This window comes from Bos javanicus, chromosome 11, assembly GCF_032452875.1.
Source record: "Bos javanicus breed banteng chromosome 11, ARS-OSU_banteng_1.0, whole genome shotgun sequence".
Classification (NCBI taxonomy): Eukaryota; Metazoa; Chordata; class Mammalia; order Artiodactyla; family Bovidae; genus Bos; species Bos javanicus.
In genome coordinates this window covers 59,559,507-60,123,147 of record NC_083878.1, presented here as the reverse complement: position 1 = coordinate 60,123,147, position 563,641 = coordinate 59,559,507, and the positions used below count along the sequence as shown (strand labels likewise).

Here is a 563,641-nt window from a genome sequence, read left to right as displayed (position 1 = left end):
AGTGAAAGAGCTTAGAAGCCAAACAGGAAAGAGTGAGGGAAAATGATAAAGCAAATGTAGTAAATATTAACATATAGGAAATATGGGAAAAGGGAATTATTTGTACTATTATTTCAGTGATTATGAAAGTCTGGAACTATTTCAAAATAAAAAGTTAAAAATAAATGAAAATATCTTTGCTTTAAATTACAGGTGATGGAGTTGGGGATGCTTTGGGAGGGAATGATTAATAAGCTAAGAAAGTAAAAGAAAGACAAATTTCTGGTCAAATCTGAAAGTGGGCCCTCATGGTCTCTTTTGAGCTCTGACAAGTCACGTGGTGTCTGTAACTTGCAGCTGATGACCAGGAACCTTCCTGCAGGTGCTGACTTCTTCAGTTCTCCACCCAGAAACCTCTGGAAGGTGAAGACAGAAATCAACCTTGCAAGATTTATAGAACATTCCAGTACTCTTAGCTCCCCTCCCTAATGGCAAGACTCAAAATGAAAGATTCCAGACCGGGAGAAGAATTTTGAGAAATAAAGAATATTTGTAAATGTAAGAAGGTGAAGGAAATATGATTCAGCTGGTAAGTGAGGGGGTAAATATAAACTTTAAATGGCTTAGTAAATGTGTAAAAAGTGTGGAATGATGCTCAAAACTTCAGCACTAGTCTTCATTGAATTTCAAAGAGAACATCAGCATACTATAAATTAAATTTCCTAATAGATCATCTGGGTTTAAATGAGTACCCTATATGTGAACTTCACGTAGGGGCAAAGAGTTGTAGATTTATGAGAACAGTAATCCAGAAATTTTTCTCTAAAAATCAAGATTTAGTATTTGAGAGCAAGGCTCAAAAATTGTATCAAACACAATTTATCAGAAAATGATTGGCACCCAGGGGAAGATGTAAAAAGAAAATGGCAATTTACTAAGAATAAATGCAAAATGCCAGAAAGATCTATATTTTTAAAACCTGCCTAATAAAAATAAATACAAATTTATGCAGCAATGAAATATTATCTTTATCTATCAAATTGACAATTTTTTTAAAATTTTAATACCAGTGTTAGTAAAGGTAGGACAAAGGAATGTATATATTTCTTACACATATCACGGAGGATCATAAATGGTGCTTTCTAGAGTATAATTTAGCAATCCATTTAAAGAGACTTAAAAATACACATACTCTCTGACACAGAAATTCTACTTCTAGGAGTTTACCTCCTGGTAATAACCATAGGTATCCCAAAAGATTTTGCCACAGGAATATTTATGAAATGGGAAAATTAGGAACAACCATATTTCTACAACGGGCTAAACCAAGGTGAATGCATAACACATAGAACTATGCAGCCATGAGAAATGATGAAAATGAAGACTAGGTTTAAGAAAAGGAAAAATATTCTCATTATATTAAGTAGGAAAAAGTGGGTTATAAAACAGTAATGTCACATTTTTAAAAAGCTTTCTAATGCCTAGTTGTAAGACAAAATGAATTGACACCGAAGTATTGCTTTTCGTGATCAACAGGTGTTAAGATTATGGGCAATTTTAATTTTCTTTCTCTTGATTATCTATATCTTATAAATTTTCATCAATAAAAAGTATTTCTTAATGTAGGTGGAGTATTTGTTTTTAGTTAGTCACACATGAAGCTTGCACAAAGTCTTTGGATGCTGTCAGAACTGAAAAGTGTCACTCACTCTCATCCCCATTCCCAAAGAGAAAGAACTAGGATGCTCCTAGGTAGGTTCAGGAAGCACAGGAGGGGGCCACTTGGGAAGCTCAGGTTCCAAATGAATAAAAGAATGTAGGGGATTCAGGGTTTGGACAACTGGGGACATTCTGAGGACTTAGTGATTGGTAGAAGCAGGAAATGCAGTGATCATAGAAATCCTGGGATGCTCCATGGTTTAAGAGAAGGAAATTCAGGTCATGGCTTTTAAAACTGAAATCAGAGGAGAAAGTGCTCTTGAGTAATCCGAGTTCAGATCTTTTCCAGTAAAATTTAGTTTTAAATGTATTTTCCAGAAATTATGTTGATAAAATCTGAAAATGAAGTACTCTCAACCTAGGAGACTATTCACATGTTTAATCAAGAGATCATACATAAGAAAATACAGTTGGTTTTCTTTAAGATTCATTTGAGTAAAATCAGATTTCAGGTAGTGCCTATTTATGGGGGGCTTCTATAGGGCAGAGAGAAACAACATAATTCATCTGTTCAGAACAGTTCTGTTGACTGTTCATTCTCTGTCTGGGCCTTTGAGAGACCCTAATTCCTCAAATTTCAGACTCTCTAGAAGCCATTCTTTCCCCAAATATTCAAAGGCAGGATGCTGAAGGCAGTGCCTGACTTACCCTCAGAACTTAGCCCCAGCACAAACCTCTGCTCAGAGTGAGAAATTCATATTCCAATTTTGATAGAAAGATCTCCATTCATACTGAACTGTAATCAGAAACTTAAAGTTATTTCTACATCCTGGAAGAATATTTTGAATTTCCCAAAGAAATGCTCAAAACTGAAATTGTTAACCCTCAACCTGGGAAATTTAATTTCATGCTTGCAATTGGAGATTATGGGCATGGCTTTGTTTTTCAGGATGTACATAGCTCTAATTATATGGAATCTGTGCACCAAGAAACCACATGGCAACCATTGTACAACTGGAGAGTAATTATCAGTTCCTTTCTGTTGTCTAAGCCACAGCCACACAATAAAATATTAAAATGGTAAACAATACAGTAATGAATCTGTTAACTCTTTGGGCAGCGTAGTGCTAGGTGTATATGCCTTGGGAGAGGGAAATGTTTAGTCATAAAAATGTCAAGCCTAAATTTTCCCAAACAAAAAAACTTCAAAACAAAAAGAAAGAAAGAAAGAAAGAAACACTAAGGCCCTCAGATCAGATCAGATCAGTTGCTCAGTCTTGTCCGACTCTTTGCGACCCCATGAATCGCAGCACGCCAGGCCTCCCTGTCCATCACCAACTCCCGGAGTTCACTGAGACTCATGTCCATCAAGTCAGTGATGTCATCCAGCCATCTCATCCTATGTCGTCCCCTTCTCCTCCTGCCCCCAATCCCTCCCAGCATCAGAGTCTTTTCCAGTGAGTCAACTCTACACATGAGGTGGCCAAAGTACTGGAGTTTCAGCTTTAGCATCATTCCTTCCAAAGAAATCCCAGGGCTGATCTCCTTCAGAATGGACTGGTTGGATCTCCTTGCAGTCCAAGGGACTCTCAAGAGTCTTCTCCAACACCACAGTTCAAAAGCATCAATTCTTCGGCACTCAGCCTTCTTCACAGTCCAACTCTCACATCCATACACGACCACAGGAAAAACCATAGCCTTGACTAGACGGACCTTTGTTGGCAAAGTAATGTCTGCTTTTGAATATGCTATCTAGGTTGGTCATAACTTTCCTTCCAAGGAGTAAGCATCTTTTAATTTCATGGCTGCAGTCACCATCTGCAGTGATTTTGGAGCCCCAAAAAATCAAGTCTGACACTGTTTCCACTGTTTCCCCATCTATTTCCCATGAATTGATGGGACCGGATGCCATGATCTTCGTTTTCTGAATGTTGAGCTTTAAGCCAACTTTTTCACTCTCCTCTTTCACTTTCATCAAGAGGCTTTTTAGTTCCTCTTCACTTTCTGCCATAAGGGTGGTGTCATCTGCATATCTGAGGTGATTGATATTTCTCCCAGCAATCTTGATTCCAGCTTGTGTTTCTTCTAGTCCAGCATTTCTCATGATGTACTCTGCATAGAAGTTAGATAAGCAGGGTGACAATATACAGCCTTGACGGACTCCTTTTCCTATTTGGAACCAGTCTGTTATTCCATGTCCAGTTCTAACTGTTGCTTCCTGACCTGCATACAGATTTCTCAAGAGGCAGGTCAGGTGGTCAGGTATTCCAATCTCTTTCAGAATTTTCCACAGTTTATTGTGATCCACACAGTCAAAGGCTTTGGCATAGTCAATAAAGCAGAAATAGATGCTTTTCTGGAACTCTCTTGCTTTTTCCATGATCCAGCAGATGTTGGCAATTTGATCTCTGGTTCCTCTGCCTTTTCTAAAACCAGCTTGAACATCAGGAAGTTCACAGTTCACGTATTGCTGAAGCCTGGCTTGGAGAATTTTGAGCATTACTTTACTAGTGTGTGAGATGAGTGCAACTGTGCGGTAGTTTGAGCATTCTTTGGCATTGCCTTTCTTTGGGATTGGAATGAAAACTGACGTTTTCCAGTCCTGTGGCCACTGCTGAGTTTTCCAAATTTGCTGGCATATTGAGTGCAGCACTTTCACAGCATCATCTTTCAGGATTTGGAATAGCTCAACTGGAATTCTATCACCTCCACTAGCTTTGTTCGTAGTGATGCTTTCTAAGGCCCACTTGACTTCACATTCCAGGATGTCTGGCTCTAGGTCAGTGATCACACCATTGTGATTATCTGGGTCGTGAAGATCTTTTTTGTATGGTTCTTTTGTGTATTCTTGCCATCTCTTCTTAATATCTTCTGCTTCTGTTAGGTCCATACCATTTCTGTCCTTTATCGAGCCCAACTTTGCATGAAATGTTCCTTTGGTATCTTGATTTTCTTGAAGAGATCCCTAGTCTTTCCCATTCTGTTGTTTTCCTCTATTTCTTTGCATTGATCGCTGAAGAAGGCTCTCTTATCTCTTCTTGCTATTCTTTGGAACTCTGCATTCAGATGTTTATATCTTTCCTTTTCTCCTTTGCCTTTCACTTCTCTTCTTTTCACAGCTATTTGTAAGGCCTCCCCAGACAGCCATTTTGCTTTTTTGCATTTCTTTTCCATGGGGATGGTCTTGATCCCTGTCTCCTGTACAATGTCACGAACCTCATTCCATAGTTCATCAGGCACTCTATCTATCAGATCTAGGCCCTTAAATCTATTTCTCACTTCCAGTGTATAATCATAAGGGATTTGATTTAGGTCATACCTGAATGGTCTAGTGGTTTTCCCTACTTTCTTCAATTTAAGTCTGAATTTGGCAATAAGGAGTTCATGATCTGAGCCACAGTCAGCTCCCGGTCTTGTTTTTGCTGACTGTATAGAGCTTCTCCATCTTTGGCTGCAAAGAATATAATCAATCTGATTTCGGTGTTGACCATCTGGTGATGTCCCTGTGTAGAGTCTTCTCTTGTGTTGTTGGAAGAGGATGTTTGCTGCTATGACCAGTGCATTTTCTTGGCAAAACTCTATTAGTCTTTGCCCTGCTTCATTCCGTAGTCCAAGGCCAAATTTGCCTGTTACTCCAGGTGTTTCTTGACTTCCTACTTTTGCATTCTAGTCCCCTATAATGAAAAGAACATCTTTTTGGGTGTTAGTTCTAAAAGGTCTTGTAGGTCTTCATAGAACCATTCAACTTCAGCTTCTTCAGCTAAGGCCCTACATAAGAATAAATAATAAAGGTTAATTTCTTTTAAAGGCTGAACTGCCTGTTTTTGCCTTAAGGAAACTGTAAAGTATTAGATATCCGGCTTTAGGAACAGTGGAGCCAGAATGTTAGTCAACCCCATTAATTTCACTAATTCATTCAAAATACAAAGGATCCCAACCTGTGAAATAGGATCAGTCAAAACTGATTTGACCGTTGATGTGATTACCGTTTAAGCCTGCCTCAGGAGGTTTTTCCTTAAATTACTTTCGCAAGCCTCCAGCTTTCTAGATCTTTGTTATTCAACAAACATTTGTATTAAGATCTTACTAAAATGTCAGGAAAGGAGACACGAAAGGAGATTCTTTGATCCCTTCAATTGCCTGGTGCAGCATGAAGCACAGAATCAAGAGTCCAAGGATGGGTCATGACGGGAAATTCTAAGATAACTGCCATAGGCTTCACGCCAGCTGTCCCAGGCTGATTGTATTAAGCCATCAGATTCCTACTCTGAGTGTCTCCCTGACCAAGCACTGTGGATGACTGAGCTAGTTGAGTTGTCATTAAGCTACTTGGGATGTGGAGCTAAGAGAACTCTGATTTTGTGTTCCAAGGAGATAGCCTACATTTACAGGGCACCAAACTTTGCAGAAAGCCCTGTACCACACACATTCAGGAGACTCAAGGGACTGAAATACGTAATTCCAATGTTGTAAGAGATTATAGTTGAACTAGGGATGAAGAGTTTGGCTGTTGCTGTCAATTACATCTCAATAGGAATTTTACAATTTTGCTCCTTTATTTCCTCACTTAATTTGGAGAAAATAATCTTGGAGATTCCATATCAGTTTTTATGGGCCTTCTTCATTTTTAAAATTTAATTTTCTGATAAGAAATTAGTCACATATTTGAAAATTAATTTAAAAATAAATTAAAAGTTTCTCTCTTACCCATGTCTCCAATCACCAGTTCCTCACCTATTCCTAAGAACTAACCTTTATTATTTGTTCTTATATAACTTTCCAAAATTTCTTTGTTTATGCTTATAAGCCAGTGTATATTCTTTTATTTCTCTTATTTTTACACAAAGGCAGGTACTCTTCTAAACCTTCCTTTTTTTCCTTTCAACAGTATGCCTTTGCAGAACTTTACTTTTCCAGTTGTGGACAGTTTCTCCTTTTCTAACAGTTCACTAAAATTTGATGGCATACTGAATCACGATTTACTTGCTCTTACGAGTTGTAAGTAAGTAACCTTGTACTTGAGCAATTCTCTACATGTGCTAATTATTTGTAGGTTAAATTCTCACAAGAGAAATTGATAGATCAATGGTTATATGTGCTTGTGATTTTGACTGACATTGTCAGATTGTCCTCTGTATGGACTATACCAATTCAAGCTCCTACCAGTAATGTATGAGACCCTGTTTCCTCATTCTCTGACTAATACAGGTTTTTTAAACCAAGTTTTTGATCCTTCCCCATCTTGTAAATCGAATATGGTGATTTATTGAAGTTCTAGTTTCCATCTCTCTTAAGAGTGAGGATGAGCATCTTTTCATTTCTGCAGACATGATTTGTGTTTCTTTTCTGGGGGCTGTGTTTTTATATTTTTGCTGATTTTCACACTATGTTGTTGGTCTTTTGATGATGATTTTGTGAGAGTTTTTACATATTAGAGAAACGAGTCTTCATGCCATGCATTGCACACCTTTTATTCTTGGTTGTTGGTCATTGACTGTATTCATGATTTTTTCATGCATCATATTTTTATTTTCACATCATCAAATGTATTAAATTTTTTAGAGATTCTGGGTTTTATGCTTTCGTTAGAAAGGCCTTCTTCCCAGGAGCATATAACAGAATATCTCATATGCTTTCCTCTGGTACTTTCATGGTTTTATTATTTTTATTTAAATCTTTGATCCAATTGGAACTTATTCTGTTATAAAAAAAGTTAAATTGAGATTAAACTTTTTCTTGAGATAGCCATCCCACTGGTCATAAAAATCCATTTTTTTCTCCTAGTTGAAGTGTTACTTTATAATATACTAAATTTCTATGTGTATTTGAACCCATTTCTGTACTTTCTATGTTTACCCATTTATCTGTAGGTCTGCATGGGCATCAGTGCTATAGTGTTGATTATTGAAGTCTTAGATTATGGTTCAACATCTAGTAAGGCCAGTCTCCCCTCAATATTCTTCCTGTTCAGAATTTTCCTGTCTATTCTTGCTTGTTTATTTTCCCACATGAACTTTAGAATCAGCTTGTCAAGTTCCCAGGAAAATAATTCTCTTGGTATTTTTATTGGGATTGTGGTAAATATTTTTAGGTTAACTTAGTGAGAACTGATATCTTTATGATGCTGAGCCCTTTGTTCCAAGAACATGGCAGAACTTTATGACTATCTGTTCATAAAGTCTTTTGATTCTCTCAGGAGTGTTTTAAAGTTTTATTCAAATAAGTCTTGTACATTTATTGTTCAATTTTATCTTTTTTTTTTGGCTTGGGGGAATTATAAAATAATGACTTTTCTCCACAAGTACTAAATATTTAGGACATCTGCACATCTGGGTCAATATTCTCTAATGTCAAATATCATGCATTTCTGAGATAATGGGACATCAATGCCAAAGCACTCCAAGAATAAGCTGTAATTGAATTAATCTTTTTTAAATCCCCGCACAAGGACCTGTTGAGGATCTGGCTTTAAAACCTAGGTTGAAAAACAGCAACAAAACCCACTGTAGCTTTAAAAAATTAGTAAACTCAATGAAAACTTACTTTTTTAAAATATTATTTCACTACCCCCTCTAGGCATTTCTGGAAGCAGGGATCTTTTTAAAATGTAAACTGGATCATCTGACTCCCATGCTTAAAACCGTCAGTGGCTTCTGATTGCACTGTAAATAAAATCAACACCTAAATAGACAATCTGGGCCAAAATCAGCAAGGAGGATCATTTCTGCTCCAGTTAGTCTGACTTCACTGAGGGGACTGGAAGGTACCCTTCAAATTAGCAAGTTAATTCTGGCTGTCAGCTGGGGCTATGGACGGGCTCAGTTCTGCTCCACATGGACCTGTCCACAGGCTGCTTGGACTTCTTCAACAGTGAATGTCTGAGACAGAAAGAAGAAGGTACCAGCTTTGTAAGGTCTGGGTCAAAAAACTAGTATTGCATCACTTCTACCATGTCCTTAATGGTTATGAGTCGGAGAAGGGGATATGATCCTACTGCTTGACAGGAGAATTGCCAAAGAATTTATTATTAACACATGTTTTAAAAGCATGGCATCCATCTAGCAGATTCCCTCTCTACTCCCTTTGCAGCCAATCTACCTGAAAGAGTGATCTCCATCCACTATCTCTTCTTCTTCTCCAGTTAATCTCTTCTCCACCAAAAACAATCCAACTTCAGCCTCCACAATTGAATTTGCTATCAGCTAAGTCATCATGTTCATCCAAGGACCCTTCTAGTTCATGGACTGAAGAATTTAAACCAGACTGGGAATTCTTAGCCTGGGGTCCAAGAACCTCTGAAATTGTATGTCTAATCAGGCACTCCACTGCATTTTTTTCCCTGGCAGTTGCCCTTAAAAATTAGGATCATTGAAGTTCCCTGGCCGTCCAGTGGTTGCTGTTGTTCAGTCACTAAGTCGTGTTTGACTCTTTGTGACCCCATGAACTGTAGCACAGCAGGCCTTCCTGTCCCTCATTATTTCCCAGAGTTTGTCCAAGTTCATGTCCTTTGAATCAGTGATGCCAGTGGTTAGGACTAGGCATTTTCACTGCCATGGCCCAGGTTCAATCTCTGGTTGGGGAACTAAGATTTCGCAAGCTGGGCAGCACAGTAAAAAAAAAAAAAAAAAAAAAAAAATTGGATCATCTCAGCTTTTCAACAAGATCTGTGTTTCAGAAAAGATTATTAGCCAGTCCGGGTTCTGCAGGACCTCCGAACACCTTAGCTTAGGCTTCTTTGTATGTAACAATGCTGCTGCTGCTGCTAAGTCGCTTCAGTCGTGTCTGACTCTGTGCGACCCCAGAGACGTCAGCCCACCAGGCTCCCCCGTCCCTGGGATTCTCCAGGCAAGAACACTGGAGTGGGTTGCCATTTCCTTCTCCAATGCATGAAAATGAAAAGTGAAAGTGAAGTCGCTCAGTCGTGTCCGACTCTTAGCGACCCCATGGACTGCAGCCTACCAGGCTCCTCCGTCCATGGAATTTTCCAGGCAAGAGTACTGGAGTGGGTTGCCATTGCCTTCTCCGTATATAACAATAGAGCCCAGCATTTCTTTGGGAGCTTTCTAAGTGTCAGGTATTATTCTAGAAGTTTTATGTTCATCATGTCATTTCATTCTCACAGTTACTCTCTGAAATAGGTATTATTATTATCCCCATTTTACAGATGATTAAACTGAAACACAACTAGGGCTTCCCAGATGGCTCATCCACCTGCCAATGTAGGAGACACAAGAGACATGGGTTTGATCCCTGGGGTCAGTAAGCTCCTCTGGAGCAGGAAATGGCAACCCACTCCAGTATTCCTGCCTGAAGAATCTCATGAACAGAGGAGCCTGGAGGGCTACAGTCTATAAAGTTGCAAAGTTGGACACGACTGAGAGACTGAACACACACACACACACACAAACTGGAGCACAGAGATGTTGCTATGGGTTAACTGTGTCTTCCCCAAAACTTAAAATGTTGAAACCCTAATCCCAGTGTGATAGTATTTGGAGGCAGGGCCTTTGGGCGGTATAGGGCATAAGGATGGAGCTTTCAATAATAGAATTAGTGCCTTTTAAGAAGAAGCCAGAGAGCTAATTAGGTTTCTTTCCACCATGTGAGGATTCAGGTCAGCAGTCTGCAATTTGGAAGTGGGCTTTCACAGGAACTGGAGCCTGTTGGTACCCTGATCTCAACTTCCAGCCTCCAGAACTGTGAGAAATAAATTTCTGTTGTTTATAAGCCATCCGGTCCCTAGCATTTTGTTACAGCAACCCAAACTGACTAAGGGTCAGCTCAGGGTTACACATGCTGGTAAGGAGTAATACCAGGAATCAACCCTTGCAACCAGGCTTTGCAATCTATATGCTTAACCCTACTCTGCACTACCTCTCAATATATCTTGATTATATTTTAATAGCTAAGTAGTATTCCAGTGAGTTAATAGGCTACAATTTGGGTAACCAGCTCTCTATTATTTAAATCCCCTCATTTTACACATGAGAAAATTAGCTCTCATAGGTGTTAACTAGCTTGTACCTGTAGACTGATTGGGGAAGGACTCAACTCACAATAATAGCTAATGGCTGTAATTTATTAAGTGCTTTCTATATATGCCTGGCCTTTATTCTAGGCCCTGTGGATCCTTGCCCCTCTACGAGATTCAGTATTAGATATGAGGAAACAGAACCCAAAGGAATTAAGTAATGCCTAAGAGCACTCAGCTGGCAAGCATCAGATCAAGGATTAAATTTCAGAACTGGTACCCTTTCTCCTCTGCCACACCATCTCCAGTTAATCACAGGTACTTATTTGCTTTTCAGTACTGTGTGAAGGGCCCTCTCTCACACGTGCTGGTGAAGTGTAAATAGGAGCAATCGCCATGGAGGGCAATTTGACAATATTTGTCAAACCAGCATATACATTCATGACAATGTAAATGTATGGAACACTACTGAGGTGTACACTTGAAGACAGTTGAAATGGTAAATTTTATATGTTTTTTTTTTTACTACAGTTAAACCTTTCATCCAACAATATAATTAGAAATATGCATATTTTGTGGGAAATGAGGTGTGCTGAAGGATATTTATTACAACATTGTTTGTATTAACAAAAGATTAGATGCAAGTGACCATCAGAGGGAGACTAGTAAAATAAATTATGGTCCACTATACAATGGAGTAGGACTTCCCTGGTGGCTCAGACAGTAAAGCATCTGTCTACAATGTGGGAGACCCGGGTTCAATTCCTGGTTTGGGAAGATCCCCTGGAGAAGGAAATGGCAATCCACTCCAGTACTATTGCCTGGAAAATCCCATGGACAGAGGAGCCTGGTAGGCTACAGTCCATGGGGTTGCAAAGAGTCAGACATGACTGAGCGACTTCATACAATAGAGTACCATGCCACCTTTAGAAAGGAATAGGGAGATATTTATTCTGATGGGGAAAGATTGCCATGATATATTGTAAAGTGAAAAAGGTGAGCAATTGTGTAAAAAAAAACAGGTGGTGGGAGGTTAGGGGATAGGAGGGAGAGGGAAGGTAACTTGTGCCTATTTGCTTATATACTGAGAGACCATCTCTGAAAAGGAACACAAGAAACTTCCAACACTAGTTGCTTCTGAGATGGAGAACTGGTGGCTAGGGACAGAGGATGGAGACTTTTATACTTTTTGAATTTTGAAGTTTTGTGACCTCAAGAAATTAAATAAGGGAGTTCCCTGGTGGCTAGGATTTGGCACTTTCACTACCATGGCCCTGGGTTCAATCCCTGGTCTGGGAACCGAGATTCATTAAGCTGCACAGCACAGTAAAAAAATAATAATAATAAATTAAATTTAGAATTCCATTGTTTAAGTATATGTGCTGCTAAAGTGAGCACTAAAATTCTGTTTTTTTAAATATACTCAGAGAATTGAGAACTGGTAGAGATCTCAAGAAATCTAGCACTAGATATGTCCAAGACAGCATCTGAAGCATTTGCTAGGCTCATGATGAGACTCTGTGCCTCACTTATTTACTGTTATATACCTAAAGACAGCAGTTCTGGAGCCCTAGTGGTAAACAGAAAAGCACTCTAAGAATGCTTATTAGGTGACTGAATGAATGAGTGAACAGATAACTGGTGTTTACTTATTCTTTTACTTCTCTGTGATATGAGCTTTACACTCAGAAGTTCAAACATTTTTAGAGTCAATAACATTTTTCTTAGGCTTAACAAAGACCTATTTCATCTTGTTGCATCCTTTTAGAAATGACTAACAATTGGTTAGGGATCTCATTTTAACCTTGTAAATGCTTGAGGTCCTGTGTGACTTTTGGACTTCCCTTTTACCAATTCAGTGGCTCCAATTCTTCTGCTGTTGCTGCTGCTAAGTCACGTCAGTCGTGTCCGACCCTGTGCGACCCTGTAGATGGCAGCCCACCAGGCTCCTCTGTTCCTGGGATTTTCCAGGCAAGAGTACTGGAGTGGGTTGCCATTTCCTTCTCCAATGCATGAAAGTGAAAAGTGAAAGTGAAGTCCCTCAGTCGTGTCCAACTCTTCATGACCCCATGGACTGTAGCCTCCCAGGCTCCTCTGTCTATGGGATTTTCCAGGCAAGAGTACTGGAGTGGGTTGCCATTGCCTTTTCCTCCAATTCTTCTAGAAAACACCAATTTGGCCCCTGTTCAGTCATTCTATCTTCTCTGAACTCTCTAAATCTTTCTTTAAATGCAGTTTTTCAGTTGGTTCAGGATACTCTAGTAAGGATCAGACCTATCAAATATTGTGGATGGAGTATTGACCAGGTTTTGCTATTTGTTTTGTTCAGTTGCTAAGCCATGTCCAACTCTTTGTGACCTCATGGACGGTAGCCTGCCAGGCTCTTCTGTCCATGGGATTCTCCAGGCAACGATACTGCAGTTGGTTACCATTTCCTTCTCTAGGTTTTGCCATTACCTTCCATTAACATTTGCCTGTGTTAGCTTTTGAAAGAAAATCTTTTTTCTCTCCAGAAGCAGCATGGAGTTGAGAAAAGAGAACCAGATTTCAAGCCAGGAGACCCAAATTTTGAATGTCTACCTCCACCATATACAGGCTGAGTGGCCTTTCATTCATTCATTTAACAAATATTTATTGAGCCTGCTCATTGCAGGACACAGTTCTGGGCACTGGGGACTGAGTAATGAGCAAAACAAACAAAAACATCCCTACTTTTATGGACTTTACATTCCAGTGGGGAAAGACCACCAACAAACAAAATGAACAAGGAAAATGTATGTTATTTTAAATGGTAATAAGCACTACGGAAAAAAATAAAGGAAAAGAAGATGGGGAGTGTGAGGGCCAGGGGGTACAATTTTAAATAGAGTCAGTAATATCTTTCTTGGCAAGGCCACACTGAGAATTGAGTCAAGACCCTAGGATTGTGAGGGTATGAGTAGTGTGGGTTTCTGGAGGCAAATGAAAAGCAAATTTCATGGGCTCTTAAGTGGTTAAGTGGGCTTGGTGAGGAACAGCCAGGAAGGGAAGTGAATAGAGAGCAGAGCGGAGGTGGGGTTTGCCAGAGAGGGGCTGGGCAGTGACCTGTGACTGAGGAATTAATTTATGACAATTATAACAATGCCTATTCTCTGAGCTTTATCTTTTGTATTATTTTTATATTTTTTGGCAGAGCCATGTGGCATGTGGGATCTTAGTTCCCCAACCAAGGATCAAATCCATGCTCCCAGCAGTTGAAACATGGAGTCTTAACCACTGAAGCACTAGAGCAGTTCCTCTCTGAGCTTTAAATAAAATAATGTACATGAAAAGTGCCTGCCAAAATACGACATGAGTAGATGGAAGTAAGGTCATTTGCAAGTCTGTGGATGTTTCTCAGGTTAAGGAATTGTTTTTTCTAATTGTTATGTAGTTAGAATAGGAAAAAGGAGTCCAGAGTAGTGGTGGCTAACAGACAAGGAAGGGAAAAGCCTGTGAAAATAGAACAAAGGAAGGTCCAAGGACCAGAGTGAGGACTTCAGGTAAAACAAACAGCACTCCTGGCTAGCAATTTACATAGGGCAGGCTTGGGGGAGGAGAAAAAAACATATAAAAAGAGGAGCCAAAACTGGGCCGGGGGCCTCTTTTCATGTCTTTTGGGTTGGCATGCCCTCACACCTCAAGGATGTATTTTCCTTTACTTTCTAAATAAAACTGAGCTGTAACATGGAGCTGTAACACTGATCCGACTGAGGGCTGTAACGCTGGTCCGTCCATCGCTTCAAATTTTTGTTGCAATGAGATAGAACTGAGGAAATTACACACTCCCCTGACATAATGATCTATACTCCCTGTGATTACAGATACATCTGTATTATTCTGAACATCTCAAAAACAAAAAACCATGTGGTTAATATCAAGTAAGGTGTTGGCTCACATCCCAGAGTTGATGATTTTTGTATCTAAAACATATCAGCAGATTACAAACCCACACGTTTGTGGCAGAGAAAAGGCTGCCAGGATACCTTCCTTTAACAGAAGCCAAAGGTGAGAGGCATCACTGGAGAATACAAACCAACTTAATTGATTCAGCAGAACATTTATTCAATGCATGTATATGATGGATTAATTCTCTCTGCAATGAGGCTGAACACCTTACCTGAGACTGGACTTTCCAGACAACATTATAGACTAACTAAAATGTGCTTTTCTCTGTGGGCCTTTCTGTTTCTTTACTGAGATACCAAGATTTTAAAGAAGGGCGATAGAGACAATATGACCCTTCAGCAGCTAATCTAGAGACATTTGTCTGAGAACAAAGGTGAAAGAAAACCAATGGAGCTGCCTGTCCACATTTCCAGATTCTAGAGGCCACAGTTCAGTTCAGTTCAGTTGCTCAGTTGTGTCCGACTCTTTGTGACCCCATGAACCACAGCACGCCAGGCCTCCCTGTCTATCACCAACTCCCAGGGTTTACCCAAACTCATGTCCATTGAGTACGTGATGCCACCTAACCATCTCATCCTCCATCATCCTCTTCTCCTCCTGCCTTCTATCTTTCCTAACATCAGGGTTTTTTCAAATGAGTCAGCTCTCAGCTCTTCATATCAGGTGGCCAAAGTATTGGAGTTTCAGCTTCAGCATCAGTCCTTCCAATGAACACCCAGGACTGATTTCCTTTAGGATGGACTGGTTGGATCTCTTTGCAGTCCAAGGGACTCTCAAAAGTCTTCTCCAGCACCACAGTTCAAAAACATCAATTGCTATTGATTGCTTCTTGCAGAGGTGCTTGCTTTCTGGTCAGTAGAATAGCATTGCTAATTTTGTTGACAGAATGAAACCTAGGTGGATTGAGTTAATTTTGCTATCATCAATCCATATCATTCTCAGGTCTGTTAAATATTAATACCTCAGGCCAAGGTGACCTCATGTTCTCCAAGAGGTATCCAGGTAACACAGTTCAACTACATCAGCAACTACAACTGATATAAACACACAGACGCACAGATCTGTATTGACAGAGGATGAACTAAACCTAGTTGTATTAGGGAAATAAAATTATTTTATCCTATTTTTCAGTATAATACTTCTGAAATTAAAGAAATTACATATTGGGATTTTGTAAATGTAGATCACCAAGAAGTATTATTTGATTAATCTGTCTCATAAAACTCCAAACAATATATCCTATAGAGGAGATTGCTTTTTACAATTCAGTTCATCAATTTAATATGTAGCCATTAAGATATGTTGTAGAGGACCAATGAGTGACTGAGAGAATGTTCAGGATACATTGTGAAGTGAAAATAAGTACTATACAGCAACATTAAATATTTTAATATATAAGGACAGAATGAATATGAAAATGACTAACATATTAAGTCAAATAAGAGATGGCAAGAGTGAATGTAGACATTCTAGGAATCAGCGAACTAAAATGGACTGGAATGGGTGAACTTAACTCAGATGACCATTATATCTACTACTACAGGCAGGAATTCCTCAGAAGAAATGGAGTAGCCATCATGGTCAACAAAAGAGTCCAAAATGCAGTACTTGCATGCAATCTCAAAAACGACAGAATGATCTCTGTTCGTTTCCAAGGCAAACCATTCAACATCACAGTAATCCAAGTCTATGCCCTAACCAGTAATGCTGAAGAAGCTGAAGTTGAACGGTTCTATGAAGACCTACAAGACCTTTTAGAACTAACACCCAAAAAAGATGTCCTTTTCATTATAGAGGACTGGAATGCAAAAGTAGGAAGTCAAGAAACACCTGGAGTAACAGGCAAATTTGGCCTTGGAATACGGAATGAAGCAGGGCAAAGACTAATAGAGTTTTGCCAAGAAAATGCACTGGTCATAGCAAACACCCTCTTCCAACAACACAAGAGAAGACTCTACACATGGACATCACCAGATGGTCAACACCGAAATCACATTGATTATATTCTTTGCAGCCAAAGATGGAGAAGCTCTATACAGTCAGCAAAAACAAGACCGGGAGCTGACTGTGGCTCAAATCATGAACTCCTTATTACCAAATTCAGACTTAAATTGAAGAAAGTAGGGAAAACCACTAGACCATTCAGGTATGACCTAAATCAAATCTCTTATGATTATACAGTGGAAGTGAGAAATAGATTTAAGGGCCTAGATCTGATAGATAGAGTGCCTGATGAACTATGGAATGAGGTTCGTGACATTGTACAGGAGACAGGGATCAAGACCATCCCGATGGAAAAGAAATGCAAAAAAGCAAAATGGCTGTCTGGGGAGGCCTTACAAATAGCTGTGAAAAGAAGAGAAGCGAAAAGCAAAGGAGAAAAGGAAAGATATAAGCATCTGAATGCAGAGTTCAAAGAATAGCAAGAAGAGATAAGAAAGCCTTCCTCAGCAATCAGTGCAAAGAAATACAGGAAAACAACAGAATGGGAAAGACTAGAGATCTCTTCAAGAAAATTAGAGATACCAAGGGAACATTTCACGCAAAGATGGGCTCGATAAAGGACAGAAATGGTATGGACCTAACAGAAGCAGAAGATATTAAGAAGAGGTTCCAAGAATACACAGAAGAACTGTACAAAAAAGATCATCACGACCCAGATAATCACGATAGTGTGATCACTCACCTAGAGCCAGACATCCTGGAATGTGAAATCAAGTGGGCCTTAGAAAGCATCACTACGAACAAAACTAGTGGAGGTGATGGAATTCCAGTTGAGCTATTTCAAATCCTGAAAGATGATGCTGTGAAAGTGCTGCACTCAATATGCCAGCAAATTTGGAAAACTCAGCAGTGGCCACAGGACTGGAAAAGGCCAGTATTCATTCCAATCCCAAAGAAAAGCAATGCCAATTAAAAGAAAAGAAAAGAAAAGAAAAGCAATGCCAAAGAATGCTCAAACTACCACACAATTGCCTCATCTCACACACTAGTAAAGTAATGCTCAAAATTCTTCAAGCCAGGCTTCAGCAATACGTGAACCGTGAACTTCCTGATGTTCAAGCTGGTTTTAGAAAAGGCAGAGGAACCAGAGATCAAATTGCCAACATCCGCTGGATCATGGAAAAAGCAAGAGAGTTCCAGAAAAACATCTATTTCTGCTTTATTGACTATGCCAAAGCCTTTGACTGTGTGGATCACAATGAACTGTGGAAAATTCTGAAAGAGATGGGAATACCTGACCACCTGACCTGCCTCTTGAGAAATCTGTATGCAGGTCAGGAAGCAACAGTTAGAACTGGACATGGAACAACAGACTGGTTCCAAATAGGAAAAGGAGTCCGTCAAGGCTGTATATTGTCACCCTGCTTATTTAACTTCTATGCAGAGTACATCATGAGAAATGCTGGACTGGAAGAAACACAAGCTGGAATCAAGATTGCCAGGAGAAATATCAATCACCTCAGATATGCAGATGACACCACCCTTATGGCAGAAAGTGAAGAGGAACTAAAAAGCCTCTTGATGAAAGTGAAAGAGGAGAGTGAAAAAGTTGGCCTAAAGCTCAACATTCAGAAAACGAAGATCATGGCATCCGGTCCCATCATTTCATGGGAAATAGATGGGGAAACAGTGGAAACAGTGTCAGACTTTATTTTTTGGGGCTCCAAAATCACTGCAGATGGTGACTGCAGCCATGAAATTAAAAGACGCTTACTCCTTGGAAGGAAAGTTAGGACTAACCTAGATAGCGTATTCAAAAGTAGAGACATTACTTTACCAACAAAGGTCCATCTAGTAAGTTCAGTTCAGTTCAGTCGCTCAGTCGTGTCCGACTCTTTGCGACCCCATGAATCGCAGCACACCAGGCCTTCCTGTCCATCACAAACTCCCGGAGTTCACTCAGACTCAAGTCCATCGAGTCAGTGATGCCATCCAGCCATCTCATCCTCTGGTGTCCCCTTCTCCTCCTGCCCTCAATCCCTCCCAGCATCAGAGTCTTTTCCAATGAGTCAACTCTTTGCATGAGGTGGCCTAAGTACTGGAGTTTCAGCTTCAGCATCATTCCCTCCAAAGAAATCCCAGGGCTGATCTCCTTGCAGGCCAAGGGACTCTCAAGAGTCTTCTCCAACACCGCAGTTCAAAAGCATCAATTCTTCGGTGCTCAGCTTTCTTCACAGTCCAACTCTCACATCCATACATGACCACAGGAAAAACCATAGCCTTGATTAGACGGACCTTTGTTGGCAAAGTAATGTGTCTGCTTTTGAATATGCTATTTAGTTTGGTCATAACTTTCCTTCCAAGGAGTAAGCGTCTTTTAATTTCATGGCTGCAGTCACCATCTGCAGTGATTTTGGAGCCCCAAAAATAAAGTCTGACACTGTTTCCACTGTTTCCCCATCTATTTCCCATGAAGTGATGGGACCGGACGCCATGATCTTCGTTTTCTGAATGTTGAGCTTTAGGCCAACTTTTTCACTCTCCTCTTTCACTTTCATCAAGAGGCTTTTTAGTTCCTCTTCACTTTCTGCCATAAGGGTGGTGTCATCTGCATATCTGAGGTGATTGATATTTCTCCCAGCAATCTTGATTCCAGCTTGTGTTTCTTCCAGTCCAGCGTTTCTCATGATGTACTCTGCATAGAAGTTAAATAAGCAGGGTGACAATTACAGCCTTGACGGACTCCTTTTCCTATTTGGAACCAGTCTGTTGTTCCATGTCCAGTTCTAACTGTTGCTTCCTGACCTGCATATGGGTTTCTCAAGAGGCAGGTCAGGTGGTCAGGTATTCCCATCTCTTTCAGAATTTTCCACAGTTTATTGTGATCCACACAGTCAAAGGCTTTGGCATAGTCAATAAAGCAGAAATAGATGTTTTTCTGGAACTCTCTTGCTTTTTCCATGATCCAGCGGATGTTGGCAATTTGATCTCTGGTTCCTCTGCCTTTTCTAAAACCAGCTTGAACATCAGGAAGTTCACGGTTCACGTATTGCTGAAGCCTGGCTTGGAGAATTTTGAGCATTACTTTACTAGCATGGTTTTTCCTGTGGTCATGTATGGATGTGAGAGTTGGACTGTGAAGAAGGCTGAACGCCGAAGAATTGATGCTTTTTAACTGTGGTATTGGAGAAGATTCTTGAGAGTCCCTTGGACTGCAAGGAGATCCAATCAGTCCATTCTGAAGGAGATCAGCCCTGGGATTTCTTTGGAGGGAATGATGCTAAAGCTGAAACTCCAGCACTTTGGCCACCTCATGCGAAGAGTTGACTCATTGGAAAAGAGTCTGATGCTGGGAGGGATTGAGGGCAGGAGGAGAAGAGGACGCCAGAGGATGAGATGGATGGATGGCATCACTGACTCGATGGACGTGAGTCTGAGTGAACTCCGGGAGTATGTGATGGACAGGGAGGCCTGGTGTGCTGCGATTCATGGGGTCGCAAAGAGTCGGACAGGACTGATCGACTGAACTGAACTGAACATATTAAGTATTTACTCTCAGAAGATAAAGTTACAGATGGTTTTAATTTTCTTTGTGCTGATCTTTATTTTCAAAAACTTCTACAATGAGTGTATGTTATTTTTGTAATAAAAAATTGTTTTAATTTTGGGTTCATTAAAATTTAGCTGCCTAACAGTTCTAAAAGTCAAATTGAATTTTCTAATTAGGAACACAGATGAAGCAATTGAGAAATCTACTTTCTCTCCTGGAGAAAATGGCTTGAAAAAGGCACACAGTCATGAAGATTCGTGCCACTGCCATTTGACAATGACAAGCACTGACTCTGTGATAGGTACAGGTGTGAGTGTATTGCTTGCATCACTTCACCTAACCTCACAACAACCCCATGAAGAAGGTCCCATTAGGGAGCCCATTTTAGAGATGAGGAGACAAGAGCAGGGAGGATAGGTAAATTGCCTAAAACCAAAGTTAGGAAGAGGTACAGCCCCTGGAAGTGTGGTTCCAAACCTGAGTCCTCACCATTGCGAGCAGCTCACTACCTGTCTCTGCATCCAGGCGGCCCTCGTCACCTGTTTATCCAGTGGCCTCAACAGTTGCAGCAAGTCTAGCCCTCTCCTCAAAACCCCTGCTCCCCACCTTCCTTCTCCCTTTCAGCAGCTGCCCTCATTTTAGAGAAGAGGAACTTCCTGGACTTCCCTGATAGTGCACTGGATAAAAATCCATCTGCCAGCGCAGGGGACCCAGGTTCAATCCTGGGGAAGATTCCACATGCCGCAGAGCAACTAAGCCTGTATGCCACAGCTACTAAGCCCGTGTGCTGCCACAACTGAAGCCCACTTGCCTAGGGCCTATGCTCTGCAACAAGAGAAGCCATCATAATGAGAAACCTGAGCACTGCAACAGAGTAGCCCCGCTTTGTTGCAACTAGAGAAAAGCCCACACAAAGCAATGAAGACCTAGTGCAGTCAAAAATAAAAATAAATAAGGAGCTTCCTGCATTCTCCCCTAAACTTATCTATTCTCTTTAAAAAGGAGCAACTATATGATTGCAATATTTGGAACATACTAAAAAAAAAGCATTCATTATTCATCTGAAATCCAAATGTAACTGAGTAGCCTGTGTTTTGGGCAACCCTACTTAGAGAAGATTCTCAACTATCTTTCGTCCAAAGAAAACACAACAAATCTTAATTCCTCATCCCTCTCCAGCAACCAATCACCAAGCCAGGAGATGCCTATCACATGGACCACACCCGCGTCTCCTCCCAAGGAAAGCTGTGTGACAACAAACCACTTGTGCCTTTGACCTCTGTGTTTGAAGCTGTCAGGATCTGGCCTTGTAGCTGATGGAGGCTGGCCCAGGGGATCATTTCAACCTCCACTTCTGAACTCACAGCCTGTCCACTGTTCTAACCAAGTTGCCACTGCCTTCCATTTGTGGCAGTGTCAATATCTCAGGAGACCTCTGGTCGTAGGTTGCCCTTGGTTATCCTCTGGATATTTCAAACAAGGCCTCTGCCTGACTCAGCACTTCTCCACCATAAACCTGGCATTCCTTGTTGTTGTTCAATCGCTCACTCATATCCGACTCTTTGTGACCCAGTAGACTGCAGCACACCAGGCTTCCCTGTCCTTCAACATCTCCCTGAGCTGGCTCAAACTCATGTCCATTGAGTTGGTGATGCCATCCAACTATCTCATCCTCTGTTGTCCCCTTCTCCTCCAGCCTGCAATCTTTCCCAGCATCAGGGTCATTTCAAATGAGGCAGTTCAGACCACCCTCCACCCACCCCACCTCCTTCCCAGGAGATCACCTCTGCTGGCAATTTATTCATATCCTTCTTTTATGATTTTTGAAAATATATGTAAATCCTTTTGAGTTACTTGAATTTCAGTGTCTATTGTTAGTTGTAAAAGTCCCCACTGATCACATAAATACTCATTATGGGGAAAGGGAAGTTTTAAAATAGGGGAGCAATGGTATTTGTCATAAACTAGTCCAGCAGCAGGGAAAACCCCAGGCCATTTTTAGATCTCTGAGAGCAGGACAGGGATGACTTAAGGTGACTGGCCAGAGGCTGGGAGCGGACAAAGAAAGGAAGTCCAGAACAATAGGGCCACTCCACCGCTGCCCTTCTGGAGGTGGGGCCACTACAGTCAGTCACTAGAGTCAGCCTAATTAATGTAATTTAGGGATCAGAAAGTCACCAGGGTTAAAATATTAAGTCATTACTTTGAATTCTAAGAGAATATGGTGAGAAGAGTGGAAAACTCTGTGTGTTAGATGTTTCTCTAGATCCAAACACTGCACTGGAGTTAGAAAAGGACACAGAAGATGGTGCCACTTAAGTTGTTTTGCTTCTTATAATTATAATAGGGATTAAAAACAGATGGGCATCATAGAACCCTTTCATTAAGAAAGTTGCTTTCTGCATCATTTTGTATTATCAGGCTATTTTTCCAAAATATTAATTTATTCTCCTGAAAGGAAAAAAAAAGACTGAATTTTACCCTGTTCAGGCTAGGAGATGTATCTAGAGTTGAGAAACTCCTAATGTGGGCCTCTGATTTAATAGGGAAAGCCTGATATTGGGACTCAAGTCTTTACCAGCTGCTACATGATCTCTCACTTATTTGCTCAATGCTTCATTTGTCTCACCTGTAAAATGAGACTGTAGGTACAAGGGGTTTCTATCATCCTATGGCTTGAAAATCTATTAGTTGAACCCATCTAGTTAATGTTTAGACTGTCAGCCTGAATCATACACTCAAAGTGACGTGGAGAGTTGGATCAATTGTATGGATCATTCTGGAAAGAAATCAAAAGTAAATTGGACCTCAGTTAGATATATTTCAAGCCAAATTGTTTATTCTTTTTTACTTTTCTGGGCCTATAAGACAGAATCCTACCAAATGGATCGAGGCAACTGGCTTCTTCTCAGCTCCATTCTCAGCTCATCTAGGTGGGCCCCTCAGAGATTCAAACACTCATACCTAAAAACGCCAGGCATAGTTTTGCTCTCCAGGTGCTGCAAAAACAAAGATGTTCTTAAGATATCACACATAGTGTCTACCACCATTTAGCTAACCAGCCCCTCTCTTACTTTATAAAGTGCCTAAAGAGTCACGTGGAGACCAGGTAAAATGCAGCTTTTTATTAGGTCTGGGATGAGGCTAATGCATTTCTAACAAGCTCCAAGTGATGCTGACGCTGCTGGTCTGTGTTTCAGACTTGAAGAAGCAAGGAGCTAAACCACTAGTCTCTTGCTGTCTTTCATGATCCTCTGTTTCAAATGCAAGCTATTTTTGATGAACAATAACAAAAGCTTTAACTGACAAAACTAATGCTACTTTCAGATAGTATTTGTGAAATAAAGCCAGAATTAAAGTCATTCCTAAAATAAATGTGCTGGGTCTGGATGCCTAACACTTTGCTAATAGGTTAGGAAACTTGCAACTGTGTTCCTTTTTCTTTCAATCTGTAGACAGATACTTTATATAAAGGCAACGTTTATTAACATATATAAATCCCTTGACCCCAAAATCCTTTGACTTCCCTGGTGGCTCAGCTGATAAAGAATCCGCCTGCAATACGGGAGATGTGGGTTTGATCCCTGGGTTGGGAAGATCCCCCGGAGAAGGGATCAGCTACCCATTCCAATATTCTGGCCTGGAGAATTCCATGGACTGGAGTCCATGGGGTCTTATAGGGTTGGACATAACTGAGCAACTTTCAATTTCACTTTCTGACCCCAAAAAAGATTTAAGGAAGTACGTTGTGCGATAACCTGCATTAAAGTCCTTAGCCTCATGTCTAGGATTTACAAGATACCTAACCAAAAGACACATAACCAAGCAAGGTAAAAGATACAAAGGTGCATTTCATGGATGGGAAATACTGAAAGATAATAAATATTAGAAAAGATACACAACTTCATTGGTAATCAGAGAACTGAAAATTCAAACTACAATGAAACACTACTTTATAAATTTCAGATTGGTAAAAAGAAAAAATTATATAATAGCACATGCTGGTGAGGATACAACTGTTATACACTGCTTATAGAATTTGACCCCTTCATGGATCACAGCCTTGTTGTGGCAAAGGGGCTTGGGTAACTCAATGAAGCTACGAGCCATGCCATGCAAGGCCACCCAAGATGGACAGGTCATAGTGAAGCGTTCTGACAAAATGTGGTCCGCTGGACGGGGAAATGGGAACCCATTCCAATACTCCTGCTTGGAGAACCCCATGAACAGTATGAAAAGGCAAACAGATATGACACCGGAAGATGAACCCCCCGGGTCAGAAGAGGTCCTATATGCTTCTGGAGAAGAGTCGATGGCGATTACTAAGAGCTCCAGAAAGAATGAAGGGGCTGGGCCAAAACAGAAATGATGCTGTTATGGATGTGTCTGGTGGTGAAAGTAAAGTCTGATGCTATAAAGAAGAATAATGCATAGGAACTAGGAGTGTTAGGTCCATAAGTCAAGGTAAATTGGACATGGTCAAGCAGGAGATAGTAAGATTGAATATCAACACCTTAGGTATCAGTGAGCTAAAATGGACAAGAATTGGCAAATTTAATTCAGATGACCATTACATCTACTACTGTGGGTAAAAATCCCTCAGAAGAAATGGAGCAGCCCTGATGGGCAAAAAAAGAGTCTGAAATGCAGTGCATGCTAAATCGCTTCAGTCGTCTCTGACTCTGCAACCCTATGAACCATAAACCACCAGGCTCCTGTGTCCATGGGATTCTCCAGGCAAGAATACTTGAGTGGGTTGCCATGCCCTCCTCCAGGGGATCTTCCCAGCCCAGGGATCAACTGGAGTCTCTTATGTTTCCTGCATTGGCAGGAGGGGTTCTTTACCACTCGTGCCACCTGGGAAGCTCCAGAAATGCAGTATTTGGGTACAATCTCAAAAATAACAGAATGATCTCAGTTCATTTCCAAGGCAAAACATTCAACATCATGGTTATCCAAGTCTATGGCCCAATCACTGATGCTGAAGAAGCTGAAGTTGACAGGTCCTATGAAGACCTACAAGACCTTCTAGAACTAACACCAAAAAAAGATATCCTTTTCATCGTACGGGAATGGAATGCAAAAGTAGGAAGTCAAGAGATACCCAAAATAACAGTTTGGTCTTGGAGTACAAAAGGAAGCCAGGCAAAGGCTAATAGAGTTTTGTCAAAAGAACACGCTCTTCATAGCAAACACCATTTTGCAACAACACAAGAGACAGCTCTACACATGGACATCACCAGATGATCAATACTGAAATCAGATTGATTATGTTCTTTGCTACTGAAGATGCTGACTGTAGATCAAATCATGAGCTCTTTATTGCAAAATTCAGGCTTAAATTGAAGAAAGTAGGGAAAACCACTCGGAGAAGGCAATGGCACCCCACTCCAGTACTCCTGCCTGGAAAATCCCATGGATGGAGAAGCCTGGTAGGATGCAATCCATGGGGTCGCTGAGGGTTGGACACGACTGAGTCACTTCCCTTTCACTTTTCACTTTCATGCATTGGAGAAGGAAATGGCAACCCACTCCAGTGTTCTTGCCTGGAGAACCCCAGGGACGGCGGAGCCTGGTGGGCTGCCGTCTATGGGATCACACAGAGTTGGACACGACTGAAGTGACTTAGCAGCAGCAGCAGCAGCAGGGAAAACCACTAGGTCATTGAGGTATGACCTAAATCAAATCCCTTATGATACATAAATACAGTGGAAGTGACAAATAGATTCAAGGATTAGATCTGTTAGAGTGCCTAAAGAACTATGGATGGAGGTTTGTAACATTGCACAGGAGACAGTGACTAAAATCTTCCCAAAGAAATGCAAAAAGGCAAAGTGGTTGTCTGAGGAGGCTTTACAAATAGTTGAGGAAAGAAAAGAAGAGAAAGGCAAGGGAGAAAGGGAAGGATACACTCAACTGAATGCAGAGTTCCAGAGAATAGTGAGGAGAAATAAGAAGGCCTTCTTAAGTGAACAATGCAAAGAATTAGAGGAAAACAGTAGAATAAGAAAGACTAGATCTCCTCAAGAAAGCTGGAGGTATCAAGGGAACATTTCATGCAAGGGCAGGCATGATAAAGGACAGAAACAGTAAGGACTTAACAGAAACAGAAGAGGTTAAGAAGAGATGGCAAGAATTCCCAGAAGAATTATACCAAAAAATATTTTCTTAATGACCCAGATAACCTGATGGTGTGGTCACTCACCTAGAGCCAGACATTCTGGAGTATGAACTCAAGTGGGCCTTAGGAAGTATTACTACAGAGCTGGTGGAAGTGATGGAATTCCAGCTCAGCTACTTCAAATCATAAAGATGATGGTGTTAAAGTGCTATACTCATACGTCAGCAGATTTGGAAAACTCAGCAGTGGCCACAGGACTGGAAAAGGCCAGTTTTCACTCCAACCCCAAAGAAAGGTTATGCCAAAGAATTTTCAAACTAACATACAATTGTGCTCATTTCACATGCAAGGAAGATTATGCTCAAAATTCTCCAAGTTAGGCTTCAGTTCAACTCATAACAATCACTCAGTCATGTCTGACTCTTTGTGACCTCATGGACTGCAGCACACCAGGCTTCCCTGTCCATCACCAGCTCCTGGAGCTTGCTCAAACTGATGTCCATTGAGATGGTGATGCCATCTAACCATCTCATCCTCTGTCATCCCCTTTTCCTCCTGCCTTCAATTTTTCCCAGCATCAGGGTCTTTCCAGTGAGTCAGTTCTTTTCATCAGGTGGTTAAAATATTGGAGTTTCAGCTTCAAAATCAGTCCTTGCAATGAATATTCAGGACTGATTTTCTTCAGGATTGACTGGTTTGATCTTGCAGTCCAAGGGACTCTCAAGAGTCTTCACCAACACCACAGTTCAAAAGCATCAATTCTTCAGTGCTCAGCTTTCTTTATAGGCCAAATCTCACATCCATACATGACTACTGGAAAAACTATAACTTTGACTAGATGAACCTTTGTCGCAAAGTAATATCTCTGGTTTTTAATATGCTGTCTAGATTGGTCATAGCTTTTCTTCCAAGGAGCAAGCATCTTTTCATTTCGTGGCTACAGTCACCATCTGCAATGATTTTGGAACCTAAGAAAATAAAGTCTGTCACTGTTTCCATTGTTTCCCCATTCATTTGCCATGAAGTGATGGGACCAGATGCCATGATCTTAATTTTTGAATGTTGAGTTTTAAGCTGGCTTTTTCACTCTCCTCTTTCACTTTCATCAAGAGGCTCTTTAATTCTTCGCTTTCTGCCATAAGGGTGGTGTCATCTGCATATCTGAGGTTATTGACATTTCTCCCAGCAATCTTGATTCCAGCTTATGCTTCATCCAGCCCAGCATTTCTCATTATGTACTCCACAAGTTAAATAAGCAGGGTGACAATATACAGCCCTGACAAACTCCTTTCCCGATTTGGAACCAGTCTGATGTTCCATATTCAGTTCTAAGTGTTGCTTCTTGACCTGCATACAGATTTTTCAGGAGGCAGGTCAGGTGGTCTGGTATTCCTTACTTGAAAAATTTCCAGTTTATTGTGATCTACAGAAAGGCTTTGGCATAGTCAATAAAGCAGAAGTAGATGTTTTTCTGGAATTCTCTTGCTTTTTCTATGATCCAGTGGATGCTGGCAATTTGATCTTTGGTTCCCCTGCCTTTTCTAAATCTGTGAACATATGGAAGTTCACAGTTCACATACTATTGAAGCCTGGCTTAGAGAATTTTGAGCATTACTTTGTTAGCATATGAGATGAGTGTAATTGTGTAGTAGTTTGAACATTCTTTGGCATTGCCTTTCTTAGGGATTGGAATGCAAGCTAACCTTTTGCAGTCCTGTGGCCACTCCTGAGTTTTCCAAATTTGCTGACATATTGAGTGCAGCACTTTCACAGCATCATCTTTTAGGATTTGAAATAGCTCAACTGGAATTCCATCACCTCCACTAGCTTTGTTTGTGGTCATGCTTCCTAAGGCCCACTTGACTACACATTCCAGGATATCTGGCTCTAGATGAATGATCACACCATCATGATTATCTGGGTCATGAAAATCTTTTTTGTATAGTTCTGTGTATTCTTGCCACCTCTTCTTAATATCTTCTGCTTCTGTTAGGTCCATACCATTTCTGTCCTTTTTGTGCCCATCTTTGCTTGAAATGTTCCCTTGGTATCTCAAATTTTCTTGCAGTGATCTCTAGTCTTTCCTATTCTATTGTTTTCCTCTCTCTCTTTGCATTGATCTCTGAAGAAGGCTTTCTTATCTCTCCTTGCTATTCTTTGGAACTCCTCATTCAGATGGGTATATCTTCCCTTTTCTCCTTTGCCTTTTGCTTCTCTTCTTTTCTTAGCTATTTGTGAGGCCTCTTCAGACAACCATTTTGCCTTTTTGCATTTCTTTTCCTTGGGGATGGTCTTGATCCCTGTCTCCTGTACATAATCATGAGCCTCCACCCATAGTTCTTCATGCACTTTTTCAGATCTAATCTCTTGAATCTATTTGTCACTTCCACTGTATAATCATAAGGGATTTGATTTAGGTCATACCTGAATGGTCTAGTGGTTTTCCCTACTTTCTTCAATTTAAGTCTGAATTTGGTAATAAGGAGTTCATGGTCTGAGCCACAGTCAGCTCCTGGTCTTGTTTTTGCTGACTGTATAGGGCTTCTCCATCTTTGGCTGCAAAGAATATAATCAATCTGATTTCGGTGTTGACCATCTGGTGATGTCCATGTATAGAGTCTTCTCTTGTGTTGTTGGAAGAGGGTGTTTGTTATGACCAGTGCATTTTCTTGGCAAAACTCTATTAGTCTTTGCCCTGCTTCATTCCGTATTCCAAGGCCAAATTTGCCTGTTACTCCAGGTGTTTCTTGACTTCCTACTTTTACATTCCAGTCCCCTATGATGAAAAAGACATCTTTTTGGGTGTTAGTTCTAGAAGGCCTTGTAGGTCTTCATAGAACCGTTCAACTTCAGCTTCTTCAGCATTAGTGGTTGGGGCATAGACTTAGATTACTGTGGTATTTAACGGTTTGCCCTGGAAATGAATAGAGATCATTCTGTCATTTTTGAGATTGCATGCAAGTACTGCATTTCAGCCTCTTTTCTTGACTATGAAGGCTACTCCATTTCTTTAAGGGATTCCTCCCCACAGTAGTAGATACAATGATCATCTGAATTACATTCACCCATTCCAGTCCATTTCAGTTCACTGATTCTTAAAATGTTGCTGTTCACTTGCCATCTTCTGTTTGACCACTTCCAATTTACCTTGATTCATGGATCTAACATTCCAGGTTCCTATGCACTATTGTTCTTTACAGCATCAGACTTTACTTCCATCAACAGTCACATCCACAGCTGGGCACTATTTTTGCTTTGGCTCTGTCTCTTCATTCTTTCTGGAGTTATTTCTCCACTATTCTCCAGTAGCATATTGGGCACCTACTGACCGGGGAAGTTCATCTTTCAGTGTAATATCTTTTTGCCTTTTCATACTGTTCATGGGGTTCTCATGGCAAAAATACTGAAATGATTTGCCATTCCTTCTCCAGTGGACCATGTTCTGTCAGAGCTCTTCACTGTGATCTGTCGGTCTTGGGTGGCCCTACATGGCATGGCTCATAGTTTCACTGAGTTAGACAAGGCTGTGGTCCATGTGATCAGATTGGTTAGTTTTCTGTGATTGTGGTTTTCATTCTGTCTGCTCTCTGATGAATAAGCTCTCTGGGTCCTGGTTTTGTTTGAACCCTCCGAGCGTCTCTGCGGGGCATGGGGTTTGATTGCAAACTTGATTTCACCCCATACCATCTTGCTGGGGCTTCTTTGCCTTTGGATGTGGGGTATCTTTTTTTGGTGGGATTCAATACTCTCCTGTCGATGGTTGTTCAGCAGCAAGGTGCAATTTTGTAGTTCTCGCAGGAGAAGATGAGCACACATCCTTCTACTCCACCATCTAGGGCCCATTCTTCAATAGCATGTTAACCGAGAACGTCCAGATGCACAAGCTTGATTTAGAAAAGGCAGAGGAACCAGAAATCAAATTGCCAACATTCTCTGGATCATAGATAAAGATTGCCAGGAGAAATATCAACTATCTCAGATATACATGTGATAACACTCTAATGGCAGCAAGTGAAGAGAAAATAATGAACCTCCTGATGAGGGCAAAAGAGCAGAGTGAAAAAGCTGGTTTGAAATCAACATTCACAAAACTAACATCGTGGCAACTTGTCCCATCACTTCATGGCAAATAGATGGGGAAAAAGTGGAAGCAGTGACAAATTTTATTTTCTTGGGCTCCAGAATCACTTTGGACAGTGACAGCAGACATGAAATTAAAAGACGCTTGCTCCTTGGAAGGAAAGCTATTACAAACCTAGACAGCATATTAAAAAGCAGAGTCATAATTTTGCTGACAAAGATCCGTATAATCAAAGCTATGTTTTTTTCCAGTAGTCATGTACAGATGTGAGAGCTGGACCATTACAAAGGCTGAGTACGGAAGAATTGATGCTTTCGAATTGTCATGCTGGGGAAGATTCTTGAAGAGTTCCTTGGACTACAAGGAGATCAAACCAGTCAATCCTAAAGGAAATCAACACTATATATTCATTGGAAGGATTGATACTGAAGCTGAAGCTCCAATACTTTGGCTACCTGATTCAAAGAGCCAACTAATTGGAAAAAACCCTGATGCTGGGAAAGATTGAAGGCAAAAGCAGAAGGTGGCGACAGAGGACAAGATGGTTAGATAACATCATTGACGTAATGGACATGAATTTGAGTAAACTCCGGAAGATAGTGGAGGACAGAGAAGTCTGTCATGCTGCAGTCCACGGGGTTGCAATGAGGTGGACACGACTTAGTGACTGAACGACAACAAATAGAATTTAAGTTGGTATAATTACTTTGAAAATAATTAGGTATTATTTGAGAAAGTTGACAAATAATATCCAACCACCTAGTGATTCAAATCATAACTGGAAATCCAAGAAAAACTCTTGCACTATATACCAGTAGCTATGCTCTTAAGAGCAAAAAATGGAAACAACCTGAATGCTCCTTCATAGTAGAATGGACAGATAGTTTTATCCTGATGTGATGGAATATTATAGAACAGTGAAAATTAAGTACTATAGTTTCCTATGTTATCATGGATGAATCTCACAAACAATGTTGGGGTACATGAAATGTGAAAAATGCAATGAAAGCATGAGACATTTAATAACATATATATGTGTGTCATAAAACTGAAGGAAAATAAGAGAGTGATGACTACAAAAATCAGGGTAATGATTATATTGAAATGAAGAGAGGAACAAAACAGGTTGGGCACTATGAGAGCTTCAAATATTGAGAAGGATTGATTTCTGTTTCTCAGCTCACTGGTGAAATGTCAGTTATCGTTAAGGCTATCTTGGCAAGATCTCTTTCCACGATTCAGCTCCTAGCTACAGCACTGCTGCTGCTGCTGCTTTTATGACTCTCAAATCTCTGATTCTATAGCACCTCTCTGTTGAAATCTAGATTTGTTTGTTTGGTTTTTCTTTGTTTCTTGCTTCTTCCTATCTTCACTATGAAAGGCAAAGTGTACAATATTAAAGTTACTAAGGGATTTCACTGGTGGTCCGGTGGTTGAGACTCTGTACTCCCAATGGAGGGGTCACAGATTTGATTCCTGTTTCAGGAATAAGATCCTGTATGCTGCACGTCATGGCCAAAAATTTTTTTAAATAAAAGTTATTTTCCTCACTTACCAGTCTATGTTCCTTTCCTGTTGTCTGAGGCTGGACACTTAGTCATCCAACTTCTGCCTACATCATAACAATTTCTTGTGTTATCTGTCTCAGTTAAGGAGGCCATTAATCCTATCACCCACACCAGAATTGTGAAGGTCGTCTTTAATTCCTCAACCCTACCTCAACTCAAGTTCTCTCATCTAGACATCTCTCAGATCTCTGCCTTCATTTCCAACCTTAACACCACTAATACGTGTTATGTGCTCAATCTCAGACTATTGGCATCACTTCCTACTTTTTCTTCCCATCTCTAATCTCTTTCTCTCCAATTTTCCCCTTATCCTCTTTAGCCAATAATTTTTCTAAAATGAAATCCAATCTTGTTCCTTGCCTAGAAATCTAAAATAGCTTCTCATTTTCAGGATGAAAAACATACCCTTTGTCATTAAAGAAGACATTTTAACCTTACAATCATTAATACTAGTAACTAACATTTAGTCAGTACTTACTGTGGGTCAAGCACCAGTCAAAATGCTTTACATTTATTAACTTGTCCTCCCAACAACCCTATTAGACAGGTATTATTATTAAGTGCTTGGCCCATAGTGGCTGATCAATAAATACTGTTGAATGAATGCATTCTTCTTTTACAGATGGGGAGACAAAGCTGAGGCTTAGGATGTTGAGTCATCCAAGATTTTATAGCTGCTGCTGCTGCTAAGTTGCTTCAGTTGTGTCCGACTCTGTGTGACCCCACAGATGGCAACCCACCAGGCTCCTCCGTCCCTGGGATTCTCCAGGCAAGAACACTGGAGCGGGTTGCCATTTCCTTCTCCAATGCATGCCTGCATGCTAAGTCACTTCAGTCGTGTCCAACTCTGTGCGACCCTACGGACAGCAGCCCATCAGGCTCCTCTGTCCATGGGATTCTCTAGGCAAGAATACTGGACTGGATTGCCATTTCCTTCTCCAGATTTTATAGCTAGAAAATAGTAAATTAGTTACACAGGGCAGTCTGACTCCAGGGCCTAAATGTCATCCATTATGCCGCAAGTACCTTTGAAACCGGGCTGTTTGGGTGTGGACGGAGTGAGGGGAGGTGACGGGCAAGCACATAGCCCCAGCACAGGCCCCACTGTCTGTCTCTGGATTCCTTCGCTGGGAAGATGGGAGCTCTGCTTCACCAGGAAAGGGTAAGTGAGAACTCCAGGAAAACACACACACATGAAGTTCATTCCAACATTTGTGTCTGTGCAGGCATTTGGTAAAGATCACCTGTAAGTATTACAGTTCCTATATAGAGTCTTGCCTGTCAAAATCACAATAAGCAATACACAACCTTCACTTTGCAAAGAAAAAAAATTAATAATAAATAAATAAATAAAGTTGAGCCGTAACCTACTTTTCTGGCCTCATCTCAGGATACTTCCTAGTGTCCTTTTTCTATCCTAATGACTGTTCTCTGAATTTATGAATCAATGCTTGTCCAGCTTTATTCATTCAGCTCTTGGCTCTGGCTCTTCTCTTCTCCCCTCTTGGTCAGGGAAGCCCTTCTCAACCTTCAATATCCAACTTTCTTCTGTTGTCCTATGAGAAGCCTTCCTTTACCTGGAGGCTGACTTACTCCCTCTCTTTCTGTTCCCATAGCACTGTATTTGTGCTTTTAATTACAGACACTCTGACACTGTATTATGATTTATTTATGTGTCCGTAGCTTGCCGGGTTGGCTTCTCCTTCAGGGCTGGCACTGGGTTTCATCCATGTTTGTATCGCCAGCCTGCCATGTAATCAGGATTCAATAAATATTTGTTAATGAATTAATGGATGTCTTTGATTTGACTTTACAAAAGATACAGGAAATATTTCTTTGAAAAGACATTTCTTATAGTCACCTTTTTATAAAAGGTAAGAGTATAAGATTAAATCTTAATTTATCAAGGGCCCTTGGCAGGAAACTATATCAATACCTACAACGTATCTTGCTTTTTGACATTACTTAGTACAAGAGTGCCAAGGAACAGTTACAAAGACAAATCATAAACATACTGTAATGGAGGGGGCTAAACAAATAAATAGGAATGATTTGCTGACACTTACAATGATTTGCTGACACTTTGCCTAGGGAACTTAAAACCAAAAGAGCCTCAAATATTTCCACTTATTTTTTTTTAACTTTAGATAAAGGATTTGGGAATAAAGAAACCATATTACTGGGCACCCCGTGCTAAGTTTATTTTTATGATTTCCAGTTCAAATGCCTTCTCAAAAACATTAAGGACTTCTAGTCCCTTACTGTGGATTATGTGTCATCTCTTCTTTGTCTATGAGATGTAGATAACAGCGAGTTCAGTTTCTGAGACCAGTCATTTAGTAGGTTATTTGGATCCCTGGGTCTCTGAAAATTGTTAATTTCTGCTAACCTGTCTTACTAACTACTATCTTCAAGAGAGATGCATCTGACTCATCAGCAGATCCAGATGTTGGGCCATCCTTTTCATTGTTGTCCTGATATAATACTTGACAATTATTCCAAAATTATTTTCAGTAACTACGTTAAGTCTTTTCACCTTCTCCCTCCCCACCTTTCTCTGTGTAACTAAAAGCATCAGTTAAAAAAACTCTGAAAGGAACCTTTTCTCCATTCCATTTCACAAATGTGACCCAAAGCATAGTGATTTTAAAGTTTTTTTTTTAAAGCTCCAAAAGAACTATATGCATAGAGATTTCTTCTAGCTTTTTGTCCCTGCATCTTTGGTAAATTTAAGTTGCTTGACAAAGGAGCCAGCATAAAGAAAAGAACATTTGGGTCCATGGGCCCAGGAGCGTCACCGAAGTGGCCACAAACAGACAGAAGCCTTGATGGTAATTCAATCAAATTGTTGAGTTATAACTGACTGAGTGAAAGACTAGTAAGCCGGAGTGATTCAAGATTCAGAGAGAGAGGATGATTAATAGTGAGTGCAAAGCCCAAGACAACAGGAGTGGGGTGTGTTTTCCACAGCATAGGTGGAAAAAATAGCCTTAATAGGTGGAAAGGAGGGGTGCTATTTTGGAGGCAGGAAGTTGGGGGAGTTCCTTTTAAAGCTTTCTGTTTTCACTAAAGTAGGAGGTGAGGTCATTCTTTAAGGGTGAGGCAGGAGGGTCAGAGATTTGTGGAGGTTTGAAAAGGCAGTTGTAGATAATGGGAAACACTGCTTAGCCTGGCTGCCCAGAGGGCCCCTTTGCAGATGGAACCACAAGAAGGCAAGGGAAGTAAGAGCTCCAGGCTGAAATAGGGAGGAATGAAGGCAGAAAGAACTTGGCCCAAACGGAGGGAGAGAGAGAAGAGGAGGTCAAAGGACCCACGTCTGAGGAGCAACTGAGGAAAGGGCAGGGTAGGGGAAAGGCTTTGGTCGGAAAGTGGGATCTAAATCATCATTATCATTTTAAGTGTAAGAAACACTATCGGATTGAAACAAAATTAAATATACTGTAATTTTATAATCCTGCATTTGAGTATTTGTTTTATTTGTAGATTGTGGCTTTCAAACATTTTTTTAAATGAAATTTTATACAGACCCACTTGGTTGGGTACAGAGTGGATGATCTAGAGCCCACCTACCCTCTGCCAGCCTTACGCCCCCACACAGCAGCCCCTGGGATGCTTCCACTGTCTCCCTGGACTCCTGAGACCACGGTTTAAATGTCATTGTTATTCAAGTTTTAAGGCTGAAAAAAATGTTCACATAGGATGAACACAATTCTGACCTTGTTCTGATAAGATGCTGGGTCACATATTTACTGTCAAAGTCATGATATCTTCTCAAGAGCACATTTCTATATTTTCCACAGTGGACATGTGTTACACTTAGAGTTCATTTTGCTGCTAAGTCACTTCAGTCGTGTCCGACTCTGTTCGACCCCATAGACGGCAGCCCACCAGGCTCCCCCATCCCTGGGATTCTCCAGGCAAGAACACTGGAGTGGGTTGCCATTTCCTTCTCCAATGCATGAAAGTGAAGAGTGAAAGTGAAGTCACTCAGTCGTGTCCGACTCTTAATGAGCCCATGGACTGCAGCCTACCAGGCTCCTCTGCCCATGGGATTTTCCAGGCAAGAATACTGGAGTGAGGTGCCATTGCCTTCTCCGAGAGATCATTTTAACTAGGCTCAAATGGATTCTGAGACTTCCCTGGCAGTTCGGTGGTTAGGACTCCAAACTTCTACTGCAGGGGGTGTGGGTTCAACCCCTGGGCAGGGAACTAAGATCCTGCATGTGGCACTGCTTGGCCAAAAAAAAAAAAAAAAAATGAATTCTGGATTCAATAAGGCCTCAAAACCCACAAAAAGAATTAGTATTTGGGAAATCCTCCCCAGGTATGGAAAAATTCCTTCCCAGCTATGGGAAAGAAATAGATAACTTCTATATTATTAGTACTATCAGACAGAAAGTAAGTTTTCTGTCTGAACTGTCTCCTTCTTATTTAAAATATTAGAAAATAAGACTAGTCCTTTACTTCCTGTGTTCCAAATGTAAAATATTTTGCACGCAGTTTAAAGAATTAAACAAAGAAAGTTGTAATATATAATCAGAAAAAAATGTGAGAAAAAATTTATATAAACTTATGGTTTGAAAGACCTAAAAACTTGGAAAAGTCAGAAGCCCAAAAAAGAAAAGAACAGACATATATGACTACAGAAAAGGATGAATAATAACAATAATCAACAAGGCCCCAAAGCCATAATCAAAATCCTGCTAAAAATATTTGCAACACACATGGCAGCATTTTTGAACAATATTCTATCAATATCTATAAACATTCTTAAATAATATTAAATGCAAAAATATATTCTTTATCTTTTAATTTTTTATTTAAAAGTGATCAAATCTATAGAAAAGTTTCACAATTTCATTCCCAGCAAGATGTTTTGCCCTTGAATTAGAACAACAAGAAACACAGCAGTAAGGTGGGGAAACAGACAAGTAAACAAATAAGATGCTCTAATGGATTTAACCTAAGTAGGAAGTTATTATGAACACACAGAGGTGGAGAAGGTAAACCAGTTTGATCAATCAGGAAAGGCTACTCAAAGGAGGTAATATTTAGGGTGCTCCTTACAGATGAGTAAAAGTTAGGTAGATGGATAGTATTCTAATCAGAGGAAGCAACATTCATTCATTTATTCATTCATTCCAAATTACAGGGCTTACTGTGTGCTGGTCAGTGGGCTCTGGAAATAGAGCAGTAAACAGAGAGTCTGTGCCCTCCTGGGGGGAAAGATAATTAACAAGTAGGCACATAAATGTATAAATGACAAACAGGATAAAGGATGAGAGAGGGTCTAGGGTGGTGTGTGCCATTTTAGATAAGGTGGTGAAGAGAAGCACTCTCTAAGGAGATAATATTTGAGCAGAGACTTGAGTGAAGTAAGGGAGAAAGTGTGGAAGGAGGACAACAGCAAGTGCAAAGGCCCTGTGGTGGGCAGTGGGGCCAGTGAGGGAGCGAGAAATACAGCAGAGGATTAAATTAGAGAAATACGCAAGCGGAGATCAGGTAGAGACTAGCATTCATCAGCATGGGATTTTGATGGGATCACCAAGGAAATGAATAGAGTTAGAAGTCTCAGAAGTGAGTTGGGAAATCCTAATATTTAGGGATCTGGAAAAAGAGAAAGACCCAGAAAAGGAAACTAAAATAAGAGAAAAACCAGAAATGAATGATGTTCCAGAAGTTTAGTGGGTGTTTTAAGATAAAGTTATTTACTGTACCAAAATGTAAGGAGTGAGAAAGACTAGAAAGTTCAAGGTACAGGGAGCAGCTTAGGATAGAGGGACAAAATCTGGGCAGGGCAATGGCATGAGAGGATGGTCACAAAGCAACTTTCTCAGTCACTACTTTGACAATAATATTAACAAGAAGGCCTTAAACATAATCCAAAACAAATGTAGAGTAATCTTAAAAACGTACTTTTACATACATAAGCTGAGTTGGCTCTCTAAGCGACACTATGCAGGAAAATCTAAATTAATAGATGAGGAATTTGGGGCTCAAAGTCAGGAGGAACGTGACCATTTAAAAGATACAGAGACCAATGACACAGTTAGGTCACCCCTTCTCTGATTCCATCTCCAGTGCCCTTTCTATTACCTCTGCCTGCCTCCTCTTAATGTTATAACATTCAAAGTAGGCATAAATCTGAAAACTTCTTTTTCTAGATTTATTTTTCTCATAAAAATTTCCTTTAAAAATTCTATCTATTTTTAAGTCTATTAACAAATTAAGGATGAAATCACCCCATAAGATTTCTGATACAGGTAACACTGAAAGAGATGAATCTGTCACCATGAGGTTTTATTCATAGAGGCTAGCTGGGATCAGAATCTAATAGAGTCAGCAGATGGAGCTTTCTCTCTCAGATGTAATGGAAGTCAAAACACTCTACTTTTTCAGTGGGTTTTTATCATATATTTTACTGAGTTATTGAATGTTTTAGCAACCAGAGACAGTACTTAGAGACTTGGAAAAAAAAGTAAATTTGGGAATTCCCTGGAGGTCCAGGGGGTAGGACTCCATGTTTTCACTGCCAAGGGTTAGGGGTTCAATCCTTGGTCAGGAAACAAAGATTCGACAGGCCACCTGGTGAGGCCAAAACAAACTAATAAAGAAAAATTAAAAAAAAAAAAGAAAGGATGAATGTGGTGTTCCTAAATATTTCCTTATTTATTGAAAATTGGATGACGCACAAGCTGGAATCAAGATTACTGGGAGAAATATCAATAACCTCAGCTACACAGATGACATCACCCTTATGGCAGAAAGTGAAGGGGAACTAAACAGGCCTCTTGATGAAGGTGAAAGAGGAGAGTTAAAAAGCTGGGTTAAAACTTAACATTCAAAAAATGAAGATCATGGCATCTGGTCCCATCACTTCATGGCAAATAGATGGGGAAACAATGGAAATAGTGTCAGACTTTATTTTCTTGCGCTCCAAAATCACTGCAGATGGCGACTGCAGCCATGAAATTAAAAAGACGCTTGCTCCTTGGAAGAAAAGCTATGACCAACCTAGCCAGCGTTATTAAAAAGCAGAGGCATTACCTTGCCAACAAAGGTCTGTCTAGTCAAAGCTGTGGTTTTTCCAGCAATCGTATTTGGATGTGAGAGCTGGAAAATTAGAAAGGCTGAGAGCCAAAGAATTGATGCCTTAAAACTATGATCCTGGAGAAGACCCTTGAGACTCCATTGGACAGCAAGGAGATCAAACCAGTCAATCCTAAAGGAAATCAACCTGAATATTCATTGGAAGGATTGATGCTGAGGCTGAAGTTACAATACTTTCATTACCTGATGCAAAGAGCCGACTCATTGGAAAAGAACCAAATGCTGTGAAAGATTGAAAGCCGGAGGAGAAGGGGAGGACAAAGGATGAGATGGTTGGATGGCACTACCGACTCAATGGACATGAGTTTGAGCAAACTCCAGGAGATGGTGAAGGACAGGGAAGTCTGGCGTGTTGCAGTCTATGGGGTTGCAAAGAGTCACACACGACTGAACAACTGAACCACTATTTCATACCAGAATAAAAGTCCTGCTGCTGCTGCTAAGTTGCTTCAATCGTATCCCTGACTCTGTGCGACCCCATAGACGGCAGCGCACCAGGCTCCGCCGTCTCTGGGATTCTCCAGGCAAGAACACTGGAGTGGGTTGCCATTTCCTTCTCCAATGCATGAAAGTGAAAACTGAAAGGGAAGTCGCGCAATCGTGTCCGACTCTTCGTGACCCCATGGACTACAGCCTACCAGGCTCTTCCGCCCATGTGATTTTCCAGGCAAGAGTACTGGAGTAGGGTGCCATTGCCTTCTCCGATAAAAGTCCTGAGTATCATTTTTTTTTCAGGCTATGCTGGGTCTTTGTCGTGGTGCGGGGGCTCAGTAGTTGCAGCACGCAGGGTTCTCTAGTTTTGACTTAGTTGCTCTGGGGCATGTGGGAGGAACTTAGCTCCCCGACCAAGGATCGAACACAGATTTCCCTGCATTGGAAGGTGGATTCTTTACCACTGGACCACCAGAGAAGTCCCACTGATTATCTTTTTTTATTTCCGATTTTAACTAATGTACAAACCCACACCTAAGATCCTTAAAAAAACTTTGAGTATGTTAGTGATGGGTTGGAGTTACTTTTTCAGCTTCGTAAAGCTGTATATACTTGTGGGAAAGGTGTTGTGGTAGAGATATATGAGGAATACCTGTAGAAATTAAAAATAGATGAAACTTGCTGATATATAGATGTTAAGTTTACTAAAATAGTTTATATATACATAGTTTACAAAACAAAGTTTACGGCTCATTCCACTTTTCCTTTGGACAACCTTTATTTAATGCTATTGGCCAAACAGACTGCTATTTTTAATAACTTCCACATGCCTGAGAATCTACATCCACATTGTCCCTAATTTACAGCACTTATCTTGTCCATTTTCACTCAGGGCAAACAGTAGGAACTTAATAAATATGTTTTTAAGAAAGATAGATCATCAATGCCTGAAAGAGGAAAGAATAGATAATATATTATTTCAACTGGATAAACAGGTGGGAAATAATTCATGCATAGTCAAAGATTTTTTTTAATTCAAAATATCCCACTTATTTTGTTCTTTTAATTATGAAAGTCTTATGCAGTTATAATTGAAAAAGATTTCAAACAAAACAGAAATGTAAAAGCAAAGCAAAGGAATTACTTGAGATAAGCTGTATGATATTCTATAGCAGATTTTCAAATATGCATTATTAAAGTATTTTTGCTTATATTCTTATCTTTTTACTTTTAATAAATTGGTAGTTATCCTAATTACAAATGGTTAGGCCCACAGACTCTGAAGGCAAATTGTCTGGATTTAAGCCCTGCCCTGCCACTCTCTAGCTGTATGTATGGCCTTGAAAAAATGACTGACCCTCCTGGTGTCTCAGATTACTCACCAGTTAAGTAGCATGGATCTAATAGGATTAAAAAAATAATTAATTGATATACATGAGGAATTTAGAAAATGCCAAGCAGAGAATACTACTACCTAAGCATTAATTCTTACTAAAATTATAACTTTTCTTCCCTAATTATGTTATGTGCCTCTTGTTATTATACAGTCAGCCCTCTGTATCCATGCACTCTGCATCTGTGGATGTGTCATTTTATGTAAGAGACTTAAGCATATGTGGATTTTGGTATGGGTCCTGAAACCATTAGTCTCCCTGAAGATACTGAAGGACCACTGTGTATCATCTACATATTTCCAGCTGGATACGTTTCTGGATGACTGATTCATCTGTTTAATCTTGTCCTTATACCACACTGCTTTAATTAATATTGTTGTATAATATATGTTAACATCTGTTATAATATATGTTAACACAATGACTCCTCTTCTTAGAATTAAAGCATATGTATATGTATATATTTATTATCTTTCATTTTTATACATGAAAACACTTTCTCAAATTTAAAATTATTTAGTTCTGTTTTCCAGAGAAGGCAATGGCAACCCACTCCAGTACTCTTGCCTGGAAACTCCCATGGACGGAGAAGCCTGGTAGGCTGCAGTCCATGGGGTCACGAAGAGTCGGACACGACTGAGTGACTTGACTTTCAGTTTTCACTTTCATGCATTGGAGAAGGAAATGGCAACCCACTCCAGTGTTCTTGCCTGGAGAATCCCAGAGACAGCGGAGCCTGGTGGGCTGCCGTCTATGGGGTTGCACAGAGTCGGACACGACTGAAGCGACTTAGCAGCAGTTTTGTTTTAATGGTATTAAACCTATAAAATAATTCAGGTGCCTCTTTCAAATATGTAAGCTGCTCATTCAATACATTAATCTGTGTTTTCATTTACTCCAGTCTTCTTTTTATAAAGAAAACAAATTAAATTTTATATTTTATTTTTATTCATATAGGTCATACTCTTTCTTTGCCAAAATTAGTTCTAGGTACTTTCTATTTCTTATAGTTATTGTGAATTTTCTTTTTTGTCATATTTTTATTATTCTTAGCATGTAGAAATGGTGTTAAGGTATGTATATTCTCTTATATCTTCTTTTTAGATCCTCCAGCATTTTCAGCTTCCTGTATCAAGAGATATCCAATTAATTTTATTAATTTTTAAAGTTATCTAGCTATATAATCATGTTCAAATAATGACATATTGCCTTCTCCTTTTGCATATTTTTACATCACATCTAATACATGTTTTTTTGGATTGGTCAGAACTTCTAAAACATTATTATAGGAAAGTGGCTAAAACTATATCACAGGTAAAAACTAATCTCCCTTATACAGAAAATGCTTCTGCCAAACCCAGAGAAAAAGACCAACAAAAGAAAAACAGAAAAAGGATGTAAATAGTTCAGAAAGAAGGAAATATAAACTCATAAATGTTAAAAAAAAAAAAAAACACTAAACTTCACTTATAATGCAGAAAATGCTGTAGTCCCATTTTTTACCCATTAGCCTGGCAAATAATCAGAACTTTGCTAACACTGTTGAGAGACCATGGGAAAACAGCTGCTCTCATTCATGGCTAGTGGGAATTTAAACTGATTTAATCCCTACAGAGGGCAATTTGGCAATATCTATCAAAATTACACATGCATATGCCCTTTGACCCATTGGTACCACTCCCAGGAATTTATCCTGCAGATATAGTTGCACACGTGCTAACTGAACTATGTGCAAAGTTATTCATTGCAGCATTGTTTGTAATAGCAAAACATTGGAAACAATCCAAACATCTATCAATAAGGAATCATTCAAATAAATAGTAGTATATACATGAAATGGAATACTATGATGCCAAGAAAGAATGGTGTCCTGACAATACAGAAGGATCTCCAAAATATAAATCACTAACAGAAAATCTGGAGAAGGCAATGGCACCCCACTCCAGTGCTCTTGCCTGGAAAATCCCATGGGTGGAGGAGCCTGGTAGGCTGCAGTCCATGGGGTCTCTAAGAGTCGGACACGACTGAGCGACTTCACGTTCCCTTTTCACTTTCATGCATTGGAGAAGGAAATGGCAACCCACTCCAGTGTTCTTGCCTGGAGAATCCCAGGGAGGGGGAAGCCTGGTGCGCTGCCGTCTATGGGGTCGTACAGAGTCGGACACGACTGACGCGACACAGCAGCAGCAGCAGCAACTGAGAAAATCAAAGTGTGCAACAGCAAGTATGTATGCTACCTTTTGTGATGGAAAAAAGGGGCAAATATTTTATAATAACTATAAACAGAGTATAACCTTTAAAAATTGTGAGTCACTATATATATATTGTGTATCTATAACTTATATAATATTATACATCAACTATACTTCAATTTTTTTTAATTGAAAATAAAATTTAGGGAATTCTATGGCAGTCCAATGGTTAAGACATCACGCTTTCTCTGCAGAGGGCATGGTTCAATCCCTAGTCCAGGAACTAAGATCCCACATGCTTTGTGGCAAGGCCAAAACAAATAAATAAAAAAATATATTTTTTAATTTAAAGGCAAAATAAGAATATATATTTGTATCTGTATACTTATAAAGAGAATCTGGAAAAATGCATAAAGTATAATAGGGATTAGTTTTGGTAATCTAGGTTTGAGCTAATTAATGGGAGATAGGATGGGCAATCCTATACTTTTTATTTGAGTATAATTTATTTTATTTGAGTATAATTGATTTACAATGTTATTTTAATTTCTGCTGTACAGCAAAGTGATAGTTATACATATATAACAAAGTGATACAGTTCTACATATATATGCATTCTTTTTTATATTCTTTTCCATTATAGTTTATCACAGGATATTAAATATAGTTGCTTGTGCTATACAGTAAGAACTTATTGTTTATTCATTCTATATATAATAATTTGCATCTGCTAATCCCAAATTCCCAATCCATCCCTCCCAACCTTCCTCCCCCTGGTATCAACACTGTTCTCTATGTCTGTACTCTATGTCTGTTCCATAGATAGGTTCATTTGTGTTACAGTTTACATTACGCATGTAAGTGATACCATATGGCATCGTCTTTCTCTCTCAGACTTCACTTAGTATGATATTCTCTAGGTCCATCCATGTTGCTGCAAATGGCGTTATTTCATTTTTATGGCTGAGTAATATTCCACTGTATATATATGTACCTCATCTTTATCCACTCATCTGCCAATGGACGTTTAGGTTGTTTCCATGTCTGGGCTATTGTGAATAGTGCTGCTATGAACATAGGAGTGCATGTATCTTTTTGAATTATAGTATTGTCTGGATATATGCCCAGGAGTGGGATTGCTGGATCATATGGCAACTCATTTTAGTTTTTTGAGTAACCTCCATACTGTTTCCTTAGCAGCTGCACCAACTTACACGGAGTGGGAAACTTAACTAAACCTGCTTATTTTTTGATATGTACGAATTATAAGAATGCACTGTCTATTCAGAAAAACATGTGGGAAAAACATGTGAATGTATTACATATTCAACATTTAAAAATTTTAAATCAATATTTAAATTGGCTATATGGCCCCCTTTTAAATTGTTAACAGAGCATGGTGAAGTGGCTGGACATATTCCCAGGGACTCATTGTGTCAGCTGTTGTGTTTCTATGTGTAGCTTTCTGCTTTGAAATTAGAAGACCTGGATAAGCTGGATTCAAATACTGCTGTAGCCTTAGGCAAGCTATTTAACCACCACATGGGGTTGTCATTAGAAATTGAATGAGGAATGTAACGTTGTACAGGTTTTAGTTCAGAGCCCAGCATGTACTAAGTGGAAATGTTTGTTTTCATTTTTCTGAGAGTTGGTGCTTGTTCTCCCTCCACCCAAGGCACCCAGTACTCACTTCCCTTCAAAGCGCTTGTGCTCTGTGGTTACAGTTGTTTGCAAATCTGATCCCTTGAAGACAAACACCCTATTTTACTCAGCTCTGTCCCTGCAGTGTCCAACATACGGCCTGCCAGGTAGTAGGCTGTAGTGAGCTCGTGTTCCTTCTTTTAACAAAGATCTGTTGACCACCTACTATTTGGCCAGGTACTCTGCTTGCTGTTGAGCACTGAAGAGACCTGTGGTCCTGCTGACAGTCTAGCAAAGGAGACAGACATGAAATAGATACTGGATTGAAGTGAAGTGAGGATGAAGGAGAAATTGTACCTAAAGTACAAGGAGACCCTCCACGGAGGGGTTGATCAGGGAGTGTCTTCCTTGGAAACTGGCTTTTAAAGTGAGAATTGACAATAAAGGGTATTACTTTAGCCAAGATTATAAAGAATGTTGCAGGGGAGGGAACTGCCTCCTCAAAGAAGCGTTTTATGCCAATGGGGAGCCAAAAGATCAGCTGACCCCTAGGGAGGGAGGAAGAGAGAAACTTCTGCAGCAACCCTGGAGGTAGACTTGATAAGACTTGTTAACACTGGTGTGCTTCATACTGAGAACAATGGGCTTCCAAAGAGGGTTTTAAGGAGGAGAAAGAATTGATTAGGTTAGCATTTCTTCAAATCTTTCTGATTGCTCTAGAAAAGTCAGGCAGAAGTATGTGAATGAATGAGTGAAAAAGCTGGCTTAAAACTCAACAATCAAAAAACCAAGATCATGGCATTCGGTCCCAACACTTCATGGCAAATAGATGGGGAAACAATGGAAACAGTGACAGACTTTATTTTCTTGGGTTCCAAAATCACTGTAGATGGTAACTGCAGCCATGAAATAAAAAATGCTTGCTCCTTGGAAGAAAAGCTATGACCAACATAGATAGCATATTAAAAAGCAGAGACATTACTTTGCCTACAAAGGTCCGTCTAGTCAAAGCTACGGTTTTTCCAGTAGTTATGTATGGATGTGAGAGTTGGACCATAAAGAAAGCCGAGTGCCAAAAAATTGATGCTTTTGAACTGTAGTGTTGGATAAGACTCTTGAGAATTCCTTGGACTGCAAGGAGATCCAACCTGTCAATCCTGAAGGAAATTAGTCCTGAATATTTGTTGGAAGGATTGATGCTGAAGCTGAAGCTCCAATACTTTGGCCACCTGATGTGAAGAACTGACTCATCCGTTCCTCACTCAACAGGAAAAGACCCTGATGGAAACATTGAAGGAGGGAGGAGAAGGTGACGACAGAGGACGAGATGGTTGGATGGCATCACCAACTGGATAGACATGAGTTTGAGCAAGCTCTGGGAGTTGGTGATGGACAGGGAAGCCTGGTGTGCTGCAATCCATGGGGTCGCAGAGTCAGATACGACTGAGCGACTGCACTGAACTGAAACAATAATTCTTTGCTAATTATATTCAATAGACTATAATACAGATTTATTTGGTTTGCACATTCTTTTATATTTCATTGAGACCATATCCTCTTTAGATCTAGGAATTCACAGATCTCTTTGAGCTGTAGATTATTAACCATTTCTAGAGTGGTTTCCCAGGTGGTCCTAGTGGTAAAGAACTTGCCTGCCAATGCAAGAGACATGAGAGATACAGGTTGGATCTGCCATGCCCTGGAGGAGGGCCTGGCAACCTACTCCAGTATTTATGCCTGGACACAGACCAAGGAGCCTGGCAGGCTATGGTCCGTAGGGTAGCAAAGAGTCCAACGCAAATGAAGTGACTTAGCAAGCACACGAGTGGTTACCACTATAGATAGATTCTGCTACCTGTTTATGTAAGTTTACTGTAGAGGATAATTCAACCTTGAAACTCTGAGGCGATCTCTTCTACCCCCACGTAGGCAGGCCAAGCCTTCCCCCTGCTCTACTTCAGGAGAAACCTCAAAGAACTTGACAAGAGAAATAGTTCTAGCAAAGAAGCAAAAGCAAATATGGAAACTAAGGAATAGCAGAGTAAAGCCAGTTTGCCTCTTAATTAGTATGGTTTTTACAGTAACTCTTTGATTGCCTTAAGCATCTAGAAATGAATTTGGGTAACAGTTTAGGAAGTGGTACTTGGAACTGTAGTCTTATGGAGCTTGTGGTCTAACAATAGCTAGCTAATATACTTGGCTAAAGTTAATAGACTAAAATGATATAACAGAATACTTATTGTCTTATCAAAATAATAATAATACATATAAATTGTATTATTGTATTACAGTTGTAATAATTGTAATACAACTTTAAAGTCTGGAATTACTTTTATTCTGTTCTTCATCTTGTAAAGAATTTGACATTATTGCTTATATAGGTGCTAAGTAATAAAGTTCTGAATGTCTGTTTGGAAGGTTATGACCTTAGGGGAAATATATTTTCTTTTCCTCCTTTGACATTTTTTAAAAAAGGGGAAAAAGCCACTGTTTTGTAATATAATTAATAATGTAGATATAAATTGTGGTGCTTTAAGCTTTTTAAATCTGAATGAATGAAAAGTCCAAGGACAACAAGCAAGATTTTAAATGTCTTGTAACAACACATTTCTTCACCAAAGGGAGAGAATATAAACACCATGTGAAAATGCATCTCAAACACTGGACTCTCTTTTCAGAGAGACTTGATGAGGTTGATAAGCACTCTCCGTGAGAAAATTATTCTTTGACTCTGAGGGGGTAGTTACTTGGTAATTATATAGAACTTGATTTTTTGTTTGTCTGTTTTAAATCGAGGCAAACACTGTATCTTGAAGAAGTGACAGTTCTGTGTCTCACTGATATCAATTTGTCATGGTTACAATTTATCAATCAAATAAAAGATGAGTCATGAGAGCAGTGTGTCTTTGGAATACTTGAGAATGCCTGGTACCATAGATTATACGTAGATGTCAAGAAAACAGCTGGTGACTAAAAAATAATAATAATGGGGTAGAACTGAATGCTTACCAAGTGGTAGACACTTTTATTCACTCTTACAAGTACCATGCATATTAAAAACTAATTCTCACAATGATGTAGATTCTGTTCTTATCCTCATTTTACTGGTGGAGAGGCTGGATCAAAAGAGGATGGGAAACTTACACAAAATCCCAAAACTAGAAGGCAGTGGAGCTGCACCTAGAGTCTTTAATTAACCATTATGGTTCCAAATAGGAAAAGGAGTACATCAAGGCTGTATATTGTCACCCTGTTTATCTAACTTGTATGCAGAGTACATCATGAGAAATGCTGGGCTAGATGAAGCACAAGCTGGAATCAAGATTGCCAGGAGAAATGTAAATAACCTCAGAAATATGCAGATGACACCACCCTTATGGCAGAAAGTGAAGAAGAACTAAAGAGCCTCTTGATGAAAGTGAAAGAAGAGAGTGAAAAAGTTGGCTTAAAGCTCAACATTCAGAAAACGAAGATCATGGCATCCAGTCCCATCACTTCATGGGAAATAGATGGGGAAACAGTGGAAACAGTGGCTGACTTTATTTTTCTGGGCTCCAAAATCACTGCAGATGGTGATTGCAGCCATGAAATTAAAAGACGCTGACCCCTTGGAAGGAAAGTTATGACCAACCTAGACAGCATATTAAAAAGCAGAGACATCACTTTGCCAACAAAGGTCCGTCTAGTCAAGGCAATAGTTTTTCCAGTAGTCATGTATGGATGTGAGAGTTGGACTATAAAGAAAGCTGAGCACAGAAGAATTGATGCTTTTGAACTGTGGTGTTGGAGAAGACTCTTGAGAGTCCCTTGGACTGCAAGGAGATCCAACCAGTCCATCCAAAAGGAGATCAGTCCTGGGTGTTCATTGGAAGGACTGATGTTGAAGCTGAAACTCCAATATTTTGGCCACCTGATGTGAAAAGCTGACTCATTTGAAAAGACCCTGATGTTGGGAAAGATTGAAGGCAGAAGGAGAAGGGGATGACAGAGGATGAGATGGTTAGATGGCATCACCGATTCAATGAACATGTGTTTGAGTAAACTCCGGGAGTTGGTGATGGACAGGGAGGCCTGGCGTGAGGTGGTTTGGTAGAAGTACTGTCCTATCTCAGTCCTTTATGTATAGGCTTGTGGATTAGGTCATAATGTGAAATGTGTTTCTTACTGTGGGTTGAGGTTAAAAAAATTTTTTTGCAAGCCCACCAGCCTGAAATATAGTTGACAGTGTTTTGTTTTTTAATTATCAAATCAAAAGCATTGAATAACTAGTCTTTTAAGTTCTCTTTACTAATTAAATTGTAAAAAAATTGGAGAAAGATCATTTACATTTTATCTATCATTTAAAAACTTGACCAACTAAAAGTTTTTAAAAACCTAGAAGTAAATGAACATTTAAGGCAATAAAATTAATAGTTTGAGATCTTATGTGGTAAAACATCTTTCAATTACAATTAAAATATGAACATCATAGTTCAAACTAGCCTCATGTTTGGTCATTTTTATACTTTTCAGTATTTTCAAATGGAGCTTCCCTGGAGGTCTCAGTTCAGTTCAGTTCAGTCGCTCAGTCATGTGCGACTCTTTGCAACCCCATGGACTGCAGCACGCCAGGCTTCCCTATCCATCACCAACTCCTGGAGTTTGCTCAAACTTAGGTCCATCGAGTCAGTGATGCCATTCAACCATCTCATCCTGTCGTCCCCTTCTCCTCCCACCTTCAATCTTTCCCAGCATCAGGGTCTTTTTCAATGAGTCAGTTCTTCACATCAGATGGCCAAAGTATTGGAGCTTCAGCTTCAGCATCAGTCCTTCCAACAAATATTCAGGACTGATTTCCTTTAGGATTGACAGGTTGGATCTCCTTGCAGTCCAAGGAATTCTCAAGAGTCTTCTCCAACACCAGAGTTGAAAAGCACCAATTCTTCGGTGCTCAGCCTTCTTTATAGTCCAACCCTCACATCCATACATAACTATTGGAAAAACCATAGCCTTGACCAGCTGGACCTTTGTTGGCAAAGTAATGTCTCTGCTTTTTAATATGCTATCTATGTTGGTCATAGCTTTTCTTCCAAGGAGCAAGAGTCTTTTAATTTCATGGCTGCACATTGCTTGAATCTTTCCACTTCTTGTATCCTCAGTGCTGCTAAATTAGTTCAGGCCATTACCAGCTCCCCTTGGTTTTCTGCAATAGTCACTCTAACACATCTCCTCATCCCCTGTCTTGCTTCCTTCAAATCTATTCTTCACAAGGTTCTTTCTAAAACCCTAATCTAATTACTCCTCTTCCTAAGACCCCTTAGTGACTCACTATTGTCAAATCATCAAACTGGCTGCATCTGTCCTTGTTTCTCTCTTTTGTCCCATCTCTAGCCATTCCTCTTCTACTAATATTTCCATATATTCTGAATTCTTTCCAGAGTCCCTAATGCGCCATGCTCATCTCTTGTCATGTTGTTCTCCCTGCTAGGAATGTCATCTGTAAATGTGTGCTCATTAATTCATCACTCAAAACTTTCATTAAGGGTGTCTGTATGTCCAGCCCTGTATGTTGTCCTGAAAAGTGTCAGTGGGCCACTGTACTGTACTAGGTGAGTCTCAGGATGGGATGTAGACACAGGAATTGTGGGGGTTATGGATGAAACCAAGTCCAGGGATAAGTGAAGGCAGAAGGAGGAAGAGGGTGAAGAGTAATCTACACTGAAGGAGCAGCATGGATGAAGGCCTAGAGCTGAGAGACTGGGAAATGACAATCAGTATGGCCAGAGAGGACAGTGTGCAAGCCTCAGAGCATGAATGGGACTGGGGGAGGCAAGGTCCAGTCACAAAGGGGATGTGCTGGAGAGCTGGGGTTTCTTTTTTTGTAAAGTAAAGGGTAGACACGGAAGGTTTTTTGTTTTGTTTTTAAGTGGAAGAAATGTATGGGGAGCTAGGGAGAAAGAAGAGTTAAATGGTCACATTTATTTTTTAAAATCAACTAGCTGGCAGCATTGCTAGAAAAAGTGACAGTTTGTCACAAATTGTCTAAATAAGAAAACACAGTCCTGAGTTGAAAAAAGAAAATCATCTGAAAAATTTCAGGGGTACCTTATGAAGCTGGGGCAATTGACTAGTGTGATGAGAAAGTTTAAACTGCGTGAGTGCAAACTAGTTTTAAGTTTTCGTGCTTTCGTAGACCCAAGATTATGAGTCTTTGAGGGCAAGGCCTCTGCCTGTCTTGTTTTTACCATATTCTCACCACTTACAGCAAATCCAGCATGCACTAGATTATCAACAAATATTTTTGACTAAGTGATTCTGAAATGTCTTTTTCTAAGATCATTCAGTGAAAGTAGCTCCCTGGTATTAAAAGAAAGGCAACAGTGTTCCCCCAGTTGTTAAGGATAACATGTTCAAATTTATGAAGCAATGTGTGATTATCTAGAATCTATTGTAGGCCCAATTATAGGGAAATCACATCTGAAGAAAATGTTTTTATCGTTAGGTCTTTTTCTGTCCAGGGAAGTGAACAGTTTTTCTCATCATTGTATCCCTAGCCCCAGTACAGTACCTGTTTCATGATGGGGACTCAGAATATCAGCTAAATGAATGAATGTCTGAACAGGTATAGGGAATGCGTCTTTAAGGCACTTATATTCACAAAATTGCTAGTAAAGATTTTTTTCTGCACTTTTTTTTTTTTTTTTGCACTTTTCTTTATCAGCTTTAATCTTCCAGAAGAAAGGAATGCACAGAAGTTAGGGATAGTCTTTAGGCCAGAAAGGACTTTAGGAACCTTTTAGCAGTAGGAATACTTCACGGATGGTGAAGAGCTCTGCCTGAGAACAGGGAGGAGAATTCAGCTCTCCTGATCCAAGACATTTTTCACTGCCTCATTTTGTAATTTCAATTTTGAAAGATGTGGCAACATTTATTAAAATCTGATTGATCTTGTGAAACTCACTTGTTTGGTACAGCTCTGACCTATCTCATTGGAGCTACTAGAAAGCCACGTATTTCCTGCAGGAGCAAAATTTTAAATACAGATGTGGAATTTAAAAATGAAGGTGTCTTTGTCCTTCAAGTAAACCTCGTGTGTTTTTCTCTATGCCAGTTATTTCCACAGTAAAAGTTGTTGGCTTCAGTCTTCAACAACCAAGGAAGTTTATGTTGTACACAAGACCTCAGGGATTTCATGTTTGCTGAAGCCAGTAAAAGCAAATTCTCTCATGCCCTCCTACCAAGAGTTCTCGATGACATTCTGCCAGTTGCCTTCTCAGATTTGGTAGTGATTCTGGTTCTCTTTCTAGATCCCAGGATGAGGTCCCACTTACTCTATCCTTCCTCACTGGGTCCCCTTTTTGTCCCATTAGGTTCCCTTGGTGGTCTTCTTTTCTTCCCTTAGCCACCCTGATCACACAAGAAATATGTTTTCAGATTTCTCACTCCCACTAAACCTTTTTTTTTTTTAATATTTATTTTTATTTATTTATTGACTGTGCCAAGTCTTTTTTTTTTAATCGTTGGTTTTTAAAATCAGGATCCTGAATATGCCTACAGGGTGGGTTTTTTTAAAGAAAAACTAATATTATGTAAATAAGGACATAATATGGCTTGGGATAATGGCAGTATGTGGGATCTAGTTCCCTAACTAGGGATCGAACATGGGCCCTCTGCATTGGGAGCACAGAGTCCTAGTCACCAGGGAAGTCCCATCTCCCACTAAAGCTTAAATGTCTGAAACCATTCTCCTACTCTCTCCACCCCATGCCATTCGTTTGTGAGAAAAAACTAGAAGGGAGAAATAACACCTGCCAGTTCTATGTCTCTAAAGGCAGGGACAAGAAGACAATTCTTTTAGGAGCTCCCCTGATGGCCTTAGGGCTGCCCACAGTCTTTTGGGTCCTCTCTGGAGAGGCCTGGTTGGAAAGGGAAGAAAAGCCCTGTTGGCCTATCTTCTTATCTTAGTTCCTGTCTGTGGAAGGGCATTCACATCTCCTGCCTTGAGGGTTCAGCCAGAGGGCCCAGAGGATCCTGCTCCTTAACAAGGATAATAGGAGGCCGGGAGCTAAACAGGCTACAGTCCACATTGTTGATAAGGTGTGGGTGATAGGTCAGCTCCTGTTGAAAAGATGATCTAGAGCTGTGTGAACTTCCAATAGCCCCTTGTTTATCAGATGCTTACTTCAAGGACTAGGTTTTGTGTTTTTGTATTTTCTTCTAGCATCAGGGGTGACACTACCATAGACAAGACTGGACAAAATCTCCTGACACAATGAGTGACAAGCTCTACTGACTTGCCTCCAGTTTTCTCTAGCTGTACCAGTGGAAGCAAGGATTCCTTAGAAAATTGAGGCCCTTTTGGGCCACCCTGGACTTTGAAAATATTATAGTAGGTACACCCTGGAGGAGGGCATGGCAACCCACTCCAGTATTCTTGCCTGGAGAATCCCACGGACAGAGGAGCCTGGTGAGCTACAGTCCATGGGTCCCAGAGTTGGACACAACTGAAGTGACTTAGAATACACAGTAAGTACAGGGCCTTGGGGGATCTCCAAAACCCTGACTAATCTGGGTATAGCATGAATTTCTTGGTCTCTTGACCCACTCTCTTTCCAACCAGAAAACTGAAACCTTTGCATAAAATAGGAAGATTTGTATTCTAGTGATAAAAGATGAAGCTGTGGGACTTCCCTGGCGATCCAGTGGTTAAAATTCCGGACTTCCACTGCAGGGGGCGTGAGTTCGATCTCTGGTTGGGGAACTAAGATCCCATATGATACGCAGAATGGCCAAAAAAAAAAAAAAAAAGATTCTTGCCTGAAGAATCCCATAGACAGAGGAGTCTGGCGGGCTACAGTCCGTGGAGTCTCTAAGAGTCCAGCACTAGTGAAGAGAGTTACCATGCACGCACACAATCGTCAGGAAACTAGATCCCCCAAGCTGTGTGGTGCAGCCCCCCACAAAATGCAGCTGAAACTGTTAATACCCATGTCCTTCATATGTCCCCCTCTTCCTTCTCCATAGCTTTCTTGTGTTGAGTCTGTTGGTTTATTATTAAGATGATGCTTCTGCCACCTGGGTAATTAAGTCTGTGATCTTCACTGTCTCCCATCCTCATTATCTCAGAAGGCCAACCCGGCACTGATTTGTTATTTCCTCAATCTGGTGAGGTTGTAGGCTTGTTTTGACTCAGCCTCTTGGATAGCATATGGTTCCTGCTAAGCCTGCACCTCCCAGCCTGTGACTGCATATCCCCAACCACCCTGCCAACCGCTGCAGTGGTCCCCTTGTTCCATCCAGTTCCACCACCCTGCTTCAGCCTCAGCTTCATGCACATTTGTTCATTTTACTTGCTTACCCTGTGCTCGCCTTGTCTTTCTAAACTCATGCAAAATCCTCCTTGGGGAATCCTATTGTTACCCAGTAAAGAAAGGAGTGCTGCGTAGTGCATTAGTGATGAGCTCAGCAATTATGCTTAGTTTCTACACAAAACCTATAGATGAATTATTAGGAAAACTACTTTCAGTGTGTCCTTTGGTAGAATTTGACTTATGTAGGAAAGACAAACATTTTCAAATACTTCGGTTTTCATAGATCTTAGAATAGGTTCAAAACTTTTAAATATTAAAAAACATTAAAATACTTTTTACAAAGTGTGTTCAATAGGCTACAGGCAAAAGATGTGTGAAATAATTATCTAGATAAGTCAGGGAAAAATAATTTTACTTTGAATTTATAGTCATACATTTCCTGTGTTTATGGTGTTATGTCACAACCCAAATTTCACTGTATATAAGGATTTTTAAATTTGGCTTTTTATTTTATTAAACTTTCAAATATTTAGAAATTTGAATTTACTTAGACCTTATTTCTCGAAGAAGGCAATGGCACCCCACTCTAGTACTCTTGCCTGGAAAATCCCATGGATGGAGGAGCCTGGTAGGCTGCAGTCCATGGGTCACGAAGAGTCAGACAGGACTGAGAGACTTCACTTTCACTTTTCATTTTCATGCATTGGAGAAGGAAATGGCAACCCACTCCAGTGTTCTTGCCTGGAGAATCTCAGGGACGGGGGAGCCTGGTGGGCTGCACAGAGTCGGACACGACTGAAGCGACTTAGCAGCAGCAGCAGCAGCTGGCCTTATTTCTAATTTATTTGTGACTTTCTACATATACAAAGCATCTGGCAAATAGCAGATACTGATAAATGATCGAATTACCAAGGAATTTCCTTTCTTTTTTTTCTGAAATATATTAATAGTTGATTTAAAATGTTGTGTTAGTTATATGTATAACTGCTGCTTCTGCTGCTAAGTCATTTCAGTTGTTCTGTGCAACCCCATAGATGGCAGCCCACCAGGCTCCTCTGCCCATGGGATTTTCCAGGCAAGAGTACTTGAGTAGGTTGCCATTGCCTTCTCTGATATATATAACTAGTTATAGATATATATCTAGTTATATATACATATAGTTATATATATATATACATGAAACTGAATATATATATTATTTTTCATGTTCTTTTTCATTATAGTTTATTACCAGATATTGCATATAGTTCCCTGTGCTATACAGTAAATTCTTGTTTTATTTTATATATAGTAGTTTGTATCTTCTACTCCCAAACTCCTAATTTAATCCCTCCCCATCACCTTTTGTCGGAGAAGGCAATGGCATCCCACTCCAGTACTCCTGCCTGGAAAATCCCATGATGGAGGAGCCTGGAAGGCTGCAGTCCATGGGGTCGCTGAGGGTCAGACATGACTGAGAGACTTCACTTTCACTTTTCACTTTTATGCCTTGGAGAAGGAAATGGCAACCCACTCCAGTGTTCTTGCCTGGAGAATCCCAGGGATGGGGGAGCCTGGTGGGCTGCCGTCTAAGGGGTCGCACAGAGTCGGACACTACTGAAGTGACTTAGCATCCCCTTTTGTAACTGTAAGTTTGTTTTCTATGTCTATGTGGGTGTGCATGCCAAGTAGCTTCGGTTGTGTCCAACTCTTTGTGACCCCATGGACTGAGCCTGCCAGGCTACTCTGTCCATGAAATTCTCCAGGCAAGAACACTAGAGTGGGTTGCCATGCCCTCCTTCAAGGGATCATCCCGACCCAGGGATCAAACCAGTGTCTCCTGTGGCTCCTGCATTGCAAGTGGCTTCTTTACCACTGAGCCACCAGGGAAGCCCTCTATGTCTGTATGTCTGTTTCTATTTTGTAAATAAATTCCTTTATATTATTTTTGTAGATTCCACATATAAGTGATATCATATGATATTTGTCTTTCTCTCTCTGACTTACTTCACTCAGTATGATGATCTCGAAGTTCAACCATGTTGCTACACAGGGTTATTTCATTCTTCTTTATGACAGAATATTATTTCATTATATATGCCATGATCTTCGTTTTCTGAATGTTGAGCTTCTGGGCTCCAAAATCACTACAGATGGTGACTGCAGCCATGAAATTAAAAGATGCTTACTCCTTGGAAGGAAAGTTATGACCAACCTAGATAGCATATTCAAAAGCAGAGAGATTACTTTGCCAACAAAGGTTTGTCTAGTCAAGGCTATGGTTTTTCCTGTGGTCCTGTATGGATGTGAGAGTTGGACTGTGAAGAAGGCTGAGTGCCAAAGAATTGATGCTTTTGAACTGTGGTGTTGGAGAAGACTCTTGAGAGTCCCTTGGACTGCAAGGAGATCCAACCAGTCCATTCTGAAGGAGATCAGCTCTGGGATTTCTTTGGAAGGAATGATGCTAAAGCTGAAACTCCAGTACTTTGGCTACCTCATGCGAAGAGTTGACTCATTGGAAAAGACTCTGATGCTGGGAGGAATTGGGGGCAGGAGGAGAAGGGGATGACAGAGGATGAGATGGCTAGATGGCATCACTGACTCGATGGACGTGAGTCTGAGTGAACTCCGGGAGTTGGTGATGGACTGGGAGGCCTGGAGTGCTGCGATTCATGGGGTCGCAAAGAGTCGGACACGACTGAGTGACTGATCTGATCTGATCACATATTCTATATCCATTCATCTGTTGATGGACATTTGGTTTACTTCAAGTCTTGGTTATTGTAAATAGTGCTGCTATCAATATTGAGGTATCTTTTCAAATTAGAGTTTTCTCCAGATATATGCCCAGGTGTTGGGATTGCTGGATCATATGGTAACTATTTTTAGCTTTTTAAGGAAACTCTATACTGTTATCCATAGTGGCTGCACCCATTTACCTTCCTACAACAGTGTAGGAGGGTACTACCAGGGATATTCTTATAAACGACTACTACTATTTAATTTCCAGTAAATTAGTTTATCCAACTAGAAAAAACAGTTCAGTTCAGTTCACTCAGTCGTGTTCGACTCTTTGCGACCCCATGAACTTCAGCGTGCCAGGCCTCCCTGTCCATCACTAACTCTCAGACTCACCCAAACCCATGTCCATTGAGGTGGTGATGCCATCCATCCATTTCGTCCCCTGTCGTCCTGTTCTCCTGCCCTCAATCTTTCCCAGCATCAGGGTCTTTTCAAATGAGTTAGCTCTTCGCATCAGGTGGCCAAAGTATTGGAGTTTCAGCTTCAACATCAGTCCTTCCAATGAACACCCAGGACTGATCTCCTTTAGGATGGACTGGTTGGATCTCCTTGTAGTCCAAGGGACTCTCAGGAGTCTTCTCCAACACCACAGTTCAAAAGCATCAATTCTTTGGCGTTCAGCCTTCTTCACAGTCCAACTCTCACATCCATACATGACCACTGGAAAAACCATAGCCTTCACTAGACAGACCTTTGTTGACAAAGTGATGTTTCTGCTTTTGAATATGCTATCTAGGTTGGTCATAACTTTCCTTCCAAGGAGTGAGCGTCTTTTAATTTCATGGCTGCAATCACCATCTGCAGTGATTTTGGAGCCCAGAAAAATAAAGTCAGCCACTGTTTCCACTGTTTCCCCATCTATTTGCTATGAAGTGATGGGACCAGATGCCATGATCTTTGGTTTTTGAATGTTGAGCTTTAAGCCAACTTTTTCACTCTCCTCTTTCACTTTCATCAAGAGGCTCTTTAGTTCCTCTTCACTTTCTGCCATAAGGATGGTGTCATCTGCATATCTCAGGTTATTGATATTTCTCCCGGCAATCTCAATTCCAGCTTGTGCTTCCTCCAGCCCAGCGTTTCTCATGATGTACTCTGCATATAAGTTAAATAAGCAGGGTGACAATATATAGCCTTGACAGACTCCTTTCCTGATTTGGAACCAGTCTGTTGTTCCATGTCCAGTTCTTTTTTTTTTTTTTCCATGTCCAGTTCTAACTGTCGCTTCCTGACCTGCATACAGGTTTCTCAAGAGGCAGATCAGGTGGTCTGGTATTCCCATCTCTTTCAGAATTTTCCATAGTTTATTGTGATCCACACAGTCAAAGGCTTTGGCATAGTCAATAAAGCAGAAATAGATGTTTTTCTGGAGCTCTCTTGCTTTTTTGATGATCCAGTGGATGTTGGCAATTTGATCTCTGGTTCCTCTGCCTTTTCTAAAACCAGCTTGAACATCTGGAAGTTCATGGTTCACGTGTTGCTGAAGCCTGGCTTGGAGAATTTTAAGCATTACTTTACTAGCATGTGAGATGAGTGCAATTGTGAGGTAGTTTGAGCATTATTTGGCATTGCCTTTCTTTGGGATTGGAATACAAAATTACCTTTTCCAGTCCTGTGGCCAGTGCTGAGTTTTCCAAATTTGCTGAGATATTGAGTGCAGCACTTTCCCAGCTTCATCTTTCAGGATTTGGAATAGCTCAACTGGAATTCCATCACCTCCACTAGCTTTGTTCATAGTGATACTTCCTAAGGCCCACTTCACTTTACATTCCAGGATAAACAAGTTTGCCTTGTATATAGTAAGTTTGCCTAATATATAGTAGACTCTTAATAAACAGATTGATGATAAAAAAAAAAGGAAAAAGAAAAAACACCAAGTGTCTTTAATTGTAATTATTTATATAGTTTTCTACATTTCTTAGATAAATGGCATAAGCTTCATCTTCAGAGGATTAGATCCTGAAATTATATCTATAATGGTCTATATAGTTCTGTAATATTTTTCACTCACCTTCCATGTGAAAAGTGGTTCAAATATTCTTATTCACTTGGAAATCTTCAGATTCTAGCTATGTTACAAATAAAGAGTTGTACTGGCAAATCATGTTAGATTGTTCTTAAGAAAAGATTCCATGAATTGTGGCAATTTTCAAAATGCTTCAGCAAATGTACTTGCTATTGAAATAAATTTAGAATGGTTAAATAAGTAAATAAATAACTTACAGGATTTTTAAAAGTTTTATTGAAATATAGTTGATTTACAATGTTGTATAGGATTTATACTAAGTTTTTTCTACGAGAATTTGGTCATAGTTCTAAAATATATTGTAAGAGCAATTGAAAGTTTCTAATTTGGTCAAATTAGAATCAAGCTTTTTCTTTATTTTCCTTTTAAAGCTCTCATTATGTGCACATGTTCCAGTCCTTCTAGAAAATAGTATTTCTCTTTCTTTTTCTGTCTTACAGGGTTTTGAAATGTACATCCAAATGGAAAGGAATAAGAACCAAAAGAATTTATTCTTTCTAGGAAACTTTATATTTCATTCACTCACTTTTAAAAATCAGGGTATCTGTGTATACTTTTCACTTTATTTTTGGATACCTTAACTTTCTATGTTCTCCCATCTTAAAATGGCAATAATAATAATTCCTACCTCACTGGGTTATTGTGAAAATTAAATGAATAAAATCATGAAATGCTTCGTAAACTTCCTGGCACATATTAAGTGCTCAGGAGATGTTAGCCATTATTATACTTGTTCTTTTTTTTTTAATGTATAATTGACTTACAGGCTTTTCTGGCTGCATAATATGGCATGCAGTATCTTAGTTCCCCAACCAGGAATCGAACCTGTGCCTCCTGCAGTGGACGCACAGAGCCTTAACCACTAAACTGCCAGAGAAGGCCCTGATTTATAATAATTGTGTTAGCTTCAGGTGTATAGAAAGGTATTCAGACTCTTTTCCATTATAGGTTATTACAAGATATTGAATATAGTTCCCAGTGCTATACAATAAATCCTTGCTCTTTATCTATTTTATATGTGATAGTATGTGTCTATTAATCCCAGACTCCTGATTTCTCTCTTTTCACCCCTTTTCCCTTTTGGTAACCTTGAGTTTGTTTTCTATGTCTGTGAGTCTATTTCTGTTTTGTAATGTTCATGTATACTTTTTTAAAGATTCTACATATAAATGATATCATATAATATTTATCTTTCTCTGTCTGACATTCACTCAGTATGATAATCTCTAGATCTCTCCATATTGCGGCAAATGGCAATATCTCATTCTTTTTTATGGTTGAGTAATATTCCCCCCTTCTGATTATCCAGGTTTATACTCTATGGCTGTTTAATTCTGACACTCTCAAGTATATAGAAGTCATCTTGAAATGATTTAAAACTAGTACCCCCTGAAGGCAGGATAAGGTATTGAGATGTTTTTTACTAACATTTATGATGCTAATTTGATCTCCTCAGAGAAGATTTTCTTCTGCTCTAGAAATGCACTTTAAATCTTTTCCCAGGAGGAAAGAATTGCAAAATACAGAGTACCCCAAAATAACATACTTTTATGAACTAAGTAAAAACTTTCCAATACGATGTCCCAAGCATTATTTTGGGGGGATTTCTCAGCACAAATTCTTGAGGAAACCCTGTACCCATCCCACTCCAAAAGATACGACAGTGGCATAATCTAGTGCTTGTTACTCAAACCATGGATTTTCAGCATCAGCATCTACAGTATGTTTATTAGAAAAGGAATTTCAGGCCCTGCTCCAGACCTACTGAATCATAATCTATATTTCAAAAGACTTCCCAGAGCATTTATATATACAATAAAGTTTAAGAAAGACTGGCCTAGTTGAGATTCAGCTTTTTTTTTTTTCTATGAGGGCAGTTCAGTTCAGTTCAGTCACTCAGTTGTGTCCGAATCTGAGACCCCATGGACTGCAGCACTCCAGGCTTCCCTGTCCATCACCAACTCCCGGAGCTTGCTCAAACTCATATCCATTGAGTCAGTGATGCCATCCAATCATCTCATCCTCTGTCATCCCCTTCTCCTCCTACCTTCAATCTTTCCCAGCATCAGGGTCTTTTCCATTGAGTCAGTTCTTCACATCAGGTGGCCAAAGTATTGGAGTTTCAGCTTTAGCATCAGTCCTTGGAGAAGGGAATGGCAAACCACTTCAGTATTCTTGCCTTGAGAACCCCATGAACAGTATGAGAAGGCTATGAGGCCAGGATAACTTAAAATAATTTATAATTAAATTATAGTTTCTCAACCTCTGGACTATTGATATTTGGGACTGAATAATTCTTTGTTGTGAGGACCTGTCCTGTGCATTGCAGAATGTTTAGCGCATCCCTGGCTGTCACCCCCTAGATATTAGTAGCACCCCAACAATGTCTTTGTGTAGTTAGGTTGGTGCAAAAGTAATTGTGATTTTGTAATGTTGAACTCTGCCATTTTATATTGGAATACATTCTTTAATAAATGTGTTATATTACACATCATTTTAATACACATTTCTCATTTTATATTTTTTTGTTAATGACATTACTTGCTGGGCTTCCCTTGTGGCTAGGCTGGTAAAGAATCTTCCTGCAATGCGGGAGACCTGAGTTTGATCCCTGGCTTAGGAAGATACCCCGGAGAAGGGAAAGGATACCCACTCCAGTATTCTGCCCTGGAGAATGCCATGGATTGTATAGTCCATGGGGTCACAAAGAGTCGGACATGACTGAGTGACTTTCACTTTTACTTTATTACTTGCTATTTATTTTATATTTATTTTAGACTATAGAAATGGGGGGGGGGAAGCAAATTTGAGCAGTTTTTTTATTTGAGTTAAAAATGGGTTGTACAGCAGTGGAGACAACTCAGAACATCAAGGCATTTGGCCCAGGAATTGCTAATGAACATACAGTGCAGTGGTGGCCCAAGACACTTTGCAAAGGAGAGGACAGCCGTGAATATGAGGCGTGTAGCAACCGGCCATCAGAAGTTGACAATGACCAATCGAGACCAATCACCAAAGCCAATCTTACAACCACACGAGAAGTTACCGAAGAAATCAGCATCAGCCATTCTATGGTTGTTTGGCATTTGAAGCAAATCTGAAAGGTGAAAAAGCTCGATAAGCTGGTGTGTCATGAGCTGACTGAAAATCAAAAAAATTTGTATTTAAAGTGTTGTCTTCTCTTAGTCTATGCAGCAACAACAAACCATTCCTCAATCGGACTGTGACATGCAGTGAAAAATGAATTTTATATAACAACCAGTGACAACCACTCAGTGGTTAGACCTCAAAGAAGCTCCAAAATGCTTCTCAGAGCCAAACTTGCACCAAAAAATGATCATGGTCACTGCTCGGTGGCCTGCTGCCCATCTGACCCACTACAGTTTTCTGAATCCCGGCGAAACCATTACATCTGAGAATATGTTCAGCAAATTGATAAGAAGCACTGAAAACTGCTTTTGGTCAACAGAAAGGGCCCAATTCTTCTCCAGGACAATGCCTGACTGCACGTTGCACAACCAACACTTTGAAAGTTGAACGAATTGGGCTAGGAAGTTTTGTCTCATTTGCCAAATTCACTTGACCTCTAGCCAGCCGACCACCACTTCTTTGAGCATCTTGACAACTTTTTGCAGGAAAAATGGTGGAAAAATGCTTCCACAACCAGCAAGATGCAGGAAATGCTTTCCAAAACTTCACTGAATCCAAAACACAGATTTTTATGCTACAGGAATAAACAAACTTATTTCTCATTGGCAAAAAATGCGTTGATTGTAATGGTTCCTCTTTTGATTAATAAAGATATTTTTAGCCTAGTTATAATAATTTAAAATTCACAGTCTGAAACCACAATTACTTTTTCATCAACCTAGTATTATTACTTACACTTTCTGATCTACCTGGGCATGTAATGTCCTCTGTTTGGTTCTGGCATTGGCTAATAATTTTTTTTTTTTTTTTTTTGCTAAATATCTCCTTGGGGATTAAACTGCCCCCATTGAGAACCACTGAAATGGACCCTCTAACTTTGCTATGTTCTTTTCTTCCAAAGTCAGAGTATGTTACAAGTCATTTTTTACTCTTATTAGAACCTATTTTCAGTTTATTTTAAGAGAGTAAGGTTTTGAAACATAATTTTGACAAGATGTCATTAGAATTTGGTAATATATTACTCTTCTTATCTTCTTTTTAAGTTTTCTGCTTCTGATCAGACAACTAGAAACAACTAGACAACCAGAAAGTGACACTGCAGAACATGTCACTACTAAGTGGTGAGAACTAAAGGAAGGAAAACAGGCCTAGTTTGGAGTGACATCTAGGAGCTTTTCTCCTTTTATGACTCTCCAGAGTCACAGAGTCACAGAATTTCACATCTTGTAACATCTTCTAATCAACATTAATTTCCAGGACTTTGTCCTATTACAAAAGCCAAAAAAGATTAATTCATGAATTCAACAAATAGTTCTCAAGCTCAACTAAGAAGTTGGCACAAAGCCCCCATCTTTAAGGACTGATGGTGAGAAATTGAGATCCTAATTTGGCCCCATTTGCTTCAATTTGTGTCTCCTGAAGCCCATCCAGAAAATGGAAACTACACCTTTCTAGTTACTGGAGCCAAAAATCCATGGAGTTATCCTCAAATCCTCTCCTTCACACATCCCAATTCAATACAGTTCTTTTGACTCTCCTTTCAAAATATGAATATATTCAGACTTTGAATGCTTCTAAGACTACCACTTCTATCCCTGGATTAATGTAGAGTCTCCTAATACATCTCTCCTTTTCTAATCATGCTTCCTAGTCTAGTCTCTTCATAACATCTAGAGTGATCCTATTATAATTTGAAGTCAGGTCAAGTCATCTTGCCTGATTTCAAACACTTGGTTCCCAATCTCACTGAGAAAACAAGTCAAAGCATTTTCAACAGCCTAGAGTAAGGCCCTATATCATCCAGCCCCTTTGTTGCTATAACTGACTTCCATGGTATGTGTTCCCATTATGGTCAATTTCAAGCTCCCAGTGATTGCCACAGGTTATAAAGTTGTGAAGATTTGCCACAGCACATCATTGTACAGTATTTTCATTATGCAAATACCATTGATGTAAATAATCTCAAGAGCATGAAAGTGAAAGCTGAAAGTTTAGTCACTCAGTCTTGTCCGACTTTTTGTGACCCCATGGACTGTAGCCTACCAGGCTCCTCTGTCCATGGGATTTTCCAGGCAACAATACTGGAGTGGGTTGCCATTTCCTTCTTCAGAGGATCTTCCTGACCCAGGGATCCAACCTGGGTCTCCCACATTGTAGGCAGACGCTTTACTGTCTGAGCCACCAAGAGCATAGATAATACTAACATGAAGAAATTAAGAAGTGATAAATTTTGAGTATTTATTACCTTTGTTTTTAATATAACTTATTTACTTAAGGAGGAGTAAGTAAGGCCTCTGAGGAGGCCTTACAAATAGCTCTGAAAAAAAGAGAAGCAAAAAGCAAAGGAGAAAAGGAAAGATATAAACATCTGAATGCAGAGTTCCAAAGAATACCAAGGAGAGATAAGAAAGCCCTCCTCAGCGATCAATGCAAAGAAATAGAGGAAAACAACAGAATGGGAAAGACTAGAGACCTCTTCAAGAAAATTAGAGATACCAAGGGAACATTTCATGCAAAGATGGGCTCGATAAAGGACAGAAATGGTATGGACCTAACAGAAGCAGAAGATATTAAGAAGAGGTGGCAAGAACAAACAGAAGAACTGTACAAAAAAGATCTTCATGACCCAGATAATCATGATGGTGTGATCACTGACCTAGAGCCAGACATCCTAGAATGTGAAGTCAAGTGGGCCTTAGGAAGAACCACTATGAACAAAGCTAGTGGAGGTGATGGAATTCCAGTTGAGCTATTCCAAATCCTGAAAGATGATGCTGTGAAAGTGCTGCACTCAATATGCCAGCAAATTTGGAAAACTCAGCAGTGGCCACAGGACTGGAAAAGGTCAGTTTTCATTCCAATCCCAAAGAAAGGCAATGCCAAAGAATGCTCAAACTACCGCACAATTGCACTCAACTCACAAGCTAGTAAAGTAATGCTTAAAATTCTCCAAGCCAGGCTTCAGCTATATGTGAACCGTGAACTTCCAGATGTTCAAGCTGGTTTTAGAAAAGGCAGAGGAACCAGAGATCAAATTGCCAACATCTGCTGGATCATGGAAAAAGCAAGAGTTCCAGAAAAACATCTATTTCTGCTTTATTGACTATGCCAAAGCCTTTGACTGTGTAGATCACAATAAACTATGGAAAACTCTGAAAGAGATGGGAATACCAGACCACCTGACCTGCCTCTTGAGAAACATATATGCAGGTCAGGAAGCAACAGTTAGAACTGGACATGGAAAAACAGACTGGTTCCAAATAGGAAAAAGAGTATGTCAAGGCTGTACATTGTCACCCTGCTTATTTAACTTGTATACAGAGTACATCATGAGAAACTCTGGGCTGGAAGAAGCACAGGCCGGAATCAAGATTGCCGGGAGAAATATCAGTAACCTCAGATAGGCAGATGACACTATCCTCATGGCAGAAAGTGAAGAGGAACTAAAAAGCCTCTTGATGAAAGTGAAATAGGAGAGTGAAAAAGTTGGCTTAAAGCTCAACATTCAAAAAAAGAAGATCATGGCATCCAGTCCCATCACTTCATGGGAAATAGATGGGGAAACAGTGGAAACAGTGTCAGATTTTATTTTTGGGCTCCAAAATCACTGCAGATGGTGATTACAGCCATGAAATTAAAAGACACTCACTCCTTGGAAGGAAAGTTATGACCAACCTAGATAGCATATTCAAAAGCAGAGACGTTACTTTGCCAACAAAGGTCCCTCTAGTCAAGGCTATGGTTTTTCCAGTGGTCATATACGGATGTGAGAGTTGGACTGTGAAGAAGGCTGAGTGCCGAAGAATTGATGCTTTTGAACTGTGGTGTTGGAGAAGACTCCTGAGAGTCCCTTGGACTGCAAGGAGATCCAACCAGTCCATCCTAAAGGAGATCAGTCCTGGGTGTTCATTGGAAGGACGGATGCTGAAGCTGAAACTCCAGTACTTTGGTGCTCTCATGCGAAGAGTTGACTCCTTGGAAAAGACTGATCCTGGGAGGGGTTGTGGGCAGGAGGAGAAGGGGATGACAGAGGATGAGATGGCTGGATGGCATCACTGACTCGATGGACATGAGTTTGGGTAAACTCCGGGAGTTGGCGATGGACAGGGAGGCTTGGCGTGCTGTGATTCATGGGGTCGCAAAGAGTCGGACATGACTGAGCAACTGAACTTAACTGAACTGAACTGAAGTTTACATAATTTAATTTTTTAGTAATGACTATGTTTGACAACCAGCTTGCAAAATTCTTGAAAAGTTAACAATTGGCTACAAGGAATCAGTTGAACTGGCTCTAACTCATAATGTAAATACAGCACCAAACCTGCACTTGCCTACAGCTCATTATTTTCCATTTTCCTAGAAAGGTCATCTCCCAAAGACTTGCAAGTAATTCGCCCTTCATTTCCTTCAAGTTTTTTAATTGAATGTTACATTCTAGGTATCACCTTCCTCAATCACTCATCTAAAATTGTACCATCCCTTGATTCCCTTCTCCAATATCCTGATTCATTTATTTTATTTGTCTGTGCCAGGTGTTAGTTGTGGCATGTGGGACCTTTTAGTTGCAGCTGGTGAACTCTTAGCTGAAGCACGTAGGATCTAGTTCCCTGACCAGGGATCACACCCTGGCCCCCTGCATTTGGAGCATGGAGTCTTAGCCACTGGACCACCTGGAAAGTACCTAGATTCATTTTTAACCGTATCACTTATCACTGTACAATATACCATTTCTCTGACTTGTTATTTACTCCCAGTGTTCTGCATTAAACTCAAAGTTCAATAAAAGTGGAGACTTTGGTAGAATTTGCTCCCTCTCAAATCATTAGCACTTAGGTCTGTGACCAGCAATTACTGGGACCTCAATATAATATTGTTGAATGAATGGATCAGTATCAACTTTTTCTTTATTTTACTTCCTTTTCTGATTCTAATTGCCTAATAGTTAATGGTATGCTTTTATGTGAAAGAAATGGCATCTTTCCAACCCACAGGTACCAACTTTACCTTCCCCTTCACTGTTTGAGTTGTTAACCATAATCATGTGTTACTGTTCAAATTAAAAAAAATTTTAATAGAAATAAGTGACAAGTAGTGAAAAGGAATTTATGGGTTTCTGTTCCTCTTATTTTTGATATTACTGTTTTGTGAGACAATGTGAATTAGCAAAAAGAACACAAACATAGTTTCTAAATTCTCAACTACTGTGGTGTCATATGTATCTGTGTATAAGTGTGCTTGATAGAGGGTGGTAGGGAGAAAGAGTGGGATCTGAAAAAGACTACTTCCCAGGGTTGCTGTAACAATTCAATGAAATATTGTACGGAAAAGTCTCTAACAGCCTGCTAGATAGCAGGCAGACACTCAAAACTAATTTACTTACACTTCCTTATTCCTATCCCACTCCAAGGCTTGAAGCCTGTTTGATTCCAACAAATGAACACAATGAAAAAAGTATTAGAAATATGTCAAACCTTTGTTCTGAATTTGATTCTTAAAATACAGTGATCAAACATAATCGTCTGCTCCTGTCACTTCTTGCGCTTTTTGGCTAACTTTAGGCAAAAATAATGGGCTAAATATTTACATCTGATTCACTATGGTCAGAGAAATATGACTTAAGGGCTATGATTTAAACATGGGATGAAAACAGCCAAAGAAGGGGTCAGCAAGCTGAGCTAATTCGACCTTTACAATCCACTAAGTGCTTTATGGGTCACACTGCTCCTTCATATCTGTTTGATTCTTAAATTGATGAGAGGCATGAATGGGTGAGAAAGAAACTGAGGCCCAAAGAGGTGAAGTGACTTGCCTAAGATCACATTCTGAGAAAAGCCAGGTCTTAGGACCAGTCAGTTTTTATTCCTATTATTCTGTCATCTAAAAAAAAAAAAAAAAAATCAGTGACCTGTTTATTCTAAGAGCTGAAAATGTGGAGGGAAAACCTTTAAAAGTTTTTATGGTAAGAATGTAAGTATTCCAAGTGATCAGTGTGTATATCATGTATATTACACAATTTGGTTTGATATAATTGTTAGGAAATGAATAAAAATTTTAGGTCTGAAAGGAATCCAGTATCATTTTGGTACATCTAGTGGAAGGCGAGGGAATTATGTTTCAGTCCATTGTGAGTGAGAATTTGCTGAAGAAAACTGATTTAATAAACCCTTTATCAACCTCTTGGTGGCACAATGGGCCTACTAAAATTTGGTGGGCTGCTTGCTATTTCTTCAGCGAAGAACAATCAGTAAAGCACTTGATGGGCACTTGGGGACAAGAGAGACAACCATGTGAAGGGCCACGTGCATGTGACTTTCATAGAAAATATTATTTGGTGATGATGAAGTATGCAAAGGGCAGTTATGCTGAAAGAAAAAACCTAGGGTAGGGGAAGATCAAGGGTGGTTGGCATGGAAGCTTACCCAGCAAAAACACGCGATGTTAAGCCAATTACAGGGATTATATAGTGTCTTGATTTTTAGGAATGATTCCTTGTTGAAGAGGCCACATTCAGCCGGGGGAGACACCGAGGTAAATTTGAAAAATACTTGACCACGAACTATTTAGGTACATCTCCGAGAAAATTACGAGGCGAAAAGAGTGCGCGCCCTACACCTCACTTTCTCAACATTCTGGTCCCCAAGCCAGGCATTTAAAATGGATTAGAGAGATCTGGGGCCTACAGTTGGTCTCCACTGAGGTCTTTTCGCTCCTTTTTTCCACCCCACCCTTCCCCGAAGAAAAACACAGCTGGGTGTGCCCTCTCTTTTAGGAGCGCAGCCCCCATCTGCGGGGGCGGGTCCGGATCCCGGCGGGCTCAGGCCCCGCAGGTTGGCGGGACCCGGCGGAGGCGGGCCAGCGCGGGTCTGAGACAAGCCGAGAGAATGCTGGCTGGCGCGCGCCGCGCTCAAACTCGCGCCACCACTAGCTCACGAGCTGCGCCCCACTCCCTCCGTCACCAAAGGCGCCCAGCCAATGAGCGGGCCTGAAAGGCCGGGCCTGCGGGCTAAGCAGTGGGAGGGGGAGCGACGGGAGGGGGCGGGAAGTCGAGGGCGGGCCACGTTTGATTGACAGCCCTCTGGAACCAATCCTCCGCACGGCTTCTCTTCGCTCTCCTCTCTGCTCGGCTCAACTCTTCGTCCCACCTCCTTTTCCTCCACCCCCCTCCTCGTTCCTTTGCGACCCGCCCCACTTCCCCTCCCCCACTCTGCGGGCAAATCGCTGCTGGAAAGAGGCGGGGGCCTAAGCAGCGGGCTTGTGTGGCGCCTTGAAGTGGGATTGACAGGCGGTCTGGCCAATAGAAGGTACGCTGATGGCGCGGCTGTGGCTGGAACCGGCCAATGGGCGAGCGGGCTGGGGGCGGAGGCCCAGGTTCCAAACGCTCCGCGGCGCCATGGGCTGAAAACTCAACCGAGATGGAATCTCCCAGTCTGAACCGGTTTCAACCGGTTCCGAGTTTGAGGCACTAGGAGGAGGGGGAGAAGCGGCTGCAGCGGCCGCGGCAGGAGCAGCGGGAGCTACAGCATCAGCAAGAGCAACAGTAGCTACAGCCCGGGCGGCGGTGCCTGTTCCAGTCTTTGCTGCTGCAGTCCGTGCAACCACCCAGAGGGGGAGGGGGGAACCACCAGTCGCTGAGGAGCAGGAGAAGGGGGGAAAGTTTAGGCGAGCCTGGGTGGGGGGGGGGGGGCCAGCGCCGGAGCCGCGTGAGAGAGGGAGCCGTATTTTGGTAGGGGGAAATCGGACTGCAACTGGCAGCAGAGCGTTCCCCGGCCGTGTGGACTCTACAGCCCCTACTCCTGCCGCTCCTGCTGCCGCCTGTGGCTGGAGGGTCCCCCTGGGGCTGAATCTTTGGGACTTGACCCCGTTCCCCTCCCCCTTCCCTCACTCCCCAGCCAGGCGGGAGCATTTATCCACAGATTAATTCCCCTTTTTAGGGGGGGGCGGGTGAGTGTGCGTGTCGGCGGGAGGTGTCCCCGAAATAGTAAATATTGTTGAGCTTTTTTTTTTTTTTGCCCTTATCCTCTTCGTTTGTAAATTTCTTTTTTAAGGTGGGAAAACTGTGAAACCCACCTTGATTTTCCTCCCCTCTCCCCCCTCCCCGTCCTCCCTTGCCCTAATACCCCGACAAGGAAGGAAGAAGCAGTTGGTTCAATCTCTGGGTAAGTCGACTGTGTCTTCGGGGCCGAGGGTCGGGCGGCGGCGCGGCTGGGCGGGAGGAGGCTGGCGTGGGGCGCGGCGGCGGCGGCGGCGGCCGCGGGAGGCGAACCGGGAAGGCGGCGGCGGGCCCACAGCAGAGCTTGCGATTGAATGGAGCCGCTTCTGCTGCTGGGGGATGGAGGCGGGGAGGCGGCCGCGGGAGGGGAGCGCTGGCTGGGTCATTTCGTGTGTGCGGGGAACAGTGGCGGAAGGCAAGGAGCGAGATAGTGAAGTGGGGCCCGGCGCGGGGGTGGAAGGGCTTCTCCCAGCTCGGTGGGCTGGGGAGAAGTTGGGGAGATTTCAGGAACATTTCTGTAAATTATTAGGAGTGGAAGTTTCCAGAAATATTTAGTGCAGCAGCATTGAAACGTCCGCCTGCATCACGTGGCCCTTCGGTGGAGAGCTTGGGATCGCGGGAGGGAGGGGCTGTGGAGTCCTTGCTCCTCCTGCAGGTAAACTCAGAATCTCTGGGTTTTTTAAGAGTAGAATTAGAAGCAGGAAAGGTTAGTTGATTTTTTCAGGGATCTGCAGATGAGGTTCCGTGCTGTAGTTTGTTTCGGGGGACTTGGGTGAGTTAAAAGTGATCAACTCATTTACTGCTGGCATTGTACAGTAGATGATACCCTGATTCTCCTTTATTCTGATGCCTGAGTTTGGGGTGAGTGGGAGGAAATGGTGTGCTGGAGGAAGTATTAAAAGATTTGCCCGACGCGGACCTCCTCTGATCACGCAGAGGCCATGCTGCATAGAGAATGGGGCGGTGAACTTCAGGCGCCTGGTCTAAATGCCTCCTCCGAGTATGGGCGGGGTGAGAGCGTGCTCCAGTCTGCTATAGTTAGAAGTGCTGCACTTCGCTTTGGGTGGGAAGAGAGGGGGAGGGCGGGCCTTAGTGAGGTGTGTTTCTACTGAATGAAGCAGGCAGTTGCTCACACACCTAAAGCAGCAGTTTCTCCTTGTAGAGACTTGCTTTTTTGACCTACTATGTAGTTATCATAAAGCAGCGGTTATGATTTTCTGGTTTTGGGATGGGAACCCGCAGTGTGTAGCTGCCTGCCTCTTCAGTTTGAAGTGGCAGTGGAGGTATTTTGGTAGTCACTTGTGGAGTCACCACATGGCTGGTTAATACTTTATATTTACTATACTGTGAGTGGAATTTAGGATTGGATGTCTCAAGAAGAAAAGGCTTTTGTGGTCTCTCTTACCTCTCCCTCTTTGGCTTTTTGCTATCTGCCTGATTGTACATCTTAATCGTGTGGGACACTGCTGTTAGTGGAAAGAATGTTTTGGAAGCTATTTGATTTGGGAGACTAAATGTGCTTGGCATTGACCAGAAAGCCGCCATTTCTGTACTACTTACAGTTCAAGAATAGGTAGGTCATTTCGAAGATAGTAGCTAGTTTTAAGGGTGGCATGCCCTGCTGTATTTAACACAAGCTTCTGTTCTGAACCTGATCTTTTCACAGAAATTTGTTTCGAAAGAATTTGTAAGGACAGTGTACTTGAGAACTTTTTAAGAGTCACTTTGTTTTTGGTTTTGGTTATTAATTTTTAAGATTGTTCTTATTTTTAAAATTGTATGGCACTCGAATAGGGGGAATTTACATTTGACATTTGTGCAGTATATGTTTTTTAGTATTTAGATCAAATATTGTGTCCAATATTTTGTATTTGAAATACATTTAATAACTACTGTAGAAATTTTTGAAGTCTCACCACTGTCAATAGTGGATGGAAAGACTTAATAATTCTTAAATTCATAATTCCTCAACTTTTACGTTATATCTAACCTAACTGATCCTTCAGACTTTGTTGTAGTTGACATCATTAAAACATTTGAGTTAATTGAAATTGTTGCCGTTATTAACGTTTTTAAACTGTTGTAAAATACCTAAGAAATAAGCCTTTTTCCTAACAAGCTAGTTTGTTCAGATCCAGTGTAATCCGGTTAGCCACCCCATTTCCTGGTCTTGGAAGGTTAAAAAGAGGGGGAGAAGTAGAGATGACCATATGACCTTGTTGGGTCCAAGTATTGTAAACCAGGAGTGCTTAACCCAAGGTTTCTTGGGTGGCTTTCGGAATATCCTGAATCGTCTGTCTGTAATTGTATACGAAGTTGTGAATTTTTTTTTAATTGGCAGGAGCCATCCTGTTTGATTGTGAGGCATCTTGACCCAAAAAAGGTTGAGTACTGATTTAGCCAGACTTAAGCATCACTTGACTTTGAAGAAAAGTAAAGGGAAAGATTTTTTATAATGTTGGACAATAAAAATGTGCACATGTGCCAGCCCCTTGGAGTAGAATCCTCTTAAAAGGATACCGTTGCATATGAACCAGTAGATTTCAGCCAGAACATTATTTGACCTGAAGAAGCTCCTTTTTCTGTTATGATAGAATTTAGTTTTTTTTGCAGGGTGGGTTGTCAGGGGATAGTTAGCAAGCTTTTTGCTTTGCTAGCGAATACGTGAAAATTTTTCTAAAAAATCTTTAGATACTACTATGAAGTTTATTTTCCTAGACCATATATGTTCAAGGAGCTTGTGCACTTGTAATTTAAACCCCTATATTTATTCAAAGAAGAAACAATATAGATGGTTTCATTGTATGTAGAAGATTAAATTCTATATAAGTTAAGGGTATGAGATTGGTTAGACTTGTGGTTCCTGCAAATCATTGCTATATATAGGAAAACTTCGATATCACATTTAGTTTTTAATGTCTTCCATATGTTTTAAAAATTAAAGTAGCATGAAATAAGGGAAAGTGAACTTTTACTGAGCTAAAAGGCCCTGCTTAGGAAGAGGGGGACATCTATATGAACTTCATCTCCATTTAAAAATTTGAGATCAAGACTTTCAATTGTATCAGGTTTTAGGGCTGTAAATTCTTTAGTAATTTTTTAAAACGGGTTAAGATTATATGCATGTTAGTAGAAAGAACAGTACGATTTTTCTCAGGTCTAAAAGTAGATCCTAATAATCAATGCAGTTACGGAGTACCTAAGTAGTTTCAGGATTTCCTTTTACTATCTTAGTTGTTCAGGTAAAAATCTCCAAAATACAAAGTAAAGTATTTGTAAGAACGTAGTGGAAGTGAAATAACTTGAGTAAAAACTTTTTGACTGATAATGTCAGAGGCACCTTAAATTTTTTTTTTCTTTATTTTCAGTAATCTATGCCAGCAATTATGACAATGTTAGCAGACCATGCAGCTCGTCAGCTGCTTGATTTCAGCCAAAAACTGGATATCAACCTTTTAGACAATGTGGTGAATTGCTTATACCATGGAGAAGGAGCCCAGGTAAAGTAGCTGACCAAAATATTATTGCAATGTAATAGTTGCTGGGTTTAGAATAAAATTTGAAATTACCACCTTTTAAAGAAGTGTTCCATAGTTTGTATTAAGTTTGAATTATATATTAACTATGAGAGGTGGTCTGTAAAAATAAATTGCATTATATTTTCAAACGGTTTAGAGTGGAACGTTTTGGAATATTCTTGTTCTGTCCTTCAGCAACCTTTATCCCATTTACTGAAAGATCCCAGTGTATTAAATGTTTTGTAGATATTAAAAGTTGTATGTCCCCTATATATTGGAATTAAGAGAGTCTTCTCTTTTGAAACATTTAAATTGCAGAAGTACTTCAGAGATAAAACTTATTTGAAAAATCCAACAATACCAAGTGTCTGAATTTTAGCACATGTAGAAGTGCTACTGTTAAAGTAGGAGATTGTCTGAACATATAAAGTTTTGATAAGTTTAAGGTGTTGGGTTTTTTTTTTTCTAAACAGAAGTGTTTGTAAATTTAAACTTGTATATGTTATAAGAAACAACAATCTTGAGTCTTCACCCTGTGGACTTAATAATGTAAAGTTTTAAATAAGTAAAAGTTTTTGCTTTTGGGTTAAAAAGATCTTTTAAAGTGATGTGATAGGTATCTTATTAGTACAATTTTGTTGCCAGAAAGTACATTTCTGGGAGACAGTATATCTTTAAGATACTGAATTATATTGAATATTTGCCAATTAAACCCCAGCTACTTTCATAATTTTTAGAAACCTCTTAAAGGTGGACATCGTAGAAGATAGTCTTAAAAAACATGGTACATAAATATTAGCAAGTATATAAGTATTTCTGTTCCCTTCTGAAATCTAACATTGAGGACCATGTAAGTTGTATGAGTGGGAAAAATAACTTCAGTGATTTTGTAAGCTTGTTAGTGCAGTTTTACACTCCTAGGGGCTTTTGATCAAGCATTCTGAAAAGTATCTGTATTTGCTACACTTACCATGTAGTAGTTTCCTGATGATTATATGTTCAACATGAAGTTTTAAGTTCCATTTCATCCCAACATGATGTATGGAAAACAGCTGCTTTGGGAAGAAAGTATGAAAGTAAGATTGAAATGCATGAAGTGAGGGGTATGTGGCTTAGTGGTAGAGAATCCGCCTGCCAATGCAGGAAACATAGGTTCCATCCCTGGGTCAGAAAGATCCCCTGGAGAAGGAAATGGCAACCCACTCCAGTATTCTTGCTCGGGAAATCCCATGGACACGGGAGCCTGGCGGGGCTACAATCTATGGGATCACATGTTTAGTGACTGAACAACAACAAGATTGGGCTCGCCTTTGTATTAGAAGCACAAGTCTGTAAGCCACTAGGAAGATTGACGTTTAATTTTATCACATCATTAAGCTACCACTGCTGTCTAGTCTTTGTTCTTTTTTAACCTGGTTCACAGTGTCTAAAAGTATGATGACTAAATAGACCAGGGCCCTATGCTTATAATTGGAATAGTAGTTATGAAGAATAGGGTGTAATACTACTATTAGTAATGTTTCGTAGTGTTGAGATACAGTGATTTGTTTTAAATTTGATTTCTGAATAAAAAGTAGATTTATGAAAGTTTTTACAAATATTTTCCCATTTATAAAAGCAAAATTAACTTTCTCAAAAGTAAACATTTTATGTTTAGTTAGATCTCTTATAGGACAAATCAATTGTATAAAGATAATCAGTAAGTTGATACTTGTTACAGATTAGGAAACAGGCTTAGAGCCTAAAGGCAGCTAAGAACCCCTTTTTTGTTGGGGTATCTTTAAACTTCCTTGTTCAGTCGGTTTTTTATATACCACCTCTGAGGGTTTTTATTTTGGATAAAAAGTTTGGAAAGCATTGTTTTAATGTTAGATGTCTTAATTTTATTCCAGTAGGGTTTCTGGTCATTCCTCTGGAGTCTCATCCACAAAGTGTTACCTACCTTGGAAGAGACTAGGGGGTTAGTGATGAGGTTTTGTAAAGCACTTGTTACCAGTGACTGCTACTTTAAGGATACTTTTGAAAGTATAGTAAAGAAGATATGTGATGTAAAGTCATTGTTTTAATATATGGTTTGGTGGGGAGTGTTTGTTTGGTTTTGGTTTGTCATCAAATATGTACTTAAAATAGCAACTAGAAATTATTCTAATTAAGCTTTCAAACTCACCTTTATGTAGCCTAACTTTTTTAAAACGATTACATAACTTAGGAGAGAAAGAAATTATTAGGAGGGTGTAGGTAGAACTTTTGCTTAGATGGGTAGTATAGTAAAATTTTAGCACTGTAATATTAGGACTATCTTCTCTTATAAACATTTTTAGCCAAGTAGGCCGCCAGGAGAAAAAAATGATAGAGTTGGGTGTTTTCTTCAATACTGTGTTAAGTGTCTTGAACTTTTTTTGTCTATTGCTTAGCAACTAAAATACTTTCACCATTCAGTTAGTAACACAGGGAGATGCCAGATTTTCTCTTTGGTTTCCTTTTGTGTCTTTTAACCCCTCCTGGGCTTTTAAGTTAAGAAAAGAATATGAGGGGACAGTGGGATTAAGACAGTTGTTTAAAAGGATGCAAATACTAGAAGTAACTTTTGAGAGTAAAATTATGACAGAATGAATGATATAAAAGCAAGGAACATGGTTTATGCAGAGGTTGAAATGAAAGTAATACTGTGGAAAGTATTCATTTATAATATGTAGAATGTTCATCACTTCAAAACTGATGAAGTTGTGTCATGACCAAATAACTTTCTAGGCATGGATGTTTAATACACCTTATCCTCTTAATATGGGTTACTATATTACATTCAAGTCTTTATCTAGTTGGATATTGTCTCTAGTTAGATATTCTCAGGGGAAGAATCAAAACACTGCTAAAATGGGCTTTGACCCTAAATAACTCACGTAACTATTTTTTCTACTTTTGTTGGTTGGTTATTATATAATACGGTTAGAACCCTTTAAAGCTATCAGTGCTTTAATCAAAATTTAAAAATGTATAGCTGTATTTCAAGACTTTACACTCTGGCTCTAATCCTGGACCCTTAGAGTGAAACCCAGGCACCTGATTTTTCTTTCAAGTTTCACAGTGTTTCTCGTGTTACTGTTAGAGTACAGAACCATTACCTAATTTAGTGAGTATTTGTCAAAGTTTTCTTTTAAACAATAAGCAGTGTGTATTGCTCGTTAATAAATGAGAAAAAAATCATGAATGTGATGTCTGTTCCCTGAGGAAAAGACTTCTTTCTTAACATCAAAGCTACAAGAGGAGAATGAGTTTTTTGTAAATTGGAATAAAAGCCAACTTAATATTATGAGGTGTCTCTGTCAGAGATGATTTAAATAAGAATGCTTTTCTCCTCCCTTTTTGATGATTTCTTATTAATTACCCATAGAGTCAAACCCTTGATCAACTAAATGATCTAACCAGAAGGATAACTGACAGACTTATTTTTTTTTTTGGTTACGACATGTGGTAGAAACAGGCAAAAGATAATTAGGATCCAGTTGAGCCTTAAAGGTGAAACTCATTAACCTGTTGGCTTCCTGGGGGGGGGGGTGGGTAGAAAATCAATAGACTTTTTAGCCTTTGGTAATACAGTGTTTGTATCATACGAAAAACTAGCATTTAAAATGAAGAAACTAGATAATGTCAACATGGCTACATCTTTAAAACTGTCAGGTGTCAATCATAGCTCAGTAAAGCGGAGGGAAAAAAACTGTCAAATGGAAAGAGCAAGTTGCAGAAGGATTTCCATAGTGTACTATTAATATAAAATTCAGTAATTATACAACTATATTTATGAAAGTCATACACATGCTGTGAAAATCAAGGAAAAGACACCAGATCATGAAAGTGATTGTCTAGAAAGAAGGAACAAAGAAAGGAAATGGCATTGAAGAAAGGTACTAAGTTCCGTAAGTTTTAGATCTGATATTTAAAAGAAAAACATACAAGTGTACAACAACATCTAAAATGGACAGATTTTAAAAACACTAATTTTATTAATGTTCTAGATGATGTTTTTGTAGGTCAAATTATTTCTGGGTTTGCATTTTAGAAATACAAAAGCAAAAAAGAAATCTCAAACTAGGAGTTAATATATAAAATTAGAAGATTTTTCAGAGATAAATGTGTGTTTACAATAAACCAAAGAGACTGTCTTAATGTTTTGAATGTATCAACAGGTATTTGAGATTTGTAGACTTACTTAGACTTAGGTTTTTGTCTGTCTCCCATGAAATATAGTTTTAGAGATACTGTTGAAGATATCTTGGTGACTCTTACAAACCAGAGTATACTGTTACACAGTTTATCTAGTAGATGTGAATTTTTCTGTGTTGCCTTTTTTTTTTTTTTTGGTTGATTGTGTGCTGAGACACCCCTTTATGTCAGAGTAGCTCTTTGTTAGAATTGATAGAATTTTAAGTTCAGTTTTGAGAATACCAAATGAGGTAGATTAAGGGGAAAAAACACTTCTGTGTTTCAGAGGTATATTTCCATTCTTAACTGAAGTTTTAAGACTGATAATGGACACATTTTTATTTCTGTAAGGAGTTTTTTTTCCCCCAGTATTTCCAAAAGTTGATAAAATCATTCTCCTATTTGGACTTTTGTCTTGCTTGATACCTTTGAAAAGAACAAGTTAGCTTAAAATTGTTTTTGTGTACTATTTTAGCAAAGAATGGCTCAAGAAGTACTGACACATTTAAAGGAACATCCTGATGCGTGGACAAGAGTCGACACAATTTTGGAGTTTTCACAGAATATGAACACAAAAGTAAGCAAGTGGTGGTTTTAAAATCCATTATTTCTTCTTTTCTTCCAGTCATAAACTTTGAGGAAGGTATCTCATTTTTAGTATTAGTCTTTGTTATCTCAAATCATTTAATAATGTTGACTTATTTCAAAATTTAGTCTTAAACATAGAATTAATTCTTGCAAATAGTCCTAAGAATTATGAATTGAGTTTTGTAATTGGGACTAGTATGCAAGGTGGCTTTTTCTTTTTGTTGTTTTGGGGGTTTTTTTGGGTTTTTTTTTTTTTGTTTTTTTCTTTTTAGAATATGTGTACAGATCTCAGCATAAATTCTGAATGTTATTCTGAATGTTATTCAGAGATGAAACATCAGAAGAGTCATTTTGGGCAAGTGATCAATATAACACAGGCTAGGCACCTCCAAAACCAAGTTTTGTTAGCAGCGTAAAACCCGACTCCATGGTACCAATGCTTTTAATGGGACAGCACTCAGTTTTTATTTGCAATTGAAAATGTTATCATTTGGGTCCTTTTTTCTTAAGTTTGAACAGAAAGGTTGATCAAAATGTGTTTTGACTGTTTAGGCTTGATGATTCACACTTCTCTTTAAACTGCCTTAAAGTAATAAAATACCATGCATGGCATTCTGTTTAAAAACACACAAGGTTTCCACTTGGTATACATTGTGTTAAAACAGAAATTAGCCATGTTCACCTCTGTTTCTGAAATCAGACTGTGTTAATTAACAGTTTTAAAATATTAACTAGTTTTGACATCTTATAAATTTTAGGGCAAAAATACAGTCCAGAACTTCCTCAAAGTGCTAACCTTAAGTAACATAACAGTGTTTGCCTGTTTGCTTGCCTGGTAAATTTTGCTTTTTATACTGACAGACATTACTAATGTTTAAGTTGATTTATCAACAGTATTTTTAAAAACTCAAATTTGTCTTGTGAAAAATGAGATGATTAGAGGAACAGAAAGAAAGCAACAGGTAAAGAATTCTTCAATTTACATAAATTACAAATGATTTGGTGCTAAATTTATGCACTATGACATTTGGCTTTTATGCAATCATTTTTTTTTTCTTTAAAGATGTTAACACTACCTGATATTAATCATAATGTTCCATTATGTTGATTGCTTGTAATAGGAAGAAAAGGGGTGTCTTCCTGTGCAACTGACACAGCTAGGCTTTGACGGCAGGCCTCCACAAGGTCTACCCTTTTGATTCCCTTTAACTGAATTCTGTTCATCAATTGTTTTTGTTTCATGGGTGGTGGGAGGGGAAAGGGGAATTCAATGCGTAAAATAAGTATTTCTAAGGGCTCAGTAGAAATTTCTACCATAGGGATCATTTCATGCATTTATTTTTTTTTTTTCATGTAGTCTTTGCTGTTATCTGTCCCTCATCTTCATAACTCAGCAGTGGATTTCTCAAGTCCTGAGATGTAAAGCAGAAATGTAATACTTCAAAATGATATTTGAATTATTTATGTATATTTCCAAAGTAGTTGTTTATCATTGGCCCTCAGATTTGGCTGTCACTTCCAGATTTTTTCATTAAAATACTCCTTTTCAAAGAACTGAATTCTCATCATTTGTAAAGTCTCAATGTCTAGGAAAGATTGGGTTTTAGGGTATTCTGAAAGTTATCTGTGTCTTCCTTTGAACTAACTTGTAAACAGCTTTTATCGGGCTTCCTACTTCAGCCCTCCTAGCAGAAAGATGAAAATATGAATTGTATCTTCAACAAACTGTGCTACTTTTTTACAGTTGAAGAAAGGACTAGAGGTCAGTAAATTGGTAATGTAGGTAACAAAGTATCAGATATAAAGGCAGAAGTAAATAAATGAATGCAGCAAAATAAAGGGGGAATATTCTTAGATTTAAAAAGGGGTAAGCTAAAAATATATCAGCTGAATATGGTGAAGTTATCATTAGGATTATTACTTCTTAACTGGTGTATTTATGGTGGATTTTGTTTCTTAGTTTCTTAAAGATCTTTGTAATTGGTTGAAAATTAGCAAGAGGATGTATATTCCATGTAGTAGGAAGTGCATTTGTTTTGACTTGGTAAAACTTTGGCCCCTCTTGACTTCATGACTATAAAATTAATTTAAAGCAAGTTTAGAGTAGTATGTTTTTAAAGTTAATTTAGAATGTTAGTCAGTGAGAAACTTACCTTTGTATATTTACATGTGTCTGAGAGCTAGATCTTTAAATAGGATAGAAAGCTTCACCATTTGCTGCTGATTATGAAACTTTAATAGCGTCAAATTTATAATTTCAGAATTTTGCTTTGGCCTTGTTTTTATTTATGAAGTCTTCTTAAGGAATGTTCTGCAAATGTAGGATTTGGGTTGAAATGGCAAAATTTCCCTTAAAAAGTACAAAATGTTAAAAATGAAAGAAAACAGCAAAAACATTGTTTGAGCACAATGTAGTTTGGGACAGTCTATATTGTGCTTTGGATAAAGTGTGCATTCACATGATCCCTTTGGTTGAAATACTAATGCTCCTATTTTATTGTGTGGTGACTAACCATTTTAAAGATGAACTCTTATTCTCAGCCAAAACTTGCAATCTGAGGTTATATGTCTATATATGAATGAGTTTGCCTTTCAGGTATTCTAGCTGATTCTTCCCTAGTTCAACCAGTTGAAACATACCACAAGGATTTTGACCCTTTTCTTCCTCCTGTCTATCCACACTAATTGGTCATGGTAATAATTTTGGGTAGTAACTCCTGTAGCCTTATAAATTGTTATAAATATTGTTGACTATTTAGAGTGAGTAATCAACAGGGGGGACAAAATGGCTTCAAAGTGGTATTTGTGTTTATTAATTTACATTTTTAGTTATTTCTATACTTGGAAGAAATACCTGAAAGGTAGATAACAGATTGCAACATGCATTTGTGTATTATTTTGACTGTGCACAAAAGTTTATCTTTAAATTAGTAGAAATAGCAACTATAAGGGTGGGGTTAAATTTTTAAATTAAACCCGTGGGCTGTCTTGCTGCTCCTTAAGTAACACACCAGTGATGTTTGTAAACACTTTGTATAGAAAGTATCTGTGACAATACTTTAATACTTGGCCAAGAGTTTACAACTCCTAGAAGATGGTAGGAAGCTTGAGAACATCCAAGCTGCTAAATTCTTAGGAGCCTGGTTTTGTTAAAGTATGTGAGCCTGTAAGCAGTCATTTATGCTGTGAATTCATATCTGGCTGCTACATTTTCCTTCTGCACACCCAGCCCATTTGGCTGCTAAGGGCTTTTTATTTGGTTCTTCCTCCTGGTGTGAGCATGTATAAACAGCAGGACGTTAAATAGAGTAGTAAACAATAAAATGAGGAAAATGCATGAAAATTCAGTATATGGGCGAATGAATAGATCCTTGTTTAATATATGTAATTAAACTTGGTAGCATACTGTTTTTGAAACTTTAGATGTAAATGTGTGAATGTCTGTCCATTTGTGAATCCTGGAAATTGCCAGTCTTATAGCAATATATTCACATACTTTTATTCTCCAATTTTCAGTATTATGGACTACAGATTTTGGAAAATGTGATAAAAACAAGGTGGAAGATTCTTCCAAGGAACCAATGTGAAGGTAGGAAAGTGTTTTAAGAATTGCAAATTTAGAATTTTATTATCCCTGGCATTTTTGTTAGTTGACTATTAGGGGAATGTGTCAAATCTTTAATAGTTTATTATGCACTAATGGTTTGTTTACTGCTTTCATTATGTTGCAAGGCAGATACTGATTATATTTGGGGGCAGAGGAAGAATAAGGTTTTATTTGGGAGAAAGCAGAAACTAGACTGGCCCAACTTTCTCCTGTAAATATTGTGAAACATTCTTACAAACTCATAGTTAATCTGGACCATGTTTGAAGTGAATGAAATTTGAATATGTGCTCTTATGCATTGTTTTAAATTCATCACATGGAACAAATAATGGGAATTAAAATAGGAATAACACATAAACGTAACAGCACAGGAAAAACCAAGTTTTAAAAATCATAGGACTTTACCTTTTGAAATTCTAAGCATACCTTATAAAAGATTTGTTTCTAAAATAGGAAAGATTTTTTTTAAATGAATATTTGATGATGCCTGGTATTAATATTTTAACGTCTCCCTTTGTACTACCTTGATAAAAGTAGTCATGGTTTAAGAAACAAGGGGCAAAGTTAGTCTTGAAATTCTTTAATGTGGTTTTCACATACTCCCTTATTAACTACTTTGTTACTTGTTTGTCTGGACTTTATAATGGGGTTACTCTACTTTTGATGGCGTTCTATTAAATCATGTTCCCTTTCTTGGACTATTGCTTTTTAAGATGTCGTCTTTGACCTGCTTTTTCATATCATCTTTATAATGGGATAGTGACCTGGATTTATGAAATCCTGACTTAAATCTTGACATCTTTATAGCACATTTAGAGGAGAATGGGACAGTTTTTTATCAGCAATATCCCTAAAACATCATAAACTGTGAATTAAGAATGATAGTATGGAAGTATTTGAATACTGCCACCCAAAGAGGTTCTTTAATGTTGTATTTTGGTTTGAAACCATTTTAGATCATGTTCTGTGACTTTAGAAATTAATAAGTACGGTTTGACTCCTGTCCCAAATAGATCCTTTGTACTTCATCACTACTTACTTTTAGGGACTTCAGTGAAGTCCTAGTTCCTTTACTATTGTTGTTTTATACTTGTGGCTTGAGCCATGGCTTACCATACCAACAGAAAGTGTTTATTTTTTATTTCATTGCCATTGTACTGTGGTAAGTCCCTCTTTAATTTCTAAACACATAAACCTTTGCTGCTTATTAGATAAGGATTATGCTCGATGATCCTTCCAAGTTATTTTCCAGCTGTAAAATTAAATGATTTGAAGTAATATGTGCTTATAATATCAGAGGTTACAGTTACCCTTGAGAACTTGACATTTTTTGCTTTCCACATGAATAATGGGAGTGGCATGTTTTGGCTTTTATCACACAGTCAAAAACTTCCATATATTTCTGTGCATATTCCAGGACATAAGATTTTTCAGTTTTAAAAGTCTTGTTTGCAAAAAAACTGGTGGAGGAGGATTCTTCATGTGTTCCTATTCTGTATTAATGAGACACTTCATTTCTCTGAAAGTTACAGAATCACCTTTCTCTTTACATTTCCCCTTAACACTAGTGGTAAGATTGAGTGGGATGTAAATCTTTTCTAAAAATACCTGAAGTTACTATCACCACATACGTGGTTGTCACTGTCAATGAAGTCATTACATGGAGGGGAAAGTGTAGTGTAATTTCTAGGGTGTTTCAGAGGTTCAATATCAGAAGAGGATGTAAAATGGCTCCCAGAGAATGTTAGTGAACTTTAGATCTGCAGCAACTTTGCATGATGAATTTAGTTTGTGTTTTTAAAGTAATTGATCTCGTTTACAAAAATTGAGACATAAATTTATTCACTACTATATTTATGATTCTTTTCAACTTTGTCATTCCTAAGAGGCTTGTACCATCCTAAGATTTTATATCTCACAAAGTATACTAATATTTCCAAATGTTAATTTTTCTTCATCTTTAACTTTGACATTGGAAATAAATCAGTATAACCCCTGAAATACTATACATTCCTTTTGTTTATAATTGTCAATCTTTTAAGCTGTTATCTTCCATTTGTTAGCTAGTCTTAGTATATATGAGTCCTAGCATGTGGTGAAAGAAAAGGAAAATCTGGTTGGCCCCTTTAGACAAGCTTATTCACAAAAGTGGCAGTGCTTGATGTATTTTCAGAGAAGGATAGGTTTGGCTGTAGAGTCAGCCAAAAAAATTTTTGTAATCATTTATTTCAGTCTAGTTCATATTTTATGACCTTTCAGTTTCTTATCCATCCATAAGCGGATGTTAATTTCACATGTTTTTAGGGGAATGGCGTTTTCAATTTACAGCATTGTCTGAAGCACTTTGCCAGAAATATACCTGACAATCCTAGACTGAGTTAGATGTCTCTTGCCTTGGTTTCCCTTAGTGTGTCCTTCAGTTCCGTTGCTCATTTGTGTCCGACTCTTTGTGACCACATGAATCGCAGCACTCTAGGCCTCCCTGTCCATCACCAACTCCCAGAGTTCACCCAAACTCATGTCCATCGAGTCGGTGATGCCATCCAGCCATCTTATCCTCTGTCGTCCCCTTGTCCTGCCCCCAAACCCTCCCAGCATCAGGGTCTTTTCCAGTGAGTCAGCTCTTCACATGAGGTGGCAGAAGTACTGGAGTTTCAGCTTTAGCATCATTCCTTCCAAAGAACACCGAGGACTGATTTCCTTTCAGTGGACTGGTTGGATCTCCTTGCAGTCCAAGGGACTCTCAAGAGTCTTCTCCAACACCACAGTTCAAAAGCATCAATTCTTTGGCGCTCAGCCTTCTTCATAGTCCAACTCTCACATCCATACATGACCACAGGAAAAACCATAGCCTTGACTAGACGAACTTTTGTTGGCAAAGTAATGTCTGCTTTTGAATATGCTATCTAGGTTGGTTTCATAACTTTCCTTCCAAGGAGTAAGCATCTTTTAATTTCATGGCTGCAGTCACCATCTGCAGTGATTTTGGAGCCCCCAAAAATAAAGTCTGACACTGTTTCCACTGTTTCCCCATCTATTTCCCATGAAGTGATGGGGACAGATGCCATGATTTTCATTTTCTGAATGTTGAGCTCTAAGCCAACTTTTTGACTCTCCTCTTTCATTTTCAAGAGGCTTTTTAATTCCTCTTCACTTTCTGCCATAAGGGTGGTGTCATCTGCATATCTGAGGTTATTGATATTTTTCCTGGCAATCTTGATTCCAGCTTGTGCTTCCTCCAGCCCAGTGTTTCTCATGATGTAGTCTGCATATAAGTTAATAAGCAGGGTGACAATATACAGCCTTGACGGACTCCTTTTCCTATTTGGAACCAGTCTATTTTTCCATGTCCAGTCCTAACTGTCACTTCCTGACCTGCATATCGGTTTCTCAAGAGGCAGGTCAGGTGGTCTGGTATTCCCATCTCTTTCAGAATTTTCCATAGTTTATTGTGATCCACACAGTCAAAGGCTTTGGCATAGTCAATAAAGCAGAAGTAGATATTTTTCTGGAGCTCTCTTGCGTTTTTGATGATCCAGTGCATGTTGGCAATTTGATCTCTGGTTCCTTTGCCTTTTCTAAAACCAGCTTGAACATCTGGAAGTTCACTGTTCACGTATTGCTGAAGCCTTAACTTGGAGAATTTTGAGCATTACTTCACTAGCGTGTGAGATGAGTGCATTTGTGCAGTAGTTTGATCATTCTTAGGCATTGCCTTTTTTGGGATTGGAATGCAAACTGACCTTTTCCAGTCCTGTGGTCACTGCTGAGCTTTCCAAATTTGCTGGAATATTGAGTGCAGCACTTCACAGCGTCATCTTTCAGGATTTGAAATAGCTCAACTGGAATTCCATCAGCTCCAGTAGCTGGTATATAATTACTCAATTAATTGCTTAGTATTATTTCAGTGACTAACACCACTCCTTATTTGGAATTCAGTCCTTTATTTAAGAACCTAATGACTTTCCCAATATTTTTGCTTTTACATTTTTATATTACATGTGTACATATTATATATCATTGATATCTTTGAGGTTTAAGTTTTGAAGTGAATAACATAGATCAGTTACTATAAGTCAAGACAGTCTTTTAAAGCTATGGAGTATAGTTCCTTGTGCTGTACAATAGGTCTTAGTTATCTATTTTATATATAGTATGTATATTTTAATCCCAAATTCCTTTTATCCCTTCTATCACCCTCCTTTTCTTTTGGTAGCCATAAGTTTGTTGTCTGTGAGTCTGTATCTGTTGTATAAATTTCATTTGTATCATTTAAAAGATTACAGATATAAGAGATATTATATGATACTTTGTCTGGTTTGCTTTACTTGGTATGATAATCTCGGTATATCCGTGTTGCTGCAAATGGCATTATTTTTTTCTTTTTTCTGGCTGTCATTGTGTTTCACATTTTTATCCATTCATCTGTCATGGGCATTTAGATTGCTTCCATACTTTTGTTTCATTTATTTAGTTTGGGGGGCATTGGGTCTTTGTTACTGCACACGGGCTTTTTCTGGTTGTGGCAAGTGGATGCTACTCTAGTTGTGTTGGCTTCTTTTGTTGAAGAGCATGGGCTAATTCCCCCACCCCGCCACATGTGGAATCTTCCTGCACCAGGAATCAAACCTCTGACACCTGTATTGGTAGGCGAATTCTTAACTATTGGACCACCGGAGAAGTTCACTTCCATAGTTTCTTAAGGAACCTTCATAAGTGATCTCTATGGTGGCTGTACCAATTTACATTCCCACTAACAGTGTAGGAGGTTTCTTTTTCCTCCACACCCTCTCTAGCACTTATTATTTGTAGACTTTTTGATGATTGGCCATTCTGGCCACTGTGAGGCAATGCCTGATTGTAATTTTGATTTTCATTTCTGTAATAATTAGTAATGTTGAGCATCTTTTCATGTGCCTTTTGGCTGTCTGGGTGTCTTTGGAGGAAATAACTTTGGATCTTTTGCCCATGTTTTGATTGTTTTTTTTTTGTCTTGAGAAGGGTTTTTAAGCTGTGTGAGCTGTTTGTATATTATGGAGATGAGTCTCTTGTCATTTGTGTTATTTGCAAATATTTTCTCCCATTTTATAGCATATCTTTGTTTTGTTTATGTTTTCCTTTGCTGTGCAAAAACTTTGAAGTTTTAAGTCTCAGTTGTTAATTTTTGTTTTTATTTAAGGTAATGGTTTCAACTAAAGAAAAAAATTGAATTTTAATATATGAAGGAAAATAATTTCCAAATAGGGAATGGTTCATTTAAACCAAAGGATTATATTTTAATCTGTTAAGACATGTAGTTTACAGATCACTACATTTTTATGAAATATATACAGACCTGCTGACATTGAAAAGAGCAGTGGTGAAGAAAAGAGTTCATAGTGATAAAGCAATACTATTTTGATTGTCTTGTATGGTTATTGGAAAATGATATAATAAGTAATGTGTTTAAAACGCTCTGCATATCTGGGTGCTGACTGTGGATAAACACGTGTATTGTCAGCCCCTTTCCATAAAAAAATACTCCCACTTCTCTCCATTTCACCAAGTGCTTGTATACTACTCTCAAGTTGCCTTGAAATTTCTGCAGTAACATCCTAACTGAGCTCCTTAACACCCACTTCTGTTTGTCCCTTGTGATATATTTTCAGCAAAGGGTTTAGTGTATTTTAGAAACAGAACTAATCAGGTCATTCCTATGCATAAATCGCCCATTGTACTGAATATCACATGTTTAACTTGTTGCCTTTAAGCAGTAATGACTTTTTAAAAATTGTTTGCTTTTTTTAATGGTTTTATTAAGGTATATTTAACATTTACAAAGAACAAGTTCAAGTATACAATTTGATACATTTTGACTAATCATGACCCTTTTTTGGTGAATGCCTTTTCCTTTACCTCCCCAGCCCCCAATCTGCTGTCACTCAATTGATTAGCTAGGAGTAGAATGGCTAGATCATATGGTAGGTGTATGTTTTTAACTGCCCAGCTGTTCTCCAAAATGATTGTATCACTCTACATTCTCAGTAGCAGTATGCTTCCCATCCTCACCAAAGCTTGTGGTCAGTTTTTTAAAATTCTAGCCGGTGTAGCACATATATAATGGCTTCTCACTGTGACTTAGGCTGTTGAGCACCTACACATCATCTCTGTATGCATATTTAAGTTAATATTGTTAGGCCTATTTAACAGAGATAGTTGTTTCCTTTGTTGGTCATTTTGAAAAGAACTTTTAAGTGTTTGGACTCTTGTAAGGCCATGGCTTTTAAGCAAATCCATGAGAAATTCTCCCCCCACTCTGTGGAATGTAATGTGTGAAGCATCAGTCTAATCTCAGATTTAACAAGCACTCTTATTGGTGTATTTTTGCCAGTTTTATAACACAATGAGATAATAAAGCACAATATTGATTACATTTTATCCAATAACACATGATATTTTTTAAAATATTATTTTGTACACCAGCATCATATGTAATTGACAAAAACTGTTTTCCTACCATTTCTATTTAAGGTATAATAACAATGTGGTCCCTCCCCCCCAGTATATCCTAGTTATGTGGAACTTCATAAGCGGTCTTTACTTGAGACCTCACAATGCCTAATCCTTACATCACATCCACACAGGAGATGCAAACCACCTGTAGATTTTATTAAAGAGGTTTGGAGGAACTGGTGGTCCAGTGGTTGACTCTACACTTCCAATACAGGGGGCATGGGCTTGATCCTTGGTTAGGAAACTAAGATCCCTTAGGCTACCAGGCATGGCCAAAAAATTATTTAAATCCAAAAATTTTTTTAAAGAGTTGCGGATTTTCTAGAAAAGTTGAATTTTTAGTAAAATAAAAACTTTTCTGTGATTAAATATACATATTTACCATTTTAAGTGTATGTGTGTATGTATGGTTCATTGTCAGTAAGTAAATTCATAGTATTGTGCAACCATCCTTACTATTGATCTCTGGAATTTTTTTGTCATTCCAGTTGAAACTACCCATTAAACATTATCTTTCTTATACTCTTCCCAGTCCCTGTTAACCATTATTATACTTGTCTTTATGAATTTGCCTATTTGGTAACTCATATGTACAATCATACAATATTTTGAATCTGCTTTATTTCAGTCGCATATGTTGCCAAGGTTAATTCATGTTGCAGCATGTATCAATTTCATTCCTTTTTTTAAACACTGAACATTTTATTCTACTTTATCTACCTGTGGGTTGTTTGCAAATATTGTATATTGTGAATTTAATAGAATTTTAATTGCTCTATCTCATTAGGAGTTCTTGTTCAGTACTATTTGCAGTTATAAACCCTTCTAAGAATAATAAATAAAGATCCATTATTCTTAAAACTACTGAACATATAGGCAATAAATTACAGTCTAATTCCAATTTATAATCTCTGGGGACTGTAGGTTAAGAACCCCTGCTTTTGAATTATTTTTTTCTATTTCTCATTTTGCGGTTTGTTTCCATGAGTATTTCAGTGAATGAGGAATAGGAAAATTGTTCTGGATTCCTTTGGATGATAAGGTAAATAGGACAAATAGCTATATTTTAGCGACTCTCTGTGATTATTCTTGGTGGTTTAAGTGGACAAGTTTGTAATAACAGTGTGACATGGGAAAAGCACCTTCCTTTCTGGCCAACAGGCACATATAAAGATGCTCAGTACCCCTAGTTATTAGAGAAATGAAAATCGCAACTACAGTAAGGTATCTCACCTCACGCCATCATCAAAAAAGCCAACAAATAATAAATACAGGAGAGGATGTGGAGAAAAAGGAACTCTGCTATACTGTTAGTAGGAATGTAAATTGGTACAGTCACTATGGAGAACAGTATGGAGGGTCCTTACAAAACTAAAAATAGAGTTACCATATGAGCCAATAATCCCAGTCCTGGTCATACATGCAGAAAAGATGAAAACTGATTCAAAAAAATACATGAAACCCAGTGTTTACAGTAGTACTGTTTACAATAGCTAAGACGTTTTTTTGTTCAGTCACTAAGTCATGTCCGACTCTTTGCAACCCCATGGACTACAGCACACCAGGCTTCCCCCTCCTTCACCGTCTCCAGGAGCTTGCTCAAACACCTGTCCATTGAGTTGGTAACACCATCCAACCGTCTCATCCTCTGTTGTCCCCTTTCCTGCCTTCAATCTTTCCCAGCTTCACGGTCTTTTTAATGAGTTGGCTCTTTGCATCAGGTGGCTGAGGTATTGGAGCTTCTGCTTCAGCATCAGTCCTTCCAATGAATGTTTGGGGTTGATTTCCTTGGTATCTCAAGGGACTCTCAAAAGTCTTCTCTAGCACTGCAATTCAAAAGCATCAAATCTTTTTCAGAGCCAAAGAAAGTCTGTCATTGTTTACCCATTTATTTGCCATGAAATGATGGAACTGGGTGCTATGACTTAGTTTTTTGAATGTTGAGCCAGCTTTTTGATCCTCTTTCACCTTCGTCAAGAGGCCAAGAGCCAAAACATGGAAGAGGCCTAAATACCCATGGACAGATGAGTGGGAAAAGAAGTGGGTTGTGTGCACACTCAGTGGAATATTACTCAGACATAAAAAAGAATGAAATGTCATTTGCAGCCACTTGGATAGACCTGGAGATTATCATACTAGTGAAATAAGTCAGAGGACAGATATATCATATGTGGAATCTTTAAAAGCGATACAAATGAGCTTACTTAAAGACATAGGAAACAAATTTACGGTTACCTAAGGCTTTGAAAGGGGAGGAGGGGTAAATTGGGGATATGTGATCAGAACTACTATTATATATAAAATAACAGAGACCTACTATATAGCACATATATTGTGGTATATTGAGTATCAATAATCTTGTAATAAACTATAATGGAAGAGAATCTGAAAACGTGTATGTTGTTGCTGTGTAGTCACTAAGTCGTGTCCCAACTCTTTTGCAACCCCAGGGATGATGTAACCCACCAGGCACCTCTATCTGTGGGATTTTCCAGGCAAGCATACAGTAGTGGGTTGCCATTTCCTTTACCAGGGGATATTCCCAATCCAGGAATTGAACCCGTGTCTCCTGCACTGGCAGGCGGGTTCTTTGGCACTGAGCCACCAGGGAAGGCAAAAGTGTATACATGCATGTATGTTAACATGTATATATAACTGAATCACTTTGCTATACATCTGGAAGTAACGTTTCTTCTTTTTTTTTTTTGGAAAAAGTTTCAGTTACACATGGCTTTGATGAAGGGATGTGATTATAGAGTACACATTTAAAGTGAATTTAAGTATTGCACAATGTTTTGGACTGGACTGAACTCAGTTTTGATGATTGTAGCTTTACTTTTGTAATAGTGTGTCAAGGCTCTCCATTTTCTGTGGTGTATGAAAATGAGCCACTATGAAAGCAAGGGATAAGATTCTGCAACTTTTTCACTCGTATTTTTCTCTCAATGGGTAGAATTCTATACTTGGTTGAAAATATAATGGTATTGATATAATGGTAGTCTGTATCACTGACTAGCTAAGATGCTCATGAACAAATTTACAATTTAAATTTAGAAAGGGCGTTTTGCCTCTACGGGAATATGGCACCACTGGTATGTTGTAGTGAGTAAGTTTTCATTTTAAAGGGTTTTAGTGAATCACATTCTGTTAATGCATTTCTTTTACCTTGTCATTAAGTATCTAATATTTGCAAGATGTTCCTGGGGGGTAAGACTGTTAATATTGGGTGTAAATAACTTTCAAGATGATATATATAACTATTAAGTCTGATGGGAGTTGAGTTCAGTTGCTCAGTTGTGTCCAGCTCCTTGCGATCCCATGGACTGCAGCACCCCAGGCCTCCCTGTCCATCGCCAACTCCCGGAGTTGACTCAGACTCATGTCCATTGAGTTGGTGATGCCATCCAACCATCTCATCTTCTCGTCCCCTTCTGCCTTGAATCTTGCCCAGTATCAGGGTCTTTTCCAATGAGTCAGTTCTTCGCATCGGGTGGCCAAAGTATTGGAGCTTCAGCTTTAGCATCAGTCCTTTCAAAGAATATTCAAGACTGATTTCCTTTTGGATGGACTGGGTTGGATCTCCTTGCAGTCCAAGGGGCTCCCAAGAGTCTTCTCCAACACTACAGTTGAAAAGCATCAATTCTTCGGCACTCAGCTTTCTTTAGAGTCCAACTCTCACATCCATACATGACTACTGGGAAAAGCATAGCCTTGACTAGATGGACCTTTGTTGCCAAAGTGATGTCTCTGCTTTTTAACATGCTGTCTAGGATGGTGATAACTTTTCTTCCAAGGAGCATGTGTCTTTTAATTTCATGGCTACAGTCACCATCTGCAGTGATTTTGGAGCCCAAGAAAAGAAAGTCTGTCATAGTTTCCATTGTTTCCCCATGTATTTGCCATGAAGTGATGGGACCAGATGCCATGATCTTAGTTTTCTGAATGTTGAGTTTTAAGACAACTTTTTCACTCTCCTCTTCACTTTCATCAAGAGGCTCTTTAGTTCTTCTGCACTTTCTGCCATAAGGGTGGTGTCATCTGCATATCTGAGGTTATTGATATTTCTCCCAGCAATCTTGATTCCAGCTTGTGCTTCCTCCAGCCCAGCATTTCTTATGATGTACTCTGCATATAAGTTAAATAAGCAGGGTGACAGTACACAGCTTTGACATACTCCTTTCCTGACTTGGAACCAGTCTGTTGTTCCATGTCTAGTTCTAACTATTTGCTTCCTGGCCTGCATACAGATTTGTCAAGAGGCAGGTCAGGTGGTCTGGTGTGCCCATCTCTTTAAGAATTTTCCAGAGTTTGTTGTGGTCCACACAAAGGCTTTGGCATAGTCGATAAAGCAGAAGTAGATGTTTTTCTGGAACTCTAGCTTTTTTGATCTAGCGGATGTTGGCCAGAGAAGGTGATGGCACCCCACTCCAGTACTCTTCCTGGAAAATCCCATGGACAGAGGAGCCTGGCAGGCTGCAGTCCATGGGGTCGCGATGAATCGGACACCACTGAGCGACTTCACTTTCCACTTACATGCATTGGAGAAGGAAATGGCAACCCACTCCAGTGTTGTTGCCTGGAGAATCCCAGGGATGGCAGAGCCTGTTGAGCTGCCGTCTATGGGGTCGAACAGAGTCGGACACGACTAAAGCGACTTAGCAGCAGCAGTAGCAGCAGATGTTGGCAATTTGATCTCTGGTTCCTCTGCCTTTTCTAAAACCAGCTTGAACGTCTGAAAGTTCAGGGTTCATGTACTGTTGAAGCTTGGGTTGGAGAATTTTGAGCATACTTTACTAGTGTGTGAGATGAGTGCAATGGTGTGGTAGTTTAAGCATTTTTGGAAATTACATGTGCTTAAATCTGACCTTTTTAGCTAGCTAATGTTATTATCAGTTTATGAGATAATGTGGATTATTTGGTGTTGGTTTCTATTTGAAATGAGACTGTGAAAGACATTTTTCTTGATATTGGGGAAAATAAGAGTTATAAAAGATTAATACATAAATTCTTGGATAAGGAGCATTCGTATGCCGTAAGTCACCTTTCAGTGGGTATTTGGGCATTTTTATACTCAGTTCAGTTTTATACTCAGTTGCTTAGTCATGTCTGACTCTTTGCGACCCCATGAATCACAGCACGCCAGGCCTCCCTGTCCATCACCAACTCCCTGAGTTCACTCAGACTCACGTGCATTGAATCGGTGATGCCATCCAGCCATCTCATCCTCTGTCGTCCCCTTCTCCTCCTGCCCCCAATTCCTCCCAGCATCAGAGTCTTTTCCAATGAGTCAACTCTTCGCATGAGGTGGCCAAAGTACTGGAGTTTCAGCTTTAGCATCATTCCTTCCAAAGAAATCCCAGAGCTGATCTCCTTCAGAATGGACTGGCTGGATCTCCTTGCAGTCCAAGGGACTCTCAAGAGTCTTTTCCAACACCACGGTTCAAAAGCATCAATTCTTTGGCGCTCAGCTTTCCTCACAGTCCAACTCTCACATCCATACATGACCACAGGAAAAACCATAGCCTTGACTAGATGGACCTTTGTTGGCAAAGTAATGTGCTATCTAGGTTGGTCATAACTTTTCTTCCAAGGAGTAAGCGTCTTTTAATTTCATGGGTGCAGTCACTATCTGCAGTGATTTTGGAGCCCCCCAAAATAAAGTCTGACACTCTTTCCACTGTTTCCCCATCTATTTCCCATGAAGTGATGGGACCGGATGCCATGATCTTCGTTTTCTGGATGTTGAGCTTTAATAGTGTACCATATTTTGTACCATATTTTAATAGTGTACCATATTTTGTATGGATGGTCCTTTTTTAAAAAAAGTAGTACTTTTCAATAAATGATTTGAAGGTTTACTTTTAAAACTTTGGAGGTGAATTTTTTTTTCCTATTTAGAAGAATGGGCTGTGGGGGCTATTGATAGAAGTGTGCTGGATCATTGTAGGAGTCCTTTGAAAGCCTTGGCATAGTAAGCAGTAAGAGCATAATTGTGTTTGTCAGAGGCATACAACCTACGTATGAGAATTCTTCAGTGAAGTGTTCTTTGATATGTTTAATACATTTATTTTATAAGTTTTCCTGATTCCCAGGAAAGAGCTTAGAAGACTGCTGGAAGGAGTATCCTAGTCTATCCACATATGCTTTCTGAATAATTGGAAAGAGATAATTTCTGATTAGTATGGTTTTTATTGGATATGAAGTCTTGTAAAGATAGTTCTTGTTTTAAGAAATTCGTTTTATTTATAAAACAATTGAAGAAACCGAAAAAAAATTTTTTTCTTCCAACTGGCCGATGAGTTAACTCATTTGGCACAAAGAGATGCTGGGAATAAAGGGGTTTTGTTTTTGTCAGGTCTAGGATCGTTTTCTGTTAAATCTGAGAAGCTGAGCTTTCTCTGCTACTTGTAAACATCTGACTTTTCTACCTTGATATGTGTGACACCATTTATTTATTTATTCTTTTGGCCAAGCCACATGGCTTGCAGAATCTTAGCTCTCAAACAGGGATTGAACTGAAGCCATGGCAGTGAAAGCCCAAAATTCTAACCACTAGGCAACCAGGGGATTCCCACCGTTTCTTTTTTTAAAGGTCTAATTTACAATTTTAGAACTACTCTTAACTGGCTCCTGTTACTTTTTAAATTTTGGTAAATAATGGGAAGAAATTTGGGGAGGGCATTATGGTACTTAATCATATAAGCTACATAGCAGGAGATTCTAAACAGATACTATGTACAGCAGTACTTGATGGAAAAGGCCTTTACATGTAGTTCAAATACTTTGAATGGACACTCATCATTTTAGAGTGATATTTAGTGATACCATAGTCTTTAGTTGAGACTTAGTTTTGTCTCTGAGATCCTTACAGGTTGCATGTGGGTGTTTACTACTTATTTCACGTTTTTTCTGGTTTCATCTTTTACTCTTTGCTCTATCTTACAGATGAATTTCAGAAGTTTCTGAAAAGAAGTTATTTAGTTGCTAATAGAGTTGTAGGCTCAGTCTGATTCTGTTTTCTTCTGAGGCTGAGAGAAGCCTCCAAACTCATATGGAGGTAGAAATTGTAGTTCCACTACTGTTCCATTTTTTAGCCTGTATTTAGAGGTTTCAGAGTGGTGTTTTCTGTTTATTCAGAATGGTTCTTTTTCTTAAATTTTTTTTTAGGGGCCTTAATGACAATAATTTATCTAAAGAGCAGAAAGGTCAACAATACCAGAATTGTTTTGATAACGATCTAATGGATATTAAGGACATGAGATTATTGTGTGGGTTATCCTAACTTAAGTGACTTCCCTGGTGGCTCAGATGGCAAAGTATCTGCCTACAATGCGGGAGACCCAGGTTTGATCCCTGGGTTGGGAAGATCCTCTGGGGAAGGAAATGGCAACCCACTCCAGTACTCCTGCCTGGAAAATCTCATGGACAGAGAAGTGTGGTAGGCTACAGTCCATGGGGTCTCAAAGAGTCGGACATGACTGAGCGACTTTTTTTTTATCCTAACTAAGTGGTATGATTTAGCACTCATTTTAAAATAAAACTAGTTCCCCTAGTTCTGGTGTTTCTTTCTTTCTTTTTTTAAATCACTTTGTTGAATCTAAACCTGGTTTTATTTTGGGTGTCCACAAAGCCTCTTTTTTTTTTTTTTTGAAAAAATAATTTTAGACAATAGAAATATTGTCTAAAATGTTGCCCCCGTAAGTACAGAATGTATTTACACCTTTTAGTTTTCCTACTAACAACTTAGACAATTTGTCCTGGAAGTTTTGTCCATTTCTTTTATAAATTCATTCATTCATTGGGGCTTCCCTGGTGGCTCAGATGGTAAAGAATCCGCCTGCAATGTGGGAGACCTGGGTTCGATCCCTGGGTTGGGAACATCCCCTGGAGGAGGGCATGGCAACCCAGTCCAATATTCTTGCCTGGAGAAATCCCCATGAACAGAGGAGCCTGGTGGGCTACAGTCCATGGGGTCACAAAGAGTCAGACCTGACTGAGTGACTAAGCACAACACAGCATGTTCATTGGTGGACCTGTCTACAACAGTTATTACTGGGGCCTTTGCCTAGTGTAGAAGTTTTTAAAATGTCAGTAACATAGTTTTCACTGATTTTTATGTGTTTGTGTATATATAGTTAAATCTTTGGTAACTGGCAGGCAGTTTTTCAAATGATTCTTATATTGTGAATATTGATAATACTTAATGTTACATTTTCAGTTGATTAATAACCCTTATTATGTGTCTTTATTTGTGAAATTTTTCATCAATTAGGAAAATATTTTTATAATTAATGCTTTTTAAAAGTTTTGATTTTATTTGGAATGTTGAAATGTCCAGTTCCACCATAACTAATAAAAATTAATTTTTAGTTACCAATGAAGGAGTGTGTGGGTCAAAGAGTGAATTTAACACTTAACTCATAAAAATTGCTCTATTTGGGTAGTTTTACAATCAAATAGGCGTTTTGTTGCCTAGGGTTGATTATATTTCTGGGTAGCTGTTATAAATTAGCATTGGTCAATGGATATTGAGTCCAATGTAGATTTGCTAGATGAGAGTTGGGACACAGTTTTACAAACTTTTCATCTGTTATTTCTGAAGTTCAGATAGCTTTGAAAATTTGAAAATCTTCATAAAGCATTCGGTGGCAAAAGCTAAATTATTAAACAGATGTGAGGTTAGTCTTTATTTTTCATAGGGAGAGATAATTTGTTGGATTAAGAAATCCTGTTTCAGGTCCTTTGGGTATATTAATTTAAGGTGAACGACATTACTTTAAAATTTTAAGGGGATGTATAGTAGATAGATGCCCAGTAAATTCTGAATGATGCAAATTAAAATCAAAGACGTGAAATGTTAACTGTTGAAGGAATAGGTAATGCTATAAAGGTATCCTTAAGAATATAAATAAAAACTTTCTTCTTAACTCTGTTTTTTTCTACATTGTAGAACAAACAAAGTAAAATGACATACAGGATTAGCTTAGTGCTGTAAATAAATCTGACAGGGACTAACATCTGACCTTGTGTTTCTTTAAAGGAATCATAAGTGTCTCCCCACCCCCCTCGCCTTTTTTTTTTTTTTTTTAAATCACAGCTTGGTATAGTTGGCTATCTAGCATTAAAGAATATCTCAGAAGATAATAATTCATAGTTGTCAAACCAATATTTTGTCATTCTTCATGAAACTGAAAAATTTAAATTGCAGTACACATTTTTACCCATAATGTCATAACTGGTGATGGGATTCAGGTGTATGATCTGATCTTTACTTTGCCCTTCCCTACCCAATTTTATAGCATGCTATAACAGTCTGAATAATTTTTTTTAATAGGGATTAAAAAATACGTTGTGGGCCTCATTATCAAGACATCATCTGACCCAACTTGTGTAGAGGTAAGAGCTTTTTTGGAAGCTACTGTGAGAGTGTAAATCATTAACACATTGGGTTGATCTTAAACCCACTTCTGTCACAGACATATAGACACATATGCAAATCATTTATGATAGATCTGTAATCACTTTGTTCTTTCTGCTGGGCATGGGTGGGGGGCTGCCTGCATTTCTTATTAATTATATCAACTTTTTTAAGTCCCTTGTTTGAACTTTTTTCTTTTCTTAGAAAGAAAAGGTATATATCGGGAAATTAAATATGATTCTTGTTCAGGTAAGTTTTTACGTGATACATTGTTTTCCCTGAGAATTAGGCTGATAAGTTGAACAAAGTATTCTATTCTATTTTTATTGATTAACTAAACATCTTGCAGAGTGGTGATAGTAGTCCTCACAGTGTTTACAATAGTTAGCCCATTGTCTAACATTTAAAGTTATTGATATGCTGTGGTAGTATTTACAAGGAGTACTACAGTATTTACAAATACTATAAAAACTTCACTTCTTTGGCTCCAGTATGGGTTGGACTCATTAAAAAATTTTTGCCTCATTGTATGTTTCTTTTCCATGTCAGCTATCTCAGTCTTACTGATACGTTAAAAAATTCAAGCATCCGTTTAATTGATCCTTATACTTTACCTGTTTTTTAAACTTTCTATATATCTAACTAGAAAATTTTAATTTACCTAACTTTTACAATATGTACAAAAATCTTCCTGAGAATGGGGCATTTAATACATAGGACTTTTGTAGTTTCTAACTCAGTATATTCTTTATAGAGACTGACACATTTCCTGTCTTGATAAAGGGGAACAAAATGAAGGGTGGTTGATGATTTGCTTCTGCTTTTGGTATCATATAATTTCTGTGAAGTTTGTTTATTTGCACTTGACAAGTGAAATGAAATTAACACTTTCTGTTTTATTTTAGATACTTAAACAGGAGTGGCCAAAACACTGGCCAACTTTTATCAGTGACATTGTTGGAGCAAGTCGGACCAGTGAAAGTCTATGTCAGAATAATATGGTGATTCTGAAACTCTTGAGTGAAGAAGTATTTGATTTTTCTAGTGGACAGATAACCCAAGTGAAAGCTAAGCATTTAAAAGACAGGCAAGTAATTGTTTTAGAATTTTTAAGCAATTTTTCAAACAATTTCAAGGAATTGGAGGTCGATTATAAATATTTAAGGAACAAGTTAGTACATTTTTAATTCTTTCTGACTCCAAATTTAAATAATGCTTAAATGGTCTAATACTCTAAATTGGGGAAGCTTGAAAAATATGTACGGTATTACAACAAAGTAACTTCATACATGTTATGCGTAAAGAATGTAGATTAAGAATTCCCAGAATGCTCTTGGGAGTCTGTTTTATATGGAGCCTAGTTAATTATAGGTCCAAGGATATGACTTGTGTCCAAATGTCTACAGAATTCTACTGTTCCTACATTTTATCCATTTTCCTATAGTTAACACCAGAAAGATGGCAGATTTTATTATTTTCAACGTAGTAATAAAAATGTGTTTAGTCATTATGGAACAAATATTTTACCTTTATGTGTTTAAACGAGCTTCAGAATTTAGAATTTTTTTCTCTGGTTTGGTGTGTAAGCACAATGGATTAGGGATGTCTAACACTGCCTCTCTCCATTTGGAGAGTTTTATTTCAACTGTCTGGATTTAAAAGACTAGATTGAGGGACATCTCTGGTGGTCCAGTGGTTAAGACTCAGAATTTCCACTTCAGGGAGCACCGGTTTGATCCCTGGTTTGGGTAATTAAGATCCTGCGTGCCATGCTGCATGACCAAACTAAAAAAATTAGTAAAAGACTATATTAATTGAAATTTTTCAAATAGAGTAAGGATGACATAAAAACCAAACCTTTAAAGGAAATTAATGTGCTCTTTATAGGTGAGTTTTAAAAGAATGATGTTTACCCATAGTTTTAATAACTAATTTATTTAAATATTTGTTTATTTATTTACCTGGTGGCTCAGGCGGTAAAGAATCCGCCTGCAGTGTTGGACACCTGGGTTTGATCCCTGGGCTGGGAAGATCCTTGGAAGAGGACACAGCAACCCGTTCCAATATTCTTGCCTGGAGAATCCCTACGAACAGAGGAGCCTGGCAGGCTACAGTTCATAGGGTTGCAAAGAGTCGGACACAAGCAACTAAGCATGGCACATTTATTTATTTGGCTGTGGCATATGCGTTCTAGTTCCCTAACCAGGGATCAAAGCCAGGCCCCTGCATTGGGAAAACAGTCTTAGCCACTGGATCACCAGGGAAGTCCCAACTTTATAACTTTGGATGAAATTATTGGTACGTGTGTTTATAAATAGAAGTAACGGGTTTTAATGGCTGCTGAAATGTTGTTACTCTGTAAATAGTTACAGCATTTCTTCTAAACTGATCACTTTTTTGTTTTTCTTTAGCATGTGCAACGAATTCTCACAAATTTTTCAGCTTTGTCAGTTTGTGATGGTAAGTGTTTTTAATTTCAGTTTTTAAAAAATAACCATTATTATAGGAAGGTGTTAATTGAAAAAATGTTTTTGTTGTAGGAAAATTCCCAAAATGCTCCACTTGTACATGCAACTTTAGAAACGTTGCTCAGATTTCTTAACTGGATTCCGCTTGGATATATTTTTGAGACCAAGTTAATCAGCACATTAATTTATAAGGTATGTGAATGCATTTCATTTATTTTCTTATAAATAAAGTTTGCACAACTATGCTCTTTTGAATAGAAAAACCAATCTACATTCATAACCATAATCAGCCTTATTTCTGAGATGAGAAAACTGCTGAGAAGAACTTTTCTGCAGTTTCAGCTAATTTTTAAAAACAGTGTCAGAATCTTCTGATACTCTCACTTTACTAGGCAGTCTCTCATATTCTATGTGAACAACTAGTAGTTTGTTTGCAGTAGCATGTAATGCCTATATAAAGTCTTGTAATTGTTTATCCAGAGATAATCAATTACCAACTGGTTGTATTTTCAGATTTTTCTAATCAAATGTAATGAATAAATTATGTATTTAATCAAGACCCTCTAAAAGCAGACTGTTATAACTTATATTTGGGGCTTCATAGATCAGGACTTGATAAGGTCATATTCTAATGTGAATTTACTATGTTGGAGCCACCATTTTATCGATAGAAAGTTTAAATTTGCTATTGTCAACAATACCACAGGAAATGTTGGGTATTTATGTACTTGTCCAGATACTTTGTGCAAATTTTAATACACATATTGGTCAATAAGTATGTCCATTTTTAAGGCTTTTGATGCTCATCAATTGCCACCCACAAAATAGGCTACATTTATTCCTTTTCATCAATAAAAAAAGAGCTAGTTTCCCTACACCTTTGTTAATCTTATATTACTGATCTTAGGATCTTAAACAATTATAATATTTTCAGATTATACAGAAAACATATCTTTAAAAGTCATGTAGTAGATCATGGGGAAAGTTTCTAAGCAACTTGGTGTTTTTCAGATGTCTAAAGACACATCAAAAGAAAGCACAGTTTGCTTTTAAAGCATTTACTGTCTATTGGGGTGGATAATGAAATTTCCTTAAAATATAGATACCAAAAACCTGTATCACCACCTATTTGCCTGGTATTTTCTTTCCCCAGTGTTCCTGATTTCTAAATCTTTCATTATTTTTTTAATGGTTAATTTTAAGTAAAGTGTTTCAGGCTATTTAATTTTATGCTCCCTCTCTCCCCTTTCTTTTAATTAAAATAGTTCTTGAATGTTCCAATGTTTCGAAATGTCTCTCTGAAGTGCCTCACTGAGATTGCTGGTGTGAGTGTAAGCCAGTATGAGGAGCAATTTGTAACGCTATTTACACTGACAATGATGCAGCTAAAACAGGTAATGTAACACTCTTATTAAACTGACTAAACAATCTTAGTGCCTTAGAAAAAGTTGGATTTCAGTTGAACCATTTCACCACAGCTTAACATAAATAGATCAGTGCAATTCTGTGTTTATTATATATATATATTACATACACTAAGGTGGGAAAACTGGTTTAGGAAAAATTTCAAAGGATTGTCTTTGAGGAAATCTTACTGTGCTTTTGATTTAAAAAACAAAAGCTAGGACAGAAAGGTACAAAAATGGATATAATAGACCAAGGCATTTTATTGAAAGATAGCTATTTAACTCCATATGTTTTAAAATTAATAAAACCTGGTGGAAATTTAGAACTTAAATGTAGGATCTTTGTTGTTATTTTGAAGGCTTATGATCCATATTTAAATTTGCAGATGCTTCCTCTAAATACCAATATTCGACTTGCATACTCAAATGGAAAGGATGATGAACAGAACTTTATTCAAAATCTCAGTTTGTTTCTCTGCACCTTTCTTAAAGAACATGGTCAACTTATAGAAAAAAGATTAAATCTCAGGGAAACACTCATGGAGGTAGGCTTTGTGGAGCTTTTGGCTTCTAAAATTAATTATAATGTAAACTGCTTTTGTTCTAAAATTCTCTTGACATTCTCTTTGACATATCTTATTCTCTGCACAATACAGTACATGCTCTCAATTCTGAATTCTAGTCAGAAGCCAAGTGTCCTGATTTCTCTGTTCTATTTAATGTCAGATCAGTAATTTATAATGAATATTAAATTCCAATAAGTGTGCATATGTGTCATTCCTAAGATGCAAAGTCTAAAAACCTTATTTTAAAATAGAGGTGTAATAATATACAACTTTTAAATTGCATGAGTGGTATTTAGTACATTCACAGTGTTGTCAACCATTTATCCATTTTAAAACATTTTTTCATTACCCACAAAGGATAAAGGTACCCATTGAAACAAGTCATTCCATTCTGCTCTTCTGTCCAGTCCCCAGCAACAAGTAATTTGCTGTACAACTCAATGGATTTACCTATTCTAAACCTTTCACATAACTGGAATTATAATGTATGGACTTTCGTTGTTGCTGCTTTCTTTCACTTAACATGTTACCATGTTATAGCGTATGTCAGTACTTCATCCCTTTCATGCCGAATAATATCCCTTTATATGGATATACATCATTTTTTGTGTCCGTACATCTGTTGAACATTTGAATTATTTCTTCCTTTTTGCTATAACCAAATATTGTTTGATTTAACAATCATGTGTCTTAGCATATTCTAGGACATGTCAGAAGAAAGCGCACTTTGCTCATACACAGTTTCTATTGTATATTTGATAAATGATGAATCTTCATAGTGTACAAAAAGCAATATGAATTTTTATTTCCCATTAACATAGCAAATGGAAAACCGTTTGAGGTTGTTAGTAATGTCTAAGGATTGTTTTAATAGTTTTGGTCTTCTGTGTAGGCCCTTCATTATATGTTGTTGGTATCCGAAGTAGAGGAAACTGAAATCTTTAAGATTTGTCTTGAGTACTGGAATCACCTGGCAGCTGAACTCTATAGAGAGAGCCCGTTCTCAACATCTGCCTCTCCATTGCTATCTGGAAGTCAGCATTTTGATGTTCCTCCTAGGAGACAGCTATATTTGCCTGTATTGTCCAAGGTAACAACAGTGTGTGGTTGAGTGTGCTTTCTCTGATTTTGGAGGACCAGATGAAAATGCTGGCTTTTATTTTTTGGCTGAATCTATCCAAGCACATCCTGTGAGTTTGTTAGAAATGCAGATGAGATGCAGGAAAGTTAACAGTTGATTTTTGTCCATGTTTAGATTAAAATTTATTGTAGAATTATATTTTAAGTATGTTTATTTTATATTGTGGGCATGATTGTGTTTGGTATGTTGGTGTTAAGTGCCATTTTTTGAGAGTGGGAGTTATAGTTAATGTAACTAATTTCAGAGATCTAACTTTTTTTTTTTTTTTTAATTGCTGAATAGGTCCGTTTATTAATGGTTAGTAGAATGGCTAAACCAGAGGAAGTATTAGTTGTAGAAAATGATCAGGGAGAAGTTGTAAGAGAATTCATGAAGGATACAGATTCCATAAATTTGTATAAGAATATGAGAGAAACATTAGGTAAGTTAATAAATACTATTAATTTAATCCTTATTAAAAATTGTATTGTTTTGTGGAAATACTGTTTAGGAAACAAGGCATGCTTAGTTTCTGAGTCTGTTAATAGCTATCCTTATTAGAGTGCTATTGGTCTTAGTAAAAATCTTTTTGCTCATTAAGTTTTGCATTTTAAAACGTGAAATTTTTTTCTTTCCTGTAGTTTATCTTACTCATCTGGATTATGTAGATACAGAACGAATAATGACCGAGAAGCTTCATAATCAAGTGAATGGTACGGAGTGGTCATGGAAGAATTTGAATACATTGTGTTGGGCAATAGGCTCCATTAGTGGAGCAATGCATGAAGAGGATGAAAAGCGATTTCTTGTTACTGTTATAAAGGTATGCAAGAGATAGGGGTGAACTAGAACCTTGTTAGTGTATTTTACTATAAATGACTGAAATTTTTCTTACTTTACAGGATCTATTAGGATTATGTGAACAGAAAAGAGGCAAAGATAATAAAGCTATTATTGCATCAAATATCATGTACATAGTAGGTCAATATCCACGATTTTTAAGAGCTCACTGGAAATTTTTGAAGACAGTAGTTAACAAGCTCTTCGAATTCATGCATGGTAAATCCTGTTTGCTTAATATATTTTATTTTTGCTTAATGGAAAAGGCAAATTTTTTTTGATATTTGTTTTTGTTTTGTTAAGAGACCCACGATGGAGTCCAGGACATGGCTTGTGATACTTTCATTAAAATAGCTCAAAAGTGCCGCAGGCATTTCGTTCAGGTTCAGGTTGGAGAAGTAATGCCATTTATTGATGAGATTTTGAACAACATTAACACTATAATTTGCGATCTTCAACCTCAACAGGTACGTGGATCAGTAAGCATATTTTTTTTAGAAAATAACTACTGTTTCAATGAGAATTCATTAATGGGGGTAGAATGCCACTGATGGATTCAAGTGTTTCTGTGTTTAAATTTTTATAGTGAGGCAGAAATTCAGTCAGAAGTGTTTTAAACTGAATTACTATTTAATTATTACTAACATGTTAACAAAATTAGCTTAAGTTGTGTAATGAATTATTTGTATGTGATTTTCCTTATTATGATGCATACAAGTAACATGTCTGCCTTTTAACATAGGTCCATACATTTTATGAAGCTGTGGGGTACATGATTGGTGCACAAACAGACCAAACAGTACAAGAACATTTGATAGAAAAATATATGCTACTTCCTAATCAGGTTTGGGATAGCATAATCCAGCAAGCAACCAAAGTAAGTTTTAGTTACTTTTTGTGAAAGTTCAAATGGAATCTAAGAAAGTTATATTTACAAAAGTAGTAAATTTAGTACTTTGACACGTATATCTGATCCATAGTGCTTTGTGTGCTTTTGCACATTGAAAGAATGGTAACATTTTTATTCTGTTTGGATGATATTTTGGGAAATACTTTCCTCTATTCTTTAGTAATAAAGACTTTTACAGTACTTTTACACTTTAGGATTATATGTGTGATGGTGGTTCATAGTAATGTGGGTAATTTTTTTTGCTTTAGCAAAAAGAATTCTCTTACAATAAGTGGAGTTGTGTTTTGTTCTTACAGAATGTGGATATACTTAAAGATCCTGAAACAGTCAAGCAACTTGGTAGCATACTGAAAACAAATGTGAGAGCTTGCAAAGCAGTTGGACACCCATTTGTGATTCAGCTTGGGAGAATTTATTTAGATATGCTTAATGTATACAAGTGCCTCAGTGAAAATATTTCTGCAGCTATTCAAGCTAATGGTAAGCAATTCTGAATTCTTATGGAATGCTATATTAAGTTAGTTCTACATTCATTGCCTTAGCCATAAGCATTTAGCACTTTTGACAAAATACCTCCCGTGTTTTAGGCAATCCTCAACAATTTTTAATGAGTCTCACATGCCCCTTTCCCTTATAAAATTAGTCTATTTTCCCAGGAAATTAATCTGTGTCCTCTTGTTTTTTGTGGCATTCCGGGTAGCTCAGTAGTAAAGAATCTGCCCGCCAATGATCCGTGGGTCTGGAAGATCCCCTGGAGGAGGAAATGGCAGTCCACTCTAGTACTCTTGCCTGGAAAAATCCTGGGAACAAAAGATGCTGGCAGGCTATAGTTCATAGGGTTGCAGAGAGTTGGACATGAATGAGCAGGAGCACTCTTTGTCTTTAGGTTTTCTAATGGAGAATGGAAACCAGTAGTATCTGAAGTACAGGTAACTGCCAATGTAGAATTTTAGTTGTCAAATTGGATTCCACCTGATTTTGTTTTTTAGGTGAGATGGTTACAAAGCAACCATTGATTAGAAGTATGCGAACAGTAAAAAGAGAAACTTTAAAGTTAATATCTGGTTGGGTGAGCCGGTCTAATGATCCACAGATGGTAAGTGAGATGTCATTTTGTTTTTTAAAGTTGATACTGTACTCTCTAGAATGTGTATATATTCTGTATGAATTTAGCTATTTAAAGCTTAATTATATAATGTAATTTAGATGTTTACATTTGGTGTTACTTTATAGCATTCTATTTATTGGAGTTCTGGAGTCCCTTAAAATAGTAAGATCCCTTCTCCAGGGGATCTTCCCAATCCAGGAATTGAGCGTAGGTCTCCTGCATTGCAGGCAGATTCTTTTACCAATTGAGCCAGCCACCAGGGACGGCCAAGATACATACCTTCTTCCAAAGAAATTGCTGTTGGTAGGGGGAGGGTGGTGATGTAATAAGACAGTTGAGATGATTGAGTAATTTTTATTTTCCATGGATAGAGTTCAAATGAAATTTCTTTTCTGATGGTTTTGGGAGCAATTTGTAAAGCTGTCACAAGAGCTGTTTCCCTCCTTAGTGGGATTAAGCAGTTTCCTAGTTGAAGGTTTAAAAGTCTATTGTGCTGTCTTATTCCTGTCAGTCTTAAATGGTTTTCAGAAAGTAATTAGCTCTATATGCTTGAACTTGGGGGAACTATTTATGTTTAGTTATTGTTAAACCTTTCCTTCTTCTGGATCCTTGGAACATTACGATAAATCCTTTCCTGTTCATCACTATTGTGTGGAAGTAGCATTGAGAACTGTGCTACTTACTTTCATAAATTTGATACTTCAGTATTGTTCCTGTTAATACTGGAAAATTTTTTCAGGAAATTACCAGGGTATCAAACTAGTTTACAGCTAAGATTTATGTTGAACTTTGGGACTGTGAATTCAAAGATAGTTGAATAATTCAGATTTAGTGTGTAGGGAAATAAATTCAGTGTTAAGAGTGGAAATATGAGAGTGGTCAAGGAAAGGATAAATGAGGCATGGGTATGAAGTGTACAGTATGGGAAATAGTGTATAATAGTCAAGAACTAATATCTTTTTATAGTGACAGACTATAAATTTAATGGGATCATTTTAGAATGTATAAAAATATTAAATCACTAGACTGTTAATAGGAACTAATGTCGTGTTGTAGGTCAAAAGAAGGATGTAATGTACAAACATGGTATATAAAATTTACACTGCTGTATGTTTTATAAGAAAGTTGAGTAAATCTTAAGCATTTTTATCAACTTTTTTTCTGTTTATATCTATATGAGGTGTTATATATAAAATATCTATGATCACTAAACTTAACTCTTCTATAATCATTTCATGATGTAAGTAAACTTGTAGAACTTAAAGGAAGAAAAAGAAGGGAGAATCGGTTCTAGTTAAGAGAAAACCTAGTAAGTAAAAGAAAAATAATTTTGTGCTTATCCTTCAAATCTTGCTAGGCCTGTTTTATGTATTGGGACACTACTACTGTTTAGTTAAATGAAACATGATCATATTTATTGAGCACATCTTAATGGAGGATGCGTTATAAAGCATAGAGTTTACACCTTAGACTGTGTTTATTGGGAATCTTGGAAAGCCTACCACAGTCTTTCTGGCATAGTGTAGTTCCTTTTATGAGAGTAAGTAATGGTTATTATTTCTGATTATTAAACTGTTGGTTAGCATTCATTAAATTTAAAAAAGCATTGATGATGGAGGTCTGATTTTGGTTAGATTTGAATACTTTGGTGTACAGTGAGGCATTACCCTTCCCTGTGCCTCACACACAGACACACAGTATCCCTAGAATCCTGGTCCTGCCAAAATACTTAGAGCTAGTCACTTGATGTCAGGCCCCAGTTTTCTTTAATAAGTATAGATTTAAACTGTACAATGTCCGTGGCCCTCTTCTGCCTATTTTGGTTTCTTGATTTTTCTTTGTAAAGTTCTAATACACCAGAATTAAAGCCGTAAGAGTTTCCGTTTTTCAGTAGATGATCAACCTAAATTAAGTTTTACAAGGTAACATTGACCTGGCTGCTTAGTATGAGTTGGCAAGTGCCTGAATTAAAATGAAAAGTTTTGTTGTTGTTTTTTTTTAAACAGGTAGCTGAAAATTTTGTTCCTCCTCTGTTGGATGCAGTTCTCATTGATTACCAGAGAAATGTCCCAGCTGCTAGAGAGCCAGAAGTGCTTAGTACTATGGCTATTATTGTCAACAAGTTAGGAGGACATATAACAGCTGAAATACCTCAAATATTTGATGCTGTTTTTGAGTGCACATTGAATATGATAAATAAGGTATGCAATTTGCATTTCAGTTACATAATGGCAAGTTCTACAGTTATCCATATAACTTTTAAAAGCGTAAATGATGGCTGTCTATGAGCATAGCATAAATTTTAGGCTCTGATGTTAAAACATTTGAACTTCTAGATAAGAAAAGTATTTTTTTTTTTAAATTTGCCAGTTTTTTATTCAAATAGCAGCTAACATTTATTCAAAACTTGAAACGTTTTAGTCACTGGATTTTTAGTTCAGTTTAGTAAAATATAGTATATGTTTATGAAAAATGGGAAAATTTATTAACCAAAAAGAAAAACATGTAAATATATGTGTACACATTTACACAGTAGACTTCTCTAATCTGTGTTACTGATCTCAAAGTCACTTTAAAGTGGTAGCAAATCTCTAGCAAGTCTCAATGCTAATAGAAAATGTGATGGTCTTTGTGGGTTTTGTTGAGTTCTCTTTATAATAAGATGACCTTGTATTCCTTCATATTGACAATTCATTTGTGTAATAGTATTTTTGTTCTCTCTTACGGGGTCCACTAACTCCAAATATTTATAATGAATTAGAGCTTGCTTTCCCTCTTCCATTAAATACAATTTAAGGCATTGAATCTTCTATTTTGTTCTCACCATTTATTTTTAGGACTTTGAAGAATATCCTGAACACAGAACGAACTTTTTCTTACTACTTCAGGCTGTCAATTCTCATTGTTTCCCAGCATTCCTGGCTATTCCACCGGCACAGTTTAAACTTGTTTTGGATTCTATTATTTGGGCTTTTAAACATACCATGAGGAATGTAGCAGATACAGGTAAATACATAAAAATGATGTTCTTTATTCATTTGCCTACCAACCCACAGTCCACATACGGACACTTACAAATAGACACCCATCTATCTGTGTATTTGTAGCTGCAGACAAGAGGTATCACTTCACTTGTCATGGGTTTTTTTTTTAGTGCATCAGTAATGGATGTGGGAGAGAATCAACTAAACCTTAAGAAATAAGGGAGAGGTGATGATGGTTAGATTAGTCTGTAAGTAAGCAGTCATTGATTCTAATTTAACTCCATTAACTGAGTCAAGATAATTTAGGCAAATAATTGTCTTTAGCTTAAAAAAAAAAAACGAGAGAGACTTTGAATTGTTTGATAGCTGAAGTACCATTGTGAATGTTGTCAGTATGGAATAACTTGGTTGGCTTTATATGTCTTTTAGGCCTACAGATACTTTTTACACTCTTACAAAATGTTGCACAAGAAGAAGCTGCAGCTCAGAGTTTTTATCAGACTTACTTTTGTGATATTCTTCAGCATATCTTTTCTGTTGTGACAGACACCTCGCATACTGCTGGTAAGACTTTAAAGCTGTAAAAATTCTATGTTCCTTCTGATTGTTATTATATCTTAGAGTTTAATGATGTCCTTCTTATCAACAGGTTTAACAATGCATGCATCTATCCTTGCATATATGTTTAATTTGGTTGAAGAAGGAAAAATAAGTACACCATTAAATCCTGGAAATCCAGTTAACAACCAAATGTTTATTCAGGAATATGTGGCTAATCTTCTTAAGTCCGCATTCCCTCATCTACAAGAGTAAATATCCCTTTTTATAAACTTAAGTTTTTTAAGGGTTTTTTTTTTGTTTGTTTTGTTTTTTAAGTGATTAATCATTGTGTTTTAACTTGCAGTGCTCAAGTAAAGCTCTTTGTGACAGGACTTTTCAGCTTAAATCAGGATATTCCTGCATTCAAGGAACATCTTCGGGATTTCCTGGTACAGATAAAGGTACATATTTTATTTGCAGTTGCAGAAATATTGAGAGTAAATACTGATTGCATTCTTGCATCCAGAATTGACCACTTTTTGTAATGAGCAAAATGAGTGTGCTTTTAAAATATGTATAGTCTTACTCTTTTGAGATACATTACAGAAAGAAAAACTTTAAATCAAGGCCAGAAGAGGAGATAGGTTTAAAATGTTTGGGGTAACTTATGTCTATTGCAACATTGTGATTGAATCCCGTAGATATTTTTAAAGGAGTTGGGGGAATGAAATATATTGATAGTTCCTTTTGGGATTTTCCACATTGTTAGTAAAGAATTCATTTTAGGGGGAACCATGGTGATTAGCGGAGTAGGCAATGGCACCCCACTCTAATGTTCTTGCCTGGAAATCCCAGGGACAGGGGAGCCTGGTGGGCTGCCGTCTATGGGGTCGCACAGGGTCGGACACGACTGAAGTGACTTAGCAGCAGCAGCAGCAATGGTGATTAGCAGATACTAGCCTGTTATTTACTGCTGTTACAGTGCTTTGTTGACTTAGGAGAAGAGGAATTTTTGTTGTGTCATCGTGTTTTAAAGAAGTCAAAAAGAGCTGATGAATTCTTGTCCATATCTATTAAATAAGAATTGATCACATAACATGCAGGTTTTTTCCTCCTCCAAAATACAAAGTTTTTTTTTTTTTTAAGTGTAAAAAACTGATTCGTACAAAGCTATAAAGGATGAAAGTTGATAACATAGCTATGAGGACAATGATAATATACTTGATCATTAGTCTTTGTTATCATTGCTCTTGAAGTATGTTTTATATGTGGCATTATACTATCCCTCTTTTGTAATCTTTCCCTCCCAACTAACACATTTAGTCTTTAATTCAACTGTGTAGAATTATATATATAATTTAAGCCCAACAATTGATGGATACATTACACTGCTAAGTATGTTGACAGTTGACCATCTTTTCACAGGAGTTTGCAGGTGAAGATACATCGGATCTCTTTTTGGAAGAACGAGAAACAGCCCTTCGACAGGCTCAGGAAGAAAAACACAAACTTCAGATGTCTGTCCCAGGCATCCTTAATCCACATGAAATTCCAGAAGAAATGTGTGATTAAAATCAGAAGTCATGCTGGGTTGTTTTTTTTTTTTTTATTTTTTTTTTTTTCTTTTCCTCTGCAACTCTTGTTAGCAGATGAAAGCAGCATCTGAATATTTGTCGACCAAAATGATGCCAATTTGTAAATTAAAATGTCACCTAGTGGCCCTTTTTCTTATGTGTTTTTTGTATAAGAAATTTTCTGTGAAATATCCTTCCATTGTTTAAGCTTTTGTTTTGGTCATCTTTATTTAGTTTGCATGAAGTTGAAAATTACGGCATTTTTAAAAATTTTAACTTCATCCCCATTTTGTGGCTGGGATGGGGGGAGGAGGAAAATCCAATTTGAACATATACTTGTAAATTCTGATGCAAAAGTATACAATTTTTCCTGTAAAGAATACCAGTTTTTAATTAGGGAGCATTTTCTTTCTAGCCTGTATTTCAGTCTAGAAGAAAAGATAATGAGTAAAACAGATTGCGTTGTTAAAAGGATTATAGTGCTGCATTGTCTGAAGTTAGCACCTCTTGGACTGAATTGTTTGTCTAGACTACATGTATTACAAGTCTGTATGGCAAGTTTGCAGCAAGATCATGTGCATATCATCCCATTGTAAACGACTTCAAAAAATATGGGAACACAGTTAGTTATTTTTACACAGTTCTTTTTGTTTTTGTGTGTGTGTGCTGTCGCTTGTCGACAACAGCTTTTTGTTTTCCTCAATGAGGAGTGTTGCTCATTTGTGAGCCTTCATTAACTCAAAGTGAAATGGTTAAAAATATTTATCCTGTTAGAATAGGCTGCATCTTTTTAACAACTCATTAAAAACAAACAAAACAAAACTCTGGCTTTTGAGATGACTTATACTAATTTACATTGTTTACCAAGCTGTAGTGCTTTAAGAACACTACTTAAAAAGCAAAATAAACTTGGTTTACATTTATTTTCCCTTTATTGGCTCAAACTTATTCCTGTATTAATGAAAGTGGTTATTTATGTTTAGGTGTTAGGTAACATTTTTAAACGAATTTTGATAACTGTTGACTTCCAAGTATTATTTCTAAGGTTATTGAGTAAAGGCAGCATTTGTATAAAATGAACATGTTCCTGAGATATCTTCTGTTCCCAAGAAACAAATCCCTCCTGTGACAGCTTGGCACACATTTTACCTTTACTTGCAGTTAAAAAGCATCTTTCCTTTGGTTAGGAATTGGGGGGTAACAAAGCTGTAGATTCCCTACAAAATATGAAAAGGGGATAGAAAAGGAAACCAGCTTGGGTGAGTCTGTTTCCAGATGATTAAATTAGCCTTCTATATACCTAAACTAAAACCTAAGCATTTGAAGTGCCTCATGTTTGTGGAGAATCAGCAATTTTGTATAATTGCTATTCTCCTAACTTTTTATATAGGTCTTTGGCAAAGATTGGCATTATTTCAGTAGAATGTAATCATGCATAAAAGTCTTTTTAAAACAACAAATAGTAAGATGTTTTAAATATACAGAGAGGAATATTGAAGTACTTTGTTTAATACTTTAGCTTTCTTAAAAGCTTTGATTTTCTTACTGGTGTTTGCCTATAAATAAGTTGTCTTGGAACAGTTAAAAGAGTTCAGTTTCAAATCATATGCTGTATTTGAAATCTGCTTTCCATCAGTGGTCATGTATAATTTTCTTACCCTACAGCCCCATTGCCTACCTTGATATGTTTTGAATGTTGAAGAAACCAAGCTTTGGCCAAAATGAGAACATGCTAATAGAAAATTAAACTTATTGTGGGCATTTCTTGCTTGAATAAAAGTTAATCATATCAGGCCAGCCTCAACGTGTTTTACAAGAAAGCATACTGATAAACTGGCCATTTGAAATGTTTGGCTCAGTGTTGTTTAACCTTTGCAAAAAGGCAGCATCTCAGTTGTTACAAATTGTGAGAGAGAACTGGAATTGTCTCATAAGTATGTCTAAATCTTGGTTTAGACACCCATTAGAATCATAGACAAGTCTTTCGAACTGAAAATGGTCTCACAAAAGCTAATTCCTGAGTCAGTTAGGATATCAACAGTAGAATGCCATTCTAATATTTTAGCATCTCTGAAGATCTGTGGCACCTTAAAAACTGGTGGCTAGGCAATACTGTTGATATATTTCCCTGCTTGTCCATGTGTGAACTCAATAATTGTTTGTATGCATTTATTGCTATTTATTGTCTTACCCAAAAAAATTCTTACATAAAAGTATTAAAGTGTCTTAGATTGGTCAGCAACAAAATATTCTATGCAAAAAGGCATACAAAGGCAGCAGGATATAAACTTGATAAGGGGGAGAGTAAATAATCATTGGAAGAATAATCACACTTGCATATTTTCTTACATTAGTGGCAACCAAGTTTTTCTTGGGACCTAAGCAGGGAAGCTGTCAATAAGCTATAATGCAAAGAATTGTTCACCAAATGCCAAGCAGTGCAATTTTATTTGTAAGAAGTTGATACTCAAGTTTCAAAAAGGCTTCTGTAACCAATTTTTATTTTTAGTAAGGACTGTTGTCATAGTTGAAAGTGTTTTCTTGATGGTGCATAAAAATACATCTTGCAATTAATACCTTAGAGTTGGAAAAAAAGCAGAAAGTAATGAAAGTCAATCCCACATTGAGTTAGGTCTATGATAGGATCTAGGATGCAGATTTGATGCCAACAGACATGTAAGGATAGACTTGGTAAAAATGCGGTATTAGAACACTGTGAGATTAACAGGTCTGATCTGGTGGTGTATGTATTGGATGTTCCTCCCGGAAAGTTTCCAACAGAATTCCATTCTGTAATGTGTGAAGACTCAAGCCTATAGAAAAGTTAAAAAAACGTCACATAGTCAGCCTTTTTTGATATTCTGATTAGAGGAAACTCAAGGACAAAATGTCTGGATTATAAACAGTTACATAAAAATATAAATAGTACTTTCGGTATTTAAAGTACTGCAGTAAAATGAACAGTAATTGAGTAGAGTTGTACAGTCTCTTACCACTTTTTGTGCTTTTCATCTCTGACGCATTCTTGGTAAAGTTAACCATAATTCCATAATATATCTAGTCCATGTTTAGGCTTCCCCAACAGTTCCTAAGAATGTTTTTCATAGTTTGTGTTTTTCCCAGTGTGTTTTTCCCAAATGAGTACCCAATTTAGGTTCATGCTTTTTGAGTTTGTAGTTTTTAATTTCAGTGATGATTGTTCTCTTGAAAAAATTTGGTTACTATGCAGATCTGTTTTTTAAAGTATCTTCTCTTTTTTCATGTTTATCTAAGCATAGTTTATATTCTGTATTATCTACTGTCCCAACTAACAAATCCCCTCCTGTGTACCTCTACCCCGATAACTTTGCTTTCAGAGTACACTTACTTTTATTTACTATTTTATTCTAGAGTCCACAGGGAATAAGCCCCTACTAGCTTGCAAAACAATTACATATTTAATAATATTTTTATAAATTAGCATTTTAAGGTGTTTTTGCTCGTGTTACAAGAAATAGTTACTTGTAGTTTATTTTGTGGTGCTCATATCAGTGGTGTCTAGAGAACCAATACAGATCGTTGGGAAGTGCAGCTTTATGATAGAAGGTCTAGGCAATTTAGAAATTTTTTTCTATCCCCAGCACCTGGATTATACCCCAAGGTCAAATATGGTTGTGGGAATTTCAGGTTTTATACTTGGATCCTGGGCAGCATGGAAAATAAAAAACTTCCCCTTTTAAGACCCAGAACAAGTTGCAGAACACTTTGGAATATTCCAATTTCCATAACCCCGCCCAATAAGAGAAGCTGAGAAATTCCATGCTAAAGCTGTATGCATTGCTGCTCTGAATAAAACTGGTGTTCTATTAATGAGAAAGGGGGAGAGTGAATTGAAAGTCTGACTATAAAAGTTGAGTGAAAAGGACAAAAGGCAGTTGACTCTGAGAAAATAAGTCTCTAAGCTTTGAGGTATTGAAAATACCAAAGAAATTGCCCCTCTAACAGTGGCAGTTGTTTTTGTCATTCGCTGTACACAATTGGAAAAAAAAAAATCTGTACAGGGTGGCAAACAAAACCATTCACTCCTTGTCTTTGTTACTAATGGCCTTGTGTCGATTTTCAAGGTAACTGCTGAAGCTAGTGTCCTGACGTTCCAAGATGAAGTCTTGAAAACCTGAAAAGGAATGGAGGCATTACAGAAGCTGAGGGAGTTAGGCCATGCCTAGGAGTTGGGAAACCTATTATTTACTTTGTGAAAAAGGGTTAAAGCTGTAGTTCCTTGCAAGCTGGGATACACTGTTTTTTTTGTACTCCAGCAGGATTATCCATAAGAGATCCATTATGGGTGGACTGAGGTTAATTTTCTGTACTTGCTACCCTAAACTGAAGTTCCTGACCCAGAACATCCTTTTTCTACAACTGTGACAGGAAAAGAAACTAGGCCTTCTTCCTTTGGTCTCAAAAGTTCTGAGGTCAGACATTACCAGACTTAATCTGCATGGCTGCATCAAGTAAGAACCAACCATTCCTAAGTATTTTTGGCCTTTTTGTGATTCATCCAGCTCTTAGAAAGTAGTGGTGTGTTTTCCATCTTCTTCAGACTATTGGCCCACAAGAAATCGTATTCTTGAGTCCACCTCAAGTCTGAATCTTTATAGTCAAAGACATTTGAAAAGGTGGGACCAAGTCCTGAGCTTTGGTGTTGACAAGCCTGCCCTTTAGGTTACATTAAAGCATTACAACTGGTGTGTTTGCTTGCTTATTTTAAAGACTAAGCAGAAATGGTTTGTCTATAGGAAGAAAAATTTCTGCTTCTGAAGGTGTTTACAACTAGATCACAAGTGAGCTGTTAAGAGGCTACAATGTTAAAAATAGACCATATAACAACTACTTAGATTTATCAGTGCCTAGCCACATAGAAAAATCATCCTGATTTTAGTAAGCTAGATTGATACCCCAGGATGTTCCTCTTTATTCTGTGAGGTGATGTGCAATAAATTCCACTTGCGTAAGTACACATTGTGCTCCATAGAGCCTTAGCTGACTCCGCATTGCTTTCACTGGGCTGGGTAGGCTCTGCTTGTTTCTTAATTTAAAATCTCTTGTGTTTTCTGATAATCAAGATAAAAGACTCCCTTAGAAACAATCCTTTTAAGAAACAGTTAATCTTTCACCTTTCATTAATATAAACTCTCCAAAACTTGTATTTTTAAATTTTGTTTATACAACTGCATGTAGTTACATAGCTAAGGTAGGAAATGGTTTTAATTCATAAATTGTACCTGTTAATACTCACCTAAGTTATCAAGTTGTCAATCTCTCTCCTTAGTTCTTCAGGGTGACCCCGAAGCCATGTTATTTTGTCATTTTGCCTCCATGAAGCAGCTGTGTGAATCTTGTATCATTTAATAGAATATCCAGAGTTTTTCTGAATTCAGTCATCACATCACAAAATAAATAGATGATTAATATTAATGAGTTTCCTAGATTCAAAGAAACCATAATATTGAGTAGCTACAGGGTTCCTTAGTAGATACAAAGTCACAACCTCAGGAAAGATGAACAGTGTTTGACAAATCTGAGCTAGAAGTTTCTCAGGCTGCCTTTGCAAATAAATTTTAGAATGGTTGCATTGTTGGTCATCTACTCCATCAAGATGATTTATTTCAGAACATCCATTATTCTAAAACTTGGAATAATCTTGGGAAAATATGCATTCAGACACTGCATAGTCCAGCTGAGGTTCTGTGAAGGTGTATTGTTTTTCATGAAACTTATAAAATAGAAGCTGAAAGCTCTTCAGTTTGAAAAATACTGTTTCTCACTGATTATTAGAAAAAGGCTTTATAAGAAAATTCCAGTAACTGCATTCAAATGTCCAGAAACCATGTATTCACAACTTTCTTCTGATTTTTGAATTCAAAGAAGGGGAAGAAAGACAAAGGTGACTGTGAAACACTTTACCAGTTTTTCCAGCATGATAAAGTTACAGTCCCCCTCTTCCAAAACCTTTACTTTGCTCACAAGGAACTTACGAGCTATGCCTTCTGGAATTGTCCCTTGGAAAACTTCACACTGTAAGCCAATAGAATGAATGAGAGGTATGACTTTTGTAAAGTGGGAGGTAGAATATTTGAAAGAGAAGAGTTAAACTGGCAAATGGCTGAAACATTTTGGGGCAGATCACTTCATAAAGTTCATATTGAGGGTGCTGCTGCTGCTGTTGCTAAGTCGCTTCAGTCATGTCTGACTGTGTGACCCCATAGACGGCAGCCCACTGGGGTTACCCCCGTCCCTGGGATTCTCCAGGCAATAACACTGGAGTGGGTTGCCATTTCCTTCTCCAATGCATGAAAGTGAAAACTGAAAGTAAAGTCACTCAGTTGCCTCTGACTCTTAGCGACCCCATGGACTGCAGCCTACCAGGCTCCTCCGGCCATGGGACTTTACAGGCAAAAGTACTGGAGTGAGTGGGGTGCCATTGCCTTCTCCGCATATTGAAGTTGATTTCCCTTAAAAGTACTTAAAGAGTACCCATTGAGAAGCATTTGTGCACCCTTTAGGTGAAGTAAGTAATCCACTGTGAAGACCTCTGATCTTCAGTATGCAGTATGGTTCAGGTTATACCTGTTACCCTGTCAAGTTTTGCACTTAGAGAATAATTAAACATGAGGTTCATGAAGTTTAGACTTCAGAGCCCCTGTCTCACAGGAGTCCCTTCCAAAGCTCTTCGGGGATCTTAGCTATTTATCAATAACTTCAGTAGTTAAGCCATAGCAACCAAGAAATAATACATTAGAGGTAAATTTAGAGAACAAAAAGCTTAACATTAATTTTTTTAAGATTTGGAGATTATTTATTTTGACTGTAACTGGTCTTTGTTGCTTTGTGAAGGCTTTCTCTAGTTTTGGCAAGTAGGGGCTACTCTTCGTTATAGTGTGTGGGCTTCTCTTTGTAGCTTCTCTTGTGGAACACAGGCTGTAGGTGTGCAGGCTTCAGTAGTTGTGGCACACGGGCTTCGTTGCTCTGAGGCATGTGGAATCTTCCCAGACCAGGGGTTGAACACAGGTTCCCTGCATTGGCACATGGCTCCCTATCTCCTGTACTACCAGGGAAGTCCTAATTAAATTTAAATTTCTGCTATTCTGTAAAGGTTGAAGTTGAAGAATTCTCCCCAAAATAGAGTAAAAAGACAAATCACACAAAATAGAGATAATGACGTTTGCATACATTATGAAATGATTACTGCTTTAAGTCTAGTAATCATCTGTCCCCATGCGAAGTTATTACAGTATTACCATATTCCTTATGCTGTATATTACATCCTTGTGGCTTATTTATTTTGTAACTGGAGGATTGTACCTCTTAATCCCTTCACCTCTTTCACTTCAAGTCTGTTCCTGTTTTATGTTTGTTTTGCTTTTCGTTTTTATTCTATTATTTTTTGTCTGTGCTGGGTCTTCATGGCTGCTTGTGGGCTTTCTCTAGTTGCAGCGAGTGAGGGTTGCTTTTCATTGCAGCGCACAGCTTTCTCATCGTGGTGGCTTCACCTGTGGCAGAGCACGGGCTCTAGAGTTGTGGCATATGGGCTCAGTTGCCCCACAGCATGTAGAGTCTGGACCCGGGATTGAACAGATGTCCCTTGTGTTGCAAAGTGAATTCTTAATGACTACATGACCAGGGAAGTCCCTGTTTTGCTTTTTAGATTCCACCTTTGTAATCATTTTAATAAGTGGCCCATCTGGAATTTTAGTGTAAGATGCTATTGTTCTACTGCATATATTTCATATTTTCCTATTCATATTTTTATAAATAGATGTAATCCTAGTATATATACAATTTATATATATTCCTTAGCCTGGAGAATCGTAATCATTTTGGAGGAAAATGTAATGAAAGTTTGTAACCCTCCTAGGCAAATGCATATGTCCCCTAAGTTTTGTATATAATTTCAGGTCTCTAATTTGATGTAGTTTTTACACAAATAGTACCTTACATACACTGGGCTTTTTCACCTAGTGAGGTGACATATCTTGCCTATTGTCCCATATCAGTATTAAAGAGCTTCCTCTTCATTTTTTAGGGCTGTGTTACATTCCATTAGAAGAATATACCATCAATAACTTAACCATATAGTCTATAAAGTGGGAATAACACCCACCTATAAAGTACCTACATATAATACTTAACCCATAAGGTTATACCTACCCATCTGTAAGATGGGAGTAATACCTACCTCATAAGGTTGCTGCTAAGTCGCTTCAGTCGTGTCCGACTCTGTGTGACCCCATAGACGGCAGCCCACCAGGCTCCCCCGTCCCTGGGATTCTCCAGGCAAGAACACCGGAGTGGGTTGCCATTTCCTTCTCCAATGCATGAAAGTGAAAAGGGAAAATGAAGTCGCTCAGTCGTGTCCGACTCTTAGCGACCCCATGGGCTGCAGCCCACCAGGCTCCTCCATCCAAGGGATTTTCCAGGCAAGAGTACCAGAGTGGGGTGCCATTGCCTTCTCTGACCTCATAAGGTTATGAGGATTAAATGAGTTTAGGCATATAAAGCATTTAGAACAATGTTCAGTCCAGAAATAAGTGCTAATTTCTTGCTACTACTCTAAAGAAGCTTATACTTGTGTGACTATATACAAATGATAAATTTCCAGAAGTGAAATAGTTGTATCAATGGGTTTGTGTGTTTGTAACTTTAATGGATATAGATATGGGCTGAAGTATGGCTTTAGTTGCTGCAGTGTGAAAAATTACATAAATTCTATAAGTGCATTAGTTAAGCTAATTATTTCTAAGATACCATGATGATCACCGATAAATGGGTCTCCTGTGTTAGTGACATCTGAGAAACATTTGCAGCATTTCTGGCAGTTCAGTTCATTTCACAACAGGAAGCCTGCCCTTTAGAAGGATCTATTTATCCTTATCATTTATTATGTATAATAGTTGATGCCACTCCTAAATGAAGTTTTTACTCTGGTTTTATTTTTCTTGTAATTTTTCATATGTATACACTGGATACCTTATAACAAAGTATTAAAAACAAAACACCCAAGATATTAAGACAGCAAAGTTGGAAAAGTTTCATAACTGTCCTTTAAAATATAAAGTTGAATCTGCTGGAGGACAAAAGGGAGGTACTACTAATGATGAACTGAAGCCTGAATTTGTGACACCATACAAAATAAGAACAGTCCAGAATGTCTTTTGATACTGTGGAAGAATTGGTACAATAATAAGGCAATTAGCTGTATTTCCAGAATGAAAAATGACTATTATTTTAACAATCTATATTGTTACTATATATGGCTTATTGCACTTTACCTAAATGTAGATACAATTTAAAATAGTTTAAAAGTGCTAATAACAGCATATTCCATCTAAATGGCAATTGTTACAGGTTATGAGTTTTAAAACTTGCAGTTATCAGTAGGGTACTTCTTTAAACTTAAAACAATATCATGTTATTCAGCAATAAAATAAAATATACTAGTTATGTATGCAACAAAAAGGTACATCTCAAAAGCATTATGTAGATGAAAGAAGCCAGACTCAAAGGAGTAAATACCTCCAACTGCATTTTTATAAAATTCATGAGAAAACAAAAATTAATGTAAAATAATAGAAAGTGATTACATGGGTAAAAGGTCAGTTTTCATTCCAATCCCAAAGAAAGGCAATGCCAAAGAATGCTCAAAATACCGCACAATTGCACTCATCTCACATGCTAGTAAAGTAATGCTCAAAATTCTCCAAGCCAGGCTTCAGCAATATGTGAACCGTGAACTTCCTGATGTTCAAGCTGGTTTTAGAAAAGGCAGAGGAACCAGAGATCAAATTGCCAACATCCGCTGGATCATGGAAAAAGCAAGAGAGTTCCAGAAACATCTGTTTCTGCTTTATTGACTATGCCAAAGCCTTTGACTGTTGGATCACAATAAACTGTGGAAAATTCTGAAAGAGATGGGAATACCAGACCACCTGACCTGCCTCTTGAGAAACCGATATGCAGGTCAGGAAGCAACAGGTAGAACTGGACATGGAACAACAGACTGGTTCCAAATAGGAAAAGGAGTACGTCAAGGCTGTATACTGTCACCCTGCTTATTTAACTTCTATGCAGAGTACATCATGAGAAACGCTGGGCTGGAAAAAACACAAGCTGGAATCAATATTGCTGGGAGAAATATCAATCACCTCAGATATGCAGATGACACCACCCTTATGGCAGAAAGTGAAGAGGAACTAAAAAGCCTCTTGATGAAAGTGAAAGTGGAGAGTGAAAAAGTTGGCTTAAAGCTCAACATTCAGAAAACGAAGATCATGGGATCCGGTCCCATCAGTTCATGGGAAATAGATGGAGAAACAGTGGAAACAGTGTCAGACTTTATTTTTTGGGGCTCCAAAATCACTGCAGATATGAAATTAAAAGATGCTTACTCTTTGGAAGGAAAGTTATGACCAACCTAGATAGCATATTCAAAAGCAGAGACGTTACTTTGCCAACAAAGGTCCATCTAGTCAAGGCTATGGTTTTTCCTGTGGTCATGTATGGATGTGAGAGTTGGACTGTGAAGAAGGCTGAGCGCCGAAGAATCGATGCTTTTGAACCGTGGTGTTGGAGAAGACTCTTGAGAGTCCCTTGGACTGCAAGGAGATCCAACCAGTCCATTCTGAAGGAAATCAGCCCTGGGATTTCTTTGGAAGGAATGATGCTAAAGCTGAAACTCCAGTACTTTGGCCACCTCATGCGAAGAGTCGACTCATTGGAAAAGACTCTGATGCTGGGAGGGATTGGGGGCAGGAGGAGAAGGGGACAACAGAGGATGAGATGGCTGGATGACTTGATGGACGTGAGTCTGAGTGAACTCCAGGAGTTGGTGATGGACAGGGAGGCCTGGTGTGCTGTGATTCATGGGGTCACAAAGAGTCGGACATGACTGAGCGACTGAATTGAACTGATACAACTTTCAAAACTCATCAAAATGAAGATTTAATATGTGTATTTTTATAGTAAACATTAATTGAAAAATACATTAACAGTTAAGATATAATAGCATGTTTCTGTGCATGCATTCTGTATGTACAATAAACGATTAGAAATCATAACTTTCAAGAGTTTTAAAAATCAAGATGGTGATAAAAGCAAGAAAAATTGCATGTATTTACATTTATGTTAATATGTAAAATATATTTAGACATATATATTTAGAACCATCAACTGATTTTAATTCTATAATCGCAACAACATTTTCAGGTATAAAATTTTTAAAGACTTGCAAAAAACAGAGAACATATACATATGATTTAGATAATAGTTCTGCTTTTTGCAAAACATTCATCTACTGAAATGTGAAAACTTAGGAAAATATATATCAAAGTGGTAAAATTTTGTCATTGATGACATTTCAGGTGTTTTATAGGTAAATTGTAATAATTAAAACAAATAGAAAAAAATCACTAATATTTATTAAGTTTCAAAGATGTTAGTGGTTTTTACTGATTTTATGGACATGATAGAAACATCTGAAATAACAGATCAAACTTTATTGGTAGTATATTAAAAATAAGTTCAATAAGAAATCTTACATAAAATTCAAATTGGATTTAGTACAGACTGGTTAGAAAGAAAGTCTGGACTTCTAACCAAAAGCTGAGAAAATTTTCTGGATATTTTAAACTAACACTAATTAACTGTATGCAACTATCTCTGGATGATGTGATTTAAAAATGTAAATCACTATAGATAGTTAATTTTCTATATCAAATCAAAAGATCAAAGAATTATATGGCTGAAAGGTAGGGAATTGAAATAATCAAAAATAATAATTGAATAATCAAAATAATTTAAAAATTGGAAGAATATTTGGACTTCCACAGGTAACCTGTGGTACAAGAGGTGAAAAAGCAGTTTAGAAATGGAATCAAGCTTCATATATTTAGTTTAGGAATTTAGAAAATTTAGAAATTGTGGGGAATTCCCTGGTCGTCCAGTGGTTAGGACTCTGTGCTTTCAGTCCCTTATAGGGGAACTGAAACCCCACAAACTGCACAGTGCCACCAAGAAAGAAAGCAATGAAATTATGAGATTGGAGACTTTGGGAAATAAAAGTTTTTAAAAGATTCAACTTTTAATAAAATATTCTAACATGTCAGCTTTTTTTTGGCTTTATAAGAAGCCAGTTTGAGTTATTAAAGCTGATAGATTAATTCAATAATTGATTTAAATGATTAAATATATACAAATATAAAAAATAAGGAAACTATGAAAGACAAAGTAAAAGATTATATAAATGAAGAAATATGAAATATAAAACAAAAAATTATCAAAATTACATATATATAAACATGTTTGTTGTGATTTAGCAGCATTAAAGTGAAGTGAAAAATACAATGAGCAGTTCTTTCAAGAGTGAGTTCAAAATCTTGGCCAAATTATAATTAGCATGTTCTGTGGATTGAAGCTGAGTGAAAAATAATATTACTTAGCTAAGTAATTAACTATGGAATTCCAATAAATAAATTTATGACTTACATGATAGAGAAATTAAACATACAAAACCTCAGTATTAGAAAATTTTCAAAGTAATTTTTAGGGTAGTTCAGCAGAAACTGAGAGATAAGTTCTCAACCTTTTTAATATAGCTACTGACCCTCAGTTTAATAGGGAAGACATTGGAACAGTCTGTTAAATCTCTCTAGGGCTGCATTTACTTAGCTAGCTAAGTGACAGTTGTATCAAATAAAAACTAACACGAAAAATTTCTTAAAATCAATCAAAGACTTGGTAATCATAAGAACAATTTCATGATTGTATCCTAACTTGATACTATCTATAATTATGTATTTTTAGTTTATTTAGGGAATAAAAAGGGATATATTATTAATTTTTGAATATCATTCCTGGCTTGCAGAAATATTGTATTTTTTTTTTCCTTCAAAAGCATTTATGAGAATTACTGTTTCTCTTTTATTTGAAAAGGTGTTTTGTTGCCTGGAATGTTTGAGAATTTTCAAGGACAGAAGGTAAGTGCAGATTACCTTCCTTTCATTTAGTGTTTTCCATCTGACTCAGCTACAAAGATAAATTTTTTTTTAAATAGTGCAATTTCACCTTTCATAAGATTTTTTGCTATTATTTCAGTCTGATAGGGATCTTTCAGACTGATCTTTTAGCCTGCCAGGGCTTCCCTGGTGGCTCAGAGGGTAAAGAGTCTGCCTGCAATGCAGGAGACCCAGGTTTGATCCCTGGGTCAGGAAGATCCCCTGGAGAAGGGAATGGCAACCCACTCCAGTATTCTTGCATGGAGAATCCCCATGGACAGAGGAGCCTGGTGGGCTACAGTCCATGGGGTTGTAAAGAGTCGGACATGACCGAGCGACTTCACTCAAGGATCTTTCTCATCTGTTGACTAATAGTGGGCACACATTAGAAAGCAATTTCACAGTGTCCCATTATCTTCTAAACTTGCCTAACAGACTGCAAGTTGCTGTCATTCTCTATAACCCAAAAGTGGGTTGGTGGTCTTATGGCTGTAGCCAGGCCACCATGGCAGCATTATGAGCCCCTGGTACTTCTGAGAAGGTGAAGTTCAGGAAAATGTTTAGTGAGTAAATGTTTTTCAATTCTACAAATGCTGAGTCTGATTTTTGTGTGCTGGGTCCTGTTAGTTGCTAAAGTTGCAATGATGAGTAAAATACCTAGGGCCCTATCTGCCACCAAAGATACAAAAAAAGTGCTCGGTGCTATGAAAGGAGTGTGTACAAGTTGTGATAAAGTATGAAAGCGGGGACCTAATCCAGAATTGACTGGGCGTGATGGGGAAGGCAAGGGACACTGTTTTGAGTAGCCTTCTAGAACCAAGGAGTCAGCTTCGTGGAGAAGGCAGACAGGGCAAAAGAGGCAGAGGTAACGGCAAGGGTGAATGCCCCAAAGCACAGAGTGGTGTGATGTGTCTACAGTACACAGAAGGGAACACATAGAGGCAGAGAGTGGCTCTTCTCTCACTCATTGGCCATCCTCCTGTATAACAAGGGTGGGAGTTGTTGGGGATCTGATGATCACTAATAATAAGCTGCTATAACATTTAATCCTCTCAAGAACCTTGTCAGATGCCATCATCCCTGTTTTACAGATGAATCTAAACAGGTCAGGTTTGCACTTGCCCATGGTGACAGAATGAAGAAATGATAGAGCAGTTAGGATGCAAATCCTGGCCTTCTGGCTGCATGTGTTCTTTCCACCACTGGGAGGAAGGCACAGTGGAGTCCAGTGGAGGCAGTCCATGGACTGCAGTCCAGTGGAGGAAGACAGGGATGTGTAAGCATCAAGCAGGATTACAAATAAGGTGTGAAAATGATGCTTTGATGTTAGAGAATTCTGTCTGAAAGTAATAGCATTAGGTCTTTTAAGAATGATCTGTTGCTCAATCTCAGTAGTAATCTTCAAAGTACAATTTAAAACAATGAGACAGCATTTCACACAAAGATTAAAGGTCTTATAAGACCAAGTTTGGTGAGGATGTGAAAAAACAGGAAATCTCATGCTTGCTGCTGTGAGCACATTTGCAGTGGAGAGCAATTTAGGAATATTTAGAAAAGTTGAAGAGGGTATATATTTCTGAGATTGTTTTGCACACATATCCAAGGAGTTGTACGAGAATGTTTATTGCACTATTATTTCTAACACCAAAAACTGGAAATAAACTAGATGTCCAACAGGAGAATGGACAAATTGTAATATAGTCATATACTGTGATACCATCATGCATAGTTAACAATGAATGGACTAAGATAAATTTCAAGAAACTTGAGTGAAAAATCTCTATTTGCAAAATAGTATACCATCTATGTGGGCTTCCTAGGTGGCACTTGCGGTAAGAACCCACCTGCCAAAGCAGAAGAAATAAAAGATCTCTGGGTCAGGAAGATCCCCTGGAGGAGGGCATGGCAACCCACTCCAGTGTTCTTTCCTGGAAAATCCCATGGACAGAGGAGCCTGGCAGGCTACAGTCCATAGGGGCACACAGAGTCAAACACGACTGAAGTGACTTAGCACACACGCATACCATCTACTTAAAGTTTGAAAAACACGCCAAGTTGTTGTATTATATTTTTTAATTCATATAATGCTATGTATTAGTAATAGAAAGACACGTGTAGTTCTGGGAAAATACCGAATTTAGATAAGAGATTATGATTACTTGGGAGAATAAGGGTACAAATATGGATAAAGGATTTAAAAGAGCAGAATAGTTGATAAATGGGTATTGTGTTACTGTCTGTTGCAATATTTTACAGAAATTTTTGAAAAACAAGGAAACTTACAGTTTAATTATCTGCAAAGTGAGAATTTTTTTTTTTTTAACAAACTGAATTTTAAAACTTTTATTTATTTATTTTTTTTACTTGGCTATGCCAGGTCTTAGTTGGAGCATGCAGGATCTTGGTTGTGGCATTCCAGACCTTTAGTTGTGGTGTACAGGTCCTAGTTCCCTGACCAGGGATCAAACCTGAGCCTGCTACATTGGGAGTGCAGACTCACTGGACTGCCAGGGAAGTCCCAAGAGTGTTGTTTTGTTGGTGTTTTCAAAATTAGTTTGTAAAAAAAATACTGTAATGCATTAGAAGGTTGATAAATCAATTTAGTATTTTTTTAAAATTATTATTATTATTATGTTTTTACTTTACAATATTGTATTGGTTTTGCCATACATCAACATGCATCTGCCACGGGTGTACATGTGTTCCCCATCCTGAACCCCCTTCCCAACTTCCTCCCCATATCATCCCTCTGGGTCATCCCAGTGCACCAGCCCCAAGCTTCCTGTATCCTGCATCGAACCTGGACCGGCAATTCGTTTCTTACATGATATTATACATGTTTTAATGCCATTCTCCCAAATCATCCCCCAGCCCCTCACCCACAGAGTCCAAAAGACTGTTCTATACATCTGTGTCTCTTTTGCTGTCTCGCATACAGGGTTGTCATTATCATCTTTCTAAATTTCATATATATGCGTTAGTATACTGTATTGGTGTTTTTCTTTCTGGCTTACTTCACTCTGTATAATAGGCTCCAGTTTCATCCAACTCATTAGAACTGATTCAAATGTATTCTTTTTAATGGCTGAGTAATACTCCATTGTGTATATGTACCACAGCTTTCTTATCCATTCATCTGCTGATGGATATCTAGGTTGCTTCCATGTCCTGGCTATTATAAACAGTGCTGTGATGAACATTCGGGTACATGTGTCTCTTTCAATTCTGGTTTCCTCGGTGTGTATGCCTGGCAGTGGGGTTGCTGTATTTTTTAAATGACTAATTTTTTAATAACTTTAATACGTGTGTGTACACGTATATGAACAAGGCTTTGAAAACGTGAGAGTGCTTATATCTCCTTGACATCTTATTTTCATTTCCTTTGGCTTTATACCCAGAAGTGGAATTGCTGGATCATCGGTAGATCTATTTTTAATTTTTTACGGAAGTCCATACTGTTTTCCATAATGGCTGAACCCATTCCCACCAGCAGTATACAAAGTTTCCCTTTTCTCCACATCCTCACCAACACTTGTTACCGCATCTCTCTCTCTCTCTCTTTTTTTAAACACCCCGTTCATTTCTGGAAGTTTACTTTTTAATAAATACTTTTATTTATTTATGACTGTGTTGGTTCTTCCTTGCTACACGGGCTTTTTTTTTCTCTAGTTGTGGAGACCAGGAACTACTGTCTGTTGCAGTGCGTGGGTTTCTCACTTCAGTGGGTTCTATTGCTGCCGACCACGTGCTCCAGGGCACAGGCTCAGTAGTTGTGGCAAATGAGCTTAGTTGCTATATGGCACGTGGGATCTGAGGACCAGGGTTTGCACCCAAGTCTTCTATATTGGCAGGCCGGTTCTTTACCAGTAAGCCACCAGGGAAGCCCTCTTGTCTCCTTGACAATAGCCATTCTAAGAAATCTGAAATGTGATCTCATTGCAGTTTTGATTTGCATTTTCCCAGTGATTTGGGATGTTGAGCATCTCTTCATTTATCTGTTGACTGTTTGGGTGCCTTCTTTGGAAAAAAATATGTTTAGTTCTTCTTCCCATTTTTTAATCAAATGTTTAGTTTTTGCTATCTAGTTGATGAGTTCTTTATATGTTTTGGGTACTAATCCCTTATCCAATATACGGTTTGTAAATATTTTCTCCCATTCTGTAGGTTGCCTTTTTGTTTTGTTGATTGTTTCTCTTGTGGTGCATAGTTTTAAATTTGATGAAGCCAGCCTCACTTGCTGATTTGTTGTTCTTGTACTTTTGATGTCATTTAAATGACTAATTTTTAAAATAAAATAGAAATATCAGCTACATTGTATATAGTAACGGTAAATATTTTCTCATGAAACATGTTGCAGTTATATATAGATTATACATATAGATGGTCCCCAACTTACAATGGCTACATTTATGATGGTGCAAAAATGATATGCATTCAGTAGCAACCAGACTTGCAATTTTTAATCTTCATCTTTTCTTGGGCTAGTGATTTATGCTATAGTTTTCCTTCATGGTTCTGGGCGGCAGCAGGTGGCCACAGCTCCTGGTCAGTCAAATGACCATGAGGTCAACAATCAATTTACAGTCATCCTGTACCCACACAATCATTCTGTTTTACACATTGAGCACAGCATTCAGTAAACTACATGAGCTATTCAACATTTTATCATAAAATAGACTTGTGTTAGATGATTTTGCCCAGTTCAGTTCAGTCGCTCAGTCGTGTCCAACTCTGTGTGATCCCATGAATCACAGCATGCCAGGCCTCCCTGTCCATCACCAACTCCCGGAGTTCACTCAAACTCATGTCCATCGAGTTGGTGATGCTATCCAGCCATCTCATCCTCTGTTGTCCCCTTCTCCTCCTGCCCCCAATCCCTTCCAGCATCAGGGTCTTTTTCAATGAGTCAACTCTTCGCATGAGGTGGCCAAAGTATTGGAGTTTCAGCTTCAGCATCAGTCCTTCCAATGAACACTCAGGACTGATCTCCTTTAAGATGGACTGGTTGGATCTCCTTGCAGTCCAAGGGACTCTCTAGAGTCTTCTCCACACCACAGTTCAAAAGCATCAATTCTTCGGCATTCAGCTTTCTTCACAGTCCAACTCTCACATCCATACATGACCACTGGAAAAACCATAGCCTTGACTAGACGGACCTTTATTGGCAAAGTAATATGCTATCTAGGTTGGTGATAACTTTTCCTTCCAAGGAGTAAGGGTCTGTTAATTTCATGGCTGCAGTCACCATCTGCAGTGATTTTGGAGCCTCCAAAAATAAAGTCTGACACTGTTTCCACTGTTTCCCCATCTATTTCCCATGAAGTGATGGGACCGGATGCCATGATCTTCGTTTTCTGAATGTTGAGCTTTAAGCCAACTTTTTCACTCTCCTCTTTTCACTTTCATCAAGAGGCTTTTTAGTTCCTCTTTGCTGTAGGCTAATGTTAGTATTCTGAGCATATGTAAGGTAGACTGGGCTTTGATGTTCACTAGATTAGGTACAATAAATGCCTATTTGACTTACGATATTTTCGACTTACAGTGGGTTTACTGGGATTTAACCCCATCATACATAAGAGGAAAGTCTGTATGTATGTTTGTGTGTGTGTTGTGTATGTGTGTAAGATATGTGGGAGGGTAACCACATTTCCTAGGGAAATTCCTAGTTTATGCTTGTTAACCCAGGGTAATTTTCAACTGTACCCCTTTAAATCTAAAAACGTCCTCATTTAGGAATATAAATTATATGATCATCCTGGTTCTAGGTCTTGTTACAAATTTACTATAACTTGCAATTCTTTAAAAACTATGAAAAATCCTGGCCTACGTGGTATCTGAGGCACCAGTCTTTCCACACACCTATGGGATCATATCAGTATCCTACTGACCAAAATCAGAGGAAGTCCACATATTGAAATGCTACCCAGAAGGGGAAAAAAAATGCTATCCAGTGAAATCTCCTATATAATCATGATTTATATTTATATACATTAAATATATATATGTTTTCTAACATAATATGTGCCATTGAGCACTTCTTGTATATGCTAATTATCATGCTAAGTGTTTTACATGTATTATCTCATTTAATTTCTAACAACTCCTGTAAAAGATGGATTCTGTTATTTCCATTTTATGATGAAGAAACTGACACAAATTTGAAAAACAAATTTTATTGGAATATAATTGCTTTACAATGTTTTGTTCATTTCTGCTGTATGACATCATGCATTGGCCATATGTATACATATATCCCCTCCCTCCTGACACAAATTAAATAACTTGCCTCAGTTGTATGGAATTCCTACAGTCTTCTCCTGATTTTCATAATATTAACACAGAGAAGCTTAATAAAATATATTTGTTGTAAACTATTGTGTTGGAATATAGTAGAGGGGAATTCCTAATAAATACTTAGAAATGATCTTCCTTTGACATATTACAAGCACAAGACTGTAAAAATTTACCCCCAAAGTGCCCATTACCCTTACATGTTTGTTTATTGATTGGAATTGTTGAAAAAAGATCTGGTAAGATTTCGGTAGTGGAAATGAGGCAGTAGTTAATCATCTCTGAAGGCCATATTGATTAGAGGTGATGAGAAACAAGGATTCCAGCTTGACCATCAATAAAGCTATGTTCTTTATTAGTGTACTTCATGATTAATAAGAACTTCTATTATTTAAAAACTGTAATAATGATATTTTCATTGTAGAAAATGTGCCAAATACAGATAAGCAAAATGTTATCTGTAATCCCTTCAATAAAAGTTAACTGTTAACCCATTTTCCCCCTAGTCTTTCAAATAAAAAGGCTTTACCAGGCTTCCTTGGTAGCTCATCTGGTAAAGAATCTGCCTGCAATGCAGGAGACCCCAGTTCTATCCCTGGGTTGGGAAGTTCCCCTGGAGAAGGGATAGGCTACTCTCTCCAGTATTCTTAGGCTTTCCTGGTGGCTCAGCTGGTAAAGAATCCACCTGCAGTGTGGGAGACCTGGATTTGATCCCTGGGTTGGGAAGATCCCCTGGAGAAGGAAACGGCTACCCACTCCAGTATTCTATCCTGGAGAATTCCATGGACTATACAGTCCATATGGTCGCAAAGAGTCGAACACGACTGAGTGACTGTCACTTCTTTTTAAATAAAGTAGAACAATATAGTTCACACTGTTTGATAACTTTAAAAGAACTTCAGATCAGATCAGTCGCTCAGTCGTGTCCGACTCTTTGCGACCCCATGAATCGCAGCAAGCCAGGCCTCCCTGTCCATCACCAACTCCCGGAGCCCACTGAGACTCACGTCCATCGAGTCAGTGATGCCATCCAACCATCTCATCCTCTGTCGTCCCCTTCTCCTCCTGCCCCCAATCTCTCCCAGCATCAGAGTCCTTTCCAATGAGTCAACTCTTCGCATGAGGTGGCCAAAGTACTGGAATTTCAGCTTTAGCATCATTCCTTCCAAAGAAATCCCAGGGCCGATCTCCTTCAGAATTATATGCCCATTTAAAAACTATTTTTATTTATTTTTGGCCGTGCACATGGCTTGCAGGAACTTAGTTCCCTGACCAGAGATCAAACCCATGTCCCCTGCAGTGTAAGTGCAGAGATCTAACTATTGGACCACCAGGGAATTCCCTAAAACTATTTTAGTGATTACGTCATATTTCCCTGCATGGACACATTATAATTTCCCCATTACTACTGGACTTTTATATGGTTGCTGGGTTTTTTTTCCACTTGAACAAAACTTTGATGAGCATGCTTGTAGCCAAGTCTTAGCTTGCTAATTGTCCTTAAATAAATTATTAGATATGATTTTTTTAGGTCAAAGCATATATAAACATTAAATATTTTAGTATAGTTTCTCTCCAGAAAAGCTGACCAATTTTGTGTTCCAACCAATAATACAGTTTGTGATTTCTCTATACCTAGGCACAAGCTAGAAATTATTATTATAATTTTTCCTTTCATAATACTGAATGAGGTTGAATTTTTTAACTTTTTAAAATATGCTTCCAACTTATGCCAACCTGTTTTTGTTCCACTTGGTTTTTTATGTTTGTCATTTTCTATTTTATTTATGATAGTTATATAAAAATTTTAAGATGTAGTCAAATCAGATTATAGATTATACTTTTCATGTCATGCCTAGAGTAAAAGGCCTCTAACAACCTATGATTATATAATACTCCCCTAAATTTTATTTTAGTACCTTTATATTAATAGTCTAACTCTTCATTTTTGATAAATGAGGTGAGGTAGGGCATATTTTTCCCCCCAAATGACTAAACATTTGTCCGAATATCACTTCAGCCATCTTATAATAAAATCTTACATACATGTTCTGTTTCTGGATTTTCTACTTTACAACTTTGTTTCACTATTCCTGTGTAAATACTGCTGTTTTATGCTTTATTTTTTATCTTGCTATCTATTATACCCTGGTCAATACAGGCACGTCTGTAGTGGGAAAATTTGCTTGTGACAGTTTTGAAAATTATTTATTTATTTGGTTGCATCTGGTTTTAGTTGCAACATGAAGCATCTTTAGTTGCAGCGTATGAATTCTTAGTCATGGCATGTGGGATCTAGTTCCCTGACCAGGGATTGAACCTGGATCTCCTGCATTGGGAGTGTGGAGTCTTAGCCACTGGATCACCAGGGAAGTCCCTGCTTGTGATAATTTAAATATCAGATGACTCAGTAAGTACCCTTGACAGAAACTCTACCTTTAGTGGATCCTTACATCAATATTTTGTTATAACTTTCCTGGTGTTCTGCTTCCCATTTAACTTGCCTTGACTTCTTATACTAAAGAAAAATAAATCTCCAAAAGTATGGTCTTGCTGAGTTCATTGACTCAAAGTGCCTGCCTCCTTTACTTCCATTCATCCACCCAGTCCCACACAAGTACAGACATGTGATGGCATTTGAGAAACATTTTTTGATAATGATTTTTTTTTAAAGCTGTAGCTTAAAGGAATTTAAATTAAGCTTCCAGTAAAATTAAAGGAAGAAAAACAAGAGAAACAGTTTCATATCTGTGGAAGCTCAAGAAAACTTTGGTTATGTTCATATGAAAATATTTAAGGCTTCAGTCAAGGAAAATAATATACTGGAAAATGTGTATGTCGGGGGAAGGCATAGAGTGAGAGCATGAGAGCTAAAAGGATAATTAAGACAACAGGTGCAGGAATGAGGAGAGAGATGAAAGGAGAGGGAACCATGTGGCAAATTCTAGGGCGAAGGTTGGTTGGTAAAGTTCAATTCATGGAACGTGCTCTGCTGTTAACTTGGGTTGTGGTAAATACGTTAAAACCTGTCATAAATGGTCCTCAAAATGTTGTTCACCAGTGAGATATACTTATTAAACTTTCAGTTGTTTCATAGTCAAATTAAAAGTCATTATTTTTATCTTTTAGTGGCTGGTGCCAGGGTAGTGTCTCCTAGCAAAGTCAGATGAAATAAAACTCATTTTGTTTCCTGAGTCACAGATGAATTTTGACACTTACGAGTCTGTCTTGGACATCAACCAAACAGTAATATCTAGAAGTACCTCACATAATAACCTAGTCTTGTAGAATGGATCGAGAGGCAGAAGTACAGTTAGACACGACATCTTGATATAAAAGGGCAGTACGCTTTAATTTTATGTTCTGCCTTATTCTGAATTTATCAAAGATATCTCTGCTTTCTAATGTACAAAGACCATGACTTTATAGAAATTAGGTAAGATACGTCAATGACTTCAGAACATTTATACTTCATAATTTAGAATCAGATTGTAAAGAAAATACCTAAGAAAGCATGTATCTCTCTCTCCTTTCCAAGACATTTCAGCTCCAGGTCATTTACAGAGTCATGTTGCATGGTTAGCGAATGCACTGACCTATAGGCACTGTATAGCAAGGGACAAGTGATGATCTTGATCACTGATTCAAATTGGTGAGATTCCTGAGGCAAACATTTCCCATAGGCATGCACTGTAAGTCACTTGGAAAGGGCAGGGAAAACTAATTATTTTACCTAGGGGAAGACAGGATAGTGAATACTGAGAACAGTAATGTGATTTATAAATAGCAGTGTGTTGACACCACTTTACTAAATGAACTTTCTTCAATATCCTATTGAATGGCATACAGAGATTTTTCAAAATAGTATTATATGTCTACCTACTATGTGTCAGACACCTGAGATACAGATTAAATAAGATATACTTCTTGTCATTGATAAACTCTCACTTTTAAAGAGGAAGGCAGATATGGAAGAAGATAATGTTCAATAAGGAATATGAAGAAAATATTCTGGGAGCTACATGAATTCTATTGGAGATACGCTTCCCAAAGGAAGTGATATATAACTATGTTATTAGCTTGCAATTTAAAATGAGGAAACATTGTTCATCACTACTAGAAAACTAGCTCATGTTATTCTAATGGCAATTTGATATAGTGAAGTTTAGCAATAGCCCTGGTACGCTGAAAGTTCCTTGTTTGATTTAGAATTTCAGGTTTATTTTTACCAGTTATAAATTTGCCCTAAAACTGTGTGTTTCATAGTAATCTTAATTATTATTCTACCATTAGATGATTATAAGTACTTGAAGTAAGAGTTGAATGACACACCTCAAGTTTCAAGAAAATAAAAAAACAACCTTGCTAGATAGAATGAGGAACAAAAAAATGGAATTGACTATATAGACAGTATAGTCAAGGTATAAAGTTATGGGAACTCTCATCATTGTTGATAAGAGTATAAAAATGATATAACCTTAATGTATTCATTAATTCAACAGAGATTTAGTGAGTGCTTACAGTGTGCTCAAGATACAAGGAACAAAACAAAGGTCCACTCTCATAGAGCTTATTACATTACTCATAGAGGGAGGAGAAGACAGATAATCAAATGTATTCATGGCATAGGTATAGTGGGTGACTGTTGGGCTGCTATCTTACATAGGGAGGGTAGTCAGGGAAGGCTTCTCTGATAAGGAGACTTTTTGACCAGCAAGTAAGGAAGCCTGGCATGTGGTTACCTGGAGGAAGAACATTCAAGGCAGAGAGCAGTGAGAGCAAGATTTCTCAGCCGCAGCACTATTGACATTTTGGACATAGTAGTTCTTTGTTATGGGTGCCATCGTGCACCTTGTAAGGTAGTTAGCCACATCCTTGGCCTCTATCCTGCTTCCCAGGTGGCACAGTGGTAGAGAATTGCTTGCCAATGTAGGAGATACAGGTTTTATCCTGTGGAACTGGGTGGGATCTCCTAGAAAGTAAATGAGAAGACTGGTTGAGGCTTGGGCACTCCAGTCGTCAGAGATGAAAGGAAGCGAATAAAGGAGACAGAAAACAAACATCCAGGACACAAAGGTTTTATCTGAAGATGGTCATAGGCAGTAACTCCATTTGTAAGAATCTATGCTAAGAGAATAAGTGAAACAGTACACAGAGATATATGTATCAGGGTCTTTGTTACAGTGTTGCTTACGAGGGGACACTTGGAGACAATTTATTAATGAATGTTCATCAGCTGGATTCAGTTTAATCAAATTACTGTGAAATCTATATAATGTTAAGGACAATAAAAGCATTATGTATGTATTGTTTAATCGCTGTCATATCTGACTTTTTTGTGACCCCATGTACTGTGTAGCCTGCCAGGTTCCTCTGTCCATGGAATTTCCCAGGCAAGAATACTGCGGTGGGGTGCCATTTCCTACTCCTGGAGATCTTACCAAGCCAGGGATCAAACCCAAGTCCCTAGCACTGGCAAATGATTCTTTACCACTGAGCCACCAGGAAGCCTGTTATGTATCTATACATGTTAATAAAAAAATTACTTATTTAAACATTTTAGTCCCATTTTGATAAAAAAAAAAAGATATCCATCCTATTTAAAGAATGAAAGGACACGTGCTTATATATTGATAGTGCCTCTGATTGGGTATTGGATAATGGTCAATATTTTGTTTCTTATTTCTCTGTGTAAACAAAAAAGTTATTATTACAATAATAAGAAATTCAAAATATTGCAAATAGGTTAAAAAAAAACAATTGCACAAATACAGGGAGAGATCTGGCAGCAGGAAAGGTGAAAAAGACCTAGATATATTTTCATTAACTGTGGTTTAGAGTTGCCAAATATTATTGCTAATTGGAGTACATTGTTTAGAACAAAAGGGAACATAATTTTATACTCCCAGATCTCCTGGAGACAGGAATGGCTGCCCACTACAGTATTTTGGCCTGGAGAATTCCATGGACTGTGTAATCCATGGAGTTGCAAAGAGTTGGACACGACTGAGTGACTTTCACTTCACTAGACAGGCTTAATTTCTCAATCAGAATTCTGTATAGACCTGAAATCATATTACATGAGGAAGAGGTACAAGAGCCCTGGATGTTCTGGGCCAAAGAAAAGTCAGTCACAATGGAAACCAGACTTCCACTTTCAAAGATAGGCAGGAGTATGATGAATAAGTGACATTAAACCTTATTGTAGTGTTTCAAATACACAAGGTCAGACAAGAACCATCTGCATCAGAATTACAAGTTTTTATTAAAATAGTTGATTTCTGGCCCCAACTCAGGCCAACAGAATCGGAATCTCTGGGAAACAGACAAAGAATATGTTTCTTCTCCCCACCCTTCCACATCCCCCATCCCCTGCCAAAAGCAAGGCACTCTAAGATCTCTTCTCATAAGAACCCAAGTTCAAGAATTACTGTAAATAATTTGAGAGTAACTCACCAGACAACAAAAATTCTGATGCATTTTTTTTCTCTCTCAAATAATAGATCATTTAATTCTGTGCTTAGTGTGAGTCAAACACTACTCTACACATTTCATCTGCATTAATTCATTTAATCCTTCCAACCCTGAGGTAGGTACTATCATTAATCCTCATTGTATAGCTAAACAGAAGCATGGAAAGATTAAGTAACATGATCAAGGACACAAAGTGGTGGTTATACAAAAAATTCTTAGATGGAATGAAAGTCTTCTGCTCCGTAACATCAGGACCATAAATTAAGGATCAAATCCTGTGAATGTTTGGAGTCTTTATGCCTCAGCTAGACAAAAGTGCAGAGATTTCAGAGCAGTGGTTTCAGACTACGGATCACATACTGAGTTATATGGACACTTTCCAGAAGACCACAGCACGGAATCGATTTCTCGATCTTCAACTTCTCGGGTTCACCTAGGGGTGTATGGGTAACAAAATGACAATTTTAATTACTGGTTTTGGGGAAGTCTCCTTTCAGTTCAGTTCAGTTGCTCAGTCGTGTCCGACTCTTTGCAACCCCATGAATTGCAGCACGCCAGGCCTCCCTGTCCATCACCAACTCTGGGAGCTCACTCAAACTCATGTCCATTGAGTCGGTGATGCCATCCAGCCATCTCATCCTCAGTCATCCCCTTCTCCTTCTGCCCCCAATCCCTCCCAGCATCAGGGTCTTTTCCAATGAGTCAACTCTTCGCATGAGGTGGCCAAAGTATCGGAGTTTCAGCTTTAGCATCATTCCTTCCAAAGAAATCCCAGGGCTGATCTCCTTCAGAATGGACTGGTTGGATCTCCTTGCAGTCCAAGGGACTCTCAAGAGTCTTCTCCAACGCCACAGTTCAAAAGCATCAATTCTTTGGCATTCAGCTTTCTTCACAGTCCAACTCTCACATCCATACATGACCACAGGAAAAACCACAGCCTTGACTAGATGGACCTTTGTTGGCAAAGTTATGTCTCTGCTTTTGAATATGCTATCTAGGTTGGTCATAACTTTCCTTCCAAGGAGTAAGGGTCTTTTAATTTCATGGCTGCAGTCACCATCTGCAGTGATTTTGGAGCCCAAAAAAATAAAGTCTGACACTGTTTCCACTGTTTCCCCATCTATTTCCCATGAACTGATGGGACCAGATGCCATGACCTTAGTTTTCTGAATGTTGAGCTTTAAGCCAACTTTGTCACTCTCCACTTTCACTTTCATCAAGAGGCTTTTTAGCTCCTCTTCACTTTCTGCCATAAGGGTGGTGTCATCTGCATATCTGAGGTTATTGATATTTCTCCTGGCCATCTTGATTACAGCTTGTGTTTCTTCCAGTCCAGCATTTCTCATGATGTACTCTGCATAGACGTTAAATAAGCAGTGTGACAATATACAACCTTGACATACTCCTTTTCCTATTTGGAACCAGTCTGTTGTTCCATGTCCAGTTCTAACTGTTGCTTCCTGACCTGCATATCAGTTTCTCAAGAGGCAGGTCAGGTGGTCTGGTATTCCCATCTCTTTCAGAATTTTCCAGTTTATTGTGATCCACACAGTCAAAGGCTTTGGCATAGTCAATAAAGCAGAAATAGATGTTTTTCTGGAATTCTCTTGCTTTTTTGATGATGCAGCAGCGGATGTTGGCAATTTGATCTCTGGTTCTTCTGCCTTTTCTAAAACCAGCTTGATTAGTTAAATCACTCCATGATTTTATAGGATCATTCTTCCCTGCTGTACATATTTTATTAAAATGTCAGTCTCTGGCCTATGGTCAGGTAATACCATATCCTTCAGAGGATACTCTAAGTTGGGTCTTAGACTACTGCAGTGAACCCGATATAATTTTATTTATGTATTTCTGGCTGTGCTGGGCCTTCGTTGCTGTGCAGGCTTTTCTGTAGTTGCAGCAAGTGGGGGCTACTATCCAGTCGTGGTGCATGGGGTTCTCATTGCGGTGGCTTCTCTTGTTGCGGAGCCTGGGCTCTAGGGCGCTTGGGCTTCAGTAGTTGCTGTACCTGGGCTCTAGAGCACAGGCTCAATGGTTGTAGTGCATGGGCTTAGTTGCTCCGTGGCATGTGGGACCCTCCAGAATCAGGGATTGAACAAAACTGTGTCTCTTGCATTGGCAGGGAGAGTCTTTCCCACTGAGCCACCAGGAAAGCCCTAATCCAGATATTATAAATTAAATAAGTTACATGGAGTTTTCAGTTTTATAGTGCATCTAAAAGGTATGTTTAGGGAATTCTCTGGTGGTCCAGTGGTTAGGACTCTGCATGTTCACTGTCAAAGGTCTGGTTTCAATCCCTGGTTGGCGAAATAAAATCCAGCAAGGTGGGTGATGCAGCCAAAAAAAAAAAAAAGGTATGTGTACAGCATACTGTAGTGTACAAAAGCATTGTCTTTAAAAATGTACATACCTTAATTTAAAAATATTTCATTGCTAAAAATAATAGGTTATTGTTGGAAAAAAATGCTGAGCATTCAGTGAGTGGTACTCTTTTTTTCTGGTGGAGAGTCTTGTCTTGATAGCTGTTGACTGCTCTATCAGGTTGGTGCTTGCTCAAGGTTGGGGCAGCTGTGGCAATTTCTTAAAATAAGACAGCAGTGAAATTTGCCATATGGATCAATTCTTCATTTCATGAATAATTTCTTTGTAACACATAATGCTGTTTGACAGCATTTTACCCACAGGAGAACTTCTTTCAAAACTGGAGTCAAGCCTCTCAAACCTGGCTGCTGTTTAATAAACTCAATTTACATAATATCCTAATATTCTAAATCCTTTGTCATTTTAACAATTGGTTGTCTGCCACTTTACATGTGTGCTATTTGTGACACCCCAAAACAATTACAATAGCAACATCAAAGATCAGTGATCACAGATCACTGTAACAAATATAATACTACTAATGAAAAAGTATGGAATGTTTTGAGAATTTCTACAATGTGACAGACACATGAAGTGAGCAGGTGGCATTGGAACAATGTTGCTGATAGATTTGCTAGATGCAGGGTTGCCACAAACCTTCAATTCATAAAAAAAGGCAGTTATTTCGGAAGCTCAATAAAACTGAGATATGCTTGTATATAGATTGGTCTGGTCAGAGTGACTTGTCTCTTTCATTCCCAACAACAGTCAAGAAATGAATAGCTCTTGAGAGAGTGACCTTGTAGGCCAAGGAAGCCTCAAACACTCCAAAATGGCTCATCTCCATCCCATATTTAAAGGTAAACAAATTTTTTTTCAACTCTTCAATTACTTATTTCTTAGATGTATCATTGGCTGGAAGGAAGATCATATTTGAATAGAAAAAGCAGTGTATTTACTGGTGATGGTGTTTCTTTTTAATTTGGGGAGGGGATTATTGGATACAATAAATAAAATCAGGACTTCCCTGGTGGCCCAGTGACTAAGACTCTGTACTCCAATGCAGGGGGCCCAGTTTCGATCACTGTTCAAGGAACTAGATCCCACATACCACAACTAAAGATCCTGAATTCCACAGCTAAGACCCAGCACAGTCAAATAAATAAATAAATATTAAAAATAAATAAAATCAAAGTTAAATATTTTTATAGAATTTCTTTCAGGTAAGGTATAAATAAATCAAGAAGGTAATTACAACTTGTCAAGTTATATAATATTTTAATTCAAATTATAATTTGAATATAATTCAATTCTTATTTCATCGTATTAAATGTTTTATTTCCTACTCTTATTAAAAAAATAAAATTATCTGCTGGTTACTAGGTCAATTAGAATTTAGCAATATATATTTTTGTTTCATTAAATACACAGGAGGAGTTTGACCATGATCTGCCAAAATAAATGTATTTATTTTTGATTTTTGCATGTATTCTTAATAGTCTGCAAAGTCCAATGCCAAAATTTGATACATGTCAACATATACAGTAGTTTTCCCAATCCACCATTTTGCTTTCTGCGTTTCAGTTACCTGGAATCAACTCTGATTCAAAAACATTTAAGTATAAAATTAATAGAAATAAATAATTTTGCCTTTTATTTCAGGAAAAAACCCAAAAGTCATCTGATGGGAACTCCCTTGACTCCTGATCATCAAATGTACACATGTGGGTACCCGTATCCTTTTCTTCCTTCCTGTTATCAAAGGTCAATCTTTCCCTCTGTGCAATAATACTGATTCCATCTCCTCTTACCTTCTTAGAAAACTTATAGCAACCACTCTGCCTTTTCTGTTCTAGTGTCAACACCTTCTGTTTGTGGGACAAGTTACTTAACCTCCCTGTGCCTTATTATTCTCTTTTGGGAAACAGAGAGAATAGAACATTCCACACAATGTGGCTGTGAGAATTAAAGGAGTGCTGAAAACAGTGTCTGTCACAGAGCATGTACAATGAAATCTACCTATTGTTTTCATGTTTCCATTAGCATTTATACATATTAGTCTTCTTCCTCATCTAGTTACCCCACCTTCTCTTTAGAGTCCCAAGTCTTCAAATAGTTTTCTATTATAAAAGTTTCTATTATAAATGGTCTTCTGTCTACTGTAATGAGGCTTCAGCATCTAGAATTCCTTCTTCCATGACCTCCATGCACTAAATCTAATAAATCTAATGAATACTGGATAGATCTCATTTTAGTTGACTTTGCAGCACTCAACAAGTGTAATTTTCATCCTTTTTGAGTTCTATTCCCTTGGTTAAATGGTACCAAAATCCCTCCTCCTCCTCCACCATATTCTTTCAAGTCTTTGGGGCATCCTCTCTTCTACCCAAATTTCAGATGTTAAGAGTTCTTTGAGGCTCTTTCTTCTAGGTATTTCCTCTCCCTGTACGATCTCATGGCTTCATTTACCACTTGCAGCAGATACTGTAAACTTGGTAGTCGCTGCCAGCTAGCTAGCTTTTCCTGCTTCCATCATGCAGGCTGTAAAATGAAATACTGGATTTTCAAGCTTTCTTTGAGGCTTAAAGGAGGCCATGTGACAGAGTTTTGGGTAATGAGACCAAATGTAAAATTAGGATTTCTGGGAAGTTTTTGCTCTCCTGATAAGAGAACAGTTGAGGGAACTGGTTTTTTCCTACTTCTTCATGCCTGAAACTTGTAATGCTAAATATCCAGCAGTTTTCTTTTCCCCATAAGGCAAAGAGCTAGCATACTAAGAATTGCTTTCATATTAACCCTTCCAGCCGAGAATGTTCTTCTGTGCTTTAGATTCAAACCACTGCTTACTTAACAACTCCTTTTGGTTACCTCTCAGGTACCTCAGGCTGGGCACTTCTAAAATAGTACCTGTGGGCTTCCCTGGTGGCTCAGTGGTTAAGAATCTGCCTGCCAATGCAGGGGACACGAGTTCAACCCCTGGTCTGGGAAGATCCCACATGCCTCGGGGCAACTAAGCTCATATGCCATAGCTACTGAGCCCTGTGCTCTAGAGTCCGCACTTCTTCGCAACGAGAGAAGCCACCACAATGAGAAGCTTGTGCCCTGCAACAAAGAGGAGCCTCTGCTCATGCCAACTAGAGAAGGCCTGTTAGCATCAACAAAGAGCCAGTGCAGCAAAACATAAATCTTTAAAAAAAAACAACATAGTACCTGTCACTATTGACTCTACTTCCCTCTGGCCCTCCTTTAAATGATCCCTATCTTGGTGAATGGCACAGCACCAGTTTACCCACTTGTGCAAATCACAAATTTGGAGACGGCTCTAATACTATCTTCTCTCCCATACCCATCAACCAAGTATTATTTATTTTTGGCTACGCTGGGTCTTAGTTGTGGCACTTGGGATCTTGTTGAGGTATGTAGGCTTTGTAGTTGTGGTGTGCAAGCTTAGCTGCCCCAAGGCATGTGGAATCCTAGTTCCCTGACTAAGGATTGAACCCTTGTGCCCTGCATTGGAAATCAGATTCTTAACCACTGGATCACTCAGGAAGTCCCTCAACCAGTCTTGTGTTTTTTTTCTTTCTACCTGTAAAATAACCTTAGAATGGGCTCTCCATTTCTTTCCTTTTACCTTTCTCCAAACTATCATCATCTTTCTGGATTAATATTAATAACCCTCAGTTGTCCCTATCTCCAATCTGTTCTCTACAGATTAGAGTATTTTAAAATACAACCCGATTGTCTTGCTTCCACACTTAGAAGCTTTCCATTGCTTTTGGGGAAATCCGCTGGAAAAGGGAATCGCCAGTATTCTGGCCTAGAGAATTCTATACAGTCCATGGGGTCACAAAGAGTTGGACATGACTGAGCAACTTTTAGTTTCACACAATTTTTAATGAGCACTGTGCCACAAAACTCCAGTAGTGGCCTTAGGGTTTAATTTTTTGTTGGATCATCAAATGTCTTATATAGTAACAAGTAGTTGCTAGCACTGATTCAGCTGCTCAACAATGCCACCAGGGACCCAGACCTTTTCTTTTTACTCTGTCATTTTCAATGCCTTGGCTTTTGCTTTTTGCCTATAGATTTATTATTTTGAAATCGGGGCTGCTTCTCCAGATACTGTCCCTGTACTCAAGGCAGACTGAAGAGCGAAGTGGGGCATATAAGATACTGAGAGTGCTCTGCCCATATTCCCTAGATCTTATCACTTCATGCACAGAGGCCAAACTCCCAACTGCTAGCACCTGCATTTCTATGTTTGAGGCTGTCTTTGCTGCTCACACCCCCTCCTCCTAACAACAATCAATCAGTGACTAGAGGAAGAAGATATAAATACCTAGCTTCCTTGTCCCTCAGGAAGAATGATTTTAAGACATGTTTTATACTGGTTTGTAGTTTCCCAGTGCAATCAGGCTCCAGTTACCCTTGGGAGTAAAGAGCTTAATGTTAATATTTCTTTACTGATTAGTAGCCCCTCCCCCAAATTTCCTTCTCACTTTTCAGTATCCTGTGTTTCTTGGGTGTTTCTTGGGATGACGCCAAAATAAATTCTCTCCATTTGTGTCCTTTTTTAAGGGCCTGCTTTTGGGGGAATCCAATCCAAGACAGGACATCACCATCTTTCCTTCTTCTTGTCTTTAAACCAGACAGTTGGTGCTGTGGTGTAAAGTTGGTGCTATGGTGGCCATCTTACAACTAGATTACAAGCCAATATACAGAAGTTAGAAAGAATCAAAGAGCTTGGGTCCATACCCTTGAGCCACTGTATCGGCCCTGACCTAGCTACTGTTGTCTGTTACAAGAGGAAAACAAGGCCTATTTGCTTAAGCCATTTACTCTGAAAAAAATTTTACTTGCAGTCTAATGCATACTGATACAAATAAACAAATAAAATAATTATAGGAAGAGCTACAGTGGAAATAGGGCTGTGATAAAATATTACAGGGGAGTTTTTTAGATGGTGTGTAGGTTGAAACCTCGAGGATAAGAAGTTAGCCATTTCAGAATTAGAAAGCATGTCCTAGAAAGAAACATTCACCAAGAACCAGAGCAGGACGTTTTTGTTAGAAAGCACACTAGTGTGGCTGGAATGTAGCAACAGTGATGTTAAAAACAGGATAGGTGGGGAAGGCCCAAGTAGAGTTTATTCTAAATGTAATAGGAAATACTGAAGAGATCTAAGTAGGGAGGTGATATAATCCAATTTATGATAGCAGTTTAAGAACCAAACAGTAGTTTGCTGAATTAATGTACAAAGCACTGATCTAGGTGCTGTGGAGAGAAAACAACAGCATACCAGCCTTCTAAGAATGGTCTTAAGTTTCACAAAATGACAGTGAGTGTGGGTGTGAGGGAGAAGAATACATTTTGTAATAACTGTTTTCGGATAGTAATAACAGGCTTTAACCCCAAACTCCAGAGACAGAAATCCTGTGTTCAATAAGTGCAATCAGAATGCTGCTGCTGCTGCTAAGTCACTTCAGTCGTGTCCGACTCTGTGTGACCTCATAGACAGGAGCCCACGAGGCTCCCCCGTCCCTGGGATTCTCCAGGCAAGAACACTGGAGTTGGTTGCCATTTCCTTCTCCAATGCAGGAAAGTGAAAAGTGAGAGTGAAGTTGCTCAGTCGTGTCCGACTCTTAGCGATCCCATGGACTGCAGCCTACCAGGCTCCTCCGTCCATGGGATTTTCCAGGCAGAATGCTAAGAAGAGCAAATAATTTCCATGGCAATATTAATTTTCCAAGGTGTTTATGTGGGCTGGCTTTCAGGCAAGTACCTAGGAATATACCACACATACACTACAAACTCAAGAATTAGAAATTTCAAAGTAGATTGTATAATTTTACTGAAAGCATAATTCTACCACTAGATGGTGACATGTATACAAAATATTGAAGACAGTCAGTCATCTTTTATCAATCTAGCTGTAGAGGGTGTATGGTGATTGCTTATTATTGGTTTGAAAATTCAGATTTGCATGAGGAATTTAGGGGGTATTTTACCAGAGATTCAGCTTTATTCTTTTGGAATGCACATCCTTCAGATACATTCAAAGGTCTCTGTTGATACATTTAACAAGTGAGCACAGAAGAGTGAAGATTCTAGTTAGGAGGCAGGCAACCTTGTTTTATTGGCTTCTATGCTTTTCTCTCTTAAGCAACTGAAGTGGATAAAGGGATGGTGAACTACAGCCCATAGGCCAAATCTGGCCATTTTCACATTTTTGTATGGACTGTAGGCTAAGAATGGTTTTTACATTTTTAAGTGGTTGGAGAAAATCAAAACAAAAATAGTATTTTGTAACACATGAAAATATGAATATCAATTTTCAGTGTCCATTAAGTTAAAATTTTTATTGGAACACAGCCACACTTATTCTATGGTGTATCATCTATGGCTGCTTTTGTGCTAACAGAGTTGAATAGTTATGATGAGAGACTTGGACTGCCTGTGATGCCTAAAATATCATTTGGCTCATCACAGAAAAATCTGTTGAGAGCTAAAGTGATGACTGAAGCGCCATGATCATTCATGACAACAAATCTCTATAGATTCTCAAAAGCATTTTAAACTAAGCATCATTTCACATAATTTCTTAAACAATTGGGTGGCAATTGTTAAGCTATTTCTTTAAAGATCAGAGTGTGTCTTGTATATATCCTGCGTGTGCTAAGATGCTTCAGTCATGTCCAACTCTTTGCGACCCCATGGATTGTAGCCTGCCAGGCTCCTCTGTCCATGGGATTCTCGAGGCAAGAATACTGGAGTGGGTTGCCATTCCCTTCTCCAGGGGATCTTCCCAACTCAGGGATTGAACCCCTATCTCTTATGTCTCCTGCATTGCTGGGGAAGTTCTTTAGCACTAGAGGCACCTGGGATGTATTACACCCTAGTACTCTGCCTTTATGGTACTAGTTGTCCTCCTTTTCAAGAACTGTTATGGGCTCTCTGTGGTCAGAGAGAAACCATAGTGGACAGATTCGAAAATAACTATCAGTTAGCAATGTGTTTGGCTACAAGTAATGGAGATATGAGTGGCTTAAGGAAAAGGGGATTTATATTTTCTTGCATAATCAGTCTAGGGGTGGAGAGCTGCTCAAAGATGCATCAGGGTCCTACACCTTATTATCAACTTTATGGTTGGCTTTTGCCCTGTTGTGGTTTCGTTGTTTAAAAAAATCACAAACTAGATGCTTTATTAGAGCATCAAGATCATGTTTCAGGCAGAAAGAAAGGGTTAAGATGCAGGTCTGCTGAATTTGTCCTTTTTTTTAAAATTAGGAATGGGAAATTCTTTCTCAAAGACCTGTAAGGAGTCCAAGCTTGCTCTGCTCGCCACAAGATAGGCCCATGAAAAGATGAGGTGTTTAGGCAAGGACTTTATTTGGAAAGCCACGGGCTGATGGAGAAGATGGAAAACTAAAGTGTCAAATGACCATCTGGATGCGAGGATCTTTCACAGATCAGAGATAGGGGTAGGTGAAGAAACAAAGTAAAAAGGCCATTAATCTTGCAAATATCTCCTAGAATGGCAAGCTCTGAGGCAGTATGTGTGTTAATTTCTTCCTTCCTGCCATCTACAGGTGGACAGGGTTCTGAACAAAGGCACCTTAACAGTAAGGCAGAGGGGCAGGATTCTCTCAAGCAGGCCATTATGTATGATTAAGATAACAAAAGCAGAGAAAAGCAAGTCATCGAAACAGTTCCAACGTGGAGTCAGAATTGGCTTTTCCCTGCAACAGACCTGCTCGGCAGATTTCTGCTTATATTTCATTGGCAAGAACTGAAAACAATAATAGTACTGGAGTAGGGTGCCATTGCCTTCTCCGCTGGGTAACCCCTAGAGAAACAATTACATAATGTTTAAAATTTTTTATTTTATATTGCTGATTAACAGTGTTGTATTAGTTTCAGGTGTGATTCAATTATACATATACATGTATTTATTCTTTTTCAGATTCTTTTCCCACATATGTTATTACAGCATACTGAGCAGTGTTCATGACATTTTAAAGCAAACACAAAGAATCCCTGAGGCCTTCCTTTCACGTATCAAGATTCCTGAGTCTCAGCTGCCACCAGTAAAACAAACTAGGGTTTGGTAAGTTTCCCTGTAGGAAGAAAAGAGGGGGTGGGTGGGAATGGATATTGGATCGACAATGGCTGCTACAGGATCCAAAGTCTGCAGAAGCCCAAATTTTGTGGGAAAGCTGGGAAGAAGAGAAGACAATGGCAAAATAGTTACAGCTCCTAAGGATCACCTGCTCGGATGGAACAACTCAAAACAGGTTTAACAGAAACTTTACAGCATCAGCTTAAAGCGGCAGAAAGGCAAAGAAAACCGGCAAGGTGGTCCTCGAGTGAAGGGATGGTGTGATCTAACCTCGACAAAATCTGTAAAAAGAACTCCCACCAGGCCTCCAAAGCTCTCTGGCTATGGATTTCGAAGATGCTACTATGTAAACTGGACTTCTCAGTCATATCTCTAAAGGAACGTACTAGACACAGAAATCAGTGAGGACAGTATCAGTGCAGGCGAGGAAGATTTTCCCCACACTAGCTGGTTGTTACAATAACAAACTTCAGCTGAGTGGCCCCTTCCCTCCACCTGTTCTTCATTCTCCGCTCTCCGACTTAATTCCCATATTATTTGCTCTTCGCTGGGAAGCATACTAGGCTATTTCAGGTGACATCTCTAAGGGTAATTCATAGGGGGCCCTCTGGCGGAAAGAGAAGGAGATGCCTTGGGACACTTCATTCCGCCATTTCTAGTCACATCAATGTTATCACTGCTCGAGGACACGCCCGCAGGTTAAGCCAGCCCGGGGCTGTTCCATTCTTCCAAAACCCCGCGGGGAGAAGGCTGCGTGTCCCCTCCTGGGCTGCGGCTCCAGCCGGCTTCCCCGAACCCCAGCCTCCCGCAACCCCAAAGGCCTGAGTTCGGGTGAGGGGGACGGGACAAATGAGTACCAAGCCCCCCTGGGGGACCCAGAGTTAAAATGGCGAAGCGCAGGGGCGGAGGACAGGGCGGCGAGAGTGACCCGACGTTTGCTGGGCCTCCGGGCCCGCGGAGCGGCCTCGCTGGGCGACGCCGCGCAACCGCGACGCGCTCGGAGCTCCGCCATCTTCTCCAACTCACCCGGACTCCCCCCGCGGCCGCGCTGGCTTCGCGCTTCCCTTCCGGCCGCTGACAGAGATCCGGGCTGGGCGGGGTGGGCGAGCGCGCGGAGGGGGTGGACCGAGGGCGGGGAGGCCCGACGGAAGAGGAAAGGGAGGGCGGCGAGCCGGCCGCGGCGGGGTGTGGGGCGTGCGGCGTGAGTGCGGAGGGAGAGGTGGGAGGCGAAGAGAGGGAGGGAGGCGCAGGAATGAGAGCGCGAGGCCCTTCTCGTCGGCTCCCTCGCCCGGACGGAAAAAGCCGAGCGCAGCCCGAACGCTCTATTAAAATGGCGGCGGCGTCGGCGGTGGCCGCGGCGTCTGGTCGGTGAAGTGACTCTGCTGCTTCGCTCCCCACCCGCCCCCTCCCTCCCTCCCTCTCCCCTCCCCCCGTCCTCCCCCCCCCCTTCCCCACCGCCGGCGCCTCCGCGCCCCTCCGGCCTGCGCACCTCCCCTCGCCCCCCTCCTCTCCCCCGCCCGCTCCGGGGACCGCCGGCCCCCTCCCCCATTCTCCAGCTCCCCGCCCCGTCCCCGCCGCCGCCCGCCCTCGTCGCCTCCCCGCCCCGCCGGCCGGCCGGCCCCCTCCTCCGCCTCTCTCCCCTCCCCCCCGCCGATCGGGATCAGTCAGTGCGATCCGAAGCGGGGGAGGGGGGGGGCGGCGGCCGAACGATGTGCGAGAACTGCGCAGACCTGGTGGAGGTGTTAAATGAAAGTAAGTAGCCGCGGCGGCGGCCTGTCGGGGTGTAGGGTTTGGGGTCCCCCCACCGCTCTCCGGCCTCCCCGAGCTGCTGCGGCCTGCGGGAGGCGGCGGCCGAACCGGCCGGCGTGCGGGCCTAGCGCCCCGGGAAGGTGAGCGGTGGCGCGGCCGCCGCGGCGCCTCGGGCCCAGCCCGGCCCGGTTACCTGGGCGCCCTAGAGGGGCCCGCCGCGGAGCTCTGGCCAGGCCGGGCCTGAGCGCTGTCCGCTCTCGGAAAGTTTCCTCATTACAGGTGTCAATTAACGAAGGCACTAATGATCCTTCGCACCCTTCGCCCTGACGGGAAGGTGAGGCGAGGTGGGGTCCGAGTACCAATCTCTCCTCTGCAGTCCGAACGCTTCGACCCTCCGGCCGCCCTCTTTGGTTTTCAGCGTGCGGCCGAGGCCTCTTACCTGCTAATTTTCATTAAACTCCCTGGGAGGTGGTTGGTGGTTTTCCCCTCCCTTGGGGGTGTGTAGGTGTATTAAACCTTTCTGCCTGTCCTTAAATAGCTGAAAATGAGCTGTGATAGTGATAATTGGAACCCTTATATCTATTTTTTAAAAAAATTAGTTAATGATGTCTCTTAGTGTACCAATCGTCGTTTTAATGATCAGTTCTCTTATATCAAGGAGAGCACTGTAGTACAGATACCATCCCGGGATAGTCATGGCCTGTCTCCTGGAATGAAAGGCCTTTATTTCGTATACTTTTGATTATTACAAAGCGTGTATTGCTGTTTTCTAGTTAGATTCCTTTAATTTATTTTACTCCTGACTCTTGTAAGATGGTATCTTAGCTTAAAGAAGCAAGGCATGTTGCAAGTTAACTATTTCTGGGCCCCAAGGCCTAGTTGGGCGAGGTGAATTAGATAAAAGATTAATTTACAAAAAGTTGAAGGTTGAGAAAATGTTGATTTACGAACGGCTTTTATGGATTTTGGATTTGTATTTTGTGTGTGGTATTTCGAAAGCCTGCCAAACTGTTTACTTTCTAATATTCTTTAAAACAACTTGATTATAAAATATATCGTCTAGTTTGTGTTTGAGTTTAATGAGCAAAGGCCATAATAAAAGTGGAAGGGTTCTAGTTTACTTTCACTTCTGTTTTCTTCCTGACAGGTGGAAGCAGGCTTTTGCACAAATTCAAACTATACTTTCCAGTATGTTTCATTCTAAATTTTCTTGGAATTTTAAGATTATTTGTATATATATAAATTTTATAATTGAAGGATAACTGGTTTATAGAATTTTGTGGTTTTCTCTCATACATCAACAAGAATCAGCCACAGGTACACCTTTGAGGTTATTTGTATATATTTTAAGATACTGTTATTTTTGGTGTAGGTGGTTTATGATACGATAAACTTAAGTCCTTAGTACTTATTTTAGTGAACTGTATTTTATATATCTCAGATGCAAGTTGTGGGATTATGGCTTGATTATTTTGAAATTGGAAAGGATAGCTTTGTTATTTTATATATTAGAAGAATGTACTTTTTAAATATTTTATTGAAGGATAATTGCTTTACAGAATTTTGTTGTAAGAGCCTGCTTTTAATAGTTATGTTTAAAAATTAAAAACTTCAGACATGCTATCTAGAGAAACTAAAGTTTGTTAATCCTTATCTTTTGAAAAGACATAATGAAAGAACCCCTAGAATTTAGCACTTGGGGAAACCCTTAGAATTTAGCACTCAAAAATGCAGTTGATTTATGGAGAGTTAGAAACTTGTCTTTTGTTACCTTTAATTAAATATGGTTAGTTGAGCCAGTTTCACAAAACCTGGCAGTGCAGGCCCTCTAAAACTTCAGTTTAAGAATTTGACTTTTAAACACTAATCTGACAAAGAAGCTTCCTTTAAAAAAAAAAAATTACTTCAGCAATTTCATCTGTTGGTATACCAGGCTTTGACACGTTGCTTCCCCCGTTCCTCCTCTTGGTTGTTGTACAATTGTTTTCATTTTTCCTTTGTTTAGTTACTGTACCTCAAACATAAGATGCTTAAGTTTCCTGAGAGCAGAGGGTATTAACTATATCTCATTATAGTAACATTTATCCATGACTGGGTTGGAGCATGATGGTTGGAACTTGATAAAACTTGTAATTAAAGTAAGTTATAAGTCTTTCTTGTAATCTCATTCACAATAATTGTACATGAAATCTTTTTTTATCCACCATACAGTTGTGCAAAGATGAACATCAATTCATCCTAGATTAGAAATGCAGTTAAAGCCCCCAAATACTGTGTCTATCTTTCTGTATAACTCCCTGAACAGTTTAACCAAAAGGAGAAATAAAATTAGTGTATTTTTTAGGTGGTGTGTTGGGAAGATAGAATTTAAATAAACTAAAAACTTGAGACCTGGGTTCAATCCCTGGGTCAGGAAGATCCTCTGTAGAAGGAAATGGCAACCCACTTCAGTACTCATGCCTAGAAAATTGATGGAGAAGCCTGGTGGGCTACAGTTGATGGGGTTGCAAAGAGTTGGACACGACTGAGCGACTTCACTCTCACTCTCTTTCTGCTTCTTGTTAAATTTGCAAACACTGATCAAACTTCAGTCTGTCTGGACACACTAGTAAATGCATAATGTAAAAATTTCGTGTTTTAGGTGAACAGGTAGACATGATGTGGACAGTAGAGCTTTATATCTGATATACTTAGAGTTTTGATAAGGTTAAGGACTTGCAGTGAAGTGTTTATTTTAAAAATAACAAAATGTAGTGTAGTTAAAAGTAGATGACAAAATATAATAGTTTTCTTTTGTCATCAGTTTTTGATGAGAATATTGATGTTAGTTATGCTGAGAATCTAAACCTCTCACCATAGAAATAGGTACAGGATACAGACAGTATACAGACAGAATTTTGTAGGTTAAGGGTCCACTAAAGTAATGTCTGTGGAAGCAGGCTTAGGACTTGGTAATAAGGACCACGTCATTCTCTTTTTTTAGTATAGTCTTGACAGATATCCTGAAACTTAAAATTAGTTTTCAAAATAACATTTGGCTTTAGTGTTAGAATAACCACTTTGAGCAATACTAACATATTTGAGTTTTCATATGCTTTCCATTGCTTTGTTTTTAATAAGAAAGATGTTTTAAAAGTTTGGAATGTGTTGAGTGAATTTTGCTCCTGTCAGTTTGGGGAGTTTCATTCAGTTTAGGAAATAATTTTAAGTTTATATTCCTTTACTTGTTGAGTTTGTGTATTTGCTGCTTTTATAGCTACTTTTTTGAACTAGGTTACTAAATCTAAAACATTTGTGGATGTTGATGAGAAGTTATGCTTTGGGCCATTAGCATGTAGCTAGCTTAACTAGTTAATTGAAGTCACTGCCTTGGTGAAGTCAATTTCTCTATAGCAGAGTGAAAATGATTTTAAGTGTACAGCCATCTTTTGAATCATTTGTTTGTTGTGGATTTTACTCTGTATGTGTTTAGTGAATTACACTTTGTCAGATGTTTTAAACGGGCAATTCATTTGTCTTTTCCTAGCTGCCCTTTGTGATAGGCAGGAGCAGGTATTGGTATCGCAGGGTTTTTTTTTTGGCTTTGCCATGTGGCTTTCAGGATCTTAGTTTCCTGACCAGGAATGGAACCAAGGCTCACTACAGTGAAAGCATGGAGTCCTAACTACTGGACCACCAGGAAACTCTAGTATCTCAGTTTTAAAGGTGAAAAAGTTGAACCTCAGAAAGACTAACTGATTGGCTGGAGATCACCTGTCACCTGCTTAGTAGTCTTATCTAAGTTAGAACTCGGGCCACACTGATACCAGTATTGGCAGAATAATTGTTTGCATTTTTATTTTCTTAATGGGCTTCTCTGATAGCTCAGTTGGTAAAGAATCCACCTGCAACGCAGGAGACCCTGGTTCGATCCCTGGGATGGAAAGATCCACTGGAGAAGGGATAGGCTATTCATTCCAGTATTCTTGGGCTTCCCTGGTGGCTCAGCTGGTAAAGAATCCGCCCTCAATGCGGAAGACCTGGGTTTGATCTCTGGGTTGGGAAGATCCCCTGGGGAAGGGAAAGGCTACCCACTCCAGAATTCTGGCCTGGAGAATGCCATAGACTGTATAGTCCATGGGGTCACAAAGAGTATAAGGCTAAGTGATTGGCTGAAGATCACCTGTCACCTGCTTAGTAGCCTTATCTAAGCTAGAACTCAGGATACTCTGATGTCAGTATTTGCAGAATAATTGTTTGCATTTTTATTTTTAAAGAATATTGAGCCATTTGTGTTGGGAACTTAATCAGTTCTTTGAGGTAGGTACCTTATCATCCCTTTTTAGATAAGAGAACCAAGGATTAGAGTCACTAGACTTTATTTGGTGGAGTCAGGATTTGTAGAGGACTTAATCTCAGGTTGGGCTAAAAGCTCATGCTCTTACAGTTAGGCTATGCTGTATAAACTTTATGATGATCTATTCAAATGGAAGACATTATGAGTACACTGATGGCAAAATAAAAAATTACTAAATTTTTAAGTGTTTTCACAAGTTTGGGCTTGATTCTGTACTCACTGTAAAAAGAATTTATAAGTGGTGGTAAATGTAGCCGAATGGTAGTCTGTCTTAATATATCTTAATATTTATCAGCAATGACCTCTTTAATAAACCTCATGTTTCTAGGGTTTTAAAAATATAAGTATATAGGCATGAAATAATCATTAGTAATGTAACATTTTTTGGTAGACATTTAATTCTAAAACTTGAATTGATTGGAAATTTGATTTTATTGCAATATAGTACCAAATTACTAAATTTTTTATTTCAATAAATCTTGCTAAGATTATATTCTCTTAAAATAGTTACTGTTTGAAATATTATTTTTCAAAAATAGTAGAGTTTCAACTCATATCTTTATAAAGTAACTTATAAATCACAAAGCACTAGTAGATTATTACTAGCCAACTATCTTTATTGTCAGTGATAACTTGATATTTAGCACTGTATTTATGAAATGTTAATATTTTTAATGTTAAATAATGATAGTATCTATATATCTACAAGTGTTTATGTGTAGGTTGAATGTGTATTAATGAGAATTTTTATTTTTTTCAGAAAGTGTGGAACTTTTCAGTAATGACCAAGGTGTGATAGACTGTTGCCAAATGGGCTCTGCTATCTTTCTCTTTTTCACTTACTCTTATTTTTCCTGACTGCAGCTTGCAGGGACTTCCCCTGGCAGTCCAGTGGTTAAGCTCCATGCTTGCTACTGCAGGGTTGTGGGTTACTTTGCTGGTGGGGGAGCTAAGATGCCATGGCGTGTCCCCTTCCTCCCCAAAGCCCCCCCAAACTATTCAGGTTTGAGTCACCCATAATCTTACTATCCAATGATGATTTCTGGTAATGCTTTGAAGTATTTTTACATCATATTTTTTAGGTACATATTTACACTTTTTTTTTTTCTGACTGCACCACTTGGTTTGTGGACTCTTAATTCCCCTGCCAAGAATTGAACCAGAGCCCTCAGCAGTGACTGGACCTCAGCCACTGGACCACCAGGGGGTTCCCAGCAGTTTTAAAATTGAGAATGAGATATATATATATATGTATATATTTAGTAGCTTTTTTCACCTAAGATTGTTTGATCATTTCCCTTAACTTTTTTAAAACATTTTTTTGTCTGTATGATGTTCTATTTTGTATGCAATTTAATTTTTCCTCATGGTATTCTTGTTTTCAGTTCTTCAGTATTATAAATAAAGCTGCAAATGAACATCCTTGCATATGAATCTTTTAATCACTGGGTTTTAAAAAATAGATTCTTAGAAGTGGTTAAAAATACAGACTTTTAGAAGTGGTTTTAAAAATGTAAACTTCTTTGTTTTATATTGTCTAACTGCTTTCCAGAGAGGATATACTGATTTCTATTCTTTTAGTAGTGTTTTTGCAACTTGAGCACTCTTACTTTTGCTGAATATTTCAGCCAAAAATGTGATAAGCAGTTTTAAACACTCATTTTTATTGGCTGTTTGCATTTCTTATTTAATGTGTTGGTGGTGTTCTTTTCCTACTCTTTAGGTTTTAATGTTTTGTATTATAAGAGCTGTTCATTTACTAAGTCTATCAATGCTAGGTTTAATTTATCATGTACTTCGCCCCCTTTTTTGTGTGCTTTTTCACTTTATTTTTAATGATGTGCTCAGTTGCTCCTCAGTCATGTCCAACTCTTTGCCACCCTTTGTAGCCCACCAGGCTCCTCTGTCCATGGGATTTCCCAGGCAAGAATACTGGAATGGATTGCTGTTTCCTCCTCCAGGGGATATTCCTGACCCAGGGATTGAAACCGCATCTCCTGTGTCTCCTTCATTGCAAGCAGATTCTTTACCCACTGAGCTACATTGAGAGCTCCATCACAGCACAGTTTGGCCCAAACTCATGTTTCTAGCCTCAATTCTCACTTTTTTCTGTGAGGCTTTCTTAAAACTTATTCCAGTCTCTCTCAAAATGACAACATACACCTTTCATTTAGAATATGTACTTAAGTTACAGCCCACTCCCCACCTTTTTTTAAAAAACAAGAGCTTTCCTTGCTGGATGCTGAATTCCTTAAAGTCAGGGACCATGTTTTGTTTCTTTTCTTAGTACTAATAGGGCTTCCCTGGTGTCTCAGACAGTTGAGAATCTGCCTGCAATGCAGGAGACCCCGGTTCAGTCCCTGGGTTGGGAAGATCCTCTGGAGTAGGGAATGGTAATCCACTCTAGTATTCTTGCCTGGAATATCGCATGGACAGAGGAGCCTGGTGGGCTACAGTCCATGGGGTCGCAAAGAGTCAAACATAACTGAGTGACCACCATACATATTAGTAATAATATAGTGCCCTGTAGAGAGTAGGTGCTTAGTGAACATTTTAGTTAATGGAAAGTTCTTGAAGAATATGATTGCCTAGGTAAACCAGAGTGTTCTTGGGCCTCTTGTGAGTAGTGATGTAATTATGAGAGTTTGTGGATGAAATACACAGATTGTATCACATATGTTAGGTACTTATACAAAATATCCACACCAAGCTGCTACATTCTAAATAGGTAATGCAAAAAGACTATATATTTTTTTCTATGTAGATGGTGAGATTTGAATCTGGGTTGAACATGTACTAAATTACATTTATTTAAAACTTTATATACTAGGAAAATAATTGGACTTTTAACTTAAATGTGATTAACACTTGTTAATGTTATTTTTCTTTAAAATTCTATAGAAATTAAAAAGTCTCCAAATGTAGGTTACTCAGTTAATTGGGATTTGATGTAGTTTACACCTGGCCTCCTCTTGCGCTTTTTTTTTTAAACTGGTAGAGACAGCTTTCTCCTGTCCTGGCTATAACCTCTTCTATAGAGAGACCTTATCTAGCTTACATCCCCTGAAAGGCCCTTCTCTTTAGCCATCGCTGATTGGACTCCAGATAGACTCCCGACCTGGTGGATTGGTGGGACCAGTGTCCATGAATCAGATATTTCCTGTCAGAATGTTTCAGCTAAAGAACCAGGTAGCTGTGAGTAGCCAAACTAGAATTAGTGCTTTGGCTAGCTCACATGAAGGAGCAGCAACATTGAGCAAGTGGAGGCAGCTATTTACAGAAGAGAATTGGGGCAAATTGTGAAAACAGTTGACATGGAAGCTCTATAAAGAGACAGAAGTTAATATCCTGATGGCTTTCTTCCTTTATTATACATATACACACACACATATACACATATATATATTTACACGTACATCACATCAGATCAGTCGCTCAGTCGTGTCCGACTCTTTGCGACCCCATGAATTGCAGTACGCCAGGCCTCCCTTCCATCACCAACTCCTGGAGTTCACTCAGACTCACATCCATCGAGTCAGTGATGCCATCCAGCCATCTCATCCTCTGTCGTCCCCTTCTCCTCCTGCCCCCAATCCCTCCCAGCATCAGAGTCTTTTCCAATGAGTCAACTCTTCCCATGAGGTGGCCAAAGTACTGGAGTTTCAGCTTCAGCATCAGTCCTTCCAAAGAACACCCAGGGCTGATCTCCTTCAGAATGGACTGGTTGGATCTCCTTGCAGTCCAAGGGACTCTCAAGAGTCTTTTCCAACACCACAGTTCAAAAGCATCAATTCTTCGGCGCTCAGCCTTCTTCACAGTCCAACTCTCACATCCATACATGACCACAGGAAAAACCATAGGCTTGACTAGACGAACCTTTGTTGGCAAAGTAATGTCTCTGCTTTTGAATATGCTATCTAGGTTGGTCATAACTTTCCTTCCAAGGAGTAAGCGTCTTAATTTCATGGCTGCAATCACCATCTGCAGTGATTTTGGAGCCCCCAAAAATAAATTCTGACACTGTTTCCACTGTTTCCCCATCTATTTCCCATGAAGTGATGGAACCGGATGCCATGATCTTCGTTTTCTGAATGTTGAGCTTTAAGCCAACTTTTTCACTCTCCACTTTCACTTTCATCAAGAGGCTTTTTAGTTCCTCTTCACTTTCTGCCATAAGGGTGGTGTCATCTGCATATCTGAGGTTATTGGTATTTCTCCCGGCAATCTTGATTCCAGCTTGTGTTTCTTCCAGTCCAGCGTTTCTCATGATGTACTCTGCATATAAGTTAAATAAGCAGGGTGACAATATACAGCCTTGACATACTCCTTTTCCTATTTGGAACCAGTCTGTTGTTCCATGTCCAGTTCTAACTGTTGCTTCCTGACCTGCATATCGGTTTCTCAAGAGGCAGGTCAGGTGGTCTGGTATTCCCATCTGTTTCAGAATTTTCCACAGTTTATTGTGATCCACACAGTCAAAGGCTTTGGCATAGTCAATAAAGCAGAAATAGATGTTTTTCTGGAACTCTCTTGCTTTTTCCATGATCCAGCAGATGTTGGCAATTTGATCTCTGGTTCCTCTGCCTTTTCTAAAACCAGCTTGAACATCAGGAAGTTCACGATTCACGTATTGCTGAAGCCTGACTTGGAGAATTTTGAGCATTACTTTACTAGCGTGTGAGATGAGTGCAATTGTGCAGTAGTTTGAGCATTCTTTGGCATTGCCTTTCTTTGGGATTGGAATGAAAACTGACCTTTTCCAGTCCTGTGGCCACTGCTGAGTTTTCCAAATTTGCTGGCATATTGAGTGCAGCACTTTCACAGCATCATCTTTCAGGATTTGGAATAGCTTAACTATATATATATATATATTTTTTTTTTTTTCTTTTTTTGGCTGTGCTGAGTCTTAGCTTTGGCATGTGGGATCTTTAGTTGAGGCATGTAGGCTCTAGTTCCCCAACCAGGGATTGAATCTGGAGCCCCTGTATTGGGAACATGGTGTCTTAGCCACTGTACCACCAGTGAAGCCCCCGTTCCTGCCACCCTCTTCCCCAGATGTGCCTTTCTAATACTGAAGCCAGAGCTCCTTTTTAGTTGTCTCCTCTGTACATGCCTTTTGAGTTAATGTGCAACCAAAAGAGTTTTGATGCCAGTATTGCCGCATGAGGAGCTCTCCAATATTGGAGATTAGGTATAATCTTTACCTGTGAGTGCTTCATTATAGTCTGGTTTATTTTCTTGGAACATGTTGAGCAAAGTGTCATCTGTAGTGTTTGGTGGCAGGAAAACATTTAGGAACCCGTGTTGTTACTTACTTATCTCTCTACCAGCCTGCTTAGTCTTTGAAGAAAATGAAAGTAGCTTTGTTGCTTTTCTTTCTAAAAAGGATACCTGCTTTTTAGAAAAAACCCAAATAGTGCAGAATATAAAGAAGAAAATTGGGATAACCTGAAACTCTGCTTTCATGTAAGAAATCATATTTTAGTAAACATCTCTTAAGTCATTCTTTTTCTCTTTCCTCAGATACACTGTTTTATGTAGACAAACTAATTATATGTTACTCTGTTTTATTGATACTAAGGAGTTCCTTTGGTGTTCATCTGTACTTACATTGTCCTTTTTTATGGCTTTAGCGTAGTATTCCATTGTTTGATCATACACTAACTTAACCAGTCCTCTCTTGATGTGCATTTGGGTTGTTACATGACTTTGGAATTGTCTAATTATCACCTTAAATGTAGTCTCTCAAATCAGATTGCTGAGTAGCTCATAGAGTATATCTGGAAGGAAATCTGGCAATATGATGAAACTTTATTTTTTAAAAATATTTATTTAGATAAAACTTTAAAAATTATCCTTACACTGTTAGAGCTCATGAGTGTAAAGGCTTCATAGTCTTTGAAGTGTTTATTCTGACTCTGCGGTTTGTGGGCTGTTTTAGCAGTGTATTGGTTCTAACTCACCACAAGACAAAATTGGAAGGGACTTTTTACTCTGGGTAACTTTGCTGCTAGACTTGTGAACTTTATTCTGATTATTGAGAAAGGCTCAGTAACCAGTGATGAAAGTAGGAGTTTAAGAGCAGTAGTAAGAGCACTGCTGCTGCTAAGTCGCTTCAGTCGTGTCCGACTCTGTGCGACCCCATAGACGGCACAGCCCACCAGGCTCCGCCGTCCCTGGGATTCTCCAGGCAAGAACACTGGAGTGGGTTGCCATTTCCTTCTCCAGTGGATGAAAGTGAAAAGTGAAAGTGAAGTCGTTTAGTCGTGTCCGACTCTTAGCGACCCCATGGACTGCAGCCTACCAGGCTCCTCCATCCATGGGATTCTCCAGGCAAGAGTACTGGAGTGGGTTCCCATTGCCTTCTCTGAGTAAGAGCACTAACTTAGAATAAATTGAAACTTAAGAAAATACTTAAGACAGTAGAGGTTTTGTATTGTGTTCAAAGTAAGATAAATAAGGGGACAGTGGACCCACTGCTTGGTAGAGTGGTATAATAGAGGGTGGTGGTCAGCAGAATGTTCTTTTACTCTAATACTTTGTTTCCATTTTCCCTTCTAAGAGGAATCCCCTAACAGTAAGGATAAATCATATATTAAGAGGGAATCTAACCTCTAGATTGGTAAGGAATGATGAGAACTCTCTTAGAGTGTTAAGAGAAAAAATTTTCAAGAATGGTACATTCCTTTCAGTGAAAGAGATAAAGCTGTGGTTCTGTGTGATTATTCACCTTTAGCTTATTAAGTTTCAAGAAGAGCAGAAATTGGCAAGTATTATCTTTGGTTATTCCTCCCACCACCTCCTCATTTTGGGAACTGTGAGAGAAACTTGCCACTATTAAATAATCACTCACTAAAGAGTGAACAGATAGTAAAAAAAAAAAATTATGTGATACTAGTAATTTATGTTAAACCTGTCATATTTTGATTATATCAAGTCACATAGAATCTGAAGCTATCCTTGTAAAAAAGGTGAGGTGTTTTTGTTTTTGTTTTTTTTTTAGTTGACTTGGAGAGACATCACTGGTGGCAAGCCATAGGGTCTTATCCTTAATTTGTTTCTTCTTCAAGATTTTCAGTAATGATCCTTAATTTATGAACTGTTCTTGGAGTAGCATTGCTCCTTTTTCAGTGGAGTGAAGGTGACTTTGGAATCTCCTTTGTTTCAAAATAAAAAACTCATTTTGTTCTATTTTGTAAATTGGAGTTAAATTAAGATTTTGGGAGGAGAAAGGGGGATAGTAGCTGCTTTATAAATAAGCCTGAAAACCATTAACAATATTGGTGCTCAAACTCCAAGTATAATGGGTAGTACAGTGCTTATGAGTTGGAATAGGTTGTGTTGAATTGTATACAACACAATGACAATCTACTTGTGAAGCTATTTGAATATTGTGTAATTTCACATATCTTCATCAGTTCAGTTCAGTCGCTCAGTCGTGTCTGACTCTTTGCGACCTCATGAATCACAGCACGCCAGGCCTCCCTGTCCATCACCAACTCCTGGAGTTCACTCAAACTCACGTCCATCAAGTTGGTGATGCCATCTTCATGGCATCTCATAAAAATCAGGAGAAATAGAATGATTTGGCCAAGTTTACACAGCTAATAAGTAGCAGAGCTAGGACTGGAATTTAGTTTTTATTCTTACTCGGTATACCTTTCTCTAATCATGTTTTTTTTTTAAAGGAACTTGACTGTGGGAGTTGGAAGTGAAGTGAAGTTGCTCAGTCGTGTCCAACTCTTTGCAACCCCATGGACTGTGGTCCACCAGGCTCCTCCGTCCGTGGGCTTCTCCAGGCAAGGATGCTGGAGTGGGTTGCCATTTCCTTCTCCAGGGGATCTCCCTGACCCAGGGACTGAATCCGGTCTCCCGCATTGCAGGCAGACGCTTTACTCTCTGAGCCACCAGGGAAGCCCCTGAAAACTTCTTAGAGGAACTATAGAGATTGTGCATGTGTGTGTTCAGTCATGTCTGACTTTTTTCGACTCCATGGACTGTAGTCTGCTAGGCTTCTCTGTTCTTGGAATTTTCCAGCAGGAATACTGGCATGGGTCACCATTTCTTTCTCCAGGGGATCTTTCCAACCCAGGGATCGAACCTGTGTCTTCTGCATTGGCAAGGGGATTCTTTACTACTGGTCCACCTGGGAAACTCATAGGCAGATTAATTGTGACTAAAGTGGATTAGGCAAGGTTTCAAGGAAAGTGAAGGATGAACTCATCCTTTCAGTTCAGTTCAGTCGATCAATTGTGTCCGACCCTTTGCGACCCCATGAATTGCAGCACGCCAGGCCTCCCTGTCCATCACCAACTCCCGGAGTTCACTCAGACTCACGTCCATCGAGTCAGTGATGCCATCCAGCCATCTCATCCTCTGTCGTCCCCTTCTCCTCCTGCCCCCAATCCCTCCCAGCATCAGAGTCTTTTCCAATGAGTCAGCTCTTCGCATGAGGTGGCCAAAGTACTGGAGTTTCAGCTTCAGCATCAGTCCTTCCAAAGAACACCCAGGGCTGATCTCCTTCAGAATGGACTGGTTGGATCTCCTTGCAGTCCAAGGGACTCTCAAGAGTCTTCTCCAACACCACAGTTCAAAAGCATCAATTCTTCGGCACTCAGCTTTCTTCACAGTCCAACTCTCACATCCATACATGACCACTGGAAAAACCATAGGCTTGACTAGACGAACCTTTGTTGGCAAAGTAATGTCTCTGCTTTTGAATATGCTGTCTAGGTTGGTCGTAACTTTCCTTCCAAGGAGTAAGCGTCTTTTAATTTCATGGCTGCAGTCACCATCTGAAGTGATTTTGGAACCCCAAAGTAAAGTCTGCCACTGTTTCCCCATCTATTTCCCATTACTTTTATTTACTTGTGTAATGTCTTTTTATTTTTTATTTTTGGCTGCTCTGCCTGGCTTCCAGAATCTTAGTTCCCTATGGGGATCAGGCCTGCGCCCTCTGCAGTGAAAGTGCAGAATCCTAACCGTTGGGATTGCCAGGGAATTCTCTTCAGTGTCTTTGTTACGTAGGGTTGCACGTTCTATGGTTGTGACTGTCTTAAATTAACCAAGTTTCGCAGTGCCTACACATACTGGGATCGATCCGTATCTGTTAAAATATTTGAAAAATCTTACGATCACTGTAGGTGATTACTGGAAGATGAGAGTAGGCTGGATGTGGTGGTTTTTCCTATTTTCTCAGTTTTGGGGGATATTTCAAAGTACTGTCAATCCTTTTATGATGTCCTGTTTTGTACCCCAGCTTCATTAAAAGGTACTTCATTGATTAAAAAAAAAGAAATTTTCATTTTGTCCGTTCCCTGCCACTCCCCGTATTCCTTGATTTTAGCACCTATGGAATAAAAGTCTAAGATTGGGAATTAGTTTTTGAAGCCAAGTTAGGTCTCTGCATGGACCAGGAAGAAAACCCTATTTAGCAGAAAGAAAAAGGAATTTTTAAAAGCCAGACAAGGTGTGTGCTGTGTTCTGGTGTGGTCTACTCTTTGTTTGATTTTGTTTTTTAACTTAAACAGTGTTGTGTTAATTTCTGCTGTACAGTAAAGTGATTTAGTTATGTATGTATATACATTCTTTTTTATATTTTCTTTCCATTACGGTTTGTCACAGGATATTGAATATATTTCCCTGTGCTATACAGTAGGACCTTGCTGTTCATCCATTCTCCCTGTAATAGTTTGTGTCTGCTAACCCCAAAATCCCACTGCATCCTTCCTTCACCTCACCTTCCCCTTGGCAGCCACAGGTCTGTTCTCTCTGTGAGTCTGTTGCTGTTCTGAGGTAGGTTCATTTGTGTAATATTTTAGATTCCACATATAAATGATATATTCTGACTTACTTGACTTAGGATGATAATCTCTGTGTCCACCCATTTTGCTGCAAATGGCATTATTTCATTCTTTTTTATGGCTGAGTAGTAGACCATTGTCTATATATGCCACATCATCTTTATCCATTCATCTGTCAGTGATTATTTACAATGTTCCATGATGGAGAAGGCAATGGCACCCCACTCCAGTACTCTTGCCTGGAAAATCCCATGGACGGGGGAGCCTGGTAGGCTGCAGTCCATGGGGTCACTAAGAGTCGGACACGACTGAGCGACTTCACTTTCTCTTTTCACTTTCATGAATTGGAGAAGGAAATGGCAACCCACTCCAGTGTTCTTGCCTGGAGAATCCCAGGGATGGGGGAGCCTGGTGGACTGCCGTCTGTGGGGTCACACAGAGTCGGACACGACTAAAGCAACTTAGCAGCAGCAGCAGCATGTCTTGATATTGTGAATAGTGCTGCTGTGAACATAGGGGTACATGTATCTTTTTATAGTTTTGTCCAGATATGTGCCCTAAAGTGGGATTGCTGGATCATTTGGCAGTTTTATTTTTAGTTTTTTGAGGAACCTCTATACTGTTACCCATAGTGGCTGCACCAATTTACATTTCAACAATGAAGGAGAGTTTCCTTTTTTCCTGGTGTGGTCTACTTTTAATATAAGATCCATATAATATTACAAATGATTTCTTATTTCTCTGTGGCTTGCTTTGCTCTGCTTCCTTGGTTTGGCATTTCTCATAGTAGCAGAAATGACTACTGCATACCATCTTTATACCACACTGGAAGCCACATATTTATACTATGCAAAGCAAAACAGAATGTTTTCTGAAACCTACTGTACAAGAACAAAGAAGCTACTTTTTCCAAAACCTTGCTAGCAGATGGTGCTTCATAGATCATCGGCCTTATTTCTAGAGTTCAGAGAGGATAGATTTTGGTTGACTTAAACTGATGACCCATTCCTGAAGCTGATCCCAGCAAACCTCATAAATTTAAAAAAGGTGTTTTCCCCAAAGAAATTTGGCATGTTGTGATTATACAGAAGGTGAAATGGTTTTGGGACAGCAAGGACATAGATGCCTAGTACACTGTACTATACTGAAAACTCTGTTTTTTTAACTTTTGAAAGTTTTATAATTTTATTTGACAATCAATGGTTAGGTCTCATCTACATTGACTATAAAGTTTTGGAAATGATGACAAGTACCTGAGTAACCAATGTATTTAGTTTGTTTGTGGAATCTTCATCCTCATTGTGTTTTCTGGATAACCACACACAGATACAGTATGGGACAGTTCTTACTCCTTTAGCCCTTAATGCTTTGTTGAGCCCAGTGTCAATGGGCACATCTGGACATTCTGTCTCCTTAAATGGCAAATTTCTGGATCTCTTTGAGTGCCTGAGGGGCACACTTCTTGATGCTCACTCTATGGATGCACTCATGAATGTTGATGGTATATTTTCTCATCACTAACCAGAATGGTTGAATGGTCTTATTCTCGTCACCCATCTTTGTGGGAGTCATTCTGCTGGGTTCAGGTTGGAAGACTTAAAATCATTTCTTAATATTCTGTTTACTGACTTGATTTTATCTCTATATTTAACTACCTTTTTCAATATATAACATATATTGAATATTTAACATTTGTAAAGCATTTGCTGGGCTCTGTTGTTCTGTCACTAAGTCATGTCTGACTATTTGTGACCCAGTGAACTTCAGAACGCCAAGCTTCCCTGTCCTTCTGTCATCTGGAGTTTGCTCACACCCTTGTCCACTGTGAGTCACTGATGGCTATCTAACCAACCATCTCATCCTCTGCCGCCCCCTTCTCCTCTTGCTCTCAATATTTCCCAGCATCAGGGTTTTGTCTTGTGAGTTGGCTCTTTGAATCAGGCGGCCAGTGTATTAGAGCTTCAGCTTCAGCATCAATCCTTCCAATGAAAATTCACAGTTAATTTCCTTTAATATTGACTGGTTTGCTCTCCTTGCTGTCCAAGAGACCCTCAAGAGTCTTCTCCAGCACCACAGTTTAAAAGCATCAATTCTTTGGCACTTAGCCTTCTTTATGGTTCCGCTCTCACATCCAAACATGACTACTGGAAAAATCATAGCTTTGACCAGATGGACCTTTTTGGCAAAGTAATGTCTCTGCTTTTTAATACACTGTCTAGGTTTGTCATAGCTTTTTAAATTTCGTGGCTCTGGTCACTGTCCGCAGTGATTTTGGAGCCTAAGAAAATAAAATCTGTCACTGTTGCCACTTTTCCACCATCTGTTTGCCATGAAGTGATGGGTCCAGATGCCATGATCTTAGCTTTTTTGAATGTTGAGTTTTAAGCCAGCTTTTTTAGTCTCTCTTTCACCCTTGTCAAGAGGCACTTTTCAGTTTCGCTTCACCTTCTGCCATTAGAGTGATACCATCTGCATATCTGAGGTTGCTGATATTTCTCTGGCAATCTTGATTCCAGCTTGTGATTCATCCAGCCTGGCATTTCACATAATGTACTCTGCATATAAGTTATTAGCAGGGTGACAATATACAACCTTGGCATATACTCCTTTCCCAATTTTGAACCAGTCAATTATTCTGTGTCTGGTTTTAACAATTTCTTCTTGTCCTGCACATAGGTTTCTCAGGAGATAGGTTAAGTAGCCTGGTATTCCTATCTCCTTAAGAATTTTCCACAGTTCATTGTGATCCACACAGTCAAAGGCTTTAGCATTGTCAATGAAGCAGAAATAGATTGTTTATGGGGGAATTTCCTTGCATTTTCTGTGATCCAGCAGATGTTGATAATTTGATTTCTGGTTCCTCTGCCTTTTCTAAATCCAGCTTGTACATCTGAAAGTTCTCAGTTCACGTACTGTCTAAGCCTAGCTTGAAGGATACTGTGGTAGATACAGAAATACATTTAGATATGTATCTTCCCTTTCACTTTTCACTTTCATGCATTGCAGAAGGAAATGGCAACCCACTCCAGTGTTCTTTCCTGGAGAATCCCAGGGATGGGGTAGCCTGGTGGGCTGCTGTCTGTGGGGTCGCACATAGTCGGACATGACTGAAGCGACTTAGCAGCACTTAGCAGCAGTGTGTATCTACCCTTAAGGAAGATTAGAGAACAATACAGTTGAGGCAGTATGATAGTTGAGTGAGCTCTATGACATCGGAGTTCAAGTACTGTTTCTGTCATGTATTAGGTCTCTGGCTTTGGTTAAGTTCCTTAATTTCTTAGTGTCTTATTATTTACTTGAAATGAGGGTGATAACACCTAAAATGCAGGGCTTTGTGAAGATTAAATAAGATAATGCATATCAATGGTTACATAGTGTCAGTTTGTAAGAAATATACAAAAAACAATGGTGTGAGAGGAAAAGTGTTCAGTTCAGTTTAGTTCAGTCGCTTAGTCGTCTCCGACTCTTCACGACCCCATGAATCGTAGCACGCCAGGCCTCCCTGTCCATCACCAACTCCCGGAGTTCACTCAGACTCACGTCCATCGAGTCAGTGATGCCATCCAGCCATCTCATCCTCTCTCGTCCTCTTCTCCTCCTGCCCCCAATCCCTCCTAGCATCAGAGTCTTTTCCAGTGAATCAACTCTTCCCATGAGGTGGCCAAAGTACTGGAGTTTCAGCTTTAGCATCATTCCCTCCAAAGAAATCCCAGGGCTGATCTCCTTCAGAATGGACTGGTTGGATCTCCTCGCAGTCCAAGGGACTCTCAAGAGTCTTTTCCAACACCACAGTTCAAAAGCATCAATTCTTCAGCGCTCAGCCTTCTTCACAGTCCAACTCTCACATCCATACATGACCACAGGAAAAACCAAAGCCTTGACTAGACGAACCTTTGTTGGCAAAGTAATGTCTCTGCTTTTGAATATGCTGCCTAGGTTGGTCATAACTTTCCTTCCAAAGAGTAAGCGTCTTTTAATTTCATGGCTGCAGTCACCATCTGCAGTGATTTTGGAGCCCCCAAAAATAAATTCTGACACTGTTTCCACTGTTTCCCCATCTATTTCCCATGAAGTGATGGAACCGGATGCCATAATCTTCGTTTTCTGAATGTTGAGCTTTAAGCCAACTTTTTCACTCTCCACTTTCACTTTCATCAAGAGGCTTTTTAGTTCCTCTTCACTTTCTGCCATAAGGGTGGTGTCATCTGCATATCTGAGGTTATTGATATTTCTCCCGGCAATCTTGATTCCAGCTTGTGTTTCTTCCAGTCCAGCATTTCTCATGATGTACTCTGCATATAAGTTAAGTAAGCAGGGTGGTAATATACAGCCTTGACATGCTCCTTTTCCTATTGGAACCAGTCTGTTGTTCCATGTCCAGTTCTAACTGTTGCTTCCTGACCTGCATACAGATTTCTCAAGAGGCAGGTCAGGTGGTCTGGTATTCCCATCTCTTTCAGAATTTTCCACAGTTTATTGTGATCCACACAGTCAAAGGCTTTGGCATAGTCAATAAAGCAGAAATAGATGTTTTTCTGGAACTCTCTTGCTTTTTCCATGATCCAGCAGATGTTGGCAATTTGATCTCTGGTTCTTCTGCCTTTTCTAAAACCAGCTTGAACATCAGGAAGTTCACGATTCACGTATTGCTGAAGCCTGGCTTGGAGAATTTTGAGCATTACTTTACTAGCATGTGAGATGAGTGCAATTGTGCAGTAGTTTGAGCATTCTTTGGCATTGCCTTTCTTTGGGATTGGAATGAAAACTGACCTTTTCCAGTCCTGTGGCCACTGCTGAGTTTTCCAAATTTGCTGGCATATTGAGTGCAGCACTTTCACAGCATCATCTTTCAGGTTTTGGAATAGCTCAACTGGAATTCCATCACCTCCACTAGCTTTGTTCCTAGTGATGCTTTCTAAGGCCCACTTGACTTCACATTCCAGGATGTCTGGCTCTAGGTGAGTGATCACACCATCATGATTATCTGGGTCGTGAAGATCTTTTCTGTACAGTTCTTCTGTGTATTCTTGCCACCTCTTCTTAATGTCTTCTGCTTCTGTTAGGTCCATACCATTTCTGTCCTTTATCGAGCCCAACTTTGCATGAAATGTTCCTTTGGTATCTTGATTTTCTTGAAGAGATCTCTAGTCTTTCCCATTCTGTTGTTTTCCTCTATTTCTTTGCATTGATCGCTGAAGAAGGCTTTCTTATCTCTTCTTGCTATTCTTTGGAACTCTGCATTCAGATGTTTATATCTTTCCTTTTCTCCTTTGCTTTTTGCTTCTTTTCACAGCTATTTGTAAGGCCTCCCCCAGACAGCCATTTTGCTTTTTTGCATTTCTTTTCCATGGGGATGGTCTTGATCCCTGTCTCCTGTACAATGTCACGAACCTCATTCCATAGTTCATCAGGCACTCTATCAGATCTAGGCCCTTAAATCTATTTCTCACTTCCACTGTATAATCATAAGGGATTTGATTTAGGTCATACCTGAATGGTCTAGTGGTTTTCTCTACTTTTTTCAATTTAAGTCTGAATTTGGTAATAAGGAGTTCATGATCTGAGCCACTGTCAGCTTCTGGTCTTGTTTCTGTTGACTATATAGAACTTCTCCATCTTTGGCTGCAAAGAATATAATCAATCTGATTTCGGTGTTGACCATCTGGTGATGTCCATGTGTAGAGTCTTCTCTTGTGTTGTTGGAAGAGGATATTTGCTATGACCAGTGCATTTTCTTGGCAAAACTCTATTAGTCTTTGCCCTGCTTCATTCTGTATTCCAAGGCCAAATTTGCCTGTTACTCCAGGTGTTTTCTTGACTTCCTACTTTTGCATTCCAGTCCCCTACAATGAAAAGGACATCTTTTTTGGGTGTTAGTTCTAAAAGGTCTTGTAGGTCTTCATAGAACCATTGAACTTTAGCTTCTTCAACATTACTGGTTGGGGCATAGACTTGGATTACTGTGATATTGAATGGTTTGCCTTGGAAAGGAACGGAGATCATTCTTTCGTTTTTGAGATTGCATCCAAGTACTGCATTACGGACTCTTTTTTTGACCATGATGGCTACTCCATTTCTTCTGAGGGATTCCTGCCCGCAGTAGTAGATATAATGGTCATCTAAGTTAAATTCACCCATTCCAGTCCATTTTAGTTCGCTGATTCCTAGAATGTCGACATTCACTCTTGCCATCTCTTGTTTGACCACTTCCAATTTGCTTTGATTCATGGACCTGACATTCCAGGTTCCTGTGCAATATTGCTCTTTACAGCATCGGACCTTGCTTCTATCACCAGTCACATCCACAGCTGGGTATTGTTTATGCTTTGGCTCCATCCCTTCATTCTTTCTGGAGTTATTTCTCCACTGATCTCCAGTAGCATATTGGGCGCCTACTGACCTGGGGAGTTCCTCTTTCAGTATCCTATCATTTTGCTTTTTCGTACTGTTCATGGGATTCTGAAGGCAAGGATACTGAAGTGGTTTGCCATTCCTTTCTCCAGTGGACCACATTCTGTCAGATCTCTCCACCATGACCTGCCCGTCTTGGGTTGCCCCATGGGCATGGCTTAGTTTCATTGAGTTAGACAAGGCTGTGGTCCTAGTGTGATTAGATTGACTAGTTTTCTGTGAGTATGGTTTCAGTGTGTCCGCCCTCTGATGCCGTCTTGCAACACCTGCCATCTTACTTGGGTTTCTCTTACCTTAGGCATGGGGTATCTCTTCACGGCTGCTCCATTGAAGTATGTATAGCTGAAGTGCAGTGAAGGGAGTAATTTTGGTATATATTACTCCAGCTAATTTTCTGTGAATACTTATAAAATATTGAGTTCATTTGTACGCTTCTCTTTCTTATGAACATTTTCTCGTATCCTTATGCTTATTTGAGAACAGAATTTAATGCCATCCTACTTTAGTCTTTTGAATGTAACACATATTTAACTAGTGTTTTTCCTGTGAAGAAAAAAAAAAACATTAAAATATCCTTGAGCATAGAAACCTAGGTCATGTCCAGGGTCAATAGGTAGAAACTTCTAAGACTTTTATTTCTAAATTGCCTTCTAGAAGGGTTCTAGTTTACACCCCAACAGCAGTGTTTGAGAGTGCCTGTTTGTTTGCATTAGATATTTTAAACATTTCATGTAGTAGGGGGAAAACAGATATAGTTACTATCCTAAACTACTTGATTCCTGCAACAGTTCAGATATTAAGGTGTTATTGTATTGTTTGTATTGATGTATTTGGTTTTTAAGTTTTAATAGCGAGTAGTCTATTATTTAGAAAGACTTTTCCCATTCTGAGATCACATATTCTTTTCTATCTTTTCCAGTTTTTATGAATTTTTTAGTTTTTAATCCATCTGGAATTTATTTTGGTGTATTATAAAGTAGATCTATTATTAGTTCTTTCAAACTACTATTCATTGATTCTAGCATCCATCTGTTTTTTTCACTGTGTTGATATGCCATCTCTGTCTTATACAGAATTTTTGAGTGTATTCCTGGAGGTCTCATTTTAAGCTTTTTATTGTTTGTTTGGTTTTACTTTAGTCACTTCATGATATAGTGTGGCACCTGACAATATTAAACCACATTACTGGTGAAAAGTTATTTATTCCTGAGATAAAACTTCAGAATTCTTTTGTTGTTGTGTTACCCTCCTCCACCCACATTCTGTTGATACTTAAAAAATTTTTTCTCTTGGAAGTTTTATTGAAATTGCATAATGTTTATAAATAGCAGGAATTGACATCTTACAGTATTGATTCTGCCACTTCTGGAAGCATAATGTGCTTTCCCATTTATATATTCTTCTCTGTTTCTTTGTGAAACATTGTGGGGTTTTCCCTTTATGTAGATTCTGTGCATTTCCTTTATAGTTATTCCTAGGTATTTTTGTTTCTTATTATTAATGGAATTTTTACACACTTTTATCATTATTTTACTTTATTTTTGGTAGCAGTTTTGAGATACATACAAGTTACTCATTAAAACTGTACAACTTGATGGCTTTCAGTGTATTCACAGAATTGTGCAATCTTTGCCACAATTTTAGAGCACTTTCATCACCTCAGAAAGAAACCCCACACCTTTTAACTATCACTATAAATCCCCTGTTCTCCTGGCCCTAAGCAACAGTCTACTTCCTCTATGTATTTGCCTATTTTGAATCTTTCATACAAATGGAATTGCAGTATATCTTGTGACTGACTGCTTTTACTTAGCATTTTCAAGATTCATCCATATTGGAGAATGTATCAGATCTTCATTCCTTTCTGTGACTGAGTATTATGCCATTGTATGAACATACCACATTTTGTTATTAATAATTCATTCATCAGTTGATAGACATTTGAGTTGTTTCTACCTTTTGGCTTTTATGAATAATGCTTCTGTGAACACGTGTGTAAAAAGTTTTCCATGGACTTAGTTTTTATTTCCCACAGGTTATACCTGGGAGTGGAATTATTTGGTTAAGTGGTAACTCAGTTTTACTTTTTCAAAAACTGCCACACTGAGATGGAGGTTCGAGAGGGAGGGGACATGTCTAATCTATGAATGATTCATGCTGATGTATGGCAGAAACCAGCACAATAATGTAAAGCAATTATCCTCCAATTAAATAAATTTAAATAAGTGGGTTTATGTTAGCACAGTATTTGCAAAAAAAAAAAAAAAAAAAACCACCAAAAACTGCCAAACTATATTCCAAAATGGTGCAACATTTTATATTCCCTTTTGCAGTGTATGAGGATTCCAGTGTCTCAACATCCTCAACCAGTACTTGTTATTTTGACTGTTGTGGCCATCCTAGTGATCTTACAGTGGTATCTCATTGTGGTTTTGATTTGGATTTTTCTGATGAATAATGATGAATATCTTTTCATATGCTTATTTGTTGCTTGCGTATTTTTTTTGGAGAAGTGTCCTTTGAGATCCTTTGCTCACTTTTTAATTGGGTTATTTATATTTTTATTATTGGGTTGTAAGAGTTTGCAGTTCCCCACCCCCATGCTGTAGGTAGTTGTTTCACTTTATCAGTACTGTTGTTGGAAGCACAGAAGGTTTTAATGTTGAAGTTTATTTATTTTGTTGCTTATGCTTTTGGTATCTCATCTATTGCCAGGTCCAAAGGCATGAAGATTTACCCCTATGTTTTCTTCTCAGTTTTATAGTTTTGGCTCCTATATTTAGATCTTTTGTCCATTTTGAGTCAGGTTTTTGTACATGGTTTGGGATAAGGGTCCAACTTCATTTGTTTGCCTGAGCTTGTCCAGTTCTTTTAGCACCATTTGTGGAAGGCGGCATTTTGCTTTGAGTGGTTTTGGCAGCTTTGTTGGAAACCTGTTGACCATGGATGCATGGGTTTGTTTTTGTATTCTCATTTCTGTCTTGTTGATTTGTATGTCTTGATTACTGTAGTTTTTTAGTAGTATTTGAAATGGGAAAGTGTGGATCTTCTTTTTCAAAATTACTTTTGGCTCTTCTGGGTCTGTTGAGTTTCCATATGAATTTTACAATTAGTTTCTCAGTTTCTACAAAGAAGCCAGCTGGGATTCTGATAGAGTGTGATGAATTTGTAGATAAAGCTGAAGAGTATTACTATTTTAACAACAGTAAGTCTTGATACATGAACTTATGTATCATGGGATATCTTTGTATTAAATTTTTAAAAAACTTTTTTCAACTTTCAGAGTATAAATTTTGCACCCATTTTTATTAAATATATTCCCAAGAATTTTTTTTATGCTATTGTGAATGGAATTGCTAAGTTTCATCTTTTCGTTGCTTGTTGCTAGCATATAGAAATACAGTTGATATTTGTATATCAATCTTGTTACTTGCAATCTTGTTAAATTTGTTTATTCTTTTCAGTGATTCTTTAGGACTTTCTTAGGATTTACATAAGATCATGTTGTCCATGATTAGAAACAGTTTTACTTCCTTCTTTTCAATTGGGATGTCTTTTGTTTCGTAATATAACCCTTTATTATTAAATCTTATATCTTTGGCTGGCTCCATCAGTGGTTCTCAAAATTTGGTATGTGGACCCTGGGAGTCCCAGAGAGCCTTTCAGGGGGTCTGAGAGGCAAGACATACTTGTTTTTTGGTTGATGTTTTCACTGGTAGTGCAAAGGCATGATGGGTAAAACTCCTGGTTACGTTGCAAGAAATACAGTGGTGTTAAATAGTTAATGTAATCTTTGCTGCCAAGCACTTGCTGTTAAAAAAAAAATTCACTTGATGCCTTTGAAGCAATGGAAATTAATACCGTTAAATCTCAACAGCTTGTGTGCATGTCTTTAATATGCTGTGATGAAATGAGAAATGCATATAAAGCATTTCTTACGTGTACTGCAATATACAGTTGGTTGTAGGGAAGTGCACTCATGTGATTGGGTTGTAAGCTGAACTAGTTGCTTTTTCATGAAATACCATATTTGTTTGAAAGAATGATTAACTCAGGTTATCCAGATGTGTGTGTGTGTGTGTGTGTGTGTAGTTCCCTGGGTGGTTCAGAGGTAAAGAATCTACCTACCAAGCAGGAGACGCGGGTTTGATCCCTGGGTTGGGAAGATTCCTGGAGAGGCTAGTGGGAGCCCACTTCAGTATTCTTGCCTGGAAAATCCCATGGACAGAGAAACCTGGCAGGCTACAGTCTATGGGGTCGCAGAGTCAGAGGACTGAACAGCAACAGTATGGTGTGCATTTTCTGGAATGAATGAAGCAAGCATGTCACTTCAGAGAAGGCTGAAAGTATTAGCTGTCAGTGATAAAATTAAGCTTTCAAGAAAAAAAAACTTGGAGAACTTGTACCTGTCACTGAGTTTGACAGCTGCCCAAAACTTAGATTTATTGTGAGATTGATGGAATTGTTAATGATGTGATTTTTTTATATTGTATAATGAAATATGTGAACATTGGAAAGATTGGCATAACTTAGTGAACTGATATTTTGCATATCTCCAGTGTATGATGTTATATAGTCATTTATGGATGAAAGATCTATTTAGAGACCAAGATAGGTCAACTGATTTTCAGTTCAGTTCAGTTGCTCAGTCGTGTCCGACTCTTTGTGACCCCATGGACTGCAGCATGCTAGGCTTCCCTGTCCACCACCAACTCCCTTGTGGCTCAGCTGGTAAAGAATCTGCCTGCAATGTGGGAGACCTGGGTTCCATCCTCTGGAGAAGGGAAAGGCTACCCACTCCAGTATTCTGGCCTGGAGAAACTGTATCGTCTATGGGGTCACAAAGAGTCGGACACTACTGAGCGACTTTCACTTTGTCTTCAAATTCAGCAAAAGTGAAATTGAGTACTTCATGTTGTACTCATATTCATTTTCTTGCTTGCTGCTTTACCTGTATCTTGCTGCTGCTGCTGCTAAGTCGCTTCAGTTGTGTCCGACTCTGTGCGACCCCATAGAGGGCAGCCTACTAGGCTCCTCTGTCCCTCGGATTCTCCAGGCAAGAACACTGAGTGGGTTGCCACTTCCTTCTCCAATGCATGAAAGTGAAAAGTGAAAGTAAAGTCGCTCAGTCGTGTCCGACTCGTATGGACCCCATGAACTTCGGCCTACCAGGCTCCTCCGTCCATGGGATTTTCCAGGCAAGAGTACTGGAGTGGGGTGCCATTGCCTTCTCCACTTGCTTAACTATGCTTTTCTTGCTTAACTATGAATTTCTCACACTGGAGTTTATTTTAGTACCTGTCCTTCCTTTCAGACTTCAGAATAGTGCTTCTGGAACTTTAATGTACATATGAATGACCTGGAGATTTTTTTTAAAAGACAAATTAACTCAAGCAGTCTGGAACTTTGCCTGAGATTCTTCATTCTAACAAAGTTTCCAGATGATGCTGATCTCGTTGGTCCTTAGAACGTTCATTGAGCAGAAAAGCCTTAGAGTACATTAGTGTCATTATTCTGCTCTTGCTTTTTTATACTGTTGTATTTTGATTACATGTATTTTTAAAGTTCCATAAGACATTAATCAAGTCAGTATTCAATTAGGTTTACCCTCATTTATTCTTTTTGTTGCTCTTCATTCCTTTTTGCATCTCTGGGCTTTGATCTGGGGTCATTTTTCTTGCAGCATTTTCTTTAATGTAGTTCTGCTGTGGATGATCTTTCCTGTATTTGCTTGTCTTTTTTCTTAAATTTGAAAAAGTTTATTGTTTTTCACTGAGCTGGGTCTTCGTTGCTGTGCAGGCTTTTCTCCAGCTGCAGAGTAGGGGCTGCTACTGTAGTTGTGGTGCTCAAACTTCCCATTGTGGTGGCTTCTTTTGTTTTGGAGCATGGGTTCAGAAGTTGCAGCTCCCAGGCTTTAGAGCACAGACTCAATAGTTGTGGTGCACAGGCTTAACTGGTCAGATGCCCGTGGGATCCTCCCAGATTTGGGATTAAACCCTTGTCTCTTGCATTGACAGAACTTTTTTTTTTTTTTTTTACCATTGAGCCACCAGGGAAATGAAAATGAAAACAATATATATTTTAAAATGAAAACAATATATATTTTCAAACAAGCAAACACTGAAATGGAGTATTGAATTACAGATTTGTGAATGCTATTGCTTCTTTCAGTAAGTCATTCTATTAAGAATTTTTTTTTTGTGGCTTGTCTGTATCTCTTTTTGTATTTATTTGCTTGGGATTCATTCTTGAATCCGGTTTGAGTTTTAAAAAATTAGTTTTGTAGCCATTATTTATTGAGGTATATGTCCTGCCACATGATTTTGGCCTTTTGGAGCTTGTCTTATAAACTCTATGCTTTTCAATCATCTTCCTTGTCTCTTTTGCTCTGTTCTGTATTTTGCATCCATTTGTTTTTTGTGTGTGTACTTCAGTCTAGATATTTTATTTAAAAAATATTTATTTACTTGATTTTATTTTTGACTGCATTGGGTCGTAGTTGTGGCAGGTGGGATCTTCGCTGCAGTTTGCAGACTTCTCTAGTTGTGCTTGGGCTTAGTTGCCCTCTGGCATGTGGGCCTGAATTCCCCAACCAAGGATCAAATCTGCGTTCCAGGCATTGGAAGGTGAATTCTTAACCACTGTTCCACCAAGGAAGTCCCTAGATACTTATTTATATTTGACCTATTTTACTTTTCCTAATCCCTCCTTAAATTGTATGTAATCTAGTATTAGAGCCATCTATTGAGAGCTTAATTCCAGTTTAGTTCAGTTCAGTCGCTCAGTTGTGTCCGACTCTTTGCGACCCCATGAACTGCAGCACGCCAGGCCTCCCTGTCCATCACCAACTCCTGGAGTTCACTCAAACTCATGTCCGTTGAATCCGTGATGCCATCCAGCCATCTCATCCTCTTTTGTCCCCTTCTCCTCCTGCCCCCAATCCCTCCCAGCACCAGAGTCTTTTCCAATGAGTCAACTCTTCACATGAGGTGGCCAAAGTATTGGAGTTTCAGCTTTAGCATCAGTCCTTCCGATAAACACCCAGGACTGATCTCCTTTAGGATGGACTGGTTGGATCTCCTTGCAGTCCCGGGGACTCTCAAGAGTCTTCTCCAACACCACAGTTCAAAAGCATCAGTTCTTCGGCACTTAGCTTTCTTCACAGTCCAACTCTCACATCCGTACATGACCACTGGAAAAACCATAGCCTTGACTAGATGAACCTTCGTTGTCCAGTTACTGTATATTTAATTCTAAAGCTTTTGATTCTTAATAGATTTTAGAACTTTGTTGTAATTCTGTATCTTGATATTTTGAACATGCTGGTATTATAAAACTCAGGTCTGATAAATCTATCTCATTTTTTGTCTTACTGTTTTTTTTTTCCCCCTCTTTTTTTGATTATGTGGTTTATGGTCTTTTTTTGGGGTTACTTTAGTGTTTTTTTTTTAAACTTTGTTATAGAAAGAGTTAAACAGTCATGTGTAGAAGTAGGAAGACTCATAGTAATGATATTTATGAATCTCTCACCCAATCAGTAATTATTAACTCATAGGCAATTTGTTTTTGTTACCTTTGTACATTTCAGTGTAGCTCTCTAAAAGACAAATACTTAAAAAGATATGTATTCATAGTATCATTGGTACAGTTAAAAAGTTAAGAATAATACAATACAGAGTATCTAGTGAGCAAATTTCTCTCATAGTCTAAAGTTTTTAAAGTTTTATTTAATTTTTCCTTCATTTTGAATCTAGATTCAGTTGAAGTCTATTGTAGTTGCTAATATTTGTATGTGTGTGTGGCTGTGCTGCATGGCTTCAGAGTCTTAGTTCCCTGACCAGGGTTTGAACGCATGCCCTTGACAGTGAAATTGTGGAGTCCTAACCACTGGACTGCCAGGGAGTTCCCGAATTTATTCATTTTATAACTAGATGTTTGTACTCTTTGACTGACATCATCTCATTTATCCCACCTCTGCTGGCAACCACCATTCTGCTATCTTTTTCTCTTGAGTTGAGCTTTTTAAGATTTTATGCATAAGCGAGACCAAGTAGTGTTGTCTTTCTCTGACCTATTTCACTTTAGCATAATGTCCTCAAAGTCCATCCATATTATCACAAATGGCTGAATGTATTCCATTATATGTATGAACCACATCTTTCTTACCCATTCATCTATCATTGATCTTGTAGGTTGCTTTGAGGTTGTTGTGAAAAAATGAGGTTGAGGTAGGTTGTGTGAAAAATGCTGCATTGAACATGGGAGTATAGTATAGATGTCCTGTTGAGGTAGTAATCCATTTCATTATGATATGTACCCATAAGTGGGATTACTAGATTATGTTCTATTTTTGTGTTTTTTGAAAAACCACCATACTGTTCTACACTGTGGCTCTACCAATTTACATTCTCACTACAGTGCGCCAAGGTTCCCCTTTCTCCAAATCATCACAAATACTTGTTACCGTTTGTCTTTTTTTATAATGGTCATTCTAACAGATGTGAGGTAATAGCTCATTGTAGTTCATTTGCATTCCCCTGATGATTAGTAATGCTGAACATCTTTTAAGTACCCGTTAGCTATTTGTATTAATATGTTGTCTTTGGAAGAATGTCTGTTTAGTTAATTTGTCATTTTTAATTGTTTATTTGATTGTTTTGCTTATGAATTTCTTGTATATTTTAGATATTAACCGTTTATAAAATAATGGTTTGTAGGCTGATAGTTTCTTTTGCTGTACAGAAGCTTCTTAGTTTGATTTAGTCCTAGTTGTTTATTTTGTTGTCGCTGCTTATGCTTTTGGTTGTGATAGCCAAAAAAATTGTTGCCAAGACCACTGTCAAATAACTTTTCCTTTATGATTTTGGTTTCAGATCTGATGCTTGAGTCTTTAATCCATTTTGAGTTAATTTTTGTGTATGATGCAAGATAAGGGTCCAGTTTCATTCTGTTACATGTAGCTATTCAGTTTTCCCAGCACCCTGTATTGAAGAGACTGTTCTTTCCCCATTGAATATTCTTGGCTTCCTTGCCAAGTATTAGTTAACCATTTATGCATAGGTTTATTTCTGGCCTCTTCATTCTGTTCCATTCATCTCTGTGTCTGTTTTTATGCCAGTGATGTACTGTTTTGATTATCATAATTTTGTAATATAATTTGAAACAAGGAGTGGTGATACCTCTAGCTTTGTTCTTTCTCAGAATTGCTCTGGCTATTTGGAGATTTCTGTGGTTTCATGTGAATTTTAGGAATGTTTTTTCTACTTTTTTGAAAATGCTTTTGAAAGTTTGAGGGATTACATTGAATTTTTAAATGGTTTTAGGTATTGTGGACTTTTTAACAATGTTAATTCTTCTAGTCTTTGAACACAAGACATCTTTCCATTTATTTGTGTCTTCTTTAGTTTCCTTCCTCCTTGTCTTACAGTTTTCAGATTTTCCACCTTTTTAAAAAATATGAATATTTTTACTTCTGAATATTTTATATAATGCTACTGTAAATGAGATTGTTTTCTTTTTCAGATAATTCATTGTTAGTATATTGGAAAATAACATTTCTCTATGTTGATGTTGTATCCTGCTACTTTACTGGATTTGTTCACTCTTAAAAGTTTTTTGTTTGTTTTTGGTGAAGTCTCTAGAATTATTTTACTGTTTTTTATTTTGACTCTGAATCTTCATTGTGTCATGTGGTTTCTCATTGTGGTGTGGGGGCTTCTCTTGTTGCAGTGTATGGGCTTAGTTTACCCCAGGGTATGGGGGCTCTTAATTCTCTGGCTGGGGATCAAACCCGTGCCCACTGCATTGGAAGGCAAATTCTTAACCAGTGGACCACCAGGAAAGTTCTAGGATTTTTTTATATGTGAGATGTGATCATTATCTGCAAACATGATACTCATACCAGGGATGAATCCCACTTGATGATGATGTGTTGTTGTTCAGTCACCAAGTTGTGTCCAACTCTTCTTGACCCCATTGACTGCAGCATTCCAGGCTTCCCTGTCCCTCACCATCTCCTGGAGTTTGCCCAAGTTCTTGTCCATTGAATTGATGATAATTGTGTATAATCCTTTTAATGTGCTGTTGAATTTGGTTTGCTAGTATTTTGTTGAAGAATTTTTGCATGTGTGCTCATCAGGAGTATTGACCTGTAGTTTTTTTGTATCCTTATTGGGCTTTGGTATCAGGGTAATGCTGACCTTACTGTAAAATGAGTTTGGGAATGTTCCTTTATTTTCAGTTTTTGAAGGATTTGAAAAGGATTGGTGTTGCTTATTGTTTAAATATTTGGTAGACTTTGCCAGTGAAACTATCTGGTCTTTGGCTTTTCATTGTTGGGAGGTTTTGATTGCTAATTCCATTCCCCTGCTAATTATTGATCTCTTCAGATTTTCTGTTTCTTTATGATTCAATCTTTGTTGTATGTTTTAAGATATTTGTCCATTTTTGTAGGTTGTCTAATTTGTTGGCTTATATTGTTTATATTCTTGTTGTTCAGTCACTTAGTGTGTCCGACCCTTTGTGACCCTGTGTTCTCTAGCACACCAGGCTTCCCTATCTCTCATCCCCTGGAGCTTGCTTAAACTCAGGAAAACATCAGGTTTACATCTTTTTTATATCGGGTGTCCATTAACATTATCTTAGCTATATTTATTTTTAGCAGTTTTGCCATTTAACCTTTATGCTAAGAGTTAACTGACTGATACACCACCATATTATAGTAAAAGCCTTCATTTCTGAAGGACAGCTATTCTGGGTTTCTTGGTTGGCAGTTTTTTTCTTTCAGCACTTTGAATATATCATCCCATTCTTACTGGACTTGTAAGGTTTCTTCTGAGAAAGCCACCGATAGCCTTATGGGGGTTCCTTTGTGAGGAAACTCTTTTTTTCTCTTTCAGATAATTTCATTATAATATGTATGGGAAAAGATCTTTTTGACTTGAAAGTTTTGGGGAACTATGAGCTTCATGAACCATGGAGGTCCAAATATGTTTATAGATTTGGACAGTTGTCAGCCATTATTTCTTTGTAAACTACTGCTCCTTTACCCTCTTTTTTCCTTCTCGGACTTCAGTAATGCATAGATTGTTTCTCTCATTTGTATCCCAGTTTCTGTGGGCTTCCTTTACTCTCTCTCCTTTCTTTGTTCTCCTCTGATTGGATAATTTCAATTGAACTGTCTTCCACTTCATAATTTCTTCTTAATCAAGTCTGCCATTGATGCTGGTCACATTTTTATTTCATTCATTGTATTTTTTAGTCCTGGAGTTTTTGCTTGTTTCTGTTTTATTATAATTTCTTTTAACTTCTTATTTGCATTATTTTCTGATTTCATTGAAATTGTCTTTCTGTGTTTTCTTGTAGCTCACCGACCTTCCTTAAAACAACTTCTTTAAATTATTTATTTGACAAAATTTCAGATCTCATTTCCTTAGAGTTGGTTACTGTAAAATTATTGTGTTCCCTTGGTGGTTTAATGTTGATTTTTCATGTTCTGTGGTGCCTTGAGTTGCTGTTTTTGCCTGTAGGGAAGCAGTATTCTTCAGTTTTTTACTGACAGGCTTTTGGAGAGGCATGTCTTTTGTCAGCCCTGTTAAGAATTGTGAAGCTTTTTCAGACCTTTTAAAGTGGATGTGTCTGCTCCTGATTTCTTACTCTCTTTTGGAGCATAATTCTAAGATTGTATATCCTCTCCTGATCATGCAAATCCAGGCTGAGTGCTGATAGCTTCTCATTTGCTTTTCCTGCAGCTATGCTGAATTCTCAAGTTTGAGTACTTCCTCCCAGTTCTGCAGAGTCTGGACAGCTTTTTGCTCATGCTCACTAATTGTCTGTGAAGGCTTGCTTTTGCTGCCCTTAGGGGTACAGTCAAGGGACCAGCCACAGGGTGAGAGTGTGTGAGTGAGGTACATGGAGAATCCTGGGTGCTTATGTGGGGTTGGGGCATTTTCAGACAATATCTCTCTTGGCACTGTGCTGTGCTACCTTGGGGGAAGGGTTTCACAGGTAAAGTGAAATTGTTCCTCTTAATCTCTTAAGTGTGTCCCAGTCTTGGATTTTTTTTGTGTGTGTGTCAGAACTTCTCTGCTGTACTCCTAGACATCCACAGAGGCACTGTTGTCTGTGGTGATTGTTGAAATCAATGTTCTTTGGAAGATGGTAGAAAGTTCCCATTTTGCTATTTTGATGACGTCACTGTCTACTGATGTACTTATACAACCCAAGCTTAGATTTGTCTTTTGTATAATATTAATATAACTAATTAAAATGGAAATAAACTAAGTTTTCTATGTACCTGACATTTTTCATTTAGTATATCATTGTAAGTTACCCATGTTGCTTATTAGTGTATTGGTAGTCTGTTTCTTTTCATTGTTGAATAGAAAACTATAATTTTTTTCTGCTTTGGACGGGTGGTTTGTTTCTAGTTTGAGACTGCTTCAGTTCAGTTCTGTTCAGTCGCTCAGTCGTGTCTGACTCTTTGTGACCCCATGAACTGCAGCACACCAGGCCTCCCTGTCCATCACCAACTCCCGGAGTCCACCCAAACCCATGTCCATTGAGTCGGTGATGCCATCCAACCATCTCATCCTGTCATCCCCTTCTTCTCCTGCCCTCAGTCTTTCCCAGCATCAGGGTCTTTTCCAATGAGTCAGCTCTTCGCATCAGGTGGCCAAAGTATTGGAGTTTCAGCTTCAGCATCAGTCCTTCCAAAGAACACCCAGGACTGATCTCCTTTAGGATGGACTGGTTGGATCTCCTTGCAGTCCAAGGGACTCTCAAGAGTCTTCTCCAACACCACAGTTCAAAAGCATCAATTCCCCTGCGCTCAGCTTTGTTTATAGTCCAACTCTCACATCCATGCATGATCACTGGAAAAACCATAGCCTTGACGAGATGGACCTTTGTTGGCAAAGTAATGTCTCTGCTTTTGAATATGCTATCTAGATTGGTCATAACTTTCCTTCCAAGGAGTAAGCATCTTTTAATTTCATGGCTGCAGTCACCATCTGCAGTGATTTCGGAGCCCAAAAATAAAGTCAGCCACTGTTTCCCCATCTATCTGCCATGAAGTGATGGGACATAGTTTTTATTTATTTTGCTTCTTTGTGTTTTTGTTGTTGTTGCTGCTTCATTGGCTACCTGCCTGGACTCATTCTGTAGATTCTGGTTGCCCTGTGGTTTGTAGTCACTGATGTGTGTGTTGTGTGTGTACATACAGACAGACCAAGTCAGCTTTCTGTGAGTCCTTCCTCACTCACGATAGCTTAGTGGTTTTGCTTATTTGTTTCTTGAAACTATTTTAGTTTCCTGGTACCCTTGTTAACCTTTTTTTGGTTTGTTTGTTCTTGTTATTTATCTGTTGAAGAAACTACTGATGACATGGATCATTCCACCCATAAAGGTTTTTCATTTTGGATCTTGCTATTGTATCCTTGTGGAATTATTGAACATTTTTCATGTTCCTCTATTTTTATAATTTGATTATTGGATTTAGAGGCTGGATCAGATTTAGATTAGATTTCTTGGCAAGACTTTATAGAATGTGTTGTATTTTATCAGAAGGCAGATAATGTCATGTTGCTTTTTTTTGTAATGCCAGCAGCCATCCCCTAGATCTTTTACTTCATTAGTAGTTGCCAAATAGTGATATTCTTTTTTAAAAATAATTGTATTTATTATTTTTGGCTGTGCTGAGTCTTTCTTGCTGCATAGGTTTTTCTCTAGTTGCAGAGAGTGGGGGCTGCTCTCTAGTTGTGGTGTGTGGGCTTCTCGTTGCAGTGGTTTCTCTTGAGGAGCGCAGGGTCTCGAGTGCAGGGGCTTCAGTGGTTGTGGCATGTGCACTTGGGAGTTGTAGCTCCTGAGTACAGGCTCCATGGTTGGGGTGCACAGGCTCAATAGTTGTGGCTATAGGCTCAATTGCTCCACACATGTGGGATCTTCCAGGATCAGGGATCAAACCTGTGTCCCCTGCAGTGGCAGGTGGATTCTTTACTACTGAGCCACTAGGGAAGCCCCCAAATAGTGATATTCTAATCCTGTCTTTTTTTTTCTTCTAATTAGCTGATCTATTTGTATAAGGAGAAACTTTCTTTTAGTACCTATTACTTTGAATTACTATTTGTACAGGAAGGAGGATACATTTCTCAGTTTTCTCCTTTTATTTACCAGTTTCAAACAGTGAATTCTGTAAAATGTTTAACATCTGATTGAAATTGGTCCTTTTTTTTCTTCAGGATTATTATAAAATTATGTCATTAAAAGTAATGTTTTTACTTTTATTCACCTAACTTTTGGGGTATTATTTTATATCAGTTTATAAAGAGAACCCTCTTTTTTCCTGATGGATAGTTTTCCACGGTCAGGATGAATTTAACTTGTGTTGGTAGACTTTTAGGTTATTTCCAGTCTTTTGGTGTTCAGAACAGTGTTGAGTATCATTGGGTACTATTTTAGATGAGAAAAAGTGTGTTAGAAAAAGAGGATTAAAATAGTACTCAGGGGATCAGTGTATTTTTCATTTTGATAAATACTGTCTAATTTTTACTGATGTATGAAAGCATAAGTATATATGTAGGAGGAGAAGGGGATGACAGGGGATGAAATGGTGGGATGGCATCACCAGCTCAGTGAACATGAGTTTGAGTAAGCTCAGGGAGATGGTGAAGGACAGGGAAGCTTGGCATGCTGCAGCCTGTGGGGTCGCAAAGAGTTGGACATGACTGAGCAACTGAACAACAAATGTTTTCTTTTGAGTTTATCAATACTAAGTGTTATTTAAACTTTTTGCAATCTATTTGTAGGAAAACATAGTACTTCAGTGGTATGTTTGAATCTGATATGTATCATTTTTTCTTTTTTAATCCTATTTACTCAGTTTTTCTAATATTTCTTAATGTTTATTTGAGCTCAGAGAGGTTACTGTTTTGTAAAGACTTTTCCTGGTTTGTGGTTCCTTTGAGGTTTTGCTCTGTGTTGTTTTTATCTATAATTAAACTTTTCATGTGCTCAGATGTATCAATTCAGAACAGTTTAAAAATGCCACTGCCATCTTCTATGTTATCTAGTATTTCAGTTGACTTTAAAGACTCCCAAACTACAGATAGTACCTGACTTGCAACTTTGTGATGGTGAGAAAGTGATATACATTCAGTGGAAACTGTACTTTGAATTTTGGTCTTTTCCTGGGCTAGCAATATGGGTATGATACTCTTGTATGAGGATGGACAGCAACAGTAAGCCCCATAGCTTGCAGTCAACCTTGCTCCCAGTCAACTTTGCAGTCTTGAGGGTAAACGCTGATATACTTACCATTCTTTACCCATAGAGCCACTCTGATTTTACCTTTAAATACATTATTAAATAAATTGCATGAGAAGTTCAGCAGTTTACTGTAAAACAGGCTTTGTGTTAGATGATTTTGCCCAGCTGTAGGCTAATGTAAGTGTTCTGAGCATATTTAAGGTAGGTGAGGCTAAGCTATGATGCTTGGTAGATTAGATGTAATGAGTTAATTTTCACAATTTATGGTATTTTCAACTTACAATGGGTTTATAGTTATATAATCACATAGTAAATAGAGAAAAGTCTGTAATAAGTATTTGTTAATTTTTCATGAGTTTGCTCATTTAGGTTTACCCATGTGCTTATTTCCTTCTTTGGGATTTTTTTTTTTTTTTTTTTTTTGCTTTTTGCTCTTAGATTCTTTTCCTTTTTCCCCTCCCCGCCCCCCCACCCCCCTTTGAAAGTACCTCTTAATCTTTTTTAAAATTTGATTTTCTATTCATGATCTGTCAATGTTAAACATATAATACATTTGTCCAGGTTTTGTTTCACCCTTCTTCTTGAGGTCTACCCTTGGTATCAAATTCTAGATTGAGGCTTACTTGGGTGTAAAATTGTAGATTAACCATTATTTTAACATTGTTTTAATGTTTTAAAGAACAGCTTTTTCTTTTGGTCAGAAGTCTGCCTCTCAGTCTTTGGTCGTGTTACTCTATGTCGTCTTTTTCTCTGAAGATTTTGCTAAAATTTTCTTTGGAAAATTTCTAATATGTGCAAAAGAATAATACACTTATGGTATTAAAAGGTAAATTTTGTCAGTAGTTCATTCAAGTTCATAACTATGTAGTACCTTTCTTTAATTGGCTTGTATTCCCTTAATTGGCCCCTTGAATGGTCTTTTAAATGTGTTTGTAACTCTATGTCAAATAGTTAATTAACACTTTACCTTCCAGGCAACCGGTTTTAAAGAATTTAAGACTTATGATTGTTGATAGAATTTTCTAATAGCATCTTGTTACATTATTTACTGAATCAAGCCTTAGATAATGTATTAGCTGCCTCAACAGCTTTATCTTCATATTCCTTTATTGAACTGTTATCTAGTACATAATGTTTCTCTTAATTGTCTCTTCCTTTGCACATGATGATCCTTCTGACTAGGATTCCATCCCCTGTGAGCTTTTTTGTCATCACTCCTTCTTAATCTTTTCTACTGTCCTTCTTGCTTCCCTTTTTACTAATTCCTATCTTTCAGTTATTTCTTTTAGGGAACTTTCCTTAATCCTTTCCAAGACTTTGTTTCCATTTCCTGCTTGTTAGGTTAAGGAAAAAAAGTTGGAAAGAGTTAATGATGATGAGTTGTACTAAAAAGTTCTCTTGAACTAGGTATTGTTCAAATAGGTTGGTAAATGTTTTAAAAGTGTAGAAAGTATTCTATATTTAGATTGCTTTGCAAATTGAGTGTTTAAACTACTGTAATAGCTGAAATGGAAATGACAGCCAGTGTACTGCTTTTATTCTTTTGAAATAAAAGATGCAGAACTCCAGTCAGTGAACCAAAATCCTAAGAAAAGGTCCTATGTCTAAAGATCGGTGAATATGTATTATTCCAGTTTTAAAATGATGCATTAGTTGTAATTTCTGTATACCCAGGGAACAACTCAGGCTAGGTGTGCTAGCTGGTTCTGGTCTTCTGGGTTGTTTATACTTATTTTAACCATTTTACCCACCTGCGTAGGTCTCTGTGGCTAACCTTGGTGCTGGCTAGGGTTCTGGATAGGGCCCAGCTTCTTGCATGTACCATTCTTTTGGGACTTTGCGGACAGTATGCTGTCTCCTACATACAAATGAGTTTCATTCCAAGAGTGTGTTTTTAAGTCCAATGAAGTTAGCCTAAGTACCCAACTAATACAGTTAGCTATATCAGTTCAGTTGCTCAGTTGTGTCCGACTCTTTGCGACCCCATGAATTGCAGCACGCCAGGCCTCCCTGTCCATCACGAACTCCTGGAGTTCACTCAAACTCATGTCCATCGAGTCAGTGATGCCATCCAGCCATCTCATCCTCTGTCGTCCCCTTCTCTTCCTGCCCCCAACCCCTCCCAGCATCACAGTCTTTTCCAATGAGTCAACTCTTTGCATGAGGTGGCTAAAGTACTGGAGTTTCAGCTTTAGCTTTGTTCCTTCCAAAGAACACCCAGGACTGATCTCCTGTAGAATGGACTGGTTGGATCTCCTTGCAGTCCATGGGACTCTCAAGAGTCTTCTCCAACACCTATATAGTACTGTACTATAATAGATTTGACACTTTTCACAGAAATAATACATACAAGACAAAAACTAAAACATTTTTAATCTTTTAAATTTTAATTTCAAGTACAATACCTTGAAGAGTACAGTAGTATAGTACAACAGCTGGTATACAGGGGCTGGCATCGAGTGAATAGAAAGAGTTACTGACTGTAGGAGGGAGAGGAGATGAGAGATGGTAGAGTCCTACTGTATTCTGTACAGTACTGTGTGTACAGTAAAGTACACAAGCACAACTACTTGTAGAGGATGCTTGCATGTCATTATATGTGAGGCACGTGAATTAACTTAAGTGATTGGGCATGCAAACACATGTTCACATCTTTGAATGTTCGCAACTTCAAGGTTCATATGTAGGGGACTTTTGTACCCTTCTTACTGGCTTGTAAGAAGTATATGAGGTTGTGTTCAGCACTTTTGGCCTGGTAGTGGTCATGAAGTTTTTCATATGATAATTGTGAGATTGTGTATGGCAATACTTACCCTTTGCTTGGGGTAGGATCTTGGTCATATCTACTAATGGTTTCTTACTAGATGTGTGGGTTTATGCCGCCTATCCTCATAACTAAAAAGCCTCATGATGAAAGTGAAAGTGGAGAGTGAAAAAGTTGGCTTAAAGCTTAACATTCAGAAAATGAAGATCATGGCATCCGGTTCCATCACTTCATGGGAAATAGATGGGGAAACAGTGGAAACAGTGTCAGACTTCATTTATCTGGGCTCCAAAATCACTGCAGATGGTGACTGCAGCCATGAAATTAAAAGACGCTTACTCCTTGGAAGGAAAGTTATGACCAACCTAGATAGCATATTCAAAAGCAGAGACATTACTTTGCCAACAAAGGTTCGTCTAGTCAAGGCTTTGGTTTTTCCTGTGGTCATGTATGGATGTGAGAGTTGGACCGTGAAGAAGGCTGAGCGCTGAAGAATTGATGCTTTTGAACTGTGGTGTTGGAGAAGACTCTTGAGAGTCCCTTGGACTGCAAGGAGATCCAGCCAGTCCATTCTGAAGGAGATCAGCCCTGGGATTTCTTTGGAAGGACTGATGCTAAAGCTGAAACTCCAGTACTTTGGCCACCTCATGCGAAGAGTTGACTCATTGGAAAAGACTCTGATGCTGGGAGGGATTGGGGGCAGGAGGAGAAGGGGATGACAGAGGATGAGATGGCTGGATGGCATCACTGACTCGATGGACGTGAGTCTGAGTGAACTCCAGGAGTTGGTGATGGACAGGGAGGCCTGGCATGCTGTGATTCATGGGGTCGCAAAGAGTCGGACACGACTGAGCAACTGATCTGATCTGATGTGATCTGATCCTCATGTTTCCTTTTGGGATTCTGCTTGCCATCATGTTATCATAATGTCCATTTGTGGTCTTTGAAGTTTTCATGAGTATTTTCTTTTTAAATTTTAAGTAATGAGAACCCCTCACCTTATTTCCATCCTGCTACCTCACGCATTATGTCAGTTGGGTACATTTCTATCAGTTACTGAACTTTCCTCCTTTTGAGGGATATCTGATTACCCAGCCTTAATGTTTCCAATTCCACTTTGATCTTTTCTCTTGGGCTATTATTTTTGGTGTTCTTTAGATCTGTGTGACAGTCCACCATTCTCTCTTATCTGTCTGGGTGGTTGGCCCTTTAGAGTTGAAATACAGTTTCTTCTATAGGAAATGGTGGAAGGATTTCTTAAAGTTTCCCTTTTTCTTTCCTTTATTTATTATATTGTGGACTTTAATGGATCTTTGATCTGTAAAGATCAGTGGCTTCTTTTAAACTGAAGTTTGGGCTTCTCTGTTTTCTTTTTTTATTGATTTTTTTTTTAATTGTAGAAAACACATAACATAAATTTTCTCATCTTAGCTATTTTTTTAAAAAAATTATTGGAGTGTATTTCATTTATAATGTGTTAGTTCCTGGTGTACAGCAGAGTGACTTGTTTTTATATATATATATTTTCATGATAGGTTATTCCAAGATATTGAATACAGTTCCCTGTGCTGTACAGTAGGAACTTGTTTATTTCATCTTAACCATTTCTAAGTGTATGATTTAGTGTTAAGAATATTCACATTGTTATGCAACAGATCTTCAGAACTCTTTCATCTTGAAAACTGAAACTCTGTACCCATTAAACAATTCCTTACTTCCATCTCCCACTGACAACCACCATTCTACTTTGTTTTTGGTGGATTTGTTTACTCAAGATCTTTTATAAGTATAATCATACAGTATTTTGTCTTTCTGTGCCTGGCTTATTTACTTAGCATGATGTCTTCAAGGCTCATTCATGTTGTAGCATGTGATGGGATTTTCATCCTTTTTAAGGCTAAATAGCATTCCTCTGTATGTATGCAGCACTTTTTGCTTATTCATCTGTTTGTATATATTTGGGTTACTTCTATCTCTTGCCTATTGTGAATAATGCTGCTATGAACATAGGTGTACAAATATCTCTTTGAGGTTCAGTTTTCAATTCTTTTTCATATATATACCCAGAAGTGGAATTGCTGAATCACATGGTAATTCTTTTTGAAATCTTTTGAGGAAGTACTGTATTCTTTTCCATAGTGGTTGCACCATTTAGTATTCCCACCAGCATTGCTCAAGGGTTTCAGTTTCTCCACATCCTCATCTATACCTGTTATTTTATGATATTTTAATAGTAGCTATCTTTAAAAAAAAATAATGGTTGTGCTGGGTCTTTGTTGCTCTTGGCTTTTCTCTAGTGGTGAGCAGAGGCTACTCTCTAGTGGCCGTGCATGGGCTTCTCATTGCAGTGGCTTCTCTTGTTGAAGAGCATGAACTCTAGGGTGCGTGGGCTTCAGTAGTTGCAGCACTTGGGCTCAGTAGTTGTGGCTCCCAGGCTCTAGAGCACAGGCTCAGTAGTTGTGGTGCACAGGCTTAGTTGCTGTGCGGCATATGGGATCTTCCTGGACCAGGGATTGAACCTGTGTCTCCTGCATTGTCAGGCAGTTCTTTACCACTAAGCCACCAGGGAAGTGGGGAAGGCAATGGCAACCCACTCCAGTACTCTTGTCTGGAAGATCCCATGGATGGAGGAGCCTGGTGGGCTGCCATCTATGCACAGAGTCGGACATGACTGAAGTGACTTAGCAGCAGCAGCACCAGGGAAGCCCAGTAGTAGCCATCTTAATGGGTGTGAAGGGATAGCTCATTGTGGTTTTTTACTTGTGTACTTTGTTTTGAAATCATGAGATTTGAGCTTCCGTCTTTGTTCTTGTTTTACAAAATTGTTTTGGTTATTTGGGATCCTTTGAAATTCTCTATAAATTTAAGGGTAGAGTTTTCTATTTCTGCAAAAACATTGTTGGGATTTTGGTTGGGATTGTATTGACTGTATAGATCACTTTGGGCAGTATTGACACTTAATGATGTTAAAAGTTCCATGGATATGAGACTTCTATTTATTTCTATCTAATTTTTGGAACATGATGGACTGCAGCATGCCAAGCTTCCCTGTCCATTACCAAGTCCCAAAGTTTACTCAAACTCTTGTCCATCGATCGGTGATGCCATCCAACCATTTGATCATCCTCTGTTGTCCTGTTCTCCTGCCTTCAGTCTTTCCCAGCATCACAGTGTTTTCAAATGAGTCCGTTCTTTGCATCAGGTGGCCAAAGTATTGGAGTTTCAGGTTCAACATCAGTCCTTCCAATGAGTATTCAAGACTGATTTCCTTTGGGATGGACTTGTTGGATCTCCTTGCTGTCCAGGGGACTCTCAAGAGTCTTCTCCAACACCACAGTTCAAAAGCATCAATTCCCCTGCACTCAGCTTTCTTTATAGTCCAACTCTCAGATCCTTACGTGACTACTGGAAAAACCATAGCTTTGACTAGATGGACCTTTGTTGGCAAAGTAACGTCTCTGCTTTTTAATATGCTGCCTAGGTTGGTCATAACTTTTCTTCCAAGGAGCAGGCGTCTTAATTTCATGGGTGCGATCACCATCTGCAGTGATTTTGGAGACCCCCAAAATAAAGTCAGCCACTGTTTCCATTGTTTTCCCATCTATTTGCTTTGAAGTAATGGGACCGGATGCCATGATCTTAGTTTTCTGAATATTGAGCTTTAAGCCAACTTTTTTACTCTCCTCTTTTCACTTTCATCAAGAGGTTCTTTAGTTCTTCACTTTCTGCCATAATGGTGGTGTCATCTGCATATCTGAGATTATTGATATTTCACCCGGCAGTCTTGATTCCAGCTTGTGCTTCATCCAGCCCAGCATTTCTCATGATGTACTCTGCATAGAAGTTAAACAAGCAGGGTGACAATATACAGCCTTGACGCACTCCTTTCCTGATTTGGAACCAGTCTGTTCCATGTCCATTTCTAACTGTTGCTTCTTGGCCTGCATACAGATTTCTCATGAGGCAGGTCAAGTGGTCTGATATTCCCATCTGTTTCAGAATTTTCCACAGTTTATTGTGATCCACACTGTCAAAGGTATATAGTCTGATCTAGAACAGGGAGAGGTTTTTATTTTTACAAATGAAAGTTAAGCCATACACAGTTGGTAAATAGTGGAAAGATACTAGTGTAATGGAACATCTTACTAGTTCATATGAGATTTTCCGCCATCACATTGTTTTATAGTAATTCATGAAAGGTTTCTTGTGATTAAAGACAAGACTCTAGTAGTATATGAAAAAAGAATAACAAAGCTGACATTCCTCAAAAATGCCTTCTTGTGCATGTGATTGCTTTATTGCCTTCAAGAACCCCTGTATTTTCTACTTTGTAGAGCTGTGTGGAGATGCAAAGTCATAAAAAAAGGATAGATTCATGAGAATGATTATATTCAATCTTTAATTTTTGGAAATGATCTTTGTTAGAATTGAATGCCCTCAAGCACCTTCGTATCAAAAGATGAAGCATGAACCTCATGGTTTAAAGCTGAAGAATGTTGACTGACAATAGTTAGCACAAATGCCAATGGATTTAACTGTGCTTGTATTTTTTAAAAAAGCTTAAATCAGACTAGTTACTGGTTTTATCAGTGCTCTGGTTATAGTTTCATAGGTTTTGAATAGTCTGCTTGTAACATTTTATTGTTAGTCTCATTTTCTTTATTGTAAGATTTTATATTATATAAGGATTCATAGCAATGTTTACGTTACAGAGTAGGGAATGCTTGTACAGAGAAATTAAATGTTTTCAGTATGATACTCTTCGCTTTCAGCTATCTAAGTGTTCTAAACACAGCTCTCTCTGGTTCAGCACCTCCAGAGAAACTTTTGGAGGTCTTGTGTGTGTGTGTGTGTGTGTGTGTGTGTGCGCCCCTGTGCACACACACAAAGTGGGTGGGTGGGGTGGGAGGGCAGTAAAGGGTATGGGGGTTTGTCTAACTGCTTCTTAATAAGGCTCTACTATTTTTTAACCTCACTTATATTCCTCCTTTTAGAAGTACTCAATGTTTCTAATTTCTGAGTTTTTCTGAGACTTTGTGGGACAAAGCATCATATTAGTCATTAATTAAACAGATTTATTTTCTTTAGTGAAAGCAAAAACAAATTATGTGAAATATTTGTAAATCTATTTTTTTTTTTTTTAAGTATTGGCTTTTTTTTTTTTTTTGGCCACTGTGTGTAGCATGCAGGATCTTAGTTCCCCGACCAGGGATCGAACTTGCGTACCCTACAGTGGGAGCATGGAGTCTGAGCCATTGGACTGCCAGGGAAGTCCCTGTTGACTTTAATACTGGTTTAGCATTGTTTATTCATAATTTAAAAGTTACTTTTTCTACTTTCTTTCAGTATCTGATATAGAAGGTGGTGATGGACTGCAGCTCAGAAAGGAACATACTCTCAAAATATTTGCTTATATCAATTCCTGGACACAGAGGTATGCGTCTTTAAGTACTTTGAAGACTAACTTTGTTAGTTGTATTTTATTTTATATTTTAATTTTTTGTTTTTTTTGGTCACACCCACGTGACTTATATTATCTTAGTTCCCCAACCAGGGATTGACTTTAACTCTTGGCAGTGAAAGCATGGAGTTCTAACCACTGGATCGCCAGGGAATTTTTAGTTATATTCTTTTTTTTTTTTTGAAAAGCTTCATTAATTCGTTTAGGCCATGCTGCAGGGCTTATGGAATCTTAGTTCCCTGACCAGGGATTGAACCTGTACCCCTGCAGTGGAAGCTCAAGTACTAGACCACCAGGGAATTCCCCCTTGTTGTATTTTAAATTTACACTGTCATCAAATTTTTTCTTTAGGGTTTTGGTTTATATACCTTTTGTCATTAAATCACAGTTTATCAATATTAAATCTTCTCCGGTTATTCTTGGGATCATTCATGTTTTGCTTTTAAAACATGAATTGTTTAGAAATATGGGAAGGATTCTGTCATTACTTAGAAACATGGAAATGACTGAAATGGTAAAAAATAATTATTTTGAGAGATTGAACAATCATTATGTCATAGCTAGAGATCTATAACAAACTTAAACTTTTAAAACAGTATTATAGTAGAGGACACTTTGACCGTTCTGGGAGCTACTTTCTATTTGTTCCTTCCATAATAATTATGTATATTAGGTTGATTTTTAAATTTCATACAAATATATAGAGAGAATAAAATTGTACAGAACAGTCATTAATATAACCACAGTGTATAGCAGGGATTTGCAAATTACTGTTCCTCGACATGAGTTTAGCTGGTCATGGCTAAAAAATTCTTTTACGTACGTATCTATTTGTTTAAAGATTCTTAGCTCTTCTGAAATTTTCTGGGAAAAAAAAATGTTTGAAGCATTGTGTGCAGTGATTAATGAACACATTAAATACAGTAATAACAGAGGTGAATGTTGTGAGGTGACAGACTGATCATGGAGTTTATCAGAATAGTTTAATTTCAAATAGCATTTGCTTTACAGTAACATCCCTTTATCCTGTGTTTTCTCTTTCTCTCTTGTCAATAAAGCGGTGCTTGTATTTGTTCCAAAAAGATTATAGATTTTAAAACATAAGTGCCATTATTATTGGGCATCTCTTTGCTGAGTCCCATTGACCTGAGTTTCTTTTGACTTAAGTTTATCTGTGCTTACTGTTTGTCCCTTTCATTATGGGTAGGATAGATGATTGGATATTTCGTTATACTAATGATTTAAAATTAACATTAAAAATCTAAAGTATTTGCTGAGAAATGATACATTTGAGTCATAATTTTGAATTTATTGCAGCTACAGCTCGGTAGCAACATGTTATTTACTGGGATAAAATCTTATTCCTGATTTCAGGATTTATAAGTGTGCCACTAAATAAAATGAAATTCAGAGAATTACCATTTTCCTGGCATCTCACCATTAGTTATCAGTGGAGCTGAATGGGTCCTTTTCTAGTTCACATTTATCCTAGATGTATACTCAGTCCTTGTATCAGGAAACTTTAACTTGGAGTTTGTGGACTGGGAATGAAAATATAAATGAAATTTTGATATGTACAGTTTTAGGCAGTAATTTCGGAGAAGGCAATGGCACCCCACTCCAGTATTCTTGCCTGGAAAATCCCATGGATGGAGGAGCCTGGTAGGCTGCAGTCCATGGGGTCCCTAAGAGTCGGACACGACTGAGCGACTTCACTTTCACTTTTCACTTTCATGCATTGGAGAAGGAAATGGCAACCCACTCCAGTGTTCTTGCCTGGAGAATCCCAGGGACAGGAGAGCCTGGTGGGCTGCCGTCTATGGGGTCACATAGAGTCGGATACGACTGAAGTGACTTAGCAGTAGCAGCAGCAGGCAGTAATTTGTAGCTCTCACTGTAGAGAGTCTGCCTTTTATCTGATGCTGTTCCGGAATATAGTGCTTTAGACTGTGGCCTTGGAGCCCAGTAGATGTGGCTTCCAGTCCTCCATCACCTGTATACCAGGTGATTATGACAAATTAGCTAACTTCTGTAAACTCTTACTTCCTTACTTGTGAAATGAGTAATAATAAAGCTACTACTGTCTTCATGAAGTTGAAGAAACAAGATACTTAGTACAGTATCTAAACAAAATAACTTAATTAAACACTTATTTTAATTAAAATTGTTAAAACTTATTTTAGAAAATGAAATCTATGTTGAAGGGGTACATAAGCCAAAGAATGAAATGTCAAATTGGAAAACAGTTTGTCATATTTATAATGCTGTTCACATGTTGATAAGTAGCGATAGTTATTTAGCTGATAGTAAAAAATACCAAAAAGTAGAATATTACACTTGTAATCATTCATACTGATAGAAGAGAGAAGTGACAGTAAAATATCCAGTTGGATCGCAGTGCTGTATAGTAAAAGTTGTTGCCTGTTCGCCTGCTCTGCTCTCCCTGCTCCTGTTTCTCTCTAGGGTATCAAAAAATATTGTTGCTTAGGTTAAGATTGTGGTTCTTGTAGGGGATAATTGGCTACTAATAAGACAAAGTTGGAGAAGGTAATGGCACCCCACTCCAGCCCGTACTCTTGCCTGGAAAATCCCATGGACGGAGGAGCCTGGTAGGCTGGACTCCATGGGGTCGCTAAGAGTCGGACACGACTGAGTGACTTCACTTTCACTTTTCACTTTCATGCATTGGAGAAGGAAATGGCAACCCACTCTAGTATTCTTGCCTAGAGAATCCCAGGGATGGGGGAGCCTGGTGGGCTGCCATCTATGGGGTCACACAGAGTCAGACACGACTGAAGTGACTTAGCAGCAGCAGCAGCAGCAAGACAAAGTTAATTTACAAAAGAAAGTCTTAACTTGGTGGCTCATGACCATGGAAAATCCATCAGTGTACCTTCATGCACAAATGGACCCATGACATCTCATACAAAATGTTCTTTATAGGTTTTCTGGGAGAAAAGTGTTAACTTCCCTAAGATTATGAGTGATGAAGAATCACTTTTCTGATATATTGATTGGCCAGGATATAGGTGAAAGAGAATGTTCACTTGAAAATGCAGTATGTTAAAAGTTTAATATTTATAGAAAGTTCGAAGGCTTTAATATTTTATAATTTTCCTCCTGTTTAAAGGATATACTTACTGTGAAAATCTTTTTAGAAAATACAGAAGATAAAAGTTTAAAAGGAAAATATGCCATCACCCAGATTGACAACTGGTAAATTTTTTTGGCATAACCTTGGTGTAAGGTTGGAAACAGTAAAGTTTAAAGTTTTACAAAAATGTGATTATAAAACTGTATCTTTTATAATCTGATTTTTTTTTATGTGAACTGTGATCAGTCTCTATATCATCAAATATTTTTTTAAACTGTTCTATACTGGAATATAATCAGTTAACAATGTTGTGGTAGTTTTAGGTGCATAACAGAATGACCGTGTCATCCTTATTTCGTCATCATTTTTAATTGCTTCATCTCAGTAATATAGCTGTCACTTCTTTGTAAGATTTAAGTAGTTATGTATGTTACTTTAACAGATTATCATTATTTTATCACTATTGGAATGGGAAATTGGAATGAAATGGGAAATAAAATGAATTCTCAGAGAATGGGGAGAGAATATTAGAATAAATTTAAGAATATAAATTTGGAAAAGAGCATATATGGATATGAAAGGAAATGTCATTAATGATGAAGGCATTGATCCTACAAGGCAAAATCCTTCTTGTTGGAATTGCTGCCAGATTTTTTTTTTTTTTTGACTTATTTAAAGCCTATTATAAAATAGGCTTATTATGTTTATATCTTGAAGATGCCTTTAGTAGCCATTCAGGTTTCCTCATTGTCTCCTGCTTGTCTACTTTCTAATCTTATTTCTCCCCTGAAAGAATTCTGAGTGCTAGGTAGGGGGTGATTCTTTATATTTTCAGGCTAAAAATTGTACCTTTCTTATTTGTCATTTGTTACTTAATAAATATTTGAGGCTATTGCTTATTTTTATTGTTTTAATCAACTTTATTTTAAAACTGTTTTAGAATGGTTTTAGATACTACTGCTTTTGAATAGGTTAATGTATATTCTCCACTGTTTAAGAGTTTAGTCTATTTTGGCATTAAGATTGTGGCTAGTGGGATATTGATATTGACCACTATTCAAAGTAGTGCTTTTCAGAAATTAGCTCATAAATAAGCTTTTGATAAGGTTGGATACTGTAGATGAATAGTTTTTTCTCATGTTTAGCAGTACCAGGCCAGGAAAATGTTAGATCTGTTGGAATATTTGCTAGATCAAATTATGGAATCCAGGTTGAAATAATTTAATTTTGACATATAGCTTCCTCATGAATGTGTAGTTAGTATTTTTATTATATTAATTAATGCTACATATTTTATGTTGGGGGCTTCCCAAGTGGCTCAATGGATAAAGAATCCACCTGTAATGCAGGAGACATGGGTTCGATCCCTGGGTTGGGAAGATTCCCTGGAGTAAGAAATGGCAACCCACTCCAGGATTCTTGCCTGGAGAATCCCATGTACAGAGGAAGCCTGGTGGGCTACAGCCCGTAGGGTCACAAAGAGTCAGATATGATTGAAGTGACTGAGCACACATGCATTTTATATTATCATTTAGAAATTTTTATCATTGTGTGTTCTTAAGTGTAAGCGTACTCCACTCACATAGGCAGCACAAAACTCTACTTAAGTAATAAAAGTCTTATCAGGCTGGTAGTAATAGGGGTAAGACAGAGAATAAAATAGGATAAGCTCAGGTAGTCAAAGGTAATATATGATTTTGGTGTACAAATACAAAGCAATATGTGTAGAGTTTAAAAAATAAATGGGAAGAAAAGGCCTGTAAAAAAGTCCATTGTCTCCTGTCTTCTCAGACCCATTTCTGTTTTCAATTCTTTAAAATGTTGGTTTTGACATTAACTTATTTTCTGAAATAGTAATTATATTTCAGCTATATCAAAAATCATATTTCTATTGCTTTATTAATTTTGGATATAATTTGTGAACTTCCTTTTCTGATGCATAATGGTTTCACCCACTTAACCTTCCCCATCCTCTCAATATAGTTATGTCAGTTCTTGAGGTAGTTCTAAAAATGAAAATAATTGCTCAGTGATTGCCAAAAAAGATTCTGTGATTCACTTTATACCTTAAAATATATCAATTGTTGTTTTCCTTTTGTTATTCTTTGTTTCATAGAGTTTAATGGCTTGTTTTTCATTTGATTAATTTTCTGGGTGGGAATTGCTTATTCTTCCCCCAAATCTACAGCCTTTCTTAGTACTAGTTTTTACATTTTATACATCATTAAGTGATCTGTTATTTCTTTCCTTCCCTCCATCTCCTTTGGACTTCATCTTCCTACTCCAGTCTGTATTGATTTCTCATTAGGGTTACTGAAACAGCTATCTTCTCTTTAGATCATCCTTGAAATTTCTTTTGCTTTTCTGTTGTCTTGGATCTCTAGTTTCATGGATTGCATGCCATCTTTATTAGTTTACTTCTTTATTTTGTTTGGATGATGAGTTTTCTGAGAAAAATTACCAGGGAGATAAATGGTTTTTAGACCTTTGTGGCCTAAAAAAGAAATGTCTCTTCTGCCCTTACGTTTATTGATAACTTTTGTTGGATACAGAATACTAGATAGAAAATTATTATCTCTCAGAATATTGAAAGTGTTATTCCATTGTATTTTATCTCCTAGTATTACTTTGAGGAAGTATGCACTGTTTTTATTCCTGAGCTTTTCCATGTCACTCTTTTCACTCTTCCTGCAAGCTTTTAGGATCTTTATCCCTCCTTGGCTTCAGAAATTTCATGATGATACGTGTTCTCGTGGGTTTTCAGTTCTGAATTTTATTTTTATTTCATAGTTTCCTTAGCTCTGTATTTTCTGCTGTCTTCTTGCAAATATCAGTCAGAAATTATACCTCCTTGATTGATAGTTTTCTTTTTCTCCCCATTATTTTTCTTTGCCTAGTCTACTTTCTGGGAGATTTCTTCAGTTTTACCTCTGGATCTACTATTGAATTTTACAAATTGATGTAATTTTAATTTTTTTTTTAAATTGTGAATGATATATAAGCAAAAGGTATATAATGCACATCTGTACACATTAAATGGCTCTGTTTTGTAACTGGAATGCGTTTTTTAACAGTATTCTGTTGTTTCGGTAATCGAGTATCTTTCATTTCTCTGAGGATATAAATTAAAACCTTTTTTCTTGCTTTGTTTTATCTACTGCCTCTAAACTTCTTTTGTTTGCTTTCATCTGTTTTTAGTGACACAGTTTTTCCTGGAAAGTCTTAGTATCCTTGGCTATCTTTTCATGGTTAAGAAAGGGCCACTGAAAAATAGATTGCAAGTTCTGTGTGAATGGGGCATCTCAGATTTTGGCATGTACTGTATGATGTGGTAAAATGTTGAGCAGACTTTATTATAGGCGTTCTCTCTTGGTTGTTCACATTTTCTAATAGAAATGTGAACATTTCTGTTAGAATAGAAATAGAATCTTTCCCCTTGGAGATACATTAATCTGATGGTTGGGCAGAGAAGGATACTTGAGTGAGGTTCACCATTCAGTCATAATTTTACATAATTCTCACTTTCATTTTCTTATCTTTGCCTTCTTCAGTATCTTATGTTCCTGAGTTTATCTTGTTCATTTTATGTACAGTAAGAATTTCTTCTTTTCCTGGGTCAGGTAGGGGTAGTATTCTTGCTGTCTGGAATGGGAGCCTGCAGGTTTTAACAGTACCTTTCATTTAGTCCTATTTCCTTTATTTCTACCTTCTGAGGTGTCTGAACCTCTTCAGTCCTGAGCTTTTCCAGTGTTCTGTGGGGTGAATCTTTTTGCTGATAGTTTTCTCCTGTGGCCCCTTCTAAGTTTGTTTATTTGGAACACACTTGTTTTTCCTCCCTTTTCTAACATCCAGAATTTCTTGCTGTCATCTTTTCTTCCATTATCTCTTTAATGATTTTTTTCCTTATGTATATTTGTAGTGTGATTTACAACATAGAAGAAATAAGTTTATTTGTAAAATCAGATTGGGCTTAACTGAAAAGGTGATGTTTTTGTTTTCAAAAACTAAAATTTTTTCCCTCCTTGTGTTGTGGGTGTGGATACAGAGAGACATGCTGAATTGAGAATTCAGATACCTAGACTTCTCAAAATTGAGGAGGCAGTACAATGTATAATTTATATAGTATATAATTATTTTAAAGATATGTGTTTGTGTGTGTGTATTATCTTAAATCCTCAACTCTCCTTGAATGTGTATATTTTACATCTGTAAGGACCTAGATCCAGTTTGTTACTTTGTTCATATATCAATTTAGTAATTTAAGATTAGTTTCCTAGTCAGTTATCAAACAATTTAATGCTCGTATCATGATAGTGTATTTTAATTTTATTATTTCTTAATTTTGTTTTATACTGGAGTATAGTTGATCTACAATATTGTATTAGTTTTAGGTGTATAGCAAAGTGACTCAGTTACACATGTATCTATTCTTTTTCAGATTCTTTTCTTACATAGGTTATTACAGAATATTGAATAGAGTTCGCTGTGCTGAATAGTAGGTCTTTGTTGGTTATCTATTTTATATATAGTAGTATATATATGTTAATACCAAGTTCCTAAATTATCCCTCCCCCCTACCTTTCCTCTTTGGCAACCATAAATTCGTTTTTGAAGTCTGAGTTTGTTTTGTAAATAAGTTCATTTGTATCTTTTTTTTTTTTTTTAGGTTTCACATATAGGAGATTATCATATGATATTTGTCTTTCTCTGTCAGATTTACTTCACTTAGTATGATAATCTCTAGGTCCATCCCTGACAGTGAATTTTTAAAGTAAATTTGACTAACTCTTTGGCTTTACTGATCTGAACTCTGACCTTAAGTTTGTTTTTTTGAGGAGAAACTCAAGATGCCATTTTCACTAAAGATAGTCAAATGTATGGTTCTTCCCTTTGACCTTGGTCTTTCCTAAACCTAAAGAAAGAAGCTATTCGTCAGAAAAATGTTGATTAATGTGTTTTTCTTCTTGTAGATATTGTAATATTATAGAACTTAAAGCTGGAGGAGGCCTTAGAGATAAAATTCCTTTCATTTTGCCATCTAGAAAATAGTCCTGGTATATCATTTGTGTATTTCTGTGTAACAAAGTACTCCTAAATTAGTGTTTTAAAAACAACAATAGGAAATTCTCTGGTGGTCCAGTGGCTAAGACTTTTGCTCCCAATGCAGGGGCCTGGGTTTGATCCCTGATCATGGAACTACATCCCCCATGCTGCAACTAAGTCCTGGCACTGCTGCTATGTCGCTTCAGTCGTGTCCGACTCTGTGTGAGCCCAGAGACGGCAGTCCACCAGGCTCCCCCGTCCCTGGGATTCTCCAGGCAAGAACACTGGAGTGGGTTGCCATTTCCTTCTCCAATGCATGAAAGTGAAAAGTGAAAGTGAAGTCACTCAGTCGTGTCCGACTCCTCGAGACCCCATGGACTGCAACCTACCAGGCTCCTCCGTCCATGGGATAGTCCTGGCACATCCAAATAAATAATTGAAAAAAAAACACACAAGCATTTCTTATCCTGATACATTTATTATCTCAATTATAAACATTTATCATCAATTACTGTATGAATAGGAGTTTGGAAGTGGTTTAGTTGGTTGGTTCCGGTTGTAGTCATGACCTTACATGAGACCGGAGGATCTATTTCCAAGTTGACTCCCTTTCATGGTTGGCAAATGGGTGGTTAGTGGAAGGCTAGTTTTTTCTCATGTGGACCTTGCTTTGGCCTCCTTGAGTGTCTTACATGTTAGCTGGTTTCCTTCAGAGTGAGTGATCCAAAAGAGCAAGGCAGAAGCAAGGTCTTTTATGACCTAGTCTTAGATGTCACACATTGTCATTTCTGCCACATTCCGTTCATTGGTCATTAAGTCTGGTCCACATTCAAGAGGAGGAAAATTGGGCTTCCCTTTTTAAAGGGAAGAGTGTTAAAGAATTGTGGCCATACTTCAGATCTTCCACATCTAGAGAAAAAGAAATTATTCTTATATGGCCATACAGGAAGTTGGTGATCTTTTTGGTACAGTAAGAGTTTTGATTTGTTTTGATAAATAGATGCAAATTGTGATAGTCGCTTAACTGTCATTTGTCTTTGTATACATTATAACGTGGTACTTGTGTATCATTTACTTATTGACTCACCAGACCCCTTTGATTATCTGTAAAATGCTAGGCACTGTTCTAACTGAACATGTCTAAGAGAACTATAATTATGTGTAATAATTAGACTCTTATTATTTTTATTCTTGTTTTTTACTGGAACTGAAGTAAGTGTGTGTGTAAGTGTTATTCCTAAACACTTTTGATCTGCCAGATAGGGTAGGAACGTCCTTCTAAATAGCCTTCAGGTAAATTATTATTTTTGGCCACTGCACAGCTGGCATGTGGAATCTTCATTCCCTGACCAGAGTGGGAGCACAGAGTCTTAACCATTGGACTGCCAGGAAAATCCCAAGAAAATTATTTTTTTATTTTTATTTAGAAGTTTTTTTTGGCTGTGCTGTGTCTTCATTGTGGTGCAGGGGCTTCTTGTGGCATGTGGGATCTTAGTTCCCCCACCAGGGATTGAACCTGCATCCTCCCTTTGGAAGGCAGATTCTTAACTACCGTACTACCAGTGTAGTCCGCTGCAAATTATTTTTAAATGTAACTTAAAAAAAGAAGCTTTTGTTGGGGTATCGCTGATTAACAAACAGTGTTGTGATAGTTGCAGGTGAACACCAGAGGGATTCAGCCATACATATACATTTATCCCTTCTGCCCCCCCAAAATGTAAACTTTTTTATTAGTTGACAGCAAAATCCCTTATGTAAGATAATGAGTCAAGTTTACTAACAAGGTATTTTATTATAGTCAGTTTCCTAATAACTTATTAAACATGCATTGAGTACTTAGTACTTAGAGAAGCAAAGATACAGCCGTAATTCTTGTTCTTAAGTAGTTCTTTGTCTGGAGGGATAAGTGTTAGTTGCTCAGTCGTGCCCAACTCTTTGCAGCCCCGTGGACTGCAGCCCACCTGGCTCCTCTGTCCATGAGATTTTCCAGGCAAGGATACTGGAATGGGTTGTCATTTCCTTCTCCAGGGGATCTTCCCAACTCAGGGAATGAACCCGCGTCTCCTGCACTGCAGGCAGATTCTTACCAACTGAGCTACAACGGAAGGGAAGTCTAGAGGGATAGATAAAATATAAAACTGAAGATGATAGCTGTCAATCTAATCTAGTGACTTTTTACCAGTATCAGTTTTTGGTGTGATGCTATCTTTTAAAGTTTTTATAGTGCTACTCTATCAGAAGGGAGGAAATAATTACTTGAAAATAATATTTTAGTATTTACTTTTTTAATACTGTTTTTTAGAAGGATATAATTGTTGCCTCTTTAGGAAGCATTTATTAATTAAATTTTTTTTTTCTCTTGTAGGCAATGTCTGTGCTGCTTCAAAGAGTATAAGCATTTGGAGATTTTTAACCAAGTAGTGTGTGCACTTATTAACTTAGTGATTGCCCAAGTTCAAGTGCTCCGAGATCAGCTTTGTAAACATTGTACTACTATCAACATAGATTCCACATGGCAAGATGAGAGTAATCAAGCGGAAGAACCACAGAATATAGAAAGAGAATGTAATGAGGGAAGTACAGAAAGACAAAAATCAATAGAAAAAAAATCAAACTCTACAAGAATTTGTAATCTGACTGAGGAAGAATCTTCAAAGAACTCTGATCCTTTTAGTTTGTGGAGTACAGATGAGAAGGAAAAACTCTTACTGTGTGTGGCAAAAATTTTTCAGATTCAGTTTCCCTTATATACTGCTTACAAGCATAATACTCATCCTACTATAGAGGTATGTAAAAATAGGTATTGTGAATTTTAAGTAATACCAAGTCATGGTTATGTTGGTAATTTCTCACTTATGAATAAATATGAAGATAGTCATTATTGATGGAAAATTATAAAAATCACTATCGTTATAAAAATTATTTTGGATTTCTTCAGAGCATTTCTGTAGCGACTTGTGTTGAACATTTGCTCAGTGTAATTCTAATAAGGAAAGATTTATAAATTGAACTCATAAAAAGTAAACTATCAGTGATAGATATTTTGCTAATGTATATCTATGCTCTACTTACTGTGACTTTCAAAAACTAGTAATTGAGGAAAAAGGACATGGAATTTCATTCTTAGAAATGTAGGTTAACAGAATTTGGAATTCCTTTTATAAAGAAAAAATGCTTAACAAATTATCTGTAATTACTAGTTTTAAATAATAGTATTTTCTTTTGCATTCAAGATGCTTTACTTATTCCACTAGTGATTTTTTTTCTCTGCCTCCCTCCCTTCTTCCCTCCTCCACTAGTGATATTTATACAAGCCTTTCCGTCTTAGGTTTATTTAGATAATGGCATTTATTTCTCCATATAGTAAGAATTGAAACAGTTACGTGATAATGTATTATAATAATGGCTTAAAACAATAGTGATTATTTCTCATGATTCCATGGCTAGCCTGGTTATTTCCTTTGTTGGTTTTTGTATGGCCTCACTTAACGCAGTTGCCTTTATTTTGGGAGTTGAATGGGTTTGAGAGTCCCAAGATCGTCTCATTCACATGTCTGATCGTGCTGGCTGCTCCTGAGGGCTCCTTGGATTTTTCTATGCATGACCTCTCATTCTTTATTAGGGTAGCCTGACTTCCTTACACGACAGTCTTAGCATTGATCCAGGAAGGCAAAAGTGGAAGCTGTCAGTTCAATTCAGTCGCAGTTGTGTCCAACTCTTTGCGACCCCATAATCACAGCACACCAGGCCTCCCTGTCCATCATGAACTCCCGGAGTTCACTCAAACTCATGTCCATCGAGTCGGTGATGCCATCCAGCCATCTCATCCTCTGTCATCCTCTTCTTCTCCTGCCCCCAATCCCTCCCAGCATCAGGGTCTCTTCCAGTGAGTCAGCTCTTTGCATGAGGTGGCCGAGTCAACTCTTTGCATGAGGAGGCCAAAGTACTGGAGTTTCAGCTTTAGCATCAGTCCTTCCAAAGAAATCCCAGGGCTGATCTCCTTCAGAATGGACTGGTTGGATCTCCTTGCAGTCCAGGGGACTCTCAAGAGTCTTCTCCAACACCACAGTTCAAAAGCATCAATTCTTCGGCACTCAGCTTTCTTCACAGTCCAACTCTCACATCCATACATGACCACAGGAAACACCATAGCCTTGACTAGACGGACCTTTGTTGGCAAAGTAATCTCTCTGCTTTTGAATATGCTATCTAGGTTGGTCATAACTTTCCTTCCAAGGAGTAAATGTCTTTTAATTTTATGGCTGCAGTCACCATCTGCAGTGATTTGGATTCCCAAAAAATAAAGTCTACACTGTTGCTACTGTTTCTGCATCTATTTGCCATGAAGTGATAGGACCAGATGCCATGATTTTAGTTTTCTGAATGTTGAGCTTTAAGCCAGCTTTTTCACTCTCCTCTTTCACTTTCATCAAGAGGCTTTTCAGTTCCTCTTCACTTTCTGCCATATGGGTGGTATCATCTGCATATCTAAGGTTATTGATATTTCTTCTGGCAATCTTGATTCCAGCTTGTGTTTCTTCCAGCCCAGCGTTTCTCATGATGTACTCTACATAGAAGTTAAATAAGTAGGGTAACAATATACAGCCTTGACGGACTCCTTTTCCTATTTGGAACCAGTCTTGTTCCATGTCCAGTTCTAACTGTTGCTTCATGACATGCATATAGGTTTCTCAGGAGGCAGGTCAGGTGGTCTGGTATTCCAGTCTCTTTTAGAATTTTCCACAGTTTAGTATCATCCACACTTTGGCATAGTCAATAAAGCAGAAATAGATGTTTTTCTGGAACTCTCTTGCTTTTTCGATGATCCAGTGGATGTTGGCAGTTTGATCTCTGGTTCCTCTGAAGGTGAAATTCACAGTTCACGTATTGCTGAAGCCTGGCTTGGAGAATTTTGAGCATTTCTTTACTAGCGTGTGAGATGAGTGCATTGTGTGGTAGTTTGAGCATTCTTTGGCATTGCCTTTCTTTGGGATTGGAATGAAAACTGACCTTTTCCAGTCCTGGGGCTACTGCTGAGTTTTCCAAATTTGCTGGCATATTGAGTGCAGCACTTTCACAGCATCATCTTTCAGGATTTGAAATAGCTCAACTGGAATTCCATCACCTCCACTAGCTTTGTTCATAGTGATGCTTTCTAAGTAAGGCCCGCTTGACTTCACATTCCATGAAGTCTGGCTCTAGGTGAGTGATCACACCATCATGATTATCTGGGTCGTGAAGCTCTTTTTTGTACAGTTCTTCTGTGTATTCTTGCCACCTCTTCTTAATATCTTCTGCTTCTGTTAGGTCCATACCATTTCTGTCCTTTATTGAGCCCATCTTTGCATGAAATGTTCCCTTAGTATCTCTAAGTTTCTTGAAGAGATCTCTAGTCTTTCCCATTCTGTTGTTTTCCTCTATTTGTTTGCATTGATCACTGAGGAAGGCTTTCTTACCTCTCCTTGCTATTCTTTGGAACTCTGCATTCAGATGCTTATATCTTTCCTTTTCCTGTTTGTTTTTTGCTTCTCTTCTTTTCACAGCTATTTGTAAGACCTCATCAGACAGCCGTTTTGCTTTTTTGCATTTCTTTTCCATGGGGATGGTCTTGATCCCTGTCTCCAGTACAATGTCACGAACCTCCGTCCATAGTTCATCGGGTACTCTGTCTATCAGATCTAGTCCCTTAAATCTATTTCTCACTTCAGTGTATAATCATAAGGGATTTGATTTACGTCATACCTGAATGGTCTCGTGGTTTTCCCTACTTCTTTAATTTCAATCTGAATTTGGCAATAAGAAGTTCATGATCTGAGCCACAGTCAGCTCCTGGTCTTGTTTTTACTGACTGTATAGAGCTTCTCCATCTTTGGCTGTAATGAATATAATCAATCTGATTTCGGTGTTGACCATCTGGTGATATCCATGTGTAGAGTCTTCTGTTGTGTTGTTGGAAGAGGGTGTTTGCTATGACCAGTGCATTTTCTTGGCAAAACTCTATTAGTCTTTGCCCTGCTTCATTCCGTATTGCAAGGCCAAATTTGCCTGTTACTCCAGGTGTTTTCTTGACTTCCTACTTTTGCATTCCAGTCCCCTAGAATGAAAAGGACATCTTTTTTGGGTGTTAGTTCTAAAAGGTCTTGTAGGTCTTCATAGAACCGTTCAACTTCAGCTTCTTCAGCATTACTGGTTGGGGTATAAACTTGGATTACAGTGATACTGAGTGGTTTGCCTTGGAAACGAACAGAGATCATTCTGTCGTTTTTGAGATTGCATCGAAGTACTGCATTTCGGACTCTTTTGTTGACCATGATGGCTACTCCATTTCTTCTGAGGGATTCCTGTCCGCAGTAGTAGATATAATGGTCTTTTGAGTTAAATTCACCCATTCCAGTCCGTTTTAGTTCGCTGATTCCTGGAATGTCGACGTTCACTCTTGCCATCTCCTGTTTGACCACTTCCAATTTGTCTTGATTCATGGACCTGACATTCCAACTTCCTATGCAATATTGCTCTTTACAACATCGAACCTTGCTTGTACCACCAGTCACATCCACAACTGGGTATTCTTTTTGCTTTGGCTCTATCCCTTCATTCTTTCTGGAGTTATTTCTCTACTGATCTCCAGTAGCATATTGGGCACCTACCGAACTGGGGAGTTCCCCTTTCAGTATCCTATCATTTTGCCTTTTCATACTGTTCATGGGGTTCTCAAGGCAAGAATACTGAAGTGGTTTGCTATTCCCTTCTCCAGTGGACCACATTCTTTCAGACCTTTCCACCGTGACCCTCCTGTCTTGGGTGGCCCCACACGGCATGGCTTAGTTTCATTGAGTTAGACAAGGCTGTGGTCCGTGTGATCAGATTGACTAGTTTTCTGTGAGTATGGTTTCAATGTGTCTGCCCTCTGATGCCCTCTTGCAACACCTACCGTCTTACTTGGGTTTCTCTTACCTTGGACGTGGGGTATCTCTTCACGGCTGCTTCAGCAAAGCGTAGCCGCTGCTCCTTACCTTGGATAAGGGTAAAAGTCTTATAATAAAAGTCCAGTCTTGGAAATCACACAGTATCAACTTTGCCATATTCTGTTTGTTGAAACAGTTCACAAGGACAGCTGAGATCAAAGGGGTGTGATGTAGATTCTATATGTGGTTGGGAGGAGAGGTAAAGTTTCATTTTTAACTTTAAAGTACATTATGTTTTTCTATACATCCACGAATAGGTAGATTTGTGGGCATTAACAGATCTACCACATGCCTTTTTTTTTTTTTAAAGGCTGTTTTTTCCAGCTTATTTTTCTATAACCTCCATACTGACTTCTCTAAACGTCTTTCTTCATCTGGAAAAAAATTGTTCTTTACTGAAAATGTTTGCAACAGTGAATTGAGACTATTTAAAAATATAGTCCAGGAGGTGGGTATTTTCCCTATTAGAATTTTCCATAAAACTACTTCAAATCAGATTGTGCTTTGTCTTCTAGTATTCTTAATTATTGTTATCTTCCCATAAAGAAACCTTTTAATACATCTCCTATATGATATCAGATGTTTATTAATCATTCTAAAAAATGTCACCTTGGTCAACAAAAAGGGGATCAGTTCATGCAAAACTCCAAAATGTAGTCTTAAGAACACGACATGAGTCGTGTTTTTAATGCTTTACATTGATAATTGAAAGATGGTAAGAATCATTTGGTTCAGTTCACTTCAGTCGCTTAGTCGTGTCCGACTCTCTGCGATCCCATGAATCGCAGCACGCCAGGCCTCCCTGTCCATCACCAACTCCCGGAGTTCACTCAGACTCACGTCGATCGAGTCAGTGATGCCATCCAGCCATCTCATCCTCTTTTGTCCCCTTCTCCTCCTGCCCCCAATCCCTCCCAGCATCAGAGTCTTTTCCAGTGAGTCAGCTCTTCGCCTGAGGTGGCCAAAGTACTGGAGACTGAGCTTCAGCATCATTCCCTCCAAAGAAATCCCAGGGCTGATCTCCTTCAGAATGGACTGGTTGGATCTCCTTGCAGTCCAAGGGACTCTCAAGAGTCTTCTCCAACACCACAGACCAAAAGCATCAATTCTTCAGCACTCAGCCTTCTTCACAGTCCAACTCTCACATCCATACATGACCACAGGAAAAACCATAGCCTTGACTAGACGGACCTTTGTTGGCAAAGTAATGTCTCTGCTTTTGAATATGCTATCTAGGTTTGTCATAACTTTCCTTCCAAGGAGTAAGCGTCTTTTAATTTCATGGCTGCAGTCACCATCTGAAGTGATTTTGGAGCCCCCAAAAATAAAGTCTGACACTGTTTCCACTGTTTCCCCATCTATTTCCCATGAAATCATGGGACCGGATGCCATGATCTTCATTTTCTGAATGTTGAGCTTTAAGCCAACTTTTTCACTCTCCACTTTCATCAAGAGGCTTTTTAGTTCCTCTTCACTTTCTGCCATAAGGGTGGTGCCACCTGCATATCTGAGGTTATTGATATTTCTCCCGGCATCTTGATTCCAGCTTGTGCTTCTTCCAACCCAGTGTTTTTCATGATGTACTGTGCATATAAGTTAGATAAGCAGGGTAACATTATACCAGACCACCTGATCTGCCTTTTGAGAAATCTATATGCAGGTCAGGAAGCAACAGTGAGAACTGGACATGGAACAACAGACTGGTTCCAAATAGGAAAAGGAGTAAGTCAAGGCTGTATATTGTCACCCTCCTTATTTAACTTCTATGCAGAGTACATCATGAGAAACGCTGGACTGGAAGAAGCACAAGCTGAAATCAGGATTACTGGGAGAAATATCAATAACCTCAGATATGCAGGTGACAACACCCTTATGGCAGAAAGTGAAGAGGAACTCAAAAGCCTCTTGATGAAAGTGAAAGTGGAGAGTGAAAAAGTTGGCTTAAAGCTCAACATTCAGAAAACGAAGATCATGGCATCCGGTCCCATCATTTCATGGGAAATAGATGGGAAAACAGTGGAAACAGTGCCAAAGGGTGTTTGCTATGACAAGTGCGTTCTGTTGGCAAAACTCTGTTAGCCTTTGCCCGGCTTCATTCTGTACTCCCAAGGCCAGATTTGCCTATTCCTCCAGGTGTTTCTTGACTTCCTACTTTTGTATACCAGTCCCCTATAATGAAAAGGACATGTTTTTTGGGTGTTAGTTCTAAATCGTCTTGTAGGTCCTCATAGAACTGTTCATCTTCTTCAGCGTTACTGGTTGGGGCATAGACTTGGATTACTGTGATGTTGAATGGTTTGCCTTGGAAATGAACAGAGATAATTCTGTCATTTTTGAGATTGTTCCAAATACTGCATTTCGGACTCTTTTGTTGACCATGGTGGCTACTCCATTTCTTCTAACAGATTCCTGCCCATGGTAGTAGATATAATGGTCATCTGAGTTAAATTCACCCATTCCATTCCATCTTAGTTCTATTTCTTCAGAGAAGAGTTAAAATATACTTTAGAATTGAATCATATTAACTTCAGTTGGAATACTACTGTTCATGAAGAGTAATAGTTGTAAAATATGAGGTTTTGTAAAATCGGTCTTTAAAAAATTGTGGTTTTAAAAGATGGTTATGTGGTAGTGTGATGCAATTGCATTTACCTTTTTTTTTCTTCTTCTTAATCAGGATATATCAACCCAAGAAAGCAACATTTTAGGGGCATTCTGTGATATGAATGTAAGTGCTTATCTTTTTTCATTTTTAGAGTTATGGAAATTTTATTATTTTGTTCATACAGTCTGAGTTTATGTCTGACCAGTATCTTTCCAGTACTGGTAATAAAATGAAAATTACCTCAGATAAGTTTTAAAATAATTTTCTTTTTTTCTTCAGGATGTAGAAGTACCATTGCATTTGCTTCGTTATGTATGTTTGTTTTGTGGGAAAAATGGCCTTTCTCTTATGAAGGACTGCTTTGAATATGGAACTCCTGAAACTTTACCATTTCTGATAGCACATGCATTTATTACAGTTGTGTCTAATGTAAGTATTGTTTGAAATTGATTATTGATTATTTTAATTGATTATTGATTATTGACTTTAATCTTGGGAATAAAGACTTATATTAATAACATGCATTTATATGTCCAGAAAAAGGTTATGAAGATTTGTTATGTTCAATAGTCTTTTTTTTTTCTGGATTATACTTTGAAAAAGTTGAGTATAGAAGTCTTTTTTTTTTTTCAGTCTTCACTAAAGTAAAATTAAAATTTGTATCAATGGTTATGAGTCAGTGCTTTCACTGCGTGGCCTGGGTTCAATTCCTGGTCAAAGAAGTAAGATCTCACAAGCAGTGTGGCATCGCAAGAAAAAATTAATGAATTTAAGTAAAAAATGTAAATTTATCTACCTCTTTTATTTGAAACGTAAGATGGATTGCTTTACAGAGTCTTATGCTGATTTTTAGCTTTCCTTGTCTGGAATTTTGTACTGGCAAATTTTTGACTTCTTAGGGTTTTTGGTTTCTTAAATAATGGTTAGCCTAGCCCAGGGCTTTATTATAGTGTGTCTGACTTCCCTCTCTATTACAGGTAAAAAGCTAACATTTCTTTTTGCCTTTGTAAAGAAGATAATTCTTTTGTATGTTAATGTCAGTTATGTGAAACACAGTATGTGCCGAAACACAGAAATATTTTTTATTGTCTCTATATTAAAATTTAACCTGAAATAACCTTTTATTTTGGTCATCATTTTAAAAAATCGTACAGGAAAACTTAAATCTAACTTTGCCAAAGCCAGAATTCTTGTGTTAACTGACTCACCGTAAATAATAACTACTGTGAAATATTTCAAGTGTGTATGTAAAATAAAAATACAAGGGGTAAAAAAGACCCAACAAAATAACTTTGTCTCATTGTTTCCAGTGTAGAAATACACTGGAAAGGACACTGCCTTTCTAAAGTGTTTTGAATACCTCCATTTCCATATTTGAACCATTTTTAGCCCCCAAATTCCCTGGTTCCTTGGATAGGTTGAAAATACTACCTGTAACGGCAATGTAGCTTTTGTAGGTTAGGAATATACACTTTGAATTCATAGTTGGCATTTGGATTAACAATTGTGTTTGAATTCTGAATCTGAGCTTCAATTTTTTAATTTGTAGAATGGGAATGATAAGTATGGTGATCTGCCTTTAAAGATGGTGATGAGGTTTTAAGATAGATTTTAAATTCTTATTAATAGTACTTGATAAATAGTAAATACTTAGTTACTGATAGCTGTTATTTATTGTAGCTGTTATTAACACTTAATTCTGTTAATCTGATTGACTTTGTTTGAAAGGAAGTTCTATTCATTTTGGTTTCCTTTGGTAGAAAAAGGAAAAAATAAAATTTTGAGTGAATCCTGTGTTGACATTTTAATTTTAAGCTGTAATAAATTTAGACAAAGTATTTGATTGAGTTTGAAATTGAAAATTCACAAAATAATTTATCAACAGTTTTCCTTAGGAATATTACCTGAATTAAATTTATTTCTTGAATTAATTTTACTAATGCTTGGTTAAAGTCTATTATGGAAGCCTCATTAAAGACTAATTTATTACTCTCTCTTGAAAAGGAGTCCTTTACTAGAGAAAAAGTTTGAATTCAGTTTCAGTTTTCTGTTCCCAGCCTTTTTGTGACTGCTAACTGTGGACTGTTGTCAGTTTGCATAACGTTATTTTGTAGCTCAACTGAGACCAATAAACCAAAGTTAAAATTAGTCATACTGTTTTAATTAATAATGTAATTATTTGGATACTAAATTGATGTGTTTTTTTCCTGAGAGTATAACATAATGTACTTTCCAACCAAATATTTTATAACTTGAATGGGTAACTATCATTTGGCACCGTTCGTCATAAAAAAATATTTTTTGATTTTGCCCTTTTCATTCTGTTTTTCTAAATACAGTTAATACTTTGGTGCAATTAGGAGCTTAAATTGCCGGGGGTTTTTGGTAATTATGTTTTCTGCAGACCCTGTAGTTAATTTTTTTCAGAGTTTGGACATTTAAAGTAGTACGAGTTTTAGCATGATTTCTGACCTTTCTTGGGGTTTTGACCACTCTGAAGTTTATATGAAAGCACTTAGTGATCTGTTTAAGCACTTGAAATAGACATCCCTTTTTAGGCCTTTAAATTTCAGAATTTTCTTGTCACATACAAATTGACTTAGAGCAGAGTAGTTTTCCATTAGTGGAGCATTGTAAATTATAAATCCTGGTGGTTTCTTTAAGTCTCATTTATTTATTTATTTTTGGCTGCACTAACAGTAAGGAAAGAAGAAGAACCTATATTATATGATTAATAGTGTATGGAATTTGATTTTTATAATGTTTTCCATTATAATAGTATAAAGAATGTAGATTTTACAGAGGAATAATTCTGGGCTTGAATTGTAGTTCTGTTGTACTATCTTTTTGGTATTGTTTGCTTAATATTATTTAATACTTTTTATTTATTTTAAAATTTTATTTACTTTTTATTTTTTTGGCTGTGTTGCGTCTTTGTAGCTTTTCTTTAGCATTTCTTTAGATGTGGCGAGTGGACGCTACTCTTTAGTTGCAGTTCCCATGCTTCTCATTGCAGTGGTTTCTCTTGGCACACAGGCTCAGTTGCTCCACAGCATGTGGGATTTTCCTGCACCCAGGATCGAACCTGTGTCTCATGCATTGGCAGGCAGATTCTTTACCACGGAGCCACAAGGGAAGCCCACTTTTTATCTAATTTTGATTACATTATAAACTTCACTTTTTCCATCTATCAGAATGAGAATATTAAGGGATCAACAAATGGTAGCTCTTTCTGTTAAAAATTTCTTTCCAGTGTTGACATTTTCCCTTGTCATTTTTATTTACACTTTTATTCATTGAGGTCTTTATCTGCAAATAAAAGGTATCACTGTACCTATTTTCATTTTCACCATCTCTAATGTATCTTGTATATAATTGAATGTGTTAACCTTTTAAAAAAATTTGAAATACACATTCAAACAGAAGAGTGCACAGAATAAGGTTTATGATTTATCAAAGTGAATACCCCTTCTAATCACTACCCTTCTAACCACTACTATGCCAAGAGACAAAACAGTTAACTCCCCAGAAGCCTCCTTTATGATTCCTCTAAGTCACTTTCCCATCTCTTTGCCCTTAAAGGTAAATACAATTCATATTTTTATTTCTTGCTTTTCTTTATTGTTTTATTACTTAAGCTTATAGCCTGAAATACTATAATTTAGTTTTGTCCCTTGTTAACCATGTATGGTTAACCATGATTGCCGGGAGAAATACCAGTAACCTCAGAGACACAGATGACACCACCCTTATGGCAGAAAGTGAAGAAGAACTAAAGAGCCTGTTGAGGAAAGTGAAAGAGGAGAGTGAAAAAGTTGACTTAAAACTCAGCACTCAAAAAACTTAAGATCATGGTATCTGGTCCTATCACTTCATGGCAAATAGATGGGGAAATAATGGAAACAGTGACAGACTTTATATTTTTGGGCTCCAAAATCACTGCAGATGGTGACTGCAGCCATAAAATTAAAAGATGCTTGCTTCTTGGAAGAAAAGCTATGACCAACCTAGATAGCATATTAAAAAGCAGAGACATTACTTTGCTGACAAAAGTTCGACTAGTCAAGGCTTTGGTTTTTCCAGGAGTCATGTATGGATGACTTGTAGTCATGGAAGGGCTTCCCTTGTGGCTCAGCTGGTAAAGAATTCTCCTGCAATGCGGGAGAGCTGGGTTCGATCCCTGGGTTCGATCCCTGGGTTGGGATGATCCCCTGGAGAAGGGAAAGGCTACTCACTCCAGGATTCTGGCCTGGAGAATTCCATGGACTTTATTGTCTGTGGGGTTGCAAAGAGTTGGACATGACTGAGGGACTTTCACTGCACTTCACTTTATGTATGGATGAGAGAGTTGGACTATAAAAAAAGCTGAGCGCCAAAGAATTGATGCTTTTGAACTGTGGTGTTGGAGAAGACTCTTGAGTGTCTCTTGGACTGCAAGGAAATCAGACCAGTCAATCCTAAAGGAAATCAGTACTGAATATTCATTGGAAGGACCGATGCTGAAGCTGAAACTCCAATACTTTGGCCAGCTGATATGAAGAACTGACTCATTTGAAACGACCCTGGTGCTGGGAAAAATTGTAGGCAGAGGATGAGATGATTGGATGGCATCACCAACTCGATGGACATGACTTTGATCAAGCTCTGGGAGTCGGTGATGGACAGGGAAGCCTGACGTGCTGCAGTCCATGGGGTCACAAAGAGTTGGACGTAACTGAGTGGCTGAACTGAACCGAACCATGTATGTGAAATTACACATAATGCATCTTTCATGTATTGCTGCTGCTGCTGCTAAGTCATTTCAGTCGTGTCTGACTCTGTGCGACCCCATGGACAGCAGCCCGCCAGGCTCCTCTGTCCCTGGGATTCTCCAGGCAAGAACCCAGACTGGAGTGGGTTGCCATTTCCTTCTCCATGAAAGTGAAAAGTGAAAGTGAAGTCGTTCAGTTGTGTCTGACTCTTAGTGACCCCATGGACTATAGCATGTATGGCTAGTTTAATTTAAAATTGAGATTGCGTGTAGCTGAAGTAGCTCAATTTCATTGTTGTATAATACTCCTTTAAAATACACTTCCATTGGTCTGTTTTACTGGTGTTGAATATTTAGATTATTAAGAGTTATGTGGTGTCAGCAACCTCTTACATGTCTTTTGGTGCATATGTGCATGTGTTTTATTTTGATATATATCTAGTAGTAGAATTTGTTGATGACAAGTTATGCATAAAATCACTCTTACACATTAATGTTAAGGTTTCTGTAAGTAATTGTATTAGTTTATACTCCTACCAGGAATGAGGTTTCCCATTGCTCCGTATCCAAGCAAACATCAAGTGTTCTTACTCCTGATGGATGAGTAGTGGTATCTCATTATGGTCTCCTTTTGTATTTTTAAATGACTAAAGAAATTGAACACAATTTCATGGGCTATTAGCCATTTGAATATTTTTTGAGAAGTGTCAGTTCAGGTTTATTAAATTCATTAAAAAAATCAAATTGTTTGCCCTTTCCTTACTGATATATGGAGATTCCTTATATGTTTTTTATACAAGTCTTTTGCCTGACATCCATGGATTACTAATACCTTCTTCAACTCTGGTTTTGCTTTCCATTCTCTTGTATATTTTAAAGATGATTATTTTTAATATAACTGGCTCAGTGGTAAAGAGTTCATCTGTAATGCAGGAGACGTAGTAGTAGTAGTGGATTTGATCCCTAGGCTGAGAAGACCTCCCAGAGAAGGAAATGGCAACCCGCCATTCCATTCCCGTATTCTTGCCTGAAAAATCCCACGGACAGGAGCCTGGGGGGCTACAGTCCATGGGGTCGCAAAGAGTCAGATACAGCTTAGCAACTAAAACAACAAATAGTTGATTTACAATATTATGTTAGTTTTGGGTATACAGCTTCATTTTCACTATAGGTTAGTACAAGATCCCGAACATAGTCCCATGTACTATACAGTAAATCCTTGTTGTTTGTTTTTTAAAATTTTTGTTTATTGATATTTTTGGCTGTGCTGGGTCTTCATTGTTGCATGCAGCTTTCTGCAGTTGCAGTGAGTTGGGGCTGGCTTCTCACTGTGATGTGTTCTCTTGTTCTGATACACAGACTCTAGGGTGAGTGGGCTGCAGTGGAACATGGGCTCAGTAGTTGTGACACAAGGGCTTGCTTAGTTGCTCTCCAGCATGTGGGATCTTCCTAGACCAGAGATCTAACCCATGTCTTCTGCATTGGCAGGCACATTCTTTACCACTGAGCCACCAGGGAAGCCCTTATTGTTTGTAAGCCCTTATTTATATCTAAGGTGTGGTATGTATTTATTAATCTCATTATTGTAGTTCAGTTGTTCAGTTGTGTCTGACTCTTTGTGACCCCATGGACAGCAGCACACCAGCCTTCCCTGTCCTTCACTGTGTCCCAGAGTTTGCTCAAATTCATGTCCATTCTTTGGTGCTCAGACTTTCTTATGGTCCAGCTCTCACATCTGTACATGACTGCTGGAAAAACCATAGCTTTGACTATGCAAACTTTTGTCAGCAAAGTGATATCTTTGCTTTGTAATACACTGTCTAGGTTTGTGATAGCTTTCCTTCCAAGGAGGAAGCATCTTTTAATTTCATGGCTGCAGTCATAGTCTGCAGTGATTTGGAGCCCCCCAAAATAAGTCTGTCATTGGTTTCAGTTTCCCTTTTTATTTGCATTTAGTGATGGGACCAGATGCCATGATCTTAGTTTTTTTAAATGTTGAGTTTTAAGCCAGCTTTTTCACTCTCCTCTCTCACCTTGATCAAGCGGCTCTTTAGTTCCTCCTCACAGTCTGCCATTAGGGTGGTATCATCTGCATATCTGAGGATGTTGGTACTTCTTCTGGCAATCTTGATTCCAGCTTGTGATTCATCCAGTCCGGCATTTTGCATGATGTATTCTGCATAGAAGTTGCATAAATAGACAATATATAGCCTTTCTGTACTCCTTAACTTTGAACCAGTCATTTGTTCCATGTAAGAGTCTATTGTTTCTTGACCCACATACAGATTTCTTAGGAAACAGATAATGTTGTCTGATATTCCTGTCTCTTAAAGAACTTTCCACAGTTTGTTGTGATCCACATAGTCAGAGGCTTTCATGTAGTCAATGAAGCTGAAGTAGATGTTAATCTCATACTCCCAATTTATCCCTCCCTCTCACCTTTCCCTTTGGTAACCATAGGTGTTCTGTTTTGTACAGAAGTTGATTTATATTATTTTTTTGGATTCCGTGTATGAGTGATATCATATAGAATTTGTCTTTCTCTGCCTGACTTTCTTCACTATGTATGATAATGTCTGGGTCCATTCCCATGTTGCTGCAAATTGCAAGTTGTTTTTTTTTAATGGTTTAGTAATATTCTATCACACACACAAACACACACACACACACACACACACACACACACCCCAGTTAATGGATTATAGTCTGTGGCAAAGGGGCTTGTGTAAATCAATGAAGTTATGAGCCACACTGTGTAGGGCTACCCAAGATGGACGGATCATAGTGAAGAGTTCCAAGAAAATGTGGTCCATTGGAGGAGGAAATGGGAATCCACTCCAGTATTCTTGCCTGGAGAACCTCATGAACAGTATGAAGAGGCAAAAAGATATGACACCGGAAGCTGGGCCCCCTAGGTTAGAATGTCCAGTATGCTCCTGGGGAAGAGCGAAGGACAATTAACTAAGAGCTCAGAAGGAATGAAGGGGTTAGGTCAAAGCAGAAATGATGCTCAGTTGTGGATACAGCTGGTGGTAAAAGTAAAGTCTGATGCCATAAAGAAGTGTATTGCTTAGGAACCTGGAATGTTAGGTCCGTGAATTAAGGTAAACTGGATGTGGTCAAGGAGGAATTGGCAAGATCGAACATTGACATCTTAGGAATTAGTGAACTGAAATGGATGGGAATGGTCAAATTTATTCAAATGACCATTATATCTACTGCTATAGGTAAGAATCTATTGAAAGAAATGGAATAACCCTCATAGTCAATAAGAGTCCAAAATGCAGTACTTGGTTGCAGTCTCAAAAATGACAAAATGGTCTCAATTTGTTTCAAAGGCAAACCATTCAACAAACCATTCAACATCACAGGAATCCAAGTCTGTGCCACAGCTACTGATGCTGAAGAAATTGAAGTTGACTGGTTCTGTGAAGACCTACAAGACCTTTTGGTACACACACCAAATAAAGGTGTCCTTTTTATCATAGGGATTAGGAAGTAGGATTAGAAGTAGAAAGTCAGGAGTTTAACAGGCAAGTTTGGCCTTGGAATACAAAATGAACAGGGCAGAGGCTGAGTTTTTGTCAAGAGAACATGCTGGTCATAGCAAAAACCCTTTTCCAACAACTCTTCCAACAGTCTCTTCAGACTCTACACGTGGACATCACCAGATGGTCAGTACTGAAATTAGATTGACTGTGTTATTTGCAGCCAAAGGTAGAGAAGCTCAGTACAGTCAGCAAACACAAGACCTGGAGCTGACTGTGGCTCAGATCATGGATTCCTTATAAAATTCAGGCTTAAATTGAAGAGAGTAGGGGAAATCCCTAGATTGTTGAGGTATGACCTAAATCAAATTCTTTATGATTATACAGTTGAAGTGACAAATAGATTCAAGGGAGTAGATGTGATATAGTGCCTGAAGAACTATGGACAGAGATTTGTCACATTGTACAGCAGGCAGCAACCAAAACCATCCCAAAGAAAAAGAAATGCAGGAAGGCTGTTTGTCTTTTTGAGGAGGGTTTACAAATAGCTTAGGAAAGAGAAGCCAAAAGCAAGGGAGAAAGGGAAAGATACACCCAACTGAATGCAGGGTTCCAGAGAATGGCAAGAAGAGATGAGAAGGCCTTCTTAAATGAACAATGCAGGGAAAGAGAGGAAAACAATTTAGATGGGAAAAACTAGAGATCACTTCAAGAAAATTGGAGATACCAGGGGTACATTTCATGCGAGGATGGGCATGAAGGACAGAAATGGTAAAGATCTATCAGAAGCAGAAGAGATAAAGAAGAGGAGGGAAGAATACACAGAACTATGCAAGAAGTCTTAATCACCTGATAATGAACATGGTTTGGCCACTCACTTAGAGCCAGACATCCTGGAGAGTGAAATCAAGTGGGCCTGAGGAAGCATTACTATGAACAAAGTTAGTGGGGGTGATAGATTCCAGCTGAGCTGTTTCAAATCCTAAATGATTCTGTTAAAGTGCTGTGATTAAGAATTCCAGAAAAATACCTACTTTTGCTTCATTGATTACGCTAAAGCCTTTGACTTGTGGATCACAACAAACCGTGGAAAAGTCTTAGAGATGGGAATAACAGACCACATTACCTGTCTCCTGAGAAACCTGTATGAGGGTCAAGAAGCAACAGAACCAGACATGGAACAAAGGACTGGTTCAGAATTGGGAAAGGAATATGAAAAGGCTGTATATTGTCACTGTGCTCATTTAATTTCTGTGCAGAGTACATTATGCAAAATGCTGGGCTGGATGAATGACAAGCTCAAATCAACATTGCCAGGAGAAATGTCAACAATCTCAATATGCAGATATCATTCTAATGTCAGAAAGTGAAGAGTAACTGAAGAGCCTCTTGATGAAGGTGCAAGAGAAGAATGAAAAAGTTAGCTTGAAATTTGATTGTAAAAAATCTAAGATCATGGTACCTGGTCCCTTCACTTCATGGCAAATTGAAGGGGAAAAAGTGGAAGTGGAAACCAATTTTATCTTCTTGGGCTCCAGAATCACTGGCTGGTGACTAGTCCCATGAAATTGAAAGATGCTTGCTCCTTGGAAGGAAAGCTATGACAAACAGAGAGAGTGTATTAAAGAGCACATGTATCACTTTGCCGACAAAGGTTTGCATAGTCAAAGATACGGTTTTTCCAGTAGTCTCCAGGTGTGACAGTTGGACAGGAAAGAAGGCTGAGCGCTGAAGAATTGATGCTTTCAAATTGTGGTGATGGAGAAGACCTTGGACAGCAAGGAGATCAAACCAGTCAATCCTAAAGGAGATCAACTCTGAATTTTCATTGGAAGGACTGATGCTGAAGCTGAAGCTCCAGTACTTTGGCCACCTGATGCAAAGAGCCAACTCATTGGAAAAGTCCCTGACAGATTTAAGGCAAAATGAGAAGGGCACGGCAAAGGATGAGATGGTTAGATAGCCTCATCAACTCAGTGGACATGAATTTGAGCAAACTGGGAGATAGTGGAGGATAGGGGAGCCTGGCGTGCTGCAGTTCATGAGGTCACAAAGAGTTGTACTTAGCAACTGAACAGCAGGAACAGATATGTATACCCCATTTTGTTTATTCATTCATCTGTCGGTGGACATTTAGATTACTTCTGTGTCTTCACTATTGTGAATAGTGTTCTGTGGACATTGGGGATGGATGTATCTTTTTGAATTAGAGTTTTTTTTTCCCTTTCTTTTTAGAATATATGCCTAGAAGTGGGATTGTTGGATCATGTGGTAACTCTATTTTTAGTTTTTATCAGAATCTCTGGACTTTTTCATTGTGGCTTCACCAATTTACGTTGCCACCTATGCTGCAGAAAGGTTCCCTTTTCTTTCTACCCTCTCCAGCATTTGTTATCTGTAATCTTTTTGATGATGGCCATTCTGAATTATGTGAGATGACAGCTCATTGTAATTTGCATTTTCATTAAGGATTGCTTTAAATCTTAATGGTGTATAATTTATAAGAAATGTTTTCCTTATGGTTAATATTTTCATTAATGGTTAAAAAAATCTTATTCTCAGGTTATGAAGATATTTTTCCATTTTCTTCAAGTTTTGTTATATTACTTTGTTATTTTGACCTGTAATTCCGTGGTAACTGACCGTGTGTGGTGTATGTGAGGGATTAGGATTCATTTTCTTTTTCATACAGCCAACTCCTGGTCCTATCACTATTTGTAGCAAAGACAGTTCTTTCCTCTTTGTTTTGCAGACTCATTTTTGTCATAAATCAAGTATCTTTATGTGTCTTCTTGGGCATAGTCTCAGATTTGTAGTATGTTCCATTTGTCTATTTGATTAGTCTTGTGCTATTTTTCATACTATCTAATTTCTGCTGCTTTTTAAGAAGTCTTGTTATGCAGTAAAACAAGTTCTACCTCGTCATTTTTTTTAAAAAATTAAGGTGTAATTGACATATAGGGCTTTCCAGGTGGCTCAGTGGTTAATAATCCATCTGTCAACACAGGAGACATGGGTTCGATCCCTGGTTGAGGAACTAAGATGCCACATGCCATGGGGAAACTCATCCGCATACTACAACCACTGAGCCTGTGTGCCACAACTAGAGAGAAGCTGGAGTGCCATAACTAAGACCCAACATAGCCTAATAAATAAATAAATATATAGTTTAAAAAACTAAGATGATTTATGAAAAAATTATATAGTTCTATTGTATTTGGGTTGCTACCATGCAAAGAGGTATAGAATAGCAGGTAGTAAGATACTCTTGGATTGATGGTTCTCCCTTTTTATCAAGATGCTGATAGTAATTCTTTAGGTTGATTTTAGGTATATGTATTAAAAATGTATAGGTTAAACTACTTGTATGTGTTCAGTAATATTTCTTAGTTTATCCTTTACAAAATATTTATGTTTTAGATGTAGCAAAATACTAAATGTTTTTGTTCTTAAAGACATGTATTTCATATTCATTATACATTAATATTGCTTTTATGTTTCTTTATAGATTAGAATATGGCTGCATATCCCTGCTGTCATGCAGCACATTATTCCTTTTAGGACATACGTTATCAGGTAAGTTTATAAAACTTTTCTCCCCTTGTTGTCAATATAGTAGTGTTTAAAACTGTTCATATAATAGTACAGAATTATATTGTTTGAAAGCCCTTTGCATTCACATTCCCCAGAGAAAATTTTAATTTGACAATTTATAGTTTCTAATGAACATGTATTTTTATATTTAATGTTTACTTTTAAGCAATTCATGTTGGAATTTTTTTTCCTTGAGTATAAAGAATGAGAGATTAACAGTGGTTGCACGATATTCAGCTATATTTATTCAGTAAGCAAATATATACTAAGTTTTATAGGCATAGGGAATATAGCAGAGAAGAAAAGTTACCTCCTTTTGTGTAATCTGTGTACACAATAAAAAATAATAGAGTCCATTAGAAAGTCATGAGTACCAGCTATTAAAAAGAATGCATTTGAATCAGTTCTAATGAGGTGGATGAAACTGGAGCCTATTATACAGAGTGATGTAAGTCAGAAAGAAAAACACCAATACAGTATATTAACGCATATATATGGAATTTAGAAAGATGGTAACGATGACCTATATGCGAGACAGCAAAAGAAACACAGATGTAAAGAACAGACTTTTGGACCCGTGGGAGAAGGCGAGGGTGGGATGATTTGAGAGAATAGCATTGACACATGTATATTATCATATGTGAAATAGATCCCCAGCCCAGGTTCGATGCATGAGACAGGGTGCTCAGGGCTGGTGCACTGGGATGACCCTGAGGGATGGGATGGGGAGGGAGTTGAGGGTGGGTGGGTTCAAGATGGGGAACATGTGTACACCCATGGCTGATGTAATGGCAATGTATGGCAAAAACCACTACAATATTATAATTAGCCTCCAATTGAAATAAATAATTAAAACATAAAAAAGAAATTCATGAGTACTACAGAGAAAAATAATGACAAGGGTGGATTGAGAGTTCTAGAGGGTAGGTCACAATTAGTAACTGTGGGTATGGAGAAGGTCTCATTGAGGAGCAAGTGATACTTGTGTTTTGTAAGTCCCAACCTATGAATGAAACCTATGATGAAGATAGAGAAAGAATTGTATTGTTTAAATGTAGGATGTAAGCTTTTGGTGTTCTTAGATTGTGTTACTTGATAATATTTAAGAGTTCTTTATAATTTTTCTTATTCTTGCATTTGCAAAAATTTTAGTGCCTACTATTTTCCAGTTACTGTCTAAGTTATTGGAGAAAGTATCAGGAAAAGAATCAGATAATGCTGAATCCTGTGCAAGTAAAGATATAAGGTGATAGAGAATATGAGGCCTTTCAGAAAGGTGGCATCTGAAGAACATGAATCTGCTCATCAGATATTAATTAGAAGGACATATTTCAGGTAGAAGGAACATAAAGGCATAGGCTTTGAAGTTGGAAAGAATATGACATTAAAAAACTAGAAGTAGATTGGCAGAGAACAATGCACAGGGAAGTTCAATTATGATATGATTGATAAAATTATTTAGGACCTTCAGGCTGTTGCAAGGAATTTGAATTTACTTTTAGCAGTGGGGTCTGTTGAAGGGTTTTAAGTAGATGAATCCTGATGGTTTTTTTTTTTTTTTAATAGCTTAATTTTCTAAAAAGATTTGGTTATTTTGTTTGTGGCTTTGCTGGGTCTTCACTGCTTCAAGCCCATGGGCTGTGTCCAGTTGTGGAGGGTAGGGGCTTCTCTTGTTGCAGAGCACAGGTTCCAGGTGCACAGGCTTCAATAGTTGTGGCACACGGGACTCAGTGTGCCCACGCACACTGCAGCATGGGATCGTCCTGGACCAGGGATTGAAAGTGTGTCCACTGCATTGGCAGATGAATTCTTAACCACTGGATCACCAGGGAAGCCCTCATAGTGGTTTTTAAAAGATCAGGTTGGCCTTTCAGTAGCTTGGAAGTTGCCTCATAAATTGTAGGAGGGTTGAAGGAGAAGCTGGGAGACCAACTGAAAAGTTAATGCAGTAGTCCTGGAAAGAAGTTAGGGATACTTGTTCAAGGATTGTTGATAAGCAATAAACTTGTACAAGGTTATTGTTACGTTTTGCAGATTCATTGGATATAGTTGAGAATGAAAGCAACAAGATTGGTGATTGTGGAGTTTAAGAAAAGGGATAGCAAGATTGGTGATTGTGGAGTTTAAGAAAAGGGATAGCGTAGTGGATGACACTTAACCCTCTTCTCCTTGATTCCTCTGTTTGCAGTTGGTATCATTAACTGAGATGGGAAAGACTGAGAGAGTTTAAAGACTTCATTTTTACATGCCTTTGGGACATTTAAGTGACAGTAGGAAATTGGGAGTAAAAGCATGTAATTTAGAACAACAGCATTAATTTAGAAGTTGTCAGCATAAAGAATCACTCTTAGAATCTTCTGGAGTAAATAAATGAACTCATCTAGGGAGAGAACATAGAAAGAGAATACAAGTGAAGCTAGGATGCAGGCCTGCATCAGGTAGCTTTTGCTGTGTAAGAAAACACCCAGCACTAGTAGCTTAAAATAACAGCCATTTATCATTTCTCACAGGTCTCCGGTTGGTTAGCTCTTCCGATCTGTGTTGACTTGGCTGGACCTGGATGCTCTAGGATAGATAACTTCATTCATTTGTCTTGTGGTTGGCAGGTGGATTGGTCTCGGGTGGAGACAGGTGCTCATATATATTTTGGCAGTTGGCTGGATGTTATTTGGGGCATTAGATATGTGTCTTTCATCCAGTAGGCTTTCCTGAGTCCATTTTCTTGGTAGTTGAAGAGTTCCCAGCAATAGAGAGCAAGCCCAAATGCTTTTAAGCTTCTGCTGTGTCACATTTCTTTGTGCCATTGGCCAAAGGAACTTTCATGGCAAAGTTCAGGTGCAAGGAAGTAGAGAAATGACACTTTTGATAGGAAGAGTGGCGAAGTCACATTGCAAAGACTGCTGTATGAAGTGATGGGAAGGATATGGAGTCTTTTTGCAATCCATTATGAGCCCTGAGGAGCAGTAATGTTGAAAGGTTGGGTCGAGGAGGAGGAACCAACCAAATAATATAGGTAGGGCCTGAGAGGAAAACCAGTGGATTGTGATTTTTGAAATCCAAATAGTGCTGTTTAAAATGTACACATTTTGAAAGATTTTGGCTGTGTCAGGAAGTAGATATGTTGTTTGTATGAAGTTAAGTGAAACTTATTAAAAGCAAGAGCTGTATACATGACAGGTATTAGAGAATAGAAAGCTTTACTGGAGGTGCGGGTACGGAATCTGATGTTAAACCACTTGTCTCTGTGTAGTTCCTCCCTCCCTCCCTCCCTTCCTCCCTCCCTCCCTCCCTCTACCCACCTTCTATGTTGTGTTGGACTTTGCAGTTTCTGATTCATGTTGAACTCTCAGCAAAGGACACGTTGCCACAGGTCACAATGCTTGAAGTATCACTTAGAAATAGTTTAAATTGGGGATATTAATCCCAGGATGTCAGGTTCTACTGTACCAAACATTTCGAAGTTAGGGAGCAAAGGAATATTATTGAATTTTTAAGTTGGATTAAGAAATAGCTTGCAAGTTTTCGTGTATGTTGTATTTCTGAATCATTTCAGGTATTTATGCAAGCTCTCTGATCAGGAGTTAAGGCAGAGTGCGGCTCGCAACATGGCTGACTTAATGTGGAGCACAGTGAAAGAACCATTGGACACGACGTTGTGCTTTGATAAAGAAAGCCTAGATCTTGCATTTAAGTACTTTATGTCACCTACTTTGACTATGAGGTTGGCTGGACTAAGTCAGATAACTGTAAGCTATTTTTATTTTTGGTAATTTTTTGTTTGCCTTCTCAGGCTATCATTATCATCATCATAATACCTACTGCTTATGGAGCCACCTATGGAGCACAATGGAGCACCATTGTGCTAAGGACTTTAAGTGCATTATTTTTTGTGGTCCTTACAAATCATTTCTTATGTGTTCTCTTTCCTCCTATTTTAAATGTGAAGAGGCAGGGACTTAGAAGGATTTATACCTTAGGTCTTTTTGATTTTCAGGTCCAACTCCTTCACTTGTTTTTTATATATATATATATTTTTTTTTTTTTTTTTTAATAATTTTTGGGGTAAATTTTCCCCCTTCTTTTTTAAAAAAAATATTTATTATTATTTATTTCATTGTGCCAGATCTTAGTTGCAGCATGTGAGATCTAGTTCCCTGACCAGGAATTGAACCCAGGCCCCCTGCATTTGGAGCGTGGAGTCTTAGCCACTGGACTACCAGGGAAGTCCTAGCTGTTCAGCTTTTTTACATTTAGAAAGCAATGTTTTCAGGGAGAAAAAGAATAGAAGATTATAAGTAACTAATTCATTTCAGGTAGAAGCCACAGATTATTGGGCCATAGGCAAGATTTGACTAACAGAAACTTTTGGTTTGCACAGTAGCAAATACTGTTTTAAATGGTGAGAAATACATATTATTAGCCTCTCTGAGAGGGGCGGGTGGCAAGAATCTGGTGTTCTTGAATCTGTCTTCTTGCATGACAGTTTGCTTAGAGCTAAGTAGTTAGCTGCATTTTTCAGAATGGATATGCTTACTCTGGTTTACAAAGGTCTGTATTAGATTTACTCCTTTATATTTACTACCTATTTTTATAGTATAGTTATTCTGAAGTGGCTAGATTTTACCCATGTATTAGACTGTAAATGTAGAAAACAATGGCAGTTTCCCAAATCAAATCTTAAAAGTATAGGCCTAGGAAGCCTTTCTCGAATTTCATTGGGCTTCCCAGGTGGCGCTAGTGGTAAAGAACCTGTCTGCCAATGCAGGAGACATAAGAAACGGGTTTGGTGCCTGGGTTGGGAAGATCCCCTAGAGGAGGGCGTGGCAATCCACTCCAGTATTCTTGCCTGGAGAATCCCCATGGCAGAGGAGCCTGGCAGGCTACAATCCATGGGGTGGCAAAGAATCTGACACTACTGAAGTGACCTGGCATGCACGCAATGACACATTACTTGCTGCTTTGCATTAAATTTTTGTGATTTTTTCCCCCTTATTCAGCTTTTTTCTAACATTCTCAGTGAAATAAAGCCCAAGTATTGCTTGTGGAATGAATTCATGTTTAAAAATGATAAATGAAATAGGCTAATTGGGAAGTATATATCTGATGATCTTATATTTTATAATTTTGATCTGATTATTGCTTTCTGATCTGCATATCAAATACGTCAAACTATGTTTCTTGCCAGTTGCTAACATGCAAGAATAATTTTGGAAAAATATGTTTCTTTTCTGTATAGAATCAGCTTCACACCTTCAATGATGTGTGCAATAATGAATCATTGGTATCAGACACAGAAACGTAAGTAATTTATGCATAAGTACACTATATCAGTGTGTAGCTATTTATATGATAAATATAACTGTGACTATTTGATTTGAAGTGTTCACTGGAAATATTTTGCCTTGTGGTATAGCCTTTAATAAGCTTTCAGAGGAATATATTGCAACACTTAAAACATACAGTGTTATTTTTCACAAAATACAAAGAGAGACTATATAGGAGAACTTAATAGTAAAGAATATGGTACTGATAGTTTTCGGAAACCGCACTTGATGCAGGAAAAGCTCTCATTTAACTTTTTTTTTTTTTTTGGAAAAACCAAGTTCATGATGCTCACATATGAAAAAGTAGTTTTTATAACCTACAGCTTTTTAAAGTACTTAGAAATGCTTATTTTTCTAATATTCTATTTAGTTGTCCATCCAGTATAGAAATCATTTTTTAAAATCTCAGTTGGGTAGTAATATTTTCTGCTGTAACAGAGTTCGTTAGTTTTATTTTTGCTGTGTCATTGCACGGCTTGCCGAGTCTTAGTTCCCTGTGGTTGTTTAGTGGCTCAGTTGTGTTGGACTCTTTTGTGACCCCATGGACTGTAGCCCACCGTACTCCTCTGTCCATGGCATTTCCCAGGCAAGAATACTGGAGTGGGTTGCCATTTCCTTCTCTAGTGGATTCTCCAGAACCTAGGGATTGAAGTCTCCTGCTTGGCAGGCAGATTCTTTACTTCTGAGCCACTGACTAGGGATCAGACCCACACTCTTGGTTGTGAAAGTGTGGAATCCTAACCACTGGATCGCCAGAGAATTCCTCAGAGTTACACAGTTTTAAGGTGTTAGAAAATTAGTAATGATATGAATGAGTCATATTTTTGGTTTACTATAACTTTTATGCATTGATGTTAGTTCTGCTCTGTGGAGCTAATTTCCATTGAACCCATCCCTTCATGAGTTTGGAAACCAGAGACTATGCCTGTACTTTTTTTTTCTCACATATTATGGTTATTAGCTATATGGCCAGGCGGGTCATTCACTTTTGGCAACATTCTTAGTCAGTTTAAGTCCCCTTAAAATGTGTGGCCCAGAATGGGTAGTAGCTTTATAAATTCTGGTTCATACTAGGAGTACTGTTTCACACAGTCAAGATAGTAAGTAGATTATATCCAATGTATATTAAACTACATGTCTGTATTTCCCTTTTTGACACCTGAGTGCATCCCCTTGCACCCCTTCAGACTGCCTTTAAGAGAATTTTAAAATTGCCAATGAAGTAATCACTCCCCATCCCTGCAAAAAGACAGAAATTAAAAGTCTTGAACTCACCAGTGTAGTAACCCTACATGTACAGGCTAGGTTTTTATGTTCCTGTGGATAGAGAGTAAGAAGGAATTCCATTTAAAAAATGTGTGAAGTTTATACATACTAAAGACATGCTTAAGAGGGAGGGGATTAAAAGTTTTGAGGAATAGTTAGTAGAGATATTTTAAGTTGGAAAGAGAAGAGTTTGTACAGTGTGGAAAGATTGGAGCAAATTCATTGTTGGAGCCTGTGACTTGTGTCTGTCTTTTTAAGCAGTTTTATTAAGGTATAGATAATGCACATATCATAAAACTCACCTGTTTTTATAATGAATTCTAGCAAATTTACAGAGTTGTACAACTTTCATCACAGTCCAGTTGTAGAACATTTATATTACTTCAGAAGGATCTCTTTTGTAGTCAGTTGTATCCCCCCCACCCCTCCTGTACCATGGCATGTGGGATCTTAGTTCCCTGGCCAGGGATTGCACCTATGCCCCCTGCAGTGGAAGCTCAGAGCCTTAGCCACTGGACTGCCAGGGAATTACATCAATACCCATTCTTTTTTTGTTGTTGTTTGTTTTTTAAAATTAATTTTTTATTTTAATTGGAGGCTAATTACTTTATAATATTGTAGTGGGTTTTGCAATACATTGACATGAATCAGCCATGGGTGTACATGTGTTCCCCATCCTGAACCCCCCTCCCACCTCCCTCCCCATCCCATCCCTCAGGGTCATCCCAATGCATCAGCCCTGAGCACCCTGTCTCATGCATCAAACCTGGGCTGGCAATCTGTTTCACATATGATAATATACATGTTTCAATGCTATTCTCTCAAATCATCCCACCCTTGCCTTCTCCCATAGAGTCCCAAAGACTCTTCGTTACATCTGTGTCTCTTTTGCTCTCTCTCATGTAGGGTGATCGTTACCATCTTTCTGAATTCCATATATGTGCGTTAATACACTGTATTGGTGTTTTTCTTTCTGACTTCACTCTGTTTAATAGGCTCCAGTTTGATCCACCTCATTAGAAGCGATTCACATGTATTCTTTTTAATGGCTGAATAATATTCCATTGTGTATATGCACCACAGCTTTCTTATCCATTCATCTGTGGATGGACATCTAGGTTGCTTCCATGTTCTGTCTGTTGTAAACAGTGCTACGATGAACATTGGGGTACCCGTGTCTCTTTCAGTTCTGGTTTCCTTGGTGTGTATGCCCAGCAGTGGGTCAATCCCCATTCTTATCCCCATCCCCATTAATAATCTTTGTCTGTAGATTTGCCCATTTTGGGGGTTTGCTATAAATGGAATCATATGATAGTGTTTGTTTTCAATTGCCACCTTTCACTTACACTGTTTATTTTGCGGCTCATTCATGTTGTGGTATGAATTAGTACTTCATTCCTTTTTATTGGTGAATAGTGTTACATTATATAGCTTTATCACATTTTGTTTATTCTTTTACCAAATTGATGGATATTTTGATTGTTTCTACTTTCTGATTAGTATGAATAATGCTACTTTAAATATTTGTGTATAAGTCTTTTTGGACATATGTTTTCATTTCTCTTGGTAGATACATAGGTATGATCAGCTGGTTTGTAAGGTCATTTTATGTTTAACTTTTAAAGAAACTGTCAAAATGTTTTCCAGCATTCCTGTATTATATTTCCACTAGTAATATATGAAGGTTTCAGTTTTCCCCAATCGTATCAACACTTGTTTTTACCTGTATTTTTGATTATAGCCATTATAGTGGGTGTTAGTGTCATTTCATTATGACTTTTATTTGTATTTGCCTAATTACCAGTAATGCTGAGCATCTTTTTATATGGTTATTTGCCATTCTGTTTCTTCTTTGGTGAATTGTTTGTTCACTTTTTGGCCTAGTTTTTAGTTGGGTTATTTGTCTTGTTTTACAGATTAACATATAATCTGTACCACAGAATGTTAATGTGTGCTTAAGAAGAATTTATTCAGCTGTTGTATGGAGTGTTCTATAGGTGTCTCTTGAAAGTCAAAGTGAAGTCGCTCAGTCGTGTCCGACTCTTTGCAACCCCATGGACTGTAGCCCACCAGGCTCTTCCGTCCATGGGATTCTCCAGGCAAGAATACTGGAGTGGGTCGCCATTTCCTTCTCCAGGGGATCTTCCCGACCCAGGGATCGAACCCAGGTCTCCCGCATTGCAGACACGTGTTTTAACCTCTGAGCCACCAGGGAAGTCCTTAGGTGTCTCTTAGGTCTAGTGAACTCGTAATGTTTGTCTTCAGTATCCTTGTTGATTTTTTTATCTACTTGTTCCAATCTGTTATTAAAAGTAGGGGATTGAAGTCTCTGACTTCAGTTTATCCTCATTTTGTGGATTCTGTTTTTATTAATTTGCCTGTGTGCTACAGTTTATTTGTAACCCCCAAATCAATACTTTTGGTTCTTCATAGTCTTGCTGAAATGCACAGAGCAATAAGAAAGTCTCCCAACGTGCACATTCCCAGCTGAAGTCATATAAAGTGATGCTCTGTTTTCTTGTTTTAGCACTGGTTTAGAAAGGACCAGGGGATGGAAGTGGTAGGAGGCCGTGCAGTATAGTGCAAGAAGCTGTGACTCTGGGCCAGTTGGAGGGATATGAGTCTCACGTCTAGTACTTGATATTGGGGCAGTAGTCATGTGTGGATGTGGGAGTTGGACTATAAAGAAAGCCGAGCACTGAAGAATTGATGCTTTTGAACTGTGGTGTTGGAGAAGACTCTTGAGAGTCCCGTGGAGTGCGAGGAGATCCAACCAGTCCATCCTAAAGGAAATCAGTCCTGAATATTCATTGGAAGGACTGATACTGAAACTCCAATACTTTGGCCACCTGATGCAAAGAACTGACTCATTGGAAAAGACCCTGATGCTGGGAAAGATTGAAGTCAGGAGGAGAAGGGGACGACAGAGGATGAGATGATTGGATGGCATCACTGATTCGATGGACATGAGTTTAAGTAAACTCCGGGAATTGGTGATGGACAGGGAGGCCTGGTGTGCTGCAGTCCATGGGGGCGCAAAGAGTCGGACATGACTGAGCAGCTGAACTGAACTGAGCCATGTCACTGAACACTTCTGATGCTCATTTTCTCTTTTGTAACACGAAAATAGAATCTGAAAAGAAGTTCTTTTTTTTTTTAATTTGATATTCAAGAGTTCAATATGAGTTTATTCAGTGCAGAGATTTTATAGGATTCAGTTGCCATGAGTAAAAAATGAGAATTGACTGTATTTATTTGTTCTTTCAGTTCTATGGTGAAATAGAATATACAATGGAATACTATTCACCCATAAAAAGAATGAAATTTTGCCATTTATGGTAACATGGATGGACCTTGAGGGCGTTATACTAAGTGAAATAAGTCAGAAAGATATCATATGGTCTCATTTATATACAGACTTTAAAAACTAAAAACCCTAAGCTCAAAGATAGAATATATTGGTAGTTGTCAGAGGTGTGGAGGTCAGAGGAGGGCAGAAGAGGTGAGGGAGGTCAAAAGATACAAATGTCTAGTTACAAAATAAGTAAGTTGTAGGAGTGGTAATGTATAGCATGGTGGCTATATTGTATTGCATATTTGAAAATTGTTAGAGTAGATCTTAAAAGTCCTCATCACAAATGAAAAAGAAATTTTGTAACACCATCATAGTGGATGTTAACTAGACTTACTATAATTTAGGTATATACTTACACAGTCATTTAGCTATATATACAAATGTTGAATCATCATGTTGTGCATTTGGGACTAATCATGTTGTTTGTCCGTTGTACCTCAATTATAAAAAGTTTTTAGAAAAAGAGTATCGAAGAAAACAACATGGTAACACTTAAATGAGAGCCATGTCTCTTTTTCCAGAGGGAATGGGGAAGGGGAAGGGTGTTGATGAACTTTTTATGATGACAGTTTTACATAAAGGGAAAAGTCTCCTTTGCATTGTTCTGACTGAAGTGGAAACTTCAAAACAAATATTCGTTTTGTGAAACAATATTTCTTTGAAGAAGTTCTGCAAATGAATTGTAGACCAAATTGTGTACTTAATGTTACTATGTGAGATTTGCATTTAATCAAAGTCTGTGTCTTCTTTCAGTCAGTCTAACCAATGAGTCATATTATTGCACTGAGTCATTCTTTTAAAGAGAACCCACTCTAGGAAGCACTTGATGCTAATAACATGTTCCTTTTATTCATTAAAGCGGTGGGTAATAGTAATCTAAGAAAAATATTCAGGGGTTCAGTATTAGCTAACTCAGTGCAGTGACATTGTATGATACAACTACCAGGGGTGATGAAAATTGGCTGTATTTCTTTTTCTCTCTCAATTTTTGTTGGTTTTGGCTGCATGTACTTTAGGACATTTTGTTGGGTACACTCTGTTTATAGTTACTATGTTATGTTGATAATTTCATCCTTTCATCATCCTAAAATGTCCGTCTTCGTCTCTTTAAAACAATATTTGGCTTAGTTCATTTCATTTGATGTTAGTATAGTCAGTGTAACTTTATTATGTTAACTCTTTTTCCTTCCTCTTACTTTCAACCTGTTTGTATTTTTGGATCTAACATACATCTCTTGATGACAGCATTTGGTTGGATTGGGGAAAAAAATCTACTCTTACACAGTACTCCCTTATGATTGTATTATTTAATTCAGTCACTGTATAGTTGGAGTTATGCCTGCCATTTTGCTTTTGGTTTTTTTATGTCTTAATTAAAATTTTTTTTCTGTTTCTCCTTTACTGCCTTATTTTGCAGTGTATATAGTAGTATAGTTGTCTCTTGGTATGTGTTGGGAATTGGTTCTAGACCACCTGAGGATACCAAAATTTAAGTGTTATGTAAATAGTTGTCAGCATGTGGCAAATTCAACTTTTGCCTTTTGGAACTTCTGGGAATTTTTTTAAGAAATATTTTTGATCCTTTTTTGTTTGCATATATGGATGCAGAATCCATGGATACAGAGAACCAACTGTATACCATTTTAATTCTATTTTTTTATACTTTAAAAATTAGTGGTGGCTTTATGGGTTACAATATGCATCTTTATTACTGTCTACTTCAGATTAATAACAATTCTAATAAAATATAGGAACATTGCTTCAGTATAGCTCTATTTTCTGATAAAAAGTCTGCTGTTAATCTTATTGTAGTTCTTCTGTACATGTTTATTTATTTTTTTTTGCTGTTTTTAAGATTTTTCTGTTGGTCGTTGGCTTTTAAGAATTTGATTGTGGTTTCTCTGGGCGTTAATATCCTTGTGTTTATCTTAGTTGGAGTTTATTATGGTTCTTGAATGTGTAGATGAACATTTTTCTTCAAATTTCGGATGTTTGATCATAATTTCTTCAAATTTTCTTTCTGCTTGCTCCCCTTAGTCCTTATGGGAGTCCCAGTTGTGTGTATGTTTCCAGGGTCCTGAATGGTTGTTATTGATAATGTTGTCCAATTTTACACTTACTCTGAATATTTTTCAAGGAACTGAAAGAATTATTTTTAGTTGTTAAATTGTCTTTTTCTATGGAGTTCATTTGTGGATCATAGCTTCTGTCAGCCTACTCAGAAGTAGGTAAAATATACCACTAGTAGTTTTATTTTCATGTTTGATCCTTTGAGGCCATATGTCTAATTCATAGCTTCTTTTAAAAAATATTTATAATAATTTTAAAATTAAAAATAATTCTTTTGTGGATAAACAAGAAAAGGAATTTTAATTTCTTCCTGGTTTTTCTGTGTATAATTTATGTTGCTGAAAAAACTTGGAATCTTTGCACTACACATCCTGTTTTGAAACCTATTTTCTTTTACCCACAGTATATGTAACACTACTTTTTTCATTAGGTGTTCTTCTGTGGTAACCACTTAAAAATTTTTAAAAGAATTAATTTGAAAGGGCTTGGATCAATTAAAGTGAATCAACAATTAATAACTTTCCAAAACAAGTACCAGGCCCAGGTGGGTTCACTAGTAAATTTAACCAAATATTTAAGGAAGAAATTATACCAGTTCTCTACAGTTTCTTTCAGAAAATAGCAGAAGGAAGCCTTCCTTACTCATTGAGGCCAGCATTACCCTAATAGCAAAACCAGACAAAGACATTACAAGAAAAGAAAACTACAGACCAGTATTTCTCATGAACAAACATATGAAAACCCTTAGAAAATATTAGCAAATTGAATCCAACAAGGTATAAAAAGAATGATACATCACAACCAAGTGAGATTTATCTCAGGTATTCAAGGCTGGTACAGCATTTCAAAGTCAATTAATGTAAAGTCAAAATTTGACAAAGTCAGACTTTACCATTCATGGTAAAAACTCTCAGTAAATTAGGCACAGAAGGGAACTAAATCAACCTGATAAAGGCCATCTGCAAAACCTCCTACTGCTAACACCATACTTAATGATGTGAAGGTCAAAGTTTTTCCACTAAGATCAGAAACAAAGAAAGGGTATCCCTTCTCACCACTGCTCTTCAGTGTATTGGAAGGTTGGAGGACTGACATTACCCACCTTCAACAGTTACTCTGAATTTACAGTGATCAAGACAGTGCAGTTTTGGTGATAGAGCAGAGAGATCAGTGGAACAGAATACGGTGCTCAGAAATAGGCCCATATAAATACAGTCAGCTGATATTTGACAAAGGTGCCAAGACAGTACAATGTAGCAGAGATAGAATTTCCAACAAATATTGTATTTGTATTCCAACAAACAAGTATTGAAATAATTGGACAACCAAGTGGAAAAAAAAATCTAGATGTAGATCTCACACTCTTTACAAAAGTTAATTCAAAATGAATCACATGCCTGAACATAGGATGCAAAACTAGAAAACTCCTAAAAGAATATAGGAAAAAACCTGAATGACCTAGGCTATGGTGGTGACCTTTTGAATACCATACCATGATCCATGAATTGATAAGCTGGACTTCTTCAAAAAACTTCTGCTCTGGGAAAGACAGTGTCAAGAGAATGAGAAGACAAGCCATAGACAGGGGAAAACATTTGCAGAAGACATTTGATAAAGAATTGTTATCCAGAATATACAAAGAACTCTTAAATATTTAACAGTAAGAAAATGAACAGAAAGAAAATCAGATTGAAAATACGCTGACTTTAGCAGACAGCTACACCAAGGCAGATATACGGATAGCACATGAACACATGCATACATCAGGGAAATGCAAATCAAAACAACGATGAAATTCTACTACACACCTATTGGAACAGTCAAAATGCACAGCACTGGTAACACCAGATACTGACAAAGAGTAAAGCAGTAGAAACACTTGTTCATCACTGGTGCTACTTTGGAAGACAGTTTCATGGTTTCTTACAAAACTCAGCATAACCTTATGATCCAGCAGTCTTGTTCCCTGGCATTTACCCAAAGAATTTGAAAACTTATATCCACACAAAAACTTGCACATGGGTGCTTACAGCAGCTTTAATCATAATTGCCCAAACTTGAAAGAAACCAATGGGTTAATGACAATGAAGGAAAATGGATTATGCTGAGTGAAAAAAAAATCTAAATTATAAAAAAATCACATGCCGTATCTTTTTACATGAAATTCTGGAAAATGAAAACTAATAACAAAGCAGATCACTGATTGTCTGGGCAGTGGGGGTGAGAGCTGAGAAAAGATAAAGTGGCATAAAGAAACTTTTTGGGTTGATGTGTTTGTAATCTTGACAGTGCTGATGAATTCATAGATGTATATGTAAGCTTGAGTTCACTGAACTATATACTTTAAATATGTTCAGTTTATTATGTTTCACACGTATCTTAAAGCTATAAAAGACAAATTAACTGATAAACTGACACTGTGTATTGTTGGGCTTCCCTTGTGGCTCAGTCAGTAAAGAATCTGCCTACAATGCAGGAGACCCGGGTTCGATCCCTGGGTTGAGGAGATCCCCTGGAGAAGAAGTGGCTACCCACTCCAATATTCTTGCCTGGAGAATTCCATGGATAGAGGAACTTGGCCAGCTACCTAATAGTTTAATTTCTGTGCCAGTGGTTTATTACTCTAAAAGAAAGTTGTTAGCTCTTTTCCAAAAATGAAGGAAAATCTAAAACTGTTTAGGAATAAAAAGTTCACATTTTGAAATGAAGGGTGAATTGTTCATGATAAATGTAGCCAAGTGTTCTGAACAGTCAGTTGATACCCGACTCTTCAGCAGAACCTTTTTGAGTATCAGGCAGGGGAGTTACCGTTTGCCTTGGAGAGTTTTCTTTCCCGCCCCCCACACTTTGGTAACCTACTTTTATGATATCTACTCATAGTGGCTCGTGCTTGATCACTCAGTGTCTGACTTTTTGTGACTTTGTGGACTGTATAGCCCACAAGGCTTCTCTGTTCATGGGATTTCCCAGGCATGAATAATGGAGTGGATTGCCATTTCCATCTCCAGGGAAATCTTCCCAACCCGGGGATTAAATCAGCATCTCCTGCATTGGCAGGCGGATTCTTTATCACTGAGCCACCAGGGAAGCCCAGCCATAGCAGACCTACGGGAAAACCTTCCTTGAATGCTTCAGTGTCTACTGTGGAAATAATGGGAAGGCATGATCTTTGAGTCAGAAAATGCATCGCTTTCTGGGTGTTACCCTTGGTATTCTCCCCTATGCACCTGGTATTAGTTAGCCTAACTTTTCAGAATTTTTTTGTTTGTTCATAAATTTAGGTAGTAATGTCATTTCTTGATTTCGGTTTCAGTTACTCTTTGTAGTATTATTAACAGTTAATTGTATATAGTCACTTCTTTATACTCCAGTATCCTTGCCTGGAAAATCTTCTGGACACAGGAGCCTGGTGGGCTGCAGTCCATGGGGTCGCAGAGTTGGGCACGACTGAGCGACTAACACACTAACACTTATAATTTGTATGTGAGCAGTTTTGGGTTTTCACCTGAGTCTGCTTTTAGACATGGGACAGAATGATACTAATAGTTTTTGAAATGTATAAACTATTTTTTTTATTTGACTTTAGGTCCATTGCAAAAGAACTTGCAGACTGGCTTATAAGCAACAATGTGGTAGAGCATATATTTGGACCAAATTTACATATTGAGGTTTGTGGACTTTTATATGACTTATCTGCTCTATTAAGAGAGAAAGTTTTTAAAAATTAACTATAATAAGGTTTTCTTTCCCAGATTATCAAACAGTGCCAAGTGATTTTGAATTTTTTGGCAGCTGAAGGGCGATTGAGTACTCAGCATATTGACTGCATTTGGGCTGCTGCACAGGTAATATCAACAGCTTACATTTATTAAATACTTCCTTATTATATGTTCTAAGTGCTCACTCCCTGATAAGGTGAATTCTGTTACCATTTTGTAGCTAAAGAAACCAAGACATGGGAAAAATTGGGGACCAAATCTGTGAATCCATGTCTTGTCTTACTGTACAAGTGGTATAATTAAAGGAAGTGAGAGCTAGTCAGTTAGAGGTTCTTGGTTTATTAAGAGACATTTTCCTATTATTATCATTTATACAATCAGTGCTTCTGTCCTGAACATTGTAATGTTTTTTTTTCTATTATACTATCTTCTTTTTAAATATAATTTTTGAAGAGGCTCATTTCCATATGGTTTAAATTTCAAAAAATTGATATCTTTTCAAAAAAGATATGCTATACATTTTCCCCTTTCTACCAGTCTCTCATGCATGCAGTTCCTTATCTCTCAGGTACATCATACATTTTCTGTATAAATTTCTAATTGTAAACAGTAAACATTTTTCTTTCCACTTTTCTTTTCCACAGATGTATCATACTAAATGGACTTGGTTTTTTTTCACTTAACATTTTGTCCTGGAGATTATTATTCCATATAAGTAACATAAAGCACTTAATTTTTTAAGGACTAGATAGTGTTTATTATATGCATGTACCGTAGTTTATTTAACCAATTCTTGTTCATAGGCACTATCTTTTTCTATTCTTTTCCATTACAACCAGTGCCACAACAGGTAACCTATTTACAGTCATTTCATCCAAGTGCAAAACCATTATGTAGGATAAATTCCTACTTGTAGGTAGAATTGTTACATTAAAGTTTATGTGTGGTTTACTTATGGTAGCTCATGGTGTGATAGTGCCACTTTGACCGCTCGCCGTTGTTTAGTTGGTAAGTCATGTCTGACTCTCTGCAGTCCCATGGACTGAGGCATGCCAGACTTCCCTCTCCTCTGTCTCCCAGAGTTTGCTCAAATACATGCATGTCCATTGAGTTGGTGATGCTATCTAATCATCTCATCCTCTGCCACCCATTTCTCCTTTTGTCTTCAATCTTTCGCAGCATCAACGTTTTTTCCAGTGAGTTGGCTCTTCACGACAAGTGGTCCAAGTACTGGCGCTTCCAACTTCAGCATCATTCCTTATCTTTTCACCTTTAAGTGAAAGGAAGTCCTTATCCTTATCCTCTTCAATTAGTTGTATTAAACTCCTTTTTATTTGCTCAACTAGTGAGTGAAAAGTGTTATCATTGATGTTTTAAATTTGGATTTCTTTAATGTGAATCAGGTTGGAAATCTTGTGTTTAAGAACCCTTTTTGTTTCCGGGAATGTTTATATTCTTTGCCATTTATCAATTGCTTTACTTTTTTTTTGTAGGAGATCTTTATATATCAATGAAATTGGACTTTTTTTCTGTTAGGAGTTATGACTACATTCTGCTTTCATGTCTCCTTGCTTAATTCAGGTGGTTTTTGCAGTTGAGTTTCAAGTACGTGGTTTCAGACTTGTGGTTTAAGTTCTTAATGGCCTGTGGCTTTTGTGTTATGGTTTGAAATGCATTTCAAGATTATAACAGAATTCACCTTTAGTTCCTTTCTGTACATTTTGTTTCAATTTTGTTTTTTAATCTTCTATCCAATAGGAATTTATCATATACATACGCAGTATTTCCCCTCCCAATTTTTGGTTGTGTTGTCCCCATTCCATTTGTTTAGTAATTCTCTTCACTGATTTCAGACACTAGTTTTATCTTGACTGGGCCAATTTCTGAACTTTGTAGACTGACCTTTTTGTGTATATAGTCATGATCTGTATTCCAGGGATTGGTAAAGTTATAGCCTGTGGGCTGGACACTGGATTTTGTAGTTTGTTTGCCCCATAGCTTTGCCTGTTCATTTTCATATTGTCTGTGGCTGCTTCCACACTGCAGTGGCAGAATACAATATCTGTTACAGAGAATGTATCACCTGTAATCGTAAAATATTTACTGTCTGGTGCATCGAGAAAACATTTGTTAGTCCCTGCTTTTATACTCATATCTTTTCTTTTTTCACCTTGTGTCTGTGTAACATTTCTTAATATCTGGCAAAGCTGATCCTTTATATATATTTTAAAGAATCTGTGTCTCATTTATTTTTCCATGTGAGTTTTAGCATTGACTTACCTTTAAAAATATTATTTTCATTGTTATAATTATTTTGAAAAGTGCTATCTTCTTATCCAAGTTGTGATATGCCATTTGTTTTATTTTGTATCTTTCAGCATTTCAGAGTTACTTGCATATAGATTTTATCATATGTTAAGCTCATTCTTAAGGGTTTTAATTTTATATATTATTGCTATTAAAATAGCCATTTCTCCCCTTATACTTGCTTTCATCCATTATATTTTTGTTTCATCCATATTCTTAATGATCACAACATATATACATAAACTTTTAATATACTTACACTTTTTCAAATTTTTGATTTTTAATTTTTATTCATAGCAAGACAAAATTGAGAACAATGATATATTAAGTAATATAGAATAAGTAACTAGGAGTAATGAAGCATTGTTTATTGAAACTGAAATTCATCACATTTAAATTGATACTATGTATTAATTTTATCTAGCATTTTATCCTGGCAAAAATTTGAATTCACCAAAAAGGAAATTATTAAAAAATTCTGGCATAATCTGTAATATAGTCTGAAATAACTTAAAATATTTATAAAGGATAGTTTAATGAGATGAAATAAATATATTTGAAAGATTATTTTATTTGCGTATTCCTGTGATTTGTTACTGTTTAACTTTTGACTGTACTACAGATTTCAAATTATCAGGAATTTTTACATTTTGAGTACCAACTATAACAGACATCAGGTTACAGGTTGTCTAGGGTTGGTTGGTTGGTTTCATAGGGTCTTGCCTGGGTCTTTTTTCCTTCCCTCTGGAGTAAGTTTTTGAAATCACTTTGCACAGTTGATATGCATACATACACACACTTCACCCTGTAACAATTGGATTGACTGCTATTTTTTTCATTGTTTGTATCAAAACTCTTCTGTTGGAATCCAAGCAGAAAAGAGATAAGGGTGACATAGGGAAATTGAAAAAAATGTGTAAAGTGGTTTATAAATATTTGAAAAATGCTTATCTTTGATTATAATTAAATGTAAGTTCAGCTAACATTATATCGTTTTCACCTATTAGGTAATTCTCATTATGTTTGACAGTACACTCTGTTAACCAGAGTATGGTGTAACTTTAGAAGAACAACATTGCAGTTCTCTTTCTAGTTATTTGTCTTCTAAATACATGTACATGAAAATGTTTGATACACCACTCACTATGCTACTAGACCCTGAATGTCTGTCACGTGGGACTAAATGAGTTTTGGGAAAGCCGTCTAGTAGAATGTTCGGTGGCCATGAGAAGGACTGAACCTGATGTATTTTGTTCATGTGTAACAACCTCCAAGATATGTTTTTATTAAATAATAACGGTAGTAGATTTTTTATTAAGAGAAACAGTAAGTACCCAGTGTATTCTCCCACTGTGTATTAAAACAGTGGTAAAAAGAGAATGTACATACATGTATATGTACTCTTTGTACTTGTGAGTGTCTGGAACAATTTTAGAAAAACACACAAGAAATTTTAATAGGTTTGCTTTTGGGGAAGTGGCCTGAGGTAGGTGGGAGATTTTGCCCACGTTTATGTAAACTTGAAAAGTTTTACATGTGTTTACTAATTTTTCATTAAATATAAAAAGTTGTACATAAAGTTACAGTAAAGATTTTGACATTTAAGTGACTTTCTGTACCATTTAAAATGACTTACTATTCTGATTTGAGTTACCTCTTTACATCTCTCTTCATACCCTTTCATATAAAATCTTTTAGTCATAGGACATAAAAAGGTAAACTTCAGAATCTTTTTTACTGTATTGGAATTTATCATTAAATGCTTTCCATATTTAAAGAATATATATAGATTTATATATAGATTACATATAGCCATGAAATTAAAAGACGCTTACTCCTTGGAAGACAAGTTAAGACCAACCTAGATAGCATATTGAAAAGCAGAGACATTATTTTGCCAACAAAGGTCCATCTAGTCAAGGCTATGGTTTTTCCAGTGGTCATGTATGGATGTGAGAGTTGGACTGTGAAGAAAGCTGAGTGCCGAAGAATTGATGCTTTTGAACTGTGGTGTTGGAGAAGACTCTTGAGAGTCCCTTGGACTGCAAGGAGATCCAACCAGTCCATTCTAAAGGAGATGAGTCCTGGGTGTTCTTTGGAAGGAATGATGCTGAAGCTGAAACTCCAGTACTTTGGCCACCTCATTCAAAGAGTTGACTCATTGGAAAAGACTCTGATGCTGGGAGGGATTGGGGGCAGGAGGAAAAGGAGACGACAGAGGATGAGATGGCTGGATGGCATCCCCGACTCGATGGACATGAGTTTGGGTGAACTCCGGGAGGTGGTGATGGGCAGGGAGGCCTGGCGTGCTGCAATTCATGGGGTCGCAAAGAGTCGGACACGACTGAGCGACTGAACTGATATATAGATTTATGTAACTTAGATAATAATTTTGTCTTAAAATACAGCTAAAAGCTTTTTGGGGATTTTCCTGTCTCAGTGACAGAAGTAAAATTACTTAGGTCTTAGAATTTAAATATCATCTGATTCAGTGTGCATTATGTACATTTTGAAGGGCAATAGTTCATACTTCTCATCTGATTCTCAAAGGGAATATATGATGACTAATTTTAGAAACACTGATTAGCTTCTGCTTGTATATTTGTATGTACATTTAAACTGCTGCTTTTTGAGACTCTGCATACTGTTAGCATGTGAAGTTATGATTGTACTTCAGTTATAATCTGGCCATTGCAGTATCTGTCATTGTGTTACATCTTATGATTTGAATTCTGTTCATTTATGCCTATTTTAGGAGCTGTTTATATGAATAGTGATTCCTTCTTGTACTATATATTCAAACCTCTTGTCTATACTATATTCTTTTTTTATGTTGTTGGGTATTTCCTGTGTTGTTCATATTTAAGGTAGACGACTGGTAAGAGATCTTAGTACTTTCAGGTGTTGTGAAATATTTTTCCATTAGAGCTCTTAAATAGACTTCTGGAAATGGGAAAACAGGATTTAATGTCCTTGTTTCATTCCTGCTGTCTATCAAATCTGGTACTCAGATAACTCAGATTTTTCCAGTTACACTGCAGAGATAGACCTATCTCCTCTGCAGCTCACTCGCAAATTTTCTGAGCTATAGCTTTCTCTCTCCCTTGATTCTCATGCTCAGCAACTCAGTTTTGTCTGACTCTTTGCAAACCTGTGGACTGTGGCCCACCAGGCTCCTCTGTCCATGAGATTTCACAGACAAGAATACTAGAGCAGGTTGCCATTTCCTTCTCCAGCGGATCTTCTCAACCCAGGGATCGAACCCTCATCTCTTGCATTGGCAGGCAGATTCTTTACCACTGAGCTATCAGGGAAGCCCGTTTTATCTGTTTCTGGTTCTCATTTCTTTGTGGGTTTGTTTCTTTTCATTCTAAAATACAGTAATGAATGAGTTTCCTTTATGGAAGATGAGGAAATTCTCATCATTTTTTTCTTCTCATTTTCCACTTTACAGTTTTTATTATGTTATTTATATTTTATCAAGTTATGCAACTTTTAAGTGAACCATAATTTCCACAGTTATTTAGTATTAATTTTGTATGTAGGTATATGATTTACCACAAATCCTTTTTCCTTATTCCTGTTTTTCTTGTTTCTTTTTCTTTATTCGAGTTAATTTGTGCTTATTTTTGTGGCTTTCACAGAGTAGACTTTTACTTTGTTGGTTTATAAACTGGCCTTTATACACAGTGGTCTGGGAGAATGAAAGAGGCAGAGATCACTCTAGATTGGTAGGTGGCAGGTTTAAAAGCAAGGGAAGTTTAAGAGGCTTGTCTTCAGTGGCTGCAAGATGAGTAGATCTCGGCACTCACGTGCCAAATCTTAGAAGTTGTAAGTGAGGCCTTAACTGGGTTTAGACACAATTACTATAACCTTGGAGTAGTTCCTACTTAAGGAGTGGCAGGCAGGCAGAGTGTATATTCCAATGACAGGGGAGGAAGTGACAAGGGAGGAAGTGAGGTACCTCTCTTTGCTCAGTTTCAGCTCAAAAGTCAACTGGCAGTAATGTCCTCTCGATTATTTTCTCTAACATCTCTGAAGAGAAAATTGTGGGTATTTTATTCTCGGTTTCCACATATTTGAGATGTCTGATCTCTGTACTTGAAGCATTTGATCGAATATCATATAAAGAGCCACTCTAGCTTTCAGTAAGAACAGTGTAGTATATTTGAAGAGTAGTCCTTTGTTTTCTGAACAACTTTTATTTTTAATATTAAACAGAAAAGAGTATCTACTATATATCCCATCATTCTTTGTTGGCAGAATTTCTCTCATGTTGTTTTGTAGGTGTTCATTAACCCCATGAGGGTTTTTCTTTTTTTTTTTCAAAATTTTTTTATTCATTTGACTGCACTGTGTCTTAGTTGAGGCATTTTGATCTTGCTGCAGTATGTGGGATCTTTTTTAGTTACAGCATGCAAACTCTTAGTTGTGGCATGTGGGATCTAGTTCCCTGACCAGGGATCGAACCTGGGATCCCTGCATTGGGAGTGCAAAGTTTTAGCCACTGGACCATCAGGGAAGTCCCAGAGAGTTTTTTTTTTTTTCCCCCTTTTTAACTTGTTTTGAATTTTTGGTTGATGGCCTTCAACAGTATTTTATTTAAACTTTTTTTTATTATGGTACAAATATGTTCAGCATAACAAACCATTAATTTACCACTTCAGCCATTTGTAAATGTATGATTCAGTGGCATTGAATACACTCAAAATGTTTTTTAACCATCACTTACCTGTATACATGGAGAAGGCAATGGCACCCCACTCCAGTACTTTTGCCTAGAAAATCCCATGGATGGAGGAGTCTGGTAGGCTGCAGTCCATGGGGTCGCTAGAGTCGGACACGACTGAGCGACTTCACTTTCACTTTTCACTTTCATGCATTGGAGAAGGAAATGGCAACCCACTCCAGTGTTCTTGCCTGGAGAATCCCAGGGACGGGGGAGCCTGGTGGGCTGCCGTCTGTGGGGTCACACAGAGTCAGACACGACTGAAGTGACTTAGCAGCAGCAGCTACCTGTATACAAAACTTTGACATCACATCCAATGAAGACTCTGTACATACTAAACAATAACTCTCCGTTCCTTCTTCCCATCTCTCAGGGAACTTTTGATTTCTTTTCTTCTACATTATATCTTTATGAATTTGACTATTCTAGGTACCTCATTTTGGTAGAATCATACAGTATTTGTCTGTGGCGGCTTATTTTACTAAATACAGCTTTTTAGGGTTCATCATGTTATCACTTCAGTTCAGTTCAGTCACTCAGTTGTGTCCGACTCTTTGCGACCCCATGGACTGTAGCTCCCAGGCCTCCTTGTCCATCACAAACTCCCAGAGTTTACTTAAACTCACGTCCATCGAATCGGTGATGCCATCCAATCATCTCATCCTTTGTTGTCCCCTTCTCCTTCCGCCTTCAATCTTTCCCAGCATCAGGGTCTTTTCAAATGAGTCAGTTCTTTGCTTCAGGTGGCCAAAGTATTGGAGTTTCAGCTTCAGCAATAGTCCTTCCAAGGAATATTCAGAACTGATTTCCTTTTTGATGGGTTGGTTGGATGTCCTTGCAGTCCAAGGGACTCTCAAGAGTCTTCTCCAACACCACAGTTCAAAAATATCAATTCTTCGGGGCTCAGCTTTCTTAATGGTCCAACTCTTCCATCCATACATGACTACTGGAAAAAGTCTATAAAAGACTAGACAGACCTTTGTTGGCAAACTAATGTCTCTGCTTTTTAATATGCTGTCTAGGTTGGTCATAACTTTTCTTCCAAGGAGTAAGCGTCTTTTAATTTCATGGCTGCAGTCACCATCTGCAGTGATTTTGGAGCCCAAGAAAATAAAATCTTGTCATGGTTTCCATTGCTTCCCTATCTGTTTACCATGAAGTGATGGGACCAGATGCCATGATCTTCGTTTTCTGAATGTTGAGCTTTAAGCCAACTTTTTCACTCTCCTCTCTCACTTTGATCAAGAGGCTTTTTAGTTCTTCTTCACTTTCTGCCATAAGGGTGGTGTCATCTGCATATCTGAGGTTATTGATATTTCTTCCGGCAATTTGATTCCAGCTTGTGCTTCCTCAAGCTCAGCGTTTCTCATGATGTACTCTGCATATAAGTTAAATAGGCAGGGTGACAATATACAGCCTTGATGTACTCCTTTTCCTGTTTGCAACCAGTCTGTTGTTCCATGTCCAGTTCTAACTGTTGCTTCCTGACCTGCATACAGATTTCTCAAGAGGCAGGTCAGGTGGTCTGGTATTCCATCTCTTTAAGAAATTTTCCACAGTTTGCATATGTAAAATAGATTACTGTTACATAGAAATAGCTGAATTCTGCTTGTTGAGCTTATACTCAGTACATTGTAGTGTGTAATTTTGTGAATCTGCTTTTAGTGCTACTTGCTTTCTCTCTCTATAAAATCATGTCATTATGAATAGTTTTACAAGTCCTTTCCAATGTATTTTCATTTTTTAATTGATTTATTTATTTTTGTGGTCTGATATCTGTGGCTAGAATTTCTATGTACCGTTGAGTGGCTATGGTGAATGTGAGCATCACTGTCTTGTTCCTGATCCTAAGGGAAATTTTTTTCAGTCGTTGGGTACTGGCTGTGATGTTAGTTGTGGGATTTATAAATCACCTTTATCATGTTCAGGAGTTTTTCTTCTTAAAAGTGGGAGAAGGCAATGGCAGCCCACTCCAGTGTTCTTGCCTGGAGAATCCCAGGGACGGGGAGCCTGGTGGGCTGCCGTATATGGGGTTGCACAGAGTCGGACACGACTGAAGTGACTTAGCAGCAGCTTCTTAAAAGTGCTGAGAGTTTTTATCTTGAGAGGGTGTTGGATTTTTGTCAGATGCTTTTTCTGTGTCAGTTGAGATTGTATGGCTTTTTTCCTTCTTTCTGTTAATATGTTGTATTACAGTAATTAATTTTCTTTTTGAAGTATTCTTGTATTCCTGAAGTAAATCTCATTTGGTCCTGGTAAAAATTTTTTTACTATGAGGTTGTATTTGACTTGCTGGTATTTTGTGAAGGACTTGTTGTATCATTAAAAGAGATACTGCTCTGTTACTTTCTGTTCTTAGGAAAGTTTGGTATTGGGTTAGTGCTAGTCTCATAGAATGAGTAAAGAAGTTGATTGTCTTCAGTTTGGGGGAAGGGTTTGAGAAGGATTGGTGATAATTTTTCTTTAAATGTTTGGTAGAATTCAAGTTAAACCATGTATTTTAAACTGTACTTTGGGAGATTGATTACTGACTCATTCTGTTGTTAAAGAGACATTTTTCATTTCTTCTTGAGTCAGTTGAGGTAACTTGTAAGCAATTTTTGGCATACAGTGTCCATGGTATTTTCTTAAAAAAATTTTTTTTAACCTTCAAGTTTGGTAGCAATATACCACATTCTGATTTTAGCTATTTACATTTCTCCTCTTTCTATTTTTAAAAATTATTTTTAGTTTAGCAAAAAGCTTATTACTTGTTTAGAAGAACTAGCTCTTGGTTTTGTTAATTAAAAAAAAAAATTATTTGTTTGGCTGCACGTGAGCCTGCAGGATCTAGTTCCCTGACCAGGGATTGAACCTGTGTCCCCTGCATTGGAAGACAGATTCTTAACCACTGGACCACAGGGAAGTTCTGGTTTTATTAATTTTTAAAAATTGTTTTCCTAATCTGTATTTTATTATCTGTGTCCTCACCTTTGTTATTTTCCTTCTTTTAGTTTTGGGTTTAGTTCATTATTTTTCTAGTTTCTAAGTGGTAAAGTTAGGTTGTTGATAAGGAGATCTTTTTTTTTTTTAATTTTTTAACTTTACAATATTGTATTGGTTTTGCCATATATCAACATGAATCCGATACAGGTGTACACGTGTTCCCCATCCTGAACCCTCCTCCCTCCTCCCTCCCTGTACCATCCCTCTGGGTGGTCCCAGTGCACCAGCCCCAAGCATCCAGTATTGTGCATTGAACCTGGACTGGCGACTCGTTTCATCTTTTAAAGTTTACATTTAATAAATTTCCTTCTGTGCAGTGGAATGTCAGCATTTCCTTTTCTTGCTTTCATGATTATTCTATTGTCTTTGGCTTTTAGCAGTTTGATTATAATATGTCTTGGGGTAACTCAGCTCTTATTAGGAATTTGTTTGAAATTTTGAATTTGTGAACTTGTGTCTTTCCTCAAGTTGAGGAGCTTTTTGCTATTAGTCTTAAATATACGTTGTGTACTTTTTTTTTTTTTCTGTGAGATTTCTACAACGATTATATTGGTAGATTGGATGGTGTTCCACAGGACCCTTAGACTCTGTTCAATCTTCTTCATTCTTTTTCTTTCTATTCCTTAGACTCAGTAATTTCAGTTGTCCTATTTTCAAGTTTGTTTATTGTTCTGCTTGTCAGATCTGCTTTTGAGGTTCTGTAGTATATTTTTTATTTCCATTACTTTACTTTTTAGCATTTCTCTTTTGGCTCCTTTTTATGATTTATGTCTTTAATGATATTCTCATTTTGTTCAGGCAATATTTTCCTGTCTTCACCCTTTTCCTTTAACTCTTTTAACATTAAGATGTTTCAAGATCTTTTGTCTAGTAATTTCTTTGGGTTTGCATTCTATGAATGATGGTACTTTTGTGTTGATTTATTTATTTGAATGTGCCATCTTTTCCTGTTTCTTTTTATATTTTGTGTTGGTTTTCTTTTTTTTTTTTTTGGTTGTAAACAGTGTGAAGTCTACAATATGGTAAATTGGAAAAAAGATTCTCTTCCTTTTTCAGAGTTTGTTCTTTTCTGATTGTTTTTGGGCTAAAGATCAATCTAATGTGAAACTTTATGGACTTTTCATGTTTTTTCCTGAGCCTGTGTCTTTCCCTTACAATGTGTAGTATCTTTCTAAATTTTTCTATACATTCATTCTTTGTTGAGCATCAAAAAGAAAAAAAAAGACATCCTGGTGTGACTTCTTTAATTCTTCCAGTAGACACTTCACCTTATTTGGGTTGAAACAGTGGCAGTTAACCTGCCTGCCTACACCTCAAGCCATCCGATGTAGTGATCCAAGTTCAGAACACAGAAGTTTATTATTTGGAGCACAAGATCATTATTGCCCACCCATGGCTCCAACAAACTGTACCAGCGTCACATTGCTGTCCCCACAGCTTCTTGGCATAGCGTCAAGGACTGGGAAATGGGTAGCTTCTATCACTCTGAAGGCTGAAAATGGCCAGCATTAACAACAGTTTACCAGCCAAGTTTTCCTTTGGGAACGTAAGAGTTCAGATTGGCAACTCCAGAGTTTCGGAATTGTTACCTCATACAGTTTCTGTAGTACTGTTGCTTTTTAGGTACGGAGATGGATTCCTGGCACTTTCTGCCCTACCATCTTCCCTGACATCCTTTTCCTCTCTTTTCTTTTCAATAACTAGTGAAGAGTCTGTGAACCAACTCCACACTGCTGTTTTTACCAGTAACTAAAGCTGTCAATCTTAAAATTTTCTCCTCACTTTTTGGATGTGTTTTCATAATGTGTATCTTGTAAAGAGCCTTATGTGTCTTTTGCCTCCGCTACAGGATTATGTAATTATCTTTCAAGGGTCTTTATTATTTAAAAATAATCAAAATTATATTTATTATGAAAATCCCATTTTATTAATCATTTAAGTTGTCACAAATCATGTTTATTGCATAGAATGTTTTAAATCACATTTTAATTAGGAATGGTATAAATCTAACAGCTACTTGTTGACATAAAGCAAGTATAAACTGTTAGTACAGTCTTAATTAGAATGTTAATATATTAAAACTAATATTCTTAGGTAAAATCTGTAAAATGGGCAGACTTATAACTGATGATTCACTTCTCAAAATCTAATGATGTTTTGGTCTTAAAGTATAGCAATTGTGTAAGTAAACACTGTTGAATCAAATAGTAGATTGAAGTAAATAGAGTAGTTTATTAAAAGTTACCTCACCATAGAGGAATTTTTCCAGTGTTATTTTATTTTACCTCTGTTTCAAACATTAGGTTGTGTATATTTACCCTGATAAGATGATGCAGTATAGAAAAGGTACATGATTTACACCTGAAAAAATATGAAAGTCAGTGTTTAGAATAGAAGGATCTATATTTTCTAATAAATTTTTAATGTATTGAAGATAATAGAATATGTTTTACTTTTGGAGTCCTGAAATTGAGTATTTCTGGCCTAGTCATATTTGTTGCATATCTTGATTTAGCAGTTAACAGCCTTGTAGCTATAAAACATGCTTGTTTTACTGACATTGTAATATTTAGTAGTCATATCTTTTTGAAAATTATATTTTCCCTCATATTTACCTAATTCTGTTTAGTGTAACAAAGTAGACTTTCCTAGTTTATATTATGTAGTCTTTGATTGTAAAGGGGCTTCTGTTTTGACTCTCTTTTAAAAATGAACATGTTATATAAATACTTTATAACCACTTAATATAAGAAATATAATCCAGTTGATCTTTGATCATCATGGGGATTAGAGGTGTCAGCCCTCTGCACAGTCAAAAGTCCATGTATAATTTTACAGTCAACCTTCCACAGTATCCACAGTTCTGTATCTGTGGAACATATCATTATTAGTGGGGAACAAACCAACCTTGTATAACCACACAGTTCAAACCTGTGTTGTTCAAGGGCCCACTGTACACTTAAAAAATAATATTTATTTGGTTTTCTCTCCTAATTGTAATTTATTTTGTTTTTTATTTCCTGCATTTTAATTTGCTGTTTGTTTGTATATTAGTGATACATTCCTAAATTGGAATTCTTTTTATACTTGGAACTTACAAATCACTTATTGTGGGCTTCCCTCTTGAGGTTAAAAAGTTGTGCTTGTGATTTCTTGGATAAGGTAAAGTTGTGGTAAAGTGTAATTTTATTTTCACAGTTTTATGTACTGTAACTTATGTTAATTTGGTAATTAATACTTTGCTAGTATTGAACATATTAGCATACCAGCCACTTTCTTCACTTTTAAACTTACATAACTTTTTTGCTATCAGCTTATTTATTTATGCAGTATAATTATATTTGACTATTGTCACTACTTTTATTTTCTAGTTGAAACACTGTAGTCGATACATACATGACTTATTTCCTTCACTCATCAAGAATTTGGATCCAGTACCACTTAGACATCTTCTTAATCTGGTTTCGGCTCTTGAGCCAAGTGTTCATACCGAACAGGTAATTGATTCAAAACATAATGAAATTTTTTTTTTGTTAAGTTTTTTAAGTGAAAATTTATTTGTTATTCACATGATTTAACTTGTAGTTTATTACTGTTGGTATTTCATTTAAGCAAAAGCATATTAAATTTGTTACAATATTTCCTAAAACCTCTAATTTCAACTTCTCCTTTTTTTTTTTTTTAAGACATTGTACTTGGCATCGATGTTAATCAAAGCACTATGGAATAATGCGCTAGCAGCTAAGGCCCAGCTATCTAAACAGAGTTCTTTTGCATCTTTATTAAACACTAATCTTCCCATTGGAAATAAGAAAGGTTCGTAAAGTATTATGTAATTTGAAGTGAGTTGTCCCTAGTTTTTAACTCAGATGTGAAGTAGTTTCTGCAAATTAGTTTAAGTTTAATCTCAATTTTGAAATGAGAGCTGTTGGTGTTGTGAAAAGGTTAATAAATTGGAGTGAGCTCATGCTTTTGGTATACTGTTCAAGTAATGGCAATGAAGTTTAAGTAGTTATTGGATCTTGTTTCATTGATATTTTTCCCTTAAAAAAAAAAGTTTCATAAAATCTCTAGAAATTTAAGTTAGAAAACAGTCAACATGTTTTGTTTTAGATGTAGTTTTGAGAATAGAACATAATGATACATTTATCTTTTCATGTTTTCTACTTCACACTTTTCTGTCATTTTAGGTGTTTTGTGTGTGCTTTTACACGTATAGCTTTCTAGGGTTTTCTAAAACTTTACCAACATTACCCCTCTTTTTGGTCTCCTGACATCATATACTACTCTTTCCTTAGGCTTTTCTATGCAGGCTCCCACAGCTACTGTGGCAAGTGGTGGGGTCTTATATTATTACAGGTTTCCCTACCTATATCTTGTTGTTTATGTAATAAGAACAACTGATACATGTCCCAAAGAAATTCAGTCACTTAGAGTATCTCCATCCTGTTTTTCCTTTTCCTTCAGAGGAAGAAGAGCTCAGAAGAGCTGCACCATCACCTTGTAAGTTGAGTCTTAGAAATGTATGGCAAGATGACTTATAGTTTTATTTTGATGATCATCTAGAGTTAATTGATTTTATATGTGTGTATCAGTTCATTTTGTGCAGGAGATGTAAATCCTTACTAGTTATCAGTCTTACCCTTTTTGTTTAAATCATTAGTGTCTTGACTTCTAATTGAAATCATGTATATTCTCTTTAGAAGTAATTGGCAAGTGTTAACATATTTCCAGATTATATTTTTGGCTACTTGGCATGAAGCTTTGGTATGTCAGAGAATCAAAGGATTATGACATTCTGATAGATCCATATTAATACAAGTAAGAGTAAAAAAAAAAAACCCATCATTTTAATATAGGGTCACCTGCAGCCAGTCCTCAAAGCAGTGATAACAGTGATACCCATCAAAGTGGAGGCAGTGACATTGAAATGGATGAGCAACTTATTAATAGAACCAAACATGTGCAACAGCGACTTTCAGATACAGAGGTATGAAAACCCTTTTTTCCTCCCCCTTTAAAGAGTTATTTGGGTTTGTGCCATGTTTATCCTTTGAACTGGGAATATAAACTTGAGCCCTGTTAAGACCTCTCCTATCTTGTTAGTATCATTTAAATTCTTTACTTCTCTTTGAGTTTTTAATTCCATTTTATATTGTTCAAGGAAATATGTGGCAGTCTTTTTAGAAAGTATAGTGTGTTAATGTCATTTCTTACTGGGTTAAATATTTATTTAAGTCTTCATTTCTAAATGTAGGAATCCATGCAGGGAAGTTCTGATGAAACTGCCAACAGTGGTGAAGATGGAAGTAGTGGTCCTGGTAGCAGCAGTGGACATAGTGATGGATCTAGCAATGAGGTGAATTCTAGCCATGCAAGCCAGTCAGCAGGGAGCCCTGGCAGTGAGTTACAGTCAGAAGACATTGCAGATATTGAAGCCCTGAAAGAAGAAGATGAAGATGATGATCATGGTCATAATCCTCCTAAAAGCAGTTGTGGTACGGATCTTCGGAACAGGAAGTTAGAAAGTCAAGCAGGCATTTGCTTAGGGGATTCCCAAGGCCCATCAGAAAGAAGTGGGACAAACAATGGAACAGGAAAGGACCTGGTTTTTAATACTGAGTCAATGCCATCGGTAGATAATAGAATACGAATGCTAGATGCCTGTTCACACTCTGAAGACCCAGAACATGATATTTCGGGGGAAATGAATGCTGCTCATATAGCACAAGCATCTCAGGAATCTTGTATTACACGCACTGGGGACTTTCTTGGGGAGGCTATTGGGAATGAATTATTTAATTGTCGGCAGTTTATAGGTCCACAGCATCACCACCACCACCACCACCACCACCACCACCACCACCATGATGGGTAAGTCTACCTAAAAATAAAACAGCTTACGTTTTCTTCAGGGAGTTAATTGTAGCCTCCATTTATTCAGTTGTGATAAATTCTAGATCCGTGTTGTCCAATAGGAATATAATGTAAGCTACAAATGCATGTTTCAGATATGTAATTTTTAATTTTCTTTCCTTATTGATTTATGGCTGCATTGTGCAGCTTGAGGGATCTTAGTTTCCCAATCAGGGATCGGACCTGCGATCCCCTGTGGTGGAAGCATGGAGTCTTAACCACTGGACTGCCAGGAAAGTCCCAATTTTTAACTTTCTAATGGGCACATATAAAAAAGCAAGATAAAACAGAGAAGACTGATTTTTAATTATAAATTTTATTTAAAGCAGTAATATCCACGTCATCAGTGTAAAATTATTAACAAACATTCTTTTTTTGTAATGCTAAATTTTCAATAATCTGTGCATATTTACTACTGCTCACATATTCTGTTTAGACCAGCCACTTTTTCCATGTGCAAGGGCCACAGATGGCTAGTGACTGTTGTATAGGAAGTACAGATTTAGATCTTCAACTCCTTGTTAAACTTGCCTAAAAGTAGATAGAAAATTGCTTGTGGGATACTTCCATTAAAATATGATCATGGAAAGGGGAATTTTATGCACATTCCATTTTTAGGATATCAGTAAAGTTAAAGCCTCAGCATAAAGCTTTTTGATCATCTGTGAAATATACCCATTGTGTTTAATAGTGATTCTGTCAGTAGTGTTACAGTATTAGGCAGAGTACTCAATTGTTCTTTCAACATCATTTTCTTGTGTATACAATAGAAACAATAATACCTATCTCTTGGGCTTTATTGTGAGCATTTCATGGGCTGATATGATTGGCATATAATCAGAGCTTAATAAATATTAGCTACTATTTGTTATTATTGTCATTATAAGTAGTAATATTTGAGTTAATGATGAAATAGGGATGAGTGCTTGATCAGACTTTTTCTTAGACCTGACTGTTCGCCAGGCCTTTCAGAATTTAAGATGGTTGTTTGGGAGAATTACATATCCATACATGTTCCTACTTTATTTCCTTTGCTTTTTGGTTCTTATCTTTATTCCATATGAGTATATGGTAATGTTTGTTTTTTATTTTATTTATATATTTATGCAGACTTTCTCCCTAACCCTAATTAGGGTTAGGGTTGGGGAGAAGTGAGGCTTAGTTGTGGTGTGCAGGCTTCTCATTGCAGTGGTTTCTCTGTATTGTGGAGGACAGGCTCTAGGGCCTGCTGGCTTCAGTAGTTGTGGCATGTGGGCTCAGCAGTTGCAGCTCCTGGCCTGGAGCACAGGCTCAATTGTTGTGGTACATGGGTTTAGTTGCTCCATGGAATGTGGGATCTTCCTGAAGCAGAGATTGAACCCATGTCCCCTGCATGGGTAGGTAAATCCTTACCACTTAGCCACCAGGGGAGCCCTGATAACGTTTCTTAGTCTTGACAGGGTTGATGGTTTGGGCCACGTAGTTCTGTGTTTTGGATTTACGGCAGTGTGAATGCTCTCCTGTGCATTGTAGCATGGATGTTTAGCAGCATCCTTAGCCTGTGTCCCTGTATACTAGAGGTATCTCCTATATTGTAATTACCAGAAATTGTTTCTAGACATTTCCTGGATGCCCCCTTGGCCTTCTGATTGAAAACCACTGGTTATGGTCTGACATTACAGAAATGCACGTTCATAATTCTTCCCAGGACATACTGAAGACAAAGCAGTTAGTTCATAAAACCAATGTGGGTAGCAGCATATTCAGTTTGGCACATTATAAATTTCTTTTAGTGTTCACACCAACCCTCACCTGAAAAGACCTAATGATTTAATTTTTTATGTTACTCATTTCCATATTCTCTGTGTATGGTAACCACTTGTGAAAGTCCCCCAGTTAATACCAACCAAATCTGGATTGCATCTTTAAATTGAAATTTTTTTTTCCTGGTAGTCATTTGATTCTGCAGTGGCTGAACAAAATAAAATTTGAGGTTTCACTTTAAGATCTGAGTTTATAGAATAATTCTAACAGTAAGTTTTACTGATTTTTCTCTAAAATTATTCCCTTTGAAGTTGTTTTAGTGAAGTGTTGATCGACCATATATGTGGATATAATGTAAAGTTAATACATAGTGCTGACTTGTGGGCTTTTATATTTTGTAAGGCTTGTCAGTATCCCATAGTGTTAACAAACAAAATGTAGCTTCATTCTTGAGTATGTTGTAACTTGTGCCAGATGTTTTGAGAGAGATTTTTTGTGAATCACAATGTGTGTTTGAATTGTAATTGCTAACTTTGTGCTGCTCTTCTCTGTGTTACAGTCATATGGTTGATGATATGCTCAGTGCAGATGATGTCAGTTGTAGTAGCTCCCAGGTCAGTGCAAAATCAGAAAAAAATATGGCTGATTTTGATGGTGAAGAATCTGGGTGTGAAGAGGAGCTAGTTCAGATTAATTCACATGCAGAGCTAACATCTCATCTCCAACAACATCTTCCCAATTTAGCATCTATTTACCATGAACATCTTAGTCAAGGTAAGGTTCTGTATTAAGTAAAATGTATTCCTTTATTTAAAGTGAATGTAACATATTGTTAAAAGAGATCAACAGTTAATGTTTTTATACTTCATTGTTTTTACCAAATAACTTTCATATTACAGTTTTTTTTAACAAAGAAATGAAATTATTATGAATGGTCCATCATGAATATGAAGGCTAGAGTTCCACCAAGAGATATTTAATAAGGAAAGGAAATTAAAAAATAATATGCAAAATTATAGCTTTGTATTTGAGAAAATGTATGGCTATATTGAGCTTCCCTGGTGGCTCAGATGGTAAAACTGTGTGCCTATAATGCAGGAGACCCGGGTTCAGTCCCTGGGTCGGGAATATCTCCTGGAGAAGGAAATAGCAATCCACTCCAGTATTCTTGCCTGGAAAAGCCCATGGATAGAGGAACCTGGTAGGCTACAGTCCATGGGGTCGCAAAGAGTCGGACATGACTGAGCAACTTCACTTTCACTATGGCTATATTAGATTTTATATTCTGGAAGCTTAAGACTTAAAAGTAGGTGATTACACAGAATTTCATATTGTATGGTTCCATTTATATCAAATAACTAAGATATATGGATAGTGGTTCCCTGTGGCTAGGGGTAATTGGGGGAAACAAGAGGAGGGGTGACTGATAAAGGGTAAGGTGTTTCTTTCGTCTGGGGTGATAAAAATGTTCAAAAAATGATGTTCTAATCACTTTAAAATTAATCTTAAAAAAAGTGATAGGACACGACCAAACTTGAATGAATGGAGATTAGAGGATGTTTAAGAATAGAAGAAAGTGAAGGAAGAAAGGGAGAAGTTAGGAGGGAAAACAGTTACAGAATTGGCAATGTCAAGGTCAGTATTCAACCTCTTGCTTGGTTACACACCACCACCATTTGCTAGCCTAGGAAATAGGTTTTGGGATGCCAATAAATGATTAAGTACAACCTGATAGATTAGGTATATGCTGTTACTGCTGTGATTAGACTTAGAGATGCAATTTGTGAATCTTGGAAACAACTTCTGATTTCAGATGTTACTAGCATAGGATCTAGATAAGGTTACTTCAGGATTTTGGAGGATAGGGGATGTGGAGGCATGCCTCATAGCCTGCAGGATCTCCGTTACCCATCCAGGGACCAAACCTGGGCTCTCAGCAGTGAGCGTACAGAGTCCTAACCACTGGACAGCTAGGGAATTCCCTGTTCTGACATTTTTGTTGTTTTGTTATTGTGGTTGTTGAGAAATGAATGGGTTAAGATTGAGCTCAGTTGAATTAGATACCATATTTATTAAATTTTTTGCCATTCTTCTTCTATTATAAAGAATTATTCCAACACAGAAAGACAAACAATTTAAAAATGGGTGAAAGATGTGAGTAGTTAATTTTGTTAATACATAAATGAAGATATAGAAATGGTCAGTAAATACATGAAAAGATACTCAATATCGATAGTCATCTGGGAAATGCAAATTAAAACCACAGTGAGATACTTCTATTCACTTGGGATGGGTAAAAAATTAAGGACTTAATGCTATCAAATGACGCTAAAGATGGAGAGCAACTACAGTCTCATACAGTGCTGTCAAGGAGCATAAAATAGTACAGCCAGTTTAGAGTACTGTTTTATCAGTTTCTTACAAAGCTAAATTTGTACTTACCATGTGACGCTGGAATTCCTATTCTACATATTTTACCCAAGATAAATGAAAACATGTCCACAAAAAGAGTTGTACATGAATGTTAACTGGTTCATTTATGAACCTCAACTGGAATTAACTGGTAGATAAACAAATTGTCGTATATTCACACAGTGGAACAAAAAGGAAACAGCTACTGATACATTCAACACCATAGATGAATGTAAAAAACATTCTAAGTGAATAAAGCTAGACAGAAGAGTACATACTATATATTATTTATATGCACTTCTAAAATTTCTTAAAGTGATTTGCAGTGGTTGATGTCTACTCAGTGGTTGGTGGTGGGGACTGATTGTAAAGGGACAGAAGAGAACTTTTGGGGGAGATAGAAGTGTTCTGTATCTGATTTTATATTTACATTGTATTTTAATAAAATTAATTTTAAAAAGCAGATACCAGAACAGACAAACCAAAAAAAAAAAAAAACCCAAACTTAAAAAGTCAAACTGCAGACTGGGAGAATACTTGCAAATCATGTATCTATGGCTTGTATCCAGACCATATAAGAACTTTTACCTTACAACTCAGTAGTAAGACAACCTAATTAAAAATTGGGAGTTGATTTATTTCACCATAGTAGGTACACAAATAGCTTAATAAGCACATGAAAAGATGCTTAGCATCATTAGTCATTAGAGAAATTCAAATAAAAAACAGATCCTACTGCATACCTATGAGAATGGCTAAAATTAAAAAGAAGGACCATAGCTATGTATTGGGGAGAATTTGGAGGAACAGTAACTGGTACTACAACTGCTTTGGAAAACAATTTGACAGTTTCTTCAAATTTTGAACGTTCACGTATTTGTGTGTTTACCTTATGATCCCACAATTCTAAATATTTACCCAAAAGAAAAAAAAGCATCAGTTCAGTTCAGTCGCTCAGTCGTGTCCAACTCTTTGTGACCCCATGAATCGCAGCACGCCAGGCCTCCCTGTCCATCACCAACTCCCGGAGTTCACCCAGACTCACGTCCATCGAGTCAGTGATGCCATCCAGCCATCTCATCCTCTGTCGTCCCCTTCTCCTCCTGCCCCCAATCCCCTCCCAGCATCAGAGTCTTTTCCAATGAGTCAACTCTTCGCATGAGGTGGCCAAAGTACTGGGGCTTCGTCTGTACAAAGACCGGTTGCATCAGTGTTATGGTAGCACTGTTCATATTAGACAAAAATTGGAAACTTCAAATTTTCATTAATTGGTAGATATATAAACAAAATAATATTTTCATATGATGGACTATTGTTCTGTAATTAAAAAGACCACACTACTGATAGGTACTTCAACGTGGACAAACCTCTAAAAACATTCTGCTAAGTGAGCAAAGTCAGACATAAGACTGTACATGCATATTGTATAATTTCACTTATATGAAATTTCTAGAAAATGCTAATTTGTGGGAGTAGAAAAATAGACTAGGGCTTGGGAATGGGCTCAGGGATTAAATATAATTAATTAGGTATGAGGGAATGTTTTAAGGTGGTAAAAGTGTTCTAAAACCCTATTCTAGTGGTGGTTGCATAATTCTCATTTTATGAAATCAATGTACGTGTACAGTTTAAGAGGAAAATGTCATGTAAAGCTGCTAAAAAAGAAGCAATTCTGCTTAATATAACAGAGCTAGGGAGAATTATTTACTAGAATTTTTGAATTTAATTGAATGTTTTGAATAAATTGTCTGCCTACAATGCGAAAGAGCCAGGTTCAATACCTGGGTTGGGAAGATCTCTTGGAGAAAGAAATGGCAGCCCACCTCAGTATTCTTCCTGGAAAATCCCATGGACGGAGGAACCGGGTATGCTGCAGTCCATGGGGTCGCAAAGAGTCGGACATGACTGTGCGACTTAACTTTCACTTTCACTTTCTCAATTCAAAAAAGTGTTTAGATATAAGACACTTAACAGAGTTATGTCCCATGGCTATATAGTTAATTCAGTTAGTGTTAGTTGCTTAGTCATGTCTAACTCTGCAACCTGTGGACTATAGCCAGTCAGCCTATGGTATGGTATGGGTAGCCATACCCTTCTCCAGGGGATCTTTCTGACCTAGGGATCAAACCCTCTCCTGTATTGCAGGCAGACTCTTTACCATCTGAGCCATCAACAGTAATTTTTATGTTTAATTTGGGTTTCAGGTATTTGTATACAGTTCTTTTGACATGAAGAAAACATTAAATAATAATACTTAATAGAGCAGAGGCTATGAAATAGTGAAGAGATTATGAAAACTCTTCACTTTAGTAGTATCAAACTAAACAATACTATTCTCTCACTTATAAAGCAACTATTGTAATAATCTTGTTTTTGTCTTGTGATGTAATAAAAGATTTATCATTATACTTCACTTTGAATTTGTTATTTTTATGAATGCTGTAATTCACTTTACAATTTCAGTCAGCTGCATTCCTCTATAGTGTGGTATATTTTGCCCCTCAGGACCTGCAGTTCATAAACATCAATTCAGCAGTAATGCTGTGACAGACATTAATTTGGATAACGTTTGCAAGAAAGGAAACACTTTGTTGTGGGATATAGTCCAGGATGATGATGCAGTAAGTTATTTAATAAAGCCAAAAGACTACAAAATTACAGCAGAATGCAATCAGTGTTAGTAACTTAATGTATGTACATTCTTTTTGTAGGTTAATCTTTCTGAAGGATTAATAAATGAAGCAGAGAAACTTCTCTGTTCCTTAGTATGTTGGTTTACAGATAGACAGATTCGAATGAGATTCATCGAAGGTTGCCTTGAAAATTTAGGAAACAACAGGTAAATAGGAATTGACAGTTTTTTACATGGTAATCATATTCATAATTAATATACCATTATTAGCCTTAAAAATTTTTTTTTAAGTAATTGTGGTTTTTGTATTAAACTCTTTCCCCCCACAGTGTTCATATGTTATCACTTGGTCTTGGTTATTTCAACACTTTTTGGCACTCTTGATTAGATCCCCTCTAACAGAAATAAGGGAATAATAATACTGTCTCCTTGATTCTGGGAATGATGGTGATTATTTTCAGATTGAAGTTAAATATTCTTGCGCTATTATATATAAAGGAAGCTAAATATGATAAGTAAACAACTAAGCTGAAATACATACATTTTGATAATGGCATTTTTCTTCCTTCTGAGTGGATTTTTTGACTTCTGTAGTGCATAGAGAATTAGATTAGTATTTTTTATCTGGTTTGACTTCTGTATATATGTATACTTTTTATTGGGGCTCAAATTATTACAAATTTCTTGATTTTCAGTTCTGCTTATTGATACAGTTTCCAGTTTCCCTTGTCTTATACTGCTTTGGTAATATTGTTTCATTCTCTTTCATAGTGAATTCAGTTATTAATTGAACATATTAACATTTTCATTTTACCTCCGCTCAGGCTCAATATAAATGTCTAATTTTATTGAATATTTAACTATGTAAAAAAATATTTTTTGACCTAATTGAATTAGAAAAAATATGTTCAATATTTTATTTTCTACTTTTGGTCTTTAAAGGTCTATAATTTGAACAATCACAGTAGAAAAATTGCTTATTCATGCAGGTGTAAGAAACTACTAATAGGTCCCTGTTAGTGGATCAGTTGGAGAAGGCAATGGCATCCCACTCCAGTACTGTTGCCTGGAAAATCCCATGGATGGAGGAGCCTGGTAGGCTGCAGTCCATGGGGTCGCGAAGAGTCGGAGATGACTGAGAGACTTCACTTTGACTTTCCGCTTTCATGCATTGGAGAAGGAAATGGCACCCCACTCCAGTACTGTTGCCTGGAGAATCCCATGGACGGAGAAGCCTGGTAGGCTGCAGTCCACGGGGTTGCACAGAGTCGGACACGACTGAAACGGCTTAGCAGCAGCAGCAGCAGCAGTGGATCAGTTGCCTCATTCAACATGTATTTAAAAGGAACGCTTTTAATGGCTGGATGATATTTCATAATTTATATACGTATTACAGAAGTTAATTTTAAAATGTTAATTGTCTTTTAATAGTCTTCCTGAAGCTACTGAACATTTTTTTAAGTTGTATCAATTTTTATTCCCCATATGTGCATCTGCATATTGTATGGCCCAGCAGTTCACTGCAAAGTATGTGGCTTACAATAATACATCCAGATGGTCACCAAAAGACATATTCAAGGATGTTCATAAAAACATTATTCAAAATAACTGTTCTTTGTACTGCTGTCCACATGCCAAAAACAGAATAAGAAGGAAAAATTAAATTGTGGACTGTTTGTTAAATAAAATGTTTATAACAGTAGCAATGAAAGAACTACAACTGCAAGGAATAGTGTGGTTGAATCTCACAATCATAATGTTGAGTGAAAGAAGCCGTAATAAAAAGGCTTATTTCTATCACTCTCGTTATGTAGAGTTTAAAAACAAGAAACCTATTTAATAGTTGGGATAATGGTTACTCTTGGGTTGTCAGTGACTAGAAAGGGGGCTCTTCCCAAGTCTTCTGGGATGCTGGTGAGGATTTCTTTCTTAATGTGGGTACATATTACATACGTATGTTCACCTCCTCATTTTGAATTGTCACTTAATTTTATACATGTTTTTACATGAATGTTACACTTAAATATAAAAAGCTATGTGAAAGAGGAAATATTATGTAGCCTTTGAGTCATACATTTTCAAAAGTTGTATATTAATATGGGCATATACTCATAGGCCCATTTGTTTTTAATAAAAAGATAATAAGCAATATGTGAGGCTGTAGAGTAGTTACTTCTAGGAGGATTCAGTTATTTTTTTTTCTTCTTTATGCTTTTCTATTTTCCAGTTTTTCCATAATGAGCACTTATTTCTCCAAGGGTATCTTAACAGAGACAGTAGGAAAACTGTATAAAACTGTATGGAAAATTTCCAACTTGAATTTTTAGTAAGCTTTAATTTGTTCAGTCCCAAATAACTTGAAAAGATATGCATTTTCATTTGTTGGAGGCAATCCTATACCCCAGTTATAGTTACTTAATGGTGTATGGAAAATATAGTAAATATAACTATTATATTGATGTTAAATTTGCCCTCAGAATTTACTCCTTAGAGGGTTGTTGTATTTATTATTCTAGTCTTAGTATTAATGTATCATATATACCAATGCTTAGAGCATAGTAGCATTTTTTAGCCTGGATATATACAACATATCCAGTGTACACCAACTGAACTTACTAAAGTTATGCAAATTAAAAATTAGTTTTGAACATCTTTTTAGAAAACCATTATTAGTTTCAGTTTCCTGATGAATCAGTGGTTTTTAACTGGAGTGATTCTTCCTTGGCAGTATCAATACTTGGAGATATCTTTGGTTGATACATTGATGAGTTGAATTGGAGATGTTACTTTGAGCCAGGGGTACTACTAAACATCCTTCAATACAGAGGACAGCGTTTCACAAAGGAGAATTGTGTGAAATGTCAGTAGTGACATCAGAGTCTAAGAAGTCCTAAACACAAGAATACTTCTCCAAGCCTAGCCCCCTGTGTTTGTCATCTCTGTAGGAAAGGAGTGTTGAGAAAGGGTGTTAATAGGAAAGCTCTTCCTTATGTTGAAACAGATGGACCACGGCAACCTACTCATACACCATTTTCTGACATGTTACCCCCAAATCCCCACAGATGTCTACTTCTTGATAATGTCAATTTTTTACATACTTTACAGAGGTTTTATTTTTTTAAAATTTTCTTTGTGCTCATTTTGATTTTCTTTCTAGTTCCTCACTTGCTGTGGTTTATAGACCTTTCAGCAATTTTTTTTTTTTTTTTTTTTTGCTTTTCTATGATCATATTACAGTTTATTTTACAGAATGAACTTAGCTTTCTTTTGAACAGCAGTTTTTCCTTATTACTTCTAAGGGGGCTTAGAGATCTGAAAAAGAAAAAGTCTTCCATAAATTGTCCATAATTCTGCCATTTATATGGAACCCACCATAAACGCTTTAAAACATGCAGCATGTGACATATGCACTTTTAGTCTTAGGCAGGTTGTTTTATGAGCTGTATAATGACATTTCCGTGGCGCAAGAAGTTTAAAGTTATACACAGAAACACAGAGTAGACTGGTTTGCAGAATGTTGTCATAAAATGAGAGCATGAGGTGGACAGTAACTCCCACAATGAAAAGTCCATGACTTTCCAGCTTAGAATTTGTTACTTTGGGTCAGTGAGATAAGACTGCTGTCCAGTGAGTAGGGTGGAAGTAAGGGTTGAGTTGTAATCAGCCCCTTTGATGTTTTATGTGTATTAGAAGACAGGTGTTCACATTCTGTGCTACCTAGCACAGAATCAGAATCTGTGCTACTTAGCAAGAATTGATTTGAGACTCTGGGAACCTGTCCATTTTGTGCTTTTTTTTTTTTTTTTCCTATTTTGTACTAGGTAGTTTAATCCATGTGTGAAATTTTTTGCCTTAGAATACATAAGTGAAAATTCTTATACATATTAGGGATTTGTTTAGAGGTTCATATAATTAAGAAATGGATGGTACTATGTACTTTTTTTTGGTTTTGTTTCCTCTCTGTAAAGACAGTATTACATAATAGCATTTCATGTCAACTGTTGGTATATACTATAATTCAGAATGACTGAATAGCATTTTGTAGAACACACCAGTATTCTTCAAATATGGAGTCTAGGGAAACCATCCAAATGTGACTTTTTTAATTGTGAAGCCCACCAGCAAATGTGTTCATTCTCCTGCTACTGCTAAGTCGCTTCAGTTGTGTCCGACTGTGCGACCCCATAAATGGCAGCCCACCAGGCTCCGCCGTCCCTGGGATTGTCCAGGCAAGAACACTGGAGTGGGTTGCCATTTCCTTCTCCAATGCAGGAAAGTGAAAAGTGAAAGTGAAGTTGCTTAGTTGTGTCCGACTCTTCGCGACCCCATGGACTGCGGGCAAGAGTACTGGAATGGGGTGCCATTGTCTTCTCCGGTTCATTCTCCTAAGCGTGGGTAATTCTTAGAGTCATACCACACTGTTGTTTAGTAATAAGCTTCTGGTTACAACAAAAACTTGGAATTAAGCAAAAAACCAGAGCAGTTTTAAGATGATAGCATTTTTCCTGATTCTAAACTTAGCGCAGTAGTCCCTGGGTATCTGTGGGGCACTGGTTCCTGGATTCTTCTGCAGATACCCAAATCTACAAGGGCTCAGGTCCTTCATAGACAGTAGTGTAGGACAGTCAGCTCTCTGTATCCCCAGATAAGGAACCTGTGGCTATGGAGAGCTAACTGTATCTTGTTATTCAGGACTGTTGTTCCTTTTTATCTTAAATCTGTTGTTGCCCAGGGTTGTATGTTTTCATATTTAAAATTTTCACTCTTGGAAGAATTTGTGAAATATAGGTATGAATATAATTTCTGTTTTTTGTAAGCATATCAGCAATGAAAACTATTTGGGCAAAAAAGTTGATAAGGTAACAGTTCTTCCAGGAGAAATGCTATAACATTTTTAAAAAATTTAGAAAAGTTTTATTGGAGTGTGGTTGATGCACAGTGTTGTGTAGTTTCTGCTGTACAGCATGATATGATTTTAATTGGAACAAGTTGATACATCTGTTCTTGCGAAGTTTCCATTAACATTGAAATATAAATTATTGTTATCACCAAGTAAGTTAATTATCTTCCACTGTTACCCGCTCAGAGCCTGGCATCCTGTTCTCTAATGTCAAGCATCATGTGCTTGCTTCTACATTTTATAAAATGAAATCATGTTCATTGTAGAAAACTTGGAAAGTAAATTTAAACAATTTAGACTCTTAACAGCATTGAATGCAAAAGAGGAAATAAGATTTTCAGAAAATATACAACTGTTGCACAGTATAAGACTTGCTTTAATGAGCTATGGTATATCTAGTCTGTCTGTCTGTATATTTTAAAATTTGAAATTACACTAGGCAAATAATTTTGGAATTTGCTTCTGTGATTTTAGGTGAAATTTTCCTGTGTCCTTTTTTCATTGTGTTATCTTACTGATTTTGTGCTTATAAAGTCAAATAATGTATATGTATACATTCTAGTTTTTTATGTCTTAATTTTTGGGAAAAACTCTTCTAATGTTTCTGAAATTTTGACAGAAGATTTTAGATAAATAATCTAAAATTGAAACTGATTTCTCCTGATCCTCTATGGTCTATCTTCCTAAGCACCACTACTGTGCAACTTGCTGAAGAATATTAAAAATTTTAATATTTAAAAATATACTAAACGTTTAAGTGTTTTTAAATATTTAAAGAATCTTTACTTTGCACTTACTAGATACCAGGCATTTACTGTCTTTATTTCTTCACTGTATGCTTATTATTATTCGCCATACCTTGAGACATGGGGACCTTCTCCATCCAGAGATTGAATCTGTGTCCCTGCAGTGGAAGCCCAGTCTTAACTCTTGGACCACTGGGGAAGTCCACTGTATATTCTTAAATACTAATGTCGTTTTGATCTTCTGACGTTCTCTTAGCATGCTGTCTTCTGGTAATATTTTCTTCTTTGTACTTCAGAACTGTAATATAACATTGTACATTGTTGTTCTTCTTCCTTACTTGAAAATCTTGCTTTTAAGTTCTTTGCTGGTTTGTTGTTTGTTGTTTGAGGAAATATATACTCAGCACGCACATATGCGGGAATTTTTAATGAATAAGACAGTCTGCTCACATAGAGCATATTCTAGTGGTAGCATTAAATAAAGGAATATTCATTAGGTGATGATGATGAATAAAAATTGTAAAGGAGTCAATAAAGAGGTTCGTGGAGCAGTGGGAAGGTGTTATTTAATTATTGAGTTGTCAGGGTCATTGTTTCTGTTGATATTGAGGGAACCTTAATACAGTGGGGGAAGGAGTCCTTCAAGTAGATATTTAGGTAAAGAGCATTCCAAGCATAGGCAATAGCAAAGCCCCTGAAGCAGGAATGTGCTTGTGTGTGCTGATGGAATAGCTCAAGGAGGATGGGAAGGAAAAGAGGTTACACTGATAGAAGAAATGGGGACAGATCACATATGGCTTTGTAATCAAATTTAAGTACTTTGGATTTTATTTAGAAAGATGAAATTTTGCAGTTTCTCCTGCTTGGCGTTTGCCATGATTTTCCTCCTATTTAGAAGTGTAGCCTTGTATACTAATATTCCTGGTACTCCTCTCGAAAAGAGTAGGCATTTTTGAGGACTTACTTGTACTCCATATTTGTTAGTAGGGTGCCAAATTAAAAAAAAAAAAATTCTTTCATGAAGCAATACTGCTCCTAAGCTTAAAAATAAAATATTAGAGTTTGTTGTGCTTCTTTCAGGGCTCATGGAAGCAGCCTTCTTGCCTACTAGGAATTCTGGGATTTGTATATCAGTGTGTTCCCTGTCCCCCTTTTCTTCCAGAAGATAGACATACTCAGATCTTCTTGAGGTCTTTGAGTGATTTCATGTTGCCTTTTGGCTCCTTAAGGAGCCAAACCTCAAGGCTTCTTGAGGTTTATGGTGTGCTTCTGTTATTAACATTGCTCATAATGCAGTGATTGTCAGTTTAGATACAGTTTATATTAAGTGAGAGATAGGGGGAAAGTGATAATTTATGTAGTTTGAAAAGTGTTCTCTATATTTATTGTTTGTGGTCCACAAACCAGCAGTTTGAGTATCACTTGTGAGCTTATTAGAAATGCAATCCTGAACCTACCCCAGACCTACTGGATCAGAGTTGGCACTTTAAGACTAAACTTTGAGAAGCCCTGCTCTAGATAATTGACTCAACCTGCTGCTGCTTGTTTTCCTTGATTAAATCCTGAGAAACACCTATGACTGTTAAAAGAAAACTTCCATTAAAAATTTTTATATTTAAAAGCGCTTCACTTTTCTTTTATACTCAGATATTTATATAGTGTATTTTACTTTAAAAGTTTTGGATTGGATTTTTTAAAACTTAGATTTCTTGCCACAGTGGATAATAAGCTGATACTTGAGAGAAAAAACTCTAATGTTTGCATAGAAGCATCTGTAAAATCCATTAATTCTTTTTGTGTTTGATTTTAAATACCTGAATTTCTTTTAAGAGCTAGAATTACTGATAGTAGTTAAAATTATTTTTTTCTATAAATATCTGTTTTTGTTATTTCAGATCAGTAGTAATTTCACTTCGTCTTCTTCCAAAACTCTTTGGTACCTTTCAGCAGTTTGGGAGCAGTTATGATACACATTGGATTACAATGTAAGTAAATAAAAGAAAGTATTCATTTTCAAGACTTTTTCCAATCATAATTCTCAGTTTTTGAGTAACTTATCAGCTGCTAATTTGTACAAGGAAAATATGAATTTTGTGTAATTCAAATGTTTTCTTAGATTTCTGAGGTGCTGTTTCTGCCACTTAGCACCATGGAGATTATATATACCCCTGCCAGTAGGAAATCTGACCTTTGTATTCATTGTAGCTTGAGAAAAATAGTGTAGCAATTAATGCTTTAATTTTCAGGTAAAGATTTTTTAGTGTGTTTGATCATGGCAAAAGACTCCTGAAGAGGATCCACATGTTGAACATTCTAGGATGCTTTTAATTTTTATCCATGATTGAAATTGGTTGTAGGCATTGCATCATGTTAGGAATAATTTTGAAACCACTGTGTTACTGTTTTACATACATAGAGAACTTATGATTAATGTTAAAGAATTCTTTCAACGATAGTGTGCTGTTGATGTGATATTGATCTAATATTTGAGAAAATTCTGGTGAAAGTTCACTATCATGAGTATTTCATTAACCTCTGAGAATGTGTAACTTGCTTTATTCAAAATAGCCTTTTTGGAGAGATTTCAGAAACTTAAAATTTAGGAAAAATTAGACCTGTTGAAGGATTTATTTATGAAATCACGTAGGATGGAATTTTATATAATTCCTTCTCAAAACTAAGATTAGTTGGTAAGAATACTTTTCTTTCAAAATGAGTATGATTTAAAAAATTTGTAGACATCTAAAGATGGGAAGCTCCTCTGGAGAAGGGAATGGCAATCCACTCCAGTATTCTTGTCTGGGGAATTCCATGGACAGAGAAACCTGGTGGGCTATGGTCTGTGGGGTCACAAAGAGTTGGACACAAGTGAGTAACTAATACACACACAAATAAGATGAAGTTAGCTCTTCTGAGTTACAGCCCTTACTGTTTATTTTTCTTTTAATAGGGGATTGGTTTAACCTGAACCTCTATTACTGTTTTTTAAAAAGCATATTAAAAAAGCTCTTTCTTTGATTAATTTTTACAGTGTGATCCTAGTGACAGTTCTATTTGTGACTGCAAGGAGGGTCTTTGGACAGAGGAGTAGGGGAAAGCATTTAGCATCCTTTAAGTACAAGAGTAGCATGAGTTTTATTTCATTTACTCTTCTCTTAGTTTTTAAATGGCCAAATTACAAAATTCAAAAGCATTAAAGTGATTCAGTTGTAGCTCACCTGGGCAAGTTGGTATTGCAGTCATTTGAGGAGGTTTATATTAAGGAGTTACAGAGGCTAACATTCTAATGGAAGTGGGAAGCTCTGAATATTCAGTTACTTATCAAGTATATTGGGGCTTCCTGGTAGCTCAGATGGTAAAGAATTGCCTGGGTTGGGAAGATCCCCTGGAGAAGGGAATGGCAACCCACTCCAGTATTCTTGCCTGGAGAATTCCATGGACAGAGGAGCCTAGTGGGCTATAGTTCATGGGGTTGCAAAGAGTTGGACACAGCTGAGTGACTAACATACTTACTTATTTATCAAGTATATTGAGTTGAAACCCTTTTAGCTTGTTTTTTGTGTACTGTGTGCTCAGTCACCAATTAATTCCTCCTCCAGGGGATCTTCCCAACCCAGGGATTGAACCAGAGTATCCTGTGTCTTCTGCATTGACTGGTGGATTTTTAACCACTGAGCCACCTATGAAACCCCTAGCTTGTTTCTTATTTAAACATAAATAAGCTCTGTTAATTCTCATGTGAGACTGGTGTCCTTTATCTTACTAGGTGGATCGCTTAAAAGAACTCTGAGCTCCTGCAGTTAATTGGCATCAATAATAGCAAAAACTTGCACTTGGTGTGAGTCTGTTATATGCAGTAGCACTCAACGTTTGATTTGATATGTATTTTCTCTTAAACTCTTAGGGTCCATATTTTAAAATTGGAAATTATCTCTGATCATCTTAGTAAATCTTCAGGTAACCAGCAAACTGACAGGCTGGCATGGACTGTATTGTGCTGTTTTTTTTAAAACATTAACTCATGTTAGTCATTTATTTAGCATTTGACCAGACATTTTATTCCCTACACAGAGATTGAATATTTTGAGATTTAAACACAATCATACTATAACTTCATAAAAATTAAGGTGCACTATAGTGTTTTTCTCTGTTCTAGAATAGATTTATCTCACCCTGTGCCTCTGAAATTATTTTCTCTTTTAATTGGTTCAGGTGGGCAGAAAAAGAACTGAACATGATGAAGCTTTTCTTTGATAATTTGGTATACTATATTCAAGCTGTAAGAGAAGGCAGACAAAAGCATGCATTGTAAGTATACTTTAACTAGGTAAGGTATGTGTAGTGTTGATTGTCTTTGCTTTGAAAGATAAGATGATTTTTCAGTTTTCCATTCCTTTTTTTTTGTATAATAAATATAATGAAAAATAGTTATAAAATTATAAGAGGAAGTTTCTTTTTTAATATGACTTTTGTAAGGTTATTTTAATAATGCTTAACCTTAGGGAAATACAAACTATATAACTTTAGGAGTTGATTTACCTTCACTATAGATTCTTTTCATAAGGCAGTGTTTTTAGGAATCAAAAGTAAATACTTTTTTCAGAAGTCACCAGTTTTGTATTCAGTTCAGTTCAGTCGCTCAGTCGTGTCCGACTCTTTGCGACCCCATGAATTGCAGCACGCCAGGCCTCCCTGCCCATCACCAACTCCCAGAGTTCACTCAGACTCACGTCCATCGAGTCAGTGATGCCATCCAGCCATCTCATCCTCTGTCGTCCCCTTCTTCTCCTGCCCCCAATCCCTCCCAGCATCAGAGTCTTTTCCAATGAGTCAACTCTTTGCATGAGGTGGCCAAAGTACTGGAGTTTCAGCTTTAGCATCATTCCTTCCAAAGAAATCCCAGGCTGATCTCTTTCAGAATGGACTGGTTGGATCTCCTTGCAATTCAAGGGACTCTCAAGAGTCTTCTCCAACACCACACTTCAAAAGCATCAGTTCTTCAGCGCTCAGGTTGCTTCACAGTCGAACTCTCACATCCATACATGACCACTGGAAAAACCATAGCCTTGACTAGACGGACCTTTGTTGGCAAAGTAATGTCTCTGCTTTTGAATATGCTATCTAGGTTGGTCATAACTTTTCTTCACAGGAGTAAGCGTCTTTTAATTTCATGGCTGCAATCACCATCTGCAGTGATTTTTGAATCCAAAAAAATAAAGTCTGACACTGTTTCCACTGTTTCCCCATCTATTTCCCATAAAGTGATGGGACCAGATGCCATGATCTTCGTTTTCTGAATGTTGAGTTTTAAGCCAACTTTTTTACTCTGCTCTTTCACCTTCATCAAGAGGCTTTTTAGTTCCTCTTCACTTTCTGCCATAAGGGTGTTGTCATCTGCATATCTGAGGTTATTGATATTTCTCCTGGCAATCTTGATTCCAGCTTGTGCTTCTTCCAGCCCAGCGTTTCTCATGATGTACTCTACATAGAAGTTAAATAAGTAGGGTGACAATACACAGCCTTGACGTACTCCTTTTCCTATTTGGAACCAGTCTGTTGTTCCATGTCCAGTTCTAACTGTTGCTTCCTGACCTGCATACAGATTTCTCCAGAGGCAGGTCAGGTGGTCTGGTATTCCCATCTCTTTCAGAATTTTCCTCAGTTTATTGTGATCCACCCAGTCAAAGGCTTTGGCGTATTAGGGCATTGTAAATATAATATGATTTAATATTATTGTAAGTAATCCAGTTGTGCATGTGACTGGTGATAGAAGCAAAGTCTGATTTTGTAAAGAGCAATATTGCATAGGAACCTGGAATATTAAGTCCATGAATCAAGGCAAATTGGAAGTGGTCAAATAGGAGATGGCAAGAGTGAACATTGACATTTTAGGACTCAGTGAACTAAAATGGACTGGAATGGATGACTTTAACTCTGATGACCATTATATCTACTATTGTGTGTAAGAATCCCTTAGAAGAAATGGAGTAGCCATCATAGTCAACAAAAAAGTCTGAAATGCAGTACTTGGATGCAATCTCAAAAATGACAGAATGATCTCTGTTCATTTCCAAGGCAAACCACTCAATATCATGGTAATCCAAGTCTATGCTCCAACCACTAATGCTGAAGAAGCTGAAGTTGAATGGTTCTACGAAGACGTATAAGACCTTCTAGAACTAACACCCCCAAAAGATGTCCTTTTCATTATAGGGGACTGGAATGCAAAAGTAGGAAGTCAAGAAATACCTGGAGTAACAGGCATATTTGGCCTTGGAGTACAGAATGAAGCAGGGCAAAGGCTAACAGAGTTTTGCCAAGACAACGCACTTGTCATAGCAGACACCCTCTTCCAACAACACAAGAGAAGACTCTACACATAGACATCACCAGATGGTCAGTACTGAGATCAGACTGATTATATTCTTTGCAGCCAAAGATGGAGAAGCTCTATACATTTAGCAAAAACAAGACCAGGAGCTGACTGTGGCTCAGGTCATGAACTCGCTATTGTCAAATTCAGACTGAATTTGAAGAAAGTAGGGAAAACCACTAGACCATTCAGATATGACTGAATCAATCCCATAAGATTATACAGTGGAAGTGAAAAATAGATTCAAGGGCTTAGATCTGATACAGTGCCTAAAGAACTATGGACGGAATTCGTGACACTGTACAGGAGGCAGTGATCAAGACCACCCCCAAGAAAAAGAAATGCAAAAAAAGCAAAATGGCTATCTGAGGAGGCCTTACAAATAGCTGTGAAAAGAAGAGAAGCCAAAAGGAAAGATACTTGAATTGAATGCACCCTTTTGAATGCACTCTGCACCCATTTGAATGCCGAGTTCCAAAGACTAGCAAGGAGTGATAAGAAAGCCTTCCTCAGTGATCAGGGCAAAGAAATAGAGGCAAACAACAGAATGGGAAAGACTAGACATCTCTTCTAGAAAATTAGAGATACTAAGGGAACGTTTCATGCAAGGATGGGCTCAATAAAGGACAGAAATGATATGGCCCTAACGGAACCAGAAGATACTAAGAAGAGGTGGCAAGAATACACAGAAGAACTACACAGAAAAGATTCATGACCCAGATAATCATGATGGTATAATCACTGACCTAGAGCCAACATCATGGAATGCAAAGTGAAGTGGGCCATAGGAAGCATCACTATGAACAAAGCTAGTGGAGGTGATGGAATTCCAGTTGAGCTATTTCAAATCCTAAAAGATGATGCTGTGAAAGTGTTGCACTTAGTATGCCAGCAAATTTGGAAAACACAACCATGACCACAGGACAGGAAGAGGTCAGTTTTCATTCCAATCCCAGAGAAAGGCAGTGCCAAAGATTGCTCAAACTACCGTACAATTGCACTCATCTCACACGCTAGCAAAGTAATGCTCAAAATTCTCCAAGCCATGCTTCAACAATATGTGAATTGTGAATTTCCAGATGTTCAAGCTGTATTTAGAAAAGGCAGAGTAACCAGAGATCAAATTGCCAATATCCATTGGCAAGAGAGTTCCAGAAAAACATTTATTTCTGTTTTATTGAATATACCAAAGCCTTTGACCTTGTGGATCATAACAAACCCTGGAAAATTCTTAAAGAGATGGGAATACCAGACCACCTGACCTGCCTCTTGAGAAATCTGTATGCAGGTCAAGAAGCAACAGTTAGAACTGGATATGGAACAATGGAGTGATTCCAAATCAGGAAAGGAGTACGTCATGGCTGTATATTGTCACCTTGCTTATTTAACTAAATTATATGCAGAGTACATCATGAGAAACACTGGGCTAGAGGGAAGCACAGGCTGAAATCAAGATTGCTGGGAGAAATATCAATAACCTCAGATCCTCAGATGATAGCACCCTTATGGCAGAAAATGAAGAACTAAACAACCTCTTGATGAAACAAAAGAAGAGTGTGAAAAAGTTGGCTTAAAGCTTAACATTGAGAAAACTAAGATCATAACATTTGGTCCCATCACTTCATGGCAAATAGATGGGGAAACAGTGGCAGACTTTATTTTCTTGGGATCCAAAATCACTGCAGATGGTGACTGCAGCCATGAAATTAAAAGATGCTTACCTCCTTGGAAGAAAAGTCATGGCTAACCTAGGGATCATATTAAAAAGCAGAGACGTTACTTTGCCAACAAAGGTCTATCTAGTCAAAGATATGGTTTTTCCAGTAGTCATTTATGGATGTGAGAGTTGGACTACAGGGACAGCTGAGCCCCAAAGAACTGATGTTTTTGAACTGTGGTGTTGGAGAAGACTCTTGAGGGACCCTTGGACTGCAAGGAGATCCAATCAGTCCATCCTAAAGGAAATCAGTCCTGAATGTTCATTGGAAGGACTGATTCTGAAGGTGAAACTCCAATACTTTGGCCACCTGATGCGAAGAACTGACTCAGTGGAAAAGACCCTGATGCTGGGAAATATTGAAGGTAGGAGGAGAAGGGGATGATAGAGGATGAGATGGTTGATTGGCATCACTGACTCAATGGAAATGAGTGTGAGTAAACTCCAGGAGTTGGTGATCAATGTGGAGGCCTGGTGTGTTGCGATTCATGGGGTTCCAAAGAGTCGGACACGACTGAGTGAACTGAACTGAATAATATTTAATATTTAATAATATAAATGTTTACTTCTGAAAAAATGTTTTATCATAGAATTAATTTAAACCATTTTCCTTCATTATTATAGTTATATACTAGTATTTATTACGTGAAAATGGAAATTGTTATGGTACAGATGGTTAATATTTTATAATTAAAAATATTGTCTGGATATATTGAAGTGCCTTTGTGTAAGTATTAGTAGAAGTTGATTAGTTGTATAGCTGTGTTTAAAGTTTCTTATAAAGGGAGATTCCTGCATAGATGAAATCATGTAGAATTCAGAAAGCTTCTACTTGTGAGTCAGTGGAAACTGATAGTTATGGAAACCACCATGTCCGTAAATAAGAAAAATATACACAGTATTTATTGAGAAAACATCTTCATAGAAAAGTTTCATGTAGATAACGGATCAGATAGTAGCAGTTTTCAGAAAAGCTATGGGTTTTTAAGGCATGCTTGTTCACCTCCAAAAATGAAATCATGTCCACCTTCTTCCTCCTACCACCCCCCATCAGTTATTTCTCCAAAATTTACTTTGCTTTTCAGTGTACTGCCATCCTCCAGGTCATCTAAAACTTGGGGCCCTTTTTGTATATGTGTATTTCGAATCATGAATAATGGTGGTGGTGGTGATAAAAATAGCCAGTATTCATTGATAGTTGCTATGTGCTGGATACGTTTTAAGTATTAATTTCAAGGTACACAACAACTAATTTGAAGTAGGAACCGTCATTTTAAAGGTTAGAACAGGAACTTTCCTGGCAGTTCAGTGATTAAGACTCTGCGGTTCACAACTGGACATGCCCACAAACACTGTTCCAGTTCTTTAACCAACCTTTGGATCAATTTTCTTCCCTCAGCCTCCCCCATAATTGTTAATTACTCATGCTTATGAATTGCAGAAGGCATTAATGATACTTTTAGAAAGCACATGGGCCCGAGAATCACACAGATCTGGGTTTAGGTTATGAATCTATTGTTTGACCTTATTTCAGTTACTTAATGCTCTAATTTCTAATTATTTAGTGTATGAGTTTTTTTTTTTAAGAATAAATAAATTAGTAAGCTGTTTCTGGCACATAGTAGGTCATCTATAAATTGTAGTTATGTCACTAAAATAAACTATGGTATATAACAGGCAAGAAACTTGACTCCTACCCTCATTTAGACTCTTCGCTGAATAAAAAATAAATTGTAGTTTATTCTGTCTAGCATTTGGGCCCTCTAAAATCTAAATCAACTAACCTTTCTTGTTTTGTTGTTCAATGATTTTTTTTCTTTTAGAAATTGTTCTTTATGCTTGTTAAATTATTTCTGAGATATTTCCTTAAATTTATTCTTTTCTGTAACTTGGCTTACAATCTTACCTCTGTAAAGGTGCATTCTCTTTAAATCCTTTAAAAATTCTAAGTATTCTTCATAGTCTGTCCTCTTTCATTTTTTCTTCTTGAAGCAGAGGTAAAGATTATTGCCTTCTGAATCTGTATCTCCATACATTTTCTATAGTAGCCTTAAAATCAACAAGGAGCAGGAGTAAAACCACACTGACCAGCATTTTTAGAAGGCAGAATTCAAATTAACCTGTCAACAAAGAAACATTTAAATTGCAAGAGAGCTCCCATTGGAAACAAAGCCTGTGGGCTTGAAGAGCAGGGACACGAACTTAACAGAGGGGCATCGCAGACTCAGATGAATCATACTCAGAAAGAAAAAGTCCAACATTAAGTGCCAGAAAATGAACACATGTCTGACACTTGGTTATTGACAGCACTGGCAACAGTGAAGTTGCTTACTTTGTTAGTGGAGCCAGAAGTAGAGCCTCATAGCATTGATGCCTGTATTTTTTGTTTTTTGTTTTTTAAAGAAGCATTGCTTATGTGGTACTGTTTGGAGATGAGTATAAGTTTTACACTTTCCTAGGGTATGCCAGAGTATCCTTCCAGTCCTCTAGTCTGCTTTGTTACCTGACATTTTAAGAGAATAAAATCTTAGAAGAGAGAGCTGTCTGGACTAATTTGGCGTAATCCGCTTGTTTCTTCAGGGTGAAAACTGAGTTGTACGTTTGTTGCTCTTTGATAAAGCATACTGGTTTCATAAGTTTGTGGCACATTACTTTCATTTGTTCAGTGGAGATTATAGTAGGCAAGTTCTAAGATTTTTACATAGGACAAAAAGATTCTTGTTGCATTAAAGATAACATTTCATTTAATAAATGGACATAGTATATATTCCTTGAATACAGTTGCCTCTAGAGAAAACCCTGTGCCAACATTTAGGCTGTAAAGAGATTAATTTTTTTAAGGTGGCAGTTTTTCACTAGAGTTTTATGCCTGTGGTGAGACTGTTTTTGTCCTGTATTTTCTGTAATATTGGGAGCCATGGACAAGCCCAGGAGAGTTTATCAGTATTGATAACACTTTTGGTTTGCATCCCAGGAAATTTCCTGGCTGGTGATTTCATCAGCCAGTGGGATTCTAACAGAGCAGGCAAGAGTCCTTTGAAATGTGGAGCCAGTGGCACTATGGTGAAAGTGGAAGAAAGAAGGACAAAGGGACTTGTCCCTACCTTCTAAAGTTATAGGTCCCTTTACTCTCAGGGAAGGAAGTATTCAGAAAGTAAAGGCACTTTGTAAAGGACAAGGCATAATTCCTGTTTTATTCCCCATCCTCAGGCTCAGATAAGTGTAGTAATTTACTTAAAATCGCAGAACTGATGTATGATAGAACTCGTATTTGAACTTATACTCCAAAGTCTCTGCTACAAAATCTGCCCTATTGGTAAAAGGATGAAAACTGTTAAGAGAAGGTCTTGAATTTAATCTGAATAGTGTTCTAGTCTGTGAGTTGCTTACGGTATTCCACCCCACCACACCCCCAATTCCCAGCCAGCTTGACACAAGTACTTTGAACTTCAGAAAGGACACTGCAACAATAATGAAGCAAATATTATCTTTACTTTGCCAGTGTTAATATGAGACAGTAAAGAAAAATTAAGATATATCAAGCAAACTCAATCTGTAGGAAAGCTTAACTTTAAACTTCAGTAGCAAATCTAGTGTAATTTTTGAAACCAGCTAACTTTAGGAAGCTTTTAGAATTTTGCACCTGCTTACGGATATTTAGAAATTGAATTAAGAGACTCTATCTGCAAACTGGGATATAGATCATAGCTCAGAGTAGCTGCTCTCTTTTGTTGGCATGGTAATTTGGGCAATTCATCCCCAGCCAGCCTTTTGAGTTGTAACATAAAAACTCTTCATTGATTCAGTCTCGTTGATTCAGGTGCTTGTGGGAACTAGAATGTTGTGATATCACAGTCACAGTTCAGTGTGCAGTGTACAGAGCTGCTACAGGAATCCTAAAATGCAAATCTGATCACTACCCCTTTTCTTTCGCCAGCATCCTTCACCAGATAAGTGACTTTCTTATCTGTCCATAACAGTATCAAACTCTTCTGACATTCAGGCTCACAGCAGTTTGGCCCCTGCTTCCCTCTTCAGACCCATCTCCTACCTTTCCTGTACCACAGACCAACACTTGATTCTTCAAATGCTTTCCTTTGCAAATGCTGACAAACTGATTCCCAGAGAACCATGTGAAATTACCTACTTAACAAGCTTTCAAAGCAATTTTTACATTATACATTGAATTTTGTACATATGAATTACAGTTACTTAGATTTGAAATAACATTCAGAAATGCTTATTTTGTATCAAAATAAAATGATACAATTTTATTTATTTATAATTTATTATCAAAATAAATGCTTATTTTGTTTTCTTCATGAATTGTATTTATGGAAATGATATATCATTAACATTTCTTGTTTAAGGAATATAGTATTATCCCTGGAGGGACAGTGACAGTGAAACATGGACTTTCTAGATGGAAATGTATTAAATATTAAAATTAATGTACATACTGCATAACTTTAACATTTCTTCTACTGTTGTTCTTACCTACTTATCTAATTTGAAAGTTTGTGTTCTAATAATTTGTAGAGTTTTATAATATTAAATAATTCTTTCCTGTGACATTTGGCTTTGGCCATTTTTTGTGTGTGTAGCTAAAGATATAATTTGAAATATTTAATAATTGAGTTCTTAAATGGAATTTTATTTATTTGGTACAATTTAAGATTAGGACCATTAGATCTTTAAAAATAATTAAGATATAAGGTCTCTCAGCTAATTATTTTAACGGTTTTTTAACTGCAGGTACAGCCATAGTGCCGAAGTTCAGGTGCGACTTCAGTTCTTAACTTGTGTCTTTTCCACTCTGGGATCACCTGATCATTTCAGTAAGTTTTTTAATCAACATTTTAATAAGTTTTTAGATCTTCATTGATTCTTGAAAGAGTCCAATTAAATGTACTCATGCCTTTAGATTTCTGTGGTGATCAAATTATTCTCAGTACTAAACGTCCTATCTGTGTATGGCAATAGCAGCTTGTCCCTGACATGTTCTTGTTTCAATCTCTGAATGTGTCGGTTTCTTAATGAATGAATGACTCATTGCATGAACAAAATATTTGGCATAGGTGAACATATCATGTTAGAGTGACTGTAGTTTTCTTTTTTTTAACCTTTGGTTAATAGAATATTCCTTTCACTCCAGTTGGAAACAGCCACTGTCTGTATATTATATCAGGGCTAATCTTATCCCATATTTGTTGACTTCATAGGTGACAGAAATTTGGAGACACATTTAATTTAGATGAATCTCAAACTCAATTTCATTAATAATTAATCTTAAAAAACAGAGAAATTGGTTTGGTATATTAAGAGTGTGGACCATTTCTAAATCCACATGCAAGATATCCTCTCAAGAAGGGAGGAAGGTTGATTTCTTTCAGCCAGAGCACCTTTCCTCTTGCTGCTGCTGCTGCTGTGTTGCTTCAGTCGTGTCCGACTCTGTGCGACCCCATAGACGACAGCCCACCAGGCTCCGCTGTCCCTGGGATTCTCCAGGCAAGAACACTGGAGTGGGTTGCCATTTCCTTCTCCAATGCATGAAAATGAAAACTGAAAGTGAAGTCGCTCAGTCGTGTCTGACTCTTTGCGACCCCATGGACTACAGCCTACCAGGCTCCTCCATCCATGGGATTTTCCAGGCAAGAGTACTGGAGTGGGGTGCCATTGCCTTCTCCTCTTGCTAGACTGACTTATTTTCTTTCACGCTCCACATGCCTTGTTTTCTGTATGTCTGTGTCAACAACCTCATTTATTAGAAGGACATTCTTTTTTTTTAGCTATGGTTAATGTCAAACTGCTGGGTGAGTATGTTGCTAGCTTGAGAGATGTCTTCGTGACTCTTTAAGTCCATATCTGTGCTTGAGGTATGCCATGTGTTTATTTTACTGTTTGAGTCTGTAATTTCTTTTAAGTCAAGGTGTTTGTAACGAATGCCACAAACATTATGTTACCAGTAGATTACAAAATGAAGGCACCTGTTTTTGATAGGAAACCCCTGTTTCATGTTAGTAGGTCATTTATTACACCCATTATCATTCAGGATATACAAGAAATAATATAAAATATTTAAAAATCTTTATACATGGAGAAATCAAACGCAAACAAATATTTTCAGTATAAATAATTTCACATGACCATTGTTTCCTGTTTGTTGAATATAGATTTTCATTGGAAAAAGTTAATCATTTTTTTCAGTATTTGAATAACGAGTTATTTATTTTGCTGCTCCTTTTCCATTAAACATAGAATATGTTCTTTTTGTGTGGGCTTTCAATAGCTACTGCACATTTAGAATCATGTTTGAACTTATCCCACATCATAATTGTACTTCTCTAACTGTTACAGTTTCTTTGAAGTATAATATAGTTACTCGAAAGTTACAGTTTTAAAAAAGATTCTTACCTATCTTCATTTATCTCTTCTTAACTACTTACTGTATTTAAGTTATACACTAAATGTTGTTCCTAGTGTTTTTATGTTGGCTCTTGGGCACAGATTCTTAGAATGAATAAGACATACATTAACTATTTCTATGAGAAACTGATTGGATACATTTGTATACATTTTTCGCCTCAATCTCTTAGACTGATACTGCTACTAGGTAAATATTTTCTCACGTGGTTTTGGATCTCATCTACTTTTTGGAGTAGGGGGAGGGTTGCGAGTGGTTTCTTTTTTTTTTTTTTTTTTGGAAGGAATAATACTTCTTTTTATTCTTGGTTCCACATTTCAAAAATTTCATTATCTGCATTTTGAATTAAGTGAAAGAGTTGAGAAAGGTCACTTTTTTCCTTTATATCTCAAACCAACTTTTAGTAAGTTTCAGATACAAAACAAGAGGTATACCACATTTATTTTAACAGCATTATTTACTATTCCCTCTCTCTTAAAGTGTTCTAGGAATCAGTGGGCGACTATAGGCTAACACCATCTTGATAATATCAAGTATTGGCAGAGCTTGTAGCAGGGAAAGCCTTTGCTTGTTGAATGGAAGAGGTATCATAGAACTGAGTAACTGATAATATTTGATCTTACATTTAGTTGTGACTTGATCTGCTTCTAGCCAGTTGATCTTTTGGAATATGTGGACTGTGCAATAAGTTTTTGGTTCTTCTATGATTTTCTTCTTGCTTCTAGATTTCACATATTTTTAATTTGTTTTACAGATCAGTCTTTTTTCTTTGGAATAAACCAGTGTGGATAAGGGAGACCAAAAGGGAATTAATAAGTGTTATGATTGGTTAAGATTGGTTTTAAGGTTTTGGTGCATATTTTGAAGACATTTTCACAGAACATATATTGCTCTAAAGTTAGGGTTAAAGCAAAACTTCCCATTAGGAGAATGCAGAGGATAACATTCTCTCAGGAGAAAGCAAGCATCCGAAGATTTCCTCTCCCAGGCATCTTCCCTCAGACACTGAGACTACAGCCATCCAATACATGGGGACAGGCAGAAAGAGGAGACTTCAAAAGTCAACTATATTTCAACAGCTAAATTTTGGCAGGTCTGGCAATGAGATCCTTCCATTTTTCTCTATTCTTTATGATGTATGTAAGAGTGAGTAGCTGCAATAGTGATTCTGGCTGTCGTCTAAAGTAGTTCTGACACAGGCCTCAGTGTTACATATCATGTATATCCCAAGTTATAGCTGTTTTGTTGAGCACTTTCTCTTCCACAGAGGCTAGTTTGTTTCCTTTTCTGCCTGAGAGAGCCTCTAATTTCTTTGTTGCCTGCTTTGGGTGGAATTAATTGCTACTACCATAAGAATCATAATGAAAAAAGCCATTTTTATCTTAGAGATAAACCAACAGGCTCCAATGGATTCCCCTAGCTGTGTGGTTGGAATTATCATTGATGGCTAAAAATAATAACTCTTTATTGGAGAGGTCCAAGGGTTCAGGCAACATGGTGATCTCTGCTGGGTTGCCAGCGTACTTGATAAACTGAGTGACTTCAGGGCTAGTGAAGAAGACATGGTCAGAGCAGTCATGAAACTGACTATTGGCAAAGTACTCAAAGGCAAACACATGAACGTTGAGCCAACTTGGAGGATCCAGTATGAGACAAATTACTGCCACAGTAGACTGTCCATGTAACTCAAGACGACTGGGTCCATCTTGTACCGACCAGGGCTGCTCAGAAATTCCAGAAGCTGCTTTGGACCTCACCACCCCAACCAGCCTCCAAGCAGCTCCATACTGGCCGGAAAAAGGATGGGGGTGGTGGTTACTTAAGATTCTGTCATCTTCTCAGTGCCTTCTGATTCTGGGGAATAAGCCCATGCTCTTGAATCCCTTATGGTATACTTTAGAAATCCCTGTGATAATTTTATTCTACCCTTTTGTATTGTCTCACTTATCAGACTTGTGATTGCCCTGATGCCTTTTCTTTGATTCTGAATAGTTCTGATTCCTTCTGACACACTTTAGAATTATCTAATACTTGGGTCGAAGTTTTAATACCATACAGATTCTGTCTGATTTCAGTGGCTTCTTAGCTAATTGTTACCTGTGATGTGTTGCTGTTCTGTTTTAGGTAGTAAGTTCCTTTTTGTTTTATTAATTGTAAGGATCCCTTTTTTCATAGTTTACAAACATGATGCTTATTGGCATTTATTGTTTATCTCCTATGTGCATAGAATTAGCTGTGAATATGGTATCCACTGTATTCTTTACCCTTAAACCTTAGAACTGACTTAACTTTTTGGGGATTACTTTCTTTTAATCATGTTTGCTATAATACAATGATTGTTCATGTCTTAAAGAAAATGAGTTTCCAGAACAAATGTCTCTTCTAGGATACTATCCCATATAAGTCTTGTTTTTTCAGATGATTTATCTTTGGAGTATATTTAACTACATTTGAAAGCATAAATTATATGAAGTCTCCTACAAAACAATTTTTATAAATTGCTATGAAATATCTCCTTTGTTTTTCTGTATGTATTGGTGCTTCTGGTATATTTAATTAGGATGAAAATGTTGCATGTACCAGGATTTAAAATTTGTAATTTTATCTAGGGTTAAGTTTGGAGCAAGTTGATATTTTATGGCATTGTTTAGTAGAAGATTCTGAGTGTTACGATGATGCACTCCATTGGTTTTTAAATCAAGTTCGAAGTAAAGATCAACATGCTATGGGAATGGAAACCTACAAACATCTTTTCCTGGAGAAGGTAATTTTATTTCTTGACTATTTGTATTGTTTTTCTGTATTTCCTTTTTCGCTCTTGAAATGTAAACTGTAAATGTTCATTTTTTCCTCTTGAAATATTTTAATTAAAAAAAAAAGTTTTTTAATATTTATTTTGGTTGGGTCTTCATTGCTGCCTGGGGCTTTCTCTCATGATGAGCGGGGCTTACTCTCCAGGTCCAGTGCCAGGGCTTCTCATTGCAGGGGTTTCTTTTGTTGCAAAGCATGTGTAGCCATGTGGGCTCAGTTGCCTCCTGGCATGTGGAATCTTCCTAAGTCAGGAATCGAATCTGTTGCATTGCAAGGCAGATTCTTAACCCCTGGACCACCAAAGAAGCCCTGGAATTCTTTTTAAAAAAGATAAATATACTGCTTATCTGCAGTCCTTGTATAATATTTGCCACTTAGATGTTGCTTTAGTTTTGTGCTCTACAGTGTTTGTATATCTAAATGAATACTTAGTTTTGATTTACAAAAATGTTATGTTCCTTAGCTAAAGTACTTAAACTAACAGTAAGTGTAACTCTTGGTGAACAGTAATAAGAGATGTGTGTGGGGTTTTGTTATATATTTTTTAAAATCATTAGTAACATTATGTTTCAATTTTTGAGGGGTGGTGCCACACCTACTAGTGTGGGAGCCCTATTCTGCAATTTTTAATTAAATGGTATGGTTTTTAGCTAGTCTTCTGGCAGATATAAACTAATGTTCAGATTTGTTGGTTTCTTGGGGGGAGGGCATTGTAGGAAGGGCTGTTATGATATTAAAGATACACATTATCCAATTTTTATTTATAAGATGCTGCATTTGGTTCAGTAGATAATTTTCCATTTAGATTTTAAAACTTTGATAATAAAGCAATACACTTTATTTGTTATATGCTGATTTTTGAGATTATAAAGGCTCTAGAAAGTCTGTGGTAGACTTGAGTTCATATGAATGAGTTTTGGTAATAGAAACTAAATCACTTAAATCACTTAATAGATTCAAGACAAAGCTACAAACAGGTCTTCAGTTATCTTAATTTCAAGCTCTGACTTATACAAAAACTGTGTATCTATATGTTGTAAATGTGTCTGGTGTAACTATATAATAACTAATAAAATTTATAAATTTCCTCTGGTTTGGGTCTATAATACATCTCAAAAATGGAAGCACGTATCAGCAGGTTTCAGTTACATCATGATTAAAATTTTTTATGAAATTATTTTGTTATCACTAAAAATCTCAGATATTACATTTTCCTCTTCAGTGTTTTCAGTAAAACTAGGTTTGTTAACTTAAATGTGTTACTTTAAATCTAATAAAATGAAATCTGCTAAATTAATTATCACACCTAAACTACCTTGACAGCTTTTTTTTTTTTTTTTTTAAGATGCCCCAGCTAAAACCTGAAACAATTAGCATGACTGGCTTAAACCTGTTTCAGCATCTCTGTAACTTGGCTCGACTGGCTACCAGTGCCTATGATGGTGGTTCAAACTCTGAGGTATGAATTGAGATTTGTCCTTTTATTGGGTCAGCTTGTGGAATTTCTTTTGTTCATCAAATTAGATTACTACCAAGCATTGAATTTACTGACTCTGCAGACTTTTATTTTGAAGTCTTAAGCTTTATCTTCTGGGTTTTAAAAGTTCTATAAAGCAAACATGGTAATTTTTATTACTGAAAATAATCTTTGTTGTGAATAATGGAAACTTGTGATACACACTTCAAGCTGTGAAACAAGTCACAAAGATGTAACGTCCACATAGGGAATATAATCAATAATATTGTAACAACTTCATATGGTGCTGATGGTAATTGATTTTATTTACAGTAATCTTTTCATAATGTATAAAAATATTGCATCACTGTTCTGTATACCTGAAACTAATAGAATATTGTATGTTAGTATAACTGAAGTAATATAATTTACTGTATGTTCCTTGGTTAATAAAGGATTTTGCTGAGTAGAAGTTTGATTAATCTAAAATCTGTTTTTCAGGCCATTTTTGTGGCCAAACTTTCAGTTGCTCTTGGGCAACTTCAGAGTTCCTATCAATAACTTCGCTTCTGGAATGGAATATACCTAAATCATTAGTGACCATGAGGCATGATCAGTTCATTAGCTGAAGACTGTCACAGATTGCTAGTCTTATTTCTGGCTTTTATTTGGCTAGGTTGGATGACTGCGAGTTTTTGTTGAATGTATTATATATTCCTAGGCTCACCTAACATAGACTGTTGTTTGAAAGTCTTGCTTATTGGACATTTCAGTTTATTAATGATAGCTCTGATTCATGCCATCTGCACTCCACTTATATTTTTCATTAATTTTCTTTAGAGATTGAGTTGTGTTATAGAGAGAAAAATAAACTGTTGTAAAATCTATGTGGTAAAGATAACTGTAATTGTATTTAGAGCAAGCAGTTGTATATTGCTTTCATAGTATCTTCCTACCTTCTTTCCTTGTTTGAATAGTGTTGGTTTACTTATTTTTATTTTTAATGTTTTGGTTCAAGCTCTTACTTTGATAGCACTATGATAAGTTTCAATTTGGTGATTTCATACAGTTGGACAGATCTGATTTACCTAAAAGGTCACACTCTAATTTTGAGATAATACTGCTTTTTAAGTAGATGCCATGAACACTAAAGCTATTCTGTCACTTATCAGAAGGTTATCTTTTCTTCACCCTAGTTACAGTTTTTGAGAACTTCCACTGTTCACTTTTTCTATAATTTTCAGTGAAAACATTTTTTTTTCATCTCAGAGTTTAAGTCATAAGTTTAATTATCAGTTTCAGTTAGTGAATCTTTTTAATTTTCTGTGAATGCCTGAAATCAGTGACTTTCAGAATAAGTTGGATGAAAGCATGTTACGTTAACATGTTACGCTAATAATTATGTCAGTTATTATTCCTTTGTAGCATGTTTTGAGGACTTTTTCTCACTGTGTAGTCATGACTTATGAGTTAAATGTTGTACACATACATAGATGATTCGTAAGTAGGTATTTTTATAACTAGTACAGGTATATTTCAGAAAGTGAAGAAATTTTCAAGGTTTTTATCATTAGGAATTGCCTTTTAAATACTTTATAAAATATTAAAGCTCTGATAATTGAATGCCTTTTAAATTTGTAACTTTGGTCTTTAATTAAACATTGTTTTACAATTAACATTTATAGATGGCATATTTTTGCTTCTTAGCTTTGTGGTATGGACCAATTTTGGGGCATTGCTTTAAGAGCACAATCTGGTGATGTCAGTCGAGCAGCTATCCAGTATATTAACTCCTATTATATTAATGGTGAGTGATTTGAATTACTGTCTGGTAGGTAATTTTTATGTAAGTATTTTTCTTATCTGTAATTCATTTTCTTTAATACAGCTAAATAAGAATATAAGGTTGATAATACATATCTAAACATCTGACTTTTTAGGTAAAACGGGTTTGGAGAAGGAGCAAGAATTTATTAGTAAGTGTATGGAGAGTCTTATGATAGCTTCTAGCAGTCTTGAACAGGAATCACACTCAAGTCTCACTGTTATAGAAAGAGGACTTCTTATGCTGAAGACACATCTGGAAGCATTTAGGAGAAGGTAATTTTTTAAAACCACATTATTAGAATGAATTTTAGGCTTTTTAAAAAAATAGCTGATATGTCCTAAAGTATTCTTAAAACTAAAGGTTTTCTTGGGGGCAGCTAGAAAACATAACTTACCAAAAGTGAAGAGTTAATAATGGAAGTAATTTTTATTCATGATATGTACCATTTCATCGTGGAATCAGCAATATAGGTTCCTGGTAAATACTGCAGAGCTTTAAATATCATAAGACTCTGAGAAGATGTGCATGAATAAAAATCTCTAGACAGAATTCCATCTCTAAGAAAGTATTACTATGATTGAAATGGCAGAACACCACTACCAAAAAAGTTTTCACTAAAACTCTCACCAAGAACATCAGATAATCTCTCATAGTTGAATCAAGTTGAGTCATTTGTTTCATTTGCTGTTTTTTTTTCTTCCTGGACTAGGAGACAGTATTTTAATTTTGAATTTCCATTTACCATGGAAACATGATCAAAAAATTCTGTGTTAATGAATATCTATATAATTAATTTAGACATACCCTGTGTAATACAGAAATAAAGCAAATTAACATTTATGAATATATCGACTGAATTAAAAGGTGAGTAGATAGTTTTAATTAAGAAATTGTTTGTTAAAAATCATGAGTAAATGTAAAAGTACAAAGAACTGTTGAACAAAATTGTTAAAACTTATTTCAACTTCCAAGCTCAGTTTGATAATGAAACCTATACCATTTATATATATTGACCTTTGTTTAAAATGTCAGAAGATACTGAATAAAGATTTTCTACACATTCCTTATAAATAACATGGCTCTGTGATTTAAAACATTTAGGCTTTGCAAAATTCCTTATTTTGATTACGATTGTAAATTGTAGAAATTCTACTTAAATAATTCCTTGTGTTTTTAAAGAATGTGTAAGGGAAGTCTTGAGTCTTTTTCAACAGAAACTTCACACTGCCTCATAATTTTTATCACTTTAAAAGCTAACAATAAAAAAGCAAATGTGGTATGTCTTATTCAAATTAATAAAAAATTAATACATACTCATTATAAAATTCAGATATTACACGAAGATAATACTAAAGAAAATCAGAGTCTCTATAATCTACCCTTTCCTATCAGATATTTATTGTTAATGATAACAGTACATGGTCTTCTAAAATTTTCTCTGTGCTGCAGGGTCTACAAACAGCAAACCAAAACAGTCCTGTTGGTTCAAGCCCTCAGTCCTCATACAGCGTTAACCCATGTTTTTAAAATAGGTGCTTATTTAAAAGTCTTTTAAAACAAATTTTTCCTAGGATTCCAGTGGTGCATTTTATCAGTTTAATGAATTTTAGTTCAAAAGTTCCTTCTCAGGTGTACAAACTTTTTCAAACTGAAGAAAATTGATTATTATAATATCCTTAATAGAAACCTTTGTATTTGTTTATGTTTTCCTCTAAAAGTTAATGTTGGTGCTAAATAATATACTTTTTGGGTGGCAAGTAAAGAATCTAGGAAACAATTGAACATTCAAAAACTGAGAGCTGGTTTTAAAAAATTATATAGGAATTTTCAAGCAAATCCTTGTATAGTATCATACAGTTTCAGGTGCTTAATGTGCTTAGTGCTACTCCTAATTAAAAATTGCCTAACATTTATAAAATGAAAACATAAAGTAATTATTATGTTTATTCTTTATATTAAAAGAGTAATTAAAAATGTTGTTTTAAAAGATTGCTGTTTCTAATTTAAAATTGCCTAAACATTTATAAAATGAAAATATAAAGTAATTATTGCACTTATATATTCCTTATAATTAAAAGAGTAAATAAAAATGTCTTTTTCAAAGGATTTTCTTTTTAAAAAGAGATAAGGTTATAATCTTAACAGTGGTTCTCAACCAGAAATGATTTTGTTTCTCTGGGAACATTAGGTAATTCCTGGAGACATTTTTGATTATCACAGCTTAAGGGAGAAGGCAATGTTATTGGCATATAGTAGGTAGAAGATTGCCAGACATTGCTAGTACACCAGATAACCCCCTCATTACTTAAGAATTATCAGGCTCCAAAAGATTGATTACTCTTTTGCTCATAGAAGGTGAACATTGGATCACATCTTGGAAATCAAGTACATTTATTTGCTTACTTGCCCTTTTATTCCAGAATTGCTGATTAGTTTAGACATTGATTTTTTTTTTTTTCCTTAAATACCTTGAGGTACCCTGGATCCTGTGTTCAACTGAAAATCAGTTAGAAAATTAATATTTAGTGTCATGCTTAATTGCCTGTCTCCTTTGACATATTAATCTTTATTATTCATTTTATGTTTTTAGCAGTCATGGAATCCGCTCTCAAAGTTGTTAGGCTGGTTAACATATATTTACTGCAATACAGTTCTCTCTTTGAAAAATCTTTCCTAATACCTTTTGTCTTCCTTTGAAAATAGGATTGACAGCTTGCTGTTTCACTTACCGGATTAATTTGTTTCTTTAAATTCCTCCTGTCTACTACTCCCCAGTCCTCCCTCCGTCTTGTTAAAAAAAAACAAAAAACAAAAAAAAACCCTATAATATTCTTAATGGGCCTTTTTTTTTTTTTTTTTTGGTAATTTTTCTTGGAAACTAATTTTTAAGGCACTCAACTATATTTACACATTTGAGTTTGATTCATTATCATGAATCCAAACTTAAATTTAATGTTGTAGAATAAACTGTAGTGTTTTGGACCCTTTTGTGGGCTCTTTCATTTTGTAAAATAGCGAAAACTTCTGTAACATTAAAATAGTTTAAAATGATACCCTTCCTCGATGTGGTTTTTGTGTTCTAGGTTTGCATATCATCTCAGACAGTGGCAAATTGAAGGCACGGGCATTAGTAGTCATTTGAAAGCACTGAGTGACAAACAGTCCCTGCCGCTAAGGGTTGTTTGCCAGCCAGCTGGACTTCCTGATAAGGTAGTTACATAGTTTTAGTTTCCAAATTAATAACATTTCCCAGTTCAAATATATGTTCTTTTTGTATTTTTAAATTGGTTGCATCTCATGTTTCAGATGACTATTGAAATGTATCCTAGTGACCAGGTAGCAGATCTTAGGGCTGAAGTAACTCATTGGTATGAAAATTTACAGAAAGAACAAATAAATCAACAAGCTCAGCTTCAGGAGTTTGGTCAAAGCAGCCGAAAAGGAGAGTTTCCTGGTAAGTCCATCAGTTCAAATTTTTCTGTTTTCTAGGTTCTATCATATATTGACTTCAAACCTTTACTTCTTTAAATAAAGACTATGAGCCATGTTCATGACTCCTCCCCTCCCACCCTAGGTATGGTGCCATCAATTCTTAGGCAAGAGTTAATAGTTATCTTTTTCATTTTTTTTAAAAGATGTTATTTGCAAACACTTGTACTCATTATTCTCAAAAAAAAAAAATCTGCTTTTGTAGGTTATTTGATAAGCAGCATGGGAATTAATAAGTTTGTGTCCATACACCACCTAGAATCCAACTTTAAAAGTGAAAGTGTTAGTCACTTTAAGTAGTGTCTGACTCTTTGCAACTCCATGGACTGTAGCCTGCCAGGCTCCTCTGTCCTTGGGATTTTCCAGGCAAGAATACTGGAGTGGGTTGCTTCTCTAAGTACCCAGTTTTACTCAGTAGTTTTTTGGTTTTTTTTTTTTTTTTTGCTATTTTGATATATTTTTTGAAGCGTATGAAAACAATACATCATTGAGTTCCCACCTATGCATCTCTCCTTTCCTCAAAAAAAGTATCATATTAAGAAATTTTCATGTGAGCCTGAAAGGCGTATTTGATTACTCCCTTTTAGTGTCTTTACATAGCACATAAAATAGGGGCTATTCAGAGGAGCAACCAGAAAAGCTGTTACGTTTTACTTACAGGTTAAAGGTCTGAATGATAATAGGCTAAATACATATTTTAAAATGCCTACCTGGTAATGTCACTTTGATTGATAACATTAGTGGAAGAAAATCTTGAAGTTTTAAAAGCTTCTTTTTAAGACTTATAACCTGCCTGTGAGCAGATAATTCTTTTGTCTCTTTTAGTAAGGAGCCAACAGTTTTACTACACTGTGCTTAAGATGAAATCATAAGTACATTTTAAATATATCAGAAATCTTAAACTGTTTTTAAATAATTAGTGAGTATTCTTGATAGAGGAGTAGATGTTGAAAATCTCCCTTCTAATCCTATCTCTGAATCTCCCCATTTCCCTTCTCCTGAGGCAGATTTTCTTAGATATTTTTCAAGAGATAACAAGATATTTATTGACCCTTGAGTTATATGGGGGTTAGGGACACCAACCCTCTGCACAATCAAAAATCCATGTATAACTTATGATTGGCTCTTCATACCCACTGTTCTTTCATATCCATAGTTCTGCATCTGTGGATTCCATCAGCTGAGAATCAGGTAGTACTCTAGTATTTACTGTTGAAAAAAGCCTGCATATAAATGGATCTGCACAGTTCAAACCTTTGTTGTTCAGGTGTCAGCTGTGTACTTAAAACACAAGTATAGTAGCATTCAGTTTATACTCTTCTATCCCTTGTTCATTGTGCTTATTATCTTAGAGAACATTCCATATAGTTAAATATAGAAAGTTACCTCATTCTTTTCAAGATCTATATTGTCTGTAGTATGGTGGTACCATGATTTATTTTACCTATTCTCTATTAAGGGATATTTAAGTAGTTTCTTTTCTTTTGATTTTATAGTGTTATACAGAGTATTCTTAATACATACATTATCTCACAGGAGTTGGCTAAATATCTAGTTATGGAATTTTCAGATCAAAAAGTATATTTTTGTTACATTGCAATGTATATAAAGAGAGTATGAAATGAGTAATAATAAAATGAACCACCAGTGCACCTACCACCAAGAATAAGGGCTAGAACATTATTAGAAGCTAGTTGTGTGTCCCTCCCTGATATCATCATTTCCTCTTCCCCTTAACACTATCTTGATTTTTTTTTTAATATTCTTTATAGCTTTACCTCCAGTGTATCTTTTCCTAAAGGATGTATTTAGTTCTGTGAAACATAAGCACAGAGAAACTTGATGGATTAAGGAAAAGGGAGTATGTTCTTGTTAGGCAAAGGGTCACAGAAAATGCAAGCTAAAGAAGGTATACTTTCATCTCTTTAGTAAGAAGTGAAAGTGTTAGTCGCTCAGTCCTGTCTAACTCTTTGCAACCCCATGGACTGTAGCCTGCCAGGCTCCTCTGTCCATGGAATTCTCCAGGCAAGAATACTGGAGTGGGTAGCCATTCCCTTCTCTAGGGGAGCTTTCCAACCCAGGAATTGAATCCAGATCTCTTGCATTACAGGCAGATTCTTTACTATCTGGAGCGACCACGGAATCTGAAAAGATGTGTTATAAAGCCTCATCGAAGGTTATCAGTGGGAAAGTTCTCAAGTTTAGGTCTTGGCACAGTGAAGACATATCTTAGTGCTATGATGTTGAGAAGATGCTGAAATACTCAACAGAATAGTCTTTTCTTTTTCTGATCTTTTTATTCAAAATGAAATTTCTTCTTTTTGATGATAGGACTTGAAGGTTAGAGTAGAGACTTGACAGTCCGAGTAGAGATAAAGATTCTGGGCCCAGTTCACTTTTGCATTCCTTCCTTAGATAGAGAAAGTATTGTGAAAGTAGCAGAGATTTGGTCTTTTGGCCCTCAGGAATACGTTTTTCTAGTGACACTGATCCTATTGATTGTTTTCCACATCTGACTTACAGTAGTTGGCTCTCCGTTATCATCCTCCTTGTAATTTTTGTCTTTCTCATGTGTTGACTATTCTGTTTTCAATATCCCATACCTTCCTTATTGGTTCACTTTTTTTTATTTGACTGGAATATAGTGCAAATTATCCAGTAACTTCTTGAGAGATTCTTTGACTGATCGAAAATATATTTCTGATACTTTAAATGGTAATTTGGCTAAGTATAGAATTCTAGGTCAGAAATAATTTTGTTTCAGAATTTTAGAGATATTAATGCACTTCATGGTTCTGTTGCTGTTTCAAATCTTGAAGCCATATTGATTTCTGGTAGTTTTTATACATCCTGTTAATATTTTTTCCCCTTTTCCAGAGCTTATTGAACCTTCTTGTGCCTGTTTTACAATACTATGCCTGAGTATGGATCTATTTTCAGCAACTGTAATGGGTACTTTATATTCAGAGGTCCCTTTTAGTTTGGCAACTTGTATCTTTTAGTTTGGGGAAATTTTCTTGAGTTACTTTCTGTGTCTTGTTTTATCATTTCTTTCTAGAAATTCTTTACATGTTTCATTTCTTGGACTATTTCTAATTTATTTATCTTTTCTTCCCTATGTTTCATTTCTTTGAGTCTTAGCTTTCTTAGATATGTTTTCAACTTTATTTTGAAGTTTTTTTGAGTTTTTCATTTTTGCAGTGGTGCTTTTAATATCTGACATCTCTCTCTCTCTTTTTTTTGTCCTCAGCATACTCCTGATATCTTAACGTATTTTTTTGAGAATATTGATGTGTTTTCCCTTAATCATTGGATCTTTAAAAATCCAGAGTGACGGTGTGTGCATTTTAATTAGAATGCTTAGCTAATTACCAATTATTTTCTGTTAACTTTATCTCATCTTTTACCTTATACACACACACACACACCTCTGGCATTCTTCATTCCTTTTGTGTAGATTGAGAAATTTCCACTTATCTTTCTTCTTCTTTATAATAAATTTCGCTTAAAAATGTTTATATTGCAGATCTAGTAATTTTCTCAAGCTTTTATTGTTTGAATAAAAAGTTTGTTTTGCCTTCATTTTTGAAAGAAATTTTCACTGGATATAGATTTCTAGGTAAAGAAATTCTTTTCAGAACTTTGTAAAAGATTGCCAGTTATCATTTGGCTTGCAGAATTTCTGACTAAAAGTCTGTCATTTTTCTTATCTTATATACAGTATGTCTTTCTAACTGTGCTTGGTTTTAAATATGTTTCTTTAATGTTGATTTTCAGCAGTGAGATTATTAATGTGCCTTGTTATGTTCATGCAGTTTGGATTTAGTTCAGCTTCTTAGGCCTGTGTATTTGTAATATTTATCAAATTTGAAAAAGATTAGCAGTTATATGTTTTTAAGAAAAATTTACCCCCTTAGTCTCACCATAATTTCTGGACCTCTGATGAAGTTTAGCAGTGTTAGTGCCTCATAGATCACTGAGGCGCTGTTTTTCCTTTCCCTTTTCTCTTTCTTTTTGTTCTCTTTCTACCCCTTACGTCACTCTTCTCTTTTCCTTCTTTGTCAGGTGTTGATCTTGTTCCTCTGCCAAATCAGTGTAAATAAGATTATAGATTATAATTTTGTGTCTGCTTTAGGATTTATCTTTTTCAGGTCTTGATGGTTACTGTAAGTTCATTTGATTGCCAGCTTGCAAACCTGTATTATCTATTCCCTTTTTTCTCTGTCAGATAGTTGTAGAATTATAAAAATTTACTTCATTGCAGTTCCAGAGGCTTAAAATTAGATGAATGTTGTTTAACATAGCATCATAACCTAAGAATTTTTAAGATTTCTTGTTTCCTTTTCTTGTTCCTTCCTTGTTTGTTGTTTCCAATTTGTTGCATTAAGATATTGAATTTTTAAAAGATAGCAAATTTTTTTCAGAACTGTTAAGGAATAAGCAGTTCTTAGGTTAAAAATCCTCTTAAAAGTAGTGGAAGATAGAAAGCTGCTCAGTTAACGCTAAAAACCAATTTATCAATTATAATTAAAGGGTGTACGCAATGTATAAGCCTAACTCACATATCAAATAGAAACCTGAATCCTAAGTAAAGTACTAGCCATCTTAGTTGTATTTTGGAATGAAGTCATGCATGCTTGGGGTATTTAGAAGGAAAGAGGAAGCAAATCAACTCCATATTATCTTAGCAATCCAACACAACCAAGGATATTTTATCAACTGTTGTAAAAAGATCAAGTTATGGATTGTATTAGATTATCACAATAACATAGAAATTTAATAAAAATCTACCAAAGTATTAAAGGTTTAGTATAGAATTTCTGTTCCATGTAGTAGCTCATGTTTTTCTTAAGCATTTACTTTCTGCTAAATAACTGATTTAGATAAAACAGTATCAGAAGAAGGAACTCAGTGATGATTTGCAAGTCATATGATGATAAATAGGAAGCTAAAGATATTAAGTACTTTGAAACAATTTTTTAAACATTATTTAGGGTACTTTTTTTTTTTTTTTTTTGTCATGTGGCTTGTGGAATCTCCCCAAACAGGAATTGAACCCAGGGCCACAGCGGTGAAAACACTGGATCCTAGCCACTAGACTGCTAGGAAAGTCCTTAGTTAGGGTACTCTTCATTACTGTGTTTGTGTAATATATGAGAATAAAACTTTCTGAGATATGTGAATGAACACCTGAATAAGTGATTATACCTAGCATTTCTATGTATAAAATATTGTAGAGATGCTAAGTTAATTTCTTTCTTAATATATTTTACTTAAATCTGAATGAAGTTTTACTTTAAATTGGATGAAACTACTCTGAATAATAAACTGTGTGAAGAAACAAAACAGTATTATAAGTTCTGAGAGGTTAAAAGGATAATAGATGAATTTTAATATTAGCTAATATACATTTAAAAACTACAACATTATGATCTCTTGAAGAGTTGTGAAATAAATCACAATAGGTAACAAAGAAATATTCTTTGGGCAGAAAGAAAAACTCTGTTTCTTTCTAATAATCAGGATGAATTTAAAGTCTTTTTTTACACACACATGCGTGTGCACACACCCAATACACTATAGGAATATTCAGAAGATACAGGATTGAATATTCATCAAACCACTGGGAGGACCAGGGTTTCTAGGTTAAGAAATGGCAAGAAGGCTAAGAATCTTAGATTTAGCTACACAACAATTAGCAATTGTGCTGCACAGCAGTTATACTTAAGGAAAATAATTGAAATGAATCTTACTAGAGGAACCCACTTTCCTTACCAGAAATATTTTCTGATAGAATTTTCTGGAGTGGAAGGAAAATGTTGTATGTCATTATGGAAAGCAGTAGTCCTGCTTCATTCATTACTGAAAGTAGTTGTTTTTACGCCTATCCAGTGGACTTTTCCTACATTAAGTTAATAAAATTTAATAATACTTAAGTTTATTCATCAGCTGTTTCATCATTTTACTTAATTTTCTTCCTCTATCAAGCATTTTCTTTAAAATTTTTTTCATGGATTAAACAGTAATTTGAATACCTGCTGTTCTAATGTTGGGAATACATACATGCTTTGTGGAACTTATTATTATTTTTTTTTAATGAGAGACAAATATCAGATACTAATAAGTGCTATAAAAAATGATAAAGCAGAGTAAGGGGTTAAGAGTGAGATGCAGCTCTTTAGATTTAGGATGAAGGCCTTTTAGAGCTCACATTTTGTGAAAAACTTGAATTGTGGAAATGATCCGTATGAATTTCTGGGGTGGAGCAGACCTTGAGATGGGAACATACTGGTGCTTTAAAGAAAAAACATGCTTGGGCAACTAAAGCATATTTTGGTATGGATGATGGTGGGAAATGGAGATGTAGGCAGCAAAGAGGACTTATGCATTCTAGAAATGAATTGTCTCAGTCTATTGAGGTCATTGAATTTACTGTAATGTAGAATGTTGTAGCTCATCTTTTTTCATTTCATGCCAGAACTTTATGTGTGTCCTATATTCTATTTTATTTTGTTTTGTTGGGTAATAATTGGGAAGAGAGAACTGGATCATTTTAAATACATGCTGATTACTTGTGAACTAAAGCATTAATGAATCTGGGTCTCACATATTACTGAGGGGAAATGCTGTAGGTTCTCAGAAAGCTCTGTAGTGTTTTTTTAATTGTAAATTTTTCATATTATTAAGCAAGCAGAAATTGATCTAATTAGACTGGTGCTAAAGGAGGACTTTCTTAGAATTTCTAACTGCCTAAGGCTAACCTCGGACAATAGCAAATTATGCAGGAAGCATGCTTAGCACCATTTCCACTTTGCTCAAGAATTATATTTAAGCTTAATGTTCAGTGGAATTAATTGCTATAACCATGTATTCATGTTGGCAGATAAATTAACTTTTACAAAAAGTTGACTTTCATTTTCTGCTGTTTTTTAAGGAGGCCTTATGGGACCTGTCAGGATGATTTCTTCTGGACATGAATTAACAACAGATTATGATGAAAAAGCACTTCATGAGCTTGGTTTTAAGGATATGCAGGTAAACATAAATGTGGTTTGAGTTTTAATTATCTTTTGACTTACAGTCAGTAGTTGTTTAGTTGAGGTATGGTTCAAAATCAGTCTTAACTTTTGTTAAAATTGTAAGGGAAGTTATTTTCTACATCACAGATTTATTAAACCAAAAACTTAATATGTCTGACTATATGTTGATTTTTTTTTCCTCCCCTGTTGCTCCTGTTTTTATAGATGGTATTCGTATCTCTGGGTGCACCAAGGAGAGAACGGAAAGGGGAAGGTGTTCAGCTGCCAGCATCTTGCCTACCACCCCCTCAAAAGGACAACATTCCAATGCTTTTGCTCTTACAAGAACCTCATTTAACTACTCTTTTTGATTTATTAGAGATGCTCGCATCATTTAAACCACCCTCAGGAAAAATGGCAGTCGAAGATAGTGAGGTGACTATATCATTTTATTTTCACAAAATCTTGTTTTGTCTTTGTTGAGTGGAAAACAATGCTCTCAGTAATCTCTTAAATGTCAGTAAAACCAAAGAATCCATTTATTAATTCATTAAGTATTTAAGTGCCTAATATCCCAGGCATGTTGTTTTAAGTACTATTATACAAGGATTAAAACAGACACAGTTTCAGCCTTCATTGAGTCCAGTGGGGAAGATGGATAATTGCCATGCCTAACAGTTTCAAGTAAACTAACAGATAAACAGTTTTAGGTAGACATAGTTGTCATGACTTGACATTAGAGACTGGTGATAGACAAAACCCATGAAATTAAAAGATGTTTGCTCCTTGGAAGAAGAGCTATGACAAACCTAGTTAGCACATTAAAAAGCAGAGACATCACTTTGCCAACAAATGTCCATATAGTCAAAGTACGGTTTTTCCAGTAGTCATGTGTGGGTGTGAGAGTTGGACCATAAAGAAGGCTGAGCACTGAAGACTTGATGCTTTGGAACTGTGGCACTGGAGAAGAGTCTTGAGAGTCTCTCGGACAGCAAGGAGATCAAACCTAAAGTCAAGGAGTCAATCCTAAAGGAAATGAACCCTGGATATTCATTGGAAGGACTGATATTGAAGCTCTGGTACTTTGGCCACCTGATGTGAAGAGCCAACTGATTGGAAAAGACCCTGATGTTGGGAAAGATTGAGGGCAGGAGGAGAAGTGGGCAGCCGAGGATGAGGTGGTTGATTGACATCACTGTCTCAGTGAACATGAGTTTTGGCAGACTCTGGAAGATTGTGGAGGATGGGGAAGCCTGGTGTGTTGCATCCCATGGGGGTCACACAAGTCTGACACGACTGAGCAACTGAACAACAACATTTATATATTATTAATGTTTGGTCAAGGAAGGTTTCTCTGAGGGAGACCATATAAACTTCAGCTTTCAAGATGAAAAGGAGGCTACTAAATGAAGAGAATGAAGAATAATTTGGATATAGAGTAGACTGATTCCTGAAGCCCTTGATAATAAGGAGTTAGGCAGGTCTGGGAATTGTTTGGGAGCCAGTAAGTAGAGTGAGGAGGGTAGTGGGAGAGTGAAATGAGGGAAATGAAATGAAAAGGTAAACAGCTAAGCTGGCCTTTGCAAGCTGTTTCCAGTTCACTCAAAATGGAAGCATTGGAATGATGTTTTGTTTTGTTTTCAAATTTTATTAATTTATTTATCTATATTTATTTATTTAGAGTCTTTGTTGGTGAGCATGGGCTTTCTCTAGTTGCAGCAAGCAACTGGGCTGATCCCTTGTTACAGCGCATGGGCTTCTCATTTCAGTGACTTCTTTTTTTGTGCAGCTTGGGCTCTTAGGGCCTTGGGCTTCAGTAGTTTTGATACACAAGCTTATTCACCCTGAGGCATGTGGAATCTTCCCGGACCAGGGATGGAACCCATATCCCTTGCATTGGCAGGAGGATTGTTAATCACTGGCCCACCAGGGAAGTCCACCACTGAAGTATTTTAATCAGAGGGAGAGACATATATCTTAATTTTCCTTTTAAAGGTAATAGGTTTGTTTGACAGGGATAGAAAAAACAATAAGGAACCTCATGTACTAGCATGGAAGTAGTACACGGAGGAAGAATTGACTTTATTTGGTTAGAAACCAACACAATACTGTAAAGCAATTATCCTTCAATAAAAAATAAATAATTAAAAAAAGTTGACTTTGAATACCATCTTTTTAGTGCTAACTCTCAAACTCATTTCTCCGGACCAAACCTCTTCTCTTGAGTTCCAAACTTAAACATTCAGTTGCTTACTTAACACTTGCACTTGATGTCCCACAGGCATCCATTCTCCTTCATTGAAATGGAATCTACCCAGTTCCTCAAGTCAGAAACCTGGACTCCATCTCTTCTTATCTTGTTCCTGAAGCCGAGTCTGTCCCTCCTCCTGATCCCGTCTGCCACACCTGATGTTTTGACCTGTTGTCCTCTTAATTTATTTTCACTGCCACCATTCTATTTCAGGGGACCATCTTTCTTGGAAGAATCATCATTTTGAGATTGGCAGACTGGTGCCTTTATGACTTTTCTATGTTAGGCTAACAGAGTTCTTTGCTAAGAATGTTAAGTGGCTTCTTTCTACATTTCCACGATGTATTTGCTCATGAATTACCAAATTGAGTCATCTGTTCCCCATAACCTGGTTTCTTTTGTGGTGGCACACTCTTAAATTCCCAAGAAATCCCCTTTTTATTCAACCAGAATAATCTTGATAATAATAGATGTCGTAAACCTCCATTTCCTCACCTTTAAATTTTATGCCATACTTAATAACCTTTTACTTCATGTCAGTGTTGTATGGCTAGTTTAAGAGTAAAAGATAAGTATAAGAACTTCCTGATTTTTTGAGGAGGGTGCTAGTAATCTATGAAGTGTGTTATGGGAGCATAAAGGAGGAAACAAAAATTTGAAAAACTGGGAGTGTGATTATGATGTAATTCAAATATAAGGACAGAAAGACAGATTGTAACCCATACTACAAAAGACCTTAAGAGGTTTTATTTGTATTAAAATGGATTGTTATTATCATGGAAGATTTTAAAGCAACAAAAAGTCACAGTTCAGATGTTAGTTTGGAGGATTATGTTAAGAGAAAACAGACCAGAGGTCGGCATACCAGTTAGTAGCCCATTGTAATTCACCATGTGAGGCCTAAACCAGAGAGAAAACATTCGTTTTGGACAGATAAATTATTGAACATCATGACCAGTATGCAGTTGATGGTGTGGAGTTTCTTTGTTGTACTAGACTGGTTCAGTCTTGAAGACGATTACCAAAAACATAATGGATCTTGACTATGTATGACATTGTGTGGCCTTCTAGTCACAATGTAGATCATAGTCATGTACACTTGGAAGATTTTTATTTTCCTCTCTAGATCATCTGCTGCAGAGTTCAGTCCCTTCCTTGTTTCCCTCCCTCTCCCCTTCCTTCTCTTTTTCAAACTGGGTATTTACAAAGGAATGAATTCTATTTTACCGAAGACCTGTCAGTGCCTTGTCTTCAACTAAACTAACAGTATTAACGTGGGTTGCTTCTCTTTTTTCATTAGGTCTGTGTAAAGCAAAGTTTATCTTGAAATTTCATCTCTAAAATTCTCTTACCTTCAAAGTACATTAGCTTTATGCCATTATACAGAAAGAACTGGATTTTTATTTTTTGTAGATGTGTAAGGATATTCCTTTGGCATCTCTTAGGCTTGGTGAATACCTCAAAATCATTATGTGACAGCAGCTAGTAGTAGAATAATGAGTACAAACTCATACTCTGGAAAATTCCAAAACCGTATATTTTAGCTTTCATTGCTTGTTTACCTCTTAGGGTTGTTCTTTAATTAAGAAACAAAACCAAAACACAAAACCCCCAAAACTTGCCTATTTCTTACATTGTGGTTTTTGTTCAGTTACTAAGTCGTGTCCGACTCTTTTTTTTAATACTTTTTGCAATATTGTTTAGCGTACTGTTATCTCGTACCTTAGATAATTCAAATTTAACAAGTGATAATGGAAAAAAGTAGGTTCTTTAAAAGTGTTTGCTTTTCTTTTATCTCTGCTTGAAATATAAGATATGAATTAGGAACATAAGAGAAATAGGTGTACTCTTTCCCCAAATAGAAGGTCAGGGATTTAATTAACCAGCTTTTTGTCATTCTTGGAATAGTGGTCTGCAAAGAGGAGATAGGTGATAGTCTGATTGAAATTTATTTGGATGATTTCATAAAATATTTTCACTTCTGTTTGAAAAGTTTTTCTGAGGAAAGTGGCCAGAGTTGCAGGTCACTTTTTCCTAGAAAAGCGTTCAGTAACAAGTTGAAAAACCACTGCTTTGACATAACTAACTTTACTGTGTAAAAAATGGTTTATTCTCACTTTAAAGTAAGATTTTAATATTATCAAACTTGATAGTGATTTGATGCAGATTGAAATTGTTTAGATTAATTAAAAAACTGATCTGTTTTGATAAGCAGTTATTCTTATTTTTGTAGAGCTTAAGATGTGAAGAACTTCATCTTCACGCAGAAAACCTTTCCAGGCGTGTATGGGAGCTACTGATGCTTCTTCCTACATGTCCTAACATGTTGATGGCATTCCAGAATATCTCAGATGAACAGGTAAGTTCACAAAATATTTTTACTTCCCTGGAGGATGATACAGTTTACATTTCTACTGGTAGTATATGAGATTGGTTGTTAACCTGTAACCTCAGTAAAATTTTGCCCATTTAATAGGTTAAAAAGTGCCACTTCATTTTAAAGTTCATATATTTAATTATTAGTGAGCTTGCGTAATATGGGCTATATATAAGGCAAGAATGGTCTCTAAAGTTATCTCTGTAAACAGTAAATTTGCCTTTATATTAGTGTTTTTTCATATTACTGTATGTTCTGAATATTGCTTTGTTTTTGACAACAAAAAGTAACGTTTAGAGAAAATACACCAAGGTTTAATGATATTTGCATCAGTGCTTATTTTGGTCGCTTATACATGACAACTGGTAGAAATAGAGAAAAAGGGAGGCAAAGAAATTTATATTAATATTTCCAGAGGCATGACCTCACATGTATTAAGTATTAATGTATCTTTGTAAAGATGTCTAATTCAGAACAGAACACCTATTGAATTAGTTCTGAATTAGTTCAATAGGTGTTCTGTTGGTACTTGCACTAAGTAACCCCTTATTATGTAACTTTTAAAAATAATCTTTAATTTTAACAGACATCTTTACAAAGATATATTAATACATGTGAGGTCATGCCTCTGGAAATATTAATACATGTTAAATTTTTCAGGGCTTCCCTGGTGGCTCAGACGGTAAAGCGTCTGCCTGCAATGCGGGAGACCCGGGTTTGATCCCCTGGTTGGGAAGATCCCCTGGAGAAGGAAATGGCAACCCACTCCAGTACTCTTGCCTGAAAAATTCCATGGACTGAGGAGCCTGATGGGCTACAGTCCATGGGGTTGCAAAGAGTCGGACACGACTGAGCAACTTCACTTTAGGTGATTCTTTACGTGATTTTAAGGCATTCACTTTGAAGAAATTGGGCCTAGAAAATGGGAGTTGACTCATTGTAGCTCTGTAAATAACATTGTCCAGCGTGCACACTAAGTGTGAATAGCACTTATAAATTGAGAGTAGAATAATATTTTAAAGTTTGTGTGTTTGTATATGACTTTTTAAATGGGTAGGTGTCACATAAATATTATATACACACTGTACTACTGTATCCTTAAAAGTTGACACATTCAGTTAGGCTGTGTGTTTTTTATTCAGAAGATGGTAAATTACCTCAACTGTTTTGGAGGATAACAGATATATTTTTTTCCTATGCTGCTATTATATATTAATTTTAGCAAAATTTAAGGAATAATTGGTATTTTAAGCATATGGTTAGTTCCAATTATATATTGCCCTTCGTATATGTAATATTTGAGTTTTTATATATAGTGTCAGTTTCTTTAGTCTTCACCATCCCGCCCCGCCCCTGGGTTTGGGGAGGAGGTGTGGTTCTCTTAGTAAGTTGGTTTGAGAAACCTTTTTTCTTTTTTTAATTTAAGAGCAATGATGGACTTAATTGGAAAGAACTGCTCAAAATTAAAAGTGCTCACAAGCTGTTATATGCCCTGGAAATTATTGAAGCACTGGGAAAACCTAACAGAAGAATAAGGAGAGAGTCAACGGTGACTGCATTTCCATTATTATCATCAAATGCTTGTTTTCTCTCTGGAGCAAAATTCCAGAGTACATTATCTTTTAATCCTCCTGCCACCCTTCCTTATTTATTTTTGCCATTCCCACAGGGAAGTTATAGTGATCTCTATCCAGATTCAGATGATTCAAGTGAGGATCAAGTGGAAAACAGTAAAAATTCCTGGAGTTGCAAGGTTTGATTATACATGTTTTACAGTGTCTTGGTAAAAATAATTGATCTCGTGTACCAAAAGTAGGTACCATAATTATTGTTTTAAAGTAACGTACCATTTAAATAAAGCATGATTTTTAAATTATATATTACTTTAATCACATTAATAAACTGAGATTATTTAAGGCCTTGGTGCTTCTGTTTTTAGCACTTTTTTTTCCTTCATTAGAGTACTGTGTTAGGACATCCCAGTGCCTGAAATTAAATGGTTAATGGAATACAAAGTATGTATATAGATTTTTGTAAGAATCTTTTCAAAAAATTCTTGAAAATTAGCTGTTGTTACTTTATTGTATACAAGTTATATTGGTTATTTAAGCCAAAGAATAATTTCCTAAATGAAAGATATATAGTATTTTACTTACACACACAGACATAAACACACATCCAGTCACTGAATTAAAAAGCAGATTTTACTGCATTATGTAGCTGCTTTCCTCTTACCATACTCTTGCAATTGCTTACAGTTTGTTGCTGCTGGAGGACTTCAACAGTTGTTAGAAATTTTTAATTCTGGAATTCTAGAGCCAAAAGAGCAGGAATCCTGGACTGTGGTAAGTGAAAATTCACCCTTTCAACCAGTTACAGTAGCTGATTGCCACTTCTATAAGCCAAATCCATGAACCACTTGCAAATGTAACTTTTCCTGCAAACTTTATTGTAGTAAAGGAGGGTGGAGTACAGTAGAAATAAATTTAAGGAAAAATAAGGAATCTGGTGAGCTAATTATTCAGTAAGAGTTCTCAGTGTCAACTCTGTACAAATTTTCAGTGCTAATATTAATGGTGCTGAACTATAATTCATGAACATTTTTTCTTTAGCTTGGTAAGTTATATATTAATGTTTATATAGTCTTAAAATTTGGGATGGTTTTGAAGAAAAACTTGGTTTATGTCTTTAGTTTTTTGAAAATATTCTTTGTTTTGTTTTGACCGTTTTTTCCTTTAAGCAGCACTACTCAAAAATATATTTCCAGACCATTTGTGACTGGTCTGCAATGAAATAGGTACAGAATTTGAGAGTAAGCCTTTAGAAATTTTTATAGCAGTTGGACATTGATACAGTATTTTTTAATAGTATTTTACAAAATTATTGATCTTTAACAAAATGGAAGTTTTAGGAAATAGTACTTACTGCTGTTAACTTGAAGAAGCACTGTCCTATAATATTAGGAAAATAAAATTGCTTACTTGTGGAATATTTTAAAATTCATAATGATGGACCAAATTCTGTAATCTAGTTTTGTCTGAAATGGAAGGTATGCTCGTTTCCTGACCTCCAGCAAAGCAGAATAGCATTATAAAACATTGCATTCAAAAATTAATTTCTTAGTACTTGTTTTTTAGAATTACTTTAGAGTCCAGGAGTCAGATGTTCTTGATTTATTATTGAGTGCTGCTGCATCCAGTATATTAAAAAATATATACTTTTTAAGACAGGTATTGCTATCTGTTAAGATTTTGTTAATCTTACCATTGGTTTCAATACTTCTTTGCCATTTTTATTTTACATATTTTGCTACAGATATTTTCCTTCTTAGAATAAATACCTCTGCAATAGTAATTGTTGTTTTTTGACTTTTAAAACTCGGATGTCTTTTGTTGTGTTTTATTGTTGTGTTTTAGTTTTCTCACTACTCTTTCAGAATTATAAGGTGCCTTTTAGTTCTCAGACAAAGTGAGAGAATTTAAAAATTTTAGAATAGTTATATGTTGTTCATAGGACTTTTGCTTAAAAACTTATGTGTTTTCTTTGAATAAAGTTTACAGGTAATCATGTGCTAAAGATTTTCTCTGTTTTGCTTTAAAATTATGGATACTTTTATGAAGTATTAAGAAAAATTTACTACCATATGGCACACATTGTAGCTTCGCAACGCTTGAGATGGCTAGTTTGCCTGAGACATAAATTGCTTTCAGATTGACTGAGATCCACTATTCATAATGTATCTCTCAATATATTAAAGAACACTGTGAATAGTCTTACGATTCACAAACTAAATTTTCATGAAGTCCAATTTTTCTGTTTTTTCTTTTGTTACTTGAGTTTTTGGTATACTCTCCAAGACATCATTGCTAAATACAGTGTCATGACCCTTTGGTTCTGTGTTTTCTTTCAAGATTTTTATTGTTTTTTAGGTCTTATATTTGGATCCTTGATTCACTTTGAGTTAATTGTTGTTAGGTAAAGGTTCAACTTCATTCTTTTGCATGTGAAGATGCAGGTTTCCACCATCTTTCTGTGAAAAGACTCCTTTTGCCACAGTGAATGTTCATGGCATCCTTATCAAAAATCATTTAACCATATAGATGAGGGTTTGTTTTGGGGCTCTCAGTTCCATTCTTTTTTTAAAGCTATCTTTATGCCAGTACTTCACTGGTATCAGTTACTGTAACTTTGTAGTAAGTTTTTAAATCAGAAAGTGTGTGTCCTCCGGGTTTGTCCTTTTCTTTCAAGATTGTCTGTTTGGAGTTCCTTGAGATTCCTTGTGAATTTTAGAATGAATTTTTCTGTTTCTTCAAAAATCATCATTAGGATTTTGTTAGGGATTGCATTGAATCTGTAGGTCACTTTGGGTGGTTCAGTTCAGTTCAGTCGCTCGGTCATATCCGACTCTTTGTGACCCCATGAATTGCAGCACGCCAGGCTTCCCTGTCCATCACCAACTCCCAGAGTTCACCCAAACCCATGTCCATCGAATGGGTGATGCCATCCAGCCATCTCATCCTCTGTCATCCCCTTCTCCTCCTGCCCCCAAACCCTCCCAGCATCAGAGTCTTTTCCAATGAGTCAACTCTTCGCATGAGTTGGCCAAAGTATTGGAGTTTCAGCTTTAGCATCAGTCCTTCCAAAGAACACCTGGGACTGATCTCCTTTAGAATGGACTGGTAGGATCTCCTTGCAGTCCAAGGGACTCTCAAGAGTCTTCTCCAACACCACGGTTCAAAAGCATCAATTCTTCAGCACTCAGCTTTCTTCACAGTCCAACTCTCACATCCATACATGACCACTGGAGTAACCATAGCCTTGACTAGATGGACCTTTGTTGGCAAAGTGATGTCTCTGCTTTTGAATATGCTATCTAGGTTAGTCATAACTTTCCTTCCAAGGAGTAAGCGTCTTTTAATTTCATGGCTGCAGTCACCATCTGCAGTGATTTTGGATGGTATTGATATTTTAATAATAAGTCTTCCAGTCCATAAATGCAGGATATGTTTCCATTTATTTGTCTTTAATTTCTTTGAGCAACTTTTTTAGCTTTCATTGTAGAAGTCTTTCAGCTCCTTGGTTAAGTTCCTTCCTAGGTATTTTATTCTTTTGGATGCTATTTTAAATGAAATTGTTTCTGTCATTGCCTTTTCATATTGTTCATTGTTCATGTACAACTGAATTCTGTGTGTTGACTTTGTATCCTTCTACTTTGCTGAGATCATTTATTAGTTTTAACAGGTTTTACATGAAGTCTTTAGGGTTTTCTGCATCAGTAACAAACAGATAAATTTACTTCTTCCTTTCTAATTTTGATGCCTTTTATTTTTTGTGTGTATTGCTCAGGCCGAAACTTAACTCTATGGTATTGAATAGAAGTGATGAAAGCAATTGTCCTTGCATTGCTCCTGATCTTAGAAGAAAAGCTTTCAGTCTTTCACCATTGAGTATGATTTTCACTGAGTTTTTCAATATGACTTTTGTTTATTATGTTGCACTAGTTTCCTTCTGTTCCTATTTCATTGAGTATTTTTTATCATAAAAGGGTGTTGAATTTTGTCAAATGCTTTTTTCAGCAGTAATCAAGATAATGTAGTCTTTTCCTTCATTTTGTTAATATGGAGTATTTACATTGATCAGTGCTCATATGTCAAACTATCCTTGCATTCTAAGAGTAAATCCCACTTGGTCATCCTTTTACTATATTGCTGAATTCTGTTTACTAATATTTTGTTGAGGACTTTTACATGAATATTCATAAAGAATATTAGCCTGTAATTTTCTTGTAGTGTCTTTTGTCTGGCTTTGGTATCAGAGTTAATGCTTGCTTCATCAAATGAGTTACAGAGTTCCCTCTTCAGTTTTTGGGAAAGTTTGAGGATTATTGGCATTAGTTCTTCTTTATGTTTGTTAGAATTTATTAGTGAAGCTGTCAGGTCCAGGACTTTTCTTTTTTGGGAGATTTTTGATAATGGAATCAATCTCCTCGCTAGTTATAAGTCTGTTCAGATTTTCTGTTTCTTTTTTATTGAATTTTTATAAGTTTTGTGTTTCTAGAAATTTGTTAATTTTGTATAGTGTATTGAGTTTGGGGACGTAACAGTTGTTTGTATTACTCTCTTAAAATCTTTTTTATTTCTGTAAAATTAGTTGAAATGGTCCCACTTCTATTTCTGATTTCAGTAATTTGGTTCTTCTTGTTTCTTAGTCCTCCTAGCTAAAGGTTTGTCAATTTTGTTCTTTTTTAAGAACCAGCTTTGATTTTCAGTGATTTTTTTTCTTTAGGTTTTTCTATTCCCTATTTTATTTATCTCTGTTTTGATTTTTATTATCTCCTCTTTGCAACTACTAGCCTTGGGTGTAGTTTGTTCTTCTTCTTCTAGTTTGTTAACCTCTAAAGTTAGATTAATGAGAACCTTCTTGTTTTTTAATGTAAACATAGTTATAAATTTCCCCATTAACATTTCATTTGGACCATGTTTTTTTATCTTCTTTTGTAAAGTGTCTGTAAATATCTTAGGGATTTTTGTTTTGTTTTTTTCTCTTAGTAAAGAGCTGTAAGACTTTTTTCCTTAATGAATTTGGACAAGTTTTTTTGGTCAAGTATATGTATTAAGAATATTTGCATTCAATCTGTGGTTTGTCTTTTCTTTATATTTACAGTGTCTTTTAAGCAGAGAAGTTTTCAGTTTTAATCCTAGCTAAGAAACCTTTTTTCTGAGGTCACAAAGATATTCTATGTGTTGTGTAAATTTTATAGTGACCTTTTACATTTAGATCTGTGATATATTTTGAGTTAACTTTTGAATATGTAGAATGAGGGTGAGGTTTTATTTTTCCATATGGCTATCCAATTTTTCTAGCACTGTTTGTGTGAAGAAATTTTTTTCTCACTGAAATTTTGTGATACTTTTCTTGAAAAATCAGTTACATAGTATTGCTGTGTTTCCTGGTATATTGGTATAGTTGTAACATTTAGTAGAAGTATTAGGAAAAGAAGAGAACAAGGACCATTGAAGAGAAAGCTCTCATACATAGATGATGTTCTTATTTATTTGAAGGAATTGTTTTATTTAAAAAATTTTAATGTAGAGCTTTAAATCAGTTAGAAATTTTACTTTCCATACTAAGCAGTATCTTATTGATGAGATACTCATTTTATTTTACATGTACATTTGTAAAGTACAAATTTTCAATTGAAAAGTTATCAAATTATTGAGAATAGTTTTCACTCCCAAATATTAGAGTATATGCCACTTAATGTGGAGAGGCAGCTTCTAATATTTTTGCCCTTAATGCTAATTTTGTAGGTAAAGTATTTTAATAGTTTTATTATTTCAGTTCATTCCAAGCAGTATTTTTTATATCTTGTTATTATATGCATTTGTATGATTATTTCATGATAGAAATACAAGTATTGTTTTCATTTCATCGAATACACATTTTAGTTATCTAGTGTCTATTTTTGTAAGATTGGGTTGTTATTAACCGTAATACATGAACAGGAAAAATTTCATTACCTCATGGATTAAGTACTAGCTATAATTATTTTCATTTTCTAGTCTTTAATTTCAGTTTGTATGGTGGCCATGTGAAATTAATGGAAATTAGGTAAATAACATTTTCTTCTTATCCACAGTGGCAGCTAGACTGTCTTGCTTGCTTGCTGAAGTTAATATGCCAGTTTGCAGTAGATCCATCTGATTTGGATTTAGCTTATCATGATGTCTTTGCCTGGTCTGGTATAGCAGAAAGCCATAGGAAAAGAACATGGCCTGGCAAATCAAGAAAGGCTGCTGGTGATCATGCTAAGGGTCTTCATATACCAAGATTAACAGAGGTAAAGTAGAAACGTTACCATTAAACTGTAGTAAAACACTTGTCTTTTAAGAGAATTTGTTTGATTTTACAAAATGAACAACACTGATATCTATGAAATGCTATCCTAAATCACCACAGTATGACCTCACAGCAGAAGTTATGCCTTCATTTATTTTAAAGCAGTAGCAATTATGAAGGAGTAAAACTTTTCAGTTCATCATCCAAATTGCAGATTGAATTTTATGCCATTCTATATGTTATCTAACTGTAGAGTTGAGTTGATTAGTTGGTCTCAATAATTTTTATGCTGAATGGAGGATCCATTCAGAAAAACAAACTACACTAGGTATTCCAACAGAGTAGATTTAAAATTGAGAACTAATTTTATTCGTATGTTTCAGAGTTGTTTAGTTACTAAGTTGTGTCCGATTCTTTTGTGACTCCCTGGACTGTAGCCCCCATCTGGGATTTTTCCCAGACAAGAATACTAGAGTGGGTTCCATTTCCCTCTCCAGGGGATCTTCGCGACATAGGAATTGAACCCGTGACTTCTGCATTGGCGGGTGGATTCTTTTCCATTGAGCCATCAGAGAATCCCATGTTTTGAAGGGCTATAATTTAAAAAGGGAATGTTAAGGTAATGCAGGCAATTTCACATATTTTTGAGGAATATATGTAAAAGATTATAACTACCAGAAGTGAGAAGCCTATAGATGGGATCTTGCTGAACTGGAGTTTAGGCCTCTGAGGAAGTCATTCTGTTACTGATTCTGAAATCAGTTTCCTCATCTGGTTAAAATACTTTTGGAACAGTGTTAACAAAAAAACAAGAATTCCCTGGTGGTTCAGTGGTTAGAGCTTCATGCTTTTACCACCCAGGGGCCCAGGTTTGATCCTTGGTCAGGAACTAAGATCCCACAAGCTGCATGGCACAACCAAGAAAAAAACCCCAATACAAAACAAACAAGAAAAAGCACGTAAGGTATCTCTCAAGTATCCCAGGTTGACAAACTTAAAAGAAAGCCAGCTGGCTGAGGAGAAATTTACCAGCCATTATAATGGCAGAGCAAGTTCACAGTGTGGTGGGTTTGGAGCTGAACAAAAGTGGCACGATAACCAGCACATCCAGCAATAAAATTAAATCTTTCTGACTGTGGATTCTGTTGTTCATACAATCAAATATTTGCCCTTCCACTGTTTCTGTCAGTGAACTGAACCGGGGAAGGTTGAAGATAAGTTTTTACTCGGTCTGTTCCTTAAATTGTAATCATTTGAGGACAGCAGCTTACCTCATACCTGTTCAAGAAACTTCAGAGCAATGAGTTGTTACTGATAGAAAAATAAAATACATATACTCATATATGGGATTTTTAAATAATTGGCTAAAAAAATTTTGTTCAAGTACATAATTACTAAAAATACTTAGAATGTACAATTGAGGAAATTCCCTAACTGCTCAGTGATTAGGACTCTGCACTTTCACTGCTGAGGACTCAGGTTCCGTCCCTGGTCAGGGAGCTAAGATCCTGCAAACTGTGATGTGGCAAAAAAGAATATACAAATGAACCTTCCCCAGAGTCACAAGTCATTACCATGGATTCTCTTTTTATGTGCATATTTTTTTCTATGCATATGCCAATATTATAGTTCTAGTTTAGAAAAAGAGCATATGATATATTTTTTCCTTTGTTTATCATTAATAATTAGAGCATAGTATGTAAATCTAAGCTATTTGAGGGGAAATTTTTGTTACTCTTTTTCTCGAGACAAAATCATCTAATAGAAAGAAACACTAATTCCTTTCCTAATTTATTGTCATGCAATATTTCATTTATTATCCTTCAGTAGCCTTTTGGAAGTTTCAGATTCCAAATTTAACTTTCAAATTCCAGCCTAGGTATAGCTTATCTTTTTTTTTTTTAACTTTTTATTTTGTATTGGGATAAAGCCAATCAACAATATTGTGATGAGTCAGGGAAACCGGAAAGGGACTCAGCGATACATATACATGTATCCATTAGCCTCCAAACTTAAATATAGTTTTTCTTAAAGCTCTCCTTATTTTGTCTGGGACAGCTTTAGTTGCTGCTCTCTTCTGTTGATCATTTGGCACATTGCATATACTTGTGTTGCAGTGCCTTTTGTTGTTTTTTTTTTTTTAAGTACTGTATTTTTGTCTGCTCTGTGTCTTTGTTGCTGCAAGGGCTTTTCTCTAGCTGTAGCAAGCAGGAGCTACTCTTTAGTTGCAGTGTGCAGGCTTGTCATTGCCGATGCCTCCCTTGTTGTGCAGCACAGGCTGTAGGGCACGCAGGCTTCAGTAGTTGTGGCATATGGGCTCAGTAGTTGCAGCTCCTAGGCTCTAGAATGTGGGCTCAATAGTTGTGGCTTTTGGGCTTAGTTCCATGGCATGTGGGACCCTCCCAGATCAGGGATCAAGCCTGTGTCTCCTGTATTGGTGGTCAAACTCTTCTCCACTGAGCCACCAGGGAAGCTCCTGCAATGCTTTGTATGTTATCTGCTACATGGACTAACTTCCCCAGGATAGGAACAGTGCTTTTTAGAGTTTAGTGGCCAGAATGAGTTTGGGCCTGCAGAAGGAATTTAATAATTATTAAGTTAGCAAATATTTTTTCTATTATATAGATTAAGAACTGAGAAATTTAGTATTAGAGTCATACAGCTTGAAAATAAGTCAACTAATGTTGAACCTCAGGATTTTAAATCTGGATTCCAAGCTTGGTTAACTATAGTTTTATTTCAAGTGAAAAATGTTACTTCATCTACTGCCCCCCAAAATCACTGGCATGTATAATGTATAATTTTTCTTGCACTGTTGGGTGACATGCAGATAATTTGTGGGCCAAATAGATAATCTGTGGACCAAATAGAGAGGATTTGCCTGTGTATTTTCTAAATTTTTATTATTTTCTTTTTAAAGTTGTTATTCTTACGTTTGTTTATGAAAATCTGTTTTTCTAGTATTTAATACTTTTGTAGTATTTTCCAATAACCATTTTTAGAGTATTCCTTATATTTTTATAAATAAAAATCAAAGTAATATGGAGTCTGTTTAAAATGCAGTTTTGTGCTTTAGTGTACTTACAGATTTTTTTTTAAATGTTTTTATTTTAAAGGTATTTCTTGTTCTTGTCCAAGGAACCAGTTTGATTCAGCGACTTATGTCTGTTGCTTATACATATGATAATCTGGCTCCTAGGTATGATGTTTTTATATTATGTATGTATGTATAGTAAGAATACAGTGTTTAAAAATTTTAATCTGGAAAAACTTGAAATCTAATAGATAAATGGTTAGGGTATTTTAGTGCACTTTCATATCATTCATTAAGACTTGCATATTGTTACCAACATTTTGCAAGTTTTTATAGCATTTTCTGTGGGTGTCCCTGTGCACACGTTTATTTACAGGTTATCCTAAATTCTGTAAGAGTTTAGACATATGGTCACTTACCCATAAATAGTTTGATGTGTTTCCTAAGACCCAGGACAGTTTCCTGACCACTATAGTGAAATACAATTCAACATTGATATAATATTATCTAACATCTTATCCATACTCAAATTTCCCCATTAATATTCTTTATAGCAATTTTTTCCTCATCCAGGATAACATACTATGTTTAATAGTCATATTTCTTCCATTTCCTGTAATAGGGGATATTTCTTATCCTTTCTTTCATGGAACAGGCATTTTTGAGCATCCCAGGACAGTTCTTTTATAACACCTTTCGGTTTAGGTTTTCCTGATTGTTCCTTACAATTAAATTCAGACTATACCTTTTAGCAGGAATACTCCTTAAGTAGCATATCTTTCCCAATACATCCCAGTGATAGCAGTTTGTCTTATTATTAGTGATTTTGATCAGTCAGTCTGGTTTCATCCAGATTTCTCTACAGTGAAGTTTCTGATTTTTCTAATTAAAACTACCCTATGGATTACAGTGATGATGAATCTTGCCTGAATTAAGTATCAGTACAGTGTTTGCAAACTAGTGATTTTCTAACTCAGCCATTCATTTTATGTTTATTAGTTGACATTTTATTGTGAGGAAGAGCTTTCTCTTCCTTTTATTTAGTATCAAGTTGGATTTTTTAATGCAAGATAATTCATTACTATTACTGTTCACTTTGCTTATACGCCTTAGTTCTGGAATCAGTGTTTAGGAAGCCCTAGTTGTTGGCGTGGAACCAGTGAAATATGGATACTCATGGCTCCTAATGTTAACTTTCTTCTGGGCTCTCAGTAGATAAAGCTGGAAATATTTATTTAAGAATGTAGTTTAAACCTGTCATATGATCCAATTTATTTGGGCTACATTGGCGATTTTTAAAAAATAATGTACAAAATTTTAATAGTGTATAAATGATATTTGCTAATACATAAAGACCTGACTCTGTATACCTTAAATAAATAACCTTAAATAACCTTAAAAATACCTTAAATACCTTAAATGATACATTAAAGTATGTAGAAATATTTTCAAGTACTGTTTTCTCTAGGTGTTATGTTGGGCTTAAGCTTGCCGTTGTTACTCAGATGATTTACAGAGTTCATGTAAACATGTTTCAAAGTGCTTATTTATGGCTAATAGCTAGTTGTTTCTTTTTAGATGCTTTTAAAAGTCACCTTCATAAGCAGTGGTTGAATATAAGTAGCATGATTATTTTAAGATTATTTCTTTTTTAGTTTGTCTTTCTTTAGTGTTTGTCTCTATTGAATTTGTATTACTTGATTAATACTTGCTTTACCTCACTGACAGTATAGTTTTGTATGTACTTTATCTGATTTTGCTCACCATTATTAGTGTCAGGCACTTCACCTATTAGTTATAAAACTTAGGAATGGATAATGTGGGGAAACAAAGAAAGTGCAGTAACTTGACCTTGGTTTGTATGAGGAAAATAGATTTTCTGTACCAACTACCAGTTACTCTCCTCCAGATAAATAATTATTAACTTTTTCTCCCTGTCCTCTAACATACATTCTATATACTTCCCACCTTCAGTTTATATGGTGCTGGGAGGTTTATATCAATTAAGGTAGTTAGAAAAAACTTACTGTCTGTTACCAAAAATCTTCAAATGCCGCAGATTTAAAAGGTGCATGAGTAGGTTGCTCTTGGTAAAGTTAAATATATTAAGCCAATATGATAAAAGTTAAACATGAAATATGACCAGATCTTGACTTATAAGTTTTAACTTTTCAGTACCTTTTACTTAAATCAGTTATATAGATTTTGAAATTTTCAAAAGTGTTTTTTAATTATAAAAATTTAATTATAACAAAGTAGGTATCTAGAGATCTGTGCTTTTCTTAAGAAAAAAAAAACAGCAATTTATTTGTAAGGTGAACCTAAATTCCTGTGTAATGGTGTTATTAAACTGAAAATTTTTACTGTTTAGTTTTCTTTAAATTGAGGTGTAATACATTTTCCACTGAAGTTACTAAAAGTATCATGGGGAAAAAATAGAACTGAAGCAATATAGAATTAAATTAGTTATTTTTCTCTACTTTTCAATAATTTACTTTTAACTATTCCCAGTGAAAATTGAACTTACCCATACAAAAAAAAAAGGTCATTTTATGCCAGTGTATGATTTTTTTCCTTTTAGAAGTCTTATATTTAGGTTCTAAACCATTATAACCTTTCTGTTTGTAATGCATGTCACTTCAGTAACCAAATTTTTAGGCACTGTGAGAGTGCACTTAAGTCAATATGGGATTCACTCAGATTTTATTTATTAAATATGAAGTCATTTAGTGTTTGTTATAGTAAGATTTTGCCAGTGATTCTTTAAACAAAAAATGAAGACCATGGAAAAATAAATTAGTATCTTTCATAAAAACCTATTATCTTTTGGGAAAGTTAAATGATAAATATAGTAAGAAATAGTTATTTTTTAATTCATTGCTGAATTTAACTATTCCTGGTGGTATGTTTTTACTTTACAGAGTTTTGAAAGCTCAATCTGATCACAGGTCTAGACATGAAGGTAAGGGTTCCACAAAGTTGATTTTTAATAGATAAAGATTTGGATGGCTGGAAACTAAAGATTTGGATGGCTGGAAACATTTACGTATAATACCTTTCTTTAATAATGAACATTTTGTTTTCTTTATAGTACAAGCCTTTATAATAATTTTTATAGTAACTTTTTTCCAATTTTTCTTTAGTTTCACATTATTCTATGTGGCTCTTGGTGAGTTGGGCTCATTGCTGTTCTTTAGTGAAATCTAGCCTTGCTGATAGTGATCATTTACAAGATTGGCTAAAGAAATTGACTCTCCTTATTCCTGAGGTAAGCTAAAGTTTGAAGATTAGCAGTACTCTTCATATTTTTTCATATTATTAGCACTGATAATAAAAAGAGCTAATGGAAACAAATGAATGTGATTCCATAAATATATCCTGGAAAGTACTTACTAATCCTTTAAGATCTAGTATTTTGAACTATGTACACTTCAGCGTGAATGTTACTGTGTAGCATTTATGTTTTTCTTCTTTTTGTAGTATTTGTTTACAGAGTGATTTCTTTGGGGTTTTTTGTTTTCTGAGGGTTTAGAAAGATTTGAGCCTTTATTATTGTAATTTATATTTTAGAGAAATTTATTTTGCTTTATCTAGTTGAGAGTATCCTTAGATGCAAGAGAGACCGACAATAAGTTTGTTTCATTGTTGACACTGAAGTCAGTATAATTTTCACCAATCATATCTTGATGTTACTCACACCATATCCTAAATGAAGTAGTTGAAACACTTATTAGTACACTTAGCCACGATATTCACATCTTTTTTAGAGAACATTTTCTAGAATTATTAGCTTTGTATTGAATGCATATGTGTTCTTGTTCTGGCTCTGTCCCAGGTAACTATTCTAACATTTGAACAAGATTCTAAAATCTGTAATATATTTTGGTTTAAATACTTCCTAAGTTGCTTCTAGTTCTGAAAATATTTTTCTTGTTACTTAATCATGTAAATTATTATGAATAATCTCTTCTCAATCCTTTTTGTATTTGTCTGTTCTTGTATTTATTTAGTTTTTTTTTTTTATGGCCGTATTTGGGAATTTCCAAAATGTTTTTACATATTGCTGTATATACTTTGGGGTACTTCATTTGATCATGTATTATTTACATGCCTGAGTATGTGATCAGGACATTGTGTTTTAAAATATGTTATTAAAGAAGCCATCTAACATATTATTTCTAGCAACGTTAAGATTAATTTCTTATCACTGACTCAGATTATCTTTGGAACTTGCTTTTTCATTTAGACTGCAGTCCGTCATGAGTCTTGCAATGGTCTTTATAAGTTATCTCTATCAGGGCTGGATGGAGGAGACTCAATCAATCGCTCTTTTCTGCTACTGGCTGCCTCAACATTGTTGAAGTTCCTTCCAGATGCTCAAGCACTCAAACCTATCAGAGTAAGATTTTACTGTGTTCAACAGCAGTTTCTATTTCTGCATTTTCATTTGCCCCACGTTTATCATTATATTATTCTTGCAAGTCATTTTGAATACCTGTTTACTATTTATAGTTTTCACCAGGAGGATGATAGTTATATAGTTCTTAAAGTAATAGCATTGTGACATATTGTGTCCATGTTACACTTTAAGGATAGATTCTATGTGCTTTGGTTTCAGCTCTGTGGGATCTCATGGGTATTCTGTTTTGGAAATAACATTTGTCTTTATAAGTTTTGAGCCTTGTGTTGATAAGTTGAATGATAGAAACATCATAAATGTAGCTCTCTCCTTACTCAATCACAGTTGTTTTATCTTTGTGATACTTAGAATTTTCAACTTTATTCATTGCTAGCCTTGTAAACCCCTTCTCCCACATAATAAATTCAGGGCCCATTAATAAGTAAATTGTACTAATCTCTAGAAATATGATGCATTGTAGGATTTTTCTTCTCCATATTTACTGTCATTGACTGTGTAAGAAATGTAATGTTCTTTATTTTTCAGATTTGAAAACTATAATAGACCATTACATGTGGGTAGATTTATATATACTCATTTTCTGTAGGTTTCTTGTGTTTTCACATTGTCATTGAATTTTTAGTTGACACTACACTATTTAGTATTATACATTATTCATATCTTCTCCAAGTAGTTTATAAGTAATTTGAGAGTAATGTTTTCCTCAAACTTCTCATCATTCACTTATGTACATAGTAGTTTTAATTTTAAAGAAACCAGGAGTGTCTTCTTCAGAATTTTTTGGTTAAATTTTGAATACTGTTTAGTTTGTAAGGATTTAATTTTTTTAATAAACCCTAAAAGATTTTAAAATATAATTTTAAGTTCATTTTCCCCTTTTAAACTATTTTTACAAAGTTTAAATTTTTTTTGATAGATAGATGATTATGAAGAAGAACCAATGTTAAAACCTGGATGTAAAGAATATTTTTGGTTGTTGTGCAAATTAGTTGACAACATACATATAAAGGATGCTAGTCAGGTATGTTCAGAAAATTTTACATTAACTTGTTAATAGAGATGAATTATGTACATGTATCTTTGTGAATTTTGTAAGTCCTTATCCTTAAGGGCATTTTTATCAGTCTGTAATGAGTTGAAAATGTCATAGTTTTTCTACTTCATTTGTACCTTTGTGTTTTGCTCTCATTCCTTCCTTTTATTTTGACCTTAGTTGAAATGTCTTTACTTGGTACTTAGTTTCCTGTGTCTTCGGAGTAAGATCTGTGGGTATAAAATCTTATTTGGAGTGTGAAATTTAGACCTTAAATATACAGATTTCTGTAATAGTAAGTAGATTTTGAGTATATAAAGTAAAGTTGAAGTTAATAGAAATCACTTTTAAGCTAAAGAGTACTATCAGTTTTCTGATCTTTTAATTTTGTTATATGAGACTACAATGATACTCCTGTCTAACAAAGTCATTTAAAGCAAGTCCATTTCGAAGAAAAGCTTGGCCACATAAAAACTTTTTTTTTCCTTTTTATAAATTTAGTAAGCTAAAATAAATCTACTTGATCTCACAGAAAAGTGAGAAACACTTGAAAAATTTAAATTTAAATATTTAGGAAACCTTTTCTGTTAATTTTTTTCATGTATTTCAATCAAAGTCCAATATATACACTATGTATTTTAAAAGTCCTTTAACGTTTGAGCTTTCTACTTTTAAGGAACAGTTTACATCTGAATTCTTATTCTATTTTACATTTGAGAAATTTAAAAATCAATATTGAACCTGTTTTAATTTTTTCTTTCAGTTTTACTGAGTTATAATTGGCATACAGCACTGTGTAAGTTTAAAGTATACAGCATAATGACTTATATACATCATGAAATGATTACCACAATAAGCATAGTTGAAGATTATCATCTCATACCGATATAAAATTAAAGAAATGGAAAGAGATTTTATTTCCTTGTAATGAGCACTTTACTCTTTCAACAACTTTATATAACATATAGCAATGTTAATGATATTTATCATGTTGTATATTACTAGTATTTACTTATCTTACTGCTTTTGATGACCGCTTCCAGGTCTTCCTCCCCCTAGAGCATATTTTAATGTATTTGACATTGTCCATAAAATACTAACGCCAGATAGACATAGAATTTTTTTTTAAAACCTATGGTCGCCTATTTAAAGTAGGAATCTGTTATTTCTTGCTTGGTAGTCAAAAGTAATTTTCCTTCTTGGTTATCTGAGTTTCTTTGAGAATCTTCTTTTTTGTTTATAGCCGTGCCACATGGCTTTCAAGATTTTATGGCCCCAGTCAGGGACTGAACCCACACCCTCTGCACTGAAAGCGTGGAGTCCTAACCACTGTACTGTGAATCCTCTTAAATTAGATTCTGTTTTATGAAATCTGTTTTAATTTTGTTGCTCGGTTATAATGAGAATAAAGATTTCTGAAGTGAACTGTCCATTTAAGTTTATTTCAAAAGGTGCTATTAGAAGCAAACCTTGGTGAATTGTATAGTATGTGAATTATATCTCAGTAAAATTGTTAAAAAATAAATCAGACCTAGTGTTTTCTCATTAATAAATTGCTATGGCTGTCATAATTTATTGGCAACAATTCATTGATTTTTTTTTTTGAAGGACTATTAATGGTGTGTTTACAACTATAATTTTATTGATATTATGTATAAGTAAAGAGTAGTTAAATACTTATAATTTAATTGGCATGTTAATGAAGAATTCTTGTTACTTAAAAGTAAGGATTTTTTTGTTTTGTTTTAGTAAATACTGAAATACTAAATGTAAAAATCTGTATTTGAATTTTGTATTTTCTTTTTGTATTAAGACAACACTGCTCGACCTGGATGCTTTGGCACGGCATTTGGCTGACTGTATTCGAAGGTAAAACTTGATGTGAAATTGACAGTTTTGTTGCATAAAGATAAAGGAAGTAACTGCATGACCTATCTTGTTTTGCTTGTGGTTTTTGTAGCAGGGAGATCCTCGATCATCAAGATGGTAATATAGAAGATGATGGGCTTACAGGACTCCTAAGGCTTGCAACAAGTGTTATTAAACACAAACCACCCTTTAAATTTTCAAGGGAAGGACAGGTTGGTAATAACACATCCAAGTATTTATATGAAATAAAACTAAGCTTTTTAATATTGTTTCCTTATATGTGGATATGTTAAATCTCCTTAAACATACAAATATAAAGTTTATCAGAACTTTATTACTGGTAGGAACAGTGAACTTTGAATAAGATGAATCCTAGAAATATAAATCTTAGCCTTGTTTTTAGAATGCAGAACAAGTTTTAATTACTGTGACTGAATATAAAGAGGCCATCTATACTTAATAGATTTTTATAGAATTGAATATTTTGAATTAATAGCACATGGAATTAATGTAGTCATTGTGGAGTACTTATTGATTCACACCTTAAAGGCCCATTTGACACAAATTCTATAATTGACTGTTTGATAACACCTAATAGCTCTATACCAACAAATGTCTAATTTCTCTTTAGATTGTGTTATTTACTGTCACTGGCACTTTGTCCATGTTTCATTAAGGAAATTAAGTTATGGTTTGGAGTATTGCTTTCCTGAGGTTACTGATCATCTTAGGAAACAGGAATAACCAACAGAATGGAAGATTGTCCGCCATGAACATGGGCTAAGGGATTCTTAAGATAAACTTAAAGTGATAGTCTGACTTGACTTAAATCTGTGCTGTTACCCCTATTGCACAAAGCCCTGTTTTGTGGGTTTTCTCCTGGATCTTTTAAAATTTTTCTGTTAGTCTCACTGGGAATAACTTGACTTATTTATAGTCTTGCTTGGTGGAAGTCTTATGTTATATTTAAAGCAATATGTAGTTTTTATTCCAAAGTGTAAATATATTAATTGATCTGATAATGTATCATTATAAAGCAAAACATCATTTTAAAGAAAAAGGAATTTTTAGGTAGTGCTGATAAAGGTAAGATTCTTATATATTTTAATTTAAGTGATGTTTTGGTAATGGCCTTCCAGGACTTTCTGTGGCTGTATTAAACACAAAGGTATATATTATGTAAATACGGTTCTGTGATTTGTGTTCATCATTTAAAATGAATCCAAAAAGAGGGAGAAAATACATTAAAAACTTGAATACATCAAAAGAGAAATTATTTAATTTTTATTGACATTGATGTTGTCTATATTTGTTTAAAAAAAAAAAACAACTGCAGTGAACATCTTTGTGTATTTGTTCCATTGTATATTCATACTTGTTTTCATGTGTTTTAAAGCCATTTACTTGTATTATTTTCTCTCCGAGTTGCTCAAATCCTATCCTCATTTTCCTTTTATGTATGTATGTATGTGGTCCATTTCTTGATAATTTGTAGAATTTTTGTATGTAGGAAGGTGCCCTGTATATTTGGGGATGTTTCTGGTCTTTCTGTTTCGATCTATGAATCTGTTCATTCTCCAGTATTGTATTCTAATTAAGCAGAGTTACACTTTTCAGTTAATGTCTTCTGGAGATTGTCCATCTTCATTATTAGTCCTTTTCAGAATTGTCTTGGTTGTTTATTTTTCCACAACGAACTTTAGAATCAGTGTGTCTCATTCTTTCAAAAATTAAAATACTGATACTTTTCAAATTGGGGTTGTGTTAAATTTATGGCTTGATATAGAAAAATATTAAAATTATATTAAATTGCCTGTACAAGAGCAATATTTGTCTTCTTATTTATGAAGACCAGTCTTCTTGTGTTATCCAATTTAATGTCATTTAGAATTTGAATTTCAGGAATTTTTAATTAAGATTCTTCTTAGGAGTTTTCTTTCTTCAGTTCAGTTCAGTTGCTGAGTCGTGTCCGACTCTTTGTGACCCCATGAATCGCAGCACGCCAGGCCTCCCTGTCCATCACCAACTCCCGGAGTTCACTCAGACTCACGTCCATCGAGTCAGTGATGCCATCCAGTCACCTCATCCTTTGTTGTCCCCTTCTCCTCCTGTCCCCAATCCCTCCCAGCATCAGAGTCTTTGCCAGTGAGTCAGCTCTTTGCATGAGGTGGCCAAAGTACTGGAGTTTCAGCTTTAGCATCATTCCTTCCAAAGAAATCCCCGGGCTGATCTCCTTCAGAATGGACTGGTTGGATCTCCTTGCAGTCCAAGGGACTCTCAAGAGTCTTCTCCAACACCACAGTTCAAAAGCATCAATTCTTCGGCGTTCAGCCTTCTTCACAGTCCAACTCTCACATCCATACATGACCACAGTAAAAACCATAGCCTTGACTAGACGGACCTTTGTTGGCAAAGTAATGTCTCTACTTTTGAATATGCTATCTAGGTTGGTCATAACTTTCCTTCCACGGAGTAAGCGTCTTTTAATTTCATGGCTGCAGTCATAATCTGCAATGATTTTGGAGCCCCCCAAAATAAAGTCTGACACTGCTTCCACTGTTTTCCCATCCATTTCCCATGAAGTGATGGGACCGGATGCCATGATCTTCGTTTTCTGAATGTTGAGCTTTAAGCCAACTTTGTCACTCTCCACTTTCACTTTCATCAAGAGGCTTTTTAGTTCCTCTTCACTTTCTGCCATAAGGGTGGTGTCATCTGCCTATCTGAGGTTATTGGTATTTCTCCTGGCATCTTGATTCCAGCTTGTGCTTCTTTCAGTCCAGCGTTTCTCATGATGTACTCTGCATAGAAGTTAAATAAGCAGGGTGACAATATATAGCCTTGACGTACTCCTTTTCCAATTGGAACCAGTCTGTTGTTCCATGTCTAGTTCTGTTGCTCCTGACCTGCGTACAGATTTCTCAAGAGGCAGGTCAGGTGGTCTGGTATTCCCATCTCTTGAAGAATTTTCCACAGTTTACTGTGATCCCACACAGTCAAAGGCTTTGGCATTGTCAGTAAAGCAGAAATAGATGTTTTTCTGGAACTCTCTTGCTTTTTCCATGATCCAGCGGATGTTGGCAATTTGATCTCTGGTTCCTCTGCCTTTTCTAAAACCAGCTTGAACATCAGGAAGTTCATGGTTCACATATTGCTGAAACCTGGCTTGGAGAATTTTGAGCATTACTTTACTAGCGTGTGAGATGAGTGCAATTGTGTGGTCGTTTGAGCATTCTTTGGCATTGCCTTTCTTTGGGATTGGAATGCAAACTGACCTTTTCCAATCCTGTGGCCACTGCTGAGTTTTCCAAATTTGCTGGCGTGTTGAGTGCAGCACTTTCACAGCATCATCTTTCAGGATTTGAAATAGCTCAACTGGAATTCCATCACCTCCACTAGCTTTGTTCCTAGTGATGCTTTCTAAGGCCCACTTGACTTCACATTCCAGGATGTTTGGCTGTAGGTCAGTGATCACATCATCGTGATTATCTGGGTCGTGAAGATCTTTTTTGTATAGTTCTTCTGTGTATTCTTGCCACCTCTTCTTAATATCTTCTGCTTCTGTTAGGTCCATACCATTTCTGTCCTTTATTGAGCCCATCTTTGCATGAAATGTTCCCTTGGTATCTCTAATTTTCTTGAAGAGATCTCTAGTCTTTCCCATTCTCTTGTTTTCCTCTATAGCTTTGCACTGATCGCTGAAGAAGGCTTTCTTATCTCTTCTTGCTATTCTTTGGAACTCTGCATTCAGATGCTTATATCTTTCCTTTTGTCCTTTGCTTTTCGCTTCTCTTCTTTTCACAGCTATTTGGAAGGCCTCCTCAGACAGCCATTTTGCTTTTTTGCATTTCTTTTCCATGGGGATGGTCTTGATCCCTGTCTCCTGTACAGTGTCATGAACCTCATTCCATAATTCATCAGGCACTCTATCAATCAAGTCTAGGCCCTTAAATCTATTTCTCACTTCCACTGTATAATCATAAGGGATTTGATTTAGGTCATACCTGAATGGTCTAGTGGTTTTCCCCTCAATTTAAGTCTGAATCTGGTAATAAGGAGTTCATGATCTGAGCCACAGTCAGCTCCTGGCCTTGTTTTTGCTGAGTGTATAGAGCTTCTCCATCTTTGGCTGCAAAGAACATAATCAGTCTGATTTCGGTGTTGACCATCTGGTGATGTCCATGTGTAGAGTCTTCTGTTGTGTTGTTGGAAGAGGGTGTTTGCTATGACCAGTGCATTCTCTTGGCAAAACTCTTATTAGTCTTTGCCCTGCTTCATTCCGTATTCCAAGGCCAATTTCCCTTTACTCCAGGTGTTTCTTGACTTCCTACTTTCGCATTTCAGTCCCCTACAGTGAAAAGGATATCTTTTTTGGGTGTTAGTTCTAAAAGGTCTTGTAGGTCTTCATAGAACCATTGAACTTCAGCTTCTTCAGCGTTACTGGTTGGGGCATAGACTTGGATTACCGTGATATGGAGTGGTTTGCCTTGGAAACGAACAGAGATCATTCTGTGGTTTTTGAGATTGCATGCAAGTACTGCATTTTGGACTCTTTTGTTGACCATGATGGCTACTCAATTTCTTCTAAGGGATTCCTGCCCGCAGTAGTAGATATAATGGTCATCTGAGTTAAATTCACCCATTCCAGTCCATTTGAGGTCACTGATCCCTAGACTGTCGACATTCACTCTTGCCATCTCTTGTTTGACCACTTCCAATTTGCCTTGACTCATGGACCTAACATTCCAGGTTCCTATGCAATAGTGCTCTTTACAGCATCGGACCTTGCTTCTATCACCAGTCACATCCACAGCTGGATATTGTTTTTGCTTTGGCTCCATCCCTTCATTCTTTCTGGCGTTATTTCTCAACTGATCTCCAGTAGCAATTGGGCCCCTACTGACCTGGGGAGTTCCTCTTTCAGTATCCTATCATTTTGCCTTTTCATACTGTTCATGGGGTTCTCAAGGCAAGAATACTGAAGTGGTTTGCCATTCCCTTCTCCAGTGGACCACATTCTGTCAGATCTCTCCACCATGACCCGCCCATCTTGGGTTGCGCCACGGGAGTGGCTTAGTTTCATTGAGTTAGACAAGACTATGGCCCTAGTGTGATTAGATTGACTAGTTTTCTGTGAGTATGGTTTCAGTGTGTCTGCCCTTGATGCCCTCTTGCAACACCTACCCTCTTTCTTGGGTTTCTCTTACCTTGGGCAATGGACTCTTTGTTCAATTTTGTTTTCTAATTAGCTGTTTATGAAGAGGAAGGATTTGTGTATATGAATTTGTTGCAGGCCACCTAAGTTAATTTATTGTTTGCAAATTTTCTCTTCCTACTTTATTTTTCTAGAGATATAAATTGTAAGAAACCTTGTTTACATATTGTTTACAGTAGGAATGGAAGGAGTTTTAACAATGTTATTTAATTCTTTGAATTTCTTCTAAATTACATGTCAAACATCACACTCAGACCTGTTCTCTCAGGTATCTGTTTGAGATTCTTCTTTCTGTGAAGTATACCAAAATCGCTGTACCGTTACAATGGTATATTATAATTTTTGAGATTCTTCTTTCTGTCAAGTATACCGGTATGGGTGTACTGTTATAATGGTACATTATAATTTTTGATCTAAATAGGTCAAAAGGAGTATAATCTTTGACACATAATTCAGAAGAAATTCAAAGAATTCAATAACATTGTTAAAACTCCTTCCATTCCTACTGTTAATATGGGCTTCCTTCTTGGCTTTAGATGGTAAAGATTGTGCTTGCAATGCAGGAGATGCAGGTATGATACCTGGGTTGGGAAGATCACTGGAGAAGGGAATGACAACCTACTCCAGTATTCTTGCCTGGAGAATTCCATGGACTGAGAAGCCTGATGGGCTACAGTCCATGGAGTCACAAAGAGTCAGACATGACTGAGCTACTAACACATGTTAATATATATGTTACTCTTTAACTTAAGGTCACCTGCTTTCCTGGCAAACTCAGAGTGAGGAAAATAAAAGTATTGTTCATTTCAGCATGGTTTTACCAAACCTAATATTTTAATTAAAATACTTTTATCAGAGGCCTTAAGTATATTTTGTCAAAACTTTGAAGCTATGAATATTTATTTTTTTTAGTTTCTATATTTAAACTATCAAAGATAGTTCATTGTTAAACTAGTTACTAGCCAATTCTATTTCTGTTTGAGTGAGTGACGTATATTTTCCAGTTCATGTGAACATGCTGCTCTGTGTCTCCAAGACGGTCTTCTCCTTTTCAATTATAGAATAGATGAGACATAACCTTACTGTCAGTTTATCAGCTATATAAAATAAGCCTCTGTTCACCTTCCATATTTCTTAGCCAAACTTACTTTTCTTTGCCAAGTCAGGAACTATGCACTGTACTCTGTTTGACAGCAGTGAGATGGAGGAGGTGAGATCATTAATGGGAAAATATTCTAAATTGTCCTTCATTTGGTACCTGTATCAGAGGGTCCCAAGACCACTCCCAGATTTGGTGATTCACTAGAAGGACTCAAAGGACTCATCATGTAATTGTATTCATGACAAAAACTTTTATTCAGCCAAGAAAAAGTCTGGGGCTAGATGTGGTGGAAACCAGGTATGCCCTTCCAAGAGTCACCTCCCAGAGGAGTTGCATGGGAATGTGCTTAATTCCCCCAGCAATGATTGTGACATTGAGGTGCTGTCTGCCTGGGATGCTCTCTTTAGCCAAGCAGTTCAGGGGTTTTATCCGGGGTTGGGTCATGTAGGCACATAATACCTGTATAACGGACCGCAGTTACTGAAATTCAGATGAAAAGCAAGTATTCTTCACAAACCAAATACAGATAGCCATAGTGGGCCACTTATATCACTTTAGGAAAGTTTTATAACAGAGGAGGGAACTGTTGAGCGTTCAAGTGTTCAGACAACAACCAAGAGCCAAACTTAAAATGCAGCCTTTTCTAAGGATAGCAGTCTCAGTCTTAACAATATTACCTCTTTTTTACACAGTACTCCAGGAGGTTTTATACCCCAGAACAGTATACCATTGTACTACTTGAGATGGGTGAGGGAGATGACTTTCTTTGTAATAGTAGGAAAGGACCAATTAAAGAACTGGTGGGGAAAAGTGACCCTTTCTCAGGCAGATTAGGGAAAAACACCTATAGGGTGTATTTTACATGGTTAAGCCTTGCACCTCAGTTTGAACTTCACTGTTACTGAAGTTAAGAGCTTGATGTTGTAGTTCCTGACTGCAGCACCTTCTAGGTCTGATGCCGGGCAGGATTGTTAACCTTTTTTGTGTTTTGTTTGTTTTGAGGCCTGTGAATAGTATCTGGCACTTGTAAGTGCACATTATAAGTGAGTTGCTGCTGTTGCTACTACTACTATAATTATTAGAGTGAAATAAGGAGAAACTTAAGTAAATACAGAGAAAGTCAAGATAGAAAGTAGTGAGTCCTAGGTTAAAATGTTTGATCACTGAATGGTGTCGAATACAATATACTGTCGTTGGGACTCTAAACGATCAGATATTAGGAAGGAGAGAAAAGTAAAGTTGAGCGCCTTCTCCCATTTTACTTTTCTCTAAGAGAAATGATGTTTGGGAATACTTTTAGATGATGGTATGTGATGTTTTTAAAACAGTCTTCGTAAACTTTTGATTGTCATATAGTCCAGTTTACTCTATAGAACTTACTATATTTGGGATATCATTAATTTCCAAGTTTGGATAATATACTTGGTCTTTCTTTTCCTCTCCCCCCCCCTCAGGAATTTTTAAGAGATATCTTCAATCTCCTGTTTTTGTTGCCTAGTCTAAAAGATAGACAACAGCCAAAGTGCAAATCACATTCTTCAAGAGCTGCTGCTTATGACTTGTTAGTGGAGATGGTAAAGGGATCTGTTGAAAACTACAGATTAATACATAACTGGGTCATGGCACAACACATGCAGTGTAAGCATTCTTCTTTTCCTTTAATCTTTGTCAATTTTGTTCATGGAAATAAGATTTTGGAGGGCATGATTTAAAGACAGAATTCGCCATTCATACAATAAAGACAGAATTCACCATTCATACGTTTTAACATTGTAAACTATTGATGCTAGGATGTATGAAGTTAAAAAGGGAATATTGGTTTTTGAATTTAAAGCAACAGTTGTGATAAACTTTTTCAGAGATATGTGAAATACTTTGGCATTTTGGGGTTAAATAATTTAGTGCCAAATAAAGTCAAGTTCTGATAGTCTTGAATATTTAGGAATGAGTTAATTTTACTGTGTGTTTAAAATGTACCAAATATTTTATGTATGTGAACTAAATATGTATATGAACTAAATGAGTAATATAAACCTAAGCAATATGTATATGAATTAAATAAGTAACAGGTATAGTGGCTGATAGTGAAAGCAGAATACATTATGTTTAATAGTTTGTTTGGGGGGTGTCTTTTTCTCCCTCCTTTTTTCAGCAGCTCACGCACCTTATAAATGGGACTACTGGCCTCATGAAGATGTCCGTGCTGAGTGTAGATTTGTTGGCCTGACTAACCTCGGAGCTACTTGTTACTTGGCTTCTACTATTCAGCAACTTTATATGATACCTGAGGCAAGACAGGCTGTTTTCACTGCTAAGGTACAGTTTTCTGTACTTTGAAAGTTAAAACTTTAAAACAGAATTTTAAAACTTTGTTGATAGATCCTGATTCAGTTTAGTAAATATTGTTTGAGAAAATAATTTTAAATAAAATTGACAAAATTGGATATTACTAGCTAACATATATATTTGAATTATTTTAACATTTCAATTGATTATTCTAAATGCCACAGTATAATTTGTTTAGCAAAGGAAAATACAGTTGTGGAATATACACACTCAGTGTATTGAATGAACACGGTATTTTCTGTAAAAATAAATATAAATTTTAATTACATAGATAATAAAGCCTAAAACAAAGTAGGAAATTATTATTAGAATCACTGAACTTGTTATTTTTTAATATTTTAGGGTAAATTTGATTGTGGCCTAGTTTATTTAAGTAAGCTCTACTTTATGTTATTTTTGTTAATTTGTTCTTTGTAGTTTTCATTCTTTGTTTGCCATGGGCTGTTTTTTAGTTTGCCTTCTGGACTGCTTTTATAAGTTTTTGGCAGACTTTGTATATACTTGAATATTTTGTTTTCTTCCACATGTCATCTTGATGTCCTTGCTTTCCCACCCCCACCCCCCACCACAAAGTATTGAAATTCTTTGTATATCTTTAGTGAATCCTTACTATGTTTAAGGTGTGCTTTAGAATCTCCAAATTTACAATATACTCAAATGGGTTTCTTTTTTTTTTTTGGCTTTAGTTAAAGTGATGTCTTTATCATCTAACTGATTATAATTAGAAGTTGATTTTATTAGGCATGTGTAAAGTTTTGTGACTAAATTATGTTGTCCCCATTTGTATAACTTTATAGAACCACTTATTAAAGAAGCGTGTTTTCAGTGATTTTCTTTTTAGGAGATGACTTAACGACACTTTATAGTCTATCTTCTTCATATTAACGATCACCTTTTAGCCATTAGCACTGTCAGGAATTAGTATGTAGAAACAGAAAGAACAATCACATGTGTTAACTGAATGAATGTCAGAAATGGTAATTTTGGATAAAAACTAAATTTAGACTTGTCTCTACATAAGGAATTCTTACAGAATAGAAATTTGACATGATTTTGGAACGTGCTCTCGTCAAATGAGCACTTGATTATTTACATGAAAATGTCATTTTTATTTCCTTTTCAGATTTTCACGGAAAGATTAAAGAAAACTGCATGTATTTTAATTGTGGCTGAATATACACAGTATAAAGTTTATCCTATTAACCATTTATAAGTGTACAGTTGTGTGGTATTAGGTATATTCACACTGTAATCATTAACACATCAATCTCCAGAATTTTTTCACCTACCCCAAGTGAAACTCAATACCCATTAAATACTTTGCTCCCCATTCTTTTTTCACCCATATCCCTTGCAACCACTGTTCTACTTCTGTCTCTATGAATTTGACTACTCTCAGTACCTCATAAGTGGAATCATGCAATATTAGCATGTGACTGACTTATTTCACTTAGCATAATGTCTTCAAGATTCATCTGCTTCTTCAAAATTATGACAGGTAATAATTTGTAAAGAGAATATTAACTACTTTATTGGTTATTTTAAAATTTTAATGAGATAAGAGTATATCTAACAAGTGCCTGGGATGAATGTGGGACTCTCCTATAAGGCTGATGTTCTGAACCAAGTCTCTAGTAAATTAGTATAGCCAGAATCCTAAATCTCAGTTAATGTACTTGAATATTTAGAGGATTTTCAAAGAAATTGGCCAGAATTGCCCTGCAGTGTTAAGGATCTACTGTTCTAGAAAAAAATGAAGGTATGACTAGATGAGTATATTTTTTAATGTGTGAATTTGTTTCTGGAGAAGATGTTTTCTGTTCTTGCGAAACTGCCAACTTGTAAATCAACATTGAACCAAATAAGTACTGATAAATAAAGTAGTTTTAAGATTTCTTTATTTAGTTTCCTTACATAATAATGATGGCTGTGTTTGTGTAATTAACAAAATACTTCAATTTTTAAAATGCTAAAATTGTTAAGAAAACAGACTATGTGTTTTTCCTAAAAGAATGAAAACAGTGTTGAGCACATTTTAATGCTTTCTTTTCTAAAATATCTAATTTACCATCAACGCCAGTATGTTGTAATGGAAGGTTTTTTCTTAATTTACAGTATTCCGAAGATATGAAGCATAAGACCACTCTTCTGGAGCTTCAAAAAATGTTTACCTATTTAATGGTATGTTTGAGAATCAGATATGGAAACTAGTTAGATATACCCTTTGACCAAAAAAAACTTTAATTGGAGTTTGAGTGTATTGGCCTATCCTGACTATATACTCTGATTTTTCAAATTGACTTTGTCAGTTGCTGATGTTCTTTATCATAGTGAATTTTAACTTTCATATTTCAGTCATCTGTATTTTGTTAATTTATCCTTTGAAGAATTTCTTATATCCAGTCCATTTTTCATCACAAGGTCACCCCCACCCTTTAGTCTTAGGATTTTCTGACTGATTTTTCTTTGTCTTTCTTAGTTTCCACCCAGAAAACTATAAAATTAATCGTTAAAAAATAGCAAATCTTAAAATACTAGTCCCCTAGTTAAAATTCCTCAGTGGTTCTTTATTATGAAACTAGTTTTGGTGTTCAGGTCCAGCCAGGATGGCATGTATCCCCTTCCCTTCAACTTCCTTTTTTATATCCCCCCAACCACTGCCCACATCCAGCCTCACCCTGTAGTAACTGCAAGCCAGAGAAGTGCATCACCTTTTGCTTCCTCGCTTGTGCAGTTATTTATCCTGCTCCTCCTGCCTGTAGCCCTCCTCCACTAACACTCTTCTCCATTTTCTTCCCTTTCTCATCTTTCAGGAATCAACTTGGTTTTCTTGAGAAAGTGTCCCCTGAGTGTTCCCAGAGTATTCCTTATCACCATAATTTTGTTACACAAGTACTTGTATTGAAAGTTACTTGTCTAACTTATTAGAATTTTGAGGAAAGATCTTATTTTATTTATACCTGTGTATTTCATCTTCTGAGATTTAATGAAAATTCAGTAAATGAGATTTTTGAAACAAAATTAAAAGATTTGTTAGTTATCCCTTGATTCCACTTACAATCTTTTAAGATAGTTGGAACATGCTATTTGAACTGACAAAGCAGTTTTACTGCTTTTTATTGTTTTTTTTAAAATCATTATTTCACAATTTATTACCTGGGGTAAAAAGCTGCCACATGACATCTGGTTGATTCTTTGTAACACAGTAATAATCATCAGATATTAGTTACATAATTGATTTCTTTGAATATTAGTGAGCTGTATTATTGATGTGGAAACTTGAAAAATCAGAAACAGCTTTTAGGTAGCAAATTTGGGGGCTGTAGGAAAATAAGACAATAAAAAATAACTTCTGCTGATTCATTATCTTTTTGGTCAAAGATATATGTGCTGTGATAGGGATGTACAAGAGGAAAATACTTTCTTTTTTTTTTTTTTTCTCTTGACAAAAATCAATTGTTGATAGGCTTGCTAAAGTCATGTTTATTGATTTCTATTCTGCTGTGGGAGAATTCTATTGAATTACAAAGAGTCACAGATGCAGGCTTTGAGTATTACTGCTGTTTTAAACCACTACTAAACCAAAGTTCAGTTGATAGGAAAGTTTATTCACCCTGTAAAGGCTTTGATTTTATGCTTTATAATACAAGTCTGCATCCCACATTCCTTCCTAGAAATTCCTAGACTTAAAAAAAATGAAAATTTCTTAGCTTATGGTACTTTAAGCATCTTCTGGCACCAGAACTATTAAACTCAAAATGCCATGTGCTGTGCTTAGTCACTCAGTTGTGTCTGACTCTTCACGACCCCTTGGACAGTAGCCTGCCAGGCTCCTCTGTCCATGGGATTTCCCAGGCAAGAATACTGGAGTGGGTTGCCATGCCCTCCTGCAGGGGATCTTCCCAACCCAGGTCTCCTGCTTTGCAGGTGGATTCTTTACCACTGAGTCATCAGGGAAGTCCATGAATACGAAAGTGAGAATCAAACAAAAATGAAATAGAGTATTTTAGTTCTTTCTTAGTAGATTTACAAAGATTTTATTTACCTATTTTATTGTTTATTCAAGAACCTTGTGATACTTTTTTTATTGTTATTTGAGAGGTACATTTATTTGATTGTTTGATAATCCTCCTCCTTACACCCTTTTCTTTCACAGGAGAGTGAATGCAAGGCATATAATCCTAGACCTTTCTGTAAAACATACACGATGGATAAGCAGCCTTTGAACACTGGGGAGCAGAAAGATATGACAGAGTTTTTTACTGATCTGATTACTAAAATTGAAGAAATGTCTCCAGAACTGGTTAGTACTGTAATGTTCAAGTTCCTTTGAAATTTTTAGAGATTTTGCACGGTTCTAAATTACTGACTTTTGTGTTTTTGTTTGTTTTTTTTTTTTTAAGAAAAATACTGTCAAAAGTTTGTTTGGAGGTGTAATTACAAACAATGTTGTGTCCTTGGTAAGTATTCTTCCTGATTTTTGCTTTTTGAAAATTTTTATGTATGTTTTAGCTTATTATGAGAATTTACCAATTTTTGACTATTGATTGACTAGGATTGTGAACATGTTAGTCAGACTGCTGAAGAGTTTTATACTGTGAGGTGCCAGGTGGCTGATATGAAGAATATTTATGTGAGTAATGTATATATTTTTAAATTTTTTTCCTGTTTTTCAGCTGTTTGTGTGTATACACACACACACATATTTATATATAGAGAGAGAGACAGCAGGCTTCTGTTTGTTACTTTGAGAGAAAATTTTCATGTTTTCATCTGTTTTCTTCTTGCGATGTGACTCAAATAAGAATTAAAGGTAGACCACAGAACTGATTTTTCCTAATCAGAATTTAAATAGTTGAGTTTTAGAAATATTTAGTAAGATTCAGAGCACCTTGTCCTTTTTTTTTTTTTTTTTACTAAATTTAAGAGTTCATTTTTTAAAATAAAAACTTTGATTTCCTCTCTGCATTCTGTTCAAATTGTAATGAATGCTTTTTGTGTTTTTTGCGTGTTGCAAATAATAATATGAAACTCTTAAATGTGTAAACAGGAATCTCTTGATGAAGTTACCATTAAAGATACTTTAGAAGGTGACAACATGTATACTTGTTCTCATTGTGGGAAGAAAGTACGAGCTGAAAAAAGGTATGCTTTTTTGAAACCTAATTTTTGTCATTTTGATAAATCATCAAATAGAAGTAAAATACAAACTTAGGATAAATTAATGTTACGCTTATGAAAATTACATGATTACATGATACAATCAGCTGCTTGAAGCTGATTCTTACACAGCAAATTTTCATTCAGTTATTCAAGTAAACATTCAAGCACTCTTAATTTTTTTTTTTAAACAAGTATTTAACAAGGTGTGTATGATTGCTTAGTCCTTTCCCATGCACTCAGTGGAACATGATAAAGAATCAACTCATGAGCTGAAGACTTCCTCTGAACTTCTAAAGTGAGATTTTTTTCTTTAGAGCCAGCCACGAGATGGCTGGTTTAGGACAGAGAGTAGTTCAGTAAAGATGTTTCAATCCTACTCTTGAACACTGAATAGAAATTAGATTGAAAGATTATGTTGTTCATTACTGGAAACAAAGGCAGAGAAATGGTAATGACCTTATAAGTACTAGAAAGTCTGGGATTTGACCACCTTGCCTCAAGCAGAGGATTTACATTCATGGTAATAGAAAATAAGATTGTTAATATACAGTGACACCAAATGATTAACACCTGGATTTGAGGATTATCTGCATAGTTGATTGAAGCCATCAGAACATTTGCCTGAGAAAGAACATAACTGTTGCAAAGAACTCAGACCTTTGCCAACCTAAAACTACAGAGGAAAAAGTGACAGAATGAAAGTCAGGAAGGGAAAAGAATCAGGATATTGTGGTAACCCAGAATCTGGGGAAGAGAATTTCAAGAAGGTATTCATTCAATTGACATAGTATGCGGAGATGAGGGAAAAAATAATAGCCAAATAAAAGCATTGAATTTTTCAAAAAGATAGTTCAATGATGTTTCTGTCAGGTTGTAGCAGTAGAAGCAGAGTCATCAGAGAACATGACACAAAGTATAGATCATTCATTTTAGAAGTTTGGCAGTAAGAAACAGAAAGAAAGATGGACTTTTTTAGAAAGAACTTTGAAATCAAGCAGAGGAGGAGTTTTCTACATGAAGTAGATCTGAGCATGTTTGAAGACAGTGAATGAAAAGCTTTCTTTTCAAATTGCTTAAGAGAAGATTTTCCCAGATAAATATGCCCTTGAAAAGAATGGTATTCTTCTTCTCAGTCTCCAGAAGTCAAGTTGGTTGCAAAAGAGAAAAGTTATAATGAATACACTCAAAGCATAACTGTGCAGGCAGTTACATGTAAAAGACAAACTCATCTGACGAGAGGTTAGGTCAGAAGTTAAGGAGTTAAAACAGACTGGACTCAGGCAAAAGTTTATTACTGTGGAGTAATATAATTAGAAGTCAGTGAAAGATAATTGAGAGGCTCCATTCTTATAGAATCTCTTATTTATTCAATAAATTTGGAATAAGCTTATTGAATAAATCTGTTGTTCTTGATAACTATTTCCTTATTGAAGCATTCCTTTAATTTGGCTAATATGATTCTACTGTTTTGTTTTGTTTTTTTAATATTGTCAAATATCTCCCAAGAAAAGTATTATTCAGTCCTCTTGTACTCTTATCATACTTCTAGATGTCTCTAATAACATAGTAAGTGTTCAACCGATCATACTCAGTTCTGTCTTCAAGCTCTGGTTTTCTCAGTTACTCATTCTTTGCTAAAAAATTTTATCTACTACCATAATACCACTCTCTACTGATATACTGCTGCTGCTAAGTGGCTTCAGTCGTGTCCGACTCTGTGCGACCCCATAGACGGCAGCCCACCAGGCTCCCCCGTCCCTGGGATTCTCCAGGCAAGAACACTGGAGTGGGTTGCCATTTCCTTCTCCAATGCATGAAAGTGAAAGTGAAATCACTCACTCATGTTCGACTCCTAGCGATCCCATGGACTGCAGCCTACCAGGCTCCTCTGTCCATGGGATTTTCCAGGCAAGAGTACTGGAGTGGGGTGCCATCGCCTTCTCCGACTGATATGCTGCTGTTGCTGCTAAGTCGCTTCAGTCGTGTCCGACTCTGTGCGACCCCATAGACGGCAGCCCATCAGGCTCCCCGGTCCCTGGGATTCTCCAGGCAAGAACACTGGAGTGGGTTGCCATTTCCTTCTCCAATGCATGAAAGTGAAAAGTGAAAGGGAAGTCGCTTAGTCGTGGCCTACCCTTAGCGACCCCATGGACTGCAGCCCACCAGACTCCTCCATCCGTGGGATTTTCCAGGCAAGAGTACTGGAGTGGGGTGCCATTGCCTTCTCCGGACTGATATGCTAATGGTTCCCAAATAATCTTACCTAATTCAGAAAACTGTGCTTTGCTCTCCCATCCTCACCATGGCATATTCTACAGTCTACTGTAGTTTTTCATTTGTTTTTCCCATCTAAACGTGGGGAAGTTCTTTCAGAATAGAAAGTCATGTAAGGAGATAGATTGATAGATTTAATAAGAGCATGATTCAGAGTACTATTTATTATTACTCTGAATTGAATATGGAAATAAGTGTAGTATAAATGTAATTGATAATAGCTAGAATACTTTTGAAAGATAATTTTTAACAACTTTTGTTTTTGTCTTTCAGAGCATGTTTTAAGAAATTGCCTCAGATTCTGAGTTTCAATACTATGAGGTATACATTTAATATGGTCACAATGATGAAAGAAAAAGTGAATACACACTTTTCCTTCCCATTACGTTTGGATATGACACCCTATACAGAAGATTTCCTTATGGGAAAGAGTGACAGGAAAGAAGGTAATGCAAAATTTCTTTCTCTTGCCTGTGTTTACTGTAGGTCGCCATGACAAGATAGTCCTAATTACAACATTGTAATTAAATATACATTTAAGAAAATTAAATTAAATCTTAGAAAAATGTTTCTAAAGACAATATGGTATATTCAGACAGTTGGCCTATAAACGTTCTGTATCTACTAGGACTGTGTTGCAGGCACCGTTCTAGGCATCGGGGACACAATAGTGAATGAGATAAACATGGTTCCTGGTCTTGAAGAACTTAAGTCTATTGGGCATGGCATATTTTAAACGGGATTATTAACATAAAGTGTTGTCAGATTGGTTGAGGGGAATCACAGGGTTGCTTTCAAGAGAAGGTGACATTTAAGCAGAACCTGAGTATCAAGAGCTAGATTGAGAGGAGCAAATAGTCTTGTTGGAGGGTGGGGGGTTAGGGGGTTGGTAAAACAGGCAAAAGAGTGGCAGCCAGATTAGTCTTTTGTAGGCCAAGTTAATGATTTTGATCTTTATTTCAATGTGAAGCTATTGAAAAATTTTAAGCAGGAAACCAAGATAACCAGGTGAGATCTGGAGAAAGTTATTCTAACTATAGTAATAGAAATGGATTAGAGGCTGAATAAAAGGAGTGTGGGGAGGCTATTAAGGCAAACCACAGGAATAGAAGCATACTAGTAGGGTTAGAGAGAAGTGTATGGCAGTGGAGTTAATAAAACTCAATGACTGAGTGAAACAGTGAAATCAACAAAGTTCCTGAACATCTGTCCACTATTTAACTTGCTATCATAATAATGAGAATATAATGACAACAAGAAGAAGGTGTCTACCCCTCTGAAGCTTATAGTTTAGTCAGTCTACTCCTAGAGGAAGGAAAAGTCAAGAAAGGTTTCTGTTTGATCAGTTAGGTGACTAGTGGGATCAGTACTTCAAGAGCTCAAGAACGAGGGAATGTGGTCAGAAGTATTGAATGCTAAAGAAAAGCAACGGTTCCAGTAAGATCACAAGGGAAAATTATCTAACATGTTGAAGATCTTTGGTTATCACAGCAATTTAATATGGGTATTGTGGTAGGAAGGCAGTTTGCAGTGAATTTAAAATGGCACTTGAGTTACCTACAAATTGCTGTTCTTTTCATAAGACCAGTGATTTTCAAACATCTGTGTACATGCCGTAAGAACCATGGTGAGGAATGGGAATAGATGAGAGGAGAGAAGAAAGCAGAACTGGTTTAGCCCTTACCTTTTCCATTCTTCTTTGGCAGAGAGAAGTTCTATTTTACATAAGAGGACTGGTGGTGTTTTGTTTATATAGAAAGTTATGCAGATTGAAATTTTTGAAATTTGAAGAGCCACCATATTATAAGATTTAGGAAAAAGAACCATATTTTATTCTTTATACTGTATTGCCGGGTACTTAATGAGCATCCAGTGAGTGTTTTACTCTTCACTAAATGGGAAATGAGAGATACAAGCAATGAGTGAGCGCTACTCTTTCAAGAGAATAACATAATCTTTCTTTGAAAAGAGAGGATGGTGATTATAACTATGAAGGGATACAGGGTTAAGGGAGGGAACTTTATAGTAAAGTTGAGTACGTTTAGGAATTTCAGGAAGTGACCAAAAAGAGGTAAGTTTGAAAATATAGACAGATTTAAGAAGTTGACATTGTATATATATGTCCTACTTTTCAGAATGCTTTCAAACCATTTGTAAAATTATAGCAAGACTACATAGTAACTGTGCTTCACTGTATTTTCCATGATGCCACCATGCGTGAAAATAACAAGAATGCCAAGATAAAGGAGTTTATTAGGCCACAGAATCAGATCCTAGTATACCCAAACTCCTCAGCCACTTTTCTGCCACTGTCAGCCATTTCCTCCTCTTCAGCTAATTGTTGCTTCACTTTTCATGTTACACTGTGCACTCAGGTGAACCAAGTCTGCTGTTTCATACATGCTTTTAATTACACCTTTTCTTTTTGTGTGATGGTGGAAATATAGATTGTAAATCATACATCTTCTGGAGTTTTTTTCCTTAGTATCTATTATAATCTTTCAGATTGAATCTCTATGGTTGGAAGTATGTTTTATTTTGTTTCTTTGTACATAAAGCTTCTAATACATAGTGTTTTTTATTAATTGATAAAACAGTTGGAACCATGCTACCAGTACAGTGCTTCATTTTCCTTAACATAGACCAGCAGGCATAAATATGTTAATACCTTTCAGGTCTTGTGTTTGCTTATTCCTAATAAAGATAATATACACTGTTTCATTCAAGTTTATCTATTTCAAAAGGAATAGCCAGATTAAACAAACAAAAATTTACATTTACTTGTTATGTTGAGATTGTCCCTGGTTATGCACTAACAAGGTAGTTGTTTTTCCAGTAATGTGTATAAAAGTTCCTTAAAATTGTAGGCTATAAATAGTGAGTGACAGCAAATAGAGTTGTTTTGTGCCTGTTTGAATATATGAAGTATCTGTGCCTATTTCTGTGCATGAAGTATACTCTATCAAGTGATTCTAAGATGTCATTGTGTGCTGTTTTCACAATCACTGCCACTTCATGTAAATCATTTCAGGTTTTAAGGAAGTCAGTGATCATTCAAAAGACACGGAGAGCTATGAGTATGACTTGATAGGAGTGACTGTTCATACAGGAACCGCAGATGGTGGACACTATTACAGCTTCATTAGAGATATAGTCAACCCACATGCTTATAAAAACAATAAATGGTGAGTTTTAAATACTTTTTCCTTGGGATTTAAAATGAAAATCTGTTTCAATTTTTAAAGTATAAGCTTATAATAGTTTTTTTCCTGAGATATGTTTTCAGATTTTTGTTTTCTAAACTGTACCTATGTCTGGAAAGGGGGCACATAAAATGTTTAAATGAAGGCGGCTTTCAAAAGATAATATGAATCCATTGTTCTTAAGCTTTATAGATTTCTGCACTTTTTTGAGAACTTGATAAATGCTTACTCAAGAAAAATGAAGACCCTCAAGAGTTTTGCACACAGCTTAAGATTCATAGACAATATTGCACCTTCTGAATCTTACCTGTGAATGGCCACAAAGTCCTTATATATTCCACTTAGAAATTACCTGCATACTCCATTTTCTTCACTTTACTTTTCCCCTCTAACACACATTCTTTTTTATCATCTTTTATCAAGTTAATGGCTGGAAGTCATTCGATCAGTCTTTAATAGCTGGTTTTTGGCCTTCGAATGTTGTTGGTTAAATTCTTATATGTAGAGACTATTGCTGTCCTGGGCATTGTTCTAAGTGTTGGGGATATTGCTTTGAACAAAGTGTACATTGGTAAATTGATTTGTGCTTAGCAGAACTCGTGCCTGGAAAATTGCATGGATGGAGGAGCCTGGTAAGCTACAGTCCATGGGATTGCAAACAGTTGCAGACGACTGAGCAGTTTCACTTTTTTTGCAGAATACTTTTGTTCAATTATTTCTCTTTAAGCCATCATGTCTATGGTATCTTTTACTTTTTCTGGTCCATTTGAAAATAAATTTTGAAATGGTACCTTTATCTTTGTAAGTTTTCCAGGCTCTTAATATTTTCCGTCCAATAGCTTTACATGTTATATTTATGCAAACTTTTTATTCCTCGCTTATATGAACTCTTTTGTTACTCCTAGATTATAAATAGATCTGTCACATTTTAAGGTGGTTATAACTATGTTGTGAAACTATATTCCCAATTTCTAGTGGATTAAAATTGTCAAAACAAGAGCTTAGTTAGAATTGATTGCACATTAATGTTTGATCAATATTTGTAATATATTAGAATGTAATCTAAATATTTTAAAAATAGGCACAACACAGGTAAAGTACATATTGTTGTTTAGTCGCTAAGTCATGTCCCATGAACTGTAGCATGCCAGGCTTCCCTGTCCATCACTGCTTCCAGAGTTTGCTCAAATTCATGCATGTCCTTTGAGTTGGTGATGCTATCTAACCATCTCATTCTCTGCTGCCCTCTTCTCCTTTTGCCTTCAATTTTTCCAAGCATCAGGGTCTTTTCCAATGAGTCGACTCTTATCATTAGGTGACGGAAGTATTGATGCTTCACCGTCAGTTCTTCCAATGAATATTCAGGGTTGATTTCCTTCAGAATTGACTGGTTTTATCTCTTTGCAGTCCAAGGGACTCACAGAGTCTTATCCAACACTACAATTAGAAAGCATCAATTCTTTGGTGCTCAGCCTTCTTTATGGTCCAGCTGTCACATCTGGAGACTACTGGAAAAACCATAGCTTTGACTATATGAACCTTTGTTGACAAAGTGATGTCTTTTCTTTTTAATACACTGTCTAGGTTTGTCATAGCTTTCCTGCTAAGAAGCAGATGTCTTCTAAGTTCATGGCTGCAGCCACCATCTGCAGTGATTTTGGAGCCTAAGAAAATAAAATCTGTCTTTTTCCACTTTTTACCCTTCTGTTTGCCATGAAATGATGGGACCAGATGCCATAATCTTAGGTTTTTGAATGTTGAATTTTAAGCCAGCTTTTTCACTCTCCTCTTCTACTGTCATCAAGAGGTTCTTTAGTTCCTCTTCACTTTCTGCCATAAGTGTGGTGTCATCAGCATATCTGAGGTTGTTGATATTTCTTCCAGCAATCTTGATTCCAGCTTGTGATTCATCCAGCCCAACATTTTACATGATGTACTATGCTTATAAGTTAAATAAACAGGTTGACAGTATACAGCCTTGTCATACTCCTTTCCCAATTTTGAACCAGTCATATATACATATATTTATATATAGTACATATATACTTGATCAATACATATATGCTCTGCTTTAGGTATCTTTTTAATGATGCTGAGGTAAAACCTTTTGATTCTGCTCAACTTGCCTCTGAATGTTTTGGTGGAGAGATGACGGTAAGTTTTATTCAAAAATTAAGTGGTTTGTGAATTTCCAAGTGCTTTACAGTATCATAAACCCCCAAAACAGTCATTTAACTTTCCTTTAGCTCCTAATTATATGTAAGATTTGTTATTTGTTTAGTATAGTTACTAAGTTTGGAGCAGATACCAGACATGGCAATTTTTTAAAAAATATTTTTTAAATGATTTCTTCAACTGATTAAGAAGGTTGACTTACAATTGAAAAATAAAAGTATAAGAGTTAAATTACACTGATACAAGACATTATTGAATAAGTTGTTTACTTAAATACTTTGGGATTAGAGCAGGAAGAAATTGCTCTTTATTGACTTACTGTGAGAAATCTTTGACCAGGAAGTTGGCTTAAGCTGAACTTTAAAGATCATTCCTTGGTACTTTGTGTAACAATAGCAGCTGTTATTACTAATTATTACTAGTGACAGGATAGAAAAGGGTTATCTCTTATGTAATTAGCAGTTAAGATGTAAAAAAGACAGATTGGAGTAGTCTTAAAATAATTTCACTTCTTCATATGCATTTTACCCTGGTAGCAATTTTCTGAAAACTTTAAATTTTCCCTGTTGATTATCTAAATCAGGTATTAAAAAGTATTTTATATTTCACAGATAAGCCCAGATAAAGTTATATTTCTCTTTAGTAACTGTGTTTATTGTGAATAACTGGTCGCCGTTCTGGATTTTAATGAAGAGGCTTTCTTATTGCTCTTTGATGCTCTTAGGTACTATTCTGAATCGAAAAGGAGAAGTAGAAAAATTTTTAACACTTTGAAAATGAGTAGAAGAAGGAAGTAAATAATGTGTTACCATTGAAGGCATAGCTAAACCTATTGCATCTCTAGGTGTTATTCCTAGAATAGTTCCTTAAAAAAAGATTAAAAAGAAAACAAACTTTGCAAAACTCTTCTTTTAAAAGTAGTTTTTCAGATTGCAGTCCATTTTATTAAACTTTATATATTGGTGGTAAAGTACCTTAAAAATATTTTGATATTTTCTTTGCCAAAAATTTCTGTCAAAGATTTTTATGTGATAATGCTATTTGAGAACTGTTTACAAAATTACTGTAAAGTTTTAAATATCTGTTAGTAAAATATTTTGTATATAAATACAGCTGAGTGTACCTGTTTCTTAAGGAAAACTTTCATTTTTTTATACAGACCAAGACCTATGATTCTGTTACAGATAAGTTTATGGATTTCTCCTTTGAAAAGGTAGCCATTTCCTTCATATATTTTACATTGTTTTCTGACTTCCATATTATCTACTTGTATAGTTAAACTATGTCAAAATGAAAATATACTATTTTTTCCCTCTTGAAGACCCACAGTGCATATATGCTGTTTTACAAACGCATGGAACCAGAGGAAGAAAGTGGCAAAGAGTACAAATTTGATGTTTCATCCGAATTGCTAGAGGTATGAGTTAATTTAAGTTTAGCAACAATTTAAAAGCATGTTAAGTATTTATGCAAGTATTCTATAGTATAAAAGCAGGCTCAAACATCATTAGGATCTGTAATCCAAAGTAGACCTTAACACTATTTATTTTACAAATAGTCTTGGTAATACCGACATATGACAGGTGAACATAAAGTGAATGAGATTAAAGGGAGTGGAAACAATTATTAGTAACACTGAAGAAAAATAAGAGAGGTAAAAGGTTTGTGGAATTAGTGCAAGCTCACAAATAACTTGTATGATCAGTGATATATTTGGATTGGGTGATAGGACTGAGAGTATTCCTTTTCTTATGCTTCATATTATACAGAAGTGTATTTTAAATGCATTTAAAATGTATGTATATATATTTTAAAATGTGTCTCATTTGTAGTAATGAAGCTCTCTTCATTTAATAATATGTTAAGTGATATTGTTAGGGATTTATAAAAGATATTCATGCTGAGTGTGTTATATCAGTGTTATAAACTGACTCAGCCAAAAGTACAGAAAGTAAATCTGCAGGAAGGTTTACCTGGTAAACATGTAATCTTCCTACAAGACAATTAAACTTTCATTGATTGACTGGCATTTTGCACTGTTTTGGTCAAGTCTTAAAGCTGAGGAGACTTTGTTCCCTACTCTTAATGGTATCTTGCCTACCTATAATTTTCTGATGCAGTGCCAAGTATATTACCTTCTCCCAAACTCCTTAATTGGGTTTACCATCAGAATGAGAAGTCAAACTATGAAACTCACCTGTTTATACAAAAATTTATTTCAAATTCTGTCATAATAGCAAAATTATTATAGAGTATCATCATTATGTGCAAGACTTCGTGTTCCCAAGGTATTCAGATAAATGTAGACTGTGTTCTAGATGAGGCCCTAACAATATTTTATGATAGTCAACCCACTTATTGAAGTAAAATAAAATTTTAAATAAAATCTTATTGATTTACAGTTGACATATGAACAGCATAGGCTTGAACTGCAAGGTTCTACTTATATGTGTTTTTTTTTTTCCAGTAAATGCAGGATGTATAAGTAAATATGAATTTCTTTTTCATGTTATCTTTTCATGTTTGATGTGTAGTTTTCATAATACATATAACATCTACAGTGTTCTGTATAGGACTATTGAGGGACTTCCTTGATGGTTCAGTGATTAAGACTCCAAGCTCCCAATGTAGAGGGCCAGATTCGATCCTTGATCAGGAACCTGGATCTTGCATGCTGCAGCTAAAAAAGATCCTGCATGCCAGAACTAAACATCCCACATGCTGTAGCCGAGATCAGAGACCTTGCCTGCCACAGCTGAGACCAAGTGCAGTCAAATAGATAAATATTAAAAAAAAACCCAAAGCTATTGATGCAGGTATTGAAGTTCATCTTGTAAGCAGACAACATAAACACACCAGTATAGATGAATACAAACAGTACTGTAAATATATTTTCTCTAGCTTATTTTGTTGTAAGAATAAAGTATATAACACATACAAAATATGTATTAATCAACTGTTGATGCTATCAGTTCAACGGCTTCCAGTCAACACAAGTAGGCTATCAGTAATTAAATTTTGGAGAGAAAAGTTATATACAGATCTTTACTGCAGGACTTTGGCAATCCTAACTCCCTCATTGTTCAAGGTTTGGGTCAGCTGTAGGGACTTCCCTGGTGGTCTAGAGGTTAAGACCCTGCCCTTCCACTGCAGGGAATTTGATCTGTGGTCCAGGAACCAAGGTCTCGCATGCCACACAGCACGATAGTGGTTAACTGTATATTGCTCATGTACATCTCAAACTTCCTGGTCTCCGGACTTCTTTATATTCTTAATATTGAGAACCTTAGAGTTTTAACTATTCATTTTTATGTGGTTATATGTATCAATATTTACCATATTAAAATTAAAGCAAATTTTAAAAATTTATTTTAAAAAATAACCCATGACATTCTGATACAAATAAAAAAAAAATGTTCTTCAGAACAGAACAGTTCAGTGAGGAAAGTGGCCCTGTTTTACTTCTTTTTTTTTTTACAAATCTCTCTTAATACCTGATTTAATGGAAGACAGCTGGAGTCTCATAACAGCTTCTGCACTTGGTCTCTTGTGATTTCATTCATCATTGAGCCTCTGGAAAACTTCATTGTACACTCAGAAGAGAATGAGGTGGTTTTTTTTTTTTTTTTTTTAAGACTGATAACATTTTAGTGTTACTAATAAAATTGTTTGAATCCCTTTTTTAAAAATTTATTTTAATTGGAGGCTAATTACTTTACAATATTGTGGTGGTGGTTTTTGCCATACGTTGATATGAATCAGCCATGGTTGTACATGTGTCCCCCTGTCCTGAACCCCCTCCCTGCTTCCTCCCCATCCCTCTGGGTTGTCCCAGTGCACTGGCTTTGAGTGCCCTGTTTCATGCATCAAACTTGGACTGATCATATGTTTCACATATGGTAATATACATGTTTCAGTGGTATTCTCTCAAATCATCCCACCCTGCCTTCTCCCAGAGTCCAAAAGTCTGTTCTTTACATCTGTGTCCCTTTTGCTGTCTTGCATATAGTGTCATCGTACCGTCTTTCTAAATTCCATTTATATGCGTTAACATACTGTATTGGTGTTTCTCTTTCTGACTTCACTGTGTATAATAGGCTCCAGTTTCATCCACCTCTTTAGAACTGATTCAAATGCGTTCTTTTTTATAGCTGAGTAATATCCATTCATCTGGCAGTGGACATGTAGGTTCTTCCATGTCCTGGCTATTGTAAACAGTGCTGCAGTGAATATTGGGGTACACGTGTCTCTTTCAATTCTGGTTTCCTCAGTGTGTATGCCCAGCAGTAGGATTGCTGGGTTGTATGGTGGTTCTATTTCCAATTTTTTAAGGAATCTCCACACTGCTCTCCATAGTGGCTATATTAGTTTGCATTCCCACCTACAGTGTAAGAGAGTTCCCTTTTCTCCACACACTCTCCAGCACTTATTGTTTGTAGACTTTTGGATAGCAGCCATTCTGACCTGCATGAGATGGTACCTCATTGTGGTTTTGATTTGCATTTCTCTGATAATGAGTGATGTTGAGCATCTTTTCATGTGTTTGTTAGCCATCTGTATGTCTTCTTTGGAGAAATGTCTGTTTAGTTCTTTGGCTCATTTTTTGATTGGGTCGTTTATTTTTCTGGTATTGAGCTGCATGAGCTGCTTGTATAAAATGTTTGAATTTTACAGACACCCAATGAAGGTCACTGTACCTACGTGCCACCCCCACCCCTACTTCTCTCCTCCCTAAACCATTCTTTGAGGACCACTGATCTACATTGTGACAAAAGAGAATCCCAGACTTTTACTATAATATAAAAACAAGCTGAACCACATTACTCTTAAAAAAAAAAAAATTTATTTATATATTTTCAGCTGTGTTTGGTGTTTGTTGCTACATGGGCTTTTCTCTAGTTTCAGAGAGTGGAGGCTACTCTCTAGGCTTCTCATTGTGATGGCTTCTGTTTTGGAGCACAGGCTCTAGGGCAGTCAGGCTTTCAGTAGTTGTGGCATATGGGCTCAGTAATTGTGGCTCCCAGGGTCTAGAGCACAGGCTCAGTGGTTGTGGCACATGAGCTTAGTTGCTCTGCAACATGTTGGATCTTCCTACATCCAGGATTGAACCCCTGTCTCCTGCATTGGCAGGTGAATTCTTTACCACTGAACCACCAGGGATGCCTCAGCGTTATTTCTGATTGCAGACCTAAACCAAACATTTTCTCCTATCATTGTTGTAGCTTATTAATTTAAAATGTTTGGCTGCATATATATTTTACTAAAAATTAAATAAAATATAATATTTTTATTGTATTATTTAACATAAACATAGATTTTAGACATAAACTAGAATCTGGTCCTTTAGATTTCTTCAGTTGAAATATAGATGGGAGCAGACTTTCTCAAAGGGAAAATAGAAAATTTTAAAACCATAAAATATATTAAGTAAACAAACATGATAAATTGTAGTGACGGTTATGAATAGAACAAGCAGAGTACTCAGAAATGGTAGGGAGTTGATCAGGATTGCTGGAGGGGGCAGGTAATCTGGATATGTTTTAAGTTAACCTGAAACTGAGACTTGAAAGTTAGTAAGAAATTAATCATGTGGTAAGTTCTCCAGGCAAACAGAACATTATGTATAAATCTCTTGAAGAAGGATAGAGCCTATTGGCATGTTTTAGAAGCTGAATGATAATCTTTGTGGCTGTGGCTGTGGTGAAGGAGTGGCCCAAGGTGAAGTTGGACAGATACATATAAAATACCTAGGAATGTTTTCATCAGTGTAGTGCAGTAATCTAATTCTTAGACATACTCAGTTGGCTCCACGTATATTGTATGGATACAATGTAAAAAGGGCCATCAGAAAACAAAATGAATATTTCTGTAGGACAGAAATTGTTGTGCCCAGTTGCTCAGTTGTGTCCGACTCTGCGACGCAATGGACTATAGCCTGCCAGGCTCCTCTGGCCATGGAATTTTCCAGGCAAAAATGGAATAGAATGAAAAACATTGAGCCTGGTAGAAACCAGGGTCTGCTGCTGCTAAGTCACTTCAGTCGTGTCCGACTCTATGCAACCCCATAGACGGCAGCCCACCAGGCTCCCCCGTCCCTGGGATTCTCCAGGCAAGAACACTGGAGTGGGTTGCCATTTCCTTCTCCAATACATGAAAGTGAAAAGTGAAAGTGAAGTCGCTCAGTCGTGTCCAACTCTTAGTGACCCCACGGACTGCAGCCTACTAGGCTCCTCCATCCATGGGATTTTCCAGGCAAGAGTACTGGAGTGGGGTGCCATTGCCTTCTCCAGGGTCTACCAGGCTCTAAGACCAAAGCAGTAGTGGTTGAGAGTTAAGTTCTGGTGGAGTAAAGGGTGACAAAAATTATGACACAGGAGCTGAGCTTGTGGCTAAAAGCAGGAAGCTTGGAATGGGGCTCTATTGCTGTGAAAAGGCACTGAATTGGGATAGGTAAATGCTGTCAGTCTCTCCCCGGGGCTATAAGAAAGCTGCTGTGGTTGGAAATCCTAGAGGAACAAGAACTCTGAAGCAGGCCAAATCAGGTCTGTGATTTTTTCAAATATTGATAATATGGAGCAGGAGCCCTAATTAGTGATTTTAAGACCTGATTCTGGACTAGAGTCATGGATAGGGAAGGCAGGTAGAGGTGGTTTCAAATCTTCAGAGGGATGAAGAGAGTAATACCTATAATTAGAACATAGGGGACCTCCCTGTGGTGGTAGAGTGGTTAAGAACCCGCCTGCCAGTGCAAGGGACACGGATTTGATCTGGTCCAGGAAGATCCCACATGCCACAGAGCAGTTAAATCGGGCACCATAACTACTGAGCCCTTGCCCTAGAGCCTGTGCTCTACAACAAGAGAATCTACCACAATGAGAAGCCTGTGTATCCCAAGGAAGAATAGTCCCACTGTCTGCAATTAGAGAAAGCCCATATGCAGCGATGAAGACCCCAGCACAGCCAAAAATAAGTAAAACTTAATAATAATCAAAACATAAATTTATTCCAGATAAAAATAATTTTATGGAACCGACTGTCAATGACTTAGAACATATTTAGGGTATTCAGAGAGGGAAAGGACACAAAAAATAAAGTCAGCAAAGCAATTCTATAGGACACATGTCAGAAATAATTTTTCATGATTATTATAAACAAAGAAATTACCTCTCATTAGATCGGTGAACCTGAATAACTGTTTTCCAATTTTTAAACATAAACCTTTATAAAAATACCAGCCTACCATCATTTTCCTGTGTTTTGTTTATTATATGTTTTCTCTTCAGACAGGTGGAATTTCAGAGTTCATACTTTAAAATTTTTCATAAATTTAGAATAAAAACAGTGTGGGGCTTGAGTTAGCCAGATAAGTAATGAAAAATTGGATCAGGTTTAGTGACTACTTCCATATTCCATTTACCTAGAAAAAGTCAACATAAATTTTAAATGCATGTATTTGTTTTGTTTTGGTTCTAGAGCAAGTCTTAGTCTGTCTAATAAAAATATTGGTAAAATGTCATGAAACATGCTTTCTGATACCTCATGTTAACATTTTTTTCTTCAGTGGATTTGGCATGATAACATGCAGTTTCTTCAAGACAAAAACATTTTTGAACATACATATTTTGGGTAAGTTTGGTAGATTTTAATAAGAGATCTTTTGTTACACATTTTTAAAAAATCTTACTTCGTGAGAATTTTAACCTATTATTTTCAAATTCTAGGTTTATGTGGCAGTTGTGTAGTTGTATTCCCAGTACATTACCAGATCCTAAAGCTGTGTCTTTAATGACAGCAAAGGTAATATATGTATAACCTTAGAAAATTTCTTCAAAATTGATGACTTTAAAATAATTAAATCTTTTTTGCTTAACTTTGTCTTTTCTTGCAGTTAAGCACTTCGTTTGTCCTAGAGACCTTTATTCATTCAAAAGAAAAGGTGCATATTTTATTTTTTAAACTTTTGTGCTATTTATGTCATTTATCAGATAGCTCTTAAAACCTCCAGTGACTTCTTTTTCTTTTTTAGCCCACAATGCTTCAGTGGATTGAACTGTTGACCAAGCAATTTAATAATAGTCAAGCAGCTTGTGAGGTGAGGTGAATAATTCAACAAAACAATGCATAGCTTAAGATTCAGTTTCTTGTTTTCTTTTATTCTTAAGATGCTACAGCAAAATTATTTTATCTATTATAAATCATAGAGAGCCCAGTGTCAGTTATTCCTAAAATTACTTGATAGCCAAGAGAAATTTATAATTGTGTATCAGCTTCATTACACTGAATAAATAATTGATTTTTAAGTTATTTAAAAGTTCTTGTGTTCTCCCTGTCATGTATCAGAAGGAAAAAGTATAGAAGATTTAAGACTGTACCAGATATTTCTTAACTACTTTTGCATGTTACTAGAAAATACTAAAAAATACATATCTCCCTTACCCCCTGAGGAAAATAGTAGATCCCTTACCCCCTGAGGAAAATAGGAAAATCTATCCCAGTAGATCAATTTATGTCCTATTTTATCTTTTCCAGAATTGCCTTATAAGAGTAACATATCCCTTAGGATAATATGCACACTGGTAATAATCACTTAGCCATATTGTCATCTTACTATTGTTTATCATTTTTATGGTCTTGCAAAGTGGTATGTATCTTACTAGGAATGCAAGTCTTATAAATGTCCAGAAATGGGAGACAGCAGCATAGTGTACAATGAGATTAGTTGAAGATTTTTTTCATATAGGTTTTTAGAGAGAGTTTGAGTTTTTTTCAGTTGGTTTGTTTGAATTAGGATTCAAACAAGATCCTTTCCACATTTTGCTTTTGTCTTATAAATCTTTTTTCACCTATTAATATAGTTGACCTGTGGACAACAGGGGTTTGAACTGTTTGTCCTCTCATACGTAGATTTTTTTCAGTAGATATGTACAGTACTGTACAGTCTGTGGTTGGTTAAGTCTGAGAATGCAGAGGAATCTCAGATACAGAGGGTCAGCTATGGGACTTGAGTATTTGCAGATTTTTGTATATGCTGGGACTCCATACCAAAGAGCAGCTGTAGTTACCTTTTCTCCCCCCTCCGTACCACTTTGTCATTTGTTCTGCAGGATTTTCCACATGCTGGTTTTGACCGACAGCATCTTTTGTGTGTTCTTTGACATACTCCTCTATTCCCCTTCTTCTTCATGATTTTTAAGAAACTGGTAGATGGAGAAGCTATATTAGGTCATAAATTTGTTTTGTTTTTGTTGTTTTTAAATAAAGTTGTCACTTTAGTTTTTTCACTAAGGATTTTCTTCTGGAACTCAAGGAGTTAAAATTCTCTACAGTTGTCAGCAATTATATGTATGCATTAATGAGCAGTACAGTTCAGTAAAGGAGTTAAATATGTGATTAAGAGATATCTTGAAATTAATGGGAAATTGTCTAAGCTAAGTAAGTGTAAAATGTTTTTTGTTATCAAGAGACATAAATTGGTTTTAAACAGGAAAAGTGAATCATACTCAGATCCTATCTTATTTAATAGGAGCAAAAGATTCTACAGTGTGACATTTAAGAAGTCTAAGAGAAAAATAACATTTCACTTTGTTAAGCACTGCCAGTTGTTATCATGTGGGTTGTACACTAATATAAATGGCATCCATGGAATTCTGTATTGAGAAGACTTTGATTATGACTTTAGGCATTTTAGATTTTAGACTTTCTATCGAAGAATCTGTTTTGGTGAGAACTTAAAATAATTCAAATTTCAGTTAAAATTAAAATCCTTGTGTAATGTTTATCCCCAATTATTGGTTGAATATTAAAAATCACATGATTTTCTTACAGTGGTTTTTGGACCGCATGGCTGATGATGATTGGTGGCCAATGCAGATACTAATTAAGTGCCCTAATCAAATTGTGAGACAGGTAAGAAAAATTTTCTTTGAAAAAGTAGTAGTTTTCAAGTTGATTACTCTGAATTTGCCCATGAATATACTTTAACCCATTTAATTCATTTAATTCAATGAAAGCATTGAAAAGATTGACCTCTTACCACAAAAGTCACTTTGCTTTTATTTTCACCAGCCTCTTGGCAAATCAGCTATCATTCCATTCAAGTGATTAAAATACTTCACATTTCCTGGTTATGGGAAGATAGCTATAACTGCCTGTTTTCTCAGTTATGCGTATTGTACTCTGGAGATCACAGGATCGATGTGTGATATGTGAATTGTACTGATACTTTTTCAGTTCCTTAGATGCTCTAACCATGGTAGGGTACGGTAATAGCCTTGAAGTTAAATGAATAGTATATAACTTATTTCTGTGACAGATTCTGAACTATCACATGAATCAATTTATTTTTCTTAAACCAATGGAAAAATTAACAAGAAAGAAAAAACACATATATCCACTTATGATACAAAACCAAAAATTTAATCTGAAAGATGCTACTTTAAGTTATTCTTGATATATAATTCTTATAAAACTTTTTGATGTGTAAAATTTAGTGGTTTTTAGTCCTGTTCCCAAACATGCAACTATTATCTGTCTGTAATTTTATAATACCCTGAAAAGAAATCCCATACATATGAGCAGTCACTTCCATTTTATCCTGTTCCTTCTCTTCAGCCCCTGGCCACCATTCATCTACTTTCTATCTCTATGGATTTGCCTATTTTCACCATTTCACTTGAAGAAAATCACACAGTATGTGTTTTTTTGTGACTGGCATGTTGTGGCTTATATCCGTAATTTATTTCTTCTTACTGCATAATAATATTCCATATATGAGATTTTGTTTCTCTGTTCAGCAGTTGATGAACATTTGTGATGTTTCCACTTCTTTGCTAGTTTGAATAACACTGCTGTGAACATTCGTGTATAGATATTTGTGTGGACATATGTTTTCAGTTTTTTTGGATATATACATAGAAGTGAATTGCTGGGTTGTATGGTCACTATGTTTGACATTTTTAGAAATTGTCAGATTTTTTATCATGATGTCTGCACCTGTTTACATTCCCAGCAGCAATCTATGAAGGTTCCAGTTTTGCTACATCTTCTTCAGCATTTGTTATCATCTTGATTTTAGCCATCCTAATGGGTGTGAAGTAGTATATCATGGTTTGGTTTGTATTTCCTTTGGAAATAATGATATTGAACATCTTTTCATATGCTTATTGGCTATTTGTATATCTTATTTAGCGAATTCTTAGACTTTTTTTTAGCTGCACTGGCTGTTTGTTGCGGCACACGGGGCTTCTCTAGTTGTGGCGTGCCGGCTCAGTATCCCGGCAGCATATGGAGTCTTAGTTCCCCAACAAGGGATCGAACCTGTGTCCCCTGCATTGGAAGGTTTATTCTTACTACTGGACCACCAAGGAAGTCTCACCTGAGACATTTGTAATTCATATTTTTTTTGATAAACTTAAATTGTTTTCTCTTGGTCATTGAGGTTCTGATAAGCAGATACCCTTCCCCACTCCACTTTTATGAAAGAAATGGATGCCAGGTTTCTTCTGTATCTCCACTAGTGAAGAAGGTTTCATGAAGCTTTGTAGTTAGCAATCTCTACTACCAATACCTATAGTTTATTGTTGCTTTTTCCCTTATAAAACTGAATATTGCTTTTCAAGCTAACTCTACCTTTTGTCCTCAGTCTGTAGTGGAGACTCCAGGAAAGCTTTAGAATGTCAAAAGATAATCTGTGAGAAAAATATAAATGAGCAACAGAATTTTTGATCATGTTCATTTTTCAGTATCTTTGTTACCTGACATGACTTGTCTCTTACGTTGTCATATCTTTTCACTTTTAGATGTTTCAGCGTTTGTGTATCCATGTAATTCAGAGACTTAGACCTGTGCACGCTCATCTCTATCTACAACCAGGGATGGAAGATGGGTAAGAAGTATACCTTTTGAACTGAACATTTTAAGCTTTTTGATTACCTGCTTACAAAGTATTTTTAAATATCCACACTGAAATATTTAGGTTCTCCTGTTTTAAAAAGTCTATAATAATATAAATCAAGGAGGAAAATTTTTGTTTTATTTTTGTTTAATTGCATTTTCGAAATCCTCTACAGGGAACTTTGACTTGTCTTTTTGTTTTGATTTCAGTGAGAGAGAACTAGAATCCAACTGTTTGTATTGCTATCATTGGTGGTATTCATAATTATAAAGATGATAAATTCAGATTTTAATATTTCTCCCCCCAGAGTATCTATCCCCAGACTTCATAGTTTCTCTAAGATACATAAAATTATGTTTTCAGGTCTGATGATATGGATGCTTCAGTAGAAGATATAGGTGGTCGTTCGTGTGTCACTCGATTTGTGAGAACTCTGTTATTAATTATGGAACACGGTGTAAAGCCTCACAGTAAACATCTTACAGAATATTTTGCTTTCCTTTATGAATTTGCCAAAATGGGTGAAGAAGAGGTGAGACTGTATCTTGTTTATTTTTGGTATTATATACTTATTTTTGGTATTTAAAACATAATTGTGTTTATATTTTTAAATCAATATTTTTGTTTTTAGAGCCAGTTTTTGCTTTCATTGCAAGCCATATCTACAATGGTACATTTTTACATGGGAACCAAAGGGCCTGAAAATGTAAGTACAGTTCTGCCTCATATCAGGGATATTTAGAGGCCATGGTTTCAAGTTGCACCATGGAAAGATAATAGATTTCCTTTTAAGTCCTGTCTAGCCCTGATATTAGGAGAAGGCAATAGCAGCCCACTCCAGTATTCTTGCCTGGAAAATCCCATGGATGGAGAAGCCTGGTAGGCTGCAGTCTGTGGGGTCACTAAGAGTCGGACACGACTGAGCGACTTCACTTTCACTGTTCACTTTCATGCATTGGAGAAGGAAATGGCAACCCACTCCAGTATTCATTCTTGCCTGGAAAATCCCTGGGAGAGAGGAGCCTAGTGGGCTGCCATTTATGGGGTCACACAGAGTCGGACACGACTGAAGTGACTTAGCAGGAGCAGCAGCAGCAGCCCTGATATTAAATGATTTTAGGAGTCTGTTTGGTTGATATTTTTAATGGATCTAGTGAGAGAAGAAACAATCAAGTAATACATTTCACTGGTATGGCCCAGGATCAAAACCAATAAATGTAGCAAAATGACCACCACCTGCTTTAGTTTCCTGTCAGCATATTGTGTTTTGGTGAACGTTTTTTCTGACCGTATTTTTAAAGCCCTTTGCTGTATTAAATTTGTATGTCTTCCAAAAATTCAGGTAGCTAGTCTGTTTATAATATTGAAAGTATTTTATCAATTGTATATTGTTTGTAATGACCATATTGGACTGAATGCTCTGTATGTTCTATCTTATTAAATTCTTGTTGCAACCCTAAGAGGTAAGTACTATTGTTATCTCCATTTTATAGATGGGCAACTTGAGGCATAAAGAAGTTAACTTATTTTAGATAACAGTGAGTTAGCATTTGATCCTTGATTAGACTCTTGAACAAAACTATTAGCCACTATGTGGTCATAGTTCTCCAGATATATACTGTTATTATCTAATTCCAGCCTAGGTGGTTACTTGTTCAGTATTGCATTTCAAACTTCTGATGAATATCTCTTTGACATACCTACTGTTTGGATTTTCTGAAAATTGCAAATATAGATTCCTTTATTTGTGTGACTGACATTTTTATTAAATACTTTTTTTTTCCAATTCATATGAACTTTGATCCTGATTTATCTTTCAAAGAACTTACCTATAAGAAAAAGTTATTATTAAAGAATTTATCTCTTTAGGTAAGGTAAATACTCACAGTATTGGGAATTATTGTTCTTTACAGCTCTGCCTGTTAAATCTAAAATTGTCCTGAGTGTCATTTAGATTTTTAAAGTTAGAGTTAGGCCTTTGAATGTTATTTTTCATGATGCATGTTCCTGCCACTGTCTACCCTGCATTGTTGTATAAAATAATCAAGCTATTTGCTGTCAACCTAATGTTAAAAAACGAATATATTAAAAATGAATTGTGTTTATGTTCTAGCCTCAAGTTGAAGTGTTGTCAGAGGAAGAAGGAGAAGAGGAGGAGGAGGAGGAAGATATACTGTCTCTGGCAGAAGAGAAATACAGGCCAGCTGCCCTTGAAAAAATGATAGCTTTAGTTGCTCTTTTGGTTGAACAGTCTCGCTCAGAAAGGTGAAATGTTTCAACATTCAAAATGCTTAAAGCATGTTTGGTTTTATTCTTTTTACATAATTGTTTTATCATTCTTAATTCAGTGGCTTTGTTACTTAATTCTTTTTAAATAATAACATGATTCATCAACTCTTGTAGCATAAGTATTTCAGTCCTTTGTACCAAACTTTTACTTTGCCTCTGAGTCATGTTAGAAATATACATTGAAGAAATATACAGTAAAATATCTAGCAAAATTATATGTGCATTCATCTTTTAACCTAGCAACCCCACTTCTGGGATTCTGTTCCCAAAATACAGAAAGATGTATATTTATTGAAGCAATGTTTATAAACAGCAAAAGACTGAAAATGTCCACAAAGATGGGACTAGTTGAAGAAACAGCATTCCCTCTATAAGAGTACTCCATTGCAGAAAAAAGAAGAATATGGAATCTGTATATTACCATGAAGAGATCTTCAGGATAGATATTACTAAGGTGAAAAAAATGAAGGTGGACAAAAGTATCTATAGAATACTATTTTCTTTTTTTTTTGGGGCCGCATGGTTTGGCTTGCAGGATCCCCGAGTCCTAACCATTGGACTGCCAAAAAATCCCCTACAGTATGATACTTTTTAAGACAGGGGAGGCTGAGAGAGACAAAATGAGTGAAAGTGTGTGTGTGTGCGTGCGCACGCGCGTGCGTGCACGTTCGTTTCTGTGTGCGCGTGTGCATTTGTTTGTGCGTGTGTGCATGCACAACCAAGCCTCATTATACATGGATCTCCAATTTGCAAATTTGCCTACTTAACTAAAATTTATTTGTAATCCTCAAATCAATACTTGTGAAGCTTTTATATTCATTTGTGGATTACAGAATGTACCAAAAATTTGGAGTTGATGTGACAACACACTTCCCCAGCTGAGGTCAGATGTCGTGACACTATGCCTTCTTGTTTCAGTTCTCATATTGTAAACAAACTTTTTTGCAGTATGTGCCACATTTTTCACATTTATGCTCTTTATTTGGTCATTGGCTGTTTAAAAATGGTCCCAAACATAGTGCCAAGTGCTATCTAGTTTGTTCCAAAGTTCAAGAATGTGCTAATGGTCAACATTAAATCAGGTGTCTTGAAACAGAAGCACACATATGACACAAGGTAACATATTGATTTATCAATGAAAATGTTATGACCCTGAGGTTCACAGGAACAAACTGTGTGTTTTCCCTATAAGCAGTGATTTGGTGTTCACTAATTCAGTGTTTGCATCTCCGTATAGAACATAAGTACTGCAAATGACAAGAATTGAGGTTTTTTTTTGTTGTTTTTTTTTTAATTGAAGACTAAGTTTTTAAAAATACACTTTAAAAACAAGTTTCCAGTGGTTGTGGGGAGGAGAAAACAGACTGGAGGGGACAGGAATGGAAGTTTGACTTCTTTGAATGTAGTACATTGTTTTGTTTTTTAGATTTATTTTTGGAATCATGTGAATGTTTTATATGATTACAAACTTAATAAAATGCAGTCCCTAAAAATCAAAAGCAGACTGAAATAAATGAAACTAACTGTATATTGAGTTGGTGACATAAACATTGGAGAAGAATTAATTAAAGTGACTTTAGAACACATTGATTTAACTGTAATTTTTAGTGGTATGTACCTGAAAGACAAAGAAAAATTGTAAAATTATCTTAAAAGTGTTTTGCTAATTATATTGTTAGTATTAATATAACTAGAATTATTGTTCTGAAACTATGTTATCGAATAAAGTAAATAGATAATTGTTAACATCATTAGAAACCAAGATTTTCAGAAAAAGAAAAGAGGAGAAATATCAATATAAAATTGTAGAATGTTTATTTGACTTCTTCAACACTAAATTTGAATTTGGCAGTATCAGTACAGTTCATGGTATATTTTGTCTTAAGCAAACAAAAAATGTATTATGTATCTCCCATTTTCTGAAAATGGCTAGAAACTCTGTCCAACCCAAAATCAATGAGTGCCACTGGCATCTAGATATTATTTACCACTGAAAAAAATGAAGGTCCCTTAGGAAAATGGCCAGTTCCAGGTTTTGGGCAAGAAATGAATGGGAAGCCTTGAACATTTTGTCATTTTGAAAAGCAGGGAGGCTATCAAAGACTGCTGGGGTCATGTTAAAACGTCTCAAGAGTCAACTTGAGGTATCTTTGGTCACAGACTGGACAACTTGAACATCAATAATAACAAGAAGTAACTGCAAGTGGACTAAAACATGTCATGGATGTTTACATCCATGAGTTCATAATGATACCTAAAAACAAAATTTTAAAAATCATTGGCAACCTTCGGAGTATATTAAGAAACCAAATGATAATTTTGAAAGCATATTAATAAAGGAACAGTATCAAGTGTTTATCTTACCTGCAAGAATTATACTTCATGGCAACCAGATTGTAAATCAGACATGCTCGTCGTCATAGAGGTATTTGAGCTAATAAATGAGCAAGTAGTGCTGGAATTGGGATACTAGTATTTTGTATCCCAAATGAAATAATGGATCTAGAAATTGATCATTGTGGGCTGAAAACATTAGAAAAAGAGGGACAACTTTTCATTGTGCCTTGTGATGAAAGTTCATACCACCGCTTACAAGGTATTCTTAATTAAAAAGTCAAAACTAGATCTGATCAAGTTTCTGGGTTTAACTACCAGTTTACAGGAAATATGGGGACAGAGGAATATGTTAAAACAACACAGTGAGGATATAATCAGCAAGATGGAAATGTGGGAAATTCTACACGACAAACCACCTACTCTTCAGCAGATTAAATTGCAAGATAAAAACAAAATCGGAGGGGAAACCAGTTGTCTAAAAGAGATTTAAAAGACATTTCAACCAATGGCAACAGAGGACTTTATTTGGATCCTGATTCAAACAGATTATAACTTTTTTTTTTTTTAAGAAACTTGAGGAAATTGTACATTGACTGGATCTTGTATGATAATAAGGAATTTTAATTTAGGTGTGAATAATGGTAGTGTTACATTTCTGAAGTTTATGTTTGAGATATATATTGATTTATGGGCTCAGTGATACAATATCTGAGTTGTTTCAGAATAGTTCAAATTGATTAAGTACTAGGTACGAATGAAACAACACTGACCATGAGTTGGTAATTTGACTGTTGGGATGCTTACACTATTTTTGCATGTGTTTGAAATTTTATTTACTAAGTTGAAGAAATATGCAGTAATTTTAAACTTGAAAGTGAAATTCTTTATTTCTTCAAAGTTTGCTTTGTTTTAAAGGTCCTCGTGTCAGAAAAGCTCTCTAAATTAAATCCATCTTAGTGCATGAACATATTGAGTTAATTAAATGGAAATAAAGTAGATTTGGACTTCTATATATAAATCTTGGAATTTTAAAAAATTGTCCAAAAGGTGTCTAATGAACAAGTCTAACAGAAAGTTTAAAAATCATTTTATGATGGTGTCTTGGTATACTTGTAACTGAATCAACAATGTTGTTATGTATCATGACTCAAATGGCTCTAAATTAGTATAGAGGAAAGAAAAACTTATTTCCACTAATGTTTTCTTTCAGGCATTTGACACTGTCACAGACTGACATGGCGGCATTAACAGGAGGAAAGGTAATACCTTCTTAATATTTAGACCACTTGATAATCCCAAAAATAACAAAACAATTCTTAAATGAACAACTTTTGCTTTTGACAGGGATTTCCCTTCTTGTTTCAACATATTCGTGATGGCATCAATATAAGACAAACTTGTAATCTGATTTTCAGCCTTTGTCGATACAATAATCGACTTGCAGAACATGTAAGTACTGAGAAACAGTCAAAAGTTTTTTGGTAATTTTTGGAAGAATATTCTGAAATTCTCCTCCCCCCACTTTTTTTTTTGTTTTAGATTGTATCTATGCTTTTCACATCAATAGCAAAATTGACTCCTGAGGTATGTAGACATTTGTTAATTCATGTTTTTCAAATTACTGTGAGCACTGACCATGCTTTCAGATGAACCTTTCTAACTGTTCTTGAGGAAAAGTTTGTCAAGGCTTCCCCCATAATATAGTAACCTATTTTAAAACTTGAATAAATTGAATTACCTCTTCATGTCTTATCACAAATGTCATTTTCCCAGTTAAATTAACATATAATTTGAACATATCAGTGTGTCACCTAGGTACTAAGCTTTAAAGTTGTTTGGTTTGAAGCATATGTCATATTGTACCTTGGAAGAAAGTGAACTAACTAAAATTCTGCTTAGGTGGATAAATATGTATCTTTTTAAAAATGAAAATGTTATAGCTATTTTGAGAATACATTTCAAATATTAATATGAATTCTACCTCAGCAAGCAAAAGTTGCTACAGGAAACTTTTAATCTAAACTTTTCTATAAACATGGCTGTCTCATTAACTAGAGTTTTTTTTCCCCCTAAATTGACATCCAGAAAACTATATTTTCTGTTACATGTGGCTGCTGCACAATTGACCCTGTATCCTGAGCTCATCCTGCTGATTTATGATAGTTCAGGTTCATATGTATGAGTACTAATCTCTCTAACCTAATACAGCAGATTTAAATGTGATCTGTAGAAGAGTTATATTTGTTTTCTAGCAAAAGTAAGTGATTCACCAGCTCTAAATACGCAGTCATGTATGTGTCTTATAGGCAGCCAATCCTTTCTTTAAATTGTTGACTATGCTAATGGAGTTTGCCGGTGGACCTCCAGGAATGCCTCCCTTTGCATCTTACATTCTGCAGAGGATATGGGAGGTAAGTCTTGTAGATGTTCTAGTATTTATTTTTCTAATACAATCGCTGCCATTTTAAGTACTAGTTTCTTCTTGCTTGGGTAACTCAAAATGGTTTTAGTAAGTCACAGGTCAAGAGAAGAAAAGATGGCTTTTAGTCAGAAGATCTAAAGGAAGAAGAGTTTCTGGCTAGTTAGTGTCTCAGATGTTTAAAGACTTTCTTGTAGAATCATAAACAACCTTTAGTCCATATGAGGTTCTCATTCCCATTCCCCTGCTCTCAAAGATTCCATGAAGTGGTAGAAGCCCTAGAAATAAAAACTAGCTGCTTTCAGTAGTTGATAGAAAATACAGAGAAAGCACCAAACACTACCTTTCTTCTAGAATTACTGCTGAGGTTACAGAATTTCTTACTGAGTGTTGGAAATGCCCTCTCGCTGGTCTAGGGGCTTGGTGGACTTTTTCTCTTGATAGGCCAGATAGTAAATATTTTAGGTTTTGTGGGCCATATGGTCTCTGTCAACCACTCAACTGCTGTTTTACCATAAAATCAGCCATAGACAAAATATAAATGAGTGGGCATGGCTATGTTCCAATACAAACTCAAAAACAAGCAAACCACAGAATTTGTCCTGCAATCCATAATTTTCCAACCTCTAGATTTCCATGAAGAAAATCTTTCCAGCAGTATACTGAGCTAGTTTTCATTCTCAATTATAGTAGCAGATTGGTCAAACAATAAGAAAAGTAAAGATGGAAACTTCAAGGAATTAAAGCACTTTAATGTATACTTTAAAAAATTTTAATTTTGTTTATTTGTTTTTATCTATGCTGGGTTCTTGTTGCTGCACAGGCTTTTCTCTAGTTGTGGCAAGCAGGGGCTACTCTCTAGTTGTGATGTGAGGGCTTCTCACTGCGGTGGCTTCTCTTGTTGCTGAGCATAGACTCTAGAACATCTGGACTTCGGTAGTTGCAGCATGTGAGCTCAGCAGTTGCAGCTCCCAGGCTCTAGAGCACAAAGTGTCAGTAGTTGTGCTGCAAAGGCTTAATTGCTCTGTGGCATGTGTGATCTTCCTGGACCAGGGATTGAACCTGTGTCATCTGCACTATCCGGCGGATTCCCGTCCACTGTACCACCAAGAAAGCCCTGAAAACAGTTTTAAATAAGTTTGTAAACTTAAGACCTAAAAGTCATTGGGTTTCTCTTATTGGTCCTTTGCTAGAATCCTTGGTTAATATAATTTGATTTTGTAAACTATTGAGAAAAACTTTTTGAACATATTCCTGTTAATAAAAATAAATTGCTTTAAAAATGGGAGAAAAAAACATGGGTGTGAAACTTCTTTCAGGTTCTAGTTTTCAGGAAACTGTTTTAGCTTTCAAGTGTCTAATGTATATACCAAAAGTCAGTTTGAAAGAGTAACTGCTCACGCACTTAGACTTACATTCTGTTCTTGTCATTTTACTTGTAGGTGATTGAATACAATCCTTCTCAGTGTCTAGATTGGTTGGCAGTGCAGACACCCCGAAACAAACTGGCACACAGCTGGGTTCTACAGAATATGGAAAACTGGGTTGAGCGGTTTCTTTTGGCTCACAATTATCCTAGAGTCAGGACTTGTAAGTCAAATATTCAGAATTTAACAAACCGTTTGTTGTTCCAAGTTTTGTTTTTAAGGTGATTATAGTATGCTCATTGTATATAATGCAAAAAGACTCTTAGAGATACTCTTGTTTATTTTTGAAATACTGTTTTAAAGGCCAAAGTTTTATTAGTATTTGAAAACCTATGACAGTATTTTACAAATATCTGTAATTTTTTTTTTTTTTCAAGTATAGGAAACTGTCTTTCTTGGGTGACATCACCACCACCATCATTTTTGTTTCCTTTTTTGGTAGAGTCACAAAAGCATGATCAGCATTAGTGAAGAGATCTTGTCTTAAAAATAACTTGAGAAGGCTAAGGGTAAAAGTAGCAATAAAAACAGTACAGGCTGAGAGAAAATATTCTCTAAAGTTATGGGAGTTAAATGATGACTATCTTTATTGTATCCAGGCCAGAAGGGAATAAGCAAAGATCTTGGAAGACAGATGGACAAATAGCAAAAATAGATATTTCACAGAATAGGAAACTGCTCATAAATACACACAGTGTTTTCTTTTGATAGTATTAAATAAAAATCAAAGTGGTTCATTCTTAAAAATTCTTTAATCATTCAATTTAGTCATTAAAATTGTATTTCCTAGTTTTCTATTGAGAGCGCAAACAATGAGTGACACTCTGAAAGCAGCAAGCACATCGAATACCCAGATCCATGTTTTTGAATAACATTTCTAGTAAAATGAATCACAGTTCCTGGGAGAAATGGCTGATTATAGGCCTGGGGCAGGGAATAAACAAGATGAGCCTGGAGCATCTTGTAGAACCAGAAAGTAATGAAATGCTCCAGAAACAATGATAAGGATATGTTGAAGGGACATAGAACCAACCTGATGATCTCCCAGTCTCCAAACCTGGAACACATTGGGTCGAAAAACAGTTAACATAGCACTGAATCATAATCCAAAGTATAAATGTCCATGAGTCCATGCTAATACAAATGAATGATTGAATAAACAAATAAATGAGGAGGCGCATCCCCCATACACAAGAATTCCAAATCATTTTTGTATATCTTTCCCCTCCAAAGGTGGAGTGTAATTTCATACCCTTTGAGTATCAGCTTTAGTGTCTTGCTTTCAAAGAACAGAGTATTACGGATAGAGAAAATAACTTTTAAAGTGAAAAAACTTGACAAACATTAACTCTGGCAGGTAATTAATGTTAAAAGTATCACTAATAAGTCATACTGATAGCATGTGCCCTTGGTATAATGTGATACAAGGGGCACTTCATTATGTGGTCTTCCTCCCCAAATCCTATAACCTTAGTCTACTCTACATCACATAAACTCATTTGAGGGACATTCTACAAAAATACTGGACCACTACTCAAAACTACTATGGTCTTCAAAAGAAAGTCCGACAAAGTGTCACAGTCAAGAGGAGGTTAAAGAGACATGACATCTGAATCTGGTGTATCCTAAATGAGATCCTAGAAGCAGAAGAACATTACGACAAAACTATTAAAATCTAAAGTGTGGAACTGAGTTAAAAGTAATGTGTCAGTGTTGGTACACTACAAGTGTACTGTAGTAATAATGTCACAGTAGAAGTGGGAGAACATGTGTCAGTCATGGGTACACATGGATTGGCAGTGGTGCTCTGCTCGTAGGCTTTTCTTCTTATCAGTTTAGGCAACACCACAGTAATGGGATATTTGTAAGAGCGGACACATATGCTGGTTGGTATTTATGTCCTGACTCCAGACCATAAGACAATTAAAAACCTATGTTGAACCACCTTTCCTCCTTCCGCCCCCCCCCCCCCAAAAAAAAAAGAGAAGGAAAGCTTTTTAGCTAGTACACCTAACATACATAATGGTGCTGAAGAAAGCATCTCATACATTGAAGTGACTTTGTAAGTTAATATTATCCTTATAAAATGCAGTTTAGCAGTATGTACCAAGATCCTTAAATTTTTTTTTTTCCCTTTTTCAACTCCGTAATACCATTTCAGGGATTCTAGTATAAGTAAGTCATCCAATATATGAATGTCCAATAGCATTAGTTATAATTGTGAAAAATTAAAACTAGATGTTTAGATAGGAAATAGTTATGCATCATTTAAAAATTAAAATAATGAAGACTGTAGAAATATGAAAGCATGCTTTTGAATGTTTGAACATAGGAGCCAAATATTTAAATAGAGTAATATAACTCAGTAAGAATTAGGGTAACGTGTAGAAGAAAAGCTACAGAGAAATACTTTTAAATCCTGCAAAATTGTAAAGAATAACTGTTTAAAATGTTTAGAGAAAAGAAAAATGGTGACATGATAGATGGCCTAGAATAGTTGAGTTACCTTGTAGAAATGGAAGTTTTATTCTAAGTTCTCTAGAACTGGGAATTCTTAAATTATATTCTAGCAAGGCAGTTTTTAGAAAGATGGTCTTTTCTTTCACATTGACCTTCATGTTTGTTCTCAAAGATAGATATAATTTAAAAGTTGTGTTCTTCTCCCTAGCAGAACTTACCTTTTTGTTTAAAAGCACGGAACTTTTATAGAACTAAGTAGATGGTTAAGTATCTGATAAAGCAAAACAAAATGTTAATTATAGACTTTATGTGGTGGGTCCATGGGCCATTATTTGGTAGAGTGTTTTCAACCTTTCAGGGTATTTGGGATTTTTTTCACAATAAAATATTGGGTTAAAAGTATTTAACTTAAACTGAATAATTTCTTTAATCAAAAATTTTTTTCTCAATTGCAGTTTTATACAAAATTATTCAAGATGACACCTACATGCCAAGTTTTTATATTTGAAACACATACCAAATTGAGCCTAACTGAAACAGACTAACCAGAGCAGTGTATAGTTAGTTGATAAATATATAGAAAATGGAGTGTTGCGCAAAAGTAAAGTCTAATTTGAAGTAAATCTGTAAAAGAGTTTACAGTTAATTTAGAAACCCTAACATCATTTGCTTTGGCAGTACAAATGAAGTTATCAAATTATAGGTAGAATAGTGGGAGACAGAATTAGTAGGTGTATTGCAAAGGGCTGTGCTAAGCCATTAGATGCCTTGAGAAGGCTCTGTATTGAATATTGGTAACAAGATTAACTCATGAGTCTGACAATCAGTGTTTGAATTCCATTTCTGCCATAACTGTGTAAAATGGGGTTGTCTTAATATTTTAAGTCTGAGTAAAAGTGGAGATAATAAAAGTAATACCAAGTACATAAAGCTGTGTTGTTAAATTTAAGAATTTGATAAATTTTAGCAGTTCTTGTTTTTGTTACCATTATCATTGTCATCATCATCATCGTTTCTCAAGGTCAAAATCTGGGTCCCCCTCTTTTTATCTGTGTGATCTTGATCTTTGCTTCTCCAAGATTCAAATTTTCCAATGTATCATCACTTACGTCGAGAATGATTGTGCAGATTAAATGAGATAATATTTGTAAAGTGCCTAGCTCATACTAACTCCTTTTACAGATGGACTCAACTAATGAGTCATCCTCTCAGAATTATACCATAGGCTTAACAACATTTTTCAGATATATGTTGAAGGTAGGGATTCTTTCTTTGCACGCAGGGTTAGCCTAGAAGACTTCTAAAGATTTTCCGAAGTTGGTGTTCTCTAATTGGCATATGTATATATAATTTATACTACAAAATTCTTTTAGATAAATCTCATTCTATTTTTATAATGTAAGTTTACCATTATCTACAAAATAATATTATTTTGTAATAATTGATAAGGAGGAAGAAAACTAAGGCCTTAAATTAAATATTTGACCCTGTCAGACAGCGTAGGTCTTCTGGCCCCAAATGCTGTGTTCTTCCTGTTAAACCATGTTACTCCCTGAGAAGAAATAAAATGATAAAAACAAATGGGAAAATTCTGTATCTTGGGAAAGCTGAACAGAAGAGGTTTAAAACTTTCTAGTAGTTACTGCAATTGTTGTCACCACTTAAAAATAATAGTGACAGAATGGAAGGCGTCTGTTTTTGTCATTCCTTGGGATCTTTCTCTGGTACGAGTGGTAGAGCAGAAAGATATTAAAAGAGATGTTCATGTCTCTTTAATTTTTATTCATTTTGATTTTTACAGGGAAGAGTGGCTTTGTGTTTAATGACTGCTCTTCAGTCTATTTCATATCTTATAAACATCTGACAGTTTTGTTTTACATTTTATAGCTGCAGCTTATCTTCTGGTGTCCCTTATACCAAGCAATTCATTCCGCCAGATGTTCCGGTCAACAAGGTCTTTGCACATCCCAACCCGTGACCTTCCACTCAGTCCAGACACAACAGTAGTCCTACATCAGGTCTACAACGTGCTCCTTGGTTTGCTCTCAAGAGCCAAACTTTATGTTGATGCTGCTGTTCATGGCACTACAAAGCTAGTGCCCTATTTTAGCTTTATGACTTACTGTTTAATTTCCAAAACTGAGAAGCTGATGTTTTCCACATATTTCATGGATTTGTGGAACCTTTTCCAGCCTAAACTTTCTGAGCCAGCAATAGCTACAAATCACAATAAACAGGCTTTGCTTTCGTTTTGGTACAATGTGTGTGCTGACTGTCCAGAGAATATCCGCCTTATTGTTCAGAACCCAGTGGTAACCAAGAACATTGCCTTCAATTACATCCTTGCTGACCATGATGATCAGGATGTGGTGCTTTTTAACCGTGGGATGCTGCCTGCCTACTATGGCATTCTGAGGCTCTGCTGTGAGCAGTCTCCTGCATTTACACGACAACTGGCTTCTCACCAGAACATTCAGTGGGCCTTTAAGAATCTTACACCACATGCCAGCCAATACCCTGGAGTGAGTAAAATGATAACTCTTGTATCTGTATTCTCAAATTAATTGGAAATGCCTGTTTTTCCCCTTGTGGGGTGTAGTGACAAAATATGGGAGTATAGTCTAATTAACTGTTCTTATAGGTGTATTTGTTTTCTTGACTATATTTGTAAAATGTTATAAAATTGATAAGTGGGGGAAAAACTGATAAGTGTGTAGATAATTTTTTTAGTTTGATTATTGAAATTTTATCTCTAATGGAACTTATCTATGTTAATTTGTGGTTTTGTTAATGAGTTTTTCATATATACCTAATCAGAAAATTCAGCTTTGTGGTATAGTTTTAAGGAAGTGAGTATTCACTATTTAGATATTTATTATCAAGATGTACATGCTTTGCTAAACTGTGAGCTAGACAATATTTTCTTAGCTGAGAATGTTCCCTAGGGTTTTTTGTTTTTTGGTTTCTTTGTTCATGTTTGCTTGCTGGGTTGCTCAGTTGTGTCTGGCTCTTTGCAACCTCATGGATAATTGTCCAGGCAAGAATACTAGAGTGGATTGCCATTCCCTTCTCCAGGGGATCTTCCCGATCCAGGGATCAAACCCAGGTCTCCTGCATTGCAGGCAGATTCGTTATCATCTGAGCCACCAGGGAATCCTTTTCACTTGTTCACACTACATTCAAGTGAATGAAATGGTTAAGAGGTGGGCCTGTCAGAATACAAATATATACCATCTAAGTCTGATTCGTTTTTCTTTGCAGACTATAGGTTTTATATTAAAGTTTCCTCTCTTCATGTTAGGCTGTCATTCTTGGATATTTCTTTCCATCATTGCTTCTTACTCTTTGTTGTAAACTCAAATTTACACCAAGAGGGTATAAATCTGGGAAGGAGGTTGGAAGCAGAGTGCAGAACCCTTTTTCAAGCGGTTGTCAACCCAAAGACCATAAACTGCTAATAGGAGAAATACTTTGCTAAATGGGAGGTGATGGGAGTGTAGAAGGAAGGAACTTTTTCAAGACATTCAAGATTTACTTAAAAGCTCAATCACATGACTGTAGTAAATGGTATTTTAAATATTAGTATCCTTGAATTGGGTGCTGTACTTTTTTCCTGTTGAAGGAATAAAGGAACTTAACTGTCCTTTAGACATAATATAGTGAATTGTTTTTCTTACCCAGAAAGAATAATCTAATTTTTTGTCAAGAAAGTTAGAATGCCTATAATAAAGAAAGTGAGTATAATAAGTACCAAAAGTGGTTCATCATCAGGTGGCTTGAACTGGATCATCTGTCAGTCTGGAAAGATCACTCTAAATATTGCCACAAAGAGTTTCTAAAAAACGGTATTCAGGTGTAATTGAGGTGTGTGAAATCTTTGTGACAAAGTAATAATTTCTCATTTAAAAGAGACAAAAGATTGGCATTGCGTCTCTGGAACATATATTTGACATTACAAAACTAGTAATTTAAATAGTTTTAGGACTATAGTTGAACTGTATTTACTTATAGGTTTTAATCTTGAAATTCTATTTTAAGGTAATTTTCTTCTAGTAAGTAATATATTAAAATTTTAAAATAGAATCCATTGCTGATTTTTTAATTGTTTATGAATGCCACTGCAATTTAAGTTAATTTGTATAATTTTAAGAGCTAGCTAAATGAGCACAACACTTACAAATGAGAAACAGATACTATAAAATGGTATAGGGCTAAAAGGTCATCACTATGCTTTTTACCCTTTTCAGGCAGTAGAAGAACTATTTAACCTGATGCAACTGTTCATAGCTCAGAGGCCAGATATGAGAGAAGAAGAATTAGAAGATATTAAACAGTTTAAGAAAACAACCATAAGTTGTTACTTACGTTGCTTAGATGGCCGGTCCTGCTGGACTACTTTAATAAGGTAAAAAAAATTTTTTTGATGTTTTTGTTTTGTTTTTCCAAGTAAGGGAACATCATTTTGACACTTAAAGAGGAATAATTTAAATTGTTTATATAAGAGAAAGTTTACCAGTTCTTTAAGGTTATTGGGAAAGCATTTAAACCTTTTGACACTTAGGCAGACTTTGTATTTTGAGAGCTAGCTAGCTGCTTTTGAATAGTTTTTATTTTGATTTGGATTGTCTCTGTGTGTTTTATCAGAATCATTAGGGTTGGAAGGAACCTTAATGTATGATCTTCCACCTAAAGCTTGAATCCTTCTCTCTTGGCAGTTCATCCTAACTTACGCTTGGACAGTTCAATTCTAGAGGCCTCTAGATAGCTTACTCCATCTCTGAATAAGTTTCACTGTTAAGATACTTTTCTTTATTTAGCCCAGATCTATCTTTTTTAACTATAGGAATTAGCCAAAATAACAAAATATCATCTTTACAGTTAATTGTTCAGAGCTCAGAAATTACTGAATAGCTATAAAGGAACTGCTACAAATTACACTTAATTCCCTTTAACTGTAGAAATAAAGTCTAGATTAACTTCTTTTCTGTGTATTGCATCTGAGACTTGGGACTGATGTCTTTTATTAGACACACATTTTTTTGGCAGTACTCTTTTGAACACTGTGGAATCTTAAGGTAATCAACCCACAATAGATAAGGTTATCTTCTTCAGAAAACCTTAAAATTTGAATCTTTGTTAGTACGTAAGATCAAATTAACTGCACTTGCCAAGACTCTTTGAAGAAACTTTCAAAATTTTAGCATTAATTTGGAAACATTGTTTTCCCAAGATTTGCTACTTAAAAGCTTATTTTCAAAAGAAAATTTGGAGTTTTCCTGATAACTGTTTTTAAAAAGGAAAGAAAAACATCTCACTAAAATAGAATTTCCGACTGTACTGTATAATAGCAGTTTCCAGTACTAATAGTGAAAGTCTGTTAATAAGAGTAATGAACCTACTTATGGATGATTATTATGTAGATTATTTTCAGCGCCAACAGAAGTTTTGGGGTCCCCCGCCCAGGTTGCATTGAAGATTTCTTTTTAAATATTATCTTTTTATTAAATTACTAAGACCTAGATGTAGCTGTCTTTTTTCTAGGTAAGAAAGTAGAGAACCAAAATGACAGTTTACTTATTCTCCGACCCCCAACCCCCCACCGCACCCGCCAACCACGTAAGTGTTCTGTTCTGATTCAGAGTTCTCAAACTGGACTTTATGTATTTTTCTAGTGCCTTCAGAATACTATTAGAATCTGATGAAGACAGACTTCTTGTTGTATTTAATCGAGGGTTAATCCTGATGACTGAGGTAAATGCTTTATTGTGTTTTACTATAGATTTATTCCAATTTAATGTTCTCACCAAAACTTTTTTTGTGTATATTTAGAGTTTATTATAGGTGTCTGGATTTTAAATATGCAAATCAGTAAATGCTACTTTATATTCTAAGAATAACTACATCATGGTACTAAGCATGCTGTTTTCTTTTTCCATAACAATTACATACATTCATTTCATTTGTAGGACTAGAAATGAATGAAATTTGTAGGATTTAATTGACACAGTTTCTCAAGAGTGCACTTATGTGCGTTCCTCATTAGAGGAAGAGGAACCTAGTGAGGCTGCTATAGGTGGTTAAAAATCAACTGTTCATTCTTCCCATAATTACTGAACATCCACAACTCTTACGATGATTTTAAGTCTACGGAGGTGCATCATACCCTTTAGTCTAATAATGGAGATAAGGTTAAAGAGTACATACCAAGGGCACTATGAAAATTAAAAGGTAGGATAGTTTTTTCAGTTGATGGTATTATAGAATAAGGATACAGTATATGAAACTCTGCTTTGAAGAATGTGAACCTGCAGAGACAAAATAGAAAAGGATTAACGTAAATGATTTAATCAACACAAAGGTAAGAAAGTATTGGTTGTATTCAACAAAAGCAAAGTCTGTCTGGCTAAAACAGAAGTTTGTGAAGAAGAGTAATGAGAACTTAATTCTTCAACAACTGTTTGAATGTCTACTCTGTCAGGCATTGTGCTAGGCACGGGGGATATAGCAGTGAACAAGATAGTCATGATTTCTGTCCTCACAACTAACACATTAAATGTCACATGAGTACATTGTTCAGATTATGTACTGTCACAGATTCTAGGTTATGAATTTTCACCTGTGAATTGTGAGTAGTTTATAGGCCATGGTGAACTGATTTGACAAGATTAGGAAGATGATGCATTGGTGTACAATGAAATAGAAACCAAGGGTTTCATTAGCTAGTACAGTTAAAGGAATCAAAAGATTTAACAAGCCAATATGATTAAAGGAATTTTACCTTTGGAGTTCTTTTACCTCTTTTAGACCTACCATTTTACTGCTACTATTTTAGACCTACTATGACTGACAGCAGTTTCACTGTTGTCTTTGATAGAAACTCTGGAAAGTTAGTTAAAACAGTAGCCTGTTCTCCCCAGTCTTCCTGTTGTTACTGCTGCTTTGTAATCTTTGAAACTTGCAGTCTTAGAAATGTGTACTTAGAGCAAACAGTAAACCACCACCCCCTCCCCCGTAAAAGTCTAATTAAATAAATTATTTGTTCAAAGTAAAATGTAAACACAAAATATCAGACTCTGAGAGTGAGGTCTGTTCTGTGCTTTAAAAGAGCTGAATGGGGGTCTTTGACTTGTAGGTAGAAAGCAGATACATTTGCTTTGTGCACATAGGCACACTCATAGTCTGAGTCTGAAAACATGTCATAGAGGATGAGTGGTATAATTTTGTGGCTCCATAAAGTAAAAGTGGAATGAAGTTTTTATTTTTTTTAATCACTTGTAGTCTTTCAACACACTGCACATGATGTATCATGAAGCCACAGCTTGCCATGTGACTGGAGACTTAGTAGAACTTCTGTCAATATTCCTTTCAGTTTTGAAGTCTACACGCCCATATCTTCAGAGAAAAGGTTTGCTTAATCCTACTTATTTTTATTAGTTTAACAATTAAAGAGTGAAATAAGACTTTTTAAACCACATGCTTCAGAGAATTTGTCTTTACAAGGCTGATGTTAGCTAACCATTAGGAAAATGTTTGTGACCTCCTGATGTAAAGCTGGAATGTTCTTGTTTATTTTCTTTATTCGTGCCTTAAAAATAGGCAAGCATGCTAGTGGCTGATTCATGTTGATGTATGGCAGGAACCAGCCCAATATTGTAAAGCAATTATCCTCCAATAAAATATTAAAAAAAAAAAAGATTTAGGAGACTGGAAAATATTTCCAAGCACAGTAACAACATGAGTATTTGTGAAGGTTCTCCAGCTGGAAACTTCCATGGCTTAGATTAGATAATTTATTTTCAAGAGAAATAACTATAAAACAGTTACCTCTTGTGTCCCTGTAAAAATCATATAAACTTTGAAATGTATGTGAATTTCTAGAAAATGGGACATACAATCACTAAAATATGTGTTTTAAGAAATCTAGCAAGTTTAACAATAGTAGCTATCTTATAAAAATAATCACTTAGCTTTCACTAAAGATGTTTATGTAATAAATTTGAATGTTTTAGTCTTAGCATTCTGTAGTTTACAACAGAAAATAATTGTGAAGAAGTTTGACTTCAGATGGCATATTTACGTATGCTTTTGTGTTTCCAGACGTGAAGCAAGCGTTAATCCAGTGGCAGGAGCGAATTGAATTTGCCCATAAACTGTTAACTCTTCTTAATTCCTATAGCCCTCCAGAACTTAGAAATGCCTGTATAGGTAAGTTACCTGGAAAATAAACCTGTGTAAAAGCCTAATGGAAGAACATTTTTATGGGATCCTGTGTGTGTGTATGTGTGTATATATAAGATGTAATGTTAGTTCTGTAGAGTTTGGAAGACATTTGTACTTTTTATGAGTGACTTACACTGGCCAGCAGACTCTTAAGAAAATAGAATTCTGTTTCTTAACATATCAGTAATTAACTATGTCATCATACGCCAGGTCACTTCATATATCTGGGCATGCTGACCTAAGGTTAGATCTCTTCCAGCTCTGAAATCTTCCAATCTATATAAACAGTGTAGAATCATGCAGATGTTTACAGATTAGAACTGACGTTGTAAAGAGTTGGGGTGATTATTTCAGTGAGTCTTTTTGTCTAGAGATACTTCCTAGTAGCTGTTCTTGGACTCCTGAGTATTTTAGCTTTTTATTAATTGCATATTTATAATAAAATGATAATTTATATCTATTAAAGGAAACCCTTGGTTTAAATTCATACTGCATTTCTTTTTTTTAATGTCATAAGCCATTTAAGTCATCTTTAGAGACTGTAGCTATTTGTTTATAGTTTCTCAAAATGGTAGATATATATGAGCAGTTAATCTTGGCAGGTCGCCTGATGTTCTGTAGAATTATTGGCCTGTACTGCTCCATCAAGAAGAGAGGGTTACTTCAAAGTTGATGAAGGATTCGCAGATCCAAAGAATTTCAAACCTTGCTTTGGTTGATTTTATGAAGAAACATAATCAGTGTGCATTAAATATTTCCTCCATTGTACTTGTCCCTGATGCTTCTTTTAAGTTTTAAACTTCGGTTTCTTAATGATGCCCTGTTGTGGTTAATCACTCTGTGGATCCATTTTTGGTTAAGCATCAGACAGTTTGTCCTGGGGCTGAGAGCTCAGACAGTGTGAGACTCATTAAAACTTGTTAGCTGCCACACTACCATCAATTACTCCAGTAGGACTGGTGAATTTGAAGATAGCAGGTCCACACTCCAGTTTTTAATGCCAACATTGTGTTTTTATTTTCAGATGTCCTCAAGGAACTTGTGCTTTTGAGTCCCCATGACTTTCTTCATACTCTGGTTCCATTTCTACAGCACAACCATTGTACTTATCATCACAGTAATATACCAAGTATGTATTCATCTAGCACAGTACTTGACATGGTTGGCATTTAATCTTTCTGCACACTGAAACATGGAGATTTATTTTTTCCATTTATTCTTATTGTACACTTTTAATGTCTTAGTGTCTCTTGGACCTTATTTCCCTTGTCGAGAAAATATCAAGCTAATAGGAGGGAAAAGCAATATTCGGCCTCCGCGCCCTGAACTCAATATGTGCCTCTTGCCCACAATGGTGGAAACCAGTAAGGTATGTTGGGATGCCAGGAAAACCATGTTTCTCTAGTACACAGTAATTTAGAACTTCCCCTCTGGCCATTATGAATATATTAGATTTAAATGATCATTTTCTGGATCCTAAGGAGATTAGACTCATTTGGACTTTTTCCTGCTCTGAAATGTTGGTTGAATATTTGCAAAATCAATAATAAGCACAAGTAGTAAGTTTTTTTTGCCCTTCAAAAAATATCCTAACAGAAAGTCTCATTAGTATTTGTCACTAGGCTAAATTGTAAATGGGTCATGTATCTAAATCTGAAAGGTCAAGTTAGGTACTGACTACTGTTTATATTTCACCATATAATCAATGACTCCTTTTACTGCCCTTTAATTATAATTCTTTGACCTAAGCCTAATTATCACTGATTGATGAATTTATCATCGTTTGTAGCCTGATTCTGGTTCTCTAATACTTATTCTAAAATAGAGCTAATTCTAAATTATAGAGAGAGGGAACATCGACACAGGATAATTTATCTTAGTTCTAAGACTTTATAAACAATTTTTTCACTAATTTATCTTTCCTCACCCACTTTATTCACATTCTCTCTTGCCCACTATCTTTGGATCTTAAATGCATTTAAGAAGTTTGTATTAAATAAAATATTTAAAATAGTTAATACAGTAGAAACCATTTCAGAAATAATCTGAAATTTATTTCAAAAATCAAATTTAATTCACTCTTCTTGATGATATGTCTGTAGAACTCAAGTGTCACATTTTAAAATCCTACAGTAGTTTTACTTTATTAAAGTATATAGAAATAAGGGGTAATTTTAATTGATAACATTTGCACACTGAAAATAAACTTGTGACAATTAAGATCTTAATAACATTAATAGAAACTTGGAATTTAAAACTAGGTTCTTATAGAATTTAAATATTTAATCAGCTTTTTAGTTAAATTTATTACATTTGCACAAAATATGCTCTTTAATTTATTATACAATTTAAGTGCAACCATTTTATCATCTTTAACCTTCAGGGCAAAGATGACGTTTATGATCGTATGCTGCTAGACTACTTCTTTTCTTATCATCAATTCATCCATCTATTATGCCGAGTTGCAATCAACTGTGAAAAATTTACTGAAACATTAGTTAAGCTGAGTAAGTATAAAAGATGAGCAGTAAATTCCACTGAATTATTTTAAGCCCCTAGCCATTTAGGAAGGGGAGGAAAAAAATGAGCCAATCCTTTTTTTCTTTTTTAAAGTGAATGTTGAAAAATATTAATTATTCTTGGGAACATTTTTATTTTTTTAAGAAAACACCAACTTACTGGTTTCCATTGAATAGTTCTGCCCAGAGTTTCAGCTGGCTTATAAAGGAGTGTGGAATAGGCTCATCACTTTTGTACATAGAAGCCCAAGTCCTCCTCCATCTGCCCAGCAGAATTTAAAAACCAAAAACTGCTCTGTTTAGGGAGGCAGACTTAGAGAGATGGACTTCCCCAGCTCTGATCTAGAGGATAAGATAAGATCAATAGTGCCAGCTGTGCTTTGGAGCTGGAAACACCAAGAGCAAGCTAAGTGGACTTGCCAGGGTGAAGCAGAGGTGCATATATGAGTAAATTAGGAGGTAAGTCTCATAAAATAGAGGGATGAGTGAGAAGGGGAATTTGAAAAGGAAGATATGAGAAATAGAAAAAAAAAATCAGTGAATTATAAAAGGGGAAAACCTTGAATTATTTTTATGTAATATTGTCTCTCTGCGGATGCAGCTGAGAGCTCTTAGAAGACTGCTCCCTTTGGGTGACTTTTTCTAGCTGATAAGTCTTTAGAAGAAATGTAGCCCTCCACATGTCCCCTGTCTTAAGATCTCCAGAGTTCTCAGGCTCTGTGTGTCGTATGAGTCTATTACCTTTAGGGATGGCCCAGGATCCTCTCCATTGTACCATAGTTTTTGTGTCAAGAGCACGGGAGGTGAAATTCTCATGGAACCACCATCCAGGTCAAGAAGTAGAATATTACTTCCTGGAAGTAATATAACACCTTGAAAGTTATGTATTGTGCTCCTTCTCAGTCACAACCCCCTCCTTCCTTTGGCAAAGGTTTTGATCCATTATAGATAGGGCCAAAGATGTGAACATACCTTAGATTTTGTTATCCAAGAAGGAAGTGGTAACAACTGTCAGGGATAATTTCTCTTCAGAAAAACCAGCTTATTGGTAAGTGATTAGAATGTCTTCAGATTTGAAAGGGTGTTCCTTCCACCTGCTACCATTAGCTAGTTTTTTATATATGTGGCTGAAGATCGGGGAGTGGGCAGATGAGGATATGTTCATATCGGCCATTTCATGATTATATAATTGAGTTGTGGCACTTGGCTATAAAAAGCTGAAATCTAGCAGTGACAACGATCAAGTGTAGGGAAATACCCAGGAGTTCTAATAAGACAGTCTTGCTCCCAGATAAGGAGGAAGACTTAGAAAGATGTTAACCTCAAGAAAAGTTCTTAGTAATTGTGTCCATGTGATTTATACCAAAAGTTAAGTGAGGAGCTGTCTTATCTACTTGAAATAATGAATGTTTCACCCTGTGAGACTGTCTTCTTCACTAACACAAATAGACAGTTCTGGGAAACATAGGAGAGGGAGGGAAAGAAAGGACACATACCTGGCCATCCCATTAGCTGACTCAACTTTCATCTTACTTTATGCTCCTCATCACTTAACACTCAGGAAGCACATTTATGCTGGCTCATGGTGTTTAGTTCCCTACATAGGACTGTTCTTTAGAATTTTCGAGCAGGATGGAAATATTCTCCAACTGCATCACCATCCACAGTATGATAGCCACTGACCATGTGTGTGTTCAGAACTTGAAATGTAATTAAGGAACTGAATTTTTTATTTTAACCAAATGAATTTTAAATAGCAGATGTGACTTGTGGCTACTGTATTGCATAGACAGCTCTACATATATATAAACCGTAACCTTTAACAAATTGAGCAGGAAAAGAAAATTTTCATGGTTATATCTTAATGAAGAAAATTGGACATTATTTTGGATATGAAGTAAAACAAAGAACTAAAAGCATTGCTTTCCTTATGCTTCTTAAAAATGGAGAGATTATGTCCCAGTCTTCTAGCTGAAATAACTATTTCCAGGGTAGAGGCAATGAGGAGAGAGCTTGAGAAAGCAAAGCCCACATTAACAACTGGGATGGGAAGCAGAGAGTTAAGGAGTTTTAATTGTATAGTCTCTTCAAGAAACTATATTTGGCAACAAGAGGGGAGGGTTGAAGTGCTGTTGAAGTGAGGACAGTCAGGCATGGAGATAGAAGAGACAAAGTTGGGAGAGAATCCAGGGAATATGAACAAAGCTGCCAATTGCCAAGTGAAATAATACTAGTGTGTCTGAAACTGCAGTATTTTGATATGTAAAAATTTTATTCTTTTTTTTTTTTTTTTTTACATAAAAACAGCAAGTATGGGTTTATTTTCTCCTCTTTCTCATGTAAATAGGCTTCCCTGGTGGCTCAGAGGGAGGGTAAAGAATATGCCTGCAATGTGGGAGACCTGGGTTCTATCCCTGAGTCAGGAAGATCCTCTGGAGAAGGGCATGGCAACCCCCTCCAGTATTCTTGCCTGGAGAATCCCCATGGACAGAGGAGCCTGGCAGGCTACAGTCTGTGGGGTCGCAAAGGGTCAGACACAACTGAGCCATGAAGCACAGCAGCACCTATGTAAATATCCTCCGTATCCTCAGAAGGCCAACTGTGGATTGAAATTTCCACTGTAATCATTGTGTTACCATTTTATATAAGGGTCTTAAGCATTGGGGGCTCCTGGAACCAGTACCCCATTAATACCCAAGGAATGACTAAAACTAATGATTAAAACCATACATTGCAGCTATGGAAACACATGGATGGAACAGCAGAAAAACAGCCCCAAAACAAACATAAGGATACACAAGGATTTGGTAGATAATAAAGATGACACACCAGATTAGTCGAAAATGGGTAGTATTGAGATATTGGGTAGCTTTCTGGGAGAGGAGAGGCAAGATTTTAATACCATCTTTGCTCCTTAGACCAAAATACATCCTAGGAGGATTATTTAATTGTGAAAAATAAAATCCTAGAAATATTAAATAAAAAACATAGGATCATATGAATACTGTCTTGAGATTTGAAGGACCATGTAAGCAGGACACAAAACCCAGAAACAATAAATAAGAAATTGAAATTTTTTATTACATGAAAATTGAAAATACTACATGTTGAAAATGCCATGAATTGAATTAAAATACATACAGCTAATGAGTGAAATATTTGCCTTCTTATCAGATAAATGGCTAGGAATACCAGTATACAAAGAGTTTTTAGGATTCAGTAAGATGGTAAAGAACATTAAAGTAAACAGTTATTTCTACTCCCACCCTCCCAACTATGAGGTAAAGTTTGGATGATACTACAGTTTGGCAAAGAGGAGGTCTATTAATGGGGTTGGTTTGGAGAGGAAGTTTAGATTGTTCATGCCCTTTGCCCAAGCAATACCAGATCTGGGGATCCACCCTAAATCTACTCATTAAATATATAGTAACATACATAGGATGTTTATTTTAACTTGGTTTGTATTGGGTAAAACTGGGAAAAACCCAAATGTCTGTCAGTAGCAGCTTAGTTAAGTTCATTTGTATAATATAGTCTTTAAAATAAAATGATAGGAAATAACTTTGGATCACATGAAAAAGCAAATTGGAAAATACAGAATATGACCACATTCTTATGAACAAGGGGGAAGATCAGTACATGTTAAAAAAGAGGATTATATTCTTAACTAAGGATAAAATTATGGGATGCTTTTATTTTCTAGGTTAAATACAACTTATTTGTAATGATCATGCATTGATCTTACATTTGAGGAAAGTTTTTTCCAAAACAGAAAATTGGTAATGCAAACCCTAATCATACTGAGTTTTTTAGGTACCTTAGTAGTGCACATGCAGATTAATAAGATATTCAAGTAAAATTAAACTAACAAATCCCTGCTGCTGCTAAGTCGCTTCAGTCGTGTCCGACTCTGTGTGACCCCATAAACAGCAGCCCACCAGGTTACCCCGTCTCTGGGATTCTCCAGGCAAGAATACTGGAGTGGGTTGCAATTGCCTTCTCCAATGCATGAAAGTGAAAAGTCAAAGTAAATTCGCTCAGTCGTCTGACGCTTAGCGACCTCATGGACTGCAGCCTTCCAGGGTCCTCCGTCCATGGGATTTTCCAGGCAAGAGTACTGGAGTGGGGTGCTATTGCCTTCTCCAAACAAATCCCTAGATTTCATAATTTTCATTTTTAGACACAAAGCAAAAATCACCTTGACATTAGTTTTTGAAAGCTTTCTTAATACTTTAATAAGTGAAAGGTGGTTTAAAATATTTTTTGCAAGTAACATGATATACCTAGAACATCCATAATCTTCAAAGTTTCTAGAATTAAATTAATATAGTTGATGTAAGTAAACAGATTAAAATTCAATATGAAAGCACAACTGTTGATCATCTTTCAGCTTTTTTGATATCAAGGTGATACTTATTGGAGAAACAGCTCATTTAGCTGTTTCCCCAAAGGCTTCTTAGGATGAATGAAGCCAGCTTTTATCCACCCAAGGGCACATCCACCTATATGAGGTCATATAGAATCATTATGTTTAATAGACATATGTATAATTTAGGGTTTGGTTACCAGTCTGTTAATTTACAAAGAAGAATGAGCATAGCAATCTGAAAGTTACATGGTAGGGCTAGCAGATTTCCCCCTGTAACCTGCATGGGAAGCCGAGTAAACAACAATAGTTTGCTTAGTGGATATGAAGTCAGAAATAGGGGAATTAGAAGAATTAAATGTGATATTCTCAGGCTAAGATGTCTTGATTCAGTCTTGCAGTGGAGCATTAGCTGTGGGCTTCCATCCATTGGCCAGAGCTCCCACTTCCCATGAGTAATGCTTGAATGGGATAAATACTCCTATAGAAAGCTGGACAGAGACCCTAACTAGTAAATATACATATAAAATATTTCATCCTCACAGCAACCATATGTATTACCATTTTACCTACAAAAGCTGTCTTTAAAAGATTTTTCTTTTACATAACACACCCAACAGCTTCTACAGTATAAGGTGCCACTATTGAGGAAAAAATATATTTGGAATAGCTCTTCATTGTTGAACATGGTTCCTTCGTGGGTGGGAACGGGGTGGAGTAAGGACCCTTGTTAAGGATGCCCAAAGTCACAGGATTGAGAAAGATGAGTGATAATACCAGAACCAGTATGTTTTAGGTCTGCCCATCCTGTTTGCTGAGGTAAGGCTTGGAAACGTGCCTATGAATGCTGGTGATTGCAACTCTCTGTGCTTTGCACCCAGTAAGTGAGATACCCCTATTGGAGCAGGAGTGTGTGGACTAGGATGGTATTGGCCTCTACCTTAAATTAGTAGAGCCTAGATACACCTTATCCTTGGTGCTTTGTGAAAATGCTGGAAAGAAACTGAGCTCCTGCTTTGAAGGGATGGCCTTCCTTCCAAAGGTGCAAGCTCAGTAGGGAATTAGGATGTGAAAGAGGTGTCTTTAGCTCACTGTGGGTGGCAGTGTTTTCCAGAATGTAATGTACAAGATGGCCCAGAGAAAATAATTTTCATGTTAAGAAATAGATCTTACTGTATTACAAAAGTAAGTAATTCATACCAAATGCATGATTGTCCTGGATGTTACATTGCCTAGGACAAGGACAACATAGGATTAGCTTCTCTGAATGAATCTAAAGCACAGTTATCAAGTAAACAGAGAAGATGGACAGATATGAAAACAGTGATGAAAATTATACATGGATGGCTAAAGCTTGGGAAACTGATTATTGAAAAGATGGTGGGCTTTAGACTCAGATAAGTCTGGGATAGATACAGCTGTATCACTCACTGGCTTTGGGGATGAAATTGAGCAGATTAGTGATTTCTCTGAGCCTCATTTCCTCATTCAAAACAGTGGGGAACATGAGGGTAACATAACACCTCCCAAAGTTGATGAGAAAATTAAATATGATTATCTGACTTACCTAGCACAATAGATGTTAGTATGTTTATTCCATTCTGCACTTGTAAAATAAACATACTTGAATCAATATTATTTGAAAACAATCTTACATCATAGAAGGCCTCTGTTTTTTTGCTGTTGTTTTTGTGGTAGTGCTAGCTTTTTAGTAGTTGTGGAAAATAGGAATAAAGTCTAGAGGATCTTAAATTGTAGTTAAAGCCTGCTTTCACAGAGGGTTTATGTCAGGGCAACCTCTAGTTCAGGGGTTGGCAGACTCTGTGAAGGGGCCAGAAAAAATGGGCCATGGGCCTATTGCCAATCCCTGCTGTACTTTTATGAATAATTATAATGCTGAAACATGGGAACATAGGAATTTTATTCTCTGTAGCCATCAGTGTTGATGACATGCCTTTGTTTGCTTCTGTGTATTGTGATGTTATGATTGGCAAATGCCTCCAATCCCAGCCAGATTAGGTTAGGATAATGGAGAAAGGTGAGAGTTTCTTTGGTTCTTTAAAATGGAATTAATCTTGACAGGAAAATAAAAGGTAGGCTTTCCCACAAAAGGGAGTCTAGGCATCCTTCGACGATTAAACTGAATGACTGATCTGGTTTCTCTGAGATTTTCTCAGACCCGTAGTCTAATACAGAGGTTGGCAAACAGTAACCTGTGTGCTGCCTGTTTTGAACAACCAGTGAGCTGCCTGCAAGCTAAGAAGAGTTTTTACAATTTTTAATTTTTTTCTGAGATTTTGAGTATGTTGTGATATACATGAAAATTACACAATACTCAAATTTCAATGTCTTAAATAACATTTTATTGAAAGACCAGCCACACCCATTCATTTAGTGCTGTCAATGGAGCAGTTGCAACAGTTAAATAGCCTACAAAGACTAAAATACTGGTATTCCCAAATTTTTGAAAGTTTGCTTTATGTCACTTCACTTTTATGAAATACCTTCATTAGTACCTCTTGTTGCTAACCGAAAGAAATGCAAAGGGGATTTTTGCTTTTATGGAAAAAGGTAAATTGCTTTTTCACTTGATGTTTCAGCTTATGAAAAGTTTCATAATTGGGGGAACCTGTAATTACTATTTGGCCCTGTACTGAAAATGTTTGCCAACTTGAGCTGTTTCTCATAATTTTTTTAACTGTAGGAAGATAACTTGTATTATATTTCTCCTCCATGATTTCCTTGGGGGATGGGAGTGTTGGAGGATGGAAAATTTACTTATGACTGACTGTGGCATTACAACTTCTGTGTTTTGAGAGAGAGAGAGGATAGCAGGGGCTAGGTGAACTAATTTCTTAATGAAACATTTGATATCTGGAATAGTCAAGAGAAAGAAAAGTTAAAACCTTGGACGTTTCAAGTAAGATGCTGACATACAGCAGCTAAGTGGGATCCACCCGAAGGGTCCTGGGGACGAGGCTAGGGGCTGCTAGAGCAGAATTTACCTAAATCTACTACAAAGGCATTCATCTTATCCTTGGAGAAACAAGATAAGAGAGGAGAGAATGATGTGTTTCCTACTTCTTCACATCCTGTTTGAACTTGTACCCCTTGTCCCCACTGCACTCTAGCAATTCCATGTAATATGATCTAATATGCGGAGTGGTAACTTAACCCAAGAAAGCTTTGGAACCACTTGCAGTAAATTTTATTGTCCCAGATAAAATTCTGATTCTCAAAAACCTGAATTGGTTTAAGTTGTCGAAGGTCCTTCTAGGAATGAGGTATGGGAGATAAATGAAGTCAGAGTATACTGAACTCTAAAAATTATTTCACTGGTTAAAACATTGGAATGAATTCTTCCCCTTTAAATACTTTACGTATTTCTAAAACATAGAAAATATGCAGTTATGACTAGAAATAGCCATACTATTTATTGTACCTGCAGAGTTTAATATCTCAGTAGTGTAATTTATAATTATAACCTATTCTGGTTTCTTTTCAAATACTAGGTGTCCTAGTTGCCTATGAAGGTTTGCCACTTCATCTTGCACTGTTCCCCAAACTTTGGACTGAGCTATGCCAGACTCAGGTAAAGAAAATGAGTTTTAAGATGACTTGGTGTTTCATCTTATCCAAACAGGTGGTCAGTAATTTTAGGAACACTGGGTTGAAAATTGGCTAGAAATTGGGGATGTTTTCAAATCTTGGTAGGTAAGACACTGTTAATAGAAAAAATAACTATTAAGCAATGGACATCTAGTCGCCCTGTGAAATTTTCTTTTTCCATACATTTGTTATCACAAAGGATATTTCACACAAGCTGTTTTTAGTTGAATTCCTCATTTAAAGGTCAGTATAAATAGTTGTGAAAGTCTGAGACAGGGAGCTATGAGGATAAGAAGCCATGTGCCACTTCTTGGTCTTCCTCACCTCTCCTGTTTCTTCTCCTTGCCACCATTTCAAAACCTCTAACAGAAAACATTTCAGCAGACTGTTCACTACCTCTCGCTTACCTATGACCTCAGAGCAGTTTTTGGAGTCTGGTGCACTTGTTTTCTTATTAGCAGTCTCATTGAGAACAGCAAACACTGTACCCTTCCTATCTTAAGTCTAAGAGCCAACCCCTTAATGTGGGCACCGAAACAATGCTTGTTAAATTGTGGAGGAAGAATGGTGGGGAAAGAGGAGGAAATCAGATTGATTCTAAGGTTTGGCTCATCCTTGGATCAGGCATAAAGGACCCTACTCTTTAGACTCTGAAAAAAACTTCCAGTTTCTTGCCTGAGTGTGTTGCCTATTTCCAGAAGATGATGTGAGTTGATTGATTCCTTTGGTATGGACTTTTACCTACGTTTAGCGCCCATAATACTTTCAGTCTGGTCCAGCCTCTTGTCCAGGCTGTTGCATGCTGTATGCTCTCCTAATGGATACATGTCACATGGTACTGTAATAGTTGATTCTCTGCCTCCCTGTCCCAAACTGTGAATTTCACAAGTCTAAAGACTACCTGAGTCATCTGTATTCCTAAAGAAATGTCATTTTGTTTTCTATACTAGGAATCTTTGATAGGCTAGTCATATGGCATAGTATTACATAGTAAACACACAGAAAACAACTTGCTGGTTGACTTCTGAGCTGAGTGGTTGATTCAGTAAATTGGAACAGATATCTGGCCTCCCCCCGCCAACTCTGCCACTTGCTGCTGCTGTTTTCATTCTTCTTTATTTCGGTGGTTGCTTTCTTTGGTTTCTGTGTTCTGCCACTGCCTGTTGCTTCTCTGTTGCTTTATCTGCTGCTGCACTCCACTACTCTCTTGGCTTTTTTCCCACAAAATTCATCAGCATGCCCCCCTGCCCCCAGCTTCCCTTAAAACAAAGTCAGACCACCTCAAGCTTCCAAAGCCCCTAGCAGCCCTATAGAAAAAGCCATCTGTACTGTGCAGGAATCATAGGCAGAGACTGTTACTACTGGTAGAGTAAGACAGATTTTCCTGACACCAAGGATCTGAAAACCTGGGTGCCAGTTGTACTTGACTCCTAATTTCTTGGGTTGACCTTAAACAGTTTACTTACAACAAGTATATGCATGTACAGTATTATCTAAACTTTGTCCTATTTTTAAAAAATAATCCATTTTTTCTTCCACGTAAATGATATTATTAAAACATGTATAAATAATCTAGGGACTATACTTAAAGACATACTACTTGTGTTTAAGAGCCATGACCATTTGAAAACAGGAAAACCAAATTTTAGTACAATTTCTATATTTGGGACCCACTGATTTCTATGTGAGACAATTAGGAAAAGAGGTTTGCTGTTTATCATTGCAATATTTATGAAGGTGTAGGGGAAAGGGATTTACCAAACAAATTACTATTGTTATGACATTATATAGTGCAAGTTTTAACTCATTTTAGGGAATAAAATTTCTTAAAATCTTTTCTCTGTGGGTGGTTTGGTTATCTCTTTTCCCCTGAAAACATCATCCCATTTGTCTTATTTTTCCAGTCCTTATTAACTCAATGGTAGATAATAAGGCTGCATTTCTTTTAAAATGTATTTGTTCAGTTTCGCCTTTCAGACTTTTTACAAGTCTCTTCTTAACACTTACTCATTTAAGTTATTGGGAGTATAATTGTAACCAAGAGTTGAGTAGATTAAAGTATTGGGCTGGCCAAAAATTTTGTTCAGGTTTTTCTATAACATCTTACACGAAAACCTGAATGAACGCTTCGACCAACCCAGTAAAAGTGGCTTTTCTGGGAATTCCCCTGGTGGCCTAGTGGTTAGGACACTGTGCTTTCACTGCTGAGGGCCCAGCTTCAATCCCTGATTTGGGAACTAGGATCCCACAAGCCGCATGGCATGGCCAAAGGGAAGTGGTTTTTCCAATAAGATGTTAAGTGACTTTGGATGTATATCTATCATAAGCAGTGTATTTAAGACTTGCACTTATTTCAGTGCTCAACCAATCAGTGCTTTTTCCCCCCACTTTAGTCTGCTATGTCAAAAAACTGCATCAAGCTTTTGTGTGAAGATCCTGTTTTTGCAGAATATATAAAATGCATCTTAATGGATGAAAGAACTTTTCTAAACAACAACATTGTCTACACATTCATGACACATTTTCTTCTAAAGGTATGTCACAAGTTGGAAACTCAACTTGTTACTTCCAGTTAGTTAATGGCTGTGTTTTCATTATGTTGGTTTTTTGGAGATTTTTTTTTACAATCATCTTTTTCAGGTTCAAGGTCAAGTGTTTTCTGAAGCTAACTGTGCCAATTTGATCAGCACCCTTATTACAAACTTGATAAATCAGTATCAGAACCTGCAGTCTGATTTCACCAACAGAGTTGAAATTTCCAAAGCAAGTGCTGCTTTAAATGGGGTAAGAACTATACAAAGCAGTAGTCATGTACTTTCAAACTCTCCTTATTATATCAATTCTAAATCTGGCCTTAGTATACACATAATTTTAACTTACTCAAACTCTAGAAGTCACATATGATGAAAAACTAACCAAATGAAAATGTGTTCCCTCTGCCTTTTATGTATGTAGCATACTTTCTGTCACCTTAAGACATGAGCCAATGTCATAAAATGCTAAGGGCAATAAACCCACTAAGAGGAGACATTGCCTTTACTTGCTCAAATTTTTTAAACTGTTACTTGTGATGTTTCTGTTAGTGCCTGTGACTCGTAAGGAACTGAAAATCAAGTTAATAGTCTGCCTATAAAGCCAGTTAAAGCTGGGGAATTGGTTGCTTGTATAGACTTCCATGAAAGCCGTGTTGCAGAAAAATGAAACACCCGCCAGCATGTGAGGCACACGTCCAGCAGCTGCCTGCCTCCTAAGGAACAAAATGCTTAGAGGCCAGGGTGGATTATAGCGCTACATGAAGACGACCTGTGGTACCTACCAGAAATCAAGTATCTCTGAAAACTGAGTCCTAGATTAATGAGGCCTAAATTGTTCATGGATCATTCAGGGTTTTTTAAAATTCCTGTATAAATTTTATTACTGATTTTTTTTTTTTTCCATTTTCAGAAAATACTGTTTAGGTCTTCAGTCAAGTGGTGTGGTGCAAAGAACAATGGTATTAGTGACTTGGAACCAATGAAATACAAAGACAGTAGTATCATAACACTGGCTTTCTAGTTTTAGCATCCTTCTAAAAGTACCAGAGGAACCAGGATGGATTCCTGGAAGAGTAATAAACATGTGCATTTAAACTACTAACTGTGTCAAAATGTTGGCTTTGGAATGTAAAATGTTTGTTTGGATTTTTGTAGGACTTACGGGCACTTGCTTTGCTCCTGTCGGTACATACTCCCAAACAGTTAAACCCGGCTCTAATTCCAACTCTGCAAGAGCTTTTAAGCAAATGCAGGACTTGTCTGCAGCAGAGAAACTCACTCCAAGAGCAAGAAGCCAAAGAAAGAAAAACTAAAGGTTAGCTTTGCAGACTAATAAAATATTGAGTTTAGGACAAGTACACTTTCCACTGCTGATTTTACAGTAGTTGTGTGAGCCTCCTGAATATAAATGCTAAAAAATGCAAACACCCCCAATATGATCTTAATGACTCTTCAGAGAAATTTTCATGTTCGTTTTCACAGATGATGAAGGGGCAACTCCTGTTAAAAGGCGGCGCGTTAGCAGCGATGAGGAGCACACCGTCGACAGCTGCATCAGTGACATGAAGACAGAAACCAGGGAGGTCCTGACCCCAACTAGCACTTCAGACAATGAGACGAGAGACTCCTCAATTATCGACCCAGGCACCGAGCAAGATCTTCCTTCCCCTGAAAATAGTTCTGTTAAAGAATACCGAATGGAAGTTCCATCTTCGTTTTCAGAAGACACATCAAATATCAGGTCACAGCATGCAGAAGAACAGTCCGACAATGGTAGGTTTGAAGACTGTAAGGAATTGAAAGACCTCCACTGTTCCAAGGATTCTAACCTTGCTGAGGAGGAATCCGAGTTCCCTTCTACTTCTCTCTCTGCAGTTCTGTCTGACTTAGCTGACTTGAGAAGCTGTGACGGTCAAGCTTTGTCCTCCCAGGACCCTGAGGTGGCTTTATCACTCAGCTGTGGCCATTCCAGAGGACTATTTAGTCACATGCAGCAGCACGACATTCTAGATACCCTGTGTAGGACCATTGAATCTACAATCCATGTGGTCACGAGGATATCTGGCAAAGGAAACCAAGCTGCTTCTTGACATTAGATGTAGCATGTCTACTTTTAAGGTCACCCCTGCCCCCACCCGATGCTGTTTGTATAAGTTTCGCCTATTTCTGTTTTCGTGCTTCAGTTCGTCCAGTGCTCTCTGCTTGAATGGCAAGATAGATTTATAGGCTTAATTCTTGGCCAGGCAGAAACTTCAGATGAAAAAATTTGCATCTTCAGTATACTTTCTAAAGGGCAATCAGATAATGAATATGTTTTACGTAATTAAGAGTTCACTGTAGTGGCTTTCATTTAATATGGCTGTCTGGGAGGCACAGGGTTCTCTGGCCCTGTACAATGTAATTTAAACTTACAGCATTTTTACTGTGTATAATATGGTGTCCTCTGTGCCAGTTTTGTACCTTATAATAGAGGCAGATTGCCTCCGATCGCTGTGGTTCTTATTATCAAAATTAAGTTTACTTGTATACGGAACAACCACAAGAAATTTGATTCTGTAAAGAATCCTCTTTAGCTGTGGCCTGGCAGTATATAAATGGTGCTTTATTTAACAGAATACCTGTGGAGGAAATAAAGCACACTTGATGTAAAAATAATTGTTTTATTTTTATTGACATGACTGATTGCTATTCTATGCACTTAATTAAACTGATTGTGATGACTTTTTAATTGTTTACATACCTTGCTTCAGTCTTCTCAGATGAAAGTAATGAGAAAACTGTGAACCGGGAGATGTCCTTGTCCACTGTTGCTACTTCATGAGAAGTACAGTGGCAGGCCAAAAAGTACCTTTTTCCATAGACTTTTCAGTCCTCGCCACTCCAGAGTGCATAACTGCTGCAGGGAGAAGCGTAACAATGCAGCCCGCTCGCCCTCACATCAACATGCTTCTGAATGCAACATGCCACTGTTTCACGACCTAGAGCTACACACCTTAAAAACCCTGAAGTAAAATAAAGGAAGTACCAACATGCCATTTGTCTCTTCCTGAATTAAAAATTTACAGCTAAAAGTAGGCTCGCTAAGACAAGCTTTAGCTTGGGACACTTCAACTATCCATACTCGGAGACGCAATCTGTTCCCGGAGGAGCATCTATGGACGGTAACGTTAACAGTCTGATTTCACATTGCTTGCTTTTAGCTCAGTGCAGAGTCTAGTCATAGTAAATAAAGGTTCAACAGTGCTTTCAATTCTGTATTAGTTTGTGGATTTCATCTAGTATAAATTATTTTTTTTAAAGGAACACTAGAAGAGGAGGTAAACATGATACTTTCTGCTTACAAAAAGTAATGCCCTTATAAAATCTTCAAACTAACTCAACCATTTAGGGTGGTCAGCTGCAGTAAACCTTTTATTTCTTCAAAATGCTGCTTCTGCCAACAAAATTTCATGTTCTCTTCTTCACAGACAGGAACTCCTTTACAGTCCAATTGTAATTCCGTTTGCTGTAGCGTAGGCACAAAATTCAGTGCAACTATTGCATAGTGTTCTGGAAGAAAAGAAGGAAAGTTTATTACTGTATTATGAAAAGAATTTATCCATACAGTATCACTATTTGCTTTTCATATTGGGGGTAGAATACTTGAAGTGTTTTTTGACTTAAAAGGTGCTAATAACATACCTTCTGGCCAGTTCCTACATCTCCATTTCATGACGATCTTTTTGTTTGTTAACTGAAAACAAAGGGGAAATTCCACTGAAAACATCTTTTAAAACTTTGTACAACACTACAATAAAGAAAAACACCAAATCCTTTCATGAGCCCCTATGGGAGAAATACGAGAACTAGTCAATGAACACACACTCATACTTGGTTTGTATGCCAGCACCACTGAGGACTGACTGACTGTCCCTCGTGCCAGAATGTAACAGCAGGAACACCAGACGGAAGTGCGGTAGCCGGCGCAGAGCTGCGGTGAGCAGGAAGGCGGCTGACGTGCGGCAGCACACACACTAGTGGCAGAGGCCAGAAACTCTAGACCCAAGAGTTGGGAGGAACTGTACTTGCGTCTTCTAAAAGTCATCAACAGTGGCACAACTGCTGTGAAACTAAGGCTTCATCTTTATTACTACTTAGTAAATATCAATTTTTTATTTGCCATATAACTTTATAAAGCACTCAAGTTTCTGTGAGCTCAGATAAAAACCGAAGCACTTTTAAAAACAGCATGAATAAAACATTTTAACTGAAGGGTCTAGCTTACTTTCCTTTAACGTTAGGTTACCTACCAGTTCTGTATATTCACCGGTGATGTTTCCATCAAACATTTGGAATTTCCCTCCCTTTTCAGCTTCTAATACAGCAGGAGATTTAGAAAATTTTTGCACCAACTAACAAAGCGAAACATACAAGAGACATGTTATTCTGGCATGTGCTTATCATGTTTTCAACCTAAATGTATAACATAACAGTTCCTGTGGTTGTTTTTAATTGTGAATACATAGCTTTTAATTATACAGCCTCAATAGATTGTTCCAAATCTCAATGCTGATAAACTCCCCCACCCCAGCTCCCAAACACCCATCTTTTCTGCCCTCAAATCCTTAGGATAGCTTACCCCTCCTTGAGCTATCCTAAAGGTTACTAGATCCCTTCAATCAGAAAAACATAAGGCATGTAGGAAACCAAAAACCAGCTTCAGTTCTTAGTGGCATATTCTCTCCCAGTGTCAGCATTTCTGATTCCAGATACTGAGATGTTACTTACATCTTTCACAGTGAAGATTCTGTACAGCTGCTCAATAGCTGTGTCAAAGAGTTCTGTCATGTGCAGAGCCACAGTGGGAATCCTCACACCCAGTGCCACCCGAGAGGAGGCCTGAATCTCAAAAGAAAAGGTTCCAAAGCATAATTAGCATGACAAGAGATTTTAGAAATTCAGTTTTACAGTCTCAGTAAAATATCACAATGTCCCAAACAATATCCTTCCACTCTAGTCTTTATTTTGGAAACAGAGCCCAGACTAGGACTTCACAGCCCAAATCCTACTTAGATATGTAACTATGGCCCAGGGGGCATAAAGATAAGCAGGTGAAGGACACAGCACTTAAGGCCAAAAGGTGTCAAACTCCCCATCACTACAGTCCAAGAACAAGATCTAAAACCTCCCAATCCTCCGAAAGTGGAGAGATGCTCCTTCCATTGTGTATGTGAACTTCAAAGTCACCTTTTGTGACTCTCTAGTGTAATGACTACAAAACAGCACTGTCCTGAACTAAATTCAATATTTAACAAAAAGGCTAGTTATACAATCCCTTCCATCAAGGATGAAAGTCTCATCATTTCTCCCCAAAATGGCAGAAGATGCCAGGGTGGATTAACTGGTCCTCCGTATTTTGTATAGTCCTCCATCATCACAGGCTCTTGAAGCTTTGAAGCCTTCGAGCCTGGTGGGCTACAGCCCATGGGGTTGCACAGAGCAGGTCGTGACTGAGCTTGCACGCACGCACAGCATGCACACACTAGGCACTTCGTTCTCCCCCTCCCTGCATATCGTCCGCCAGAGGCCACACCTGCAAGGCATTCTCACTCAGTTTCCTTTCAACCGTCAATTCCTGGGCTGCCATAGCTTTGGTTGGTAAAATCATTCCCATTGTAAATTCTACAAAGGAAACATAAGAGAAATGACTTTAATAAAGCACCTTTCCCCTTCCAGCACAAATAGGCAGAAAACTGAAAATATATAAGAATATAGAGAAACACATTTATAGAAAGAATTCCTATAGCATTTTGAGAATTTCAAGACCATTCTGTATCTTTACATATAAAGCTAATCATTAACATGAGTTCCACAGCAACAAATGCCTTTGATCCTTTTCTTTTTACTGAATGCCTCACTTTTATCTAGTTCTTGACAAAAAATAGCATTTTCAAATGCTGTTTTCCAAAAAGCTCCATTTTATACACTTAACTAATAGCTTTATGACTGTCACTTACTGTCAAAACCAGACACTTGGCTCACAGCTTCATCACCACCACCTCACAAAGCCTGGTCTCCATTCAAGCCTGTGGCAGTAGCATGTGTGATCTCGTGAGAAAAGTAAACCCCAAACCCATCTATGCCAACACTGAGATACTCGGCAGAGTCCAAGGATGAGGTGTGGACGTACGAGCCCTGCTGGCTGTTTTACCTGGCAGGGAGCTTCTCTAATTTAGCAAAGAAGACAATAACCTCAGTTCCACTCAGTGCAGGGATTATCTGAGTAAGTTTCCAACTACACCTGTAATATCTATAGTCACTTTCATTCACTCAACAAAGATTGATTAAGCATCTACTGTATACATCAGGCACTGTGCTACACTGAGATACAGCAGTAGTAAACAGGACAGAGTCCTTCCATGCCCTCATGAAGCTTACAGTCTAGCAAGGAAGACAGACATTAGACAGATAATTATAAAAACTGATTAAATAATTATCATTCCAGAAACTAACAACAATTCTGTAGGCAAAATGGTTCATGCTGTATAAAATACTGATAAGCACTAATGGTCTAATTCATGACTAGATCTCAACCTCCAGACTACAATTTATCGTGCAGCATAAAGAGCTCATCTCTGGAACCTGGGACGTTGGCCTGACCGGGGAATCCAGACTACAGTGCAGAGCATTATTTGGGTAAATGGGAAAGGGACCCTCTAGTTCACAAGGATGCCTTCTTTACCCGTCTTAAGTGCCTTCAGGTAATCTCCAAGGGCTTCCCTGACCTTGGCGGTGCCTGCAGTTTTCATAAGATCCTTCAGAATATCCCCATCTCCTTTCTTTTTACTCACGTTCACCTACAAATCAGAAAAATACAAACCGAAGAAAAATCTGGTTTGACGTATTCTTACAATACTGGGACAAATGGATGAGGGAACTGTGATGGCAAGGGAAGGGAAAGAAGTGATGTAAGAGAGAGAGACGTGACAGGCTTTTTCATATAGTTTGAGAAGATGTAAGAGTTTTTTAATCAAGTGTCTACTGAAACTGGTGGCCAAAACTTGAAGGGACTTCTTAGAATGTGAACCCCTAATCTGCATATATTTTATGTGTATATGTATCATACTGATAATGTAGTCCATGGTGTTAAGAGTCTAGAAACGTGCTGTTCAATACGGCAGCTGCTTGGTCACATGTGGCTACTGAGCACCCACTGAGATGGGTTCAAAGTGCAAAATCACACACATAACACCAGACTTTAACGACTTAGCACCAAAGGAATACAAAATAATCTCATGAATAACCCTGATACTAATTACATGTTAAAATGGTATTTTTATATTTTGGGTAAAATAAAAAGTATTAAAACTTAATTTTGTTTCTTTTAAATATTTCTAAAACTGCTGCTAGAAAATGTTAAGTTATTTATGTGGCCTGCATTATGTACCTGTTGAACAGTGCTTGTCTAGAGTCCCAAATTCAGTTAATTAGGAAAATCAGGTTCCCACATAACCTGGTCTTGGGCTACACCTTTTTTTTCTTTTTTCTTTTTTGGGCAAGGAGGAGAGTTGGGAAAGAGAGGAAGAGGGGGAGGAAAGGAAGGAAGGAAGGCCAGGACAGGAGGATAGAGGAGGAAATGGAGAGGGAAATGTCAAAATGCTGCTCTGGGGGTGCCTCTGGTATTCTCAGAAAGAAGAGGTATTGGTTTGAAACTCCCTTCATGTCCCTGTGATTCAGTTGAGGTGGGCCTGCTCCCAGGGCCCAGTTCTACATTAGAGAGTTTGTTCTGCAGTACTACCAAGGACTGAATCAAAAAGACCAATTTAATATCCTGCTAAAATACTTCTGAGATGGTGGATGTGGACAGAGCAAAGTGAAGTCACAGGCCCTGAGTGCACTGACCACATTTGAAGCTACCACTTTTAGTTAGGGTAGTTCATAGCCTTTAAGAAAGGCAACTCCTGGTAGTTTGGTGTAACCTGCTCTCCTGAAGGCCTTCACACTAAATGTGTTCACAAATCAAAAAAGACCCTGTCAGACTCATCTGGAAATATAGCTATCATACAAAAGGTTTCGCCCCACAACCAAGCTTTTAGCTTACAAGTGGACACTGACTGCAAACCAAGCATGGGAGTTACACAGGCTTGCTCTCCCCCAACGATGAGAAGAGCCAGTCAAAACCAACACACATACTAACTTATGTCCAAACAAATGTGATAAAACCAAGGGAGATCATGGCGAAAAGCCAAGATTTTTCACTATTAAAGGGAAAGAGTAAAGATGCAGAGGAGATACAAAATCCCATTCACCAAGCTGTGCACAATACCTGAGCACTTCCCAGTATACATACAGTTGCACACATCTGATGACACCTTTGAAAGGTGATGAGGCCGTGGAGGGTGCAGTCCGCGGCTTCCCAGGCATGCCCTTCCCACATCACTCTGCCCACACCCCACCCTACCTCCCCATAGCGCAGCTTCTTTCTCAGCAAACGAGCCCTTCACCACTCACCAAAACTACCGCACGGGCACAGGTTTTCAACTGCCCAATATGTATAGCAGAAACTTGATTTAAAAACAAAGAAAAGAAAGAAATTCCATCAGATACCTCACCTCAGTGTCATCTACTTCATTCTCTTCAGACAGGCTGGGTATTTCAATCAACCCCTTGTGCTTCGCACCAGATTCTCTAATGATACCTGAAATGAGCAAAATGTCTTCTTCAATTACAAAGTAACAACTAGTTTATGTAAAACTGCCCTGCCTCACTGAACAGCCCACCCTCCTCACAGGGCGCAACCTTCCCCCACAAACGCCCATCACATGCATGTCCAAACCAACTCTGCTCTCCTGGCCCACGTCAGAGGTTCAGGCAGGGGGTGGGGTGGGGGGCAATTAAAGTGCAGACAAGGGAGTTTCCTGGTGCTTCCACTGCAGGGGCAAGGGTTTGATCCCTGGTCAGGGAACTAAGATCCCATGGGCTGCATGGCAGGGCCAGAAAATAAAGAACAGTGCTATTATTAGACTTTTTTTTTTAACTGCACATGAAATCAGGGTCCACATGAAGCATGAGAGTGAAGTAAGCAGGTCTGTTAACCAGGGTTTCTTTTTTCATCCCCCAATATTTAACAAGTCAAAGCGTGATAAAGGACTATCCTGAAGAAAAGGCACAGGAAGGCAAAAAGGGACACTGAGTTCTGATCACAGAGGGAAAGGCAGGGAGGTGGGGACGTCTGTGTGGATCCCCCCACGCAGCTAATGTCTTTCAACACCGGGTGTGGACTTCAGTGACATCAAGATGGTGACACAGGTCATTCCCAACTTCAGCACCCCTCACAAGAAGAGCAACTAGCAACTACGCAGAGACAGGACACCACTGAAAATCCCAAACCCAGAGGTGAGGCTGATGCACGCTTCTGGACCAGAGACAGAAGAGGACTGCAGTAGAGGGTATGAGGAGTGGTGACACTCTGACCAAACCCCGAGGCCAGCACAGAGCCCCACGGCGGGGGCCCCACTGCAGTTTTCCCGCAGCAGAGGGCAGACTCCCTGGCACTGGTGGATGCTTCCTCGGAGGCCAACAGGGTCTCAACATGTGGAAGCCACGGGGACTCGGGCTTTCAGCCACCAATGCTCAAACCTGGATGGACCGTGTTCCTGCTTGAGGCAGTACACGAGCAGAGCTCAGCTGGCAATTCTGCTTGATGTGGGTCCCCAAGCAACAGGCGAAGCAAATTCACAGCTCCACTCAACTGCTGAGTGTGGCTTCCCAGCCTGATCATCCAGGAAGCTGGACCAGAGAACCTGGGCAGCCCTGGAGCCCATCCACACAGCTCCCTTGGGCAGGGAGCCACACCAGCAGTCTTGTCTGGCTACAGAGAATAGCCTCCAGCCCTGCGTAGCCAGGGATCCTGAACAGTGACCCCATGTGGCCTCGGAGTGGAGCCTACAGCCCTGCCAAATTGCTTAACATAGCTTGGGGCCTTGTTCAGACAAGAAGCTCAGCAGCGACCCTACCCCACAGAGAACAGCCCCTCAACTGCAGGAAACAGGTGGAAGCCTCTCTTGACCAGAGAGCCCAGCCAGCAACTTTGTTCGACAGCGGAGCATACCCAGCAGCCTATGGATGGTGAAGCCAACCCTGCAGCCCTGCCCAACTTCAAGGCACAATCTGTGTCTCCATCTGATCACAGAACACAATGGAGGTTAAGGTCCTACCCAAGAACTCTGCCTGCAGTTCTGTCTGAACAGAGTCCAACCAGGAGCAATACCTGTCGGAGAGCAGAGCCTGAGACCCCCCACTCAACTAGGAGTGATGGCAGAGCCCAGCTCAGAACCCTGCCCAATCATGGAATCCAACCAGGGCACCACCCTGCCAAGGAACACAGCCAGTGACTCTGCCTGACCACAGGTAACTGCAGAGCACAGCTAATGCCCCATGTAACCATGGAGCACAGCTAGCAACCCTGCCTGGTCAAGGAGCCCACTGAGCAGCCCTGCCTGAAGATGGAGTCAGTTGACTCACCCAACCATAAAGGCCAGCCATTGGTAACCCCCCATCCCGACCTCAGAGCACACTCAGCTGGAGACCCTGGCAGCAAGTCTTGCCCACCCACGGACATCATGAGCTGACACATCCCATAACCCAAGCTCAAAGGTGATGGATTTTCCCTGCCAAAGCAAACCTGTAAAACATGGAAGAGACCAATTACTTACACATGCAGCTACTAATGCAAGGAAACAAGGTTCAAGAAAAAAATCAGGCAAACATGAGACCAAAAGAACCTAATAACGCTCCATAGCTGACCCTAAATAAATGGAGATGCATGAACTATATAATCTGGAATTCAGAATAAATCTCTTATTCAGCCAACTATAAGAACACACAGACAACTAAAGGAAATTAGGAAAACAGTGCATGAACAAAACAAGTTCCAAAAAGAAACAAAGTGTTAAACAAAGCCCACAAACTGTTGGAGCAAAAGAATACAATGACTTTACTGAAGAATTCAACAGAGAGCTTCCACAGCTAACTTGACCTAGTAGAAGAAAACAATGTGTACACTAGAAGATAGGTTATTCAAAACTGTCCAGTCAAGGAAACAAAACAAAAAGAAAGAAAAAGAGTGAAGAAAGAACAGGAGACTCATGTGATACCATCAAATGAAACAATATGTTCATTATGGAAGTTCCAGAAGGAGGAGAGAAAGAAAGGGCCAGAAAATCTATTTAAAATAATAATGGTTGAAAACTTCCCAAACCTGGGAAGAGAAATGCACAATGCACAATGCCCAACGGTCCCCCAAGTAGGCTGAACTTAAAAAAAGAAAAAGGCTACATCAAGACACACAAGAGCTGAACTGTCAGAAGTCAAAAACAAAAAATTGTGAAAGCAGGAGAAAAGTGACTCTTCACAAACAAGGGAGCTTCCATAAGGCTACAGGTAGATTTCACAGCAGGAACTTGACAGGCCAGCAGTGGGATGATGTACTCAAAATACTGAAAGAAACAGTATGTCAACCAAGAATACTACACCCAGAAAAGCTGCCTTTCAGAAGTAAAAGAGAGACAAAGACATCCCCAAACAAATACAAGCTGATGGGATTCAATGTCATTAAACCTGCCTTACAAGAGATGCTAAAGAACATTCATCAGGCTGAAATAAAAGGATGTTAGTTAGCATGATAAAAACATATGAATGTGTAAAGCTCACTGGTAATGGTAAATATACAGTCAAAATCAGATTATCTAAAATTGCAATGGTAACAAGTCTGCATTAAAAGTTAAAAAACAAATGTACTTAAATAACCATAACTATGACAATTTAAAGTAACTATATCTATGAAAATTTCTACAATGTAAAAATATGTCAACTGTAACATCAACAACCTAAAATGTGAGAGGTGAAGTATAAATTTCTGTATGCTATCAAAATTAAGTTGTTATCAGTTTAAATATATACACCTCAGGTTAACCGCAAAGGAAAAACCACAAAAGATTACAGTAAGACTCAAAGCATATCACCTCAAAAAAGTATCAAAGGACTATGGAGCTGACAAGAGAGGTGTAAGTCCTTGCCTATCAATAGTTACTTTAAACATAAACAGATTAAATTCCTCAATCAAAAGGCACAGAATGCCTGAATGGATTAAAAAACCAAGGTCCAACAACATGACAGTGTCTCCACAACAGACAGTCTCTACAAGACTCGCTTTACCTTTAAGGATACACGAAAACCAGGAGCAGAGGGATGGAAAAAGAAATGTCAAGCAAATGTTAACCAAAGAAAGTAGGAATAGCTCTACTTACATTAGACAAATAGACTTTCAGCTAAAATGATCAAAAGAAAGAAGGTCATCATATAAAGCTAAAGGTGTCAATTTATCAACAATATAACAATTATATTTAAGCATTTGCTGCTGCTGCTACTGCTAAGTTGCTTCAGTCGTGTCCGACTCTATGCAACCCCATAGACGGCAGCCCACCAGGCTCCCCTGCCCCTGGGATTCTCCAGGCAAGAACACTGGAGTGGGTTGCCATTTCCTTCTCCAATGCATGAAAGTGAAAAGGGAAAGTGAAGTCGCTCAGTCATGTCTGACTCCTAGCGACCCCATGGACTGCAGCCTACCAGGCTCCTCCATCCATGGGATTTTCCAGGCAAGAGTACTGGAGTGGGGTGCCATCACCTTCTCCATTTAAGCATCTAATAGTACCTAAATAAAGCAATTACTAACAACTTATAAGGAGAAATAAACAGCAATACAATAATAGTTGGGGACATTAATACCCTACTCTCAACAACGGATATATATCATCCAAGCAGAAAACCAGTAAGGAAATACCCGATCTGAACACCACAGACCAAATACACCTAACAAACGTATACTGAACAGTCCATCGAACAGCAATAGGATATGCATTTTTCTCAAGCACTCACAGAACATTTTCTACAATAAATCATAGGTTAGGCCTCAAAACCAGTCTGAACAATTTTTTTAAACATAAATTATAACAAATATCATTGCCAATCAAAATGGTATGAAACTAGAAAATTCACAAGTACATGCAAATTAAAATACTCCTGAACAACTAATGGCTTAAAGAAATCAAAGGCAAAATTTTAATATATCTTGGTGCAAATAAAAATGGCAACACAAACACTTATGAGATGCAGCAAAAGCAGTCCTAAGAGGGAAGCTGGTACTGTAAACTCATACAAGAAATAATCTCATATAAAGAGCCTAACTTTACACATCAAGGAACTAGAAAAAGAAAAAAGTAAGCTCAAAGTCAGCAGAAGAAAATAAGTAACAAGCCATCTACAGATTCAATGCAATGCCTGGTAAAATTCCAACTACATTTTTCACAGAAATAGAACAAAAAATCCTAAAATTTGTATGGAACTACAAAGAGCCCAAATAGCCTAAGCAATCTTGAGAAACAACAAAGCTAATGGCATCACACTTCTTGATTTCAAACTGTATTATAAAGATATAGTAATCAAAACAGTTTAGTACTATCATAAAAACAGGCACACAGATCAGCAGAACTATAACAGAGAATAGACAGAAAAAAGAGCCCCAAATAAGTCCATGCTTATGTGGTCAATTAAGCTAAGACAAAGGAATCAAGAAAATACAGTAAGGAAAGGACTGTCTGCTCAACAAATGTTGAGAAAAGCGGCATCCATAAGCAAAACAATGATACTGGACCACTATCTTACACCACACACACATTAATCAAAGTGAACTAGACTTGAACCGAAGACCTGAAACCAAAAACAAGTCCTAGAAGAAACACAGATGATAAGCTCCTGGACACTGGTCTTGGTGATGATTTTTAGACTTAATACCAAAAGCAAAAATAAACAAGGAGGATGAGTCAAACTAAAAAGCTTCTGCACAGCAAAGTAAATAAAATAAACCTACTGAATGGGAATCAGAGATACCAAAGGCATATTTCATGCAAAGATGGGCTCGATAAAGGACAGAAGTGGTATGGACCTAACAGAAGCAGAAGACATTAAGAAGAGGTGGCAAGAATACACAGAAGAACTGTACAAAAAAGATCTCATGACCCAGATAATCACGATGGTGTGATCACTGACCTAGGGCCAGACATCCTGCAATGTGAAGCCAAGTGGGCCTTAGAAAGCATCACTATGAACAAAGCTAGTGGAGGTGATGGAATTCCAGTTGAACTATTCCAAATCCTGAAAGATGATGCTGTGAAAGTGCTGCACTCAATATGCCAGCAAATTTGGAAAACTCAGCAGTGGCCACAGGACTGGAAAAGGTCAGTTTGCATTCCAATCCCAAAGAAAGGCAATGCCAAAGAATGCTCAAACTACCACACAACTGCACTCATCTCACAAGCTAGTAAGTAATGCTCAAAATTCTCCAAGCCAGGCTTCAGCAATACGTGAACCATGAACTTCCTGATGTTCAAGCTGGTTTTAGAAAAGGCAGAGGAACCAGAGATCAAATTGCCAACATCCGCTGGATCATCGAAAAAGCAAGAGAGTTCCAGAAAAGCATCTATTTCTGCTTTATTGACTATGCCAAAGCCTTTGACTGTGTGGATCACAATAAACTGTGGAAAGTTCCGAAAGAGATGGGAATACCAGACCACCTGATCTGCCTCTTGAGAACTTTGTATGCAGTTCAGGAAGCAACAGTTAGAACTGGACATGGAACAACAGACTGGTTCCAAATAGGAAAAGGAATTCGTCAAGGCTGTATATTGTCACCCTGTTTATTTAACTTCTATGCAGAGTACATCATGAGAAATGCTGGACTGGAAGAAACACAAGCTGGAATCAAGATTGCCGGGAGAAATACCAATAACCTCAGATATGCAGATGACACCACCCTTATGGCAGAAAGTGAAGAGGAACTAAAAAGCCTCTTGATGAAAGTGAAAGTGGAGAGTGAAAAAGTTGGCTTAAAGCTCAACATTCAGAAAACAAAGATCATGGCATCCGGTCCCACCACTTCATGGGAAATAGATGGGGAAACAGTGGAAACAGTGTCAGACTTTATTTTTCTGGGCTCCAAAATCACTATAGATGGTGACTGCAACCATGAAATTAAAAGACACTTACTCCTTGGAAGGAAAGTTATGACCAACCTAGACAGCATATTCAAAAGCAGAGACATTACTTTGCCAACAAAGGTTCGTCTAGTCAAGGCTATGGTTTTTCCAGTGGCCATGTATGGATGTGAGAGTTGGACTGTGAAGAAGGCTAAGCACTGAAGAACTGATGCTTTTGAACTGTGGTGTTGGAGAAGACTCTTGAGAGTCCCTTGGACTGCAAGGAGATCCAACCAGTCCATTCTGAAGGAGATCAGCCCTGGGATTTCTTTGGAAGGAATGATGCTGAAGCTGAAACTCCAGTACTTTGGCCACCTCATGCGAAGAATTGACTGATTGGAAAAGACTCTGATGCTGGGAAGGATTGGGGGCAAGAGGAGAAGGGGACGACAGAGGATGAGATGGCTGGATGGCATCACTGACTCGATGGACGTGAGTCTGGGTGAACTCCGGGAGTTGGTGATGGACAGGGAGGCCTGGGGTGTTGTGATTCATGGGGTCGCAAAGAGTCGGACACGACTGAGCGACTGATCTGAATCTGAATCTGACTGAATGGGAGAAAATATTTGCAAATGGTGTAACTGATAAGGGATTAATATCCAAAGAACTTGTAAGACTCAATAACAAGAAACAATCTCGTTAGAAAATCTGAAGAGATGTTTTTCCAAAGAAGAAGACATACACACAAATTCCTCTGGGACAACATTAAATGCACCAAAAATCACATTATGCTGGGGTCCCAGAAGGAGAAGAGAGAGAGAAAGGACCTGAGAAAATATTTGAAGAGGTAATAGCTGAAAACTTCCCAAACATGGGAAAGGAAACAGTCAGCCAAGTCCAGGAAGCACAGAGAGTCCCAGGCAGGAAAGAACCTGAGGAAGACACTGAGACACATAATAATCAAACTGACAAAAATTAAAGACAAAGATAAAATATTAAAAGCAACAAGGGAAAAATGACAAATAATATACAAGGGAACTCCTGATTTCTCAACAGAAACTCTGCAAGCCAGAAGGGAACAGCATATTTAAATTGATAAAAGGGAAGAACTTACAACCAAAAATACTCTACCCAGCAAGACTCTCATTCCACTTTGATGGAGAAATCAAAAGCTTTATAGACAAGTAAAAGTTGAGAGAATTCTGCATTACCAAACCAGTTTTACAACAAATGTTAAAGGAACTTCTCTATGCAGGAAACCCAAGAAAGGAAAAGACCTACAGAAAAGAGAAAGTGAAAGAAAGAAAGTGAAGTCTCTCAGTCGTGTACGACTCTTTGCAACCCCATGGAGTATAGCCTACCAGGCTCCTCCATCCATGGAATTTTCCAGGCAAGAGTACTAGAGTGGGTTGCCATTGCCTTCTCCAGGGGAGCTTTCCGACCCAGGGATCAAAACCGGGTCTCTCGAACTGCACGCAGACACTTTACCATCTGAGTCACCAAGCAAGCCCCAACCCAAAACAATTAAGAAAATGGTAACAGGATCATACATATCTATAATTACCTTAAATATAAATAAATTAAATGCACCAACCTAAAGACGCAGACTGTCTGGGTGGATGAAAACATGTGCATGCATCTCGCTTGCTTTGACACATCATCCTGCTTGACTATGTAATTATTTTATACTGTTAGGTTAATCATGTTCCCATTATGGCTTGCAATTATAACAATCTTTTATATTTTGTCTGATTTTGGCCATTGATTGTGAAAACTGATAAACACTTTTACTACTGTGATTTATTTATTTTCAGTTTTTCTATTTCATATTCAGTGTTCCCATTCCATTCAGTTTGTTTTCCAATTTCTCCATCTCTTTTTCTATCTTGATCAAGCCTTTATCAAGCACAGTAAAAAAACTTTTGTATACCTATATATGGGGCTTCCCTGGTGGCTCAGAGGGTAAAGCGTCTGCTTACAATGTGGGAGGACCTGGGTTCGATCCCTGGGTCAGGAAGATCCCCTGGAGGAGGAAATGGCAATCCACTCCAGTACTCTTACCTGGAAAATCCCATGAACAGAGAAGCCTGGTAGGCTACAGTCCACGGGATCACAATATGTATATATTGTAGAAAACTTTTAAGAATTTTTGCCTAACTAAAAAATTTATGACACTTTGATTCCACTTGTTTGACTTAGTAGGAATAGAATGCTAGATTTCTAATTAATAATAGCTATGCAACAAGCAATGAAGGTTTACTGTATAGCACATGGAACTATAGTCAGTAACATACAATAACCTATAATGGAAAATAATTTCAAAAATAATGTATGTGTATTTATGTATAAGTGAATCACCTTGCTATGCATCTGAAACACTGTAAGTCAACTATACATCAACAAAATACACATATTAAGAAAAAAAGGAGGTACAAATGGCCAACAGGTATATGAAATTGTGCTCAACAATGATCATCAGGGAATTATGACTTCAAACCCGTTATATTGTCTGTTATTAAAAAGGGGAGAAATAAAAAGTGTTGGCAAGGATGTGGAGAAAAAGGAAGGCTTGTGCACTGTTGGTAGAAATGTAAACTGGTGCAACTGCTATGGAAAACAGAATGAAGGTTCCTCCAAAAATTAAAAATAGAACTTCCATATGATCTAGCAATTTGACTTCCTGGTATATACCCAAAGGAAACAAAAACACTAATCCAAAAAGATTCCTGCATCCCAGTGTTCACTGTAGTATTATTTACAACAGCAAAGACATGGAAGCAAGCTGTCCCCCAACAGATGCATGGATAAAGAAACTGTAGTATATACACACAACGGAGTATTATTTAGCTATAAAAAAGAAAAAAATGTTGCTATTTGCAGCAATCTGGATGGAACTTGAAGGCATTAAGTAAATAAGCGAAAGAAAAATAAATACCATTTGATCTCACTTATATGTGGAATTAAAAGAAAACAAAAAAGTCGTAGATACCGAGAACAGATCAGTGATTGCAAGAAACAGGGAGTGGTGGAATGGGTAAAATGGGTGAACGTAGTCAAAAGTACAAATTCCCAGTTACAGAAAGTAAGTCACAGAGATGGAGTACACAGTATGGGAGCTATAAGAAGACCACTTTACATATTTGAAAGGCAAATCCTAAAAATTCTCATAAGGAAAAAGAGAAACTTGGAACTGTATGGTGATAAATATTAACTAGACTTCTTGTGGTCACCATTTCTTGATGTGTACAAATATAAACACACACATATATATTCATTATAACCCCAAGTGAATATAATATTACTTATCAATTATATCTCAATAAAAAAGGGAATAAAGATTAGAACAAAAATAAATGAAACAGAATAAGAAAACAATGGAAGAGATTAATAAAGAGCTGGTTCTTTGAAAAGACAAAAATATTGACAAAACTTTAGCTACACTAACCAAGGGGAGAAAAAGAGGACTCAAATAAAATTAAAAATGAAAGATGAGACATTACAACTAATACCACACAAATACAAAGGATAATAAGAGACCATTGTTAACAATTAAATGCTGTAAAACTGGACAATCTAAAAGAAATGGATAAATTCCTAGAAATATATTTCCTACCAAGCCTGAACCATTCAGGACTAGAAAGTCTGAACAGACCAATTACAATTAAGAAAACTAAATCAGTAATCAAAAAAAACTTTCAATGAAGAAAAGTCCAGAACCAGATAATTTCAATGGAGAATTCTTAAACAGCTAACATCAATCCTTTTCAAACTCTTCCCAAAAACTGAAGAGTGGAAACATTCTCAGACTCATTTTAAGAGGCTGGTATTATCAGGATAACAAAGCCAGTTAAGGATGCTACAGGAAAAAATTACAGACAAATATCCCTCATAAGTAGAGATGCAAAAATTCTCAACAAAATACTGGCAAATTGAATTCAACAGCACACTAAAAGGATCATATATTATGATCAAATGGGATTAATCCCTGGAATGCATGTCAGAAAAGTGCAATACAAGCAGAGCTACTGGAACAAAGAGAGCTTGACAACACAGACACTACTCCTAACTGGCAAGCCATGGAACTGCAGCACCTGGGGTTGTTGGGCTGGGGAGGGTGGGGATGTGTGTAAGAAAACCAGAATTGTCGATTTTAAATACAGGTACCTGCCACTGGTGATTAGCATGTAAAGCTTTGTTTATATTCCTTCCTCCAACTTGAGTTCAGCCAGAAGATACTTGTTGGAATGAACTGAAGAAACTTCCCTTTTGATAGATTCAACTCAAACTGCTTATTGTACGTGGTTATATTTGGTAAAAATTGCGTGTTGGTTTTTACAAAAGGGTAAGATTTATGGTGTTGAATTTTAATTCACTTGTATAAGGAAACAGTTTAGAACTCTTATAGGTCTTAAATATTTTTACTTGCTATTCTCCCTCAGTAATATACACCTCTTCCTTCCCTGCTTGATGAAACATCTATTTACAAGTTAAAGTAAGTGTATAATCAGTAATTACAGTCTGGAGACAAAATTTACCTAGGAGTGGATGTTTAATTAGGTTTTCAGACTCATTATAAAGACTTGGGTCTTGTCTGAGTTGAGCAGAATTAAAATGACAACTTCAGTTTCCTAACAGAATTGTATTTGTTTCTTTTAGTCCCACACCTTAAAAAGAAACCCCAAGTGGCTCCTCAGGAATGCAGTTTTGTTGCACAAAGGTACCATCTAGCTGGAACTATATACATATGAATGGATAATTTTCCTGTTGGGCTGAAGTGTATGCTTATATATATGTTTAGTCTTTAAGCTAAACAAACATTTAGATAATATTCTGTGCATTGATTAATGCATTGGGCAGGTGGTGAGGACCTGGATTTTTATCAAACAGTTTAGTAATTTTAAAAGTTTCTTGTGTTTACTAGTAAAGAATTTTAAAACTCTTAAAAAAAAAGATAACCCACGTTCGTGTCTTGAAAGAATACTATTAAAATGTTCCTACTACACAAAGGCATCTGTACATTCAATGCAACTTCTATCAAGATTCCAGTGGCATTTACAGAATTAGAAAAAAAAATCCTAAAATTCACACAGAATCACAAAATACTCCTGATAGTCAAAGCAATCCTGAGAAAGAACAAAGCTGGAGACATCACAATTCCTGATTTCAAAGTTTACTACAAAGCAATAGTGGTAAATTACGGTACTGGCATAAAAAAAGACACATATCAGTGGAAAAGAATCAAGTGGCCAGAAATAAACCCTTGCATACATGGTCAACTAGTACATGACATGGGCCACAAAACTACTCCATGGCTATAAGCTACTATCGTCAGTAAATGGTGCTGGGAAAACTGAATATTCACATGAAAAGGATGAAAAGGATGAAAATGGATCCCTATCTTACACCATACATAAAAATTAACTTGAAATGGATTAAAAACTTAAATGAAAGACCCGAATCCATAAAACTCCTAGGGAAAAACAGGGAAAAAGCTCCTTGATGTCAGTCTTGCAATGATTTTTGGATATGATACCAAAAGCACAAATAACAAGAGCAAAAACAAACAAGTGGGACCAGTCAGGCTAAAAAGCTTCTGCATGGCCAAACAAACAACAAAATGAAAAGACAGCCAACAGAATGGGAGAAAATACTTGTAAACTCTATCTGATAAGAAGTTAATATCTAAGGAACTCATACAACTCAATAGTAAAAAAAAAAAACAAAAACAAAAAACATTAAGATGGGCAAAAGACCTGAATATCTATACAAATAAAATATTCCAATGCCCAATCGGTATATGAAAAGATGTTCAATATTGCTAATCAACAGGGAAATTTAAATCCAAATCACAAAGAGATACCGCTGCACCCCTGTTAGAATGGCTACTATCAAAAAGCGACAAGTGCTGATGAGAATGTGGAGGAGAGAGACCCCTCATGCACTACTGGTGGGAAAGTCAACTGGTGCAGCCAACTATGGGAAACAGTAGAGGGTCCTCAAAAGATTAAAAATAGAATTACCATATGATGTAGCAATTCCACTTCTGGATATATAGCCAAAGAAAATGGAATCACTATCTCAAAGAGGTATCTTCACCCCAATGTACAAAACGGCATTATTTATGGTAGTCAAAACGTGGAAACCTAAGTGTCCATCCATGGATGAATGAATAAAGAGAACATGACATATTTACATAATGGAATATTATTCAGCCACAAAGATGAAGGGAAATCTTGCCATTTGTGACAACATGGATGGACCCTGAGGGCATTATGCTAAGTGAAATAAGTCAGAGAAAACCAAATACTGTATGATCTCATTTATATGTGTAATCCAGACAAACCAAACTCACAGAAACAGAGTAGACTGGTGTTTGCAAGGTGGGGGAGGGAAGGGCGGTGAAGGTGGTCGAAAGGTACAAAGTGTACAAACTTCAGCTCATTTGATGAGCAAGTTCTGAGGACCCTAATGTACAGCATGGTGAGCAGTGCAGTTGAAAACTGCTAAGAGAGCAGATCTTAAAGGTTCTCAACAAACAAAGAAAACTACAGCTCTATGAGGTGATGGATGTTTTAACTAATCTTACTGTAGAATCTGGAGAAGGCAATGGCCACCCACTCCAGTGTTCTTGCCTGGAGAATCCCAGGGACGGGGGAGCCTGGTGGGCTGCCGTCTATGGGGTTGCACAGAGTTGGACACGACTGAAGTGACTTTTGTAATATATGCATATAGTAAATCATCACACTGTACACTTTTGACTCATACAATGTTATAAATCAACTATATCTCAATAAAGCTGAAAAAAGCTAAATTTAATATAACTAAAATTTAATTAAAAAAAAAAAAAAGCAAGACCAGAGTACTGCCTCCTCCCCAGCAGGTCCCACTAGCCACCTCTAGGAGTCACTACTAGAAAAGAAAGCACATGGCGTCAGGGAAGCACTGGTGTGCCTGCCCTCTGGCTCCTGCCAGGGACTTACCCTGCAAAGGAGCTGGTTGCTGCTTTGAGCTAAGGGAGATGGAAGAGATACAAGATCAAAAGCTTCCTTGGGGCTCTCAGAGCCCTGTCTTGGGGAGCTGGAATGTATAAGGAACCAGACCCTGCTATGATCCAGCCAGCAGGAGCCACTGAGGGAGCAACTGATAGGCAACCTCCAGCCAGAATATTCCAAGGCAGGAGTGGGGCTGTTTTTGATGCTCACTCAACACCTCCCTGGGCTCTGGCATGGCTTAAGTCAGCAAGACAGTCACTAGGTCAGAGGCCCAAGGCCACTAACTGGGCAGCTCTCAAGAATGGAGATGACTCGAGCTGAGGCCCAAACTTTAACACAGCACAATCCTCCAGAACCAAATCTTACCCTTGCTCCTCGTTTTTTCAACAAGGATTTACTGAATATAGGCTGTCTACCCAGCAAGGAGCTGGGCACCATGGGAGAAATGCATTCATTCAACAAATACACAATCTTTCAGGCAGTAATCTGTAAACAAAACTAATCAATCCCTGACCTAAAGACCCAAAGAGCGAAAACAACCAAAATGTCTATCAACTGATGAATATATAACCAAAATGTGCTACATCTATACAACAGAACATCAATCAACCATGAAAAAGAATGAAATGTGCTATAAGACAGATGAACCTTGAAAAGATTATGCCAAATAAAAGAAACAAGTCACAAAAGACCAAAAACTGTGGTAACATTCATAAGAAACGTCCAGAATAGGCAAATCTGTGGAGACAGAACATAGATCAGTGGTTGCCAAGGACTGGGCGAGTGACAGGTAAATATTTTTGTGGGAGAGATGAAAATGTCTATAACTGACTGTAGTAATGGCTGCATATTCTGTGAATATACTGAAAACCAGGGAATCGTACACAATAAACAGGTGAATTGTGTGGTATGTGATTATATCTCAATAAAGATGGTATTTTTAAAAATCTCTGCCCCAATGAATGGGGAGAAAAGGGGGATCCAGAACAATAATAATATAACTGCATGTAGTGTGCCAAGTATAAGTGCTTTCAGGAGAAACTAAGCAGAGAAGGGAAACAGTACAAGAAAAGATCTGGTATTTTTTTATAGAATGGAGACAGGTGACATTTTTATAGAATGTACTCAGGATGCAAACCTGAAGGAGCCAAAGAAGCCAGCATGCAACAATCCAGGGGAAGAGTGGTCCAGGCAGCAGCCCCAGGAAATAATAATGCTCACAAGTGCCTGGCCGACTGAGTCCTGCTGAGAACAACCAACCAATTCAATGGACATGAGTTTGAGCAAATGAGATGGTGAAGGACAGGGAAGCCTGGCTTGCTGCAGTTCATGGGGTCGCAAAGAGTTGGACATGACTGAGTGACTGAACAAAAAGCAGCTCCGAATGCTGGGAGAGAGGGAAGCCCATGGCACGCGGGGCAAGAACTCCACATGTAGTAAGGGTGTCTGCAACCACAAACACCAATTTAGGGGCCCAAGCAGGAGTTCTAAAACTATCTGTTGGACTTCTCTGATGGTCCAGAGGATAAGAATCCTCCTGCCAATGAAGGGGACACAGGTTCAACCCCTGGTACAGTAAGAATCCACATGCCAGCTGAACCACTAAGCCTGTGAACCACGACTACTAAGCCCATGTGCCTAAGGCCTGTGCTAGGCAAAAAGAGAAGCCATCGTAATGAGAAGCCCGTGCAACACAACGAAGAGTAGCCCTGGCTCGCAGCAACTAGAAAAAGCCCACGCACAGGAACAAAGACTCAGTGCAACCAAAAATAAAAATATCTGTTGAATGAATGACTAATGAATCAACTGTATCTGCTGAATGAATGACTAATGAGTCAACCAACTCTGCTCCACCAACACTGCACTCTACCCTGCCAGTACCTGGAGCCCCTGTTACCTTTCCAGCCCAGCTTGATGTTCCACTCATAGAAGAAAATCAGCTTTCCTTTGCGGCTGCTGCAGGAAGCCTCGCCTTCCACCTGCTTCAGCTCACTGATCTCGCAGCGGCCAGCCTCATTCTCCACGGTGATACCCACCAGGAGTTCCCGAAGCCTCCCCTTGGACCAGCTGGTGGCATCCCGCTCTGTCCTGCCAGGACCAGAAGAAGAGCAGAGCCATGAATGGACCCTCTTGCTGATATCCACACGCCCATCCCTGGCCCAATTCCTCTCAACCATGTGAAAGACCTGCCACCCACAAACTTACAAGCACACTTCTCAGACCAGTTTTCTACCAAACATCTTCTAATTCTCATCAGTGATTTAAGATATGCTGGGAGGCATGGCTTATTTGGGAGAAAGGAGGTCTAGAAATTTCACCTGTTGGAAATGGAGGGGCAAAGCCTGGGCCACATGAAAAAGTAGTTATAGCTGAGATAATTTTTATCGTAATAAGACAAATTATTAAGTGTTTTCACAAGTATATTATCTCACACAATCTTCCCAAATAATGTTTCCAATTTAGGGGAGTGAAAATAAGCTGAGAGAAGTCTATTAAGTGTTCATGGTGGCAAGGCTGGGAAAGAAGAGGTCAGCCCGTCCCACCCCCAGGCCAGGACGTCCCCTCCCCCCTACACCCCCCCCACATCCCCAGGAAAGGCTGCCCTCACAGGCCAAAGCCTTGCTCTGCCCTGGACCTGCCTCAGCATCACCTTCATGGACCCGAGGTAGCATAGCCCTAGCCTTCAGAGGAAAGGAGCGTAGAACATCACTTCCTGAAAGCTCAGGCGGAAGGAGGAGGGAGGCAGAAATTGGCCCATACTCTAGATAAGATTGAAAAAGGATGAGTAACTAGTTCCAACTTCTAGAAAGCAGGCTCACTAGAGACCCATCAAGTTAGATGTGAAGTTCCGATCCAAATTTCTGTTTTCCTGTTCTTTCCACTATAGACGTAAAACACACACACACACACACACACACACACACTTTCCAGCTTCATTTTAATTCCCCCCAAGACTTCAAGGGGCTGGGGCGGAGGGCCACGGGAGGGTAGCTCCTGAGGTCACACAGACTGCCAAAGCTGAAGAGATAAGTCAGGAATGACTGCTACTCCTGGGGCCCAACCCAACTTTCAAACAGCAAAGTCAAGTCCCAGAGCCAGTGAGGGTAAGACCCCAGGTCTCCAGGCTCCAAGGGCTCTCCAAGCCCTGACGCTAAAGACAAGCATCTGCACCTGTGCAGCCTCACAACCCTCCCCGCTCCTCCCGCCCGGGGCTCGCCGCGGCCAGGGGAGCGCCCCGAGACCCGCGGCCGCCCTCCACCCGGGAACCGGGCGCTCGCTGAGGGTCCCTCCCGTCCCTCCCGGCGGCTTGCGAGCGAGGAGGCCCGCCCGGAAGCCGCGGCCCCGGCCCCCGCCCGACCGCACCAGTGCCAGTTGTTCACGTTGGTCCCGTCCTCCCGCTCCTCCACGATCCAGCGCGGGTCCCCCTGTCCCCACTTGGCCATGTCAGCGTGGCGGCGCGGCCTCGGCGGAGAACAAGGAACGGCCGCGGCGGCGGTGCGGCTCCGTCGCCGACGTTTCCGGCCGGCGAACCCAGGAGCAGAGCGTTCGCGGAGCCCAGAAAGTGCCAGAAATCCCCGCCCCTGCGCCAGCCTGCCCCGCCCGCCCCGCTGCGGAGCGCCCGGGGAGAGCGACCGGGCCCGAGCCGAGGGGCGGGGGCGCGGGGAGGGGCCCGAGGGGCGGCAGGAGGCCGGCGTCTGGGCCCTGGAGGTCGGCGCGCGGGAGGGCGCCGGGCCGGAGATGGATGCGGCCGGCGGGGGAGAGGTCACGGCCTGGGAGACCCGGGTGGGGGGCGGCGGCGGCTGCGGTTGGGAGAGAGGTCCGAGCCGCGGCGCTGCGGAGAGGCGACCCTAGAAGCCGGGGCTCGGCCCTGGAGGCCGGGTGGGGTCTGCGGAGGCTCTGGGCCCTGCCACGGGACTTGCGAGTGCAGTGGCCGGGAAGGGGGAACGTCCGCCGCCTCCGGAAGGCCGGACGCCTCTCCACGACTCACTATTATTTCCGCAGTGATTGCCTCCAGTGTTGGTAGAGGGGGGCGCTGAGTAAGGGGCGCCTGAGAGCAGCACCCCGGTGCAGGCGGGAAACGCCCGCGCTGACGGCCTTCGGTCCTCCCGGGGTCACTGCCCGAACACTTGGTTTGCTGTGCGACCGGCTTGCCGAGGTCGGAGCGCGCCCACTTTACAGCACAACTCTGTTGTGTGGAAAGTTCTCAGGAGTTGGTGCCCTCTGACTCTCCCCTGGACGCCACCTCTCACGCCTTTCCAACACCTGTCCAAGTAGCACGGGCCACCAAGGTCTTAGTTACTTCGGGAATGTTTACATTTTATTCATGTGATGATCCTTTGGAGATGACAAAAGAAGGAGATTGCAAGAGTGTATTATTGCAGCTTGATGCAATTGTACAGAAATTAATGATTCCTGTAACGAATTTCCACCTTCCAGCAAAAACTTTGCGTCAACTGTTTGGAAAATGTTGCCCACAGGTCTGAGGATGTTTAGTTAGAAGGCAGAACACGTATGAACGTTGGAAGTCTGCAGGTTACTTCTCCCTTCTGCTCCACTGTGATGACCTGTCTTCTCCCTGTGATCTAGTCTTCTCAGAACTGGGGGAGGGTATTTTTCTCCATTTGCTTACTGGAGATACTACATTCCAACCTCATTTTCCAAAACCTATCACAATTTTGTAAACAGACTGCCTCAGAGTGTTTTGACCCCCCCAAACGAAATGGCATTTTGATTTCACCTTTTACACTTTGTCAAAAGCATGGAGAGCGAACACAAGGTATCAAGTAGAAAAGAATTGGATTAGCAATACAATGAAATACTATTCCATCCTTAAAAAGGGAGGAAATTCTTACATAAACCACAACATGGGTGAAACTTGAGATTCATATTATGCGCTTAGTGTGAACTTAGCATCTTAATATTATATTAAGTGAATTAGGCCAGTAACAAAAAGACAAATACTGCATGATTAGACTTATATGAAGTATTGAGAGCAAAAATCATAGGGACAGAAAGAACAGTGGTTGCCAGGAGTTGAAGGGAGGGTGGGGCATTATTACTTAGTGGGTATAGGATTTCCATTTTACAAGATGAAATGAATTCTGAAGATGGACGGTGGTAATGGTAGCACATTATGAATATACTTAACAACACTGAACTGTAAACATAATGGTTACAGTGTTAACTTTTATGTGTGTTTTACCACAATGAAAAAATTTTGGATAAAAAGCACCTAAATTGATGAGTAAAAAGTTGTTGGGGAGGAAGATAATCATGCAACATGAAGATATATACACCCACACTTAGCTTACTACATTCAAAAGGGAAAAGTAAACTTTACAGGAGAGAAATCTGTAACTCATCTTAACCAAATGATCAAACTCAGCATCACCAATAATGGAGCAAAGACATAACTGGTGTACACCATCACCTACCTAGTATTCCTGCCAAAAATGCTTATTCTGAATCTGATCATGAGGAAACAATCACCTAACAGAGCTTCTGGGTCCAAACAATTTAAAATTACATAATTGGGGAAATTTAAATTTCATTTCAGACTACATACTGGATAACCTTGTGTCAACGGTTAAATTTTCTGAGTGTTAATCTTTGGTTACAAAGAAGAGCATTCTTTATTTATTAGAGAAGAGCATTCTCGACCTTGGGAGACATGCTGAAATATTTGCGGGTAAATTGTCACGATGTCTGCAATTAACTCAGTGCAGAGAGAAAAGAAGACAAATGAAGCAAGTGTCGGGGCAAAAGGGTGACACCTGGTGAATTCAGGTGAAGCGTATCTGAGATTCCTTAAACTATTTTTGCAATGCTTCTGTAAGTTAGAGATTATTAAAAAAAAATTTTGGCAGGAATGAGGCAAGGCATCTTTCGGGTCAGTGCGTGGGTTCTAGCCTTTTGTAACCATCTAGTGCTAGGTGGCTAAACATTATGCTACATTTATCGAGCATCTACTGTGTGTCCAGTTCTGCTGTATGCTCATGTCATCAGAAAAATGAGTAAGACATGGGGGCTCAGTTACTAGTGAAGAGACCATTGTGAATTCACCTTCAGGGTAAACCCAGGGTGCCTTGGGAGCACAGAAAATAAAGTGCCTCTCCCTCAGGGAGTGTGGTGCTCACATAGTTCTTTTCTCAGAGGAGGTCTGAAAGTTAGGACTCTTTTTTTTTTTTTTTAGCTGCCTCAGGTCTTAATTGCAGGACTCAGGATCTTCGCTGCATCAGGACTTTTACTGTGCCGCAGGGACTCCCTAGTTGTGGTGCACAGACTTAGTTGCTCCAAAGCAGGTGGGATTTTAGTTCCTCAACCACAGATTGAACCCTTGTTCCCTGCATTGCAAGGAAGATTCTTTTCATTTGTTTGTTTTTGTTTTCTTTGTATTTTGCAAGGCAGATTCTTAACCGTTGGTCCACCAGTGGAGTCCATGTGAGGGCTTTGTGTTCAATAGAGGAAAGGGGACACTAGGCATGAAGGGCAGCAAGTGTCCACCCAGGCACAGAAGCCTGGAGAAGCACACTGCACAAGGGGGCTCTAACCGAGACATGGAGTAGGGGCTGCAGGAGATGAGTCTGCAGTGGGGCAAACTGCCACCTCATAACGAGCCCCATTTGCTCTGCTGAGGATCACAGACTTTGTAGGCAGCAAGAGACCACCGAGGTGATATAAATGGAGAAATGTCACGAGGTCAGACTTGTGTTTTAGAATCATGACAATTTGACAGGAGTGGGTAAAAATTGGAAGCGGGGAATACTTGTCCAAGTAGAGAGGAGACGAGATATGAGAAGCATTTGGAAATGGAAACTAGGAGTGTATCAGATATTGGGTGTGTTTGAGGAAGTGTTTTTAAGAGAATGGGACTTTCAGCTTGGTTAGTCACCACCATTCTGAGAGGCTAGAATGAAAAGAGCCTGGAGGAGGACTTAAGTGATTACCTCTGGAGACCAGCCTGCAGGGGATTGGCAGAGAAGATGGAGCTGAAAAGGGAAACCAAAAGAAGCAGGAAGAAAACAGAGAAGATATTTGATCATGGAAGCCAAGGGCTGAGATGGAGGGAGTAGTCACAGTGTTAGCTATGGAAGATGGCAAGTAGGATAATAGACAAATTCTTCTTTGGATTTGATAGGACGGCCATTGGGCTCTTTCCAGGAAGCAGTTTTGGTGAATGACGGCAGAAGTCAAGTCACAGTGTATAGAAGAATGAATGGGAGGTGAGAATGTTGAGACCATGCTTTTAAAATGTTTGACAGGATGGCTAAGACTAGTGGGCAGTAGCTGTGTAAAAATACGTGGAGAAGGGAGATTTTGCCTTTTCCATTTAAATGTTTTCACGTGTTGATGGGGATTAGCTTGTGAAAAGAGGGTCAGGTTGTGGAGCAGAGAGTCCCAGAAACAATGGAAGGAGATGAGCACAAAGGCAGGTGGGGCTCAGCAACTGCTCTCTGAGCTGTGCCCAGCACACAGTAGGCACCAGTAAATGTTTGTTTGGATAACTGAATGGAAAAGGGAATGAACAGTTCTCAAACCTGTATTTCCAACCTGTGAGTAGGCTGTAAAATCAATTTAACAGGCATTCATCATCATTTTTACCTTAATGAAATAGAATACAGTTTAAGTATCAGAGTGATTACCTGTGGTAAAGGTAAACATTGCTTCTTAAGTGAAAGTCACTCAGTTGTGTCCGACTCTTTGTGACCCCATGAACTATACAGACCGTGGAATTCTCCAGCTCAGGATACTGGAGTGGATAGCCTATCTCCTCTCCAGCGGATCTCCCCAATCCAGGAATCGAACTGGGGTCTCCTGCATTGCAAGTGGATTCTTTACCAACTGAGCTATCAGGGAAGGCCTGATATGTTTAAGAAGAAACATTGCTTCTTAAATCATCCCATATATGAAGTATGCTATGGTTACATTAAGTGAGATTGTTCTTGTTTTTATTTTATGTTTGAAAGCCACTGCTGTGGCAAACAAAGATAAGTACACTAGCTTATAACTAACTTGATCTGTTTTGCACATAGTATAATCCCCAGTGCTTTGTACACGGCAGATCTCAATAAATTTTGGTTGACTGAGTGGGGGCAAAGGTAACAAAAGAAGTTAAGGGGATTTATGTTAACATGGTTCCCATAGATTAGTTTATATAATAACATGAGAGGCTGTTTAGCACAGGAATTTCCTGTCTTTAGCTTTTCCATATGCTGTAGATTGAGCAAGTCATTTTTACTGACTTCAGTTTGCATGTCTATTATTAGCCTTTCTTAACTGGAGCTCCTCATATGAACTACAGAACACAGAAAATAATTTCAGTGACTATTTTCTTGATTCTTCCCGGGATGATATATAAGTAGTGTCATTCTTAATACATAGGGGGAAAATATTGGTTGAATGAATCATTTCATAGGAGTAAAAGAAGATGGGAATGAAGAAATATGAAAGCACCTTGAAGTTGGAAATGGGTGAGGTCGGTCCAGACCAAGAGAAAAAGCATTAGCAAAGATGGGAAAGTAACCGGGGGTAAGTAGGCTGGATGCATGCAGAATGGGCACAAAGACTTCAATGAAGACATTTGGAGGAGAGTGTGAAAGCCAGTGTGAAGAGTCTCTATACTAACGTGAAAAACTGTACTGAGCTGTATCTGCCATAGCAGAATTAGACCATGCTGACAGGCTCTGCTGCAGCTCAGTGCTTGGATGCAAGTCTCAGATCTCATTTAGCAGTTGGGTGACCTTAGGCAATTTCCCTAACCTCCCTGTACTTCATCACCTCTTTGTACTTTGTAACATGGGGATAGTATCACCACCTGTCTGTATTATCATTAGATTCAACTGCTAGTAGCAAAGTAGCAATAACAAAATAATACTAAACAAGATAGCCCTTTCCTTTCACATAAAAATAGGCAGTCCATGGCGAGTATGAAAGATACACAATCATCAGGGCCCCGAGTTTACATCACCAATCCCCAAAATATGGCTTCCATATCAGGGTCCGACTCCAATCAATACAACCAGAAGGAAGAAGAAAGAGCACTAGCACATCCTCAACCTGTAAGACACAGCCCAGCACTTCTGCTTTGATCCTATTGGTCAGAACAGTTCATATGGCAACAGCCAGCAAGGAAAGCTGGGAAGTGCCGTCTTTATTCTAGTCAGCTACATGGCCTGGCTGGCCGACACCTGGGAGTCCTGCTCCCAAGAAAGAATAGATATTGGGGGATAACTAGCAGTATCTGCCCCCAACCTCATAGGCAATGTGAAGTTAAAGGAAATGAATACAACTGAAGTTCTTAGAACAATTCCAAGCATGAACGAATCACTTAAAAATGTTTTTGTTGTCTTATCCTCACCCTCCCCTCTGCATAACACCTGTACACCACCAAACTCCAAACAATACTAAATTGACACTTCTATTACAGTTCATGGGGTCACAAGAGTTGGAGACGACTTAGCTGCTAAGCCACCACCAGTCTAGATTTCCCAGACAACCCACTGGCAACACCTAGAGCCAGTGTTCATATTGAAGGAGTCCTGAATCTTGCCAGTAACCCTTGCCAGTTCAGATATTGGTTAGGAGCACCCCGAGGGGTGGCCTTGGCACAAATGCATAAAAAAGGCAAAGAGGGAAATTCCCTCGTGGTCCAGTGCTTAATATTCAGTGCTTTCACTGCCAGGGCCTGGGTTCAATCCCTGGTCAGGGAACTAAATCTTGCAAGCCTCATGGTGTGGCCAAAAATAAATTAATTAAAATAGGCAAAGATAATATGTGTAGACATAAAAGTTAATGGCCAAATTTTTAAATGCTCATCATGACTTCATACTTTTACAAAAATTACCATTTTAAGTTATTTACATTTTTCTTATTTCTATGGGTGAAATAATTCTTATGATTCTGAGTGCTCTTAACAGTTTTTTTTTATAAATATGGAAATCATCCTTTTGTCACAAATGTTCTTAAAAATAGGCTTTTCCACAGAACTAGAAGAAAAAATTTTAAATTTGCATGGAAATGCTAATTTTCACCGCAAATAGCCAAAGTGGTGTTGGAGAAGACTCTTGAGAGTCCCTTGGACTGCAAGGAGATCCAACCAGTCCATTCTGAAGGAGATCAGTCCTGGGTGTTCATTGAAGGGAATGACACTAAAGGTGAAACTCTAGTACTTGGACCACCTCATGCGAAGTGTTGACTCATTGGAAAAGACCCTGATGCTGGGAGGGATTGGGGGCAGGAGGAGAAGGGGACGACAGAGGATGAGATGGCTGGGTGGCATCACCAACTCGATGGACATGAGTTTGAGTGAACTCCGGGAGTTGGTGATGGACAGGGAGGCCTGGTGTGCTGTGATTCATGTGGTCGCAAAGAGTCGGACACGACTGAGTGACTGAACTGAACTGAACTGAGCCAAAGCAATTCTGAGAAAGAAAAACAGAGCTCGAGGAACCAGGTTCCCTGGCTTCAGACTATACTGCAAAGCTACAGTAAACAAAACAGTATGACTCTGTCACAAAAACAAAAATATAGATCAATGCAACAGGATAGAAAACCCAGAAATAAACCCATGGACCTATGATCAATTAATCTATGGCAAAGGGGGCAAAACTATATAATGGAGAAAAGTCAGGCTCTTCAATAAGTGGTGTTGGGAAAACTGGACAGCTTCATGTTAAAAAAAGAAACTAGAACATTCTTTAACGCCATACACAAAAATAAGCTCTAAATGAGTTAAAGACCTATATGTGAGACCAGTTATTATAAAACTGTTAGAGGAAAACATAAGCAACATCTTTTTTCATTCATCTGCTGGAGTAATGAAAATAAAAACAGAAATAGACAAATGGGACCTAATTAAACTTAAAAGCTCTTGTACAGTAAAGGAAACCATAAGCAAAACAAGGACAACCCACAGAAAGGAAAAAAATATTAGCAAATTAAGCAACCATACAAGCATCTCATGCAGCTCAATATAAAAACAAGACAAAACAAAACAAAACAAAAACCAACAGCCCAATCAAAAACTGGGCAGAAGATCTAAATAGACATTTCTCCTGAGAAGACATATCAAAAAGCCCAAGAAAAGATGCTAAATCACTAATTATTAGAGAAATACAAATCCAAACTATAATGAGAGGGCCCCCCTGGTAGTTCAGTGGTAGAGAATCTTCCTGCTAATGCAGGAGACACACGTTTGATCCCGAATCTGGGAAGATCCTACATGCTGTGGAGCAACTAAGCCTGTGAGCCACAACTATTGAGCCCGTTCTCTAGAGCCTGGGAGCCACAACTACTGCAGCCCGTGTGCCTTCGAGCCCTTATTCTGCAACAAGAGAAACCACTGCAATGGGAAGCCAGTGCACTGCAACTAGAGAGGAACCCCCATTTGCCACAACTAGAGAAAAGTCTGGACAAACAAAGACCCAGCGCAGACAAAAACAAGGTTTAAAAATGGTCCACATCAAAAATAAGTAAATACAATAATTTTAAAAAGCTACAATGAGATACCATCTTACATCAGTCAGAACAGCCATCATCAAAAAGTCTACAAACAATAAATGCTGGAGAGGTTGTGCAGAAAAGGGAATCCTCTAACGCCATTGGTGGGGATGTAAATTGGTACCACCACTATGGAGAACTATATGGGGGTTTCCTAAACTAATCAAAGCAGAACTACCATGTGATCCAGCAATCCCACTCCTGAGCATTTATCTCACAAAGAACATAATTCAAAAAATACACGAACCCAATGTTCATTATTGCACTTTTTACAATAGCCAAGATATGGAAGCAGCCTAAATGTCCATCAGCAGATGAATGGAGAAAGAAGATGTGGTATATATACACAGTGGAATAGCTGCTTAGCTATAAAAAATAAAATAATGCCATTTGCAGCAACATGGATGGATCTAAAGATTATCATACTAAGTGAAGTAAGTCAGACAGATAAATATCATGAAATCACTCATATGTGGATTCTATAAAGATGATACAAATGGACATTTACAAAATAGAAACAGATCCATAGACTCCAAAACTGAATCTATGGTTACCAAAGGGAAAAGGTGGAGGGGAGGGATAAATTAGTTTGGGGATAACATACAGCTACCCACTCCAGTATCCTTGCCTGGAGAATTCCATGGACAGGGAGCCTGGCAAGCTACAGTCCATGGGGTTGCAAAGAGTCAGACATGACTGAGAAATTAATTTTTACCATTTTTAAACATATACACACTAATATATATAAAACAGATAATTAATAAGGACCTACTGTATAACACAGGGTACTCAACTCATTGTATAATAACCTGTATAGGAAAAGAATATGTAAAAGAATGGATATATATATAACGGAATCAGTTTGCTTGGTACCTGAAACTAACATTGTAAATCAGCTGTATCGCCAATATAAAATAAATATTAAATTTAAAAATTTATTTAAAAAATAGACTTTCAAAAAAATAAACTTTTCCGGTATAATAATAACCAAATCAGTGGAGCCAGGGATATATGGCCCTGTGTTTGCTGCATAGTGACATACAGTGGGATTGAGAAAATACAGAAATAAATTGAGTGTAATGGGAACCAGGTTTCTCACTATCAGGGAAGGAAATTATGGAGCAGGGGAAGCTAGACTAGACCTTGCTGGATTGGAATTGAAAGTTTGGTATGAGCTCATGATCTTTCATAAGGATAGCTATAGATATTGATACTGTGGTGGTTTTAAAGTAGATCCACATTTTGGTGGGTTTTTAAAAAATTCTTTTCCTTCAAAAGGTAGAGTATAATCTCCTTGCCCTTGAATGTGGGCTGAACTTAATGTCTCACTCAGTCCAGTCTCTCAGTCTGACTCTTTGAGATCCCATGGACTGCAGCATGCCAGGCTTCTCTGCCCTTCACCAACTCCCGGAGCTTGCTCAAACTCATGTCCATCAAGTCGGTGATGGCGTCCAACCATCTTATCTTCTGTTGTCCCCTTCTCCTCCTGCCTTCAATCTTTCCCAACATCAGGGTCTTTTCCAGTGAGTGAGTTCTTCCATCAGGTGGCCAAAGTATTGGAGTTTCAGCTTTAGCATCAGTCCTTTCAATGAATATTCAGGACTGATTTCCTTTAGGATGGACTGGTTGGATGTCCTTGCAATCCAAGGGACTCTCAAGAGTCTTCTCCAACACCACAGTTCAAAGTCATCAATTCTTCAGTGCTTAGCTTTTTTATAGTCCAACTCTCGTGTCCATACATGATTACTGGAAAAACACTAGTTTTGACTAGTCAGACCTTTGTCAGCAAAGTAATGTGTCTGCTTTTTAATATGTGGTCTAGGTTGGTCATAGCTTTTCTTCCAAGGAGTAAGCGTTTTTTAATTTCATGGCTGCTGTCACCATCTGCAGTGATTTTGGAGCCCAAGAAAATAAAGTCTGTCACTGTTTCCATTGTTTCCCCATCTATTTGCCCTGAAGTGATGGGACCAGATGCCATGATCTTAGTTTTTTGAAAGTTGAGTTCTAAGCCAGCTTTTTCATTCTTCTCTTTCACTTTCATCAGGAAGCTTTTTAGTTCCTCTTCACTTTCTGCCACAAGGGTAGTATCATCTATATAGATGAGGTTATTGATATTTCTCCTGGCAATCTTGATTCCAGCTTGTGCTTCATCCAGCCTGGCATTTCACATAATGTACTCTGCATATAAGTTAAATAAGCAGGGTGACAATATACAGCCTTGACAAACTCCTTCCCCAATTTGGAACCAGCCTATTGTTCCATGTCTGGTTCTAACTGTTGCCTCTTGACCTGCATACAGATTTCTCATGAGGCTGGTAAGGTGGTATGGTATTCTCATGTCTTGAAGAATTTTCCATAGTTTTTGTGATCTACACAGTCAAAGGCTTTAGCGTAATCAGTAAAGCAGATGTTTTTTTGGAATTCTCTTGCTTTTTCTATGAGCCAATAGATGTTGACAAGTTGATCTCTGATTCCTCTGCCTTTTCTAAATCCAGCTTGAACATCTGGAAGTTTGATTCACATACTGTTGAAGCCTGGTATGGAGAATTTTGAGCATTACTTTGCTAGTGTGTGAGATAATTGTGCAATAGTTTGAACATTCTTTGGCATTGCCCTTCTTTGGGATTGGAATGAAAACTGACCTTTTCCAGTCCTGTGGCCACTGCTGAGTTTTCCAAATTTGCTGGTATATTGAGTGCAGCACTTTAGCAGCATTATCTTTTAGGATTTTAAATAGCTCAAGTGGAATTCCATAACCTCCACTAGCTTTGTTAATAGTGATGCTTCCTAAGGCCCACTTGACTTTGCATTCCAGGATGTCTGGGTCTAGGTTGAGTGATCACACGATCATGTTTATTTGGGTCATGAAGATCTTTTTTGTGTAGTTTTTTGGTATTCTTGCCATCTCTTCTTAATATCTTCTGCTTCTGTTAGGTCCATACCATTTCTGTCCTTTATTGTGTCCATCTTTGCATGAAATGTTTCCTTGGTATCTCTAACTTTCTTGAAAAGATTTCTAGTCTAGAACTTAATGTTTAGATGACCTCCAATGCTAGGTTATAAAAAGGATATAAAAATTCACCTTCTTTCTCTCTCTCATTACTTGATTTTGGAATCCAGTCACCAACTTGTGAGTAAGCCAGGGTCCCATGGCAGGCCATATGTAGGTGTTCCAGGGATAGCTCCTGACCCTGACAGCCAGCAGCAAGTGCCACACATGTGAATGAACAACCTTTGGATGATTTCAGCCCCAAAGACCCAAACATCATGGCACAGAAACAAGTCATTCCCCATTGTATGCACTTTGAATTCCTGGCCCTCATAAACCATGAGAGATAATACAGAATTATTATTTAAGCCACTAAGTTTGAGGATCATTTGTAGATAATTAATATGTATTATATGTCTGCATATGTGTATATCATGTGTTTGTGCATACATACATTTCCTACCTCTGTCCACTGAAAAATTCTAGAAGCAATGATAACCCAGGAGCTATGAGCATGCCTAGCATGCAGATCTTATTTTTGGAATAGCATTCTCCCCTAAAGAAATAGCTGATTCCAGGGCTGGGGCAGAGAAAGTATAAGATGAGCTTGGAACATCTTATACAACAGAGTGCTCAAATATGTCTAAAGACCCAAGAGCCATTTGGAAGGGGCTCCCTTGGCCCTATCTGGGAACATGTGAATATCCAAATAAATAATGATCGTAAAGGACTATAACCCACTGAACAAAACAGGATCTAAAAGTTCATACTGATATATTGAATAAGTGATTGAGTAGGAGGGAAGAGAAGGCTTTCCTTTCTGTAGGCTGTCAACTAATATTATTTATTAATAAGTAAAAACCACTTATTAATTTACAGGGGAGAAATCTGACAAAACCAAGTGGTAAAAATTAAATTACATCAATACATATGACAGCACATGCCTCCTGATACGATGCACTGAGATCACAGGATCACCTCTTGAATATTCTTGCTAAAGGTACATGACCTGAACCTAATCATGAAGTTACATCAGCCAAGTCCAACAGTGAGGGACATGCTACAAAGTAATTGATCTGCAATCTTCAAACGTGTCAAGGTCAAAAAAGTCAAAGAAAGTCTGAGGAACCTGTCCAAATTGAAGAGACCAAAGAATGATGGCTAAACAGAAAGTGTTATCCTGAACTGGATCCTGGACCTACAAAGAATATAACTGGGACAACCAGCAAATGTTGAGTGAGGCCTGTGGATTAGTCAGCAAGTGTATCAATGTTAATTGATGGTTGATTACGTGGGAAGATGTCCCAGTTTGTTGGAAATTTGTGCTGAAGTGCTAAGGCTGAGTGATACAGTATGTTTGCATCTGACTCTCAAATGCTTAAAACATGAATTTTATGGAGAGAGAGGATGGTAATACAAATATGGCAAACAGTTAATTGGGGAATCTGAGTGAAAGCATATATAGTTCTCTGTACTACTTGTACAACTTTTTCTGTAATTTTTTTTTTAATTGAAGGATAATTGGTTTACAATGTTGTGTTAGTTTCTGCTGTACAACAATGTGAATCCACTCAAGTATACAAATATCTCCTCCCTGTTGAGCCTCCCACCACCCCATCCCACCCCTCCAGGTCCTCACAGAGCACCAGTCCAGCTCCCTGTGCTCTACAGCAGCTTGTCACTAGCTATCTGTTTTACAAACACATGTATATATGTCAATCCTACTTTCTCAATTCGTCCCACCTTCTTCTTCCTTCACTGTTCCAAAGGTTCATTCTCTATATCTGCATCTCTATTCCTGCCCCGCAGGCAAACATCTCAAGTTCAGCAGAGCTAAAATCTAGCTAATCATTTCCTTCCCACCAGTCACTTCTTTGGACTTGCCTCTTTCTGACCATCAGGTTTCCAAACTCAGGAGTCACTGTCGAGTCCTCTCATTTTCCCGCATCTAACCAGAAACTGATGTTCTTTACTTTGTGTTCTGCCACCTCTCTGTTCCAGACCCTCATCCTTAAACCCTGAATTGTCACTACAGTCATCTCCATTTATCTCCCAGGTAATCAATAACCTAATCCTGTAGTAGAATTCTCAGGGACTTACCCCGCAACACACACACAATGACCTTGAATTGTTCAGTATATATAGGGTAACTTTTAAACTGTGTTGAAACATAAAACTGAATATCTTTAGTGCTCTCATTCAATTCTAAAATCAAAACAGGGACTTCCCTGGTGGCCCAGTGGCTAGGACTGCGTGCTCCCAATGCAAGGGGAGCATTGCGCCCCTAGTCAGAGAACTGGATCCCATATGCCGCGGTAAATGACCCCTGTGTGCCAATACAAAGATCAAAGGTCCCGAGTACCCCAGCTAAGACCCGGCGCAGCCAAACTAATTAACATTTTTCAGAAAAATCAGAGCTGTCTTGAACATTTTTAGCCAGGTATCTTTAAAAAAATCAAATCAAAACAAATTTACAAACAAAATACAAACAGAAGCATAAAAACTAATAAAATTCAAGTTAACATTGAATTTGACTCACCCCATAGTGGTGGCACATTGATTGGTCTTTTTGGAATTTCGGGTGTCTGTACTATCGTAGGCACTGATGGCCCATTTTCCTACCATTTTCTTCTACTGAAAGTTTTACAAAACTTCAGCTAGTACAGTCCACTCACCAGGAAACTGGCCTTTACTTTGACATAGATGCGCCATTTATGGATTCATTCTTCAATACTCTTGTCAGTTTGTGAAAAAGTAACTTGGTTTTATAAATTCAGATATAGGCAATGAAATCATGACATCATATGGAAACAAAAAAAGAGTGAAAGTGTTAGTAGTTATGCAATAGTGTCTGACTCTTTGCAACCCCATGTGCGACCCCATGGACTGTAGCCCACCAGGCTCCTCTGTCCTTGGAGTTCTCCAGGCAAGAATATTGGAGTGGGTTGCCATTTCCTTCTCCAAGGTATCTTCCCAACCCAGGTGTTGAACCTGGGATCTCCAGCACCACAGACATATTCTTTACCATCTGAGCCACCAGGGAAGCCCTCATATGGAAATACTCATATGGAAATAAATGGTCATCTAGGTCTGAAATTTCATATTAGAATTTGAAACATTCAGAGCAGCATTATTTTTAGTAGACAAAAAATGAAGCAACCCAAAGTATTCATTAATGGATAAATGTATAAACATTTGGAATATGCAAAAAAAAATGGAATATTATTCAGGCTTTAAAAGAAAGGAAATTCTGACACATGGATAAACCTTGAGGACATTATGCTGGGTGAAAGAAGTTGGTCACAGAAGGACAAATACTGCAATTCCACTTGTATGAGGTACTTAGAGTAGTCAAATTCATAGAGATAGAAAGTAGGTTGGTAGTTACCAGGGGTTGGGGTGGTAGCAAATGAGGAGTTAGTGTTTAATGGGTAGACTTAGAGTTCAGCAAAATGAGGAGTACTGTGGATGTAAGTGATGTCTGTACAATGTGAGTGTACTTAGTATTACTTAACTGTGCACTTAAGATCATTAAGGTGGTAGATTTTATGTGTATTTTACAATAATTAAATTAAAAAATTTTTAATGTTGGGACTTCCTTGGCAGTCCAGTGCTTAAGACTGTGCTTCCACTGCAAGGGGCACAGGCTCCATCCCTGACAGGGTAAGTTGGATCCCACATGCTGTGGGATGCAGGCAAAAAAAAATTAATGTTACCATCAGGTGAAAGACCAATATTTTTCAGTGCTTGTAGACAGTTCCTGGACTCTAGGGCTCTGGATGGATATTACTGTAGACCCCCACCCCCAGCACACACTACTTTACTGCATTCTCTACCCAGTACCTCTCTCTAGCCTGGAATCCTCAGAGTTACTGTACTCGGACCCCTCACCACACTTCACTCTTAACTCTCAACACGCCTCCAGCTACCAGGCTCAACACACATTTTCACCTCTCTGCCTTTTTATTATATATTATTATATTATATATAAATATATATATATATATATTTAAATTAGAAAAAAAAAGGAGTTGTCAGGACAAGAAAGATTTCAGGACTGAATTCAAAGGGAACTATGTCGAGGAGACCCAAGTCCTACTTACTGAAAGTTTCCATGATGTTAGCAGTAATGTTATTTGATTCTAAATGCCTATGATCAAAGCACCAAGAACCTGGGCTGTTTCCAAAATCCCCCTTGAATATGACCTAAAAGACATCTGCACAAACACAAATAACTTTATTCACATGGTACAACAGTGTTTGAGTAGACAGAGTTTTAAGGACACTTAATACAATCAATTTCTTGAACTCACATTTGAGTTGCCCTGGGTATTTTACTTATAGAATTTTGCACATAGTCCACCTTTTCTGCACAAAGATAAAATATTATCCATATTTGCATAATTCCCCATTATTTTGCTGTTTCAACATGATTTTGCACCCCCAGTCATTTCCTTGTTAGTCTAAGGTTACATTTCTTTTGCTCTCAGCCTTTTTTGAGCTTCACTTTCTCTCTTTATGTAATCGAGTATAGCTTCGAGCCATAGGATTGTCCTTTCCAAGGTCCACAACGATTACCTCCCTAGAAAATGTGACTCCTTTTAAGGGTCTTTTATGGTTATCAACAACTGAAGAACTTCCAGTGAGAGGTATGAGTGATTTTTGCAAATAGTCATCCTGTAAGAGAATATAACAAATAATATCAATGATAAATTTATGAATACAACAAGCCCTGCTTTTAAAAAATATGGGTTATATGTATATTGTTAGTAAGAAACAGAAAAAGGATTTCTAAATGATACAGAAAAGCAGTAATAATCCATAAAGGCATAATTTTCATATTTCTATGGTTATAAAAGCACACACTGCTATATTCAAATAGCATCTGGCAACATGTGTTATTTTCTCTACAAAGGAGGCAAACCCAAGAGCCACCTGGATCACCATTCTGTCTCCAAGTGGTCATGGGTCTCATGTTAGGAGGACATGTGAGCTGTTGTTATTAGGCAGCCTCAAACACGGAGTTCAAGAAGGCCCCGACAATGTTTACAAGCTGTTGTAGAAGGAACCCAGAAGTAGAGCAGGTCTTTGGCATCTGGTCCTGAGCCTGACTAGGGAGGAGGAGTGACTTCAACAATTCATCTTATTTTCTCACTCGTAACATAAGAGGGTTGGCTCCCTAAATGATCTCCTCCAGCTCTAACACCTTAGGATTCTGAATAAAGCAAAATGAAAGGGAATTATTAAGAAAACCACAAATGTAAGGATGAAGATGGAGCAAGTGTCCAGGCATGGCATGTGTAATTGGTTTAACAAAATGAACCAATAAGCTAAGAAGGGTGGTTTAAATGATTGTCAACACTGCACTCCTTCCAGATACAAACCTAAGTTACAAACAAGACCATCCTTCAATATACCTAGCCAAGGAATTTACCTCTTCTTTAAATACTAAATGCCTCTTAAGAGTAGAAAAGCATATCACCTCTTGACCATTTTCTCTAGCATTCTCAGGCTTTTGCTTCTCTTTTATTTTGTTCTCTTCTTCACCCTCCACATCCTCTCTATTTCCTAAGGGTGTGGTCATCGCATCTTTACTCCGTCTCTGGACAAGAATGCCATGCCTTGCAGGTGCAAGAGTCCTAGAAAATCAATCAGCAAGGTTTTTAAAATTCATGCATCTTAGCCCTCATGGTCACACACAAAAATGGTGTTCCAGCACATCCTAAGGTGCGGACTTACTTTTCTTGGTTGTCTAAATTGTTCATCTCTGTATTAGCAGCTGGACAATCTTCACCTTCATTTTCTGTACAAGGACCTTTTTCTGTCTCTTCATCTGTCCTGCTTTGGGAACTATAATCACAAAGGAGAAAGTGTGGAAAAGAAAGAAAGGTCTTGATGTGAAGACTTGGAAAGGAACTTCACTTTTAAGCAGGAAATTAGCATTTCTAAAACCCTGAAATAGAAAAAACAGATACCTACAGCATTATTATTTGCTCTATTTTAAATTGCTTTATATTATTACTAGATACATTTGCTACTGACTTAAAGTCTGATCCCAATTTATCAGCATGGATTTATACCATTTATATAAAAAAACCACCAATAAAAGGAAGATGCAACTGAGGCAAATTAGAAGGATGATGAAGAAAGTGAATGCTGTGGTTTCAAAGTTCATATGGTTAACTAGACGACTCATCTACTCTCACAATCACAGATTGTCCAAATATGTTTTCCAGCTCAGTGTGAATGTAGTTCTCTTGTTCTTTAAGTTTTCTAGAAACAGAAGAATAAAAGGATGTTTTTATTGTTGTTCTTTTGATCAGCTTCATAAAAGATGCTCGGCTTGTTCTGGTGGTGTGGACTCACCCTGGTTAATTTCTCTCCATAAATGTGGTGGGGGCTGAGGTGGCTAGAGGGGAGACTGAGCTGGAACTCAGCTCATCTCCCCTCATCCCCAAAACTATCAGAATCCAGAGGACGGAGGAATTGGCGTAGCTGGAGCCGAGCCCAGCTCCCAATTCTTCTCTCTTCAGTGACATCATAGAATCATGGAACTATTGAGTTAGAGAGATCATAGCACCAGCCCAACCCTGCCCATCACCTGAAATCAGAAGAACCACAAAAACTCTCCCCTGGGCTGCAGTCTGTCTGTCCTCTCTGGCTATCTATTTTACATAGGTAATGTAGATGTTTCAATGCTACTCTCTGGATTCATCCCACTTCTGCTTCCCCCGCTGTGTCCACAAGCCTGTTCTCTATGTCTGTGTCTCTATTGCTGCCCTGCAAATAGGTTCACCAGTAACATTTTTCTAGATTTCATGTATTTGCATTAATATATGATATTTGTTTTTCTCTTTTTGACTTACTTCATTCTGTATAACAGGCTCTAGTTTCATCTACTTCACTAGAATGGATTCAAATTCATTCCTTTTTATGGCTAATATTCCATTGTATATATGTACCACAGCTTCTTTATCCATTCATCTGTCAATGGACATCTAGGTTGCTTCCATGTTTGGCTATTGTAAACAGTGCTTCTATCAACATTGGGGTACATGGGTCTTTTAGAATCATCCTTACTTCTTTTTTCCTCTACTCTTTCCTTTAATTTTCTTTATTCTAGACATGTAATTAATTAGCTGTGTGTCCTAGAGCATGTACCTCTCTTTGCCTCAGAATGTTCATTGTTAAAACTAGAATAAGAGTAACTTACTAGTTACTTACTGGCTTTATTATATGGATTTAGTGAGTTAATCTGAGTAAAGCTTTAAATGGTAACTTCTAAGTATTCTATAAGTATTTCACTATATTTAAAATTTTCTATGAATAGTCTCTGAACGCTATGTTAGCGTTACGTAATTAAGTATTACATTCAGGTACTTCCCTGGTGGCACAGTGGGTAAGAATCTGCTTGCCAGTGCAGGGGACGTGGGTTTGATCTCTGGTCTGGGAAGATTCCACACACTTCTGAGCAACTAAGCGCATGCGCCACAACCACTGAGCCTGCGCTCTAGAGCCCGTGAGCCGGAACTGCTGAGCTTGTGTGCTGCAACCACTGATTATGATGCCTAGACTCTTTTGTCTAACAGTTATTAAGAACTCTAAGTATCAAATTCATATTACAGCTGCCTCCTCCACATCTCACATTGCTATTTAATGGGCATCACAAATTTAATATATATACAGAGTGATCCTTATGTTTCAACCTCTCACAACCAAGGCAACGTGACTCTCCTTTCTAATTTTTCTGATTTGGTAAATAGTGTCTATACCTCTCCTTGTGTATTTCAGAAATATGAAGGTTTCCTTGACATTCTTTTTTATTCACATATGCAACCCTCAACACATTGCAAAATTCTGTCAGTTCTACTTCCCCCAAATATCTTAAATTTATGCATCTCTTTTCAAGTCCACTGCTATCACCATTATACAAACCATTACCAATACTTCTTCACACTATATCTACTTGTTACTCTATTCATCACATATTTGTTCTACCCCTTAAATTTCATACTGCTAATGAGGTGATATTTTATTTATTACTACAAATACCTCGTATCTCTCCTTTAAAAATAACTTGATTGAATTATAATCTAATTTAGAATAAAATAGAATCCTTTTGGGATTCCCAGGTGGTAAAGAATCTGCCTACCAAGCAGAAGATGTGGGTTCAATCCTTGGGTGGGAAAGACCTCCTGGGGAAGGAAAGGGCAACTGACTCCAGTATTCTTGCCTGGAGAACCCCATAGACAGAGGAGCCTGGCAGGCTATTGTTGATGGGGTTGTGAAAGAGTTGAACAAGACTTAGCAACTAAACAATGACTCTTTTATCTACTGTTGCTCTATATGATTTTCCTTTCCTTTCAAAAACCATTCCAAATCATTTTATTTTTTTCTGGCATTCATTGTACTTCAGCTATACAGACTGTCTTTTGGTTCTTCAAACACCAATTATTTTCCTGGTGCAGAGAGAGACAAGCTATTTCCTCTATATGCAATTTGTCCCAATGATTTCCCACTAACTCTTTACCTGATTAACTCAACATTTACTTCACAGCTTAAATATCGCTTCTACTGAGAACTCTTTCCTGATTACCTAGTATAAATTAGGACCCCCTATATCACTATGGGGGACCTAGTATAAATTACCTAGTATAAATTAGGACCCCCTATATCACTAAGCTCATTTGGTAAAGAATCTACCTGCAATGCAGGAGACCCTGGTTCAATTCCTGGGTTGGGAAGATCCCCTGGAGAAGGGAAAAGCTACCCATTCCAGTATTCTGGCCTGGAGAATTCCAGGGACTATACAGTCCATGGGGCTCCAAAGAGTTGGACACGACTGAGCAACTTTCATTTTCTATATAACTATTAAAGTTTTTTTTTTCCTTGCACCATTTCTCAAGATTTGTAATTTTATAATGTTTTTCCATATGTTGTTTAATGACAATCTCCCTTAATATATGGGAAATAATATATGCAATGAGAAATAATAGATAATATAGATGGAAGAAAGAATAATATGAAGAAAGTTTAATGTAGAGAGAGAAAAAGTTGAACAGACAAGTGTAATTTGCTTTGATGAAGTCAAGAAGTCAATCAATGGGAAAGAAAATAATGAATTAAAAGTGGTCATGAAGAAACGTTCTTCTGAAATAGAGGGAAATTATTCTCAATATGAAAAGAGAACTATGCTATTAAAAAAAAAATCAGTCCAGAAAACTGACATTTAAGTTCTAGGAAAAGAGAGAAATGCATACATATTCAGGGAAAATGACAAATTATCTGCAAGGGTGAAAAGCTCTGGCTGACTTCAGCCTTTTCCACTGTAACATATGGGCCAGAAGACAAAGAAATTATGTTTATAAAATTAAATGAAAAATAAATGTGACTCAATTATAAATTATCCAGCTGATATGAGTTTCAATTATGAAGGCAATTAACAGACATCCTCAAACATCAGAAGACGCAAGGAAATAACATTTAGTGACTCTTCTTGGAAAATTTTCCCAGTGGTCAAATGCAGCTAATTGAGTATGGAATCAGAATGCAGAAACTTGAAAAGAGTAAACTGTGGTAAAGGGAATGATGATGAGCATTTAATTAATTTTCATATAAAATTAAGGCTAAGGACTTGTTGGAACTGAGAATACAACAAAACATAGTTGTAGTATACCTTGAGGGTAATAAAGATAAAAATAAATAATATAAATAAAAGAGTAATAAAAATAATAATATCTGGCAGAGGGGAGGTAGAAGGAAGCATAAGGGCCCCAATTATCTCATCTTTTATGGTTACACAGTCAATAAATGCTTAGCATCTAGAAATGGTGTTATAAAGATTCTGTCTTCAGGAGTATTACATTCTAGTGAAGGAAAATGTAAATAAATAATTTAATTTAGTCGTAAATGCTTAAGGGAATCAAATAAGGTAGTACTTAGAGACTTCCCTGGTGGCTCAGATGGTAAAGCATCTGCCTACAATGCAGGAGACCTGGGTTCAATCCCTGAGTCAAGAAGATCTCCTGGAGAAGGAAATGGCAACCCACTCCAGTATTCTTGCCTGGAAAATTCCATGGATGGAGGAGCCTGGTGGGCTGCAGTTCATGGGGTCGCAAAGAGTTGGACACGATTGAGTGACTTCACTTTCACTCAGATAGAGAGCAACAAACATGGGAAGGAAGAGAAAAATTAGCTAGAGTTTCGAAAAAGGACTCTTTGGGAAAATAATTTAATTTTCTAAATATCTAACATACTGTTGCTGACACTACCATCTTGATGTTTTAAAATTAAGTTTATGTTTCAGTTCAGTTTAGTCACTCAGTCATCCAACTCTTTGTGAATCCGTGGACTACAGCATGCCAGGCTTCCCTGTCCATCACCAACTCCTGGAGCTTGCTCAAATTCATGTCCACCGAGGCAGTGATGCCATCCAACCAGTTCATCCTCTGTTATCCCCGTCTCCTCCTGACTTCAATCTTTCCCAACATCAGTGTCTTTTCCAATAACAATGAATCAATTCTTCACATCAGGTGGCCAAAGTATTGGAGCTTCAGCTTCAGCATCAGTCCTTCCAATGAATATTCAAGACTGATTTCTTTTAGGATTGACTGGTTTGATCATGCTGTCCAAGGGACTCTCAACAGTCTTCTCCAACACCATAGTTCTCTTTGGTTATACACGTGTAAATGATTTTTTATATTTCCTTTTTCTCATAGTTCATTATTAATGCAGAGAAATGTATATAATTTTTGCCTATTGATTTTTTGTCTTCCAATTTTACTAAATTTCTTTATTCTAATAAATTTTTGGTGGAGTCTTTAGGGTTTTATTTATAAGATCATGTCATCTGTAAATAGAGATAATTTCACTTCTTCCTTTCCAATTTGGATGCCTTTTGCTTTGTTTTCTTTTCTAATTGTTCTAGCTAGGACTTTCAGAACTGTGTTTAATAAAAGTGATAAAGCGGGCACACTTGTCTTGTTCTTGATCTTAAAGGAAAATCTTTCAGAATTTCACTGTTGGGGACATTAAATGTGGGCTTGTCCTATATGACTTTTATTATGTTGAGGTATATTCCCTTTATGCTTAAATCATTGAGAGTCTTTTTCATGACAGGATGTTGAATTTTATCAAGTACTTTTTCTGTGTTTATTGGGATGGTCATATGATTTTTATCTTCAATTTTTTAATGTGATATATCTCACTGACTCATTTGCATATGTCCACCCCATTCTTGCATCCAAAGAATATATCTCACTTTATCATGGTGTACAATCCTCTTACTCTACTGTTGAATTCAGTTTGGAAATATTTTTGAAGATTTTTTGTATATCTATGTTAAAAGACGCTTACTCCTTGGAAGGAAAGTTATGACCAACCTAGATAGCATATTCAAAAGCAGAGACATTACTTTGCCAACTAAGGTCCGTCTAGTCAAGGCTATGGTTTTCCCTGTGGTCATGTATGGATGTGAGAGTTGGACTGTGGAGAAGACTGAGCGTGGAAGAATTGATGCTTTTGAACTGTGGTGTTGGAGAAGACTCTTGAGAGTCCCTTGGACTGCAAGGAGATCCAACCAGTCCATTCTGAAGGAGATCAGCCCTGGGATTTCTTTGGAAGGAATGATGCTGAAGCTGAAACTCCAGTACTTTAGCCACCTCATGTGAAGAGTTGACTCATTGGAAAAGACTCTGATGCTGGGAGGGATTAGGGTCAGGAGGAGAAGGGGACAACAGAGGATGAGATGGCTGGATGGCATCACCAACTCGATGGACGCGAGTGTGAGTGAACTCCGGGAGTTGGTGATGGACAGGGAGGCCTGGCGTGCTGTGATTCATGGGGTCGCAAAGAGTCAGACACGACTGAGCGACTGAACTGAACTGAACTGATGTTCACTAGGGGTATTGGCCTGTACTTTTCTTTTCTTGTGTTCTTGTCTGTCTTTGGTATCAAGGTAACACTGGTCTCATGAAATGAGTTTGGAAGCATTTCTTTCCAGAGAGAAATCAGAAGATGGGCATTTTTGCCCACTCCCTCTGAACTGAACCCAGAGGTCATAGCTGCAGAAAATGCTGTGTGCCTGTTTCAAAACTACTTGTTATGTAATATGGCTCTATGGATTTGTGGGAGCTTCCCTTGTGGCTCAGCTGGTAAATAATCTTCCTGCAATGTGGGAGTCCTGGGTTCTATCTCTGGGTTGGGAAGATCACCTGGAGAAGGGAAAGGCTACCCACTCCAGTATTCTGGCCTGGAGAATTCCATGGGCTGTGTAGTCCATGGGGTTGCAAAGAGTCACACATACTGAGTGACTTTCACATGGACTTGTGAATTCTAAACCTATAGACTTTGTTAACAGATCTAGGTGATTTGAAGGTCCATCAGTTGTGTGGACCTTGAAGTGCTAAAAGTGCAGACAAGCTCCTTTCAAGGAGAAGCTGGAGACTTGGTTTTATTGTTGAAGCCACGCAGAGGGAAAATTTGAGGGTAATGCCCGCTGGCTCTTTGGGTCTTCCAGGAGGATCCCAGTCAGCACCTAGATGCAGGCTTATTAGAAACTAGACCCTGGGGCAGAAGCTGGGAATGTATTTAGTCAACTCCTTCCAGGGAGAAACTGGGGAATGAGTGTTTATTTTTCCTGTTCCCTCTGCACTGAGCCTAACATAGAACCATAGGGAGTGCTCAAGTACCAGTTTTAAAACAGAGTTTGTTTGCTATACTACTGTGAGACTAATGAATGCAAACCCTGTTAACTATCAGAACAAGATGATTCAGGGAATGTCCCTTGTGTAGCAACCACAAAAGTTGGTGTGCTAGATGTATGAATAAGCTCCTTCCAGGGAGATGCTGCTGACTTGCCTTTATTGTTGGAGTGAGCTGGAGAGAGAAGGCTGGGGAAGTACCCACTGATCCTTTCAGGGTCTGTTGAGGATTCTAGTCCATACCTAGGCACAGGCTGGTATGTGGATATTTGATGTGGATATTTTCTCAGTCACCCAAATATGGAGGAATCACTCAACTACTTTTTGGATTTCTCTCCGAGGGAGTTGATCTGTATGTTAATGTATATCTGTGGGAAAGTTCAGTTCAGTTCAGTTCAGTCGCTCAGTCGTGTCCGACTCTTTGCGACCCCATGAATCGCAGCACGCCAGGCCTCCCTGTCCATCACCAACTCCCGGAGTTCACTCAGACTCACGTCCATCAAGTCAGTGACGCCATCCAGCCATCTCATCCTCTGTCGTCCCCTTCCCCTCCTGCCCCCAATCCCTCCCAGCATCAGAGTCTTTTCCAATGAGTCAACTCTTTGCATGAGGTGGCCAAAGTACTGGAGTTTCAGCTTTAGCATCATTCTTTCCAAAGAAATCCCAGGGCTGATCTCCTTCAGAATGGACTGGTTGGATCTCCTTGCAGTCCAAGGGACTCTCAAGAGTCTTCTCCAACACCACAGTTCAAAAACATCAATTCTTCAGCGCTCAGCTTTCTTCACAGTCCAACTCTCACATCCGTACATGACCACTGGAAAAACCACAACCTTGAATAGACGGACCCCTGTTGGCAAAGTAATGTCTCTGCTTTTGAATATGCTATCTAGGTTGGTCATAACTTTCCTTCCAAGGAGTAAGCATCTTTTAATTTCATGGCTGCAATCACCATCTGCAGTGATTTTGGAGCCCCCAAAAATAAAGTCTGACACTGTTTCCACTGTTTCCCCATCTATTTCCCATGAAGTGACGGCACCAGATGCCATGATCTTCGTTTTCTGAATGTTGAGCTTTAAGCCAACTTTTTCACTCTCCTCTTTCACTTTCATTAAGAGGGTTTTTAGTTACTCTTCACTTTCTGCCAAAAGGATGGTGTCATCTGCATATCTCAGGTTATTGATATTTCTCCCGGCAATCCTGATTCCAGCTTGTGTTTCTTCCAGTCCAGCGTTTCTCATGATGTACTCTGCATATAAGTTAAATAAGCAGGGTGACAATATACAGCCTTGACGTACTCCTTTTCCTGTTTGGAACCAGTCTGTTGTTCCATGTCCAGTTCTAACTGTTGCTTCCTAACCTGCATACAAATTTCTCAAGAGGCAGGTCAGGTGGTCTGGTATTCCCATCTCTTTCAGAATTTTCCACAGTTTATTGTGATCCACACAGTCAAAGGCGAGAAAGTTAGAAACCTCTTATGTAACCATCTCAGTGACATACTTAGGGCGTGTGGCTACTTGTATGAAAGTGGAGACATTGCTGCCAGCATCTGTGGAACTTGATATTACTTGTTATGACACCTATATGAACTGTCTGCTAAGTTTCTACATTATTGTGTTATTTTAAAATGTATGTATATGTTAGGTTTGTTTGCAAATATATATTTTATAACTGATATATATTTGTCGTGAATTGTAACACATTATATTCACTCTTTGCAGTTTTCCTTTTTAAATATTATTTATTCAATCTTGCCATTGTGTCTAAGACATTTCCTGTTGCATTAATTTTATTTTGTTGTTAGTATTACTTTTAAAGTGGCATTCTCTGTAGTGTTGATTTTTCTTTCAATTCTTTAACTTTGTCAATTTGGTTTCTTTTTTTTTCTACTTAAAGAAATCCTTTGCTTTGACTTGTACTCTTTTTAAAAATTTTTTGTTTGTAATAAGAATTCATGTTCTATGATATCTCTTAGAGATTGAAGAATAGTTCTTTTAATTCTTAGGTTTCCAAGGGTAAACGTTGTACATTCTTTTTTTAAGGTGGCTACAATTATTTTCTTTTTATAATTAAAAAAGAAATTTGCAAATGGCATTATTTCATTGTTTTTAATAGATGATTAATATTCCATTATATATATATACACACACATATGTATGTGATACCTTCTTCATCCATTCATCTGCTCATGGATATTTAGGCTGCTTCCATGTCTTGGGTATTGTGAAAAAGTGTTGAAATGAACAGTGGAGTGTATATAAACCAAGTTGAGGCAACACTGACTCAATGGACATGGGTTTGAGCAAACTCAGGGAGATAATGAAGGACAGGGAAGCTTGGCGTGCTGCAGTTCACGGGTTCACAAAGACTCAGAGACAACTGAGTGGCTGAACAACAGCAGCAATAAACACTGTATATGCTTTTAATTTGCCTTTACTTATATTTTGTCCCCTATGTTTTCTTTTTTATTTTATGAGTTTTATTAAAATTATAAAAGCATGTAGTATAAAAAGCCAAATAATGCTATCACATAAGGAAAAAAGCTACCTGAATCACCACCACAAATTCTTCATACTAGAGGCAATCTCCTTTAATAATTGTAAAGTGCTCTTTCTATTATATTCTTCCATATTTTTGTACAAATTTCATCTATCTGATACTTTTAACCTATTTGTTTATTTTCAATGTTTTAGATTATATATGACACACTGCATATATTGCATATGTTGTAAGCCCATATATACTCCTTTCACTTTACGTAATATATCCCTTTAACTATAACCAGTATCCCTTTCTTTTCTTGAGGCTAACTTACTCTGCAGATTGTTAAGCTATTGCTGCACCCGGGGTAAGAATGAAATACTTCAGGAAGCTTTTTTTTCTGCTTATCTGAATACTTCTATGGATCTGTTGACATTGGACAGTTCACTCCTATGCAGCAGATTAAAGTCAGTAGTATTAGGGTGAAGATATTGAACTCCCTCCATGCTGTGATTTAAATAGGTTTTTTCCTAAAAAAAAAAAAAATTACATATATTTATATAGAAAGTATATTATATAAATATTATAGGCTTGTATATAATATTTAATATTATAAGTAAATATGTATACATGTATATGTGTATCTCCTTCCATACTCACCACCAAAAATTTTTTTTCCAATTACCACAGTATATTTACAACACAATTTTGTTAAATCATTATATGATATTTAATATTATTATGATTATATAAGCTTTAAAATGTACTAGAGGATGTTGCCTTTCTTGTACAGTTCTTTTTCTGCAACTTGGAGCTAAAAATCCTGGACCTTTAATTTAAGAAATAGTGTCTTGGTTCCTATGTGTTTATAATTAATTCAACCTATAATTTTCCAAAATAGCAAATAAAACAAAAAATAATACCAAGCACACCAGATTAGTCCTCCATTTGTTGTTGTTTAATCGCTAGGTCATGTCTGACTCTTTGTGACCCCATGGACTGTAGCACACCGGGCTTCCTTGTCCTTCACCATCTCCCAGAGCTTGCTCAGACTCATGTCCATCGAGGCAGTGATGCCATCCAACCATTTTGTCCTCTGTCATCACCTTCTCCTCCTGACTTCAATCTTCCCCAGTGTCAGGGTCTTTTCTTATGAGTCAGCTCTTCCCATCAGGTGGCCAAAGTATGGGAGCTTCAGCTTCAGCATAAGTCCTTCCAATGAAATTCACGACTGACTTATTTTAGTATTGACTGGTTTGATCTCCTTGCAGTCCAGGGGATTCTGAAGAGTCTTCTCCAACACCACAGTTAAAAAGCACCAATTCTTCAGTGCTCAGCTTTCATTATGGTCCAACTCTCACATCCATACAGGACTACTGGAGAAACTATAGCTTTGACTGTACAGACTTTGTTGGCTTTACGATACGCTATTTGGCTTTTCATAGCTTTTCTTCCAAGGGGCAAGTGTCTTTGAATATCATGGCTGCCGTCACCATCTGCAGTGATTTTGAAGCCCAAGAAAATAAAGTCTGTGACTATTTCCATTGTTTCCCCATCTATTCGCATGAAATGATGGGACTGGATGCCATGATCTTTTTTTTTTTTTGATAGTTGAGTTTTAAGCCAGCTTTTCACTTGCCTCTTTCACCTTCATTAAGAGGATCTTTAGTTCCTCTTCACTTTCTGCTATAAGGGTGGTGTCATCTGCATATCTTTATTGATATTAGCTATTATTGAAATTTCTCCTGGCAACCTTGATTCCAGCTTGTGCTTTATCCAGCCCAGCATTTCGTATAATGTACCCTGCATATAAGTTAAATAAGCAGGGTGACAATATACAGCCTTGATGTACTCTTTTCCTAACTATGAACCAGTCCATTGTTCCATGTCCAGTTCTAACTGTTGCTTCTTGACCAGCATACATATTTCTCAGGAGGTAGGTAAGGTGGTCTGGTATTACCATCTCTTGAAGATTTTCTGCAGTTTGTTGTGATCTGCACAAAGGCTTTAGTGTATTCAATGAAGCAGAAGTAGATTTTTTTTTCTGGAATTCTCTTGCTTTTTCTATGATCCAGTGGATGTTGGCAATTTGATATCTGTTTCCTCTGCTTTTTTAAAATCCTGCTTGAATATCTGGAAGTTCTTGGTCACATACTGTTGAAGCCTAGCTTGAATGATTTTGAGTAGGACCTTACTAGCATGTGAAATGAGTGTAATACTGCGGTAGTTTGAACATTCTTCGGCATGGCTCTTCTTCGTGATTGGAATGAAAACTGACCTTTTCCAGTCCTGCGGCCACTACTGAGTTTTCCAAATTTGCTTTGGAATGCAGCACTTTAACAGCATCATCTTTTAGGATTTGAAATAGCTCAGCTGGGATTCTATCACCTCCACTAGCTTCGTTCATAGTGATGCCTCCTAAGGCCCACTTTACTTCGCACTTCAAGATGCCTGTCTCTAGGTGAGTCATCACACCATTGTGGTTATCTGGGTCATTAAGATCTCTTTTGTGTAGTTTTTCTGTTTATTCCTACCACCTCTTCTTAATATCTTCTGCTTCTCTTAGGTCCATACCATTTCTGTCCTTTACTCTGTCCATCTTTGCATGAAATGTTCCCTTGGTATCTCTAATTTTCTTTTTTTTTTTTAATTTTATTTTTTAACTTTACAATATTGTATTGGTTTTGCCATATATTAACATGAATCCACCACAGGTATACACGTGTTCCCCATCCTGAACCCTCCTCCCTCCTCCCTCCCTGTACCATCCCTCTGGGTCATCCCAGTGCACCAGCCCCAAGCATCCAGTATCGTGCATCGAACCTGGACTGGTGACTCGTTTCATATATGGTATTATACATGTTTCAATTCCATTCTCCCAAATCATCCCACCCTCTCCCTCTCCCACAGAGTCCAAAAGACTGTTCTAGACATCAGTGTCTCTTTTGCTGTCTTGTATACAGGGTTATTATTACCATCTTTCTAAATTCCATATATATGCGTTAGTATACTGTATTGGTGTTTTTCTTTCTGGCTTACTTCACTCTGTATAATAGGCTCCAGTTTCATCCACCTCATTAGAACTGATTCAAATGTATTCTTTTTAATGGCTGAGTAATACTCCATTGTGTATATGTACCACAGCTTTCTTATCCATTCATCTGCTGATGGACATCTAGGTTGCTTCCATGTCCTGGCTATTATAAACAGTGTTGTGATGATCATTGGGGTACATATGTCTCTTTCAATTCTGGTTTCCTTCTAATTTTCTTGAAGAGAGCTCTAGTCTTTCCCATTCCATTGTTTTCCTCTATTTGTTTGCACTGTTCACTTAGGAAGGTTTTCTTATCTCTCCTTGGTATTCTCTGGAACTTTGCATTCAGATGTGTATATTGTTCCTTTTTTCCTTTGCCTTCAATTAGATGGGAGGAAGAAAGACATACTATACAGTAATGGGTAATGCAGCCATGAAATTAAAAGACACTTACTCCTTGGAAGGAAAGTTATGACCAACCTAGATAGCATATTCAAAAGCAGAGACATTACTTTGCCAACAGGGGTCCGTCTATTCAAGGCTGTGGTTTTTCCAGTGGTCATGTATGGATGTGAGAGTTGGACTGTGAAGAAGGCTGAGCGCTGAAGAATTGATGCTTTTGAACTGTGGTGTTGGAGAAGACTCTTGAGAGTCCCTTGGACTGCAAGGAGATCCAACCAGTCCATTCTGAAGGAGATCAGCCCTGGGATTTCTTTGGAGGGAATGATGCTGAAGCTGAAACTCCAGTACTTTAGCCACCTCATGCGAAGAGCTGACTCATTGGAAAGACTCTGATGCTGGGAGGGATTGGGGGCAGGAGGAGAAGGGGAGGACAGAGGATGAGATGGCTGGATGACATCACTGACTTGATGGACACGAGTCTCAGTGAACTCCAGGAGTTGGTGATGGACAGGGAGGCCTGGCGTGCTGCAATTCATGGGGTTGCGAAGAGTTGGACACGACTGAGTGACTGAACTGAACTGAACTGAATTCTTTGAAATCAAAGTTGTAAAACAGAAAACTAACACATTATTCATTTTATATTAAATATAGCTCACTTTATGCCTATCTAAGGATAGGCATAGTATTCTTATAAATTTTATGTATCCCTAGCTTCCCTTTTTATTAATTTTTTCATGTTTCTAGTCTACAGAGTTTATCTGCAAGTTTTTCAAACTGTCATATATCTCCAAACATTTTTTCCAATGTAGTTATTGAAAAAAATCCCCATATATGTGAACCTACACAGTCTAATCCAATGTTGTTCAAGTGTCAACGTATGTTAAACTGTGGGGCCTTCAGTTCCTATGCAGGAAAGAATTCACTGCGATTGTTTGAAAGGCCTATATCCAGGTGAGGTAAAATGAGGTGCTTTGCTTCAAGTAAAAAAGATGATTTTGTCTCCTTGTGTCTTATTTTTAAAAGTCTTGTTTTATGTGGTGAGTCAGAGAATGTTGTACCTATTAAAACTTTTATTTTTATCAGGTCATTAGGTAAAACAAAGCCTCAAGCAGCAAAGATTCTATTTTCATGCAAATTTTCTTCTAATAAAAGGTGAGCAAGAAGAAACTAAAGAAAATAACTGTAAGGAGTCACCTCCAAATTTAATACCATTTAAACAATTCTCATCATGGTTAACAAAAGAGTCTGAAATGCAGTACTTGGGTGATATCTCAAAAATGACAGAATGATCTCTGTTCTTTTCCAAGGCAAACCATTCAATATCACAGTAATCCAAGTCTATGCCCCAACCATTAACGCTGTAGAAGCTGAAGTTGAACGGTTCTATGAAGACCTACAAGACCTTTTAGAACTAACAGTCAAAAAAAGATCTCTTTTTCATCATAGGGGACTGGAATGCAAAAGTAGGAAGTCAAGGGATACCTGGAGTAACAGGCAAATTTGGCCTTGGAGTACGCAATGAAGCAGGTCAAAGTCTAACAGAGTTGTGCCAAGAGAACACCCTGGTCATAGCAAACACCTTCTTCCAACAACACAAGAGATGACTCTACACATGGCATCACCAGATGGTCAATACCGAAATCACACTGATTATATTCTTTGCAGCCAAAGATAGAGAAGCTCTATACAGTCAGCAAAAACAAGACCGGGGGCTGACTGTGGCACAGACCATGAAGTCTTTATTGCCAAATTCAGACTTAAATTGAAGAAAGTGGGGAAAACCACTAGACCATTCAGATATGACCTAAATCAAATCCCTTACGATTATACAGTGGAAGTGACAAATAGATTCAAGGGATTAGATCTGATGAACAGAGTGCCTGAAGAAGTATGGATGGAGGTTTGTGACATTGTACAGGAGGCAGGGATCAAGACCATCCCCAAGGAAAAGAAATACAAAAAGTCAAAATGGTTGTCTGAGGAGGCCTTACAAATAGCTGTAAATAAAAGAGAAGCTAAAGGCAAAGGAGAAAAGGAAAGGTATACACATTTGAATGCAGAGTTCTAAAGAATAGGAAGGAGAGATAAGAAAGCCTTCCTTAGTGATCAATGCAAAGAAATAGAGGAAAGCAATAGAATGGGAAAGTCTAGAGATCTCTTCAAGAAAATTAGAGATACCAAGGGAACATTTCATGCAAAGATGGGCACAATAAAAGACACAAATGGTATGAACCTAACAGAAGCAGAAAATACCAAGAAGAGGTGGCAAGTATACACAAAAGAACTATACCAAAAAAAAAAAAAAAAGATCTTCATGACCCAGATAATCACGATGGTGTGATCACCAATCTAAAGCCAGACATCCTGGAATGCAAAGTCAAATGGGCCTTAGGAAGTGTCACTATGAACAAAGCTAGTGGAGGTGATGGAATTCCAGTTGAACTATTTCAAATGCTGAAAGATGATGCTGTGAAAGTGGTGCACTCGATATGTCAGCAAATTTAGAAAACCCAGCAGTGGCCACAGGACTGGAAAAGGTCAGTTTGCATTCCAATCCCAAAGAAAGGCAGTGTCAAAGAATGCTCACACTACTACACAATTGCACTCATCTCAGATGCTAGTAAAGTAATGCTCAAAATTCTCCTAGCCAAGCTTCAACAACACATGAACCATGAACTTCCAGATGTTCAAGCTGGTTTTAGAAAAGGCAGAGGAACCAGAGGTCAAATTGCCAACATCTGCTGGATCATCAAAAAAGCAAGAGAGTTCCAGAAAAACATCTATTTCTGCTTATTGACTATGCCAAAGCCTTTGACTGTGTGGATCACAACAAACTGTGGAAAATTTAAAAGAGATGGGACTACCAGACCACCTGATCTGCCTCTTGAGAAATCTGTATGCAGGTCAGGAAGCACAGTTAGAACTGCACATGGAACAACAGACTGGTTCCAAATTGGGAAAGGAATACTTCAAGGCTGTATAATGTCAGCCTGCTTATTTAACTTATATGCAGAGTACATCATGAGAAACGCTGGGCTGGATGAAACACAAGCTGGAATCAAGATTGCTGGGGGAAATATCAATAATCTCAGATATGCAGATGACACCACCCTTATGGCAGAAAGCGAAGAAGAACTAAAGAGCCTTTTGATGAAAGTGAAAGAGAAGAGTGAAAACATTGGCTTAAAACTCAACATTCAGAAAACTAAGATCATGGCATCTGGTCCCATCACTTCATGGCAAACAGTTGAATCAGTGACAGACTTAATTTTGGGGGGCTCCAAGGTCACTGCAGATTGTGATTGCAACCATGAAATTAAAAGATGCTTGCTCCTTGGAAGAAAAGCTATGACACATCTAGACAGCATATGAAAAAGCAGAGATGTTACTTTGCCAACAAAGGTCCGTCTAGTCAAAGCTATGGTTTTTCCAGTAGTCACGTATGGATGTGAGATTTGGACTATAAAGTAAACTGAGCACTGAAGAATTGATGCTTGAACTATGGTGTTGGAGAAGACTCTTGAGAGTCCCTTGGACTGCAAAGAGATCCAACCAGTCCATCCAAAGGAAATCAGTCCTGAATATTCACTGGAAGAACTGATGCTGAAGCTGTAACTCCAATACTCTGGCCACCTGATGCGAAGAGCTGACTCATTTGAAAAGACCCTGATGGTGGAAAAGATTGAAGTCGGGAGGAAAAGGGGATGACAGACGATGAGATGTTTGGATGCCATCTTTGAGTCAATGGACATGAGTTTGAGTAAACTCTGGGAGTTGTCCCCTGATGGACAGGGAAGCCTGGTGTGCAGCAGTCCATGCAGTTGCAGAGTCGGACACAACTGAGCAACTGAACTGAACTGAATTGATATGAAATAATTCTCTTCAACTCTGAAATCTTTTACATTTGATCTTCAATTTTCTGAAATATGTGTGATTGCTCTTTCAGTTACTCTCTCTTTTTGGCTCTTGACACAAAGAAAGACTATTAAAATTGCAAAAAATGTTGATTTTTAATTAGTATATTGGCAATTAGTTTACTAATTTATATCTCATTTCTTACCTTCACTGGGTTTAAGTTCTGTGTGTCTTCAAATTAATATCCTTTCTAAGTAAAAAAAGTGCATTGTTTCCTATTCCCTTATAATATCATCTCACATAATTATGTTAGTATAGTGGAATAATTTTCATTATAATTGAAAAGAAATTTTAATCCTGCCACAGAAGGAGAACTCAAAGTTTAATTGTGAAGTTTGCTGAATAAACTATTGCCAAAGACTGATTTATGTATTCTATCAGTAGAAATTGATATTTTCTTATGATCTTATTTGTCAGAGTAGTAGAACATCTTAATGGTTAGCTAATAAGAGGTTATAAGAAAGAGGCTACAGTAAACTTATTTATTATAAGAAAAGAGGCTACAATAACTTATTTATGTTTGAAATGTAAAAATTATAGAATATAGAAAGAAAAATTATACTCCTAAAAAGAAATACCTTTTCCAGACCTGTCACCAAAGCAGCCCAATAGCAGTAGCAGTAGCAACAATGCCATTTGCTTACCAGGAAGTCTGGTGATTTCTCCAGGCCCTGGCAAGTGGTCTCTGACATACTTCTTTCCATAGAGAGTAGCTGACTCTATGTCCTTCCACAGGAGAATAACACAGTGGACTTGGGACTATCCTCATGATGCCAGAAGCAAGTATAATTATAAGATTAGAGCAAGCAATGTTGAAATGTATAGGACCAGCTTGTGAGCAGGCTTAAAGACATGTTTTGACCATTTTAGCAACATATGATTATTGAAAATGTGAGCAATTTAAATCTCTGAAAGGCCCTGATGATTCTCGCAATAAGATTTTAAATGAAGTGTACAAAATTGGTTATTTATATCACTGGGGCATTCTCCACTTAGACTCTCCATATTCTTTGCAAATATGTACAGTGTTCAACTGCAAAGTTTCCTGCTTAAGGTTTTGTTTTTCTTTCTAATCACATTTCCTCTCATAGTTTGTTTCTTTGGATACATTTCAATATATCTTATAGAAAGGCTGCCTGGGCAACTCTTTCTGACTATTCCTTTCATTATGCTCTAGTACTTAAATTATATCTTATATTTTATTAAATGTTAAATAATTACTAATTAATATATTTTATTTATTAAGTAAATATAGGTTAATTAAATAAACTATTAAATCTCTAAAAATTAAATAAATATTTTATTAAATATTGAATAATAAATACTATTAAATACTATTTAAATTGAGGCACAGCCATGCAATATGTACCTAAAACTTATACTTGACAAATATGAATTGCAACCCATGACAATACATGAGATAAAGGACAAAATGCCCCTCAACTTCATCATTTCCGTGCAGATTCCAAAACAATTCTATATGCATTACAGGATCTGACTTTGAAACACTCTGGAAAAGGGATAAGAAATGATAGTTTACTTATCCCCATATATAGCTAAGTAAAACAAAAATCAAAGAGTTAAACACTAAATCTCAGAAACTTGTATAAGTCAAGAATGATTTAATTCAGGTACATTGGTGTGAAAAGTCTGCTTCCACTACACAATTCAAAATGCTAAGTGATTTTCCAACAAATACTTTTTTTTAAGTCAGTGAGAGACACGGGATTAAAAAAAAAAGTCTGTCATTCCTAATCCCGAAGAAATCACCATCATGGCTCCCTTAACACAAACCTGGTACCAAATTACTGAGAACTTGAGCTAATCTGTTTATCTCTGCATCTACTGGTTTATCACATGAGTGGAATCAACTACACAGATGAGACTATTTCATCCAGCTCTAAAACAAATTGCATCTCTTGGGGTAGTTTGAGATCAAAATATGCGAATTCAGGAAACTGATTTAACTTTAAACAGGATAAAGCTGAAGAAATCCGCGTCAATACACATAATTAAACTTCTAAAAGCTAAAGACACACACACAAAACTCTAACATTCAGAAAAACAGGACATTTTACCTATATGGTGAAAAGTTCAAATTATAATGAATTTCTCATTAGAAACCACAGAAGCCAGGAGGAAATAACACAATATGTATTAAGTGATGAAAGAAAATAATTGCTAACCCAGAATTACACACATAGCAAAAAGTATTCTTTAAGAATTAAGGAGAAATAAAGCATTCCCAAATGAAGGAAACTTAAGAAAATATGTTATCAGTAGCAGTACACTTACACACACACAGTCTAAAAGGAAGTTCTTTGAACAAAGGGAAATGATAAAAGAAGGAATCTTAGAATGTAAAGAAGAAAGAAAAAATATAGTAAGCAAAAATATGGATGACTACAATTGACTTTTTCTTCTTCTTTAATTTTCCTGTTTGGTGATTGAACAAAAAAATGAACTCTGTCTGATGTGATTCTAAATCAGAGAAAATATTTAAGGCAATTATATTGCCTTCTATAGAGCATAAAAAGATATAAAGAAAGGAAAACTAGTAAATAGCACAAGTAGACTAATATAAATTATCAGTATATATTAACTATAGAAACCAATATAAAATATATTCAAATAGATAGACTCATAGATAAACCTAAACAGAATTTTTAAAAATGTTCCAGTGATTCACAGAAAGTTACATATGAAAAATAGAAATAAAAGATAGAGATAACAGAAAATGAAATGACTGGCTTAACCCTTAACAAAGATATAACAACACAATGCAAATGTTCTAAATATACCAATTAAAGCAAAAATACTGGTGGAGAGAATTAAACATGGCCTAACTATATCCACAAGAAATTTATTTCAAGTATAATTATACAGGTAGATTGAAAGTAAGAAAGATGAAACAAAATGTATCAATAGTAATCAATAATCAACAATAAATAATCTAAGAAAACAGGAGTGGCTATAATAATAATAAAACAAGTTTGAAGCAAAATAAAATTATGAGAGACAGAAATGAGCATTATGTATTGATAAAATGGTCAGTCAGTTAAGAAGACATGCTGCTGCTGCTACTGCTAAGTTGCTTCAGTCATGTCCGACTCTGTGCGACCCCACAGACGGCAGCCCACCAGGCTCCCCCGTCCTCAGGATTCTCCAGGCAAGAACACTGGAGTGGGTTGCCATTTCCTTCTCCAATGCATGCAAATGAAAAGTGAAAGGGAAGTCGCTCAGTCGTGTCTGACCCTCAGCAACCCCATGGACTGCAGCCTCCCAGGCTCCTCCGTCCATGGGATTTTCCAGGCAAGAGTACTGGAGTGGGGTGCCATTGCCTTCTCCGGACGTATGTATGTACACCTATGGTTAACTGTGGGTTTATGACATATATAAAAATTGTAAAGCTTTTGTACTATATGTGAACTGGCCTAATATTACCTAAAGACAGACTATGATAAATTAAAGACATAAATTATTAACCCTGCTGCTGCTGCTGCTAAGTTGCTTCAGTCGTGTCCGACTCTGTGCGATTCCATAGACGGCAGCCCACCAGGCTCCGCCATCCCTGGGATTCTCCAGGCAAGAACACTGGAGGGGGTTTCCATTTCCTTCTCCAATGCATGAAAGTGAAAAGTGAAAGTCAAATCGCTCAGTCGTGTCTGACTCTTTGCGACCCCATAGACTGCAGCCTACCAGGCTCCTCCGTCCATGGGATTTTCCAGGCAAGAGTACTGGAGTGGGGTGCCATTGCCTTCTCTGTAAGAAGACATAGTTACCCTAAATGTGCATGCACCAAACAATGAAGCTAGAGAATACGTGAAGAAAAAACTAACTGAATTAAAAGAAGCAAACAAACCCACAACTAAAGCTGGAGACTGCAACATCCTTCTCTTAATAATTGATAGAAGAAATAGAAAATCAGCAAGAATACAGAACTCAATAATATCAATACATTTAACCAACAGAATCTGATTGATATTTTAGAACACCCTAACAACAAGAGAGTATACATTCTTTTCTAAGTGTCAAAAGACCATATAATAACATATATAGTCCCAGGATTATAACTGGTGCTTAAGAATAGACATCATCAAATTTAAAAGAATTTAATTTAATAATAAACATAAAAGGAAAATCATCTAACACTTGTGAACCAAGCAAAATTTCTAAATAATTCATAGGTCAAGGATGAAATGTCATGGTAAATATATTTATAAATTTAAATTTAAAAGTTTTGTATGTGTATATATATATATGAAAATACAACATAAAAAATTGTGAGATACAGCTAGAGTAATGTTTATTTTTGTCCAGTTGCTAAGACATGTCTGACTCTTTGCGATCCCATGGACTGTAGCACACCAGGCCTCCCTGTACCTCACTATCTCTAGGAGTTTGCCCAAGTTCATGTCCATTGAATTGGTGATGCCATCCTACCATTTCACCCTCTGTTACTCTCTTCTCCTTCTGCTTTCAATCTTTCCCAGCATCAGAGTCTTTTACAACGAGTTGCCTGTTTGCATCAGGTGGTCAAAGTATTGGAGCTTCAGCTTCAGCATCAGTCCTTCCAATGAGTATTCAGGGTTAATTTCCTTTAGGATTGGCTGGTTTGATAAAAGGGAAATTTATAGCACTAAATTACAAATGATACAAAAAAGAAAAGCCTGACAACAATAATCTAAGTTCTACGTCAAGAACATAGAAAAAGAAATCCAAAGCAAAGAGAAGGAAGGAAATAAAGGTCATAAACGATTGAAACTGTGAAAGAAAAGTGAGAGCTTGTTTTTTGGAAATTTGAATGAAACATACAAGTATCTAGTAAGACTGACAAGAAAAAAAGGAAAATACAGATATTTAATATCAGGAATGAAATAAAGGCTATCACTACAGAGCTTGATGACATAAAAAAGATAAGGAAATAGTATAAACAACTCTGTATGCATATATTTGACAACTAAGATGAAATGAACCATTTCTTTAAAACCATAAACACAACTCATTCATTATGAAGTAAATTGAGTAACCCTATTAAAGAAATTAAATTTGTAATATAAAAATTCCCATGAAAGAAATTCCTAGACCCAGCTTTGTTTCAATGAACAATTTTACCAAACATAAACAAACAAAACACCAATTCACCACAATCTCCTCCTAAAAACTGAATTCATTTTATGAAGATCCTATTCCCTTGACTCCAAAACATAAAACAAGAAAATCAATTAGCTACATCTTTCATAAATATAGATGCAAAAATCCTTAACAAAATATGAGTAAGCAGAATTATGCAATGTACATACCCTGTGACCAAATGGGATTTATAGCAGGGGTGCATGGTCACTTTAATATTTGAAAGGTAATACAATCAAATCATATTGAAAAGCTCTAGAAGAAAAATAGCACGATCTTATCAGTGCAGAAAAAGCATTTAAGAAAATTTAACACCCATTCATGATAAAAACTCTTAGAAAATTAGGAATAGAAGAGGACCTCAATTTGTATAAGACGATATACAAAGACTTTCGCAAAGACAGTGTAAAACACTACAACCTCTTCAGTTCAGTTCAGTTCAGTCGCCCACTTGTGTCCGACTCTTTGCGACCCCATGAATCGCAGCACGCCAGGCTTCCCTGTCCATCAATGCCCAGAGTTAACTCAGACTCATGTCCATCGAGTCAGTGATGCCATCCAGTCATCTCATCCTCTGTCATCCCCGTCTCCTTCTGTCCCCAATCCCTCCCATCATCAGGGTCTTTTCCAATGAGTCAACTCTTCGCATGAGGTGGCCAAAGTACTGGAGTTTCAGCTTTAGCATCATTCCTTCCAAAGAAATCCCAGGGCTGATCTTCAGAATGGACTGGTTGGATCTCCTTGCAGTCCAAGGGACTCTCAAGAGTCTTCTCCAACACCACAGTTTAAAAGCATCAATTTTTTGGCGCTCAGCTTTCTTCACAGTCCAACTCTCACATCCATACATGGCCACTGGAAAAACCATAGCCTTAACTAGACAGATCTTTATTGGCAAAGTAATGTCTCTGCTTTTGAATATGCTATCTAGGTTGGTCATAACTTTTCTTCCAAGGAGTAAGTGTCTTTAAATTTCATGGCTTCAAGTCACCATCTGCAGTGATTTTGGAGCCCCCCAAAATAAAGTCTGACAGTATTTCCACTGTTTCCCCATCTATTTCCCATGAAGTGATGGGACCAGATGCCATGATCTTAGTCTTCTGAATGTTGAGCTTTAAGCCAACTTTTTCACTCTCCACTTTCACTTTCATCAAGAGGCTTTTTAGTTCTGCTTCACTTTCTGCCATAAGGGTGGTGTCATCTAAGTGAGACAATGCATTCTCTCTAAGACTAGGAGCAAGAAAAAGATATTCACTTTCACCACTCCTATTCAACATAATGCTGGAATTTCTACCAATGCAATACAATAAAAATGAATAGATTGTATATATACAGGCATACAAATTGTAAAGGAAGGGATAAAACTTTCCCCATGGCAGATGACATGACTGTCTACACAGAAAATAACAAGAGATCTACAAAAAAACCCCAAAACCAACCAAACAAAAAACTAACAAAAGAGCCTCCCTTTACTACAGAATTCAGAAATATCGCTAATATAAAAATGCAAAAATAAATTATATTTCTACATACTAGTAGTTAGCATGTACTCAGTGAACTTAAAAGGAGAATCATTCCCTTTTTGACTATCTTCATTAATTCTTATACCCTGCACTTAACGCTTTGAGTAAGTGATCTCTCACTGTTTTTCTATGTTCTCTTTTTCTATGAACATGTTTGTTCATTTGTTTTGAATTCCAGATATAAGTGAGATCCCAATGGATTTATTTTTCTCTCTAGCTTTTTTCATTTAGCATAATGCCCTTAAGGTCCACCTGTATTGTCACAAATGACAAGATTTTTTTCTTTTTATGGCTTAACTGTATTCCATTTTTACTGAATAGTGTCCTATTCCATTATATATGTCTAATAACCAGACATGAGTTTGAGTAAACTCTGGGAGTTGGTGAAGGATAGGGAGACCTGCCGTGCTGCAGTCCATGGGGTCACAAAGAGTTGGACAAAACTGAGCAACTGAACTGAACTGAATAACCAGAAGCAGAATTTTAGGTCATATGATAGTTTTGTTTTTCATTTTTTGAGAAAACTCCTTAATGTTTTCCATAGTGGGTGTACCAATTGGTGTTTCCCACCAACAGTGTTCCCTTTTCTCCACATCATTACCAACAGTTTTAACTTCTTTTTTTTTTTTTTTCTCATTAACCTTTTATTTTTAACTTAATTTTACAGTAAAGAAACAGAAAAGTATTATCATTTAAAAAATACCATAGCTGTCAATCTTAAATGAGATTCTTGTTAAACAAAGCAGTAACACTATGTCATGTAATTACATCTTTACTTGTATATACAAAAACAGTGTGCAAAGTGCTTTTCAAACTATAAAATAAGACTTTGGAATAGGATACAATTGGTTATCCCTAGGAGCTAGTTACCTCCAACTGCTTGTCACGAATCACAACTGCTTACATTCTTACTCTGCATCTTATTTCCTTATATACTAAGAGGAAAGCCACCATTTTCTGATACCAGATAGAGGGCTAATTTTTTAGAATAATTCCAGATCCACAGGTTTAAATTTTATTGTTACATATAATTCAGTTACTGGCTTCACTTTTTTCCCCTAAATAAATAGAGGACAGCTTTTTAAAAGCAAATAATCAGTAGATCCATTTAGACAGACACATTTTAATCAAGATGGGATTAAAAATTTTTAAAAAAACACCAAGTTACATGTAAGAAAAAATCAAGGGAAAAAACAGTCTTCAGAAAAGCAAATCATATTCTTTTTCTTCAGGTAAACAAAGAACCACCCTCTATACTAGGGACACATTACTTTCTCTCTTATCAAAAACACTCTGAACACATGATGCTAAAGCCAACATCACACATACCAAGAATATTTAAAAATCATTTGATACTAAGCCTTTGAATCAGAGAAATCTTGGAAGTATAAGTAAGGTACATCTACATGAGTAGGGAGTTTCAAAAGGTATACAGGAAGGACAATTCCCAAGAAAGCCTTCAAGAATCTAAGTTACAGTCTTCTTCTTAATCTGTAGGTGGAGGGTTGGGGAGAGACACTTAAATTTACATTAGTTGGGTGTGTCTTATTCAAATAGAAGCTTATGTCCTGCTAGCTTGCAAATCCCTCCAACATCCCTTGAGAAATAGGTACGTCTCCAATATTATACCCCGAAGAAAAACTGAGGCACTAAGAGGTTAAGAGTCTGGTCTGTGTGGTTTACACCAGTTGCAGAAAAGTGATTTTTCATGTGTTTCCTTTTGACCTTTGTAAAAACAGTATAAATAAGTTTTCATTTTATATTTCAAAGCACCCTATGAAGCAGAAACAAGATATTCTCAGTTAAAGGAAAATGATTACAAAGGAATCCATGTATATAACTGAATACAAATCTTATTAATGATCTGCAGACTCAGAACACACTGACAAACCTACTTTAAGCCCACTCTTCATCATTTCCATTAGCTGGTAAGGTCTGTTCTGTGAATCATTTGTAAAAATGAAGCCTAGTACACAGGGCTCTGCTTTGTCATGATGCCTGAACACTGAAGTCAGAGCTGTGCATGCCCAAGTGGGATCTTGAGCAGCCCACAGAGTGGATGTGGAGAAGATTCTTCCAGTCTTTTTCTAGTAAACTGCATGGCGGTTCAGTGACTTAAAAAGACGGTTGATTTATTAGTTGAAATTCACTCCTGGTTTGCATACTTTCTCCTATTTAATTTAGAAAGTTAAAAATACCCAGTTATAAATCTGTTCTCATCATCACAACTATACCTGGGAAAAGCAGCTTATCATTCTCTATGGGAGATAATCAGGTAAACATGTTACCAAACAGTAATTAATAATTTAATGTCCTTCGAAGTCAAGGCTAGGGGAAATCTATGCTACTTATCACCTAGTTGAGATTGATTATTCAAGTATCAGCAATATTAGTCCTTAAAATGTTTATCATTTGTGTAGTGCAAAATATATATATATATATATATGTACACAAACCAAACTATCTTTTTGATAATATACATCCTAACGGGTGTGAAATGATACCCTATGTGGCTTCAATTTGTATTTCTTTGATGCTTAGTGATGTTGAACATCTTTTCATGTACCTATTGGGAATTTAAAGGTCATTTTTGGAAAAATGTCTTTTCCGGGTCCTTTGAAAAAATTTTAAATTGAATTATTTATTTTTCTGCTATTGAGTTTTATGAGTTTCTTATATATTTTGGATATTAACTCCATATCAGATGCATAATTTGCAAATATTTTCTTCCATCCTATAGTTTGGTTTTAAACTTCATTGATCATTACTTTTGTTGTGCATGAACTTCTACAATGTGCTCCACCAATTCCATTTCTAGGAATATATACAAAGGAAACAAAATCACTATGTCAAAGAGGTATCTGCACCCCTATGCTCATTATAGTGTTATTTTCAATAGCCATGGCACAGAAATAACTTACAGGTTCACTGACAGATGAATGGATAAGATGGAGGCAGGGACATATTGTATATGTATTAAATGTATATTATATATATAACATAATATATATACATGTATATTTCCATATGCATATGGAATATCCATTAAAAAATGAGTGATATCCCATCATTTGTGGTAACATGGATGAACTTTGAAGGTATTATGCTAAGTGAACTAACTCAAGGGCTTCCCTAGTGGCTCAGACGGTAAAGCGTCTGCCTGCAATGAGGGAGACCCGGGTTCAATCAGATAAAGAAAGACAAATGCATGATCTCACTTATAAATAAATCAAAAAGTGAAAACAAAACCAAAAAATCTTGTAGAAAAAGGAGAAGAGATTTGTGGTTTAAAGAGATGATAGGTCAGGGATGGAGGAATTGAATAAATATGGTTAAAATAAGATGAACAAGGACTGGGATATAATGGATAATAAGGCAATGGCACCCCACTCCAGTACTCTTGCCTGGAAAATCCCATGGACGGAAGAGCTGGGTAGGCTGGAGTCCATTGGGTCACGAAGAGTCGGACACGACTGAGCGACTTCCCTTTCACTTTTCATTTGCATGCATTGGAGAAGGAAATGGCAACCCATTCCAGTGTTCTTGCCTGGAGAATCCCAGGGACAGGGGAGCCTGGTTGGCTGCCGTCTATGGGGTCACACAGAGTCGGGCACGACTGAAGTGACTTAGCAGTAGCAGCAGCAGCATGGTGTTTTTAAAAGTTGCTAATAGATAAGGCCTAAAACTAGTTACACAAAGGGGGAAAAACATTTTTTTGTGAATGTATGAGGTGATGGATGTTAACTAAATTTATATTAATAATTTCACACTGCCATATGTATATCAGTCATTAAGTTGTACACCTTAAACTTGTAAGTGCTGTATGTCCATTATATTTCAATAAAAATGAAAAAAAAGGGGAAAATGCAATCATTTAAAAAAATGTTTAATGTTAGTCTATCTAAACATTTTAGGTTTGCATTCTGAAAACTACAAAATATTGAATGAATTTAAAGCTCTGTATAAGTGGAGAGACATACTTTCTTCATGGATTAAAAGATCTAACCTATTAAAGATATCAATTCACTCAAGATTAATATCCATGTTTAATGCAATTCTTATAACCTGCCAATTGCATGTTTAATGCAATTCTTATAACCCTTGGACTGCAAGGAGATCAAACTAGTCAATCCTGAAGGAAATCAATATTCATTGTAAAGATTGATGCTGAAGCTAAAACTCCAATACTTTGGCTACCTGATGCATAGAGCTGACTCATTAGAAAAGACTCTGATGCTGGGAAAGGTTGAAGGCAGGAGGAGAAGAGGACAACAGAGGATGAGATGGTTGGATGGCATCACCGACTTGATGGACATGAGTTTGAGCAAGCTCTGGGAGTTGGTGATGGACAGGGAAGCCTGGAGTGCTGCAATCCATGGGTCATGACTGAGTGACTGAACTGAACTGATGCATCACTATCATTATCTTGTTGCATAAAGAAAGATAAATTCATCTCATTTTATTTGCTTTAGAAAAACAGTTGTATTTGGAGGTCCGTATTAGATTTCTACAGCTACTATAACAGATTCCCCAACTTTAGGAGCTTAAAACAACATAACTAGATTATATCTCTGTAGGTCTCAAGTCTCCAATACAGTTCTCACTGGGTTAAAATCAAGGTGTTAGCAGGTTGTATTCCTTTTTGAAGACTCTAGTGGAGAATCTGTTCCCTTGCTCACTTTGGTTGGTGGAATCCAGTGCCTTGCACTCATAGAACTGACATCCATGTCCTTGCTGGAGGTCATGCCATCCATGACCCTGCTGCTGCGAAAGACTGAAGGCAGGAGGAGAAGGGGACGACAGAGGATGAGATGTTTGTATGGCATCACCGACTCAATGAACTTGAGCTTACACATCTCTGGGAGATGGTAAAGGACAGGGAAGCCAGGCGTGCTGCAGTCCATGGGGTCGCAAAGAGTTGGACACAACCGAATGACTGAACAACAACAAATAACCTGCCAAGCAAAAACATTTTGCAGATATAGATTATATTATTCTAAAAATTTATATGAAAGGCAAAACAACTATAATAGCTAACAATCTTGAAAAAGGAGAATAAAGTAGGAAGAATGAACATTATATAGCTAGTGTAATCAAGACTGTATAAAATAGGTAAAGAGATAGACACATCAGTGAAATAAAATAGAGAAGCTAGTATAACAGATGTAAGTAACTTTTTGATGAAAGTACAAAAGAAATTCAAAGGAAAAATAATAGTCTTTTCAAAAAATCATGCTGGAATAATTAAACAATCATATGAAAAAAAAATAAAGAAGAAAAGAAAGAACCCCAACCTAAGTTTCAAAACTTACATAAAAAATAATTCTAACTGGGTTATGGATTTAAATGTAAAATTCAAAATTATAATTTTGAGAGGGATGCATAGATCCACACAAAACTCAGTAGGATGAAGGAAGGAGGGGAAAAGAGGAGAGTGAACAAACGGACCTCCACCCAAGGGGTGAGAGATCTGAGGCAGGGGTCAACTCCCCACATCAGGGAAATTGCTGGGACAGTGGAGGAGCACTTGAAGCTGTTGGAGAGTGCAGAAGCTGACCTGTGACAGGCTGAATGGAATAAGAACCACACAGACGATCCTTGCTGTAGCCCTACATACCCTGGACAGGGACACAAGTTCTCTGGCATGCTTGGTGGCTGGGAGCTGGATCATAGAGATTGGAGAACAATCCCAGGGCAAGGTCTGCTGTTGACTGTGGGGAGACAGTATGAGGGGACATGCGGGAGGAGATCATGGTAGGAAATGCCTTTGCAGGAAAGCAGAGTGGCCATAGAGACAAGGCAATAATGCTGAGTCATGTGCGCATGATGAAGCCATCACCGTAGCCTCTCTCCCTACACACCAGATTGGGAAGTTGAACAGTAGAGAAGGACTCATAGTGAGCGGCCCTTCAAGTGCCTGAAGCACTAAGAAACAGAGAATGACTCCAGCCACAGTGCACTTTAAGTGCCTGACGCACCAGGGAGCAGATAAGGAGCAATCAAAGAGGTCCTTTGAATGCCAGCTTCAGAGTCTAGAAAGGGACTAATAGTGCCATAGCTCCTGTGGCTGAGATGGCAGCATCCCCACACACTTGGCACTGCCCGGGTACCAAGCAGCTGTGCTACCTCCACACCCAGTCCTCTTTGGGACAGAGTGACCAGAGGCTGGAAAACAACACTAGTAACACCATATCTACACATGGACATCACCAGATGGTCAATAATGAAATCAGAATACCTTTTTTGCAGCCAAAGATGGAGAAGCTCTATACAGTCAGCAAAAACAAGAGTGGAAGCTGACTGTGGTTCAGATCATGAACTCCTTATTGCCAAATTCAGACTGAAATTGAAGAAAGTGGGGAAAACCACTAGACCATTCAGGTATGACCTAAATCAAATCCCTTATGATTATACAGTGGAAGTGAGAAATAGATTTAAGGGACTAGATCTGATAGAGTGCCTGATGAACTATGGATGGAGGTTCGTGACATTGTACAGGAGACAGGGATCAAGACCATCCCCAAGAAAAAGAAATGCAAAAAAGCAAAATGGCTGTCTGAGGAGGCCTTACAAATAGCTGTGAAAATAAGGGAAGCAAAAAGCAAAGGAGAAAAGGAAAGACATACCCATTTGAATGCAGAGTTCCAAAGAATAGCAAAGAGAGATAAGAAAGCCTTTCTCAGTGATCAGTGCAAAGAAATAGAGGGAAACAATAGAATAGGAAAGACTAGAGATCGCTTCAAGAAGATTAGACATACCAAGGGAACATTTCATGCAAAGATGGGCTTAATAAAGGACAGAAATGGTATGAACCTGACAGAAGCAGAAGATATTAAGAAGAGGTGGCAAGAATACACAGAACTGTACAAAAAATATCGTCACGACCCAGATAATCACCATGGTGTGATCACTCACCTAGAGCCAGATGTCCTGGAATGTGTAGTCAGGTGGGCCTTAGGAAGCATAAGTATGAACAAAGCTAGTGGAGGTGATGGAATTCCAGTTGAGCTATTTCAAATCCTGAAAGATGATGCTGTAAAACTGCTGCACTCAATATGCCAGCAAATTTAGAAAACTCAGACGTGGCCACGGGACTGGAAAAGGGCAGTTTGCATTCCAATCCCAAAGAAAGGCGATGCCAAAGAATTCTCAAACGACCACACAATTGCACTCATCTCACACACTAGTAAATTCAGTTCAGTTCAGTTCAGTCACTCATTCGTGTCCGACTCTTTGCGACCTCATGAATGACAGCATGCCAGGCCTCCCTGTCTATCACGAACTCCCGGAGTTCACTCAAACTCATGTCCATCAAGTCGGTGATGCCATCCAGCCATCTCATCCTCTGTCGTCCCCTTCTCCTCCTGCCCCCAATCCCTCCCAGCATCAGAGTCTTTTCCAGTGAATCAACTCTTCACATGAGGTGGCCAAAGTATTGGAGTTTTAGCCACAGCATCAGTCCTTGCAATGAACACCCAGGACTGATCTCCTTTAAGATGGACTGGTTGGTACTCCTTGCAGTACAAGGGACTCTCAAGAGTCTTCTCCAACACCACACTTCAAAAGCATCAATTCTTCGGTGCTCAGCTTTCTTCACAGTCCAATTCTCACATCCATACATGACCACTGGAAAAACCATAACCTTGACTAGACAGACCTTTGTTGGCAAAGTAATGTCTCTGCTTTTCAATATACTATCTAGGTTGGTCATAACTTTCCTTCCAAGGAGTAAGCATCTTTTAATTTCATGGCTGCAGTCATCATCTGCAGTGATTTGGGAGCCCCCCAAAATAAAGTCTGACACTGTTTCCACTGTTTCCCCATCTATTTCCCATGAAGTGATGGGACCAGATGCCATGATCTTCATTTTCTGAACGTTGAGCTTTAAGCCAACTTTTTCATTATCCTCTTTCACTTTCTTCAAGAGGCTTTTTAGTTCCTCTTCACTTTCTGCCATAAGGGTGGTGTCATCTGCATATCTGAGGTTATTGATATTTCTCCCGGCAATCTTGATTCCAGCTTGTGCTTCTTCCAGCCCAGCATTTCTCATGATGTACTCTGCATATAAGTTAAATAAGCAGGGTGACAATATACAGCCTTGACGTACTCCTTTTCCTATTTGGAACCAGTCTGTTGTTCCATGTCCAGTTCTAACTGTTGCTTCCTTACCTGCATATAGGTTTCTCAAGAGGCAGGTCAGGTGGTCTGGCAGTCCTATCTTTTTCAGAATTTTCCACAGTTTCTTGTGATCCACACAGTCAAAAGCTTTGGCATAGTCAATAAAGCAGAAATAGATGTTTTTCTGGAACTCTCTTGCTTTTTCGATGATCCAGCAGATGTTGGCAATTTGATCTCTGGTTCCTCTGCCTTTTCTAAAACCAGCTTGAACATCTGGAAGTTCACGGTTCATGTATTACTGAAGCCTGGCTTGGAGAATTTTGAGCATTACTTTACTAGCGTGTGAGATGAGTGCAATTGTGCGGTGGTTTGAAAATTCTTTGGCATTGCCTTTCTTTGGGATTGGAATGAAAACTGACCTTTTCCAATTCTGTGGCCACTGCTGAATTTTCCAAATATGCTGGCATATTGAGTGCAGCACTTTCACAGCATCATCTTTCAGGATTTGAAATAACTCAATTGGAATCCCATCACCTCCACTAGCTTTGTTCATACTCATGCTTCCTAAGGCCTACTTGACTTCACATCCCAGGATGTCTGGCTCTAGGTGAGTGATCACACCATCGTGATTACCTGGGTCATGAAGATCTTTTTTGTACAGTTCTTCTGTGTATTCTTGCCACCTCTTCTTAATATCTTCTGCTTCTGTTAGGTCCATACCATTTCTGTCCTTTATCGAGCCCATCTTTGCATGAAATGTTCCCTTGGTATCTCTAATTTTCTTGAAGTGACCTCTAATCTTTCCCATTCTATTGTTTTCCTCTATTTCTTTGCATGGACTGCTGAGGAAGGCTTTCTTATCTCTCCTTGCTATTCTTTGGAACTCTCCATTCAAATGGATATCTTTCCTTTTCTCCTTTGCTTTTGGCTTCTCTTCTCTTCACAGCTATTTGTTAGGGCTCCTCAGACAGCTAATTTGCTTTTTTTTTTTCTTTTCCATAGGGATGGTCTTGATCCCTGTCTCCTGTACAATGTCACGAACCTCTGTCCATAGTTCATCAGGCACTCTATCAGCTCTTGTCCCTTAAATCTATTTCTCACTTCCACTGTATAATCATAAGGGATTTGATTTAGGTCATACCTGAATGGTCTAGTGGTTTTCCCCACTTTCTTCAATTTAAGTCTGAATTTGGTAATAAGGAGTTCATGATGTGAGCCACAGTCAGCTCCCGGTCTTGTTTTTGCTGACTGTATAGAGCTTCTCCATCTTTGGCTGCAAAGAACATAATCAATCTGATTTCGGTGTTGACCATCTGGTGATGTCCATGTGTAGAGTCTTCTTTTGTGTCGTTGGAAGAGGGTCTTTGCTGTGACCAGTGCATCCTCTTGGCAAAACTCTATTAGCCTTTGCCCTGCGTCATTCCATACTCCAAGGCCAAATTTGCCTGTTACTCCAGGTGTTTCTTGACTTCCTACTTTTGCATTCCAGTCCCCTATAATGAAAAGAACATCTTTTTTAGGTATTAGTTCTAAAAGCTCTTGTAGGTCTTCATAGAACCGTTCAACTTCAGCTTCTTCAGCGTTACTGGTTGGGGCACAGGCTTGGATTACTGTGATATTGAGTGGTTTGCCTTGGAAACGAACAGAGATCATTCTGTCGTTTTTGAGATTGCATGCAAGTACTGCATTTTGGACTCTTTTGTTGACCATGATGGCTACTCCATTTCTTCTAAGGGATTCCTGCCCAAAGTAGTAGATATAATGGTCTTTTGAGTTAAATTCACCCATTCCAGTCCATCTTAGTTTGCTGATTTCTAGAATGTCGACATTCACTCTTGCCATCTCCTGTTTGACCACTTCCAATTTGCCTTGATTCATGGGCCTGACATTCCAAGTTCCTATGCATATTGCTCTTTACAGCATTGGACCTTGCTTCTATCACCAGTTACATCCACAACTGGGTGTTGTTTTTGCTTTGACTCCATCCCTTCATTCTTTCTGGAGTAATTTCTCCACTAATCTCCAGTAGCATATTGGGCACCTACCGACTCAGGGAGTTTCTCTTTCAGTATCCTATCATTTTGCCTTTTCATACTGTTCATGGGGTTCTCAAGGCAAGAATACTGAAGTGGTTTGCCATTCCATTCTCCACTGGACCACATTCTGTCAGACCTCTCCACCACGACCCTCCTGTCTGAGTGGCCCCACACGGCATGGCTTAGTTTCATTGAGTTAGACAAGGCTGTGGTTGGTGTGATCAGATTGGCTAGTTTTCTGTGATTATGGTTTCAATGTGTCTGCCCTCTGATGCCCTCTCACAACACCTATCATCTTACTTGGGTTTCTCTTACCTTGGAGGTGAGGTATCTCTTCACAGCTGCTCCAGCAAAGCACAGCTGCTGCTCCTTACCTTGGACAAGGGGTATCTCCTCAGGGCCACCCTTCCTGACCTTGTACGTGGAGTAGCTCCTCTTGGCCCTCCTGCACCCGTGCAGCCGCTGCTCCTTGGATGTGGCATTGCTCCTCCTGGCTGCCTCCCCTGATCTCAGGCGTGTGGTAGCTCCTCTTGGCCGCCGCCCCTACACACACACTAGTAAAGTAATGTTCAAAATTCTCCAAGCCAGGCTTCAACAGTACATGAACTGTGAACTTGCAGATATTCAAGCTGGTTTTAGAAAAGGCAGAGGAACCAGAGATCAAATTGCCAACATCAGCGGGATCATGGAAAAAGCAAGAGAGTTCCAGAAAAACATCTATTTCTGCTTTATTGACGATGCCAAAGCCTTTGACTGTGTGGATCACAAGAAACTGTGAAAAATTCTGAAAGAGATAGGACTACCAGACCACCTGACCTGCCTCTTGAGAAACCTATATGCAGATAAGGAAGCAACAGTAGAACTGGACGTGGAACAACATTCTGGTTCCCAGTAGGGAATGGAGTACATCAAGGCTGTATATTGTCACCATACTTATTTAACTTCTATGCAGAGTACATCATGAGAAACGCTGGGCTGGATGGAGCACAAGCTGGAATCAAGATTTCTGGGAGAAATATCAATAACCTCAGATATGCAGATGACACCACCCTTATGGCACAAAGTGAAGAAGAACTAAAAAGCCTCTTGACGAAAGTGAAAGAGGAGAGTGAAAAAGTTGGCTAAAGCTCAAAATTCAGAAAACTAAGACCATGGCATCTGGTTCCATCACCTCATGGGAAATAGATGGAGAAACAGTGGAAACAGTGACAGACTTAATTTTGGGGGGCTCCAAAATCACTGCAGATGGTGACTGCATTCATGAAATTAAAAGATGCTTGCTCCTTGGAAGAATAGTTATGACCAACCTTGACAGCATATTAAAAAACAGAGACATTACTTTGCCAACAAAGGTCCATCTAGTCAAAGCTATGGTTTTTCCAGTAGTCATTATGGATGTGAGATTTGGACTAGAAAACTGAGCGCTGAAGAATTGATGCTTTTGAAGTGTGGTGTTGGAGAAGACTCTTGAGAGTCCCTTGGACTGCAAGGAGGTCCAACCAGTTCATCCTAAAGAAAATCTGTCCTGAATATTCATTGGAAAAACTGATGTTGAAGCTGAAACTCCAATACTTTGGCCATCGATGTGAAGAACTGATTCATTTGAAAAGATCGTGGTGCTGGGAAAGATTGAAGGTGGGAAAAGAAGGGGACAACAGAGGATGAGATGGTTGAATGGCATCACAGACTCAGTGGACATGAGTTAGTAAACTCCAGGAGTTGGTGATGGACAGGGAGGCCTGGCATGTGCTGCAGTCCATGGAGTCACAAAGAGTTGGACAAGACTGAGTGACTGAACTGAACTGAACACCATATCTCCTAGGCCAATGGCTGCTGGCTCCCCTGCCTATGTGGCATTGCCAGGCTCTCTGTGATTCAAGCAGCTGTGCCACCTGCTTGCTTGATCCCCAGTGGAACAGATCTGTTAGAGGCTAGAAAATCCCTAATGGCATCATATCTCTTGCTCCCCTGGCTGCAGGATCCCCTGTGTACCTGGTTTTGCCAGGGTCATTGTGGTTCAAGGAGCTGCACCTCCTCCATACCCAGCCCTCACTGTGACAGACCCAAATCCTCCAGGGCAGCCTGGGGAACAAACTCCTGTGGATGACCCACATAGAGAGTGGAGATAAAAACCACAGTTGAATCCCAGGGGGAATGTGGCTAAGGAAGAGGATCAAAAACCTTCCTACAAGCTGTACAAGCTGCAGATTAAATCCACATGATCAAGTAGGCAGACTGTGTCTATGCAATATATAAATTGACAATGAGAGCTCCCACAAAGGAAAATTTACTGATTCTGGCAGCTGTGGACCATAGAGGCAAGAACACACAGGAGCAAGGCCAGATGAGACTCTGAGCTCATCAGGTCTACAGGCCTACAGCAGGTCCAGAGAAAAGCCCAGTATTGGAGGGCATCATTAGGGAGACAGAAGTGAACTGTGACTCACAGAGAAGGAAAGGATATTTACAACTGATATTTGAGAAAAGAATTATTATCCTTATATTTTGATTGGTTCTGGAGTTGGTTCTGGAGTTTTTTTCTTTTCTTTCCCCTCTGTTGCTGAGGTTGTTGATTTTATTATTACTATTAACTCTATTTAAGATTTTGAGAATTTATTTAATCATACTTTTTATTTCCTTTATAAACTTCTACCTCTATTTTGGCCCTTTGTAGTTCTGTGGGTTTTTTTGTTTGTTTGTTTTTGTTCAATTATTTTTTTTTATTTTTCTTTTCCTGCTGTTATTTTAATATATATATAAATCTGTTTTATATAATTCTGTTTAACTTTGTTTTTCTATGATTTTTTCTTTTCTTCTTTTTCTTTCTTTTTTCAATATGTTTGTTAGTTTGTTTTTTTTTTTTTCTTTGCTTTATTCCCCAGTTGACATTCTGCTTTGGTTTTATTTTCCAGTTTGCATTTAGTTAGTTTTCTTTTAATTGGTTGATATAATTTCTGGTTTCCTTTGCTTGCTGGGTCATTCTCTTTTACTTTCTTTTTTTGGACTGCTGTGATTTCATTTGTATGTGTGTATGTGTGTGTGGGGGTATGTTTCATTGTTTTTGTTATTATTTGTCTTATTTTGTCTTGACCATTTGTGTGGGATCATCTTTTGTTTCTTTTTATATTTTGTTTATTTGTGTGTTTGTTTTATTCCCCCTTTAATGCCATAACAAATGACTTATGGAATTTTGGATCTCTGACCAGAGATTGGGCCTGAGTCTTTGGAGTGGGAGCACTGTGTTCAGGACTCTAGGCTGTCAGAAAACTCCTAAATTCAGGGAGTATTAATTAGTGAGAACTCCCACAAAGGCCTCCACCTGCACAAAAGAGCCAGCATCACTCAACTTCTTGCTGCACCCAGTGAAGGATTCTTCACTCAAAGACAAGCAAGGCAAAAATACAAATCCAATCGTTAGCATACACGATTCACCCCAAAACATACTACTTTACATATCCTTGCCCATTAGAGAGAAAAATACAATACAAAAAAATCAACTTCTCCCACAGAACATGGGCACAAGTCACTCTCAACACGAAGCCTACACAAACAACCAGGCCAGCCTTATCTACCAAGGGCAGAAACAAGAAGGAAGAGGAATACAACCCTAAAACCTAGGAAAAGGAGACCTCAAACAGAGTAAGTTAGAAAAAAATGAAAAGACAGAGAAATATAATGCAAATGAAAGAACAAGGTAAGAATTCACAAGACCAAGTAAATGAAGAGGAAATAGGCAAACTTCCTAAAAAAAAGATTTCAGAGTAAAGATAGAAAAAAGGACGATTCAAAACCTCAAAAATATAAAGAATAAAATGCAAGAATCAAATAATACGTTCATCAAGAAACTAGAAGAAATAAAGAATAAAAAGACAGGGATGAGTTACACATTTACTGTAATTAAAAATACTCTAGAAGGAATCAATAACAGAATAACTGAAGTAGAAGAAGAGATAAGTGAACTGGAAGACAGAATGGTGGAAATAACTGTTGAAGAACTGAATAAAGGGAAAAGGAAAAAAATTGAGGATAGTCTCAGAGACCTCTGGGACAATGTGAAACTGACCAACATTCAAATTATAAGGGTCTCAGAAGAAAAAGAGGAAAAATAAAAGATCTTAGAAGAGTTTTGAAGAGATTATAATCAAAAGCTTCCCCAACGTGGGAAAGGAAATTAACAATCAAGTCCATGAAGCACAGAGTGTCCCAATAGGATAAACCCAAGGAGAAACTCGGAGAAGGCAATGGCACCCCACTCCAGTACTCTTGCCTGGAAAATCCCATGGATGGAGGAGCTTGGTAGGCTGCAGTCCATGGGGTCGCTAAGAGTTTGACATGACTGAGCGACTTCACTTTCATTTTTCACTTTCATGCATTGGAGAAGGAAATGGCAACCCACTCCAGTGTTCTTGCCTGGAGAATCCCAGGGATGGGGGAGCCTGGTGGGCTGCCGTCTATGGGGTCGCACAGAGTCGGACACGACTAAAGTGACGCAGCAGCAGCAGCAGCAGCAAGGAGAAACTTGCCAAGACACACACTAATCAAACTAATGAAGATTGAACGCAAAGAAAAACTATTAAAGCAGCAAGGGAAAAGCAACAAGTAACATACAAGGGAAACCCCATACAATTAACAGCTGATCTTTCAGCAGAAACTCTACAGGTCAAAAGGGAATCACCAGATATATTTAAAGAACACAAAGGAAAACAAAAAATCAACAACCAAGATTACTCTACCTGGCAAGGATCTCATTCAAAATTGATGAGAAATCAAAAGTTTTACAGACAAAAGTTAAAAAAATTTAGCACCACCAAAACAGCTTTACAACAAATGGCAAAGGGACTTCTATAGGCAGGAAGCACAAGAACAGGAAAAGACATACAAAAACAAACCCAAAACAATTAAGAAAATGCCAATAGGAACATGCTGCTGCTGCTAAGTCGCTTCATATATCAATAATTACTTTAAAGGTAAATGGACTAAATGCTTCCAACAAGAGACACAGACAGACAAGCAAAACCCATATATATGCTGTCTCTGTTTACAAGAGACCCACATCAGACCTAGAGACACATACAGACTGAAAGTAAAAGGGTGGAAAAAGATACTGCATGCAAATAGAAAGCAAATAAAACTGGAGTGGTAATTCTCATATCAGACAAAATAGACCTTAAAAGAATATTATAAGTGATAAAGAAGGACAATACATAATGATAAAGGGATTAATCCAAGAAGAACATATAACAATTAAAAACATTTATGCACCCAACAAAGGAGCACCCCAATATATAAGCAAACACTAAGAGATACAGAAAAGAAAATTGACAGTTACACAATAACAGTAGGGGACATAAAAACCCCACTTACACCAATGAACAGACCATCAAAACAGAAAATTGATAAGGAATCACAAGCCTTAAATTAACTTTAAACCTGATGGACCTAGTTGATATCTTCAGGACATTCCATCCAAATGCAGAAGAATATACTTTCTTCTCCAGTGCACATGGAATATTCTCCAGGATAGACCACATCTTGGGTCACAAATCAAGCTTCAGTAAATAAGAAAATTGAAATAATATCAACTATCTTTTCAGACCACAGTTTTGTGAGCCTAGATCAATTATAGGAAAAGACACTGTAAAAAAAAGACGGATACATGGAAATTATACAATCAGTTCATTCAGTTCAGTCACTCAGTTGTGTCTGACTTTTTTTTTTAAATATAAATTTATTTATTTTAATTGGAGGCTAATTACTTTACAATATTATATTGGTTTTGCCATCCCTCCCCATCCCATCTGAACAAGTGAGCCTAAAAAAGTGTCCACCACCGCCCCCTAGTGTCAGGGCAGAAATTAGACACTGAAGAGACCAGCAAACAGAAGAAGCTGAAACAGAGGGAACCGCCTTGGAAGTGACATGTGCAATAGATTAAAACCCTGTAGTTAGCACCGACTACATAGGAAGGGGCCTATAGATCTTGAGAAGTATAAGCTGGATCAAAGAACTATCTGAAAATGAACTGAGCCCACACTGTCCACAAGAAAACCAGAGAAAGTCCTAGATATATTTTTACTATTATCATTCTTTAAATTAAAAAAAAAATTATTTTAAGTCCTCTATTACTCCTTTAATTTTTATTTTTATAACCTATTACTTTGCAAAAAAAAAGACCCTATTTTTTTAAAGCAAACTTCATATATATATATTTTATAATTTTTGTGACTTTGTTTTTTTCTTGAATATTGTATTTTTGAGAATCCAACCTCTACTCTAGATTTTTAATCTTTGCTTTTTGGTATTTGTTATCAATTTTGTACCTTTAAAAACCCAATCTTCAGTACCCATTTTTACTTGGGAGCGAGATTACTGGCTTGACTGCTCTCTCCCCCTTTGGATTCTCCTTTTTCTCCACCATGTCGCCTCTGTCTCCTCCCTCCCCCTTCTCTTCTCTATCCAACTCCGTGAATCTCTTTGTGTGTTCCAGACTGTGTCTGACTCTTTGCAACACCATAGACTGCAGTATGCCAGACTTCCTTGTCCATCACCAACTCCCGCAGTTTACTCAAACTCATGTACATTGAGTCGGTGATGCCATCTCATCCTCTGTCGTCCCCTTCTCCTCCTGCCTTCAATCTTTCCCAGCACCAGGCTGACTTTTCTAAATTAGCTGGCATATTGAGTGCAGCACTTTCACAGCATCATCTTTTAGGTTTTGAAATAGCTCAACTGGAATTCCATTACCTCCATTAGTTTTGTTCATAGTGATGCTTCCTAAGGCCCACTTGACTTCGCATTCCAGGATGTCTGGCTCTAGGTGAGTGATCATACTATCATGATTATATGGGTTGTTTTTTTGATATTTTTTGTTTAGTTCTTCTGTGTATTCTTGACACCTCTTCTTAATATCTTCCGCTTCTGTTAGGTCCATACCATTTCTCTCCTTTATCAAGCCCATCTTTGCATGAAATGTTCCCTTGTTATCTTTAATTTTCTTGAAGAGATCTCCAGTCTTTTCCATTCTATTGTTTTCTTTTATTTCTTTTCATTGATCACTGAGGAAGGTTTTCTTAGCTCTCCTTGCATTCTTTTGAATTCTGCATTCAAATGGGTATATCTATCCTTTTCTCCTTTTTTTATGCTTCTCTTCTTTTCACAGCTATTTGTTAGAAAATGATAAAGGCCAAGGATATAATGACAGAGTAGAACAGCATTTGACATAGTGAGGTCTAGGAAGGGGAGGGCAGTATTAGCTTTCAGAGTTAAATGGAGCATTCAGGAGAGGCCACATCAAGAGGGTGAGAATTGAGAAAAGCCTTGAAAGAAGTGAGTAGGGGAACGAGGCATGTTTCTAGACAAAGAATATACCAGGCATCTAAAGCAGGCCCTAAGGAGCAGGTGCAGCTTCCAAGCTGACAAAGTCAAATCTGCTGATTTAAGAAGTTTTATCATTGTCATTATTATGCTCCACTGATCACTTTGAATGTTCAGTTCAGTTCAGTTCAGTTGCTCAGTCATGTCTGACTCTTTGCGACCCCATGAATCGCAGCACGCCAGGCCTCCCTGTCCATCACCAACTCCCGGAGTTCACTCAGACTCACGTCCATTGAGTCAGTGACGCCATCCAGCCATCTCATCCTCTGTCGTCCCCTTCTCCTCCTGCCCCCGATCCCTCCCAGCATCAGAGTCTTTTCCAATGAGTCAACTCTTCACATGAGGTGGCCAAAGTATTGGAGTTTCAGCTTTAGCATCATTCCCTCCAAAGAAATCCCAGGGCTGATCTCCTTCAGAATGGACTGGTTGGATCTCCTTGCAGTCCAAGGGACTCCCAAGAGTCTTCTCCAACACCACAGTTCAAAAGCATCAATTCTTTGGCGCTCAGCCTTCTTCACAATCCAACTCTCACATCCATACATGACCACTGGAAAAACCATAGCCTTGACTAAATGGACCTTTGTTGGCACAGTAATGTCTCTGCTTTTCAATATGCTATCTAGGTTGGTCATAACTTTCCTTCCAAAGAGTAAGCGTGTTTTAATTTCATGGCTGCAGTCACCATCTGCCATGATTTTGGAGCCCAAAAAATAAAGTCTGACACTGTTTCCACTGTTTCCCCATCTATTTGCCATGAAGTGATGGGACCAGATGCCATGATCTTCGTTTTCTGAATGTTGAGCTTTAAGCCAACTTTGTCACTCTCCTCTTTCACCTTCATCAAGAGGCTTTTTAGTTCCTCTTCACTTTCTGCCATAAGGGTGGTGTCATTTGCATATCTGAGGTTATTGATATTTCTCCTGGGAATCTTGATTCCAGCTTGTGCTTCTTCCAGCCTAGCATTTCTCATAATGTACTCTGCATAGAAGTTAAATAAGCAGGGTGACAATATACAGCCTTGACGTACTCCTTTTCCTATTTGGAACCAGTCTGTTGTTCCATGTCCAGTTCTAACTGTTGCTTCCAGACCTGCATATAGGTTTCTCAAGAGGCAGGTCAGGTGGTCTGGTATTCCCATCTCTTTCAGAATTTTCCAGTTTATTGTGATCCACACATTTAATGTTACTGTTTCTCATATTGGCATGGATTATTAGACACGACTCATGTGCATAGAAACAAAATTTTCCCTTTTAAATATCTAATTTGTAATTTAATATTTTATATCAGTCATGTATGGTCCTAAAATTAGAATAAATTGGGACCACAGTATGGGTTCAACTCACAGAAGTATCAGGAAACACTTAAGCAAAAGGATGATTTACAGAGATTTAAAGCCTTTCTCATCTTTCTTATCATGGGACACTTATAAAACCCACTTCTTTCCAAAAGTTGAATACATTAAATCCAGAGTAAAGGAAACAGAAAAAGAAATGTTGCTTAGACCTGGATCATGTTTTCTCTAGTGTATTTCTAAAACAATATTGGGAAGCTTTCTTTAAAACCCCCTCTTTTCAAGGAGGGTTACTCAAAGAAAAACATGTTTTCTGGCTTTTAAAAATGTAATGTATCTGCAAAGAAAGAAGCAAAAAAAAAGCCAGTATTTTAAAATGTAGTATGATATTAAAAGATAAGAAAAACCAGAGCAGAGTCCACCTAGGGGATTTGTAGAGGAAAAAGGAAAAAGAACAAGCATTGCAACTGTTATCCTCCAAAAATATGCTGCCATAAGGACTTAAATTGTTTTAATCTTCTCTCTATATATCACGAGTTTTCTTGACCTTGTAGAGTCATTCAGTATTTGTTCATGTATCTGTGAAAACAAGGGCAATGATCCCTTTTCTTTGTGAATCCTTCAGGATAACTTAGTGACTTTAATATCTAATACCAACTATTATTATTCCTATTGCCTTTGTTCTCAAAACTCACACCACTGACCTAATAATGAACAAAATGACAGTCATGTCCGTGGCTACTTGTAACAAAAGACTCTCAGTAGTGTTGTAGTTCAGTTTAATGAAGAACGATTACAAATGTGTAGAAAGCAGCAACTACCCAGAGACAATCTGAGGACTGAATGAAAAGAACAGTCTTGATGGTGTCCTTATAAATGTGCCACCAGGCTAACGAGAGAGAAAGCATGATTCCTAGTTAATTTTCCATATTAGTGTAATGAGAAGCAATAGACAAACTGCCACAGGGTTCATTTGTCTAATGTTTCAACCAGCAGACACAGCACAGCTTCTACTAAAACAGGACAAAAGTGGAGAAAAAAAAATATATGATTCTAAACTGCTTCTTTTGGCCTTATAAAATAACAAAGCAGGGCCAGTATGGATAGTGGTTTGAGGATGACACCAATCATGTATAGTTTATTTTTTCTACCCAAATCTGACTTTTACAAAACATTTATTTTAATAGGCTGCTGGCTGAATTACACCTAGAACATCAAGGGTAGCCTCATATGTCCCATTACTATGAATATCTCCCTGGACAGTCAAATAAATATTTGTTTTGTTTGTGGATATGTATTCTGTTGATTTTTGAGTAGTGAGTTTTCATTGTACAAACCATATAGCAGCTATTCAACCTAAAGAACAACTTCTCTTGAATTTTGACGAGGAACAAATAAATATTAGTATGTAGTAAATATTTTGGTTATACACTAGAAAAAGTGCTGCTTCCTAGCACAAATGCCTCATGTTGTAGCCATAGAACAACTGGTTAAAGAATTGGCCTTTTAGGTCTAAACATTGTAGATCCACTGGGAATACAATATTTGTTTTATTTATATGGCATAGTTTACTAAAATGCTCTGCAATTATTGACTATTTCTGACAACAGTTCCGTCGAAACAGCTCTATGTGAGGTACTATCTGCTCAGCGCCACTTTGGGAAGTAAGGTATAGACAGTATCTCTGAAAATTACCCAGAGCAATCAATAATGGAAGGAACTGGTTGACATAAAGATTTACTGTTACTATCGGTTCAGTTCAGTCACTCAGTCATGTCTGACTCTGCGACCCCATGGACTGCAGCACACCCGTTCATCATCATCTGCCGGAACTTGCTCAGACTCATGTCCATCGAATTGGTGATGCCATCCAACCATCTCATCCTCTGTCGTCCCCTTCTCCTCCTGCCCTCAATCTTTCCCAGCATCAGGGTCTTTTCCAATCAGTCAGCTCTTCGCATCAGGTGGCCAAAGTATTGGAGTTTCAGCTTTAGCATCAGTCTTTCCAATGAATATTCAGGACCAATTTCCTTTAGGATTGACTGGTTTGATCTCCTTGCTGTCCAAGGGACTCCCAAGAGTCTTCTCCAACACCACAGTTCAAAAGCATCAATTCTTTGGCGCTCAGCTTTCTTTATAGTCCAACTCTCACATCCATACATGACTACTGGAAAAACCATAGCTTTGACTAGATGAACTTTTGTGGGTAATGTCCCTGCCTTTTATATGCTGTCTAGGTTGGTCACAGCTTTTCTTTCAAGGAGCAAGTGTCTTTTAATTTCATGGCTGCAGTTATCATTTGCAGTGATTTTGGAGCTACAAAAATAAAGTCTTTTACTGATTCCTTTATTTTAATAAATTTTATTAAATTACCAAGGTTGGTTTTTTAATAATTTCACAATATTATACGCCAAGATCTAATTTTAAAAATGTATGAGGACTTTGTGCTGAAAAATACAGAGTATTTTTTTAAATAAGGCTGTCTCGGTTTAAAAGCAGATTACAGAAATGTTAAGTCAACTTTAAGAACAGTGAATGAATGTTAAAACATTCGATTGAGACCATATGCATTTTCTGTACTGTTTGTACTTGAGGTATGTAACATTTGTATACCTGAATTTATTTTCCAGATATACTGAAATGCACATTGCCAAGTCTTGAGATACAAGATTGAAGGTGTATTTCTTAAAAATATAACTTTATGTTGTACTTTGAAATAAATGATGCTTTTTTTCAAAACAAAAAACAAAAAACAACGACTGGAGGTACAAAGTATGTGATGTGCCTTTGGATCAGCTGCCACGATCTGAGAGCTTAAAGGATGTTCTGGAGAGACTCTTTCCCTATTGAAATGAGAGGATTGCTCCTGAAGTATTGCATGGTAAAACCATTCTGATATCTGCTCATGGAAATAGCTGCCGGGCACTCCTGAAATATCTGGAAGGTATCTCGGATGAAGAAATTATCAACGTTACTCTTCCTACTGGGGTCCCCATTCTCCTGGAACTGGATGAGAACCTGCATTCTGTTGGGCCTCACCAGTTCCTGGGCGACCAAGAGGCTATCCAAGCAGCCATTAAGAAAGTTGACGATCAAGAAAAAGTGAAACAAGCTGACAAATTAAGTCTTTCCCACATGCTGGCTAGGAATAGCTGCAGAAGGAGTGGCATGAGGTGTGTTATGGGTGCTCACCTCACTTTTTTTTTTTGTCTCCCCACCTGATTTTTCCAGATCTAGGCTGTGGGGTTGAGTTTGTAGAGGTAAGTAGATAACTTAACGTTGGCCCAGTTAAAGGCCTTAGGATGCCCAAGTGCTTATGTCATAGCCTTATGCGCTAACCCCTGCCGGACTCCTTTTATTTAGTCACTAAGTTAGTCACCAGTGGGGCTTAATCAATGTCCTAAGTTTCTGAGATGGGAAAGCAACAAGTGAAGGTTAAGTTCAAGCTCGTCCTCATTCAGTAAATCAGTGTTGAGTCACTATTGACAGACCTTCACTTCAATAAGATGTTTGTATTTATAGAAAATTTCTGGGATTTTTGTTTTTTTGTTAACAAAGTCTTCTTTACTTCTTCCAAGTGGAGGAATTTACATATTTTTAGTTAGAACACACACACAATGAAGACTAAGTTTTTCCTGGGAAAATTGTGTCCCCCCAGATGGTTTAGAGGTTTGTCTTTGCTCTACTGGCCCTTGAGAAACTTAAGTAATAATGAAGAATGGTACAGATTTTCAAATGTATATAAAAATATTCGTCTATGCTATATGCTATAAAGACTTTAAAAATACAGTTTATAACTCTATGCCAGTGAATACTTGGGGACACCTGCTGTCCAACACCCCCAATGACTTCACTCAACACTGTGCTATAGAAGGTAGGCAGGTATGAGTCTGATGCTAACAGACTGCTGCTCTCAGGGACCCACTTCCCATATTCTTCAGGAAAACCTTAGGGAACTAGCTACCGCCAAATTACTAATATGAAGAAACTGTTATGTCTCTGTAACAACTTAGAAAGAAATACTAAGTCCAGACAGTTAATCAACACCCTGCTGATTGTATAAACAACCTTTATAATAAAGTAGATGCCATCTATTTGCCACGAAGTAATGGGACTGGATGCCATGATCTTCGTTTTATGAATGTTGAGTTCTAAGCCGGCTTTTTCACTCTCCTTTTTCACTTTCATCAAGAGGCTCTTTAGTTTCTCTTTGCTTACTGCCAAAAGGGTGGTATCATCTGCATATCTGAGGCTATTGATATTTCTCCCTGCAATCTTGATTCCAGCTTGCACTTCATCCAGTCTGGCATTTTGCATTATGTACTCTGCTTATATGTTAAATAAGCAGGGTGACAATTTATAGCCTTGACGTACTCCTTTCCCAATTTGGAACCAGTTTGTTGTTCCATGTCTGGTTCTAACTATTGCTTCTTGACCTGCATACAGATTTCTCAAGAGGCAGGTAAGGTAGTCTGATATTCTCATTTCTTTAAGAGTTTTCCACACAGTCAAAGGCTTTAATGTAGTCAATGAAGCAGAAGTAGATGTTTTTCTGGAGTTCTGTTGCTTTTTCTATGATCCAACAGATTCTGGTAATTTGATCTCTGGTTCCTCTGCCTTTTCTAAATCCAGTTTGAACATCTGGAAGTTCTCGGGTCATGTATTATTGAAGCCTAACTTGGAGAATTTTGAGCAATTGTGTGGTAGTTTGAATATTCTTTGGCATGCCTTTCTTTGGGATTGAAATGCAAACTGATCTTTTCCAGTATGGCCTCTTCAGACAGCCATTTTGCCTTTTTCATGTCTTCTTGGGGATGGTTTTCATCACTGCCTCCTATACAATGTTATGAACCTCCATCCATACTTCTTCAGGCACTCCATCTATCAGATCTAATCCCTTGAATATATTTGTCACTTCCACTGTATAATCATAAGGGGTATGATTTAGGTAATACCTGAATGGTCCAGTGGTTTTCCCCACTTCAATATAAGTCTGAATTTGGCAATAAGGAGTCCATTACCTGAGGCACTGTCAGCTCCAAGTCTTGTTTTTGCTGACTGTATAGAGCTTCTCCATCTTTGGCTGCAAAGAATATAGTCAATCTGTTTTCAGTATTGACCATCTTGTGATGTCCATGTGTAGAGTCTTCTCTTGTGTTGTTGGAAGAGGGTGTTTGCTATGAGCAGTGTGTTCTTTTGGCAAAACTCTGTTAGCAAAACTCAAAAGCAAGCCTTTGACCTGCTTCATTGTGTACTCCAAGGCCAAACTTGCCCATTACTCCAAGTATCTCTTGACTTCCTTCTTTTGCATTCCAGTCCCCTATAATGAAAAGGACATCTTTCTTTTGTGTTAGTTCTAGAAAGTCTTGTAGGTCTTCACAGAACTGTTCAACTTCAGCTTCTTTGGCATTAGTGGCTGGGGCATAGACTTGGATTGCTGTGATATTTAATGGTTTGCTTTGGAAATGAACAGAGATCATTCTGTCATTTTTGAGATTGCACCCAAATACTGCATTTTGGACTCTTTTTTTGACTAAGAGGGCTACTCCATTTCTCTAAGAGATTCTTTTCCACATTAGTAGACATAATGTTCATCTGAATTAAATTCACCAATTCCAGTCCGTTTTAGTTCACTGATTCATAAAATCAGTGAAGAGTTCTGACAAACTCTTCTGGAGAGTTCTGACAAAATTGGGGAGTTCTGACAAAACGTGATCCACTGGAGAAGGGAATGGCAAACCACTTCAGTATTCTTGCCTTCAGAACCCCATGAACGGTATGAAAAGGCAAAAAATATGACACTGAAAGATGAACTACCTGGGTTGGTAGGTGCCCAATATGCTCCTGGAGAAATAGCTCCAGAAAGAATGAAGAGGCTGAGCCGAAGCAAAAGCAACACCCAGTTGTGGATGTGACTGGTGATGGAAGTAATGTCCATTTCTCTAAAGAACAGTATTGCATAGGACCTGGAATGTTAGATCCATGAATCAAGGTAAATTGGAACTGGTCAAATAGGAGATGGCAAGAGTGAACATTGACATTTTAGGAATCAATGAACTAAAATGGACCAGAACTGATGAATTTAATTCAGAAGACCATTATATCTACTGCTAAGTCACTTCAGTCATGTCTGACTCTATGCGACCCCAAAGACGGCAGCCCACCAGGCTCCCCCATCCCTGGGATTCTCCAGGCAAGAACACTGGAGTGGGTTGCCATTTCCTTCTCCAATGTGTGAAAGTGAAAAGTGAAAGTGAAGTCGCTCAGTCGTGTCTGACTCTTCGCGACCCCATGGACTGCAGCCCACCAGGCTCCTCCGTCAATGGAATTTTCCAGGCAAGAGTATGGAGTGGGGTGCCATTGCTTTGGGTTACATGTGCTTTAATTTGCTTCCTGGGGGTCCCAGAGGCTGCTCTCCATACTGTTACTATATCCACAGTTACATCATTGTCCAAGCTCCTCATCTGAGAAAAGTTATTGCTTCATGTTCATTTTGTTCTTTAAAAATACTGAATTCCCAAGACTATTTTAGGTAACTCTCTTTTTGTAAGAATCATAAGAATTTAAAGATATTGATTATATATAACTAGATTACCTTTTATTGATTATCCACAATGATCATGACTAATATGCTTGGTGTAATGGAAAGAAAAGAGTATTTAGAATAAAGCCTAGCTCTGCTGTTAATTACATTCCATCAAATAACTTCACTTCCTTTTGTTCACTTGAAACATTAAAGATTTTGAACAACTGATTTCTAAGGTCCTTTCTGGCATTAAAAGTCAGTCATTTTATATCCTTTATGTTCATATAATGGTGAAATCTATAACTGCATTCTTTTTTCATGATTATCTTCTGGAAGAAAATCTGATACTATCTAATACTTTAACCTGTATTTCAGTGACTGCCTTTTTTGGAAGATGATTATGTGTGAGCTGACAAAGTACTTGATCTTAACTGACACTGGGTTAATGTAACAAATTCATATCAACAAGAGAGATGAATTGGAGGTACAGGTAGATGACAAGGGACTGTAATTAAATGCAGGACTCATTGTGCATGTTAATAAAACCTATCATATTTATCCTCAGTGGAAGATAACTGAAGAAATACTCCTACATTAATTACATTCCAAAACCATATGTAAATAGTCCAAAATTGTTTTCAGCTCACTTTAAGATAAACAATTGTAATGTGGTCATGCTAAAACATCACTTTTCCTTGGATGTCTAATGATCCTGACGTAATTCAAACTAATTTGATGGTGTGAGCTGTTGCTAAGCTTTCAAGCTACAGCGGTAAAATGCCGAAATCTTTGAGCAAGGTGTTAGAAGTTTTAATTGGTCATTAACACTTGAGAGAGAATTAATTTCTATGTTTTACTAATCAGACTGTAAAGGAATGGGACATAAACAAGTGGCAGTGTAGTAGACAATACAGTACAATGTTTACAACTGGAGCCTAATTTAAGGAGAGCAGGAATAGATAAGGGCTTCCCTGGTGGCTCAGATGGTAAAGAATCCGCCTGCAATGCGGGAGACCTGGGTTCGATCCCTGGGTTGGCAAGATCCCCTGGAGGAGGACAAACAACCAAGAATAGGTACTGCTGCTGAGGAAATGATTCCAGAGTCCTCAGATTGATTCCAAAAGAAGAAAGGAGCATAGGAAGATAGAGCAATTTTGGGGCATCCTTGTGTCTTTTTCATTTTTGCCTCTGGTTGATTTTGGCTTTATCAAACCTTATATGGAAAATTAAATTATTGGTACTGATTTTCAACTTTCCTTGTTGAAAGTGGGCATCCATATCCTTACCATGTCATCATGGTGAAATTCCACATACTTTTACTTTGGGCTTGGCTATGTGATTTGCTTTGGGCAATGGAATATTAGTGGATGTGATGTTAACAGAGGCTTGAATTATGATTGCTCATTTTCATTTGTACTTTCTACTCAATAATTTGCCATAAGGAAAATATACACCAGATAGGAACTGACCAAAGGAGAATGAGGGGCATATAGACAGTAGCCTCAGCTTTCAGTTAAGTTCAGCTAACCCATAGTATGAAGCAGGACCATAAAGCTGCACACTGGACACAGGTTGTTACCAGCAGGAATGCAGTTGGCCTACAAACCCAGGGTAAAAAATTCTTACTATTGTAAACACTGAGTTTTGGGATCTTTGTTTCACAGTATATTCAACAACCATAGTAAATTATACTTTAGTGATGCCTTCTTATGTTTTCAGAAAAGTCTTCTCTTGCTTTTTTCTTGAATATCAAAACAATACTTATCATTGCAAAAAATTTAGACAGTAATTTTGTATATTCTGTTTTACCAAATATATGTACATATCTAAGCTTATAGCTGTTTTTGCTTGAATACATATCAAAAGAAAATAAAATAAACATTGTGTCTATAAAAGAAGTCTGTATTAAATAATCCTACTTTCATGAATAATGGCATTTATATTATAGATCTACAAGAGATATTAGAGTTGAAGCTAGTCTTAAGCAGAAATAAAAATTCCTTGCATGTGAACTAATTTAAAATAGGTAATAAGAAAAACTTTGTTACAGATTTTTTAATGAAAGTAAATAATCAGGTTACTTTAAATTTTTAAAACTATATTTTGACAGAGTCTGTGCATATCTGAAAATACAAACTTCTGGAAAATTCCTGATAGTTGAGAGATTTGTTACACATTCTCAAAAATGAGATCCGATAGTTATACATAATTTTCTTAGTAATTGTATTTAAAACTGTAATTTTAATTGATTGTTACTCCATTTTAATTTTACTCAGGGGTCCAAATATCCTTAATTTAAAAAAAATTGTAAACAATTTAATTTTGTATTGCACTATAGCGACTTCACTTTTCACTTTCATGCATTGGAGAAGGAAATGGCAGCCCACTCCAGTGTTCTTGCCTGGAGAATCCCAGGGATGGGGGAGCCTGGTGGGCTGCCGTCTATGGGGTCACACAGAGTTGGATACGACTGAAGCGATTTAGCAGCAGCAGCAGAGTCAGTTAACCATGTTGTGATAGCTTCAGGTGCATGGCAGAGAGTCTCAGCCATACATAAACATTCATTCACTCGTGTGGCAATCTCCCATCCAGTCTGCCACATAGCATTGAGTAGAGTTCCCTGAAGTATAGAGTAGGTCTTTTTTGATTATCCATTTTAAATACAGCAATGTATATGTATGGATCTCAGATTCCCTAACTATCCCTTCTCCCCTACCTCCTCCCACCATAACCAAAATTTCATTCTTTAAGTCTATGACTCTGTTTCTGTTTTATAAATAAGTTGAATTGTATCATTTCTTTATAGTTTTCACATATAGGGGATATCATATGATATTTCTCTTTCTCTGTCTGATTTTACTCAGTATGACAATCTCTAGGTCCATCCATGTTGCTGCAAATGGCATTATTTTTTTCTCTGTTACAGTTAATATTCCATTGTATATATGTATCATATCTTCTTTGTCTATTCTTCTATTGATGGACATTTAGGTTGTATCCATATCCTGGCTATTGTAAATAGAACTACAATAAAAATTGGACTGCGAGTATCTTTTTGAATTAAGATTTTCTCTGACATATGCCCAGGAGTGGGATTGCAGGGTCATATGGTAACTCTTTTTATTTTTTAAGGAACCTTTGTATTGTTCTCTATAGTGGCTATACCAATTTACATTCCCACCAACGCTGTAGGAAAGTTCTCTTCTCTCCATACCCTCTCCAGCATTTATTGTTTGTAGAATTATTTAATTTTTTAATTGGAGGATAATTGCTTTACAATATTGTGTTGTGTTCTTCCATACATCAACATGAATCAGTCACCCCCTGCCTGCTTTGAAACTCCCTCCCATTTCCTACACAATACCATCGCGCTAGATTGTTACAGAGCACCGAGTTTGAGCACCCTGCCTCATACAGCAACTACCCACTGGCCATCAATCTTACATACAGAAAAGCATAAGTTCCAATGCTACTCTCCTAGTTTGCCCCACCCTTTCTCTCCCAACTATGTCCACAAGTCTGTTCTCTAGGTTTGCATCTCCATTGCTGCCCAGGAAAATGGGCTCACCAGTACCATCATTCTAGATTCAATGCATACTTGTGTGCCAAATCGCTTTAGTCACTAGATTCCATATATATGCATTTGTGGTCTGTCATTCAGTTGTGTCTGACTCTTTGCAACCACAGGGACTGCAGCATGTCAGGCTTCCTTGTCTTTCACCATCTTCCAGGGTTTATTAAAAGTCATGTCTATTGAGTCAGTGATGCCATCCAACCGCCTCATCCTCTGTTGCCCTCCTTCTTCTCCTGTCCTCAGTCTTTCCCAGCATCAAGATCTTATCCAATGAATCGGGTCTTCACATCAGGTGGCCAAATTACTGGAGCTTCATCTTTGGTATAAGTCTTTACAATGAGTATTCAGGGCTGATTTCCCTTAGGATTGACTGGTTTGATCTCCTTGCTGTCCAAGGGATTCTCAAGAATCTTCTCCAGCAACACAGTTTGAAAGCTGCGGCTTTCTTAGGCACTCAGCCTTCTTTATGGTCCAACTCTCACATCTGTATATGACTACTGGAAAAACCATAGCTTTGACTAGATGGACCTTTGTTGACAAAGTGATGTCTCTGTTTTTTAATATACTGTCTATGTTTGTCATATCTTTTCTTCCAAAGAACCAGTGTCTTTTAATTTCATGGCTGCAGTCACTGTCTGCCATGAGTTTGGAGCCCAAGAAAAGAAAATAAAAAGCTTCCATTTTTTCCCCCATCTATTTGCCATGAAGTAATGGAACCGGATGCCATGATCTTTGTTTTCTGAGTGTTGAGTTTTAAGCCAGCTTTTTCACTCTCCTCTTTCGCCCTTATCAAGAATAGCTTTAGTTTCTTTTCGCTTCTTGCCATTATAGTGGTACCATCTACATATCTGAAGTTATTGATATTTCTCCTTGCAATCTTGATTCCAGCTTGTGCTTCATCCAGTCTGGCATTTCAAATGATGTACTCTGCATAGAAGTTAAATAAACAGGGTGACAATATATAGCCTTGAAGTACTCTGTTCCCAACTTGGAACCAGCTAACTGTTGCTTCTTGTCCTGCATACAGGTTTCTCAGGAGACAGGTAAGGTGGTCTGGTAGTAACATCTCTTGAAGAATTTTCCACAGTTTGTTGTGATCCACACAGTCAAAGGCTCTAACATAATCAATGAAGCAGAAGTAGATTTTTTTTTTCTGAAATTCTTTTGCTTTTTCTATGATCCAAAGGATGTTGGCAATTTGATCTCTGGTTCCTCTGCCTTTTCTAAAACCAGCTTGAACATCTGGAAGTTCTTGGTTTATATCCCGTTGAAGCCTAGCTTGAAGGATTTTGAGCATGAACTTGCTAGCATGTGAAATGAATGCAATTGTGCAGTCGTTTGAATATTCTTTGGCATTGCCTTTCCTTGGGATTGGAATGAAAATTCACCTTTTCCTGTCCTGTGGCCACTGTTGAATATTCCAAATTTGCTGGCATATTGAGTGCAGGACTTTCACAGCATCATCTTTTAGGATTTGAAATAGCTCAACTGGAATTCCATCACCTCCACTAGCTTTGCTTGTAGTGATGCTTCCTAAGGCCCTCTTGACTTCACACTCTAGGATGTCTGGCTCTAGGTGAGTGATCATACCATCTTGGTTATCTGAGTCATTAATATCTTTTTTGTGTAGTTCTGTGTATTCCTGTCCCCTCTTCTTAATATCTTCTGCTTCTGTTAGGTCCATGCTGTTTCTGTCCTTCATTGTACGCATCTTTGCATGCAATGTTCTCTCGGTATCTCTAATTTTCTTGAAGAGATCTCTAGTCTTTCCCATTCTATTGTTTTCCTCTATTTCTTTGCATTGATCTCTTAGGAAGGCTTTCTTATCTCTCCTTGTTATTCTTTGGAACTCTGCATTCATATGGGTATATCTTTCCTTTTTTCATACCCTTTCTTTTTCTCTTTTTCTTTTGGGACCCCTATAATTTGACTGCATTGATTTCAGTTATTTCTCTTTTTTCTTCATGAGTCTGTCTGACATTTATCAATTTTTTAATCTTTTGAAGAACTAGTTTTTAATTTATTGATCGTTGCTATTGCTTTCTTTCCTGTATTTCATTTATATCTGCTTTTATATCATGCTTTCTTTCCTTATGGCAACTTTAGGTTTTCTTGTTATTCTTTTGCTAATTGCTTTAGATACATGTTAGTTTGTTTATTTGAGATTTTATTGTTTCCTGAAGTAATATTGTATTGCTATAAACTTTCTTCAAGGAACTTCTTTTGCTGCATCCCATAGGTTTTGAACCTTGTATTTTCATTTGCCTTGTGTCTAGGTTGTTTTTCATACCCTCTTTAGTGGTCCTTTTGTTGTTTAGTAGAATATGGCTCTGCCTCCATGTATTTGTGTTGTTTAGAATAGTTGTTTTGTAATCTGTTTCTAATCTCATAGTGGTGTGATTGGATAAGTTGCTTGATATTATTTCCATTTTCCTAAATTTACCAAGGCTTGCCTTGTGGCCTAATATGTGATCAATCCTGGATAACGTTTCATATGCACTTGAGAAGAATGTGCATTCTGCTGCTTCTAGGTGGAATGCTCTATAAATATCAATAAAATCCATCTGGTCTAATGTGTGCATTTAAGTCCTGAATTTTCTTGTTGATTTTCTGTCTTGATGATCTATTGATGAAAGTGAGGTATTAAAGTACCTCCATTATTTTATTGCTATTGTTGATGTTTCCTTGTATGGCTCTAGCATTTTCTTTATGTATTTAGGTGTTCCTATGTTCAGTGCACATCTATTTATAATTGTTATATTTTCTTCTTAATCTCTTGATCATTACATATTTTCCTTTTTGTCTCTTACAATAGCCTTTAAAGTCTTTTTTTTTTTTTCTGATATGAACATTACTGTTCCAGCAGTAATATTGCTGCTCTTCTGATTTCCATTTACATGGAATAGTTTCTTCCATCCCCTTACTTTCATTTTGTATGTTTCCCTAGATCTGAGGTCTCTCTCTTATAGACAGAATATATATGGGTCTTATTTTTGTAACCATTTAGGCAGTCTATGTCTTTTGGTTAGTGCATTTAATCTATTTATATTTAAGGTATCTATTTGCTGTTTTCATAATTGTTTTGGGTTTGTTTTTGTAAGTCTTTTTTCTTCTTTTTCTCTTTTGTTCTCTTCTATTGTGTTTCTTATTTTTTTGATATTTTATTTTATTTTTTAACTTTACAATATTGTATTGGTTTTGCATGTGTTTTTATGATCATCTTTAGTTTTGGGTTTTGGTTGCTTTTCTTTGTGTGTGTGTATTTACTGTAGTATTTGGATTTGCTGTTCTAATGTGGTTTTGATATAGCATTCTATATATGTATAAGGTTTTATTTTTATGTTGCTATTCTCTTTCCTCCCTGGAGGAGCTCCTTTAGGATTTGTCACAGAGCTGGCCTGATGTTGCTGGGTTCTCTTGGCTTTTGTTTGTATGTAAAGCTTTTTATTTCTCCATCAAATCTAAATGACAGCCTTTCTTGGTAGACTATTTTTGTATGTAGGGACCTCCTTTTCATCACTTTAAATATATTATGCCATTCCCTTTGTGTGTGCAGAGTTTCTGTTGAGAAATCAGCAGATAACCTTATGGGAGTATGCTATTTGTCATGTTTCACTTGATGCTTTTAATATAGTTTCTTTTCTTTTTAATTTTCATCAGTTGGACTGTTATATTTCTTAGATTGTTTATGGTTCAGTTTATTTTGCCTTGGACCCTCTGCTCTTTCTGTTGAATATTTCCTTACCATGTTAGGGAAATTTTTAGCTATTATCTCTGCAAGTATTTCCTTGGGTCCTTTCTCTCTCTCTTCCTCTTCCAGGATTCCTAAATTGTAAATGTCAGTATATGCAATGTTGCCCAGAGTTCTCTTATTCTGTCTTCATTACTTTTCATTCATTTTTCTTTGTTCTATTCCTTAGTAGTGTTTCCACCATTCTGCATCTTAGGCTATTTATTTGTTCTTTTTCTTCAGTTATTCTGCTATTAATTCTTTCAGTGTATATTTTCATTTGAGTTTTTCATCTCTATTTGTTTGTTCTTTAGTTCTTCTAGGTCTTTATAAATATTTCTTATGTTCTCTAGATCCTTTCCTCCATTCTTTTTCTTAGATCCTGGATCATCTTCACTGTTATTACTCTCAAATGTTTTTCTGGATGGTTGTCTATATCCACTTCATTTAATTGTTTTTCTGGGATTTTATGCTGTTTTTTCATCTCAGACTTAATCCTCTGCCTTTTCATTTTACCTAACACACTGTGATTGTGACTTTCATTCTTCAGGCTGCAAGGGTTGCAATTCTTCTTGTTTATACTGTCTGCCCTCTAGTGGATGAGGTTATCTAAGAGGATTGTGCAAGCTTCCTAAAGGGATTTTTGGTGAGCAGAGCTGAGTCTTGCTCTGGTGGGCAGAAGCATGTTCAGTAAAACTTTAATCTACTTTTCTGCTAATGGGTCACCTCAGGCTAAACAACTAACAGGTCTGTGTTCCCTCCCTGTTAGTTGTTTAGCCCCAAGTGACCTGTCACTTTTCATACTGTTCATGGGGTTCTCAAGGCAAGAATCCTGAAGTGATTTGCCATTCCCTTCTCCAGTGGACCACATTCTGTCAGACCTCTCCACTATGACCCATCCGTCTTGAATGGCCCCGCATGGCATGGCTTAGTTTCATTGAGTTAGACAAGGCTGTGGTCCATGTGATTACATTGGCTAGTTTTCTGTGATTATGGTTTCAGTGTGTCTGCCCTCTGATACCCTCTTGCAACACCTACTGTCTTACTTGGGTTTCTCTTACCTTGGACGTCAGGTATCTCTTCACAGCTGTTCCAGCAAAGCACAGCCTCTGCTCCTTACCTTGGACGAGGTCACCCCTCCTGACCCTGAATGTGGAGTAGCTCCTCTTGGCCCTCCTGTGCCCATGCAGCCGTTGCTCCTTGGACGGAAGTGCCCAATATGCTACTGGAGATCAGCGGATAAATAACTCCAGAAAGAACGAAGGGATGGAGCCAAAGCAAAACAACACCCAGTTGTGGATGTGACTGGTGATAGAAGCAAGGTCTGATGCTGTAAAGAGCAATATTGCATAGGAACCTGGAATGTCAGGTCCATGAATCAAGGCAAATTGGAAGTGGTCAAACAGGAGATGGCAAGAGTGAACATCAACATTCTAGGAATCACCAAACTAAAATGGACTGGAATGGGTGAATTTAACTCAGATGACCATTATATCTACTACTGTGGGCAGGAATCCTTTAGAAGAAATGGAGTAGCCATCACGGTCAACAAAAGAGTCCAAAATGCAGTACTTGGATGCAATCTCAAAAACGACAGAATGATCTCTGTTCGTTTCCAAGGCAAACCACTCAATATCACAGTAATCCAAGCCTGTGCCCCAACCAGTAACACTGAAGAAGCTGAAGTTGAATGGTTCTATGAAGACCTACAAGACCTTTTAGAACTAACACCCAAAAGAGATGTCCTTTTCATTATAGGGAACTGGAATGCAAAAGTAGGAAGTCAAGAAACAACTGGAGTAACAGGCAAATTTGGCCTTGGAGTACAGAATGAAGCGGGGCAAAGACTAATAGAATTTTGCCAAGAAAATGCACTGGTCATAACAAACACCCTCTTCCAACAACACAAAAGAAGACTCTACACATGGACATCACCAGATGGTCAACACCGAAATCAGATTGATTATGTTCTTTGCAGCCAAAGATGGAGAAGCTCTATACAGTCAGCAAAAACAAGACCAGGAGCTGACTGTGGCTCAGACCATGAACTCCTTATTGTGAAATTCAGACTGAAATTGAAAAAAGTGGGGAAAACCACTAGACCATTCAGGTATGACCTAAATCAAATCCCTTATGATTATACAGTGGAAGTGAGAAACAAATTTAAGGGCCTAGATCTGATAGATAGAGTGCCTGATGAACTATGGAATGAGGTTTGTGACATTGTACAGGAGACAGGGATCAAGATCATTCCCATAGAAAAGAAATGCAAAAAAGCAAAATGGCTGTCTGGGGAGGCCTTACAAATAGTTGTGAAGAGAAGAGAAGCCAAAAGCAAATGAGAAAAGAAAAGATATAAGCATGGGAATGCAGAGATCCAAAGAATAGCAAGGAGAGATAAAAAAGCCTTCCTCAGCGATGAATGCAAACAAATAGAAGAAAACAACAGAATGGGAAAGACTAGAGATCTCTTCAAGAAAATTAGAGATACCAAGGGAACATTTCATGCAAAGATGGGCTCGATAAAGGACAGAGATGGTATGGACTTAACAGAAGCAGAAGATATTAAGAAGAGATGGAAAGAACACACAGAAGAACTGTACAAAAAAGATCTTCATGACCCAGATAATCACGATGGTGTGATCACTCACCTAGAGCCAGACATCCCGGAATGTGAAGTTAAGTGGGCCTTAGAAAGCATCACTACAAACAAAGCTAGTGGAGGTGATGGAATTCCAGTTGAGCTATTCCGAATCCTGAAAGATGATGCTGTGAAAGTGGTGCACTCAATATGCCAGCAAATTTGGAAAACTCAGCAGTGGCCACAGGACTGGAAAAAGTCAGTTTTCATTTCAATCCCAAAGAAAGGCAATGCCAAAGAATACTCAAACTACCGCACAATTGCACTCATCTCACATGCTAGTAAAGTAATGCTCAAAATTCTCCAAGCCAGGCTTCAGCAATACGTGAACCGTGAACTTCCAGATGTTCAAGCTGGTTTTAGAAAAGGCAGAGGAACCAGAGATCAAATTGCCAACATCCGCTGGATCATAGAAAAAGCAAGAGAGTTCCAGAAAAATATCTATTTCTGCTTTATGACTATGCCAAAGCCTTTGACTGTGTGGATCACAATAAACTGTGGAAAATTCTTCAAGAGATGGGAATACCAGAACACCTGATCTGCCTCTTGAGAAACCTATATGCAGGTCAGGAAGCAACAGTTAGGACTGGACATGGAACAACAGACTGGTTCCAAATAGGAAAAGGAGTTCGTCAAGGCTGTATATTGTCACCCTGTTTATTTAACTTCTATGCAGAGTACATCATGAGAAACGCTGGACTGGAAGAAACACAAGCTGGAATCAAGATTGCTGGGAGAAATATCAATAACCTCAGATATGCAGATGACACCACCCTTATGGCAGAAAGTGAAGAGGAACTCAAAAGCCTCTTGATGAAAGTGAAAGTGGAGAGTGAAAATTTGGCTTAAAGCTCAACATTCAGAAAACAAAGATCATGGCATCCAGTCCCACCACTTCATGGGAAATAGATGGGGAAACAGTGGAAACAATGTCAGACTTTATTTTTCTGGGCTCCAAAATCACTGAAGATGGTGACTGCAGCCATGAAATTAAAAGATGCTTACTCCTTGGAAGGAAAGTTATGACCAACCTAGATAGCATATTCAAAAGCAGAGACATTACTTTGCCAACAAAGGTCCGTCTAGTCAAGGCTATGGCTTTTCCAGTGGTCATGTATGGATGTGAGAGTTGGCCTGTGAAGAAAGCTTTGTGCCGAAGAATTGATGGTTTTGAACTGTGGTGTTGGAGAAGACTCTTGAGAGTCCCTTGGACTGCACAGAGATCCAACCAATTCTTTCTAAAGTCCTGGGTGTTCATTGGAAGGATTCAGGCTGAAGCTGAAACTCCAATACTTTGGCCACCTTATGCGAAGAGTTGACTCATTGGTAAAGACCCTGATGCTCAGAGGGATTGGGTGCAGGAGGAGAAGGGGACGACAGAGGATGAGATGCTGGATGGCATCACCGACCTGATGGTATCAGTTTGAGTAAAGTTCGGTAGTTGGTGATGGACAGGGAGGCCTGGCCTGCTGTGATTCATGGGGTCGAAAAGTGTCAGACACACCTGAGTGACTGAGCTGAACTGACCTGTCACTGGAGTCTACAGGCCTTATGGTGGGAATAAGGGTCGGCTTCATGAGGGCTCATACCAGTGAGTACTACCCAGAACTGCTGCTACCAGTGCCCTTGTCCCTGCATGAGCCACGGTCACCCCTTTCTTCTGTAGAAGACCCTCCAATACTAGGAAGTATGTTTGACTCTGTCTTCCTTGGGGTCACTGCTCTTTTCCCTTTGGTCCTGGTGCACGCAGACGTTTTGTGTGTCCAAGTGTGGAGTCTCTCTTTTCACCAATTTTCTGGAAGTCCCATAATCACATTCTGCTGGCTTTTGAAGTCAGATTCTCTGGGGATTCTTACTCCCCTTTTCATATCCTCAGGATGGGAAGCCTGATATGAGGCTAAGAACTTTCACTTTAGTGGGAAAACTTATGTGGTTCTCCAGTTTTCATGTTCCCCACTTGGTGGTTACGGGATTGAATTTTATCATTATTGTACCCCTTCTACCATCTCATTGTGGCTTCTTCTTTGTTTTTGGATGCAGAGTATCTTTTTAGGTAGTTCTAGTGTCTTCCTGTCAGTGGTTGTTCAGCAGTTACTTGTGATTTTGGTGCTGTCAGAAGAGATGAGTGCATGTCCTTCTGCTCTTGCATCTTGAACCAATCTTGAATTTATGCATTTTGGCACTGTATTTGATCTTGGGTGGCCTCCGAGGCTGAAAGCAGGATTTCAGTTCCCAGCTAGTGATTTAAGTCAGGTTGTGGCAGTGAGAGCACTGAATCCTAACCACTTGACCACCAGGTACCAGTGGCCAGTGACAAGGTCCTGGTCCATCAGCTTTGTAGAAATACATTTCCACATAGAGACAGAAAGTAGTGAAATGAGAAAAATGTTTATTAGCAGGAAAAAGAGTAGATGTGGATAGACAAATAGGCAGGCACAGAAAGAGTTGCCAAAAATAATTTATTGTAAATTTATACATTTAATCAGAGCTCTTATTTGTAATGTATTTGTACTGAGTTTTTCCTACTCTCTGAGTTTGCCAGACCATATAAAATCAAACCATCTCACATCAGATGGTCAATGAATAATGTGTGATAAGTATGCCATGCTGCAAGAGACATAAGAGGCATGGGTTCAATCCCTGGCTTGGGAAGGGATTATTCTTGTTTGGAAAATTCCATGGACAGAGGAGCCAGGTGGCTAGAGTCCATGGGGTCACAAATCATTGGACATGATTGTGTGACTGAATCTGCACATGCTATGCTATATCTAGAAACAAAATTACATGTCAAAATCTTCATATTATACACTCATGGAAATAAAATTAATTGTCAAAGGAACCATTTTTGAATGAAGTAATGTTATATGCCAAGCACTGTGATAAGCATTCTACATGGTTTATTTGTTACAGCAGCACTTTGACTAATCCCTATCAGTATTTTTATTTTAATAGCTGAGGAAGTTATAGCAAAATTCTCCATTTTTCTTATATTTGTAAGCCTATACTGAAAAAAAATGTCTTGGAGTCTGTTATCAATATTAAAAAATATGATCTATTGAAAACAACTGATTTATATAAGTAACAGCTGCTTCATGTTAGACAACCGCAGAATAGGGTAGACATCTCCTAACCTTGTTATTGACATTATGTCAAAGATTTTCCAAATTTCTGCCAACCCTCCTAATAAATGCGAGACTCCGCCACATTTTTCCTTGTTTGGTAATGATTGATGGTGTTAAATGGAACAGCACTGAAAACCTTGTTAACATCAGGATATATTTAATCTATCGCTCCTCCTTGATCTCCTAAGTCATTTTGAGATATAAGGAAATTAGATTAACCTGACATGATTCATTCTTTATCCAGCCTTGTTTACTACTCCCCAGTATGAGATAGCTGCTGGTGTTCATTTAACTCTTGCCAGTTGATTTTTGATGATAAATTCTATTTCCTGCCCTTTTTTTTGCATTCGAATTTAGTTAAAATATGTCATTACTTTGTGATCCCTATTTTAAGTTGGGGAAAGTATAAAAGTATATTTAAGTGTACTGATAGTTTTATTAAGAATTCTTAAAATTTAATTTGATGATTTTCTCAGTTTAATGTGTATAGTAAAATGTACATATGATTCAATTAATATTTTCATTATCAGAAACTGTTGGTCACTACCAACACATATAAAATTCAGTCCTTATTTTTAATCTAATTTAAATTTATTTCCTTCCATTCTTGATCAAGTGCAGCTTTTTTTTTTTTCCTTGTTTTTTTTCAGATTACTATAGAGGGATTTTTAAAATAAAACTGAACCCAAAAATAACATTCAAAGTTTTGCTTTCTATGTGTGGATCTTTCAAGTTTGATAATTTAGCTAAATGACCATTTCAGAATTATTTTTGAGAATCCACCACATTGTTCCTTATACTAAAAGTGTTGTGATGAAAACAAAATGCACAATACATCATATTCGTCTTCAAAGAGCTTACAATGTTTTTAGTCAAAATAAACCAAGGATAGGTTAATATTCAGTCATCAAAGTGCATAGAGCTGAAAACCTTGATAGAAAACTTAGTTCCTTTGACGCCCTACACTCATTTCACAAATTAGGAAAAGGATACTCGCTATTCTACAGAGGGGTAGAATACAGAGGGGTAGACAGGTGTTGAATTCTTGCGATCATTTTAAATCTTACTCATTCAAAAAATGTACCTAGAGCATGAGGCTTAGGGTGGAGCACAGATATTTATCACCTTTCTATTCATTTTCTGGTCCTATTGTCCACTAGTTGACCATATCTTTGGCCACTTGTTCAACAATACACTCTATCTTTTCCATGCCACAACTTTCTGGGTATCACTTATAGACGTCTCTTAACCAGTCCTTCTGGATGCCAAAGGTTTAAAGATCAAGCACTATTGGGACAAAAAACAAACAAACAAACAAAAACAAGATAATAATATATTCTAATTAAATACTTAAAAACAGAAAGCAGAAGAGAGGAGAACAATTATGTCTCAGAAAGAGCAGACAGTAGGGGTGTGAGGACATGGTTATGAGGATGAACAGAGAGGTACATAAATATTCTGCTGTCCCTCTAGCTCCCTTGCAGAAATATGCACCCAGAATCTAATTTCCAAGTTGCCTCTGGATAATCCTTTGTTAATCTACTCTGAAGATGTCATCCTTTCAGTCAGTACTCTTCAGTTGAAGTTTTTCCAATTTGGCAGCACAAAAAAATGTATTAAATTAAATTAAGGAATGTAGGTAGAAAGTGTTTCACACATTTGTTGAATATAAATATAGTACACTTTACTATGCCGGGAGAAATATCAATAACCTCAGATATGCAGATGACACCACCCTTATGGCAGAAAGTGAAGAAGAACTCAAAAGCCTCTTGATGAAGGTGAAAGAGGAGAGTGACAAAGTTGGCTTAAAGCTCAACATTCAGAAAACGAAGATCATGGCATCTGGTCCCATCACTTCATGGCAAATAGATGGGGAAACAGTGGAAACAGTGTCAGACTTTATTTTTTTGGGCTCCAAAATCATGGCAGATGGTGACTGCAGCCATGAAATTAAAACACGCTTACTCTTTGGAAGGAAAGTTATGACCAACCTAGATAGCATATTGAAAAGCAGAGACATTACTGTGCCAACAAAGGTCCAATTAGTCAAGGCTATGGTTTTTCCAGTGGTCATGTATGGATGTGAGAGTTGGATTGTGAAGAAGGCTGAGCACCAAAGAATTGATGCTTTTGAACTGTGGTGTTGGAGAAGACTCTTGGGAGTCCCTTGGACTGCAAGGAGATCCAACCAGTCCATTCTGAAGGATATCAGTCCTGGGTGTTCTTTGGAAGGATTGATGCTAAAGCTGAAACTCCAGTACTTTGGCCACCTCATGTGAAGAGTTGACTCATTGGAAAAGACTCTGATGCTGGGAGGGATTGGGGGCAGGAGGAGAAGGCGATGACAGAGGATGAGATGGCTGGATGGCATCACTGACTCGATGGACGTGATTCTGAGTGAACTCCGGGAGTTGGTGATGGATAGGGAGGCCTGGCGTGCTGCGATTCATGGGGTCGCAAAGAGTTGGTCACGACTGAGTGACTGAACTGAACTGAACTTACCATAGCTCTAAAAATTCTCTTTCTTTGCTTAGATTTTCTGATTATATCCTAATGTAGTTAAAAAAATTTTTTTTTCACGTTTTTAGGAAAAAGAGCTTTAGTGTCTGTTTAGTTTTATACTTCTTCCTACACTTCCCTTTAGTTTGTTGTAGGGGCTGGAATGTTTTCTCATCTAGCTATCAGTAGTTTTTAATGATTTTCCCAGACTCTTATGATTCTTAGACTACACTTCCAAGAATCGTCTCCTGTGATCTCCATTAGAGGCTTTTGAAATTTACTTTCAGCACAATATACTGAAAATTTCTGAAAATGGTCTGAAAAATGCACAGAATAACATCAAGTTGAAGCGGCAGAGAGGAGCTCAACAAAAAACTCCTCTCCCAAAGTTCAAAGTCCTTTTATACATTCAGCTGACTATTCATAGCAATCCTTTCTTCTACTAAGGCATTGGAAGCAGCTTCTGAAGAATTTGCAGAGATTGCATCATTATATCTAGCTAGGCATATTGAAAACATACAAAAAATGTCATTCTAATATTACATGTTATATTTTGCTCCCAATAGTAACCATGGAATAAAACATATATCAAACTCTGAGGTCAATGAAATTCTCGTGGTTAAATAGGTGAGAATAAAAATATATATATATGTTTCCTGAATATTACCTTTTTATTGCCACAATGAAGCATGAAAGTACTTTAGCAAACATTAGATTTTTTTTTCTGATACCAAAAAAAAAACAAAAAGGAAGAAAAATGGAATTAAAATATGTTCCTGGTACATACACTTTTGAAGAAAAAGGAGAAAATTACTTGCATCAAAGTAATTTTCTAGATCTTACAATTATATTTGTTATTTAAAGTTGTTTCCTGTATATTTGGGAATTTCCCTGGTTTATTAATTTGTATTTTGTCTTTATTAGAATGATTATAATTGCAAACTGTTTTGTTTCTCCCTCAACCTGCAGATACTTTTATGATAAATGAGAGATTGAATTTTGCTTGAAATTTTAGGAGTTTGAGCCCAGTAAGAGCTAACTTAAATTTAATTAAAAGTTATCTAACCTTTTACTGTTTTTCAGTATGATATGCAATAAGATTATCAATAAGATAATATAATAATGATAATACAATTGATAGTCAAAAACATGAAGAAGGTAAAATAAGGGTCATAAACAGGAACTATTAACAATTGTTCAACATCAGTCCAAATATTTCTATCAATGGACAGATAGTAGTCATAAAATATTTGCCAGTATTTAATGATATATATTAATAATATATTTTAATATGTAAATTTTGCATGATTATAAAAAGATAAAATAAATCTGAATTAAAAAAGGAAGATATTGCAGAACTTAAGGTCAAAATTTTTTCATGAGGCAATCAGTTCAGTTCAGTTCAGTCACTCAGTCGTGTCCGACTCTTTGTGACCCCATGAATCACAGCACGCCAGGCCTCCCTGTCCAGCACCAACTCCTGGAGTTCCCTCAAACTCATGTCCATTGAGTTGGTGATGCCATCCAGCCATTTCATCCTCTGTTGTCCCCTTCTCTTCCTGCTCCCAATCCCTCCAAGCATCAGAGTCTTTTCTAATGAGTCAACTCTTTGCATGAGGTGGCCAAAGTATTGGAGTTTCAGCTTTATCATCATTCCCTCCAAAGAAATCCCAGGGCTGATCTCCTTCAGAATGGACTGGTTGGATCTCCTTGCAGTCCAAGGGACTCTCAAGAGTCTTCTCCAACACCACAGTTCAAAAGCATCAATTCTTTGGCGCTCAGCTTTCTTCACAATCCAACTCTCACATCCATACATGACCACAGGAAAAACCATAGCCTTGACTAGACGGACCTTTGTTGGTAAAGTAATGTGTCTGCTTTTGAATATGCTATCTAGGTTGGTCATAACTTTCTTTCCATGGAGTAAGCGTCTTTTAATTTCATGGCTGCAATCACCATCTGCCATGATTTTGGAGCCCCCAGAAATAAAGTCTGACACTGTTTCCACTGTTTCCCCATCTATTTGCCATGAAGTGATGGGACCAGATGCCATGATCTTCGTTTTCTGAATGTTGAGCTTTAAGTCAACTTTTTCACTCTCCTCTTTCACTTTCATTAAGAGGCTTTGTAGTTTCTCTTCACTTTCTGCCATAAGGGTGGTGTCATCTGCATATCTGAGGTTATTGATATTTCTCCTGGCAATCTTGATTCCAGCCTGTGCTTTTTCCAGCCCAGCGTTTCTCATGATGTACTCTGCATAGAAGTTAAATTAGCAGGGTGACAATATACAGCTTTGATGTACTCCTTTTCCTATTTGGAACCAGTCTGGGGTTCCATGTCCAGTTCTAACTGTTGCTTCCTGACCTGCATACAAATTTCTCAAGAGGCAGGTCAGGTGGTCTGGTATTCCCATCTCTTTTAGAATTTTCCAGTTTATTGTGATCCACACAGTCAAAGGCTTTGGCATAGTCAATAAAGCAGAAATAAATGTTTTTTGGAACTCTCTTGCTTTTTTGATGATCCAGCAGATGTTGGCAATTTGATCTCTGGTTCCTCTGCCTTTTCTAAAACCAGCTTGAACATCAGGAAGATCATGGTTCAAGTATTGCTAAAGCCTGGCTTGGAGAATTTTGAGCATTACTTTACTAGCATGTGAGATGAGTGCAATTGTGTGGTAGTTTGACCATTCTTTGACCTTGCCTTTCTTTGGGATTGGAATGCATACTGACCATTTTCAGTCCTGTGGCCACTGCTGAGTTTTCCAAATCTGCTGGCATATTGAGTGCAGCATTTTCACAGCATCATCTTTCAGGATTTGAAATAGCTCAACTGGAATTCCATCACCTCCACTAGCTTTGTTCATAGTGATGCTTCCTAGGGCCCCCTTGACTTCACATTCCAGGATGTCTGGCTCTAGATGAGTGATCACACCATCGTGATTATCTGGGTCATGAAGCTCTTTTTTGTACAGTTCTTCTGTGTATTCTTGCCACCTCTTTTAATATCTTCTGCTTCTGTTGGGTCCATACCATTTCTGTCCTTTATCGAGCCCATCTTTGCATGAAATATTCCCTTGGTACCTCTAATTTAATAATTCCTTACAAATAATCCCTCTGAAGCTAATGGAGGCAGAGGGTTTTTTCTTTTATATTTGAAAGGTATTTACTTTATGAAATTATGATGGTTTCTGCCATACAACAATGTGAATCAGACTTAGTAGACACCTTGAATCTCCCCTCCTCTCCCCACCCAATCCCGCCCATCTAGCCTGTCACAGAGCACTGGCTTGAGCTCTCTGTGTTGTACAGCAACTTCCCACTAGCTATCAGCTTTACACATGGTAATGTTATTATTTCAATACTACCCTCTCAATTTGTTCCACCCTCTCCTTCCCACACTGTGTCCACAAGTCTCTTCTCTATGTCTGCATCTCTATCAGCAGAGGAGTTTTGAAGCACATCAAAAACTGGAGTTATTGTAGCTTGTCTTTCATCCATGTTTCCCAAATGTCTAATAATTCCAACATTTTTAATATTTCCAGTATTAACTTTCTGCTATGAAAGAACAGAAAATCAGTGTATTGATACTTCTACTTCCCTTTCTCCAACCCTATGATCTTATGTGTTTATCATTTTTTAACATTAGTAAGGTTCTTAAAGTATAATTTCTACAGTTACAGGACTTTTGTCATTTTAGTGATTCATTTTTATTTCTTCTTTCCTCCATGAAAGTTAAAAAGTGAAAGTGAAGTCGCTCAGTCGTGTCTGACTCATTGCGATCCCATGGACTGCAACTTGCCAGGCTCCTCTGTCCATGGGATTTTCCAGGCAAGAGTACTGGAGTGGTTCCTTCTCCAGAGGATCTTCCCGACCCAGGGATCGAACCCAGGTCTCCTGCATTATAGGCAGACGGTTTACCGTCTGAGCCACAGGGATGTCTTTCCTCCATAACAGGCTTCATAATTTTGATAATCATGAATCTGTCACACAAGTGCTCAATAAATACTTCTTTTCCCTTTCCTTCCCACTGATAATACTGAGTGATTTGTTCCATTACAGATCAGATTTCTTTACTGGTTTTTCTTTTTTAAGCTAATCTTTACTCTTGCAGTGATTTCTCTGAGTCAATAGGTGGACATTTATATCTCTCTGAATATATTATGATGAATCATTAGAATTCTTTTTTCCCTGTGTCACATATAAGATTTGCGTGCTCAACAAAAACGCAAATCATTACTATTTTTTGTTACTCACATAAAATGCATTCCAAAGGGAGGGAGGAGAAAATCTAAATTATGATGATTTAAAAGAACGTTCACTTCCCAGGCAACATACCGGGAAGATTATTTCACTGTAGCATAAAAATGACTGATGACCTTGTAGGAATATATCATCTAAATATTTTGTCTTTGCAAAGTCCATATTAATATGACTAGTAAACATTTGGGATTTATATTATGCTTGATAAACTGAAGCATCATAAAAATAAAACACATAGCTGATCTTCATTTTAGAAATGAATAAAAGGAATAAAATATGAAATACAGGAGGTTTTATATGACATTTTTGCATAGTTTAGAATTTTATTTTGGAGCAATACTTTTGCAAGAAAAATTGCACCCACACAGAAGTGACATATCTTTTGATAATTATTGCTCCCCTCAATTCAAGTTTTGTAGCATCAATATAAGAAAGACTGATAACATACATTTCTAATGTTTTTATCTTCTGTAGGCACACAGATTTTCAATAAATGTGATTTTAGCAAATGTGATGTTCATCTTTGCAGTATACACAAAAAAATGGTAAGAGAATTATAATAAGCAAGTGGTAGGAAAATCATAATGATCACAGCTTTAAAATGATTTTAAAGGCCAAATAAGATGTCCCAGAATAATTTATGACACAATCTAAGACTTTTATTTCTAGTTAAAGATAGAGAAGACTAAGGAATGGGCGAACTAGAAACAAAATCCATAGAAAAGAGAAAATAAAACACCCCCCCCCCCACATGTATAAGGTGCACACCTCCAAGTATATTTTTAGGTTTTCAAATAAAATCAAAAAATATCACATGTATTTTTGTAATATCTCTTAATTAAACATGTCCAAATTGATAACATCAGCAATAAATCAACTAAATCACAATACATTTTACATATTTAAACTACAAAAGAGTCTTTGATATACAAATATACTTAACAGTATTCATGTACTCTTTTGTAAATTTTGCTAACTGCTCACTATTAGAAAATTTTAGTGTTTTCAATGCCTTCAAAATTTTTGGAATCTGAATTTTTGCTGTTAGTTCAATGAATGCCCTTTTCTGAAACTTTCTTATGTGCAAATCCATGCTATTTTCTTTAGTCATATAATGGTAGTCACCATTTGTTTTATTAAATACTTAGCTTTTACTGAGAATTCATAAAATGAGAAAAGCATAAACATTTAGAAATAATTTACAACAAAATATCAATCCATATCAGAAAAGTCTATGAAATTCTGATTTTTTCTACCATTCCTTGTGTTGAAAAATTTAAAAATGCCTGTTCTGGATATTTTCTGAGCAGATAAGACTTTTCTGACAGAATAAAATAATATGACATGTTTATAGTTCCAATGTGAAACTATTATAAACTGTACTCATGTCTAAGATAATTTTGTGCTAGTTAGGTTAACTTCAAATTTAAAACCTCTGAATTTCTTGTATGGCCAAAATTTTCCTCCCTAAATTTAAGCCATGAGCCAAAACTCTGCTTCAACTTGTTATTAAAAGAAAATGTTTTTTTATTTTTAAAAACTTTTTATTTTGTATTGAGATATAGTCAATTAACAGTGTTGTGGTAGTTTCAGGTGCACAGGGACGGGACTCAGCCAAAGTAAGTTATTAAAAAAAAAAACAGTCCACTTTTAATGTCATGGCTGTGAATTAAAACCACATGGAGAGACAGTACTACTGTGGACAGTAGAGTTGTGATTTCTGAGAGAAGCTACTATCAATCAAGGGCTTGTGAGGCTATAGAACACATCTCCTTCTGCCAAAGATGGTTAAATAGCTCCCAGGAAATCCCTGGCATTTTCCCCATAGAAATGTGCCAAGTAACAAACAATGGAAGTGCAACATAGACAAGAAACATAGAAGTGGACCTTGACTGTCTGTGACTGGGAAAAAAATCCAGTTTGTGAGACTGTACAACTTTGTGTGGGCATTACAGAAGTAGTAATTAGAGCCATTTCTATTATTTCATTTACCCCTTACATTTCTTTTAAAATGTTTAGCATTAAAACAGAACTAGATTTAACCACAGGGTGAGTGTTTATAAATTAAGCTCACCTAAAAATCATTTTGTAGTTAGGATCATGAAAGGTTGTTGTTGAATCACACGAAGACATCGGGATTCTTGGCCCCCGGAGGAGAAGAATTCAATCCGGGGCCAGAGACGAGGCTTGATCGTTCAGAGCTTTTGTGTAATAAAGTTTTATTAAAGTATAAAGGAGATAGAGAAAGCTTCTGACATAGGCATCAGAAGGGGGCAGAAAGAGTACCCGCTTGCTAGTGTTAACAATGAAGTTATATAATCCAAATAATGTCTGGAGGTTGTAAAGACCTCATCAGACCTACTCCCATAATTTACATTTTAAGATAACACTGTCCTCAGGCAGGATACATCCTTGTAAAGACCAGGTCTACTCCCATAATTTACATCTTAAGATAACAGAAGGTTTAATCCAAAGACTGTCCTTAGGCAGGATACATTATTGTTATATAATCCTAAGGAATGTGGAGAAAGAAAAAAGTTTGTCCTTTCTTCCTCCTTGAGAATTCCAGACCCCTCTCTCCTTGGGGACCCCTAGACTCCTTATCAACCTGCCTAGGAAATGACTCTCTCAATCACATTCAGAATTTATCAATCATAAATATCAACATATATCATTTTGGGCGTCTTGGCTCAGACAGTAAAGAATCTCCCTGCAATGTAGGAGATCCAGGTTCAATGCCTGGGTTGGAAAGATCTCCTGGAGAAGGAAATGGTAACCCATTCCAGTATTCTTGCCTGGAAAATTCCATGGACAGAGGAGCCTGGTGGGCTACCATCCATGGGGTCACACAGAGTCGGACACAACTGAGCAACTAACATATTATTTTGACTGAGCAGCAGTCTTTCCTGTGAAATACAAATACTCTCAGAATCCAAATGTACTTTTAATTATCAGTGTATTTATAAGTGACAAAACCACATTTAGCCTACTTTACAATTACAAGCAGTTTGATATTCAATTCAGTTCAGTTCAGTCGCTCAGTCGTGTCCGACTCTTTGAGACTCCATGAACTGCAGCACGCCAGGCCTCCCTGTCCATCACCAACTCCTAGAGTTCACCCAAACCCACGTCCATCGAGTCGGTGATGCCATCCAGCCATCTCATCCTCTGTCGTCCCCTTCTCCTCTTGCCCCCAATCCCTCCCAGCATCAGAGTCTTTTCCAATGAGTCAGCTCTTCATATGAGCTGGCCAAAGTACTGGAGTTTCAGCTTTAATATCATTCCTTCCAAAGAACACCTAGGACTGATCTCCTTTAGAATGGACTGGTTGGATCTCCTGGCAGTCCATCGGACTCTCAAGAGTCTTCTCCAACACCACAGTTCAAAAGCATCAATTCTTCAGCGCTCAGCTTTCTTCACAGTCCAACTCTCACATCCATACATGACTACTGGAAAAACCATAGGCTTGACTAGACTGACCTTTGTTGACAAAGTAATGTCTCTGCTTTTGAATATGCTATCTAGGTTGGTCATAACTTTCTTTCCAAGGAGTAAGCGTCTCTTAATTTCATGGCTGCAATCACCATCTGCAGTGATTTTGGAGCCCAGAAAAATAGAGTCTGACACTATTTCCACTGTTTCCCCATCTATTTGCCATGAAGTGATGGGACCAGATGCCATGATCTTAGTTTTCTGAATGTTGAGCTTTAAGCCAACTTTGTCACTCTCCTCTTTCACTTTCATCAAGAGGGTTTTTAGTTCCTCTTCACTTTCTGCCATAAGGGTGGTGTCATATGCATATCTGAGGTTATTGATATTTCTCCTGGGAATCTTGATATTACTTGCAACAAATATAAACTAATATTTTATCTTTGTCCATCAACATGGACTTTATGGTGAATGCCCTTTAACTGCTTTCATGTTGAGAAAGTATGTTGATGATAGCTATCCTTATTTTGTTTTACTTATCCAAACACTTCTAATTTTGCTTCATTTTTAACCCACAGCAGACTACTCTGAAACGTAGAAAATCTTGGTTTGACTCATGGGATTTCACTGTCTTTACCTTGTGTTTCCACAGTACTCTATAAAACACTTTGGCCTCTATTTCTTATATTCTAGCTGTTTGCTCTAATGTCTGATTTTACATCATTGCCCAATTCCAGGAAAGCTGGCTTTGTTTATTTTTTTTCTTATTCACTGTTAGATAAGTCCTAGAAGCTGACTCAATACAGAGTTAATGTTGGCTCTTAAACATATTCAAAATTAGATAAATTCATTAGCCTAGCAAGATCCTGAAATATCTAACTTAAATTTAAGGCACATTCAAGTCACCACTGAGGAGCAAATAAATTTATTTAATCACTGAAGTACAGAGCACAAGCATAACCCATGTAACTCCAGGAATTTCCTTCAGCAATCATTATAAAAATCATTTTCTATGCCATTTTTTGGGGGGACTTTATCAAATATAAACCTGTGAAATGGGCATAAAGATATAGCAAACAGGCGAACATTTCTTAGAGCTGCAGACCAGTCATTAGCTGCAGACTAATCATAACCTGTCATGATTAGTGAATTCATTTTATATTTTATCTCACTGGCCTCGCCAAAGCTCATGCCTCAAGTTCTGTTTTGCCTCTTAGAAGTATCTTCTAAATATTTTAATGTCTTTTACTCTTGAATAATAAACATATAACGTCGGTAATTTTTTGTGAATAATTGAAAATACTAAAAGCGTGTGAGACCAACAAGCAGGTGTGTTACTTACAGTATTCTACTGTGTTCTTTCCATCTGTTTGAGTTTTGATTCAACTTGACAAGACGTAAATATGCTTAATTCCTGTGAAGAATAAAGTTCCCCTGATGATTACTTTCAACTGGAGTAGGGAACACGATGTAAGAATGAAAGTCAGGATTTTATTTCACTTGTCCTGAAGATCTTGTCTCCCCAAGGACAAAACATATTTCTGAGGAAAAAACAAGGAGAATGCTGTTTTACTTGGTGCCATCAACTCAAAGTAAATGTATGTTGATCTTCAGTATTTGCTTATACATACCATCTTTAAATGTAATAAGAAATATAGAAACTTTACTCTAAAATATTTCATTGCCTGCCAAGAGGAAATTTACTCAGAGTCATTGCTACAGGGAGACAGTCAAGCATTTTCAAGAGTTTGATTTGACACCTGACTTTTCCTGTTTGTGAAGTGGGTAAATAATATCTCCCTAATAAAATGTTTGTGAAGACTGCATGGGAATGTAAATATAAATTGAATGTGATATTTAGATTAAAACGCCTAGAATGATTCTTCAAAAAGTGCAATTGCCTCCTAAATATTAATCTCACTAATCCATCCTTTTCATTTTTAATTGAATTCATATTTATTTTTTCCCTCTATTCCATTGGGAAACTTAAAAAATGTGAGAGACAGTATTCAAGTGTAATTTGAAAGATGCAGAAAAGAAACCCCTAGTAATGTTGAGCAGTCATGGGACTAGTAGATTAGCTAGGACTATGAGCCATCCTGGAAGTTACAATCAAGCCTTTCTTCACTTCCTGTGATAGCACAGTCAGGTGGCAAAAATAAGCTCCAGCTTTTCTTGAGATCTGCCACACTAAACCTTATCACTGCCTATGATTAAGCTAGATCATTTACACATAAGATTTTTGCCTGGAGTTGGACTTCTCAGTTCCTTTGTGAATGCAAAATTGGAAAGCAAGGGAATTTCAAGATGTCTGAGCAAGCAGAAGGAGGATATAGAAAATATCTCTCTCCACAAATGCATCAGGAATACATCTAGAGATGCAACAATTACCATAGAACATCAAATGAATACTATTAGGAAACCCTGAACACTGGAAAGGACTGTAAAGATCCCCGCATAATGGGTCTCTGAGGACAATTTCCCCACTTTGGTTTGTATATTGATTTTTTCCTTTTTTAAAAAAAATCATTTTTGCCTATTTGTTTTATTTCCTTTGCTTTATTCTTCCATTAGTTCTCTGCTTTGGTTTTTGGTTTGTTTGTTTTGTGATTTCGTTGGAATTTTTTTTTTAATTGTTTGATTTTGTTTTTAGATTCATTAGTTTATCTTGTTGGTATCTTGATGACCTAGAGGGGTGGGATGGGGGAGGGAGGCTCTCGAGCGAGGGGGTAAGCATATACATATAGTTGATTCATGGAAGAGAAAATAGCAATCCACTCCAGTATTCTTGCCTGGAAAATTCCATGGACAGAGGAGGCTGGTGGGCTACAGTCCCTGGGATCACAAAGTCAGACACAGCTAAGCATGAAGGCATGCACCTGCTTCACTTTATTGTACAGCAGAAATGAACACAACCTTGTAAAGCAATTATACACCAAGGAAAAAGAGGAAAAAATTGGAAAGCATCTCACTCACATTAGACAAATACATATGTGCTAGAGAAAAAGCCCTTGCATTTCTAAATTACAGGGTAGATATAAAGGACTTCAGGAAAAAATGGATGTGTTCAGTTTGGGGGTAATATTTAAATAGATTGCGGTACATCCACATAACAATATGTTAAGTAATAGCTATAAAAGGTGTTTTCAAGAATAGTTAATGAAAATATTTGCAGTATAATGTGAAATAAAGAATGTAGAGTCATTCTAGTGTCAGTCTAGTCATTCTAGTCTGAATCTAGTATAGAGTCAGAACCCAGTTTATAGATATATCTATGTATGTGTGGGTATGGCCTTGAGAAACATGGGTGCATCTGTGTATGTTCAGTTACTGCAGTCATGTCTGACTCTTTGTGACCCTATGGGCTGTAGCCTACCAGGTTCCTCTGTCCATGGGATTTTCTCAGCAAAAATGTAGGAGTGAATAGCCATTTACTCCTCCAGAGGATTTTTATCTAATGTTAAATGTAGCTATTTCTGGATAATTGAATTATGAAAAAAAGCTTTGTAACTTCATGAGATTTAACAAATTCTCAATAATGATCATGTATAACATATTTATTAAATATATAATTTTACAGGCAAGTATTAAAACTTTAAAGATATGGTGTCTTAGCAAAGAAAAAAGATGCTGAGAAGCCTGCAGTGATGCACTTGTTAGCTCTCTCAGCACAGGCAGATGGAGCAGATGAAAGTAAAAGAAGTCCCAGATGTGAAAAAGAAAATTTATTGGAACCTGTATCTCCATGAAACTTATGCCTGCTTCTTTGTTGAACTCTTAGCTCTTTTTTGTGTGTGTGTGTGTGTATAAAAATACTATACTAATTTATTAATATATTAATTAAGCAAACTAAACATGAATTGATTTATAACAAATCATATTTGGAAGGACAGGGGGAAGAAAGCACTTTTTAAGATTAAAAAGTAGAATTATGACTGTTAGTGATGAACCAACCACTTCTTTACTCCCTCCATATTTAACCCTGGACCCTAAGCTGCCTTCATTCTTCAGGGGTGTGTGTGCTGTTGAGTAGCCTCCTGATTCTCTGGGTGCCCACCAGAGAGGCTTGATCTTACTGTTTTTCTGTAAATGTAACGTCTGCCATTTCCATTGTGATGAATGCCATTGAAAAACAACGGGACTTGAGATCATCACCACACTTTTTCTATTTTGCATCATGTTGACAACTTAAATTGTCCCCTAACAGCACAGTCCTTCCATGACTTTTTGATAAAGATTTGTTTTAGAGGATTAAGAATTCTTCATCTTGGCCTCACCCTTTCCTTTTTTTAAATGTAAACATAACTTTTATTTGTTTATTTATTTTTTAATTTATTTATTTATTTTTACTTTACAATATTGTATTGGTTTTGCCATAATTGACATGAATCTGCCACAGGGGTACATGTGTTCCCCATCCTGAACCTCCTTCCCACCTCCCTCCCCATCCCGTCCCTCTGGGTCATCCCAGTGCACCAGCCCCAAGCACCCTGTATCATGCATCAAACCTGGACTGGTGATTCATTTCACATATGGCAATATACATGTTTCAATGCCATTCTCCCAAACCATCCCACCCTTGCCCTCGCCCACAGAGTCCAAAAGACTGTTCTATATATCTGTCTCTTTTGCTGTCTTGCATAGAGGGTTATCATTACCATCTTTCTAAATTTCATATATATGCATTATTATACTGTATTGGTGTTTTTCTTTCTGGCTTACTTCACTGTGGTCTTGTTCTTGACATTCAAATTTTATTTTCCTCAAGAAACTCAAAGACTGAATTACTGTCATTTAACAAAGAGGAACAGATCCTGAAATAACAAAGGACTACACAGATTTTTCCTGAAAAGTTGATGGAGAACTGATGGCATTAATTCTGTTTCTTTTCAGAATGATTCTTTACCCACATGGCTGTTTCCCTCCTGTTCAAGTAATCCAAAACAGAAGCAAGTAAGTTTCAGAATTACTGGAAGCTCAGCTTGTAATCGCTGAGCAAGTTAATCAAGAGAACACATTTATCACATTTATATCAATGTGAATATAATTTTTTAAAAACAAATTCCATGTGTAATGAATGTAGACAACCATGTACTCATTGACAAAGGCCAGAAGGTTGGATAGCTTTCTTTCTCTCTTTTTTTTTTTTTTCAAAATTGCCTTTAACCTTACTAAGCCACTGTTTTCTCATTTAGATAGATATACAATAATGGAATTTTTAATATTTTAAGAGCTTGATTATGTATCTCATTTCATTCAGACAAGAGGACAAATTGGGGCCAAGCTCCAAAGTATTTTAGAAGAGTAGACTACCTCATAGATACAAAGTTATAGTGGAGTCTCATGCTATGAAGATAGGTGGAATGTAATGTTTTCAGTGAAAGAAATAAAGAAGATATACATGGGCATGAAGTAAGCAACTTGTGTTCTTCTGATTGTTTCTTTGATTAGCCTTGAAACCCATTATCTCTGCAGAATGTGGCAGGCACCCTCTACTGTGGTTGAGATCACCACCTTTGGGAAATCACACAGAAGTCAGGTTAAAGACTAATGGAGATAAGAATCTGCTTATCTGTCCCACAGGAGTAGTGGCTGCAGGGGCAGGAGCAGCAGAGAGGACACACCCCACGTCCAAGGTCAGGAGCGGAGGCTGAGAGGAGAGACCCCATGTCCAAGGTAAGGAGCAGTGGCTGTGCTTTGCTGGAGCAGCCATGAAGAGAGACCCCATGTCCAAGGTAAGAGAAACCCAAGTAAGATGGTAGGCACTGAGAGAGGGTATCAGAGGGCAAACAGACTGAAACCATAATCACAGAAAACTAGCCAATCTAATCACACGGACCACAGCCTTGTCTAACTCAGTGAAACTAAGCCATGCTGTGTGGGGCCACCCAAGATGGACGGGTCATGGTGGGGAGTTCTGACAGAATGTGGTCCACTGGAGAGGGGAATGGCAAACCACTTCAGTATTCTTGCCTTGAGAACCCCATGAACGGTATGAAAAGGCAAAAAGATAGGACACTGAAAGATGGACACCCCAGGTCAGTAGGTGCCCAATATGCTACTGGAGATCAGTGGAGAAATAACTCCAGAAAGAAAGAAGGGATGGAGCCAAAGCAAAAACAACACCCAGTTGTGGATGTGACTGGTGATACTGCATAGAAACCTGGAATGTTAGGTCCATGAATCAAGGCAAATTGGAAGTGGTCAAACAGGAAATGGCAAGAGTGAACGTCGACATTCTAGGAATCAGCGAACCAAGATGGACTGGAATGGGTGAATTTAACTCAGATGACCATTATATCTACTACTGTGGGCAGGAATCCCTTAGAAGAAATGGAGTAGCCATCATGGTCAACAAAAGAGTCCGAAATGCAGTACTTGGATGCAATCTCAAATATGACAGAATGATCTCTATTCTTTTCCAAGACAAACCATTCAATATCACAGTAATCCAAGTCTATGCCCTGACCAGTTACACTGAAGAAGCTGAAGTTGAACAGTTCTACGAGGACCTACAAGACATTTTTAGAACTAACAACAAAAAAAGATGTCCTTTTCATTACAGGGGACTGGAATACAAAAGTAGGAAGTGAAGAAACACCTGGAGTAACAGGCAAATTTGGCCTTGGAGTACAAAATGAAGCAGGGCAAAGGCTAATAGAGTTTTGACAAGAAAATGCACTAGTCATAGCAAAGACCCTCTTCCAACAACACAAGAGGAGACTCTACACATGGACATCACCAGACGGTCAACACCGAAATCAGATTGATTCCATTCTTTGCAGCCAAAGATGGAGAAGCTCTATACAGTCAGCAAAAACAAGACCAGGAGCTGACTGTGGCTCAGATCATGAACTTCTCAATGCCAAATTCAGACTTAAATTGAAGTGGGGAAAACCACTAGACCATTCAGGTATGACCTAAATCAAATCCCTTATGATTATACAGTGGAAGTGAGAAATAGATTTAAGGGACTAGATCTGATAGACAGATGAACTATGGTGGGAGGTTCATGACATTGTACAGGAGACAGGGATCAAGACAATCTCCAAGAAGAAGAAATGCAAAGAAGCAAAATGGCTGTCTGAGGAGGCCTTACACATAGCTGTGAAAAGAAGAGAAGCCAAAAGCAAAGGAGAAAAGGAAAGATATCCATTTGAAGGCAGAGTTCCAAAGAATAGCAAGGAGAGATAAGAAAGCCTTCCTCAGCGATCAGTGCAAAGAAATAGAGGAAAAGAATAGAATGGGAAAGACTAGAGAGCTCTTCAAGAAAATTAGAGATACCAAGGGAACATTTCATGCAAAGATGGGCTCAATTAAGAACAGAAATGGCAGGAACCAAACAGAAGCAGAAGATATTAAGAAGAGGTGGCAAGAATACACAGAAGAACTGTACAAAAAAGATCTTCATGACCCAGATAATCACGATGGTGTGATCACTCACCTAGAGCCAGACATCCTGGGATGTGAAGTCAAGTGGGCCTTAGGAAGCATCACTACAAACAAAGCTAGTGGAAGTGATGAAATTCCAGTTGAGCTATTTCAAATCCTAAAAGATGATGCTGAGGAAATGCTGCACTCAATATGTCAGCACATTTGGAAAACTCAGCAGTGGCCACAGGACTGGAAAAGGTCAGTTTGCATTCCAATCCCAAAGAAAGGCAATGCCAAAGAATGCTCAAACTACCGCACAATTACACTCATCTCACATGCTAGTAAAGTAATGCTCAAAATTCTCCAAGCCAGGCTTCAGCAATACGTGAACCGTGAACTTCCAGATGTTCAAGCTGGTTTTAGGAAAGGCAGAGGAACCAGAGATCAAATTGCCAACATCTGCTGGATCATCGAAAAAGCAAGAGAGTTCCAGAAAAACATCTATTTATTTTTTATTGACTATGCCAATGCCTTTGCCTGTGTGGATCACAATAAACTGTGGAAAATTCTTCAAGATATGGGCATACTTGACCACCTGACCTGCCTCTTGAGAAACCTGTATACAGGTCATGAAGCAACAGTTAGAACTGGGCATGGAATAACAGACTGGTTCCAAATAGGAAAAGGAGTCCGTCAAGGCTGCATATTGTCACCCTGCTTATTTAACTTACTTGCAGAGTACATCATGAAAAATCATGGGCTGGAATCAAGATTGCTGGGAGAAATATCAGTAACCTCAGATATGCAGATGACACCACTGTTATGGCAGAAAGTGAAGAAGAACTAAAGAGCTTCTTGATAAAAGTGAAAAAGGAGAGTGAAAATGTTGGCTTAAAGCTCATCATTCAGAAAACTAAGATCATGGCATCTGGTCCCATCACTTCATGGGAAGTAGAAGGGGAAACAGTGGAAACAGTGTCAGACTTTATTTTTCTGGGCTCCAAAATCACTGCAGATGGTGATTGCAGCCATGAAATTTAAAGAAGCTTACTCTTGGAAGGAAAGGTATTACCAACCTAGACAGCATATTAAAAAGCAGAGACATTACTTTGTCAACAAAGGTCTGTCTAGTCAAGGATATGGTTTTTCCAGTAGTCATGTATGAATGTGAGAGTTGGACTATAAAGAAAGCTGAGAACTGAAGAATTGATGCTTTTGAACTGTGGTGTTGGAAAAGACTCTTGAGGGTCCCTTGGACTGCAAGGAGATCCAACCAGTCCATCCTAAAGGAGATCAGTCCTGGGTGTTCTTTGGGAGGACTGATGCTGAAGCTGAAACTCCAATACTTTGGCCACCTGATGTGAAGAGCTGACTCATTTGTAAAGACCCTGATGCTGGGAAAGATTGAGGGTGGGAGGAGAAGGAGACAACAGAGGATGAGATGGTTCGATGGCATCACCAACTCAATGGATATGAGTTTAGGTAATCTCTGGGAATTGGTGATGGACAGGGAGGCCTTGTGTGCTGCAGTTCATGGTGTGCAGAGTTGGACACGACTGAGTTACTGAACTGAACTGAATTGTTGTCCTGACTCCTCTCTAAGCTAAAAGGCAAGAATATTTCTTAGATCCTCTAGTATGTGAGCAAGCAAGTTTACTTAGAAAGAAGATGAGGTTGAATTTATAAGGTTAAAGCCACCTATCAATTGGTCAGTTTCTTATCTTTCTAACTCATTTAGCTCCAGGATGAGTGAGTTAAAATCCTATTCCTGTCATTCATAGCAGTGTGATAAGGTAATACTTTAAGCTATCCTGACCATCAGTTTCCTCATCTGTAAAATGAGGCTACTACTTAGAACTTCCCTCAGTGTTGCAGAGATGATTAAATGAGTCAGCACATGCCAAGGAGGGTCTAGCACTGGGTGTGTTTGTCTTTTATCATTCTCTTTTTCTCTTTAACTGGTTGAATAATCTGTGTTCTGAGAGATTTCTGTCAGAACACAGAACATTTCTTTACATAGAGAAATGATTAATCATTTAAAAATATAAAGTTTATTGTCTCATCTAAATTACTGCTACTTTACTCCCAGCTTGGGTATAGTCATTAGCTAACAGAAATGATACGGTACCGTGGACATACTGTGGATTTATGAGAATGCAGAGCAATTGCTCTGTGATCTCCACCAGATCAAATCTCAAATAAGTAAGCATTACAGCAGATTGACTAGTTTAAAAAGTTTTCATTTCATTAATATTATTTTTGTGCTTAATAATGTTTCTGTTTCATTATAATTTATCTCAGATTCACAAAATTGCTTGGTTCATGGTACACTGGAAGCATTGGTTGGCAAACTTTTCAGTCATTTTAATGTTATTATTATTTCATCCAATATCATCTATCTACTTATTTCCCTCTCCTGTAAAGGCCTTGGGCTACTCATTACCTGTTGGCCCTCAGATCCAACCAGTCTGCATTCCCCCTGCATGCCCTTGGCCTGCATTTTAAACAAGGAACAGACCCCCTACAGAATACATGTCCAGACTCCCTTATCCTCTGTTGTCATGTTAGGCTGGGTCAATAGAAGGCACAAGAAAGGAGAGAAGGGGAAAACGCAGGTGATTTTCCTCCTTGTCTCTCCATATTAAACTACCTGGCATGGATTCCATTTTCTTGACTGGAGTCTGACTCTATACTCACCAAATCTAGAGTATTTAAAATGCATTTTAAGTTATGCATATGTTGTTGAAAAGTATATGCTGATACTTGCAAGTTTTAAAAATTAACAGTAATAGACTTTCTTACTTTAAACTTACTACTCTTTTAAAAATCTAATCATGGTGTTGTATAAATTTTACTAATTTTAGAACACTTTATAGTATTCCATCCCTTACAAAGAAAAGAAATTCTACTATTATTTACCATAGTAATAGATATATAAATTGTTTTCAATTCCGCACTGCACATCAGAGAATGATGATACTAGGAAATTCCCTACATCTCATCCTGTTATTTTTGTTCAGTAGCCAAGTCATGCCTGACTCTGAAACTCCAGGCACTGCAGCACACCAAGATCCCCTGTCTTTCACTGTCTCCCCAAATTTGGTCAAACTCATCTCCATTGAGTCGGTGATGCCATCCAACCATCTCATCTTCTGTCATCCCCTTCTCTTCCTACCTTCAATCTTTCACAGCATCAGGGTTTTTACCAATGAGTTAGTTCTTCATATCAGGTGGCCAAATATTGGATTTTCAGCTTCAGCATCAGTTCTTCCATTGAGTATTCAGGGTTGATTTCCTTTAGGATTGACAGGTTTGATCTCCTTGCTGTCCAAAGGTCTTTCAAGAGTCTTCTCCAGCACCACAGTTTGAAAGCATCAATTCTTTGGCTCTCAGCCTTCTTTAAGGTCCAACTCTCACATTTGTAGATGACTACTGGAAAAACTATAGCTTTGACGATATGGACCTTTGTTGGCAAAGTGATATCTCTGCTTTTTAATATGTTGTCTAGGTTTGGTCATAGCTTTTGTTCCAAGGAGCAAGCCTTTTAATTTTGTGGCTGCAGTCACTGTCTGCAGTGATTTTGGAGCCCAAGAAAATAAATTATGCTACTGTTTTCACTTTTTCTCCATCTATTTGCCAGAAATGATGGGACTTAATGCCATGGTCTTAGTTTGTTGAATGCTGAGTTTTAAGCTAGCTTTTCACTCTCCTCTTTTACCCCCATCAAGAGTCTCTTTAGTTCCTCTCACTTTCTGCCATTAGAGTGGCATCATTTGCATATCTGAGGTTGTTGATATCTCATCCTAATGTAATGCATTAAAAGGTTTGCTATTATCATAAGAACTAAAGAGCCTCTTGATAAAGTGAAAGAGGATAGTGAAAAAGTTGGCTTAAAACTCAACATTCAGAAAACTCAGATCATGGCATCTGGTCCCATCACTTCATGGCAAATAGATGGGGAAACAGTGAAAACAGTGACAGACTTTATTTTTTTTGGCTCCAAGGTCACTGTAGATGGTGACTGCAGTCATGAAATTAAAAGATGCTTGCTCCTTGGAAGAAAAGTTATAACCAGTCTAGACAGCATATTAAAAAGCAGAGACATTACTTTGTCAACAAAGGTCCATCTAGTCAAGGCTATGGTTTTGCCAGTAGTCATGTATGGATGTGAGAGTTGGACTATAAAGAAAGCTTAGCACTGAAGAATTGATGCTTTTGAAGTGTGGTGTTGGAGAAGACTCTTGAGGGTCCCTTGGACTGTAAGGAGAACCAACCAGTTCATCCTAAAGGAAATCAGTCCTGTATATTCATTGGAAAGACTGATGTTGAAGCTAAAACTCCAATATTTGGCCACCTGATGTGAAGAACTGACTCATTTGAAAAAACCCTGATGCTAGGAAAGATTGAGGGTGGGAGGAGAAGGGGACAACATAGGATGAGATGGTTGGATGGCATCATCGACTCGATGGACATGAGTATGTGTAGGCTCCGGGAGTTGGTGATGGACACGAAGGCCTGGTGTGCTGCGGTTCATGGGGTCACACAAAGTCAGACACCACTGAGTGACTGAACTCATTATCATCAGTTCAGTTCAGTTCAGTCACTCAGTTGTGTCCGACACTTTGTGACCCCATGAACTGCAGCACTCCAGGCCTCCCTGTCCATTCAAATTCCCGGAGTCCACCCAAACCCATGTCCACTGAGTCAATGACGCCATCCAACCATCTCATCCTCTGTCGTCCTCTTCTCCTCCTGCCCTCAATCTTTCCCACCATCAGGGTCTTTTTCAATCAGTCAGCTCTTTGCATCAGGTGGCCAAAGTGTTGGTGTTTCAGCCTCAACATCAGTCCTTCCAATAGAACACCCAGGAGTGATCTCCTTTAGGATGGACTGGTAGGGTATCCTTGCAGTGCAAGGGACTCTCAAGAGTCTTCTCCAACATCATAGTTCAAAAGCATCAATTCTTCTGTGCTCAGCTTTGTTTATAGTCCAAATCTCACATCCATACATGACCACAGGAAAAACCATAGCCTTGACTAGACAGACCTTTTTTGGGCACTTTGCCATTACTTTAATGTCTCTGCTTTTGAATATGCTGTCTAGGCTGGTCATAACTTTCCTTCCAAAGAGTAAGGGTATTTTAATTATGTTGTTGCAATTGCCATCTGCAGTGATTTTGGAGCCCAGAAATAAAGTCAGCCATCGTTTTCACTGTTTCCCCACATATCTGCCATGAAGTAATGGGACTGGATGCCATGATCTTAGTTTTCTGAACATTGAGCTTTAAGCCAACTTTTTCACTCTCCTCTTTCACTTTAATCAAGAGGCTTTTTAATTCTTCACTTTCTGCCATAAGGGTGGTGTCATCTACATATCTGAGGTTACTGATATTTCTCCCGGCAATCTTGATTCCAGCTTGTGCTTCTTCCAGCCCAGCATTTCTCATGATGTACTCTGCATATAAGTTAAATAAGCAGGGTGACAATATACAGCCTTGACATACTCCTTTTCCTATTTGGAACCAGTCTGATGTTCCACGTCCAGTCCTAACTGTCGCTTCCTGACCTGCATACAGGTTTCCCAAGAGGCAGGTCAGGTGGTCTGGTATTCCCATCTCTTTCAGAATTTTCCACAGTTTCTTGTGATCCACACAGTCAAAGGCTTGGGCATAGTCAATAAAGAAGAAATAGATGTTTTTCTGGAACTCTCTTGCTTTTTTGATGATCCAGCAGATGCTGGCAATTTGATCTCTGGTTCCTCTGCCTTTTCTAAAACCAGCTTGAACATCTGGATGTTCACGGTTCATGTATTGCTGAAGCCTGGCCTGGAGAATTTTAAGCATTACTTTACTACTGTGTGAGATGAGTGCAGTTATGTAGTAATTTGAGCATTCTTTGGCATCGCCTTTCTTTGGGACTGGGATGAAAACTGACATTTTCCAGTCCTGTGGACACTGCTGTTTTTTCCATATTTGCTGGCATATTGAGTGCAGCACCTTCACCGCATCATCTTTCAGGATTTGAAATAGCTCAACTGGAATTCCATCACCTCCACTAGCTTTGTTGGTAGTGACGCTTCCTAAGGCCCACTTGACTTCACATTCCAGGATGTCTGGCTCTAGGTGAGTGATCACACCATCGTGATTATCTGGGTTGTGAAGCTCTTTTTTGTACAGTTCTTCTGTGTATTCTTGCCACCTCTTCTTAATATCTTCTGCTTCTGTTAGGTCCATTCCACTTCTGTCCTTTGTTAAGCCCATTATCATCAGTTCAGTCGTTCAGTCGTGCCTGACTCTGTGACCCCATGAATCGCAGCACGCCAGGCCTCCCTGTCCATCACCAACTCCCGGAGTTTACCCAAACTCATGTCCATCGAGTCATGATGCCATCCAGCCATCTCATTCTCTGTCGTCCCCTTGTCCTCCTGCCCCCAATCTCTCAGCATCAGGGTCTTTTCCATGAGTCAATTCTTCACATGAGGTGGCCAAAGTATTGGAGTTTCAGCTTCAACATCATTCCTTCCAATGAACACCCAGGACTGGTCTCCTTTAAGATGGACTGGTTGGATCTCCTTGTGGTCCAAGGGACTCTCAAGAGTCTTCTCCAACACCACAGTTCAAAAGTATCAATTCTTCGACACTCAGCTTTCTTCACAGTCCAACTCTCACATCCATACAAAACCTTGCAAAAACCATAGCCTTGACTAGACGGACCTTTGTTGGCAAAGTAATATCTCTGTTTTTGATTATGCTATCTAGGTTGGTCATAACTTTCCTTCCAAGGAGTAAGTGTCTTTTAATTTCATGGCTGCAATCACCATCTGCAGTGAGTTTGGAGCCCCCCAAAATAAAGTCTGATGCTTTTTCCACTGTTTCCCCTTCTATTTGCCATGAAGTGATGGAACCAGATGCCATGATCATTATCATCAGGGTAGGTTATTTCTTTTTCAAAATAAAAGGATTCCCTTTTACTTCTTATATTCTGACATTTTCTATCAGAGACTAGGATTGAAAATTATCAAATGCTTTTCTTGCCTCAATGAAATGATTGTACCATTTTCTCCTTTTTTCACCAAAAGGATAATTTACATAAACAGATTTCTGTCTTAACTTCCCCAGAGATAAAATCTACACAATGTTATATTATGTGCTCTGTATATTATTATGTACTTTTAACGTTGATTAATAAAATTATGCCTTACTAGGCAATCTATTCTTCTCCTTCATTTATATAGCAAAGATTCAGTATAAATCTTAATTTTCTACTTTTACCCTTATTAGTCATTTTTTATTATTTTTGTCCTTGCTACTTCTTTGCATTTACTTTCCTACTCACTGTGCAGTTTCGCTAATATTCTTCTTTTTTTTTTTTCTTTCTTTTTTTTTTAATTTTTATTTTTTTTAAAATTTATTTTAAATTTTTAAAAGAAAATCCATCCTGAACCCTCCTCCCTCCTCCCTCCCCATACCATCCCTCTGGGTCGTCCCAGTGCACCAGTCCCAAGCATCCAACATCGTGCATTGAACCTGGACTGGCATCTCATTTCATACATGACATTTCACATGTTTCAATGCCATTCTCCCAAATCTTACCACCCTCTCCCTCTCCCACAGAGTCCATAAGCCTGTTCTATACATCAGTGTCTCTTTTGCTGTCTCGTATACAGGGTTATCGTTACCATCTTTCTAAATTCCATATATATGCGTTAGTATACTGTATTGGTGTTTGTCCTTCTGGCTTACTTCACTCTGTATAATAGGCTCCAGTTTCATCCACTTCATTAGAACTGATTCAAATATATTCTTTTTAATGGCTGAGTAATACTCCATTGTGTAAATGTACCACTGCTTTCTTATCCATTCATCTGCTGATGGACATCTAGGTTGCTTCCATGTCCTGGCTATTATAAACAGTGCTGCGATGAACATTGGGGTACACGTGTCTCTTTCCCTTCTGGTTTCCTCAGTGTGTATGCCCAGCAGTGGGATTGCTGGATCATAAGGCAGTTCTATTTCCAGTTTTTTAAGGAATCTCCACACTGTTCTCCATAGTGGCTGTAGTAGTTTGCATTCCCACCAACAGTGTAAGAGGGTTCCCTTTTCTCCACACCCTCTCCAGCATTTATTGTTTGTAGACTTTTGGATTGCAGCCATTCTGACTGGCGTGAGATGGTACCTCACTGTGGTTTTGATTTGCATTTCTCTGATAATGAGTGATGTTGAGCATCTTTTCATGTGTTTGTTAGCCATCTGTATGTCTTCTTTGGAGAAATGTCTATTTAGTTCTTTGGCCCATTTTTTGATTGGGTCGTTTATTTTTCTGGAATTGAGCTGCAGGAGTTGCTTGTATATTTTTGGAAGCAACCTAGATGTCTATCAGCAGCTGAATGGATAAGAAAGCTGTGGTACATATACACAATGGAGTATTACTCAGCCATTAAAAAGAATACATTTGAATCAGTTCTAATGAGGTGGATGAAACTGGAGCCTATTATACAGAGTGAAGTAAGCCAGAAAGAAAAACACCAATACAGTATCAGATCAGATCAGATCAGTCACTCAGTCATGTCCGATTCTTTGCGACCCCATGAATTGCAGCATGCCAGGCCTCCCTGTCCACCACCAACTCCCGGAGTTTACTCAGACTCATGTCCATCGAGTCAGTGATGCCATCCAGCCATCTCATCCTCTGTCATCCCCTTCTCCTCTTGCTCCCAATCCCTCCCAGCATCAGAGTCTTTCCAATGAGTCAACTCTTCGCATGAGGTGGCCAAAGTACTGGAGTTTCAGCTTTATCATCACTCCTTCCAAAGAAATTCCAGGGCTGATCTCCTTTAGAATGGACTGGTTGGATCTCCTTGCAGTCCAAGGGACTCTCAAGAGTCTTCTCCAACACCACAGTTCAAAAGCATCAATTCTTCGGTGCTCAGCCTTCTTCACAGTCCAACTCTCACATCCATACATGACCACAGGAAAAACCATAGCCTTGACTAGATGAACCTTTGTTGGCAAAGTAATGTCTCTGCTTTTGAATATGCTATCTAGGTTGGTCATAACTTTCCTTCCAAGGAGTAAGCGTCTTTTAATTTCATGGCTGCAGTCACCATCTTCAGTGATTTTGGAGCCCAGAAAAATAAAGTCTGACACTGTTTCCACTGTTACCCCATCTATTTCCCATGAAGTGATGGGACCGGATGCCATGATCTTCGTTTTCTGAATGTTGAGCTTTAAGCCAACTTTTTCACTCTCCACTTTCACCTTCATCAAGAGGCTTTTTAGTTCCTCTTCACTTTCTGCCATAAGTATACTAATGCATATATATGGAATTTAGAAAGATGGTATGACAACCCTGTATACGAGACAGCAAAAGAGACACTGATATATAGAACAGTCTTTTGGACTCTGTGGGAGAGGGAGGAGGAGGATGATTTGGGAGAATGGCATTAAAACATGTGTAATATCATATAAGAAATGAATCACCAGTCCAGGTTCAATGCAGGATACAGGAAGCTTGGGGCTGGTGCACTGGGATGACCCAGAGGGATGGTATGGGGAGGGAGATGGGAGGGGGGTTCAGAATTGGAAACATGTGTACACCCGTGGCAGATGCATGTTGCCATATGGCAAAACCAATACAATATTGTAAAGTAAAAAAAAAAAAAAAAAAAATTAAAAAAAAAAGAAAAAAAAAGTTTAAGGTTATAGTTGCATTTTTCATCTTCCTTTAAACAGAAGACATATATTATTTCAATTATTCCTTTCTACATTTTTTCTCTGTCTGATATATACAGTCTATGGATGATGGCTCTTCTATTTTTACATTTCATATCTCTAGACTTATCTTTTATTTTGCCAACGTTTTAATCTTTTTCTGTGCTTTCTATAAAATATTACATGATCTCAGCCTCCAGTTACTAATTTTTTTCTTTATTCTATTTTTAGTTCTTTATTTCCTATTTTATATTCTTCATACCTGTATTGTAAATTGTTTTTTTATATACTTACATGTCTGCTACCAATTTTATATCCTATTTAAAAGAATTATATGTGGTGCTTTTTAAGTTCAAAATTTGTAAGCTTAATATTTATCTGAAAATTTATTTATTCTCTTGTTTCTTTCATAGACCTTAGTCTTGTCATTTTCCCCTATGATTTCTTATTGCTTTTTGGTGTCAGTTGTCTTATCTGTATTGGGGGATTTTTCACTGTTTTTTTAAATTTTATTTTACATTGGAGTATAATTGATTAACAGTATTGTGTTAGTTTCAAGTGTACAGCAAAATGATTCAGTTATACATATACATTGTATCTATTCTTTTTCAAATTCTTTTACATTTTGGTTGTTACATTATATTCAGCAGAGTTCCTTGTGATTTACAGCAGGTCCTTGATGATTATCCATTTTAAATAGAGCAGTGTATACATGTCAATTCCAGACTCCCTATCCCTCCTTCCAACCCTTTCACCTTGGTAACCATAAGCTTGTTCTCTAAGTCTGTGAGTCTGTTTCTGTTTTATAAATAAATTCATTTATATTACTTTTTAAGACTGCATGTAAGTGATAGATAACATATTTCTCTCTTTCTATCTGACTTGTTTCACTCAGTATGACAATCTCTAGGTCTATCCAGGTTGCTGTAAATGGCATATCTTGTCTTTATTGTAAACCTGGATGCCACAGTTCTATGGTAGGCCTGTCAAAGTGAGTTTAAAAGTGTCTTTGGGATAATACTTCAGGGCCAAGGATATCTGGCATTCCCATCGAGTCTCAACTCATTTTAAGTGACCTTTCCCATCGAAGACCATCAAATATGTCCGCTCCTATTTTCAAAGTGCTCTTTCCTTAGGTTGACATTGTGTGACTCCTGGGGTGGGACAGGATCACTGCAAGAATCTGTCTTCTACCCCAGCTGGACTACTTTAGTTTACACTGTAATGTTCTCTTTGTTGACGTTGATGAAGAAAAGAGTGGAACACACCAGAAAGCACTTCCACAGTATGTTGTCTCATTCGGCTTTTGGCCCTGCCCCACCTCAGGTCCCCAGTTTCTTCCCTCATAAATACCCTACCAACTTTCTGTTCCCCAAAGGTCTTTCACAATTTTGCTTTGTGCTCTAGATTCCATCAACTTCTTTCTAACTTCTGTAGTATGTTTAAAGCTAGTTTCATCAGCAGCTTAAACAAAGCTGTGATTTGTTTTCTATTTTATTAATATTCAAAAATGAAAGAATTGTGTCCCTGGCACATATTGATAATATTTGATAATGTGTCATAGCCACTCCCTGCTAAGGTGGACACTTATTAAAAGCAGACCAGAGCCCTAAAATTGAATCGATTTGTTTTCATATGAGATCCAGATTTACACGTAAACTTGAATGGTTCTGTGATGGTATTCAGTGCTTTCTTTTTCTTTTTTATGTTCTGCATGTTTTATAACTTGGAACTATTCAGGTGAAACTTTACAGCTATGTTGAATTGTTGGTAATTTATTAATAATACTTAAAAAAGTGACTGTGCCTGGTATCAGAGTCAAGATACCCTGACATTCTAAAAACAGCTGTTTAGAATTTTGCAAAGCATTATCTTAGTGGCTGATAAACAAAATTGTAAAGCAAGCTTTATTATAATTCTTACTTTATGGATGAGGAAACCAGGGTTAAGAAAGACTCTTTGACTTTCCAAAATTACTTAATCAAGAATGAAAGGCAGGTAAATAGAAAAGACAGAAGAACCAGAGATTGCCAACATCCTTTGGATCATAGAGAAAGCAAGAGAATTCCAGAAAGAAACATCTAGTTCTGCTTCATTGACTATGCTAAAGCCTTTGTCTGTGTGGATCACAACAAACTGTAGAAAATTCTGAAATAGATGGGAATACCAGAACACCTTACCTGCCTCCTGAGAAACCAGAGGAGGTCAAGAAGCAACAGTTAAAAATTGACATGAAACAATGGACTGTTTCAAAATTGGGAAAAGAGTACGTCAAGGCTATATATTGTCATCCTGTTTATTTAACTTATATGCAGAGTACCTCATGCAAAATGCTGGACTGGATGAATCACAAGTGGAATCAAGATTGCTGGGAGAAATATCAACAACCTCAGATATGCAGATGATACCACTCTAATGGCAGAAAGTGAAGAGAAACTAAAGAGCCTCTTGAAGAAGGTGAAAGAGGAGAGTTAAAAGCTGGCTTAAAAGTCAACATTCAAAAAAATAAGATCAAGGCATCTGGTTCCATCACTTCATGGCAAATAGATTGGGAAACAATGGAAACAGTGGCAGGTTTTATTTTCTTGGGCTCCAAAATCACTGTGGATGGTGACTGCAGCCATAAAATTAAAAGACACTCCTTGGAAGAAAAGCTATGACAAACCTAGACAGTATGTTAAAAAGCAGAGATATCACTTTGCTGACCAAAGTCCATCTAGTTAAAGCTATGGTTTTACCAATAGTCATGTATGGATGTGAGAGTTGGACCATTAAGAAGGCTGAATGCTGAAGAATAGATGCTTTCAAATGTACTGCTGGAGAAGACTCTTAACAGTTCCTTGGACAGCAAGGAGATCAAACCTGTCAATCCTAAAGGGAATCAACCTTGAATATTCATTTAAAGGACTGATGCTGAAGCTGAAGCTCCAATACTTTGGCCACATGATGCAAAGAACTGACTCACTGGAAAAACCTTGATGCTGGAAAAGATTGAGGGCAGAAAGAGAAGGCAATAACAGAAGATGAGATGGTTGAATGATATCACAGACTCAATGGACTTGAGTTTCACCAAACTCTGGGAGACAGTGAAGGACCAGGAAGTCTGGAGTGCTGCAGACCATGGGGTCGCAAAGAGTCAGACATGACTTAGCTACGAACAGCAACAAATAACATAAAGAAAATCACAGAACCTGGACTACCTAAAGTGCAGGAATAAGCAGGCACAAGTACTGAGTATGCTAGCACAAACAAAGCCAGCAGATGGCAGCAAATGCAAGGAATAGATTTATCCTTATGGCTGCAAAACCTGAAAGAACTGTCTGGCTATGAGAATTTAGCCTTAGTTATGTGTGTGTGCTTAGTTGCTCAGTCGTGTCCGACTCTGCAACCCATGGCCTGTATCCCGCCAGGCTCCTCTGTCTGAGGAATTCTCCAGGCAAGAATACTTGAGGGGGTAGCCATTCCCTTCTCCAGGGAATCTTCCCAACCCAGGGAATCTTCCCAACCCAGGGATTGAACCCAGGTCTCCAGCATTGCAGGCGGATTCTTTACCAACTGAGCTACCAGGGTAGCTTCTGTTTAACAGAATAACTAGAAAATAAGTGTAAGACAAAGAACACACACTTAGTTTAAAATTGTGTTCACAGTGGGGAAGCAGTGGGTGGGAGGGCCATGGTAGAGCGAGGTGGAAAAACTGAGGGGCTTTCCACACAGCTTTCCAAAGTGGAAAACATTTCGGTTTCCACACTTAATTTTTAAAATGTCAAAACAATGGCATTTTCCTTCTCTCCACACTACTTCTGACTTCTGTTTCTATCTCTAATTTTTCTGACTGTTTTTTGTACTACTTCCCTTCTACCTTCCCATTTCCCGATACATAAATTTTTTGAATATACATTTTCTTATGTCCACCTTGTTGAAGATGTTTTAAGACTACATCCAAATACCAGAAAGCAAGATGAAGGAGGAAAGGGAAGAATGCTCCCTTTTTTTAAAGCAATGACTTGGAATTTGTCCACATCACTTCCATACACATACCAATGCCCAGAACTTAGTCACTAGGCTACAACTACTTACGGAGACTGTATTATACAGACCTTAGCCAGGCAGCTTGTGATCAGCTAAAATTCAGGATCTTAATGCCTGCAGGAAGAAAGAAGAATGGATATTAGGAATCAACTCCTTTTCTTCCTCTGCTACATTGTTTGTAATGCCTATTAGGTATTCACATGTCTGCCTCCTATATCATCCCAGAACTGAAATCCCACAGTGCATGTTTTATAGTTAATTTTCCATGTAAAATGCATGATCATATTTCCATAGCAATAAGCATCTTAGAGTAACCTGAGATCTGATGTTGCAACAAGCTTTGTGTTACTAGAACTCTGTAATGTGTTTAATATGTCCCTTGATTCTAGACTTTTTTTTACTGCTTCCAGTTCTCAGTAGTAAAATTAATGTTTCATATAGAGAAGATCTTGCATACATGCTTAATTTTTTTTTTGTTTAAAGTACATTCTGAAAAACTATATTACCAGTGAATAATTGCAATTTTTAAATTTTTTGTATTGACAAGCTATACTCTCATACTATAAACAATCTAAAATGGTCTGTGAAAATGTCTATGTCCTCATACCTTCACCAGACTGTTTTTATTTTGTTTCTATCATTTGTTCATTTGTTTAAGTCATTTGCAATTTTTCTTATCTATATCTTCTTAAAGTAGTTAATAAATATATTGCAATTATCTTGATCAGAGATATGTCATACATATAACTATGGTATATTTCTACTACATTTTTAAATGGAATATTTTTGGTATATGGAAATTATTGATATTTATACATTCACTTTTTTTCTGCACAAAGTACTTGCCTCTTTATTAGTCTCTTTGGTTTACCAGTTTAATCTTATATTATCCAAAAATAATAATCACATTGTCATCACAGTAATACTTCAAATTTCTTTTTTATTTTGTTCCCTCAGCTAAAACTTCTGAAACACTATTGAATAAAGGTGGAGACACTAGTTGACCTTATCTGGTTTCCCAATGGGCTTTCCGGGTGGCTCAGCTGGTAAAGAATCTGCATGCAATGTGGGAGACCTGAGTTCGATCCCTGGGTTGAGAAGATCCCCTGGAGAAGGGAACAGCTACCCACTCCAGTATTCTGGTCTGGAGAATTCCATGGGCTGTATAGTTCATGGGTCCCAATATAATTAAAATGCCCACTTAATTTCACCGCTAAGCATGATAAGAGGACTTCCCTGAAGCTTAAATGGTGAATCTGCCTGCAATGCTGGAGACCAGGGTTCAATTCCTGGGTCGGGAAGATCCTCTGGAGAAGGGAACGGCAATCTGCTCCAGTATTCTTGCCTGGAGAATCCCATGGGTGGAGAAGCCTGGCAGGCTGCAGTCTGTGCGGTTTCAGAGTCAGACATGACTGAGCCACTAACACACACAAGCATGATAATGCTATTGGTTAAGACTGTTACTGTTCATCATAATTGAGAAGAATCTTTCCATTAACAATCTATCAAGATTTCATTGTCCAAACTCAGGTAGTTTTTCCCAGTCAGGGCATTTATGTCATTAGTGGTCCAGCTAAGATCAGGTTGTATACATATTAAAGTCTCTGTGAAATTGTAGAGATGATCGGTTGGGTTAACAAAGCTTATAGATGAGGAGGCACTGACCCAACATAGCCATGCCTAAACTGATGGAAGCAATGACAAGTATGACCTAGAATTACAAATCGAAAGAAAGCCAGTCTCAACCACATGAACAATCCAAGAAACTTTACTTTTCATTGGCCATGGATGTATATATATATATCTATATATCATACATGTCTATTTTAACTCTAACATCTAAGTAAGAACTTAGAACATAGTAGGTACTCAATACACATATATGACTGAATTAGAAGATTTTATTTTTGAGAATGTTCTATATACACAAAACTCATTTGTAATATTTATTAGAGAAAGAATTGATGCAAAGGGTTGTTCTTAGATTAAGCTTGGTTAGAAAAAAAAAGACTAGCCATTTCTGTCTTTAAAACTAACACATTACAAAAGAGTGAATACTCAAAGGAGACTCAAGGAAACACTTTAGAATTCATTTATTAGTTTGTCTGCATCCAGAGCTTGGCTGTGTTCCAAATATGACTTATGACTTAGTTCTTTGACACTTTCATTAATTTTTGGTGTGACAATTATATGTTTTCTGAATGCACTTTTATGCCACAGTTTCACTTTTTATTGTATGAGAATGTTTTATCTTCAGCAATTCATGAGAAAGTAAAATTCATAACTCTTAATAAATGTCTCTGAAACCTGAGGCCTGCTTTCTATTTGAAAGCCTTAAGTGCTCACACATACAAGTGCCCTGCCCGACTTCAGGGCAATAATTCAGATATAATGTCAAAGAAATATATTGTCCCCCTTGAAGCTTTTGGCAGTCACTCTACCTGCCAAAGAAAGGCTCCTTTGAGAGACAGACTTTTTGAGCACAAAGTCAAAAAGTTCAATGCATCACAGGCACTTCACTATCCCCACCATCTGTCAACAGAGGAAAAGTCCATACCCTTTCTCCTAATAATCTTCTTACATTGATAAATACAGCTAAAGAGAAATAGACTTCACAAGTAAGTCACATCTTAGGGCTTAAATTAGCTGAGCTAAGTTTAAACATTTTAACATATACCTGATGGTTCCAGTATGTGATCATAAGTGGTTTCTGCGGTGCTGGTGAGTAGAGAAAGCTTGATGTCTGAACTGCATTTATATAAGTTCCAGATACTATAAAAGTGTAAGTGGTTTCAGCTGTAATCATGATCCAGACCATACATAGCATGGGAGCAACTCAGAGGACATTAACACTGATATAAATATTCATCAAGAGACTCATTTCAGGGATATTTGTGAGTTTTTTCTTTTATAAAAATATATCAGTTCAGTTCAGTTGCTCAGTTGTGTCCGACTCTTTGCGACCCCATGGACTGCAGCATGCCAGGCTTCCCTGTCCATCACCACCTCCCGGAGCTTACTCAAACTCATATCCATTGAGTCAGTGATGCCATCCAACCATCTCATCCTCTGTTGTCCCCTCTCTTCCTGCCCTCAATCTTTCCCAGCAGCAGGGTCTTTTCAATGAGTCAGCTCTTCGCATCAGGTGGCCAAAGTATTGGAGTTTCAGCTTCAGCATCAGTCCTTCCAATGAATGCTCAGGACTGATTTTCTTTAGGATGGACTGGTTGGATCTCCCTGCAGTCCAAGGGACTCTCAAGAGTCTTCTCCAACACCACAGTTCAAATGCATCAATTCTTTGGCGCTCAGCTTTCTTTATGGTCCAACTCTCATATCCATACATGACTACTGGAAAAGCCATAGCTTTGACTGGATGTACCTTTGTTGGCAAAGTAATGTCTCTGCTTTTTAATATGCTGTCTAGGTTGGTCATAGCTTTTCTTCCAAGGAGCAAGCATATATATAAAAATGTACTACTGTCATTTTTAGTTTCAAATTTAAATAATGCATAATTATACTTTAAGTAGAATATGGATTTCAATAAAAGTTTTAGGGAAAGAAACAATAAACCATAAAATAATAGTATTTGTGTAGGATATCCACGCACATATGGACACCTTATCTTTGACAAAGGAGGCAAGAACCACTCCAGTGTTCTTGCCTGGAGAATCCCAGGGACAGAGGAGCCTAGTGGCCTGCCGTCTGTGGGGTTGCACAGAGTCGGACATGACTGAGGCAACAATGGATTAAAGACAATCTCTTTAACAAGTGTTGCTGGGAAAACTGGTCAATCACTTGTAAAAGAATGAAACTAGAGCACTTTCTAACACCATACACAAAAACAAACTCAAAATGGATTAAAGATCTAAACGTAAGACTAGAAACTATAAAACTCCTAGAGGAGAACATAGGTAAAACACTCTCCGACATACATCACAACAGGATCCTCTATGACCCACCTCCCAGAATATTGGAAATAAAAGCAAAAATAAACAAATGGGACCTAATTAAACTTAAAAGCTTCTGCACAACAAAGGAAACTATAAGCAAGGTGAAAAGATAGCCTTCAGAATGGGAGAAAATAATAGCAAATGAAGCAACAGACAAACAACTAATCTCAAAAATATACAAGCAAATCCTACAGCTCAACTCCAGAAAAATAAATGACCCAATCAAAAAATGGGCCAAAGAACTAAACAGACATTTCTCCAAAGAAGACATACAGATGGCTAACAAATACATGAAAAGATGCTCAACGTCACTCATTATCAGAGAAATGCAAATCAAAACCACAATGAGGTACCATTTCACACCAGTCAGAATGGCTGCGATCCAAAAGTCTACAAGCAATAAATGCTGGAGAGGATGTGGAGAAAAGGGAACCCTCTTACACTGTTGGTGGGAATGCAAACTAGTACAGCCACTATGGAGAACAGTGTGGAGATTCCTTAAAAAACTGGAAATAGAACTGCCATACGACCCAGCAATCCCACTGCTGGGCATACACACTGAGGAAACCAGAATTGAAAGAGACACATGTACCCCAATGTTCATCACAGCACTGTTTATAATAGCCAGGACATGGAAGCAACCTAGATGTCCATCAGCAGATGAATGGATAAGAAAGCAGTGGTACATATACACAATGGAGTATTACTCAGCCATTAAAAAGAATACATTTGAATCAGTTCTAATGAGGTGGATGAAACTGGAGCCTATTATACAGAGTGAAGTAAGCCAGAAGGAAAAACACCAATACAGTATACTAATGCATATATATGGAATTTAGAAAGATGGTAACAATAACCCTGTATGTGAGACAGCAAAAGAGACACTGATGTCTAGAACAGTCTTTTGGACTCTGTGGGAGAGGGAGAGGGTGGGATGATTTGGGAGAATGGCATTGAAATATGTATAATATCATAAATGAAACAAGTCGCCAGTCCAGGTTCGATGCACGATACTGGATGCTTGGGGCTGGTGCACTGGGACGACCCAGTATGGTATGGGGAGGGAGGAGGGAGGAGGGTTCAGGATGGGGAACACGTGTATACCTGTGGCAGATTCATTTTGATATATGGCAAAACCAATACAATATTGTAAAGTTAAATAAAATAAAATAAATAATATTTGTGGAAAACAGTGAATTATTGTTCTTACTATGCAGAATAATTTTTAGAAACAAAAGTTAAAAATTTAACATCAGGACAAAAGTAATTTTGGAACATTGACTCACAAAGTAGGAAATACAAGTGGTTAATAGGTATTTTTTTGGGAAAGAGGTTTTACTTTTAATAGAAGAAACGCATTTTTTAAAAAAGCCATTTTTCTTAAGTTTTAAAATACCCAATGTTTCAAAAATGATTATCTTCATCATCAATGAAATGAGACCTCTCATACAGTTCAGATAATTGGAATAACGTTCTGGAAGACAAGATATAAATTCACTACAATACTGCATGTATTAGGTTGGTGAAAAATAAATTATGGTTTTGGACTGTGAATTTTAAATTATAATAGGCTCAAACACATCTTTATTAATCAAAATAGGAAATATTACAATAAACACATTTTTGCCAGTGAGAAGTAAGTTTGTTTACTCCTGTAATGTAAAAATCCATGCTTCAGGATTTGATGAACTCTTGGAAATTATTTTCTGCCTCCTGCTGGTTGTGGAAGCGTTTTCCCTGCAGAAAGTTGTTGAGATGCTTGAAAAAATGGTAGTTGGTTGGTGAGAGGTCAGGTGAATATGGTGGATGAGGCAAAACTTTGTAGTCCACTTTGTACAACTTTTGAAGTGTTGGCTGTGTGACGTGCAGTCGGGTGTTGGTCATGGATAACAATTGGGCCCATTCTGTTGCTGAATGCCAGCTGCAGGCACTGCCGTTGTTGGTGCATCTCACTGATTTGCTGAGCATACTTCTCAGATGTAATGGTTTCACCAGGATTCAGAAAGCTAGAGTGGATCAGACTGGCAGCAGACCACAAAACAGTGACCATGACCATTTTTGGGTGCACGTTTGCCTTTGGGAAGTACTTTAGACTTTCTTCTTGGTCCAACCACTGAGATGGTCATTGCCAGTTGTTGTATAAAATCCACTTTTCATCGTACATCACAATCCAATTGATAAATGGTTTGTTGTTGTATAGAATAAAAGATGACACTTCAAAATGATTTGTGGTCAGCTCCAAGGCACCTACTTATTGAGCTTTTTTACCTTTCCAATTTGCTTCAAATGCTGAATGACCATAGAATGGTTCATGCTGAGTCCTTCTGCAACTTTCATGTGGTTGTAAGAGGATCAACTTCAATGATGGCTCTCAGTTGGTCATTGTCAACTTCCAAGAGCCAGCCACTGCACTCCTCATCTTCAAGGCTCTCATCTCTTTTGCAAAACTTCTTGTACCACCATGGCACTATACGTTTGTTAGTAATTTCTGGGCCAAATGCGTGTTGATGTTGCCAGTGGCCTCTGCTGCTTTATGACCCATTTTGAACTCAAATAAGGAAAAAGCTTGAATTTGCTTTTTGTCTAACACCATTTCCCTAGTCTAAAATAAATATAAAAAGGAACAGCAAGTAAATCGTTAGCAAAAATCATCAAGTGAGAAATGTGCATTAAAATAATGTATAATCACAGTCATTTAAGAATATATTCCAATATCAAATGGCAAAGTTCAAAAATGCAAAATTACAATTATTTTTGAACCAACCTAATATATACATGGCGGGAGGAAGAAAATTTTCTGTACCTTTTAGGTTTTTCTGACTGGTTTAAGAATTAAATTGACATGAGATAGATTAACAGGAGAAAAATGAGATGTGTATGTGGGAGAGACCAAGAAAAACAGTCAGTGGCCAAGATGGCAGAAGCCCTCACATTAAATACCGTTTTCAATTAAAGACAAAAGAGAGTGTGGGGGTAGTGGTTTGGGACTTAAAAGGTAAGGAAGGCAGTTTGCTTTGATAAATAGAATATTGACTGCCATATCTGTAAAAGGATGTCACAGTCATCAATGATTGCAGCCACTACCCTGATAGTGAATCCTGGGAGTACACAAGAAAGAAAAGAATGCTTGCCATCTCCCAGTCATTAAACTGTAGTCGCTCCCTATGGTGAGCCCTGAAGAAACTCAGGACATGAAAACACATGATATAGGTCCAAGACAGTTGAAGTACATATCAAAGGAACGATTTCAGTAAGCTCAGACTCTTACATCTTCTCATAGAAAAGCAGTAAACTCCTTGAGATTTCTGCTGCTGCTAAGTCGCTTCAGTCGTGTCCGACTCTGTGCGACCCCATAGACGGCAGCCCACCAGGCTCCCCCGTCCCTGGGATTCTCCAGGCAAGAATACTGGAGTGGGCCGCCATTTCCTTCTCCAATGCATGAAAGTGAAAAGTGAAAGTGAAGTCGCTCAGTCATGTCCAACTCTTAGTGACCCCATGGACTGCAGCCTACCGGGCTCCTCCATCCATGGGATTTTCCAGGCAAGAGTACTGGAGTGGGGTGCCATTGCCTTCTCCGTGAGATTTCTAGTTTTCTTTAATTAACAATAATCTTTTGACATTTATGCTGCCTGACCTTTGTTGCAAAACTCCTATATATCCTGGCTTCCCACCTCCAATCTCTTCAGAGAAGTTCTCTCAAGTTTATTTGAGATGCTGCCTTCCAGTCTTGAAGTGCTAAAAATTCTAGTCAAATAAGATGAGACGAAATATTTCCTGCCATATCAGTAAACAAAAAAGTCACAGTCATCAGTGATTGCAGTGCTCCAGTATGAGCTGGTTAGCCCTATGGGCACTCAGGAAGGAGAAGAATACCTGTGATCTACCAGCCATCAGACTGCAGCCACTTCTTGCAGTGAGTTCCAAGAAAGCCCAGGATGTGAAAACACAGGATACTGGCTCCAGGCAGCTGAGATGCATATGAAGGAGTGATTTCAGTGAGTTCAGGCTCTTGCATCTTCCCATACAGAGAAAACCACTAAATTCCTTAACTTCAGCTATCTGGCTTTCTTTAATTAACAATGACCCTTTAGATGTATGGACTACCTGCTCTTTGCTGCAAAGCTTCTGTAAAACCTGGCTCCTCCCCTTGCCTCCTTAGAACATTTCTCTCAGGAACACTCGAAATGATACCTCCTGGGCCTGAAGCCCTAAAATTTCCTACTGAAATAAAACATAACTTTAAGGTTGAGACTATCTCTTAAGTCAAAAGCTATGGTGACCCCCAAAGGGGCCAGAGCAGATTTATCTCCATCACCTGAACACTAAGAGGACCCGGAGCCTTGGTACCATCCTAGGCTTCTTATGCCCACCTGCATCCTAAGGGAGTCCACATGAATTTCAGTGAGTCTCTCCTGGTTCTTGGATCTCCTGTATTGGTTGATGATCCTGAGTTTTATTTGGTGAGGTATAGTAGGTCTGCCCCTTCCCAGCTGAGAGATACTGGGTGGGGCTTGATTGAAAAATACTGAAGAATATGCACCTAAGTGAAAGTACTGGGGATGGGGGTGGTTGAAAGAAAGACACCAGGGTTTGCTCAGTTGTAGGATACTGAGTGGTCTTGGATGAGTGGTTAAGTGAGAGCCTGATCTGATGCTTTTTTTTTTTTTTTTTTTTCTCCAGTTCCACTGCCTTAATAGAATTTTTCAGGATAAAGGTGAAGATAGTGCATGAGAGCTTTGCTTGAAAGAAAAGAGACAAGATTTCTCCTGGCCAGTTATGGCTTTCTTAGGTGACTGAGAAATTTACCAGATTGATATAGACCAGTGGCTCCATAGGGAAATCCATTCATTAATTAAAACACTTGCTCACCCAAAGGTCACAAATTAGAGTTGGCCATTCAGCCATTTGAGCATCCATTGTGGTCTTAGACTGCTGGAGGGAAAAGCTGAGACATGTAAGACAAGCTGAAAGGGCTCTGGGTGATGGCTGGAGGACTCAAGCTCACAAGTATCACACAGGTCTACCACCTGATTTTACTAGTAAGTTTTGTTCCTGACAAATTCAACTTAAGATGATGATAGCTTATAGTGAATGGTGTTCCCTTTGTGATCTCCAAAGAAGAGAATTTGTCTTCGGGACCAGATATGAGGCTTCAGGCACTCAGAACTTCGTGTGGCAAAAGTTTTATTACAGTGAAAAAGGAATAGAAAAGCTTCTGACATAGACATCAGAAGGGGGCAGAGAATGCCCTCTTAGTCTTATGAGGCCTTATATACTTTTTCAAGATTGTAAAGGTCTTACCAGACCAACTCCCACAACTTCCATCTTAAGATAATAGGATTAGTCAGAAGTCCATGTGACCCCATAGACTGCAGCATGCCAGGCTTCCCTATCCTTGACCAATTCCCAGAGCTTGTTCAAACTCATGTCTATTGATTTGGTGATATTATCCAGTCATCTCATCCTCAGTCATCCCCTTCTCCTCCTGCCTTCAATTTTTCCCATCGTCATGGTCTTTTCAAATGAGTCAGTACTTCGCATCAGGTGGCCAAAATATTGGAGTTTCAGCTTCAGCATCAATCCTTCCAATGACTGACTATTCAGGACTGATTTCCTTTAGGATGGACTGGTTGATCTCCTTGCACCAAGGGACTCTCAAGAGTCTTCTTCAACAACACAGTTCAAAAGCATCAATTCTTTGGTGCTCAGCTTTCTTTATAGTCCAACTCTCACATCCATACATGACTAATGGGAAAACCATAGTTTTGACTAGATGGACCTTTGTTGACAAAGTAATGTCTCTGCTTTTTAATATGCTGTCTAGGTTGGTCATAACTTTTCTTCCCAAGGAGCATGCATCTTTTAATTCATGGCTGCTGTCACCATCTGCACTGATTTTGGAGCCCACTCTCCCCAAAAAAGTATCTCATTGTTTCCACTGTTTCCCCATCTATTTGCCATGAAGTGATGGGACTTGATGCCATGACCTTTGTTTTCTGAATGTTGAGTTTTAAGACAACTTTTTCTGTCTCCTCTTTCACTTTCAGCAAGAGGCTGTTTAGTTATTCTTCACTTTCTGCCATAAGGGTGGTAGCTAATGCACACCTGAGGTTACTGATATTTCTCCTGGCAGTCTTGATTCCAGTTTGTGCTTCATCCAGCCTGGCATTTTGCATGATGTATTTGCATAAAAGTTAAATAAGCAGGGTGACAATATACAGCCTTGGCATACTTCTTTCCTGATTTGGAACCGGTCTGTTGTTCCATGTCCAGTTCTAACTGTTGCTTCTTGACCTGCATACAGATTTCTCAGGAGGCAGGTAAGGTGTTCTAGCATTCCCATCTCTTGAAGAATTTTCCACTGTGGAAAATTGTTGTGATTCACACAGCCAAAGGCTTTGGCGTAGTCAATAAGCAGAAATAGACATTTTCTGCAACTCTCTTGCTTTTTCAAAGATCCAGTGGATGTTGGCAATTTGATCTCTGGTTCCTCTGCCTTTTCTAAATCCAGCTTGAACATCTGGAAGTACACAGTTTATGTACTGTTGAAACCTGGCTTGGAGAATTTTGAGCATTACTTTGTTAGCATGTGAGATGAGTGCAATTGTGTGGTAGTTTAAGCATTCTTTGACATTGCCTTTCTTTGGGATTGGAATGCAAACTGATCTTTTCCAGTCCTGTGGCCAGTGCTCAGTTTTCCAAATTTGCTGGCATATTGAGTGCAGCACTTTCACAGCATCACCTTTTAGGATTTGAAATAGCTCAACTGGAATTCCATCACCTTCACTACCTTTGTTTGTAGTGATGCTTCCTAGGGGCCACTTGACTTCACATTCCAGGATGTCTGGCTCTAGGTGAGTGATCACACCATCATGGTATCTGTGTCATGAAGATGTTTTTTTGTTAGTTCTTCTGTGTATTTTTTCCACCTCTTTTAATATCTTTTGCTTCTGTTAGGTCCATACCATTTCTGTCCTTTATTGTGCTCATCTTTGCATGAAATGTTCCCTTGGTATCTCTAATTTCCTTGAAGAAATCTCATCTTTCCCATTCTATAGTTTCCTCTATTTCTTTGCATTGATCACTGAGAAGGGCTTTCTTATCCTTTCTTGCTATTGTTTGGAATTCTGAATTCACATGGGTATATCTTTCCTTTTCTCCTTTACTTTTCACTTCTCTTCCTTTCATAGCTGTTTGTAAGGCTTCCTCAGACAACCATTTTGCCTTTTTGCATTTCTTTTCCTTGGGGATGGTCTTGATCCCTGCCTCCTGTACAATGTCACAAACCTCCATCCATACTTCTTCAGGCACTCTCTCTAGTAGATTTAATCCCTGAATCTATTTGTCACTTCCACTGTATAATCGTAAGGGATTTGATTTAGGTCATACCTGAATGATCTATTGACTTTCCCTACTTTCTTCAATTTAAGTCTGAATTTAGCAATAAGGAGTTCATCATTCGTGCCACAGTCAGCTCCCAGTCTTGTTTTGCTGACTATATAGAGCTTCTCCATCTTTGGCTGCAAAGAATACAATCAACCTGATTTTGATATTGACCATCTAGTGATGTCCATGTGTAGAGTCTTCTCTTGTGTTGTTGCAAGAGGGTGTTGGCTGTGACTAGTGTGTTCTCTTGGCAAACTCTGTCAGCCTTTGCCCTGCTTCATTTTGTACTCCAACCCCAAATTTGCCCATTACTCCAGATGTCTCTTGACTTCCTACATTTGCATTCCAGTCCCGTATAATGAAAAGGACATGTTTTTGGGGTGTTAGTTCTAGAAGGTCTTGTAGGTCTTTATAGAACCATTCAACTTCAGCTTCTTCAGCATTACTGGTTGGGGCATAGAGTTGGATTACCGTGATATTGAATGGTTTGCATTGGAAATGAACAGAGATCATTCTGTTGTTTATGAGACTGCACCCAAGAACTGCATTTTGGACTCTTTTGTTGACTATGAGGGCTACTCCATTTCTTCTAAGGGATTCTTGTCCACAGTAGTGAATATAATGGTCATATGAGTTAAATTCACCCATTCCAGTCCATTTTAGTTCACTGATTCCTAAAATGTCGATGTTCACCCTTGCCTTCTCCTATTTGACTGCTTCCAATTTAGCTTGATTCATGGACCTAACATTCCAGGTTCCTATGCAATATTGTTCTTTACAGCATTGGACTTTACTACCATTACCAGTCACATCAACAACTGGACGTTGTTTTTGCTTTGGCTCTGTCTCTTCATTTTTTCTGGTGTTATTTCTGCATTCTTCTCCAGAAGCATATTGGGCACCTACCGAACTGGGGAGTTCAGTTTCAGTGTCATATCTTTTTGCCTTTTCATACTGTTCATGGGGTTCTCAAGGCAAGAATATTGAAGTGGTTTGCCATTCCCTTCTCCATGGACCACATTTTGTCAGAACTGTGCACCAAGACACATCCATTTGGGTGGCCCTTCACGGCATGGCTCATAGTTTCATTGAGTTGGACAGGGTTGTGATCCATGTGATCAATTTAATTAGTTTTCTATGACTGTGGTTTTCATTCTCTCTGCCCTCTCATGAGAATAAGAGGTTTATGGAAACTTTCTGATGGGAGAGACTTCTCTAAGATGAAGTAATGTAGGGAAGAAAAAAGCAACACACGTTTGTCCTTTTCTCCTCCTCGAGGCCCCTGGTCCCCTTTCTGCTCCTCAAAGGCCCCGGACTCCTTTTTTCTTTTCAGGGCCCTTGGACTCCTTATCAACTTACCTAAGAATTAACTCTCTCAACAGGAGATAGAATCTCTGAAAAACGAAAACAAGGGGTGTAAGAAAGCCACCCTCTGACTAACACCCCAGTCAGATTCATGTATTATATATATGGAGTTCATACTTGCAAGTACCTTGTTAATTGGGGAAATTATACTATAGGAAATCTCGCCCTAAAATGAGGGTGGTTTTAATTGCATAAGCAGTTAAATTCAGGTTAAAAATTGGCTTTGTAAATATATCTTTTCAAAATTCTGACTTTAAACAAAGACCTTCTAGGGGAAACTTCCATTCCTCTTCCTGGGTCTTTGAGTTGTAAACGTTCTACCTGATCTTCCTAGGATGTTCTGTGTATATGTGCGCTTGCATGTATGTGTTTTGAAAACTTCATCTTTGCCATACTATTTTTTCAGAGTACACTCTCCAGATTTAGGTTACATTCTCTCCCAGTCTTATGGGGCCGACTCTTGCATCTTAATGGTTTGATATATATTTTAGTGATGGCCAAATGATGGATCCTTTTAAATTTGAAGAAACTAACAAATTAGTGAATCTAAAGTGCTCTTATTATAAACAGCTGTTTTATTGGTACCTATAAAACAAAAATCAAATTAAAGGTGACAATTATATCTGATATTTAACCTAAGAACTTCTATTGTTTAAAACAAGTAAGAAAAACTGGTTTCAGAAGTTCATTGGTAGTCCATGTTTCCCCTTAATGGATCTTGCAGATGCTAATAAGCATATTTGAATAATTAATGTTAATAAGAAAAACTTGTAAGGAAAGTCTAACTACTATTTTCCAACAAGGTAGAAATTTTAAAAGGAATTATCTCAAATGAACAAATCCATAGATAATTATTTAAAATGGGATAAATAAACTGGACATTTTGTGACTAAAACAAGATTTAACATTACCACACTGCCTAGGGTTAAACGGGCCTGAAGGGATGCCTATTGGTCCCCAACGTCAAAATCCAAACAAGTCTGTTGTATTTACATCAGTTTTAAATTATATTTAAGGGGCTAAAAAGTTTACCATGAGACATCTGCTCAGCAATTATTTGGTTAGACCAAAGGTCTGATCTCTGTAGCTCAGCCCCTCAGATTCCCTCTGGGGAATCTCAGAGCTTTTTAATATAAAAATAGATAAAAGGGACAGGGAACAAAAGAAGAAAAACTTCTAAAACTCCATTTGTAAGACCAAAGCTTGTTAACTGTATTCTAATGAAAACACTAAAGTTAAATATATAAAAGTTAACAGAACTGAGATGAAAGTGTATAAAACTGATATATTTAAATGGGCTTTATATAGGATGTTTACATCTCTTTCATTTAATTATATTATGGAATTAGCATGTTTCAAGAGGAATGCTTCCCCTGCCTGATATTATAAAATACATATAAATCCATGCCTCAGGAAATATTAACTGAACACACTAAAGGAAACCAATAGGATTACCTAAGTCATACAAAATAAGTAAAAACTGGGAACTAACATGTAAGGTGTTGGAGAAGACTCTTGAGAGTCCCTTGGACTGCAAGGAGATCCAACTAGTCCATCCTAAAGGAAATCAGTCCTGAATATTCTTTGGAAGGACTGATGCTGAAGCTGAAACTCCAATACTTTGGCCACCTGATGTGAAGAACTGACTCACTGGAAAAGACCCTGATGCTGGGAAAGATTGATGGTGGGAGGAGAAGGGGATGACAGAGGATGAGATGGTTGAATGTCATCACTGACTCAATGGACATGAATTTGAGTAAACTCCAGGAGTTGGTGATGGACAGGGAGGCCTGGCATGCTGCAGTCCATGGGGTTGCAGAGTTGGGCGTGACTGAGTGACTGAACATGTAAAGGCTTATAAAAGTAAAAATAGTGATTTTGCTTTGGGTTTTTCTTGTAAACACAGAAAGGTCTTTGCTGAGTGCCTTATACAAACTTTTGGAGGCATAACAAGTTAAACTCTAAAATTATAGAACATAGAACTTGTAAAATAAATTTGTTTAGTTAGAAATCTTGATACTGATAAAACCTTTTAGTATTTTTTAAGTGACAGACCTGTTTTTTTGGGAACTAAAATCAATTGTATTTCTCTTAAAAATCTCTAAAATCCAGAAATGTAAGTACATGCTATAGGACCTGACTTCAGATCAGATCAGATCAGTCGCTCAGTCGTGTCCGACTCTTTGCGACCCCATGAATCGCAGCACGCCAGGCCTCCCTGTCCATCACCAACTCCCGGAGTTCACTCAGACTCACGTCCATTGAGTCAGTGATGCCATCCAGCCATCTCATCCTCTGTCGTCCCCTTCTCCTCCTGCCCCCAACCCCTCCCAGCATCAGGGTCTTTCCATGAGGTGGCCAAAGTACTGGAGTTTCAGCTTTAGCATCATTCCTTCCAAAGAAATCCCAGGGCTGACCTCCTTCAGAATGGACTGGTTGGATCTCCTTGCAGTCCAAGGGACTCTCAAGAGTCTTCTCCAACACCACAGTTCAAAAGCATCAATTCTTCGGCGCTCAGCCTTCTTCACAGTCCAACTCTCACATCCATACATGACCACAGGAAAAACCATAGCCTGACCTGAGGCTTACTGAGCTTAATTAGCTCAATCAAGCAAGACTTGAAACTAAGGGGAAAAAATTGGTAGTTTTAAAATTCAAACTGCTGGGAATGCTCCCTCAGTCAAACCTTACAGACAGTAAGCCTTAGTCACCTGAGCAAACAACTTTAAGGCACTCAACTGTTTGTAAACTAGTAAGTTTATATTGTAATACCTGATTCATAACTAAGCTTTTAAGTTATGAGATCTCTTATGAGAAAGTCAAGAGATCTCTGCTGCTAAGTCACTTCAGTCGTGTCAGACTGTGTGACCCATAGACGGCAGCCCACCAGGCTCCCCAGTCCCTGGGGTTCTCCAGGCAAGAATACTGGAGTGGGTTGCCATTTCCTTCTCCAATGCATGAAAGTGAAAAGTGAAAGTGAAGTCGCACAGTCGTGTCCGACTCTTAGCGACCCCACGGACTGCAGCCCACCAGGCTCTTCCGTCCATGGGATTTTCCAGGCGAGAGTACTGGAGTGGGGTGCCATTGCCTTCTCCAAGAGATCTCTAGTTTGCCTATTTATGTCTGTACACATTATACATGAGCTATCTCTACTTGTAAACAGTTCTATCAAAATTGAATTTATAAAGATTTCTATTTAATAAACAGTGCCACATTTAAAGACACAGTCCAAGATGATTTTCAGGTTCATGTACAATGGGATATAGTCAGTATTAGGTTGACATGCATGCTAAGTGTCTTTGATTGTGTCTGACTCTTTGCAACCTTATGGACCATACATAGCTTGCCAGGCACCTCTACCATGGGATTCTCCAGGCATGAATACTGGAGTGGGTTACCATACCTTCCTCCAGGGGATCTTCCTGATCCAGGGATCAAACCCACTTTTCTTATGTCTCCTACATTGGCAGGTGGGTTCTTTACCCACCTGAGTGGGTAGTGCTTCCTGGGAATCCTGGTATTAATTTTTGTTTGTTGATCTTTTTTTTTTTTTTTGTAATTTTTGTTTGTTTAATGTCATTAAAATTCATCAAAATTAAGTATAATACTTTATTGTACTTTAGGTTTAATAAATAACACATTATATCTGTTGCAAGGAAAATAACTTGATATGATGAAACTTTAAAGAAAATGTAAATGACATAAGAGCTTTGGGATGAACTCTTTGAAATAGTAATATTTTAGAAATATCTACTTAAAATGATCTTTCCACAGATATTTGGCAACTGGAAATTCTAGAGTTCTGCTAACTTAAGTGATAAAAGTTTATTAAATAGATAATTAAAAATTATATACTGAGACATTAATTACCAATTAGAGATACTAAAGATATTTAGGACTGTTAGTATCACCCTGAGATGTTATCTGTAAGAAAACAAGTTTTTAAAAAAATAATCATTGGTATTTATGCTCACCAATCTATAGAATGCTAGTGTAAAAGATAGTTCATAATTGCTTACTTCTTAACTTTCACTATAAATTAAGGTTTTAAGAGTTGAGGATTCTAATTTAAATGTTATTAAAGATAATGGAATAACAAACACCTCTGTACAATAAGAAAGTAGAATGTATGTTTTCAGTAAAGAAGGTATGAGGAATGGAATTACATTTTACTGAGGAAACAGAAGGAATGAACTGGTTGGTTTTATTTGTATGGAAAATGAGAGAAAGGCTGTATACAAAAAGTCATGAGAGATTGTGGAAAAGAACCTTGAGGATAAAAAAAATTATGCATATTCAGGATTAACTAAATATAGATTGAGGTTAACTAAATGGATTTTGTTAAATAAGCTAATGCAGGACTGAAATTTGATTTATCTTTCTGATTAAAAAAATCACTTTCTGTGCCCTTAAGTGATATATATTTATTTTCTTTTCAATGCTGTTGTGACTTTTGTTAAATGAATAAGTATTGCTTCAGTGACCTGTGATCCTGTGTGTTTAGAAACTTTTCTAATATTTCTAACAAATTTCCCAAATATCAAAATGTAACTAAAGCTCTTTTAGCCTCCAGCTAATTCTGGGATGCTTCAAAAAAAACATCTCTGAGACATCTCAGAGAAGAATGTTAAGCTAAGCTTACTTGGTATTTTTAACTCAAAAACATTTTCAAGTGATTGAATGTGGACTTCGTAAAGTATGGGAAAATGTCATTAATATAGATATTCCAAGGTTTATATGAATCTCTTACATCTGGTATGTCCTGATAAAAAGCTATCAATTGTAATTCTAGTTATTATCCTAAAATGCTATATGTTGTCAAAATATCCAAGTTTCCTGCTAAATGCATTGTATTCAAATCTTTAACCATGCTACCTTAAGTTTTGTTCTTTATTTGTTAGTTGCTCAATTGTGTCTGACTCTCTGCAACTCCATATTCTATAGTCTGACAGGCTCCTCTGTCCAAGATATTCTCCAGGCAAGTATATTGGAGTGGGTTGTCATTTCCTTCTCCAAGGGATCTTCCTGACCAGGGGATCAAACCTGGGTCTCCCGTATTGCAGGCAGATCCTTTACTGTCTGAGCCACCAAGGAAGCCCTTGTTCTTTATTGATGATCATAATTTTACACTGCTTTTACAAAGTGAATATTTTCTAAGACTCATAAAAAGAACTTTTCAATAAATATATTTCTGATGGTCTTTAAATAATGTCACTGAACTGGGTAACAAATGACAAAGTCTTAATGGAAAACCTGATAACTTCATGTAGCTCAACAGGAACCAATTACATGGGGCTGATATGACTTACGACTTTGGAAAATATACTAACTTGAATCCTTGTTTTTCTGTAAAACCTTTTGTCTTATGCTATGATGTATAAGTTGATAAAGCATGCCTTTTTAAACAAAGATGAAACATTTATATTTTTATCTCTACCTGATCATGTCAGAATTTGTCTTGTCCAACTGGCTCTCCTGTGGTCTTAATGGTTTATTCCAACTGGATTACAACTAGTTGTACTTACTGTTTTATTCTCCCAGTGCATTTCCACTGTGCAACTCTGCTAATCATTGTTTTAATTTGTTCTTTGCTTCTAAATTATTTGTGCTTTGTGTCCCTGTTACACTATGACTTCATCAATGTTACTAGCCGCATTACTTATGTCCTGTTTATTTGATAAAATTGTTGTCTCTTACACCACCCAGCGTGTAATCAGGCCTCCAGCAAAAATAATAATGACTAGGTGACTTAAAACAGTTGATCAAATATTAATATATATAGTTCTGTATGTGACAAATAATTATAATAGTCTGATTCTAGGTATGAGAAGAAGCAACAGGGAGATTATTTCCTGGGTCATATTAATAACAGGTTAGAAGATAGAGTATCCAGAGAATTGTTTATTATCTACCCATGGGCCTAATCTGGAAATTAATACCTGGAGTGGCATATCAACGAAAACTTTTGCCTGATCTATGGTGAGCCTCTGAGCATCATGGGACAAAGATTGGTCATGAAATGTCTCCTAAATATTGGTTGAATTCCTGACTAAGATGAGGAAATTAAGAAATAAAATACTTCCTTCCATCCAATAAACAAGGATGTCACAGTCATCAATGATTGCAGCCCTCCAGTATGAGCTGGTGAGCCCTAAGGTCACTCAGGAAGGAGAAGAATACTTGTGATCTAGCAGCTATCAGACTGTAGCCACTCCAAACAGTGAGTCCTGAGGAATCTCAGGATTTAAAAACATGGATACTAGCCCTGGACAGATAAAGTGCATATGAAAGGAATGATTTCTGTGAGCTCAGACCCTTTCATCTTCCCACACATAGAAAAGTACTAAATTTTTTTACTTGGGATATCTGATTTTTCTTTAATTAATAATTTTTAAATATATATTCGTACTACCTGCCCTTCCTGGCAAAACTTCTATACAACTTGGCTCCTCCTCTTGCCTCCTCGGAACAATTCTCTCAGAGTCACTTGAGATGCTGTCTCCTGGGCTTGAAGTCCTAAAAACTCCTACCAAACATCATAACTGTCAACTTTTAGTTGTGAGTTATTTTTTAAGTAGACAAAGACATAACTCTCAATTTTTAGGTTGTGGAGTTTTTAGTTGACAACATGATGATGGAAAAGCAAATATTTGGTAAATAAATATTCGCTGGGCCATGAAGAGACAATGGGGCACAGAAAGGACTCTGATCCCTAGGCTCTGCTCCATCCAGCACACAGAGCCTCTGCTGTCACAGAAAAGGGGACCCCTTCCAGGGTCAAAGAGTGGGCTCTTGTTGAACACTCAGAAATAAATTGTCCAAGGAGACATGTATTGATAAAGTAAGAGAAGGGGTGCCCGGACAGAGAATAGGAGCATAAGGAAACCCAGGAGCACTGCTCTACAGTGCGTCTTACAGTCTCAGGTGTCATGATAATGGGGTTAGTTTCTGGCCAATCATTCTTACTCTGGGTCCTTCTTGATGACGCACGCATTGCTCAGCTAAGATGGATTCCAGCAAGAAGGATTCTGGGAGGTCAGTAGGACTTGTGGACTGGTGTCTTCTCTATATTTTGAACTTTCCCTAAGTCTTCAGGTTGTTGGTAGCTTATGCATGTTGTTAGTTCAGAAGCTGTGTTAGTTGTTAGTTCTGCATGCCTTACTGGGACCTCCTGCTGTAAGGAAACTCATGCAAGTGATTACTATAGGTCCTGGCCAGGGCAGGCAGTTTCAGGGAGGTGGTTTTAGTACAGAAATGATGCTCAGTTGTGGATGTGTCTGGTGATGAAAGTAAAATCCGATGTTGCAAAGAACAGTATTGCATCGGAACCTGGAATGTTAGGTCCGTGAATCAAGGTAAATTGGATGTGGTGAAGCAGGAGATGGTAAGAATAAACATCAATATCTTAGGGAAAGAGTTTATTCATTTATTTAATAAATATTTAATTTGACAATATGTCTACATAGTGTATTAAAGGTTCTAATAAAACTGTATGTTATATGCTTTTGGTAATTACTGTATGTCAGAAATGCTAAATAAGTTACAAATATTTATATTTTTCTTATCTTCTTTAATCCTTGCAAATGATATATATTAATTAATATTGCTTCAGTTGTAACTGATGAGAAAACTGAAACATAAAAGTTCAAGTAACTTGTCCAAAAGTTTATTGAAAGGATGTGAAAAAATCTGGAAGCAAGTCTGAAAGCTGAAATGTGTAAGCAATACATTTTCATAATAATATGAGCAATTAATTTTCATAATAGGCAATAAACTTTCATAATAATAGCAAAGAAATAAACTTTCATAATAACAAAGTTAGAATGCACTGTTAAATGCCAAAACTGTTCTGAGACCTTCAGGTATTTCATTTCATTTATGGTGATAACAGTAAGATAGATGCTATTATTATGCTAATTGATCATATGAGGAAAACATGGTACAGAATGATAAAGTAACTTGCCCTAGTTCTTCATCTGGAAGGTGGAAACTAGGATTAAAAATAGATCATCTGATTCTAAAGAGCAAACTCTTCAAATTCAGGGCAATCCTTAATTATCAATAAAACCTCACTATTGAAAATGATTTAAAACTTCACTCAGTTATTTCTTGTTGATGAATTATATTGACCAAAATATATAATTTGGTAATATAACCTTTTCTTTCATCAAAATATTGACTAACAAATAATTATTCAAACTACTAAAAAAAATACAGAAATTTATAAAAGTGGAGCTCAGGGAATACACAGAAGAAATAAGAAAGTAAGTATAGTAGAAGGAAAGGTCAGTGTCTTCAACTTAAAAGAGTCCCTTAAATACTTGGTAAAACTAATTAAAAGGCATATTGGCCTAACTGAAATGTAACTACTTTTCTAAATTTCAAAAATAAAGAGTAAAATACTTAAATATATTCAGATAGAAAAATGTAGGCAAAATGTAAATATAGAAAATATGTATTTAATATAGTATCACTTTCTCAAATACTAAATGTTGAAATATGATGGGACAATGTTTTAAAATTTAAGTATGAATTTTCACTCAAACTATATGTGAACTCTATAGAAAAATATAGGCTATTTGTTAAATCAAAAATTTTCACAAAATATACTACCTTTTCTGGAAAGTAAACTCTTGACCTAATACTCCATTTAATCAAGAAAAATCAAAAAAGCAGAACATACACTCTCACATATAAATTCATACATGAATCAAAAATAGGGAAGACACGAAATAAAATTATAGGCTGGTACTAAGAAAATAACAAAATGAACATTTACTTTTAAATAATTATTAATAACATTTTACTAAATAATGAAATATGGAAGAGAATTTTTGAAAGAATATGTCATGCTGTATGAAACAACTAATTAACAAGTTGGGTCTAATACTCACAAATTATTTCAATAAATTTGGAACTCAGGATTGTTGAGAAAAGTTGAAGACTAGTTAAAGTTATTAAGAGAGATAACTTAAACCTATTAAAAGAGATCTTTTAGAATTCTTTTGTCTTTCAGATTAATGGAAAATCATATTCACTTACAGTTCAACAGAAAAAAAGTAAAAATAAATATTTATAAATAATTCATAAATATAGAAAGATATTTTAAAAGAAAATAGCAAGAATTTCTAACACATAGAAAACACAGCATAAAGATATCAGAAACAAATTGATAGGGCAAAAAGTTATGGAGGGAGTAAAGATAATATTAGACAAAATATAACTTAAGTGAAGGATAGTCATTAAGACTAAAAAAGTCTTCAGATTAAATACTAATATGTGTATTTAGTATTTAATTTATATTAAAAACAGTGGAAGCAGTGTCAGACTTTATTTTTGGGGGCTCCAAAATCACTGCAGATGGTGACTGCAGCCATGAAATTAAAAGATGCTTACTCCTTGGAAGGAAAGTCATGACCAACCTAGATAGCATATTCAAAAGCAGAGACATTACTTTGCCAAGAAAGGTCCGTCTAGTCAAGGCTATGGTTTTTCCAGTGGTCATGTATGGATGTGAGAGTTGGCCTGTGAAGAAAGCTGAGCACCGGAGAATTGATGCTTTTGAACTGTGGTGTTGGAGAAGATTCTTGAGAGTCCCGTGGACTGCAAGGAGATCCAACCAGTCCATCCTAAAGGAGATCAGTCCTGGGTGTTCATTGGAAGGACTGATGCTAAAGCTGAAACTCCAGTACTTTAGCCACTTAATGCGAAGAGTTGACTGATTGGAAAAGACCCTGATGCTGGGAGGGATTGGGGGCAGGAGGAGAAGGGGACGACAGAGGATGAGATGGCTGGATGGCATCACTGACTTGATAGACATGAGTTTGAGTAGACTCCGGGAATTGGTGATGGACAGGGAGGCCTGGCGTGCTGCAATTCATGGGGTCGCAAAGAGTCGGACACGACTGAGCGACTGAACTGAACTGAACTGTGTATATCATGTGCATATTTATAGCCATATTTATATATTAAGTAATATAATATTTATAGACAGATACATTCATATTCATTAAATATAACATTCACAATTAAATTGTAATGTTCCTGGATGTGGATATATATATATATATATATATATATATATATATATATATATAACTTCATACACAGAATAAAATATTAAGACAAAACAAAATAACTGCAATGCAAATGATGGTTTGATACACAATAAATCAGTGGGGGACATGAACATATGTTTAAGGCTTTGTAGCCACCTGTGCAAGTAAAACTCTCCCCTACATGTCCAAAGATCTACACTAATAGATAGAAACATAACTAATTGACAAAAAATTTATTTCAGATGGTCAAAAATTTTATTACATTCACAACAACCACTATACATGTACACAATTACATATACCTATATCATGTGTAAGGATATCTATACCAAACATTTCACCTGTAAATAATGAATGTAATTTTGCTTTATATATATTCTTGAAAAGAATAGACTTTAATATTGTATTAGGCACTAAGAAAATTATAGAATATTGTCTATTTAGAAATTCTATTAACTATGTTCTTCAACTTCAGTCAGTAGAAGTATACCTTAACTTCAGTAATTGTTTATTGAGCATATATTGTCTTAAAGCAACACAATTACTCAGAAAATGATAGACTTCTTGAATTGTTGTTGTTCAGTTGCTAAGCTGTGTCTGACTCTTTGTTACCCCACTACTGCAGCAAGCCAGGCTTCCCTGTCCTTCACTATCTCCCGGAGTTTGCTCAAATTCATGTCCATTGAGTCAGTGATGCCATCCAACCATCTCATTCTCTGTCACTCCCTTCACCTCCTGCCCTCAATCTTTCCCAGAATCAAGGTCTATTTCAGTGGGTCAGCTCTTCCCATCAGATTGGTGTCCTTTAGGAATGATTGGTTTGATCTTGCTGTCTAAGGGACTCTCATGAGTCTTCTCCAGCAACACAGTTCGAAAGCAACAATTCTTAGGCACCCAGCCTTTTTGATGGTTCAACTCTCACATCTGTACGCAACTACTGGAAAAATCATAGCTTTGACTATATGGACCTTTGTTGGCAAAGTAACTTCTGACTAAACAATAAATAATCTAACAACTTTGAAATTAAAGAAACTTGTCACTTTTGGTCAAATAATCAAAATTGCGAATTTGCATTTCAAAGTAACCACAAGTTGTTATCAATGAGAATAATTTTTATCAAAACTAAAAAGATATTGGGAAAGCTGTATGACAGGAATATCTAATAGTCTTTAAAAAAAAAAAACTTAAATGAGATAGAGTAAAAAGAATGAAATGAAGCTAGAAGAAGCAATAATGATAGAGATAAAAATCAACATTTAATTTGTTCAATAACAGAAGAATAAAGAGTTGATTAAGTGAAGACTTAACTTGTTAAATAACATCAATAAAGTAGATCAACTCTGTTAAGATAGCTCATGACTCAATATGAGCAATATATTATGTATAAGAAAAGGAATATATTAACACTGATGTCTGTTTATGATATTAAAAATATAACTAATGTAACTAAAATGCTAATTTGAAATTAAAGTGAAATAGGCTATTTTGAATAAATTTATAATTGAAAATATTCAAGACTGGGTAGAATAATTTAATAATATTTGAATAATAAATGCAAAACCTTTAAGAGTTGTCAAAGAACTAAGCAGAAAAGTTGTATCTCATACAAATAGTTTTAATACTAGGTTTTATAAAAATTCATTTCTATTGTATTTTTATTGCTCGAGCCATTTAAAAAAATCTTATAAAAAGTAAACCCATTCATAATGGAGTGACTTCCATGACATCAGCATCGGGCCTTGAGGGAAGGGTGTCCAGTTTCACGCCATTCTCTGTTTTATCTGACCTCCAGTACTGTCTTAATAGGTTTGGGCAGCAACATCTTTGTTAACTACATTTTTGCTAAGATCCTCCATCTTGACATAACCTTCAGGTATCAGTCCACACAATCTTCATTGAAATCCTTCCAACCACATGGCTCCCCACTATGGAATATGGACTCTCTCAGACACACCCACAGCAGTGTTTGGGGCTGAAGGAAAGGGCAGATCACTGAGCTGCTTTCCACATACATTAGTATTTGAGGGATTAGAATTTGAGTTCCTCTGGCCCATTTGTTTATACATGCACCTGGCCATGACTACTCTTTTCTCTATTTTCCATGAATATTTCTATTTTTTCTATGCAGTACTTTAAACTGACAGGAACACTTATCTTCTGACTCTTATTTTCTCTTCCATTCAAAATGCATGGACTAAAAAAATTTTTTTTTTTTTGTGTTGGAGTGTGGTTTATTGATAGAATTGTGCTGGTTTTGGGAGTCAGTCAGTTAGGCAGCTCAGTTGTGTCTGACTCTTTGCGACCCCATGGACCACAGCATGCCAGGCTTCCCTGTCCATCACCAACTCCCAGAGCTTGCTCAAACTCATGTCCATCAAGTCGGTGATGCCATCCAACCATCTCATCCTCTGTCATCCCCATCTCCTCTTGCCGTCAATGTTTCCCAGCACCAGGGTCTTTTCCAATGAGTCAGTTCTTCTCATCATGTGGCCAAAATATTGGAGTTTCAGCTTCAGCATCAGTCCTTCCAATGAATATTCAGGACTGATTTCCTTTAGGAATATGCATCCAGATAACCACAATGGTAGGTTTTGGGAGTAGAGCAGAGCAATTCAGTTATACATAGGCATGTGCTGTTCTTTCTTGAATTCTTTTCCCATTTAGGTTGTTATAAAGTATTGAGCAGCGTTTCCTGTGATGTGCAGTGTATTCTTGTTGGTTGTCTATTTTAAATATGGCAGTGTGTACATATCAACATGAAACTATCCCTCCATTCCATCCTCCCCATTTGGTAACCATAAGTTCATTCTTTAGTCGGTGAGTCTGTTTTTGTTTTGTAAATAGGTTCATTTGAATTATTAAAAAATTGTGTCTTGTTCTTATATCAGTGATAAAGAATTCATCTGAGAATATTACTTTTAATTTGTTTTTTAAGCTTTCTTCTGTCCCCTGCAATATCTTTATCCCCTCAGAGTTTCTGTTTTACTTTTTTCTTGTTTTACATCATTGTCATACATGCTATAATTCCAGAAAAACATCCACTTCTGCTTCATTGACTACACTAAAGCCTTTTACAGTGTGGATCACAACAAACTGTAGAAAATTCTTAAAGAGATGGGAATACTAGACCACCTTCCCTGCCTCCTGAGAAATCTGTATGCAGGTCAAGAAGCAACAGTTAGAACCAGACATGGAACAATGGACTGGTTCCAGACTGGGAAAGGAGTACGTCAAGGCTGTATATTGTCACCCTGCTTATTTAACTTATAGGCAGAGTATATCATGAAAAATGCTAGGTCGGATGAAGCACAAACTGGAGTCAAGATTGCTGAGAGAAATATCAATAACCTCAGATATGCTGATGACACCAGCCTTATGGCAGAAAGTGAAGAGAAACTAAAGAACCTCTTGATGAAGGTGAAAGAGGAGAATGAAAAAGCTGGCTTATAACTCAACATTCAAAGAACTAAGATCATGGCATCCAGTCCCGTCATTTCATGGCAAATAGATGGGGAAACAGAGGAAACAGTGACAGACTTAATTTTCTTGGGCTCCAAAATCATTACAGATGGTGACTGCAGCCATGAAATTAAAAGATGTTTACTTTTTGGAAGAAAAAATATGACAAACTTAAATGGCGTATTAAAAAGTGGAGACGTTACTTTGCCGACAAAAGTCTGTATAGTCAAAGCTATGATTTTTCTAGTAGTCAAGTATAGATGTGAGAGCTGGACCATAAAGGAGGCTGAATGTCGAAGAACTGATGCTTTTGAACTGTGGTGCTGGAGAAGACTCTTGAGTCCCTTCGACAGCAAGGAGATCAAACCAGTTCATCCTAAACGAAATCAATGCTGAATATTCACTGGAAGGACTGTAGCTGAAACTGAAGCTTCAAAACTTCAGCCACCTGATGAGAAGAGCTGACTCATTAGAAAAGACCCTGAGGCTGGGAAAGATTGAAGACAGTAGGAGAAGGGGACAACAGAAGATGAAATGGTTGGATGGCATCACAGATTCAATGCACATGAGTTTGAGCAAGCTCCAGGAGATGGTGAAGGACAGGGAAGCCTGGCATCTGCAGTCCATGGGATGGCAAAGAGTCAGACAACTGAGTGACTGAACAACAACAAATACATATTAGAGGCATTCTTCAAATGACTCTTATTCTTGGATGTCCATATATAAGAGAGAGATACAGTACTTCAAAACTAAATTAAAGGCCCATGTCTGAAGACAAGCCTTATTGAAATTTCTGGATATTCCACAGGAAGTTCTCAGTATATTATGATTATCCTTTCTGTCTCTTTGTCCTTGTGGTCTGTGCCCTTTTATTTATTAATGTCATGAAGGTAGGGAGAAAGGACATGGTCAGGAATGAATGGAGATGAATTCAGGTGTTCAATAAATCAGATTTTCCCTGGCTTGTATTAACACAAAATTAAATGGATATGAGGCTTGATGAACCCCAAGCAGGCAAAATAAGTAAAAGTATATTAAAAACTTGTGATGGATTCATTTTGATGTTTGGCAAAACTAATACAATTACGTAAAGTTTAAAAAAAAAAAACTTAATGTAGCTTATTTCATGAATGTTTGTAAAACTTATTTTGTGTTAAAGCCTCTGATAATCATAAAATTTAAGTTATCTTCCTTAAATTGTATGACTACTTTTAACTGATCCCACAATGGCACCCCACTCCAGTACTCTTGCATGGAAAATCCCATGGATGGAGGAACCTGGTAGGCTGCAGTCCATGGGGTCGCTAAGAGTCGGACACGACTGAGTGACTTCACTTTCACTTTTCACTTTCATGCATTGGAGAAGGAAATGGCAACCCACTCCAGTATTTTTGCCTGGAGAATCCCAAGGACGGCGGAGCCTGGTGGGCTGCCGTCTATGGGGTCGCACAGAGTTGGACATGACTGAAGCGACTTAGCAGTAGGAGCAGCAGCTGCCATCTAGAAATACTCATTATAATAACCAATCATTGTAAAGGTTCATGTTCACTTTATAAGCCATCCTGTAACACTACACCTCAGAGCTTCATATAGTTTCAGGTTTGAAGTCTCTGTTCACAAACAGCTTCTTTGTCACTCAATAAGATATTCATATTAAAAAAACACACATTCACACACAAAAATTATGGATGTGCCATACATATGCCATTAATCCTAATCCTAAATATATTAGCAAACAAAGCCAACTATATAATTGAGGTCTACTTTGAAAATGGAAAGATAGTCAAATATTATATAATACTTTAATAGAAATTTTTATATTCTTTATACTGCATAGAAGAGAGAACCTTGCCTGTTGCTAACATATCACTTCTTTCCTAATGACTATAACAATGCCAATTTTGTGTTAACTGTTTGATAAACACTGTCTGAATGACTTTTCATTATCAATAAGTGAAGGAGAAAACATAAATGTATAATAATGTTAGCATTTTATTTATTTATATTGTTTTTTACCACCTGTGAAGTAGGTGAAAAATGCTTGAATAAAGGGAGATATTGAGCCCATAATTTATGAAGTCAAGTGATGACTAGTCAAAGAATGTAGTCTGCTTCTAAATTTCTAGAAACCAAACTGTATTGCTTATATGTTAACATGCCAGAAAGGCAGTTGGTGGAATTCAATATTCATTATTGATTAAAAATTATTTTTAAGATATGTTTAAATAATACTACAAGATGGGGTTTTTTTAAGACCAAAATGAAAAAAAAAGAGACACACAGATATGCCAACTTTATAGTGAGCCATATTAATGACTATGAAACACCAGAAGAATTCTTTTTAAAATCTGAGAATAATATACAGAATTACTACAAAATTATTTAGAAGTATATCATAGTTTTCAATGAATTAATAATTAAGAATTTACACATGGAAAAGCAGTTAATACAGCTGCTATTTGTAGATAATCTTGTTTTTCATATAAATTTTTTTTACAAAATATTCAAAACATAGATTAATGACACCATGCTGTCCACTGCCAAAATAAAATAGATATGAGAAGTTTCCTTGATAGTTATCTGATCTGTTTTCTATTAAAAACAAATTAAATGGAATATTACAGTAAAAATAAAGATTCACTCCTGAAAGACCCTGCCCCTGACCCATTTCCAAGTTCCTATTGCTGTCTTGATATTGCTACAAGCATTTCCTATACAGGCTTGTAGTAATTTCCTACATAAAGGTATCTTATTAACTAAAATCGGGTAGTTTGATTTACAATTTCTATAATTTATTTAAGTGGATTTTTTGTTTTCTTATATGAAGTTGCTTTCACAGCAATATATTTTTGAGTATTCAGGGACTTGATTTATTCACTTCAAGTGCTGAAACTATATTTTTTCCTTGTGAACACATTATATATGATTTACCATTCTTTTATAAAGGGACATGAAGAATAAACATCATTGCACAGGTCTCCTGTGCACATATACAAGAATTTCTCTAGAGTTATCACTTGAATATGAAATGTCAGAATTTGATAATGTAGGTAACTCCAATATAATTAGATATTGCCAAAATTGTTATACAAATTTACCCTTCTTCCAACAAAATTGGCAACTCTGTAATCCCCACCAACTAATAATTAGTTTCCCATCCTGACTGGTAGGGAATGTCTCATTGAAAAATGACATTTGTCTTTCTCTGTGTTGAAATGTGTCAAAAAGAAAAATGTGTGGGGCCGCTCTTGCCTGGTGCCATGATAACAAGCCAAAACTTGGGTAACTTTCACATCAGTATCAATTCTCCCCTGGACCAGAAACACATTCTGTCCTAGCAGCCAGTCCCCAAACGGCCCAGTCAACTCTGGGCTGTATGCTTAGTGTCTTGTTCTCGATCCACTTTTTATTGTTGTCTTCCCTGTTCCTTATTCTTTATCCTATAAAAGCTGCTTCTTCTCTTCCATCCTATTTTTCGGCTCTCTGCACTCTTCTGAACAGAGAAAGCTTGCTTCGCAAAGTGTTAAACAAAGATTGTGTTAATTGATAAATGAAAAAAGCTAAAACAATTTTAAATAATGAATTTGCTGTCTCTCTTGAGTACAAGGGAGAACAATCTATGGACTGAGGGAGTTCAGTACCTCACAAGCAGTGGAGCACTATTCTTGAGGGATTGGGGGCAAGAGTCAGTTTTATAGAGATTAGAAGAGCAAGATGGGCTACGAGGTCGGGGATTTCCTTAGGAGGTTAGCAGGTCCTGCTTTCTAGGCTAAGGAGAACTTGGGAAAGAGGAGTTCAAAGATTGTGGTTAGGGTATGTTAGCCTTACACGAGGGAGGCTTCTTGTAAGTGCAACTGATTTAGGTTTGGATTTGTGTTGTGGGCTGGCCACTGGGGCAGTCTTTATTTTGTGGGTCCATATGAATTAATTTTATCACACCTAAATTGTCTTCTTTGATCATTTTTAACATGTATAATTTACAGGCAACAAGATGCACTCATTTTGAACATACAATTTCTCAATTTTTGACAACCCAGGTAAACAAATACCTACCATCCAACAACATTCCCTATATCCCTTCTCAGTTTCTCCCATCTCCCTAATTCCAGGCTTTCTGTCACAATTGACTAGATTGTGTCCTACAATTGTATCCTATCTGTGTCCAACAACTTTTGGTCTTTGTAGGTAATAAATTTTTTTTTCTAGTTGCTTTAATAATTATTCTTGGTTCTTCAGGTTCACTGTTTATGTATCTAAGTTGAAATATATTTTAAATTATTTTGCTTACCAATAATTCTCCTTAAAACTTTCATCAATCTTGGGGAATCCTCAGCCATTATCAATTTCATTTGAGGAAATAAAAGTTCACATTTTAAAATAAGACAAAAAATTTAAATATAAAGCTTTTTCTATGTCCTTTGGCTTTCTCCCTCCCCTCAACTGTGTGTTATGCTTCTGTATTATGTGTTAACCAGACTTCCCCTATGGCAGAAATACCTGCTCAACCATAAAGATTTATTTCTCTCCTTCTGGCACCAACCATGTAACTACTTAAAAGATAACATTCCTTTTTCAATCCTGGAAGGGATCAGGATGACTCACCACTCTCTCTGTATGTGCAGATATCTTTTGTGAACTTTATGTACAAAGCCAATATATTATTTCCCTTAAGATAGTGATTGGTGAAGAACTAATTGGTTAGTAAACCTGGGGAGACACTAGGCCACACCTAATGGATGTTCCTAGCTTAAATACTTACTTATGACTTTATTGATGTTACTAGCAATATTGTCTGTATTCTATTTTACAAGACTACATTACCAAATGTGTGACAGAGCCTGAGAGGAAACTGATGATAATTGGGCAGCTTGAAACAATTGGACAAATATGTAGTCTTACAAGATCAATTTTCATAATAGTATAGTTCTAGATATAGGAAGAGGAGAAGGCAATGGCACCCCACTCCAGTACTCTTGCCTGGAAAATCCCATGGACAGAGGAGCCTGGTGGGCTGCAGTCCATGGGGTCGTTAAGAGTTGGACACGACTGAGTGACTTCACTTTCACTTTTCACTTTCATGCATTGGAGTAGGAAATGGCAACCCATTCCAGTGTCCTTGCCTGGAGAATCCTGGGGATGGGGGAGCCTGGTGGGCTGCCATCTGTGGGGTCGCACAGAGTCGGACACGACTGAAGTGGCTTGGCAGCACGGCAGATATAGGAAGAAGCAACAAGAAAGAAACATTTCCTGGACCATTTAAGACTGATAAACACAGGGATCCCAGAGGCTTTTGATTACTGTTGACAGAGCCTAGCCCAATAGCACATTAAGTGGCCTTTCAACAAAATCCTTGCCTAATCTGGGAATGAGCATTTCTAATGCCATGGGACAAGTTGGTCACAAAATGCCTCCCAAACCTGGGTTGAAATTAAGACTGAAAGGGAAGGGGTTGTAAAATAAAGAATGTTGCCTACCATTCAGTTCTACACAAATCAAGTTACTGGCCTCTGCAGTTGCTGACCTTCAATACTGAAGACTGGGGCAAAACTAGAAGAATAAGTCTTCAGATAGTTAGATATTTTCAGAGGAAATTGTTTATGAACCTGGATTCTTACAATTTCTGATTTCAGGAAAACACCAAAACCATTAACTAAGATATCTGTTCCATCTGGCTAGTTGCAGCCTTCTGCTGAGATGTGTGCTTGATTGCATGTATTCATTTCACCAAAATCACATATATACTGACCTCCCCCATTACCTCTTCAGAACAGTTCTCAGAACTCTCTGAAAAGCTGTCCCCTGGGTTATACTCCTCAGTTTGGCTCAAATAAACTTTTCCATTTCTTTCTTAGATTGACTATTAATTGATGTTTTGTTGACATAGTTTCCCCACAGTTATCTTTCACATTATTTCTTTATTATCTTTACTGTTAAGTCCTAATATTCACATGTAGCACTTCTCACTCTATCCTTAAAACTCATATCGTTAGTTCAAGTTCATGTGCCCAACACACAATGTGGCCAAACACATGAAAACATTGGAGTTTACAGCAGAGAAAGTTTTATTGCAGGGACATGCAGGAGGGTGGGTGGCTCGTGCCCTAAAGTGGCATGAACTCCTCAAAGGGTTTTGGCAAAGCATTTTTAAAAGCCAGGTGAGGAGGAGGGTAGCAGGGTATGTAATCAGCTAATGCACAATTCTTTGATTGATTGATGAGATAAGATGGTGGTGCCATAGGGGTTAGTATTATCAGTCCTTAGGCTGCTGGAGGCCTGAGGCTAGATATTCATGGTCATCAAGTAATTGACATCTTACATTTGATGGGAGAGATTTTCACATCTGTAAAACAACTCTGAAAATGTGTATCAAATGTTATTTTTTAGGTACTTTAGACAAAACATGGTCCACTGGAGAAGGGAATGGCAAACCACTTCAGTATTCTTGCCTTGAGAACACCATGAACAGTATGAAAAGCCAAAAAGATAGGACACTGAACCATGAACTCCCCAGGTTGGTAGGTGCCCAATATGCTACTGGAGATCAGTGGAGAAATAACTCCAGAAAGAATGAAGGGATGGAGCCAAAGCAAAAACAACACCCAGTTGTGGATGTGACTGGTGATGGAAGTAAAGTCCAATGCTTTAAAGAGCAATATTGCATAGGAACCTGGAATGTCAGATTCATGAATCAAGGCAAATTGGAAGTGGTCAAATGGGAGATGGCAAGAATGAACATCAACATTTTAGGAATCAGTGAACTAAAATGGACTGGAATGGGTGAATTTAACTCAGATGACCATTATATCTTCTATGGTGGGCAAGAATCCCTTAGAAGAGATGGAGTAACCATCATAGTCAACAAAAGAGTCTGAAATGCAGTACTTGGATGCAATCTCAAAAATGACAGAATCATCTCTGTTCGTTTACAAGGCAAACTATTCAAAATCACACTAATCCAAGTCCATGCCCAGACCCATAATGCTGCAGAAGCTGAAGTTGAACGGTTCTATGAAGACCTACAAGATCTTCTAGAAGTAATACCCAAAAAAGATGTCCTTTTCATTATAGGGGACTAGAATGCAAAAGTAGGAAGTCAAGAAATGCCTGGAGTAACAGGCAAATTTGGCCTTGGAGTACAGAATGAAGCAGGGCAAAGGCTAATAGAGTTTTGCTTAGAGAACACACTGGTGATAGCAAACACTCTCTTCCAACAACAAAAGAGAAGACTCTACACATGGACATCACCAGATGGTCAATACTGAAATCAGATTAATGATATTCTTTGCAGCCAAAGATGGAGATACTCTATACAGTCAGCAAAAACAAGACCGGGAGCTGACTGTGGTACAGACTATGAACTCCTCATTGCCAAATTCAGACTTAAATTGAAGAAAGTGGGGAAAACCACTAGGCCATTCAGGTATGACCTAAATCAAATCCCTTAAGATTATACAGTGGAAGTGACAAGTAGATTCAAGGGATTAGGTATGATAGAGTGCTTGAAGAACTATGGACGGAGGTTTGTGACATTGTGCAGGAGACAGGGATCAAGACCTTCCCCATGGAAAAGAAATGCAAAAAAGCAAAATGGCTGTCTGGGGAGGCCTTGCAAACAGCTATGAAAAGAAGAGAAGCAAAAGGCAAAGGACAAAAGGAAAGATATACCCATTTGAATGCAGAGTTCCAAAGAATAACAAGGAGAATAAGAAAGCCTTCCTCAGTGATCAGTGCAAAGAAATAGAGGAAAAGAATAGAATGGGAACTCTAGAGATGTCGTCAAGAAAATTAGAGATACCAGGGGAATATTTCATGCAAATATTGGCATAATAAAGGACAGAAATGGCATGGAACTAACAGCAGAAGATATTAAGAAGACGTGGCAAGAATACACAGAAGAACTATACAAAAAAAAATCTTCATGACCGAGATCATCACAATGGTATGATCACTCACCTAGAGCCAGACATCCTGGAATGCGAAATTAAGTGGGCCGTAGAAAGCATCACTACGAACAAAGCTAGTGGAGGTGATGGAATTCCAGTTGAGCTATTTCAAATGCTGAAATGATGCTGTGAAAATGCTGCAGTCAATATGCCAGCAAATTTGTAAAATTCAGCAGTGGACACAGGACTGGAAAAGGTCAGTTTTCATTCCAATTCCAAGGAAAGGCAATGCCAAAGAATGCTCAAGATACTGCTCAATTGCATTCATCTCAGACACTAGTAAAGTAATGCTCAAAATTCTCCAAGCCAGGCTTCAACAGTACATGAACCGTGAACTTCCAGATGTTCAAGCTGGATTTAGAAAAGGCAGAGGAAACAGAAAGAAAATTGCCAAGATCCGTTGGATCACTGAAAAAGCAAGAGCATTTCAGAAAAACATCTATTTCTTCTTTATTGACTATGCCAAAGCCTTTGACTGTGTGGTTATGACAAACTGTGGAAAATTCTTAAAGAGATGGGAATACCAAACCACCTGACCTGCATCCAGAGAAATCTGTATGCAGGTCAAGAAGCAACAGTTAGAACGGGACATGGAACAACAGACTGGTTCCAAATCTGGAAAGGAGTATGTCAAGGCTGTACATTGTCATCCTGCTTATTTAACTTATGCAGAATACATCATGGAAATGCTGGGCTGGATGAAGCAGAAGCTTGAATGAAGATTGCCAGGAGAAATATCAATAACCTCAGAAATGCAGATGGCACCACCCTTATGGCATAAAGTGAAGAACTAAAGAGTCTCCTGATGTAAGTGAAAGAGGAGAGTGAAAAAGTTGGCTTAAAGCTCAACATTCAGAAAACAGATCATTGTATCCGGTCCCATTACTTCATGGCACAAATAGATGGAGAAACAGTGGAAACAGTGTCAAACTTTATTTTTTTTTTTGGTTCCAAAATCACTGCAGATATTGATTGCAGCCATGAAATCAAAAGACACTTGCTTCTCGGAAGAAAAGTTATGACCAACCTAGATAGCTTATTAAGAAACAGAGGCATTACTTTGCCAACAAAGGTCCATCTAGTCAAAGCTATCGTTTTTCCAGTAGAGATGTATGGATGCTAGAGTTGGACCATAGAGAAAGCTTAGCACTGAAGAATTGATGCTTTTGAACTGTGGTGTTGGAGAAGACTCTTGAGAGTCCCTTGGACTGCAAGGAGATCCAACCAGTCCATCCTAAAGGAAATCAGTCCTGAATATTCATTGGTAGGACTGATGTTGAAGCTGCAACTCCAATACTTTGGCCACCTGATGCAAAGAACTGACTCATTTGAAAGGACACTGATGCTGGGCAAGATTGAGGGTAGGATGAGAAGGGGATGACAGAGGATGAGATAGTTGGATGATAGCACTGACTCAATGGACATGAGTTTGAGTAGACTCCTGGAGTTGGTCATGACAGGGAGGTCTGGTGTGCTGCAGTCCATGGGGTTGCAAAGAGTCGGACACGACTGACTGACTGAACTGAACTGAGGTGAACTTCAGAGAGGAACTAAAGCAGAAATAAGGGAAAGGCCTGACCCATGAAGTCACCACAGTTTCCTCCTTGGAAACTGTTACATATTTTATAACATTTTTGCTATTTCAATCTTCATAGTTTCCTCAGGTCTAACTTGTTGCTTCCTGGACCTATCTATCATTATAAAACTCATTTACAGCTTTTAAAATTCATTTACATATTTAAAAATTTTAAGACAGTCTGTTTAGCTTTTGATATCTAAACTTTTTTAGTAAGTAAGTGCTAGTCGATCAGTTGTGTCTGACTGTGATCCTATGGATTGTAGCCTGGCAGGCTCTTCTGTCCATGGAATTCTCCAGGCAACAATTCTGGAGTGGGTTCCTACTCCCTTCTCCAGGAGATCTTCCCAGCTCTGGGATCAAAGTTGGGTCTCCTGCATTGCAGGCAGATTCTTGAGCATCTGAGCCATCTAAGTTGTGCTTAATAATTTATGTGCTTAATCATTGTGAAAAGTATTTCATATTCCCCTTATGATATTTCTCTCATTATCTGAAATTCATGCTGTCCATATTTCTGTTATTTCCTATTGCTGTTTACACTTATTCCATGCTTAATCTTGCTTTGTGTATTTGGTAATTTCTGAAGGTTAGTTCATATTTGTCTTTTATTTGTTTCTTTTTTGATTCCTTTTGCCTAGGTTGTCAAAGTATCATCCCTAGAGTGATTTTAATTGTCTTCTGCAGGAACAAAATGCACATAATTGGATCAATCACTATTGATATTAATTTCTCAGATTGTTAACTCCAGGGCCACTCATGTATGTTGACTTAAAAAATGTACATGAAATTGTGAGTTAAGTTTTACTGGGGGCAAAATGAGGACTGCAGACTGGGATACAGCACTACGTATAGTTCTGAGAAACTGCTCCAAAGAAGCAGGGTGGAAGGTCAGTATATACATTGTTTTGGTGAAGGGAGAATACATGCAATCAAGCACATATTTTTCCAGAAAGTTTCTGCTAGTCTCATGAAGCTTTGCTGCTGCTGCTGCTGCTAAGTCACGTCAGTTGTGTCCGACTCTGTGCGACCCAGTAGATGGCAGCCCACCATCTCCCCCGTCCCTGGGATTCTCCAGGCAAGAACACTGGAGTGGGTTGCCATTTCCTTCTCCAATGCATGAAAGTGAAAAGTGAAAGTGAAGTTGCTCAGTCAACCCCATGGACTGCAGCGCACCAGGCTCCTCCATCCATGGGGTTTTCCAGGCAAGAGTACTGGAGTCGGGTGCCATTGCCTTCTCCTGAAGCTTTGCTAGCTAATCTCAAAGTACTGTCATCAGCATGAGGGACTTTAATACTTCTCTAGTTATGAGGTGATTAAAAAATCAGGCTATATCATTGGCTCCTGAAATTATATAGCCATCTGAAGACCTGTCCTTCCAGTATTTCCCTGAGCACAGAGTGCCTAATTTCTGCTCTCCATCCTGAACTTCTTTCAGGGGGTGTTGAAAGTGTTGAAAGTCAATAGTGACAGCAGTACAGGATTTAATCCTTGTAGAGCAGGTGAAATTGCAAGCACTGATTTTCAGTTGACAGGGCCCACTCATGGTAATAAATTTGAGCATACTTTGGGAAGCATTTAATAACCATTTTATCCTACAGTGCTAGGAAGACTGATTCCTAGGTCTGGTGAAGGTTTCACTGATAGGCCATTCAATCTGCTATTACTGGACTAGATCTATCAACAGTAATCAAAGAGCTCTAGACCAACCTGTCTTACCTTAACTGTTACAGTCTAGGAAAAATTCTCTATTCTCTCTTTCCATATCTAGAGTAACACTATTAAAAGGTTGTTGAATCACACGAAGACACCGGGATTCTTGGCCCCCGGAGGAGAAGAATTCAATCCGGGGCCAGAGACGAGGCTTGATCGCTCAGAGCTTTTACATAATAAAGTTTTATTAAAGTATAAAGGAGATAGAGAAAGCTTCTGACATAGGCATCAGAAGGGGGCAGAAAGAGTACCCCCTTGTTAGTGTTAGCAATGAAGTTATATACTCTCCAATGAATCCAAAGAATGTCTGGAGGTTGTAAAGACCTCACCAGACCTACTCCCATAATTTACATTTTAAGATAACAGAATTAGCTAGAAGGTGTAATCTAGAGACTGTCCTCAGGCAGGATACATTATTGTTATATAATCCTAAGGAATGTAGAGAAGGAAAAAAGTTTGTCCTTTCTTCCTCCTTGAGAATTCCAGACCCCTCTCTCATTGGGGACCCCTAGACTCCTTATCAACCTGCCTAGGAAATGACTCACTATTACAATCATTCAGTTCAGTTCAGTTTAGTTCAGTCGCTCAGTCGTGTCCGACTCTTTGAGACCCCATGAATCGCAGCACGCCAGGCCTCCCTGTCCATTACCAACTCCTGGAGTTCACCCAGACTCATGTCCATCCAGTCAGTGATGCCATCCAGCCATCTCATCCTCTGTCGTCCCTTTCTCCTCCTGCCCCCAATCCCTCCTAGCATCAGAGTCTCTTCCAATGAGTCAACTCTTCTCATGAGGCAGCCAAAGTACTGGAGTTTCAGCTTTAGCATCAGTCCTTCCAAAGAAATCCCACGGCTGATCTCCTTCAGAATGGACTGGTTGGATCTCCTTGCAGTCCAAGGGACTCTCAAGAGTCTTCTCCAACACCACAGTTCAAAAGCATCAATTCTTCAGCACTCAGCCTTCTTCACAGTCCAACTCTCACATCCATACATGACCGCAGGAAAAACCATAGCTTTGACTAGATGGACCTTTGTTGGCAAAGTAATGTCTCTGCTTTTGAATATACTATCTAGGTTGTAACTTTCCTTCCGAGGAGTAAGCGTCTTTTAATTTCATGGCTGCAGTCACCATCTGCAGTGATTTTGGAGCCCAGAAAAATAAAGTCTGACACTGTTTCCACTGTTTCCCCATCTATTTCCCATGAAGTGATGGGACCAGATGCCATGATCTTCGTTTTCTGAATGTTGAGCTTTAAGCCAACTTTTTCACTCTCCACTTTCACTTTCATCATGAGGCTTCTTAGTTCCTCTTCACTTTCTGCCCTAAGGGTGGTGTCATCTGCATATCTGAGGTTATTGATATTTCTCCTGGCAATCTTGATTCCAGCTTGTGTTTCTTCCAGTCCAGCGTTTCTCATGATGTACTCTGTATATAAGTTAAATAAGCAGGGTGACAATATACAGCCTTGACGTACTCCTTTTCCTATTTGGAACCAGTCTATTGTTCCATGTCCATTTCTAACTGTTTCTTCCTGACCTGCATACAGATTTCTCAAGAGGCAGGTAGGTGGTCTGGTATTCCTATATTTTTTTATCAGAAGTTCTGTCACACGTATGGTAATTAATCTTGAATTAATAAAATAGGAAAAGTACAAGTAATGTAACTAGCAGTAATATTAAAGTCATAAATAAGAATTCAGCCAAGAACTTCCATTAAGTGTAGTTCGGTATAGTCTCAGGTCATCCAACTTAGTTTAGTCTGTACCAATCTTTGTCTTTCAGGGTAATTTTATATTGACACTGTCCATAAAGCTCCCAGTCCAATTTCCTATTGTTACCAGGCTGCTTGTCCTTAGTGTAATTTAATTGTTCCTCCTTTAGGAGGGCCTTAAAACTTAAGTGACCACAGCCTGGTTTAACCACATAAATTCATCCCATAGTTGTGGGAGGGTTTATTCTTTGGCTGAACTCTTGCTTGTTACTCTGATTGAGCTGAGGAACTTTAGAGGAAATTTATATTTATGGCCATGGTCAGAGTAGATATTATTAATTGGTTAGTGAGAGCATACCACCTAGTAATACCAAGAGCAGCCTGAAGAGACTGAACTTCCTATTTTCTAAAATAAATTTTCTGAGGGTCATCCAATTAGAGCCTTGGAGTACAGAGATACAGCAAGGTAATCTATAAGTACTAGATACAGGTAATAGGCCACAACGCAACATATGGAATGCTTTTTCAAACTAGCATAGGACTGTGTCCATTATAGTAAAACACTTGATTTATATACAAAGGTCCAAGAAGTCAAGAAAACATTATAAATGATCAAACAAATTAGTTCATTATCTTGCTTAAGCTGTCTACTTTTGATGTTGTGTTATTCTCATTTTCATTGAAATGTAGTCTCCTCTGTTTGAACATCTTTTTAAGGTAAATTTGAGGTCAGCAGTCTGCTCTATAGACCAGTTTAGTGTAGGGGCCTCTGAAAATGAGAATTAATTCAAGAGTCAGCTTGCTTTCAGTTTCACTGTGTATGAGCTAATTAAGAGTACCTGATAAAAGTCCTTCCATCCAGTTGGAGATAATCCTTTAAATTATGTTTTACAGTACACATAATCCCCTGGTTGCAGGCCATGGGGCATCTGATCTTCATTCAGTGATTACAAAAATTAGCTTCATAAACAAAATTTATAGTGTCCTTTTAATAATACAGTTAACTTTACATTAATATAGTGTAACTGCAAGAAACTATCTGGGAAGTGACTTAGTACAAAATTTGGATTTAACATTCATTGGAACACTCTTTTTCTCTCCAAAATTACCCTCATTTCTACCATATATACCCAAATTAAGAATAATTTGTTTATAAAAAAAGTCTGGCTTCAAAAACTTGACCTGATAATTTATATAACTATAATTTATCATACAGATTTTTTGCTTTACTAAAACTTTTATAAGGAGTCTCAGTCTGAACTTTAAAAAACCCTCAGAGGTAAGAAAGTCACATTAAGAGCTTATCACACATTTCACTTAGGTGAATTCTTCCCTTATTAAGACCCCCCAAAATACTTTGAGATTACTGTACCTGTTGATGAGGTAGCTTTCCTAATTTATTAGCAACATTTGGGAAGTCCTGGTGGCTCCGCAGTAAAGAATCTGCCTGCATTACAGGAATCTCAGGTTTCATCTATGGTTTGAAAATATCCCCTGGAGAAGGAAATGGCAACCCACTCCAGTATTCTTGGCTGGGAAATCCCATGGACAGAGGAGCCAGATGGGCTAGAGTCCATGGGGTTGCAAAAGAGACACGGCTTAATAATTAAACAACAACAACCATAGAATATGACCTAAGAAGATTTATTACTCATTTGACCATACTTCCCATGTAAATTAACACACCAAATGAACCTAATTAGTTTAATATCTCTCTTTGGGATGTTCCAGGGGCCCTTTGAGACAACCCAAAGTTAACCAGAGGTCAAATGACTTAATTAAATTTTGATTTAGGAAGTTTTGTCAATAAATATATAAAGGGTTTAAAACAATTGCTAGGATAGGATCATAGGTTACTTTGAAATGAAGAAGCAAAGTGAAAATCACTCAGTTGTGTATGACTCTTCGTGACACCGTGGACTATACAGTCCATGGAATTCTCCAGGCCAGAATACTGGAATGGGTAGCCCTTCCCTTCTCCAGGGGATCTTCCCAACCCAGGGATCCAACCTAGGTCTCCCACATTGCAGGCGGATTCTTTACCAGCCAAGCCATCAGAGAAGCCCAAGGTTACTTTGAAACAATAGTAATTCACTTAGCCAAATTATAATAAATGATTTCAAAGATGAATACATAACAGATCACTTAAGAGGTAAAGAAACCTAAAATCTCTTATCAAGAGAAGTTCAACATCTTAAGAATACTTGCAGTATGCACAAAACTCTTCTCTAGGGGTCCACTTTTCACAAACTTTCTTCACTTTCTGTAGCCATCACTTAATTTGCTCATCTATGGATAGCCACCTATAAACCAGACCTACTTCCTTTTCCCTTAATAAAATGCAATTTCAATTCTCATGCTTTCTTTACTGAAAATACACATCGAACTTTCCTTAAGCAACCACAAACTGTCCTTCATATTGGCATTCTGTAGATTGGTGAACATAAATATCAGTGATAATTTCTAAAAACATTTGTTTTCTTATAGACATCACCTCAGGATGGTACTAAACATACTCATGAATGGTCCTCAATATCCTTAGTTCCACTGTAAGAGGAAGCCAATGTTCAGTTATTAATGTTTCAGCATTTTATTTTATTTGGAAGTCACTTAGCTATTCAATAAACTTCCATCACTTAATTTAGCACAACCCTAGAAATTCAAGTTACCGAAATCTGGAGAGACTAAAATAGACATTCCTAAAACATAATTGTTATTAATAGAATTTATCTAAAAGCATTTATCTCATTTACATTT

General features: G+C 37.6%; 4 protein-coding genes, 1 long non-coding RNA gene, 1 other non-coding gene and 1 pseudogene across 13 annotated transcripts; 2 read left to right on the top strand and 5 right to left on the bottom strand.

Moving 5' to 3' along the window:
* Nucleotides 1-69,878: 69,878 nt before the first annotated feature.
* XPO1 (exportin 1) lies at nucleotides 69,879-112,065 on the top strand. 3 transcript variants are annotated; one of them, XM_061432742.1, is made up of 25 exons: nucleotides 69,879-69,969; nucleotides 73,172-73,303; nucleotides 77,997-78,098; nucleotides 81,626-81,698; nucleotides 97,543-97,604; nucleotides 97,831-97,875; nucleotides 98,532-98,713; nucleotides 100,038-100,086; nucleotides 100,167-100,286; nucleotides 101,360-101,488; nucleotides 101,887-102,045; nucleotides 102,959-103,156; nucleotides 103,490-103,628; nucleotides 103,828-104,009; nucleotides 104,089-104,245; nucleotides 104,330-104,493; nucleotides 104,769-104,903; nucleotides 105,233-105,416; nucleotides 105,926-106,032; nucleotides 108,051-108,245; nucleotides 108,882-109,050; nucleotides 109,458-109,592; nucleotides 109,678-109,837; nucleotides 109,933-110,029; nucleotides 110,994-112,065. In XM_061432742.1, exons 2-25 carry the CDS (start codon nucleotides 73,178-73,180, stop codon nucleotides 111,138-111,140), a joined length of 3,216 nt encoding a protein of 1,071 aa, XP_061288726.1. In that variant the 5' UTR covers nucleotides 69,879-69,969; nucleotides 73,172-73,177; the 3' UTR covers nucleotides 111,141-112,065. The 3 variants fall into 3 exon arrangements, with proteins under 3 accessions (XP_061288726.1, XP_061288728.1, XP_061288727.1); XM_061432744.1 differs by lacking the exon at nucleotides 69,879-69,969 and adding an exon at nucleotides 70,368-70,458; XM_061432743.1 differs by lacking the exon at nucleotides 69,879-69,969 and adding an exon at nucleotides 71,286-71,376.
* A 36,624-nt stretch (nucleotides 112,066-148,689) lies between these two features.
* Nucleotides 148,690-389,590, top strand: USP34 (ubiquitin specific peptidase 34). Of its 5 annotated transcripts, XM_061432737.1 has the most exons (81): nucleotides 148,690-149,170; nucleotides 193,092-193,179; nucleotides 203,709-204,129; nucleotides 210,986-211,036; nucleotides 211,193-211,342; nucleotides 222,660-222,727; nucleotides 226,299-226,491; nucleotides 227,982-228,043; nucleotides 238,347-238,428; nucleotides 238,513-238,605; nucleotides 251,872-251,997; nucleotides 252,187-252,316; nucleotides 252,968-253,003; nucleotides 253,360-253,490; nucleotides 253,758-254,374; nucleotides 256,719-256,933; nucleotides 261,077-261,192; nucleotides 261,283-261,410; nucleotides 268,745-268,834; nucleotides 271,062-271,157; nucleotides 279,695-279,777; nucleotides 283,973-284,127; nucleotides 285,520-285,633; nucleotides 287,338-287,437; nucleotides 287,571-287,730; nucleotides 290,542-290,668; nucleotides 290,765-290,912; nucleotides 297,882-297,982; nucleotides 298,192-298,401; nucleotides 302,451-302,576; nucleotides 304,021-304,143; nucleotides 304,264-304,347; nucleotides 304,853-304,939; nucleotides 310,234-310,434; nucleotides 313,550-313,632; nucleotides 316,389-316,429; nucleotides 316,611-316,735; nucleotides 317,714-317,866; nucleotides 318,804-318,908; nucleotides 320,734-320,789; nucleotides 320,881-321,001; nucleotides 328,561-328,744; nucleotides 329,262-329,422; nucleotides 331,568-331,633; nucleotides 333,609-333,755; nucleotides 333,856-333,912; nucleotides 334,008-334,085; nucleotides 334,503-334,597; nucleotides 337,163-337,335; nucleotides 339,921-340,074; nucleotides 342,168-342,246; nucleotides 343,427-343,480; nucleotides 343,589-343,684; nucleotides 345,781-345,876; nucleotides 349,829-349,893; nucleotides 349,989-350,064; nucleotides 350,156-350,203; nucleotides 350,294-350,359; nucleotides 352,093-352,173; nucleotides 354,066-354,151; nucleotides 354,524-354,692; nucleotides 354,792-354,866; nucleotides 356,274-356,425; nucleotides 359,997-360,045; nucleotides 360,131-360,235; nucleotides 360,326-360,370; nucleotides 361,093-361,197; nucleotides 362,648-362,795; nucleotides 366,980-367,614; nucleotides 369,340-369,497; nucleotides 370,765-370,843; nucleotides 372,371-372,497; nucleotides 373,190-373,297; nucleotides 374,337-374,441; nucleotides 374,557-374,681; nucleotides 375,696-375,819; nucleotides 383,710-383,789; nucleotides 386,200-386,340; nucleotides 386,447-386,590; nucleotides 387,496-387,655; nucleotides 387,823-389,590. In XM_061432737.1, exons 1-81 carry the CDS (start codon nucleotides 149,128-149,130, stop codon nucleotides 388,428-388,430), a joined length of 10,743 nt encoding a protein of 3,580 aa, XP_061288721.1. In that variant the 5' UTR covers nucleotides 148,690-149,127; the 3' UTR covers nucleotides 388,431-389,590. The 5 variants fall into 5 exon arrangements, 4 of the variants coding, with proteins under 4 accessions (XP_061288721.1, XP_061288723.1, XP_061288720.1 ...); XM_061432736.1 differs by lacking the exon at nucleotides 345,781-345,876 and having other exon boundaries at nucleotides 148,986-149,170; XM_061432739.1 differs by lacking the exons at nucleotides 374,557-374,681; nucleotides 375,696-375,819 and having other exon boundaries at nucleotides 148,985-149,170.
* On the bottom strand, nucleotides 245,236-245,308 carry TRNAG-CCC (transfer RNA glycine (anticodon CCC)). Its single transcript has one exon. It is a non-coding gene; the product is annotated as a tRNA-Gly (tRNA).
* On the bottom strand, nucleotides 282,313-283,377 carry LOC133257186 (sentrin-specific protease 8-like; annotated as a pseudogene).
* On the bottom strand, nucleotides 388,987-411,936 carry LOC133257185 (activator of 90 kDa heat shock protein ATPase homolog 2). Its single transcript, XM_061432741.1, has 9 exons — nucleotides 411,707-411,936; nucleotides 410,241-410,431; nucleotides 394,932-395,017; nucleotides 393,062-393,176; nucleotides 391,913-392,001; nucleotides 391,108-391,218; nucleotides 390,630-390,731; nucleotides 390,022-390,073; nucleotides 388,987-389,889 (listed from the first exon to the last, which is right to left on the bottom strand). Exons 1-9 carry the CDS (start codon nucleotides 411,784-411,786, stop codon nucleotides 389,717-389,719), a joined length of 999 nt encoding a protein of 332 aa, XP_061288725.1. The 5' UTR covers nucleotides 411,787-411,936; the 3' UTR covers nucleotides 388,987-389,716.
* A 15,113-nt stretch (nucleotides 411,937-427,049) lies between these two features.
* Nucleotides 427,050-429,367, bottom strand: C11H2orf74 (chromosome 11 C2orf74 homolog). 2 transcript variants are annotated; one of them, XM_061432734.1, is made up of 5 exons: nucleotides 429,198-429,367; nucleotides 428,912-429,104; nucleotides 428,571-428,681; nucleotides 428,314-428,470; nucleotides 427,050-427,508 (listed from the first exon to the last, which is right to left on the bottom strand). In XM_061432734.1, the coding sequence occupies exons 2-5, from the start codon at nucleotides 429,025-429,027 to the stop codon at nucleotides 427,335-427,337; spliced, it is 558 nt and encodes a 185-aa protein (XP_061288718.1). In that variant the 5' UTR covers nucleotides 429,028-429,104; nucleotides 429,198-429,367; the 3' UTR covers nucleotides 427,050-427,334. The 2 variants fall into 2 exon arrangements, with proteins under 2 accessions (XP_061288718.1, XP_061288719.1); XM_061432735.1 differs by lacking the exons at nucleotides 428,912-429,104; nucleotides 429,198-429,367 and adding an exon at nucleotides 428,811-428,905.
* Nucleotides 429,368-489,409: 60,042 nt separating this feature from the next.
* On the bottom strand, nucleotides 489,410-562,491 carry LOC133257182 (uncharacterized). Its single transcript, XR_009739440.1, has 4 exons — nucleotides 562,257-562,491; nucleotides 521,797-521,842; nucleotides 501,959-502,157; nucleotides 489,410-491,713 (listed from the first exon to the last, which is right to left on the bottom strand). It is a non-coding gene; the product is annotated as an uncharacterized LOC133257182 (long non-coding RNA).
* Nucleotides 562,492-563,641: the final 1,150 nt, after the last annotated feature.

What these genes read in the sequence shown, in the direction of transcription:
- XPO1 (XM_061432742.1), top strand. Translation starts at nt 73,178, where the DNA reads ATGCCAGCAATTATGACAATGTTAGCAGACCATGCAGCTCGTCAGCTG. An exon ending in TAATCCAGCAAGCAACCAAA is followed by an intron (nt 104,904 to 105,232) that starts GTAAGTTTTAGT and finishes TTGTTCTTACAG; the next exon opens with AATGTGGATATACTTAAAGA. An exon ending in AGACACCTCGCATACTGCTG is followed by an intron (nt 109,593 to 109,677) that starts GTAAGACTTTAA and finishes TCTTATCAACAG; the next exon opens with GTTTAACAATGCATGCATCT.
- USP34 (XM_061432737.1), top strand. Translation starts at nt 149,128, where the DNA reads ATGTGCGAGAACTGCGCAGACCTGGTGGAGGTGTTAAATGAAA. An exon ending in TCACAGGTCTAGACATGAAG is followed by an intron (nt 316,430 to 316,610) that starts GTAAGGGTTCCA and finishes ATTTTTCTTTAG; the next exon opens with TTTCACATTATTCTATGTGG. An exon ending in AGGCTGTTTTCACTGCTAAG is followed by an intron (nt 329,423 to 331,567) that starts GTACAGTTTTCT and finishes CTTAATTTACAG; the next exon opens with TATTCCGAAGATATGAAGCA.
- LOC133257185 (XM_061432741.1), bottom strand. Translation starts at nt 411,786, where the DNA reads ATGGCCAAGTGGGGACAGGGGGACCCGCGCTGGATCGTGGAGGAGCGG. An exon ending in CATCAAGCTGGGCTGGAAAG is followed by an intron (nt 395,018 to 410,240) that starts GTAACAGGGGCT and finishes TGCTCATTTCAG; the next exon opens with GTATCATTAGAGAATCTGGT. An exon ending in ATGTAGGAACTGGCCAGAAG is followed by an intron (nt 389,890 to 390,021) that starts GTATGTTATTAG and finishes CTTTTCTTCCAG; the next exon opens with AACACTATGCAATAGTTGCA.
- C11H2orf74 (XM_061432734.1), bottom strand. Translation starts at nt 429,027, where the DNA reads ATGAGTCGTCTAGTTAACCATATGAACTTTGAAACCACAGCATTCACT. An exon ending in GTGGTTTTTTTATATAAATG is followed by an intron (nt 428,682 to 428,911) that starts GTATAAATCCAT and finishes TTGTGATTATAG; the next exon opens with TTCCCAAAGCAGGACAGATG. An exon ending in AATTTAGACAACCAAGAAAA is followed by an intron (nt 428,471 to 428,570) that starts GTAAGTCCGCAC and finishes TTGATTTTCTAG; the next exon opens with GACTCTTGCACCTGCAAGGC.